The sequence below is a fragment of the Peromyscus californicus genome, unplaced genomic scaffold, assembly GCF_007827085.1.
Source record: "Peromyscus californicus insignis strain IS unplaced genomic scaffold, ASM782708v3 Scaffold_7__1_contigs__length_154581171, whole genome shotgun sequence".
In the NCBI taxonomy this organism is placed as follows: Eukaryota; Metazoa; Chordata; class Mammalia; order Rodentia; family Cricetidae; genus Peromyscus; species Peromyscus californicus.
In genome coordinates this window covers 95,832,807-96,409,522 of record NW_026294595.1, presented here as the reverse complement: position 1 = coordinate 96,409,522, position 576,716 = coordinate 95,832,807, and the positions used below count along the sequence as shown (strand labels likewise).

The 576,716-nt window shown below is 43.6% G+C and overlaps 10 protein-coding genes and 2 pseudogenes across 20 annotated transcripts; 7 read left to right on the top strand and 5 right to left on the bottom strand.

The window, feature by feature from the left end:
• The first annotated feature begins 5,665 nt into the window (after nucleotides 1-5,665).
• Nucleotides 5,666-7,732, top strand: LOC128100563 (eukaryotic translation elongation factor 1 epsilon-1-like; annotated as a pseudogene).
• A 1,879-nt stretch (nucleotides 7,733-9,611) lies between these two features.
• Golm2 (golgi membrane protein 2) lies at nucleotides 9,612-77,276 on the bottom strand. Of its 2 annotated transcripts, XM_052722853.1 has the most exons (10): nucleotides 76,721-77,274; nucleotides 51,821-51,875; nucleotides 48,564-48,666; nucleotides 46,300-46,390; nucleotides 43,399-43,540; nucleotides 42,701-42,781; nucleotides 36,227-36,325; nucleotides 33,585-33,755; nucleotides 19,526-19,693; nucleotides 9,612-11,914 (listed from the first exon to the last, which is right to left on the bottom strand). In XM_052722853.1, exons 1-10 carry the CDS (start codon nucleotides 77,045-77,047, stop codon nucleotides 11,844-11,846), a joined length of 1,308 nt encoding a protein of 435 aa, XP_052578813.1. In that variant the 5' UTR covers nucleotides 77,048-77,274; the 3' UTR covers nucleotides 9,612-11,843. The 2 variants fall into 2 exon arrangements, with proteins under 2 accessions (XP_052578813.1, XP_052578815.1); XM_052722855.1 differs by lacking the exon at nucleotides 19,526-19,693 and having other exon boundaries at nucleotides 76,721-77,276.
• Nucleotides 77,277-164,196: 86,920 nt separating this feature from the next.
• Nucleotides 164,197-443,142, top strand: Frmd5 (FERM domain containing 5). 5 transcript variants are annotated; one of them, XM_052722787.1, is made up of 15 exons: nucleotides 164,197-164,540; nucleotides 392,102-392,206; nucleotides 397,683-397,725; nucleotides 398,142-398,220; nucleotides 408,058-408,155; nucleotides 410,621-410,744; nucleotides 415,332-415,419; nucleotides 425,600-425,688; nucleotides 430,797-430,860; nucleotides 431,271-431,362; nucleotides 433,014-433,088; nucleotides 434,296-434,364; nucleotides 435,178-435,284; nucleotides 439,778-440,121; nucleotides 441,000-443,142. In XM_052722787.1, exons 1-15 carry the CDS (start codon nucleotides 164,439-164,441, stop codon nucleotides 441,069-441,071), a joined length of 1,551 nt encoding a protein of 516 aa, XP_052578747.1. In that variant the 5' UTR covers nucleotides 164,197-164,438; the 3' UTR covers nucleotides 441,072-443,142. The 5 variants fall into 5 exon arrangements, with proteins under 5 accessions (XP_052578747.1, XP_052578748.1, XP_052578746.1 ...); XM_052722788.1 differs by having other exon boundaries at nucleotides 164,199-164,540; nucleotides 440,301-443,142; XM_052722789.1 differs by adding an exon at nucleotides 222,302-222,351 and having other exon boundaries at nucleotides 164,390-164,540; nucleotides 439,778-443,142.
• On the top strand, nucleotides 275,187-281,415 carry LOC128100527 (septin-2-like; annotated as a pseudogene).
• An 849-nt stretch (nucleotides 443,143-443,991) lies between the features above and the next one.
• Nucleotides 443,992-478,072, bottom strand: Wdr76 (WD repeat domain 76). 4 transcript variants are annotated; one of them, XM_052722794.1, is made up of 13 exons: nucleotides 477,969-478,072; nucleotides 473,591-473,953; nucleotides 470,467-470,559; nucleotides 467,011-467,066; nucleotides 464,230-464,356; nucleotides 462,668-462,769; nucleotides 462,528-462,571; nucleotides 459,835-459,988; nucleotides 456,469-456,624; nucleotides 452,344-452,561; nucleotides 451,250-451,402; nucleotides 449,354-449,407; nucleotides 443,992-445,637 (listed from the first exon to the last, which is right to left on the bottom strand). In XM_052722794.1, exons 2-13 carry the CDS (start codon nucleotides 473,720-473,722, stop codon nucleotides 445,373-445,375), a joined length of 1,554 nt encoding a protein of 517 aa, XP_052578754.1. In that variant the 5' UTR covers nucleotides 473,723-473,953; nucleotides 477,969-478,072; the 3' UTR covers nucleotides 443,992-445,372. The 4 variants fall into 4 exon arrangements, with proteins under 4 accessions (XP_052578754.1, XP_052578755.1, XP_052578752.1 ...); XM_052722795.1 differs by lacking the exon at nucleotides 477,969-478,072 and adding an exon at nucleotides 474,611-474,688; XM_052722792.1 differs by lacking the exons at nucleotides 459,835-459,988; nucleotides 477,969-478,072 and having other exon boundaries at nucleotides 456,469-456,580; nucleotides 473,591-473,833.
• Nucleotides 478,073-478,155: 83 nt separating this feature from the next.
• On the top strand, nucleotides 478,156-495,237 carry Mfap1 (microfibril associated protein 1). Its single transcript, XM_052722796.1, has 9 exons — nucleotides 478,156-478,356; nucleotides 481,178-481,397; nucleotides 485,581-485,713; nucleotides 486,062-486,249; nucleotides 489,212-489,320; nucleotides 489,407-489,567; nucleotides 491,470-491,629; nucleotides 494,436-494,525; nucleotides 494,613-495,237. The coding sequence occupies exons 1-9, from the start codon at nucleotides 478,278-478,280 to the stop codon at nucleotides 494,793-494,795; spliced, it is 1,323 nt and encodes a 440-aa protein (XP_052578756.1). The 5' UTR covers nucleotides 478,156-478,277; the 3' UTR covers nucleotides 494,796-495,237.
• Nucleotides 495,238-498,832: 3,595 nt separating this feature from the next.
• On the bottom strand, nucleotides 498,833-500,199 carry Hypk (huntingtin interacting protein K). Its single transcript, XM_052722800.1, has 4 exons — nucleotides 499,926-500,199; nucleotides 499,515-499,570; nucleotides 499,128-499,179; nucleotides 498,833-498,990 (listed from the first exon to the last, which is right to left on the bottom strand). Exons 1-4 carry the CDS (start codon nucleotides 500,085-500,087, stop codon nucleotides 498,895-498,897), a joined length of 366 nt encoding a protein of 121 aa, XP_052578760.1. The 5' UTR covers nucleotides 500,088-500,199; the 3' UTR covers nucleotides 498,833-498,894.
• A 174-nt stretch (nucleotides 500,200-500,373) lies between these two features.
• Nucleotides 500,374-506,329, top strand: Serinc4 (serine incorporator 4). The gene is given in 13 exon segments (XM_052722801.1): nucleotides 500,374-500,785; nucleotides 501,121-501,297; nucleotides 501,449-501,627; nucleotides 501,961-502,040; nucleotides 502,260-502,353; nucleotides 503,320-503,531; nucleotides 503,733-503,828; nucleotides 503,919-504,045; nucleotides 504,376-504,448; nucleotides 504,861-504,909; nucleotides 505,041-505,194; nucleotides 505,328-505,445; nucleotides 505,448-506,329. Coding segments are annotated over 13 exon segments (1,533 nt in total). The 5' UTR covers nucleotides 500,374-500,683; the 3' UTR covers nucleotides 505,520-506,329.
• A 130-nt stretch (nucleotides 506,330-506,459) lies between these two features.
• On the bottom strand, nucleotides 506,460-508,182 carry Serf2 (small EDRK-rich factor 2). 2 transcript variants are annotated; one of them, XM_052722797.1, is made up of 3 exons: nucleotides 508,088-508,182; nucleotides 507,439-507,547; nucleotides 506,460-506,819 (listed from the first exon to the last, which is right to left on the bottom strand). In XM_052722797.1, the coding sequence occupies exons 1-3, from the start codon at nucleotides 508,092-508,094 to the stop codon at nucleotides 506,534-506,536; spliced, it is 402 nt and encodes a 133-aa protein (XP_052578757.1). In that variant the 5' UTR covers nucleotides 508,095-508,182; the 3' UTR covers nucleotides 506,460-506,533. The 2 variants fall into 2 exon arrangements, with proteins under 2 accessions (XP_052578757.1, XP_052578758.1); XM_052722798.1 differs by having other exon boundaries at nucleotides 506,620-506,796.
• An 8,682-nt stretch (nucleotides 508,183-516,864) lies between these two features.
• On the top strand, nucleotides 516,865-521,432 carry Ell3 (elongation factor for RNA polymerase II 3). 2 transcript variants are annotated; one of them, XM_052723224.1, is made up of 11 exons: nucleotides 516,865-517,064; nucleotides 517,286-517,321; nucleotides 517,648-517,760; nucleotides 517,884-518,070; nucleotides 518,156-518,235; nucleotides 518,338-518,413; nucleotides 519,176-519,356; nucleotides 519,433-519,475; nucleotides 519,573-519,744; nucleotides 519,927-519,971; nucleotides 520,047-521,432. In XM_052723224.1, the coding sequence occupies exons 1-11, from the start codon at nucleotides 516,933-516,935 to the stop codon at nucleotides 520,155-520,157; spliced, it is 1,176 nt and encodes a 391-aa protein (XP_052579184.1). In that variant the 5' UTR covers nucleotides 516,865-516,932; the 3' UTR covers nucleotides 520,158-521,432. The 2 variants fall into 2 exon arrangements, with proteins under 2 accessions (XP_052579184.1, XP_052579183.1); XM_052723223.1 differs by having other exon boundaries at nucleotides 519,927-521,432.
• Nucleotides 521,433-521,547: 115 nt separating this feature from the next.
• Pdia3 (protein disulfide isomerase family A member 3) lies at nucleotides 521,548-543,094 on the bottom strand. Its single transcript, XM_052723220.1, has 13 exons — nucleotides 542,800-543,094; nucleotides 537,583-537,661; nucleotides 535,079-535,196; nucleotides 532,100-532,207; nucleotides 529,703-529,832; nucleotides 528,412-528,528; nucleotides 528,198-528,323; nucleotides 526,943-527,125; nucleotides 526,507-526,615; nucleotides 525,432-525,560; nucleotides 523,139-523,218; nucleotides 522,705-522,762; nucleotides 521,548-521,945 (listed from the first exon to the last, which is right to left on the bottom strand). Exons 1-13 carry the CDS (start codon nucleotides 542,964-542,966, stop codon nucleotides 521,832-521,834), a joined length of 1,518 nt encoding a protein of 505 aa, XP_052579180.1. The 5' UTR covers nucleotides 542,967-543,094; the 3' UTR covers nucleotides 521,548-521,831.
• Nucleotides 543,095-543,356: 262 nt separating this feature from the next.
• Catsper2 (cation channel sperm associated 2) lies at nucleotides 543,357-564,907 on the top strand. Its single transcript, XM_052723226.1, has 13 exons — nucleotides 543,357-543,639; nucleotides 544,425-544,565; nucleotides 545,692-545,865; nucleotides 546,040-546,108; nucleotides 550,146-550,318; nucleotides 550,803-550,958; nucleotides 551,387-551,511; nucleotides 557,152-557,330; nucleotides 557,536-557,635; nucleotides 557,885-557,914; nucleotides 559,920-560,278; nucleotides 560,622-560,789; nucleotides 562,672-564,907. Exons 2-13 carry the CDS (start codon nucleotides 544,427-544,429, stop codon nucleotides 562,701-562,703), a joined length of 1,704 nt encoding a protein of 567 aa, XP_052579186.1. The 5' UTR covers nucleotides 543,357-543,639; nucleotides 544,425-544,426; the 3' UTR covers nucleotides 562,704-564,907.
• The last annotated feature ends 11,809 nt before the right edge of the window (nucleotides 564,908-576,716 follow it).

Sequence of the window (576,716 nt, the reverse complement as noted above, 5' to 3'; positions counted from 1 at the left end):
CTTTTATAGTTTCTAGTTATCCAGGAGACACAGTCAAGTTACTCCATTATGCCAGCTGCAAAAGACTCTTCTCTCCTATTGCTAAGGGAAGAGGACTAGGGCTGGAGAGATGGCTCAATTGTTAAGAGCACTGGCTGCTCTTCCAGAGGACTTGGGTTCAATTCCCAGCAACCACATGGCAGCTCACAACTGTCTATAACTCCATTTCCAGGAGACCTGACACCTTCATATCAGTGCATATAAAATAAAATATTATTTAAGAAAAAAAGAACCACACTCTTAGGATATATATATAATTTAAAATAAAAATACAATCAAACTCTAAAGGAAGAGGTCTAGTTTCTCCTGAGTAACAAAAATAGGAAAATTTGACTTTCTAGAAACCATACTTTCATCACTAAAGGGAAGACTGGTCTGAGAATGAATGTAACATGTAAAGAAGAACTAGGAATTGTTGAAACAAAATCCTGGCTACATTCAAGTCCTTGTTTGAGTTCCTTGTCTTTTAAGTCCAGTAGACTCCTGTCCTTTATATAGTTTTCTTACTGTGCTGGCTAGTTTTATGTCAACTTGACACAAACTAGAGTTACCCGAAAGGAAGAAATCTCAACTGAGAAAATGCCGCCTCCGTAAGATCCAGCTGTAGGGCATTCTTCCTTCATTTCTTTCTCTTTCTTTTTTTCTTTCTTTTTTAAGAAACAGGTTTCTTTGTGTATCCCTGGCTGTGCTGGAACACACTCTGTAGACCAGGCTGGCCTCAAACTCAAGAGATCCACCTGCCTCTGCCTCCCAGAGTGTGCTCCACCACTGCCTGGTATGAACTTGGCTTTTTATGTGGATGCTGTAGTGCATTTTCTTAATTAGTGATTGATTGGGGAGGGCCTAACCCATGTGGATAGATGAGGACATCCCTGGGCTTGGTGGTCCTGGGTTCTGTAAGTAAGCAGGCTGAGGAAGCCTTTAGGAGCAAGCCTGTAAGCAGCACCCCTCCATGGCCTCCATGTTCCTGGCCTGTGATTCTTGCCCTGACTTCCTCCAAAGATGAAGTGGATATGTAAACCAAATGAACCCTTTCATCCCCAGTATGCTTTTGGTTGTGGTGTCTTACTACAGCAAAAATAACACTAAGACACTTACATAGATTATTAAATTTCCTCCCTTTCCTTAGTTGGCTCAATTTTCAGTTGAAACTTTGAGAGAGATGTGTAAAGGAACTGGAAAAATAACAATAGAAGATGTTGGACCGGCTAGATGTGGCCTAATTAGACAAGGATGTTGATGACTCTCAGGTGATGTAGAGACAAAAGCCGGAGTTGGATTATACCATTCCATAAGAACGTGAGCGCTCCTTTTTGCTAAGTCCCACCAACTCAGTTGACTCTGCAGAGCCAAGCAGAAGCAGGGTAGACTAAGGCAGGATAAAGCCTGGCACCACTGCTTTCTTCCTGTCTTAAACTGAGTTGGATTTCTGCGACACTCTACATGTAGAGGAGCTAATCACTAAAGGGACATGCAGCTAGAGAAGATAATCCTCCCTCTTCTGCAAGGCCCAGGACACTAGCACAAAAGTATTTTAAAGATTTTCCAACAATATAATCAACAGGTTATCAGAGCCAGCTTTCAGAACATCGTTTTCTAGACTCCTGAAATGGCACCTAGAATGGCCCATTGCCTCAAACCTGCCAGGGACAGTGAGTGATCTTTACACATGACTCTATGGTGAGGCTGGCCCCTAAACAAAAGGATCCACCTCACAGGAAGAACCAAACTGCCCCCGCAGGTGCTAAGACTCACCCTAGAGCCTCCAAATACTAGAACTGAGACAATGTTCAGCCAGGCAACAATTTGACCAAGACTGCCTAATTATGCATGCCTCCTGCCTGCGGCCTTCAGTCTTCAAAGCTCTGGTCAGCAGCACTTACAGCACCAAGAATGTTTGATCCCTTTTGACTTCCATACTGAATAAAATATATATATATATATATATATATATATATATATATATTTTTTTTTTTTTTTTGGTTTTTCACCAGGCTGCCTTCCCAGGGTTTTAATATTTTTTTAATTAAGGTTTTTAAAAAAGCAGGGCAGTGGTGGTGCACATCTTTAATCCCAGTGCTCGGGAGGCAAAGGCAGGCGGATCTCTGTGAGTTCAAGACCAGCCTGGTCTAACAGAATGAGTTCCAGGACAGTCAGCATTACACAGAGAAACCCTGTCTCCAAAAATAAATGAATAAATAATTCTTTTTTCGTTTGTTTTGTTTTTCGAGACAGGGTTTCTCTGTGTAGCTTTGTGCCTTTCCTGGAACGCATTCTGTAGCCCAGGCTGGCCTTGAACTCACAGAGATCCGCCTGGCTCTGCCTCCCGAGTGCGCCACCACCACCCGGTGAATAAATAATTCTTAAAGATTATCTTTACTTTTAAAATTTTAAAATATAATTACATCATTCCTCCCCACCCCCATGCAACCCCCCACTCTATCCCAAATTCACAGGGCCTCCTCTTCTTTAACCACTGCTGTTCAGTGTTGCCTGCTCATGTTTCTAAGGCTCACCACTTGGTGCTGGGTAACCAATCAGGGGGAATTATCCCTGGGAACACTAATTCTCCCATTCACTGCAGCTGTAATTGCTTAGAGTTCTTTAGGGGTTGTATCCCAGGAGCTGGCTCCCATCACACTGGGCTATCAGCTGTTGTTCAGGTCTTGTTTAGTCATCCGTGTGGTTGAGATTTCATGGGTGTAGCTTCCCCGTCACAGTCACAGTCTCACAGCAGACTTCCTGGTCTTCTGGCTCTCATAATCTTTCTGTTCCCTCTTCAGAGATATTTCCTGAGCCTCAAATGCAAGATTCTCAACTATGGTTGGGCACCTCATGATCAGCTGTTCTCTGCATTTTGACTAGCTGTGGCTTTCTGTAATGGCCTCCTGCTGCAAAAAGCTGGGTTTTGTTTTGAGGGGTGAGATTTATACTCATCTGTGGATGTAAAGGTAAGTGTTTGGAGTGTAATTAGGAATTACACTAGTCAGGAAAGTCTTGGCAGTAGGTTATTCTCGTAGGTCTACGACCTCTCCAGCCACAGGTAGCTGCCTAGGTTTATAGTCCAGGTATGATTTCCCTCCTGTTCAGCAGGCCTGTAAGTTCAGTTAAATATATGGAGTCATGAGTCAGGAGCTAGATGCAGAGGAAGCAAGATGAGAATGTCATACTGAGAAAAGGTACAAAGCCACGTGGCTAAACATAGATAAGAACTATCAGTTAATTTAAGTGTAAGAGCTAGTTAGTAATAAGCTTGACCTAACAACCGTGCATTTATAATTAATATTAAGCCTCTGACTGGTTATTCAGGAACTGGTGGATGGGAGAGAAACGTCTGATTACATACGGCACTCCAACATGCTTGCCATATAAGGCCTGAGAAAGCTTAAAAAAAAAGGGTCCTCGAACACACAGAGCCAAAACCAGTTTCCTAGCTGTGTCTCATGTGGTCCACAGTACAGAGATGCCACAGCATGCGGGCTTGAGCTGTAGCATGGTGGATTCTCACGGAGGTACAAAGAGGCGTCTCTAAGTAGCACAGCGCTGCGAAGTGGATTTCGCTTTTGCTCATACAGACAAAAAGGGTTAAGAAACACAGTAAACTCAGCCGAGGCAGGTCCAATCCCCTCCTCCCTACACCAAGGCTGAGCAAAGTGTCCCAGCATAGGCCCTAGGTGCCAAAAAGGCAGCTCATGCACCAAGGACAGGTCCCAGCTCCACTGCCTGGGGGCCTCCCAAACAGTCCAAGCTAATCAACTGTCTCACTTATCTAGAGGGCCTTGGTCCAGTTCCATGGGGGCTCCTCAGCCATTGGTTCACAGTTCATGTGTTTCCATTAGTTTGGCTATTTGTCCCTGTGCTTTTTCCAATCTTGGTCTCAATATCTCTTGCTCATACAATCCTTCCTCTCTCTCACCGATTGGACTCCCGGAGCTCCACCTGGGGCTCGGACGGGGGAATCTGTGGCTGATATGTGAAATTAATTATAAAAATATTAAAAAAAAAGGGGGGGCTGGAGAGATGGCTCAGAGGTTAAGAGCACTGACTGCTCTTCCAGAGGTCCTGAGTTCAATTCCCAGCAACCACATGGTGGCTCATAACCACCTGTAATGAGATCTGGTGCCCTCTTCTGGCCTGCAGTCATATATACTGTATACATAATAAATAATTAAATCTTTAAAAAAAATATTAAAAAAAAAGAAACAATAAAAAACAGACTCAGACAGAAAAGCCTCTAAACAGGTCACAGAGTATTTAAAAGATAGGCTTAGGCTTGAGAGAGAAAAGAGAAAATATACAGCCTTAAATTATAGATTTAAAATAATAAAGTCCTTAAAAAGGGGAGTAAAGAATATAAAGATAATGAGCCACATGAGGATGGAAAGTAGAGAGTTCGGATTATGTATGTTGTTGTGTTTCCTTTCGATTTTTTGACCGTTAACGAGCTCGGGGACTGCTAGGTTAAACCAACCTATATATTTAAAAAATATCTTGACTTCAAAATTTGAGTCTGGGGATGTGTTGCTTTGGGAAGGAGGTTCTGCTTTTGTTTCCACAGAAGGTGAGCGTCTATGGATTAATTCCAGGTTCGGAAAGATCAGGTTTGATTAAGGAAGACCCATGAAAATCCTGACTACAGACATGGAAAAATAAACCTAAAGTAAATACAAGACACGTGATGTATATTTTAGCTGCTCAAACATAAAACAAAAAATTACCTTTGGCTGGCTTGTGTACAATACAGTTTATATTTATATTAATACAGATATATATGTTACCTTTAAAAGTTTATATATTGCTGGGCGGTGGTGGTGCATGCCTTTAATCCCAGCACTCGGGAGGCAGAGCCAGGTGGATCTCCGTGAGTTCAAGCCCAGCCTGGTCTATAGAGCGAGTTCCAGGACAGCTAGGGCTGTTACACAGAGAAATCATCTTGAAAAACAAAACAAACAAACAAACAAAAAGTTTATTTATTTTCAGAACAAGGGGACCAGACACCAATAAAAATGAATGGCCCAGATGATCCAGCGTTTCAGAGCACCTCTATTGCAGTTTTCTCTGAGTTCTGCATCAGAACAGCTTCAAGGCTGCTAGCTGAGATGAGCCAGCCTCACAGACTACTCCAGTTAGGGCTTGACCATAATCCTAAATTTTCTCAGGGCCCCCCAAAGATTATTAGCACCCCCAATCAATAGGAAGTAGCCTAGAGAACTATACCCACATTCCCAAAATATTGGTTATAAATGTTTGTTTTGACTTAAGGGAGGTTGGTTACAAATTGTTATTGGTCCTAGTCAATCTCTTTTTAAAACAAAAGGGGATATGATATAGAAACAATGGAGAAAAAAGGGGTAGATTATTGAATCTACTTTAACCCAAAAAAACAACTATTAATCTTATATATTTTACACTAGTATGGATTTTTGCTTTCTTGATAAAAATTTAAAGTTAATTTTGTTATACTTATATATTTCTACTCTTGTTTAGGGTATTATGTTTATGCAGCTCATTTAAAAATGTAATATATAATTAAGAAATCCAGATTAAAAGTCATCTATAATAGCAAATTTATAGTCATGTTAGGTATGTTTTCAAGATCATATAGAGATGTATTTCAGATAAGCAATCTTCAAACACTTCAAAGACCTACAAAATATGGCATTTAAAATATTTTTTTTTTGGTTTTTTGAGACAGGGTTTCTCTGTGTAGCTTTGTGCCTTTCCTGGAACTCACTTTGTAGCCCAGGCTGGCCTCGAACTCATAGAGATCCACCTACCTCTGCCTCCCAAGTGTTAGGATTAAAGGCATACACCCAGCTCTTAAAATATTTTAAAAACAGACTTTTTAAAAACAGTGAGACCCTCTGCTCCTGGCAGCACCAATTACTTCAAAGAGAATAATGGGCATTGAAGAAACTCCATGTAGAGTTTGCTTTATGGCAAAAGCTAGTCATGTGGGCAAAGAAACTGCCCTTGCTGCAACTGCTGACAATAAGCATGCTGCCCAATCTGGACAACCAGGACACAGAGACTGCTTAACTTTGCCAAGACAGTGTAGGACAGCCCCTCAAAATTTCCTGTTTCTGAAAAAAGTCTGTCAGATATTCTAGGCCTATAAGCCAAAGTTGGATGCCCGAAAGTTAGAGAAACTTTGGGTAACTGCCAAGGCAGTCAGATGTTTCTGTCATTTCTAGAGTTTTGGGATGCACTTCCTATTTACTCAGATATTATAGCCTTCTCAGGTCTTCGATGGAATTGAAGACTAAATAGTTATCATTATAGTTTTCTTTAGTTATAATAGAAAGTAAATTAGACACAAAACTTTAGACTCACAAAAATAGGAAAGAATTTTAATGTTACCAAATACAAATAGCCTAGATATTATAACTGTAATTCTTGCTTGATAACTGTTTTATGTAATTTTACTATGTTAAAGTTAAAAACCTTCCTTTTTGATTAGACAGAAACAGGGAAATGTGGAACAATCCTTTTCTACATTATGAATGTGTATTACTCTCACTTGCTAATAAAAAGCTGACAGGCCAGTAGCTGGGCAAGAAGTTAGGCAGGAAAGCCAGACTAGGAGAACTCTGGGAAGAGGAAGGGTGGGGTCAGGAGTTGTGAGCCAGACACAGAGGAAGTAAGATGAAAATGTACTGAGAAAAGGTACCAAGTCACGTGGCTATAGATAAGAATGGGTTACTCCACCGGGAGCTGGGCCAGAAGATGGCGGCGGCCGTGGAGCTGAAGCTGCTGGAGAAGCCTTTGGGGCTGAGGCCGGGGAATAAGTACAGCGCTCAGGGCGAGCGACAGGTTCCAGTTCTACAAACAATGGCCCAAGTCTAATGGGATTGGCTACCATCGCAACCCATCTAGTCAAGCAAGCCAATAAAGAGAACTTGCTAGGGAGCACCACAGAAGAAAAGGCAGTCGTTCAGCAGTGGTTAGAGTACAGGATCACTCGAGTAGATGGACACTCCAGTAAAGAAGATACCCACAGCCTGCTGAAGGATCTTAATTCCTATCTTGAAGATAAAGTCTACCTCGCAGGATATAACTTTACCTTGGCAGATATCCTTCTGCTTCATAGTTGACCTGACAGTTCAAGAATGGAGAGATATCTTAATGTGTCTCGCTGGTTTTGTCACATTCAGCATTACCCAGACATCAGGCAACATCTGTCTAGTGTTGTCTTCATCAAGAACAAACTCTATGCTAACTCCCACTAGAAGCCTCTGCATGCAGCAGCAGCAGCAATAGAAAAGTAATGGAAGATGTATTTTGGACCATGGTACTAATGTCAATTACTATGATGTCATTGTTTCTTTGTTAAGGTTGGTAGAATTTTTAAAGTGTAAGCTCAAGTCTGAACGTTTTATTTGTCCCCTAGTTGAAGCTTTGCAGTTTTTTAATGTAAAAATTCAACTGTTATCCAAACAAATCACGATTGGATTACAAATTATCTATTTATAGGTGAAATTCATTTTAATAAAAATTGCAAATCAGTGGGTCAATCTTTAAAAAGTCAGCCTGTCAGTGTTTCACATCTGCTTCTTCACGTTTTTAAAATTCATTTTCCTCTTACATATTTATAGTAGCTTATTAAAAGCTATGATAAATTATGCTGAGGATTCAGAAGGGAAGACATATTTGTTCTCAAATTATTTATGTGAGCTAGTAAATGTGATTTTAAAAATCAACTTTTGTTTCCTTCCTGTAGTCAGTATTTACTGAGGTGAAACTAACTACTGAGCCCCCACCGAGAGGGAGTTAGTTAAATGCATTCCTCTTAAGCTAATGAAAGACAGTGACTTAGGAAACTGGGCTTCACCATCTCATCGCTTGACAGAAAGCCAGCCAGCACTCTCGGAGTCTGCCATTGCAGCCCTGCTGCGACCCTGTTAACCACAGCTGGGACCCCGTTAACCACAGCTGGGACCCTGTTAACCACAGCTCTGGACATCCTGGAACTCTCACTAGTGTAATAGTAATAGGTTGTTGAGAGTTCAGGAGCTTGTCTGTCCAAATAAGTGAGCTAGAGTCAGGCATATCATGGCCTTGCATGTTCATAAACCAGCCACAGGATGGCTGAGTCATTAAGGATCGGGGATTCAAGGCCAGCCTAGACTACACAGGGAAACTTTGTCTTAAAGAAAACAATGAAGGGCTTGGGTGTAACTCGGTAGAAGAGTGCTTGCCTAGAATGCACAAGGTGTGTGTTCAGTCCCTAGAGCCAGGAGAGACAGAGAAGGGAGGGAATCCTAGGTAGTATGATTCAGAATTGCAGTGAAAGAGTAAGACATTTGGAACTATTCAGCACTTTGGTTGAGTCTTGTTATTCCTAAGCATATGATTATAAGCAAAGCAGAAGCCCCACTTCTAAATATTACTGCAATGGAAACCAGTCTTTCAACACTTGTTCTTTTGGGGAAATCTTAGCTCTGAACCATCAGTGTTCAATAAAATAAATGTATTTAAAATTTCAAAGAAAAAAAAAAGAATGGGTTACTTATGGGTTAAGTGTAAGAGCTAGTTAGTAATAAGCCTGAGTTACTGGCTGAGCATTTATAATTAATATTAAGCCTCTGACTGGTTATTTGGGAACTGGCAGGCAGGAGAGAAACATCCAGGTATGTGCCGTTATTTTACCATTGTAGACATGTTGCTGGTCCAGTAATTGTGGTTCACAGGCTTTACAGCAGGGCAGGACTGCCCAGTGCTGCTTTCTCGGCAGCCTGCACAGCACTGATACTATGAGAGCCACTCCTCAGGGAGGTTTCCAGATCAGTTCCATTACTCCAAGTTCTATCTGAGGTGTATCAAGTCTTCAGCAATGAGAGACAACCAGGGCAACAGCAAGAGCCTATATTGTTTTGTCTCTTGGAATTCCCTTACCCAACAAGTTGAGAAGGGTTTCTCATGCATAGTATTGGGATTTTTGTTAGATAGTCCAAGGCTCTTTTAGGAAGCATCATTGCTCCAAGAGGCACAACTTCTTTAAACAATCCCTCCCACCTCCACCCCGTGTGTGTGTGTGTGTGTGTGTGTGTGTGTGTGTGTGTACATCTATATGGTGGTTTGAAGGAGGATGGCCCCCACAGACTCATAGATTTGAATGCTTGGTCACCAGGGAATGGAACTATTAGAAGGTGTGGACATTTGTTGGAGGAGGTATGTCACTGGAGGTGGGCTTTGAGGTTTCAAAAGCCAAACCCAGGCCCAGTGTGTCTATCTGAAATATACTTAGTGTTACTTAACCTTCCTCCCTAGGTAAAGCCCCCCCCCCTTTTCCCATCTCTCCATTTTATCATATTTTGTCTGATTCATTTGGGTGCTGACTGCTTCCATTTGAATGTAAGCTCTAGAACAGACCTTGTCCATCTTATTTACTTATTCACACAGATGACTTTCTACCTTTGCCAAATAAGCTGGCCCTACAGTAAACAACCCTACTCGTGTAGTTCAGTTTAACTTAAAATAAATGCTAACATTTATTCAAATTTCAGTGTCAAGATGCAAATGTTTACATTCATGTAATTTTATATATATCTAGCAAAATCAAAACTGTGAAACAAGTTTAACTTTTAATTTATTAGAACCCAGTAAGATTTTTAAAAGCAGCGTTCCTGTCAAATTAACACTTAATTCAGGGCAAAAATACATTAAAACAAAACAAAACAACCAACCCTAATTCTTAAGGCAGAAGTAAAACACTGTAAACAAAACAAAACACCATTTCTAATACAGACTGTAGAATGTCACAATTTAAAGAGATCCACATAGTACTTTACAGCACTACAATGTTAATATAGTCAGAAATATCAGTTGGTCCAAGGTTCCCCAGTTTATAAAATGTCTAGGCTGCTAAATGAAGTTTTTGCTGTGTATGGATAGTTACCATACAACCAACTGACCGTTTTTAGGACAATGGAATCAGCAGGAGACCTTATGCTTTCGTCTATCCAGTTCTACAATATCAAGTATGAAGTATCTCTAGGCATTTGTAGATTTGGCTCCCCTTGCTAACTGTTGTGCATGTGCATCACTCCCCTTTGACTACATTTTAATGTAATCATCATACTTTTTTACTGGAGGCCTGACTTTACTGACAACAAAAGTATAAACTGTTTGGTTTCTTGGTGTGTGTATGAGAGTGTTTGTGTGCACAAGCAGTTACGTGTGTGCAGGTGTAGGAAGGCCAGAGGTCAACCTGTGGGGGGAGGGTGTTCCTCACAAGCTGTCCCTTACTGGGTCCCGGAACTTACTAATTAGGCCAGGATGGCTGGCCATCGAGCTCCATGGACCCATCTGTCTCTGCCTCCTCAACACTGGATAATCTGATATAGTGGAAAAGTCAATTTTAATAAATGACTCCATCTTTTTCTGGCCATTAAATAACTTTGGACTGAATTATAAGAACTTAGGTCTGTCAGTAGGTGAACAATTGCTTCTTCTATAGATTAGTATTTTGAACAGAGCCTTAGTGGGGGGCTTTTCATGTGTGTTTACTTTGTTGTTATTTTCAGTGCTGGGAATCAACCTAGGCCTCACACCCTGCGCCATGTCACTCCAAGTAGTTCATCTTTATGTGCAATTAAAGCAGCCCTTCTAAAAAACGGGGTTTACAGCCTTACATTTCCCCCTTATCATCAATACCTTTCATTTTTAGGGAACACTAAAAAAAATTAAAAGTGCTTGAAACCAGAAAAGAAGGATTAGCTAGCTTATATATCCTAATGAAATAATGGCAAAAGACACAATACACTGAAAATAATTCAGTAAGTCTAGCAAATGAGCTTGGTGGGTTCTTAACTAACATTAATTACAAATATTCATTTTTATTACAAAGTTTTCGGCTATTTCAATAAAACAGCTGTAGACGTCACGGTACTTCTATTCATCCATTCATTAATAAAAACCTGTTAAAATCCCTTACTTAGTAGTTCTGGAAAAGTCTAATCAAATACAATCATTAAAACTACCAGAAAAGTTTTGCTGTACTGATCGCAGACTCATTTCAAGGTGGATTTAGTCACTTTCAGGATCTGTCACGTAAACGGTGAATACACTCACCAGATTCAACTCTGAAAATATAACGAATTTTAGCCAGTGCTGACTACAGTTAAACAGTACTGGTATTACTTGAAAAAATAAAAATTCATTGTCAATCATGCATTCCGCAACTTCAAGAACTAAGTAAGGAATAACATAAATATTGTTATGGTGACTTGGACTTTCCTCGAGTAAAATAAAAGGAACAGGGAGGTCATTCTGTACACACATTGCCCATTGCTTGGCATCCAGGTCCCCACTTTTGTGTGTAACTATTCTAGCGTAACTCTTTAAAGAGTGTGAAATGAGGGGCAGTAGAGGACACCTATGGGGGTGGGGGCAGGTAACAAAAACGTATTAGTGTCTAGAGTTTTCAGCTGAATAACTAACTTCTCACTGCCATTACACTATGTGCAGCATATAACCTGTACAAACATTTGTTCCTTTGTCTTTTTGTGAAAAAAAATTAGGTTCAATAAAATGTGAAATTTACATTAGTTTGCTTTAAATGCAAAGATTAACTGTTTTTGGCTCAGCTGTGTTGTAACCAAAAAAGTATCTGCTTTGATAATACAATATGAAAAAGTTCATATATGTACATTGGTACATTCCTTCATTAAAATTTCCTTAAATCTATCTCAATGTATCTTTACAACTGATACAACGACGACTGATCTTTACAACAGAAGTCAAAATTGACAAATAGAGATGATTCACTGCGAAGCACTTTGGGTTTTGAGCATCCCTTAGACTTAAAGGACATCATTGAAGCGCTGTTTGCCATAGTCTGCAGGATCCATCTGAAGCTCTCGTTCTTCATCATCTGCAAACAAAATAATATATATCAAGAACAGGGTCCAAAGTTGCCACAGCCAGACAGTTTCACACTGTCTCCAGTTTTTCAGCTTTACAGCAATCTTTTCTCATTTCTTATCTGTTATCTTAACTGTACTGTTTCTTAGCTGCATGGCTGAAGAGTGAAAAGTCTATCACTACTTTGTAAGACTTAATTTTAACAAACATTCTGAGTTGGGCATGGTGGCTCACACCTGTAATCCCAGCACTAGGGCAGAATTGGAGGCAGAAGGATCAGGAGTTCAAGACTTGGACTACATAGAGAGCTTGAGGTTAACCTGGGCTACATGAGACCCTATCTCAAAGAAACAAAACACAGCAACCATCCTCAACCTAAAAGGAAAATAAGAACCATCTGACAGGTATGTACAGACAAATGTACAATAGATAGAGCTAACAAAGCGTTAGGAATCCCCAGGACTGAAGAGCTAGTGTTGTGCATGAGGTCAGAGTTTCAGGCCATTCCTAGCTCCAGGGCCAGTTCCAGGACTGCCTAAGGCTATAGGAGACACTCTCAAAAACTCACCACCATCATCTCTAATTATAAAGATAATCTATAGTGGTCATGAAAAAAAAAATCAGAAAATAAGAGAATATAAGTTCTCCTCAGTCCCAACATAGAACACTTCAGTGAAGTTCTCTGCAAATAGCTTTCTCTTGACTTTTTAAATGCAGCACACTTACCAAAACTTAACTCTTCCTTAGAAAAAACAAAACAAAACAAAACCCACAATTGTTGCCCCTCAAAGCCTCTCTGAACAGCTGCATTAAATGACAACCAGTGCCTTGCAGTAACGACTTCTCTGGCTATAGTCTCCTTATATGGCAGCTGCCGTCTCTGTATGTCAGTTTATCTCAACAACAAGCCCTTTAAAAAAATAAAAAAATTTTAAATATAACTGCTCAAAATAAAATGATGTTACAATAAGAATGAGAGGAAGAGCCAGGTGGTGGTGGTGGCACACGCCTTTAGTCCCAGCACTTGGGAGGCAGAGGCAGGCAGATCTCTGTGAGTTCAAGGCCTGCCTGGGCTACAGACTGAGTCCGGGACAGCCAGGGCTACAAAGAGAAACTCTGTCTCAAAAAACAAAAAACCAAAAAAGAACGAAAAGAAGTTTAAGTAGAGCCCGAGGAGGTGGCTCTCTTTGTTCAATGCTTCATTTTATTATTTATTTTTTTGTATCTCCCATGATTTACTGAATACCATACTGAAAATGAAGAGCAGAGTGCCTGCATGCTTTTGTTTGTACTATTGTGGAGTGGTATTTGCTCAGCCCATGACCTTGGGCTATATGGCCAGAAGGAGGTGGTGCTGCTTGCCACTGTACAGGACCTCTTAAAAGGAACGGGAGAGGGGGTCACAAGGTTCCTTCTCTCTGTTTCCTGCTTCCTGGTGTGATCAAACTGCCAGGTGGATTTGCTCCCGGTCAGATCAGAGGATGACTTCAGCTGTCTACTCAGTTCTGTGTTCTTGGGCATATTTCCTCAATTTATACTCATAAATTCCCTAATAGTCCTTAAGCAGACTCCTTTAGAATTGTCGCTTTACTTTTGGAAAGCCGAAAAATCATACACTGGACCATTATAAATTAGGGATCATCCTTGAATTTTAATTATATTGAATTAAAGTTTTTTATTAATTCTTTTCCAGAATTTCATACATTTTGATCATATTGACTCCCACTCTCCACACCTCAACTCTTCCCAGATCCAACAGTTTGTTTTTGAGACAATTTCACTATGTAGCTCAGGCTGGCCTTGAACTCATAATCCTCCTGTTTCAACCTTCCATGTGCTATCTTGATCTTTGAAAAATGACAAACAAGCCAACTTTCTTTTGTACCATATTCTTAAAACTGATCACTTTTTTGTTTTTTAGGAGGGAGTGCTAATGGACTGAACTTGTCAAGTGCTCTACCACTGAACTACATCCTCAGCCTGTTTATATATGTTGGCTCATTTGTTTTTCATCTGTTTTGTGGTGCTTCAGATGGACCCAGGGCTCTGACCACGCTGCTCACTGTGCCATATCCCTAGACTGCTTTTACTTTTCGAGATAGCATCTCACTAAAAGTTGCATAGGCTGGTCTTGAACTTGCAATCCCCTGTCCTCAGTCTACAGAAGAGCTGGGATTAGAGGCCTGTGCCACCAGGCCTTGCTTGATGATCACATATCTCTAAAGTAAAATGCACCAGGATCTATTATAACATTTGTAAAGGCTTAAGTTATATTTTATTCACATTTGTGTGTTATAATCATGAAAATTACTTTCTTATAAAAAACAAAATCGAAAACCACACTTAGAAAAAAATATACCAAAACTATCTTTGGTTTTAAAAGGGGAAAGAATCACGGACACTTTTCCAGAATGCCCTCTGGAGAACCTGAGTTATGAGGCCTCAATCTATGCCTTTGAACACATCTTCCAAGACATTAATAATTAAATGAAGACAATCACTATGGAGCAATGGAACATTTTGAAAAAGTCAACACAAAAGTTATTGCAGAAAAAATGTTGTTACTTTTCTGAATTTTTATATGAATAAATACAAAGAGAAAATGAGATAAAAGCAAAGGTTCTAGGAACAGAAAACACTGAAATTTGTTACTGGATCAAAACATAGTCTAGTTCCTATTCTTTGGACCTGCATTGTACCTTCTCAGTACAACAAGAAATGTCCTATTTCAGAATAAAATGACGTAACTGCAGTTTCTGTTTGCAAAGTCCTCTATAAATATGAAGTTAGGTAAACTAAATCTATGTTCTTTACTTGTACATGTGTGTGTGTTGTAGCTAAAGACTAATCTCAGGAGCTGGACAAGCACTCTACCACTGAGCTAGATAGCTCCAGTCCCACTTTAGCACAATTTTGATATGATGCTTATACACTGATTTCAAGAATTTCATAGGACTTTTGGAATACTTTAGTGAGCATCATTTACACTGACTACAGTCTGTTTTCAGTGTAGTTATTCTACCCAGAATTCAAGTTTCTATCAACAACTTCTTTATATTCAGCTATAAACCTATACATTACCTGACAGAATATAACTGACACATTAGTGATAATCACAGAGAATGAGAGTTTAGTTTTTAGAGAAAGCAGCAGAACATACAAGTAGCTAACCATGAGGAAACAACCAAGGAAATATAACCAGAGAGATACCCATCATTTGTGATGTCAGTGATGTAAGAAAGGACTAGCAACTAAAGAGCTCCTCAGACACTGAGGCCCCACAAAGTCACAAGCTCACCCACAGGGCGGAGGACAACTATCCTTCAAAAGGAAGCAATCCAGAGAGAAAACGCTAGATTTTCTTTTATTTAAAAAATTATTGAGCAAACACTTAGACAGTGCTTTATAGAATGAAGTACTCTGGTTTAAGTGCTGATTGATATCATATAGTCTATACAACTTCTGCTAGATAAGTACATGTATTTCTGCTTTACAGCTGTGGGAATTATGAGAGAGAATTAGAATCCAGGCTTTTTATCACTGGGATGACATACTTGGCTAAGCTTCTGTATGTAAACAGTGCTTACTGTTTATTGTTTACAAATAAACTAGGAATTTCTTTGAGATTAAAGAGTAAAGGAAATTTACAAATTTTAACTTCTTTTTAAAAAGATTTTTATTTTTGACCTGGAAAGATGGTTCAGCAGGTAAGAGCACTTGCTGCTCTTCCAGAGGACCTGAGTTCAGTTCTCAGCACCCACAACAGGTGGCTTACAATTATCTGTAACTCTAGTTCCAGGGGATCTGATGACACAGACACACACAAACCACACACACTTAAAAATAACAAATCTTTAAAAATTTTATGTATGTGAGTGTTTTGTCTGTGCCCAACCTATATGGGCTGGAGGCCAGAAGAGGATGTTGGATTTCCTGGAACTGGAGTTACAAATGGCTGTGAACTGTGGATGTTGGGCATTGAACCCAGGTCCTCTGAAGAACAGCTGAGCCATCTCTCCAGCTCCAAGTTTCTACCTTCTTATAAGAATAAAGAATGAAAAAAAAAAAAAAGAATAAAGAATGAAATCCCTGTGGGCGACGGTGGCGCACGCCTTTAATCCCAGCACCTGGGAGGCAGAGGCAGGAGGATCTCTGTGAGTTTGAGGCCAGCCTGGTCTATAGAGCGAGTTCCAGGATAGCTGCGGCTACACAGAAAAACCCTGTCTTGAAAAGCAAAGCAAAGCAAAACAAACAAACAAAAAGAATAAACTAAAAGATTTGTTATCTATCAGAGGCAGTGTTTCCAGAGTACTCTTTTCAAATTTTTATACTAATGCAAATAAATTATTTCCTTTAGGATACTCTAAGAATTTGAAATAAAAACAAGTCATTATTATCAACACAGGAAAATGAGGCCTTATTTAATTCTATAAGCAAACACTGGAGGTAATAGTAATAGTGCTGACTCCAGTATCAGGATGCACGAACAGAGTAAGGCTGGAATGCTTTAGCTTCCTATTGGCCAAAGCTACCATTTCCCAATCCTGACTTGTTTGAGACCAAGTCAGAGTGTATTTAACAGAATCTTAGGCTTCAGCTGGAGTCTCTAACCCTTTATACCTCATGCCTCAAGAAACTGCTTCCACAATCAGCAGAGCAGACCATGCCTAAAGAACCTTACCGATGCTTCTGAAGGCTCTCCTTCCTCCCCCTTTCTTTCTCTCAAGGTCTTGGTGCTGGAGAGACTGCTCAGCAGTAAGAGCACTAGCTGTTCTTCTAGGGGACCCAGGTTCAATTCCCTGTACCTACATGGTGGCTCAGAACCATCTGTAACTCCAGTTCCAGGGGATACAACACCCACTTCTGTTCTCTTCTGGCACCAGACACACATGCAGCCAAAACACACACACACACACACACACAAAATAGCAAAAATTTTCAAGTAAAAGAAAAGGTGTGGCTCTGTAGCTCAGAACAGCCTAGCGCTCTCTCTGTTATCCTGTCTCAGCTTCCCGAGTGCTGGGATTATGTGGGGGCCACCACGCTCAGCCATACTTCAGGGTTTGTTTGTTTTTATTTCTGGTCATAAGATTCCAACAATGGCAAAAATATTTCTCTTTCCTGAGTTTGGGAGTAGAGTGCCTCAGGCATTTTGAAATCGGAATTGTATGAGGGCCACATTTTTAGTTCTAGATGACAAAACTGCACAGAATATCTATGTGATTTAACTCTAAGTCCAACATGTGGTTCTGTCCTCCAGCCCCCACTACTCACTCAATTTTAAGACCTGCTTGGGCTGTAAAAGCATTATAATTATATTGACAGTGACAAAATGATTTCAACTTTGCAAATTCTGACCTTGCAATAACACCTGGAATCTAACCTGTTAAGTTGTGGATAAGTCTCTCTGCCTCCCCCGCCCTTTGGACAGTTAATAATGAACCTAATCTTACAAATATTTCTGAAATTATTTTAGGTCTTTAAAATACTTCTGTTAAAGTCAGTTTATCCAATTTAACTCCCTTTACTGGGGCTGCTGTTCCTGCTTATTTCTGATCTGTGATGAGTCTCCACTATTACTAGTGGATACCAAAATAAGATAAACTTTAAGTAGCAACTCTCAACTCAAGTAAGATTTACTTGAAAATACTGAAGTAAAAAATTTAGAACTGGGGATGTGGCTTAGTTGGTAGAGTGCTCACCCACTACCTGTGAGGCTCTGGGTTTCTCCCCCAGCACCACAAAAACTGGATGTGTTAGCATATGCTTGCAATTCAGCACTTGGGAGATGGAGGCAGGAGGATCAAGAGTTTAAGGTTGCCCTCAACTATATACGAAGGGTGAGCCTGGGTTACAAGAGATCCTAAGGGGGGAAAAAACCACCTCCCTACTTCACTGAAAATATCGTAGGCCTCATACATTCCTTAGAACCGATGAATTTATTATGATTTGTGTGTGTGTGTGAAAGGAAAAGCACAGCATAGTAAGAAATGGATGTGGGAGGATACAAGAAGGGAGAGAGAAGTCACTGAAGATAAATCACTCATGTGCATAAAACCGATACAAATATTAAATGAAATTCTGTGATTAAAATCATCAGGCTTAAGACAGGCAAAAATGTAAGAATTATTAATAATACTTGAAATTAACCATCTAATAAAAACCTCAAAATTGTCTAGTTAAACGATAGAGATCCTTAAGGGGGGAAAAACTCCTCAAAGTGCGAACAAGCAAGCTATGACCAGAGTTGAAGAGCATTTGTCCAGTCGGTTATGAGAACAGAGTCAATGAGAAAGCACAGCATTAGCAGTTAGTGGCACGGTGTGGCCCTGAGTAAAAACGTTATGGGGAGCAGGCACAACAAAGAACACAAAGTGAAAGTAAAATAAATGAGAATTCCTCTTCCTTAAGAGCTTACAATCTGATTGGTGACATGATATGTGCATGAAAAAAGGCATCAAGGGTTACAGATAAAGGCAAACAAATATAATCCAATAAAATCACAAAAGCAGTGAGAAAAGGAAAAATTTATGAGAAAATGATGAGATGATGTCCTTATAGAACTTCCAGTACCTATTAATCTCCTTTTTTTACAAATAACTATATTTATCCCCAAACTAGAGTTGACCACAAAATAATGCCTAGGAAGTCAGATCACTAGTTTTTCCTTTTATACTAACTATAAAGTATTCTAGGGCAATTATATTATTTTCTAAGTTTAAAAAAATAATTCTTGTCTTGAACCTAAGTAAAATTTATAACTATAAAAAGAAGTAAGAAATCAAAACTGGTTACCCCAGAAAACTCATGCATTGCATTACAAAAATCTTATATTTTATACCCTAAGATCATAGGTAACTTTAATAGAAAATACTTTAAAACTCCATAAATACTACTGAACACAAGCAGGTAGAAAAGAATCCCAAAGCCTCATTACAGCACAGCAATGTGGTCTGAGGCATGCACACAGGTAAGATTCTGAACTTTCACCACATTAAAAGCTCAGAAGCAAGAGTTAACAAGAAAAAATGTATTGAATCTGTGTATTAAACATGAAGCTAAATCTTACAAGCCCTGCATTAAATATGAAGGTTAAAGTTCTCAGAACACTTTGCCTTGTCATGTCCGATCAGCGGCAGAGTAAATTTCTGTTCCTTAAGGAGACCATTTCCGTTGTGGCTTTGCTTTAACAAAAACGCTGTCTGGGCAATACTTGTATATACTTACAATCATAAGTATTCTCCAATGAGATTTAAAAAAAGATACGTTGTGGAAGTATTTGCCTTAGCCTAGAGTCATTTCAAACAATTCAGTAGTAAAAATTTTGAGGACTCAGCATTTCAAATTGTCACTACATCAATAACATAGATATATATATATATATATATATATATATATATAAAAGACAATCTAAAAATGAAAATAAAGACCCTTCCAATTACTCATAGCTAAACTTTTACTATCATGAAATAGTTCTCAAAACTGAAAAATTACACAGAACCTCTTGAGTTAAGATTAAGCTACTGCTATGATTGTAAGTGGGGGAAATTCTACACAAATTCAACCAAAAACCTAAAAGGTGAGTTTCACGGTCACAGCATGGAAGCCAGGCCACGCTCACCTTGGACGTCTTCCTCTCCACCATCACCATCTTCTTCCTCATTGTAAGCCAGCTCAGCCTGCTTGTCTGCCTCATACTCACCTACGTTACCATCATCCCCATTATAATCCGCCAGTTTAGAGCCATGCTGCGGATCAACAGGGGATTCATTTTCATCAAAGAATCGGCCTGTGAAGTAGGTAGAGGATTAATTCAAGAGTAAAGAGAAGAAAAGAAGGGACCTATACTGAAGACAGATGAGAAAGTAGGTAAGGGAAACCCAGCAACTTTCAGGTACTGGTCACAAAAGAACACATTTTATGAAGATTATACAAAGGTAATTAAGAATGAAGACTGAAAATACCTTAAAAAATAAGTTTATTTATCATACTTCAAGAGAATAGTGGGCTGAGCAGCAACTCTATCCCTGCTTGTACCCCCAAATAAAATTTTTTCAACGATTTCGCTTCTGTGTTTAGTGTTTCCTGTTAAGATCTAATGTTTTCTGCAGGTGGTGGTGGCGCATATCTTTAATCCCAGCACTTGGAAGGCAGAGGCAGGAGGATCTCTGAGTTCAAGGTCAGCCTGGTCTACAGAGCAAATTCCAGGATAGCCAGGACTACAAAACGATTAATGTTTTTTTGTTTTTGTTTTTGTTGAAAGTCTGTGTAGCTCAGGTTGGTGATTTGAAAGTTTTCTTAATGAAAAGGATGCCATGTTTAGAATATCCTTTCTAATGACCTACAACCTCTCTCTCTTCCTCCCTCCCCCTTCCTTTCTTCTTTCTTTCTTTCGTTTTTTGTGTTTTTTTTTTTTTTGAGACAGGGTTTCTCTGTGTAGCCCTGGTTGTCCCTGTCCTATAGACCAGGCTGGCCTCAAAAACTCAAGAGTTCTGCCTGCCTCTGCCTCCTGAGTACTGGGATTAAAGGCATATGATTTCATTACTGTAGGTACTGGTCAAAAGTGACATTTTAGGGAGAGAATAAAAATAATACACGCCGGGCGGTGGTGGCGCACGCCTTTAATCCCAGCACTCGGGAGGCAGAGCCAGGCGGATCTCTGTGAGTTCGAGGCCAGCCTGGGCTACCAAGTGAGTCCCAGGAAAGGCGCAAAGCTACACAGAGAAACCCTGTCTCGAAAAACCAAAAAAAAAAAAAAAAAAAAAAAAAAATAATACACACTTGAAATTCGTAGTTATTTACTGCTAGATATCATTCATGACTAATTTGAGGACTCTTTTAAAGCTAAGTTCTCTTTGCATTGTAAGACAAACACCATCTGAAGGCTACTTCAAATTCCTCTAGTAACACTGACTTGCCACAGCCACGAACATCTAAGGAAGCAGGGCAGACAGTACACATCAGATCCTTACTAGTTTGCCTTGAAAAAAACCCTAGGTTATCCCTTCCTGTCTCCTAGGTCAGGTTTTTTAAATGCCAACGGAGCTTAAAGAAGTTGGTCTATGTCAAATCATTATATACTTTCATTAACAGTGAGAATTCAAGAAGGGTAATAAACCCAATACCTCACATAAAAAGCTGTTTAATTACTGGACATTAAAAGCACAAATGGGGGCCGGGCAGTGGTGGCGCACGCCTTTAATCCCAGCACTCGGGAGGCAGAGCCAGACGGATCTCTGTGAGTTCGAGGCCAGCCTGGGCTACCAAGTGAGTTCCAGGAAAGTACACAGAGAAACCCTGTCTCGAAAAACCAAAAAAAAAAGCACAAATGGGGCCAGTGAGATGGCTCAGCAGGTAACAGGCCTTCTTCTGCCCTGCCTGACTCTCTCTCCCTGATACACAAATACACGCATTCCAAAATGTAAAAGTAGACACTCCAGGTACAGTAAGATCTAATCCACAAACAGACGAGGGCTGAAAGTAAAGTTTAGCGTTAGACCACTTGTCTAGAATACAAAAGGCTGTGATTAATTCCTAGACCTACAACAAACAAAGTAATCAAAACTACTTTAGCATTAAATTTACCAAAACGAAAATTAGTATGAAAGGGCAGGAGATGACTCATTCTGGTAAGGTGTTTCCTACAAAAGTCTGATGACCTGAGTTCAATCCCGGAACCCAAAGCAAATATGAAAGGAGAAGGACTCCCACAAGTTATCCTCTGACCTCTGTACTCTCACCATGGTGCACACATGTACACACATGTACATACACACACAAAAAAAAAAAAAGAAAGAAAATTTTATAATCCCCAAATAGGAATGAGATTAATTTACTAAGGGCGTAAAGGAACCTGCAGCCAAGCCTGAGGACCCGAATTTCATCCTTAAAAGGCACACAGTAAGCTGGGCGGTGGTGGCACATGCCTTTAATCCCAGCACTCAGGAGGCAGAGGCAGGCAGATCTCTGTGAGTTCAAGGCCAGCCTGGTCTACAGAGGGAGTTCCAGGACAGCTAGGGCTACACAGTGAAATCCTGTCTCAAAGAAAAAACAAAACAACACCAACAACACCAACCAAAAAGGCACGCTGTGAAAGGAAAGAGAGCCAAGTTGTCCTGTGGCTGACATGTACACACTGTAGTAGGTGTTATGAACACACATACAAAGTAAGTGTAATAAATATTGGCAATCATTTCCAATTAAAAAAAATCATGAAGATCCACAATTCCATGTTAGCTGGACATAGTCACAAGTCATAAAGTTTTCTATCTCTGCAAAAAACTTTTTAACAAAACATTGTGAACATATAGCTATAGCCCAATAAAAGATAAAATCACCAAATTTAATAGAAGTCTGACCATTCCTATAAACTGTAATCTCCTAATAAACAAAAAGGTTTAACCCTCACCTTCAATTGCAAATATTCTTTCACCTATTTGGAATGTAGTTCAAGAAAGAAAAATTAATAATTAAAATCAAGTCTGGGTATGGCAGTGCACACCTTAAATCCCAGCACTTGGGAGGCAGAGGCAGTTGGATCTTTATGAGTTCAAGGCCAGCCTGGTCTACAGATAGAGTTCCAGGACAGCCAGGGTCACACAGTATACCCTGTCTCCAAAAAAACAACAACAAAACAACTAAAATCATAGAGAAAAATGTTCTAATGCTTCTATATGAAGAACAAAATCAGAATAAAGTAGCGAAATATTCTCTCATTTTCATTTATTTTTAAAAGTGTGTGTGTGTGTGTGTGTGTGTGTGTGTGTGTGTGTGTGTGTGTGTGAGTGTGCACATGCAGTGCCTGTGGAGGTCAGAAGATGTTGGATTCTTTGGAGCTGGTGCTGGGGATCAAACTCAGGTCCTCTGCAAAAGTACTAGGTTCTCTGAACTTCAGAGCCTTACTTCCAGCAACCAACTCCCCCCTAACTTTTTTCTCTAAAACTAAGAGTCTCTCATTGAACCTGGAATTCTTCATTTCAGTTAGGCTGGCCCACCAGTGAGCCCCTCTACCCTACTGACTAAAAAATGAAAACTGAAACAAAAAAATAACACACACACACACACACACACACACACACACACACATGCGCGCGCGTTTTATTCATTTACTTATTTTGAGATTTTTGAAACAGGGTCTTACTTTGTAGCTCTGTCTGGCCTAGATCTCATTATGTCAATCAGACTGGCTTGGAACTCACAGCGATCCACCTGTCTGTGCCTCTGGAGTTCCAGGATTAAAGGTGTGTATTGCCTTATAATTTTAAAATGAGAGAATACAAAATGTTTAGGGCTAGCCAGGTGACAGTAACACACGCCTTTAATCCCAGCACTCAGGAGGCAGAGGCAGGCAGATCTCTGTGAGTTCGGGGCCAGCCTGGTCTATAGAGCTAGTTCCAGGACAGCTAGGGCTGTTATACAGAGAAACCCTGTTTAGGGCTAATAATCTTACACCAAAAAATATAAAATGAAAATATTAGTTGTACATTAAGTATGATTATGTATTAAATAAATAATTTCTTTGCTTATCTAAAGAAATACAAAATTCAAATACTGATAGGACAATTTTATTAGCATTTAACAAATGCTTGCTAGGCTGGGAGAACAAAAAGTAATATACTCTCACCCTACTGATGCTATCATTTCAGCAGAGAAGGGAGAAAAGTAAACAGCCATTACAGAACAATGTGACATGCTGCTGTATATACTAATGAAAGTATGCTCTTGAAGTAGTATGAGAAGAGAAACTGACTTGGACAAGATAGTACAGACATAAACTAGAACTGTACCAAATATGTGACAGTACAACAGAGTTTCAAAACACAAGCAGGAGCTTGGTAAAAGCAGAACAAAGGCATATTAAAGAATATCTCTACTTCCAAGTAACAGTCTTGGGTTTAAAGCTGCAGGTAGGTAGCAGAGCACTTGCCTAGCAGGTGTGTGACCTGGACTCTGTCCCCTGCAGCTGAGCAGATAACATGTTCCCAAAGCAGCATTCTCAAGCTTTAAGGTACATGTAAAAAGAGGTCTAAGTCAGGACCTGCAATCTTCATAGCAATCTGACCAATGGTTGCTCTTTGTCATTCACCGACTCTCTGAGAAGTGGTGCTGTCTTAGACCATGTCTGGCAGTTCTTTGTACACAGAAAGTATAGTTCTAATAATCCTATTATTGAAAATTGTTGACAATGATATAAAAACTTAACAAGACTATCTGGTTATGAGGGTACATGCCTTTAATCCCAGTACCCAGGAGGCTAAGGCAGGCAGATCTCTGTGTTGGAGGCTAGCCTGGTCTACATAGCAAGAACCAGGCAGACAGTTACATGGAGAGACCCTGTCTCAAAAAACAAAAAGCAAAACAAACAAACAATACAAAAAAAGAGAGAGAAAAATTAACAAAGACAAAAACAAGTGAGAAAATTATAAGGCTGTCGGTTAATCTTCATTGTCACTTGACTGGATTCAGAGTATGTTCTACACTGATGGAAATAGACCTCTGGATGTGTCTAGGACATTTTTAGAAAAGGTTTACCTGAAGAGGAAGACCCACCCTGAATGTGGATAGAACCATCCCGTGGGCTAGGGTCTCTGGATGAAAAAGAGAAAGCTGCTAGCACCAGCATTCGTCCTCTGCCACCTTTTCTGACTGTGATCAGGCCCCTGCCACATGCCTTCCCCACCATAATGGACTCTGTCTCCTCGAACTATGAGCCAAAATAAACATTTCCCTCCTCAAGTTGTCCTTACAAGATGTTGTGGTCATATCAATGAAAGTAACTAATATAAAATCCAAAAGGAAGAAAATTACAAGGTAAAACTACACTTTAAAATAAACTTAGTTTAAGCGGGGGAGGGGGAAAAAAACAAAAAAAAACTTAGTTTAAACTCAATGTTCACCCTCTGGAAAACAAAGCTGAATGAAAATAAGAATACTGTTGACGTTATCTGAGTATATAAATGGAAATGGCAGAAAAACTCATAGATCTACAGATCTCAAGACAGCATTTTAAAAAATTAGACTCTTTAAATAAAGGGGAACTTAATCACAAAGGCGAGTTTTACGCTTAAAGAAAAGCACTAGATTTATCATTTTAAACACTATCAGAAATGTTGGTGCAAGAAATTCGAGTTAAAAATGATGAAAATAATTCTAGAAAATCATTTCCACAACTGGCAATAAGTATCTTCACAAATCCTTATAAAAAAGAATTGATTGAATGCATGAGCAAATAGTAGCATAAAGCTACAAACTGAGACGTACCAAGCACTAACAATGTGGAGGCAGGTGGGTCTCTGTAAAAGCTAAATTATCTACATACAGTAATAGTTGAAAACACAGCAAAGGCTTGGGGAGATGTCTCAGTGAATAACGTGTTTGCTATGTAAGAGTGAGAACTGGGGTTCAGGGTCCCGGCACCTACCTGATAATTACAGGTGACTGCCTGGAATCTCAGCACACAGGTAGCAGAGACAAGATCCCTGAGGCAAGCTGGCCAGCTAAACTACATGTGATTGATTCAGCCTCAGCAACAGAGAGTGACACAGGAAGACACCTCATGTTAATTTCAGGTCTCCATATGCATGTACATACATGTGCCAGTACCCTCATGTGCACACACGCAAAAACAAAACAATGAAAAAAAAAAACCTTCTAGTTTGAAATAACAAGGAAAAAAGTAAATATACAGTATCACCTGAACTTAAAGAACAACAATTTCAGAGAGAATCATAAGACTACCAAAAGCCAAGGAAGTATGGAGTCTTGGATATAAAGATTAAAGATTATGATTAATATTGATATAGTAGAGAAAACAGGTTTTGTTGAGTAAAATAGTAGTAACCAGTCTTAATTCAACATAAATTCAGTTTTCTGAAAACTGTTCATTAGAACTTAATAAACTGGGGCTCAGGATATAGAGGCCTAGCCTCTATAAGGTCTTGGATTCAAGTCACAACACCTCAAAGAAAAAGAATATAATAACTGTAAGTAAAAAATTTTTGAAGGGGAAAAAAATCCCAACATTTTTAAACTTTAAGGATCAAATCCATTACAAAACAGTAGTTCACAAACTCACAGACTCAAGATAAACATACTAATTAGAACTGACAGACAGGTGAAATGGCTCAGAGAGTAAAGGAGTTTGTTTGTTACATAAGAGGGCAACCTGAATTCAGTCCCCAGAACACAGGAAGAGGTGGAAAGAGAGAAGCAACTCCATAAAGTTCTCCTCTGGACTCCAGCACATCATGCTCTACAATATATGTCTTCATACATATAAAATAATACTTTAAAGGAACTGACAAATGTAAAATTCTGGAGATGTGAAAGCTTCATCTCACTGGCAAGCTTTCACGGTGCTGGAAGGTGCTATGCAGGCTACTGGAGGAGGAAAGTAATCATCAATCTCATCCAGCCGTGAACACTGTGAGCTACCATAATGAATGGTCTGGCAGGACAGGCCCACTGGAGCAACAGTGTCATCAACATCATGGGAGTAACCACTTTCTGATTGAATGCAAGGCCTGCTCCACAAGAAGAAAACCATACCTGGCATTATTAGTGGAGCCAAGAACCTGTGGCTACACAGGTCATAGGCCCTACAGGAAAACCTACAACTACTATTCTCCTAGACTTGGTGAGGAACCAACTCTCAGTGGTTTATCATGATATCCACAGATGAATGCGTCTCTCAGCCCTCATCAGTGAAGTTCCGATTTGTAGTAGATTGCGATGAACAAAGATACTCAAATTGAAAAAAAAAAAAAAAAAAAAAGATACTCAAATTGGTCAAGGTCCAGAGAATCACACTGCATAATGCCCAGTCCTAAACGAGACATCTGTATCAGAACACTTCCTCCCAAAGCTCAGGGGTCATTGTAGACGATGGGGAAGAAAGTATGTGAGCCAGAGGTGACCCACGACAACAAGGAAAGAGCAACTTCTGGACAAAACAGGGCAGTTGTTGACAGCATGAACAAGTCCCAACAGGGAGAGGGCATGCAGGCATCAAGTCCCACCTCTAGCTGAGGAACTCCTGGCAACTGATTATTGCTGGAAAAGGGAGAAATCAATTTTCTTTAAGAGTGCAGTTCCATGGAAAGTCAACCCCACTTCAGCAGAAGGCCATATATACAAGAATATTCAGGTGATGTGAAAGACAAAATTGGGTGGGAAGGGAACGAGATGGATCCAAAGAGTATGGGGGTGGTGGTGAATATGATCAAAACACATTGTATGAAATTCTCAAAAACACTGAAATTCATTATTATTATCTTAAATGAAATAGGGTCTCACTGTGTTGTCCTGGTTGGCCCAGAACTCACTTTGAAAACTAGAATGGCCTCAAAAGTCACAGAGATCTGCCTGTCCCTGCCCCTCAAGTGCTGGGATTAAAGGTATGTGCCAACACCCCTGCCGACCCCCACCCAAGGTTTAAGTAAGATCATTTAAAACATGAATAAAAGACCACAAGGACTATTCCCCCATCTTGGTTGTTCTTTCAACTCGATACAGCTACAGTTATCTAGGAAAAGGGAACTTCAACTGAGAACATGCCTCTACTGGATTGCCTGAAAGCACTTTTTTAAAATTAATGACTGACAATTCAGTCCTTGGAACCCACATGGCACAAGAAGAGAACTGACTATGCCAAGTTGTCCCTGTACCCTCATATGCACACTGTGGCACACACATGCACACACTAAATAAGTAAATGTAAAAAGTTTCTAAATGTTACGTATGGTGGCTCATGCCTGTAATTTTAACATCCAGGAGGCTTGGGGACTGATCTGTGTTTCAGGCCTATCAGAGCTACAAAACAAGACTGTCTCAAAGCATCAACAAGGAGCTGAGATGGCTGAATAGTTAAGAGCACTTGATATTTTTGCAGAGGACAGGGCTACACAGAGAAACCCTGTCTCAAAAAACAAAAAACAGAGAAAGAAACTACAGACAGTATAGCTAAGTTACAGCATTCAATACACACAGAAATCTAATAGCTATAGTATCCCCAGTATATAAGAAACTCTTAATGAAATTTACGAATAAAAAGAAAAAATTCCTACAACTTAACAACAACCAAATTCAATTTTAAAACTGGGCAAAGGACTTGAATGGACATTTCTCCAAAGAGGATAAACAAATAGAACACCACAAGGAGCTCAGTCTTGAGGGACACAAATCAAAACCAAAAGAACTGAAGCCTAGGATGCCAGTGCAAGGCCTGGGTGGCACCCCCAGCCCGCAAACAAATGAGAGAAGGAGACAACCCATCACATCCAGTGGGTGGGACCTCCAGCCTGAAAACAAACAAGAGACCGAGACAACCCATCACATCCAGTGGGGTAGGACCCCCAGCCCACAAATGAGAGAAGGAGACAACCCATCACATCCAGTGGGTGGCAGCACAGACCAAGAGAGGCAGGGAAGGAGATGGGATTGGGGAAACTGCAACCTTTTTTCTGTTTTCTAACAGGGTCTCAATGTGGTTTCGGCTGGCTTTCAACTCACTATGGAAGCTGAGATTACAAGTATGCCTGGTTTTATGTGCTGCCGACAAAGAATCAAGAACAGGACAGGGCTTCCTGCATGGTAGGCAAGCATTCTATTCTACCAACTGAGCCATACCCCTGCCCTGGAACTCTTCCATATTACAGGGAGGAATCCATTAATAAAACGGTGCAGCTGTTATGGAAAACAGCTAAACATAGAGTTATTACGTGACTCAGCAATTTCACATCTAGGTGCACACCCCCAAAGCTGAAAACGGGTGTCTAGCAAGAAACCTGTGCTTCAATCTTCATGGCAGCACTCATAATAATCAAAAAGTAGAAATAAATCAAGTGCCCATCAAGAGACGAATAAACAAAATGCATCCATAAACCGATTGTTATCTAGCTTATAGAGGAATAAACAGTGATACATGCTATATACCACACTGAGACTCTAAGCATGCTAAGAAGCCAGGCACTAAAGGGCACCTTCTCATTTGGTAGGAATTTGAACATCAGATCCTTCTGCCTCTCCGTCTCAGATGCTGGGCTCACAGGAGTGTACTACCACACTTGGTTTAAGGCCACATATTTTATGATTCTATTTATTGAAATATCTACAATAGGCAGTTGATTTCCTGTTGCCTGCAAGATGTAGCACTCTCAGCTCCAGCACCACCTCTGCCTCATACCACCATGCTCCCCACCATGATGGACTGCACCTCTGAACTGTAAACAAGCCACCACAATTAAATGTTTCCTTTATAAGAAAAAAAAAAAAGAAACAAAGAAAGAAATATTTACAATAGCAGATTAGTGGTGGCCAGGGACTCTTAGGAGAGACTAGGGAATGACAATTTAATAGGCTCAGGATTCTTCTAGAGGATGAGGGTTCAGTTCTCAGCACCTACATGGTGGCTTACTCCAGTTCCAGAGCACCCAAAATCCTCTTCTGGCCTCTGTGGGCACTGCACATACATCTGCACATACTTTACTCCCAAAATACACATAAATAAACAAAAAAAAATCAGTCAATCAATCAATTAAAGAAAATACATAAATAAAGCCTTCTTTCAGGAAAGGCACCAGAGTAGGATAAACACTAAAAAGTCATTTATTAAAGGGTAATATCTGAATTATTCTAAAAGATAAATATAAGTATATAGAAACAATCTATAAAACTTTCAGGGTAAGTGGTTTAAAAAAAATCAGCATACAGAGTATAATAGCAGGAAATCATGACAATAAAACTCCTCACATAAAACAACGTAGGCAGTCAGGCTGCTCAGCAGACTAAGGGGATCATGTGAGTCCAGTGAAGAACTACTGTTCAGGTCAGCCTAGGCAATATGGTGAGATCCTGTCTCAAAAATAATAAAATAATCTTAAAGAAACAGGCCATCAGAATGTAGGGCTGGAGACTGAAGCAAGGATCTTGAACATGCTAGAGAAGTGTGCTACTACTGAGCTGCACCTCCAACCCACCAAATACCCTGAAGGAATCGTTAGTCTACCCTCTAAGAGATACAATCAGTGTAGACAGGTCACAGGTAACATTACCTAGCTGCTGCATGACTGTCAAACTGCTCTAAGGAAGAATGTGATGACCTAACAGCTACAAAGCTGAGCAAGTACTTGACTCAGTAATCTCATTCTTTGAAGAAATACTCAAAAGTAGGAGGAATAAATAACCTGGGAAAAAACAAAGTCATAATCATGACAACAAAAATAAGAAAATATGAAATAATTATTTAATAAGAGTAAAAGGCACAATGGAATATAGATATTAGAAATGTGTATGTGGGCAAGGCAGATGACTCAGTGGGTAAATGTATGCTCAAGACTCCAGGATCCCTGTAAAAGGCAGACACATAACCAAGCAATGGTAGTCCTATGGGAAGATGGGAGACAGGCAGAGACAGGCAAGTTCCCAGAAGTTCAAGAGCTAGCTAGCCTGACGTATAATGTGGAAAAACAACAAACCAGCACACTATCCCAAACAAGGTGTAGGTAAGAGCCAGAGTGGGAAGTGAGCAGCAAACCTGAAGCTGTCCTCTGGCCACTTAAGCACTGTGGCACATGAGCCCACATTCACACACAAAGATGCACACATACAAAGAATATGTATGTATCTGTGTGTGTGTGTATGTGTGTGCAGTTTAATGACAAATACAAATTGTTGGTTAAGGGGTTGGAGAGATACCTCAGCAGTTAAAATGGCTTCTCTTCTAAAGGCCTTGGGTTGAATTCCCAGCACCCAGGTAGTGGCTCACAATGCCTGTAACACTTGTTTCTGTGGGTCTGATACCCTCTTCTGCCTCCACAGGCACCAGGTACATAAGGGTACACAGACATACATGCAGGCAAAACACCCATACACATAAAAAATAAGTAAATAAAATGATCAAAAGGTATGTAAGAGAGCTGGTGTAGTGGTACACACCTGTACCACTCAGGATGTTGAGACGGGAGAAAACTACAAGTTCTAGGTCATCCTGAGCTATACAGCAAGACCCTGCTCCCATTATCCCACAAAGGATAATAAATAATGTCCAGTGAATTAAAAACTGTTTTCGGGGCTGGAGAGACATTGAGTGGTTTAGAGTACTTGCTACTCTTGCAAAGGACCCAGGTTCCGCTCCCAGCACCAAAACAGTGGCTTATAATTGCCTGTAACTCCAGTTCTAAAAGGCGAACACTATCTTCGGGGCACTGTGTGTACATGGTGCATACACATGCATGTAGGCAAAACATATAGATTTTTTCTTAAAAAATTGAGTACATTGATTTCAGTTCTTCATATACATTAATGATATATAGAAAATAACCTATGGGTCAGTAGGGGTTCTTCTAAGATAAGTTATAGAGAGTAATTTCCCAGCATTATTTACAGACATTCCCTAACCACAGATTGATCTACGTATACATAAATACAAATCAATACTAGCAAAAAATTCTATAGAATCAATGTTATATGAATCTAGGTGACAAATTAAGATACTTAATTTTGTTGTTATTATTATTATTTGGTTTTTGAGATAGAGTTTCTTTGTATAACAGCCCTGGCTGTCCTGGAACTAGCTATAGACCAGGTTGGCCTTGAACTCACAGAAATCTGCCTGCCTCTGCCTCCCAAGCGCTGGGATTAAAGGCGTGCACCACCATGCCTGGCCCTATTTTGTTATTATTATAAACTTCTTTTTGTTAACATTTATTGTGTCTGTGCATGTGTGCACATATGTGTATGAGTACATGTGTGATGTGGTACATGTATGTCGAGGTCAGAGGGCAGTGTGCAAGTGTTATTTCTTTTATACACTGTGTGGTCCTGGGGATCAAACTCGGATCATCATGCTTATGAGCAAGCATTCTTACTCTCTGAGCCATCTTACCAGTCCTGGTTTTGTTTTTTTTCTTTTTCCTTCTTTTTTTTTTTTTCCCTTGAGAGAATTGCATGTATCCCAAACTCAACATGTACCAAGGATAACCTTGAACTCATACCCCTTCTACCTCCTAAAGGCTGAGATTACAGGTGTGTACCATCACCCCTGGTTTGTACGGTGCTGGGATTCAAATCCAGGGCTTCATGCACTATAGGCAAGCACTCTATCAACCTAGATGTACCCTCAGATCCCTGCTGTCCTTTTTTAGACAAGGTTTCACTATGCAGTCCAAGCTGGCCTTGAACTCACTAACCTTGGTTAGCTTTAAATTTGTGATCCTCCTGTCTCAGCCTTCAAAGTGCCTAGGAGTATAGGTTTGGCCACCAGGACCATTTCTTTAAGCCTCATGTTTAATGTTGTCCTCTGTCCTTGTCATGGTCAACATTGTCAACTTGCTGGGATCTATACTCACTGAAGAGACTAGCCTCTGGCATGCTTATGCAGTATTATCCATGTCAGATTAATTTAAGTTGCAAGATCCACTGTGAATGTGGGTGGTGTCACCCATGGGTTGGGATCCCAGACTGAATAAAAAGGAGACAGTGAGCTGAGCAAGAGCACTCAGCACTCTCTGCTTCTCGCCTGAGGATGTGCGGAGCTCAGCTGCCTCAAGCTGCTGCTGACATGCCTTCCCAGATGTGATGGGCTGTACTTCAACTGTGAGCCAAATAAACCCTTCCTCAAAGGGCTTTTTCTTCAGGGATTTTATCACAGCAATGAAACAAGGAACTAATGCAAATTCCACAGTGGGACTTTAAGAAAATGTTTTTTCCCAACGTATTTAAGATGTGAGCTAAATTCTTACAAATAAAACATTATTTATGTATCATTTTAATCAAGATGCACAAATATGCTTTAAAATATCATGGAAAGCCAAGTAATATCTAAACTATATATTCATGTATACATACATATAAGTAACTATTGGAAAACAACAGGAGTATTTGAATAAATTACATATACTGTCCACTTCTCAACCCATACACAACCTTGTGCAGACAATACTATGGCTCTGGGACAGTTGCTACCATAACTGGAGCTTTTAAACCTTCCGTCTACTCAGAACTGGAGGAGAGAAGGAGCCATCAGAAGAAAATGGAATGGAAAGCACAGTTTAAGGAGATGACCTAAGGGACAGCTCCTACAGTACATTCTCTCTGCTACCATGGGTCCTCCTAACAGGTCCCAAGAATCTACTCACTAGAGTTACACAGATTCACAGAAACGTTAACTTGCCAAAATCAATGTCTCTGAAGTAACTAAGCAGCATACTTCACTGCACAGTACTATGACTGTTCACACCTACATGGGGCAGAAACGACTGGAGGGGATGGAGGAGGAGATGCTGTTGAGCCTCCCACCACAGCAGCCTCACCAGGTGCCTCTTCTCCCCAGAATATGCCACTTTTCAAAACTACCTTCCTGCCCTCCTAATCAAAGTTTCCAATCATTAGACTCACAAAGCGTATTTTTTATTTCTCAAAAAAGTCTAAATGCACAAGAACTAAGCATTTTTAAGAAATCAACTCACCTGAAATTTATTAACAGTGGTGACCATGATATTATAATTTCTTTAGACTAGTTTCTATCCATTTATAACCTATTTTTCTTTGAAATTTTAACAGAACCAGACTTTCTCATTTTACATATTTGTTACAGCATAACAATGAGATAATTCAGTATTGCAAACAAATACATTGTATTTAAAGAACTCCTGTTAGCATAGTACTCATCAATTGATTCTTACTTTGCTTCAACTTGTGGAAATCACTGACTCTGTCCCTGGTGGCCTGCTTTAGTGAGTCTGTTTGAATTCTGGGTTCTCGTTCTAGGTTTGAGCCTGGAATTAAGCGCTGAAGAGGATTCAAAGGGTTCTGTTTTGAAGTACCAGGATTTTCATTCTGGTTCAGTTGTGAACCTGTGGAATAAAAACATCAAATTAAAAGAATGTAATTCGCTGGGTGGTGATGGCATATGCCTTTAATCCCAGCACTCGGGAGGCAGAGGCAGGCGGATCTCTGTGAGTTCGAGGCCAGCCTGATCTACAAAGTGAGTTCCAGGACAGGCTCCAAAGCTACACAGAGAAACCCTGTCTCGAAAAAACAAACAAACAAACAAAAAAAGTAACTCTTTAACAGAACAATTTCATGTGACCTGCTTTAGAAAAGCAAAAACCCATGACCATCTGACCTTGGGAGGTCACAGAGCTGTCTCCAGCTCCTGGTCTTGCATGGGACTGCAAGTGGCAGTTGTCATGCCCAGTTTTTACCTGGGTTCGGAGGGCCACCCTTAACCTGCAAGCCTGTGCAGCGAGCACGTCAATGACTCTCTCTCTCCCTAGTCCTAGTTCCTGTGTTGTCCTTTCCATTCCCTCCTCACAGCAGCTTCTTCAATCACAACTGCTTTTAGTTAGGAGAATAGTATTGTAAAATCAAATTCCTACTGAGTAGAAAACAAACACATTCCTAAATAAAGGGTTTAATAGATATACTAGTTTTAGGAAGCTTCTATGAGAACTATACATTTTGAATAAGGCAAATCTATTTTAGCCTGACAGAGTTAAAGGGAACACAGTTTAAAGTGGGACAACAAATAATTTGTGTGATCTTAAATAAAAGACTAAAAATGTATTAAATAAATAGTCTATTTGGATTTCTTCATTTTGTTAATTTGAAACAGGGTTTCACGTTAGCCCAGGTTGGCCTCAAACTAGCTTTCTAGTGGATGACTGTGGTGGCTGGATAAAAATGGCTCCCACAGACTCATATACTTGAATGCTTAGTCATTAGGGAGTAGAACTGTTTGAATGCTTAGGAGGTGTGGCCTTGTTGGAGGACGTGTGTCACTGGGAGTAGGTTCTGAGCTTTCAAAAGTTCACACCAGTCCCAGGCTCTCTACCTGCTGCCTGTGTATCAGAATGTGAGCTCTCAGTCCCATGCCTACTGGCATGCTGCCATGCTTCCTACCATGATGTTTATAGACGAAGCCTCTAAGACTGTAAGAAAGGCCCCAATTTTTTTTTTTTTAAGTTGCCTTGGTCATGGTGTCTCTTCACAGCGACAGAACACTGACTAACACAATCATATTACTCAACATTTTTTGTTTGATTGTTGAGATTAGGGTCTCACTACAAGAAGCTCAGGCCAGTCTTGAATTTGAGATGATCCTCTGCCTCAGCCTCTTGAGTGCTAGAATAAGCCATTTACACATTAAGCCATCACACTCATTTTAAAATCCAATTTTAAACATATTTATTTGTTTGTTTATTTACGTGTGTGTGTGTGTGTGTGTGTGTGTGTGTGTGTGTGCGCGCGCGCGCGCGCGCATGTTAGCATGCATGTGTACAGATCAGAGAACAACTTACACTTTTAGTTGATTCTTTCCTTCTACCATATGGGTCCAAAGACCAAACTCAGGTTGCCAGGCTTGGTACCAAGTGCCTTCACCTGCTGAGCCATCTAGCTAGGTTTTGCTTAATTTTTTTGAGATGGTCTCATGTGGCCCAGGCTGGTCTTAAGCTACTAGAAGATAATTTTTTCTTTTCTTTTCTTTTTTTTTTTTAAATCCTTCAAGACAAGGTTTCTTTGTGTAGCCTTGGCTGCCCTGGACCTAGCTCTGTATGCCAGGCTGGCCTCGAATTCACAGAGATCCACCTGCCTCTGCCTCCCGAGTGCTGGGATTAAATGTGTGCACCACCACTGCCCAGCCAGAGGATGATTTTTAACTTCTGATCATCCTCTGGTATACTGGTGTGATAGTTTGAATGTAACTGGCCCCCATAAACTCACAGGGAGTGGCACTACTAGGAAGTATGGCTTTGTTAGAGCAGGTGTGCCCTTGTTGGAGGAAGTATGTCACTGTGGGGGCAGGTTTTAAGGTTTCCTATGCTCAAGATACTGCTCAGTGTCACAGTCCTTCCTGTTGCCTTCTGATCAAGATGTAGCCAGTCCCATGTCTGCCTGCACACTGCCATGCTCCCCATCATGATGATAATGGACTGAACCTCTGAAACTGTCAGCCACCTCAATTAAATGTTTTCCTCATAAGAGTTGCCGTGGTCACGGTGCCTCTTCACAGCAATAGAAACCCTAAGACGACTGGTATTACAAGCATACACCACCACGGCCAGTTTTATGTGATGCTGAAGACAGAATCCAGAGCTTTGTACATTCAAAGCAAGCACTCTACCAACTGGGCAACATTCTCAGACCTAAAAGTACAGTTTTAGATTATTATTTCTCCCTGAACTTTTGCTAATCATTTAAAAATATTAATTTCAAGAACAAATGCTACTTTACCATGCTGCTAAATGGCATGTTCTACTTACTCTATAGTAACACTTGAACAGTAAGTAGGTTCTCAAATGAAATGCTAAGTGAGACTTTATACCTGGAGCCATGTTAGGTGAGAGAGGCTGTCCAGTTGGAAGATGGGAGATTGTTTGATGACTTTCATGTGGAGAAGCTAACACAGGGGGCTTCTTTAAAGCTACAAGAAAAAACAGATCCACATTATTCCCATTAATACTGTGATTTCTAAAAGTCAAACATCATGAATCAAATTACACTGCAGTAATCCTATGGTGCTTATCTTAATTTTTAAAAATAATTTATTATTTTATTTTATGTGCATTGGTATGAGGGTGTCAGATCCTCTGGAACTGGAGTTACAGACAGTTGTGAATGGCCATGTGGGTTCTGGGAACTGAATCCAGGTTCTCTGGAAGAGCAGCCAACGTTCTTAACAACTAAGCTATTTCTCCAGTCCCTGCTTATCCTAATTTTGTAATCTTTATCCTTGGCATATTAAATAACTCTTGTATGATTATTTTTTATATAATATTTTTATTGATTATTTGGGAATTTTACAACATGCACCCCATCCACATTCCAGTCTTTTCAGGTCTGCCCCTACTTCTTGTGCTATCTCCCCCCAAAAAAGAAGAGAGAGAAAAAACAACAACAACAAATCCAATTCATGTTGCCCATATACTCGCCGGAGCATTGTCAAACTCCCAGGGGCCAGCCCCTTAAAGACAACTGAGTCCTTCCCCACCCCCCCCCACCCCACCCCCAGAAGTCATCAACTGTGGAGAGCTATACTTCAGCATCCTTATCACAATTTTCACAAGTTCGTTTTGACAGCTTTCTGTCTGGGCTATTACTTTTTTGAGGATTGGGGGAGGGGGAGGGGGAGGGGCTGTCATAGAACCTTCTATGTCCCTCTTTCTCAATTGTGCACCTGCAGTTATCAATACCATTGCAAAAGTTGCTTCCTTGCTCTTTACAGTCAGTGGGAGCATGGATCCTGGACTTCCTCATGGTTTTTAGTGACTGTACGGATCACAGACCATAGACATTCACATAGTCTCTGGCATCAGCACATGCCAAAGACCTCAGCATGGTCTCCCATGGCAGTACAGACATTAACATGGCCCTCTGCAGCAGCTTGGGCCACGGACACCATCAGAACCCTTGATAGTAGCACAGACCAAGGACATCAACATGGCTTCTGGGGCAACACGGGCCATGGACACCAATATGATCTCCATACATCAACATGGCCTCAGGTGGCAGCACAGACCACAGACACCTACCTGGTCTTTGGTGGCAACATGGCTCCATGGGCATCAACATGGCCCCAGGCAGCAGAACAGACCATGGACACCTGCCTGATCCTAGGTGGTAACACAGGTCACTGACATCAACACGATCCCTGGCAGGACTACAGATCCCACCATGGCCTTCTGCAACAGCACACACAGACCATGGGCAGCCTTCGGTGGCAACACAGCCCCATGGACATCAACATGGCTTCAGATGGCAGCACCGAGCACGGGCATCTGCATGGTCTTCAGTGGTAACATGGGCCTTGGACATCAACACCTCACCTGGCTGCAGTAGGACCACGGACCCAGACATGGCCCTCAGTGACAGCACAGACCACTGACATCAACATGGCCTCAGGTGGCTGCACAGGCCACTCACATCAACATGACTCTTGGTTTCAGCACGGCCCACTAACATCAACAATGGCTTCAGGTGGCAGCATAGAACATGAACATCCACATGGATTCTGGTGGTAACAGGGGAGAGGGACATTAGCACAGCCCCCCTCCCCTGCTGCTACAGGACCACAGACAACCACATGAACCTCAGGGGATACCAACATGGCCTCCAGGGGCAGCATGGATTATAGAGGTTTGTCAAGGAGGTCCAATCCAGTGAATGAACCATGCTTCATCTTGGACATCCTGCCACTGCTCAGAATCAGGGTGATCATGCAGCTGGGGGGCATGTCCAGGGTCTGAGTCTGCTCAAGCTCCAGGATACTGCACATCACCTTGTCAGCCCTACTCAGCAAGGACATGCACCCCACCCACCCACCCACCGCAGCCTTTGCAGCCTTCTCTCACACATTACCTCCACTGCATCTCTAGTTCCATCTCTCTCCAACATGCAATCACATCTCCATTCCTCCATATTTCCCACCTCTCCATCACATACAGCCCTATGTTCTCCATCTCCCAGCAGGATAAACAGCGCAGGTAGCAGCCTCAGTGGCTCCATGTTAGAGGCTGGCCAGCCCAGCCCTATTCAGGAATGACCTGTTTCTGTGGAGCTCCAGGCCACTGCACATTTCCCTGTCATGGGTGCTGGCAGCCCGGTGGCTCATGGGACATGACCTTTGTGTTTGTGGTCTGCAGGCTGAGATGTGGCGGTAAAGCACCACGAACAGCTCTGTTCCATCATCTTTCTTTCTTTCCTTCCATAAGACTTGCCTTTTTTTTTTTTTCTTTTGTTGTTCAAAAGCTACTTCAGGCTCTGCAGACTCCTTTTCTGCTGCTGTGGAAACTCCATGGGTCTCTCAGACTCCTCAGAGCTCCACAGTGGGTGCTGGCAGCCCCTGCCATTTCTGTTTTCCTTCTTGTATGACTATTAATTGGCACATTGTACTATCTATTCTGTCTTGCTCACTACCATATTCTAACGTTCCTGGCACATAATAGGCATTCAGCAAAGACTTTATGAATAAACAAACAAGTTAATCTCTTCACATATAATCTCTTTACAACCATGAGATCTTTTTATATAAATAAGTACAAGCAAAAATTTGCACTTTGTAGATTAGGTAAGACATTAAGAATATGGTACCCTCTTGCTCAAAAATTTTATTACATTTGTGTTTACTTATTTTGTGTAGATGAGTGTGTTGGGGAAAGGTAGAAGCAGGACACCACAAGGTGGGTTATAGGGATTGAACTCAGATAATCAGGTGTGGTAGGAGGTGCCTTTACCTACTGGGCAATCATGCTGAACCCTCAATGTAAACAAAACAAAACATGAGTTTTTATTTATTTATATATGACAAGGTCTTACACTGTAGCTCAGGTGGGCTTAGAATTCATTCTTTAGCCCAGGCTGGACTCAAATATGTGGCTATAACTCCCGACTTTATGCTGAGATTACAGGCATGAGCCACCATGTTTAGCCCTGGAATTTTTGTTTTGTGTTTCTTAAACATTCATTTTATGTGTATGTGTGTGTGTGTGCCTGAGTGTATGTATGTCCACCGTGTGCATGCTGGAGAAGCCTGCAGAGGTCAGAAGAGGGGTCAGTCCCTGGAACTGCAGCTGCAGGTGACTGTGAGCTGCCATGCGGGTTGCTGGGATCTGAAGCCAGGTCCTTTACAAGAGTAGTAAGTACTCTTAATCACTGAACCATCTCTCCAGTCCCTGGAATTTTATTCTTAAGATGGAAAATGTTATTTGTGCACAAAGCTTTACCAACAAGAAGAAACTTAAGAGTTAGGAATTTCTTCTCTTTTAAGAAATGAAGGCTGCCAGGCTGTGGTGGCACACACCTTTAATGCCAGCACTCGGGAGGCAGAGTCAGGTGGATCTCTGTGAGTTTGAGGCCAGCCTGGTCTACAGAGTGAGATCTAGGACAGGTACCAAAACTACACAGAGAAACCCTGTCTCAAAAAACAAAACAAAACACACACACACACACACACACACACACACACACACAAATTTAAGGCCCTTAATACCAGCACTCTGGAGGCAGAGGAGGTGGATCACTAAGTTCAAAGCCAGTCTGGTCTACAGAGCAAGTGCCAAGACAGGCAGGGCAGTTATATGGGAAACCCTGTCTCAAAAAAACCAAAAAGAAATGAAAGCCAACAAGGAAAGATGATGATGATGATGATGATGATGATTATTATTGGTTTCTTGAGACAGGTTCTGTGTACCTCTGGCTGTCCTGGAACTCACTCTGTAGACCAGGCTGGCCTTGAACACAGAGATCCACCTGCCTCTGCCTGAGTGCTGAGATTAAAGGTGTGTGTCACCACAGCCCGGCTAAGATTATTTTTTTTACACATCACTGCTCACTGCACTATATCCCTTGGCAGAAGAACATGACAGAGAAGTAGACAGCTGACAAGAAAACAAAGGAGAAAGGAAACAAGAAGGGAAGAAAAGCAGGAACTCCTACCTATAAAGACTGGCATAGTTTATTTCTCACAGACTGTGTGGCAAATTTGATGGTATATCATCCTATTTTATGTTTTTACTAGATACAGAACTAGCTTTCTCTTGTGGTTAGGGGACAAGGGCCCTTAATTTTGACATTGAAGATACAGATGAAACTGAATACTTCACTCTTTTTGTGTTTTTTTTTTTTTTTTTTTTTTTTTTTTTTTGGTTTTTCGAGACAGGGTTTCTCTGTGTAGCTTTGCGCCTTTCCTGGATCTCGCGCTGTAGCCCAGGCTGGCCTCAAACTCACAGAGATCCGCCTGCCTCTGCCTCCCGAGTGCTGGGATTAAAGGCGTGCGCCACCACCGCCCGGCCTCTTTTTGTTTTTTGAGACAGGGTTTCTCTATGTAACAGTTCTGGCTGTCCTGGAACTTACTCTGTAGACCAGGCTGGCCTTGAACTCATGGTGATCTGGCTGTCTCTGCCTCCCAAGTACTGGGATTAAAGGCATGTGCCACCATGCCCAGCTTAAATACATCATTTCTTATTTGGGCCATCAAATACAGGCAAATCACCTACAATCTTTCCTTTCTACAACACAGAGGGCTAACATTAACATTGTGGTATCATGACAGAAGCCACTGTTCACATGAGTATTCAAAAAGAGCCACCCAAGCCTACATCAAGCTTTAAGATGGATAATAAAGCCTTTATTATTTTAAGCTGCTGCAATTTGAGGGTGTCTATTAAAAGATCATATCCAGCTGGGCAGTGGTGGTATATGCCTTTAATCCTAGTACTCAGGAGACAGAGGCAAGTGGATTTCTGTGAGTTCTAGGCCAGCCTGGTCTACAGAGGGAGTTCCAGGACAGCCAGGGCTACACAGAGAAACCCTGTCTTGAAAAACCGAGAGAGAGAGAGAGAGAGAGAGAGAGAGAGAGAGAGAGAGAGCGCGCTATCATATCCCAGTCTATCCTAACTAGCACATATTACTTGGGCCATTTTTACAGTTTGTTGAAATGATTTTATGTCAGTCACTTATTATTATACAGTTTCTAAACTTAAGTCTACAAGAAGTCTGGCATTTACTGAGTCCCCCACTCAAATACACAGCGCTGGTTCTCTCATCACTCAGTCACCTTGTTCCCACTGCCATCTGCGATGTACAACACATGCTTTTGCACGCAAAGCTGCTGGTGACCAGCAACTTACGCCTTTAGAGAAGAGCACTTTGCTAGGATCAACAGTGTAACTGTGACTGGCTAATGGACCCAGGGGCGGCTTGGTCTTGTCTATAAATCTGCTGGTCACTACTGTCTTAGCACAAGTCCTAAGACAGATGGAGGGGCTTTCTTGGCCTTTTGGCTAAGATCAAGTACAGAAGAAAGAGAGGCATCTCTATTACTAAATAATAATCAGTCATGCTAAGATGTATAGTATAACGCCTCCTGCTCAAGAACAAGGTGACTTTAAAAATAAACTATGATTTAGATCAGTGCTTCTCAACCTGTGGGTTGAGAACCCTTTGGAGGTTGAATAACCTCTTCACAGGGGCTGCCTAAGACTATGAGAAAACACAGATATCTACAATTCCTAACAGTAGCAAAATTACAGTTATGAAGTAGTAACAAAAATAATTCTATGGTTGGGGGGGTCACTCCAACATGAGGGACTGTATTAAGGAGTCACAGCATTAGGAAGGTTGAGAACCACTGGTATAGATAAGACAGGTAAAACAAGGCCGGATTAAACAGACAAACCTTTATGAGACTCCCACAGATCCTGAGAAGTGATAAAACAACAGAGCAGCAAGGTACCTTCACCTCTTTCTGTCTGTCTGTCTGTCTGTCTCTCTCTCTCTCCTTAGCAAAAATTTCATAAAAATTACATTAAAAAAAAAAATCCTGGAATTCGCCAGAGAGATGGTTCAGTGGGTAAGGCAACTGCCACCAAGCCTAACAACCTGAGTTTGAGTCACCTCCCACAAGTTGTCCTCTGACCTTCACACATGTGTCATGGGACACACTTAACCCCTAACCACACACACAAATAAATGCAATAAGAAGTTTGTTTTAAATTCTGGTAATTAATGAGCAGAATCAACCACACATCTATCTACAGGTTTTCTAGGTTCTACAAAACAAACAAACAAACAAACAAAAACCAAGAATAGAGCATGGTGGTACATGCCTGTAACTCCATCATTTAGGAAGCTGAGGCAGGAAAAATCTGAGTTCAAGACTAGCCTGTTACTACAAAGAAATTTCAAGGCCAGTCTGGGCTACATAGTTGCAGTCTGTCTCAAAACAACAACATAAAAGAGAATGGGGCACAGAAAAACAATATAATCACTTCAGTTCAATTGTCAGGTAATGTTCACTTACCAGCAGGAAGTTCATCTGCTTTTGCTAGATCATTCACTTCTACTCCAGGCATCCCTGCATCACCAATTCGTTTGACTTGTTCTGTCCAAGTAACAAAATATGAGACAATTAATTATGCTTATACTAATATAAATAAAGTAAGTTTTGATGGAAAGTAAAAATCAGTTTCTAAAGGCACAGGTTACAAATGAACACCTTTTTTAGAACTTAGTTTCATTTTTGTCCTTTTAATTTTTTCAAGAACATACTTTCATCAGAGTGTGTATGCGCATGCGCACCTCTGCCAGTCAGGGAGTCAGCTCTTTTCCTTCCACTGCTTGGTAGGGTCTCTTCTGTGTGCTGCTGTGCTGCATATACCAGGCTGGTTGGCCTGAGTGCTTCCAGAGAAATCTGTTTCCACCGCTACCTCCTCACAGATCTGAGATTGCAGAGGTATGCCCCTACAGGCGACTCTTTAATGTAGATTTAGGAACTGAACACTGGCTGTCCTACTTGCACAGCTAGTGTCTTTGCATCTGAGCTGACTCCCTGGCCCTGACAGGTTAACTAAAATACCTTACTATCAAAGGATCAAAATTTAAACAATACAGACACTCAATCATCTCAAAACTACAATCAAACATTTTTAATGACTGAACATATTTCAAAACAGAAAGAAATGGTCAATATCCTATCAACACAAAACAATAAAATATTACCTTTCCCATGTGGAATATGATTGCTTGAGGGTTCCTCATTCTTATTTGCATCATTTTCAGCCACATTTGGATTATTTTTAGGTGCTACATGATCATTTATACCCAATTCTTTTCCATCATTTGATTGACTCTTGTGGGCCTCCTGCCAAAGATAAAGATTTGATAACAGGATTTTTTAGTTTTGAATTATTAAGTCACTGATAAAACTATTAATTTGTGTTGAGTGTACGTGCACGTGGGGCCATGCAGGCATGTGAAGGTCAGAGGACAACTTTAAGAGTCATTTCTTTCCTTCCACCATGTGGGGAGTGGGGATCAAACTCACGTCATCAGGCTATTGACAAGTGCCCTTACCCACTAAACCATCTAAGGGCTACAAAAATACTTACAAAACCAAAACCAAAACCAAGTTAACAAAGGGATTTTCCTTCTAATGTCATCACCTTTGTGTGAACGAACAACTTTTAAATAGTCTGTTTCTACCTCCCCACTTTCTTCTGAGACACAAGGTTATAGTCTATGCTGCCTAAAATTTCCTAGGTAAGATAGACCAGGCTAGCCCCAAAAGTTTGGTGATTTTCCTGCCTCTGTCTACCAAGTGCTGACATTATAGGTCTAAGACACCATGTAGAGTCTTAAATATTATAAGACAACTTTCTTAAAACAATGTTTTGTGATTTAGTGAGGGGATTCCTCATTGTTTTTTAGGAAACTTTTTATTATGGAATTTATTTATTTACTTATTTTGGTTTTTCGAGACAGGGTTTCTCTGTGTAGCTGTCCTGGAACTTGCTCTGTAGACCAGGTTAGCCTCAAACTCAAGAGATTTGCCTGCTTCTGCCTCCCACGTACTAAGGGAAAAGACATGTGCTACCACCACCACCCAGCATGAAGTAATTTTAGGTTTATAGAAAATTAACTGCTGCCCACCTAGTTTCTCCTAATGTTAAAATAGATATTACCATGATATACCTGTAAAACAAAGACAACAGTACTACTGGGCTGGAGGTGTGAGGTGTGGCTCCATTGGTAGATTGCTTTCCTGCCATTCATAAAACGCTGGGTTGGATACCCAGAATTGCATAAGGTAGACAGGGAGCATACGTCTATAATACAGCACAGAGGCGATAAAGGCAGGAAAATTCTAAGTTCAAGGCCACTGTTAGCTATATAGGGAATTTAAGACCAGTCTGAGCTATATAAGACCTTGCCGCAAAAGAAAAAGATAAACTTGCTATTATTATCATTATTAACTAAACTTTCAAATTTCATGTAGATTTTTTTTTAACTAATTTTTCCACATGTCTTTGTTCTATTCTAAGACCTAACTCAGTATATATATTATAAGGTGTTTCAGTCTTCAAGTCTCCTTATTTTATTTATGAACACAGTGAATTTTTAATAATATCTTCAAGTCATGAAATAGTATGCTTTTGAGTTTTCAATGCTATTTTTGTCAAAACAACGTGAAAAATAACTAATAAAAGCTCGCAATGAATGACATGACACCACAGCAAACCTTTCTCCTTTCTTTCACATTACATTATACTCCTCTAAACTTCCAGGATCTCAATACCATCTTCTAACTACACACAGTGCCTACACAGTGGCTGATCACTCAAGCCTGTCTTCTTCCACCAGCCCATTCTCACACTCTTCAAAGCAGAAACAGATAAACAACAACTGTTTCAATCTGTGAGAGAGATACAACACCCTCAATATCCCCACTGAAACACTGAGGAGAAACGAACAAAACCTGATACCCTTGACTTCTAGTCCTTATATGCATGCTAACAAAGAACAAAAGAAGTATTTTTCATTACTGAGTCACTCTTTACTTTTAATAACAAGATTTTAAACAAACCACATTTAATCAACTGAGATTGAAGAGTATAAAAAATAACTCACATCCACTAATGGTTAGTGATCTTTAGAAAAATGTCTTCTATTTCTTTTCTTTCTTTCTTTCCTCTCCCCTGCCCCCGCCCCCCATGACAGGGTTTCCCTGTGTAATGGTAACAGTCCTGCCTGTTCTGGAACTCACTTTGTAGGCCAAGCTGGCCTTGAACTCACAGAGATCTCTGCCTGTCTTCATCTCCCTGAGTGCTGGGGTTAAAGTCGTAGGCCACCATGCCCAGCTGATTCTCTCTATTTCTACAGTGACCTTTATGATATCTCAACTCAAAATGAATAAATAAAGAATCTGCTGACTCAAAATGTATCAGTCAGGATTGGGCATGTAGCTCAACAGAACACACACCTAGTGTATAGGAAGCCACAGATCTCTTCCACAGCACTTTGAGAAAATACAAGTCAAAATTAGTTATATAGTATCTAGTTGTGTTCTTTCTGCTTTAAGATAGGGCGCCAGACTACTAGAGACTAATTTAAAAAAAAAAAAAGAAAGCTTGACAATTCTGTTCTGTTTTCTCAAATTCATAAAACAAAAAAACTGAAGCTAGGTGTGGGTGTCATCCCTCTGTAACACCAGCTCTTGAAATGCTGAGGCAGAGGGATTGGGAGTTCAAGGCCAATTTGGGCTACACAGTAAGATAATGTCTCAATTAGAAGAAAGAGTATGAAGAAAAGGAGGGAGAGAAAGGAAGACTTTTCAGTAAAAAACCATCCACCTTAAAATCTGATATTACCAACAATAACAACAACCATAATAATAATATTTGCCTAGCATATGCAAGGCCCTAAGTTCAATTCCTAGCCATAAGAAAAAACAAGTAAGCTGATATATGTTTACAGACACCCACTCTACTCAGCTAATACACATCCTTTTTAAAAATTAGGCTGGCTAGAATACTTATGTGTTATGATAAAAGCACATCTATTTCTAAATTACATGTATTATAACTAAAGCACATATTGTTTAGATACTTATTTTTAATTTACCTTTTGTTCCTGCAAAAACTGATCTGCTAATTTTTTAATATTTTCTTCATGTTGTGCTCTTAATTCCTTGATCTGCTGTCCACACTGAAAACTAAATTAGAAAGTCATTCTTTTAGACTCCATTGGACTGAGTTCTCCAAGTTTGTCCAGAAGCTGGCACATCCATTTAGAAAGACAAAACATCAGTCAGTGGAGAACAGCAGAAGAGAGATACAGTGAAATGCAGTCAGAATTATAGAACAGTTGAATCTTTAACCGGGGAAAAGAAATATTGCTAAAGTTAACCGAAGAAAACAAACAAACAAAACAACCAGAAATCAGACAGAGCAATCTTTCCTCAAGTGTTTTACAAATTACACCTATAAAGAAACAAGTGTCAAGGCCAACTTCATGAAAAGAGAAAAATACTGTGTAAAAGAAAACTGTTGGTTCTCATCAAACAGATGAAAAATGCTAGAATTAGGAGCCAATAAGGAATGGCGGCTATTGACTTGTTCAACAGTACTCTGTAACGAGTCTTTTTCTGTCCCACCAGCCAGCTCCCAAAGAATGACACAGAGACTTTGTACTAATTATGAAAGCTCAGCCTATAGTTTAGGCTTGTTCCTAGCTCTTATAACTTAAATTAACCCACTTATATTAATCTACATTCTACCATGTGGCATTATCTCTCTTCTATCTTAGACCTCCTGTTTCCTTTCCGTGTCTCTTAGCATCTCCCAAGTGCCTTGATTATCTCCTCCTACTTCTCTCTGCCCAGAACTCCCCTTATACCTCCTGCTTAGCTATTGGCCATTCAATCTTTTATTACACCAATCATAGCAATATATCTTCACACAGTATAAAGATATCCCACAACAGAACTCTGAATACCACAATACAAGTTTATACTATGGAATAAAGAGAAAGGAAGAAACACCACAGTATCAGAAAAAAAGTGAAAACAGATAAAAATGGTAACTTTCTGCTGGACAAGTAGTCAAAGGATACAAATAGATATTGTCGCAAATAGAAATAAGCACTTAATGAATACAGAGACACACGTTAATGTTCATATTATTATCGCAAATTAAACTTCCTATCTTGATATACTTGTACTATCTTATTCTTACATCTCCCAAATTAAATTCAAATTATAAACAATGTTGGTATGACTATGAGAAAATATCTACATTATAAATTAGTACATTTACTTAGAAAGCAATCTTTCATTTATGGTATACAGCAGCTAATTGATAAAACATTTTTAGTAAATGTATGTTTGTGAATATATACTAGTGAAATACTAAGGGGAAAATCTCTTACATAAAAATAATAATAATAAAAATGCAACAATCTGAAATTATTTATTTTACTTTACCATTATTATTACTGTGACATGTCTGTGTGTACAATGTGCGTGTCTATGTAACTACTTGTAGACATGTGAGTGCCACAGTGCTCCATGGCATACATGTAGATGTTAGAGGACAACTTTCAGGAGTTAGTCCTCTTCTTTCCCTGGTAAGATCCAGTGATCACACTCAGGAAGTCAGACTTGCACAGCAAATGCCTTTTACCCAACTGAGCCATCTTGCTGGCCCAAGAAATACTGAGAAAAAGAAAATTTCTACAATGGTCCCACAGATTGTAGAAACTAAATTTTGATAAGTTGATATGCTAGAAAATATATCATATCTCACTGTTTTAGTCTTCAATCCTGTAGACGTATGAAAACTGGTAGTTAAAACACACACATACATTCTACTCAGATAATTATAGTAGTAAGAAGTCAGAAAGAGTAAACTGTTGAACCTAACTTCTGGTGGACAGACAGACCTACAGAAAAACAGCCCTTTACCCTCAAGCTGACTAACAGAGTACAGTCTAAGAACTTCCTCTTCTCTTCATTATGGAGAGGCAGGAGTGAGGTGCACAAGCTCCCTTAGCTATTTTGAAGGCATGTCTCAGTGTTGTCTTCATCTTCTACAAGTTCCTCAAAAAGAAACACTCTTCTTTCAGTACTTACCACATCCAATTCAACAAAAGCTACCCTTAGTAAGATTTCTGTTTTACAATCTAGAAAAACCCAACATACTATAAGAGAGATGTTTTCATAGTGTTTAACATATTTAGATAAAAGATTATGAATTTCCCAGAGCCTTTGAAAGACAAGATAAAGAAAATGACAACAGGAGCAGGAGACAGGAAGGAGGAAGTGAATTACGTACACAAACTGGACAGACACTCGAGACGCACAGAGGCTGCGGCATGCAGCATCTTACCTCTCATATTCTAACCTCTTCACAAGGTATGTGTTATTTTTCCTGTAGTCTTGAAGCTGATCTTCTTGTCGAAGAAACTCCTGACGAAGCTCAGCCAGTTGTTCTAGCCATACAAGGGGAAGAGCCAAGGAGTAATCAAATTTACTTACTGTAATACTTCTTATTGAGAATCTATGGAATGGTCTTTTAATTATGTACATTTTCAATTTCTCATATCCTTAGAAGTTAGACAGCATGTGTGATGGTGAGAGGTCAACCTTGGTGTAGCTGCTCAGGAGCCCTCCACCTTGGTTGTTTTTGTTATTATTTTATGTGCCTGAGTGTCTGTCTGTGCACCACATGTGTGTAGGAGCCCTTGGAGGTCAGAAGAGGTGTGCGATCTCCTTCACCTGGAGTTTACAGATGGCTATGAGCTGCACGTGTGTGCCATGAATCAAATTCTACAAGAGCATTAAGTACTCTTAACTGCCAAGCCATCTCTCCAGCCCTTCCCCTTGGGTTTTTTGAGACAAGGTCTTTCACCTCATTGGGGCTCACTGAGTAGACCAGGCTGGCTGGTCAACAAGCTCCAGGGCTTACTGAGGCCTTCTTCATTGTTCAGATTGTGGCTCATGTACGATTCGCTGACATGACTCCAGTACTCAAAATGAAACTTGTTCTGCCAAATTTAAAATCCAGTATTCATCCAAATTGTAGAAACATATTTTGACCACTCATATAACAAATACCTCCCATTCTGCTATACAATAGCTTTAGTTGCTGACTCAACTTTCTCAAATTCTAAAAATATCCATACTCCATCATTGGGGTACCAGAAATTTCAAATATCACACATTTTCCAACTTTGCCATATTTTTTACATTTTTCTTTGGCTTCAACTTTGAAGTCTCCTGTACCAACCATGTTCCTTAGCAGGCCCATGTTAACAGAACACACAAGTGTTTCAGTAGGATTTGAACACAAGTTCTAAGATGCATCCTGCATTGCATTACATGCAATGGTCTTGCAGTCCCACTTTTTCTTGAGACAGGGTCTCTCTATGTTGTAACTCTGTTGTCCTGGAACTCATAGCAATTCACCTGTTTTTGCTCTGAGTGCTGGGCTTTAAGGGTTGCACCAGTATGCCTAAGTTAACTGTTCTTTTTTCTGGTGTTTTGAGACAGGGTTTCTCTGTGTAGCCCTGGCTGTCCTGGAACTCACTCAGTAGACTAAGCTGGCCTTGAACTCAAGAGACCCGTTTGTCTCTGCCTCCCGAGTGCTGGGATTAAAGCTGTGTGTCACCACCACCTGACTACACTGTATTTCCTTAATATGAGCTCAAAGATAAGGTTCAGTGAAGCTGCTACTGGACACTATTATAAGATTCTTGGGGTGCCAGATATAGTGTCGCAGGAATACATGCCAGCACCCACTGTAAGTTTGAAGCTAGTCTTGGTTACATAGGAAGAACTTAACTTTAAAAAATTATTCTAAAAAACCTATGGAATGGTGCCACTCACATTTAGGGTAGGTCTTTGCCCCTCCATTACATTCCCCTTAAAATACCCTCACAGACACACCCAGAGTTGTTTCTCCCAGGTGATTATAAATCCAGTCAAGCTGACAAGGAAGATTAAACCATCACATGCTCTAATTCCCAAAGGCAAATTGACAGGTGAAGTGATGGAGAGCTTGCTTTCCTTACCTATTCTTTCTATCTGTAACTATCTCCTCTCACTTCATCTAAAACAAAATGGCACATGGTCCTGAATGCTGTAAGAGAGCAGGCTCAGTCAAGCCATAGAAAGCAAGCCAGTAAGCAGTCACCTTCCATGGCCTCTGCATCAATTTCTGCTTCCAGGTTCCTGCCTTGACTTCCCTGGACAGTGGACTACAATCTATCAGAGGAAATAAGCCATCTCTTCCCCAAGTTGCTTTGGTCATGGTGTTTTAGCACAGCAATAGAAAAGTAACTAATATAATGTATTTTTAAAATTAGAGTTTTTTAATTTATTTATTACTCATTTCCCTACATTCCAGGTTTCTTTTTGTCTCTGGAGTATCCAATACATTAAGCTTAGAGAACCTCACAAAAGTATCCTCACATCTGAATGGGTAATGTTCACAAGTTACACACAATGCAGAAGAAGCACCCCATCTTTTTTTTCTAGAAATTTGATGGTCACACAAGCTACAGTTCAATTTTCTTTGAGAATTATATGTGTTTATGTGCACGTACAAAAGCATACATGTACATGTGGAGTCCAGAGAGCAAACACTGAGTGTCTTCCTCTATTCTTCTCCACTTAATTTTTTGAAATAGAATCTCTCATTGAACCTGAACTCAAAGACTTTGTGAGACTAGCTGGCCAGCCAGCTCCAAGGATCACCTGTCTCTATCTCCTTAGCATTAGGATTACAGGTGTGTACCACCACATCCAGCGTTTTATGTGGGACCCCGAGTCCTCATGACCACCACAGGCATTTTGCTAACTAACCAACCCTTTCAGTCCTGCTCTGAGGACTTTGTGTGTATGTGCACACGTCTGTCCACGCCATATGTGTGGAGGTCAAAGGACAAGCTTAAGTATAGGTCCTTGACTTCCACCTTGTTTAAGACAGGGTCTCTTTGTTCACAGCTGCAGACATCAAGCGGCCCATTAGGCTTTAGGTTTCCTCCTGCCTCTGTCTCCTAGCGCGCCTTAGGAGTGCTGGAGTTACAGATGCTAACATGTTATTTTGCCTAGATTTATGTAGGATTCAAATATTGGTTCCTACTCCTATAGGACTAGCAGTTTGCCAACTGAGCCATATCTCCAGCCCTTTTTGAGGATTCTCTGAAGACAATTTTATTGTACAAACTCTGTCTATGCACAAGATTAAAATACTGGCCTCAAACTCTTACACTTACTGCACACAGAGCAACAGTAAGTGTTTTTTTAAAAATATTTTAAAATAAAGAGATATTTTGCCATCAAAGTAACTATGTCCAGAAAATTTTATTTCTTTCATCCATCTATTTCTTTTTTTTTCTTTTTAAAGATTTATTTATTATGAATACAGTGTTCTGCCTGCATGCCAGAAGAGGGCACCAGATCTCATTAGAGATGGTTGTAAGCCGCCATGTGGTTGCTGGGAATTGAACTCAGGACCTCTGGAAGAGCCTTCTGTGTTCTTAACCTCTGAGCCGTCTCTCCAGCCCTCCATCTATTTCTTAATGCCTGAAGATTTCAGACATGAAGTAGTCCTTACCTTTACTCTATAATTAAGTTTCTTACCCTTTAAATGATGTATGTCTGCCATCTGATACGATATGTTGTTCTGTAGCTTAACCTAAAAAAGAAATTGTTTTCATTTTAATAAAATATGTAGTTTCTTTCTTTTTTAACACAACATCCTATGTAGCTCAAACTATTCTTGAACTCACTATGTTATTTTTGTTGTTGCTGTTTGCTTGATTTAGGCTTTTCTTTTTTTTTTTTTTTTTTTTTTTTTGGTTTTTCAAGACAGGGTTTCTCTGTGTAGCTTTGCGCCTTTCCTGGAACTCACTTGGTAGCCCAGGCTAGCCTCGAACTCACAGAGATCCACCTGGCTCTGCCTCCCGAGTGCTGGGATTAAAGGCATGCGCCACCACCGCCCGGCTAGGCTTTTCTTTTTGAGACAGGGTCTATCTATGCAGCCCTGGCTAGTCTGGAACTGCTATGTAGACCAGGCTGGCCTTGAACTCATACAAATCTACCTGTCTCTGGCTCCAGTGCTGAGATTAAAGGTGTGTGCCACCACACCTGCCTCAACTCTCTATAAAGTCAAGGGTGACCTGACTACTTGAGTTTCATGCCACCACGTCCCTAGTGCTCACATGCATGCACCGCTTCACCCACTAAGAATATGTAGTTTCATTCATATTCACTCATAGTCACTTTGAACTCGATCATAAATGCAAATAAAACTCTATTTATACTCCACCTCTATTTCAAAAGAATTAAGATATAAATTCTAATTCTGTAATGCTTTTTTAAAAATTGCATGGGAATGTTGACCTGATACACAGTATAACAATTTTCAAAAGTTTTTTGTTTAATTTATTTAACTTTATGTGCATTGGTATAAAGGTGTCAGATACCCTGGAATTGGAGTTACAGACAGTTGTGAGATGCCATGTGGGTGCTGGGAATTGAACCCAGGTCCTCTGGAAGAGCAGTCGGTGCTCTTAACTGCTGAGCAATCTCCCCAGCCCTGGATTTTCAAGTGTTTTTTTTTTGTTTTTGTTTTTGTTTTTGTTTTTGTTTTTCGAGACAGGATTTCTCGGTGTAGTTTTGGTGCTTGTCCTGGATCTCGTTCTGTAGACCAGGCTGGCCTCGAACTCACAGAGATCCACCTGGCTCTGCCTTCCGAGTGATGGGATTAAAGGCATGCGCCACCACTGCCCGGCTAAGTTTTAAAGTTTGAGTTGGAACATCATTAAATGTGTGACTCTCCACCCCAAATCTTATAGAAGACCTCTCACTAACTCAATATTAAGCTAACATTAACTGTTTGAAACATTCACTATCAAACCAAAAGTAATTCACACTTATCAAGCTTCTCCAGGGCAACACAGTGTTGGAGGTATGTGCTCAGGATTTCAAGTGGTGGTCACTGTCCTTTAGGAATCAGTATACATGAATGCCAATAACACAGGCGTGTGTGAGTGAGTGTGTGTGTGTGTGTGTGTGTGTGTGTGTGTGTGTGTGCGTGTACACAGAGATCAGAGGACAATTGCAGGAATTGGTTCTTTTCTTCCATCATGTGGATCCAGGAGATCAAACTCAGGCCATCAGGTTTACAGGCATCCCACCAGCTCTCACACTATCTTTTATGGCCACACACATTCCTTTCCCCTACCATCTAGTGTCAACATACTGGCAAGAATACAAAACAACAGAGAAAGCATAAGAGCATTTTCAAGGAATCAGTAGGCAAGGTGGTACCTAAAGAGTATAATTCCTATGGTAATTCAGAGATTTTATGGAAAAGATTCTGCCTGAAATAGGAATTAAAGGCTGGGTAAAACCTGAAGCAAGTAGAAAGCACTTCAGAAAAGAGAAAATAACCAAGAAATGTATAGAGTCTAGAAGGCCTGATGTATATAAGAACACTCCAAAGTACTATCTGGTGATACAGTAGAAAGAATAGTAGGACAAGGAGCTAGGGGGTGGTTTAGGCAAGGAAGGACCTTTAGAATCAAGCAGGGTCTTCAGCCTAAGTTCCAATGACTTAATACTTAAGGTGAAAGTTTATCCATAAACAAAGACCAGATGAAACCAGAACTGTCCCAAGAGCAGGAGTCTAGCAGTCTCACTGAAGTCTTGGGGGCTTTGAAGAAGGAAGTTAAATAATAAAGTTAATACACAGTTATAAAAAAAGGAATGAAGCACTAGTATATGGCACAACACAGGTACACTTTGAAAACACTACACAGGCAAGTGAAAGAAGAAACCACAAAACGGCAAAAAATTTCTAATCCCATCCATATGAAACACACCGAAAAGGCCAGTCTACAAGGACAGAAAGACAATGGCTGCCATTTGGGGAAGGAAGGTAACAGGAGTCTCTAAGGATAAACGAGGGCCTTTCACAAACATATGTGCTACACCTGAGCAGTATCTCCAGCATGCAAAGTGACTTCTCATGTGCACAGGATTTCATTTTGGGAGATGAACACATTTTAGAATTAGACAGTGGTGACCAGCTGTGTAACACCGTAAGTTTGCTTCTAAAAAACCCCACTCAACTATATACTTTAAAAGGGTCAATTTTATGTTGTATCAATTGCATCTACATTTTTTTTACATACATTTTATAATGCAAAAAAGAAAGAACTGTAAGAATACTGAGTGTGCTCTGAACAGCACACAGGAAAATGCAGCCAGAACAAACACGTGCGCTCAAGGACCTCATTATTCAGGAGAGACACTAAAGAAAACAGGCAATTACAGCACGGTAAGATAAATGATATCATGAGGTTCTACAGACATGTAGGAGAACACAGTAGAAGCAGCATGTAAATCCACTCAGGAGAAAACAGAAGGCTTCTGGAGATGACAAGAACGCCTGACATGACTCCTGCAGAAAGAGTGATGCTCACCCCAGGTGGAAGTAGGGGAGGTAAAGAGGAAAGACATTTAAAGATGCATCAAAACTTAGAAGGGAAAATCACTGAACATTCTAGGAGCTGCAATCACACCCAAGGAGCTGGAATAATGAATTAAGGTGAAATAGTAAGATGTTTCTCTTAAAAATTAATCAAGGTCTATAGCACAAGGGTCTTACAAAGAAGGTAAGCACTTCCCATGGTATCTTAAAAGGACTTTTAGGCAAGAGCATGATTCCAATTTGTAATTTTGAAGTAAATTTGGCTGCAGTATAATGAGTAGATCAGAGGGGACAAGACCAAAAGAGGAAACCAGGTCATTTTATAGGTGAGTCTCTAAACTAGGCCTGTTTGTATAGGGATGACAAGCTAAGGATCATTGGTTACAATTTACTGGTTGGAGGAAAATTCCCCCAAAATATTTTATGATATTGAGTTACATAAAATTCAATTTCCAATGTCTATAAATAATTTTGTGGGAAATGAGCCACACTGCTTGTGTCTATGCCTGCCTGATAGCTGTGGTGATAGTGACAGAGATAGTATATGGTCACCAAAGCCTCAAGTACTTACTGTCCAGCTTTTTATAGGAAAGGTTCAATTACTCCTAAACTAACAGAATAAGAATAGAAAGGCAGCACCTTGAAATGGCTAAGTGGTTAAAGGTGCTTGCCACCAAGTCTGATGACCTGGGTTTGACCCCTAAAACTCACATGGTAGAAGGAGAGAACTGACTCCTGAAGTTGTCTTCTAACGTAAGTACAGTGGCATGGGCATGTTCCCCACCCTCAATAAATACATGTAAATGAGATACACATGGGGGCGGGGTGGGGCGAGGACACAGACAAGTCAGCCAAAGAACAGTTTGCAGTACAATAAGATATGAGATGCTAACTGAAAATCACTGGAGCTGGAGTCACAGACAGTTGTCAGCAGCTCAACATGGGTGCTGGGAACTGAACTCAGGTCCTATGGAAGAGAACAAGGTGCTCTTAATCATTGAGCCATCTGCCTAGCCCCTAATTTGGGTTTTTATCACTACTGATTAATTTTAAATTAATTAGTAATTAATTTGGGTTTACCACATAGCCACACACACTGCTAAATTGCCAATGTTCTAGAAAGCTCTAGAAATACTTTAGCTTTTCTTCTAAATATCTTCTAGATAAGAAACAGCACAAAAACTCAATGCATTTTTTTACTCCTTATCTCACAAAGGGATTCCCACAATCTGGGTTCTATGTGGCCTCCTTCTTTCCTTACTAGCTTTCACGGTGATCTCTTTGTTTGTTTCTGGAACTGGGAATTAAATCCAGGGCCACAAACCAGGGAAGTGTTCTACGACTAAGATACACCCCAGCCTACTTTCAGGCTTTTTACTTAAACTATGTAAGACATTCTTACTTCAGTACACAAGAATAAGTTTCTTTGCAGGTAAATGGTGTAGATGGGTGGATAGACAGACAACAGTCACAAACATAGCTCATCTCTTGCCCAAATTACATCTAAAATCACACACTGTGGTGGTTTGAGTAAGAACGGTCCATATAGGCTCATATATTTGAATGCTTAGTCACTAGGGAGTGGCACTATTAGAAAGGATTAAGATGATTAGGAGATGTGTCCTTGTTAGAAGAAATGTGTCACTGGGAATGGGCTTTGAGGTTTCAAAAGTCCATGCCAAGCCTCAAGTTTCTCTCTACCTGCTGCCATGCTCCCTGCCACGATGATAATGAACTAAATCCCTGAAACTATAAGCAAGTCCCAATTAAATATTTTCTTTTATAAGAGCTACTTTGGTCATGATGTCTCTTCACAGCAATAAAACAGTGACTAAGGCAGACACCAAACCAGACTTCAAAAATCTAAAATGGTGGCTAGGAATACTGGCCTTCAGTTATATAGTCTTAGTAACTGGACAGGCTGAGGCAGAAAGACTGCTTGAGCCCAGGAATTCAAGGCCAATGTGGAAAATATAGCAATATACCAAGTATAAAGAAAGAAAGAAAAAACTTTCTGTAATGTTGAAAACACCTTGCCTGGTTTCAGAGTCTACTAAGTAATCTCCTCAGAAGCAATCCATTAAAAACAACTGTTGATATTCTCATCCGCCCCTTGAAATCTCCCCCGTGGGCGCCGCCCTGAGTCTTGAGTAAAACCTCACTCTAAGGGAAAACTCCTCCCCTTCCTCTCTCTCTTCCGCTTTCCCCCTCAGGAGGTGTGTGCCCTCGACCTCTCTCTCTCTCTCTCTCTCTTCCTGTCTTTCTCTTCATCTCTCTATTATAATAAACTCTCCATGTGGATACAGAGTCTGGATTGTGAATTACTGGCCACCACCACTGCTGATGCCATGCCCGCATGGTGAGCATCTGCCCAGCATGCCAGCATGCTTCCCTGCATGCGCAGGATACCCTCAGGGGTCCCCCCATGCAATAATTCCTAACATTGATGCCCAATGCTTTCTCCTGCCCGCCTGCAGTCTGAGGAGCTCTGGAATCCTGTACCACCCATCACTTTTCAGGCTGGAGCACCACCAGGTACTCTTCACCCTACTGAATTGGTAAAGATTCCTCCCTTCCCTCGGGCCATTTTCCCACAAGTGAGAATTCATCTTGTTTTGCTCACTGGTACCATGTGTCTTTCAAGCTCTAAGCCCCTTGGCCCACCCCTGCCCCTATGTGACGGCATATGGAGACAGCTTGTGCCCACTCAATGTCATGGCGCACAGCCTTTGTTACAATGGTCCATTGGCTATCTTTTTTTTTTTAATTTTTTATTCATTTTACATAACAACCACAGATCCCCCTCTCATCCCTCCTCCCACTCACCCCACCTCTCCTGCTTTCACTTTTTTTTTTAAACCAGTTCTCCAATATGTTTTTTTCTATTATCAGCTTGATACATGATAAATTCTTATCCTAATAGAGAAATGTTTCACCGAAGCTTGCCCAGGAATTGAGTAAAACCAAAATTTATCATAAGCCACAGTTATCCTAGGGTCCCCCCTGCTACATAGCCTCCCTGGATCTGTGGGTTGCAGTCTGATTATTCTTTGCTTTATATCTAGAATCCACTTATGAGTGAGTACATACCATGTTTGTCCTTCTGGGTTTGGGTTACCTTACTCAGGATGGTATTTTCTAGTTCCATCCATTTGCCTGCAAATTTCATGCTGTCATTGTTTTTCTCTGCTGAGTAGTACTCCACTGTGTATATGTACCACATTTTCTTAATCCATTCTTCAGTTGACAGGCATTTAGGTTTTTCCAGGTTCTGGCTATTACAAATAGTGCTGCTATGAACATAGTTGAGCATCTTTGTGTATCTTTGTGGTATGATTGAGCATTCCTTGGATATATGCCCAAGAGTGGTATGGCTGGATCTTGAGATAGATCCATTCCCAGTTTTCTGAGAAACTGCCATACTGATTTCCACAGTGGTTGTACAAGTTTGCACTCCCACCAACAGTGGAGGAGTGTTCCCTTTGCTCCGCATCCTCTCCAACATTGACTGTCATTAGTGTTTTTGATTATAGACATTTTGACAGGTGTAAGGTGGTATCTCAGTGTTGTTTGGATTTGCATTTCTCTGATGATTAAGGATATTGAACATTTCTTTAAATGTCTTTCAGCCATTTGTGATTCTTCTGAGAATTCTCTGTTTAGTTCTTTAGCCCATTTTTTAACTGGATTGTTCAGTATTTTGATGTCTAGTTTCTTGAGTTCTTTCTTTTCTTTTCTTTTTTTTTCCCGAGACAGGGTTTCTCTGTGTAGCTTTGTGCCTTTCACTTTGTAGACCAGGCTGGCCTCAAACTCACAGAGATCCGCCTGCCTCTGCCTCCTGAATGCTGGGATTAAAGGCGTGTGCCACCACTGTCCGGCTTGAGTTCTTTATATACTTTGGAGATCAGTCCTCTGTTAGATGTGGGGTTGGTGAAGGTCTTTTCCCATTCTGTAGGCTGTCTTTTTGTCTTATTGACCATGTCTTTTGCCCTACAAAAGCTTCGCAGTTTCAAGGGGTCCCATTTATTATTTGTTGTGCTCAGTGTCTGTGCTGATGGTGTTATATTTCGGAAGTGATCTCCTGTGCCTCCATTGGCTATCATGCACCAGTCATTAGTCCTCGCTGACTCTCTGTGATGCTAGAGGTCAGATTCATCTCATTTCGCTTGCTGGTACCATGTCTTTCAGGTTCATAGCCCTTTGTCCCCCATCCCTATGTGACGGCATATGGAGACAACCTGTGCCCTCTCAATTCCATGGCATATAGCCTTTGTGATAATGGTCCATTGGCTATCTTGAACCATTATCATTGGCCCTCACTAACCCTCTGGGACACCAGAGGTCAGTCAACCGGGCCTTATACCTCACTGTAGAAAAATGCGCCTATGGCCCCCAGCCCCCACCACTGCCGCCAACTCATGGCTCATTCCCCTGCAGCTGCTTGCACTATGCTGCAGCCCTGGGGAGTCCCTCTCTCTCTCCTTGCCCAGCTGCACTGCTACTCCTCTGTCTTTCTTTCACAAAGTCTATTTCCTATGTATGAATGGAAATGTATGATTGATATAGCCATCTATATTTCTTTCTGACTTTTTTTTTTTTCCCCGAGACAGGGTTTCTCTGTGTAGTTTTGGTGTTTGTCCTGGATCTCGCTCTGTAGACCAGGCTGGCCTCGAACTCACAAAGATCTTCCTGGCTCTGCCTCCCCAGTGGTGGGATTAAAGGCATGCACCACTGCAGCCCGGCCTGACTGACTCTTAAATACTTCAATTTATCTGTTCCTTATCCGCTGAGTTTATTTTGGGGGAAAAAAAAAAACCCACATGAACACATGGTCAGGCCCCATATTTGATAGGGGTAATTATGTGATAAAAAGCACTATCTTAAATAAGGGCAATCACATGGTCTAGCCGCCATCTTGGCTAAGGTCAAAACAGGCAGGTCATATGACCTTACCACCATCTTTACTAAGGGCAGCATGGGTGGGGCACCTGGTGCTGAGGCCATCATTATATTAAGATTTTAAATTTCAGATTTTAACATTAATACAATTCTGATACACTTTGGGTCAAGCTCAGGATTTTATGGGTATGAGTCTACTGCTTTTCAGATGTCCCATCCCTGCTCCAGTTCAGGAGTCTTTCTCACCTGTCTATTCCTAAGGATGGCGTTTTCTCTCTCCTGGTCTCCAATTACCAAAACTACAGGCCTGAAGATTTCAAATAAATTCAATAAATTATTTTTAATACATTTTAACTCTTTCTCTAATCTGTATCTATTTCAGTGGGCTTCCATCTGGCTGAGTGACTTCAACCTGTGACACATAGACTTGCTGAAAGCTGATATGGTCCAGCCAAACCATATCAGAGTCCTGACCACCTGCACCCTGTTTCAGCTTGAAGCAGCTACAGAGAATACGTCGTCCTGTGCTCCCTGTTCCCAGGACAGAAGGGCTAGGTTAGGGATGGAAATCCTGGCATAGAGTCCACTAAGAGGGTCCTTTTCCTTTTCTCAGAGTTGGGCTGCACCTTGACTCACAAGTCCCTTTTCCCCTGTTCTCATTCGGCCTTGGGATCTTTCTCCTGTCACTCTTCTTTGCCTTCTCAGGGGACAGCTTAAGAAATAATTATTTCTCTATAAGTCATTCAGGATTATAATCTGGCTGTACTCAAAGATCAGAACTACAGCTATAGGGCCTTAAAAATGGTAATAGATTTAGATATCACTGCCAACAGCTTAAAGAATGTCTCTCCTTACTCAAGGTTTAATCAGGCTTAAGAATGTGAACCTCCCTGTCCTTGCTAACTTCATTAAGCTGTAACTGAGAAACCTGTATATTCAGATTTAAGTCATATATATGCTCTCAAAGTTATAAATACATCTAACATACTTTGTTCCCCCAGTCCTTAAACACCTGTAGTGATATGAGAAAAGCTTTTTACGATAGAGAGACATGTCAGTTCCTGGCAGCATCCTGTATCTCCTCCAAGAAGATAGATGACCACAGAAGAACTTCCACCCAGAAGCTTATGGCAAGGCTGGCCATGCAGCGAAAAGCTGATCCTGTCCAGGCTGTGAATAAGAGGAACAACAGGGATCGGATGTCCTCTCTGCCAAGACAGGTAGGTAGGATGACCGCCCCTCCCCCCCAATTTCTATTACACACACACACACACACACACACACACACACACACACACACACACACACACCTGTCAGATCTTCTGGGTTTATCAGCTGGACAAATGCTGCCTTTGGGGCCTCTGTCCCTCATCGACCATGGAGAGACTTGGGATTGCTGCCTAGGTAGCTGGAAAGCTGTCTCACTTCTTAAATTTATCCTTCTCAGATCTGACGATGTTTGATGACTAGGGTGTATCAGTTTAACAGACCCAATTCCAAGATTTATATATATATGCTCTCCAATTACAGACAAGTATGCCTCATTCACAGACTTCATGGTACAGGACAGACTGATTTCAGATATAACTCCAGAGGTTCAAAGTTTTAATACTGATAAATGCAGCTTTGATAAACTGATAGAACATTGACTACAAAGAGTTCTTAAGAGTCCTTAAATGGATTTTTAACCCTTCTGCCATGATGTAAATTCATTCCAGCTCTCTTACAGATACCTACAGGCTCCTGGGAAAAGTTTTGCTACTGCATCAAGAAATCTGGTCTGGTGAAAACTAATCTCCAGAGCCCATTTCTGACCCCACTTATTTTTCGAGCATATTTTGCAGATTCATTGTTCCCACCTGACCTCCAGAGAAACAGCAGATGCCATGGCTTCTATACTCCTGATCTGGCATGCCATTTCCCCCCAAGCTCCTGAACACCACTGCTGCAACCTGCCTGCTCAGCTCCCTCAAGGAACGTTCCTGAGATCTTCTGCTGTGCGTGACTCCTGGTTTCCCCCTCCCCACTTCACCCCTTGTCAGTTTGAAACAGCCTCAAGAATACAGTGCCCTTGTTCCCCCACTTGCTCCCATAACTCACCTCTTTTTATAATAATCAAAACAGAGGATGTTAATGTTCTGATCCACCCTTTGAAATCCCAACCCTTGGCACCACCCTGCATCCTGACATAAAAGCCTCATTCTAAGGAAACCCCCCCCCTTCTGCTTTTCCTTTCACCAGGTGCACACCCTCGACCTCTGTCTGTCTTTCGCTCTCTTTCCTCTTTCCCTTCATCTCTATTATAATAAACTTTCCACGTGGATGCAGTATCTGGGTCGTGGGTTGCTGGCCGCTGCCATGCCCGCATGGCATGCATCTGCCCAGCATGCCAGCATGTTTCCCTGCCCATGTAGGATACCCTCAGGGGTCCCCAGTGCAATCATTCATAACAACTGTTTTCAAAAATTACATATGGTCTTACTTCCAGTGAAAATGCCACTTAAGGTTTTTTTCAACCTTCAATGTTTATCAGAAGTGAGAATTCTGAGAATAAGAATTATGTCTCAGCTGAGTGGTAGAGGTGCACACCTTTAATCCCAGCACTCAGGAGGCAAAGGCAGGTTGATCTCTGAGTTTGAGGCCAGCCTGGATGTATGCTTGCTGAGTGACTCCCTAGACTTGTATGCTCCATGCTTTGTACTTTATACTCTTCCCTATAAAGTATGTTCATTCATGCTTCATTCAAAATTAATTTTAATTAGTTATCAAGATTGGGGGGCAGGGGAGGCAGGGTCTGGTATCCTAGGCTGGCTTCAAACTAGGTATGTAGGTGAGAATGACCTTGAAACTTTTTTCTTTTTCAAGACAGGGTTTTTCTGTCTAGCTCTGGCTGTCCTGGAACTTTCTGTGTAGACCAGGCTGGCCTTAAACTCACAGAGATCAGCCTGCCTCTGCCTCCCTAATGCTGGGATTAAAGGCATGCACCATCGTCACTGGGCTAACCTTGAAACTTCTAATGATCCTGCCTCCACCTCCCAAGTGCTGGGATTACAGGTTGCGCATCCATACCCAGTTTACGTAGTGCTGGGACTGAACCCTGAGTCTAGTACATGCGAGGTAAGCATTATGCCAACTAAGCTACATTCCTAATCCCTCACAGATTTCTGAACTTCCTCACTTAATTCCATCAACACTTTCATTGTCTTAAGAGTTTATTTCGGGCTGGAGAGATGGCTCAGAGGTTAAGAGCACTGACTGCTCTTCCAGAGGTCCTGAGTTCAATTCCCAGCAACCACATGGTGGCTCACAACCATCTGTAATGAGAGCTGGTACCTTCTTCTGTATACATACTAAATAAATAAATAAAAAAAAAGAGTTTATTTCTCCGCTACTTTTCTGTAATACTGATCTCTAGGATTGGAGTCAATTCACTATACTCTCTCCAGCCTCTGCCATGTCAATGTCTTTTTCGCTGGCTACATTTCTCACTGCTGTGACAAAATAATCAACAGAGACAACCTAAGGGAATCTATAGTTATACAGTCCTGAGTCCACAATTTCTCATCTGATCTTGGAAGCTCCACAATTTCTCATCTGATCTTGGAAGCTAAACAAAGTGGGGCTTAGTTAGTACTTACATTAGAGAAACAAACTAAAGGGACCAAGGTTTACTGCTGGTTTACAGTTTCAAGTGAGTGTAGTCTTGTCACCTGCCTTCATATATTTGGGCAGACTATCACGGTGCTAAGACTGTGGAGGGAGGGAGGAAGTAGTTCTGAGGTATTTTGTTCCTGACCCTTTCCTGTCTTCCTCTATGGCCCCACCCCCAGGCACCTATTTCCTTCAGTCAAGCTCTATCTCCTCAAGTTTCCAGCCTCCAAATTAACACCACCCCCTGGGGACTAGGCCCCAAACACATAACTGTTTTTGAGGACACCTCATGTCCAAATAGTAGCACTGTCCTTCCTACGACCTCTTTTCTGAGGCACGGGTTCTTGTCTCTTCTCAGGAAGAATTGCCTTCTTACAGTTCCTAGCATACTTCTTATTCATTCCCAGCTATTTCATACACGTCCTCTAACCTTTCATCCTCTACTACCTACAACTTTTTCTTTATTCACCTACCAGCCCTTCCCGAAACTCTTCTAATGCTCTCCCCAGGCCTTGTGGTTTGTCTAGATCAACGTTGGCAGCTGTTACCAGCTCAGATGCCGTTTTCCTTTTCATCTGGGACCCTGAAAATGGCTCAGCTGGGTCTGCTTCACTTTCCTTATGGCTTGTTCCCTGGCAATTAGCACAGCTATGACCAATGACGACAATGGTTACATATACTCAGCTTTTAATAAGCTACCATCATTTCTCTCTCCTTTGTCTCCAACACCCAAAAGTGTCTGCCTCCCACCCCCATTTTAAAACTCTATCTGAGGTCACACTCAAATGATTCTACAAACAATTCTATCTTCTTTAATACATTTGGTAGTTATATAAGCACACACACACGTATGTATGTATGTATTATGTTTTTGGTTGGTTGTTTTTGTTTTTTAAACTGGGCTGGTGAAATGGTTCAGTGGATTAAAGAACTTGCCACCGCCAGACGGTGGTGGCGCACGCCTTTAATCCCAGCACTTGGGAGGCAGAGCCAGGCGGATCTCTGTGAGTTTGAGGCCAGCCTGGGTTACCAAGCGAGTCCCAGGAAAGGCGCAAAGCTACACAGAGAAACCCTGTCTCGAAAAAACAAAAAAACAAAAAAACAAAAAAAAAAGAACTTGCCACCAAGCCAGACAACCCAAGTTTGATTCCCCAGAATCCTCATGCTGGATAGGAGAGAACTGACTTTCACAAGTTATCCTCTGACCCCTAATATGTGCTATGACCACATATATACACAAAATAAATAAATAAATGTAATAAAAATTAAGACATTTTCTAAACTGAGAAGCAAAGGCAGGAGAATCACAAATTCAAGCCAGTTTACACTATTGTAGTTTTTGTTTTTTACTCTTTTGGGGGGCCCACCACCCAGCTGCCAAATAAATATACACATGGAGGCTTATACTTAATTATCAACGCCTGGCCTTAGCTTGGCTTGTTTGTAGCCAGCTTTCCTTAACTTCTCCATCTATCTTTTGCCTTTGGTCTTTTATCTTTCTCTATTTCTGTGTACCTTTCATTATTTCTTTCCAATTGGAGTATGCGTGCTGCCGAAGCGAGCACACTTTTCATTATCTCCTACTCTGCGGCTTGCTGCACAGCTGGGTGGCCGGCCCTGGAGTCCTCCTGCTTCTATGGCTGCTTCTCTTTTCCTCCCAGATTCTCCTTCTCTATACTCTCTCTGCCTGCCAGCCCTGCCTGTCCTTTCTCTTGGCCATTCAGTTCTTTATTAGACCATCTTTTCCTCCCAGATTCTCCTTCTCTATACTCTCTCTGCCTGCCAGCCCTGCCTGTCCTTTCTCTTGGCCATTCAGTTCTTTATTAGACCATCTTTTCCTCCCAGATTCTCCTTCTCTATACTCTCTCTGCCTGCCAGCCCTGCCTGTCCTTTCTCTTGGCCATTCAGTTCTTTATTAGACCATCTTTTCCTCCCAGATTCTCCTTCTCTATACTCTCTCTGCCTGCCAGCCCTGCCTGTCCTTTCTCTTGGCCATTCAGTTCTTTATTAGACCATCAAGTGTTTTAGACAGTCACAGTAACACAGCTTACAGAGTTAAACAAATGCAGGACAAACAAAAGTAACACACCTTAGAATAATATTCCCCAACACAATACAAATAAAGCAAGTTATAGACTTCAAAATTCACAGAGAAACAAACAACAAAAAACCCACAGTCTTTCCCCTCCCCCACCTAGCAAGATTCAGAAGCTTAGGGATGATGATGGTACGGGAACTCAAGAAGATTTGATAAATAGCCAGGTATAGCGATTACTCATCTATACTGTTTTTGGCTAGAAAATATGCCAGCTGTCTGAAAATGGAGCACCATTAACAACTATACTACCATTGATAATCAACTTATAAGGAAAAAATATTTATTTAGGTTTTTCTTTCAAAGATTTCAGTTCACAGCCACTTGGTCCCTTTGTCCCTTGGGCCTGTAGCAAGATAGCACAACATGGCAGGGAATACATGGAAAAGGCCTGCTCATCTCTGCTGGGAAGCAAAGAGAGGAAGCAGATGGGCTGGGATATCAATTTCTCCCTCGAGGGCCTGGCCTCAAAGACTCCACTTGTTTCCACTAGGCCTTACCACTAGTCCTACCAGCTCCCAATAGTACTGTGCACCGGGAACAAAGCCTTCAACACATGAACTTTTCAGCAATGTTCAAGCTCTAAATTAGGGGCGAAGAGGTGGCTCAGCAGTTAAGAGCACTTGCTGCTTTTCCAGAGGCCTTGGTTTCAGTTCCTAGCATCCATATGGCAGTTCACAACTGTCTGTAACTCCAAGTTTCAGAGAATCTATGCCCTCCTCTGGCCTTCGAGGAAAGAGGCACTCACATGGTGCACATACATACATTTAGGCAAAACTCATACACATGAAATAAAGAGCCAAGCTATAGCATAGTGAAAGTACATTAAATGTTTATTTTATTTTATACCAGCTCCTGGTATAAAACCAGAAAGATAAAATTCTTTCTATATATAACCTCATTTAATGCTTACAACCACCCTACAAAGTAGGCATAGTAATATTCTCCATCTCACAGATGTGGACCCTGTGTCTTAAGTCATAGGCACAGATCCTGGATACTCTTCCAAGCAGTACCAATCCAAAGACTGTGCCTGTGACCACTGTGCATGTATTAGATGTGATAGGAGAGTAATCTTTTCCATTTCACATGTAAGATGCGAACAACATTTCAAACACACTTGTTTCTTTTACTTGATCCATTAAGATCTGCCTCTCTTGAAATAGTAGAGGAAACTACACTTTGCTGCACGGGGAGTAGGATATGTAAGTCAAAGTCTTGTTATATAGTCCTGGGTGCTCTTGAACTTGTAGCAATCTTCCTGCTTCTTTTTGAGTGCTGGTTTAAAAGCACTTGTCTGTGGTGATATATTGTGTCCCCCAATATATTGTGCATCCTAATAAACTTACCTGGGGTCAGAGGGCAGAACAGCAGCTAGATAGACATAGAGGCCAGAAAATGGTGGCACACACACCTTTAATTCTAGCATTCTGGAGGCAGAGATCCATTTGGATCTCTGTGAGTTCAAAGCCACACTGGAAACAGCCAGGCATGGTGACTCACGCCTTTAATCCCAGGAAGTAATGGCAGGAAGCAGAATGGTATATAAGGTGTGAAAACCAGGAACTAGAGCTGGTTAAGCTTTTAGGCTTCGAGCAGCAGTTCAGCTGAGATTCATTCCAGATGAGGACTCAGAGGCTTCCAGTCTGAGGAAACAGAATCGGCCGAGAAGTTGGCGAGATGAGGTTAGCTGTGGCCTGTTCTCTCTCTCTGATCTTTCAGCAAACCCCAATACCTGGCTCTGGGTTTTTTTGTTTGTTTGTTTGTTTTTGGTTTTTCGAGACAGGGTTTCTCTGTGTAGCTTTGCGCCTTTCCTGGAACTCACTTGGTAGCCCAGGCTGGCCTCGAACTCACAGAGATCCGCCTGGCTCTGCCTCCCGAGTGCTGGGATTAAAGGCGTGCGCCGCCGCCACCGCCGCCACCACCCAGCCAGGCATCACCTTCTAATGAGTTTCTGTTGTATTTTTTGAGGGTCATTCACAGTTTCACCATCTCTCACTAAACCTGGACTTTACCTTTTCAGTTACAGGGGCTGACCAAGAGCCACTGGGATCTACCAGTTTTCCCCTATTTCCCTCCTAGCCCCTAGCACTCAGGTCCCAGGCAGGCTGCCATGTCTTTCATATGGGTAATGGGAATCTCAACTCAGATCCTCATGCTTAAGCACCAAGGACTCTAGCCACTGAGTCATCTCCCCAGCCTGGTTTCTGTCTTTAAGCATATGTATGTGCTATATTATATTTAATGATTTGAACCATCCCTGAATGAAACTCTGGAATGAAACCAACTTGATTATAGCGTGTGGTCTTTGCAAATGTGTTACTGAATTTGGTTTGCAAATACTTTACTGATAATTTTTGTTTCTATGTTCATGATGGAAATTGGTCTAAAGTTTTCTTTCTGTGTCCTTACCTGATTTTGGTATCAGGGTAATACTAGACTCACAGAATCAATGTTTGTATTCCTCTGCTTTTTTATTTTATATGACAGGAGCATTGGTGTGAGCTCTTCTTTAAAAGTCTAATAGAATTCAGCAGTGAATCTGTCCATCCTGGGCTTTTCTTTGTTGGAACTCTTCATTGCTGCTTCAATCTCACTGCCTGTGATAAGTCTATTTACATGGCTTACATCTTCTGGATTTAAGTAGGTCACATGTGACTAAGAATTTATATCCTTATCTTCATTTTCCAGTTTTCTTTAAATATAAATTTTCAAGGTGTTCTTTAATAATCTTCTGTCTCAGGGTTTTTATTGCTGTAAAGAGACACCATGACCATGGAAACATTTAACTGTGGAGGCTTGCTTACAGTTTCAGAAGTCCATTATTATCATGACAGGAGCATGGTGGCGTGCAGGCAGTTGTGGTGCTGGAGTAGTAACTGAGAGTCCTACATCTTGCATGCAACAGGAAGTCAACTGAGACATTGGGCTGTGTCCTAAGCATAGGCAAGCTCAAAGCGCGCCCCACAGTGACACACTTCCTCTAACAAGGCCATACCCACTCCAACAAAGCCACACCTCCTAATAGTGCCACTCCTTATGAGCTTATGGAGGCAGATTACATTCAAACTAGCACATCTTGTAAAGTTTACAATGTTGTATGTAATGCTCTTCCTTTTAGTTCTTCACTTTCTTTTGACTACTTTTGCTAAGACTTTCTTATCTTGTTTGGCTTTTCCAAAGAACTTTTTGTCTTGTTAGTTTTTTGTATTAGTCTTTTAATCTCCATTTCCATTCCCATTCCATTTCCATTTCCATTCCATTTTTTTTTTTTTTTTTCGTTTTTCGAGACAGGGTTTCTCTGTGTAGCTTTGCGCCTTTCCTGGGACTCGCTTGGTAGCCCAGGCTGGCCTCGAACTCACAGAGATCCACCTGGCTCTGCCTCCTGAGTGCTGGGATTAAAGGCGTGCGCCACCACCGCCCGGCCTCCATTCCAATTTTTTGTATTCTTCAATTTCCTTCATTAGTGTTTTGTAATTTTCAGTGTAGGAGCTTCTCATCCCTTTTTAAAATCCCAAGTGTTTTATTTGTTTTGTTATCAACGTGAACAGCTCACTGACTGTAAATAGAAGCAGAACTGATTTTTTCTGTCTGGGTTCTGTAATTTGAATTTGTTGGCTCTACCCATTGTTTTTTGTTTTGTTTTGGCGGGGGTATTCCCACTTTTTTATTTGTTTTAAGACAGGGTCTTACTGTGTAGGTCTGGCTGGCCTGGAACTCATTAAACACACTAGGCTAGTTTCAAGCTCATAAACATCCTCCCAAGTGGTGGGATTAAAAGCATGTGCTGCCACATTCAACCAATTTTTAATTCATTTTTAGTAGCTCTAAGCTAATTATATTACAAGGAAGTACAATTTGGATTATCTTCTCCTAATTACTTCAATCCTCCACTCTGAATATATAGTTAATGATTTTCCTTTGGCTATCTCCTTCAAGAGCATCAACTATGAGCCGGAAATGTTAGTGCTTGCCTTTAATCCCAGAACTCAAGAGGCAAAGGTAGGTAGATCTCTGAATTTGAGACCAGCCTGGTCTACAAAGTAAATTCCAGGACAGCCAGAGTTGTACAAAGAGACTTGGTCTCAAAACAAAACAAAGAATATTAACTATGGGTCAGTGTGAGAAAGGGCACTTGCCCTCCAGCCTGACAATCTGAGCTTGATCCCAGAAAACCACAAAGTGGAGGGAGAGAATAATCTCCACAAGTAGTCCTCTGACTTCTATGTATACACAACATAAACAATGTTAGTCAAATTCCCTCCCAGGAGGAGATATAAGCAATGTCTACCCCTTCTCCAAAGATCCCAGCAACAGGCAGAGGCATGATTCCACCAAATTTCACTCAGAGAGCCAATGTGTTTATTGGGCTTCCTTGCAGAGTACTGACAAGGGTTTACTTAAGGGAGGGAGTGTTGGTGCCCCTCCCTCAACAGATCACACCCAATAGAGATGAGGGCTTCCCATAGCTGTACAGATGGAATCCTTCTCCCTGAGTCTTTAGTAGCCTATATACTCTAGTCCCCCATTTTTATGTGGCTCTGGGATCAAACTTAGGTCCTCATGATTATAAGGCAAGTACTTTACTGAAAACTATCTCCTCAACACGAACATTATTATTATTTTATCATCATCATCATTATTATTATTTTGGTTTTTGAGACAGGGTTTCTCTTTTTAGCCTTGGCTGCCCTCAAACTCACAGAGATCTGTCTGGCTCTGCCTCCCAAGTGCTGGGATTAAAGGCGTGCACCCCCACCCCCACCCCCAGCTGAACATTATTTCTAAAAGCTTCCATTTCCTGGGTTTACAGTTATGTGCTGCAATGCCCAGCTCTTATCTTTTCAAAATAAATTTTATTATATTATTTCTCTTACCCTTGAGGATTAACTAAAACCCCTTAGTATGGCATTTAAAACTGTCAAGTGTCTGGCCCTAAGAGGCCTCAAACAAGTCAACACGTATACAATCAACTGATTTTCTACATAGATGCCAAGACAGTTAATGGAAAAAGAAGAGACCTGTGTCAGTTTTTCCACAATGACAGGGTACCTGCTGTAAACTTAAGGAGGAGGATTTATTTGGGTCAGTTTCAGAAGTTCAGGACAGCTGGCTTCAATACTCCTGGGCCTAGCTTTGAGCAGAATAGCCTAACAAAAGAACGGGTGATACAGGAGCTTGTTCACCTTATGGCAGGAAGCAGAGAACAGTACAAAAATGGACCAGGGTCAAGATTTATCTTCTAAAGGAACCCCTCCAGTGACCCACTTTCTCCCCCGCAACAGTCTATTCAAATACTGAATCTATTAGAAGATGAAACCACTGTTTAAGTCAGAGCCCTCATAAACTCTCTGGAAACATCCTCACAGACACTTGAGACATGCTTTACTAACCCTCTAGATGTCTGTCAATCCAATCAAATTGGCAAGATTAACCATGACAAGTTTCTTCAACAGGCTAGGACAACTGAATAAACCATATGCAAAACAAGGTGGTATCATGTCATGTAGGAAAATTAACTCAAATGGAACAAAGGCCTCAACAGAAGTAGAACTGTGTAACTTTTAGAACAGGAAAAACTGTTCATGACCATGGATTTTATAATTATTTCTTAAATTTAATAACAAAAAGCAGAAAAAAACCTAAAGAAAAAAGTAAATAAAACTGAACCTCATCAACATTCAAAACTTCAAACAACACTAGTGACAAACTAAAAACACAGCCTACAAAACTGAGGGAAAAAAATTACAGATCATGTCTGATTGAGTTTGACACCTAGAATACATAAGAATGACAGCTCAGTAACAACAACATCAGATATAAAAATGAACAAAGTGGGGTGGTGGAGAGATGGCTCAGTGGTTAAGAGCACTGGCTGCTCTTCCAGAGGTCCTGAGTTCAAATCCCAGAAACCACATGGTGGCTCACAACATCTATAGTGGGGATCTGATGCCCTCTTCTGCCATAAAAATCGATAGAGCACTCATATATATAAGTCTTAAAAAAAATGAACAAAGGGAGCCTCAATAGCCACCATGCCCTGACTGCCATGATAGCCTGATATCCCCTGAACCATGAGCTGAAGTAAAGTCCTTCTGAAGGAGGAGGAGGCCAAGGACAATGATGACATGGAGGTGGGTGCCTAAGAGATGGCCCAGTGGTTAAGAGCATTGGCTATTCTTCCAAAGAACCTGGGCTCAATTACCAGTATCTACATGGTGACTTATAACCTTCTATAACTCCAGTTCCATGAAACCCAACAGCCTCTCCTGATCTCTGCAGGCACTTGCACATGTGGTACACATACATACCAGAAAACAAAACAGTCATAAATACTCCCCCACCCCACCCCCAAACAGGGCTTCTCTGTGTAGTTAACAGAGCCCCAGACTTAGTAGGCTCTGAGACTTTAGCACAACTGAAGTTGTGGTAGAAGTACCATTCTGGCTGTAAAACTCAACATGTAGACAGCACTTGCCACAAGTGAAACACAGGCCTAATCCATCAAAGTCCACAGTTATGAGGAAAGTCTCTAAATGTACTAATCTTTCTTTTTGGCTTCTGTACTTCTGCTTGAACTCAGGATTATAAGACCAGAGTGGGCAACATAGCAAGACTCCATCTCAAAATTACTAACCGGGAGGGTGTGTGGGAGAAAAAATACGAAGGAAAGAAAAACGATATTCTCCTCATGCTAAAAAGGCAATGAGCTGATGATAGATGGTTTTACATCAGAATATTCTGATCATATCTTCCAAAGGTAGTGCATTCAGAGAAGTGGGTAATCTGTGTTGGGCAGCCCAGCACATATTTACACATGCTTTGGTTCCAAAACCAGGGCAAACTGCCAAATCAGTCATCAAATATTTACTGAGTCCACACATAATTTGTAGTGCCAAATCTGTGCTTACAACACTCAATTTTTAGTTTTCTATTTTATTTTGATATATAATACTCATACATAGGGCACATGTGATGTTTTGATACACCTATTCAATGTATATTGATCAAAGCAGAGTAATTAATGTATCCATCACCTCAAATGCCTTTCATTTCTTGCTGGTGAAACACTTAAAACCCTTACCGTTATCTTGAAACACACACAGTGCATTACTGTTACCTGTAGTCAGCTGATTGTGCAAGAGAACATCCCGTCAATCAACACTGCACCTGTTGCCCAACCTCTCCCAACTGCCTACTCCCTACCAGACTGCAGTTTGTTTTGTTTTGCTGTACTAGGGATCAAACTGAGGGCTTCAAATAGAGATATAGCTTAGCAGTAGTGTGCTTATCTACATGTGCAAGAACCTGGGTTAGATTCTTTGCAACTCAAGCACACATACACACACCCTACTGCATGCTAGGCAAGCACTCTGCTACTAAGCTACACATCCTCCCTGTGCAGACTAGATTTTCAAACTCCAGACAGAATATATTTGGGGGAAAAAAAAGAGAAAAGTAGGTCCAAACCAGGAACGGAGCACACCTGCAATATAAATTAAAAAACAAAACAACAAAAAACAGAACCAACTGATACAACACAGAATTCAATGGGACCTCAAAAGAAGATTATCAACACTCCTCAAATTATTCCACAAAAAAGAAAAGAAAGTTACACTTCTAAACTCCTTTAACAAAGCCAGTATTACTGATACCAAAACCAGAAAAAGATCCAACAGAAAAAGAAAATTATAGATCAATCTCTCTGATGAACATATATGCAAAAATTCTCAACAACCTATGTTTTTTTTAAAGATTTATTTATTGTGTATACAGTGTTCTGCCTGCATGTACACCTGCACGCCAGAATAGCGCATCAGATCTCATTATAGATGGTTATAAGCTGCCATGTGGTTGCTGGGAATTGAACTTAGGACCTCTGAAGTGCAGACAGTGCTCTTAACCTTTGAGTTTTCTCTCCAGCCCTCAACAATGTATTTTCAAGAGCACTGACTGTTTTTCCAAAGGACCCAGGTTCAAGTCCCAGCACCCACATGGCAGCTCACAACCATCTATAACTCCAATTCCAGAGGATGCAACACCTTCTTGTGGTCTCACTGGGTACCAGACACACACGTGGTACACAGACATATTTGCAGCAAAACACTCAAACATATAAAATAAAAATAAGAATAAATTAATAAATATAAAGCTGTTTTTCTGGTTTTTTTAAGTATTTTTTAAGCCAAAGTAAAAAATACATCAATAAGATCATTTAGTTCATTTTATTTTTATATTTTTCTATGCAGGCACAGGTAAACTCCTGTAGACGAAGTTTGTTTTACTTCAGTAATAGTCATGTACAGCCAGAATCTAAGATGAGGCACTTGGGATGCATACACATAGGGAATGCCATGGCAGGATAAGGGAGCAAGCAGGCCATCATCTGCAGCCAAGGTGAGCGGTCTTAGAGAAAATCAGCCCTTGCCAATTCCTTGACCTGGGACTCCCTGCCTCCAGGGCTGTATAGAAATTAAAGTTCTATATCTAGTCTGTGGTACCGTTGTGGCAGCCCTGGCAAACTAATAACTCCTCCAAGTTAAAATCCTTTACAGAACAGAATAAAATACAGTAAATTGGAGAGAATCTAGAGAAATGGGTCTCATTTCCCACTTTCCTGGACAGTGATTAGAACACTTTCAAGCCATCTTATTCTCCTGACAGAAATGGCACAATAAACTGAAGGAAGCAAGTAATATCACCTTCCTGGTTCCAGAGCTGGGATTCCTGTATCTATGAGGTGGCTTGAAAAAGAATAGTTCTGATGGGCTCACATGTTTGAATACTTGATCCCCAATTGGTAGAACTGTTTGGGAAGGATTAGGAGGTATGGCCTTGTTGAAGGAGGTGAGTCACTGGGGGCAAGTGTTGTAGAATATTAGTTTAAAGATATGTTACATTCATTTATGCTGTGGAATATTTGTTTAATGATGCAAAGATGTGCTGCATTCTTTTATGTTGCATTTGTTTAACTCTGTAAAGCTGTGTTACTTTGCCTGTCGAAAACATCTGATTGGTCTAATAAAGAGCTGAATAGCCAACAGTTGGCAGGAGAGAGAAACAGGCGGGGCTGCCAGGCAAAGAGAATAAATAGGAGAAATCTAGGCTCAAGGGAGAAGAATAGGAAGAGTTAGAAAAGGGGGAGAGGATGACGCCAGGGGCCAGGCATCCAGCCAGCCATGGAGAAAGAAGGAAAGAAAGATAAACAGAATAAAGAAAGGTAAAAGACCAGAGGCAAACTGTAAAGAGAAACAGGATAATTTAAGTCAGAAAAGCTGGCTAGAAACAAGCCAAATTAAGGCCAGGCAGTCATAAATAGAAATAAGTCTCCATGTATTTATTTTGGAGATGGGTGGCAGGCCCCCTAAAGAGTAAAAAAATTCAACTACAGGGAGGCGTTAAGGTTTCAAAGGACTCATGTCATTCCCAGTGTTCCTCTGTGCCTTCTGCAGGGGACCTGGCTTCAATTCCCAGCACTCATAAGGTGGCTCAAAACCACCTGTAACTCCAGTTCCAGGAGACCCAAAGCCTTCTTCTAGCCTCCTTGGGAACCAGACACTCATGTGGTGCATAGATAAACTCACAGACAAAACATCCGTACACATAAAACAATAAAAATTTAAGCCACAAATAAAATGCATTCTTCTATAAGTTGCCTTGGTCAGGGTGTGCTATCATGGCAAAAGGAAACTAAAACACTTAGGGTTTTACAGAGTAACGTCCGTCAGACGACAGAGCAAAGAACCAACTGGGAGCTCACATTTGGATCCACAACCAGAAGGTAGAGAGGTAACTCAAAAGGGTGTCCTTGTCCATGTTGAAGACCTTAGTTTAACACTCCAAACTCTCACAGGTTTCTACCTACTGTATTTAAGAGTTGATTTTCATGCCTCAGAGTTCAGTGTGTAGAAGGTGCTAAGGATGCTGAACCCTAGCCCTCTCCGAGGAGGGAGGTCCATACCGTGTAAGGAAGAAAGGGTTACCACAAACATTGAGAGCCTTAGTTTTCATGAAATAAGCAGCAAGGTAGAAGTCAGAGGGGAAGAAGTTGGGAGCTCATGAAATCTCATGGAACTTGAGTTCCATCCCCAGGACCAGCATAGTAGAAGGAGAAAAATGACTCGTACAAGTTTTCCTCTGAAATCCACATGGGCGCTCTGGTGAATACACACACACACACACACACACAAAAATAATACTTAATTTAAGGGCCAGCAACATAGCTCAGCAGGTAAAAACACTTGCTGCCAAGACAGGTGACCTGAGTTCAGTCCCTGGAACCCCCACAGGATGGAAGGAGAGAACTGACTCCAGAAAGCTGTCCTCTGATCTCCACACATGTACTCTGGTATGTGTGTGCAGGCATGCACCCGTACGCGCGCGTACACGCGCGCGCACACACACACACACACACACACACACACACACACACACACACACAAAATAAATGTCAATTTAAATTGTTTTTTAAAAGCCCAGAGAAGTCATCTACTATAGTGCCCATCTAGAAATTTTCAAAATTCTGCTATACCAACTGAAGTTGCCCAAGTTATAAACTATCAATAAAATGGTGAAAACAAATATAAATAAATAGGATATAATCACAGTCCTCTTAAGCTTTTTAAATTTAAAATTTTGTATTTTCTATCTGCATTTAACACCAGCCCTAATAGCTACTTAAGTATACACAATTTTTTTTCAAGAATAATGACCAGACTTAAGATTCTGTTCCTGAGAACTAATTTTTACCATTTTGATTTTACCATTTTGGCTAATTTCATTAACAATTAAAATGGAGAAGATGATGGATTAACGGTGCCCAAGTCACAAGTGTGGCTCATATATGATTCCTGACTCATCTATCACACCACTTTCAACACAAAAATAATGTTTTTTACTTAACAAAATACATCGACTTATAGAAATTTTAAAAAGTCATACTGTTTAAAAATATATGTTGAGCACCAAGAGGGAAGGGAAGCCACATTCTGGAATAAAGAAATTAATATTGATCAGTCTGCACAGAATGAGGATGAGACAATGCCCATACCATACCTGGCAGTCTGCAGATTTGTGTGCCCGTGAACGTAAGGCAGCCGCACAGGCCAGATGGTTACCACTGCCAGCTCAGCAGCTGAGCTCTTGGAGAAAAGGCGGCATCTACACCATAGGCCACTAGAGAACCAGAACTTACAGCCAGCCTCTCTGGAAGCGAATGGAGAATGTGGCGCTGACACCGGGAAAGTCCGACAACAAACGGGGTTGCTGGGGGCTGGGGAGCTTCCAGGGCTACCTTGCTGAAGGCATACAGCAACCGCCCGTGGGCTAATATTAATACCTCACCCCAGAGGTGAAAAGAAAAAACTCCAGGAGGGCCGAGAAAAGGGCTCGACCTTACCTTGTCATCCTCGCATCTCTTCCCCAGGCCCTCCCTGGCCTGCAGCCGGCTGCTGAGGCGGCCGTAGTCGGCCTCCTTCTGGTCGATCTGCTTCTTATGCGTGTCCACCAAGAGCAAGAGGTCCGAATTGCGCTTCTCCAGGCGCCCGCGGGCCACCTCGGTGCGCTGGACTTGGCCCTGCAGCTCGGCCACCTCCTCCTGAAGCAGAACGTGGCGGGAGGAGATGCTCCAGTAGTTGAAGGCAAGGACGACGATGACCACCAGCAGCACCACCAGCACGAAGGAGGGCAGGCGGCCGGCCCGCCGGTTGGCCCCGAAACCCACCATGGGGCCGGTGGCTCCGCCGCCGCCGACACCTGCGGGCAGCGCCGGCCTGCGCTCCGAGCCGCCTCGGGACCAGGTTCCCCCGGAGGCGGGCCTATGGGCCGGAGCGCGGAAGGGGGCGGGGCGTCGCGGGTCCTCCCCGCCCCCTCTGCGCCCCTCGCCGCAAGCCCTCCAAGAGTCGAAGCCGGGCAAAGCGCCCGCCGCAGGGGACCCGGAGAAGAAGGCGCCGGTACCCGCGGCCCGACGCCTCAGGGCTGGGGGCGGGGACGCGGGCCGGAAGGGGGCGGGTTTCCTCCGGCCCCGCCCACCGGCTGGGGCCGGGGCGCCCAGGGGGCCATTTGCTCGTTTCCGCCGACGCCCCCTCTTCTCGCGAGATAGTGGGCTTACTCTCGTCTCCCCCTGCGGTCCTGTCTCGCGAGGGTTCTCTGGAGGCTGGGGTGCGGTGTCGGGGTCGCGCTGCGTACCTGGGTGGGTGTGCCTGCTGCTGTTACCTGGTTGGTTCCTTTGAAGCCAGGTCTAGGGAGAGCCTGCTTTCAGCTGCCCTTTGGCAGAGTTTTGTCTGTCAGGAATTGTGGGATTGTTGCCACCAAGTAGGGAAGGCTCTAGGTGAGGTGCGACCAGAGAGGGGTGTCTAGAAAGGTTTCCTGCTTGTTCTTGTTTGTGCCAACGACGCGGAGAAAACAAAGCAGTTAACATCAGCCCACAAAAACAGCGGTGCCCAGACAACACGGAAAGAAAGCCAGAGCAGCTAAGCTCTAGGAAGCTCTGGGATTGAGATGTGTTAGCAGCCCGGTTTCCAAGGTTACTGCTGTCACAGACAGAAAGAATTCCAGAATGCGGTGCTCCTATTTTAAAACGCTCTGCTGCTTTTTCCTCGACTGTGCCGAAGACAAAGTCCAGAAGCTGCCCTCAGTGAATGGCAGCTAATGCGCCGTTACTGACGGCTGACACATTCCGAATTAGCCATAGCAGCGCTTACAAGTTGTTCTGCACGCCTAGTTTTGTATCCCTCCTCCCCCGATAACAGTTTTACAGATGAGGAAGCCAGGACACAACGATATTCGGAAACTTCAAAGTCCTGAATCTTTGCTTTGTTGCAGGTGTTGATCTTTCGTTAATTTCAGTGCTCCAGAGAATGCCCTGCTTGTTCCCACTGCATGCTTTTTTTTAAATACGTGTTTAAACAATTAAAAATTCCTGGTTTTCACCTGCGTAAGCAGAAGATGGATTTGCTGTTATTTTTCAGACTCCAGGTCAAGAACTTCCAAGAGTATAAGCCCTCAAGAACACACACTTTAGTGTGTTTATTCAAACCGGCTGATAGTTTTGAGACAGGAAAACTTCTTTAATTGTTTTCATGCTTCCTGTGTATTCCAAAAATAAAGTTTATCTGCTTCCAGAAAAATATATTGTACCTTCACACAGAGGGATTTCTCTTTGATTTATTTATTTTAATGTGCATTGGTGTTTTTGCCATGTGTGTCGGGTCCCCTGAGACTGGCATTACAGGCAGTTGTGAGCCATGTGGGTGCTGGGAATTGAACCGGGGTCCTCTGGAAGAGCAGTTCGTGCTCTTAACCTCATGCTTCTCTTTTATATTGTACAGAAAAACAGCACACAATTGTTACTATTTAGTTCACATCAAAGTTGAACTCTTAGCCTGGAAGGTTAACTTTGCCTGTAATTAGAGCATGTGGGAGGTTGACACAGAAGTTGGAAGCCAGTTTGGGGTGCATACAAAGCAAATGTCTCAAAAGTTCAGCCCTGACTTCAGAAGACCTGAGAAGTCTTCTCTACTCTCAGATATCAATCAAACAGACTTTCGCAAAAAGAAGCCAGGTCAAACATGGAATTTAAAAGAATGATTACATTTACTTATGGGAGGGGTGCATGTATGCCACAGCACATGTGTAGAGGTCAGAAGACAACTTGCAAGAGTGATTTCCCTCCTCCCAAGTGGGTCCTGGGGATCAAACTCAGGCTGTCCAGCTTGGCATCAAGTGCCTTTTTCTACGGAGTCCTCTCGTTGCCCCCAGATTGGAAATCTTAACCATTTATTCTACTAATAATAGCTACATATTATCTCAGCCAGTAGTTGAAAATCCATTAAATGATTTCTTAAAGTGTTACTCTTCCCAAGGATGTTGTCTTTTTAAAATGGGATTTTGACAAATCTACATTATACAAAACACATGCACAAACTTTTTCCCAACAGGTGCTTCAAAGCACTAATTGACTAGTACTCTATTTTACAAACTCACACATAACTTTTCTAGAGTTATAAGCTAGGAATTGCTGAGCTGATGCTTGAAGGACTCTTTTCCTTTCCTCTTTGGGATTACCACCCCCCTCCCCCAGTGACCTCCTCAATTGTAGGCACACTTTACTGTGTCTGGGCAACTGCTCCCAAAAAACCACACAGAGACAATATCAATTATAAATGTTCAGCTGATAGCTTAGGCTTGTCTCCAGTCAGCTCTTACAACTTAAATTAGCCCATTTCTATCAATCTATGTGCTTCCCCAAGGCTCATTTACCTCATCTATGACCTTCCCATGTTGCTTCTTCCTAGTCTGGCTTGAGACCCAAGACTCTGCCCTTCTTCTTCCCAGCATTTTCTCTGCCCCCCAAATCCTGCTTAGCTATCAGCCAATCAACTTTTCTTTTCTTTTTCTTTTTTTTAAAGATTTACTTATTTATTATGTATACAGCATGTATGACCAGAAGAGGGCACCAGACCTTATTACAGATGGTTGTGAGCCACCATGTGGTTGCTGGGAATTGAACTCAGGACCTCTGGAAGAGCAGTCAGTGCTCTTAACCTCTGAGCCATTTCTCCAGCCCCAACTTTTCATTAACAATGAGAGCAACACATTTTTAGAATGTACAAAAGGATTATTCCACAGCACTCAACTTATCCCCTTAACAGTAACTCTAATTTAGAAATCACAGAGGGAGTGTATAAGTGAGTTCATATAGCCAGTTTATAAGTTAGGCATTGACCAAATAAAGGCAAACGTCAGTTCTTTAAGCCATATGATCAAGATTTACACCGATGGTGAAATATGTTGACTGTGTGTATCCTCAATGTGATGTAGTGGTGGGAATGCTCTGCAGTTCTCTCAAAAACTCAAACTAGTCTGATGGTGAGAAAAATGTCAGACAAATCCAAGTGGAGAGACGTTCTATAAAGTCCCGAAACAATATTTCCCAAAGCTGTCAGGTGGGCTGGAGTGTAGTTTAGTGGTAAAGTGCTTCCCCGTGTTTGATCTCCAACACCACAAAAAAGAAAACAACAAAAATCAAGGTCATCAAATCTAAAGAGAACCTAAGAAAGGGCCACAACTGTAAGACACTAAAAGGGACGTGATGAACAAATGCAGCACGGGACCACGGAACAGGACAAGGCCACTAGGTAAAAACTAAGGAAGCCTCAACTAAACACATACTTTAGGTAATATTGTGGTGGTTTGAATGAGAAATGTTCCCCATAGTTGAGGGCATTTGAACACTGGCTTCCCCAAGTGGTGGTGCTTCTTTGAGTAGGTTTAGGAGGTGTGGCCTTGCTGGGCTGAGTGTGTCACTGCAGGGGCCATGGGAGAGCTTTTAGACTATTTCTAGTTTGCTCCCTGTTTCCAACCTGAGGTTCAAGATACGAGCTCTCAGCTTGAAGCTGCAGTGGTTATGCTTGTTTCTGTGCCCGATGCTTCCCTGTAATGGTTGTGGACTGCCATCCCTCTGGAACTGTAAGCCCAGATAAACCCTTCTTTCTCTAAGCTGCCTTGATCATGGTATTTTGTCATAGCAATAGGAAAGTAACTAATGCAAATAGTGTGACGTTTTATTGTTCTTTTGTTTTTGTTGTTGACTGGCCTCAAACTTGTTCTGTGGCAAAGATGACCTATGACTTCTGATCTCTTTGCCTCCACCTCCAGAATGCAAGGATTACAGGCATTCAACGTGTTTAAATAGTGTTGGTGGCCAAACCCAGGGCTTGCATATGTCAGGCAAGCGTCTACCACCTGAGCTATAATACTGTATTCTTAATAGTTCATTGTCACAAATGCACATATAATACAGGCTGTTAACAACAGGGGAAAGTGGAGATGAAGAACTCTACACTGTCACAATTGTTCTGTAGATCTAAAACCCTTCTAAAATACTTTTAATTAATTTAAACTAAATTTTTTGGTAATTTCATACATGAAAACATTGGTTTTACATCATTTCCATCCTCCCCTCTCCCCCTCCAACTCCTTCCCACCCCCACCCCCAAATTCATAACTTTTATAATTGTCCAATAGTGTTGCCTGTGTGTACACAGGCTTAGGTCCGACCACTTAGGCTTGGACAATCTGTCAGGGGTGATAAACTTATTCTCCCTCACTTCGTAACCATCTACCTGTTACTTCATCTAGGAGGGAGGCCTTGGGAACTCTTCTCCAGCCATGTTGTCATGTTGGTGGGTGCAGTCTTATGCAGGCAATTAAAAATTATTTTTAAGAAGTCAATTCTGCCGGGCGGTGGTGGCGCACACCTTTAACCCCAGCACTCGGGAGGCAGAGCCAGGCGGATCTCTGTGAGTTCGAGGCCAGCCTGGGCTACCAAGTGAGTTCCAGGAAAGGCGCAAAGCTACACAGAGAAACCCTGTCTCGAAAAACCAAAAAAAAAAGTCAATTCTGACAGACTTGGTGGTTTATGCCTCTAATCCTAACACTCAAGAGGCAGAGGCAGGAGGATCTCTATGAGTTTGAGGCCAGCCTGTTCTATATAGCAAGTTCTAGAACAGTCAAGGCTACATAGTGAGGCCCTGTCTCTAAAAAAAAAAAAAATCAATTCCTGGGACAGAAGAGATGGTCCAGTGCTTAGGAGCTCTTGCTACTCTTGAAAAGAAGCTGAATTCAGATCCCAGCACTCACTTTGAGGCTCATAACCATCCTTAACTCTAGTTTCAGGAGATCTGATGCCCTATTTTGACCTCTGCAGGCACCAGGCATACATATAGTATACATACATACATGCAGGCAAAACAAATACATGAAACAGAAATAAATCTTTTTATTTTATTTTATTTTATTTTACAATACAATTCAGTTCTACATATCAGCCACGGATTCCTTTGTTCTCCCCCCTCCCGCCCCCCTCCCCTTCCCCCCAGCCTACCCCCTATTCCCACCTCCTCCAGGGCAAAGCCCCCCCCCCCCCCCAGGACTGAGATCAACCTGGTAGACTCAGTCCAGGCAGGTCCAGTCCCCTCCTCCCAGGCCGAGCCAAGCGACCCTGCATAGGCCCCAGGTTTCAAACAGCCAACTCATGCAATGAGCACAGGACCCGGTCCCACTGCCTGGATGCCTCCCAAACAGATCAAGCCCAGAAATAAATCTTAAAAAAAATTTTTTTTTGAAGAAGTCAATTCCTCGAGTACTTGGGAGGCAGAGGCATTCAGATCTCTGATTTTTTTTTTTAATTTATTTTAATTTATTTTGCAATACAATTCAGTTCTACATATCGGTCACGGATTCCCTTGTTCTCCCCCCTCCCGTCCCCCTCACCTTCCCCCCAACGCCCCCCCCCCATTCCCATCTCCTCCAGGGCAAAGCCTTCCCCACAGACTGAGGTCAACCTGGTAGACTCAGTCCAGGTAGGTCTAGTCCCCTCCTCCCAGGCCAAGCCAAACAATCCTGCATAGGCCCCAGGTTTCAAACAGCCAACTCATGCAATGAGCACAAGATCTGGTCCCACTGCCTGGATGCCTCCCAAACAGATCAAGCCAATCAACTGTCTCACCCATTCGGAGGGCCTGATCCAGTGTGGACCCCTCAGCCATTGGTTCATAGTTCATGTGTTTCCATTCATTTGGCTATTTGTCCCTGTGCTTTATCCAACCTTGGTCTCAACAATTCGCCCTCATATAAACCCTCCTCATTCTCGCTAATTGGACTCCCAGAGATCCACCCAGGGCCTAGTCATGGATCTCTGCATCCAGATCCCTCAGTAGTTGGATGAGGTTTCTAGCACAACAATTAGGGTGTTTGGCCATCCCATCACCAGAGTAGGTCAGTTCGGGCTGTCTCTCGACCATTGCCGGCAGTCTGTTGTGTGGGTATCTTTGTGGATTTCTGTGGGCCTCTCTAGCACTTTGCTTCTTCCTGTTCTCATGTGGTCTTCATTTACCATGGTCTCCTATTCCTTGTTCTCCCTCTCTGTTGTTGATCCAGCTGGGATCTCCCGCTCCCCCAAGCTCTCTTTCCCTCGACCCTCGCCTTTCATTACCCCCACTCATGTCCAGGCTGTTCATGTAGATCTCATTCCATTTCTCTGTCATTGGGCGATCCCTGTGTCTTTCTTGGGGTCCTGTTTTCCGGGTAGCCTCCCTGGTGATGTGAGTAGCAGACAATTCATCCTTGTTTCATGTCTAGTATCCTGCTATGAGTGAGTACATACCATGTTTGTCTTTCTGAGTCTGGGTTACCTCACTCAGGATGATTTTTTCTAGATCCATCCATTTGTCTGCAAACCTCATGATGCCATTGTTTTTTTCTGCTGAGTAGTATTCCATTGTGTATATGTACCACATTTTGTTTATCCATTCTTCAGTTGAAGGGCATCTGGGTTGTTTCCATGTTCTGGCTATTACAAACAATGCTGATATGAACATAGCTGAACAAGTGCTCTTATGGTGTGGTTGAGCATTTCTTGGGTATATGCCCAAGAGTGGTATAGCTGGATCTTGGGGGAGATTGATTCCCAATTTTCTAAGAAAGCGCCATATTGATTTCCAAAGTGGTTGTACAAGCTTGCATTCCCACCAGCAGTGGAGGAGAGTTCCTCTAGCTCCACATCCTCTCCAGCATAAGGTGTCTTCAGTGTTTTTGATCTTAGCCATTCTGACAGGCGTAAGGTGGTATCTCAGAGTTGTTTTGATTTGCATTTCCCTGATGATTAGGGATGATGAGCAATTCCTTAAATGTCTTTCGGCCATTTGAGTTTCCTCTGTTGAGAATTCTCTGTTTAGTTCTATAGCCCATTTCTTAATTGGACTGTTGGGCATTTTGATGTCTAATTTCTTGAGTTCCTTATATATTCTGGATATCAGTCCTCTGTCAGATGTGGGGTTGGTGAAGATCTTTTCCCATTCTGTAGGCTGTCGCTTTGCCTTGTTGACCGTATCCTTTGCTTTACAAAAGCTTCTCAGTTTCAAAAGGTCCCATTGATTGATTGTTTCTCTCAGAGTCTGTGCTACTGGTGTTCTATTTAGGAAGTAGTCTCCAATGCCAATGCGTTCAAGACTACTTCCTACTTTCTCTTCTAGCAGGTTCAGAGTAGCTGGATTTATGTTGAGGTCCTTGATCCACTTGGACTTAAGTTTTGTGCACGGTGATAGATATGGATCTATTTGCAGCCTTCTACATGTTGATATCCAGTTTTGCCAGCACCATTTGTTGAAGATGCTTTCTTTTTTCCATTGTGCACTTTTGGCTTCTTTGTCAAAAATTATATGTTCATAGGTGTGCGGATTAATGTCAGGGTCTTCAATTCGATTCCATTGGTCCACATGTCGGTTTCTATGCCAGTACCAAGCTGTTTTTATTACTGTAGCTCTATAGTAGAGCTTGAAGTCAGGGATCGTGATGCCTCCAGAAGTTGTGTTATTGTACAGGATTCCTTTGGCTATCCTGGGTTTTTTGTTTTTCCATATGAATTTGAGTATTATTCTTTCCAGGTCTGTGAAGAATTGTGTTGGTATTTTGATGGGGATTGCATTGAATCTGTAGATTGCTTTTGGTAAGATTGCCATTTTTACTATGTTAGTCCTGCCTATCCATGAGCATGGGAGATCTTTCCATTTTCTGACATCTTCTTCAATTTCTTTTTTCAGGGACTTAAAGTTCTTGTCATATAGGTCCTTCACTTGCTTGGTTAGTGTTACCCCAAGGTATTTTATGTCATTTGTGGCTATAGTAAAGGGTGATGTATCTCTGATTTCCTTCTCCACTTCTTTGTCCATTGTATATAGGAGGGCTACTGATTTTTTTGAGTTGATCTTGTATCCTGCTATGTTGCTGAAGGTGTTTATAAGCTGTATCAGTTCCTTGGTGGAATCTTTGGGGTCGCTCAAGTATACTATCATGTCATCTGCAAATAGGGAAAGCTTGACTTCTTCCTTTCCAATTTGTATCCCCTTAATCTCCTTATGTTGTCTTATTGCTCTGGCTAGAACTTCAAGTACTATATTGAATAAGTATGGGGAGAGTGGACAGCCTTGCCTCGTTCCTGATTTTAGTGGAATTGCTTTGAGTTTCTCTCCATTTAATTTGATGTTGGCTGTTGGCTTGCTGTAAATTGCCTTTATTATGTTTAGGTATGTTCCCTGTATTCCTGATCGCTCTAATACCTTTATCATGAAGGGGTGTTGGATTTTGTCAAATGCCTTTTCTGCATCCAGTGAGATGATCATATGGTTTTTTTCTTTGAGTTTGTTTATATGGTGTATTATATTGACGGACTTTCGTATGTTGAACCACCCTTGCATCCCTGGAATGAATCCTACTTGATCATGGTGGATAATTGTTTTGATGTGTTCTTGGAGTCTGTTTGCCAGTATTTTATTGAGTATTTTTGCATCAATGTTCATGAGGGAGATCGGTCTGTAGTTCTCTTTCTTTGTTGTATCCTTGTTTGGTTTAGGAATTAGGGTAATTGTAGCCTCGTAGAAGGAGTTTGGTAATGTTCCTTCTGTTTCTATTGTGTGGAACAATTTAGAGAGTATTGGTATTAACTCTTCTTTGAAGATCTGGTAGAATTCTGCGCTGAAACCATCTGGTCCTGGGCTTTTTTTGGTTGGGAGACTTTTAATGACTGTTTCTATTTCGTTAGGGGTTATTGGATTATTTAAATAGTTTATCTGGTCTTGATTTAACTTAGGTATGTGGTACCTATCCAGAAAGTTATCCATTTCTTTTAGGTTTTCCAGTTTTGTCGAATAGAGGTTTTTGAAGTATGACCTGATGATTCTCTGGATTTCCTCAATGTCTGTTGTTATGTCCCCCTTTTCATTTCTGATTTTGTTGATTTGGATGCTCTCTCTCTGTCTTTTGGTTAGTTTGGATAAGGGCTTGTCTATCTTGTTGATTTTCTCAAAGAACCAACTCTTTGTTTCATTAATTTTTTGTATTGTTCTCTTTGTTTCTATTTTATTGATTTCAGCTCTCACTTTGATAATTTCCTGGCGTCTATTTTTCCTGGGAGACTGTGCTTCTTCTTGTTCTAGAGCTTTCAGGTATGCTGTTAAGTCTCTAGTGTGAGATTTCTCCAACTTATTTATGTGGGCATTTAGTGCTATGAATTTCCCTCTTAGTACTGCTTTCATAGTGTCCCATAAATTTGGATATGTGGTGTCTTCATTTTCATTGATCTCTAGGAAGTCTTTAATTTCTTTCTTTATTTCTTCCTTAACCCATTGGTGATTCAGTTGGGTATTATTCAGTTTCCATGAGATTGCAGGTTTTCTGTAGTTTTTGTTGTTGTTGAAATCCAACTTTAGACCATGGTGGTCTGATAGAACACAGGAGGTTATTCCAATTGTTTTGTATCTGTTTAGATTTGTTTTGTGGCCAAGTATGTGGTCAATTTTAGAGAAGGTTCCATGGGGTGCTGAGAAGAAGGTATATTCTTTTTTGTTAGGATGGAATGTTCTGTAGATATCGATTAAGTCCATTTGAGTCATGACATCAGTTAAGTCCTTTATTTCTCTGTTAAGTTTCAATTTGGGAGATCTGTCCAGTGGTGAAAGTGGGGTGTTGAGGTCTCCCACTATTAATGTGTGGGGTTTTATATGTGATTTAAGCTTTAGTAATGTTTCTTTTACATATGTGGGTGCCCTTGTGTTTGGGGCATAAATATTCAGAATTGAGACTTCATCTTGGTGGATCTTTCCTGTGATGAGTATGTAATGCCCTTCTTGATCTCTTTTGATTGATTTTAGTTTGAAGTCTATTTTGCTGGATATCAGGATGGCTACACCTGCTTGTTTCTTAAGACCGTTTGATTGGAAAGTCTTTTCCCAGCCTTTTATTTTTAGGTAGTGTCTATCTTCGAATTTGAGATGTGTTTCTTGTATGCAGCAGAAAGATGGGTCCTGCTTTCGTATCCATTCTGTAAGCCTATGTCTTTTTATAGGTGAATTAAGTCCATTGATATTGAGGGAAATTAATGACCAGTGATTGTTCATTCCTGTTATTTTTTGGTGGTGATGTGTGGGTACTTCTATACGTTGGGGTTTACTGCTGTGGCTTTATCTGTTGCCTGTGTTTTCGAGGGTGTATCTGACTTCCTTAGGCTGGAATTTTCCTTCTAGTGCTTTCTGTAGGGCTGGGTTTGTGGATAAGTATTGTTTAAATCTGGCTTTGTCATGGAATGTCTTGTTCACTCCATCTATGGTGATTGAAAGTTTTGCTGGGTATATTAGTCTAGGCTGACATCCATGGTCTCTTAGTGTCTGCATTACATCTGTCCAGGTTCTTCTGGCTTTCAAAGTCTCCATTGAGAAATCGGGTGTTATTCTGATGGGTTTGCCTTTATATGTCACTTGGCCTTTTTCCTTTGCTGCTCTTAATATTCTTTCTTTATTCTGTACATTTAGTTGTTTAACTATTATGTGGCGAGGGGACTTTTTTTGGGGGTCTAGTCTGTTTGGTGTTCTATAAGCTTCTTGTATCTTCATAGGCATTTCCTTCTTTAAGTTGGGAAAGTTTTCTTCTATGATCTTGTTGAATATATTTTCTGTGCCCTTGAGTTGGTATTCTTCTCCTTCTTCGACCCCTATTATTCTTAGGTTTGGTCTTTTCATGGTGTCCCAAATTTCTTGGACATTTTGGTTCATGACTTTGTTGGCATTAGTGTTTTCTTTGACTGATGAATGTATTTCTTCTACTGTATCTTCAACGCTAGAGATCCTCTCTTCCATCTCTTGCATTCTGTTGATTATACTTGCATCTGAAGTTCCCAATCGTTTTCTCAGATTTTCTATTTCCAGCATTCCCTCTGTTTGTGTCTTCTTCATTTTTTCTATTTCCCTTTTCAGGTCTTGGACTGTTTCCTTCATTTGTTTCATTGATTTTTCTTGATTTTCTCTCAGTATTTTATTGTTTTCTTCCAGGACTTTATTGATTTCTTCTAATTTGTTTGCCCTTTCCTCTAGTTGTTTACAGCGTTCTTCACATTTTTTTGTCTTTTCCTCTACACAAGCCTCTAGCTTCTTCATGATGTCATTCATAAGGCTGTTTTCTTCTGCTTCTTCCAATTTCTGATGTTCAGGTCTAGGTGTTGGAGGAGGGCTAGGGCCTGGTGATGCTGTATTGCTATTCATTTTGTTGTATATGTTTCTGCCTTGACGTCTGCCCATCTCCTTGTGCTTCGTTACTGGCCTTATCCGCACACTTGGTTCAGCCAGACCAGTGTTCCAAAAGGGAAGTCCAGAGCAAGATGGGAGCTGGGGGCCGGCCTCTAAGTCTCAGGAAGAGGCTTGGGGCTCAGGCGGATGGGCGTGGGGGCAGGGTGTGAAGACTGCAGGGTCTGCCAGGGGTCTTGGAGAAGGGGATCCTTCCCGGTGGGGCTAGCAGGGGACCTGCCCGGTGGCCAGAACCTGGGGCCAAGTTGGGCAGGTCTTCCCTGGAGTGGCTGGTGCCCAGGGATGGGGTCCGGGGCAAGGAAGGGCACTCACCAGTTTTCCAAAAGGGAAGTCCGGAGCAAGATGGGAGATGGGGGCCGGCCTCTAAGTCTCAGGAAGAGGCTTGGGGCTCAGGCGGATGGGCGTGGGGGCAGGGCGTGGAGACTGCAGGGTCTGCCAGGGGTCTTGGAGAAGGGGATCCTTCCCGGTGGGGCTAGCAGGGAACCTGCCCGGTGGCCAGAACCTGGGGCCAAGTTGGGCAGGTCTTCCCTGGAGTGGCTGGTGCCCAGGGATGGGGTCTGGGGCAAGGAAGGGTACTCACCAGTTTTCCAAAAGGGAAGTCCGGAGCAAGATGGGAGCTGGGGGCCGGCCTCTAAGTCTCAGGAAGAGGCTTGGGGCTCAGGCGGATGGGCGTGGGGGCAGGGCGTGGAGACTGCAGGGTCTGCCAGGGGTCTTGGAGAAGGGGATCCTTCCCGGTGGGGCTAGCAGGGAACCTGCCCGGTGGCCAGAACCTGGGGCCAAGTTGGGCAGGTCTTCCCTGGAGTGGCTGGTGCCCAGGGATGGGGTCCGGGGCAAGGAAAGGCACTCACCAGTTTTCCAAAAGGGAAGTCCGGAGCAAGATGGGAGCTGGGGGCCGGCCTCCCAGATCTCTGATTTTTGAGGCAGGGCTACACAGAGAAACCCTGTCTCAAAAAAACAAATTAAATAAATAAATAAAGTTGATTACTAAATTTTGGGGATATCCTTTAATCTTTCAAGTATAGATGCTTATGTTGGTTTTAATAATAAGTGGTGCTGTTACTGTGTAAGAAAGGTCACGAGGCACGACAAAACCCAGTATCGGAGCTTTATGAGGAGGAGGGGGCGACAGAAGAGAGTAACCAGGCCTGGTAAAGACACTGGGGGGGGGGGGGGGGAGCCGAAGAGAAGAGAGGGGAGGAGTCTACGACCGGCTTTTTAAGGATTTCCCTCCACATGCACATGTGGGCTTACGGAGCTACGCCATGCATGCACAGATTGCATGACTGCGCTGCACGCATTACACAACCACGTGGCGCATGGATGATGTAAGACGTAAGGCCCCTTGCTGGGCTACTGAACTGCGGATGTGTGGTCATGCAGCTGGGGGAGTGGCCAGGAACTCTAACATTCCAAACTTTTTGCTTATTATAAAAAAGGCAGGTGAACAGGGACAGGGGCGTCGTTTCTCCTGAAAAACTGCTTCTAGCTGACCTGGTGGGCATTGGTTGACTCTTGAGGGGAGTAGGGAAGGGGGCTTCTGAGGTAGACAGGCATCCTGGGATGGTGGGCTGTTGTCTGCTGCCTTGGACCTGTCAATTATCCCTCTTGGCCTGGCACTCTCTGGCTGCTTGTATCTGAGAGGGTGCTGGTGAGACAGAGAAAAGCTTAGAAAAAAGAATTATTATTATTATTATTATTATTATTATTATTATTATTATTATTATTTTCCTTTGGAGGGATCCCCAGGGTGAGAGAGGGGTTCCTAAGACCAGGAAAGTTTGGGTTGCACCTATCTGAAGCAGATCCTACCTGTCCAGATGGATTCAAGCTGGTTCTGGAGCTTGCTGACCTGTCCAGGTGAATTCTCTGGAGCTTGGAAAAAATTTTAAACATATTAATAGCAGCCATGGGAAATTTAAAATCTTGAGCTGGTGATCATATTAGTGTAATATTTTAGTACTCTGCTGTATTGGTTAGTGTGGTGTGTGTGTGTGTGTGTGTGTGTGTGTGTGTGTGTGAGAGAGAGAGAGAGAGAGAGAGAGAGAGAGAGAGAGAGAGAGAGAGAGAGAGAGAGAGAGAGAGAGATTTGGAATATGCTTTTAATTTTTACCTGACATAAGTCTTATCAGAGACAGATTATTTTAAGGCACCTGTTTCCTTTATTAGTTTAGCATCCAGGAGACACAGATGATCAATTGCTGAGAGCATTTAATAGCAATAGATTGTTATATTAAAGTCTGTATTTGCAGAGCCCAGACACTTTTGGGTTTGGGGGTGTAAATACCTTTGGACTGTTACTGCTCCTTACCACCTGGGTATATACTTGATGATCCTTGTACTCCAGCTCTATGGTGATCCTGTAACAATTAGCTGAATAGTTAATTAGAAGAGGGAACCAGGCCAGGCGGTGGTGGCGCACGCCTTTAATCCCAGCACTCGGGAGGCAGAGCCAGGCAGATCTCTGTGAGTTCGAGGCCAGCCTGGGCTACCAAGTGAGTTCCAGAAAAAGGCGCAAAGCTACACAGAGAAACCCTGTCTCGAAAAACCAAAAAAAAAAAAAAAAAAAAAGAAGAGGGAACCAGGAAGAGAAAAGCTTGTGGGGTGAAACCTCATTCTTCTGGAATTGGTGACAAGGCAGTGGATCCTGATGTCCTCTGGAACGTGAGAGAGAGCAAGGCCCTGTCTGTGTCACTGTGCATGAGGAGGAGAAGCCCTGCTGACCTGTCTGGAGTGAGGCACATGGAGGGAGCAATGAAATGAAAGCTCCTACCTTAGCTGGAAAATCTCTTCCCATTGGGTATCCCTCAAAGTACAGTTAAGTGGTGGGGTCTGGTTAGGTGGGTAAGGCTGTCCCCCTACCCCAACAATAGGGAAAAGAGGAGAGTTGGGACCCCAAAACTCCCTCAGGACTGAGTAAGTGGTTTGGTGTCCAACAGGAAGAAAATGGATCGTCCCGTGCTGCATCCTGGGTTCCCTGTGAGCCCGTGGCCAAGTCTAGGATGTCTGCTGGAGGTCTTTGATGTCCCCATGCCATGAGGTGCACGAGGGCATTCAGCTGACCAGTATTCCTCTCTAGGTGCCTTTTTGAACAAGGCTCCATTGATGGCCTGAGGGGCATGCACTAGCCCATGTGGCCTTTTGTAGCACACATTTAAAATAGGGATGTGGAAAAACTTTATGCAGCTGCTCAGAGAGTGTGTGCCAGCATTTGGCAATTCTGTTCATGGGCTTTCTCATCTCTCCCATGGTAACTTAAATGTCACAGCTGAAACTTCCACCTGTGGAGTTAGGGGCTCTGCTTAAGCTTACTTAGCCCTGATGTCAGGAAGCTCTGGGAGACATGAGACAGATTTTTTTCCATGTCTTGATTTTTTTTTTTTTTTTTAATAGCTTCCTAGTTTGAGGACAGCTTTAGAAAGACCCTCCAGGAGGCAGGCTGTAAACTGACCTCTGGCTAGAGAGCCATCCAGATTATTATGATCTCAATGTGGGTCCTGATCGTAAACTCATTTGCATGCATCCTAGCCTGCTTCCAGATCTGTCTGTGCTTCTCAGGGCAGCTGAGAATGAGTGACAGTAAGAGTGAAAGTGGGAGCCAGAGTCAGGAAGAAGCGCACCCGGTACCGGAGAACAGAGCAGAGGTCAGATAGGCAGAGGTTCTTTGGAGTCAGAGATTCCTCAGGTTCAGGAATGCAAGTGGGCAGCAGAGAAAGACTCAGAAAGGGAGGGTTCAGAGCTTAGGTAAAAGCGTGGGAATAAGGTAGCCCTTTTCATTTGCTCGTTCGCTGGCAGATGTTAGACAATTCCTGTGAAATATGGGGTTCAAGCAGCTATTACATGGCCATATTTACGTAAAATAGGAATACTTAAGGCATTTTTCAGAGGCGGAGTGGGACCAAGAGGAGGGAGCCTCTATGTCCCACTGCAGCCAAGAGAAAAAAAATAAAAAATTAAAATAACAAATGGGATCCCAGACTCCCATCTCGGGTGTCCCCGAGAGTAGGTAATCTGTGGACCAGCATAAATTATCAGCACAAATTACCTCACCCTTCGTCAAGGGAGGGGCCAGGGCTGGGAGCGAACATACCGGAGGACCCCTTGGGAGTCCAGACAGATTCAATATTTCGTCAAGAGAGAATGAGTCGTAGTAAGCAGCCCAGGACCCCCCCCCCCCCCACGTTTCCGGGGGGGTGGTGTATGATGTGAGAAATATATCTCAGACTGCAGTCGTGGGAAATGGCGAGGGGTCAGAAAGGGAAAACTCACCAATCTGGGCAGCTGGTGTGTTGTGCATAGTAGTCCCAGCGGCTGGGCAAATAAAAAAAGCAGGCAGTTGTCAATCCAAGAAACCTCAGTACAGGGTCCCGGATGCAGAGAGCTAGGAGAGCCTGCTTCGTCACAGCATCAATTCTAACACTTATATTACTATATACCTGGAAAACAAGCTTATCCTAGATGCTATTTTAAGAGTTAATTGGGGTATGAGGGCATACTATAAGAGCTGGAGAGATGTCTCAGTGAGTAAAACGCTTGCCTCGCAAGCATGAAGACCCGAGTGCAGATCCGTATCAGCCAATGTAAAAGCTGAGCACAGCAGATGTGTCTGTGAATCCAGGACAGGGCAGGGTGGGGTGAGGTGCTAGAGACAGATAGAGCCCTAGAGCTTGCTGACTAGCCAATCTAGCCAAACTGGCCAATTTCAGGTTCAGTGAGAGACCCTGTCTTAAAAAGACAAAATGGCCGGGCGGTGGTGGCGCACGCCTTTAATCCCAGCACTCGGGAGGCAGAGCCAGGCGGATCTCTGTGAGTTCGAGGCCAGCCTGATCTACAGAACAATATCCAGGGCAGGCACCAAAACTTCACAGAGAAACCCTATCTCGAAAGACAAACAAACAAACAAAAAGACAGACACAATGGAGAGCAACTGAGGAAGCTACTCAACATTGTCCTATGACATTCATGCAAACATGCCCACTTGTACACCAGGCATGCACAGACATTCATGCAGGCAAAACAGCCATACTCATAAAATAATTTTTTTAAAAACATTGCTCATAAAGACAGCTGGGAAAACTACAAGTGTGAATAATTGCTCAAGGAGAAAGTCACAGGGAAGAACCAGACTCTACAATAACAATTCCTTCAACAGGATGTACTACCCACCATTAGCTTCTATTTGGTAGCTAGACTTTTACTCCTCCTAAATCAGGGGAACCATCACTTTTTCCAAGTAGAAACTTCCATCAGCAGTGGTGATGCAAAAGTGGAACTTGTGGTGGTTTGAAAGAAAATGGCCCCAAAAGGGAGTGGCACTATTAGTGGCTTTGTTGGAGTAGGTATGGCCTTGTTGGGAGGAAGTGTGTCACTATGGAGGTGGAATTTGAGGTCCATATATGCTCAAGCCGTGCCAAGTGTTTCAGACTATTTGTTGCCTGTGAATCAAGAAATAAGAACTTTCAGCTTCTTCCCTAGTACCATGTCTACCTGCATGCTGCCTTGCTTCCCACCATGACAATAATGGAATAAAACTCTGAACTGTAAGTGAGCCACCACAATTAAATGTTTTCCTTTACAAGAGTTGCTATGGTCATGGTGTCTCATCACACCAATAGAAACCCTAACTAAGACAGAAGTTGGTACCAGGGACTGAGGTATTGCTGTGAAAGGCTTGACCATGCTTTTGTTTAGAGAATCTGGACTTTGGAAATTTTCAGTTAGAAAAGCAGTGGGATGCTTTAAGTGCTGCTTAATGGGCTATACCAGTAGGAGCATGGAAGACAGTGGTGCTGAGAATAATTTGAACTGTAGGGGGCTGGCTCAAGAGGTATCAGAGGAGAAGAATTTTAGTATGTTACCTAGAGACCATTCTTGTGATATTTTGAAGAATGTGGCTGCTTTTTGCCCTTGTCTGAAAAGTTTGCCTGAGGCTAAAGTGAAGAGTTTTGGGGTAATTCCATTGGCAGAGGAAATCTTAAAATAGCCTAGTACAGACTCTGTTGTGTGGTTACTAGTGTTAACTCTAATGAAGATATATAATGAAAAGGAGCAGATTGAGCAAGCAAAAATATTTGAGGAGAAAAGGAGCACCAGAAAGTGGACTGGAGCTAAGACCTGTATTCAAGGAGATAAACAGATTAAGAAATGGAATAAAGGGAGTGGTTACTTCAGGGCAAGATCCCACCCAGCTAAGTTTCCAAATTGTGAAAAGGAATTAAAGAAAAGCTTAGGGCTGAGTGTAGTGGTGCATGCCTTTAATCCCAGCACTGGGAAGGCAGAGGCTGATGGATCTCTGAGTCTGAGGCCAGCTTGGTCAGCCTGGAACTCACAGAGCAAGTTCCAGAACAGCCAAGCTTAGGCAGTAAGGAAAGCATCAAAAACAGAAAGCTAGTGAAGATGTAATTGAATGAGGAGGTCATGTTCCAGTCCTAGTAAGCAGCAGAATTTGGCAGCTTTGGAGTTTATCCAACTGGTTTTCAGTCTTTCTTTGGCCCAGTATCCGTTTTGGAATGGTAATGTGTATCCTATGCCATTTTGTGTTGGAAGTTTATGATCTGCTTTTTGGTTTTCATTTTATAGGGGATTACAGTTAAGAGATTGCACGAATTTCAGAAGAGACTTTGAACTCTAGACTTTTAAATAAGTTTGAGACTGTTATAGACTGAAGACTTTTGAAGTTGGACTGAATGCATTTTGAATTATGATATGGCTACAAGCCTTTGGGGGCCAGGGAGTGGAATTTGATGGTTTAAAAGAAATTGGCCCCCAAAGTGGGTAACAGTATTAGGAAGTGTGGCTTTGTTGAAGTAGGTAAGGCCTTGTTGGGAGGAAGTGTGTCACTGTAGGGTGGGCTTTGAGGTCTCATATATGCTCAAGCCACGCCCAGTGAGACAGCATGTAAGAACTCTCAACTACCTCTCTAGCACTCTGTCTACCTGCATGCTGCCTTGCTTCCCACCATGACAATAATGGACTAAACCTCTAAACTGCAAGTGAGCCACTACAATTAAATGTTTTCCTTTATAAGAGTTGCTGTGGTCATGGTGTCTATTCACAGCAATAGAAACCCTAACTAGGACAGAAATGCTTCCCAGTTAGGTCATCTGTTACTGAGGCATTAAAAACAATCTACCCAGAGGTTAAAGGATAAATTGGGCCGGGCGGTGGTGGCGCACGCCTTTAATCCCAGCACTGGGGAGGCAGAGGCAGGCGGATCTTTGTGAGTTCGAGGCTAGCCTGGCCTAGAGAGCGAGGTCCAGGAAAGGCACAAAGCTACACAGAGAAACCCTCTCTCGGAAAACCTAAAAAAAAAAAAAAAAAAAAAAAAGGATAAATCGGTCTTTGCACTAAAACAACCAGTTTTTCAATGTATAGCATATCTGAGAATTGGAAGAAAATTTTCTGACATGTTAATGGACCTGTCTGTGTTTTAGTTAATGTTTCTATTGTGATAAAACATGATGATCAAAAGCAACTTGTAGAGGAAAGCGTTTATTTCAGCTTAAAGCTTACATTACAGTCCATCACTAAGGAAATTTAAGGCAGGAACCTAGACACAGGAGCTGAAGCAGAATCCACCGAGAAGTGCTGCTTACTTGCTTGTTTCCAGGCTTGGTCAGCCTGCTTTCTTATAGCACCTAGAACCACCTGTCTGGGATGGCACCGCCCACAATGGGTGAAGCCTTCCTACATTAATCGTTAATGAATCAAGGAAATGTCCTATAGACTTGTGTAGGCAGAGTTTCTCTGTGTCCTGGAAGCCACTCTCAAATAACCAGTGAGACTTATTAATTATAAATGCTCAGCAGATAGCTTAGACTTGTTACTAACTAGCTCTTATGACTTAAATTAATCCATATTTCTTATCTACCTTCTGCCTCGTGGTGGTACGTTCTTTCAGCATGGCACATTCATCTTTCTTTTCTCTGCGTTTCCTCACATGCACTTCTGAGACTTCTCCTCTTCCTCTTCATGTTCTCTTTTTGTCTCCAAGTCCCACCTAACCTCTACCTATCCAGTTATTTGCCAGTCAGTTTCTTTATTAACCCAATCACAGTGACATATATTCACACAGTATAAAGGGGTATTCCATATTTCCCCCTTTTTGTCTAATTGAAAAATAATTTTAATTTTAACATAGTAAAATTATATACAACAGCCGGGTGGTAGTGGTGCATGCCTTTAATCCAAGCACTCGGGAGGCAGAGCCAGGCAGATCTCTGTGAGTTCAAGGACAGCTTGTTCTACAGAGCAAGATCCAGGATAGGCACCAAAACTACACAGAGCAACCCTGTCTTAAAAAAAAATTATATACAACAAAAATAGTTATCAAGTAAGAATTATAGTTACAATAGCCAGTCCAATTTTATTTGGCAAAATAGAGAAAATACTCTCAGATGTCCTCTCCTGAAGAGTCCAGAGTTTTGTCCCTAATTTACTTTCTACTATTATTAGGGAGACCTGCAACTATCTAATCTTCAATCCCCTCAAAGATCTGAGAAGGATATAATATTACCTGAGTAAACAGGAAGTGCAGAACAAGCAACTTTCAAAACTATGAGAAATTACAGAAACCGTTGGTTGCCTGGATAGTCATCCCAGGGTTCCTCTGTAATGTTAAGCCATTCATCTTCAGCCTAGAATACCTGTCAGACATTTCTGTGAAGCAGGAAGTTTTGAAGGACTGTCCTACCCTGCTTTGGCAAAGATTGGCAGCCACTTTTCTTTGTGTCCAGTTTGGACAGCATACTGTCAGCAATCTAGGCAATGGCAGCTTCTTGTCCATATAGTAGTTTTGTCACAAAGAAAGAAAACTCCATATAGAGTTTCTTTGATGTCCATCATCCTTTTTCGAAGTATATCAGTGCCATCAGGAGCAGACATGTCTCACTGTCATGAAAAGCCTTATGTTATTACAACACTTTAAATGCCATATTCTGTAGGTCTTTGAAGTATTTGAAGATCACCTATCTATCTAAAATATATCTCTGTATGACCTTGAAAACATAACTAACACAACTGTAAGTTTGATAGTTATGGGTGACTATTAACCTATATTTTTTATCATCCTAAGTAACTTTCAAGGATTAAAACTTTACTTTGTATAATTAAATGAGCTACATAGGTATGAACTACATAGGTACAGTACCTTAAAAAAATAGAAACACATGTACAGTATAACAAAAATAACCTTAAATTTGTATCAATATACAAAATATCTTAAACAAGAATAGAAATATATGCAAAAAAGTATAACACATTAAATTTGTATCAGTAAACCAAAATATATACCAATGTAAAATATTTTGAGATTAATAGTTTTTTTTTATATTAAAGTAGATTCAGTAATCTACCCTTTTTTTCCTGTCATTCCTATGTCATATCCCTTTTTTCCTTTAAAAAGAAATCTCTAAATTTAACTATTTTGTTTAGCTTTTTTTTACTATGACCAATAACTGTAACGAATAATCCTAAACAATGACAAACATTCATAATCCATTGATTAACCAAAACCCACCTATACCCCATCTCTTGGGAATGTGGGCATCATTCTCTGTTGTTTGTGGGTGCTGGTATCTTTGGGGGAACCTTGAGAAAATCAGCATAATTGTTAAGTCTTGACTAGAGTATTGTATGAGACTGGATCATCTCAACCAGCAACCTTGAAGCTGTTTTAGATGCTGGGTCACCTGGGCCATCAGTTTTTATTGGTATTGGGTCCCCTTGTTCTGAAAATACATAAACTTTTAAAGGTAACATACATACCTGTATTAATACAAGTATAGACTGTGCATTGTACACAAGTCAGCCAAAGATGATTTTTTTGTTTTATGTTTGAGCAGGTAAATATACATTATGTGTCTTGTAGTTTTTCTAGGTTTATTTCTTCATGTCTGTAGCCAGGATTTTCAGGGGGTCTTCCCCAATCAAGCCTGATCCATATCAACCTGGAATCAATCTATTGCCTCTCATTTTCTGTGGAAATAAAAGCATAACCTGTTCCCAAAAGTAACATATCTTTTGACTTCTATTTTGAAGTCAAGACATTTTTTTAAATATATAGGCTGGTTTAATCCAGTAGTTTTCATAATCCAATGTGTTTTAGCAGCTGTTGTTTCTTTATTAGCAACCAGAAAAATCTAAAGACAGCACAATAATGTAGCTAGAGTTTTCCTGCCTGGCCCACAGTCAGGACAAATCTCTCTTACCTACCAGTCCCACAGCCGCTCAGACCCAACCAAGTAAACACAGAGACTTATATTGGTTACAAACTGTATGGCCGTGGCAGGCTTCTTGCTAACTGTTCTTACGGCTTAAATTAATCCAGTTCCATTAATCTATACCTTGCCACGTGGCTCGTGGCTTACCGGCATCTTCACATGCTGTTTGTAATCGTGGCGGCTGGCAGTGTCTCCCTCACCCAGCTTCCTGTTCTCTCAATTCTCCTCTCTGTTAGTCCCGCCTATACTTCCTGCCTGGCCACTGGCCAATCAGTGATTTATTTATTGACCAATCAGCAACACATTTGACATACAGACCATCCCACAGCACAATAACATGCAGAAACCAGACTCTCTGCATATTTCCCATCTTTACATGGCTTTTTAAAAATTACTTTATTACTCTTTTAAGGACTTTATTATTTTTAAACTATTTTTTTATTTGATGACTGTATATACCTTTTCTTTTTTTCTCTCCCAAGCCTATGTTTATTTTTAAACACACTGTAACTCATTTAGAGGTTTTTTTTTTCACTGTCTGGATTTATCTATCTTTACTGAGTATCTGTATCGTTCTTTGATCACATGAGACTTAAACTGCTATATTAGTTACTCCATGACTCAGCTTAACACACGCATTGGCGCATGGTATTGGCAGCTGGCTCCTCCCCACTTGGTTCCCTGAGAGCTTAGCCTCATGGTAGAGGTACCAGCAGGAGCCATGTTTGTCACCCCAGCTCTGGGAAGTTGTTGGGTCCATGCTGTCACCAAGTAGTGTACCGCCCACTGCTCATAAACCCCATTTAAGCGTTTGGTAGCAGGGCCTCTTAAAAGAGTCTCACAGGTGTTTGCTGCTGGCACTGATCCAGAAAGCTACCTCTTAAAGGAACTGCACCTCTGTTTGTCACTAGTATTGAATCTACTGGAGAATAGATGGTTATCAGGAAGCCACATTTGGCTTTGTTTTTGTGTGTTTTAGAATCTTTTTAAAAAACTTTGTTAGGTCTTATGTGGAAATTTCTGCCCCACATTGGAATGCCATTTGTAGGCGGACTTTTCTGCCAGCCAGTTCCCAAATAACCACATAGAGATTTACTATTAATTATAAATGCTCAGCCAGTAGCTTAGGCTTGTTTTTAGCTAGCTCTTATAACTTAAATTAACTCATTTCTATTAATCTATGTACTGCCCCAAGGTTCATTTACCTCATATATGTACTTTCAATATCCTGCTCGCTCTGTGTCTCATGGTGTCTCCTCTGTCTCTGCCTTTCTTCTTCCCAGCATTCTCTCTGCCCTGAGAATCCAGCCTAGCCATCCACCAATCAGCTTTTTTATTAACAATGTGAGTAACACATCTTTGCAGTGTACAGAAGGATTATTCCACAGACTTGCCTACAGGTAAATCTGATGAAGGCAATTTCTCAGTTAAGACACTTTTTTCACAGGTATTTCTAGGTTTGTGTCAAGTTGACAAAAAACAACCAACAAAACTTGATTACAGGAGATACATATGGTGTAGCTGGGAGTATAATTGAAAAATATTATGGCATATAACTCAGGTTTAGCCAAACATTTCATCAAGTTTTTCCATGATATGCTTGCAGATCTATGAAGAAATAAAAAGGAAAGTCATGCCTGCTTTTTAATTTTTTTGTAACATTAGACAGCTACCCAATATTCTAGTTTTCTCATTTCTGAAATAGCATATTAAAATTAACCTTGACTCCCTATATCAGGGAAAAAACACAAAAACTAATTAAACAACACAGAATTTACATCTCTTTCCCATAAAATAAATTCAAAAGCAAGATTAGAGTTTTGTGGTAGAACTCACACTTAGCACATATGAGGTCCCTGGTTCAATCTCTGGCACCAATAACTAAATAAATAAACTCAGTCCAAAACAGGCTGTCAAGACTAGTATGAGAGGCTCCTTCTACTCCACTCTCTTAATATCCTGCAGGGTCCTCCTTATTTTTATCTCTGACCATGACATTCTTGATCTAGGAAGCAGGAGGAAGGATAACAGTCCATCCCAACTTTTAAGATCTCTTCATACATACATGTCTTCATATACATACATGTCTCTTTACTTCCTATTAACCCAAAGTTAGTCACACAGAGGCCCAGAGACCAAGAAGGCAAGGAAATACAGTCATATGATGTTCACAGTTGAAAATAAGATTCTCCCAAACCCCCTTCGTTACACTATACAGTCTCCCTGTATAGCACAGGCTGGCCTTGAATTCACAATCCTCCTGCTTCAGCCTTCAGAGATGTTGGAATTAGAGGTGTATTATTAACGTACTCAAGGAGACCACAATTTTTGTTTCTTTCATTTTGTTTTTTGAGATAGGGTCTCACTGTGGGCCTAAAACTAGCCTGGAACTCACTACAATGCTCAAGCTGCCTCAAGCTCACAGTTCTCCTCCCTTAGCCTTCCAAGTGCTGATATTAAAAGCCTGGCCAATCGTGTCTGGCTATGACAATATTTGGGGTTAAGGATGCTTGGAATTGACACCACAGCCTCATACATAATACTCTACCACTGAGCCACATCCCCAGCTACATTTTTGTATGTCTATAATCCAGACTCTATCAAACTTCACAGCCCAATTTTTCATCATATCCATATGCCTCAAGGATTTCTTATTTTCTAAGTGGTAGTATGTCTCTAACCCTTTGTTTGGCATTTTCCTCACATTAGAATGCATCTCCAACTTCCTTTCATCTTTAACTACCATCTATTTGTTAATTTATTTATTCTCAATAACAGTGATATGAATTTCTCACAATACCCACATGATTTTGATTGTAATGTAAATATAATCATTGATTGAAAAAAATACTTAACTGAAAATTTATTATGAAGTAAATACCTTTAAATGAAAATTTGAAAAATTTTACATCATAGCATTTTTATTAGACACCTACTTTGTTTAAGTCTTTATATCATGGAGTATGCATGCATTAATACAAATTAATTAATCAAACACCTATTGACTGTCTACCATGTGCCAGACAGAATTGTTAATGGAAGGAAATGGAAGGAATTCAGCAGAAGAAGAAAGGTCCTGTTGTTTTTTATTTATATATTTATTAATTTGCTTATTTTGGTATTTTTGAGGAAGGGTTTCCTCTATCCCAGGTTGGCCTTGAACTCACTATGTAGCCTAGAATGACTCTGCCCTCTTGTTCCTGTTGCTTCTCCTACCAACTGCTTGGATTACAGGCATGTGCCATTATACCAGATTTCTGTTTTTATTGATTTTATTTGTCATTTTTTTACTTACTCACTTTTTAATGAAGGTCCTTCTGGGCTGGAGAGATGGCTCAGAGGTTACAAGCATCCATTGCTCTTGTAGAGGACTGGAGTTTGGGTCCCAGGACACATGTCAAGCAGTTCACAACTCCAGCTCCAGGGAAGCTAATGCCTCCTTCTGGCTTCCAAGGACACACATGCACAATTGCACATGGACACATGAGTGCACACACACACACACACACACACACACACACACACACACACACAAAACAAAATTTTTTTTTTTTTTTTTTTTGGTTTTTCGAGACAGGGTTTCTCTGTGTAGCTTTGCGCCTTTCCTGGAACTCACTTGGTAGCCCAGGCTGGCCTCGAACTCACAGAGATCCGTCGGCCTCTGCCTCCCGAGTGCTGGGGTTAAAGGCGTGCGCCACCACCGCCCGGCACAAAACAAATTTTTTAAAAAGAAAAGAAAGGTTCTTTAGAAGACCCAAGCTTCTATTCTAGAAACAATTCAGTTCCCTTCTAGAAAACAACTGACACCCCTCTCTCCCTGCTGCTCACCAGTAGAAGTGAGCACGCTCTTCCTGTGCTTCCACCAAACAGCACCTCATATCAAATTGATGCAGATTTTTTTTGTGACATATATGTCCTCAGAAAGTTCATAGTTGTTTTTCTTCAGGACCTCTCACTTCTTTCCAGTGTCTTTGGACTTGTGTGTGTGTGTGTGTGTGTGTGTGTGTGTGTGTGTGTGTGTGTACATAGGGATCAAACACAGAGCTTTGCACATGCTGGGCAAGCACTCTATCACAGAGCTATATTGCCAGCTCTGAAGTATGTTTGAAACACTCTTTTAAACAGGACAGGAAGGGAATTTACAGGTTATTTCATCTAAAACTTCCCACTTGATAAATGAAGATCTGGAGGCATAGTGTGACTGGTCAACATTATTCTGTTTGACTACTCAGAGATAGGTGCAAGGTCAGGATACAAGGTTCCTCACGAAATGGCATTGTTTTGGAAATACTCATAGAGAACAGTACAGCATTGTTGTTGCTTTTTTCACACTTAACACACTGATGCGTCTTGACTCTTCATTTAGCTACAAATTCCAGAAGGTACTCTCTCTCTTTTCCCCATCTCTCACTTAGTAGGTAGATCACAGAGTAACCTGTGATATTATGGCACATAGTAGGGATGAAATAAATGTTTTTGACTGGTAAGTCATTGCTTTTCAAAAACGTATTTGTGGGGCTGGGGAGATGCTCAGTGATTAGAGTGTTTGCTGCTCTTCCAAGGAACGTGAGTTCAGTTCCCAGCACCCATGTCAGGCACTTCACAACCTCCTGTAACTCCAGTTCTAGGAGTTTCCAGCATCCCCTTCTAACCTTCTTGGGCACAGCACTCATTTGCACATATCACACACAGACACAAATCCATACATATAATTTAAAATAAAAAAAATACATCTTTGAAAAATAATGGCTTGTGCTCCTTAACATTTGCTTCTATTCCTTTACAGCTTTTAAAAACCAGACTCAGGTTCTTGGCAACCAATGAAAAGACTGCCATGCCTCTGCACAGTCTGCTGCAATGTATTTTTTTCTGGACTTGGCAGAAAACCCAAGGTTTCTGCCCTATTTTTTGTTCCCTGCACTGCAGTTCATCTAGTCTTCTCGTGGTGGCTTTCTCTGTGAGACATTGTTCTGTAGAGTGACCCAATTAAACGTGTTCCCGTTTAATGCAATGAGACTTTACATGGGCTTGGTTTCAAACAATTAGCCTATAAGTTTCCTAACCCCTTCTCTTTACCCTCCCACCCCCGTTTATTCCCTGTTAGTGTGCTTGCTACAAAAGCTAACCTGGCCTCACATTAAATCCTCCCCCATGAACTTTCAGGTGGCAGAAACAGCTGTGAGCAGAGCTGTGCGTATGTCACACTGTGTCCCATAAGCGGAGCCTCATTTACCCATAGTCTGAGCTTTAAGCAGAAGCTAAAAGCTTTCATTTAACCTACATAGTTTTCCACTAAATCTGTAAGTTTCAGCATGTAGTTTTCAACCATGAGATCCCCTGATGTACAGCAAGGAGACACGATGAAAAATCGAGTCCATTTCACTGTTCTTGTTCAGGTGCTGTGTTTTGATTTGTCACATCCCATCTCAAGGCCAGAGATTAGGAAGAAGGCTCTTGTAACCGAATGATAACAGTATCTTTGCAATAGTCATCCTTATTCACGTTATGTTGGAACACACAGTGTTCTTTCTTTTGTTATCTGGACTCCACTGGGGTTATTTAGCATCTGTATTAACAATTAGTAGTGTTTTAAAGAAATCCTTTCAAAATACACAGCCAAATAAGTTGGGTCAAACTATATATGACTAGATGGCACTGTCTGCATGCTGTGTGACTCCCTGCTCTGTGGCTTGGTACACTGCTTCTTTTCTGTAGAAATATATTCCCTTTGCATTCTCTAAATCCTGTCACTCACATTTAAATGCCTCTCCTAGACTCATCTTACAGATGGGACACTCCACATTTTCTAGCTAGAACACAGCTATAGGTTACATACTTATCCTGATTATACATTATGAGCGTCTTAAAGTCAAACTTTGTTCTTATCCTTCCTTCATTTAGCACCATGGCTGGCAGTTTATTATGTTTCACAGATGATGTACCTCTTTTGGCTGCTAATTATTCATCCTTGATCTTTCTACAACATAGGAAAATCCTGACAAGATTAATTTTTCCTGTGTTTTTAAAAATAGAAACAATTCCATGGCTTCTAATGCTTCTGAAAGTAATGAATACTCAACTAAAGAATCAGTGTTGGCCCAGTCCCAACTGATTTATCTACAACACAACTCTTGCACCTAAGGCTCAGGGATCATTGCAGAAGAGAGGCCAGAAAAGATTGTTAAGAGCCAGAGGACCAGGAAGACTACTGTGAGCTTGTGTCTCTTAGGGATGTCTGAAGTTACACCAATAAAGTCTCACCAACAGGACTATCTAAACATGAGCTGAACACGGACAACACCTTTAGGCATGCTAATGTGATGGGGGAAAGATCCAGGGGACTCAACACTACACAGAGAACCGCAGGCAATCAAGGGATGCCAAGAGCAGGAGCAAGAACAGTCTTCCCCAGGGAAGAGCACACCAACTGGACGTTCAGTATCAAATGGTCGGCCATAAAAACATATACACGCAAGTAACATTGTACAGACAGAACAGGTAGTATTTAGTTATGTGTGTGTGTGTGTGTGTGTGTGTGTGTGTGTGTGTGTGTGTGTGTGTCTGTCTGTCTGTCTGTATGCATGTATGTGTGTATGTAACTACAATTAATGAAAAAGAGGCCATCGTGAATTTGAAAGCAAGAAAGGACGGGTGTATATATATATGGACTTGTAGGGAAGGAAGGAAGAGGAGAATGATGTAATCATGTATAACCAAAAAATAGCAGTTAAACTTAAAAAATCGACTTTGGTGGCTTTTCCCTCAGCTTACCAGTCCACACCTATTCTTGGGAGTTCTTTTCCTTTCTTAACAAACATCTCTATTTCTAGTTCTAAAAAAACCAATCCAGCTCAGGTGATAACTCAGTTGCAAGCAGGCAGACCTGGGTTCAATACCTAGAATTCATGTAGAAGTGCTGGGAGTAGTGGTGCGTGCCTGTAATCCTAGTATGGGAAGCAGAGACAGGAGGCTCCCTCAGGTTCACTGGTCAGCCAGGCTAGCCTAATTGGTAGGTTCCAGGCCAATAAGAGATCCTGTCTCAAAGGATGTCAATGGCCTTTCAGAGGATGACACCTAAGGTTGTCCTTTGTCCTTTACATGCATATGTGCACACATGTGTCTGCATATACATATGCATATACACACCCATCTTTTAAAGGATTTATTTATTGTTTACACAGTGTTCTGCCTGCATGTATACTGCATGCCAGAAGAGGGCACCAGATCTCACCACGGATGGTTGTGAGCCACCATGTGGGTGCTGGGAGTTGAACTCAGGACCTTCGGAAGAGCAGCCAGTGCTCTTAAAGGCTGAGCCATCTCTCCAGCTGCAACACACAAACTCATTTAAAAAACTGGATAATCTGAAAGGGGAAACAAAAACTGAAAATCACAATACATTCCCTGTACACAGTACACATAACCTCTGCCTACAATTTTGGTATAGATCTTTCCAAACTTTTTTTCCTACCTACCTCCCCCGAAATAAACATGTTCATATGCATACCATAACATTCTTTTTATGCATACAAAAATTCTATGCCTATTTTTCTGACTTTTCCACTTCATCTCTTATAGGTAACATGTATGTCAAATTTAAGTACTACATAGATCAAGTTTTTGGTTAATACATAGAAAGATAGGCTACATTTAAGCAATCTCTTACAGAGAGACACTAAGTATTCTAGATACTTTTTTTGGAGGTGGTGGTGGTACTAGGGGAACCTAGGCCCTTCTGCCTGGTAGGCAAGCACTGGACCTCTGAACTACACCCCAAGCCCATTAGATAGAGTCTTACGGTAGCATGAAACAAAGAAGCTCTCAAAATGCTTTAAAAATGCAAGAAAGCTGGTGCTTGATGGCATATGCTTTAATATTTGCATTTGAGAGGCAGAGGCAGGAAGATCTCAGTGAGTTCAAGGACAGCCCCTTCCTCCGGCTCTTACATTCTTTCCACTTCCTTCTTCTGTAAGGGCCCCTGAGCCTTGGAGAGGGTGACATGGATGTCTGACGTACTCTATTCTGACTCTAACGATGTCTGACGTACTCTATTCTGACTCTAACGATGCCTGACGTACTCTATTCTGACTCTAACGATGTCTGACGTACTCTATTCTGACTCTAACGATGTCTGACGTACTCTATTCTGACTCTAACGATGTCTGACGTACTCTATTCTGACTCTAACGATGTCTGACGTACTCTATTCTGACTCTAACGATGTCTGACGTACTCTCCTCCAACTCCAGCAAGGTACCAAATCCTCATGTGTGGTGACATATTGTGTACCCTAATAAAGCTTGCCTGAGGATCAGAGGACAGAGCCAGCCACTAGATTAGACATAGAGGCCAGACAGTGGTGGCACACACCCTTAATCCTATCACTTGGGAGGCAGAGATCTGTATGAATCTCTGTGAGTTCAAGGCCACACTGGAAACAGAGCCAGGCAGTGGTGGCACACACCTTTAATCCCAGTACTGGGAAGCACATGCACCTTTAATCCCAGGAAGTGATGGCAGGGTGGAGAAAAGCATATAAGGCATTAGGAAACAGGAACTAAAGCAGTTCAGCTGAGACCCTTTTGGGTGAGGACTCAGAGGCTTTCAGTCTGAGGATTCATGGAAACAGGATTGGCTGAGGAGTTGGCGAGGTGAGGTTGACTGTGGTTTGCTCTGATTCTCTGGTCTTTCAGCTTTCACCCCAATATCTGGCTCTAGGTGTTTTTTGTTATAAGACCATCTAAGATTTGAATAACATCCACGTCCTTTCATCATGCCTCCATTTCCAGAACACAGCTGCTGGAATATCTTTCTGTTACCTCCGCTACTACAAAACACAAGTGAAGAAATGAACAAAAAACTAGGAATTGGAAAAATATCCAAATGGGCATGGACTGTAGTACTAACCTATGACTGGAACCACAAATCCAGGAAGCATTTAATCAATCGATGGTCGCTTCTCCATTGGAGCCTGTGACTTCCATGTCCACAGGTTTTGTTCCAGCACCAGTTCCTGTGGCAGACTGTGACTTGCCCTCTGCAGAGCAGGCCTTAAGTCTAATAAGAAAATGGGTTCTGTCCATAACTACTTACACCACTACTACATGAGCTGGCATATCTTGCCTGGTACTTCTATATTGTGAAGCAAGCAAAATCCACAGCTGAACAATACTCTTGGTCTTCATTTAACTTGGCATCCTTAGTAGCAACGTCTATCATTACAGGAACTAGCTTACAGGAGCTGGCATTTTGGGCCCAGTTCTAGCTTTATTTCTCCAAGTTGGGCAACTAAAATTTGCAACTTCCTCAGCCACAGGGTCTTACCATTTGGTTCTTGCAATCAACAATGGTGGCAATAGGTTTTATTGTTTTAGAGGCCTCTGTGGCCAATAACTCCTAGGGCAGCAACTCCCTCCTAGCACCGGGATTCCCAATGAACCACCTATGGCTTCTAGGAGCAACTGTTTTTACTTTTTGTTTATCCATAAACACTTACAGGCACAGGCTATATTCCAAACTTACCCCAGCCATCTTGTAGGTATCACTTGTACCTTACCTGACCATAAAGCTCCCCAAAATTCCATGCCAATACCTGGCCTGTGTGTCCTTTGAACTAATTTCCCACGCTCGCTCCTTCAGATGCCCTCATGTGTTTCCTACACTGTGTAGAACAAAACCTTTATACAGAAGATGCGTAGAACGATGATGCAGAGTCCACCATCCCATAATGAGCACTGGGACTGGAGAAAGAACCTTGGCAAAGCACTTTGAAAATCTGTTGTATCAGATGATCACAGAAGTTCGCAACTAAGTCAAATGTAAGCAAGGTCCATCACCGCACAGGAAGATCTTGTCCATTGTTAGTATCAATTGCTTCTTCCACAGATTAATGTTGGGGATGGCAACATGAGAGAAAGCACTAATATAGAGCTTCCCTATCCTGGGTCATTCTCTCTGAGTCATTCCACTTCCCTACCCCAGAGCTCTTCCAGGGAGTTTCCCATCGTTTCCCCACCCATGATGAGCTTGGTGAAGCTAGCTCATGCCGCTTAGCCCCGCCCAGGGCCAAAGAGGAATAATCCTCCCCAACCCCCAAACATGCTCTGTCCTGCTGCTCAGGCTGGTTCCCTGGGTCAGAGAGGCTCTAGGTTGGCACTATGGCTGCAGCTGTTGTCTCTCCATCCACCACACCTGGCTGCTTGGGGCAGCCCTGGCTGGGCACACAGTCTCCATATCCTATCACAGGAGAAAAGGGTGTCCTGCTTGGTCTGGAGGGATAACTGCTCACTCCTGGGACAGGATTCATCTTCTGCACCTGTATTAGTTTTATCATCGATGCCTTATGTGAACTGCTCTTCAGGCCTTAAAACCTTCCAGAAGTTCATTAGCACAGAGTTTCGCTTTCTTTTAATTTTTTTTTTTTTTTTTTAGGAACTCGGGCTTGATGCAAACTGTGCCACATTGGCTTTTAGTAAGCCAGATGGACCTTTTTCTCTGTTCTGCTTCTCTCTTATCTCTAGTTTGCTCTCCCACTTTAAGGACACCGTTCTTTAGATGTGCTGGTCTAAGTCACTTAGAGTCTCCAAAGCCTTTCTGATTTCATAAAGATTGCCCTACTGTAGGGCCTAGCCAAGTACTCTTGGGTCCTTGCTGAATCCTGCTTTTCCTTCAGTCTCTAGTGAAGCCCCTCCGTCAGGCTCCTTCATCCCTCATACCCAGTTCCCTCAGTAGTGCCTGTCCCTCCTCTGTTGTCCAGCAGCCCCTGATAGCCATGGGAACTTCTACTGATGGTGACTAAGTATCATTCATGACTCGTGAGCCACTCGATCCACCACTGGTTCCCCTCAGAGTGCCTCAGGCTGTGTAGCTTTATCTCAAGGATGGATGTGTGATTATATTGCTCAGTTCCTCTGCTTTTGCAGCACTCAGACTGATCCCATCTGCTCCCAAATCGCACAGCCTCACAAGCCAGGCTGCAAGAGATTCTTTCATTCCTTGTTTAAAGCTTCTCCCTAATTCCAGTGATTCCAGTGTAGAATATTCTTTGGTTACCATGGACCTCACACTGGACCTTTGCTAAGACCCCTGCCTGCCTGCTAGATCATGGATTTTCCCATTCTCTGTATCAAAGATCAGACTATGGAGTATCTTTTGTTGCTTACAGGCCACTCCCTTCCTCATCTACCCCTGACTCCTACCACAGGTTCCAGGCTTTGTGGTCCCCGGAAGGAAGGAATGACTCTTTATTACTTGTCTAGTTTGGTCCCTCTTCTCCTTTTGGCTCCATAGCTACAAACCCCCTGCAGGTCAACACTTCCATTTCTTTTTTTTTCTTTTGGTTTTTTGAGACAGGATTTCTTTGTGTAACTCTGAAGCCTTTCCTAGAACTCACTCTGTAACCCAGGCTGGCCTTGAACTCACACAGATCCACCTGCCTCTGCCTTCCGAGTGCTGGGATTAAAGGGGTGCGCCACCACCGCCCAGCTTCATTTTTCCTCTTTTATCTAGCTAATCCTCTGAGACAAAGGCCAACAGAGAAGGCTCAGCCTCATATCCCTTTCTTGCTACAATTCCTCACCCACATCTAAGATCATCTCTCTCCAGGATGCCAGTGCAGCCTTGGGTGGATCTCTTATTACCGGTAGCAGTGGCCAGGCCACCTCTGCAGCTGCTTGGTGACACCTCTGCCCCTGATGTGCTACTCCCAAGGCTTGCACAGTCTGCTATAGACTTTTGGCTAGTCTCAAAGCATCTTTATACTCCCAGGGTAGACCCTACCCATCGAGCATGGGTGTCACTCAATAGCACCGAGAAGAAGACTGCCATCCTAAGATTTCTCCTACAGAGAGTGCTTGTTCAGGTGGCCTCACTTTGGTTACATGTCTCAGTACCTTCTGCACTATCCAAGCCCCAGCCACTATCCTCACAAGCCTTACAGGACAAACTACCACGTCCAAACCTCCTCTGTTAATACCCTTGCCTCATGCAGCTTCCCTTCAGGTATTTGTATTCCCATATTAGAGACAACATTGTTGCTCTTCCCAACCTCATCCTTGGCTTTGTTGTGTCCTACTGACCACAACAAGTGCTGCTAAAAAGTCCCTCTCTGGGGAAGACATCTGTTATTTTGAGACAGGGTGTTATTTTGAGACAGAGTTCCCTGGGCAGTCTGGAACTCACCATGCAGACCAGGCTGGTCTTAAACTAACGTTGATCCACCTGTCTCTGCCTCCTGAGTGCTGGGATTAAAGGTGTGCCCCACCATACCTGGTTAGCTGATCAGTTTTATAAAAACAAGTTAATGAATTTCCATAAATTTACTTGCACAATAGTAATGAAAACATCCACTGTATGGGGAATAAACTTTTGTAAGTAGGATAAGCATAGAAGAGAAACTTGATAATAATATTCTTCTTTCCTCCCTTCTTCTTCCTCTCTCTCTTTCTTTCCTTCCTTCCTTCCTTCCTTCCTTCCTTCCTTCCTTCCTTCCTTCCTTCTTTCCTCCCTCCCTCCCTCCCTCCCTCCCTCCCTTCCTTCTTTCTTTCTTCCTGGGTGGATGGTTCAACAAGTTTTCCTATGCTTTTCTCAATTATCTGAGAGCAAGGGCAGGTCTAAAATACTACCAGTTTTGCAGAGCCTGGTGTGCAGAGCCTGATGTGGTGGTGCACTTCAGAATGTTTGGGAGGCAGAAGTAAAGAGGTCACAAGTTTAAGGGCAGCATGGGTTACATGGTAAGTACCAGGCAAACCAGGAAGACCGAGCAAGACCCTGTCTCAAAAAACAAACAAGGGCTGGGGAGAAGGCCTAGTCAATAAAGTTCAGATTTCCAGTACCCACAGAAACAGCTGGTGCACAGCTGTAAGCCCAGTGCTGGAGAGGCAGAGACAGGCTGGTCTCCAGAGCCTCTGGACAGCCAGCCTAGCTGAACTGGTAAGCTCCAGGCAGTGGGAGCCACTGGCTCCAAAAGTTAGATTGAGAAGTGATCAAGGAAGATATCTGACATCAACCTCTGTCTTTCACAAGCACACACACACACACACACACACACACACACATATGCATGTGCACACATGGTTACACACAGACACAGACAGACAAGACACACACACACACACACACACACACACACACACACACACATACACACACACACACACACACACACACACACAGGCTTTGAACCTGAGATCCTCCTGCCTCAGCCTCCTGAGTGGTTGAGATTACAGGTGTGGAGTACCACATCTGTCTTAGGCACACGTATTTTGAAACTTGTAAAACTTATAGGTTATATATTTAACTCTGAGGTCATAATAAATACCCACAAATCTAACATCCGCCCTCCAAAGTGCATTTCCTTCTCTTCTCACGCTTGCTGGCTTATTATTTAAGCATTTTGGAGAATTTGACATGCTCTGTTTATATTGTTTGTTTAATATAATGTTTAGCTAAAACATTTTCAAACTCAGTACGGAGAGCTGTACTCAGCTTCAATGTGTGGTTATTTTGCGGTTCATTAGTGCTATGACGTTTGCGCACATACGTATTTTGGAAAACGGGCAAGCAGGCAATTTTGTGTCAATGCTGACTTAGCTTCTGCAGATAACTGTCTGTGTCTACCTGTAAGAGGCAGATGGTCTCTTACACACATTTAGAAATGAACTCTAGTCTCTCCCTCTGTCTCTGTCTGCACACACATACACATAAGGAAGAGGAGACAGGTAAAGAGAAGACAAAGACGGCTCCTATCTGATTCTCTCCTGTCTGTCCTGTCCTGTCTGCCATCCTGCAAGGGTGAAAAAAGCCACACTCTCTGGTAGTCATTTCTCTCCCATCCCCTATTCATGAAGTGGGTGTGTGAAAGGCAGGTTGCTATTTCCTGCTACAGCACTTCCTTTTCGTCACCCTGTGGCTGCTGTCAGCTCTTATGAGCCATCATACGGATGCTCTTTTAGGGGCACATGAGGAACTCTGATGGAATACTTGGGGGAAGGTGCAGCACGGGAGGGAAGTGAACCGTCTGTCAACCACCGCTGCTGCCTCAATCCTGTCACCAGGTGGCAGAGACAAATGTTCTCTGTCAAATGGCCCCAAAGTTCATCAGAGAAGAAAGAAATGGAAGGCTTTACAGCATCCGAGCTCATATAACATGCTCGTTTCATCCATGAAATGTGTCATTTCTGTATTTGGCACTTGGGTTTTAGGAACATATATGTCTGTATGATTATATTCTTTTGTTTCACTGTTTAGAACATATATATATATATATGTATATAAAGATGTGTGTATATATAATAGATATGTAGCATAGGGACACTCAATAAGCATTTGCTTGTATTTACTTGTCAAGCATAAAGAACACAAAGATGAACTAGACATGGATCCTGCTCTCAAGGAGCTTGTGGCCTAATAGTATTTGTCTTTCTGAAGTGACAATTTTATTTTTATTTTATTTTTTTACTTGAGACAGTGCCTCAAAAAGTAGCACATGGTGACCTTGAACTTTCTATGTAGCTGAGGCTGGCCTAGAACTCCTTTGATCTCCCTGCCTTCACCTCCCATGGGCTGGGATTACAGGCATGCGCCATCATATCTGGTTATTAAAGTGACAATTTTATCTTTTACGTTGAACTTCAGTGAAGTGTGTATATGTGTGCATATGAGTTTAGGTGCCCATAGAAGACAGAGGTGTCAGACTCTCTGAAGCTGGAGTTATAGGTGGTTGTGAGCCACATGATGTGGGTGCTGGGAACTAAACTCAGGTCCTCTGGGCAGAACCCCCTGGTCCAGCCTGAAAATGACAATTTTATGCATAGAGTCTATCTTAGGGTTTCTATTGCTGTGAAGAGACACCATGACCACGGCAACTCTCATAAAGGAAAAACATTTCATTGTGGTAGCTTGCTCACGGTTCTGAGATTTAGTCCATTATCATCACGGTAGAGAGTGTGGTGCCTGGAAATATGGTGGTGTGCAGGCAGACATGTTGCTGCAGAAGCAACTGAAAGTCCTACATCTTGCAGGTAACAAGAAGTAGTCTGAGACACTGGGTGGTATCTTGAGCATATAGAGGCCTCAAAGCTTGCCTCCAACAAGACCAAACTTCCTTCACAAAGCCACACCTCCTAATAGTGCCACTCTCTTTAGGGGCCATTTTCTTTCAAACAACCACATTCCAATCCCTAGCCCCCAAAGACTTGTAACCATATCATAGTGCAAAATTGCATTCAGTCCAACTTCAAAAGTCTCTATAGACTATAACAGTCTCAAACTTATTTAAAAGTCTAAAGTTCAAAGTCTCTTCTGAGATTCATGCAATCTCTTAACTGTAATCACCTGTAAACTCAAGATCAAAATGAGGATCATATGTTTCTAACATATAATGACACAGGATATACATTACTGTTCCAAAACATAGGGAAGGGAGTGTAGTAAGGAAATATTGGACCAAAGCAAGACTGAAAAACAGCTGGGCAAACTCCAAACTCTGCATCTCCATGTCTGATGTCAAAACTCTCTTCAGAGCTCCAACTTCTTCCAGCTTTGTTGACTGTAACACACTTCCTTCTCTTGGGCTGGTTCCACTCCCTGTTAGCAGCTCTCCTTGGCAGGTATACCACAGCTCTGGCATCTCTTACATCTCTAACATCTTACCCACTACGCCATCTCACGAACCCTTTTTTAATTTTAAAGATTTATTTTTACTTTTATTTATGTGCCTGTGATTATGAATGTTATCTGTGTTTGTGTGGCTGACTGAGGAGGCCAAATCTCTTGACACTGGAGTTGTAAGCCACCACCTGAGGTGGGTGCTGGGAACTAAATTTAGGTCCTCTGGAAGAGCAGCAAATTTTCCTCCTGCTGAGCCATCTCTCCAGCTCCTTGGGTTTTTATTTGTTTTGTTTTGTTTTGCTTTGTGTTTTGCTGTTTTGAAGTCAGGATGCTGACATACAGCCTGGAGCTGGAGTTCACTTTGTAGACCACAATGGCCCTGAAGCGTCTCTGGGCCCCCGCCTGTGTTCCTCAAGGACCACACTCAGCTAATTTTCATGGGTCTTTAGGCTCCCATTATCTCTGACAGTTCTTCAGTCATGCCTTGTCTTTCACAACCTTGACACTTTTCAATTTTATGACTAGCACTCTAGTAGGATGTACTTCAGTTTGGACTTTTCTGTTTTCTCATTATTAGATTGGTTTTACAGATTTTTTTTTCATATTTTACTTAAAAAGAAAGGTAGTCTGCCCTTCTCATTGCTGCCAATCAGAGGATTATGACATTGACATGTCTAATTTCTAATGATTGTTGAGTATGATCATTTGGTTAATATGGTATTGTTAAAAAATTATTAGGACTCTGGCAGCCCCAACAAGCTGGGCTTGTTCTATATTATTAATTATAATCCATCCGTAAGTAATAATTGCTCCTTCCCTCCCATATTTGCTTATTTAATTATTTCTTATTTCAAAATAAACTCATGAATATTTATTATATTCCTTGGGTTGATATGATACTATCCTTACACCTTTGCAGATCAGATGACTACCCGATTATGTACCCTTTCAGGCCAACCTCTGACTTAAACACTCTGGCAGAAAAAGCAATATTTTAAAGAAAGACACATGTGTCCTATCCTTTTGACTACCAGACTGTTGAAAACATTGGACCCCAAAGAATTAAAATTCCCCAGTAATCCCATGCTGGGGGAAAAGAAAGATTCCAGTCTAAGGAGGTATTTGCTTCTCAGGAAGAGACTTCACACAGTTCTGACAGCTTAAATAAACATATGTGAGGCTGCCAGATACAACAATTACCTAATTTATTCTAATATAATAAAAGCTCAGGAGTCATAACTTGAGGTAAAAACCTGATGAAAAATCCAAGGAAGGTGGAGTGATCGGCTGACCCCCTCTCCACCGGTAGCAGAAAATCCCCTGAAACTCCTCCTCCTCTCTTCCCCTCCCCTCTCACCCCCTCCTATATCCTCCAAGAACTCTATGGTTAATCCCATCAACGAATCGCTGACTCTGTCCTTTCATTCAGGGTGGCTTTATTGGCATAGTGTATTGGCAGTATGAACAATTCTCCTGCAGTATTTCGCCAATTTTATCTAAATAAAAAAGAGTGGTTTTAATGCTAACAATGCAAAACTAAATATGATAAGAACAATTATCAAATAAGAAATACATTCACAATGTCCAGTCCATTAGTATTTGGTAATTCAGAGAAAGTACTCTGTTATCTATCTTATCTTGGTGAGTCCAAAGTTTTGTACCTAATTTACTTTCTATCATAACTAAGAAAAACTATAACTATAACTATCTGTCTTCAATCCCATCAGAGACCCAAGAAGGCTACAGTATTACCTGAGTAAACAGGAGGTGCAGAGCAAGCAATTTCCAAAACTATGAGAAATGACAGAAGCAGCTGGCTTCCCAAAGTCACCCAAGTTTCCTCTGTAATGTTGGGGCATCCATCTTTGGCCTACAGGCCTAGAATATCTGACAGACTTTTCTGTGAAGCAGGAATTTTGAAGGACTGTCCTACCTTGTCTTGGAAAAGTTCAGCAGTCTTATTCCTTTGTCTCCTGCTTGTCCAGTTTATATAGTATACTGTGAGCAATCAAGGCAAGGGCAGTTTCTTGCCAAATGGCTAGCTTTTGCCACAATGAAAGCAAACTCCATAAGGAGGGTCTTTGATGCCTGTCACCCATCATCCTTTTATGAAGTAGATTGGTGCTTCCAGGAGCAGACGTGTCTCATGAAAAGCCTTATGTTATCAAAACATTTTAAATATCATATTCGGCAGTCTTGAAGATCACTTATCTATCTAAAATATATCTCTGTATGACCTTGAAAACATATCTAAACATGACTATAAGTTTGATGTTACAGATGACTAACTATTAACACGTATTTCTTTATTATCCTAAATAGCTTTCAAGGACTAGAACTTTACATTACATTTTTTTTTTTCGAGACAGGGTTTCTCTGTGTAGCTTTGCACCTTTCCTGGATCTTGCTCTGTAGACCAGGCTGGCCTCAAACTCACAGAGATATGCCTGCCTCTGCCTCCCGAGTGCTGGGATTAAAGGCATGTGCCACCACCGCCCGGCTTACATTTTTAAATGAACTGCATAGGTACAATAACTTAAACAAGAAATAGAAACATATGCTACAATATAACCTTAAATGTGTATCAATATACAAAAATATCTTAAATAAGATTAGAAACTTATACACAATATAACAAAAATAATCTAAATTTGTATCTATATACAAAAATCCATACAAATGCAAAGTATTTGAGACTAGTAGTTGCTTTTTTAGTTTGAAAGCAGATTCAGTAATCTATCTTTTTATCCTATCATTTCTATATCCTCCCTTTTCTTTTCAGAATGAGATCCCTGGATCTAATTTCCTTTGCTCAGTTTCTTCCCTGACCACAAGCAATAACAACTTATGACCAACTTCCCTAAGCCATGACAAACATCCATCAAATGACCAAAAACTACCCACTCCACCTCTTGGGAATATGAGCATCATATTCTTAAAGTTACTTCCCCCTGTCTGGGTGTGACAGCATCTTTAGGGCACCCTGAATATTTGGGATAAAGATCAAGTTATGGGAGAGCTAGCTATAGTCCAGTCTGGGTGTGATGGGAGAGTGAAAGCCTTATCTGAAGTCATGACTGGAGTAGTCTATGAGGACCATATTAGCTAACTGCTTTGAAGTTGTCCTGAGCAGTTTGTATTCCAAAGCTTATCTACAGGTGGTGTTTGTCAGCTTAGTGGTATTACCACAATCCAAATGGATTCATCATTGTGGAGCCCCAATATCCTGTTGGAGACTTCAAAGGTCGCTGTTAGGAATGGTCACGGAAACTTAAACATTTTAAAAGTCATATGTAGCAGATATTGGAGGGGTTAAAGGACCACAATTTGTTAAGTACATCTAGGGTACACAAACTTAATTCCTAGCTACCTAATTTAGACTCAAACTCGAAATCACATATAGGAAGTGAGATGAAGCCTATTTCTAGAGTCAGTAGCACTCTGTGTGACTGTTAATATCGTGACAGAAGATTTAAATATATATGTTAATCTTATACATTTTGAGATAATATTTATACCTAAAGAAAAGTTTTAAAGAGTCAAAATAAGACCAAAACATTATGAGATAAATGGCAATAGAATGGTTCCTAATTTTGGCTTTTCTTCTGTCCCACACCAGGTGGCTCTTCTGACATGAGACAGAGATCTTGGATTTTGCTTTAACAAGCGTGCTTTGGTTTAAAGAAGGAGAGAGCCATGCTCTAACTCCAAAGCCAGCTTTTGTTCTTAATTGAACTGGGACTACAAAAAACCATTTGTCTGCAGAGAACAGTAGAAATAAACATTTGGGAAGATTTATGAGAGTGTATCCTATTGGAAGTGTGCAATACCATTAGGCCAATTTACTCTTTTCTTAGGACATTTTCTCTGGATAATTTGTCCTTCTTTCTCATGTGTCTCATTTGTCCAGTGGTCTTCAGATTTCCTAGTTGGATGTTTTTCTTCTCCTAGAAAGACAAAAACAAAACCCTGCCTCAACCTTAACTTTGGGGCGTTTTTCTTTTTGTCAGGTTGAATTGCCATACTGTTTAATTTCTAAACTCCACAAAATGAAACATATCCATTTGCCAAATCTAATTTCTTTGAGTACCCTTAGGATTACTTCCTGCAGGTAGTGGAGTTTGGTTATACAAAGAACAAGTAGGATATTTCCTTATAATTTCCTTGGCTTGTTGCCAAGTGATAGAAAAATCTTTCTTTAAACTCTTGCTATTAACATGGTTTTATTATGAAATTCCGAGGCTTCTAGAACATTTCCTACCAACAGCTGACCAATTTCATCATTGCCTTGTACTAGAGGGCCTGGTAGGTCCATATGGGATGTGATATGTATTATATAAAAGGGATGATTTCTATTTCTAATTATTTCTTGTAATTGAATAAATAACAAAGTTAATTCTGCATCATCTGGAATAAGTTCAGTGCTTTCAAAATGTAAAACAACTCTCTTTCTGCATATTGAGAGTCAATAACCATATTAAGAGGTTCAGGAAAATCTAATAATAACCATGAGACTAGTATATAATTCTGACTTTTGAACAGAATCCTAAGGGCTTTGAGCCACTTTACTTAAATTTCCTGATTTATAACCTGCCTTTCCTGATTTATTTGGCATCAGTGTAGAATGTAGGGGCACCAGAAACTGGTGTTCCTCACACATTGTGAGGAAGAATCCAATTAGTTCTTTTAATAAACTGAAGTATCTTGCTTTGGGGGTATTTGTTGCTAATCTCTCACAAGAAATTACTGAAAGCTCTTTGCCAATGTTTGTTTTCTGCCCATAATGAGGCAATTTCATCATTAGTAAAAGTTTACTACAATTTCTGCTTAGTCTATTCCTGTTAATTGATGAAGTCTGAATTTTCCTTTCAGAATCAATTCAGAAACCTTTTCTACATAGGTCTTTAATTTTTTACTATGTTTATGTGGAAAAATATCCATTCTAAAATATTATCTTCTCTCTGCATAAGAATTATTGTAAAAAAAGGCATAGAGGGTAGTATGACCAGGATACAATCAAGCTCTGGATCCAAGCAATCCACATGTGGATCCTGTAGTTTATTTTCTACCAAAGTCAATTCTCCCTCTGCCTCAGCTGATAATTTTCCTGGACTGTTTAAGTCCTTATCACCTTGTAAGGTTTGAAATAAATTACTTAGTTCTTGAGTTGTTAATTCAATTCTGGGCCAGAGCCAGTTAATATCTCCCAGCAATTTTTGAAAAATCATTAAGAGTTCATAATTGATCTTTCCTGATTTGTACTTTTTGTGGTTGAATTTTTTTGTAAACCTATTGTAAATCATAGGTACTTAATAGAATCTCTTCTTTGTATTTTTTTCAGTAGTAATTTGTAATCCCAACAAGGCAAAATTTTCTTTGCGTCTTCAAACATTTTTTTCCTAAGGTATTTGCATCTGAATCAGTTGGTAAGATATCATCCATATAATGGTAAATTATATATTGAGGAAACTGTTTGCAAATTATTTCCAGTAGATGTTGTATAAAATATTGACATATGGTGGGGCTGTTTAGCATCCCTTGTGAAAGAACTTTCCACTGATACCTTTTACAGGCTGGGAATTATTATAAGTAGGCACTATGAAGGCAAATTTTTCTCTATCCTGTTCTTGTAAAGGTATAGTAAAAAAAAAAAAGAGTCTTTTAAATCAACCACTATAATAGATCAGCCTTTAGGCAATAGAGAAGGCAAAAGAATTCCATGCTGTAAAGAGCCCACTGGCTGAATCACCTTATTTATGATGATTTTTATATTTTATTTAACCTACATAAGAATATAAATATATTCTTACATATTTTTCAAATTTTATTTATGTGCATTGGTGTTTTGTCTGAATGTATATCTGTATGAAGGTGTCAGGTACCCTGGAATTGGAGTTACAGACAGTTGTGAGCTGCCATGTAGATACTGGGAATTGAACCTGGGTCCTTTGGAAGAATAGCCAGTGCTCTTAACCACTGAGCCATCTCTCCATCCCCCTATATTCTTATATTTTATAATTTAAAACTGTTAACTTTCTCCATTTTCCAGATTTCTTTCTAATTATAAGTATAGGAGAATTCCAAGGACTGGTCAATTCTTCAACATGTTGAGCATTTAGCTGCTCCTGTACCAGCTGTTCTAATGCCTATAATTTTTCTGATGTCAAAGGACATTGTTCCACCCAGACAGGTTTGTTAGTTAACCATTTTAAAGGTAGGGCTGTTGGTACCTTTGAAAGATCACCAGCTGTTGTTCCCCGCTTATGTGCAACCTGAACAGTCTGTGACCAATCTTGATAATATGTTTTAATATTTCTCTCAGATCATTCCTTATTTTATGGTTTATTTCTGAGATTGGAGGAATGTTAATCTGTATTTTCCATTGCTGCAACAAATCACAATTCTGTAAATTCATTGCTATGTTAGCCACATATGGTTTTAATTTTCCTATCTGTCCTTCTGGCCCTATATGCTCAACTCATCTTACACTTTTTTTTTTTTTTACCTAACATAAAGTTCCAGTCCCTAGGAACTGAACATTTACCTGCTGAAGAGGCCAATTTTGATGCCAAGATTTTGGTGAAATTATTGATGCATCTGTACCTATGTCTACCAAACCCTCAATTTTGATGCCATTTACATGTATTTTTACCTTTGGTCTCTGATCACTTATAGAAGTTTTCCAAAATATGTGTTTTCTGGTCTCTCCTGAAAATTTTGTTTTATCCATTGAAGCTGTTCTGTCATCAAGAGCAGTATGTTTTTTAACAACAGGTGTTAGGTCTTTTAATTGCTCTGTGGAGGAGTTCTCCCATGTTGACAGGGAATGATTGAACCAAAATTGACCCTGGAGCCTTGGAGAGGCTCCCCAAGGTGTTTCCCAATGGCAAAATGTTACCTTGCCTTTCCCTTGTTGATCTGCATTCATCTGTTCAATGTTGGCCTTTGCCATACCTTTTGCATACTCCGGAAGGCTGAGGCCTTCTATTTGGATTATCTCTGGAAAAAACATTGTTTCTAGGAATGCCTTGCCTACAACCCTTTTTATATGACCTTGTTTACCACAATTAAAACATCTGACATTTTGATTTTTCTTAAAATTTCTAGAAATTACTTCTCCTATCAAAGCAGCATCATAAGCATGAGATCCAATATCAGCTGCATTTTGGATCCATTCATCTATGGGTGCTGATCTTGCCTTAAAGGCTTAATCACCCTTTTGCATTATGAATTAGCATTTTCAAAAGTGAAAGGTTCAATTAATAGTTCTCTAACTTCTTGATCTGATATCATTCTGATTATAGCTGAATTTAATCTTTGTAAAAAAACAGTGAAGGCTTCTTTTGGGCCTTGTATAATATTAGTAAATGACTCAGCTCTCTTTCCTGATTCTTCAACTCTGTCCCAAGCATTCAAAGCTGCTGTACAGCCTAGGACCAAGGTGTGATCATCAAATGTAGACTGTCTTTGCAAATCAGCATATTGTCTTGAGAAATTTCAATAGCTCTAACCCTGCTTTGTTGTTCTGTGATCCTAGCTTCCTCTCTCCACCATGTTTTCCATTGTAACCGAGGACCAGCTTCCAATATTGCTGTAACTAAGTCTTTCCAGTTTGTGGAATAATCCTGTTCCAAGTTGCTCAATTTAACATTTGTTTCACAAAAGGTGAATGCATACCATATGAAATGACTGCTTCCTTAAATCTTGCATTTCTAATAACCTTAGGCTGTTCCTCTTCAGTTTCATAATATAATGGTGTGGTAGGTTCTGCTCTAAATTCCTCTGTCTGTGTCTGAGTATCTTTCTTATTTTCTTTAGTAGGTCTTTCTAAGACTTGTACTTTATCAGTAGTAAGTTTTTCTCAGGCTTATATCTTATCAGTAGTAAATTTTTCTAAAACTTGTATCTTATCAATAGCAAGTTTTTCTAAGACTTGTATCTTGTTAATAGTAAGTCTTTCTAAGGTCTATATCTTGTTAGTGAAACTACCACATTTGGCACAGTTATCAGATCATTTTAAGGATAAAATATGAATTACCAAACTGATAATAATTATAATCAATATCATGTCAATTCCAGATAAATTGTTTATCCTCTCATTTATTTTTTTCCATTTGCAAGTAATTTATAGTAGCACTAAACAGGGTCCTAATTCCCTGCATTGTGGTATTTCCAATTCTTAACATGGGAAAGATCCTACCCCCTTTTATTATATCCTAATTCCCCATTTAAAATTTCTCAAGGGTCTTACCACCTCTGATGATACTGACGGCATAGGCAGGGATGTGCGAGGGTGGGAGGTGGGGGTTGGGTATCCAGCTGTAGTGGCAGCACTGTGGAGGGAGGAGGTGTTGTGGTGCCATGAGCTGTGCTACTTCCACACTTGGGCTGGGGGCCAGTGTGGATGCTTATGCGCCATGTATGAAGGGGCTGAACTGTCTGAAGAGCTAACGTAAGGAAACTGGTAGAAGAAATCTACATGGTGGGTACACAGAGTGTGACAGGACCACCTGCTTGCTGCTAGCAGTGGTGGAACGGCTGATCAGGAGTGTACTTCTCTTGTGGCTGCTGCACTGCAAGGCTGGGCACGGCCAGGCCACTCGGCAGCAGTTCAGTGTTTGTGTTAGTTGCTTTTCTGTTGCTATGATAAAGTACCTTGACAACTTATAGAAGGAAAGTTTATTTTAACTAATGTTTCCAAGAGTCTGTAATGGTGGGGGAGGCATAGCAGTAGGAAGGTATGGCAGCCTGAGGAGGAAGTTTACTGATCACCCTTTATACACACACAGGAAGCAGAGAGAGCAAGCAGGAAGTAGAGTGAAGCTATAACCCTCAAAGCCCACCCCCACTGATGTATTGTGAGGGCTAAAGTTATGTTTTATGTTTAAGTTACTGAACTTGAGAGATCAATAAAACAAAAATACCTCTAAACTGTAAGCCCCACTTGCCCAGGGACAGATAACTTCCTAGATTGCTGAGGGCTGTTATTCATATAAGATAGCAAGCCAGGTGTTTCTACTTTTGTAAACAAGTTTGGTTGCCCCAACTGCACCGCATATGCTTGATCTCATGTAGGAGTGATGCATAGGCAGGAATTACATCAGGATGTATGCTTGCCCCACATTGGATGGCGGTAGAAAGTATGTAGCCATGTGGGTTTTGCCTTAAGAAGCACTGGACTAACATAATTTATGGCCATTCTCTGGGAATCTCAGGTATGGACTTGGCCAGTATCGACCATCCTGGCCAGTATTTAATAAAGCTTACTTCAAATTTGGCTAAAAAATTGTGGTAGTGGTATAATACTCATCTGATGGAATTAACAGTACTTCTTCCAGCAAGGCTATACCTCCTAAAGACTCCATAACCTTTCAAAACAGCACCACCAACTGGGGACTAAGTGTTTGAATATGTAAGCTTCTGGGGGATGTTTCTCATTCAAACTACCACATTTGGACTCCTGGATCCATCGTCTCACAGCCATCTCATGAGGTAAAGTGCATTTAGTCCAATTTCAAAAGTCCCCATAGTCTTTAACAGTTTCAACACTATTCAGAAATCCAAAGTCTCATTGAAATTCAAGGCAACCTCTTAACTGTGACCCCTCTAGAAAATCAGAATATGAATTATACACTATCAATTTATAGTGACACAGAGTATACATTCCCATTCTAAACTGGAAGAATGGGGACACAGGGAGGGAAGATTGGACCAAAGTGAGATGGAAACCCAGTGGGGAAAATGCCAGTCCTGTAGTTCTATTTCTGGTATCGGGGCTCCCAGTCCAAAGGGCTTAGAGTGCTCCTCCACCCTTCTGAGCTTTGTCATCAGCAGTCTCCCCTCCCCACCTCCTGTGTGAACCTCTCTCCTGCAGATGTCTCTCAGCTCTAGGATTTCCAACATCTTGAGTCTCCACCACTGGTGGGTGAGGTCATTCTGTATGCTGTGAATATGTGTTGCTCTGATTGGTTGATAGATAAAGCTGTTTGGATAATGGTGAGGCAGAATAAAGTTAGGTGGGACATTCTAGCAAGAGAGAGAGAGGAAGGAGAGAGACAGGACAGAGGAGATGCTTCTAGCCGCCACCAGGAGAAGCAAGATGTAAGGTACTGGTAAGCTACAAGCCACGTGGCAAAGTATATATTTATAAAAATGGGTTAATTTAAGATGTAAGAGCCAGCTAGCGAGAAGCCCAAGCCTTTGGGCCATAGTTTAAAAATAATAGAAGCCTCTGTGTGTTTTTTTGGGTCTGAATGGCTGCGGGTGCCAGGCGGGACCAGGAAAACTTCAGCTACACACCACAACCCAGATGTCACCTTTAGTTCTTTATACAATGACTTTTCAGGGCCTCTTTACAGGTACTCCAGCCCTACCACATGTTACTAACTTACCTAGCTTCAGCAGCTCTCTGAAACTATAGAGGAAGAATCTCACTCTTGCATCTTTCATGCCTCTAAAGCCAGTACTATGTGGATGTTACTGCGAAGTTTGGCTGTCAGTTTAGGATGGACCCTTGCCCTCTTGAATCATATTAGCAGCAACTTTTATGTGCTATTGATTTCTAGGAACAGGAAACCCCTTAGGTGCTCTTTCACAATCTAGAGGCTTAGCCAAGTGGAGTCCTGCCCTGAGAGTACTCTTCCCTTTGTTCTGGTGCAGAAAAGGAGGTCTCTTTAATCATGCACGTCTCCTTAACAACTACAGCCTCTCTTTCAGCATTTTGATTGCAACACTAAGCTTCCCAGTGCTCTTCTCCTCCCCAAACGATACATTTTGTATTTCTTCCTTCTCCAGTTGCTCTTTTTCATTGTAGACCTATATAATCATTATTAGTAAAAACCACACCGTAGATTCAATCTTATGCTGTCTTGAAATCTCCTCTACCAAAGAAATTATGCTATTACTTTTAAATTTAGCTGCAGGAAAGTTCTTGGGACATGGGCAGAAAGCAGCTAGAGTCTAATAGGTTTTCTGTCCTCCCCCATAATAGATCATAATAATCTGACATAGTAAGCCAGATCAAGGAGGAAGCTGAAGTAGCCAACAAGAATTTGGAACTGGGCTTTTTGGCGTCTTTCCTTTCTTTGAAGTCTGAGTGGAGGGGGTGTGGGCTTGGGGGGAGAGAGAGAGAGAGAGAGAGAGAGAGAGAGAGAGAGAGAGACAGAGAGACAGAGAGAGAGACAGAGAGAGACAGAGAGAGGAATGAGGCTTCCCAGATCATGTAGGGGTGACTTGGAAGTTCCAACCAAAGTCTTTACCAAAATATCACACAAAAGGTCTCTAGCCTAGTTGATAGTATTGTTCCCTTTGGAAACTTCTTGAGCCAGGCTTCCACAGTCTGCATTGCTCTCAGGAACACTGTCTTCCAGGTTTCTACCAGAATGGTAGAAATGTAAACTCTGCTTACAGTATTCAACCACTTTTTCTAGTCCAAAGTTCCAAAGTTTTTACATTCCTCAAAAACCAAAATTGGTCAGGTTCTTCACAGCAGCCACACCACTCCCCTAGGCCTGGTACCAACTTCTGTATCGGTTACTTTTCTGTTGCTGTGATAAGACACCATGACCAGAAGCAGCTTGTAGAAGCAAGAGCTTGGGCTTAGAGCTCCAGAGGAAGAGTCCATAATGGCCAGGGAGGGATGGCAGCAGGCAGCTGGAGCAGAAGCTAAGAGATTATATTTCTGCTCTACCACTGAGCTAAATCCCCAACCGAGATTATATTTCCACCAACACATAGGAAGCAGAGAGAAGAAACTAGGCGTGGGTCACACCTATGGGCTCTCAAAGCCCCCCTCCCAGTAACACACTTCCTTCAGCACGTCTGTGCCTCCCCAGAACTGCCACAAACAGCACCACCAAGTGTTCAAATATCTAAGTCCATGGGGGCAGGGGCATTTCTTATTCAAACTCCATAGGCTGTATTGAGATTTCCTTTGACAAAGAAATTAGTCCATTACTTTAAAATGTTATCCTCAAGCAAGCCCTTGCACAGGCAGATGCAGTCAGATTCTTTGCTAAAATGTCACCTGCATGTCCTCTGGGCTACTTTTTAAGAGCCCTTGCTCCCCTTTGAAACCTCACGAGGCCTCCACAGTTTGTATTACTCTCAACACTACTATCTCTCAGGCCCTGTTTTTTTTTTTTTTTTTTTTTTTTTTTTTTTTGGTTTTTCGAGACAGGGTTTCTCTGTGTAGCTTTGCGCCTTTCCTGGAACTCGCTTTGGAGACCAGGCTGGCCTCGAACTCACAGAGATCCGCCTGGTTCTGCCTCCCGAGTGCTGGGATTAAAGGCGTGCGCCACCACCGCCCGGCTCTCAGGCCCTGTTAATACCTGGCGAGAATAAGACCACTCACTAGCACAATTTTGAGTCAAATTTGAAGCAAGCTTTAATTAAATACTGGCCCGGGTGATGGACTCTGGCCAGGACCATTCTGGGGTTCCCAGTGGCAATGACTTACATTTTGCAAAGGCTTATTTTTTTTTTTGTTTTTTGTTTTTCGAGACAGGGTTTCTCTGTGTAGCTTTGTGCCTCTCCTGGAACTCACTTGGTAGCCCAGGCTGGCCTCGAACTCACAGAGATCCGCCTGGCTCTGCCTCCCGAGTGCTGGGATTAAAGGCGTGCACCACCACTGCCCGGCTACATTTTGCAAAGGCTTATAAAGGCAAACCCATAAGGCTGTGTATTTCCCACCAGGTCCAATCAGAGGCAAGCATATATCCTGATGTACTTCCTGCCTGCATACCTCCTGCCTACATGATCAGCACATCCAGCGTATTTGAGTCAAACAAGCTTGTTTAGGGGAGTGAAAACATGTAGCTTGTTATCTCTCGTAAACAATAGCCTCCAGCATTTCAGGAAGTAGCTGCTCTTGGGCAAGGGGCTTACAGGTTAGAGTCATTTTGTTTTACGGATCTCTTAGGCACAGCAATTAAAACTTAAAACACGCCGGGCGGTGGTGGCGCACGCCTTTAATCCCAGCACTCGGGAGGCCGAGCCAGGCGGATCTCTGTGAGTTCGAGGCCAGCCTGGTCTACAGGGCGAGATCCAGGAAAGGCGCAAAGCTACAAAGAGAAACCCTGTCTCGAAAAAACCAAAAAAAAAAAAAAAACTTAAAACACAACTTTGGCTCTCATAGTTCCTACTAGAACAGCCCGTTAAGCTCTGCTTACAGCAGTCAATGGTTTTTTCAGTTCAAAAGTTCCTAAGCCATCGTCCAAAAACCCAACATGGTTACTTTCTTCACAACCTCAATCTTCCAGAATCCACTTCTGAATTCATTACTTTTCTGTTTCTGTGCTACAATACTATGACCAGCTTATAGAAGGGAGGGTTTATTTTGGTTTACTGTTCCTAAGAGGGAATTCATAAGGGTAGGGAAGGCGTGGCAACAACAGGCATTGTGGGTGGAACAAGAGGCTTACTAATCACATCTTAGGGTGCTCAGAGGAAGCAGAAAGGAAGTAGGGTGAGGCCATAAACCCTCAAAGTTCTACCCCAAGTGACATACTTCCCCCAGCAAGGCTCCACCTCCCAAAGGTTGGATAGCCTTGCAAAACAGCACCTCCAACTAGGGACCAAGTGTTTAACTGTGTGGACCTATGGGGGCACATGCCTCATTCAAATCACCACAGTGTCATACAATGAAAAAGATTCTAGTTAATAGTAAAGTTGTATGTGGATGGAATAGAACCATCTCTGTATCATCGCACGAGTCCTGTATCCTTTCCTTTTATTTGATGTAGCGATATTGTGTCTTCCAAACAGATGATGGCATCCCACAACGAAGATTCCACATGAACTATGATAAAGCCATTAAGCTGATTAACACCACCCAAAGATGGCTGGCTGAGATGATCCAGATTCACAGACAACTCCAGCAAGGACCTGAGACAAGTCCTGTGCTTTTGCATTATCCAGAGACTAGATAACAAATGATACAGCTACCTCTCCCGGGACTTGACAATTAACCCAAAAAATTTCTTTTCAGGATCCCCTAAAGATGTCTTTGCTCCCAGAAAGTAGAAAGTATTTTTAAGAAAACAATGCCCACATTCCCAAGAGATGGGGTGGGTGGTTTTTGGTTGGTCAATGGCTATGGATAACTGTCATTCTTAAGGATGGTTGGTCACAAGTTGTTATTGTTAATGGTCAGAAAAAAAAGAAAAAAAAAGGAGATTAGATTCAGGATTCTTGTTAAAAAAAGGAAAGAAAAAGAAAAAAGAGGATATAGATAAGAGATACATTTGAATCTACTCTGAAAAATAAAAGAGATATAGAAATAATAGGATAAAAGGGTTGATTATTGAATCTATTCTGGAAAAAAGGAAGATATAGAAATGATAAGATAAAAGGTAGATTATTAAATCTACTATGAAAATAAAAAAGAGAGAATGGATATTATAAGATAAAAAGGTAGATTATTGAATCTACTTTTATAAAGGAACTACTTGTTTTAAATAGTTTACCTTGGATTGGATTTTGTACATTATATACAGATTTTGTATTGGACTCACAAAATAGGATGAATAATGAAAGTTTTTGTCTGAATTTGTCAAATGTTAATGGACTGGGCCGGGCGGTGGTGGCGCACGCCTTTAATCCCAGCACTCGGGAGGCAGAGGCAGGCGGATCTCTGTGAGTTCGAGGCCAGCTTGGACTACCAAGTGAGTTCCAGGAAAGGCTCAAAGCTACACAGAGAAACCCTGTCTCGAAAAACCAAAAAAAAAAAAAAAAAAAAGTTAAAGGACTGGACATTGTTAATTTTTGTAATGGAGTTTTTTGTCTGAATTTGTCAAATGTTAATGGACTAGACATTGTTAATGTAATTCTTGACTGTATATATTGTATATACTTTTTCTTGTATTAGTTATAACTTTTTTATTTTAAACAAAAAAGGGAAATGTAGTGATATTGTGTTCCCCAATATGTTGTGCACCCTAAGAAAGTTTTCTGGGGTCAGACAACAGAACAGCCACTAGATATAGATGCCAGAAAATGGTGGCACACACACATCCTAGCCTTCTGGAGGCAGAGATCTGTCTGGATCTCTGTGAGATCAAGGCCACACTGGAAACAGCTAGGCATGGTGACACATGCCTTTAATGCCAGGAAGTGATGGCAGGAAGTAGAAAGGTGTATAAGGTGTGAGGATCAGGAACTAGAGGCTTTTTAAGTTTTTAGGCTTTTAGCAGCAGTTCAGCTAAGATCCATTTGGATGAGGATTCCAAGGCTTCCAGTCTGAGGAAACAAGATCAGCTGAGAAGTTGGCAAGGTGAGGTTGGATGTGGTTTGTTCTGTTTCTCTGATCTTTCAGTGTTCACCCCAATACCTGGCTCCAGGTTTGCTTTTATTAATAAGAACTTATAAGATTCATCTACAATTTGATAATTTATTTTAAGAAATACTTTTATGGCTGCATAGAAAGGCCTGTGCAAAGAAGAACAATGAGCAATTGAAATGTGCAAGTCGAAAATAATGAACTTACAACCAGATTAATGTATTTCCTCGGATGTATTCTCATTTCTAAACCTCTATTCATTCAGGAAACACAAGGATTGTGTTGGTAGTAAGCATGGCCTTTCTGTTTTGTTTTTCTGTCATAAAATGAAAGCTCTGTCTCTATTAAAACAAAAACTTGGCAGAATCACATTATTTGTCTCGAAAGCCATGCAACATTTCTTAAACTACCAGAAACTATCATGTAACAACCATTCAAATTGTAGAGTCTGCTGGTTAGTTAGAGGGGTTATTTGCCTTTTCATCAGTGGGATTAATAACTTTTTCATCAATGGCATTAATGGAGTAGGTGTCAAAGACAAGAGACTCACCTGCCTTGTGTAATGAGACAGATCTCATCATTTCAGAAAACTATTTCTTCCTAAAGAAGGGAATACGTTTTCAAATGACTTCCTCAGATCCACCTGAGTCTAAAGTTTAAGTGAAGCATATAATATTAAATGAAAATGTGTCTTGGATCCACAAAAGGGCAGAGTGAATGAACCCAGGAATGAATGGTCCTTTGGAGGAGCAGTCAGTGCTGTGACTGAGCCACTTCTCCAGCCCCTCACTCGTGACTTTCTTATCCACAAATGCTCACTGAGTTCTATCAATTCTGCGTTTGCCTGGATTGGAGCCTAGTATATGGCAGTCACTTAACAAATGTGAAATAATGCCTGAAACAAAATAAGAATTATGGGGTTGGAGACAGCTCGGTGGTAGAGCATGCATTAGCATATGTGAGGCCTAAGAGTTTGCTCCTCTTTAAATCCTATGAGAATGATCTCTCTACCACTTATAGCATCCAAGGCTCCTTTTCAAGATCATCCACAGTTTGGTCTCTGCTTATCCAATATTTCTTCTAAGTAATACTTCTCAGAAACTCTATGTTCCACTCAAATTTCTTAGACATCTTCTCTCACACATACTCCTGTTCTCATCATAAGTCCTGTTTTAATCTTCTCAATCATGAAATACTTGTATCTTCTTCATTTCAGAGTGTTCCCAATATAAAATATCCCAGACTGAGTGTTCCCAGACTGATGGGATAAGCTTTCAGTCATGTTCTTTTATGGCTTTACACTGCTCTCTACATGTATAAAACCTTAGCATTCCAGTTAGTGCTGGTTTCAGGTAGCTTTCTATTGCTGTGATGAAACAGTGCTGACCAAAAGCAGTGTGGGGAGGAAAGGACTTATGTCAGCTTCCAGTTAGTTGTCATCCATCATGGAGGGTGCAGGAACCCAGAGTGTGGAGCTGAAGCATCGACCAGCCATGGAGGAGTGCTGCTTACCGGCTTGCTCCTCATGGCTTGCTCTGTCTGCGTTCTATAGCACCACAACCATCTGCCCAGAGATGGCACTGACCCCAGTGGGCTGGACCCCCCCATCTATCAATTTAGCAATCATGAAATGCCCCCACCCCCACCCCACAGGCTTGCCTCCAGGCAATCTGATGGAGGCATTTCCTTGGTTGAGCTTCCTCTTGACGCTTAGCTGTGTCAAGCAGACAAAAATTAACCAGGACAGCATGTATTTACTTCAGTCATTATGTCTAATTATCTTACATGAGTTCATTCGTATAGTCTAGTTCTCTAGCCATGTACAAATTGAGGGGACAGTCCATGAGCTGCAATTCTTTGCATACCATTCAGTATCTAGGTGAGCTAACTGAGGACAACTGTTTGACCTTGTAACTTTGAATTATGCTCCAAAAGGGTTCTGATGTCCTCTTCTGGCCTCCAGGGGTACTAGGCATGTAAAAAGGTGCACAGACATATGTTCAGGCAAACCACCCATACACACACAGTTTTTAAAAATCCATTAATGAAAAATAACTATGGGGTTAGAATGACCCTACCTTACCTTTAAAAATATTCTTATTAATTTTTAGATAATTTCACACAATTTATTTTGATCATATTCACCCTTAACTCCTCCATATAACTCTTCCCAGATCTTTTCCCTACTTCCCCCCCCATTTCTCCTTCTCCTCCTCTTCTTCTAAATAACCCATTGAGTCCAGTTTGGGCTGATCATATACTCTTTTTTTTTTTTTTTTTTTTTTTTTTTTTTTTGGTTTTTCAAGACAGGGTTTCTCTGTGTAGCTTTGCGCCTTTCCTGGAACTCACTTGGTAGCCTAGTCTGGCCTCGAACTCACAGAGATCCGCCTGCCTCTGCCTCCCGAGTGCTGGGATTAAAGGCGTGCGCCACCACCGCCCGGCTGATCATATACTCTTATGTGTGGTGCCAACCCTTGGGGCACGGTTAACCTACTGGGGAACCACATAATCAAAGAAAATTGGCTCTCTCTCCTCCAGGACCCCCAAATATCAGTTAGGGGTGGGGGCTTATGAATCCGTTCCTTCCCATGCTATAAGGTTGACTGGCTTGATCTTGGGTCTGTAATTTTTTTTTTTTTTTTTTTTTTTTGGTTTTTCGAGACAGGGTTTCTCTGTGTAGCTTTGCGCCTTTCCTGGGACTCACTTGGTAGCCCAGGCTGGCCTCGAACTCACAGAGATCCGCCTGGCTCTGCCTCCCGAGTGCTGGGATTAAAGGCGTGCGCCACCACCGCCCGGCCAGGGGTCTGTAATTTTTTAAAACTAGATTTATTCTTTTTTTTCATTGTATGTGTGTTTTGCCTACACGTATGTCTGTGCACCACATGTGTGCCTGGTGCCTCCATAGCAGTCAGAGAGACTATTGTGTTCCCTGGAACTGGACTTCTGTCTGGTTGTGAGCTACCATGTGATAGGAATCGAGCTGGTCCTCCGGAAGAGAAAGAGTGTTCTTCATTGCTGAGTCATTTTTCCAACCTTTGTGCAGGCAACAACAGCTGTTGTGAGTTCATGAGCGCAGCTGTCCTGTCGTGACCAGAGGGCATCGTTTCCTCTGGAACCCTGCCTCAGTTCAGAGTTCACTGCTAAAATCTGTCGTTTGTTTCCTGTTGGGTAGTTACCTATGGAAGAGGTAAGAGTTCCTGTATCTGATAAAGAAGGTTGGGTAAAAATTAATGGAAAGATAATAGAGAAATAATTATCATTTAAATGTCATCACAGCCCACATTTTACCAACAAGGAAACAAATTTGAATTATGAAAATTATATAGCTAATTCCAGGTGGAGCCAGGACAAATGTTAACTTAATCAGATAGATATCTTACAAACCTTGAGTGTGTGTGGGGGTTCTCTTTAAAATTTCATTTAATTCCAGGCGGAGCCAGGACAAATGTTAACTTAATCAGATATCTTAAAAACCTTGAGTGTTCTCTTTAAAATTTCATTTATTTATTAATGGAATAAATTTACTTTAAAATGGGATTCACTCATACGAGTGACAGAAAGTCAAACCACACAAGTTCCAAAGTAAGTAAATTTCTGAGCCCGACTGCAATCCCCACTCTCTCAAGCTCTTTTTCTGTTACCTTTGCTAGCCATTTCCGCCTCCAAGACTGTAACTGCCGCTCTCCACAAGGTGGCAGCATCGCTTACTCCTCAGCAGCCTCGCCCCAAGGCCTGCACGGTCCTGACAGTTCAGGGGCACTGACGAAGATCGAAGTTGTCATCTTGATGTCACAGTCAGTTCCTGGGACTGAAATGCCAGGTCAAAGCCAGATGCCCAACTCATGAAGGAAACGGGAAGGCAGAGCTGTGTCTGTGGAGAGAGACGTCAGGAACCGGGTCAGGGACAGGAAAGGAAGCAGTGGGTAGTGAGCAACCCAGAGACCTAGCTACCTCCTATCCCCGTGGAGGTCCTGGAAGATCTGATGTCCAGTTTCGTGAAAATGTGTATCCATCTGTCACACAACTCATGCTCCCTTCCCAGCAGACTGGTCCCAACCGAGAGTCTGTCTGCACAGGATTCCTCATGACCTCAGGGGTTTGGGGGCTAAGAAATCAGGCTGGAGAGCACCTGTCTTTTCTTTTTTCTTTCATCTTTTGTCCTTTCTATTTTTTCTCTTTCTTTTATTTTCTTTCTCACCTGTGGTGGTTTGAGTGAAAACGGCCCCCATAGACCCATAGGGAGTGGCACTGTTAGGTGTTAGGAGATGTGCTCTCTCTCTCTCTCTCTCTCTCTCTCTCTCTCCTCTCTCCTCTCCTCTCCTCTCCTCTCTCTCCCTGCTGCCTGCAGATGTAGATGTAGATCTCTCAGCTACCCCACCAGCACCATGTCTGCCTGCATGCTATTATGCTCTCACCATGATGACAATGGGCTAAACCTCTGAACAGTAAGCCACCCCAGTTAAGTGTTTTCCTTTATATGAGGTGCTGTGGCCATGGTTTCTTCATAGCATTAAAACCCTAACTAACACACCACTCTTTCATTTTTTTCTCTTTTTCCCATTCATTCTTTCTTTCTGTGTTCCTGAGGATTGGCCCTGGGGCTACTTAAACAACAAAACAAGGCCTGGATCCTCTTGTACGCATACAGAGAGACAGAGAGAGTCAGAGAGAGACAGAGAGAGACAGAGACAGAGACAGAGGGGAAATCCAACCACGGAGTTCTAGGAAGTTGTGAGGCGGCTGATGTAGGTGTCAGAATCTGAACTCAGGCCCTCTTCAGAGCAATACAGGCTCTTAACCACTGAGCTGTCTCTCCTGTTATCATGTCTCTTTTAAAATCACAGTGGACAGACCTGAGAAGATTGCCTGCTCTAGCAGCCTGCTCATTAACGTCTAGAAAAGCAGTTCTCAACCTGTGGGTTGTGACCTCTTTGGGGGTTGAATGCCCTTTCACAGGGGTCATCTAAGAACTTCTACATATCAGGTATTTACATTATGATCCACAACAGTAGCAAAATTAGTTAGGAAGTAGCAACAAAAATAATTTTATAGTTGGGGATCACCACACTATGAGGAACTGTACTAAGGGGTCACAGTCTAGGAAGGTTGAGAACTACTGCTCTAGAAGATCACACCCATCTTATTAAGCTCTACTCTTATCATGTGACTTGCTTTGTTTTGTGAAAAGTGAATGACATCTCTGGAGGGTCCTGTGGCCAAAGCTTTGAGAGGAAGAATGTGTGTCCTCACTTCCGGGTTTGCTTTTCATTTTGTTTTTGTTTCTTCTTGAGACAATGCTGTGTTACATAGTCCAAGCCTGCACTTGCTATCCCCCTACTTTAGTGTCCTGAGTGCTGGGACTCCTGTCCCCCTTTCCCTCTGTTCTAACAGTCTGGTGATGACCCAGCAGTCTAGAGACAACTCAGAATAACTCTGCTGATCAGTGCACATGCTGTGCAGGTGAAATGTAAACCTCTGTGTTCTAAACTGCTGACATGGGGGTTGTCGCTGCAGTTTAAACACACATGCATTGTAAGTGGGCTCAATATCACTCCTGTGGGGGAAAACTGCTCCTTAGAGGGTGAAAGCCATATCTTCATGTGTCCAAAGCATGGATATCTGTACACTACACAACCAGATACATATCTGCATTCAACTATTGGGGGAGATGAAGGAGAAAAGTCTAACCAGACTCCTTTAAGAGATGATAGTGAGATAAAGATTCAGAAGCGTTGATCTATAATGAGCAGGGAAATCTGGGGTGCAAGGGTGTTAAGTCTGGTGGTTCATTCAAATCTCCTGGAGTGGTTTTTCAAACAGTGATATTCAACCCTACTTCTCAGATCCTAAGTTCATTGGTGGAATCTACATGTCTTTTTTTTTTTTTTTAAGATTTATTTATTTTAGGGCTGGAAAGATGGTTCGGTGTTTAATAGCATTTGCTGTTCTCTAAGAGGATCCAAGTTTGGTTCCCAGTACCCACATGGCAACTCCCAATCTTCTGAAACACCAGTTCTGGGGGATCCAATGCCTTCTATTGGCCTCTGTGGGTATCCATACATATATGGCGTATACTCACGTAATCACATACACAGAGATGCATAAAAGATATACATGAGGAAAGATTTTATATATATATTATACACACACACACACACACACACACACACACACACACACACACATTGTTTTTATGTGTATGTGTCTTCATGAGATTATGTGCACCATGTGTGCAGGAGCCTGCAGAGACCAGAAGAGGCTGTTGGATCCCCTAGAACTGGAGTTACAGGCAGTTGTGAGCCACCATGTGGTTGCTGGGAATCAAACCTGCATCCCTTAAACCTGGATCCTTTGTAAGAATAGTAAGTGCTCTTAACTGCTGAGCCATCTCTCCAGCCCCAACATACTTTTCATTTTTTAAAGCCCCCGTGTGGTTCTAATCTACAGGAGGGCTAAGAAGCACTGCATCCGATGTTCTAAAGGCTAGCAGCACTGTTTTGGCGAGGTTGAGGATCCACGTGAAGAGCAGAGACATAGTCCAGAGCTCCAGGAGTACCTGGCATGGAGCAGACTCATTTCTCCTTTCTGCCAATTATCCCGCCCTCACAAAAGACACTAAAGAGCTGGCTTCGTCAAGAAGAGACAGCAGTGTCCATTTTCCATCTTTCGTCGCTCCCATTTCATGACACACTATTGGAATGCACTGCATCTTTTATGACTCATTTGGAAAACTTAAGAAGGGAAAAATAAATGACTGTGGCTATTCCTGGCCTAGAACCCACAGTCAGCATTTTCTGCACAGATGCAATTTGGAAGTCATCTCTATCTTCAGCTGCTGAGTTCTGAGTTCTTATTGGATGAGTTTAAGAGCTATTTAACAGCATTCTTTATCTTCTGTGTCCAGAGATGCCTGAGATGCCAGAGGGGGGCTTTCACATGTATTATAAAGGTTAAAAACTATGGGACTGAAAAAACAAAAAAACAAAAAACAAAAACCAACTATGGGACTGGAGCACTGGCTCAGCAGTTAAAAGCACTGGATGCTTTTTCATAGGTCCAGGGTTCAGCTCCCAGCACCCACATGATGGCTTACAACCATCGGTTACTCTAGTCCCAAGGGATCCAATCCCCTCTTCTGGCCTCTGAGGGCACCAGCATGCAAATGGTGTACCTACACACATACAGGCCCATACACATAAAATAAATAGTTTTTTTCCCCCAAGACAGGGTTTCTCTGAGAGGTTACTCAGGTGTAGTTTTGGTGCCTGTCCTAGAGCTCGCTCTGTAGACCAGACTGGCCTCGAACTCACAGAGATCTGCCTGCCTCTGCCTCCCGAGTGCTGGGATTAAAGCAGTGTGCCACTGTGGCCCAGCTGAAACTTAGTTTTGAGAAATTAAAAATTAAACATTAAGAACTATTAAGAGGTCATTTTCTCCTTAGCATTGAAAGAGGTCCTGGCCTGGGCAAATCACAATAACATGAGCTTATCATGTCTGAAGCTGGTATTAGATGGATCACTTTTTTTTCCTGAAATGTCACTTGCAATGGACAATGACATGGCTGTATGTTAATGAAGTGACTCCATTTTCAGTTAGCATGTCAAAATGGTAATGTGCTCATTAACCAAGATATCACTCTTGATTTGCCTTTTATGCGTGTTCACAGTAAAGTGTCATTGAGAGTGGCTTGTTTTCTTGAAGACACTTACTTAAAGGTGAAGATCAGGTTTCCTGATGGTATTTTTGGTCACTGAGCACCTAATTTAAGGGCAAGTGTGGAGATATTTGTAGACAATGTGTGAAATTTCTTGAAGCAGTGATGAGAAAATTTCCAGGAAATTCTCTCCTTAAAGTAGAGAGTCGATGTCAGCTGTACAAGTTGACAGTTGCTCACAACTAGCCCACGTTTACTTTGCTGATGATTTTTGGCAGATAAAGTAATTAAAGAGTATTTAACCTTATTAGTAGAGACAAGGGTAGATTTGAGATACAGAGATGCACAAAATATGGGGCTTGGAGGATTTAAATTCAAGTTCATCTGTAGCTCATTATCTCTAATTTCTTTTTCTATTTAATTGACAAGTAAAAAGTATACACTAATCATGTGCAACATGTTTTGCAGTACGCATGCTTTGTGGGTTGGCTCAACTGAACTAGTTGGTATAAATTGCCTCTCATTTGGAAGAATAACAAAATGCTGAGAACCTTTATCAGATTGCTTACAAGCCCGGTTTCTTACCGGGGAAAAGTAACCCAGTGTCCACATAATTGACTGAGAGGTAGATGTACATCTGACTTAAGCTAAGTTAATTACATTTTCTTTCCTGGGAATTTAACACTGGAATGTGGAGTCCTGGGCTAGTTTCTGTTAGGCAGGGGAGTCAGAAAGTGTGAAGGGTTCAGATGGGGTTACCATTTCCCCCCAAGGAGAGATGCAGAAGCTGAGGAAGTCAATCTTCAGAGAAGTCAGAAGACGTCACAGAGCCCAGAAGGGATGGAAACAGCATTTTCAATCTTGCCTTAAATCCCATGTCAAGTCCCTTGTGAAACCTGTCTGTCCTGCCAGCTTTGTTGTCTCAGATACACCCATCTTTGAAACAAGAGCAGCATCCTTCCATGCTCATGCAAGTTTGTGTGGGAGTTTGTTCTTGCAAGCAATTGTCCCTGATTAAGAGAGCTGCCCCCGCCGGGCGGTGGTGGCGCACGCCTTTAATCCCAGCACTCGGGAGGCAGAGCCAGGTGGATCTCTGTGAGTTCGAGGCCAGCCTGGACTACCAAGTGAGTTCCAGGAAAGGCGCAAAGCTACACAGAGAAACCCTGTCTCCAAAAAACCAAAAAAAAAAAAAAAGAGAGCTGCCCCCAACAGGGCTAAACTCTGAAGGACATAGGTCATATTTCCTGCAGGTGTCTGACTTCTGAAAAATTTCCTAGAATTCTCTAGATCAGCCTTCCAGGAGATGAACTGGTTGTTTAGTACAACAGACTCCACAGACTTTGTGGGCAAACGGTTCCTAAAGAAATGCTGAATGGCATGAAAACTTTGCAGCAATGGGCACACCTGGTTAATCAGGCACAGTCTAAACAACAATGAAAAGGTCTAAACATGTAAAAACTTGTGGGATTTTCTCTGTTTAACCGAACTCTGGCCTACTCGTATAGGTAGACTTGGAGGAGGTTTGCACAACAATGAAATATCCTATCCTAAAAGGATATGAAGATGGACAGAATAATCACAGCCATCCAGCTCTAACCCCTTTGCTTCTGCTTTAGACCCTTGACTCCAATTATGTGAATGTGCTCACTCAGTACTGGGTAGCTTGTGCATTATAATTTGAATGTAGACGCCACAGGAAAACAAAAAGAAATGTACTGTCCCTTTCAGAATTTAGAATGTGAACTGATTTGCTGAGTTGTTTCTCTGGAATTACCAGGCAGCTGGAGAAACAGCTGGACCAGTTTCTGAACATCATCAACAAGGAAAAAAAGAATCCTTCCGGTTTGAATTACAATAAGGGTTTTCATCCGAATTTTATAGTATTGTTTAATAAATACAAAACATGATTTACTGGAAATTGGCAGCTTTCCTGTTACGTTATCAAGTGTCTTATGGAGCCGAGGCCAAATGAGTCAGAAGTTTCTGGATTCACTGAGAGTGATCGGTTTGGATTTTATTTTAAGGACTACAAAACCCAGTTTAAAGGAGACGAAGATTAGAGGCTGGATACATAGTGCATCCTAGATGTGGTCTGAGTAGATCTCGAATGTCCAAAAAAGCCCAGCACCATGGATAAGAAGGACTGGAAAGGTTGAGAGTAAAGGAAGGAACGAATACCAGCATGTCTCCTGGGAAGGGAAGTGCTTTTTCTGGCAGCTTCTTTGGTCTTAATATTAATCATAGAAACTACACTGGACTCCATTCTCTTCATGAACAAACAGGGGTCTGAAATGCTCCCTGCCAATCCTAGAGACATCTCTGAAGCACAGGAGGAAAGGAAAGAGCAAATGTTTAATACCCCTGCCCATCAACTCCGAGACAGTGAATATTTTCTCTCTCTAATCTGTGTCCTTAAATACTTTTCTCTCTAACAAGGATAGAAAAAACTGGTCTTATTTTTTTTTTTTTTTTAATTTTTTTTTTTTTTTAAGATTTATTTATTTATTTTGTATACAGCATGTATGACCAGAAGAGGGCACCAGATCTCATTACAGATGGTTGGGAGCCACCATGTGGTTGCTGGGAGTTGAACTCAGGACCTCTGGAAGAGCAGTCAGTGCTCTTAACCTCTGAGCCACCTCTCCAGCCCAAAAACTGGTCTTATTAAGACAAAGTTTTATAATCCAAGGTTTAGTCCCAGTTTAAAACCTTATAACACAAGGCCTTTAATCCCAAGGCTAGTGGAGCAGCTCAGAGACCTTGTGTAGCAGCATTCAGGTTCTGGGTTCTGTTAGACTTTGGATCACAGAGTAAAGAGTCAAAAGACAGGAAACCGAGCCTGACCTCAACAGATGAGACTGTTCATTTCAAATAGTGAAGAACAGACAACTTCCTGCAGGAATGGAGGTCCTGCAAAGGGAAAAAGTTGGCGACCTTTTATGGAGGTGAACTTGGGAATGGGTAAGCTGATGTAGCTTCAGGGGTCTACATGTGGGTCTTCAGCCTCTCCTTCCTGATACTGTTTTCCCAAACCGGACAGATTATCTTGAGACGCAGGCTGTCTCAGCAGACATTCCTCTCTGGTCTGACCAATAAAGGCTGAGCAAGGATAGCTGTAACTTCATAGAGATTCTGTTTTTACAGCTGAGACAGTCTATCAGGTTCAATCTTTAGCATAAACAAAAAGACTTATTTTGAAAAATCAAATGACCGTATTAGAGGGAGAGCTAGCTATGTGTTTATTATCAGAAGTGTTCTAGTTGCAGGAGACAGTTCTCTTCTGTGAGACCTGTGAGCTGTCCAGGGTATCTGAGGCTGTGCTCAGGAGGTTGACTCTCTTTATCCAGCACTGCTCACGACTACAAGTGAAAACTCCTTTTGTTTTCTTCCGTCTTAATCTGTTATCTGACTCATGTAAGTGGGTCAGCTGAGCATACGAGAGCCAGAGACTAAAAGAATTGCATTAGTTATTTTGTATTTGCTGAACTGATGAGATACTTAGGATGCATGAAAATGATATTGACAGGGCTGGATTGATAGTTCAGCCGTTAAGAGCAAGTCCTGCTCTTCCAGGGGACCTGGGTTCAATTCTCAGCATCCACATCAGGTGGCTCACAATTGCTTCTATCTCCAGCTCTAGGGGACCCAATACCTCTTTGTACAAGCACTTGTCTGCCTAAGTGCATTCTCACAGCAACCCCTCCGAAAGTCTATTATTACAGAGAAGGAAGTCAAGCTGGAAAGATGGCTCAGTGAATAAGAGTGTTGACTGTTCTTCCAGAGGACCTTGGTTCGGATCCTAGCAGCCACACTGCCACTCATGACTGTCTATAACTCTAGTTACAGGGGATCTGATGCCCTCTTCTGGCCTCTGTGAGCAATAGGTAGGCCCATTGTGCACAGACATACATGCAGGCAAAACACCCAGATATATAAAACAAAAATAAAGCAAATTGCATTCAGTGGTAGTACATGCCTTCAGTCCCAGCACTTGGGAGGCAGAGGCCGGTGGTTCTCTGAGTTCGAGGCTAGCCTGGTCTACAGAGCAAGTTTCAGGACAGCCAGGGATACACAGAAAAGAAATAGAAAAAAATTAAAGAGGAAAGTCAAGGCCTGGCAATAGGCCCGAAGTCACAGTGCTGGCACAGTCCATAGTGAGAGGACACACTCTGGGTTATTTGAACCTGGAGCCCAGGCTTTGACTCAATGTGTTCTCCTGTTTCCAGGCTTCTCTTCACTTGTGCCTAGTATCCTATAGTTTACAGAGTCCTTTCTGAATCCCTCTTCTTTGTGGGTTGTAGAAAGGTATTCTGCTTTGCTTTATTATTATATTGTTCTTTTGGTATCTTTCCTATCAAAAAGTTTTTAGATCCCATTTCTATTTATTGTGTGTATGTATACATATACAGAGGCCAGAGGATAACATGCAGACTTCACTCCTCTCTTGGGGACCGAACTCAGGTCTTCAGGCTTGGTAGCAAGCTCCTTCACCTGCTGAGCCATCTCATCAGCCCATCTTTCCATTTCTGTCGCTAGCCGCTCTCGTGCTGTTGTGTTTTATTTATGTGTTTACTTTTCTGTTTATGGTACTAAAGGTTTAACCTGGGTCTCATATATGTAGGGCAAACATTAAGGGTTCTTGCTTTTTATATTTGCTTCTGTGTGAGTGTGTGTGTGCATATGTGCGTGTGTGCCTGTTTGTGTGTGTGCCTGTGTGTGTGTGTGTGTGTGTGTGTGTGTGTGTGTGTGTGTGTGTGTGTGGTGTTGGCTCACAGGCATGCACTATGAAAGGTATATTATTTCTTTCAGCTACCCCAACTGACAGTCTAGTTCAACGGCACATGCATACATACTTCTGTCCATCTTCCCCAAACTGGTTTTATAATGTTGGCTAAAACCCCTAATATCTGTATTACCATGGCTATGCAGATGCTGACAGACTATGATGATTTCTTTTCCTGTCTTAGGTGAGTTTTGTTTTTTATAGAGTTATTGAAGTTTTGTTTTTGTTTGTGACTTGTTTTGTTTTAATAAAGTTACTGTTAACCCATGACAGAAGCTGCTGTTCCTTTTAGGTCTATTTCTTCCCAAGACAGTCAGACATGGAAGGTGGTCGACCGACCAGTTTCTTCTTCTGGGAAACTCCCAAGGGTCATCTGGCCATCTCCATGCTGGCTTTGCTTCTTATTCACACTAGCATGCAGCGATTTTTCTGTGTTAAACTTCACATTGGAGGATTTACATCACCCCACTCTGTGTTAGATCCTATTTCTAGGATCCTGTGTGATAGTCTGTTTCTAACCCCCACCCCCAGTAATGACTCTGAAATACCAGTGACTTTCAACAGAAACTGCTCCTTTCTTACTTTTAGACATCCTCTGAGTTGCTACTCAGATTCGTTTTGGCTTCTTCCCAGGATGTGGAAGTGATCCTCTGAAACGTATCGGTTTGTTGGTTAAGAAAAGAACAATACAGGGGCGCGTGTTTGTCATCTTAGCAACGGAGTCTGAGACAAGTGGTTTGTATCAGTTCAAGACCAGCTGGGTCTATAAGGTGAGTACCAGGCCAGCAGGACTACATAACGAGATTCTGTCAAAACAAACAACCTAAACCCCGAAGCTAAAAGGAAGGGGCTGGAGAGATGACTCTGTGGGTAAGAATACTTGCTTCGTATTGGGGGCACAAAGGTCTTTGCACCTACAGATCACTAGGGAAACCAAGAGTGTTAAACACGCAGGGGTGTCTCCTCATTGGAGGAGATAAAATACCTACTTTCCTGCCCAGAAAGCTGGGCATGGATGTTGTTAAGGACCTAGTGACCTTTTGCTCTCTGTAGGGCCAGACCCTTCCCAGATTCTCAATCCCTAGACCTTTATCTTTACCCAGTTAATAGGACCCATTCTGAGGGGAGATGTCACATGTGCTTTATAGCCTGCTGACTTCTATGCTCTTCTGGTCAGAGACCACAGCAGATCCTAGGCCCTTGAGCTGTAGAACCCATCTTCATGTTCACATGTACTTCACAAAGGAGTAGTCATGCCTTAAGCTTTACTGTGCACCTGGAATTGGAATGATTGTTGCCTGGAAATCTCTTTCCAAATTATATTGTGTTTAAATATGCCTACAATAAACTGCCTGGCATCAGACTCCCCAAAGTTTGATCCAGGTTGACGACGTCAATATGAACCAAGTTTTCATTCTCATCTCTTTGAAGTCTGTTTCCCTGCCTATGGTGCTACTTGCAGGGTCCCCCTCAACTTCGCAGCATGAGGACCTGAGTTCAGATTTCAGCACCTAAGTATAAAGCTGAGTGTGGCTGCCCTCACAACTGTAGTCTTGTGTGTGCTGGGGCAAGTGGAGACAGGTGGATGGCTGGGATTTGCTGCAGTTTCAGTGAGAGGCCCTGTCACAATGGGATGAGATGGAGAGTGATTGAACAGGATGCCTGATGTTCTCCTCCGGCCTGTGCATAGGAACACACATCTGCATATACAAGTGCATGTGCAACACATACACACACAATAGAAGCTGGGACATAGCTAGGCAAGCCTGAGTGAGGCCCTAGGTTCAATTCCCAGTACTATGATCCAAAAAGAAAGGAAAAGGAGAAATACCAAAGAAAAGAAAAGGATACATCTACCATTTCTGTCTTTATTCTATTGTTCAAAACAACCAGCCACACGTATTGTTATTGGAGGAAAGGAAGTAACACTCCAGCTCTGAGAGAAAGGAGCAGTAACTATCTGAAGACACAAAAGAATCTACTGCACATTCTTCTTCTTTTAGTTTGTGCTGATGGTTTTGGTAAGCTCACCATTCAGAAACTTCCCGAGGAAGGAAGGGTACATGTGAGTTAAATTACTTTTGAGACCTTACACATCAACACGGTTGTGCTTGTGGGCACAGCCTTTTGGAAGGAATGTTTTCTCCCCAGAGCCTGAGCATGCTTCTTCCCCATAATGCTGCTTCTGAGAAGTTAGAAACTTTAATCCTTGTTCCTAATACTGTTTCCATTCTGGAAAAAAATGTTGTGTCTGTTCCCAGTACTCTGAAATTTTCCAGTGTTGTCAGGGTGTAGATTTGTTTCTAGCCACTGTGCAGGACACTTGGCATATTCCATAAATTTGAAAATTCATGTTCTTCATTTGAGACCTTTTCATGAATTATGCCTTTGATAATTTCTTACATTCTATTTTCCTTCTGCTTTTACCCAGTTTTATTTGCCATTTCCCTTATTTTATTTCTGTTAGGTCCTTTTTTTTCCAGACAGGGTCTCATGTAGGCCAGACTGTCCTTGAATTCATCATCCTCCTGTCTCAGCTCCCTGAGTGCTGAGATTATAGATATGACACTATGTCCAGTTCTGAATGCTTACTAATAAATTGTTTCCCTCTTTTTTTCTGGGGATCAGACACAGTTCCTTATGCTTACCATGTGTGTTACCCAGATTTCCCTGAAAGAACATAACTGATAGAGTGAATACATACCAAAGAGGGATTTATTAGATTGGCTTATGTGATGTGATCTGGATAGTCCAACAACTGCCGTCTTCACACTACAAAGTCTGAGAGCCTGGTTGTAGCTTGAGTTTTCCTGGTCCTGCCTGGACGGTCAGGACAAATCTCTCTCACCCACCAGTCCCCCAGTCGCTCAGACCCAACCGAGTAAACACACAGAGACTTATATTGCTTACAAACTGTATGGCCGTAGCAGGCTTCTTGTTATCTAGTTCTTCTATCTTAAATTAACCCATTTCTATTAGTCTATAAGTTGCCACGTGGCTCGTAGCTTACTGGCACCTTACATCTTGCTTTTCATGGCGGCAGCGTCTCTCTGCCTCAGCCTTCCACTTCCCAGAATTCTCCTCTCTGCTAGTCCTACCTATACTTCCTGCCTGGCTACTGGCCAATCAGTGTTTTATTTATCAATCAATCATCCACAGCACCTGGGAACTCTTCAGTCCACAAGGCTGGGTACCTCAGCAGTCCCAGCGCAGTGCTGAACGTCTGGAGGATTCCTGGAGGGTCACTTTTGTCCGTGTTGAAAGGCTGAAGCAGCTGAGTTTTGATGTTAGTGAGGGATGGCGGCGGCGTCAGCAGCAAGATGACAACATGGTAGATGAGCTTGCTGTTGAAGTTTGGAAGGCAAGCAGGCAAAAAGCAACATTTCCTGTCAGGAATTTCCTTTTCCTTGGCCACTGCTGAAAGGTACTGCCCACATTTAGGGTGGATCCTCTCTCTTCAAACAACTTGATCAATACCATCCCTTACTCATACGTCCAGTTGTCTTATCTCTTAGTTAATTCCAGATCTAGTCAAATTGACAACCAAGAATAACCATTGTACTAGACACTCAGCCACCCCCCAACACCCAGATTTATTGTTTGAGTTTTTTTCTGGCTTAGTTTCTGTTTCCCTTTTGTTTTTGAGACAGTATCTTGCTACATAGTCCTGATTGTCCTAGAACTTTCTACACAGAACAGGCTGTCTTCCAACTTATGACTCCCAAGTGCCAGGATTATAAGTGTGTGGCCACCACACCCAACTTGGTCTATATTATATGTTAGATGTATTTCTTTTTTAAAAGGATATATTTTCATTTTTAATTGACATAGTAATTATATATATTTATGGGCACAATGCCACATTTAAGTACAGATCTGAGTAACTGACATAGTTGTAACCTCAGACATTTTCTATTTTGTGTAGAGAACATTAATTGTCCTTAGAGGTATTTCTTCTCTAAATTTTAAAAATCCATTTTTTAACCATTTTATACAACATGTAATATATTTTGATCATATCCACCCCCAAACTCCTCCCTCTCCCTTTTCTCAGACCTCCCTAGATTGTGTTCATCCCACCCTCATGTCTTCATGAGTTCACGCCTCCCCTTCCTCCTCCTCCTTTCCTTCCTATTATCCACTGAGTCCAATTGGCACTACTTGAATGAGTATGGGCAAATTACCAGTAGCCACATCCCTGAAGACAAATGGCTCCCCTGCTCCCAGCAGCCATCCATGGCTGAGTGTGTCACTAGGAGTGGGACCCACGGCCCCTCCCCCATCCGTGCTGGGATCATTGACTGCCTTAATCTCCTGTAGCACTAGCGCAGGCAACCACAGCTGTGAAGTCATGTGTGCCACAGCCGTGTCATGTCCTGTTGACGTTTCACAGCCCTCCTCCCCACCCTACCCGCTCCCGTTCTTGCTGCCTTCTCCTCTGTAATGCTCCCTGGGCCTTGCAGACATTTCCGTAGCTGTCCCGCTTAGGACTGAACACTCAGCAGTCATTTAGTCTTAGCGTTTTGACCAGTTATGAGTCTGCATTGACCGCTGCTGTCTGCAAAGAGCAGCTCCCTCCGAGGTGTTTCTTATTTGTTTACTTACTTATTGTCTCCTGGTGCACAGTTTGGGTCAGAAGGCAACTTTGTGGAGTTGGTCCTTCCATCCTACCTTCCTTTGCATTCCAGGGATTGGACACAGATGATCAGCTTTGTGCAGCAAGTGCCATTTACCTGCTGAGTAGTCTCACTGGCCCAAAGGTGTTTATGAAATGTATGGTGACCCCACCCATATTAAATGTATGCAGTGTCACCACTGAAGAAAGCAGTTTTATTTGCTGTGTGAAGTCCGGGGTGGGGGGTGGGAGGTGGGACTGCTGTTCAAGTGGACTTCAAACAATGCCCCTGTCTCAAATCTACTTCCATTTGTAAAAGCAGCAGACATACCAGTTTCTAAGTATTTTGAGGGTTCTACAGTATTGTCTTAGTTAGGTTTCTGTTGCTATGATGAAACACTGTGACCAAAGCAACTTGGGGAGGAAAGTGTTTATTTGGCTTACATGTCCTAAGTCACAAGTCCACTGAAGGAAGCCAAGGCAGGAGCTCAAACTGGGCAGGAAACTGGAGGCAGGAAATGATGGAGAGGTCGTGAAGGGGTGCTGTTTCCTGGCTTGTTCCTTATGACTTGCTCAGCCTACTTTCTTATGGAACCCAGAATCACCAGCCCAGAGTAGTACCATCTCCAATGGGGTGGGCTCTCCCCCATCAATCACTAATTAAGAAAATGCCCTATAGTTTCGCCTATAGCCCAATCTTATGGAGGCATTTTCTCAGTTGAAGTTCCCTCTTCTCCGATGACTGTAGTTTATGTCAAGTTGACCTAAAACTAGCCAGCACAAGTATGAACCAGGTTGCTTCTCAGCTTCCCTGGGTTTGGATTCAGCTTTCTTAGTTCTGTTTAATCCACAGTTATTTATTTATATGTATCTGGGATCTCAACAACTTTCCCTCTTACAAGGTCTTGCTGTGTACCCCATGCTGGCCTCAAACTAGCAATCCTCCGTCCTCAGCCACCTGAGTGCATGGTTGACATGCATCACCACAGTCAGTTCCAAGTGTCTTTTCTTCTCCAGTCACATTGGGCTTTAAGACCTTCAAGATTCTAAAAGTCATCTTGCTGACCTGGGCATGGTGGTGCTCATCTGTAATCTAGCACTCAAAAAGCAAAGTCGGGGGGAAGTCAGGGGAAATCTCTGTGGTTCTGAGGCCAGCCTGGTCTACATAGTGAGTTCCAGGCCAGCTAGTGTCCCATTGAGACCCTGTCTAGAAAAAAAACAACTTTACTGTTGTTTTAGTGAATTTAGTACGACATTAGAAGTAGGTGCTCAATCTGTCCCTCTCTTCTATTTTTTCGGGTACTGGGGATTAAACACAGAGTACTGCGTATGGCCAGTGCTTTATCACTGAGCATACACCCAGCCTTTGACTCTGCTCTTCCCCTTACAGCTGGGGTGGCAGGTGCACGAAGCCACACCTGACTTCCACGCTGGTGTTGGGGACCCAATCTCAGGTCCTCATGTTGTGCTCTCACCCTCTAAGCCAGCAGTTCTCAACCTGTGGGTCACAGCCCCTTTGGCAAACCTCTATCTTCAAAAATATTTACATTATGATTCACAACAGTAGCAAAATTACAGTTACAAAGTAGCAACAAAAACAATTTTATGGTTGGGGTGTCATCACAGCATGAGGAATTGTATTAAAGGGTTGCAGCATTAGGAAGGTTGAGAACTACTGCTCTAAGCCATCCTTCTGTCTCTAAATCTACAGTTTTAAGCACAAGTCTTAGGACATTCAGGACAATCCAGGAAGCCATTGTCACATCAGTTTTACAAGTGAGCAATAAAATTCAATTACTTGCAAGGTTGCCTAGCATATAATGCTGAAACCAGCGCTTATATTCCAACTTTTACTTACAAGTTCAGTATTCTTTCTATTAAGTTCTTGAAAAAGAAGGCTCTATAATTTAGTTGTTAAAAATGCCATCCCGTGCTGGCTAGTTTAATATCAACTTGTCACAATCTAGAGTCGTCTAGGAAGACAGAGCCTTCACCGAGAAGATGCCCCCACCAGACTGGTCTGTGGACAAGCCTAGGTGGCACTTTCGTAGTTAGGGATTGCTGTGGGAGTGCCCAGCTCACCGTGTGTAGTACCACCCCTGGTCAGGTGGCTCCGCAGTCTGTAAGAAAGCAGGCTGCGCAAGCCTTGGGAGCAAGCAAGTAAACAGAACTCCTCCATGGCCCCTTCATCAGTTCCTGCCCCTAGGCCTCTGCCCTGACCTCCCTGAGTGATGGGCTACAAGCTGTAAGATGAAATAAACCCTTTCCTCCCCAGGTTATTTTTGGTCATGTGTTTTATCACAGCAATAGAAACACTAAGACACTGTCTTTGGTACCAGAGTCCAGGTCTTACCTCTTGAGAGCTGTAGACTTTCGATGAGTTGCATAGTCTCATTATGTTGAAGGTTCTTCACCTGTAAAAGCGGAAAAATGGGTAATGGGCCTAGTTCAGTGGCAGGGCACTCTTCTAACATGTGTGAGGCCCTGGGTATGAGCCTGGATCACAAGGAAAGGGTGACAACAGTACAACCTTACCACAGTATTGTAAGAATTCAATTCGGTAATGTGTGTGAAGCACTCAGTCCAAGCTCTGGTATTAGTGAGAGCTCTCTTATTACCATAGTGGAAAAATTGAAATGATAAGATGTAATAACAACTTACAATTTTAGTGAACTGAACCATGTCGAGGGAAACTTTCAAATTAATTTTGAAGACATTTGCTGAATAATTAGTATGTACAGTGTGGAATGTTTATTCTTCCTTTCTCTTCTATTTAGACCTCTTTATGAACATATCTTTGGTAAACAACTATAGTATTTCAAATTCAGTGGAGCTGAGTGGAGTGACTTGTAAGTATGCATCGAAGAATTAGACCAGGTCCCAGCCACTCTATCCACGGACGCCCAGTGAAATGTACAACAGGGCTCTTGACAAAGCAAAATCCACCAGTGGCCACATCGAGGTTTTAAAGCAAAACTCACCAGGTGTGTTGGTACAAGCCTATAATCCCAGGCTGCAGAGGCAGGAGGATTGCTGCAAGTTTGAGACTGACTTGGCCTACATAGTGAGTTCCAAGCCAACATGGACATAAAAAATTATACATATTTATGGGGTACCATATGAGTCTTTTATGGTGTGTGTTCACATGTGTTTGGGCACACACGTGTGGGTGAACACGCAGGTAGGTGTGCATGTGGGTGGAGTCCTGGAGTCATGAAGTTAATGTTAGGTATCTTCCTCAACTGTTCTCTATTTTATTTATTTTTAAAAGTTTTTTGGAGTAGATTTTGTTTTATGTGTATTAATGTTAATGTTAATATTGCTTCCACATATGTGCACCACATATGTGCTTGGAGCCTGCAGAGGCCAGAAGAGGGTGTCAGATACTTGTAGCTGGTTATGGATGGCTGTGAGGCACCATGTGGGCATGGGAACTGAACCCGTGTCCTCGGTAAGAGTAACAAGTGCTCTCTAACCACGGAGCCATCTTTCCAGGACAACTACATTTTGTTTTTTGAAACAGGGTCTCTCATCACACTTGAACCTTACCAACTGCAGCTAGTCTAGCTTGACAAGTTACCCCAGAGATGCCCTGACTCTGCCTCTTGAGTACCGGGGTTACAGGCAGCTGCCACACCCACCCAGATTTTTATGTACTTTCTGGGGATCTGAACTCTGCTCCCAAGCTTGCAAAACAAGTACTTTATTCTTGGAGTCACCTCCCCAGCCCTCTCCCAACATGATGCATAGATCATGTAATGTTTAAGTTATAGCAAATGTATCTAGATCCTCAGGTAGCATTTCTTTAAGATTTATCTATTTTTATTTAATTTGTATAAGTGTTTTGTCTGCATGTATGTCTGTGCACCACATAGGTCCCTGGTGCCTATGGAGGTAGGAAGAGGGTGTCAGATCTCCTGGGCCTGGAGCTACCTGTGTTCTGGAAGAGCAACCAGTGCTCTTAATCCTGAGCCATCTCTCCAGTCCCATATTTAGCTTTTTTTTTTTTCTTTTTCGAGACAGGGTTTCTCTGTGTACCTTTGCGCCTTTCCTGAATCTTGCTCTGTAGACCAGGCTGGCCTCGAACTCACAGAGATCCACCTGCCTCTGCCTCCTGAGTGCTGGGATTAAAGGCGTGCGCCACCACCGCGCAGCTCCATATTTAGCATTTTTCCCTTTCCTGTCCTGTCCTTTCCTTTCCTTCCTCCTCCCCCCCGCCCCTGCCCCTGCCCCAACAGGATCTCTCTACATAGCCCTGGTTGTCCTAGAACTCACAATGTAGACCAAGCTGGCCTCAAATTCAGAGAGCTGCCTGCCTCTGCTTCCTGAGTGTTAGGATTAAAAGTGTGCACCACTGTTGAGGGTGTGACCAGTTCTGCCATCTGGGCCTAGATCCAGCTCTTTGAGTTGGTCCACGCCAACATTTACTCCATCTACAAACTGCTGGAGGGCTTGTGGGAGCTGGTCCTGCAGAACCAGACATCATCACTGAATGGGGTTGGTCCTGAACCAGCTGTGGGCCCCATGGAGCTGCTGATGCTGCAGCCCAAAGAGTTGCTGGCTCTGCTGGGAGATGGAGGTGGGGGTGGGCAGTGGTGCTGCCTACAGGCTACAATTGCAAGGGTAGAGCCTGGCAAGCCTCAGGGTGGAGGCCAGCATCAAGGGTGGAGAGGTATGTAGCAGCCTGGAGCTCACATGGAACCTGACCTGGATGCTCTGCCTAGCAGCAACATCACCCTGACTCTGGGCAACAGCAGGATATCCAAGATGAGTCTTGGCAATGGTCAAGTATTTACAGTGCATCAGAAACCAGAGACCTTGAACCGGACCAACTACTCGTTGCAGTGAATATTTGCATGTAAAGCCATTTGGGCGAAAAGATATATTATATGACACACTGCAGTTTCCAATGCAATGAATGAATATGCGCTGGAGAGGTGGGAAAGATGGAAGAATGGAGAGATGTATGCACAGCGGAGAGAGGCAGAACTAGAGACTCAGTGGCGATGACAGGTTTGAGAGAAGGCTCCATGTTACCACCAAGGGCCATGTGGGTTTCAGGCTGCCACCTGAAGCCATGTTGATATGAATGGTCTGTGCAACCACCTGAGGCCATGTTTATGTCCATGGTCAGTGATGCTTCTGAGGGCTATGTATGGGTTCTGGTGAGATCCTGCTGTAGCTGGTGGCTGTGTTGGTGTCCGTGGTCTGTACTGCCACAGGAGTCCATGCTGAGGTCTGAGGCACGTGCTGATGCTGGAGACCATGTGGATATCCTTGGTCTGTATTGTCACCAGAAACCATTTGGAAGCCCATGATCTACGCTCCTTTTGACTGTAAAGGGCAAGGAAGCTACTTTTGCAGTGACATTGGTGACTTCAGACTCACAGTTGAGAAAGGGGGACATTGAAGGTTTTGGTGACAACCCCTAACCGCACCCCACCCCCCAAAAAGTAACAACCTAGACAGGAAACCATCGAAGAGAACTCTTAAAAACTGTGACAAAGAGCGGTGGTGTTGCACGCCTTTAATCCCAGCACTGGGGAGGCAGAGCCAGGCGGATCTCTGTGACTTCAAGGCCAGCCTGGGCTACAGAGCAAGATCCAGGACAGGCACCAAAACTATGCAGAGAAACCCTGTCTTGAAAAACCAAAAAAAAAAAGGGCAAAAATTGTGACAAAGAGCCGGGCAATGGTGGCACATATCTTTAATCCCAGCACTTTGGGAGGCAGAGGCAGGCAGATCTCTGAGTTAGAGGTCAGTCTGGTCTCCAGAGTGAGTTCCTTCTCCCTTCTCCTTCTTCTTTCTGTCATCATTGTCTTCTTCTTCTTCCTCTTCCTCTTCTCCTCCCCCTCCTCCTTCTTATTTCTCCTCCTCCTCTTTTTCTTCTTTTGAAGAGGAAGTCACAGGGGTCGGGGATGAACCTGGGAGGACTGGGAAGTGTGATTGGGTGCATGATGTGAAATTTCCAAATAATCAATAAAAGTATTATGTTGGAAAATAACAGCATTATGTTGGAAAAAGCATGAACCATCACACCTGGCAAAGACTTATTTTTATTAAGTGCTGTGGGATGTTCTGTATGGCAAATGTGTTGCTGATTGGTCAATGAATAAAACACTGATTGGCCATTGGCTAGGCAGGAAGTATACACGGGTCAAGGAGGAGAATAAAGCTGGGAAGTGGAAGGCTGAGTGAGAGAGACACTGCCAGCCGCCATGATGACAAAAAGCATGTGAAGATGCGGGTAAGCCACGAGCCATGTGGCAAGGTATAGATTAATGGAAATGGATTAATTTAAGCTGTAAGAACAGTGAGCAAGAAGCCTGCCATGGCCATACAGTTTGTAAGCAATATAAGTCTCTGTGTTTACTTGGTCGGGTCTGAGTGGCTGTGGGACTGGCAGGTGAGAGAGATTTGTCCTGACTGTGGGCCAGGCAGGAAAACTCTAGCTACAAATGGCGTCCAACGTGGTGGCAAGAGTTTCTACCTAAAAACTGAGAAAAAAGATTCTAAAACGGAGCTAAAAACAGTTCCTAATTATCTCTCTCAAATGAGCGGCAGCTGCCGGTTTGAGCTACTTGTGGGTTCCTAGCATACACCCTGTGGCGGGAATGAGGCCTCTGCAAGTGGCACATTAAGCTGCATGGTGGATTTAGACTTTGCTAGTACAAAATAAAAAAAAAGAGGTTTCTGGGCTACATGCTGCTTGGATAAAAGCATAGACCCACAATAGCTCCCAGAGCTGGCGGTAAACCAATGCCATGTTGGGAAGCTGAGGTGGGTGGAGCCAGCAGACACAGCTGCTGCAGTTTAAAGCAATAGATTCACAATAAGATTCAGATGTAATAGTTTACAATGTGTGTAAAATATACGTAGGCTTGAAAGAGACAAGAAAGGTGATATATACAGTTATAGAAACAAATACATAGTTTAAAAAAAATAAAGTCTTTAAAGAGACAGTAAAATTAATATAAAAAATAAGCCATGTGAAGATGAATATTACACAGAGAATCTGGATTGTGTTGTCTTTGGGATTTTTAACTGCAGAAAAACATTTGATTGTAAAAGCTGTTGAGTTATGCCTAAATGTGTATTTTAAAGGTACCTTGACTTCAGAATTTGGATATAAGGATATGTTGCTTTGGAAAGGAGACTCTGCTTTTGTTCCCACAGAAAGTCAAAGGCTATGGATTTGTTCCAGATTAAGATACATCAGGTTTGACCAGCCAAGACCCCCTGAAAAGTGACACCAAGGCCCAGATGATCCAACATCCAGAACCGTTTGAAGGCAACTGGCTCAGAAGATACACCCTCATGGACTATTCCATAATCCTAAAATTTTCTTTGTGTCCCCATAAGATACAGTGCCCCCCTCCAGCAGGAAGTAGTAAGAGAAGCTACGCCCAAATTCCCAAATTATATGTAATTTTACTTTGTTAAGGTTAAAACCTTCTTTTTTGAAAAAAAAAAAAAAGGGAAGTGCTGTGGGATGTTCTGTATGGCAAATGTGTTGCTGATTGGTCAATAAATAAAACACTGATTGGCCATTGGTAAGCAGGAAGTATAGGCGGGACAAGGAGGAGAATAAAGCTGGGAAGTGGAAGGCTGAGTGAGAGAGACACTGCCAGCCGCCATGATGACAAACAGCATGTGAAGATGCCGGTAAGCCACGAGCCACGTGGCAAGGTATAGATTAATGGAAATGGATTAATTTAAGCTGTAAGAACAGTTATCAAGAAGCCTGCCACGGCCATACAGTTTGTAACCTATATAAGTCTCTGTGTTTACTTGGTCGGGTCTGAGTGGCTGTGGGACTGGCAGGTGAGAGAGATTTGTCCTGACTGTGGGCCAGGCAGGAAAACTCTAGCTACAGTATGCATATGTGTCTGTATGAATTTATGTGTGCCACGTTCATGCAGCTGCCCATGGAGGCCTGAGGGCAGCCACTGGATCCTTTGGAACTAGAGTTTCAGATGGTTTTGGGTCACTGGATGTGGGTGTTGGGAAGTGAAACCAGGGTCCTCTGCCACAGCAGTGAATGCTCTTGCCACTGAGCAATCTCTCCTGCCTATAATTTCTTGATGAAGGCACTCAAACTCTTCCCCGGCTTTTGAAACGCTCCTCCTTCTCCTCTTCCTCCTTTTCCTCTGCCTCTTCTTTCTTCTTTTCCTTCTCCTTCTCCCCATTTCTCTCCCTCCTTCCTTCTCCTCCTCTTTACCTGTAGCCATTCTACTGTGCAATTGCACACCAGAACTCCTTGCTCCCATAGAACTGTCACTTACTGTCTATGGATCAACCTTTCTCCACCCCTCCTTACCCATAGCCTCCTCATCCCCCAGAATCATCATTTTATTCTCAACATCAAGGAGATCATGCTGGGGATGCTGTGAATGTGTTGCTCTGATTGACTGATAAATAAAATGCTGATTGGCCAGTAGCTAGGCAGGAAGTATAGGCAGGACAAAGATAGAGGAGAATTCTGGGAAGTGGGAGGCTGAGTCAGGAGATGCTGCCAGCCACCACCATGAGTACCAACATGTAAGATACTGGTAAGCCACAAGCCATGTGGCAAGGTATAGATTTATAGAAATGGGTCAATTTAAGATGTAAGAACTAGATAACAAGAAGCCTGAGCCATTAGGCCAAACAGTTTAAATAATATAAGAGTCTGTGTGTTTATTTGGATCTGAGTGACTGTGGGCCCTGGGTGGGACTGGAGATAATTTCAGCTACAAGATCAGCTCTAAATGCTTCAGGTGAGTGAGATCTTGTGGTACTTGTCTTTCTGTGCCTTATTCATTTCACTTAATGTAGAGATCTCCATTCTCACCTATGCTAGTACAGGAAAGGATTTTGTTCTGTTATGGCTGAATAACCTATTGCGTCTATGCTGCACATTTCCTTTATCCATCCATCCATTGATGGCCATGTAAGTACTCTCCATTTCTTAGTTATTGTACATAGTGCTGCAGTGAGTACAGGAGTGCAGTTGTCTTTTTAACACATGATTCCACTCCCTTCATATGTACATATGTACATACTGGCCCACAGTCAGGACAAATCTCTCTCACCTGCCAGTCCCACAGCCGCTCAGACCCGACGAAGTAAACACAGAGACTTATATTGGTTACAAACTGTATGGCCATGGCAGGCTTCTTGCTAACTGTTCTTACAGCTTAAATTAATCCATTTCCATTAATCTATACTTTGCCACATGGCTCGTGGCTTACCGGCATCTTCACATGCTGTTTGTCATCATGGCGGCTGGCAGTGTCTCTCTGATTCAGCCTTCCACTTCCCAGCTTTATTCTCCTCCTTGTCCCGCCTACACTTCCTGCCTAGCCAATGGCCAATGAGTGTTTTATTTATTGACTAATCAGCAACACATTTGACATACAGACCATCCCACAGCAGTGTGAGGACTGCTGGATCATATGGTCATTCTAGTTTTGACTTTTCAGTATCTCTCCATGTATGCTGGCTGTACTAATTCACACTTCAACCAACAGTGTAGAAGAGTTCTCTCTCTCTCTCTCTCTCTCTCTCTCTCTCTCTCTCTCTCTCTCTTTGAGACAGGGCTACTCTGTGTAGCTTTTGGAGCCTGTCCTGGAGCCTATCTCGCTCTGTAGACCAGGCTGGCCTCAAACTCGCAGAGATCCACCTGCCTCTGCCTCCCGAGTGCTGGGATTAAAGGTGTGCACCACCACCACCCTGTGAGAGTTCTCTTTTTTCCACACTCCCACCAACTTTTACTTTTTGTTGATTTGATTAATAGTCATTCTTACTGGAATGAGATTCATTGTAGTTTTGATTTTTATTTTCCTGATGATTAGTAATATTGAACATTTTTCATACAGCTGTTGACCATTTGTTTATCTTTTTAGTAAAGGTCTATTTAAATCTAGAATTATCGGTCTGTCTGTCTATCCATCCATCCATCCGATGATCTATCTGCCAGCACTATGGATCAAATCCGTGGACCGACTTGCACATGCTGGGCAGATGTTCCTATTTTCAGTGGGATTATTTGTTTTTCTGTTATTAGGTTCTTATATATTTTGGATATTAACCCTTGTTAGATATATAGTTTACAGATATTTCCTCCTGCTCTGTAGCTTGATTTCCACTCTGATTTATATTGTCTTTGCCATGCAGAAACTTTTTATGTAGAAAATTTTTGGTTTAATGCAATCCTACTTGCTAACTTTTTCTTTTGTTTCCTGTAGTTTTGAAGTCTTTTTCTTTTTTTTTAAATCTTTGCTCATTACAATGACCTGAGGAATTTCTCTTATTTTTTTTCTCCTAGTAACTTTACTGTAGCTGGGGTTATCTCCTGGTCCTGCCTGGCCCATGGTCAGGACAAATCTCTCTCACCTGCCAATCCTGCAGCTGCTCGGACCCAAATAAACACACAGATGCTTATATTATTTATAAACTGTATGGCCATGTGGCTCTGGCTTCTTGCTATCTAGTTCTTTATCTTACTTCTGAGATGAAGAGTTTTTTTAATTTAATTTAATTTTATTTTACAATATAATTTAATTCTACATATCAGTCACGGATTCCCTTGTTCTCCCCCCTCCCGCCCCCTCCCCTAGTTCTTATCTCTTTAATTAACCCATTTCTATAAATCTATACCTTGCCACGTGGATCGTGGCTTACTGGCACTTTACATCCTGCTCCTCATGGTGGTGGCTGGCAGTGACTCCTGACTCAGCCTTCCACTTCCCAGAATTCTCCTCTCTCCTTGTCCTGCCTATACTTCCTGCCTGGCTACTGGCCAATCAGCACTTTATTTATCAACCAGTCATCCACAGCAGTTATGTTGCTAGAATAATAGCTGAAGACTAGGTAGAAATATAAGAAGAATGCACCACCATTCAAGAATAGACAAAGGCTACTATACAAACTGGAGAGCTAGTGCAGATGTTTCTGGGACCTCATTAAAAACATTGTATTGGTTTTACAATTCATTTTTCTGAAGTAAATATTTTTTTCATATTCTAATTTAGTTATTTACACTGCCCTAAAAATAGCTATTAACAAATACAGATCTAGTACCTTTACTCCCCTGCTAAAATAGCCTTTAAGTCTTTAATCCTGTCAAATTGATTGACTGCCTCCTGACTATTCAATCAGAGCTGAAGGTCCTTAGTGATCTAGCCTCAGTTCACTTCTAATAGCCATGGCACTCTCCACACTATCGGGACTCCTTGTGGTTTGGGAATATGGCATACACATTTGTGCTTCTTTATCTTTGCCCATACTGTTTCTCAGATGTCACACTTACCAGGTGCATTGGCAAACCGTGGAGTTCCAGCTATTCAGAACCCCGAGGGAAGATTGTCTAAGCCAAGGACTTGTAGACCAGCCTGGGCAACACAATGAGATCCACACAAGACAGACTAACAAAGATCTGCCACTCGTCCCTCATCCAGTGCTGTTTTCTACACCCATTATGACACTCCATCCTTCAGGGTCCAAGTCAAATTCTTTTTCTGCAAGGCTTTACTCTCTCTCTTAAATTTAAATCACTGTGTGATTTTTTTCCCTCCTGAAATAGTTAGGATCTTCTCTAAAAGAGGTGATGTTTCCATTCGTCATGTATTCCAGGTAATTGTACATGGAAAATAAACTGATAGCATTTTAGAACTAACTGAGTTATAGGCGATCATGTTGTGGTTAATTGTATATACATCTAACATTCTCTCCTACAGTGAGAACTTCCTGGTTTGTGTTTTCTCATATTTGAACTATATCTTATATACTCTAGAAAGTTATCATAGTGCCTGACATTAAATGTTTATCAAATATACTTCGAATAAAAAGGCACAATGATGCTTACATCTTCATGTAAAGGAAGATGTTCTCAGTATAAGAGAGGCTGGATGGAACCTGAAAACCATAATGATCTGTAAAAGGTGAAAACTCTATCTCTTAAGTGGTAGGTGGTAACCTGTCCTGACAACAGAGAATACTATTCAAGGAAAATGATATCAATTGTTTAACGACTCATATTAGAGCAATTCTCCATCTAACACACTCAGAAAATGTGAAGCAGCCATTATTCTGAGTGTCGATGCTTTAGATAGAAGAATGATGATCCATTTGAGTGGGTAAATCTCTGTGTGGAGCAGGAGCCCACATCCTGTAGACACTGATGGGGAAGACAGGCATACAAGAGCTTGCCTCTTTCTTCTTGGTGGATTTCGAGCATACAGAGATGTGAATGTCCTTGTTGGAGAGCCTGTTCTTAGGAAAGCAGAAGCTGAGATTTAAGGGGGACAAGAAATCAGAGACAGATGTGCTCCTTATTGCTTGCTGGGGAGATGATTACACCAAGGGACTGGGCTGGCTTTGATGAAGTTCTTCCTGGACCTACTCACAAAGACCAAATAACTCAGTCTTTGTAGGAACTGTTGTTAGACTGTATGTTTGTGTGGATGCATGTGTGTGCACTTGATGATGCCAGAGGACAACCTCAGGCATCATCCTCGGGAACTTTGTCCACTTCCTTTGAGACAGGGCCTCTCATTAGCCTGGAACTCATCAATTAGTCTAGACCAGCTGGCTGTTGAACCCTGGGGATCCTTCTGTCTCTACCTCGTCAGTTCTGGGATTGCAAGCATGTGTCACTTTCAACTTGCTTTCTGCCTTCGTGAGCTACTACCATCAGTTAAACTATTATTTTAGAAATTGTTGTCTTGCACTGTGAGTGCTGGCACATTCTTGTAATGCTGAGCTATCTCCCCAGTCTTTAAACTATTCTTTTTATTTTCTTTTGTATTTTATTACATTTTCATTGAGTAGGGCAAATGCCATAGCATGGGGGTGGATGTCAGAGGACAGTTTTTGGGAGTTGGGTCTCTCCTTTCACCAAGTGGATTTGAACTCAGGCTTTCAGGCTTGTCAACAGGTGTCTTTACCCACTGAGTCATCTGCTCTACCAGTTTACCCTTTGAGACAGGGTTTCACTCTGTAGCACAGGCTGCCCCTGAAATTTCTGTGTAGCCGAGGATGGCCTTGAACTTGCTGCAATCTTGCTGTTTGCATGAGCTACCACACTCAGGCTGTTATTTTGAAAGGTGTCTTGAGTTGGCAGTGCTGACACATACTTGAAATATAGCACTAAGCAGGTGGAGGCAGGAAGACAGCCAGAAGTTCAAAGTCATCCTCAACTACGTAGCAAGTTGAAGGCCAATTTGAGCTACGTGAGATCCTGTGTCAAGTAAAATATGTGCAGTCGTTTCATTGAATCAGAGGTCAAGGTCACCCCTTGGGCACAGAGGTTACATTCCACCTCAGTCACTCTAGGAAGAGATAGTATCTGGGACAGAAAATGAGACTTTAAAAACTGACTCTGACCTAAGAAGAATTGTTGGACCAGGATGTCCTAAACACGGTCAGGGGGACTTCTGTTGGGGACGTAGAGCAGTCTGAAAACTTAGGGCCCTTGGGCTTTCAGTTCACAATGGCTTCAAGGACAGCCATGTCATACCTTTCAAAGTATTGTTAGAAGTTATAGTCCATTTTTTCTTTTGTTTTCTTCTAGGGCTGGGGACAGAACACAGGGTTTCACATGTGCTAGGCAAGAACACTACTAATGAACCACATTTCCAGCCCCACAAATCAGAGCCTGGTCTTAGCTGTGCTACATAGGGAGACTTTGATGAGAAGGACTGTGTTAGTGACGTTCTGGTTAAGGAAAGGCAATATTGCTGGGTATGATAGCATACGCCTTTTATTCCAGCACTTGGGAGGCAGAGGCAGGTGGATCTCTGTGAGTTCAAGGCCAGCCTGGTCTACAGAGTGAGTTCCAGGATAGCCAGGTCTGTGTAGAGAGACTCTGTCTTAAAAAGCAAAAGGACAAACAAATGACAAAAGAAAGAAAGAGAGAAAAAGAAAGAAAGGAAGGAAGGAAGAAAGAAAGGAAAGGGAAGAAGAGAGAAAAGAAAAAGAAAAGGCAATCCTCCTTCCTGCCAAAACCTAGGGCAATGATGTACTGGTTGGAGAGACCAGCAGGGTATGGGTGACGTGGGGCATCTGAAATAAAGGCATCCCGATATTTCAGGCATATCTGGGAGGTGGTACCTCTCCTGGTGTCAACTTGACGGAATCTATAATCACCTGACAAGAATGTCTCAATGAGGAACTGGCTAGGTTCGGCTTGACTGTGGTACATTTGTACGGATTGTCTTGATTACATTAATAGAGGTAGGAAGGCCTGCACATCTGTGAGAGGTACAAGTAACTTCCTTGGGTTGGGTCTTGGACTGTATACAAGTGGAGAAGGTGAGCTGAGTACAAGCATGTCTGCACTTACTCTCTCTCAGCTCCACTGTGGCTGTGAATGGTTGCTTCCAAGTTCCTGCCGATTTGAGTCACAAGGACGGACTGTAACCTAGAATTAGAATTAAACCCTCTCCCCCTACATTGCTTTTGTCAGGAAACAGGAAACAAAACTAGGACACCTGGGGACCCCTTCACAATGGAGAAGGGAGCCAGCATACTGATAACTTGGAAGGTGGGGTTCACAACCATTGTAATTTGCAATTTTGTTTTAAATATAGCTTCCTTATACTTCAAAAACATGAAAGCAGGACATTGTGGTTCTCAAAGGCACAAGAAGCCTTGTGTTTTGTTTTTTTGAGACAGGGTTTTAGCATAGGCTGGCCTAAAATCCACTTTGTAGCAGAAAGGTGACCTTGAACTTTCTAATCCTTTTGCCTCTACCTTCTGAGTGCCGGGATCATAGCTGTACACCAACACACCCTATTCTATGTGCTTCTGGAATAGGACCCAGAGTTTTGTACAAGCCAAGCAGGCCCTCAACCAGCTGAACTATATCCTCAGTCCCACATGCAGCCTTTTGTGAACCAACCTTCTCCATACTGGGCTCAACAAATGAGAAAAAAACAAGCAAAGTATTTTTTGTTCACCTTTATTGGAACCCCATCTTTCCAGTTTCCCATAAACTTCTGCCCATGATCTTGCTTTAGAGGCATATACTAGATTCCTTTCTTTCTTTCTTTCTTTCTTTCTTTCTTTCTTTCTTTCTTTCTTTCTTTCTTCCTTCCTTCCTTCCTTCCTTCCTTCTTTCTTCTTTCTTTCTTTCTCTCTCTCTTCCTTCCTTCCTTCCTTCCTTCCTTCCTTCCTTCCTTTCTTTTCTTTCTTTCTTTCTTTCTTTCTTTCTTTCTTTCTTTCTTTCTTTCTTTCTTTCTTTCTTTCTTTCTTTCTTTCTTTCTTTTTGTTTTCCACCCTCTGTTCTGTATCAGAGAGGAAAGGACAGTTTGCATATGTATCTTACGCACAAATGTGGGTGAATCTTGAACTGGGGAGCTTCCAGGCAGACGTGACTTTCTTAGACTAAGCAGAGATGCTGCTTAAAACGCTGGCACAGCAGCCACCATCTCACCCTTCTCGATTGCATCTGTGGCCCCACTTTGAGGACAGCATTCAGTTCTTTACAGCTTTTCTGGATTCATGGTGCTTTTCTTTTTATTCTAACAGCTGCTTATTTGCATAACCTGTTAAAGACACGTCCCCATCATCACACTAATGGGTTTCCTCTAGCTTCTTGGACATTTTTCCTTCCTTGTTTAGATTTTATAACAAATAGCAACTCTTGCCTTCTACAAAAGTGCTTCCTGCTTGAAAATTTCCATTCTTTCCCAGTTATACAACAAGGCTGGACTTAATAGACTATCCTTTTAACATAGTAGTGATTATACTTATCTACAAGACCTTCCTGAAGTTCCTAGTTTCTTATGGATCTTCCTTGGAGTTGTAGATATAATGGAATGCCTGTTAATTCCATTTATCAGTTCATCATTTATAGAATGTCTACATCTGTATTCTAGGCCCCAAGTTACTTCCCAGGTTATAAAGTAGACAGCATTTGAATCTTTGGTTTTAGTTTTGTAACTATGTCAGGATTACATTGAAAAGAGGAACTTCTTCCCATGGCTATTAAATGCAGCAAGGGAGCAGTCCACGTTACTAAGGTGATGGGAGTGGGGTTACTGGAATCTAAAGACACTGGTGAAGCATGCTGTAAAGGTCAAGAGCCAGCTAGGTGCCACATGCCTCTAATCCAAACACTGGAGAACTTGAAGGGGGATCCATTTGGGGGACATTTGAGCTACATAGTGAAACCTGTCTAAAAAACGCAAAGGTTGGGGATGTAGCTCAATATTAGAGCTACCCCCAAGCCCTTAACTAGCAAATGCAAGGTTCTGGATTTGATCCCCAAGTCCAGGCAAGCAAGTAGACAAAATTAAATTAAAATCAAAATAGGTCAGATTTTTTTTCTAGTCTGCTGTAGGGGTTTTAATATTGTGTTTTGAAGATAACATAAGAGCATACAGGTAATAGGAAATTATTAATAATTCATTATTTTAAACGAATATATTTCTCACAGCACTAACGTCCTGCACTGACATTGTTTCAGCGCTGGATCTTGTCACACGCTAGGCCAGTGTTCTACCACTGAATTACACCTCTGTTCTAGCTTGATTCCTTTATGACATTTCCTTCCATTGAAATCTCTGAGGGCAGAGCTAGTGGGATGGTTCAGTGGACAAAGGTGCTAATCGTGTTGCCAGGCTAGTCTGGCTACACGAGTTTAGCCACTGCAAAACACGTAAAAGTGGAAGGAGAGAACTGATTCCACAAAGTTGTTCTCTGACCTCCACACTTGTGCGTGGCCCCTCAGTGTTCATATTCCCCGCACGCGCACATGCTCATATTACTAATCATAAAATCTTTGAGGGTGAATATGTCTCTTAGTGAAGTTCTGGAAAGGAACTTTAAGTCTGCAGATGTGGAGAACACAAAGGAAAGAAAGCATTTCCCCCTTTTCTTTGTGTGCTGTACAGCTCCTGACCTATTGTGTTTTGCTGAGGAAGTCTGAAGATGCAGTAATTCTTTCTAAAAGTGCAAGGAAAGGTCCATCACTTCCTGTTCCTAGCCCAGCTATAGAGCACACCTCAGGCTCCTTTTGTCTTCTGATAATAAAAGGAGGGTTAGAGCGCAGGGATTTCTAGGCGCTAAATCCGGGCGCTTACAAGCTTCTGTGGTCGCAGCAGTCTAAGTAGCTATTGTAAGACAGATGTTCACCAAATTAAGGGTGCGCGAGAACAGGGGCCCATGGAGCAGACTTAGGGTAGCGCACAGGTGGGGGCAGCCGCCTGGTCTGGACTCGTGGGTGCCTATTTTCTGCAGGTGCCGCCTCCTCGCCTTGGTTTCCAAGAGGGCAGGAACCGCGCGTTGCAGGGTGCAGGACTTGACTCCTGGAACAGTTCAAATGTTATTCCAGGTAGCAGACACCGATCTTGTCAAGTGTCCACACATGGCCCAGCCGAGGCAAACAGCATTCATACCAACCACCGCCCGCGAAGGGAGCGAGAGAGGGCTTGGGACGCTAGAGGGCTGGTCCGACTGGGTTCGGTACTGCTGTTTTGCGATGATTGCTTCCTCAGCCCGCTCATCATTTCTAGTCCCTATCATGATTGGCTCTTCTTCCTGCCAATCGGTTCCGCCGCGCTGACCTCCATTGGCCCCCTACCTAGGCCCCGCCCCATGAGCTGGGCACGGGCAGTGGGGCGCCCGGGAGAGAACCCAGCTTGCTTGGGGCTTGGGGGGGGAGGCGGAGGTGGCTCTGGAGAAGGAAGAAGAGTGGAGCGGGAGGAGGCAGCGGCGGCGATCCGGCCAGGGTGATGGTACAGGTGCCAGGGCCCGGCGCGGAGCTGCCGCGCTGAAGGGCGACGGGTCCAGAGTCTGCAGCGCCGCCGCGTCGCTCCCGGGGACGGGCGAGCGGGCGGGAAGATGCTGAGCAGGTTGATGAGCGGCAGCAGCAGGAGTCTGGAGCGCGAGTACAGCTGCACCGTGCGGCTGCTGGACGACAGCGAGTACACCTGCACCATCCAGGTCAGCGCCGCGCCGCCCGCCCGCCCGCTCGCGGGATCCCGCTCCCCAGACTCGGCCAAGTTGGCGGGGGGCCGCCGCCCGGGGTCGCCCCAGCTCTAGCCCCGGCGCAGCGCTTTGTCCGCCCGGCAGCCGCACCGCCCGGCGCGCGGCATCCCTGCCCGAGCCCAGCCGGGGGCTGGTACCACGCGCCGCGCGCCCCTGCGGGGTGAGTCGCGTCCCGCACCCGCAACTCCTCTGCTCTGCGCCCTCCCGGGCGGAGGACCCCGGGTCTTGGCTCCTCCAGCCGGCCGATAGGTAGCACCTTTGGGCGGGCGTCCGGAGCTAGGCGGGCAGGGCAGGAGACGCCTGCCTGGGTCGCCCCGTCGGGACGCGGGCTGAGGTTCCCCCGGCCCCGCCAGGCCCGCCAGCCAGCCTTTATCTCCCTGGTTGGAAGGATAAAGGTTTATGTCATAATTTCTCTCGAGCGTTTGTGAGTCAGACGGAACGCGCAGCCCATGCAGAGTGGCCTATTGAAGGCGCCCAGCCCTCTGTGCTTTGAGGGTTTAGCTCCCTTCCTCGTCTTTTGATCCCCAAATCTCAACGTGTTGGTTATTTCTGGGGGTGGGGGGCGTGAGGCAAAGATTTAGCAACAAGTCCCGGAGATTTGGAGGTTGGCAGTGGCTGGAAAGAACCGGAGACTATAGAAAAGCCAACAATGCAATAATGCCGCACAGCATTTCTTTCAGAACCTGGCGTTTTGAAAGGATTTTTTTTACAACCCCTGGCTTGTGTCCCTTCACTACTGCTGTGTGGCGCGTCAGGAGTCATATAGTGTTTTCCCCGGGAATGCAGTCTCTCCTTTATAAAGTCAGAGATTGAAAGCACCGACAATGCTCTCGTGTTTAATTCTTCTACCAGAGGACCGACCCTGCGCTCACTGCCAGAAACTGCTCTTTGTGGAGAAGCAAATTGAGTTAGACCCGGGAGGGTCTCACCTGATCCCTTTCCTTTCCCCCAAGAATCTGGAGGAGGCTTCTAGGCTCAGATGTGACAAAAACTGCCTGCCTAGACCCTACCCGCAGGATGCCCCCATCCATCCATCCATCCCATCCATCCATCCATCCATCCATCCATCCATCCATCCATCCATCCATCCATCTTGCCGACAATGCTCAATAGCATAAAATAGAGACGTGTGAGAAAGACGCTCCAGTGTCTGAGAGCAGCTGCTTAATGCTGACTGTGCTTAGTTCAGCCTGCCCCCTTCCAAGGACTCCCCCTCCCCAAGCCCTGAGCTTAAGTGCTGACTGCTGCCAAAGATCCAGGAGAGTAGAGATAGAGCACAGACTATCTTTTGAAGGCTACTTAATACAGATTAAATGCCCATAAAGATGCTAGCCATTAAGTGAAAGGGTTTTTGTAATTGGCTATGACGGAGAGATGGTATGTATTATTTCCCTACTCAATGGCGTGCTACTTTCTGTTTCTATGGTGTCATTGTTTCTATGTACAGTTTTCTCCCTGTTTTGTTTTAATGGAGGAGGAGAAAACATGGAATTGACACCTTCGCAGTTTGAGTACACTGTCAAGAGCTTTTAAAGTCTTTATCTTTTCGTTTAAAAATTTAACAAATGTGTGCAATAGCCTGCCGAGGGCAGTGTGAGGTTTAGACTTCATAAACCTTAAGAATACTTTTGTGGTATATAGTGACATAAGATTTCTCCAGTAGAGAAGATCATTAACTCTTGCCAACGTGTAGAGATCAAAGGAAACATCACTTCTCGAAAAATGTTTATAATCTTCTGGTTTTAGGTATCAGGAAAGGCAACTTTTGATTCTCCCTTGTCCTCAGAGCTGGTGAGGTTAATTAATATTGTAATTGTGGATGGTTCTTATTGTCACTGAGAAAAAATATTTTAAAGTTAAATTGGACTTATTGGAGTAATGTTTACTGTATTCTAGTGTTCGTGTTCATTTTTTGTTGCTCTTATTTTATAATTTAACGTTATAAAAATTAGTCATGGCCCCTTACACAGGCTAGATGTGTTAATCATTGTACGTGGTGATTTTGGTGCCAACTCTAAAACAGAGGAATTGTAGCATATTTGCCATTTTTTACACCACTGTTTAGATAATATTTTGCCTTTGTTTTTATCCACATGAGAAAAGGTTTGAGAAAAAGACAATTATCTATAGGACTCTAATATTTTTCTATATACAGCTTTTTAAACAAAGCATTTGGAGATTAAACTTTTCTTAGCAACTTTCCCATTTTATATTTCTACTGTGTGTGTGTGTGTGTGTGTGTGTGTGTGTGTGTGTGTCTGTCTGTCTGTCTGTCTGTGTCTGTAATGTGTGTATGTGTGTGTCCACATGTGCTTACTTGTTAAACACTCGGTGCAGTTTTAACATGGGAAGGAGGGATAGGCTCCTTATTTAGCTAAGCGTTATTTTCAATACTTTAAGAATGGCAATACTATATATTTTAAATCTTTTGTCGATGATTTGGACTCCTTTCTTCCTGAACTGTTATACTTTCATTTAGATATGGTGTCTATTTTAGAAATATTTTTATGGCTTTTAAAATAGCCAGAGACCATGTAGGGCAATACAGAATTAGAAATATACCAGTGGGTTGGTGTCATGAAAGCCATGTTTGGTAAACTCCAGTTGTACGGCAATTCTGTCAAGGTATTGGTTTAGCAGCATTTCATAATGCAGTTCTAGTGAGCTGGACTTCAGGATGTGATCATTAAGGTAACCAGAATGTCTTCTGTCTTTGCAAAGAAGGTTCTCCCAGGCACAGGCCTACTCTTTCATCCTTTCTGATATGGAAATGCATCTGTCGACCAGGAGAAATGAGAGTATACATAGGAGGATTGTAGGATAATTGCTCCCCTGTGAAGAACATTGTTAATAGCCAGTTTTGAAGGTCATTGCCTCATACATTGAGATCTGATCCACATTTTTGACTCTTCTGTTTTTTAATCTTTGCAAATCTATATTTATTTTCCACATTTACTACCTGACTTTTTATTTGGGAGGAAATAGAAAAAAATGAAAAATTAAAGTACTAACTAGTATCGTTGAAGTCAAACTGAATGGAATAATTTAAATGTCTAGACATGCTTTGTCCTAAGGAATGCACTTTTAATAGTTTATGTATTATTTAGGACATAGTGCAGACGTTTGGGAACAATAGCTATTGGACAAAAAAGTATTTTCAAAAGAGGCATTATAATATTTGGGGGGTGATAACTGAAAGATGAAACCACCTTAGAAATGAGTTAGATTTTATTTGGGACACATAAAAACCACAGATGAAGCAGCCAACTTAAGCAGATTTTTCACTTAGTGTTATAAACAAGCTGTGTGTGCAGAGGCAGTTCTGTAGAGGGGCCAATGCTTGGATTTGATTGTGGCTCAACTACCTAGTCATTTTGAGACCTAGAGTGAGTGAGGGAGGGAGGGAGGGAAGGAGCACATGAGTGGGGTTCTGGGCTTGCCAGGGATCTCTGCGTTCATTGTACCTCATTTCCCTCACAATGGCATTATGGATTGATTATATATCCATTGTACTAAATGAGGAAAATGGGATGGTGGATTGGTGGGCGGGCCCTGTACTGAATGGCTGATTACATGCTAAGCATTCTGTTAGACACTTTGTTTGTGCCTTACAGGAAAGAGATGGGTAGTATTGTTTCGGTTTTATAGATGAAAAGGCAGGTCCCAGAAGTCAAAGAAATTTACTTATTGTTAGTAGGTGATCTTAATGTATTTAAACCAATGTCTTTCTAATTCTTAATCATATTCACTCTCTATTTTGACTCCCTAAATTGCTTCCTATTTTCCTACCTTAATTTTCTCATATATACAATGGAAATATTAATGCTTATTTCATAGCAAAAAGAAAATTACTTGGAAATATTACAAATAAATGAGGAACATTAAAACACAAAATAGAACTGAGAAATTTGTTTTATTTTTGTTTTTTGGTTTTTTGAGACAGGATTTCTCTGTGTTGTTTTGGTGCCTGTCCTGGTACCTCTGTAGACCAGGCTGGCCTTGAACTCACAGAAATCTGTCTGGCTCTGCCTCCCAAGTGCTGGGATTAAAGGCGTGGGCCACTACTGCCCGGTGAATTGAGAAATTCTTACTTAAAAAAAAAAAGGAAAATAAGTCAGATTAAATCATAACTCGCCTTCAAATGATTTCTAGTTAGTCTCAATGAAGTTGTGAAATTTCATCCTGAGATAGTATAACTCATTAGACCTTTTCTTTAAAATTTAAGAACTTGGGCTGATGAGATGGCTCAGCAGGTAAAGGTGCTTGCTGCCAAGGCTGATGACCCGACTTTGATCCCAGGAGTCCCCATGGTAGAGGGAGAGAATCAACTCCTACAAGCTGTTCTTTGACACCCCCACCCGTAAATAAAAGCCCCACGAGTTCCCATTTCTCTCCCTCTGTCTTACCTATGTCTTTGGCTTTAGGAGGATGCTTGTTCTTGGACTATAGGTTGCCTTTTCCAAGAATTTCTGCTTCCTATTTTATAAGTGGAGCCCTTGGTTTCATTAATGCAGAAGTTGGTAGAAAATTAGGATAATTTTATTCACAGAGAAAAACACAAAGATGTTGTATTTTCATGAATATTGATTTTTTTTAAAAAAAATTACTTAACAGGTAATTATGCTGTCTCAGGATCTGTTACAATGGCAAGTCAGCTAGTCTCTAGCTCTTGAAATTAAGATAAGTATAAAATTAGCCTCCCAGGGATGTGGGGATGCGGGGTGGCTTGGGAAAGAGGGCTGGGGGGTGGGAGGAGGGAGGAGGGTGGAGGGGGGAATCTGTGGATAGTATGTGGAGTGAGTAGAAAATTTCTTAATAAAGAAAAATGAAAGAAAAAATTAGCATCCCAGAATCCTAAAAACACTTGTATTGCTTCTTAACTTCAGTGTTAAATATTGTATAAAACTAATTAGATATTGTATAAAATATATCTTCTTGGCACAGAAGATCAATTCTGGATCCTTGACTGTCTCCTCATTCTTTCTGTTTATGGGGTGGCAACAGTGCTCAGGGAATCCAGAAACATTCACCACAACAGATTTTACTTATGGGTATTTGTATGAATTTGCATTCTGTTAAACGCTTGGCATGAATGTGCTAGATGAGGCAATTCAGCAAACCATGTAATAAAAGAACATGAAATTTTGAGTTAACTTTGTAGCCCAGAGACTCATTTATCAGAGCTGTGCTATCAGCGGCAGCACCCGTTATAAATAAACTTTTGTTTGTTTGTTTGAGATAGAGTCTCTCTGTCACGTAGCTCTGGCTGTCCTGGAACTCACCATACCGACCAGGCTGATATCCAATTCCCAGAGATCCGCCTGCCTCTGCCTCCCAAGTGCTGGGATTATGGGTGTGCAGCCACCACACAGGCAAACAGACATTTTCGTTACGGATTTGCAGTAGTTTATGCACAGGTTTGCATATGTGATGCAGTATCAGAAGCAAGGCATTAATTTTTGGAAGAACTTTAATGATAATGTAATTAATTATTGCTGTACTAAATTGATCAAAAAGCTTTTTCTTTTTTTGGTAGAGAATTATACTTTGGAAGTTATAAAGGATGAAATAAGAGCAAGCTGTAAGGTTATGAACATAAAAATTATAGCACCTAGCTTGAGGCCTCTACAGTTCTAGATTAAAAACAAAACAAAAAACCCCCAAACCATTTGTTTTGATTTGTGCTGTATGATTGCAGTGGTGATACTCCCAAATTTCCTGTACCTGAAAACAATAAACATCTCCTAACTCTATAACTCCTTTTAATCCATCTCTCCCAGACCAGTTTTCGAAGGTCAGGTGTGTAAATGTGGTATGTATGGGGTCTTTGGCATCTCCGATAACGCTGCACTTGTCCCTTGTTGAGTGCATGGTACCCAGTCAGTAAGCACCGTCTGGTTTTTCTCGTGTCCTTCGGGTCTTCTTCCCCATTCCTGCAAGCATAGAGAGCCATAGCAGATGAGTGCTGTGTCAGTGATGTGCTTCATGGAACCTTCGTGGCCTGCCGGCATTAGGACTTTGAATGCAGCATCCCCCACAGCTGCATAAAACTCTTTGACTCCTATTGCCAAAAGCATTACTCCACAGAATAGGATGTGGACCTCCAAGTAAGCCGTGCTGCTCGGCTGTCCTAGTGAGGGTGACGTCAAGGTGAAGTCATCTTTGACAGACAGCCTAGTCTGTAACACACTGTCTGAACTGGCAGACCCTGCTTCGTGGAGCAGCTCTCTGTGGTTCACTCTTCCCTTAGGTGTGCCTTGCCAGGGCTCATACAGCACAGGTGAATTTGGAGAGGATTGACGATACCCTGCAATGCTCTCATCTGTGTGGTGATCAGAGTGGTAGTGATGATCATCTGGTGGCCTGATAGTCATTGTCCCTCTTGCCTTCTGACTTTGATCCTTCAAACTCAGGTCATCTTTGTGTGTTTTTTATTTTGATTTTTATGCAGCTGAGCAATTTGAGGTGCACTAAGCCATTTTCATTCCCATGTTGCTGGGTGAGTGTTCCCCCTAAGGTCAAAATATCCAGTCATATGTCCATTCTAGCATTGAAACAGATCTTCTATTCATTTAAGACTCTGGTATAGTGACCAATACCTTAAATACTACCTTAAATATAGGGAAAGTCAAAGATGGACTATGGAGAACAGAATCGAAGAGTACTTACTTCTCCCATGCCCTTTCCCCCCACCGTGTGTGTGTGTGTGTGTGTGTGTGTGTGTGTGTGTGTGTGTGTGTGTGTGCTTAGATTGAACTTAGGTTCCTTAAGTGTTCTCTACTTTATTTTTTGACAGAGGGTCATTCTCTTAACCCGGAGTTCACCAGTTGAGCTGGACTGATCGGACAGTGAGCTCTGGGAACCCTGTCTCTGCCTCCCCATACAGGTGCTGCCATGCTCAGCTTTTTATGGGGGTGCTCGGGATGCAAACTCAGGTCCTCGTGCATGCATAGCAAGCCCTTTGCTGACTCAGCCATCTCACCAAGTCCCTTGAACTCCAGTTTTTCTGAGACTGATCCCTAGATGTAAATCATGGCCTCTTCCAAGGCTGCTGTGTGATTGGCCCTCACTGATGCGAGTATTCTGACCGGTGTAGACGAGTGTGTTTGCCTTTTGCCAGCTGAAATGATTTTTCTTTATTTCTACAGATGGTGTTTATGATCTTTCCACCTTACTTATGTTTTAGGTTTGAAAGACAGGAACTTGGTGAAGACTCTTAGGTGAAAATCTCTAGGCTTTTGCCTGTGGATACAAGACAAAAAAACCAAACAAACAAAAAACCAAAACCCCACAAACGTGAATCAAGTTTTCTAAGGAGACCCTTCCGTGCCATGCTCATACAGGCAAAATAATTGGGCCACATGCTTGGCATCCATTGAGTTTTTGTACAATAGTGCCATTCACTCGTCTACAGAAAACAGCCCATTGACAGTGATGGTAGCTGTCACCCCCACCCCACCCCACCCCACCCCCCCCCCCCACCCCCCCCCCCCCCCCCCCCCCCCCCCCCCGCCTTCTGACTACTTGCATGACCGTGACCTCATCTACTGATTTGTATTGAGAAGTGCTCTGGACCACTCCAGAAGTGCTTTAAGACTCACTCAGAGTGCTAGTGATCATTTCAAAGCCCCAGAAAACTATTGCCTACTAAGGGAACCCATTCAAGAGCAGAACAGATTTAGCTGTCTCATGCATCATTCAGAGCATCTTCCTATTTTATAACTCATAGCTCCCACTCCTTTTGTAGAAACTGTGAGCCCTGTCAAAAGCATGGAGGATGGAGTAAAGTAAGGAATGGATAAAGCCAGTGGTTTTCAAAGTATGATTGCTGGACCACAAAATTACCATGTACTCAATGGGGTACTCACTAGAAACCTAAACTCTTGGCTCCACCTCAGCCCTAGTGAATCAGAAACTGGAGATCAAGCTCCAAAACCTTACATATGTGTGTATGTATGCATGCTCATATGTGTTAGGGGTGTGCATACATGTGTGTGCTCATGCATGTGGAGGCTAGGGGAACAACCTCTGATGTTCTTCAGGACCACCTACCATTTCTGAGGCACAGTCTCTCAGTGGCTTAGAGGTCACCGAGTAGGCCAAGCCAGGGATCTCCCTGTCTCTTCTTCCTCACCGCTGGGATGACGAGTGTGTGCCACATGCCAGGCTTTTCTTTTGTCAGAGGGGTTCTATGGATCAAGCTCTGGTCTTTGTGCTTGAAAGGCAGGCACTTGGCCAACTGAGCAACTGAGCCGTCTTTCTACCGCCAAAGAAGCCCTTTAGAACAAGATTTCCAGGTGGTTCTCATGCGGCCTAGGTTTGAGAGGCCCTGCCTGACTACAGAGGCTTGACTCACGGGCAAGATTAGCAAGTCTTGTTTATTGGATATAATTTCTAATTTTTATTCTTGGATGATCTCACTTTGTTTGCACATATGCAGACCTATCTTATTCAGGTTGGCGAGATTCTGGAGATTTTGTTCATCATACCATTTTGATGTTACATTTATCAGTTTCGTGTTCTTCATCTCCTCTCTTAAAAATGATTTGATCATTGCATACTTATTTACTTTATATGGGTGTTTTACCTGTATGTATGTGCACCATGTGCATTCAGTGCCCATGGAGGCCAGAAGAGGGCATCAGATTCCCTGGAACTGGAGTTATATGGACAGTTATCAGCCATCATATGGATGCTGGGAATCGAACCCAGGTCCTTGGAAGAGCAGCCAGTGCTCTTAGCCACTGAGCCCATCTCTCCAGCCATTGATCATTACATATTTATGTATTGTTTTTCAAACACATATTCTCCATAACTTAGGGAGGCACAGGGAGAAAGACATAGTAAATACCTTTGTCATTTAATTTAAGAAATTACAATTTATAAACTATAATCATCGTGGATTGGGGGCTAAGGCAACTGATATACTTTGACAGTGCAAGTGGGGGAGGGGGTCTGGGAGAGGGGGAGGGACTCCAAGTTAGTAAATAGTTCGCAGTGGAGGTGAAATTTGATCTAGATCGTGAAAGATTGACAAAGCAGAAAATGAGACTTGGGAATGGATGGAGGGCGTTCCAGGCTGAGTTAAGAAGCTACTTCAGCCGGGCGGTGGTGGCGCACGCCTTTAATCCCAGCACTCGGGAGGCAGAGGCAGGCGGATCTCTGTGAGTTCGAGGCCAGCCTGGTCTACCAAGTGAGTTCCAGGAAAGGCGCAAAGCTACACAGAGAAACCCTGTCTCGAAAAAACAAAAAACAAAAAAAAAAAAAAAAAAAAAAAAGAAGCTACTTCAGATAGAAAAGCTGAAGATGTAAAGTCTTTAGTTTTTCTTTTACTGTGTTTATCTCACGTACTCTGGTATAGTTGAGTCAAACAACAGAAATAATACTTGCTGAGAGAGAATTACTGTCAGCAAAATTTCAATCATTATTTGACAGGCTGAGAGGAATCAGTCCAAACTAAAAATAAATGCATAAAGCTTGTGGTAAATGATGTCTAATTCTAAGACTGTATAACACAAATTAAGATTCCTCACAAAATGATGGTAGTGCATTTCAATCTTAATCCTGTAGCTGTATCAACTTCTTATGAGTTTTGTTTCCAAGAATCTTCTTCTCTTGGGCATCAGTGTAATGATCAAATTCCAACTTTTAACTGATGTTTAAAAAACTCCTGATGGACTCAGCTCTGCGTTGGCTGTGCAGTAGCAGTTAAGAAATGTGACGCATGAAGCCTTAAAAAGCCACATTTGAGCATCTCTGTCCCTAAACCTGTGCCCACCAAAAATAGCTTCTGAAGATCACCAGGACATACTTCCCTAGATTCCCCAGGGAACCCCTCCCTGCCAACTCTTAAGTTGCCAGCCCAACCCAGGGTGCACTTTTAGTGCTGAGCACAGTGCCAGGCCACAGTTTTGGAGATGGGAACCTCCAAGAAAGGAGCGCCTGGCATTTGGGCAATCAGCATTGGGCAGATTGCCAATGCTAATAGGTTATTTTGCTCTGGAAAAAGAAGGGATCTTCTAAAGTCCGAGGCATGGGGGATAGCTGACAGTAAGAACACTCTTCTGTTGGAAAGATTAAGGGAGTTTGCCGAGAAGTGGTATTATGGGAGCCAAAAAATTTAGCAAAGGCCCTTAGGCCTAAGACTTGCAAAGACTGATAGTGGTCTATCAAAACAGCATGCCCCAGTGCACATGCAAATGTCTGGCTACTTCTGCTGAACTTGAACCCACACAGTCTGGCACTTCATAGTCATAGAATTGTCTGTTGTCACTAGGCTAGTGTAGAGCCCTTTCCCCCTTGTACCTGATCTGACTTACAAGTTTCTAATCTGGGCTCCTACCTCATCTTGAGGATACCTAAATGGAGGTGCTGCCTTCAGCATTCTCTGAGGGTTTCCAGTGCTCTAGGCAGATGCCATTAAAACTCATGTTTTGTTACACGTGAGCTAGGCAGATAAGAACATCGATCAGAATACTAGAGAGCAGAATTAATCAATTCACTGAAGGATGTCGTGTATTTCCAGGGATAATTTAGCAGGTGGAAGTACCCACCCAGCCTGCTTTCTTTCAGACTTTTCTCTCTAGAGATATCCAAACCCAAAAGTTAATGTGGATTGGAGTTCTGTAGGTCAGAAGGACTCAAGGGGCTGGCAAAGATGCCCAGAGTATTTCATGTAACATCGAGCCTGGCGTTTCACAGTACACAGTCTGTGCAACAGGCTAGACCACCAGCTCTTTGGGACGCTACTGAGAAGTTATTCTATGAAAAGAGTTTGGCTGCTGAGAGATAACTTCAAATTACGCTCAGCCTCAGATTCTAGTATGTGTGGACTATGTTGGGGAAAAAAAGTAGTTTGCTTAGTGTAACTGCAGAACTATGGCAGTGCCGGATTTTATAAGCAGCGGAGATGCCCTGGAAAGCTAACACTGTCTTTGCTTACCTTTTTATATGTACAAGTGTTTTATCTGGATCTATGTATGTGCACTGCCTGTGTGCCTGGTACCTGTGGAGGCCAGAAGAGAGCATTGGATCCCGTAGAACCGGAGTTACTGACAGTTGTGAGCCACCATGTGGGTGCTGGGAACGGAACCCACATCCTCTGCAAGATACCAAGTACTCTTAACTGCTGAACCATCTCTCCAGCCCCTGCTTAACTTTTTTTTTTTTGTTTTGTTTTGTTTTTTGTTTTTCGAGACAGGGTTTCTCTGTGTAGCTTTGCGCCTTTCCTGGAACTCACTTGGTAGCCCAGGCTGGCCTCGAACTCACAGAGATCCGCCTGGCTCTGCCTCCCGAGTGCTGGGCTGCTTAACTTTTTAATACATATGGGGTGATTTAGACAAGCTTGTTTAAATGAATAGCCATATAACAGAAATCACGTTTAGGAACTGTTTTCTAGTAATTTCTATGGTAAAGAAGACATTACTCATATTCTAATTTTAATATTGGCTACATTTGACAGTCTGATTATTTTTAAGAGACAGATATAATGATATACTGTCTTGCTGCAAATTAGATCTCCCAGCATGTCATTATAAAATACTATGGACTATTTTTATTAATAATATAACTTATATTAGATACCTTTACTTTGTGGTTGAAAGAGCGTGTCAAGAGAAGTAGGAAGACTATCTTTTCTTCCTCAAATTCCGTCCCCTCCCCCCTTGTGTTGAGGTCTAGCCAAGGGTTTTGTGCAAGCTGGGTCAGCAATTCCCCTCCGCGCTGTACTTGCGGATCCCACAGTCGTCTGTTCTGTAATTCTTTCGTGATGTGATGGTTTTTCTGCTCATCCCTTATCATTCTCTTTGCTTTATGCTAATTCGTACTTTCGGCCACTCGTTTGCTGTGACCTCTCTCATTTATTTGGTGCTGGAGATCCAGCCGAAGGCCTGGTTTATGCTAGCCTCATGCCCAGCAGACTATGCAACGACCTCGCTGCCATCTCTAATTTCAGACATAGGTTCGCCTTTGCTGATGTCAAGGCTTTACGTGTGTGCTTGTGCCTTCTTTTGCCGGAGGTGGGAGGAATTGAAAAGCAGTAAGCCTGGCGAGATGGCTCAGTGGGTAAAGGTGTTTGCCTCCAAAGCTGGTGGCCTCAATTTTATCCCTGGAACTAACGTGATAGGAAAGAACCAACTCCCCAAAGATGTCCTTTAACGTCCACACATGTGCCATGGTGCCCCCCAAATCCCCAATGTAGGTTAATATACAAAAAGGCAGAGCATGATATATGGTGATATGTGCCCTTAAAGTTCATTAGTAAACATAAAAGTCTTGCATATTTTAGTTAACTGGAACTTGAGACAGTAAGAATAGAAATCTGCCTCTAATAAAGTGACACACTGACGTTCCAATCTACAAACTTTTGGCTTTGGCTGGATTAGGTGTTAAGTGGAGAATTTTCTATTAACTTTTTTTTTTTCTTCTTTTCCAACATGACCCTGTGTCTCTTGTTGAATTCGAACTCAGGTCTGCGTGAGTTCACAGCTGTTCTCATGGCTTTCTGATAAAGTAAGCGGGGAGTTCAATAGTTTATGGTGAAGACTTGAGATCTGTGTTAAATGTGTGACTCTTAAGTGATTTTGAGACCCTGGGCAGGCAACCCGACCTCCAAGATGCAATGTGATTCCTCCTCTGCAGAAAAGAAGACTCAGATGGAAGGCCCCGCTGGTCTCTTTTAGTGCCAGCACGTTCTGCAGTTCGCAAGAGATTTGTTCATAGCCCAGTGGGTGTTTCTCTGTCTTTCCCTGATGAAGGATGCTGTGTAGAGCTGCCATTATTCTTAGAGTGAGATGTCAAAGGAAGAGCCTGGTGCCTCCCCTATCTGTGATCTGATCTTAGTTTTGCAGGACACAAGATAACATTTTAATCTCCTGTCTAATGCAAGTTACATTTTGGGGGTTTGACTCATGTTAGTTAAAAATCCTAAGAGCTCTTTTAAAAATTAATGCAGAATCTGAATTGGTTATATTTGGATTAATGACTACTGATTTCTGCTACCAGAGGCCATGATTTTAGCATCAAAGGTGTTGGACAAATAAATTAGAAAGTTGTTTGGATTTCAAATGGTTTTGAGGGGTAGTCTTGCAGGTTGTATAATGTTCTCAGAAGCAGTCCCTTTGCATAGCAGTGGTTTAGTAACTATGTATCCATGAGACCGAAGGTCTTTCTCTCTGAACAGCATATCAGTGAACATTGAGAAGTCTGTAGCTCTTTCCTTTCCATTTTATTATAAAAAAACTCTTATTCTAACATTAATCAGGTATGACTTAAATGTGTTTGTGCTTTTTTACAAACAGGTTAATTTTTCTGTTTCTTTTCCTTTTTTAAAAAAGGTCTAGACAGGCTGGTGAGATGACTCAGTGGATAAAAAGCCCTGCCTCAAAGGTACGAGGACCTGAGTTCGAGCCCCATAAAGGTGGAACCAGTGTAAAGGTGGAAGCAGAGAAAGTTGCCATCTGGTTTCCAAATACATGCCATGGCATATACATTACTACACACACACACACACACACACACACACACACACACACACAGAGAGAGAGAGAGAGAGAGAGAGAGAGAGAGAGAGAGAGAGAGAGAGAGAGAGAGAGAGGATAAGTAAAAGAAAAATATTACTAAGGTCTACACAGGGGACATGATCTGTTTGGTTTAACTAGGTGACTAGGTTTGGGAGTTTCTTAGGACTTATTTGTCAATACAGTTTCCCCCTTAAATTAGTGAACTTAGCTAGATTACTTACATTTTATGTTGACTTTTACTAGTTTATCTTTTACAAGGAGATTGTTTTCTTTTTTTTAACTAATTAGTTTTTTTAAAAAAATTTTGTGAGCATTGGTGTTTTGCCTGCATTTATGTCTGTCTGAGGGTGTTGGATCCTCTACAACAGGAGTTACAGACAATTGTGAGCTGCCATGTGGGTGCTGAGAATAGAACCCAGGTCCTCTGGAAGAGCAGTCAGTGCTCTTAACCGGGGAGCCATCTCTCCAGACCAGGAGATTGTTTTCTAACTTTGATTTTAAATCTCAAAGGAGAGGTTTCTGACCTGGCCCTCACAGTTATGTTAGTAACTGTGTCATAGGTAATGTTTGCCTCTTCCCTCCCTTCATTCTGTGACCCGTTCTCACTCTAGTTCAGGGTATCCTGGAATTCACCAGGTAGCCCATGTTGGCCGTGAACTCATGGTGATTCTCCTGTCTTATCCTCAGTACTGGAACTGCAGACATAGGCATCCCGTCATTGGCAACCTTACAGTCTCCCCACTGCTGTGACTTCTTGGTTTGTTGTTCAGTACTGGGGATTGAAGCTAGGGTACTCCGCAGGTCATGCAAGTGCTCTACCACTGAGCTGCAGACTTGCTCCTCATGATGACATGCAGAGGAGACGGTCCGGGTCTGCTGTAGAACCTGGTGAGAAGGAGTTCTGGACTGCTCTAAAGGTAGTTGTTCTTTTGCTTTCAAGCTTCCCAATACTGTTTGGTTGTTGTTGTTTTCACCTCGATAGTGTAAATAAAATGTCACATTTTTGCTCGGTGGCAGGAGAATACTTGAGTCCAGGCTACCCTGGACTATATATACCCAGTATAACCTTGTCTGGGAAAAAAAGTCAGTTTTTTTGGGGGGGTTGGTGGGGGAAGATATACATTTACTTAGAATAAAATTTGTACCCTTTTCAGATTTATACTTGTCAGAATTCTGACTATGAACACATGTAGCAATTGTGTGGTTTCCTGGGCTCCCGTGAGGTCTGTCTTTTCCTCCTTTTCCAGTATCTGGCAACTGTGATTCTGATTTATCTCCTTAGAGTTTTGCCTTTTCTATAGTGTCATAATTGTGGTTATGAAGTATGAGTCTGGTTTCTTGCATTTGGCATAATGCTTTTTTTTTTTTTAACAGTTTGTATCCCATAAAGTTATTGTTTAAGGCCTCCCAAGTGCTGGGATTAAAGGTGTGCACCACCACCGCCCAGCGCATAGTATTTTTGAGGTTTATTCACATAGTCATTTTTTCCTTTGAGGTAGGCTCTTGTTATATAGCCCAGGCTGGCCTCAAACTTGTAATCTTTCTACTTCAGCCCCTGGAGTGCCAGGATGATGGCCATATTTCACAGTGCTTGGCTTAGTACTTTATTATTTTTTTGTTGTTTAATAATTTTTCATTGTATGAATGTACCACATCTTATTTAGTCAGTTATCAGTTGTTAGACTTTTGGGATGTTTCTACATTTTTTGACTATTATGGATAATACTACCTAAATGTTCAGAATATTTTTTACTTTCCTTGGGGTCCATACCTAGGAGTAGTATTGTTGGATCATTTGCTAACTGTTTAGCTTTCTTTTTCTTAAAAAATTGTTTTTCATTGATCAATTGATAATTTTGTGTGTGTGTGTGTGTGTGTGTGTGTGTGTGTGCTGTGCCCACGTGTGCACATGTATGGAGGTAAGAAGACAAGTGACCGGAGTCCGTTCTCTCCTTCCATCTCTGGGTTCTGGAAATTAAACGCAGGCTATCAAGTTTGCTTGCAATAGCCTTTACCCCATGAGCTACCTCAGCAGTCCCTCTCTTTTTTCTTAAGATAATATTGCCATTTAGTCCTGACTGACTTCACGGTCAGTATGCAGTGCAGGACAGTCTTGAATTCACGGATTCTGCTTTAGTTTCCTGAGTGCTGGGATTACAGGCATGTGCTACCATGCCTGGCATGTGTTTAGTATTTTGAGGAACAGTGAAGTGGTTTTCACAGTATGTGCCTGAGGGTTCCAGTCTCTTCTGCTGAGTATTCACTCTTGTGTGTACTTTTGACTAAGGCATTCTAATGTATGACGTGCTATTTCATTGTGCTTTTCATTTGCATTTCCTTGACAACTAAATGTTCAGAATATTTTTTAATCCCTTTATATTTACTTTGGGAAGAACTACATATTAAAATCTTTTGCTACTTTATGTGTATATGTTATGTATGCATTTTTTATGGTACTGGGGATTGAGCCTAGTACCATGCTTGTGCATGCTAAGCAAGTGCTCTACCACTGAGGTATATCCTCAGCTCTTTTTACTGTTTGTTTAGAGACAAGATCTTACTAAGTTGCTCAGGCTAGCCTTGAATTCACTTTCTATCTCAGATAAGCCTTGAATTTGTGTTGTGTGATATTTTGATCACATTCTGACAATAAAGCTTGCTTGGAGTCAGAGGGCAGAGTTAGACTAGCTAACCAAAATTAACCATAGAGGTCATGGATTGAGGACAGATAGGAGACAGGTAGTAGTAAGGCAGAGCTGAGAGAGGATCTCAGGCCCTTTGGATTGAGGAATGGAAGAGAGAGTAAGTGACTGGTGGTTTCTCTGCTTCTCTGATCATTCAGGATCTTACCCCGATATCTGACTCCCAATTTTTTACTGATAAAGAATAATTAGATAAATGCATCAAATTTGGGATTCCCCTGCCTTAGTCTCCTAGTAGCTGGAATTACAGGCATGTGCCCTCTGGCCTGGCATGCACATTTTAAATTGGATTATTGTCTTCTCATTGAGTTAGAATTCACTATGTATTCTGGATATAATATCTTTATCTGATACTTTAAAGTATTGTCTTTTGTTCTGTGGACTATCTTTACATTTTTCAATGATTTTATTTTATTTATGTGTATGTATGTGTGTTTGTGTGTGGGGCTATGTGCACATGAGTGCAGTTGTGTGTGGAGGCCAGAAGATGGCATCACATATCCTTGAGCTGGTGTTAACAGGTGGTTGTGAACTAATGTAGGTGTTGGGAACTGAGATAGTGGTCTAGATATTTTTGCATGAGGATATATGGAAAACTCATACTTATGAGTTTAAAAAGCCACTCTTTCTTCCATTGAATTGTCTTGGTCCATTTTCCTGAAGATCAACTGATCATAATTATATGGACTCATTTCTGACTCTTAGTGTTTTTCCATTCATCTTTCTACCTTCATTCTAGTACCACATTCCTTGATTAACTTAGCTTTTCAGGAAGTGTGAATTCACTAACTTTGCTCTCTTTTTAAAAAAGATTGTGTGTGTGTGTGTGTGTGTGTGTGTGTGTGTGTGTGTGTGTGTGTGTCTGTCTGTCTGTCTATCTATCTGTATGTGAATATGTGCATGTGTGAGTGCATGTGTCTATGGAGTCCAGAAGGGGGCACCAGATCTTCTGGAACTGAAGTTACAGACAGTTGTGTGTTGTCTGACCTGAGTGCTGGGAACTGAACTCAGGTCCTCTGCAAGAGCGGAATGGGCCATCTCCCAGGCTTCCTAGCTTTGTTCTTTAAAAAATGTATTTTTATTTATGTGCATGTGTGTCTGTGTAAGTAAATGCCATATGGGTGCCTGTAGATCTGAGAAGATGATGTCTGCTATCTTGGAGTTGGAGTTACAGGCAGTTGTGATCTGCCTGTGTGGGTGCTGGGAACTGAATTTAGGTCCTCTGGAAGAGCAGGAAGTACTCTTAACCATTGATCCATCTCCCCAGCTCCTAACTTTGTTCATTTTTAAGATTGTTGGGGTTAGTTTTGCTATGTTGCATTTCCATATGAATTGTAGGGGCTCAGATGCCGCTAGGTGGTCAATGCTTGCCTAGCATGCCTAAGGCCCTGTTTGATTCCCTAGGGTCAGAGAGTGGGGGAGGGGTGGAGGAGGCAGAGGAGACATTGCATTGCCCCCAGCCCTGAGGCCTGGAATTGACTCAGCGCTCCTTGCTCTTGATGTGGTGTTTTGTGTCACGTGCAGCTTTATTTAGTTGGTTACTGAACAATGATATTGAAAAGCCCACTGATTAATATTTGTTATAATCAGAAATATTAAAAGTTTCCTTGATGGTAAAAGGTAGTAATAGAAACTAAGCCATCTTTCATGCTCTGAAGAGTGAGGGTTGTCTTTCCATAGGAAACCAATTTCTCGTACACAGCCTTCCAGAAGGACTGTACTGGGAATGTGGCACGGCTTGTGAGAGGTTATAAATGACAGTGCGTTAGGAAAGCAGGTGAGGGAACAAGCAAGGGTTTGCTGTGGGGAAACAGACATACATTTTGTGATCCGTTTTGACAAACACCGGCCGTGGCCTGTCAGTGCGGAAAGGGTAAAATTGAATTCATTAACTGTCATCATAATGGTTAAAGTAAGTTATTTTTTTTGTAAGAAGAAGTGGATTTGCAATCTTTACTGGGGTTTTTCAGTTCTGCACTGATGACTCTGAGGTTGGCTGGAGGGCTGAGGGGTGAGCCATGCATGCTTAGACTGAGCGGGTTTTATTAGCTGCCTGTGGTGGTTTCAGTAGTTTTATGTTATAATGGTATAGGGAGAAGACCATCCCCTTTGTATTTAGAAAACTTGAAGTCAGTCTTGGGTTTGTTTCGTATCACCTGTACCACCTGAGTGAGAATGAAGTGTCAGAACTTGGGTGCCCTTTATGTACGGGTTTCCCCCAAAGTAAGAAGAGATAATAGGTATATCTCCCTAACCTCCTTCAAAGAGTTGGATGAAGTTGAAGGCAGAGAGACACAGAGAGACAGAGAGACAGAGAGACAGGAGCAGGGGTGAGGGCGGGAGGAGATGTGATAGCGTTTTGTAAATTTTTAAAAACTTAAAATAACATTTTAAATGTTATTCGGTAAAGTATTAGTCTTTTAAATTATTTTTCTTTTAACATGTTTTTATATTTCATATATGTGTATGATGCATTTGATCGTTTTCTCCTCCCTTACTCCTGCTCTTCCCCTGCCCAGGCTTCTTCCCAACAAGTCCACCTCCTGCTGTCCTCCTAAAATGAGATTTATTTATCGTTATTTGCCTAGGTACACCACGTGCCTTCGTGAGTCCGTGTGCACAGTGTGTGTGCAGGCGCCTGAAGAGCAGAGCCTAGAGGCATTGTGTTTCCTGGAGCTGGAGTTAGGGTCCATTGTGAGCCATAGGATGCAAGTGCTGTGACCCAAATCTGGGTCATCTGCAAGATCAACAAGAACTCTCAACCACTGAGCCACACCTTTGTGTGTGTGTGTGTGTGTGTGTGTGTGTGTGTGTGTGTGTGTGTGTGTGACCCACTGAGTTTAATTAGGGTTGCTTGTGTGATCCCCCTCCCCCGACCTGCAGCAGCCGTTAACTTCCAGTTGCTCTTCAGTGAGGGGTGGGCCCTCACAAGGCCCTCCCCCAGCAGTGATCTCCTTAACCATAATCTTTGAACTGGGCTGTGTCCTGAGAAGGGAGCTCCTTATGTGCCTCACAATTCCAGGGTAGAGTCCATCGAGGCAGGCAAGTCCCAGTGACAGGAGGCAGAAGCAGCCGGTCACATCGCCTCCACAGTCAAGAGCAGAGAGCAGTCAATGCGTGTAGGCCTGTTGGCTTGGTTCCTTTCTCCTACAGTTGCGGGCCCCTGGCCTAGGGGATGGTGTCATCCACAGTGGCCTGGGCCCTCCTCCCACGTCACTTGTTACTCCACACCATCCCCAAGACGCGCGCCCGAGGTCAAGCTAATGTAGCAGTTAAGACTCTTCCCAGGCCATTCTAGGTTGTGTCAAGTTGACAGGTCAACATGAGCCACCACACTCATCTCTTGGCTGTAATTTCTTTGTAGTCTTTTGGCATCTGTCCCGCAACTCTACTTACTTGGGAAAACTTTGCTCTGATCCGGGTCCCCCTCCTCTTCTGACACTTTGTTATTTTTGTCCAACCCCGCCCCCCTCCCCCCCAAAAAAAGAAAAAAAAAGATATGTGTCCTTGAGATGTCTCCGATGGAAAAGATAGTAGGCTGGTTTAATTTTGTATAGATGTTTAGTTTAACAAGCACGGCGGAGGCACTAAACCTATAAGTAGCACATAGATTTCTTCAGCCTTGAATCTCCCTTTTCCTGTTTTCTCACAGCCTCTTCTCTTAGCTTCTTGCTCCTTTAAGATGTGTTTGAAATCTACTCCTCTTCTGCCTTGTCCAGACTCACTTGTTGGTCTGGAATAGATTTCACGATACCTTATCACTGCATGCTTCGCGGGTAGGAATGGCCGGGTCACACGCTTCAACTCCTGCAGTTCTGACAAGAAGAGATTTCACTTGCTGATCCTTCTCCTCAGTCTAGCCTGGAGGAAAGCCCTCAGTCCTCAGCAGCTGCAACACTGGAGGCAGCTTTCTCCTCGCTGGGGAAGTGGAGTAGCTTCCGTTCCGATCCCTGGGCTGATAGGGTACCACTTCGAGTGTAACTCCTTTTCTTGACTGTTGAGGGAAAACTTGTTTCTTTTTTTTTTAACCCGAGGGTTTTCAAAGTCCTTCTGAGTGGTCACTGTCCATATTACCAATTTCTTCTCTCTTCCTCCCTTGCTTTTTGCTTTTCTGTTTTTTGAGACAGGATCTTACTATGTAGTTGCTGGCCGGCCTGGAACGTGTTATGTAGATCAGATTATACTCACAGAGATCCACCTGTCTCTGAGATGAAAGGCATGCACCACTACATCCAGCCTTTTCAACTTCTTTTAAATATATTCATTAATTTGTTCTTTTATTTATTCATGTATATGTGTGTCTGTGTGAATGTATGGGCATGTGTGAATGGGTATGCTTGCTCTTTCATGCAGAGGACACAAGAGGGTGTCAGGTGTCCTCTGCTATCACTTTCCACCTACTTCTTTGAGTCTGGGACCTCCCTGAACCCAAGGCTTGTGTCTCAGCCACACTGGAATCCAGCAAGACCCAGTGATCCTCTGTCCCTGGCTTACTAGGACTAGGGTTCCAGACCTCTGCTGGGATGCTTGGCTTCTTACGTGGGGTCTGAACTCCAGTCTTCAGGCTTGCCAAGTCAATGCTCTTCACTACTGAGCTCTCTCTCCAGCCCCTCAACTTCTTTTTATTCAAATTTATTTTAAAACTAAAATTATATATTTTGAGTAGTACGGAAATGAATGTGTGTTTTGGAGAGTAATTCTATCTAGCATAAAATATCACTGCATTCTTAGGAGATTTATTTAGCTTTTTGTTGTTGTTGTATCTGCCTTCATTGTTTGGAGCAATATTTGAAAAACAGCATGTCCCATTTTTTGAAATTACAGAGTACTTTTCAAAAAGTCATTGAATTTAATTCTAAATTAAAGTAAAGGAAATAGAAATTCTGATGTGTTAGTAATTTACTTATAAACAGTTTTGAGGTATATGTCTTATTTTAGAAACAGATTGTGTAGCTAAATAAAAATGATGCACAATGATACTGCATTAAAAGCTTGAATGTAATCTGAACGTTCCTCTCCAGTAGGGACACAGCAGCCCTCCTGAGGGTGGGAAATGGAGCCTAGCATGGGGAAGGCAATGGTGTTTGTGCCAGCTGAGTTATGCATTGGCATTTGAAAATTTTCAAAAGATTTTATTTTATTTGTGATTATAGGGAGGAAGGGCACACTGTACTGCTGGTATGGAGGTCACAGGACAACTTTATGGAGTCACTCCTCGCCTTCCGCCTTCATGAGGATTCTGGGGATTGAACCTGGGTCTTTAGGCTTGCCCAGCAAGTGTTTGTGTTCACTGAGCCATTTCACTGGCCCTGGAATTCAAATTTTTGCATGCATAGATTTTAATGATTCACATCCAAGGGAAAATCATGTCTTTACTTAAAAAATATCATCTGTGTTATAAAGATACTAGAGGGAAAGCATTCTCGGTGTATGTTATTGTATGCTTCCTATTACACCGAAAATAAAAAATCCCAAGTTCTAAGTACAGCCGTGAAATAATAACCCAAAGCCCATAATGTATATGAATACTCAGTAGACCAGAGAGACTCATTACCAGTGAACTGGGTAATCTGATCAGTTGGATGGATGATTTGATTGGAAATAGAATGGCTTCCCTAGAATACCACCTGGACTTGATTATGACAGCAGTTATAATTTGTCTCTTATTCCTCAGGCTTCTTTTCTCCCTCTGAAAACTCTACCCAGGGCCTCAAACGTGCTCAGCAAGTGTTCCACACCTAAATTACCTCCCTCACCCCCACTAGTGTATTTTAATAATATGTTCATTAAGTCATATTCTAAACTTCCTGTCATCCTAATAACAGTGTATTTTCTATTTAGAATACTGTTGCATAAAAAATGTGGACCAACATAGACTTTAAGCAGTTTTCTCTGCTCAGCATTCTTGGATTTCTTTTGGGCCTTCAAAATGTTGGCTTATGTATACATGTCTTGTCACTAAGTAATAATTGTTTTAGGTTTGTGGGTTTGTGTGTGTATCTTTTGTTTTTATGTTTTTTGAGACAGGGTCTCACTATGTTCCCTGTCCTGGAGCTCGCTATGTAGATCAGGCTGACCTTGAACTCACAAATCCACCTGCCTCTGTCTCCTAAGACATGTACCACCATGCGCAGCATGTATATACATTTTTAAATGTAGCAAAAGGAATAGACTATGTGAAAGTATGGTGAGCTAGAGTAATATAGGTCTATCTTCTAGATGACTTTCTAAAAAGTTATTGTAAGTAGAAGTATTTTAAATGATACGTTTATAAAAGTATATCATTTAAAATAAAAAATAATAGAAAACTAAAGAAATACATAGCTCAATCTAGAGTTTCCAAGTTTATAGGGATTAGATGTTTGTGGACTAGTTGACAAAAGCCAATGGCTTACCTAGGAAGCCAAAGCTCCATCAATACAATATAGACTTTATGAACAATAATATAATTGTATGTTTCAAAATAACAAGAATGTAGATGTTCTTACCGTACAAAGATATGGTAAGTGCTTCAGATGATGGACTTGCCAGTTACTGATTTGATCATTATACTGTGTATTTATGTGTCATACTATCATACTGCAACACATAATCAAAAAATTTTTAAAGTGGCTATCAAACACTAGAAACTTGACTTTCTTTGTCTGCGTGAGGCTCCTGGCTTAGAAATGTGTGGGGCCTGCTAACAGGAAACTAATACTAAGTATAGGTAAGCTCACAACTGTACTCAATGGGGAAACATCTTGGGAAAAGGGGATTTCATTCTGTGTACATAGTAGTATGTGAAACATTGACTGTATTTTTAAAATTTTTATTTTATGTGTCGGGCTGTTTGGCCCGCTTGTATGTCAGTGCCTCACGTGCCTGCCTCTTACCTGGAAGCCAGAAGAGGGTGTCGATCCCCTGGATCTGGAGTCACAGGTGGTTGTGTGCCATCCTGCGGGTGCTGGGAATTGAACTCAAGTCCTCTAGAAGAGCAGTCAGTACTCTCAACCCCTGAGCCATCGATCTCTCCAGCCTCCACCGAAAGGAGATTTAAGCGACCAACCAGGTACTTAACAGCAGCAACAACAAAACAAGAGACAGACAACACCCAAACCCGTGGAAAGCGTACCAGCGAACCCTATATTTGACAGAAAAACTTGAAAAGTTGTGTTTAAGATCCAGGCATGGTGGATCACTACTGGAATCCCAGCACTCTGGGAGGCTGAGTTTTGAGGCCAGCTTGGGCTACATTGTGAGTTTGAAGCAAGCCTGGGCTATGTCTTAAACAAACAAACAAAAACAAACAAACAAAGAAAACATGTCACATTTGAGAATCAAATGGGTGGAATAGGGTGGTTCTGCCTGTAATCCCAGATTTGCAAGAGGCTGAGGCAGGAAGATTGCAAGTTCAGCACCTGTCTGGGCTGGAGTTCAAGGCCAGCTGGCGGTTCCCTGAGGCCCTGTGTAAAAATAGTAAAGGTTGGAGATGTAGCTCCGTCATAGTAGAGCCCAGGGTCCCAGTGCCCCAGACTGGGGGCGGGGGGATTCCCCTCAACAATTTATGAACTGATATCATCTCACTTCTGGAGACAAAAGGGCTTATAAAGCTCAGCACACAAGACAGTATTCAAAGACTGAATATTATATTCATTATATTGAGTAGATATTTAAAAATTGAAGGTGACAATAATTGTCTTTGTCTAGATATGTTCAAACAAGGGAAGTACTTTTTTTTTCCTCTGATATTGAAAGGAATTTTAGTAGTACAGTATTCAAACATGGAAGTCATTATGGTTTTATCACAATTTTAAAAAATTACATTCAGATAGCTTAACAGAGTTTGGGATTCTCAGAAATTATATATAAATAGGTACCATAGCTGAAGCTAAAATCTTCGTTTTTTTGTCTGTGTCATATTGGAACTCCCGTTTTCTAATGAGAGACGAAACAGGGCCCCCAGGAGTCTACACTGTTGGGTAAATATGAAGTCTGCTCAAGCAGGCTTCAGCAACCACTGGCGTTTCCAGGGAAAGAGGAGTGCTCTGCATGCTTGGCTTTTTCCAAAGGGTCCTGTGCTCTCTCCTGTGTTTCTCCCTCCTGTTTCCCAACCCCATTATGGAATTTCTCTTCTCTCCACTTTTCCACTCTCCCCTTTTCACTGGTGATTTTGCATCTCACCCCCGACCCTGGGATTTTTTTTTCTTCTTTTTTATTTTTATTTTTTTTGGTTTTTTGAGACAGAGTTTCTCTGTATAGTTTTGGAGCCTGTCCTGGAACTCCCTCTGTAGACCAGGCTGGCCTCGAACTCACAGAGATCCACCTGCCTCTGCCTCCTGCGTGCTGGGATTAAAGGCATGTGCCACTACCACCTGGCTTTTCTTCTTCTTTAAAAAGCTGTTCTCAAGGTACTTTTTGGAATACCAGTTCCAAAGGACTCATTTGGTTGAGGCTAAACCTCAGTTAAGATCAGGAAGAATCTGGGGTCTGCTCTATGTTTTCCTGGTGGAAGACAAAGGGTATGACCTGCAGGGTTACATGTTAGGTGAAAGGTGATCAGAGCCTTTCAGGAAGCCAGGAATAGATGAGGGAGGGGAAGAGAGCAAACCCAAGTGTGGTGCACAAGCCAGATACGTGCGATTTATTCCGTTATTACATTTACCAGCTTCTACAGAGTAAGGCTCACAGTGGGCCTGTGATTTCTCTTGTGAAATCCTTGAGGCCAGTGCTTACTGTGAGCACATGGGAGAGCACGGATAGCCAGATCTGAAGTAGTAATCGATGGGGAGGAGTAGTAGCCTTGGTGATCCTGAAATGATATTGATCAAGAACAACAGGGAGAGAAGAAATGTTTGAAGTAGAGGAGACCAGGAGTTGCAGGACAGCCTTTGGGTGGGATATCGGTTAGCCCACTCAGCAGACTTCCTGGAAAGTCTGACAAGCTCAATCCTCAACATTACTCCAAGAAAATTATTAAAAATAGGAGAAAATAGTTTTTATATGAGCACATTCAATAAAACATTATAATAGTTAAAAAAATTGAACATGTATGAAACAGAATGCTTAAGTAAGTATGAGGTATCAAATGATAGAATACACAAGTATAAAAAGCAGCTAATTCAAAAGATACTTTTAGGGGCTGCAGAGATGGCTCTGTGGTTAAAGAGCACTGGCTATTCTTTCAGAGGACCCAGGTTCGATCCTCATCACCCACATGACAGCTCACAACCATTTGTAACTCCAGTGCCAGGGGATCCTATGCCCTCTTCTGGCCTCTGCAGGCACCAGGCACATACATACACGCAGGGAAAATACACACATAAAATAAATCTAAGCAAAACAAACACACCCAAAACATGCTCTAAGGTTAAAAAATAAACCGTATGTTAAAAGATCATGTACAACTGTATTAGCAAATTGTCCTGTCAGAAGGTCACATGAGAAAGTCCCTAGCATGCCATGTTGACATGTGCTGGGCTAACTGGGTGTGGTAAGTTTAAGGAGGATGTTCAAGGAAACTGATCTGATCTGATGGGGGGGTAGATACTGTCTGGATGGGAGTGAAGGAAAGGCATGGGGGGATAGCCTGAGTTGCAAGGAACTGGGTCGGGGCATGAGCTTCCAGAAGCCTGGGCAGCCTGTCTCTCTGCTGCTTGCCCTGCTTTCTTGAGAGCCCGCAGAGCTGCCTGGAAGTGCAGGAACGTGGAGCTCAACCTTGCAAGACTTCTCTTGCTGGGCAGATACTGTCTGCTAACTTTTAATCTGGTTCCTAGCAGCAGAAGGCCGGACTCTTGGGCGGTAATGAGCAGTAGCAGTGCGCACTTCCGAGGTGGTGGGAGAAGCGGGGACGGGGGACGGGGGACGGGGGATAGGGGATTGGGGGGGGGAGCAGAGAGGCTCGCAGACAGCAGCTGTTTACCTTTGCTCAAGACCCCGCTGGAGCTTTTCTCCAGCCCGCCTCTCTCCCTTCTTTCATATGTGGTGAAGAATGAGTGAGGGCTTGGATATTTTGCTTCCTCTGGGCTTAGTTAGCAGTCTAACAAATGGTAGTATGTCCAGATCTTCAGCACAGCTTTGATAGTCTCCTGAGGATGGTGAATAATTGATAGAACCTAGAGCTGTTATCAACTTGATATCAGTGGGAGGGAAATTTGATAGGAAGTGATCGAAAGAAACAATATAATGAATCTGTCAGATTCATTATGTTAGGACCACAATCATTACTTATTCAGTGTCCTTTAAAAAGTATCATCTTGAGCCGGGCGGTGGTGGCGCATGCCTTTAATCCCAGCACTTGGGAGGCAGAGGCAGGCGGATCTTTGTGAGTTCGAGGCCAGCCTGGTCTACAGAGCGAGATCCAGGAACAGCGCAAAGCTACACAGAGAAACCCTGTCTCGAAAAACAAAACAAAACAACAACAACAAAAAAAGTATCATCTTGAGTGCTGACCGCTTTGCTCCAGGGTACACAGAAAAGGCCCACAGACCTGTTTCTTGCCTTTGAGGTGTTTATGGTCTGTTGGAGAGGTAGCTGAACTGAGGAGCTTGCTCACCATTTTCCTGAAATCCTGAGAGTCAAGCTTAATATAAAAAGCTTTTGAAGATGGGGAGTTGGGGCCTTCCGTTGGTATCTTAAGACAGAGAGATAATTAACTTCTTAGCCTGAAGGTAGGAAAAAAACATAAGGCTAGAGGAAATAACAAACCCAAAATCGGCACTCTAATAAAAAGAAAGCTAGCTGAGATTCGGAAATCAAGTGTTAGGCAGAGCAATGTAAATATAAAGACAAATGTTGAGAAGGGAGGAGGAGGAGGGATATGTCTATTATGTGGACACTGATTTATAGTTAGGAGTATAGCTAAGAGACTGGTGTGAGTTGCCCAGCAGGGTGACCGTAATAATGAAAATAGACTGTACTTGTAAAAAAAAAAAAGAATTTTGAATCATTTTACTGTCAAGAAATTATAAATGTTTCAGTAGATAGATTTGCTTAACCTGTTTTCTTAGGTTATATTTTATTGATTATTTGGGAATCTCACATCATGCACCCCATCAGGATCACCTCCCAGTCTTCCCATGTCTGCGTCCCCCTCCTCTATGACCTCCCTATCCAAAAAGAGGTAATGCCATTTGTGTTGTCCCTATATTCACTGGAGCATAGTCAAATTCCTAGTGGCCAGGCCTCCAAGGGAGGAGGAGTCTTTCTCTGATTGCATCCCCACCATGCGGTGGTTGGAATGGGGTGGGACTAGCTCTCCCACGCCCACTCTACCACCTGCACCTTGGTGCTGTGGCCCGGTGAGGGGCGGACCAGTTCTCCTGCGCTCATGGATATTAACATGGCTTCAGGCATGAGTCCCAAACTCATATCATCATTGGCTTTGATGATAACAGGTCATAGACATCAACATGGCCATCAGCAGTTGAAAGAACCATGAGCTTCAACATGGTCTCAGGTGGTTACACATGTTACTCACATCAGCATGGCTCTCTGAGGCAACAAGCCTGAGGACATTACATAGACTACATATGTCCACATGGATATCAGGCTTCATCATGGTCTGGGGCAGCAGCATGGACCAATGATACCAACATGGCCTCCTGTGGTATTGCAGACCAGGGTGGTACTTTGAGGGGCTTCAATCCAGAAAGTGAACCTTTCCTCATCTCCAGCCTCCAATGTTGCCCAGAACCAGGGGGATCCTGTGGCCAGGCAGCAAGTTCAGGGGCTGTGTTGTTTGTTTTTTGCTTTTTTGGAGGCCTGACACCCAGCTCCCAAATAAATCACTCACATGGAGGGTTATTCTTAATTATAAATGTCTGGCCTTAGCTTGGCTTGTTTCTTTCCAGCTTTTTTTTTTTTTAACTTAAATTATCCCGTCTATCTTTTTTCTCTGGACTTTTTCTGTTCTCTTACTTCTGTAAATCTTACTCTTACTCTGTGGCTTGCTGTGTAGCTGGGTGGCTAGCCCTTGATGTCCTCCTCCTTCTCTGGCTCCTTCTTTTCTACCTGTCCCAGATTTCTCCTTCTATTTATTCTTTCTGCCTGCCAGCCTGGCCTATCCTTTCTTCTGCCTTGCTATTGGCCGTTCAATTTATTAGACCATCAGGTGTTTTACACAGGCACAGTAACACAGCTTCACAGAGTTAAACAAATATAAACAAAAGTAGCACACCTTAAAATAATATTCTACAACAGGTCTGAGTCTGCATCTGCATAAGCTCCAGGCTGTTGTACACCATCCTACCAACCCTACTGGGCAGTAAAAGCATGTAGACCTTAGCCCTCCCTCTCCAGTTCTGACTCCCTAACTCACGCACCACTCCATTTTTCTATCTTTCCCATCTCTCCATCACATATTTGTTCTTTGTAGTGGCATGCCCCAGCTTCTGGCTGCCCAGGACCATGGGCCCAGCCAGCGCTTGCTTGGGTGGCTTCAGCTCAACTCATTTTTAAACATCGTAGAGTGCACTCATTTGTCAAAGCATCACATGTACCCCATAAGTAATTTTCATATGTCAATCAAAAATTAATTTAAGAATTTCGGGCTTACCTCACTATCATGTATGGGGCCCTGGGTTCAGTCCCTGGCACTGAAAATAATTAAATAAAAAAATATAAAGGGGGCTACAGCGATGGCTCAGTAGTTGAGAACACTTGCTGTTTTTCCAGAGGATGTGAATTTGAGTCTCAGCACCCATGTAAGGTGACATACAACTGCTTCTAACTACAGCTCCAGGAGGTCAGATGCTCTCTTCTGGCCTCCATGGGTACCTGCACGCGTCTCTTTCTTTTTTCTCTGTCTGTCTGTCTGTCTGTCTGTTTTTCTCTCTCTCTCACACACACATAATGAATCTCTAAAAAGGTATAAAAATAAATAATTAAGTATAACAATGTAAAATGCTAGGAAAAAGAAATATTAAAATACTAGGATTTTGTTGTTTTTTGTTTTTGTTTTTGTTTTTGTTTTTGTTTTGAGATAAGGTCTCATTACCTATCTCTGGCTCGCCTGAAATTCACCATGTAGACTAGGCTGGCCTCCAACTCACAGAGATCCACCTGCCTCTGTCTCCCAAGTGCTGGGATTAAAGGTGTGCACCACCACCACCCCTCGGTAATTTTTTTTATATATACCAACTATGACATCTCCCATCTCTTTATTTTATTTTATTATTTTAATTTTTTTTATTTTTGTAGGCATTAGAAGAAGAAAGGAAGAGGGAATCTGAGGTTTATAATCCTTTAAGGAAATGTCTCTCCTTAAAACCCCTTGGGAGGAATGCAGACCATCAGACTGATAAAGGTGACCGACAGTTCACATACAAGTGGAGAAAGAAGTCACTCGGCTGAACCCAATTCCTGTGAAAATAATTTTAGTGGGTTGTTCTTGGTAGGAGGGAATGGTGATGGTGGAGTAAGAGGCTGTTTTGGAACTTAGAACATTTAGATAAATGGAGACAGGGAGATGAGGCCGGTCCCATTACTGATGGAAGCAGAAGTTGGTTGCCATACACCACTCCCTGAGTTCCCGGGAATTACCACAGTAGCAGTGCATTCAAATCAGTTATTAATTATGCATCGCTCATCACATTAGTGATTACCATGGCACTGTGGGGGCACAAGAGATTAAATGCATCTGCCAAAAGTGAGCCATGTGCTCTCTGTCAACAGGAGCATAACTGGTCTCTCCTTGAGTTTGCTGTAGATGTAGACGAAGAGGCCCCGTCTACCTGTCTCTTGCTGTTCTTTCCAGCCAGATGGCCCTCACCTCTCTCCCTCAGTTTAGTTCAGCCACCTTCTTCTTGTCATTCTTGTCACTTGTTATTTCTTTCAGAAGCCTTCTGAATTTTCGTCATCCTGAGCCAAGTATTCCCAGTGTGTCTGACTTGTCCCTCTGAGTAGAACACACAGTTAATAGAGATGGTAACTTGATATTTACCCACCAAACTGAAAGCCTGTTCATGGGCACAGGTGAGGAATTCTTCACATATATCTGTTACTAATTTAAGGAAAGAGCAGTGAGCATCCATGGATATAACATAGCACAGTTGATCCTGCTGCCCAGAGAGTGTGGTTCATTCTTAGGAGATGCATCTAACCTTTTGTGCCACCACAGTGATAGTTAATCAGTTACTTGCCTCTTCTATGTGGCGTGCTTGGCTTGATAAAATTAATATATCCCCAACCAGTGAGTAATATATTTTCTTCCTATAAAATCAGGACAGGTAATTTTGCTGTAATTCATTTGGCTATGGCCGGAGTTTTACAAGGATTCAAATGAAATATATAGGTGTCACCACGAAAATGTGATTATTTTGTGATGATGGACTTAATGCTTAAAATTAGCTTGAAGCTAATGGTATATGTCTGTAATCCTAGCCCTTGGGGAGCGGAGGAAAGAAGGATCCAAGTTTGAGATCATCCCAGACTACACTGAAAGATCCTGTCTCAGAAAAAAAAATCCTGCATTATTGTTGGGGTAATTCTCAAGGACTCAGTAGGGTGTTTTATGGCAACCAATCTACTTGTCCCATTCATCTAAATGTTCCAAGTTGCCAAACAGCCTGCCTGAATTCTACCAAATACTTCTCAAACTGTTTCACAGTACAGAAAGGGAAGGAACCCTATTAAACTCATTCCATGAAGCCAGTATTACTCGGATACCAAAACCAGATAACAAAAAGAGAATATTAAAAACCTATTAAAAACTTATTTCTCTGATGACCATAGTTGTAGAAATTCTCAACAAAATAGTTGCAAACTGAATTCAAAAACACATCATATATATACCATAATCAAGTTGCTTTTCATCCCAGGGATGCAACATGAGTTCAATATATGCAAATCAGCAAATGTAGTATACCATATGAGTAGTCTTAAGGACAGAAATTGCATGATCATCTCAAAAGATGGCATTTGACAGTGTTCCAAAAGTCCTTGCTAGAGAAGTCTATCAGTCTACCAAAGCCTCTCCTTTTCTTAGTGATTGGAAGTGTTGGATTTTTTCCAAGATGGAAAATATGTCTTTCTCCTTGGATCTGTTCTTTCTTTTGGGGGCCCTGAAGTAGCACTGAGTCAGCAGACCCACTCAAGAAATCACCTGTTTGCTGCTGAGCTTTGTCCTCTATCCACAAGGTGTCAAACTTGGCAGGTCAGAGCAGAAACCACATACTTTTGATATCAGGGAGTAGCACTCTCATGAACCCTGAGAGGCATCTCGGGCTCTTCCCGTCCCTCACAGTCAAGCTCTGTTCTAACTTGGTCTCTGTTGCTGTGATAATCACCATGACCAAAGGCAAATTGATGAGGAAAGGATTTATTTTGGCTTACTGGTTACAGCTCACCACCAAGGGAGGCCAATCCAGGAACTCAAGTGTGGAAGCAGGGACTGAAGCAGAGACCATGGAGCACTGCTTCTTGGCTTTCTCCTCCCGGCTTGCTCAGCTGCCTGCCTAGGGATGACCCTGCCCACAGTGGGCTGGGCCAGCCTACATCAATTAGCAGTTAAGAAAATGCCCCACAGACATGGCCACAGGCCAGTCTAACCAAGGTGATTCTTTGGCTGAGGTTCCCTCTTCCCAGGTGACTGTAGGTTTGTTATTGAGTTGACCGCTGATACTAATGATGACAGGCTCCTTTGTTCTTGTTATCTTAGAACTCTGTTCGTTCTTCCCATTGGCACTCCCTCTCAGAATTCAGATCTTCAGCTCTCATCTGGAGCATATTAACACTCAGCTAATCACTCCTGCACCTTCCAGGCTTTCTTCCCTGTGGCTTATCTTCCACAGTCCTTGAACATGGAACGCAGATCCCTTTATTGTCTAGCTTGAGGCGTTTCAGTCCCTCTTCTTGCTATTCAGTCTTTTTCATAGATATCCTAGTGATGTTTTCACACTCATAGACATCTGTATGTGTGTGTGGTCATATATATATATATAAACAATCAAACTTACCATCTAAATGGCATAATTTAGCGCTATTAAATAAAAAGTAAGCATTGCTGCTGTATTTCCAGAACATTCTTTTTTTTTTTTTTTTTTTTTGGTTTTTCGAGACAGGGTTTCTCTGTGTAGCTTTGCGCCTTTCCTGGAACTCACTTGGTAGCCCAGGCTGGCCTCGAACTCACAGAGATCCGCCTGGCTCTGCCTCCCGAGTGCTGGGATTAAAGGCGTGCGCCGCCGCCGCCGCCGCCGCCGCCGCCGCCACCACCACCACCACCGCCCGGCCTCCAGAACATTCTTATGATCACAGGCAGGACATCCATGTCTTTGACTCCTGTGTGGAATGCTCTGCCCCTCCACTCCCATCCCTACAGATTTGATTCTGATACTTGTTTGCGAAGCCATCCCTCATCTTTGCAGATTTGAGTTAGATGTATCCCTTTGTATCCTCCCATGCCGGTCTAGACTCACTCCTGTCCAAAACAGTGTGACTGTAGGTTGTTGGGGCTCTGTCTTCCTGTGGACTTTGGGGTTGTTGAATGAAGAGTCTGATTTCATCTTTTATCTCTGCATCTTTATCTTCCAGCACTGTGAGTAAATGATTAGACCCAACTTCCTATCAGCTATGCAAATGAACACTTGCTCACATGCTAGCCTCGAATGAAAAATCAGGTAGCAGGTATAAAGAAATGTCATAAATATAGGCTCTTTCCTCCTTGCACTAGATATTCATGGAAATTTGTCTTTGCAGGCTGCTTTGAGTCTGTAATTTCTCAGGCCGTTGCACACTGTCCCCATGTGTTCATATTTTAGTGGGCAATAGGTTGAGTCAGAGTATACAGTAACTGGGGAAGAGGACAAGGATTAAGGAGGGTAAATTTTTTATGAAATATTTGAAAGCTTATATGGTCTTAAATATCTGCAACAGTCAGTTTCCAAGACTGCTTCATTTTTTTAGTTATGAGGCACAACCCAAGGAAATGGAAGTCTCGTTATTTTTGATGCTGTTGGAGAGAGCATTGGGGGAGGGACATTGGTGGGCCGAGACTCTGAATACGCATAAGGGCTTTGTCATTTATCTTTCCCTCTTCTGTTTCTTTCTTCTTTCTTTCTTCCTGAAGACAGGGAAAGAAACGGGAACACTTCTTATAAGCCAGAGCCAACACTCAGTCTGTTTTGGAGCCTCTGACTTTTCACAGTAATTCAGTGTTTCACTGCTGATATTTCTGTCGTGAGACGGTGAATTTGGCAAAGGGTGGGACAAAGGCCAGTGAGGTGGCTCAGCCAGTAAAGGTGCTCGTTGCCAAGGTTGGTGACCTGAGTTTGATCCCCGGGATTCACATGCTGGAAGGAGAAAACTCCCGAAAATTGCCCTCTGACCCCTATGTGTGCCCTGTGTCACGTGTGTGAGTCTCTATATGTGCCCTGTGTCACGTGTGTGAGCGTGGCTGCACCATTGAAGCGAATGTCTCTGCCTTTGCGCATCCGTGAACTTTCTATCGCTTCCTTTTGCCTTAAATCAAGTGAAGTAAAATCCTAAGCATACTATTTAAAATCCTGCTCAGCCCGCAGCTCAGCTAAAAAGGTCAGACTTCATGACTCCATTTACACTGAACAAACAGAGATCTGGATCCAGGGGATGTAGCCCAGTTAAGTGATTCACTTGTCTGATCAGAATCTGGCTCCAACTTAATCTAAAGGGTCCTTGAGTTTCCTTTCTTTCTTTCTTTCTTTTTTTTTTTTTTTTTTTTTTAGGTTTGAAATCAGAAATTTCCAGCTGCCAAAACATGAGTCACATGGATTTGATTGAAGTCGTTAGGTTTTCTTTTTCTGTCTCAACTTCTGAATTCCGCTTCTGAATTGTACTCCTTAATTTTCTCTCCTATTTGGAGTCTGATGAAGGAATGAGAAGAATTTATCTGAAATTAGATTGTCCATTTGCATATGGCAGAGCTAGTGGTAGTTTGGATTTACAATTTTTGATATAAATGACTTAGCAAGAGTCAGTTTTAATTTAAAATTTATTTATTCATAGTAGTGTGTGTGTGTGTGTGTGTGTGTGTGTGTGAGAGAGAGAGAGAGAGAGAGAGAGAGAGAGAGAGAGAGAGGGGAGAGAGAGAGAGAGAGAGATGTGTAAATTCAGGCCTCTGGAAGTCAGAGGACAACCTTCATGAGTTGGTTCTCTCCTGTGGGTTCTGTGCATGGAATTCTGGTCGTCCAGCTTCGAAATTTCTGGTTCAAATATGCTGAACAAATAGCAGCTTGGGATGCGACTTACCTGACCAGGACTTCCCAAGTCATCACTGTTATTTTAATTTAAAATGAAAATTGAGATAGTGATAAAACCGTTGATTGCCATATATAGACACTCGCTGGCTTTCGCTTGGTTCAGCCCCTTTGCCCTGATGTAGGGCAATGTTGCTTTGCTTCTCAAAATGTGTCACTTTAAAAAAAAAAAAAAGCTAGTCATGGTGGCTAATGCTTATAATCTCAGCACTTAAGAGACTGAGGCAGGAGAACTGCTATGAGTTAAAAGTCAGCTTGTCCTACATAGTAATACTTGGTTTTAAAAAAAGTAAGCAGTACTTAATAGAAGGTTGTTCAGCATGGAGTTGTTTTTTTTTTTCTGCCATGTTTAGCAAAAACATTTACTTTAAGGATATTCCTTTTTTTCTTTTTACATTTATTTATTTTCATTTTATGTGTGTGTTTGCCTACATGTATGTCTGTGCACCATATGCATGCCTGATGCCCAGGGAGGCCAGAAGAGGACATTGGATTCCCTGGACCTGGAGTTACAGATGGTTGTAAGCCGGCATGTGGGTTCTGAGAATCGAACCCCAGGCCTCTGGAAGAGCAGCCAGTGCTCTTAACCGCTGAGCCATCTCTCCAGCCATGTCCCAGAATGGATACACTAGGACTTTTTTTTTTTTTAAAAAAGCACTAAACTAAAAATATCTCAAAAATCTGTTAAAAGTCCTAGTGTATTCGTTCTGGGACATGGTTTTTAAGTGTACATATATGGTGCATGTGTGTGACCCAGCACACACACACACACACACACACACACACACACACACACACACACATTTTGCTTGTTTGTTTGAAATAGGGTTTTAGTACATATGCCAGCAGGCTGGTCTCAAATGCATAATCCTGCCTAGGTTTACGAGCCTGCGTTACCATTCCTGGCTTATATTCTACTTTAATAGATGTTACCAAATAGCTTTCCAAAGTAGCCATACAACTTTTGTTCTTATTAATATTGTATGAATGCTGTACTAGATCCTTACCACACATTATCATCACTTTCTCAGATTTTAGCTGTCTTGGTAGCCATACGATAGTATCTTCTTTGGATATTAAATTTCTCTGATACCTAAAAGAGTTGAAGATCTCATATATATATATATATATAAAATCTGTCATTTCCAGTGAAGTACCTGTTTTAATGCCTATTTTTGTTTTAAAAATAAGTTTCTTGAGAAATAATTCACATACCATATGGTTCACACATAGTGTAAGATTCATTGGCTTTTTATCCAGAGAGCTGTGTATCTAACTGCAATCAATTTAAAAACATTTTTATTAGACTAGGTTGAGACCTTGAACCCTGTAGCCATCATCTCCTAACTCTCTCACCACTCTTGGGTTTTTTTTGTGTGTGTGTGTTTATAGATTTTCCTATTTTGGAAACTCCGTCTAGGTAGAGTTCCACAGAGAAGTTTTTTGTGTCTGTCCAGGTATAAAGGACTTTATATAGGGATTGCAATAAGGCTCTGTCCATAAAATGTCACCTATTTTGTCATGAAAACAGTTTGCTAAAACCTAACAATTTTTCTCAGGCAGTTTTCACTTCAAATATCATACAAATGTGTGCTGATATTTAATAAATAATAAAGAATGGTTTTAAATCATTAAGTGTGATTAAAAACCAAATTAATGTCAAAGAGAAATCTTTGGTTCCCTTAGCAACCACAGGTGTAAGCAAATAAGTTAACATGGAGATTAACAGCAAATACTAGTACTTGTGTCTTTTTGATGTTGCTAGCTGCTTTCATTTCTTTAAGATAGTTTTACAATTTTCATTGTACTTTTAGAAAGTGGATATAACAGGATTTACAATCTAGTGGCTGAAGAGATGCCTCAGTGATCAGGAATGCTTAATGCTGTATCAGAGGTCCAGAGCTGGGATTCCAAAACCTGCCCTAGGCTGCTCTTAAATGCCCGCCCTTCAGGGAGCACCATGTCTCCATTGCACTCCACTCTCCCTTTTTTTTTTTCCTTTCCTTAATAATGGTGTTTTGCACGGCCCTGTTTTCAAACGTTGAACCATCCTTGCACTGCAGGGGAGAAATACCTCACTTGCTCTTGGATAGAAACCTTGTAGCATAGTTTGCTAGTATTTTGTTGAAAAATTTTGCGTCAGTGTTCATATTGTTCAGTGCAGTCTATATAGCTTAGTTTGCAGACTTTGTGTGTGTATGTGTTTATGTGTTTGTATTTTTTACCTTGGTTGGCCTTATAGAGCAAGGTAGGAGAGTTACTTCAAGTTTGTCCATTTTGCTTTGTGTATTCTGATTATCTATTAAATGGGCAAATGTTCATAATTATTGTATGTTTTTGCTATACTGAAACATTTGAAAGTATGTGTTGTCATTTGTTTTGTTTCTTGGACCCTTTTTTAGTTGAGTATATTTGCTCTTGACATTAGTATAGCCTCCTTTGCTATGCTTTTTAAAATGTGGCTTTTTTTTTTTTTTTTTTGGTTTTTCGAGACAGGGTTTCTCTGTGTAGCTTTTGCGCCTTTCCTGGAACTCACTTGGTAGCCCAGGCTGGCCTCGAACTCACAGCGATCCGCCTGGCTCTGCCTCCCGAGTGCTGGGATTAAAGGCATGCGCCACCACCGCCCGGCAAAATGTGGCTTTTTTGATATAGCTTTTGATGACAATTTTTTTTATCTTTTCTCTTTCAATCAATTGGTGTCTTAGGATTTAATCTGAGTCTCTTGTAGGCAGCATATAGTTGGATAATGTGTTTTTAATATATTCTGATAATCTCTGTCTTTTGAGTGTAGAGTTTAATATTTAAAGTAATTTGTTGGGGCCTGGTGGGATGGCTCAGTGGGTAAGACACTTGTCACCAAGCGTGACAGCCTGTGTTGGATCCCTCGGACCCACATTGCCAAAGAAAACTGATTCCCACAAGCAAGCTGTTCTCTGACTTTGATGAGTATTTTGTGTCTCGCGCGTGCACACATACACACACAAATAAGTAAATATAATATGTAAATGTAACAAAAATTTACGCTCCCCACCTTCTGTGAGGCAAGCACTCTCTCTACCATTGGGCTACATTTCCAGCCCTATGACTGTTTCTTTATGTTCCCAAGCTTTCAGGTTGTTGACTGTCATGAAATCACAGCCTTATATATTATAGTCCCTAAAATGTAAACTAACAAATGCTTTTAAATACATTAGTCTCTTTACTTATAAAATGTCTGTCCTTTAAGCCACATAGAAAGCATTGGATTACAAACTGTCGTTACAATAACATTTTTATTGTCACCAGTGTATCTGCCTCATGAAGATCTTTATTTCTTCATTCTCTCTGGGGTTCCTGTCTCTGTCTTCCTGAGTTACTGCCTAGGTGTCCTTTCCTCTCACCTGCAGGACTCCCTTAAACGTATCTTGCAGGGCAGATCTAGTGGTAATGTACATCCAAGCTTTTATTTATCTGGGGCTATCAATATCTCCTGTACCTTTGAACAACAGCATGCCCAGATAGTGGGTTTTTAAAAAAGAAACTGGTTGTAAAGATTGAGCCTGGGCTCTTGTGTGTGCTAGGTGAGTATTCTTCCATCAAGTTAACCCATCACTCCCCTCCCCCTTTTTTCTTTTGGCAATTTGAATATAAGAGCTCTTTACGTTTAGACCCGTGAAATTGTCATGAAAAAAAAATAATAATACCTGATAATCTGATTGAAGATCCCTTGTATGTGACAAGTCATTTGTTCTTGTTTTCAAGACTTCTTCTGTCTTCGGCTTCTAAAGTTTGGTGACAATGTCTTGCAATGTGTCTCTGAGTTCATCTTCCCTGGAGTTCACTGAGCTTCTTGGAGGTTTAGATTCATGTATTTCATCAAATTTGGGAATTTTTGTCATTATTTTGACAAATATTCTTTCTTCCCCCTCTCTTCTTCCATTGGGGTCTCCACAATGTGGAAGTTGATTCAGATGGTAGTGTCTCACGTGCCTTTGGTCAGTTTTCTTATTCTTTCTATTTTTTAAAAAGATTTATTTATTCTTATTTGTATACGGATGAGCATTTACCTGCATGTATGTCTCTGCATCATGTCTGTGCCTAGTGTGTGTACAGGCCAGAAAAGGGTGCCACACCCCCTGGATCTATAGGTACAGATGTCAGTGAGTAGTGGGCATGTGGGTGCTGGGATTGAACCTAGGTCCTCTGCAAGAACAGCCGACGCTCTAACCACTGCAACATCTCTTTAGTCACTTGGTGACTTTTATACTTTTTGTCCTCAGATTTAATAATTTCCATTCTTTTACAGCTTTTTGTTTTTTGTTTTTTTTTTTTCCCTCCACTGGAAATTGAACCAGGGCCTTGTTAATGTTAGGCAAGTGCTCTACCCCTGACTTACACCCCAGCGCCGACATGAGGTTCACCTGTTACTGTTCAAATCTGCATTTGAATCACTCTAGTGAATTAAAAACTTGTCAGTAATTATATATTTTGGTTTGTTTTTAGGATTTCTGTTGCTTGATTCTTGTTTCTTAGTCTATTTCATAATTTTTTTCTTGAATATAACCATGTAACATCTCCTTATCAGAAATCCTCTCCTTCTCCAGCACTTGCTGTTTGTTATTGTTTTTACTTTACTCTTTGGAGGCTGTGTATTTGCCCGGGGTCAGCCTGTCTTCCCAGGCCTTTTGAAAGACGTGCCCCTTTCCACCAGGGTGGGTGGTCACTTTCTAATTCGTTCTCTGTGAGCTGCTGCTTTTGAATGTGGTCATCTTTCGTGTCTGGCTTCTGAAAAGGGAGGAAAGGGAAGAAGAAAGAGAGGGAACTAAAAAGGGTGTTGGCTCCTTTAAGGCCTTTGAAACCTGCTTCAGCTGGAAGAGAGGCTTGCAACAATGGTGTAACGGTAATGGCCACCGGCCGGTCTGCGCCTTTGTCGTCAGAAGCGACAACCTGTGATCCCGTTTTTTGGTGGAGCTGGTTCCTTTTGCCTTTCCTGGCTTCTGAAAACGATCAGCTGCTTCCAGAGCAGGTGCACACCTGTCTGCCCTGCGGCTGACAGGTGGGAATGGGTAGCTGTTACTATGCTAGGAAGTGAAATCGACTAAAATTAGCCATGTTTTCCCATCCACGCTTTCCTATGGAAGTTGGGAGCCCTTAATAGAATCTGGTTTCACAGTTACAGCAGACAGACTTTGCCAATGTAGCTGTGCTGGAGGTGAGGAAGCAGGTACCTCAAACTTCTTCCCAGACTGCTGACTCCTATCAGCCTGTTCTGCATACCCATTTTCTAAGTCACGTGGAAAAGCTTTCAATGTACACTTACCCCAGAGTGAAAGTTATCTTCTCTGCATGCAAAGCCACAGGTGTTGGGTTTTTTTTGCATAGCAATAGAATATGCGATTTTAAGTAGCTATTTCCATATGGGAAACTTCTTTGGTATGCAGTATTTTTTTTCTTCTAATAAAGATGATTAAAATGAAAGACAAGGGGCCAATGATATTTTATCAGTGGCCAAATGTGCTCATGAAATTACATGTTTTAAATCTTGAACTTTCTCATTCAGTTTGGCAGAACTACCCCTGGTAACCATGTGTCCCTGCTGCTTATTAAGCAGAATTGGATGCTAGAGTGCAATCAGAATTGTGTCTGAGGGTTATCTGCTAACACATTGCCGATTCCGGGCAGCCATCTCTGCCGCTGGGGGTTTTTGAGTTGGAGGTCTGCTCAAAATCAGTTTTCCACTGAAATGGATTTGTCTCTCAGATATTCTATTTTGAAATAAATATTTTATATAAGCTTTCATGAATGTGTCCTTGTCAAACCTGATTTTCAGAACCCTAACTCCCCACTGACCCCACTTAGTTCTCACTCAGATACCAGCAGTTAATCACTGTGTATGTGTGTGTCTTGCTGTGTAAGTGTGTGTACGTGTGAGAACACTTCCTTTATGAAACAGTGTACAAGCAGATAGAGTAGTGAAGAGTAAGATGTCACCTGACATGGGGACTTTGAGAGACGCTGGGTTTACAGAGTTGAGTGTTGACGGAATGCTCAGTGGCTGGTGTCACAACAGATGATGGCTTCCCGCTCTTGTTTGGCCTAGTGTGGGTAGCTAGTGCAGTTGGTTTCTTTGCTATCTGCCAGCTCCCTAATGGCCTGGAGCACAAGGACCTGGGGACAAATGCTTGCAGGAGACCTTTAAAGGCAGGCCTGTCGAGCCAAATCAGCAGAGAAAGAGCAAAGCCAGAGAGATAGACCTACTGCAAGTTATTCATTCCCCACGGGATTCTACTCCAGAAAATGGTATTTTAAATCTTGGTAAACTGAAAAGGAAAACTGTTTTGTCTCTCAGAACACTTTATCAAGATCAGGCCAATAATAACTCTGTGATGCTGGGTCTCCCAGTGGGTTCCAACCATGACCCTTTCCTCTTCGACCTGAATACCAATCAGACCTCAGAAAGGGAATAAACTCATTATTAGTTGTTGATAACCAATGGACGACTTCTAGAAAGATGTCATTTGGAGGAAATGAGTGGGAACTCTTAAGCATAATAATGACATTTATGAGTTACAGGAATGTTCATTTGGAGTGTTCAGCTGATTACAGTAAGGTGCATTTGAATAACATTTTTAAACTGCTGATGAGATCTATGGGATTCATTTGGCTCAGGGGCTCCTTGCAAAGAAGTGGTTGTAGTTTAGAGTTAGTATCTTTCGGGGACCCTGAACTGGAAAGTCCTTTCTGGGTCCAAGACAGTAAACATTACATCACATGGAGTGGGTGAAGTGGATAGAGATTCTTCCCCTTAGTAATTCACTACCAGAGTTTGCTCTCCTGTGTCCTTCATCCTGCTCACCATCCAAGTCTTGATGTTACCCAGTGAATAAGAGAAAGGCAGGGGACAGTCAGTTCATGGGTTAATAGAATCAGGCACTGAGTATGTCCTAATTATTTACAAGCTTTTCCCAGAGTGATTCACAATTGCAATGATAAAGAAAAATTTATCAAAGTAGTATGTCCTTTAGTTTATAAAGCTCTCCGTTTTAAGCCAAAGCTATTATGATGCTGGGTGAAAGAAAAAAGATGGAAGTCTGGTAATGAAGTGAAAAACTCAATTCTTCTCTCCCTCCCTTTCTTCTGGTGCTGGGAATTGAACTCCAGGTCTTACATAGACAGTTCTTAATTCTGACTTTGTGCTTCACATTGGGTGTTTGTGCAGACCTCTCAGAAGTCTCTCATACGTAAGAGGCAGCATACTGGCTAGGTTTTGTCATCTAAACACAGGCTAGTGTCATTTGGGAAGAGGAGAACCTCAATTTAAAAAAAAAAAATGCCTCCACCAGATTGGACCATGGACAAGTCTGTGGTGCATTTTCTTGATTAGTGGTTTATGTGGGAGGATCCAGCCCACTGTGGGTGGTACCCACTTCTGGACTGTGGTCCTGGATAATGTAAGAAAGCAGGCTGAGTAAGCCACAAGGAGCAAGCCAGTCAGCAGCACTCTTCCACATCTTCTGCTTCAGTTCCTGCCTCTAGGTCCTTGCCTTGAGTTCCTGTCCTGACTTTCTTCAGTGATGGACTATGATGTGGAACTGTAAGCTGAAACAATCCCCCCCCACCCCCCCACCCCCAAGCTGCTTTTTGTTATGGTGTTTTATCACAGCAGTAGAAAGCCCAGGGCAGACAGTATCAAAAGACTCTTCCAATTCCACAGTCCCATGACTGTAGGAGTCCTGTGCATCTTTAACCTGGCTGCGGCTGTAAGGCTTTGTGAAATGCCTTTTCAGTGTCTGATGATGATCAGGGGTCTAAAATGATGAAGAAAAACAAAACAGAACGAAAAGAACAAGTCCCACTTGGGAGAGCGATCCCAGCAAAGAAGGGACTCGTGACCCATTCTGGTTCTGCCTTGACTAGTCTGAAGCCTAGGGTTCTCTTTGGGCCTGTCTTTCTCTCTGTACAGGATGTTTGCTTATCCTTCAGTTCTCCAACTCCACTCAGGGTTCTTAGAGGACAACACAGAAACATAACACCTGTGTGGTTTACTCATCTTTGCTCAGTTCTTCATGGAAGAGAAACAGTGTAGCGCGGCAGACAGAAACAGTTGCTGCATCACACACTGAAGTGCTTCCGGACTTTCATAGTCACGCAGAGTAGCTGCTCACTGTTTTTAGCTTTTCATTTCATATCCCAGTTTCTCACTTGCAATTGGAAATGATCGGGACAGGAGTGGAGTGGAGCCCCGTGATGACACCCACTTGCCCGGCATGTACAAGACCCTGTGTTTGATCCCAGAACCTTAAAAAGATAAGAGCTTCACATTTACTATCTACTATCCAGTAATATATTTAATAATGTGTTCTGATCCAGCTACTGTAGTTTATTGAGAAACAAAATGTTTCTTTTGTCTCTGAGTTAAATTCTGATGGTAACCGAGTCATAAAGATTATTTTGTGATCAAATACTTAAAAATTTGCTTCTTAATGGGAAAGTAGTTTATCCCATAATTTTTTTTGTGGCCAATGAAAAAGTTTGGCTATGCGCTCATCCTTGTAATACACAGTATCTTTGTAGGTAGCTGGTTCCTCCCTCCCTCTCTCCCTCCCTCCCTCCCTCCCTCCCTCTCTCCCTCCCTCCCTCCCACCCTCCCTTCCTTCACATGTATGGGTGTTCTGCCTGCATGTCTGTGTATCTGTGGTGTGTGTCCCTGGTGCCTGTGGAGGCCGGAAGAGGGCATCAGATCTCCTGGGACTGGAATTGTGAACTGCCATGTGGACACTAGAAATCGAACCAGTGTCCTCTTTAAAAGCAGCAGTCATCGGGCCATTTCTCCAGCTCTGAGAGCTGATTTCTTAGTTCCAGGGCGAACAATTCCTGTTTATAGAACACCAAGAATAGATAGCAGTACATCCTGGGCCAGTAGGACATGGCTCAGCAGGTAGAGGCACCTGCTGCTGCCACATTCCATAACTTGAGTTCAATCTCTAGGGCCCATATGAGGCACTTCATTCCTGCAGGTTGTCCCCTGACCTTCCCAAGTGTCCTGTATGTCCCAAGTGCCACCCTCCCCAAATAAATGTTATAAAATTTTGTTTTTTAAAGAAGGAGGTCTTATAATGCTGGTAAACGCAACAGGAAGATCAAACAGGCTGACTTCATGTAGATGGCAGAATATTTTCTGCCCTCCAGTATTCGGGCTTGGGTGTACTATGTGTGGAACATCCCTTGTGGCCAGGCGGATAACTCATCATCTTTGGAGCTGGGTATTAGAATTCCACCAATATTTAGAACACATTGTTTACCTCCTTTTTTTTTTTTTTGTTTCTTTTGTGCTTTTGTTTTTTTGAGACAGGGTTTCTTTGTGTAGTTTTGGTGTCTGTCCTGGATCTCGCTCTGTAGATCAGGCTGGCCTCGAACTCACAGAGATCTGCCTGGCTCTGCCTCCCAAGTGCTGGGATTAAAGGCGTGCGCCACCACTGCCTGGCTGTTTACCACCTTTTATGAGCATCATAGACTACCTTCTTTTAATTTTAACCGTCAGAGTAAAAAAACATATTTTTTTCACCCCTAGAAGTTAAACCCAGGGATGTGCTGTATCACTGAACCTCATTCCTAACCCTTACATTTTTATTTTGAGACAAAGTCTCTCTGAGTTGTTCAGGCTGATCTTGAACTTGGGGTCCTTCTGCATTAACTCCATGAATTGCTGATATTATAGGGCACTATCAACTTAACTTTCTTTTTTTTTTTTTTTTTTTTTTTTTTTCACAGGGGCAGTGGGAGCAGACCAGAGGCTCACTATATAGTCCTGGCTGGCCTGGAACTCCCCATGTAGACTAGGCTAGCCTCAAACTCATAGAGATCCACCGACCTCTGCCTCCTGAGTGCTAAGACTAAAAGTGTGTACTACCAAACCTGGCTTCATCAAAGTAATTTGTATGACTCAGTTATAGTCTTACATTTATTTCCCTCTCAACTTTTTTTTCATTCCAGAGGAGGCCATTTTTTTAGATTTACCAGTTCTTTTCAGAAATAATGGATTTTTAAGAAAATTCCATTATGAAGAGACATATTTTTCATAATTATATGTCCCCAGTAGAGGCTGTAGTAATTAAGTTCCAAAAATGTAGAGTACCTATAATTTTGTCTCTTTGTAAATTGTGTTAATTTTTCATAAATGTACTTTCAATTGTTATTAAGTGGTTTGTGAGCATTTAAGGTGAGACGTTTGAGTTCTTCAATGTTTCCGTGAATCTACTAGAACCAAGTTATGTCAGACTCATTTCAGTTCTTAGACAGGTTTAGTAGCCATCTAGCAGACCCTGGAAATGTAATAAGCAAAGGTAAGCCAAGACGAAGCAGAACACAGTTCATGGTAGTTTTGGAGGACAGAAGGAAAACTCTAGACACAGTGTTGATGTAATTAAGTGAATTGGTACTGAGTCAATGGAGGAAGCTTTCTGTTATGCCCTAGGGTTTTCTGATCATTTTTAAATCAGTTTTTCAGATAATCCTTTGAAAGGAAGCATGCTTATTGATTTTGTGAATGACTTAGTGTAATGAAATACATTTGATGACATGAAGTGGTAATAGGCAAGGTCACTACCAACTAGCACAACAGGCCTAACTTAACAGAGAAGTGAATAATTGGAAGACTGAAGACCTTCCTTACACATGGAGGAGGTAAAAAGACCAGGATGTGAACGGTTTGACATATGTATAATGGATATAAAAATGACTTAGCTCTTTTGAAAATATATTTTGTTTATTTAGAGTGTTAGGGGTGGTATGTGTGTGTCATGGCGTGCTTGTAGAGCTCAGAGAACAACTTTGGGAAGTTGGATCTTACCTTCCTCCTTGTTGAGGTGGGATCTTTGTTTCTGCTGCCCCATTCTGGGTAGCTGGCTCTAGCTTCTAGCCGACTCTCCTCCTGTCTCCACCGTCCATCACACCACAGGAGTGCTAGGATTTCAAGGTGTGCCCCGCTGCCCCAGCTTTTTATGGGGGTCTCAGGGACCCATCTTTTACCACGATGCCACCTCCCTGACACCAGTTAAGCTCCGTCACAGCCAGCAAGGGCAGTGGTCATCGGTCAATTTAATACTAGGCAGGCTGTGTTACCAGAAGTCTAATAACAAGGTAGAAAGGGATGTTCCCACTCGGTTCTGCAGCTTTCAAATTACAGGGAGAATTCCGGGCTGGGTACAGGATGCCCTGGAGGAGAACAAGGAGGATTGTTGAGAATCAAGAAACTGTACCAAGAAAAAGAAGAATGTCAAAGCGCTACAGTGTTTCATTTCCTTTGGAAAGCTTTCCTTCTTCTCTCACTTTTACTTCCCCTTTAACTTGCCCTGCCACACCACAACATCCGGCTTCGGCATGAGTTCCTTCTGTCCCATTGGCCTGCTCGTCTTCCCTTATGCTAGAGCTACACCATTTAAATTCTTGTACTGCATTCTTCAGACCTGTCTGTTTATAGTTCTTTATTCGCCTGTGTGAGCTTTAGAATGACCTTATCAAGTTCCATATCCACTGTAAGATTTTTATTGTTGAGTTTTTAGGGGTAGTTTGCAGAGAACTGGTTATTCTAGCAAGTATTTCTGTTATGAGCCATAAGCGGTTGTACTTCCGTCTGGCAGCTATGTGCACACACTCCGCCGGATGCTGTTCTCCCCCTGGTTACCCTGTAGTGTTTATAGCTGTTGTAATTAGTTTCATTTTTCTGTTAGTTGGACCCAGTGGCACATGCTTGTGATTTCAGCACGTGGGAGGCTGAGACTGGGGGATTTTGAGTTTGAGCCAGCTGGGTTTTGCTAATTTATTTGGTGGTAGTAGGGACTGAATCCAAGACCACTGAGCTACAACCTCAGCAGTCTCTACAAATTTATTTGAATGGGTGTTGCCCAGGCGGGCCTTGAACCCTCCCTTTGCTCGGACTATAGGTGTGCACCACCATGCCCATCTCTCTCTTGGATTTTAAAAGTAAGATTAGTGACAGCATACAAAGAACAAGAGCTTTGATGTTTCCTTTTAATTCTTATGCCCTGTGTTTCCAGCTGCAGACATCGTCATTACGATTTCACTGGTCTCCTTTGTTACTTAAGGTGCATATTTACAATGTTTGAGATATGCTACTTTTTTTTTTTTTTTTTTTTGGTTTTTCGAGACAGGGTTTCTCTGTGTAGCTTTGCGCCTCTCCTGGAACTCACTTGGTAGCCCAGGCTGGCCTCGAACTCACGGAGATCTGCCTGGCTCTGCCTCCCAAGTGCTGGGATTAAAGGCGTGCGCCACCACCGCCCGGCCGAGATATGCTACTTTTATTGTTGTTCAATTTTAGTATTTCATCATATTTTGTTTTATTCTCAGTTATTTTTAGTACATTACTTTCCAAATATGTGGCTGCTTTTATTTATTTTTTATTACTGATTTTTAATTATTTGCAGAATACATAAAGGATGACTGAGATTAGTTGATACTACCCCTGAGAGCTACTATATAGTAAATTTTTATACCTGTCTTATGTGTGCTTAAAATGTCTTTGTTTAGTAACAGGATTTATTTCTATCCATACATGTCTTATATATGCTTATGTACGTATAGATTTGAGCTGCCTAAGAAACTTTTTGGTTAGTGATGGTGATCTCATAAGCTTATAGTGGGGCTTAAAAGTTCTTATTCCCTGGTGATTTGCTGTCGTAATGTCGGAGTGAGAAACATTACCTGTCTTTGTGCAATGCTGCTTTAAACAGACCTGGCTGCAGCTGTAGAAAAGCATAGTGCATGCATTCATGTACAGTCTCTAGCACTGATAACAAATGGCTATCTGAATTGGCTCATATTTTGAATGCGATGTACTTTTCTACATCATTTTCAAGTGTACTCCTAGTTACGAAAAGATTTATTGTGAAGCGATGTGGCACACTGTGTAGCAATAGGCTCTTACATCTTGTGTTTTTATTGTCCCGTGGTTGGATCGTGTGTGTGTGTGTGTGTGTGTGTGTGTGTGTGTGTGTGTGTGTGTGTGTGTGTTTGGTTTAATCTTGTGTTGTTTTGCTCATCATGGCCCCAGAGTATATACAATCTCCTGTTAACATGACCAGAAGAGGCCATGTTTCCTGGGCCAGGAAATTAGAAGTGTTGAAGGACCAGGATCATGGAAATCAGTGCTAGCTGTTGCTGGTTAGCCAGCCATGTCCCATTCTACCCTACCTGTGATCTTCAGGAAGAACAGAATGCTGGGATCTGTGGCAGATCTGCTTCACCAAACACAGCAAGACCACCGAAAGCTCAAGAAGGCCCTCTATCTGATACTGAGAAATGTCTGATGACCTTAAGATTAGACACCAAAGCATCCACCTTTCAGCACTGAGAGGACCACAGCCAGAACAAAAAGGCTGTGATGTTACAAGAGAAGGCTGGACCTAGCCATATTGTTGACTATAAGGCTAGCTCTGGGTGATGTAAGGATTCGAAAGTTTGTTCCTTACATAATGTGAAAGTGAGCTGAGAGTCTGTGAGGCTCCTGTACAGGGTTTTTCGGAAACTCTACAAAGCTGATAGTGGAGGAAGATTCCGTGCCAGAGTAAATCTTCAGTGTGGATGAAAACTCTAGACATGGACACTTGAAAGGACCCAAGTCTGTAAGGAAGCCATGTGAATGTCAGGACTCAAGGCTTTTGGATAGGCTATCAGTTTTGCTTAGGCGTAGTGTTGCAAGTTATAAAGTCCTTCATGAGTTGGCTCATCAAGAATCTGGGCCTTGGCACATCAGTAAGTATGAACTGCCTGCTGCAAGAGAGATAAGAAGCTGCACGTGATCTAGATCCTTTTCCAAGAGCCTCCCCAACTCAACCCCCGACACACACACACACAATTGCTGTGCCAACAGAATTTTGACTCCTGATCTAACTCCAAATGTCAAGGAGTTAAGCAGCATTTACGAGCTGCTCTTGAGGAGACCTTTACCAAGGTGCTGCATCCGAGGATGCTGTGGGAAGACACTGAGGTGATTCGGGAAAAATTACACCATGTGCAACTTCATTAAAGACTTACTTGTTCCCTAAGTGATTTCATCAGGGAACATGTAAATGACATCTGGAAGAGGACCTTTAAGAGGCTCACCCATGACTTGAGAGCATTTGCCAGCAGTGAGGAGGCTGCAGGAGTCAAGGCTGTGTTTGGGATGGCAAACAACTTTGAGCTGGGTGTGGATGAGGATGGCAGGTGCTAAGGAGCCCGAGGCAGTTCTTGCCTGGTGTATAGTTAGGGTGGGAATGCAAAGCTGGAGTAGAGGGCAGAGAAAGGAACCTGAAGGTGAATAGGAAAAGGAGACCCTCCAAGGGAATTTGTACAAAAGGCAGAAGCCACTACAGGCCTTAAAATGTTTGAACCCATGGATGCCAGCACTACCGTTTTCCTTCAAAGAGTACTGTTCATTGTCCATTACATACCTGTAACTAGTGAATCTATATGAGAAAAGAAACAGACTAAGCAAACCACTGTGGGCGTAGTTCTCAAGAATGACACCTCTTCAGGAGCGTTGGGGAGTGGTTCCAGAGAGGGTCACTGTTACCATAAGCCACACACAGCTCCTGCCCTGATGACTCATTCCTTAAGGTCTAGCATAACATCCGCCCTCCACCCCTCCCGATTCAAGTGTTAGCACCTACATATTCAATCTGATTCTGCTTTAGATGCTAAAGTTATTTTAAAAGTCTTGCAATTAGAATCTGGCAAACATATCTGCTAATATTTTGTTTATGTATCTGCCAGCACTCTGTGAATGGTTCAGGACTGTGTGTAGAGTGTGGCCTTCCTTTTGGGAGTCTTGTGTGTGAGCAAGGGCACTTCATGAGTAATGCCGTGGCTGGCATTGTGAAACAAACAGAGAGGACCTTGGTTGACCTTTCCCAGACTGTTGTTTTCTAGAGAACACTTGTTACAGAAGTTTACTGAGTATCTTACTTTTCTCCTGTGTCACTTGCTTCTTCTAGAAGTCGGTCATTTGGAGGGTCCTGGTTAATAGACAGGAATTCTACAGACCCAAAGTTCTCAGAGTGACTCCTGCTGGAGGAAGCATGGTGGCTGTGAATGTTAGATAAGAGAAGGCCCTTGCTTCCGCTCTGGGCTCTCGTTCGGTCTATTTCATGGCATGGATTGGTATGCACACTTCACTCTGGAAGTTTCTCCTACAGCATCTCTTGCTACACTTGGAAATGGCTTTAAGCTGTCTTTCCTTGTTTGGAGTTAATGGGACACTGGAACAGAAACTGAGTTATAATGTTGTCTGAGCACTTTGGGGATCTCAAAGGATTACTTCCACATTTTGTTTATTTGAAATTAAGAAATGCCTTTGAGGTATGAATGATGAGTAAAGACACAAGCTGAGCAAGTGCTCTCACTTCTCAGTGGATTCTTCAGAAATGGAACAAAGCTGTTGCTCCAGCTCACTGGCCCCATGGAGGATAGATAGATTTATTTGCTTGTGGCCTTTTCCAGATGACCCTGTAGGATCGAATTCCAGTGAGTCAAAATGGGAAGGCTTCAGGTTTTCAGATGTTCATGAAACCCAGTATAAAAACTGGGGTTTGAGTTTAGAGCAATATTTTTTTTCCTTTACCAGATCCTCTCTCCTTCTCTTCCCCCTCCTCCTTCTTTTAGGAAGGTGGGTACTGTAGCTAGAACCCAGGGCCTCACACACACTTAGCATAAGCTATACCCCAGCCCACTGGAGCTTATTGAATTAACCTTTTAACACGGCACATAGGGAAGGACCTCTTTGTTCATTTTTCTTTCTGTCTCTCTTCCTTCCTTCCTTCCTTCCTTCCTTCCTCCTTTCTTCTTTTTCTGTCTTTCTTTAATTATGTTTATTTTAGAGTGTGTGTTAGCATGATGTGTATGTGGAGGCATGTGTGCTGTGGCATGCGTGTAGCAGTCATTTTGTGAACCGGTTCTCTCCTTTCACCTTGGCATGGGTTCTAGAGATTAAACGTGGGTTCCCAGGCTTGCCTGGCAAGCATCTTTACCCGATTAGCCAACTTGCAAGCCCTTGTTGTTCATTTATAGATTGGGCAAAGGTAAGAGCATCTCATACATATTCCCAGTATAATTAATGCTGGTGCTTGAGGGCTACTGGGATTAAAGTGAGTTTGTCTTGGTCTTTATATTGTTGTCTGTTTCGAAGTAGGGCTTACCTGGGATTCTAAAGTGTGGAAATACTGGATAGTCAGCACTGTTGACTTTGTTCAGGGCTCCATTCTCCACTCTTCTGCCCCTTCCTGCTGCTTGGTTAACACTGCCTCTCTTCTCCTAAAATAACTCTGACGCTTGGAGAGGCCCCACCACTTTACCCTGTTCGTGTTGGGTTTCTGCTTGGTCAAGCTGCTCCCTTTTCTCCACTCTCACCACCATCTTAAAAGCAAATCAGCTTTAAGTTAGTTCCGTTTGATTCCTGTCAAAGAGTGTTGGCGATGGTGGCGGAGGCCCAGGGACAGTCATGTCACCTGCCATCCAACTACTTCTGGGCTCTTGTTGGGTGACGATAACAGTTTGCTTAAGTACACATACTCAGGAGTGCCCCTCAGCTCCTCAGTGAGTGGCTTTGTTGAAACCCTATCGATAGACCCCAGGGGTGTGCCAGCATGCATGGCAGACCCCAGGTGTGTGCCAGCATGCATGGCAGACCCCAGGTGTGTGCCAGCATGCATGGCAGACCCCAGGCGTGTGCCAGCATGCTTGACAGACCCCAGGTGTGTGCCAGCATGCCCCAGGTGTGTGCCAGCATGCATGGCAGACCCCAGGCGTGTGCCAGCATGCCTCAGGTGTGTGCCAGCATGCATCATAATCCTGCTTGTTGATTCTTCTTTTCGAAGCTTAATTTTGTAGCTTCTGAATACTAGAGAATAACATAAAAACAGTTGTCCATATTATTTTGCTTTTGTTTTCTCTGAGAATTTTCTTTCCTTTTTCATAATAATCATTGAAATGTGACAGCCATGGTTCCATCCTCAGAGCAGGAGTGCCCTTTGACCATTTGACCTTTGTAGCCTGAACTTTCTCGGTCCCGCCCGGTCCTGCCCAGGCAGCAGCTGTTTTTATAAAGTAATCATTCAGAGGCTTGATATTGATTACAAAATGTTTGGTCTATGGCTCAGGCTTATTGCTAGCCAGCTATTATATCTTAAAATAACCCATTTCTTTTAATCTGTGTATTACCACGTGTCTCATGGCTTTGCCTGTGTTCTGTTACATCTTGCTCCCCTGGTGGCTCCCTGACTCCACCTTTCTTCTCCCTGTATCCCTCTTGGATTTCCCGCCTGGCTATATCCTGTGTTGCCATAGGCCAAAGCAGCCTCTTTATTAATCAGTAATAGCGACACATATTTACAGCGTACAGAAAGACCATCCTGCAGCAGATGTTTGACTCTTCCTCTGCCTTCACATAGTTGCTAGACAAGTTTAGTAATCATAATGAAAGGGTACAAAAGCTAAGTAACTTTTATTAATGAGAATAAGGGAGGGGAAAGGCAGCCCACAATAATCAAAATGAGATTTTTCAGTAGTCATGGCAAGGCTGAGCAGTGGTGACCATGTTTTTCTGATTCTGAACTGAACACTGAGTACTCCATCTTGAAATTTGGGTGTATGTCTCCTGTGATCTCATAATGAAGAAGCTTTATTACATGGGCATGTTCTGCCCTATACTGTATCTGGGATGTGTGTGTGTATGTGTGTGTGTGTTCCCTCTCAGTGTTTGCTATTTAAGATGAGCAATGACAGAATGAATGTTCATTAGGGCCAAACAGATACTTAAAGTATATGTACATGAATGTAGTAGTTCACAATGATTGATATGAAAAGATGTATTAGCTTTATTGTTAACTAGTTTTTAAATGTTTATTTATTTATTTTTATGTGTATTTGTGTGTTTGCAAGTGTGTACACCATGTGTGTGCAGGAGACCCCAGAGGCCATAAGAGGGCATCAGATCCCCTGGAAATAGACTTATAGATGGGTATGAGCTGCCACATGGATGCTGGAGACTGAACCTGCATTTTGTTCAAGAGCAGCCAGTGCTTTTAGCTGCTGAGCCATCTGTCCAGCCCCATTATTAGCTAACTCTTGCAGCTAGGTTGTCCTATCTATGTTATTACTTAGGAAGGAGTATGAAGAAGACTGATATAAAAGCGATTTAAGTGATGGCAGTTTGGAAGACTGCTCAGCTGAGAGTTTGAGAAAGGCAAAAAAAATGGGGTGTAATGATTGGCTGGTAAAGAGAGTAGGGACCAGGTCTAACCATGTCCATTGAGCACAGGGTTGACAAGAGAGGAAGCGTTTGGGGTCATTGTTTGCAGTGATGGGAATGTGAAACTCAGGTTGAAGTAGAGATGGCTCTTGGTCTGTAGGATAATGTGATACTTTTGGAAAGGTTTGTGACAAGATCACATCACTGTGGAAGGTAGAGAAGTGGGTGTTGCTAGTTAGAAGCCCAGATTTTGTTAGGAACAATATGATACTCATTTCAGCATACCTTAGTCTGTAAACTGTGGTATGTTTCAGCATATACATTTACAGGATTTACAGTTCTCCTGTATTTATGAAATTTAGTTTTTTTTTAAGTGAGGTTTGACTTAAAATAGTTACTGTGGCTGGGAGGTGGTGGCACATGCCTTTTATCCCAGCACCTAGGAGGCAGAGGCAGGTGAATCTCTGTGAGTTCAAGGCCAGCCTAGTTTACAGAGCGAGTTCTAGGACAGCCAAGGCTACACAAATAAATCCTGTCTCAAAAGAACAAAACAAAACAGATAGGGGCTTTTATTTCATCTGAAGGTCATATCAAAAGTGTCATTCACCAGATCTCTCTTCTTCCTTCTAATGCCTAAGAATTTCAACAGTTCAGAAGTTGCAGTGAAGCATTATACTCAATTCTAAAGGACCTGAAACCAAGTAAGGACTTTAAAAATCAGAGGACCCCAGTACTTAGAATGGAATGTAGCAACCAACTGATGCATACCCTTGTGTTTAGAGCACAGAGTACTAGGGCAGAAATCCGTTACTCTGTGAAGACTAGTCATGCCAGATCCATTTCCTGTTCCTTGTGTGGCAGAATGAGAAAGAGCCATGAAACACTAAGTTACTATTTCTTTTTTTCTTTTCTTTTTTTTTTTTTTTTTTTTTTTTTGGTTTTTTTCGAGACAGGGTTTCTCTGTGTAGCTTTGTGCCTTTCCTGGAATTCGCTTTGGAGACCAGGCTGGCCTCGAACTCACAGAGATCCACCTGCCTCTGCCTCCCGAGTGCTGGGATTAAAGGCGTGCGCCACCACCGCCCGGCCTTAAGTTAATATTTCTTAACCTGCTGATTTGACTCAAGTACCATTGTCACTGAGAAGTGAGGAGAACACTGTTTTCATGAATTCAAGGAACTTCGCGGAAAAGAGTATATACCAAAAGCAAACTACCCTGACTTTCGATGGGTTGTTGCTCTTGGTCACCAGGTGTGTTTCTAATGGCCGTGTTGAGTATGTTCTTGATGAATCCTGATTTTTATCTTCATTCTCTAGTATAAATAGCACATCTGAGATCATCTTTCTGTATTTGCGTAGAGATTTTTTTTTTTTTTCAAGACAGGGTTTCTCTGTTCACTCTGTAGACCAGACTGGTCTCGAACTCACAGAGTACTGGGATTAAAGGTATATGCCACCACTGCCCAGTGAGGAAAATCTTTATGTGATTTTCCTGTTTCCTTTTATCTTTCTCTCTCTCATTTCATCCTTCGTTCCCCATTTTTGGGGTACTGAGTATTTTCTCACATTGCCAGGTGGGATTGTTGTTCAAAATATAGAAGCAGTCTCCTAGTCCTGGGTGTGTGTTAGTGATGAGTCCTCAGGAAGAGTAGATCTGCTGACGGTTTGCCTAAGAAGTACAGCCACTCAACACCAGAATTTCAGAATTTATGTCCTATATAATTTATATCTTCTCTAATATATATATATATTTATTATATACCAAATATATATTTATTATATGTAATAGATAAAATATATATTACATATATTTTTTTTAAAGAAAAAGAAGCCATGAATTTGAGAGAAAGCAAGAAGGTGTATACGTGGAAGGGGTTGGAGGGAAGAAAGGGAAGGGAGAAATGATGTAATTAGATTCTGATTAAAAAAATTATATTGGGATTTTAAAAGTGTGTGTGTGTGTGTGTGTGTGTGTGTGTGTGTGTGTACATCGTTCTGAGTACAGCTTGTGGGACTCAGTACTCTCCTTCCACCATGTGAGTTCTGGGATTGAGCTCAGGTCATCAGGTGGCAAGCAAACTTACCCACAGAGCCATCTTGTGGGCCCTAGGCCGCTTTTCGCTGTACATTTTTTCAGTATTGACATTATCTGCGGTGTCTGGACCAAACAGAAAACCACACGTTTACAAAATCATCAGTTAGCATGCGCTGTGCCGGAGCACCCCCACGGACCTAAGGAAGGGCAGGTTTGCGTGGATGTAACAGGGAGAAAGGCAGGGAGGAAGAAGAGCAAGGATGAGTTAGTTACAGCCTTCAAGGAAGGTGGCTGCGGAAGAGGAGAGGGGGATGGGAAAACAGACGTTCGTGAAGTGGGAAAGGCCCTACATGAGACTGCTGTGCAGGTGCTGGGACATTGATCTGAATTCTGTCTCAAACCAGGGGTCACTGGCCCACGTGTGCCGTGAATAATAAGAGTCCTCAATGGATGGGCAGTCCAACTACCAATTCACCAAGATGTCTTTAAAAAACAAAAACCTTCTCATTCCTTCCTTTTTCCTCCCCTCCAGACCCTTTCTCGGAGAGTCCTGTAGTTCCATGGCTCTTCACACATAGCCACAGGCTTAAGGGGGACATTTGAAAAACACTGCTTGCACAACGAGAAGTGACAGGGAAACTCTCACCAGCATGGCTGCCTGAACAAGACCTGAACAAGGATGACGTGGGTAGACGTGCTAACATAGAAAGGGGAAATCTCATGGTCCCCCCACCCCACCCCCTATTCTAGACAAACAGCCACAAGCACCTAAAGAATGCTTAGTTAGGGTGAAGGGGAAAAAAGAATGCTCAGTGTGGGAGAAACAGTCTTACCCGGGAAGAGCACATCAGTTGGTTATCCAATAACTAGTGGTCAGCTCTGAAATCAATATAATACAGACTGAGCAGCTTGTACACACACACACACACACACACACACACACACACACACACACACACACACAGACCGAAAAGGTGCAAATTGAGTGGGTAATGGGAAGAGACAATTAGCCGTCTCCTCCTTTCCCTGGGTTGGTGCAATCAAACTTTAGTAAAGTTTGTCATGGTTACATAAGGTTGCTTCAAGGAGCCAAGAATTCCATTTCCTTGGCTCAGAGGAGGAAGAGTGTGCACAAAAAGAGATCAGCAGCATCACTTGAGAGCCAAGCACAAAGGTGAGTGCTAATCTTTCTCCCTGGCTTCCAAACCCGATCAGTTGCAAGCAGCTGGTTCCTTCTTTATCCGTTATCCAGGTCGTGAGAATATGTTGTTCTGGCAGCCGCATGCCCATCTGCCATCTTTGTCTGTCCTTGACAGAGTTTAAAAGGAGCCTCACAGCCGTGATAGGTACAGGTGCCGACTGAGGAAGGCCTGTAAGCTACAACATCCTTTTATCTCCTCTAGTTGTCTTCTCTTCCTACCATTTCTAGTGAGCATGCTCCCCAAGCCACGGTCACAATGAGCAGGACTGGGGGTCAAGTAGAATGGATGGGGCAGGGCTAGTCTCTGTAAGCACGAGCTTGGGGGGGCACTCATCTGCCCCTCATTCAGCTGCACTTGGGACTCAGTGAAATTTCCCATCGCAGAATGTTTTTGCCAGCAGTGTTGAGAGCCAAGGTCTTCTCTCATTTTTCTCTCAGATTTGATTTCACCTGCCTTTCTTCCTTTGAGAAGTTCTAAGGTTTTGTAATCTGCTTGGCATTTGCCTTTGTTTCCACTAAAATTTGAATATGAATTACTTCCCTTGATTCCATCTGGGACAGGAAAAGGTTGGGGTATGTGCAGTCTCTCCCAATTCCATCTTAGCTTTTATTACTTTATGTATATTGCATATCTCTCTTCGACATATGATTGAAGCAGAATGTTATTAAAGGTCTGAACACATTGGCAGCGTGAGCATATTAAGACCTGGAGTTCGTTGAGTTGATTTTATGTCAGTCCTAGATGTAAAAGAACGAAATTAATTGTGACATAAGTTCCCGAGTCCTCAAGATGACTACTCTTTCTGGATGTTGGTAACAAAATTTATTACCGGGTTATGTTACACATAACCCACCTGGATAGTTTTGATACATCTCCGTTTATGAGAAGAATATGTCGTGTTTGTATAATTGGAATTGCATTGCAGTTTTTCTGTTTTTGAAAGTAATAAGTATTTTCAAATTGCATATCTGAATTCAAACTGGTAAGTTTCACACTAAATTTAAGATACAAACAACTTTTTGTTTGGCCAGTTAACATTAGTTTTTTTCTGTTTTCACTTTTTATTAAAAAATAGATTTTTTTTTTAGTCCTGGCTTCCACCTCTGGGCTCATCTGTTTAATATTTTTTTTTAGGCATATGCAGTATTAGGGTGCACTATGACACCTTCAGACAGTACCTGTGTGCTGTTGATTATCCTCCCGCATCTCCCCGTCTCCCTAACGCCTTCATAGTCTTCTCCACATTCATGCTGTGCATTGCCCTCCACGTTCATGCTGTGCATTGCCCTTCCCCCTTCCTCAATGCCTCTCTTCCTTCCTCTTGCCCTCTCCTTGCCAGGTTCAAATCTGAATTCACACGAATTCCCACATATACGTGTATATATTGACCTTATAAGCTAGGACCCCCATATGAGAGAGAACATACACTTTCTGTCTTTTGAGTGTGCGTTACCTCACCTAATGTAATACTTTCCAACTCCACATACGGAAGTCCTGTTTTCACTTTGATCTGAGAAGCTTGCACACTGATGTTCAGAAAGCTGTAGTCGTCTTACCAGCCGTGATAAAGGACTCCTCTTTCCCCACATCCTCAGCAGCGCTTGTTGGTGTCTTTGTTCTTGATAGGAGTTCTGAGTGGGATGAGATAGAATCGCAAATGTACTTTTAATTTGCGTTTCCCTGATGGCCAAGAGTGTTAAGTATTTCTTAGATATATTTGCTATTTGGGTTTCTGCTTTCGAGAACTGTCTGCTTATTTCATTAACCCAATTGTTTTCTGACAGTTTTACTTTCTTCTTCAGTTTTTGTAATTCTTTATATTTTCTAGATATTAGCCTTATTTCTGAAGCAGAGCTGGCAAAGAATTTCTCCCATTCTGTAAGTTATCACCCTGCTAATAATTTCGTTTGCCATGGAATACTTTTCTTAATTTCTCAACAATTTTGTTATTGGTATATGTAAAAGCTATGATTTTTTTATGTGTTGTTGATTTTGTATTTTTTAACTTTACTGAAAATGTTTATTAAATCTAAGAGTTTTCTGGTAGAATATATGGGATATATTAAGTATAGAATCATGATACCTGCAAACAGGGATATTGAATTTCTTTTCATTTTTATCCCTTTGATATTTTTCTTATGTCTTACTGCTCTATTGAGCACTCAATTGAATGAAAGTGGAGAGAGTGGGCATCCTTGTCTCCTTCCTGGTTTTAGAGGACATGCCCTCAGTTTTCTCCACTTAGTAACACGTTGGCTATACGTTTGTTGTGTATAACCTTTGTTGTTTTGAGGTATGATCCATCTTTGTTAGTTACTGTTCTATTCCTATGAAGAGACACCCTGACCAAAGCAACACTTATAAAAAGAAAGCATTTAATTGGGGACTTGTTTACACTTTGGGGACAGTTAATCTCTTATCATCATACTGGGAAGCAGACAGGCATGGCATTAGAACAGTAGCTGAGGGTTTTACATCCTGATCTGAAGGGAGAGAGAGAGACACTGGGCTGGGTATGGGCTTTTGAAAACTTAAAGCCCACTCTCAGTGCCCTCCAACAAGGTCACGCCTACTCTAACAAGGCCATTCCTAATCCTTCCCAAACTGTTCCACTAACTGGGGACCAACTATTCAAACATGAGCCTATGAGGGCCATTTCATTCAAACCATCATACCATCTATTCCTAATTTCTCCAAAACTTTTATCATGAAGGCATGTTGAACTTTGTCAAATGCGTTTTCTGTATCTGTCGAGATGATCATATGTTTTCTGTCCTTAGGGTTATTTATATTATTTCATCAGTTTGTATATGTCGGCTTATCTCCCTGTGATGAAACCTGGCCAGGATGTGTGATCGTCTTAATACGCTCTTAAATCCAGTTTGCAACAGTTTTGTTGAGAATTTTTGTGTCTGCATTCAGCAGGGAAACTGGTCTGTAGTTTTCATTTTTTTTTTGTTGTGTTTTGGTTATCTGGATAATTAATATCAGCTTCATAATGTTTTCAGTAGTGTTCCTTCCTTTTATAGTTCGTGAAGCAGTTTGAGAAGAACTGGTATTAGGGTCTCCCTTCAAAGTTTGATAGAATTAAGCAGTGGATCCATCTGGTCCTGGACTTTTGTTTGTGGGGAGACTTTGAATTATAGCTTCAGTCTCATTGTTTATAGTGGGTCTGTTGAAGTTACTTTCATTCAAAAATTTAAAAATGGAATATAATTGCTAATACTTAAATGTCAAAGTATTTCATAGAGATGGCATGAATACTAGCTTCTCTTGAAAAACATCAGATGACTTTGGGTCTACCTTCCTCTGTGGCACTAAATGGCCAGAGCTCTGTAGTGGCTGCCAGTGCACCCAGGCTCCATCATCCCTGATGCCACTTGAGCTGATCTGCTTTTGGTATTGGATTCTTTCCTGATCCTATAGCTGCCTGAGTTCATGATCTACATTATGTAGCTTTTGCAACCTTTGTTTTCAATTATAACCATATTCTATCAGCTTTTTTTAAAAGGGTATATGTAATTTTGTGATTTTTTTTTCAATCTTGTAAATATGTCCTGCTATATTGATATTGTAACCCAGAAGAAGTATAGAGTGGAAACATGAGACTAATACCTGGCCCTTGATGAATATGCCAAGTGTTTTCTAAGTAGCTAATGCTGAAGTTAGACCAAAGAGTCCAGAAGAGTGACCTTTGTTTATTGGGGTCTTACAGTGTCCCCATGGGGGTCCATCAGTTTAGGTCTGCCTTTTGTTTTTTCTGATCTCATTAGTAATTGTGAAGTGTTTTGATTACCAGAGAATCAGAGGAGATGTAGCCAAAGATACTAAAAGAGATGGATGTCATCGTAACCTCAGTGAACAGACATTTTAAGCTAGCTTTCTAATGGAGAACCTCCACCTCTGAGCATCATCATGCCTGTGCATCAGTATCCATTTTCCTGGACACTGCTGAGTAACTGTTGCCAAATTCTTCTCTGTAACTTGCTCCCTCTGTCTAGACAATACACTCTTGCTGTTGGCTCCTAGGGTAGTGGGATGGGGGGTAGGGGGTGAGGTGGGGGCTCAAGTTAAAAAGAGATTTTTTTTTTTCACACAGCCATTCACGCAAGGCCCTCTTATCTGGCTAAACATGAGGATACTCACTAATGGTACTAAACTTGTCAATGGACCCTTTTCATTTTAAGGGAAAAGGCAGTGAGGGTGAGATGGATGGTAAGGAGGGGATTCCTTTCCTGCTGGGTTTTTTTTTTTTTTCTTTTTTAGTATTTCTTCAAAACATTGGAAAAGTTGAATTCAAATTTTGAGTGAGTGAACAAAATACCAGGGGTTCCTCCAGTCCCTACAGGCTTTTAGTCCCATTTGAAATGATTTATAAAGACATAAGACAGTAAAACTTTTGGATAAAATCACCTTTATTAGAAGTTATAATTCCCCTACACTTAAGCAGGGATGCAGACTTCGGAGGAATGAAAAATACAGTCTACGTCTGTATTCAGGAATTTTCTGCCACTTTTGTGTAAAGGGAAAGAAGTAGTCAACAAATCATTTTTCTGGCATATTGGTTCTGTCTTGTTGACTTCTAAAATACCAGTTGGTGAATTTTCTTTGTCTGCCAGATGCTCTTCATATGACTGAGAATGGAGACTGGACCAGAAGTAGCAATTTTCTCTTTCAGGAAGATTAGAAACCAGGTCTTATCTTCTGCTTCTTCAAAGGATTAAGAGCAACTCTAAATGTTTTGGAATTGAAATTGAAATCTAACTCTTTCATGCCCAAAGACAATGAAATTCATAGAGGTGGAAAGGAACCATGGGTGCCTTTATTCGGGGCATCTATTTGGAATCTTAAAAGGTGTTGGTGCATTTTAGCTGAATTAATAGATTCCTTCTCTCTCTCTCTCTCTCTCTCTCTCTCTCTCTCTCTCTCTCTCTCTCTCTCTCTCTCTCTCTGTGTGTGTGTGTGTGTGTGTGTGTGTGTGTGTGTGTGTGTGTAATTAGAACTTCACTCTGTTACAGAAAATTCAGCAGACTCATTTTAATGGTTTAAAGCAATTTAGGATGAGAAAAGTGTTTACCGTGAAGCCTAAAATGAACATTGCATTTGTATAGTACATGCTTTAGTTAGCACTAATATACAGTAATTACTATCCTAAAACTTGATTTTAAATTTCAAAAATATGAGAATAGCATCTGATATGTGGTTATCTAAATGCTATTGGACAAATAGACATGTCTTCATGTGGAAGAAGTGTCCTGTGGATGTTAAAAATGGTTCATGTCTTTTGTTCCAAAACTGTCTTTGACTTGTTTGCCCTGATGATTACGTTAACAAAGGGATGCATACCCTGTCAGCATCCCAAAAATGTTAATAGTTGCTGTACTAGAATATTCTCTGGGCTTGTGTTTATAGACAGGGTGAAACTTGAAGATGAAGAGAAATAAAATGATTAAGCTCTAGTAGAAGCAATTTATCACTCTGCAATAACTTTGGCAATTGCTGAAAATGCATGCTGGCAGAGAGTTTTTTAATTACCAAAACCATCAGCTCGTTTGCTTGGTTCTTTTAGAGTTAGTGAAATATATGAGTGGGTAATAGAGTTTCTCCAAGAAAAAAAAATGAGCTAAGCATTATGCCTGGCACTGTCCCTGCTGCAGATGGAAGGCCAGATGTGCTGACGCAGTCACCAACCACGGTGCTCATATATATATAGCAACACACATAGACATACATACATATGTGTTCTACATATATATGTGCACATGAAAATTAAAATAAGAAAGAAAAAGTATTTTGTAGTGCATGGGAGGACCTCAAAATTACACCCAGCTTTATTCCTGGAAAAGATATTTTGAGTGGAAATGATTTTTAAGTTTAAATTGGTTTTCCTTTGGAAGTAACATTATAATAGAGGTTATATGCTTGACTTTTAAACTGATACGTGAATCTTTCTACAACTGGCTATAAATATAATATTTAATTAGCTATTAATGATTCAAAACGACAATGATAGCCAAGCACTCTTCAAAGATAATACATTTCCACTTAATTTCTCACACTATTATTTTCACTTTGCAAATGGGGATATTGAAGTTAGAGCTATTCTGTAATCTGAGGAAGATCAGATGGCCAGAGAGCACTGTGTGCCTTTGTGAAAGATATTAGTGCTAACCTTCAAATGTCAGGGTTAGGAATATGAGGAGAAATAAAAACACAGAGTCTAGAGAAGGATAATAGAAAAGGTGTTTGTGCCCAGAGTGGTGGCACATGCCTTTAGTCCTAGCACTTAGAAGGCAGAGGCAGGTGAATCTATGAGTTCAAGGCCAGCCTTGTCTACAGAGCTAGTTCACATTTGTAAAATTCATGAAGTCTTGCATAAAGGAAGCATTAATAACTTGTCTGAGTAACAATGGTAGCAACTTCAAAATAACTTGGGACACCATAATTGGTAAATACCTGCTTATTAGGATATGTACTCCAAAATCCAAATTTGTTCTTTATGTATGATAGCACTGGGTATAAAAATCTCTAAAACAGATGGGAAGAGCACAGGAAATTATTTAATATTTATGAAATAGTAACACCTATAGTATTCAGAAATAGTCAAGTCAGGACACATTTACTCCTGGACTGAAGAAATCTGGAAGAAATGTTGCTCTCATATCACAAACCAGAAAAAGTCAGATGTTAGTGGACCTATCAGAGCAATCAACTAACTAGATAAAAGTCCAGAAAATAGAGTAACTTCCAACAAGAATAGGGAGCTAGCTCTCACTTACAAGTGGTAGAACATGGGATTTAGAAGAGACCACCATACAAACAACAAGAATTCAGCTAAAACTTAAAGAAATCTTTTCTTTCTTTTTTTATTTTATTTATTTTTTTTGTGTGTGTGTATGTATTTTGCCCACATGTGCACTATGTGTGTGCAGTGCCCACGGAGGCCAGAAGAAAGCGTTATACCCCTCTCCCCACAACTGGAGTTATGGATGTTTATGAGCCTACCTGTGAGTGCTGGAATCAGACCTGGGTCCTTCGGAAGAGCAGCAAATGTTCTTAATTGCTGAGCCATATCTCTAGCCCCCAGCTAAAACTTGCAATTTTTTTTAAGTTTGAGTTGATCTGAGAATATAGGATATGTAGGAGATTAAGATACAAAGGGAGCCTATACCTAGCTACAGTTTTATATTCAGGAACCTCTGTATGGGAAAGAGCTGGGTACAGGGTGGGAATTCAGAGAGCTCTTGGTTCTGCACCGTGGGAGAGGAAACAGGTGTTGTTTGGGAAGAAACTCTCCACCTGTACCTTGCCCTTGTGGAAAAGACCATAAACCGTTAGTGGGGTGGCATGAACCTTGATGAAATCAATTGGTGCAAAGCCGTTGTTGTTAGATGAACAGCAAATAAAATACACAATTCCTGTAAGCATGAGACTGGAAACTACCCAGGGTCTAGGTCGTTAGAAGTCTCCTATGTGATGCCTGGTATTCAATATAAGGACGCTGAGATACACAAAAAATCATCAAAGGAAAATTCCACCAGTGGACATTACAGTTCTTAACATTCATGCATCGAACATAAAGGCACCCAAACTCATAAAAGAATCATTACTATAGCTTAAATTACATATTGACCCTCACACACTGATAGTGGGAGACTTTAAGACCCTACCCTGACCAATAGAGAGGTCATCGAGACAAAAACTAAACAAAGAAATGCTGGAGTTGACACTATAAACCAAATGGACTTAGCAAATATTTACAGATATTTCACCCAAACACAAAAGACTGTATCTTCTTCTCTACACTTCATGGAATTTTCTCCAAAATTGATCACATGCTTGGACACAAAGGCAAGTCTCAACAGATACAAGAAAATTGAAATAACACCCTGCATCCTATCTAACCACCATGGATTAAAACTGGATATCAACAACAGTAGAAACAACAGAAAGCTTACAAACTCATAGAAACTGAGCAACCCACTACTGTATGAAAATGGGTCAAGACAGAAATTAAGAAAAAAATTAAAACTTTCTAGAATTGAAAGAGAATGAAAACACATCACACCCGAACTTACAGGACACGATGAAGGTGATTCTAAGAGGCAAGTTCATGGCACTAAAGGCCTACATAAAAATAACTGGAGAGATCTCATACTAGTAACTTAACAGCACACCTGAAAGCGCTAGAACAAAAAGAAGAAATCACACCCAAGAGGAGTAGATGGCAGGAAATAATCAAACTCAGGGCTGAAATCAATAAAATAGAAACAAACAAACAAACGATACAAAGAATGAACCAAAGAGTTGGTTCTTTGAAAAAATCAGTAATATTTACAACCCTTATCCAAATTAACCAAAAGGCAGAGAGAGAATATCCAAATTAACAAAACTGGAACTGAAAAAGGAGGCACAACAACAGACACTGAGGCAGTCCAGAGATCCTAAGAACATATTCTAAAAACTTGAACTCCATCATATTGGAAAATCTAAAAGAAATCTATAATTTTCTCAGTACATACCACTAACCAAAGTTAAATCAAGATCAGATGAGCAATTTAAATCCAGGATAGCTAAAACAATACTGAACAATAAAAGAACTGCTGGAGGTATCCCCCAATTTCAAGTTGTACTACACAGCTATAATAATAAAAACAGCATGGTATTGGTACACAGACAGACATGTTGATCAATGGAATTGAATTGAAGACCCATACATAAATCCACATACCTACAGACACCAGATTTTTGATAAAGAAACCAGAAATACACACTAGAAAAAAGACAGCATCTTCAGCAAATGGTGGTGGTCAAACTGGATGGCTGCATGGAGAAGAATCCAAATAGATTCATACTTCTCACCCTGCACAAAACTGAACTGCAGTTGGATCAAAGACCTCGACGTAAGCCAGATACACTGAACCTGATAGAAGAGAAAGTGTGGAATAGCCTTGAACTCGGTGACACAGGAAGACTTCCTAGCAGAACACCATTAGCACAGGCACTAATATCAACAATTAATAATTGGGACCTTGTGAAACTGAAAAGTTTCTGCATGGCAACGGACATTGTCATTCAGACAAAGTGGCAGCCTGCAGAATAGGAAAACATTTTTGCCAACTACACATCTGATAGAGGGCTAATATCCAAAATCTATGAAGAACTTAAGAAACCAGGTATCAAGAAAACAAACCAATAAAAAAAACAGGCTACAGATCTAAACAGAATTCTCAATAGAAGAAATTCAAATGGCTGAGAAACACTTAAAGAAACATTCAACATCCTTAGCCATCAAGGAAATGCAAATCAAAACTATTTTGAAATTTCATTTTATACTGGCCAAAATGTCTAAGATCAATAAAACAAGTGACAGCTCATGCTGGTGAGGATGTGGAATAAGGGGAACACTCGTCCATTGCTGGTGGGAGTATAGTCACTGTGGAAATCAGTGCCTCAGGAAGATGGGAATCAGTCTACTACAAGATCCGGGATATACCCACTCTTGAGCATGTACCCAAAAATGCTTCATCCTGTCACAGAGACACTTTTCAGCCTTGTTCACTGTTGCTCCCTTAATAATAGCCAGAAACTGGAAACAACCTAGCTGTCCCTCAACTGAAGAATGGATAAAGAAAATGTGGTACATATACACAATGGAGTACTACTCAGCCATTGAAAACAATGACATCATGAAATTTGCAGGCAAATGAATGAACTTACAAAAAAAATCTTTAATAAGTATCCCAGAGCCAGAAAGATAAATACGATATGTATTCACTTATTTGTGGATATTAGCTGTTAAGTCAATGATAATCAAGCTACAACCCATAAAACCACAAAGGTTAGGTATAGAGTAAAGGACAAGATGGGATGGCTAAATCTTGTTGGGAAAGGGAACTAGAATAGATAGTCATGGGTTGATGGGGGGCTGGAACAGAAGGATCAAGTCGGGAGAATGAAGGAAGAGGAGGACAAGGGAGAGAATACGGGAAGAGATAGCTAAAATTAAGGGCCATTTGAGGTATAGTTAGCAAAACCAATACACTAGAAGCTTCCTAAATATATATGAAAACGGTCCAACTGAGATCCCCAAATAATGGGGGAGACAGAGCCCCAATTGGACATCTTTTGTCACCAAATGAAGCTTCCAGTCCCCAAATTGGGTTACATCTAATTGAGTCATTGGCCAAAGGGGTCCCATGGGAATCCCCAAACAACCCAGGCTGTTGCCAAGACTGTAGGTTGCTCTCCACAAACTACTGGCAAGGCCCCATTGCTGAAGACATTACCTACACAACTCATTGAACATGGAGAAGTCAAGCTGGCATCTATTTAGAGACTTCACCCCTGTGTTCTAACATCCTTAGTATATGAGTACTCTGCACACTACCAAAAGAGAAACATAAACACCAAGCCAGCCACAAACCCTTGAATTGGCCATAGTGTCCTGCCTGGCACAAAGCTTGTGGGAGTAACCAACCAATATTTGATTTGACTTAAGGCTCACTACACAAGGTTGAACCCATACCCAATTCTATACTGCTTGTGTGACCAAAAACCTGAGACTAGATAGCCCAGGAACCTAGGGTAAAATCAACTACCACAGTTGTTCTTCTTCTTTTTTTTTTAAGTAGCAATAAAATGACTCCTAGTGACATTCTGCTACACTCAATCATCAGTACCTTGCTCAGCCGTCATCATCAAAGAAGCTTCCTCCTGCAGCAGGGAACAAATACAGAGATCCACAGCCAGACATTATGCTGAAGATGAGAGACCTTGGAACACTCAGCCCTAAATGGGATGTCTCTGTCAAATCCTTCCTTTCAGGGCTCAGGGAACCCTGAAGAAGAGGAGGCAGAAAGTGTAGGAGCCAGAGGGGATGGAGGACATTAAAAAAAATCCCCCTAAATCAACGTGATCGAAGCACAAATGAACTCACAGAGGCTAGGCAGCATGCACAGGGCCTGCATGGATCTGCACCAGGGCCTCTGTTTATGTATTATGGCTTCTAGTTTAGTGTTTTTATGGGATTCCTGAGTGTGCAGATGAGTGAGTCTCTCTGTTTCTTGTGCCTTTTCTTGGGCTCTTTTTCTTTTGTTTGTTTTGTCCAATTCCAATGTTTTGGTTTTATTTTACTATTTATTTTATTTTAATTATCCCTTAGGAGCCTGTTTGTTTTCTAGTGAGAGACAGAAAGAGAGTGGATCTGGGTGGAGGGGAGGTGGGAAGGGAATGGGAGGAGTAGAAGGGGCAGAAATGTACCAGGATATATTATATGAGGGGGAGAAATGTACCAGGATATATATATATATGTTTTTCGAGACAGGGTTTCTGTGTAGCTTTGCGCCTTTCCTGGAACTCGCTTTGGAGACCAGGCTGGCCTTGAACTCACAGAGATCTGCCTGGCTCTGCCTCCTGAGTGCTGGAATTAAAGGCGTGTGCCACCACCGCCTGTCCACCAAGATATATTATATGAGGGGGAGAAATGTACCAGGATATATTATATGAGGGGGAGAAATGTACCAGGATATATTATATAAGGGGAAAATCTATTTTCAATAAAAGGAAAAAAGAAATTTTGAACGAAATAATAGCTGGAAGTTTGGCCGGGTGGTGGTGGCGCACGCCTTTAATCCCAGCACTCGGGAGGCAGAGCCAGGCGGATCTCTGTGAGTTCGAGGCCAGCCTGGACTACCAAGTGAGTTCCTGGAAAGGCGCAAAGCTACACAGAGAAACCCTGTCTCGAAAAACAAAAACAAAAACAAAAACAAAAAAAAAATAGCTGGAAGTTTAAAAAGCAAATGACTCTCTGTGAGTTCGAGGCCAGCCTGGGCTACCAAGTGAGTCCCAGGAAAGGCGCAAAGCTACACAGAGAAACCCTGTCTCAAAAAACCAAAAAAAAAAAAAAAAAAAAAAAAAAAAAGCAAATGACAAGCTACAGAATATAGATATAATGGAGTATTGTTTATAAAGAAAAATGGTGTCATTGGAGGGAAGTACATGACCTGAAGATCGTCAGAGTAAGCAAAATAAAGCAATCATTATAAAACAATTATAAGTTTTCTTGCATGTGTGGAAGTGGCAGAAAAGAGGGAAGGAAGACAGACAGACAGATATGAAAATATAAAAAGAATTCTTCCAGAGGAGAAAGAGTACTTGGGGGAGAGAAGAAGCATGAATGAGTCTAGACAGGGTAAGGGGGAGATGGACATAATCAAAGAATAGTTGCATATATGGAAACATCTCAGTGAAATCCATCAGTCTGTATAGTTAGTTAATAAATGTTCATCCTAATGAAACACAAGATAACAAGTCGCAGATCTAAGAAGTTCAGAAAATCTAAAGATAAATGCCAATGTGTAGCCCCAGCCCATACCCCTACCTAGAGATGTCATATTCAGATTTCTGAGAAGCAAAGATAGTGTGAAAAACTTGAATGTAGGGTTTGGGGATTTAGCTCAGTGGTAGAGCACTTGCCTAGCAAGCACAAGGCCCTGGGTTCGGTCTTCAGCTCCAGGAAAAAAAAAGAAAAGAAAAGAAAAAGAAAAACTTGAATGTAGCCAATGAAACATTGACACTTGACACACACAGGTGCAAAGATGGAACTCACAGTAGAAGTCTCATCAGAAACCTTGCAAGCTGACGATGACGGTTGTCTTGGTTATGTTTGCATCACTGTGACAGAATGTATGACGGAAGCCACCGAAGGGAGGAGAGGATCATTTTGCATAGCAGTTTCAGTGCCTTGAGGCAGGGAAGTCAGAGGAGGGCAACTCAGTTAATGGTGATGGGAATATGTGGAGCACCATAGAAACCAGGCGCCCGGTGTGACCTCCAAGTCTTACTTCTAGTGACCTGCTTCTGACCGCCAAGATGCCGCCTCTTACCCAAAGGTCCCACAGCCTTCCAAAATAGCAGCAGCAGCTGGGGACAAGCCCTCAAGCATGAGCCTGTCATCTCAGATTCAAACCATATCAGTGAGTGACAGCTTTACAGTCATGAAAGAAAATAAAAAGCATCGTATCCAGGATTCTGTAAGAAGTGAATATGCTTTTCAAAAGTAAACAAAATGGAAGAGCCCTGCCTGTTGCTTTGGTGAAGACCACATACTCAAAGGCTCTGTCTAGACCTATTTGCTCCCAGTGAGCATAATGCCTGGGAGGCTTCAGTCCCACTCATCTTGCCAATGAATTCAGTTGGGCCAAAAGGCTCCAGCCCATCAGCTGTGCTAATAAGGACTGCATGCTCAGAAGGGCTCCAGTCTCAACCCATCTGCTAGTCCTTGGTGAGCATAGCATTTCCCACAAGGTCCAGCCCCACCCATTGTCCACCTTGAGATCTGCAAGCCAGGGAGGCTCCAGCCCTGCCTATCACTCTGGTGAGCATAATTGTGCCTAGGAGGCTGCATCCCTGCATGTTGTACCAGTGAGGTCATTGTGTCCATTAGAGTTCAGCCCCTAACCCCCACTTCACCCCAGGAATAAAATGGACTCCACTCTGAGGCTTCAGCCTTGCCCATTGTCTTAGCAAGGTCAGTACAACTATAAGGCTTCAGCCCTGACTCCCCGCCACCACTTGCCTGGGTGAGCATGGTGTTCAGTCTAGACAGGACTCAGCCCTGTTGGTCTCCTTGGTGAAGTTAGTGTATTCTTACATCTATGAGACTTCAGCCTCACCCATCATTCCTGTGAGCTGGCATGCATGGAGTGCGGTCAGCATGTCCACCAAGGCTCTAGATCCTTACCCCTACCCTTCCAGGTGATAACAACAACCCAGTACCTTATGAACAGTGTAAGCACTAACTCTGAAGGAAGAAGGAAAGTTAAGTAAGAAGTAAATTCAACCAGTGACCTAGCTCCAACGCAGAACCAAAATAACATGAAAATCAAGACAAACAAAGCTTCCAAAACTTATGAATCCTAGGTTAGATGGGTATGGTGGTCCATACCTTTAATTCTAGCACTTGGGAGGTAGAAGCAGGCCTGGTCTAAATAGCAAGTTCCAAGATAGACAGGGCTACATAGAGACCTTGTCCCCCCCCCCCCCCCCCCCCCGCAAAAAAAAGTCTCATAGTGATAGTGTGAGATATACCTACTCATGTATACCTACTCCTTATAAGCCCTAGTGATAAACCCAAGTTCACTGTGGGGAACCAGTGAATTTATTGGGTTTGGCTTACTTACAGAGCACAGGTGACCCCAAATCAGCAGCACTGGAATGGCTTCACTCATCATGGATGATGGCTTCACAACACTTGGCAGAGTCAGCAGGATCACATAAAACCAAAGGTGAGTTCTGTGGTGGTTTGAAAGAAAATGCCCCCCAAAGGAAGTGGCACTATTAGGAGGTGCGGCCTTATTGAAGTAGGTGTGGTCTTGTTGGAGGAAGTGTGTCACTGTGGAGGCAGGCTCTGAGGTCTCATATATACTCAAGCCACGCCAGTGAGACAGACCACTTCCTGTTGCCTGCAAGCCAAGATGTAGGACACTCGGCTGCTTCTCCAGCACCGTGTCTGCCTGCACGCCACCATGTCGCACCGTGATGATACTGGACTGAACCTCTGAAAATGTAAGCCGCCCCAATTGAATGTTTTTCCCTTTGTAAGAGTTGCGGTGGTCATAGTGTCTCTTCACAGCTATAGAAACCCTGACTAAGACAAGTTCAGAAAAAGCAACCGTGTTATTACAGTGAGATGGGCAGCTAAAGATAAGTTGTCTAAGCAGTGGAGCATCTACAAAGGGGAATCCTGGCATGGATGTCCTCCCCCATGTAGTGGGGGGACGTGCCTCCCTACTGTCGTAGCCGTTGGGTTGTCTGTGCTGTGAGTAATAAGATGTTCAAATGAGGCTGAGCCTCAGGAGGTGGAGTTTCCATTAAGGGATCCCAGGGCAGTAGCTGTCTTCTTTGAGAGATGAAGAGGCGTGACTGTTTGATGAGTGGGCTCCACCATGTGAGTATGGAGACATCCTGAGAATGGTTGAAAGTCTAAAGCAAATATTATGGTCTGTCAGTAGCTCTTAAAGGACAGAAATATTGACAAACTGCTGTGGAGGTTTCCTGACCACTGCTGTGTGTCATGAGAAGCCCACTGAGGCTGAAATAGTTGCCCAGGAAGAAGTTGTTCGTGTAAAGAAAGAATTACAGTGGAAAAGGGTTGTATGGCTAGCATCCTCTGTATTAACCTCCAAAGTGGGAGGAAATTTTGGTAAAAGAGAGAGCGAGATGGAGGTGTTGGCTTACTCCTTCTCATCATGGGGGACCCAGGAGAACATGAATCAGATCCGTATCAAAGAGGCCTTCCTGGAATACCCAAAAACTGAAACTCGTGAGAGGAGTTGGACAGAGAAGAGGAACAGAGATTAAAGTGACAGAAGACACCCCTCAGGACAGACCTTTAATACATAGAAATGGAAATTTTGTGAGTCAGCATGTGGGTGGGTCTTAAACGATGATCTTCTGGGGAGACTTCAGTATCTGAACTGCCTGAATTGGTAAAAACCTTTGAACAATGGAAGAACTCCCATGGACTTATTCATAAAGCTGTGGGAGATGTGGGCAGATGGAATCAGTCTGAGTGCTGCAGAAGCAGGAATATTAAGTTATAAACTTCCCATCCCTCCGTAGGACAAAAGATGATCAACCCGATGACTGGCTTATATGAGCCATCAGTGACACTTAGTTATTGCCTCCTAAGGTTTCCATGCAGAATGGCCAGGCACCGTAGAGAGAATGAGGTAAAGCAGTGTATGGCTCCCAGGTATCTGGACTGGGTGATTCTGTGTCTACCATGGAGCTGCGTTAAGGAAGATCTTGATTTAGCAGGGACCTTCAGATCTATGTGAAGCACCAGTGGCTTTTCTGAGCTCCTTGATAGGGCAGGATCTTTATGAAGTACAAAGGCTTTGGTGGACCTAAGTGACTTTGACCAGCATGCCAATCATGTCTGTAGAGAGGTAAAGGAACCTCAAGGAGATAAGAGAAAGGCAAAGCAGAGAAAGAGATATGCAAGATTTGTATGAAGCCCAGGTTCCTAAGGAAAAGGTTGACCGAATCAGATTCTGTGCTAATTTGTTTCTGGAAGTCTGTACAACCTAAAGAACCATTCACAAGAGCGTCAATGATGAAACAATACAAGTGAGAAAGATTAAGCCTGTCCCCAGGGAGAGTAGTTATCCCCCAGAGTAAGTAGTATACCTTTTCCCCTGGGGGAGGGGGAAGTATGTTGAGATGTGAACTGTTTGCCCATCCAGGGACCCCCTTGGCAGCCAGGTGTGGTGGATAGAGGCAACAGGTGTAGCTACAGCCACAGTGCAAACTCAGGGCCTCTCATACGCAGGGAACCAATTTGATTATCAGATGCAGCAGGGAAGATCAGGACTTCATTCTCCCTTGGCTATTGTATTGGCTAATTTTATGTAAACTTGACACAAGCCAGAGTCATCGGAGAGAAGGGATCCCCAATTGAGAAAATGCCTCCACAAGATTGGGCTGTAGGCAAGCCTTGGAGACCATTTCCTTAGTTAATGATTGATGGGGGAGGGTCCAGCCCGTTGTAGGTGGGGCCATCCCTGAACTGGTGGTCCTGGGTTCAAAAGAAAGCAGGCTGAGCAAGCCAGTAAGCACCTCTCCTCCAGGGTCTCTGCATCAGCTCCTGCTTCCAGGTTCCTGTCCTGTTTGAGTTCCTGCCCTGATTTCCCTCATTGATAGACTGTTATATTACCTAGAAATGAAGTTGCTTTACTCAGGTATGTTTTATCATAGCAATAGTAACCCTAACTAGGGCAGCTATGAATGGAGCCAAGCTGCTGGAGCCAGGCCCACTGAGATCCTGAAGGGTGAGCGAATGCATGGAGGCCCCATGGAAGCACCGCAGGGTACGGAAGTGGGATGGATCAGAGAGAAAGGCAGACGACTGTGGAGAGCTGTCAGCGCCTGCTGTCTATGCCCCGGGACCCAACATCTTGCCGGTTCTTAAGGTCAACTGACACTTGCTTAGAATGGAGAACAGTAGACTTTAGGAGCCCTTCCTCAAGGTTGTCTTTACAGCCCCACCGTCTGTCATGGGAAAGTAGCCTGGGACCTGGCTTTGTTATCTTGCCCATCCTCTGTAAAAAGTTTTCGTTACATCGATCACAAAATGCTACCCACTAGATTTGGAAAACCACTTAGAGCAGGAGACAAGTGGAAAGGATGGGAGATCAGCTCACGGAGTGTGAAAGGGCCAGACACAGTCGTGAAATTGCTTGAGTGTTATGGTTGGGTAGGGCACAGATGATCATCACCAAAGAGACTGAGAAAAGTCTACCATAGTCTCTGTAAATGTTCAATATGGTTAAAGAGAGAATAAAAGTACTCTGTATTCCAGAAGCTATCAAGTAATTGGCTGTAAATCCCAGTGTTAGATGTGAGCCACCTCCCTATGAGTTGTCTGACAGAGTCCCCAGAGCTCCCCAAAACTGTGGAGGGTATTGCCATTGTTCTTGCTTTCATGCCAGAATTAGATGGTAAGACCTGTTTGTTGAAAATATTGCATGATATGGTTGCAGGACTTGGAGGAAGCAAAGTAGGAAAGAGCTGGAAGCTTTTTCTCCCGCTGGCTAGCTTCTATAGTGCTGGAAGCTGCTGGGAAGAATTATGGCCAAAGGCTGTATTCAGCTGTGGGACCTGAATTCTGTGCTGTGGAAGTGCCAGGCAGGATGTGCTGACTGCTGCAATGATGCCGCCGACTGTTAAGGCTACAACCAACCTTTTTATTGGACTTAAGGCCCACTCCATAGAGAGAATTCACATCCGACGCTGTGAACTCAGACAGAAATCTGTGATTTTGTAAGTCAGGCCGGAGGGGGAAATGACTGTGATTGTTTTGTTATATGAATGTGATAAGCTGGCTATGGTGCCTTCCTGACATTTGTGTTTACACCCATTGTTATTACTGAAGTCAGCTTCCGTTCAGATATTTTCCCATTCTTGTTTCCTTTTGTCCTGTTCCTACTTGTGTTCTGTAGTAGAGTGACCATCTCTGAGAGTCACTACCAGCCCTGCTCCAGAGGCAGAAGGATGGTAGAGAGAGCCCAAGGGCTTAGTACTGTCGTGGTCACTGTCAACTGCTGTGAAGAGACACCATGACCACGGCAACTCTCATAGAGGAAAACACTCAATTAGGGCTGGCTTTCGCTTTCAGAGGTTTGTTCCGTTGTTATCTGGTGGGGGGCATAGCAGCATGCAGGCAGACATGGTGCTGGAGAAGTAGCGGAGAGGTCTCCATCCAGATCTACAGGCAGCAGGAAGAGAAAGAGGCACTGGGCCTAGTTTGGGTTTCTGAAAACCCCAAAGCCCCACCTCCAGTGGCATCCTTCCTCCAACAAGGCCACACCTACTCCAACAAGGTCACATCTCCTAATACCTCTCAAGTAGTGCCACTTCCTGATGACTAATTATTCAAATACGTGAGCCTATGGGGGCTGTTCTTATTCAGCCACCACACCACAAGTACCTCACCAGAATTGAAGGAGAAGAATCAGACATGTTTGTTACTTCCTCCACATCTCAGGGGTCTGGCAAGAGGGAATCAGAAGATATTAGGATTAGCTTGGGCATGGTGGCCGGAGTCACACAGGCCAGGGATCAGGAAGCAGAGAACTCTGTTTGGAACCAGAAGTGGGGACCACTTTTGGGACCCTCTTCTTTTAGCACTGTTCCACAACCTCCCTAAACTGCGCCTCCAGCTAAAGACTGTGCAGAGCACATGAGCCCGTGGCAGTTTCACATCCCAACCACACGTCCTGACAGCACATTAATAGTTTTGCAGTACTGTTGGGTCGGCATTATTAGTAGTTATTGAATTCGCTGAGACATATTATTGACTAGGGACTCAGCTACGTGCTCTATCTCTGGCATCAGTAAACTTTAAAGAAAATAAATGATAGGAGAGGGTTTTGTTGTTTTGTTTTGTTTTACAGCCTAAGTACAATTTCTTTTCTTTTCTCCTTATATTTCCATGACTTTTGTTCCTGTAAAAAAAAAAAAAGATGTAAAATTAGTGAAATAATTTAAACCCTTTCTATTTCTACCATCCCAGCACAGTAGTCAAATCCATATTGCTGTCCAGTCCTGCTCATGAAGCAGATTTTAAAGGCATTAATTTTAAATGTACTTCCAGCATATAAAAATAACTTCAGTGTTCCTATTTTAAAATCTCATTAACATTTTTATACTCTAATCGAGTGTTGAAAATGTACCATTTGAATTCAGTCACAGCTTCATCAGAACTACCCCCTCCCTCCCTCTCTCTCTCTCTCTAATCACATCGTATTGTGTGGCATTTTCTGCCAATGACTGCAGAGCCAGAGGGAATGGAGATCCAGGTGAGGAGGGAGAGGGCCCAGGAACAAACGCTCAGAGGGTTGGAATGGGAAAAGATGTGTGGGGACTGGCAAGGACTCGTTGCTGTGGCACGTTTCGTACCAAAGATCAGTTTCTGTTTGAGGTTTCTCTTAAACTTTTGGCCTTTGTATCATTCTTGGCTTCCTTTTTTGGGTGTCTGTTTCTTTAAGAAATTGTATGACCTTCCTGTGTGTGGGTGTACCTGCACATGACTGCAGTGGCACGTGGAGGTCAGAGGACCACTTCAGGAGTGGGTTCTCTCAGGTCATCGGGCCTGGCAACAAGCGCCTTACCCACTTTCCATCTCACCTGCCCTCGTTCTTGGCTTTGGTTTTGTTTGAGCAAAACTGCTTTCGGCTTCTTTGTTATTTTCTCAGGATGGTGATTTTTTCCTTTCTTTTCCTTGCCTCCTTGTACCTAGCAGTCTTCCTTAGCTATGACTAAACTCACCTTTCCTCCCTTCTTAGGTCTTTTCATTTGTCCAGCGACTTCATCAGATGTATTAACTTTGCATATGAATGCAAAATACCTTTGGTAATTTAAAGAAAAGCGGACAAGTTCCCACTTATATTGTCATGTTATGGAATGGGGTCTTTGTAGATCCAGAGATGTGTTGCGTTCCTGGAATTGTGGTTGCTAATTTTCTTAAGGCTTTCTGTACAACTTTCGAAATTTAACATTCTAATGGTAAATACTAAACACACACACACAAATAAACAACCCATGTGATTCACATAAACAGAACATTTTAGCTTATTATAGTGTGTGTGTGTGTGTGTGTGTGTGTGTGTGTGTGTGTGTGTGTGTGTGTGTGAATGAGGCACACACATGCTATGGAGGTAAGAGAAGAACTTTCAGGAGTCCGTTCTTTTTTCTACCTTGGCTCTCCCACCAGGTTAGCTGGCCCTCAGACTCCTGTGTGATGCTAATGTCTCTGCCTCCCATCTCACATAGGAGATTCTGGGATTACAGACGGGAGCCACACTGCGCACAGCTGTTTAAAAAGTCCAGGTTCTGGGATTCAAACTCAGGTTGTTGGGCCTGTGTGGCAGGTGTCTTTACCTGCTGAGCCATCTTACTGGTCCATAAATAGAAATTGCTGACGTCCTTGTTGTTAGGGGTTCTGAGACCAGAATGTCTGAGGATGGCTGATGTGTCCATCAGTAAACAAACAACATTCATGGAGGGTCTTCGTATTCTCGGACACCGTACTGGTGGCAACCCCCCACCACACACACACACAGTTTAGAGGGGAAGGCATACTCCTTTAAGTACTTGAAGTCCTTGTAGAGATGCCATGGAATCTAGAAGGAAAAATACCCAACTGGTCTTGATCACAGTGCTGGTGATAAAAGGGATGAGTGAGGGGCTGGAGCCATATTCATTAAGCCTCACAAAGAGATGGCCAGAGAGCCGATGATTGTAGAGGTCAGGGTGAGTTGGCAAGGTGACTGACTGTGGGGAGAGGTGTTCTGGAAGGGAGAAGCAAGGCATGGAAGCAAAGGATGCTGCCTGTCTCAGAAGCAGATGCTTCTGCAGGCGGGGAGTTGTTTGGGCTCTGTGTTTAAACGGAGAGGATGTATGCTGTTTACTGCTTCTATATGTGGAAATTTAGATTTATTAAAAAACATTGAGTGTCTAATACTTCTAGACTTTTTACGTGTGCCAACACTTTGCATACATCTTTTTTTTTAAATTAAGAAATATTTTATTCATTCTACATACCAACCTCCTCTCTTCCCTCCTCCTGCCTCTCCAGTCTTCCCCTCCTCAACTCACTCCCCATTCCCTCCTCTGGAAAGGTAAGGCCTCCCATGGGGAGTCAGCAGAACCTGGTATATTCAGTTGAGGCAGGTCCAAGCCCCTTCCCCTGCATCAAGGCTGTGCAAGGTGTTGCACCATAGGTAGTGGGCTCCAAAAAGCCAGCTCATGCAGCAGGGATGGATCCTGATCCTACTGCCAGGGGGCCCCTTAAGCAGATCCAGCTACCCAACTGTCTCGCTTACTTTGCATACATCTTTACTTTGGTTATGAGACAGTGTAAGCTCAAAGAGGTTAAGGTGAGATGGTACTGGAGTCGAAAGCGTTGCTTCAGGATCAGTACCAGTGTGCTGTGGTGCCCGTCCTGACAGAAGGGAAGGAAACACAGGAGAAAGACAGATGGAGTGAGTTATTGAAAACTTCACAAAAGTGAAAGCATCTCTATGTATGGACATAAAGCTATTGAGCTGTATATTTTAAAACATTATTTATTTATTTTATGTGTGTGAGTGTTTTGCTTTTTGCATACGTCCGTGGACCAGTTGTATGCCTGGTGCTAAGGAAACCAGAAGAAGGTGTTGCATCCCTTGGAACTGGACTCACAGACAGTTGTAAGCCACTGTGTGGGTACTGGAAATCAAAACCTGGTTCTCTAGAAAAGGGGTTACTGGCCGGGCGGTGGTGGCGCACGCCTTTAATCCCAGCACTTGGGAGGCAGAAGCAGGCGGACCTTTGAGGGTTCGAGGCCAGCCTGGTCTACAGAGCGAGATTCAGGAAAGGTGCAAAGCTACACAGAGAAACCCTGTCTGGAAAAACCAAAAAAAAAAAAGAAAGAAAGAAAAAGAAAAGAAAAGGGGTTACTGCTTTTAACTTCGGAACCGTCTCTCCAGCCCCCCCCCCCCCCAGTTGTGTGCATTTTAAAGAGTCAGAATTTCTACTGTTAGCTGTCTCAGCAAAGCTGTGCATTTTCGGGAAATCACATCACTGTAAGATCCTTGGACGCCATGCTGTATGTAAGACCGATATGAGTGGCTCTCTGCTCTGCCTGCCAGTAGACCTATTGTGTTAGCATTTGTTGATGGACAGTTAGCAAATGAGCTCTAAATAGACTTCTGCGAGAACCCTCCTGAGAGCTTCCAGCTCAGGTCATGAGGCACATGTGTAAATTAGGTCAAAGCCCTTTCCTTTGATATAGGTAGAAATGCAAAGATTTCTGCAGTGAATATGTGGAAAATAAGTGTGTTTCATTTTGTAACAGGACTTTCCCTTTCTGTCTACTTTTTTACCAGTGACCTCACTACATTCTCCACGTTTTTAAAGTCAATATGTGGAGTTGTATTTTTGCTTTACAGTCAAAAGATTAATTTCTTTCAATGTGTGCATATAAATTTCACCTTCTCTTAGGCTCCTAACGTGCTCTGTGATATTATGAACTATATAGAGGAAAGAAACAAACATTTTACATAGTTTGTTACTTTGGATTGAGAAACATTTTTGCAAATTTGCAATCTCCTTAGGAAGACAGTTAACTTTATTTTTTTTTATGAAACTGAATGTAACAGTTTTTTTTTTTCCAAACCATAATACTAAACTTAAGAGCAAGGGCGTGGTAAATACTCACCATCCATTTAGTTCTAATAGGCGGTGATGATTATGGGTTCTCTTGTTAGAGCTAATGATGTAAAAAAATGTTTTCATAGTTTGAAAGGCTAAGTTGAAAATGACTAGAACTAAAAACATATAGAGAAGAAAGGAAGAATGGCAGGAGATGATGAGGAGAAAGACAAATCCTGAGCTTCACTTCTCTTTTTAGTCGTGAGTGACACAGGATGTTACCAAATCCGCACGCTTTGGCAGCCACTGAAATCAGACTGACAGCTCCTTACGATGGGCTCAGTAGCTTCCAGAAATTTTGCTTTCTAGACTTTTGGAATGATTTTGATAGGATCTTCACTACTATGTGTGAATGTTTATCAGCATTATTGATAATATTATAAACAATCACTCCAAAGTGGAAATAAGTAAATAAAATGGCCATAAGCCCATAAAGTAGAGTATTATTCATTAATGAGAAGAAATAGATGTGGTAACACAGATGATCTTTAAGCATTGTGTTAAATAAAAGGAATCAGTACAAACAACAAGACATGTCATTCTGTTTATATGAAATGTCTAGATAAGCAAATCCATGGTGACAGTACGTTAATGGTTGTCTAGAGCTGAAGGCAGTTGGGAGGCAGGGAAGGACATCTAATGAGTGGGGGAATTCATCCAGGGATAGTGAAAAGTTCTGAAATTAATTTTGGCAGAGTTTAATATACATTATGCACATATGTACACATATATGCATACATATATACATTAAAAACTACAGCACTCTTTAAATGGGTAAATGGTATGGCTTGTGACTTATGCATCACTAGAGCCATTTGACCTGTTTGTATCACCAGAGGCAGTAATAACCTGAATATCAGAAGCTTGAAAATGAATGTTGTGAGGGAAGGTAAAAAGCCAAGAATGTATTCTATGATGTATATCTAAATGAAAGCATTCCGTGAAAAACTGTGTTGTGATTTGAGTGCAATGAATGTCTTCGTCAGGAGACAAGAATGTCCTGCGTCTTCTGCCATTTTTGTTCTATATGACTCCTCTCACTCCCTTTCTGGAGAATTTGGACTTGGGCAGAGCTCCTTCTGTACGGATCTCACAAGGTCTTGGAGTTCAGCCCTGTGATGGCTGATGAGTCCAGAGAGACCCTGGCTGGCCAGCCCCCAAGGCTGTTCTCACAGAAACACATGGCCTGAGGGCAGCACATGCAGTGCGTCAGGTACACAGGGGTCATTCTTCCTCACTGGCATGCGTGTCTCAGCTGTCTGTCTTCCTCCAGGAAGGAAATCTCCAACTTCCACAGCGGAAGTCCTCCTTTCCCTGCGTTAACGGCTGGGGTGACTATGTTTCTCTAGTGTAGGCGAGACTGTTTCCTTGTACAGAGGCCTGCTTTTAATCTACTTCCTTATTCGCTCTTGTCAGGCCTTCAAGACTCAGAGCAAAAAGTAAGGCCTGACTTTTCTGATGACTCAGGCACCGTCGGGGACACTGGGGAGTACAGCCTGTTCCTTTGTTCTGCTGCTTGTTTAAGGGACCCTGCCCCTGCTCCACAACCACCAAGGGAGTCAGTCGAACTTCAGGTGAAATGTTGGCCATCGTTGGTTAGTGGGGTAGATGGTAGACAGACTGGGAAACCTTCTAAGTTATGTCCCTGTTCTACAGGCCAGAATGGACATCTTCTTGGGAGCTTTTGAAAGGACTCGTAGCTACAGGGAAACAAGCACACTACACTCCAAGTTAAGTTAATTGTTTTTCTTATTTTCTTGTTAAAAATAGTTTGTTGCCGGGCGGTGGTGGCGCACGCCTTTAATCCCAGCACTTGGGAGGCAGAGCCAGGCGGATCTCTGTGAGTTCGAGGCCAGCCTGGGCTACCAAGTGAGTTCCAGGAAAGGCGCAAAGCTACTCAGAGAAACCCTGTCTCGAAAAACCAAAAAAAAAAAAAAAAAAAAAAAAAAAGTCTGTTTATGAGAAAAGAATGTCTTCATTTCTCTTACCTTATTTCTGCCGGGTTCTTTTATTTCCTCAAATTTCATTTCCATAACTTGACAGGTGTGTGATCGGAAGTATATTCTTAAAAATTGAAGACCTCCTTCACGCGAGAACCTGCAGTCATTCTGGTCTGTTTGTTTCTGCCTCCCCCCCCCCCCCACTTTCTGTGATAACATTCATGACAACTCCTTCCTTCTCAGCACGCTCATTCCCTTGGATTTGAACTCTGCTGATACAGGATTTGACTCTAGTTGCTCACACTACTGCATCCAGGCCCACGTCTTCCCTTAGCATCTTTGTTCTCATAGCGAAGTATGCTGTCTTCCCACCCTCTAACTGGAGTGTTCTCAAAATGCTCCACAGGCCAGTCATGACCAGTTGCATCTTGTTTGTGGTCAGACCTTGTGGTCCGGGGAGGTGAAGGTGTCCAGGGGATTCAATCACTGCAAAGAATCCCTAGTGGTGTCTTTGAATGTGATGAGGTGATCATCACAAAAATCAGTTATGACTCTTTGTTCTTTCTGTGTTTCGAGACAGGGTTTCTCTGTGTAGCCCTGGCTGGCCTGAAGCTCACTCTGTAGTCCAGGCTGGACTAGAACTCATAGAGAACCACCTGCCTCTGCCTCCTGAGTGCTGGGACTAAAGGAGTGTGCCACCACGCCAGGCAGATATGACTCACTGTCAGCGCTCCAAAGGTTTTCAGTCACATTTCCTTAAGCAGACGCTTCTAGACTTTAGAGAGCTCAGAATCACTAAGGGTGGTTGATGGTTTGAAGTAGGTTTCTGAACCCCTCCTCTAAATCCATAATTTAGATTCTCTTGATGTAGGACTCAAGAGCTCCATTTTTAAAAAATCACCCAAGTGTTTCCAATGCATCTGGTTGTGGCTTCATTCTTAAAGGAAGCAAAGCTGTAGCGGCCCTTCCTTTAGTTACACCTTACATCTCTAGAAAATTAAGGAACCGATTGTCATTTGCAAATAGTATAGGTTGCCTGCGATGGGATGCCTCTCCTCCCGGGGTCACAGCAGCATCTTGCCACCCTATGTTTGTTCATCAACACCCTGGGGACAAAGTTTTCTTTGCACCCTTTACAGTGACAGTTGAAAGGAGGCGGGCTCACAGTTCTCACCATCAATCTAATTCCATCTTCAGAAAGGTTTCAAGTCATCTGAGAGACCTGGAATCCGAAGACACTCCAGGGAATTAGTGAGAAGAAATACACAGTAAGTAGGTTAGCTAATGAGGTTAGAATATTAATTTTCTTACATTGTTTAAGGTACTCCAGTTTGTCCTTTGGGGGAAAACAGTGCCTTGGAATACTTTTAGCAGGTTTGGGTTGGATTTCCTACACCCTCCACAGCTTTCTTCTTGCTCCCCTAGAGGGGAGCACCCTACAGAATCACATGAGTAGCTGCTGGCATGCTTGTTGGCCTCTTCCCCTTGGCACTGCAAATCTGGACTTGGGGCTGTTTCTAGCCATAGGAGCGAGTTCTCTTGGCCAGGCCGTTTACTCCAGTGTTTAAAAAAGAGTGCAGAGAAAGTGGAGTCTTTCCATACAGCAACTTCTTCTGGGGGTGGAGAAGAAGACTCTCAGGCTCAGAAGTCAGGCTGTTGGTGGGTCCTGTTTAGCTCTGGAGAGGAGGTACCACTGTCTCATGGATGGTTGTGGCTTTCTGTTGTCACATGATGACTTTATGGGACTGGAAGTGAAGCTCAGTAGTAGAGCCATGTTTTTTTGCGTGTTCGAAGCCTGAGGTTCAATCCCTAGTACCGAGGGAGAAGAGAGAAAGATAAAATTTAAAGAGTTTGGGTCCAGTATGATGTCACTGATTCTAATAATGTGGAACTGATTTTAGTTCTGACCAACTTGTGAGCCGCACAGTTGTAAAGATGTTGTTCTAGGAGGAAGTATATTGTAGTCATCAAACATGGTGCTTCTTACTGGTGACTGCAGTGCATCTGTGGGTGGCTTGATGTGCCCTAATTACTTCTACCATACGGATTCCATTTGCTGCTAGGTGACAGTGTAGGTGATTTGGATGCAATATTATGATCCAGGCATTACCGGATATGATCTGGATGAGTAGGCTTCAGCTCTAGTGAATACAGTTTAAATAGTCCCCTGCTGTTCTCCACCTTTCAATATGAAACCCTTTTGAATACCCTGTGACACCGCTCCTGCTGTGGGTCGGCTTGCAAGTTCAGCATGTTCTTCAGGATGTTACTTCAATGCTCTAAATCAGGGAGAAAAGGCAGAAAGAAAATAATAGTTTAGTTAAACTCAGACAAGATTATTTTTTTAAGATGTTGTGGAACCCTTGAATCCAGTATTATTTAGATATGTTTTTAATCCCAGAGACAACCTTGCAGCCACCTCTGCAGGGATCCTGAAACTCTCCTTAGGCTGGCTTCTGGAAGGTAGTCGTATCAAACGATAAAAGATAATGCTTTTGTACCTTGGATACTGCTGGATCTTGGCAACAAAAAGACTCTGTCTCCCTCGAGGGAGTCAGGATGCCAAGCCAGTTTTGAGGAAAGGAGAATAGAATGATGGTGCAAGTTAAAATTGGGACCAAGATTCCCGAATTTGCATTTTCCTCCCATTCTCCAGAAGGGAAGATGGCAATCTCCTTGTATTTCAGTATGCTTCCTTTAACAATGTCTGCTTTCCTCTTACGATGGGATGAGAATTTTATGTGACAGAATGAGTACTTTACTTTGGACTCCCAGGAGAGGTCATGGTAGTGGTCTCTCTATGAAAATGGAGTCCACAAACATCAGCATCATCTGGGAGCTTGTTAGGGTCTCGCAGTCTCAGGCCCTAACCAAAAACTACTGAATTCAAGTTTGTGTTTTAATGAGACCCAAGGTGTTTGCATGCGTGTTAAATGTTGAGCATGCCTGGCTTAGGAGTTGTGGCTGTGCATTTTACTGGTCGTAAGTACATTGATTTCCCTTCGTTTCTCTTTGTTTGTTTGTGTTTTCAGTGCAGACCCGGAGCCTTGCACGTTCAATGCAACCTCTGGGTTGCATTGCCAACCCTCTCAACATCATTAAAATGGCTGTGCATTTGTCAGAATCATGACATGCTGGTGTGAAGAGGTGTTGACGTGTAGGGGTGACTGACTGGCTTTCATGCAGCAACCATCAGTCTCTGGATAAATGGTTTCTGATGGTGCTTTCCTTACCCTGGGAGCTGGAGGACAGTGTGGCCGTAGTCTTGCAATGCTGCTGTCCTGGTGAATACTTCAGTGCTCTGCATTTGCAAGGCAAGCATCTTACTGTAAGTAGTAAATACTTGACTCCAGAAAAACTCTGTAGGGGCTAGAAAAAGGCGGCTCCAATTATGCCCAATATGCATATATATTTTAGGTAGAGTTTTGTTATGCTTCTCAGGCTGGTCACTCCTGGGCTCAAGTGATCCTCAGTTTCCCAAGTAGCTGAGACAACGGCATGCCCCACCCTGCCCAGTGAAGTATCTAACTATTCTAACACATGAGGCTTGAAAGAAGTAAATGGATGTAGAAACCGATGGTGGAGTGTAGCGTCTTCTGGTATTAGCTGGGACATGGTCTCTGGGAGGCATCTAAAGTGTCCGATGACTACTGTGAAGACGCTGTACCTTGTGGTCAGTGTTCATAGCTGTCCAATGCTATGGGTAAAAAGGATAATCAAGCCTCCCTCCTATTTAATGCAGTATTAAGTGGGCCTTGGAGGCACTGTTTTTTTGTTTTGTTTTGTCACTGTGAACTTTGGGGAGTATGGCATTTCTTTTCTGGCTACTTTAAGACTCTGGCTCCTGCTGATGCACACACCACAGGGTCAGGCCAGGTCTGCGGCTGCCCTGGTCCTCTCTCCTGCACTTTCAGAAGATGACATTTTACATTAGGATACAGGTCACGTGTCACCCGAAGGTCTTCCTGTAGCTCTTGGCGCACAAGAATGTGCTGAATTTGCCAGGACTGCACACCAATTTCTGAAAAGTCAGATTCATGTGAAAAACAGTTTGTCAGGCTGGTGTGTTGGTGGAAAACAAGGACAAGTGAAATCATTTGTTTGGGAGGAATATTTTGGCATGGCTTCTCTGAAGTTGGGTAAACATAATTTTTCCATGGACCCATCTGGACACACAGTAGCAGTCCTTCTGCCCACAGAAGGAGTTTGCACACATTAGTCGAGTTACTAGGCTGAATTTCTAGGGCACAGATAGATGGTTCCCGTGTGTGTGTGTTGTGTGTATACATTATTATGTGTTATCTCTGTGTATAGTGTTGAAGGCACAGCCTCCCTCTAGGATGCTGCTTTCTTTCAAGCCTCCCTGTATCTCTTTTGGTGGTGTCTTCTGCCTACTCCTAGGCTAGTACAGGCATCAGACTGATAGGTATTATGCTTATTACCTGTCGTGACCCGGACACTCCAGATTCTGGGTAAGTCTTACGGACCCAACTGTTCTCTCAAAGTCTCCCAAGAGCAGTTATACAGCAACAGTGAAACCCTGCCGAAGGCCTTTGGATGTCTTTGTTTGTTGCTAATTACAGTTCCTCCCAGTTGGAGGCAGTTGTTCTTCTCACCCTTAGTTCTCTATTCTCACCCTTCACCTCTGGTGGGTTGTAACTATCAGATGCATTGGCTTGTTTATTTCAGAGAACAAAGTGGTTTCTACCAGACTCCTTTGGCCCTGAGAGAAACACACGTTCTATATGTCCTATGAGTTAAAATACTAGTGTTTTAATTTTGTATCCTTACATCACCGGTACATCGAGGGCCAGTGGCCATCTTCCTTCCTTCTCCTGCCCCTGTGCTTACTAATGGTGTTTCCCAGGGAGTGTGAGAGCTGGAATACACAGGGGAGCCTGTCTGTGCGTTAACCTTAGCGACACATCTGTGGTTTATGGAATTGGCTGGCCAACGACTGCCCCCTTGTAAATTCCTTTCTCCAGGATATGTTTCAAAGATGCACACTACTAGATCTAGCCCTCAGCAGTGTTGTGGGGAGTTTGTGTCAGATTGTGAAATAGATAGCATTATACCACTTCAATTGCTTTAAAGTGTTTAAACAGTAAAAGTACTTCATTTGTTATCAACTCAGTTGGCCTGAGTTAGAATCATGGGCCGGGCATGGTGGCCCACACCTTCAACCCCAGCACTCAGGAGCCAGAGGCTGGAGGATTTCTGTGAGTTCAAGGCTAGCCTGGTCTGCATAACCTGTTTCAGGACAGCCAGGGCTGCATAGAGAGATGCTTTCTCAGTAAATAACACAAACAAACATGTGCATAATTTACTCTGGTACTTCTTGAAGCTGTTTGGGCCAGCCTTTCTAAAAAGACTGTTCTGTACTGAGATGGGCCATCAAGGTCAGGCAATTCCATCAGGGATGCCTTTGAGTACATTCAGCAGTTAGAAGGGCTAGGGCAAGAATCGGGAGAAATAGAAATGTATGTGTTTTATCATTGAGCCTCTACTTGGAGGCTATAGGAAGGGACAAGAGAGCTAAACCAGAAAAGCTAGGGAACCTGGCTTCATGTGTATGTCTGAAGAGGAACCAGGTAGTTTAGTGGAAGTCATAAAACACAAACCAGAGGGAAGAGGTGCAGTGAACAAAAGCCCATCAACAGCATGTGCTCTCTGGGTGTAAAACTCAAGGTCATTCATAAGACTTGTTAAATAGGAACTGAATCTCCTGGGGATGCTTGTCACACATACCAAGTCCCCAAGGCTTGTTTCTTAGATTCTGATTCATTAGGTGAGCTCTTGACTTGAGTATATTTCCAAGTGCTGCAGGTGAGTCTTGTGCTGGGTAATTTGGGGGAATGCTCTACAGTTAGTATAATTATTTTGTTAGGTAGCTCCTTGGAGGTCTCATGAGTAATACAAGTAAAGTACTGCATCATGGTAGTATATCTTATGGATATATCCACTGATGCTCTCCAAGGAGGCCATTTGAATGGACCCCCTAGTGCATTTTCCTGGGACTGTTTATCAGTACACTTGGAATTAGTTGGATGACCTGAGTCTGAGATGAACAAGTTCTCTGAACTCACTGCCTCTATCTTCCCATGTGCCTTTGAGAACGCTGATGTACATCATTAGAAATTCACAGAGTAAATATAAGTATGGGCTACAAAATGAACAGGAAGCACAGGCCTCAGATTTACATTATAGGCATACAGCTTTTAAATATATGAGGTCTAAACTGGGCAGTGGTGGCATCCACTTTAATCCCAGCACTCGGGAGGAAGAGGCAGAGACAGGGGATCTCTAAGTTTGAGGTCAGCCTGGTCTATAGAGCAAGTTCCAAACTATGTAGAGAAACCCTGTCTTGGGAGTGCAGGGGGGCATACAAAAATATGTAAAGTCTAAAATAATTTGTTCTGTAATCAAAAGAAGTTACGTGGAAAATAAAACTCTTAGACAAGACAGACAGTAATTTGTGCCTAGCAGGGACTCGGTAAACTCTTGAGGGTTTCCAACACACTTCTAATTGGGAATTTTTGTCACCTGTAGCTAGAACTAACTAGTTTGAGGTGTTTGAGAGGAATTTGGCCTAGCCTGAGCAGAATGGAGGTCTACTCGTGACTTGTCTGATTGCTGAAACAATATACCTAACAAAAGCAACATGAGGCAGTGGGACCCCCAGTTCCAGGGAGTACTATGGAGGCAGAGTTTGCAGCAGGAGCAGGAGGTGGCTGGACACGTCGTGTGTTCACAATCAAGAAGCTGAGAGCAATGGATGCTTATGATCAGCTCCTTCTTTTCCTTTAGTCCAGTCCGTGGAACGGTGCTGCCCACATTTAGAGTGGGTCATCCCACTTCAATTAATCTAATCCAGATCCACGGACAGGCCCAAAGATGTTTCCATGGTGCTCCCAAATCGAATCTAGTTGACACTCAAGATTAGCCACAGCAGGAGGGCTCGTTATAATGATGGAAATGTTGCCAGACCCAAGAACAAGAGAGCAGCTGGGCCTCAGACAGGAACTAGGCAACATGAGCGCCTCCCTCTGCTTTTGTTTGTGCGTCTGCTTCTTTCCTAGGAGGTACAGATAGACCAGGCTCCTCTGTCCCACTGTTATAGAGCAACAACCGGCACTACCTGGGTAGCTCATGAATTCGCTCCCTTGGCAGATGCCACAGTTTCAATTCCAGACTCTTAGCGGAGGCAAGGCGACGGGTCTGGCTGAGTCGGTGTGCACACTGGGCTTATGGAAAGCACAAGAATACCTAGAAGGTTCCCTGTGCATCTGGAGAAAATGAGATGTGATGTGGGGGTGAGTTGTTGAGAAGGACCCTTGTAAGACGATCACTTACCCCCAAAATGCGACAACTATAATAAACATTGCTAATATTTTTGTGATTTTCATTTGCCTAGGTGGTATTTCTCCATAAAGATATTATATTAACATAGTTTCAGTGCCTTATAAAATACTGCATCTCTTCTGTGTGTTTCTATAAGCTAGAGATTCAGTTGTCCTAACTTGTCACCTGGTCATGTTGAAGTTTTACGTCGGCCTCTGCAGACAGGGAACTCATCAGTCATGTTTCTTGTTTGTCCATGTCCTTCCTTTCTATATCTAATGAGATCAAGGAAATTTTTTTTTTTTTGGCCCAAAGGAGGGAGAGTTTAGAAAGTGTGTATATAGCTGGAAATGAGCTATAATCATGTACTCCTTACCTAATTTATGTAAGTTTCAGTGCCAGTTCTTAAAAAAAAAGAGAGAGAGAGAGATCACGATGGAGAATAGAACAAAAACATAATTACTATAACACAAAGTAAAATGGACGTTCAGTATGAGCAGAGATAATATTAGGGTGTGAGTTAACTAAGAGTTTTTGGAAAACATTTCTCCTGCGTAAGCCTTAAAATAGAAATCAGGGGGCCAGGGATCTGACTCGGCTGGTAGAGTGCTTGCCTTGCAAGCACGAGGATCTGAGTCCGACCTGCAAAAACCATGTTAAAAAGGAAAAGTAAGAAAACTGCCCAAATGCTGTAATACCCGCGCTGGGGAGAGGGAGACAGGGCGAAGCTGTGGCCAGGCCAGCCTATGAGGTGAGACCAACAAGAGACACCCCAAAGTCAAGGTGAACAGTGCCTGAGGAACACTATCTAACATGGTTCCATGGCCCCTGCACACATTCAAAGACACACACATGCATGCACATGAACATACACATGCAGGTGCCTCAGCTTTACCCTAAATTTCTTTATTAAATTATTTCTACATTTAGCACTGGTCTACAGTATCATTTAAAAAAAAAAAAGATTTTGGGGCCAGAGAGATCGCTTGGAGGTGAGGAGCACACTGGCTACTCTTAGAGAGAACCCAGGTTTGGTTCCCAGCATCCATATGGCGGCTCACAGCTGCCTGTAACTCCAGTTCCAGGGGGTCCAACAGTGACAGACGGTGCACATGAACTCAAGTAGGCACATACACATACATACAAATAAAAGAAATACATCTTTTTAAAACACAGACGGTGTGCATGAACTCAAGTAGACACATATGTATACATACAAATAAAACAAGTAAATCTTTTTTTAAAACTTTGTGAAAAGTGAACATTTAATGAAATAGCCACCATATTTGTGACAGTATTACTTGGGTACCTCTTCCAGAACTTGGCAATGTTGAACTCTTTTGTCACTGATTTCCTTTTTTTTTTTTCATCACAAAATCTTGTTCACATTAATGGTCTGCAATTTATCTTCCTCCAGAGTCTCCCCTGCTTAGGAGACAAGAGCTAAATCAGGAAAGATTTCATTAAAGATAATATCATAAGCACTCTGCACTGGGCACTGGTGATAAGGAGTCTTACAGATTATTGATATTTTTTGCTTTTGAGGAATTTATAATCATGGCTGAAAAAACTGGCCATATAAATTCATGTATGTATATACTCGTATACATATATCTGTGTATATGTTTGAAATAAATATTATGAACATATGCCAAGTGCCAAATAAGCCTTATTTTATACTGTTTATTTCATGAATGATTAAATACACCAGCCAAGTGCAATGGTTTAATTAGATTTATCATTTTCTTCTCCTGAGGAAAAACACTTAAGGATTTCCTAAATATCTCACTGAGAGAGAAAAATCATGTTTACAAATTAAATATAACAATTATTAATAGTTGCTCTAAATGGATCTCCATTGTCAGGCATTGAGTTCTTTGATTTGTGGTGTGTCTCCGTTTTCAAATGTTTCCATAGCTACATTACTCTTGGCGTTTGTCCCCAAGCTGGATGTATGCAGTAGTCTCAAGTTGCCCATTTTAGTGTAAATACTGGGCTTTTAATTTCAGTTGTATATTTAGACACACACAAAAATTAGAAGTTTCTGTCCCAGAACGCTAGCATTTTATTTCTAAATATCGTTTAGTCTTTGTTCCCGGTCTGTGACAGTATTGATGATAGCTTTGTGCGGGCTATTCTCTGTCAACTCGAGACAAGTTAGAGTCATCCAAGAGGAGGAAACCTCAGCTGAGGAAACGCCTCCACAAAACCAGGCTGTGGGCAAGCCTGTGGGACACTGTCTTAATTAGCAGTTGATGGGGGAAAGCCCAGCCCATTGTGGGTGGTACCCCCCCTGAGCTGGTGCTCCTAGGTTCCATAAGGAAGCAGGCTGAGCAAACCATGAGGAACAAGCCAGTAAGCAGCACTCCTCCATGGCCTCTGCATCAGCTCCTGCCTCCAGGTTCCTGCCCTGACTTCCCTCAGTGATGGACTGTTACCTGAAAGTCTAAGTGAAAGAAACTCCTTCTCAAAGTTGCTTTTTGGTCATGGTGTTTCATCACAGCAATAATAACCCTAACTAGGACAAGCTTATCCTGAGTGTGCTTGCTTTACATCCCAGACGCTTATCTAAACATTTTATATGTCAAGGATGGAATCTCATGGTGTATTCCAGGCTAGCCTCAAGTCTCAGCCTCCTGAGTACCAGGATCACTGGCACATGTCACCGTGACTCATTTGAATGTTTGTTAATGCAATCTTCTCAACAACTCTGGGATAAGTTGTATAATTCTTAATTTTAAGATGAAGTTACGGAGGGTCCTGCAGGTAGAAGGTGGTAGAACTGAGAGCAACATGACTCCTAACACACATTAACTTCTGCACAGGTTGTCTTGTGGTAGCACTGAGTATCACATGACTCCTGACACACACTAACTACTGCACAGGTTGTCTTGGTGGTAGAACGGAGTGTAAGATGACTCCTAACACACACTAACTACTGCACAGGTTGTCTTGATGGTAGAACTGAGTACAACATGACTTCTAACACACACTAACTACTTACTGCACAGGCTGCCTTGGTGGTAGAATGGAGTGTAACATGACTCCTAACACACACTAACTATTGCACAGATTGCTTTACTTTTGTTTCATGTATTTCAAGGGCTCTGCCCTGACTGCTCTTTTCTGAATTCACAGCGTACATTGATTGCATGTATCCTAAATTTTTATCTTATACTATTACGTTGTTGGGCTTCCTTTGTGTCCTGTTTACTCCCCTTGACTTTTAGTCCCTGTAAAGGTGGACTAGCTGTGACTCTTTCCTCTTGCTCTTGTCTCACATTGCCCTTTGTATTTTCAAGAACATGAATGCTTTTTTGTAGTAGATAGATAATCATCATAGTAGTGAGTTATTAAGTCTAATACCTGCTTTATTATAGAAAGATTTTATAAAAGATAGAATTGGTGCTTTTTAATGATAGAGGAGGTTCGACCCTCTAAGTATCATTATAAAACTCTTCTCTCAATAGGCCAATATCCCATCTTAAAGACTTGTGGAAAAGGCTGGAGAGATGACTCAGCAGTTAAGAACACTGGCTGCTCTTCCAGAGGACCTGGGTTCAATTCCTAGTACACACATGGCAGCTCACAACTGTCTGTAACTCCAGTTTCAGGGAGTTGACACTGTCACATAGATACACATGCAGACAAAACACCAATACACATATAGAAATAAAAATAAATCAATAAAGTTTTTTGTAGCACGAATCTTAAAAGGTCTTATTAATAGAAGCAAACCCAGAGCCAGATATTGGGGTGAACACTGAAAGATCAGAGAAACAGAACAAGCCACAGCCAACCTCACCTTGCCAACTTCTCAGCTGATCCTGTTTCCTCAAACTGGAAGCCTCTAACTCACAGAGATCCAGATGGATCTCTGCCTCCAGAATGCTAGGATTAAAGGCATGTGCTACCACTGCCTAACCTCTATGTTTAATATAGTGGCTGTTCTGTTCTCTGACCCCCAGATAAATTTATTGGGTTGCACAATATATCAACCACAGTTTTTAGAAAAACATTGTTAAAAACTTGTGGAAAAACACATGTAACATAAAATGCCAGTGTAGCCACTTTAAATCAGACAATTCAGGGACAAACACATTCATAACCATAGCTGTGACCACTAATCTAAATCCAAGATATTTTCATTACCTCAACAGGAAGCCCACTAGGGGAGCTAGCAAGATAGCTCGGTGATTAATAAAAGCATTGCCACAGAAGCCTAGTTATCTGAGCTCCACCGCTGGCACCCAGTTAAGGGTTGAGGAGAGAACTAGCTTCATAGTTGTTCTCTGGCTTTCACAGGCACACTAGCATATGCCCATGCACATGTGTGCGCACACACATACACACACACACACACACACACACACACACACACACACACACGCTGAACATGCACAAAAGAAGTCCACTAAACCATCGTGCCTAATTCTTTTTTACCTTGCCCCTGGCAAACACTAATTTGCCTCTGTCTTTGAGTATTTGCCTGTTTGGGATGTTTCATATAAATGGAGCCGTATGATATGTGGCCTTTGGAGCCTGGCATCTTTCACTTAGCGTTATTTTTCACAATTCATCCACATTGTATACTGTATCAGTGTTTTATTCTTTTTTTTTATTTTTCAATGATATTCCTCTGTATGAATATATTGCATTTTGATTCTCCAGTTCATTTGTTGATAGATTTTTGGATGCTTTCTACATGTTGGCTGTTGTTAATGGAGCTGCTATGAAAATTCGTGTACAAATAGGTATTTGAACTGTTGTTCATTCTTTTACATTTATTCCTAGGAGTGGAACTGCAGAGCCATGCAGTAAGTCTACATTTAGATTAAGGAACTCCAATACCTTTTGTTTTTTAATCATGTTATTTAGGTTGTATGACACATGCAGACATTACTCTCCCCTTTCTGCCATTCCTGGAGCTAACTGCTCAGCTGGCCCTGTAAGACGTGACCCCTTTTCCCAGTTCTCAAGTCAACCAGCGGACTCTCGCCAACTGTTTCGCCTCTCTGAGCCTTGGTTTCCTTACTGAAAAGAACTGCAGCCATGGCTTGTGTCGAGCTGGAGGAATGGTGGAAGCGGGCCGATGCAATCCAAGCTCTCAGGGCCGCAGGCCTCAAATGTTGTTTTATTTTTGGTTTTTGGTTTTTGTTTGCTTGCTTTGGGCTTTGAGCATGGAAAACACATGCTTCTGCTGCTGGGCGGCATACCAACCTGATTCACTATTATTGATCATTTTCTAACATCTCATCTGCCTCATGTTTGGGCATCTTAAACCCACCATGCTGCTACCAGAATAACTTGTAAAATGCAAATCTAATCCTACTGTTTCCCTCCCTTATATCCCTGCTGTATGTCTCCATGACTACAGGATGAAGCCCGAATTCCTTAACTTGGTTTGAGGCCTCTTTCTTTGGCTTCTGCTGACCTATAAGGCCCCTTAACAAGACCGATGCCTGTACCTAGACACATTAAGAACATGAGCGCGCACACACGTACCACTGGGTAATCACAGTTTCAAGTCGCTTGCTGAATCTACTGATTTTCATAAACACTTAGCTGCATGTTTAAAGGAACACTCACTTGGTATATTTTAATGAGGTTTTTTTTTTTCTCCAGAGTTTTGTTGAGGGAGACTTTTTAAAGTTATCTAGTCTACCCCATTGCCAGAAATAAAAAGATTTATATTTCTTTTCTTGTCTCCGTTCTATTCCTTGTCTTATCTCGTTTTTTCTTGTTTCCTCTCAGACAAGTCTCCTGTAGGGCTAGCATTGGGTCTAATTCTTTATATTACTAGGCTGTGTCACATAGTATTTTATATAATATCCATTTAATGAATATTCTCCAAGTCATGTGTTTATTTGGATTATTTGTTCACCTTAAAAAATTCACAACAAACTAATTGCTGTAGTTATTAAATAAGAACCTATGCAGATGCCAGCTGCTGAGTAATGCTGTTGCATATGGGAACTTTTCCCAGTGGCTATGTTTATGTTGCCATGGATACAACCCCCTGTGCTCAGATCACAAGTGTCTTTGTATCCTGTCCCTACATGTGGTTTATACATGCTGCTTTCCCAGATTGTAGATTGTAGTCATACGATGTAACACGAATTTCCAAAGGTCTTAATAAGAACCCAGGGCCAGATATTGGGATAAATGCTGAAAGATCAGAGAGACAAAGGAATAAGCCACTGCTACGTCTTACCTCTAGGACTCCTCAGCCTGAAGAGGCCTTAGTTCCTGTCTCCTCACTCCTTATATACCTTTCTCTGCCCAGCTTTCTTAGTACTGATATTAAAGTGTGTGCTTCCCTTAGCATTGGGATTAAAGGTGTGTGCCACCACTGCCTGGCTCTGTTTCTCTCCTAGACTGAGTCAATCTCATGTAGTCCAGGGTGGCTTTGAACTCACAGAGATCCAGATGGACCTCTGCCTCCAGAGTGCTAGGATTAAAGTGTGTGCCACAACTGCTTGGCATCTATGTTTAATCTAGTGGCTTGTTCTGTTCTCTGATCTTCAGCCAGAGTTTATTAGGGTACACAATCTATCACCACAATAATCTTTCAGCAGGATTATGCACATAATTTCCTATGAGAATGGTGGGCTCTGGCCTTTATTTTTGATGTTATTATTTTGCTCTTTTGAGGCCATGTCTCACGTATCCCAGGCTGACCTCGAGCTCTCTCAGTAGCCGAGGATGGCCTTGAGCTTCTGATGCTTTTGCGTCTACCTCCCTAGTGCCAGAATTACAGGTATGAGCCTCAATGCCCAGTTTATTAAAAAAAAAAAAATTTGCTTTTATCCCTGCCACTTCCCCAGACGGAGGATTGAACCCAGACCCTCATACACACTAGGCAAGCACCCTGCCACTAAGCTGTAAGCAATGAGTCCATCAGCTGGCTATCAGCACTAAGTTTCTCTAGCAAATGAACACAAGCGGAGAGTCTGTTTTTGTAACTCCAGGGAGTATTTTTAGGGTTGCTGTCATTTCTTCACTATGGACATGGCAATTTAAATGTCTTACATTTCTATATAAAATTCTTTAAAAAAAAAAAAACACTTTGAGATATAGCACATACCAAAATTCAGCCATCTGTAGTACATAGATCAGTGGGGGAAAGGCTAAAGAATAATTAACATAGGAAAAAGAAAACTTGGTGGAATGTGATGGCTCCCTCCAGTGCTCTTAGACCATCCCTCCTGTGATCATGGAGAAAAAGGTCCAGATCTGTTTTACACTGCATGATAAAGAAGAGTGGGGAAGTTGTGAGGAGCTAGATAGGAGACTGACTTATAGCTGTTCTTACCAGAAGAATTTCTGACAGTTGGTGTGAACTGAAAACCGAGTGGGCTGTCTTAGGAGTTCCTGCACCTCTCCATCAACAATACTGTCCAAAAAAAAGCAAGAAGCCTGCTAGTCAGGAGTTCTGTAGTGATGCCTCAGCATCCACTGATGGTTGTTTTTATTTCTGATCTCCTCAAAGTTTATTCATAGGCGCAAACACACACACACACACACACACACACACACACACACACACACACACACACACACATCCCTTTTGGTTTTGGCCTTACAGTTGCTTAGGTTTCCTTCACAGTTTGAGACCACAGCCTACCACAGTAGAAAGAGCATGGTGGCAGGTGCCTGGGGCAGCTGATCACATTGTGTTTGCAGTCAGGAAGCAGAGAGATGGATGCTGGCACTCCCTCTGGGGTGTGTTAAATGATCTTTGAGTTCCCTTTCAACCGTGAGAAACAGGTCTAGACACAGCAAAGGTAGAGGGTGTTAACATACGCCTGTATAATATAAGGTTACCTTGTTTAAATTTGATGATCACTTTGTAAGATTTTAGAGCAGCAAGAAATATCATAGATGGCTCTGCTTGTGTCACACATTATATCAGTGGTGACATTCAGATACAAGAGGTTATCTGTGTCACCCCAGATCAAGTAGTCTGTTAGAGGCAGAATTGTGATGAGAATCCATATAGTTTTTAAACAAATGAATTAGTCATTCTAACAGCTCCTGCTGGTTCCTTCACCCAGCCTTGATGTGAGGGTTTGTGCCTGGTCTCACTGTATCTTGTGCCATGTTCTAGTGATATCCCTGGGAAGCCTGCTCTTTTGGGGGGAAGACAGCGGGAGGGTAGTGGGTCTGGGGGAGAGAGGAGGTGGGGGAACTGGGAGGAGAAGAGAGAGGGGAAGCTGTAGACAAGATGTATTGTATAAGAGATAAATAAATAAATAGATAAATAAAATGAATTACTCATTTTAACAACTAAAAAAATAAAAGCAGCTTATTGGATAAAATAATGACAGGCTCAAGACTAGGTCATGTCTAGACCCATTATGGATGATTAGTAAAAGCTGGGTAGCTCAGGATACTTAGAGCCCCAGTAGGCCTGGGAGTTCCTGAAATTCTCCATGAATAATAGCATCCAGACACCTGCCAAGTGCTTTTCATGATGGGAATTATGCTTGTTCCAAGGAGACACTATCCTTCATCTCAATTGCTTCCGTTTTATTCCAAGTCTGGGTTCATCTCAGTGTCTTGAATGATGAATACAAAAAACAAATGCATCAAAACAGCACAGCATTCAGAACTTACACCAGCAGCAGCATTAAAAAACAGTGGAAGATTCAAGAACAATGAAGTGAAGCAATGGGACAAGGATGCTGGGTTCAGCTGAAGCTTGGCTAGCTGCAGAGGAGGTGGTTAAAGCCTGGGCCACACGCCTGAGGTGCTCATATTGGGTTTCTTGTGGACAAACAGCAACTCTGCCCTGCAAGGAACTGTATGACTCACTTGAGCAGATAAAGTCTAATCTTGACCATCCCTGTGACTATGTGTGTGCATGTGGTGCTGGGGATTGAACCCAGTTCCATGTGTGTACTTGGCAGACTACCATTGAGCTACACTCCTAGCCCCTGTTTTTAACATTTTGAAATTTCATGAGGTCAAGCCAGGTGATGGTGGTGCATGCCTTTAATCCCAGCACTTGGAAGGCAGAGCCAGGTGGATCTCTGTCAGTTCAAGGCCAGCCTGGTCTACAGAGTGAGATCCAGGACAGGCACCAAAACTACATAAAGAAACCCTGTCTCAAAAAAGAATTTTTTTTCATGAGGTCAATTTTCTTGCACAAATAAAATGGATGCATTTGTTTTGATTGGAGCATCTGAATTTGCCTTCATAAGGTTGAAGGTCTCCATCTTCCCTGGAGCATCCCGAGGAAGTAAGATATTTTGTGTGACTGCCAGTTCTGTTTCCACTGTTTTATTATTATATAAAATACCCTGTTTGTTTGTGTCCACTGAGGCCCAAAGGTAAAAGAAGAGCATTTTATTCTGTCATTTGTAGCACACAGAACATTTTTGAGAATCCTGTCATGAAGTATGAATAGTTTCAGTGAGTCTTTTTACAGAATATCTTCAGCCACAAAATCCTGTGAAATTTAGTTTCATCATTGCATCACACTCCTTTGGTGCCATCATGGAGTCAGAATTCACTTGGGAAAATACTAACTTAATTGCCAAACTTTATCTCTCCTTCCCTGAGTACACCTGCAAAGTGCTTATCATAATGGGAATTACGAGTGTTCCAAGGAGAAGCTATCCTTGTGAATTACCCAATTAGCCAGTGTTCCATAGCTTATCTTTCATTTCCAAGCCTATGAATTTCTTCCTCTAACTACTGACACTTATTTGTAAGCTTGCAAATTGAAATGTATGTGTTCCTTTGCCTCACATCTTGCCGCTGCATAATATGACCTTCAGCTATGCTTTTGGGAAATGATTTATATATGTCTGGGCTGTTTTTTAAACAAAACAAAAACCTCTGTATTGTATGTGGAAACTGATTTAAACGTTTTAAAGAACTCTATCTCATAGTGGATTTTTGGCATATGAAACAATGTAGTTGTCAACAGAAATAAAAGAACAATGGAAAGATAGTTCTACAGAGCCCCACATAATTGCCTGTCATTATGGCAAAGCCACCAGCATTAAGACACTTTGTCCTTCCAGAGAGGAAGATTGACTGTCACACATCTGACCTAGTGTGGTTCAGTGTGGGGAGGGAGAGTCATGCTATTCCTTTGATTGGCCCTGCAGACTTTTCTTGGTTACTGAGGAGAGTGTAGGAGCAGGGGATCTGCTGCAGCCATGAGCCTCATTCTTTCTGTCTGTGTCTGATGTGGGTTCTGTCTGTGTGGGGTGGCAAGGGAAGAGGATCTTTCTCTGCTTTACAGAGGTAATATGATATCAGAGTTGGTATTGCCCAGGGAAACAACGAAAAGAAAGACTTCTGAATTTGGGCTCATGGTTTTAGAGGTTCAGGCCATTATGGGGATCACACTGGCCTGGGTGGAACAGCTCCTATCATTATGGGCAGGAAGTAGACAGAAAATGCCTAGACTCTTGGACTTTCTCCTTTCTCCCTTTATTCTGCTCAGCTTCCTAGCACCTGGAATAGTGCTGCCTGCAGTCAGGGCAGGAATCCCTTCTTTGGTTTCCTCTCTAAAAACACTCAACAGACACCTCAAGGTGTGCCTTATAACCTAGGTGCTTCTCAACCCAGTCAAGCTTACTATACACGTGAATGGAAGGTAATCTGTGTGGGACCGATTAGCAGTTTTTGGAAATAGATTGCAATCTCCCCAAAGAAACAAGAAAAATTTAAAAGCTCATGAGAAAAACTGGTTTCCAAACAGTTTCAAAGCCTATTGCCATTTCTTGGATCATAGAAGCCTCAGGAGATTGGTGTTGACATTTTGGGTTCACTGTCTTCCCGCACTGTCTCTGAGCTGTCTATATGTAGCAGATGGACCCGCCTGTGGCAGATGACCTGTTCAGTCTCACTGCTTCCATTATTAGAAACCTTCATTGGTGACGTGGCAATTCACATCAGTCACAAAATGGTCAAAATGAATGGATTTTAAAATTGCCTTATAAACCATTTATTTATGGTCCTAACACTTGGAACAGAATGCCAGTTTAGTGTATCATTTGGATCGGGGGATATCAGTCAGCTTGAGCAATAATTTTTAAATACAGGCTAATAATTATTTTTATTAATGCTCTGAGTTTCTAAGCACACAGAATCTTATGGGATCTCAGTAAATATGAAATGCGTGGTAAGTAGAGAAATGGATCTTAGTTCATTTTAGTGCATAAAGGAAGGTGACTAGGTCTTTGGAGTGCTTTATTATCTGCTTCCTCCTGGACTCCACACTACGTTCTCTTCGTTTTCTGGGGGTAAATAGTCTCAGATTATTTCCAAGAATCACAGCATTTTTGTTGGGGGGCGGGGGCTGGTGTATATATGGCTGGACTACAGTGAGCTCTGTTAGTAACACATAAACTTTCCCAAGTTCATAGTTGAGGGTTTTAAGCAGTCAGGAAAGACACAAAATTAAAGGAGAGAGAATCCAGAGCAGGCTGTTTAAAACTAATCAGTAGGAAATTATGTAAACTTAATTAACCAGGGCACCAAGGGAAGGGCTATGGAGTGTAATGAAATATTGTAGAAACAAGACAAAGTGGCCCCAGTGAAACAGGGCTAGCTGAAGTTTTCAAAGGAAGGGGAGCGTACCCTCCCTGCGGAAGGAGAGCTGCTTGACCCGCAATCTTTCGGCTGTTAAGCTCTGTGCCAGGGAGCTCAGAGGACAGGGATGCAAGGGGAGTCTGCAGCTGAATGAAGAGAGAGGGAAGAAAGAGATTTCGTCTGGCTTGCACTGTTGGTGGACAGTGCTCATGTAGTATAACGGGGACCAAAATACAACCAGATGCAAACCTCCGACCTTCCACCAGGAAATGAGCCAAAGCAAACAGCTGGCACTTGGAGGAAATGTGTACATTTCAAATGTAGGCGGGCCAGCTGCAGAGAGACGTGAGAGTTCTGTCTGGAACTTAGGTTCCATCGTTTGGAACACCTGCGTTTTTTGTTTGTTTGTTTGTTTGTTTTTTAAGGTTCTGTGTTGTTGGTGTTGCATGGAACAAATAGTGTGTGAAGCATCCCCTTGCCCTTCAGGAGTTTATAATCTATGGAGAGAGAGGCAAGTCCGTAAATGACAGCCATGTCAGGCAGTGATACAAATGATTCTTCTATGTCAAAGATTCCCAACGATCTGTCTCCAGTCCCCTTGTTTCTCTCGCACCCTGGATCTGAATAGTGACCTCTGGACCTCTCTTATCACTTTTGAGCAGAGACTTTCTGTCTCTGGTTATTTCAAAGGTAGAGTTAAAAACCAGTGCATAAACACACACACACACACACACACACACACACACACACACACACACATGCTCGCGCACATGCATGCACATACACACACACGTGTGCGCGCACACACAGAGTGCTTCCTCAAAACAAATGTATAATTTACATGTTTTATAAGTTTATGAGGAATGTTTGTTACATGCACATACACATATACAGCTCCATATACATACAGATCATTATGAAGAGAGCAAATTCCCTAAAATATAGTACTGTCAATTTTAGAAGAATATATATATATATATATATGAATTCTTTGTTTAAAAATTGGGGTTTGGAAAGCCAGACAGAATTTTCTAAATAAGTGTAAGAACTTTTTAAACAGCAACGTTTTTATTTAACCTTTTGAACAACAACCATTTTATTTTATTTTATTTTGTGTATGGGTGTTTTGCCTGCAGGTATGTGTACCTTATGTGTGCAGTGCCCACAGAAGCCAGAAGAGGACATCAGATCCCCCTGGGACTGGAATTGTAGGTGGTTGTGAGCCACCATGTAGGTGCTGGGAATCAAAAACCAGGTCCTCTGGAAGAGCAGCTAGTTAGTGTACTTGCTCACTGAGTCGCCTCTCCAGCCAACAATGACCTCTGTAAACAGCAATCATTTGTTATTTAAGGATGCATTCATAAGTTATGATAGCTTTTAGATAAATTCTCATTTTCATGACCTTCAGGAAATGTAGCAAATTATCTTCCCTAGCAGATATTTAATAATTAACATTTTTTGATTTTTTTTTCTTTCTTTGTGTGTGTGTGTGTGTATGTTCATGGATGTGTGTATATGTATGGAGGGGCATGCAGAAGCCAGATGTCTATGATGCATGTCTTCCTCAGTCACACTTTTCCTTGTTTTTTGAGGCAGGTTCTCTCAGTAGACCTAGCAGACTCACTTAGACTGGGTAGCCAGCAAGCCCACCTCCACCTCTCCAGTCCTGAGGTTATGGGCAGACCCTGCTGTGTCTGACATTTTATGTAGTCTGAACGCAAGTCCTCATGCTTGCTCTGCAAGCACTTTAGTGATTGAATCATTTCTGAGACCAATGACTGTTTTATCATGAAATTTATTATTTATTTATTTATTATTTGGTTTTTTCAAGACAGGGTTTCTCTGTGTAGTTTTGGTGCCTGTCCTGGATCTTGCTCTGTAGACCAGGCTGGCCTCGAACTCACAGAGATCCACCTGGCTCTGCCTCCCAAGTGCCGGGATTAAAGGCATGCATCACCACTGCCAGCTTCTCATGAAAATTTAAACCTAAGAAACTTATGCATATTATTCTTGTCCAATAAAAGGCAGTGTTCACAGGAATTTTTCTGACTTAGCTACTTAGGAGATTCATTCCCCTATTTGCTATGGAATAATCCTCTTGTACACTATAAAGATTTGTCACTCAAATTGGTTTAATAAAACACTGATTGACCAGTAGCCAGGCAGAACATATGGGCAGGGTGACCAAACTAAGGATGATAGAAAGGAGAAAGGCAGAGTCAGAGGTTGTCAGCCATACACAGAGGGAGCAGGAGATGAATGTGCCATGCTAATAAAGGTACCGCCATGTGGAAGAAATATGGGCTAATTTAAATGTAAGAGCTAGCTAGTAACAAGCCTGAGCTACCAGCCGAGCATTTATAATTCATATTCAGCCTTTGAGTTGGTTATTTGGGATCAGGCAGTTGGGACAGGAAACATCCATTTACACCTAATTACATCCATTTTCTCCCTAATCTACTCAAAGGAAAGGTGCTTACTAAATTTGTTTAATGATTATCACTCGTTAGGCAGATCTGAGATTTTCTTTTCCTTTCAAGTCACAGTGTCCTTCAACCTTGGATTAAACCTCACCAAGCACACATCTCATTAGTTAACAAATTAAGTCTTTGTAGAGTTCCGTGGGAAGTGTAGATCTGGTCAGCATGCCTTCAAAAGTTAGTCACCAGTACACTATACAGCGTCATTTGCTTTTAAAAGGGAGCCATCTTGTCCATTTGTCTCCTATCCGTATTCAATAAGTCCCAAATTCTGAGCTTGTTCACAATGCTATCTACTTGACATATGTAAGATAGGCTGTCTATGATGCTTAATTCAGTTAAAAGATCAAAAGAGCTGTGAGCTCCTTTCTTCTTTGTCTGCTTTGGTTATAATAGCAGTAGGGAAAAGCTTTAAAAAATCATGACAAATGGTTAATTTGCCTTGTTACAAAGTTATGAACTCAGCACAACAAGCATACCATTTTTTTAAATAAAAGGACATGTTTAAGTACTTAGCATTGTTTTTTTATTTTTGTTTTATTTTATTTTGTTTAACTTTGAGAAAGGGTCTTTTTAAAATAATATTTTTATTCTTTCTGAATTTCATGCATTCATGCAATGTGTTTTGGTCATATTTACCTCTAATTCTTCCTGGCTCTACCTCTTCCCCAAGTTCCATGTTTTTCTAATAACCTATTGTGTTCAGTTTGTGCTGCCCATGTTCACATGGGTAGAGAACTACCCACTGGAGCATGGTCAACTTGCCAGGGATCAAGTCCCTAAAGAAAACCATCTCTCTTCTCCGTGGCAGCCATCAGTAGCTGTCAATTACTCCTCAGTTAGGGCTGGGGGGCTCATGAACCTCTTCCCATTCCATGCTAGAATGTTGTGAGTGTTCGTGTTCAGAAGACATGGTTTCACTCTGTTCCTCCCTACCCTCTGCTCTTACAGCCTCTCCACCCCCTCTTCTGTGATGACCCCTGAGCCCTACTGGGGAGATGTTACGGTATATGTTCCATTTAGGGCTGAGTAACTCCACAGACACTTGAGACAGGATCTTACTATGTTTATCACCTAGTCTGGCCTCAGACTTGTAATCTCCAGCTTCTAGAGTACTGGGATTATAAGGGCAAGCTACCATACTTGGATTTATATAAATGTATTTATCTATTTGTTTTTGTGTTTATATGTATTTGTGAGTGTAGATATGAGCATGTCAGGTCATACATGTGCAGGTCAGAGGACAGTTTCAGAAGTGGATTTTCACCTTCCATCATAAGGCAGAGTCTCTTATTTCTGCTGCCACACTGAGTACTTTAGGCTGGCTGGCCCACGGACTTCCTTCTGGGTGATTCTCCTCCTCTATTTCGATGTAGGCATTCTGAGATTACAGCTGTGTACCCTTTCATCCAAGCTTTTACATGGATTCTGGGCATAGAACTTGGATCATCAGGCACTTTGACCTGCTAGACCATCTCCTTAGCCCACATGAATGTATTTTTAATGTAGGTTTTAAAATTTTTTGAAAGATCAGCACATAAAATTTTTGAAGACGGGCTGGAGAGATGACTCAGAGGTTAAGAGCACTGACTGCTTTTCCAGAGGTCCGGAGTTCAATTCCCAGCAAACACGTGGTGGCTCACAACCATCTGTAATGAGATCTGGTGCCCTCTTCTGGTCTGTAGTCATACATGCTGTATACATAAATAAATAAATAAATAAATAAATAAATAAATAAATAAATAAATAAATAAATAAATAAATAAATAAATCTTTTTAAAAAAGAATTGATAAAAAAAAATTTTTGAACACATGAATGCCTACTTCAAAACATGTGTTATAAAAAAAAAGTATAGCTTGGTGGAGATGGTGCATGCCTTTAATCCTAGCACTCAGGAGGCAGAGACATGCAGACCTCTGAGTTTAAAGCCAACCTGGTCTACAGAGTGAGTTCCAGGACAGCCAGGGCTACACAGAGAAACCCTGTTTCAAAAGACAAACAAGCCACACACAAAACAAAACAAAACATGTATGATAGTCCTATTAAGGTTCATGTTTTAGATGTCTGAGGATGATTTATCTGTGTAAAAATATGTTCTCTCCCCCCAGTAGAGGCCATAGGGACATATAAGCACTGAGCTGCTATCTGAGGCCAACATTCTGTTTTAGCAAAACCCAAGTAACTGAGGTTTGGGTCACTAAAGTGTGTTATTAAGTGCCAAATAGCACCTAACACTGTAGAGAGCTTTATTACATGGAGACTTGAGATCCAGGGTTACTTGATGAATTTAGATCATGAGTGTCTGCCTGGCCCTGGACTTACAGAAACAGCAGGCTTCCCAAATTGCAGCTGCAAGTGGAGCCATAAGGGATGCTCTGTTCTAGCACAGAGTGACTCCTAACGCTTTATCTGCTACTTTTCTCTTTCGAGCCGAGACTCCTGGATGTGATCGTGGTTCTTGGGAATCTTGTTTCTAGGAAGTAACTTGGAGAGCTTCGATGTGTCTTAGTGGCTGAGAGTGGCTGAGGTCACACCAAGTCTCTGGAAGTGGACCTATAATCAAGTCCCAGCTCTGCCACTCCTAGTTTAAAAGTGGTCATTTTCAGAGTCCCCAGCTTGGCAAGAATACAGTGAAAATTAAATGAGAAACAGCTTCCATGTAGTGCTCATGTGTTCAGTGTGGCACAAAGCAATTACTTATTAAACATTGCAGTTATTATTACAAATGTTATGTGCAGAGTAAGTGCTCACTATGAATTCATTGAGTGATAAAAAAGAGTCAAAACATTCTTTCATGGACATACCACAAGTTATTTAGAAAACTCTTGTGAGACCATGAGGTTTTATTTTCTATAAAAATAGATTGTTTTTCTGGACTGGGGAGATGGCTCAGTGGGTAAAGTGTTTGCTTCATAAGCAGGGAGACCTGAGTTCAGATCCCCAGCACCCATAAAAAAGGTGAGTGTGGTAGCACATGCCTGTAACCCTAGCGCTGGGAGGCAGAGACAAGTACGTCCTCCGTGTTCACTGGCCAGTCAGTCTGACTGAAGCCATGAACTTCAGGTCCAATGAAGAGACCTTGTCTCAAAAGATAAAATGGAGAATGATAAAGGGAGATATCCAAAGTCATCCTCTGGGCTCCACATGCACACATGCAGACAAACACATCTGTACACACACACACACACACACACACACACACAGGCAAGCACATCTGTATACACACACACAGATACAGATAAGGACATCTGTACTCACAGACACAGACACACACATGAGAGGAGAGAGTTTTTTCTATTTTGAATAAATTTGACAGGAATATGTATATTTTATGAACATTATTATTTCTTTAAATAAATGCCCTTACAAAGAGTTACCAGGTCAGAGGTTGTCGGCATTGCTGGGTCCTGGCATACTGTCAGGAAGCCCGATGTAAAGCATACAGTAGGATTGCCTTTTTGGACTTCACCAACTTGACAAATGGAAATGGTTTCTATGGTTTCTTTCTGTAACTTTTTAAAATCTGGATTCACAGCACTGGAGAGGTAGAGGCCAAAGGATCAAGGATTTGAGGCCTGCCTGGTTTATATAGTAAGACTGTGTCTCAAATGAAAGAATTTGGGTTTTGTTTGTTTGGTCCTTCCCCTCCACCCCCACTTGCGTGGAACTCTCTCTGTAGACCAGGCTGGCCTCAAACTCACAGAGATCTGCCTGCCTCTGTCTCCCAAATGCTGGGATTAAAGGCCAGTGCCTCCATGCCTAGCACATGACATATTTTTTGATCACTAATGCAGTTGAATATTTCTGCCATGTATTTAAGAATATGTTAAAGAAATGCGAATCTCTTTATAATGATTCTTCCCCCAAACAAATAGAACCTGAAGTTGACTACTAATATTCTTACCAAACAGTAGCCATCATAGTTCACGAGAAAAACAGATAGCTCTAGTGTCTAAGTGGGTGGTAGTTTCTTTGATTTACATGAACATTAACAGGCATGATAGGTAGTAACAGTTAATTTCTAAAATGTGTTCAGTTTCCCATTGGCATGGATCTACCATAATCTGTTTTTCTTGGCTTCAAAATCGCTCTAGGAAAAAATGTTCTAAGAGGTAAGACAGAAGAAATTATTTCTGGATGAAATTATTAGGGCCCAAACACTGTGACGTCAGACCTCTCATTTCTCCATGGCACTTGATGTCTGTGTGCAAATCTGTGCCAGCCAAGCAGGTGCGTCTGGAGCTTTTGTGGACACAAGAGATGGGTGCATCAAGACTTCCGGCAACAACGGTGGGCTGCCCTGTGATGCCCTTTCTAGACGTCTCAGCGGACAGAAGCCTTTAAGAGGGGTCAGGCTGAAATCTCTGCATCGTTCATGGAGCCTTTCAGTATCTCTTGTGTTCCCCCCTTCCTGTCAAGACTTGTGTTTTCACACGGTCCTACTTCCCCATCAGAAGCGAGAATAATTGAATATGGGAAGGGGAAGAGGAATCAGACAATTTCTTCCAATCTGAAACTTGTTCAAGAAATGGGCCAAGCCGGTTGGTGGTGGTGGTGGTGGCGGCGGCGGCGGCGGCGGCGGCGGCGGCGGCGGCGGTGGTGGCGCACGCCTTTAATCCCAGCACTCAGGAGGCAGAGGCAGGCAGATCTCTGTGAGTTCGAGGCCAGCCGGGGCTACAGAGTGAGTTCCAGGAAAGGTGCAAAGCTACACAGAGAAACCCTGTCTCAAAAAACAAAACAACAACAACAAAAAAAGAGAGAGAGAAAGAAAGAAATGGGTCAAATAGAGTAAATAACAGGAGGTCGTGGGAGGAAAGTCTGAGGCTTCTGTGGGTGCGTGCACATTTGTGGTTTTGATATGCTGGACTGTAAGGAAAGAAAAGCACTGTCTGAAATAAGGAGATAGACTTCTGTATTTGTCCTATCTTTGAGTCTCTGTATGGAGTGACTCTTACTCTGCTGTAAATGAGGTTGAGGCAGCACATCCTTAAATTAGGAGGGGAAACACGTGCTGTAGGGTAGAAATAGAGGCTTAAGAATCGAAGCCTTCTTTAACAACTATGATGAACTGTGGCCAATCAGTAGGCCAGGATCCTTTTGCTGGCAACAGTTTGTTTGTTTTCCACTAAAACTGACACCACTTTAGAGTCTGCAATTGAGGTCTAGTAGGCTGAGAGCTGGTTTCCTTCCTAGCACTGTCTGAGTCAGGGGGACAGTGGCTCTCTAGGGATGGCTTTTTCTCAGACCAGCAATGTCGAGGAAACCTCAAAGCCTGCCTGCATTGTTTCTTCTTTGTTTTTTGTTTTTTGGTAGCAATCTACTACATAGAAGGAAAAAGCAAAAATTCATTTTGTGTCCTTCAAACCAAAGAATCTCCTTGTCTCTTCAGGAGTCACATGTACTGAGCCGGCCTGTGACAAGCACAGGCTCTCCGGTGGCTGCTTAGCCTCTCTAAGCCTCCAGCCCCGGCCTCAGCCTGTAGCTGAAAGGACTCCAGTGCTCCATTTCCTTAGAGCCTGACATATTCTAGCCGCCTGAAATGTAGACCTGTGACATGCCAGTGGCAGTACCAAAGCTGATGTTCTCCCGAAGAGCAGGCTGAAGGCATCATGATGCCCCACCAGGAAATTTAAACATTTCTTATGTGAAAGAGCTCCCCCCATTAACAGAGACACAGAGATCTCCCAGATATCATCTGGAAGGCACCTATGAGATCATCCCCTTGACTTCTTAGTAGTGTCCTTGCAACCCTCAAGTCTTTCGAAGAACAGGGACGTCCACAGTATTTATTAGCTAAAAGGACAATGACTTAGTTCTGTGATTCCCTTTTGTCCCCTACCAAAGATCTTGCTGATTTTTTCTGTTTTCATGTCCTTGGTGTTTTGAAAGATTTACAGTTCTGCATTGATTAAGTAATAACTCATTTGTTTCCTAATTTTATTGATTAAAACTAGCTAGGATGACTGATCAATACAGGAAAATCGTGACTGATTAGCACGGTAATTCCAGTGCAGAAAAAAACATATATCTTTTTACTTAGATTGTATAGCAAAAGAAGGGGATGCTTTCCAGGCTTTTTGAGGTGCTCAACCACTGCTTTTTGAGGGGCTCCTTTGACTCTGAGCACTGAGACTAAAAATGAATGACCTTATATAAACTGTTCATTGTGCATAAAAACAGGCTAATGATTAAGAGTGGGATGGCTTAACTGCAAAGTTAAAATAAATTACTGCCGTTTCCCATCTACCATTAGTGGATTTGGATGTGTGGGATAGGGTTTGGAGAGGATGTTCTAGAATGAAACATTGGATTACTGGCTCCTTTTAAAGAATAGATAGTGTTTGAATTAGCACCGACTGGGTTTTATAAGTACATTCGAATCCTAACAAATACTTTATCTCACATAAAATTATTTATAAGATCACTGTATAGTGCTCATGATCTAGATTGGTTTAATGCTGTAGACTGCAAACTTCTACCAGATTTAAGATTCTCTAAATGGATACATGTCCATTTGATAAAGAAGACCTGTTTTTCTCTAGGAAGGCTGTCCCAAGAGAGGGAATGTCTTCAAAGGGTGCATGCCATCACTCTGACACCTGGCTAATGGCAGCCCTCAAAAAGTGACCCCTGTGCACTCAGCCTTTGTGAGACCTCTAAGGGGGAGAGGGGAAACAGGGATAGCTCTATAGTGTGAGAGCAAGGTAAGGATTTGAAGTGGATTCAGATTCTCACATCTGTGATGCTCTCCTGTGGTGATATTTTTTCCCCCTGTGGTGATATTTTATTTGTGCTTTAATAAATAAAGCTTGCCTGGAGATCAGAGGAAAAACCAAGCCGTTATACATAAACACAACAGTCATGCAATATTAGCACACATTTAATCCTATCACTTGGCAGGCAAAGATCTGTCTGGATCTCTGTGAGTTCAAGACCACACTGGAAACAGCCAGGTATGGTAGCACACACCTTAAATTCCAACACTAGTTAACCATGGAGGTCTGGAGGTCTGTACAGACAGACAGGAAGTGACAGAGCTGGGCAGGAAGAGGAAATGATGTAGCTGAACAGAGAGAGCAAATCAAATGGCAGAACAGCAAGGCATATAGGCGTGGGTAGACAGAAGTATCTCGCATTTGGAAGCTGAAGTATTGGTGAGGTGAGGTCAGCTTGTGGCTGTTCCTATTCCTCTGATCTCTCTCAGGCTTTAACCCCTGTATCTGGCTCCATGTTTTTTATTTAATAAGACCATTTAGAAATTTGTCTACACTCTCCATTGCTGAATATTGTATCAGCATAGTAATAGGTGATTCATGGAATATAATTGCTCCAAAAAGAATCAGTCCTGTGTGTACATTTAGCAGATAGATTTCAAATTGATGCGTGAGTCCCTTTTTGTGGCTTTGGCGTCAGCAGCATTACCCAGACACTAATACCACTGGTGGTATTAGTGAGGTGTTTGGCAGAACACTAATTATTTTTTGTTTTTATTTTTTTGAGACAAGTTCTCACTGTGTAGCCCAACCTAGCCTCAAATTTGAGATCTTCCTGGCTCTGCCTCCCAAGTTCTAGATGTACGCCATCACACCTGGCTTGTGTTTGTTTTTAGGCATATATTGTTGGGTGGAAAGTAATCCCAAACATTGAAGCAGGCAGATATGAGGAAATCCTGCACTGGGGAGGTAAATACTATGCTTTATATAAAAGATGAATCTTTTACTTAAAATTTCCATGGTATACTTTATAGGAGATTAAAGTTTTTATAGCAAAAATTGGGAAATTTTTTTTATCCGTGAGAGAGACAGTTTCTACCATCTAGAATCAAAATCTAGTTAATAGAATGAACTGCTTCTAATCAGAACACAGTCATCATGTGGACATTGATGCAATGTAAAGCAACATGACATTGCAAATTCTGCTATCAGAGCTTTAGAAATGTGTAATGTATATGTGCATATATAGATGTAACAACAAACTTCCATCATCTTCTTTAATTTTCCTTTTATCTTGTGAGGGAAAGAATAGTCTGGCTGTGTTTCAAAAATCTCCTAATTAACAAGGAAACTCATCCAGTCACCATTGTGAGAAGTAGTGGAAAGGTGTGAACATTGGCAGGCAGTGTGAAGGCTCTCCCCTAGCAGACAGCCCCAGAACACTGAGAGCTGCATCTTCTTCTTCTTCTTCTTCTTCTTCTTCTTCTTCTTCTTCTTCTTCTTCTTCTTCTTCTTCTTCTTCATCTTGACTGTGTTATGTTGCACTTAGAACTGTTAGGTCGTACGATCTTTAAAATATAACAGATGAGGAAACACATTTTTTTGTCTGTGCAATTTGAACATTTAAGGAAACTTTTAAAATGACAAACAAACCAGTAGTATAAGGAAGCATTTCTTTTCAGATAAGCAACATGTACATCAGTAGGATAGCAGGGCTTTAAAAGATTCTTATTATTAAAAATATTACCAGCGGGGCAGTGATGGCTCACACCTTTCATCCCAGCACTCGGGAGGCAGAGGCAAGTGGATCTCTGTGAGTTCGAGGCCAGCCTGGTCTACAGAGTGAGATCCAGGACAGGCACCAAAACTACGCAGAGAAACCCTGTCACAGAAAAAAAAAAAAAAAAGATTACCAATATGTTTTGACTAATACATGGCACAAAATTTGTAGATTCATAGACTGAAACAATGGAACAGAGCTAACAGATGACAATAAACAGAAATAAATATGAAGTACTGAACTTCATTTCTAAAACTCAGCTCTGGGTCATGTAAGATGAGGAAGAGGACTCAGAGTCTAGCTCAGTGTAGAGTTCTTGACCAGCAGGCACATGACCCTGGGTCCAACCCCCTCATCACAAAAACAACAATAAAAAAGTCAAATCAGGGAAAAACAAAACAAAACCCACAACAAAATCTAGGATGAACTACGATAGCATTTTATGAGAAAAGACCCAGATGGTACATGCAATCTATAAGCTTACCTTCAAGTGAGGTTTTAAAATCTTAGCCTCAAATGCTTCATTACATTGAATTTGAAACATCAAAGTTTTTAAAAAGAAATACAAATTTTAAAAGTACTTCTTACAAAAAACACCCAGCCATCAAGTTTTTTAAAAGGAGGGTTGAGAATATAGTTTAACGTAGACTACTTGACTAGTATTGGTGGATAGACAAAATAAATAAAGATAAAAGGATCAAGGTGATGTCTAAGCAACAGCCAACTCAGTTTATAAATCCAGAAACTTCTACCTATGTTGGACTCGCAGATTTTCCCAATGAAGCGTAACAAAAATCAGTGAAAAGGGATTGGAGTTGACACCTGATGGTGCTTGGTGAATTGGGTCTGGGAAAATCAACTCTCATAAACAGCCTGTTCCTGACTGACCTCTACTCAGAATCATACCTGGAGTCACAGAGAAAATGGGAAGAATTGGCCAAGCTGAAGCTTCAGCTGCTGAGATCGAGGGGGCTGGGGTGTCAAGCTGATGCGTACGTAGTGGACACCCCGGGTTGTTGGGATGCCGTCCACTGAGAGGATCGCTTTAATCGTTATCTCCTGCCTTGCTGAGCAGTTTGAATGCTACCTACACTATGAGAGGACACTGAGTGGGATGCACATCTCTGATGACGGGGTGCGTGGCTGCTGCTTCTACTCCATCTCACCGTTGAACGTGGATAGGAGTCCTTGGATGTTGCGTTTATGAAAGTGACACACAGTCAGGTGAATGATGTGCCTGTCATCGTGAAAGCCAGCATTCTTACTCTGCGGGATCATGAGCAGCTGGAGAATAGGATTTGGGATGAACCTGAATCACAAAGTGTCAAAATCTGTCACTTACCTGCTGCAGAACCAGATGAAGATTTAAAGAGCAGACTGGACTCCTCAAGGCCAGGGTCCCATTCTTTCTGGTTGACTGAAACCAAAGCAAGGTCAGAGGTCACCTCTGCCCCTGGGATGTTGTGGATGTGGGGAACCCAGAAACTGTCACTCTCTGAACTGTAAATGATGCCTATCATTCAAGTTGAGAACCTCCAGGACCTTTTCCTGGGATAACTTATGTTCTAGAAAGCTGAAGAGAGGCTGAGCTCCACCACACACAGGAGATGGTCTCCAGGATGCAGGCCCAGATGCCAGTGCAGCGCGATGACAGTGACGGGGGACCCTCTGGCATCGTGTGCAACGTGAAGTTTGCATGTTAAAAGCACTCTTGGATAAAAAGAAAACATTCCAGATGAATGTCATAGCTTGAGTTTTTTTAAATTTGGATGTGTTCCCACCCGTATTTAAGTAACTATGTCTGAGGAGATCATTAATTTAAAAAATAAAAATAAAAAATAAAAAAAACTTATTGTGTGTGTGTGTGATAAAGTATTTTTAACAGTTGTGTGTCATTGCTATATTACAGTTTCTAGTTTGTGAGGTAAACTATCATTTTCTTCTTCCTTAACCACTAATATTGGGATTTATTTCTAAGAGTGGGTCCACGTGTCTACTTAGTAAATTCCCTTGATTTAACTGTCCTAACTTACTAATCATTGAGGGGCACTCTTGGTTTATATCTAGGATAATTTGATTTGCTCCAAGTTGCTCGTGTGTGGTGGCCTTGTGCCTGTGACAGAGAAAGCTGTGCGTACTTGGCAGCGGGGTATTTGCTTATTATAACGAAGTCACAGTTTGGAGACTCCTAACTTTATAATTGTGCAGACCACCTAAAACCAATTTTGCTGCTGGAGTTAATAGCCTGTTCATCCGCACATTACTGTTAACGAGGCAGAGCAGGGGAGACCTAGCCAACGAGATGCATATTTACACTTAAGTAGCTTTTCATAGCAGGCTCGGGTTGAATTTCAAGGCCTCTGGAGTCTGGTGCTAGATCAACTTAAAATCTTTGTGTAGAGAACTCACCATAAGGACATTTCTAAGACGGCTGCTGATTACGTTATGCTGTGGAGAAAATCAAAGCAGCTTCACACTAATAAGACTCTTTATACAATAAGAGTCAATAAACTATTTTTACTCAACTAAAAAAGCAATTTAAAAACACACTAAGCTTTTTGAATTTTATACTGCATCTTGATGCACATTCTGTAACTGCAGGTGCAGAGATCTGCCATGGTCGTGAGACTTATAGTCCCCGGCTAGCATGGCTCCAAAGCCAGGCTTGTCACTGGGCATTGCTTCTGCACAAACAGCCCCTTGAAGCCCAAATGCCTGCCAGGTTTTCCTCTAACTCTTTTTTTTTTTTGAATGATTTTCTGTTGCGAGGGAAACAGCGGTGCTGATGTTTTTATGCACAGGCCGCCTGTCTGTTTGCAGTCATGGCTGTTCCCTTTGGTGTTTGGGGTATAAATGTCTCTGTGTCCTGGAAGAATGTAAGGAGTTTCAGAGCTGGACCACAGGCAAGTGATCGGAGCCACACCGGGCCTAGGTTCTGGCACTCTGGCCTCCTTGCCCCTGCCCCGCCATCTTTCTGTCCTCCTATCTCCCAAGGTCAGTTAATGACTACAGAGCAGGGCCCAGTGAGGGAGACAGAGGTGTGGAGGGAGCGGGTGCCATTTTGTGCTTTCATTGCACCGTAGCTGAATAGTTCAGCAGAAGAAGGTGCTTGATTTATGAGGAAACCAGGATCTGGTTGTTGCCTCTATTTTTTTCCAATTTAAGCCAGAAATAATAGTACTAATAAAGTGAAACTTAAAAAGTTTCTTATAAAGATGTGCAACAGAAATTAATCTCTTTTTCGTTTTGAAAACGTTTAGTTGTGGAGAAATGGTTCCGTGTGTGAGAGCCTGTCTGCTCTTGCGGAGGCTCTGTTCGTTTCCAGCACTCAGAGGTGACTGTGAAAGCTGCCGCGTGTCGATTGTGATTGCCTGGCCTCCCTTTCAACTTATGCTGTTTTTTTTTTTTTAAACCAATTACACTTAGAAATTTTTTTTTTTTTAGCTGTAGATTTGTAAGTGTTTGTAAGAATCATATAAAAAGATCCTACTATGTACCATTTACCCAGTTTCCTCTATGGGAACACTTTACAAATCCATAGTCCATTATCACAACCAAGATGCTGTCATTGACACAAGATACAGGGCATTCATTGCTGGCACTACATGTGTCTTCCTACTGTCCTTCAGAGTCCTCTTCCTCTCTCTCGCCCCTCCAGCCTCAATAGTTGGTATCTGTTTTCAACCTCTGTAATATTTTCTTTTAAAGGATGTTATATAAATGAGCCATTCCATATATAGACCACTGGAATTTTTTTCCACTCAGAAACATCCTCCCGGGGTTCATTTGGGCCATTGAGTAGTTCATTTCTCTTTATTGGCAAGCAGTACTCCATTGGTTTAAGTATTATCTATTAAAGGGTGCCTGGGTTGTTTGTATTTTTTAGCTACTGTCTCTAAGGCTGTCATGAGCATCTGTATAAAGGCATTTTGTGAATATAAGACTTCATCTCTCTCAGGGGATCTGCTAGGTTATGTAGCAGTTGCGTGTTTAGTTTTAAATAAGAAACCAACAAAAAAACCTCTCACGGTGTCTGTACCTTTGTCCATTCCCCCCAGCAGTGTGAACACCCCAGCAGTGTGAACACCCCAGCAGTGTTAACAAACACCCCAGCAGTGTGAACATTCCAGCAGTGTGAACACCCTAGCAGTGTGAACACCCCAGTTTCTTTGCATCTTTGCCAGCATTTTGTATTGTTGCTGTTTTTATTTTTGTCATCTGATAGGTGTGATGAAAGTATTTCATGCCTTTGGGGATTGAACTTAGGGCCTCATGAATGTGAGGCAGTATACTCCCACTGAGCTACAGCCCCAGCCCTAGCCCTAGCCAATGGCTTTAACTCACATTCCCTAATGCTTAACGGTGTTGACCATCTTTTGATGAAAGTATCTGCCAGCTGTATATCCTTGTTGGTGAAATAGCTGACCACGAGCTTTGCCCACAAGCTTTGCTCACGAGCTTTGCCCACAAGCTTTGCCCACGAGCTTTGCCCACAAGTTTTGCCCACGAGCTTTGCCCGTTTTCTAATTAGCTTGTTTGTGTATTTACTGTTGGGTTTTGAACAAACCTGGCCTCAGTTTTGGCAGTGTGCTGTTGTTTTGACTCTGCTGTTTCCGCTTTCTTGATGCCCTGCTTGTCTGAACTCCCACAACCTTATTTCTGTGACTTATTGTAGCTTGGGAAGTCCTGTTCTGTTCTGAGTAGTTCTAGAACAAAATGAAGGTTCCCTAAACTCACTGATACTTAAAAATTCTTTTAAAGACATTATAAAATTTACCTGTTTGAAGTGTGAAGACCAGTAATTTATCCGTATTTTAATATATTCAGAAAGTTATGTAATCATCACCAGTGTGTAAATTTAGAATATTTTCATTTTTTCCCTCCAAAAGAAATACGTGTCTATTAGCATTCACTTCTCATCCCCCAACTCTCCCAATTCGCCAGCTCCTGGAAACCACAAATGTACATGCTGTCTTTATGAACCCACCTATATTCCAGGGCATTTTGTAAAGTTTCATCATGCCATGTGTGACCCTTCACATCTGGCTTCTTCCACTTGGCGCGTTTTAAAGAATCTTCCATGTTGTATAATACATTAGTCTTCATTTATCTCATGACTCTGTAAGTACTCAATTCTGTGTGTAACCTGTATTTTGTTTCCCTATTTATCAGCTGATGGACATTGTTTATACTTTTTTTGTGACTGTGAATAATGCTGCCATGCACATTTGTGTCCAGGGTTGCTTATGGATGTTTGTTTCTGTGGTGCTGGGGATCAAACCCAGGGCTGTGGGCATGGTAGGTAAATGTTCTTTCTTCCACTTAGAGGTTCCCCGGCCCTTAGAAGTAGTTTAGTTTTGCTTTAGTTTTGCTTTTCTTGGTGCATGTGTTCTCTTTCCTCTTGGGTGTGTACTAGGAGTGAAATTAGTTGCTGGATGAGATGGTAACTCTGTGCAGAGCACTTGCAAGCTGTCTCCTAATACTACTGTACATTTTATATCCCACCAGCAATGTGCAGGAGTTCCAACCCCCACGTCCCCACAATTCTTGGTATTTCATATTGTGGCTGCTTGTTATTTTGTTTTGAGCATCCTAGAGACATGACACATCTCTTTAGTTTTGATTCCTAATGCCATTGACTGATGATGTTGAGGGTTATTATATGTGCTGACTGGACACTTGAATTTCTCTGGAGAAGTGGCTACTTAAATCCCTTATCTATTTTTAGATTGGATAGTCTTTTGTTTGTTCATACCTTGTACTTTCACTTTCTTAATGGCGTCTACTATGGTATGAACGTTGTTGTTCCTCCATGGTTCCTATGTTAGAAATTAATTATTTAATTAATGATTAATTTAACTAACAATCAATTTAATTTCTAGTGTTACCGTATCAGACTTTGAGGTGTGATTAGGTACTGAGGCTCCACCCTTATGCTAGAGACTCGGGGGCACTCAGGGAGAGTAAAGGTGCCAAGAACAAAGACCTGTCTTCCAGGAACTGCCCACTAGTGTTTTCTTCCTGGACTTCTCAGCCTTCGGAACTGCAGAGTGTATTTATTCTGTTAGAAATTGTCCAGACTTTGGTATTTTTGTAGCAGTCTAACCGGAGTAAGATAGTGTCTTTTGAAGCACAAATGTTTGCCACATTTTATTCTGACCCTGTGCATTTTTCTAAGCATTTCCTCTGGAGGAATACCTAGTCTCTCCCCCTAGTTCCCTTAGTCTGTATGGATGAATGAATGTGCCCTCTTTCCTGGGAAAGGTGAGGTTCTTTATTATAAATTCCTTAACTTGTCTCAGCTTGCTAAGTTTCTGGATATTTTTACTTGCCTTTCTGAACCATACTCTGAAATGAAAAGGAGGAGGAGGAGGAAGAAGAAGCACCAAGGAGGAGGGGGAAGCAGGAGGAGGAGGGGGAGGGGGAGAGAGGAGGAGTGGGGAGGAAGAGGAGGAGGGGGGAGGAAGAGAAGAAAGAGGAGGAGGAGGGAGGAAGAGGAGGAGGAGGGGGAGGGGGAGAGAGGAGGAGTGGGGAGGAAGAGGAGGAGGAGAAAGAGGAGGAGGAAGAGGTCGAGAAAGAAGAGGAGGAGGAGAAAGAGGAGGAGGGGGGGAGGAGGAGGAATAGGGGGAGGAAGAGGAGAAGAAGGAGGAGGAGGAGTTGGTGAAGGAGAAGCCGCCACAACAGCAGCAGCAGCAGCAGCGCCCAGCATAGTAGAACACGCCTGTGATGCTAGCAGTTGGGAGGCTGGAGCCAGGGGGCTGTGAGTTTGGGAGCAATCCAAAATACACAGCAAGATCCTTCTTAGAACATACCAAAAAGTGAACCCAACGTTTCGCTGGGGCGATCTCTTCCACCTGATTCCTCCTACCCCTTCTTGCACTTTAATGCCAGGAATGATTTATCTCCCTCCTGCAACATCCCCGTCCTTTCCAGCTGTTCTTACTTTCTGACCTCTATAACTTCAAGTCTTTGTTGCCTGTTAAAGAAAGGGCAGGGCACCAGGCAATGGTGGCGCATGCCTTTAATCCCAGCACTCCGGAGGCAGAGGCAGGTGGATACCAGGCAGTGGTGGCGCAGGTCCTTAATCCCATTACTCGGAAGGCAGAGGCAGGTGGATCTCTGTGAGTTCGATGCAACGTGGTCTACAAAGTGTGTTGTTCTAGGACAGGCTCCAGGGCTACACAGAGAGACCCTGTCTCGAAAAACCAAAAATAAATAAATAAATAAAAGGGGGGGCAGGGCAGGGCACCGTGCCCAACTTTGTTTTTGCTTATGCTATCAAATGCTTTGGTGGCTTCTCTTTGCTGTCAACCTCTGGGTTTACTCCATCTGAGTTATCTCAACCCTCTCAGTGGTCTCCAAACCCCTGGACTCTCACTTTAAGTCAGCTACATGGTTTTCATTGTGGGGAAGTCTTGTCATCTAACTTACCTGTCCACAAACTTCTGGTGACTCATTTAGGTATCCATAGGACTTTCCACCCTAATATCCAAAGTCTCTTCTGACCCCTGTTTCCTGGCTTCTTTCCAGACTAGTTTGCTCCCAGAATGCCTGTCTTCTTCTATTTTCCCATGGAACGTCTGTATAAAATTCTCCCTCCCCTTCCACCAGAGGGCGCTCTCCAATCTCTAAATTCTATTTGTGACCCCTGTTCGTCTGTGTGGTTTGTGTTACTCTATCCTACATTGTAGCTGTTTAAAATAGATTTTCATATAGAGACTAGAGGCTTATCCATCCCTTGGTCCTCTCCAGCAAGTGACCCAAGGCTTTAGATATCCGGTATATCTTGCTTTTTTTGTTTGTTTGCTTGTAAGGAGTGTTATTGATTCGATATGGAGTGAAAAGAAGAACCCACATCCTTGGAAAAAGATCTGGAAAAGATTAGACAGAAAACATAGGTAGGCTGTAGAAGGTGAGTCAGAGAAAGTACTTTCATGCTGTAGCTGTGAGGTGAGCGAGAGAGCCCGGGTTTTTTTGAATGTCAGTATCACCTTTGAAAAGTAATCAGTGAACAGCGGATCTACTGCTGAGTGTTAAAATGGTAAGGGTTAAAAATGCAGACGGGGTGGAGTAAAAAGCAAAGTCACCTTAGCTGCCAGGCTGAATCGCCTCTTCTGAAGGCTGGCCCAGAATCGCTGTGAAGGGCGTTGTGTTTGCTTTCCGGGTGCAGAGCAGGAGAGGCGAATTGCAGAGAAACCCTGTCTCGAAAAACCAAAAAAAAAAAAAAAAAAAAAAAAAAAAAAGAAATTTGTAAACTAGAAAGCAATACATGTGAGTTGACCTTTACGGTTTAAAAATATTTCCAAATGTAGGTCGGTCTACAGCTTCCATCCTATTGACACTGCCCAGGTGGACTCTTCCATGGCTTTTGTGCTGCTCTTAGTGAATAACCCACCCAGGTCATAAAAATCTGTCATGGTACTGGAGAGATGGCTCAGTAGTTAAGAGCACATGCTGCTCTTGCAGAGGACCCGGGTTCAGTTCCCAGAACCCACACAGTGGCTCACAACCATCAGTAACTCCAGCTCCAGGTGACCCAGTGCCCTCCTCAGACCTCCATGGGCACCAGGCAGTGGTGCACATACATACACAGAAGCAAGACACAATAAAATAAAATACATAAATCTAAAGAACACTTTTAAAGTAAGTATCATGACCAAAATACATGTAGGGTTAAGGATAGATGCAGTTATGAGTTTGCATTAAAAAACCTTAAGTCCACCTGTTTATAAGGCTTTATTCATTATATGATTCATATTCTTTACTCTATTGGGTGTTCAAATAAGGAAAATTGTTTAAATATTTACCTGTTTTGGCTGGGTGACTGAGGAATAATTTTGCTTTATTACTTCTTCAGTCTGAGCAGAAAAGTCATATTCTTTATCATTTTATCTTTCCTTTTGAGTCATTTGGATTGACTTCTAAATATAAGCTGTTAAAAACTGACACATCATTCTCTATGTATTTCTACAACTTTATATACATATGAATACTTAATATATCATATGGATATATCTTTATATCACACATATTTTAAACTCTAGTCCTAATAGGACTCCTTTATTTGTAATTATAACTGCTTGATAATTCTAGTACTGATAGTCTCTGTGCATTTTTTAATGTTAGTGAAGGGGTAGACGTTGCCCTGAACACTATATACTCATCATTTCCTTTAATTCCCATGGAAACGTCATGGTACATATCAAAGAAGAAAATGAGACTTTAGTGGTTTGCTCAAGGCACACATTCCTAGGTAGGTGAGCCAAGGCTGGATCCCAGGCAGTCTGCCTCCAGGTCTGGCTCTTACCCACTGTCCCACCATCTTCAATGACTACGTGTCTTCAGTGGTGCCGATTAGAACCAAGCTGTGCACATGGTGTGTGTGCAGTGACATCCTGTCTCTGTTTTTATTGTGCAATGTGCCCAGAATGCTGTAACCCACAGCTGGTGTCCATTAATTATCATGATGTGGGAATTCAAAGACCATTCCCAGAGCCTCCTGTGTGCGAGGAATTACATAATTGTCATTAATTACTTGGTGATCTTTAAATTCTGGGACTTAAAAGGGATTTGTTATTTGGATATTCAGTGTAGTTATTTCCTATTCTAAAAGTTAGATCTGAAATAGAAGCAATGGAAGACTACAGTATATTTTCTGCCATAATTTCAGGAACATTTTTTCCATATTTAATCTTATGGCCCTCTAAAAGGAGGTGAGGAAGCAGTGTCCTTTTCTTTAAGCTTTTCTTTATATGGGAACATCATCATATTTATTGGGTGAGAAAAATGAATATGATTTTAAAGACTTTCTAGGAAAACTTTATTTTTAGGTTTTTGAAATTTATCGTATTTATTTATTTATTTATTTAGTGTGTGTGTGTGTGTGTGTGTGTGCGTGCGTGCACGCACACTCATGCATTTGTGCTGTGACACTATTGTGGAAGTCAGAGGACATCTTGTTGGAGTTGGTTCTCTCCTTCCGTTATGTGAGTCCCTAGGATTAACCTTTACCTGCTGATCCATCTTGCCAGCCCCTATTTTCATTTTTCCAATATCTTAAATGCATTACTGTATAACTGTACAGTGGAATACCACGTAGCTACTAATAAGAATGAATAGATAAACATATTCTGGCTAGGAGAGATGGCTACAATCTATTATCAAATTAGAAGAGTATTGGAAATATGTTCAGTACTCGGTTGTGTAAAAGTTATGTCTCTGTAAACCCATGGGAAAACATTTGCAGTAAGCCTGTTGTCTCCCAGTTACTCAATAGTCCAGTCGTCCCTCGCCTATTTGAAATCCTTCCTCAATCAAATGCCAAGGACTTGTCACTCTGTTTATTCAGTTCCTCTAGGAGTATCTGACGACTTTTCCATAATTTATTAATAGTTAGTGTCACAATAATGAGTTTCATTACAACATTTTCATACGTATATATCATTGCTCTTCCCTCACATTTGCTGCCCCATTCCTCTCCCTGACCCTCCTTAAGATGACTTTCAAAGTCATAGGAAGATCTACAGAGTTATCCTGATCTGAGGGAGTGGGCGGTACCTAATCAATGGTATAATTTATCTTCTTTTCACTTTTAACAAGTTGAATTTTTATTTCAATGTATTTCTGGACTACTGAGGAGAGAAACCAGGGCTTCATGCATTCTAGATAGGCAAATGCTCTACTGCTGAGCTATGCCCACAGCCAACCTTTCGCTTTTAAAAGCAAAACTCTCTAGATAACATTATTTAATTTCCAGCTTTTTACTTCCTGGCCGAAAATGGCTTTTATACATTTTTTGGGCTTTATAAGACTGCTTTTAGTGTTATAATATATGAATATGTGCCAGTAAGTTTTGATAACCTAAATGAAATGTAATTACTTTGAGAGAATAAATAAGCAACTCCACTCAGCAAGAAAAAGATAAGTGAAGTGGTCAGATATCTTTTTTAAATGTTTATGTTTTTTATACTAGCCACTACAGCAGTATGAAATGATAGCTCATTGTGCATTAATTTACATTCTCTGATGATGGTTTACATTTTCCCATCTATTTGTAAACTGGTTTTATGTTTTTAAAGAAATGTCTCTTGAGGTCATGTCCCTTACCCGTTTTAGAATCAAGTTGTGTCTTGCTGTTGAGTTGTTTAAGGCATACATCTGTTATGGGATGGATGCCTTGCACATAGGTGTTCCCGTTCTGTGTACTGAAGCTTTCAGTATGATGCTCTATTTGCCCAGACTGGTAGCATGGCATTTCCTCCCGTGTGTTCTTAATAGACTTACAGATTGATATCTGAAGTTTCAGTCTTAAAATTCTTTGAGTTAATGATTCAGTATGGAGGTAAAATACTGATATCTTTGGCTCTAATCCAGGACTACAGGACTCATTCTAGCCTGTTTTTTCTTTTAACAGTAATAGGGCTCTCGTCACCCAGCAGCCATTTTCTATTTGCTTGAATCTCCTCTGTAGATGTGGCTACTGCCTTTTGAAGTAGACATTCTCCTTCTTCAGAAACATTGCATTTTCTAGTTTTAACGTGGACAGTGATACCTCCATGTTCCCCATGGTGTAGGGAAATTGTGAGCAAATATTTTGTGTAGTCTCCAAGTTTCTAATTAACTTCCCGGAAGAAGAAAATTTGGAATTTTTTTTTAGGCATGTACATGTTGAGCATGATGCCCAAGAGCTTTCTTGAAAAAAAAAATGAAAAAGAATTTGCAAACAAGAAAAAAATCTTTATCTGCACTAATAAAATCAGCAGCGAACTCACTAGAGCACTAGCACAATGACTGGAGGCTGGATGTTTTATAGTAGGGCTATATAAACTGTTTGCTGCATACATGTCTAACCCATTCTCCTGTACTTCCCATGGACCCTGCAACCTGGCACCCTGGCACCTGTATTCCTTCCTCTCCGCCCCAGACACTTGTGTTCATATACGTGTCATTTTATCAGTGAGTGCTTGGCATGCTACCTTTCAAATGAGGGTTTCAATTATTTGTATCAGAAGTGGGCTTGGGGAGTGTTTGCTAGATGCAAACCTGTCTCATCGTTAGACAAGACCTTGGCAAAGGCTGGAAAGTCTAAAGCAAAAGCCTTCAGCATCGCTCTCAGCTTATTCTAATACAACAAATGATAGTGCTTTTGGAAAAGTAAATACTCTAGTTCATGCATCAAACTTTCTGGAATTCCCCGCTGGGAGGTATAACTGTATTGGCATCATAGGCTGAGATGACTGTGTATTTATGGCCTACAAGAAGCCCTAAATAATTCAGAGTACGAGTGTAAATGATGACACTCTAGCTAAAGTGTCAGACCAATAGTGACAAACATTAGTCCTTTACTGATTTTATTTTAATGAAGCCTGGGGCCACCCTTGTGGGGGGCCATCCCTCACCCCCACATTTCTCCAGAGTACTCTTGAGTAGAAGCAGCGGGAAGTATTAGTTAGAAGAATAGAGGGGAGAGAAAAAGATAGAAATTACGGGATAGCTTCGAGAGGGCCTGGATCCTAATCTATCAGGCCCTGACTGTCTCTGCCAAAGGGTTTTTGAAGGAATGCCAAGGGGTGGCGCTAAAGACCTCCGCCCAACACAGCCAAGTGCAGACCATCTCAGACACCTGGTACTCAAGCCCATGGTCCTGAGTACCATCATCCTCTTTATGCAGACCTGCTGAGTAAAGCCTAAATGGACTCCCACACACACTACAGCATTTTGAAGAATGGGCCTCTAGGAGCACCTGTGGGCATCTGGGTGCATACAAGCCTGTACCAAAATCACAGTGGCTTCCAAGTGATTCGAAACTTGTCACACAAATATATCCCAAGACTTGACTATAAGGGAGTGGAAGTATATAGTAACTGATATCAAGAGAATATCATGGCATGCCTAGGTTGTGAATAAAGCAAATAGTAAACTCACCTATCAAAAGAAGTACAGAGTATAAAGGACACAAATCCATGTCCTTTGGTGTCTTTGTCAAGAGCTGAAAAATGTAGGAGGATACTACTGTTGGACTCTTCTGAGCTCATCAAAAGCCCTGCTAGTGCCTAGGGACAGATTTAGTTGTGAAATGCAGAAAGGACACTGCAGTTTGAAAGGTTATTCTGTAGACCAGATCTTTGTTTGAAGTACCCAGAAGCATGAAGTAGTTCCTTCCTGAGCATACATGTTTTTAAAACTTATTCTTTTCCCCTCAAGTCTTCCTCCTCCTTTTTGTTTGTGACCCACAACATTTAGCTGGGGGTTGCCTGCAGGAGCATGGGTTGGGGGTTATATACTTGAACTAGGCGGGTACACCAGTGGCTGCATCAGTGTGGAATGTGCTCCCCATAACCTTGAGCTACCTATAGCTCCTTAGGGCGGGGGTGTCTTATGAGACCCTCCACCACCAATGGCGGCGTGCCCGAGGGCCCAGCCTTGTGCAGGCGGGAATGCTGCTGTGACCTCAGAGGCAGCGGCCATATCCTAACCAGGAGACAGCCTTTCTCAGCGCTCGCCCCCATCTTCCAGCTCCTCCCTTCTTCCTAATAGCCCTTCTGTGAGGTCCCCTGAGTCTCCGAGGGCTGATGTAATTGTCTGATTTAGGGCTGAGCCCTCAACGGTCACTTTTTTTTTTTTTTCAGCATCTTGACCAGTTGTGAGTCTCTTCATTAACCATCACCCACTACAAGCAGAAGCGTCTCTGAAAAGGCTGAGAGCACTAATTTGGTGTCATATTCAGAGGGCAGTTTGACATCATGTTCATTTAGGGATACAACAGTAAAGAGTGATGACCCCCTCACCCCCGCGCCCTGAGAAAACCGAATATAAGCTCTCATGTCATTAGTTTTGCTTGCCCTGCCCCCAGAACTAGGTGCTAGCCTACTGCTGCAGACAGTACAGTTTGGTTGCAATAGAGAGATAAAGTTGCAACTGTGCTGTAAGCGCTGTCTGTTGGCCGGCTTTCGCGGTGACAGATGGTGCTGAGAAAGAACACTTCTTGGTCAGGAAAGTCATTCCCGCCTCATCCAGCTGTGAGCCCTGTGAACTGCAGTACCAGCCTGCCAGGCAGGTGTGCCCACTGCGAAGCGGGGTAGCCAACTGCTTTCTTGTATTTTAGGCCCATTCCACGGGAGAAACCCAAATCTTGTCAAAGCCCGTGGCTGTCGAGATCACAGGCCCTGCAGGTAACCTGCCTCCGTGGTGATGCTGCATTTTAAGAGTGAAATACTCCACCGGGCGGTGGTGGCGCACGCCTTTAATCCCAGCACTCGGGAGGCAGAGCCAGGTGGATCTCTGTGAGTTCGAGGCCATCCTGGTCTACAGAGCGAGTTCCAGGAGAGGCTAAAAAGTTACACAGAGAAACCCTGTCTCGAAAAACCAAAAAGAAAAGAAAGAAAAGAAAAAAAGAGTAAAATACTCCTTCTTTGTGGGGTCTGTTTCAGTTCCTGTCTCTCCTCAGATTCAGGTTTGAAGGGAAGTTTATATGCTGCAGTGATCTCATCCCCTTCCTCCTCGGCTCCTCCTCCTCTTTTTCATTCTTTCTTGCTAATAAATGACTCCTGATCTTGTTCTCCTTGGGTGGCCCTCATAGAATTGTTATTTCTACCTTCATGTCATCCTCTTGTCCCATCATGGAATGAAATTTCTAGTGATCTAGATCACCAGGAAATAAATCTTTTTGGTCAAATAAAATGTAGTTGTGATATTGTGGTTTGAATTTTTTTTAATGTAAATGTGTCTTGCAGTTATGGACTTGATAGTTTAAACCCTCAGGTATTTTGACGTAAAGTTTAAAAGACATTTAAAAACCCGAAAACATTTGTCCTAGTTTGAACTTTTCTTAATCCAAGGTGGTGTCTGGGAAAATCAGTGTTCAGTATTGTTAAGTATATATGGTGCGGACCAGGAAGCTGACCGATTTAGTTTGTCACCACAGAGTCCCACACTGTCACAGCCCCTTCTCCCCTGGGCTCTTGCATTGCTCAACTGACAAGCTTCTGAGTATCTATCAACTGTCCTTAGGCATTCCTATGTACGATAGCTCTCTCTCTCTCTCTCTCTCTCTCTCCCCCCTCCCTCTCCCTCCCTCCCTGGATTTGAAGAGCTGTGTTCACTCTTTGTTAGACTGTAGAAGGAGTTCCTTTTTTCCTGTTTTGTAACTGGCTTTCTTCTGTCCCGGTGTCCACCACTTGGAACCTGGCTTGTTTACCTTGTCACGGTTTCCAGTCTGCTTCTGTATCCAGACTCTCACTGCCTGGCAGCTCTGTTTCCATTCATGTCTTTTCCTCCTTTTTCCTCTCCTGTGTGCTTCTAGATGTTGTCATCAAGTCAGCGTGGTGTGTGCTGGCTAGTCTGTTGTCAACCTGACACAAGCTTGAGTCATTTGGGAAGAGAGAATCTCAATTGAAAAATAAAGTCTAAGACTGCCTATCAGCAAGTCTGTGGGGCATTTTCTTGATTGATGATTGATGGGGGAGGGCCCAACTCACTATAGAGAGTGCTACCCAGACAGGTTGTCCTGTGTAAGGTTGTATAAGAAAGGTTGTCCTGTATATAGGTTGCATAAGAAAGCAGGCTGAGCAAGGCATGGGAAGCAAGCCAGTAAGCAACACTCCTTCATGACTTGTGTGCATTAGCTCCTGCCTCCAGGTTCCTGCTCTGCTTGAGATCTTGTCCTGACTTCCCTCAGTGATGGATTGTGATGGGGAACTGTAAGCTCAAACAAACCTGATCTTCTCTAGCTTGCTTTTGGTCATGTTTTATCATAGCACTAGAAATCCTGTGACAAAAATTGGCACCAGGTCATGAAGTTTCACTGTGACAGACCTGACCATGTTGTTTTGGGAGAACAGTGGACAGACTTTGGAACTTTGGGCTAGAAAATCCATTGAGTATTGAGAGCTCAGTAGACTGTTCTGTAGGAGCTTAGAAGATAAGAATGTTGAGAGCAGTGTAGACGCTGGAGGCCTGGCTTGTGATGTTTCAGAGGGAAGTTTGAGAGTCCCTTGAAGATTCTACGAGGGCTGTTTAACGTTTTGAATTAAGATTCTGTGGTCAGCTGGGGCTGAAAAATCTTCTGTAATTAACAAGAAACCAGCACCACTGAAGGAAAAACCTTCATTTTACTGAGACAATTGTTGCTGGCTAGCTGGAGCTGAGAAATTAGCCATGATTTAAAAGAGACCAGTATCGTTGAGGATCATAAACCTGGGACTGTTTCCTCAAGATCAATAAACAAAAGCTGTGATCCAGAGGGGGTCAAGGCTGCCTCTCATGATGGCAGCTGAACTTGGTAATGGGGTAAGAGTCACCCAGGTGGTGCTAGTTTTGAAGGCATAAAGGGATCATAGAGAGCAGCTGAGGCTCAACAGTGTGTGGTAGAGCTCTAGTCCCTCAGGAGATGCCATTGGTGGAGGCACAGCTTTCAGTAGTAGTGGAAGGCCCAGGATTGAGGGGATCCTGGAGGGAAGTTGAGGATTGGACACCATGTGACAGGGTCAATGTTCCTGAAGAGAGCCGAGGAGAAGCTGTTGGTGAAAGTGCAGCCCAGCTGCAGCACGTGCGCGCGCACGCGCACACACACACACACACACACACACACACACACACACACACACACACACACTTTGGAGATTCCAGTACCATGGGATGACCACCAAGGCAAGCAGCAGGTGTGGAAGGAAGCTAGTCTGCACCTAGAAAACAAGCAGTGTATGCTAACAATGGCAGAACCAGAGAAATGGAGCCCTTTGGAGGAGCCCAGAAGATGGTGAGGAAATCCAGAGGGCTGACCCTGAGCCTTTTGCTTGGGTTTTGCTTTGATTTAATTGTGACTTTTCCCTGGTTATTTCCTCTTGGGATAAGAAAGCATTTAACTTATTCATGATTTTACAGGGGCCCACAGTTAAGAGGCTTTGGAATTTTAGGGAGATTTTTGATATTTTGTTTTTGTTTTTTTTTTTTTTTGTTTTTCGAGACAGGGTTTCTCTGTGTAGCTTTGCTCCTTTTCCTGGAACTCACTTGGTAGCCCAGGCTGGCCTCGAACTCACAGAGATCCACCTGGCTCTGCCTCCCGAGTGCTGGGATTAAAGGCGTGCGCCACCACGGATTTGCACATTGAAAGATACTGGGTATTTTAAGGAGACTGAACTTTTCATGGGTCTGGAACTTGTAAAGTTATTTATGCCTTATATTGTGTTGTTAATATTAACATGAGATATGGGGATTAACAAGAAAGGAAAGGTGTTTGTCACATTGACGAGGGATCAATTGTGCTAGCTAGCTTTTTGTCAGATTGACATAAGCTGAAGTCATTTGGGGACAAGAACTATCAACTGAAAAATGTCTCCATAAAATTGGTTTGTAGGCACATCTGTAGGACATTTTCTTGATTGATGATTACTGGTTGATGTGAGAGGGTCCTATAAACATCTGTAAGCACACAGAGCTCTCTGTGAGTAGGGCCATACCTGGACAGGAGGTCTTGGGTTCTATAAGAAAGCAGGCTGAGAAAGCCAGGAAGCAGCACCCCTCCATGGCCTCTGCACCAGTTCCTGACTCCAGGTTCCTGTCCTGTTTGAGTTCCTGTCCTGACTTCCCTCCGTGATGGGCTATCATGTGAAAGTGTAAGCTAAAATAAATCCTCTTTTCACCAACTTAATTTTGGTCATGGTATTTATCACATCAATAGAAACCCTAACTATGACATTGTGGCTTTTTCTTCAAACAGCCATCTGGTCAACCTGTAGTACTTCAGCATCATTGGATGTTATTGTAGGCCAGTATTCAGGGACTAGCTCTGAACCATAGTCTCAAGGAAAAGGTGCTTCTGAATTTGAGCCAGGGATATGTCTGGAGATTTAACCTCTACACAGGCTTTACCTTATCTCTCATGAAGTGTGTGACCAATACTAAGAATATCTCTTATTTTAAATAATGGGAGGCAATTTCCTATATTTACGTCCTCTTAGAGGGTTACAGTCATTTTATTGGTCTTCCAGGGGTATTCAATTGATAGTCCCAGATATTTGAGGCCCAAAGAACATTCAAGTTCTTCTATGACGACATCTTTAATCTGACAACTATTCAGAGCCGTCATCACATCTGTTCATCTAGTGTTGCGGTAGACATGTACGCTCTTTCTTTTACTAGAATAGATGTTCTCGATGGTGCAGGGGGAGTGGGAATCTATGTGTCATCTTCACATTCTCCTTTTTCTCTAGTGCCCATAAGACATGCCTTGTATGGTTGCCTCCAAAATAATTCTGTTAAATGAAATGACCTGCTTTCTCCCAGGCCCCTCAGGTCCCTTTTGTAGCTGGTGACTGATGTTACTTGAGAGCCCCGCCAGAGGTGTCTCTTTGTACCTGTTCACATTAAACTCTGGTCTGGCAAAACTTCCTAAATTCCCCTGCAGTTTCACCCCCAAAAGTCTAGCTATTGCTGCATGGGAGAATTTACTGTCAAGCAGAAACCCTGTGAAGTTATTGTATAGTTTTCTTTTCAGGATCTTTTTAAAGTATATAATTTAGAGGCAGAGGTGGGTGGATCCCTGAGTTTGAGGCCAGCCTGGTCTACAGAATGAATTCCAAGACAGCCAGAGCTACACAGAGAATCCCTGTCTCGAAAAAAAAAAAATATATATATATATATATATATATATATATACATATATAATTTACAATAGATAATCTTTACTCCACACTTAGGGAAAATATTCACTTCTTTCTCACATATTTTTTTCCTCTGAGTCAGTTCATGCCTCATAATGAAACAGCCCCAGTATTTTTAAAGTGATTTTCCTTACTTTTTAAAGTTAATGCATAAAATAATGGATTTTGTTATAGCTGTTTATGTATTGTGCATCATCGTACCTTGCACATATTTATCCCCCATTGACCTCTCTTGTCCTCTCCCAACTAGCCTCCCCCCTCCCCACAAATAATCCTCTTTTGCTTTCACATAGATGTACATAGATAGTTAAGTCTAGATTCTACCTGTGAGAAAACATCAATAGTTGTTTCTTTTAAAAACAACTTTCGCCGGGCGGTGGTGGCGCACGCCTTTAATCCCAGCACTCGGGAGGCAGAGCCAGGCGGATCTCTGTGAGTTCGAGGCCAGCCTGGGCTACCAAGTGAGTTCCAGGAAAAGGCACAAAGCTACACAGAGAAACCAAAAAAAAAAAAAAAAAAAACAACTTTCTTTTTTTTTTGAGACAGGGTCTCACTATACAGCTCTGCCTGTCCTGGAACTCACTGTGTAGACCAAGCTGGTCTGGAACTCACTGTGTGGACCAGGCTGGTCTGGAACTCATAGAGATCCTCCTGCTTCTGCCTCCTGAGTGCTGGGATTAAAGTCATGTGCCACTATAGCAGCTAAAAACAGCTTTGTACAGACATAATTCACATATCATACGGTTTATCCATTTAAAGTATGTAATTAAATGGTTTTTATTGTCTTCACAGAACTGTGCAGCAATCACCACAATCTAATTTGAGACCATTTCCTTTCTGCCCAAAGAAGCCCAGTGCCCATTGGTATTCGCTCTCCATTTCCCCGGTCCAGTCAAGGCAGCCGCCAACCTACTTTCTGTGTCTACCAATGCTGAACATTTCCTGTAAATGGAATCATTCCATGTGATTTTGAAAATGACTTCCTTCACTCAATACTACTGATTTTTAAATACTCTGATATTTATAGCATCTTCTCAGAATAGATCCAGCTTCCAGCTCTCAAGTTCCTCTGTGGCCTGGTTTTATTGTGGTATTTGGTTAAGTTGCAAAAGATATGATCACATATCAAATAACATTATCTGCCAGTAAAAATGCATATGGCTCTGTTTCAGGATTAAGAGAATTTTGCCCAAGATATGGTAATAGTTTTATAGTCCATAATGCTGATCAAAATGTGGCCAAATAAACTGGGATAGAACAGAATTTCAGAGTATTCACGCTGACTATCTTCTATTGGGTTATTTGAGGCGTTGGGCCATTTAATTCCTGAAGTGGTCATGTAGTTCATCTTCCTCTAGTTGCTGTCCTTTTACAGGCTGTAGACTGCTGGTTACTCAAGGTCAAATAGCTGGTTAATGGCTGAGCCAGTTGTAGCAAAAGGAGAATCTCTATTTCTAATCCAAGGTGTTTCACTTCTTTTTAGCCCTGGTTCTTGCAGTTGCCTGAGTTCCTTAAACAGAGATAGGGATTCAGTTATATTTATGGGAGAGAAAATTCCAGAAGTGTGAAAAATGAAAGAAAGCAGGTGAGCTGTGAGCAGCTCTAAGATGAGAGGTGGAGGAGTGAGTGGAGTATCATTCCAGCATGAGGGGCAGGTGCATGTCCTTGGCCAAGTGTAGTATCTCCAACGGGAGAGAGGAAGGCCCCCAGGAAAGGAAGCTTACTTGCTTGGCGACCTTCCCCCCCATTATCGATGAGCAGCCATCTTGGAGAGTTAGCCCATCCATAGTCCTGAGTTGCATCACCATGATTCACACTTGGAGAGACCAGAGTCTGATTTCAAGCCCTGAAAGATTTCATCCAAACTTGCAAGTAGTGGGAGAAAATCCAGAAAGTTTCAGAATATAAGTAATTTGCAATCGACAGGCAGGATCTTTCACCCCCTCTATGATGTTTCTTGCTGGTCTCAGCCATGACACAGTAGTTAAGTAAACAAAGGAGATTTTCTAATTCTCCTGTAGAGACATGGACATGGATATGCTGACTCTGTTCTTTGGAGAACAACCTTGAAAATAGCATCTAGCTGGTGGCTGTAATTGATCAAATGATAGTTTGTATTTTGTTTTATTGTTCAAGTGTCATTTTCTGGAATAAAGATGTTACTGTGTCATTTAATTAGTTGCCATGCATTTGAAGATTCTGGAAAATCTGGCAGTTTTTGGATTTTTGTGGTTTTAAAGACTTGTTCTGTATGGCTTGGGGCTAGGGTTAGAGAATCATGAGGACGGAAATGCAATGGAAGATGGGTGCCTCATTTTCTACCAACAACTGGAAGAACAAGGCAGCAGCAAGGGAGTGTGGTGTTTCATCTCATTCACAGCTGTTCTCATTACAGCTTCTGTAATGCCAGAGTGTTTGCGTTTTGTGAGAAGTATACAATTGTGTCTAGACAATGGTGTTAAACAGTTGAATATGAAAATACAATCAATCATGAACATACTTCATAGGCAGTTATAAGTGCATGGTTAGCAGTAGTAACCCATAGATTTGATGCCTACAATTTGCCCTTTGCTTTTGCATATGTGACTCTGTCCTGACCAAGATTTCAATCAATTAGCTTGGCTTGCACAGTCTTCCATGTTGTTAGCTCCCCAGCCATCAATCTCTAGATTTTTATATCTAATGATTTTATTGACTTTTCCATGTGCATATCTGAGAAATATCAAATTCAATAAAAAATGAAACCGCTCACATGGCCTTTCTGATTGAGCCTGGCTCTCATCCAGTGCTCTCTTACTAGGTGAATGGTTCTGTCCTTCAGCAGCCATCTACTGTGCCAAACCAGAAGCCTAGGTCTTGCCCTTAAACCATCCTTTCCCTTTCCCCATAAGAAATATGACAACGTCATCTCAATTTTACTTCTTATGTAGCTCTGAGTTCATCTGCTTCTGTCTTCCTCCACCACTCCTGTACAAGCTTTCTAGCATCATCAGTTCATACTGCTCCAGAATGAGCATGCACACAGCGAGCAAGTTCATAGGAAAGCCAATAGATGTTGATTAGGCGTTGTCCAATACCAATGATCAGTGGAAGCGATTACTCCGTCCTGAAGGACCCCAGGAAGGCATCCTGGGAAGAACAGGCTAAATGTCCCTTTTCTGAATGCTTACTATTAGAAGTGTTCTAATTTAAGTTTCCTACACACCTGTGCACACATGTGATCCCACACATATGTAAACACATAGCACACATACACCCATCTCCACACATGTACACATGCAAAAAAATTTCCTGGGGGTCTTTGGAATATTTGCATAGACTGGAGAGCTCTCAAACAGTTGTGAATAAGGGGATATTTTTAATTTCAGATTTTTTTATTTTAAATATAATTCTTTATTGGTTCTTTGGAAAGTTCACATCATGCACCTCAATCCTGCTCACCTCCCAGTCCCTCCGTATCCACCACTCACCCTGGCAGTATGTCCCACAAAAAAAAAAAATAATTAATTAAAAACAAAACAATAAACAAACAGAAAACCCACCTCACTCCTCCATCTTCAACACCTCTTCATTCATCCTAGTGGCCCTGGGTGCTGTGGTGTGTCACACAGCACACCCTTTGTCCAATCAGCCCCACCTGCAAAATGTTCATTGCAGTAAGTCACAGGTCTGGTTCAAGGCCTCTGGTTTCCGGCTCACCATCATCACTGGGTCCTCATCGAAATGCCTCTCAGATATCCTGTTGTTGCCCCGAGTCATGGAGATCCTGCCATTATCAGTCCACAGGACTAGTCCCTTCGCAGACTATGACCAGTAGGCCATAGATCGGGCAGCTGTTAGGGCGGACCAACCCAAGGCCCAGGATGTGGGTCTGGGTGGTAGCTGAGCTGGTCTGTCTGGGCCATGGGGACCACCCCCTCAGGTGAGGAGTTCAGATTTTTAACTAGGGTGTTCAACTTGTAATTGATTTACCTGGTTTTAAATTACTAAACTAAACCCATAGTCTGGTAATTATTGATCTCTGTACCTCTAGCACATAGTAGGTTTTTAACATGTGTTGAATGACTCAAGGAGCTGCCAGTTTAGAGATGAGAAGGAAGAAAGACAGTTTAGTCTTGTTTTTAACAATGCCACGGTGTAAACTATGTCTATTTCCCCTTTCCCTAGTTGACTCCTCAGTTGCAAAAGTTAATTTGGTCATGTCACATTCTGCTATTGCAACTCAAAAACTATGTTATTTATAAATACGAAGGCACTGACCTTGCCTTTCCAATGCTGAAGTATGCAGTGGGGGAACTGAGCCAGCCCTTTATTCACTAGGGTATCCATACTATTCTAGGAGCGTACTGACAAGCTTGGGGTTTGCTGGGGCTCCTTGCATTTTCTATGGGTTTTTGTTTTTGTTTTTTTACTTTTTGAGCTACTTCTGGAATTGTGGAAATCTCCACCAAAGAGTGATAAAGGCCAGAGAGAGGAAGTAAACTCATTTAAATGCACAAGCTGCTTCTGCGCAACCCTGGCAAAGGTGTGGTTAGGAAGATTAAAATTGTGTTTAAAAAAAGAAAAGAAAAATGTGCATTTGGGTCCCGGAAGATGGCTCAGGAGTAAAGAGCTCACATTGCTCTTGCAGAAGACCTGATTTTGGTCCCCAGCATCCATGTTGGGTGGCTCACAAGGGCCTGTAATTCTAGCTGTAAGGGATCTGATGCCATCTTCTGGGCCCTCCAGGCATCTGTACTCATGTGCACATACCCAAGCAGAGACACACACAAATACACATAGTCTGTTTACAATAAATCTAAAATAGATAAACAAAGGTGCATTTTCCCCTGTGGATTTCAGAACTTAGTAGTATGAGTTCTCACCCTCATTTCCACAGATAATTGAGAGATGGCTGACAGCATGTGTCAATTATTTTAGGTGTTTTCCTGACAGTTACAGTCTTGTAATTTGTTTTTAAAAGAACCCAAGTTTTTAATCTATAGGTGTATGAGTTATCTTTTCATCACTAGCCTACGTCTAAAGGAAAGGAAGTTCGTTTGCTTCCTAATTTTGGAAATTCAGAGTCCAAGATTGAGTGGCCTCAGTTTGACTTTCGGTGAAGGCAGTGGAGGCGGGGACACACACACATACACACACACACACACACACACACACACACACACACACACACACACACACACAAAATACACACAAATGCTGGGTATATGTGGCATCTCCAAAGACCTGAGAGCCCCCCACTACGCTTCTTAGTTTCCAGTGCCTCTCAACAGTGCCACCTAGAGACAGAACTTTTTTATTCTTCTCTCATGTACTACATCCCAACCCCAACTTCTCCTCCCTCCACTTCTCCCAGCCTCTCCCTCCCCTCCCCTCTCCCCCAGATCCATTGCCCCTCCAATCAAATCAGAAGACACACAAGATGTATTATCCACATTCTGAGATAACCTGCAAGTTAGAGACTAGCAGAATGAAAGGGTTAAAAGGTCACTTTTATAGAAGAATCGTTATGCCTAAACACAAATATTCCTTAACGTAAGAGAATGAATGTGACGAGGTGTATGAATGACTCTTGTCATTGAGGTCCTTTAAGGGAGGGAAAGCGGTTTTTTTTTTTTTTTTGCATTTCAACAACTTTATTGAAAGGTATATTCCTTAGTCAAAACATAATGGTAGTTGGCTAGTTTACTTCAGTCACTCAAAATCAACATTGTTTTCAAATGGAGGCATATCAGCCTTCAGAAAGGAAAGCGGTTTTTATCCTCAGGAAAGTCTAAGGGATTAGGCCTGGGTCATTGTAAGGGCAAAGATGGTCTTCCACAAGTTCAGCCTTGCAGTCCTTTAGCTGGCTCTAAGGTAAATCTGTCATATTTAAACCTTAGAAAAGAGAACAAACTGGTTGTCTAATTTCTGATTTTTAATAGACAAGAGATTTATGTCGATGAAAGTTCTTTTTTATTTTTTTCTGTTTATTTATTCTTCTCTCACAAATATATCCTAACGGCCGCCTCCCCTTTCTCCACTTCTCCCAGCGCCCCCCCCCCCCCACGCACACCTCCCTCTCCCCCAGATGCACTGCTCTTCTGTTTCCCTGCAGGAGAGACCAGGCCTCCCAGGGATATCAACCAAACACAGCATAAGGTGCACTAAGACTAGGCACAAACCATCACATCAAAGCTGGATTAAGGCACTCCAATAGGAGGAAAAGGTCTCAAGCGTAGGCAAAAGAGTCAGAGACAGCCCCTGCTCCCACTGTTCGGAGTCCCACAAGAACACCAAGCCACACAACCATATCACATATGTAGAGGACCTAGTACAGACCCATGCAGGCTCTGTGATTGTCACATCAGTCTCTCTGAGCCCCTATGAGCCCTGCTTGGTTGATGTCTGTGGGCCGTGTTCTCACGTCCTCGACACCTCTGGCTCCTACAATCCTTCCTCCCTCTCTCCCGCAGGGTTCCCAGAGCAAAACTTTCAAACACACGAATCCTTGGGGAACACAAACCATATTCAAACCATACCAGCAAGTAATAGTCATAACACACTGCATAGCAGTAGGTTCCTAGCGATATGACTGTATTAAAAACTAGCATAAACATGAGACAAAAATCCCAAGTAATAAAGATAATCTGAGCTTCATAAAAATAAATACTTTTATATTATAAATTATATCATCAAGAAAGCAAAAAGAGAAGCCCACATAAGTGGGAGAAAATACTCACCAATCATGTAACTGATAAGGGACCTGTATCCAGAATATATAAGAATTCTTGGGCCAGTGCCCAAAGGTAAGTTCATGGCAGCAATGTTCCTTATAACTTAAAAGTGCAAACAGCTCACATTGCTTATGCACTGAGTCATGGATTCATAGTACTGTAAATCCATATTATAGAATTGTATTTGGCAATAAAATATTGATAGATACTATAATATGGATGAAGCCTGAAAACATTATGGTAAGTGAAAAAGACAACATATCACCTTATTGTATGTTCCACTCATATGAAATGTTAAGAATAGAAAAATTTATAGACACAAAAAGTAGATTGACTGCCTAGAGCCAGTGAGGGTGGGAAGCTAAGGAGGAACTGGAATTAGCTGCCATTAGTAATGATCTTTCTTCATAGGAGGGGCAAAACATTCCAGATTAAATTGTTATGATGGTTGTTTAGCCCTGGGACTATAACAGAAGCCACCGAGGCATCTATTTAAATAGTAATTTTTATACTGTATCTCAATAAAGCTGTTTTGTGGATTTGTTTGTTTTGGGATCTTACTATGTAGCTCTGGCTGGCCTAGGGCTTGCTATGTAGGCCAGTCTGGCTTCAATCTCAAATTTCTTGCTTTTGCCCTCCCTCCATCCTTGGTAGTGGGAGTAAAGGCCTATGCCATCACACCCAGCTCAATAAAGCTATTCTGATATATATATATATATATCAATAGATGTGTGATAAAATGTATCTGTCTTTATGGTAGGAAAAGGGTCACCTTTCTAACACATAACATTCAACTAGGTATATTGTTGTAGTTTGGGTCTAGACTGTCCCCCAAACCCATGAATTAAAAGCCTAGTCCCTACTCTGTTGCTTTGGAATGGTTGTGGGAACTTTAAGAGGTGAGGCCTTTGGGTCATTGGGGACTTGTCACAAGGGATTATGGGACTTTGGTATCTTTCTTATTCTCTTTCTCCCTTTTATTTCCACGAAGTATTTTGTTTTGCCTGGTGCTTCCTCCATGGTATACTGCCACTCAGCAGGTCCAAAAGCCACAGGCCAATCGAGCATAGACCGGAGCTGCTGAAATGCTGAGCCATAATGAACCTTCTTATTGTAGGTTGATTATCACAGTTACTTATTTTAATAACAAAAAGCTGGCTAACTGGCATTAATCTAAAGGAGTTATCAGATCAGGCTACTGCTATGCATATCTGGATCTGGTAATTATGGTCTTTGTAAATGTGTGTGGTGTGCTGGGCTAGTCTCGTGGTTTAAATGGTGCAAGCAAGTTAGACATCAGTAGTAAACTAGAGATGTCTCCTAAGATACCCCAGCTGGTATTGGTGTGCAACGCTATAGGATAACCTTTTCATAGGGTATGTGGATGCTCTTGTTCTTTTTATTTTAGAATTAATGAAAATCGAACTTGGTTAACCTTAATATAACTTCCAGATGTATTAAACTTACCTGTTTTGTTCTTTCCAAGAAATTTCAAAGTCTAAAAGTGTTCAAAGGTTAGGAATTGCTAAGAAAAACTATAGTGACCATTGCTATTCTTAGAAAAATAATCACACCAACATCATATTTCAGTTCAAAGGCCAACAGAGTGAGTGTGGGAATGTACTAGCCTACACCAGGAAGGCTGCCTCTACAGAGGGAGACTGGACATTTAAATTCAGAAGGGCATCTTGCATCAGTGTGTTTGTCTGTGGACCATATGATATATGTGCCTTAATTAGCACTGGTAATTAGATGCTGAGTTAACATTAAAGAAATAGCTGAAAATGTGAACTATATGGAAATGTCCGGTTAGCGAGGAAACCCGTGATGCGCCCGTCGTTTGTCTTCACAGTCAATTTTTGCAGATTGTGGGATTTATCTACTTCTGTTTGTATTGTGCTGTGTTCGAATATCTGTAGCTACTTATTGCTTCCCCTTTTTGTTTTCCTAGGATGCCTTCCCCATTTGTTCTCTATTCTGAGCTCAATCAAAGATCCCAATTTTTTTTCTCTGTGAAACATTTAGGAATAGGAGAATGAGCCGCCTTCCCTTCTTAGTGAGAGGAGAGCTCATTCATTCATCCGTGGGTTGTAAGTGTTTCCTCTGCCAGGCATCATGCTAGGTGTTAGTGTTTCTGAAATAATTAAGGAGGTGGCTGCAAGGCTGATCTGTGAATACAGTGAGGTGTGACATTTCAGTACTCTTTAATGATGCTGGCAGAGTCTATGCTGTTGTAGATAAGAAGAAATACAGTAGCTCCACTGACCCCTCTGCGACGGAATGACAAATGACAGCAGACGTGTTCAGCCTCGATGCTGAGCTGAAGGGAGAACTGTATTTCCCATTAGTGGAATGCTGCTTTGACCCGGTACCAAAGCCAGCTCTTCTCTTCAGTCTGTAACAGTGCCGTGTGTACCTACTTGAGTGGCTGACAACCTGTACAATGTCCTTTGTAGTCTGTCCATTCCTTACAACTCCGAATGTCCTCCTGATCATTACTATCCCCCATGGGATTTCCTCTCACTCTCAGAACTGTTGGCTAAAGGAGAGGGTCTATGGGGGCTGGGTTACTGCCCAGTTGGTAGAGTACTTCAAGTATGCAGTAAGCACTGGGATTGATCATCCAGCACTTCATAAGCCAGGCGTGGATGTTCACACCTGTGATCCTAGTACTGGGGAGATGAAGACAAGAGAATCGCAAGTTTAAGGTCATCCTCAGCTACATAGCAAGTTTGCGGTCAGCCTGGGCTACATATGGTCCTGTCTTAAAAACAAGAAATATCATTATTGCTAGTTTGGTTGCCGCTGATGTTGAGCTTTACAGGGGTGTGGGCTGTACATGTACATCAGCTCTGCAAACTTTCCATTCCACATTCTCCACTTTAATGAGTGCTCTGCTGTTCATAGAGTTTGATAAGCCATTTGGTACGAATCGTTTAAGGATGATCAGGAATGTAAGATAAACCAGAGGGGGAAATGGATATCATAACTTACTAGGCATTTCTTTTGTTAGAAAAGACAGCATGGCAAAGAAATGAGTCCTTGCCATCAATGCCATATCCCAAACACTAAGGCTAAACATTTAGGATGAACAAAAATTCATGGAGTGTTCAATCAAGCCACTTGCAGTCACCTTGGGAGGGAACAGATGTCTTCCTGGACACCCTTACTTAGTAATCAGGAGCAACTGTTAAGTAGATAGGGGTTTGTAAATTAGTAAGCTCATACTTTGCACTAGACCAGACAGTTCGCTATTTTTTCTTGCTACCCAGTGGGTATGAGCTTAGGCAGAGAGTTGGCTTAGTTCTACCCAACACAAAGGAATTTTTCCCCCATGCCCGAATTTAATTTTGTGTTACAGATATATTTAGAGGGCCCTCAGAGGAAGTGTAGTCCTCAAAGGAGCCTGAGACAGAATGTTCAGAGAAGTGGGGGAGAAACATGATGAATATGGAGTGTGAGGTATTAGGAAAGTATAAGGGATGGGAACTTCGGAGAGAGAGAGTAAGAGTTTAAGTTCAGCATGCCTGCGTGTGTCAGCTCTCCATCCCTGTAAAAAAAATGCCAGATGTTGTTGACTTCGAAAGGGGGAAAGGTTCTCTTGCCTCCTGGTTTTAGGAGTCCAAGTCCACGATGCTGGTCCTGTTGCTTTGGGCCTGTGGTAAGGCAGCACATGTGGTATGGAGCATGGAGGGAAGCTAAAGTGTTCACCTTGTGGCCAGAACCAAAAGAGGAAGAGCTAGATCTCGCGGTTTGTGAGTTCACATTTTCAGTGACCTAACACTCAACCCCAAAGCCCTACTTCTTGACGTTTCTACTGCCTCCCAGTAGCCTCAACCTTGGAACCAAGTCTTTAACACATAGGCCCTTGGGGGAATAGTCCAAATCCAGACTAGAGCACTGCCCATCAACCCGTCCCCTCAGAAAAGGATTGAAATGAATTGATCAGATTTACATAGAATGTCACTGGTGGGTTTTGCCAGAGCCTTCCACTGACCTATTTGGGGAGAAGGGCTGATGAAGACAAGGGCAGTCCCCCAACACTTTCTGTCACTGCCACCCTGGAAGCCCAAGCGTAGAGCCAAATGCAATATAAGAGCTAAACGTGCCATTGCCTGCAGATTATATGGTTTACAATTTGCTGTAGAAAAATCCAAGGGGCTCTACCCAGCTGTTGGGCACTGGAATATTTAAAACTTGGAGTTTGATTATTGTTCTCAGTACTTGACACATGTGACCTAACTTCAGGCTCTTAGCTGTGATGAGATTGTCAATCCCACTTTATTGGTTAAGTAACACAGTCACACAGCTTTCTGGGTAGTGATACAATAACTTGAAGCCAGACAGTGCAGCTGTAAGGGCCCATTCTCTAACCACTGCTCTCCACTGTCTTCAAAGGCCAGAAGACCAAGGATACAAGAAGTGTGTTTTACTTTGCTCTTTCTTTCCTTCCTTCCTTCCTTCCTTCCTTCCTTCCTTCCTTCCTTCCTTCAAGCTAGGAGGATGCTGATCAGGGAAATGAATGATGAGGAAGAGAATGACTGATGAAATTTCTCTCTGAAAGAGGCAGAAGAAAAGGAAATCAGAACTTCATAGGAGTTCAACCTTAGCTGGAGGAATGACCCCTTTTCCTATGACATTAGCTTCAGGCGAGTTCATCTAAAATGAGCCACAGAGCTCAGGGAAGGCGTGTCTGCTGGCGTTCTGTTTCTGTTAGCCACTGCCACTGACTACATGTTACAGGCAGTGCTGCGTTAGGAGCTGTTCCTTTAATTTTTGTGACATGGGATGCAGTTTCTCTGGCTAGAGGACTCTTTTCGGTCAGCATGCATTTTTCACTTAGTTCATCCAAGTGGTGCCTTTATGTGGATGGGGGAGACTATTGGGGAGATCTGTCGGGTGCATGTGGGCGACATTTTTGAGTCCGTCTACTTAATTAACTTAGCTGTAGGACAGAAACAAAAAAAAAAAAACACCTCTCGGCTAATGAATAAAAAGTGCTTGGCTGACTTCATCATCATCAGTTGCCTTAGAATAGCCACAGGGCTGCTTATGCTTAATGATGTAAAAGTAGAAAAGAGAAGACATTATCTATGTTTATTAAAACTGTTCAATTGGCAGTAGGTACACAGAAAAACATAGGTACCAAACTCTAGTACGATAAGTACCCACATAATGGCCCCTCATTGACAAATCCACAGCTGCCACCAAATTTCACTACTTCTGTAGCACTTAACAACACTGGTAGGCATATCATAATCAACAGACATTTCTTGGACAAGAAAATCAAATATTCTTTGGGGTGCAAAACACATTTGATGCCTTTAAACAAATTCTAGAAGAATTTGGCAAAAGACCGTCTAGTAAACGCCAAAGCAGCAGCCAGCTAGTGTTCTGTGTGCTAGGCTCACAGCCAGCCAGGAATGTGCAAGATCTTTACGTCTATGCTCTAAATAGGAAACGTGTTCAAAACTTGAATTCGGAGCAGGAGAAGTATGTAAGCCTACAACTTCTTCCAAGAGCTGTTTGATTCTCTAATGGTTTTGGATTGTTTAAGAGTCACAACAGCCTTTTGTCAGGGTGGATTTGTGAGGGAAAAAAAAACAAAACCTCTAAAAGCATGTTGCGATGCAGAACACCTTGTGGTGATGGAAGACAGACATCCTTACAGCTTCAACCCTGGAAGAGTCAGCTCTGATGGTATGGCTGCAGGACCTCTGGGTAATCTCCTGTAATCTCAGCAGTCAGGAAGCTGAGGCAGGAGAAGCTCAGCAAATGTTTAGCTAGAATGGGCTACATGGTGAGTTCAGAACCAGCCTGGGCTGTGAAGTAAGACCTTGTCTCGAAACAAAACAAAAATCAAACAAAAATCAATTCTAGATGTAGGACAAGATCTTCACAGATACAGAAATGGCCAAGAGTGAGACTCTAACAAGAATTATAGTCATACAAATGAAAATGGAAACTCCTAGGAGCAAAGGGCATTCTGTGTTTCATGAAGTCAGCTTAGGGAGTAAAGGAAAAAAGGAGATAGATAGATAGATAGATAGATAGATAGATAGATAGATAGATAGATAGATATAGATCCATATATGTATGTATATATATCCTTTTTAATGCATATATATCCTTTTTAGTGCATATACATACACACATATATATGCATTAAAAAGGATGTATATGCATTAAAAAGGACACACACACACACACACACACACACACACACACACACACACACATATATATATATATATGCAGAGGGAAAGTGGTGATACAGTCCTCTAGCCGGGAAGGAAATGAATTCCAAATAAAAGCCAGTGCCTATTGTAGCAGGCTTTTTCTTTTGGGCCACCAACCAACTCCCAAGTCATGACATGAATGCTCAGCCTTAGCTTATGCTCATTTCTGGCTAGCTTTTGTTCTTTAATTTAAATTAACCTGTTTCACTTCATCTGCGTTTTGCCTCGGGGCTTTTTATCTTTCTGTATGTCCTACTCTGTGTCTGCTGGCTGGCATCTCCCCTTCTTTCTTCCCCCCCCCCCCCCCCCCCCCCCGTTCTCTCCTCTCTCCTCTCATTTATTCTCTCTGCCCGCCAGCCCCACCTATCCCTCTCCTGCCTAGCTATTGGCTGTTCAGCTCTTTATTAGACCAATCAGGTGCCTTAGGCAGGCAAGGTGAAACAACACCACATCTTTCCATAATTAAACAAGGGCAGCAGAAACAAATGTAACACACCTTTACGTAGTTAAAATAATATTCCACAACAGCCCATTGCTAAATTAGAGCTGACTGGGTACAGCCAGTTACAGAACTCACCAGATTTGAGAAAGACTTTTTCACTCCTTTTTCCTCAAGTTTCAGACCACCCCAAAGCCTGGAGGAAATGCTGAATCTGAAGTTAGCTAATGTGGCCTAGGATTCAGCATGGGTTAGAGCTAAGAAGTAGGCAAGCCTCCCATCTCCCTGCTTCAGGAAAACAAGGAGGGAAATGTTCTCCTAGAATGGATGGGCACATAAACCCATTAACCCCAAACAACTGCTTTCTCTCCTGAGCCTCTTACTGTAAAATTAACTGATGCAGAGAATTTCCTGGTCTTTAGAAGTCTGTCAAGTTGAGTATAGGCCCAGTGGATCTTCAGGGAAAATGCATAGTCATTATTTGGTTATGGTAACAAACCATATATGTAAGTAGTGGATAATTCTAACTAGAATGCCTGAAAAAATTATAACTTCTGAAAACAGAAGCTGAGTAAATGGTAGTCATCCCTCTGGGACCAGTCACCTTTTAAGGTCCTCTCATAATAAATTATATCATTGTACTTTGCAGGCAGACAAAATTCAATTAGATGCCTGCCAGGAGAGCATATATTTTCATTGACTTTTGATTATCAAAACTGAGATCTTTTTCACTCTCAGAGTCTATTGACAAGAAGAATGAAGAATGTCAGCTCTGGACCTGGTTAATTTTCAGAACCCTGTGTGAGCAGGCACACTTCCTGACTGTCCATATTAGATGTGCTATGGCCGTGACCTAATGTGCTTTCCTGTAGAAGCACTACATGGGAAAATTTGTACCCTAGACCAGATAGTTAAGAATGACTAAAAAGCATTGTTTATTGGATACTTGATAAGCATCAGACATTTACAAGGTTCCAGACATAAGTAATCATATTTAATTTTCATAGATCTTAATGGAAAAAGTCTTCTTAAACATCTTATAGGAGCAGCTAGGCCTAGGGAATTCAAACACGTTGTCCAAAGTCATCCAGTGAGTGCCAGAGCCCAGGATTTGAACTCCTAAGAATTTGATTATGATACTATCATTTCTTCTTATACTCTTCATTTTGAAAATTTACTCAGACCTAAAATTTTTTGAAATTTTATAATTGTTGACTGGTATAATTTTCTAAGGAGCAAGATCTTACAAAGCAAGCATAAATGATAGGGTAAATGGAAGTCTCGGTTGAATGTATACAAAGATAACTACAGGAATATATTAAGCAGAGCTCCTTCCTGCCATATCAAGAAAGAGAAGGTGACATATAGATAGATAAACAGGTATAGATACCGATATTACATTATCAGTTTGAAAAGGCTTAATGTTCTAATTCTGTCCTGCTTGCTTATCAACATAGCTTCCAAGAATGATGATCAATTGAGATTCACATCTGGTTATCCATTCTGTAGAGTTGGGTTAGAGTAATTATTTGAGAGGGGAAAAAAAAATGCCCATATCCCTACTGTTTCTAATACCTTTGAAGCATTCAGGTAGTATTATGGAAATTGCCACCTATTACTGGCACACATGAAACCAGGCAAAAGAGCATTGACGCTGCTATGGGTCGAGTGTTCTATGGATCCTAAAGTTACTCCATTGAGGCCTCACTCCCTCTGTGATGGTATTAGGGGATGGGGTCTTCGGGGAATGGTCAGGATTGAGAGTGGAGCCATCGTGCTTGGGTTAATAGCTTTCTAAGGCCTAAGGAGTCCAGATTTCTCCCTACCACCATGTGATGTCATAATGAGATGCCACCTGTGAAGCAATCAGAGCACTGGTGTCAAAGTCTGCCCTCCTTCCTGCTGTCTTCAAGGTCCCAGCCCCCAGCTATGAGACATAAGCTTCCTATTGATAATAACCCACCAGATTGTGATAGTTTATTGTCATCAGTCCCCCAAATTGAACAACCCTTACTAATTCTGTTGGTATTTTTCCATAAAAAAATAACGTAATAGCTATAATATCCATGGTTATTGGCTTTTTTTTTTAACTGCAGAAGACCATGGCAAGAACTGTGTATTCTTGATCTTTTCAAGTTCTAAGTGACCTTCTTTATGTGACCTAGTCATCGCTTTTGTCATCCAAGGTGGGTGGGTGAGTGTCAGCCCCATCCAGGCAGGCAGGCAGGCAGGCAGGCAGGCAGGCAGGCAGGCGTCGGCTCTCCTCTCTGGGGCTGTGGAGCTTGTAGGCTGTGATCACGCCGCCACAGCCTCAGCCTAGGAGACTCTCTCACTAAATCCCTCCCGCCCTGCTCAGAGCTTCTCCGTTCCTCATTTTCGTCTCGCTCTCATTAAGAAAACGTGCTTCAGTGACCTCTTCCTGCTTTAAGAGAGACTAGATTTCTTTCTCCCTAGTTAGTTCCACGTCATTATTCCTCTCCCACCGGCCTCACACTCGACACGTTGATCAGGATCTCTCAAGCAGCTCTTCACTCGGCTCCGCTGCCATCTGACCTCAAGTGCCAGTGGGGCGAAGAAACCGGAGTCTCCCTTGGACTCTCCCCCACATGGAACATGTAGATCCTTCATTCTCCTCCGCACCTTCTCTTTGTGAGTGGCACCAGATGTCACTGAGCTCTGCTCAGAGGTGGAGTTGACTTTGACGACTGCATTTAAGTGACAAGACTTAGAAAATGGCATGTGCTTGCTTTTCCTCAGCTCAGGATCTGTTTCCATACTTAAGAATAAAGCTTATGGGCTGGGCCATTGAGATGGCTCACCTGATTACCTGAGTTAGGTCCCTGGACCCATGTGGTAAGAGGAGAGAACCATCTCCCACAAGGTGTCCTGACTTTCACATGCACACTGTGGTATTCTCTCTCTCTCTCTCTCTCTCTCTCTCTCTCTCTCTCTCTCTCTCTCTTTCTCTCTCTCACATGAATCTTAATAAATATTATAGCTCATATTAGATATTTCCAGGCAAAGCTCCTCAAGCAAAAATAAATATAAAATGAACAGGGCCTGGCACATGCCTCAGTGTTAGAGCATGTGCCTAGCATGCATGAGGTCCTGGGTTCAATCTTTACCACTCACTCATTCCAGAACAGTTAGAAAGCCAAGTGGAACCAGGATTTTTAAATGTGTAGCGCTGTGTTTCTGCTCTTCTTATCTTTCTGACCGGTAATATGGGATTTTATTGTGTAAATCTTACTAGAGCACCAATTTTTTCTCTCTCTCCCACCACAGTTCAAAAAATAATGTCACTTTAATTTTTAAAAAATCAGTGCTGTGATGATCACATATGTTCATTTTTATGTAACCTACGTGAAGATATGCTAGGAATTCCTTTAAGGAAGTACAGACCTAAAGCTGTATTACCTATCAATATTTTTGTTTATTTCCCATGTTCAGATTTTTTCAGAGCATCAGCCTACTGAAACAGAATACTTCCAGTTCATTCATTATTTATTATTTATTTTTATTCATGATATTGTTATTATATATTATTATTTACTCATTATAAGAAATATTAGAGGCTTCAGTACAAAAATGAGTGAACAGTCCATGTACCTGAGTAACCTGTCATCCCGAGGAAACTTTCCCTTCATTAATTCACTCAGAAGAGAACTGATTGTGTCATCCAGAGGAAACTTTCTCTTCATTAATTCATTCAGAAGAGAACTGATTATGCTCAGGGCTTCTCAGAATGCACTGGCTCCATATTTGAATTATTTGTCAAGTTTTTCAAAAATGAGCATTGCTCAGGCCTCCCCAGACCTCCAGAATTAGACTCGGCAAGCATCTGTCTATTTTACATTGTCCCAGGTAGCCTGGCACAGTGCTGGGGTTTGGAGAAGCAGTTACCCTGTGAAAAGTGCAGTGATTCCATCAGCAAACATCCTCGATCCTGTGTACCGGATGTTTATTTCATTGTTGTGATGGCTTTAAACCTAGGACCTTAAGCCTGGGAGGCAAGCATTGTACCATTATGGACACCCTCCTTAAGTCTGTTTCACTACCCTGGTCCCTGTGGTCTTCTGATTGCTAATCCTAAGCACTTAAAACACCTACAGACTCAATACTGTCAACCCTGAAGTTGCCCTAGGGCGGATGAAGGTCAAGTTGCCACTAAATGCCACCGTTAGTTTATTGGTTCAAACATCCTCCATTCTGCTTCCATAGCTCTCACTGCTTTCCTGTCATGACTGCAATGCTGAAATCCTGAACAGCCGTTTATATTTTTCCACTTGAGGCAAAGGGATCTAGCGATGTTATCTCAAAGGGCTTTAAAACAGAACCAAATATAAGTGAGACACAGCCATGGGAGCCATTTCATAAGTTACAAGCTTGATTTAGAAGTGAGGCAGGGACAGTAATTGGCATCATGCCAGGAAGAAGCTGGCATCTTTGATCTAGCTGCTGCTTCTGTCATGGCTGGGCCAGTTGATATATTTCCTCCCGTTATGACCCCTCATTCCTTTTCCACTCAGGAAATTTCATTATACACATACCTATACCAGGAGTTGTGAACCATCGTAAATCGAATGGTTCCATGATTCTTCAGGGCTCCCTTAAAGAGATGTAGTCTCGCCGGGCGGTGGTGGCGCACGCCTTTAATCCCAGCACTCGGGAGGCAGAGCCAGGCGGATCTCTGTGAGTTCGAGGCCAGCCTGGACTACAAAGCGAGTTCCAGGAAAGGCACAAAGCCACACAGAGAAACCCTGTCTCAAAAAAAAAAAAAAAAAAAAAAAAGAGAGATGTAGTCTTTATGTTCAGTTAGCATCCTAATGGCCTTCTTCCTGCCCTTCCATCCTGCTGGTCACCTGAATACCCAATTTAAAATTTAAACTGAGAGCTGGAGAGATGCCTCAGTGGTTAAGAGCACTTGGTGCTCAGTGACAGGGACTTAGGTTCCTTTCCCAACACCATGTCAAATGCCTCTAACTCCAGCACCAAGGATCTGATGGCCTCTTCTGCCCTCTGGGGGATTATACGCACATGTGCAATACATGCACACACAAACAAATAACACACATATGCATAAAACAAATCTTCAAAAAATTTTAAATTAATCCAACAACTCAAGCAATCAACTTGTAATCAACTCAAAAGAAAATGTATACCAGAGATTTGAGGTAGTTACTCCAACAAAGGAGAAAGTCATGGTTGCTGAGCCTTGGTATCTCCTGGTCTCGGGGGCAGTATCTCTCATCCACTGGAGCACAGCATGTTCTGGCATTCTTGACCACAGTCTATGGCTGTTTTCTGCCTGCTCAGAACCCAGTATCACTCTGGCCATCCAGAACCTGGACCACTGGACCCCAGCAGGTTATACCCTGAGTCTCTGCTGTACCTTCTAGCTACCGTCTCCAAATCTTCAAGTGTCCATGCTTTATGGAAACTCTGGGAGCACATGGGACCCAAACTCAGACTCCTCTCTACCAGCCTTGCTACACCATCATGTGACTGTGTCTGTGCCCTGCGTTGTGGTTGAAGGCTCCAAAGCTTGTTTCTGTCTGGAGTTCCAGCTCAGCCTTTGACTTTATTCTTCCTGCAGCGTGAGGAAATCAGGAAACGGTATTCCCATCATCATCTGGAGTCTGGAAGAACTGGACTTTGTCCTGCCTTTCTCTGTCTTCCTCCTATCAGAGTCCTAGTCTGGCTCTCAGGGCTGAATAGGGCATCTTTTCTAGGCTCCTGTTTAGAATGCATATTTGCTTTGTGTGGGCTCATTGCCTGGAAAAGCAGAGCGAGTAACGGACTTTGGAAACCGTACCCCCGACCCTGGCAAGAGAAGGACTTCTTTGCAAACTCGCATCCTTCTGCATGTTGGCAGTCACTCGCTTCCCGTTGTGACTTGCAATGCCTCCTGTCGTAGGAACTCTCGTCTTTTCTTAAATTAACATAACTTTCTACATCATGCGCCCAATCCCACTCACTTCCGGGTCCTTCCATGTCCCCTCTCCACCCTTGTAGCCTCCTCCCAAAAGAAAATTTAAAAATTAAAAAAAAATAATAAAAAAAAATAATTTTAAAAACCAACACATTTTGATCTTCCATCTTTCCATCACATATCCACTTGTTGTGGTGGCCTTGGGTGCTGTGGTGTGTCATATAGTGTAACCTTTTGTCAAAACCGCTTTACTTGCAAATGTTCATTGCCGTGATTTGTTGGTCTGGTTCAAGGCCTCTGGCTTTTGCTTCACCATCAATACAAGGCCCTCACCAAAACTTCTCTCAGATATCCTGCTGTTGCCCTGAGTCATGGAGATCCTGCCGCTGTGGTTCCACCAGACCAATCCCTTTACATGCTTCAGCATGTCATAGATTGGGTAGATTTTGGAGTGTGCCTACTCAAAGCCCTGGATGTGGGCTTTGATGGTAGCTGAGTTGTCAGTCCCAGCCTCTACCGGGACTGCCCCACTCAGGCTAGAGTCAGGGCCAGCTCTTCCACATGCATGGTAAAGGGTGGGGCCAGCTCTCCCAGTGCAGGCCAGCTCTCCTGTTTCAGCAGCTAGCAAAGCCGGTGTGTGTGTGTGTGTGTGTGTGTGTGTGTGTGTGTGTGTGTGTGTGTGTGTTCTCCCAAGGCCATCGAGGGTTTGGCCAGCTCTCCTGCGCCCACACCACTAGGGCCAGTTCTCCCAGGAGTAGAGACGGGCCAGCTCTTCCAGAGGGCAGCTGTTGAGGGGTAGAACCAGTTCTCCAGTGCCCAGGCCACATGAGCCAGCTCTCCCATGGTGTTAAACATGGGCCACAGACAATTCAGATGGTATGACTGGCGACAACATGACCCTCGGACACACCAGTGTGGCCTCAGGTGGTAGCCCAGACCCTTGGCATCCACACTGCCTTCGGTGCCAATACAGACCACTAACATCAACACAGACCCTGGCTACTGTAGGACCACAGACTCAGACATGGCCCTTGCTGCAGAGGAGCACACATCTTTGCCCTGTTATGCTTTGGACTTAGATATGTAACTCTCTTTGGCAGGTGTCATGGGGAAAGATATAATACAGGCTGTGCGTGTGCAAAGTTTTTAAAGTCAACTGACTTCCGCTAACCCTCTTGCTCTGTTCCTTATTCCTTGAGTATTATGGCTGAAATAGGGGCTGTTTCTTCAGCATGGGACACAGAATGAGAAGATGTGGGCAGTAGCCAGGCTGCCATTGACCCTGAGAAATAAAATTTTATGACTATAGACCACTGACATTAGAGGTCGTTTGTTACTACAGCAAAGCTGACTAGTATATTCCATAGCATTTTATACTCCAAAACCAAAGATTACTTTCTTCTTTTCATTTCCTTTAAAAAAAAATTATCTCTCTCCAGAAGATGGATGCCCTTGGCCAAATGGTTTACTCATTCAGAAAAGCAAAAGAGTGAAGCATCTTGATTATTTTTCTAAATATTGTCATGTTGTATAACAAAAGGAACTTGACAAGGAAAATATTCTGACCTCTGGCTTTTGTTTTGGTGTGTGTGTGTTTAGTGTATGTATATGTGAGTGTGTGAGTGTGTGTGTGTATGAGAGAGCATGTGAGTGTGTTTGTGACTATGAGTTAGTGTATGACTGTATGAGTGTGTATGTGAGTATGAGAGAAAGGGTGTGAGTGTGTATATGTGTGTAAGTGTATGTGTGAGTGTGTGTTTAATATTTGCTCTAAAAAAGTCATTCTGTGAGTAAGTGATGGTGTCTGCTTTGCATATAGCACATCCAGGTGAAATTTAGGAAGTGGCCAGGAAGGGATAGAAAGTATTATTTTAAGATCCTGGCATTATTATAGAACCATAAAAGAAAAAACACTAACACTATTCAGCAGCAAGCAGATTCTGGGTTGTAATTCCAGGGACAGAGTCCACTGTCTGTGTGCGATCATAGGGTCCTTTCTGTCCTTAGTTATGGATGTAAGTGACTTAGTTAAGATCCCAACAAACCCCCTGAGGACTCTTTTCTGCAGTGTGTTCATCTGTTATAGTTTATGAATTTGCAAGCGTGCAAGACTTAGTGGTGAGTACACCTGCTGTTTATTTACTTGTGCCAGAGGCACACAAAGAGTTAGTAGACAATGAGGAAGGAACTGCTGGCCCCACAGCAGCCATTCTAGCTACATCTGTGCACATGTGGCAATCATCATAAACAGAATAAACTTTGGAAACAGAAAAATATAGAAGCTCCCCCTCACCCCCCCGTTCAAAATGCTTATGATTCCTATGGATTTTGAGTGGAATTTCCTGGCTGAAATGGATAATTTTGTTTTTATGCATAAAACTATTCTGTTGAGAAAAGCAACCAGGCTGAAACCTGGGATTTATTAAGAAAAAATACAGATCTAACTTCAGATCCTTGGTTATGGTGGGCAAGGTTTGCAATTGGGTCTAATAACAGATTTGTAACTCCTATCGTGAATAAATAAATTATAGGCTAATAAAAACAATAACATCAGCTCTAATAATTTTTAAAGTAATTGATCATATGCAATCGAGTGTGTGACAAGAAAAAAACTTGCTAGAGTATGAGAAATTTGCTAATATATAGTGATATTATAATAAATGCAATTTTAAAATTTCTATTTATAAAATTTTTATTATGTTTATGTATGTGTGCCCACATGAGTTTATGTACATTATATGCATGCTGGTGCCTGTGGAGACCAAAAGGCATAAGATCCCCTGGAAATGGAGTTACAGACATTTGTGAGCCACCATGTGGGTGTTAGAAACCAAACCCAGGTCCTCTGGAAGAGCAGCAAGTGCTCTTAACCACTTACCCATCTCTCTAGTCCCTCACACGCAATTTTAAATTATTGAAATGACAGGGTAGAAAGTAAATGGAAGAAATTCCATGAAACAGTTTTTGATTAAGATGTTACACACTAAATGAAATCTTTGTTTTTCAAAAATTGGAGGAAAAAAGGACAATAAGAAATTATGCTGGTCAAGGTTGCTGCTGGGAGCCATGTGAGCTAGGCCAGTGAGAAAGGTGTGCTTTTAGGGGTGAGAGTCCAGAACCAGTCTGTTTAACAGAGAAAGCCACACCTCTCAGATTCTGAGCAAGGCAGTATAGGAGCATTGGACCTCACTAGCTCTGCAGAGAAGCAGGCCCTCACCTCTCACGCAGTGGGCATCTACCTGCATCTGTATTCTCTGTGCCAGTCCCGGGCAATACCTTCTATTCTCTTAACACACTCCGAGCTCTGTATAATTCGTACATATCAGATTTTATTTCAAAGCCAACAATAGTCCATGTTTACATGTACAGTACTAATTAGGTCATGAGCTAATTAGTGTATAGAATATGCTGTTAACATAAACAAAACAATAGAGTGCATGCTTCTAATTCTAGGGGGTTTATATTTAGTTTTCTTAATGTGATTTTTTCTCTTTAATTGACATAGTAATTGTACATATTTGTGGGGTACAGAGATAATTCAGTACATGTGTACAATGTATAATTATCAAATCAGTATAATTAGCATTTATATCTCATCATTTCATTGTGTTTGGGGCCTTAAACTCTCTCTCTCTCTCCTTCCTTCATAAAATACATAATAGGCTTTTGTAAACCTTAGTCACACCAGTAGAATACAAAAAACAAGAATCTATTTCTTCTAGTTAACTGTAGTTCGGTATTCCTTATCTAACCTCTCCTGTTCTTCTCCCACCCCCTACCCAACACCCCACCCTACCCACATCCTTCCCGCCCTCCCTAGCATCTAGTGATCACTACTCCACCCTCCTCCTTCCTCTTTCTCTTCCTGTATTCTCCCTTCCTCTCTCTTTCTCCTTCTTTTGTGGGTACTGAGGGAATCATGAAGGGCCTGGAGCTGCATCAGCTCTCTCGCTATTCCCAAGCCACATCCCCAGCCTAGCTAACGTCACAAGCCTGGCTTGTCGCACAAATGAAGCTGCATAGCTTCTCAGTGCCTCGGTTTTTCGTCTGCCAGTTGAGGACAGTAGACCTGAGCTACTGCTGTGCAAGTCAAACGTTGTAGGCGGAAGCAATTGAGCAAATGTAAGGTGTGCTTGCTAAGACACATTACGGTGTAACACAACCACAAGTGTTGATGGCTGAGGGTTTTTTCCTATGTTAAAAGACTCTTTCATAAATTTTTTTTAAAATTTAGATAATTTGTTTTGCCCAAAGAAAACATAAATTCAAAGTATATTCTGTTCATAATGATAATTTAAAATATTTGGAGAACAGAAAATACTATCGAGTCAATATTTAGTGTTAGACACTGTGTCAAGGATTTTGTTCTTTTTGTTTAATAGGCTGTGGAAAATATTTTTGACTAGCCTTTCTGATTATTAAAACATGGCCCTCAGACATCAACATGGCCTCAGATGGCAGCCTAGACCTTGGGCCATCCACACTGCCTTTGGTGACAACACAGACCACAGACATGAACACAGACCCTGGCTGCTGGAGGGCCATAGACTCAGCATGGCCCTCGGCTGCAGAGGAACACACATCTTTGCACTGTTACACTTTGGGCTTAGATATGTCACTCTGTGGCTGGTGTCATGGGGATCATTCTGATCCCTTTAAAATACCTGAGATTGTTTCCCCAGGACATCTCTGATGGCATCAGATCAGCATCAGTAAGCACCCCGTAAATGCCAGTTGTGTGTACTAGCAATGCTAACATCGACTCTAGAACCTTCAAGTTTGGGTGACATATAGCCCATCCTGGGACAAACAGTGACAATGTATCTCAGACATGGTTTATATCAGCTCTCGGCCATCCCATTCTCTTAAGAACCTACTTTAATGTGCCAGTGTTCCCTGCAGAGAAACCGTGTTAGTAAGACCCAAAGATGGAAGACCAGTGGAGAGTGCTCAATTGGGATTTCAAGAGCAATGGCTTTTTTTTTAATTGAGTCTCATGTAGCCCAGGCTGGCCTCTAGCTCTCTATACCGCCAAGGATGACCTTAACCTTCTCATCTTGTCCCCACCTCCCAAGACGTGTGTCACTATGCTTGTTTTAAGCAAAAAGTTTTATTGATCTATGTGAGAAAGGAAAAAGAAAAGCCTACCCCTACCCTGTACCTTTGCGTGAGACTATTCTTCTTTTTAAACTGTTGCGCTGGGGAGATGCATGCCACAGAGCCTGTGTGGAGGTCGGAAGACAGCTTGCAAGGATTCTGTTTTCTTGCTCCATCATGTGGCCCCTGGGGCTCATACTCAGATCATGTCTAGGAAGCAAGTAAGTGCCTTTACCTACTGAACCATCTCCCAGCTGGTCAGACTGGAGTTCAGTCACTAATGTGTGCCTAAACACTTCAAATTAAACAGTACCTGACAGGCTGTTTTAAATCCATATGCTCCGAAGTGGTGTTTAGTTTTGTTTCTGTTTTTTTTTTCCAGAGCTCCGTATTCAAAAGCCCCATCAGATTCCCTTGCTTCAGGTGAAATTGTACACATACCCAAGCTTCTCCAGCTTACCTCTCATCACTTTATGTAGACAGCCATTGAGTTGTCCTATGCTTTATTAAGAGTGTTCTCCCTCTTTTAGTGCCTAGATCCCACTGAGACCTAGAAATCCATGTCTGCTGCTTAACTGTTTCTCTGACACAAATGATATTATATATAGATATATACATACATAATTTTATTGGTGTTTTGCCTGCATGCATGTCTGTGTGAAGGTGGTGGATCTCCTGGAACTGGAATTACAGACAGTTGTGAGTTGCCATGTGGGTGCTGGGTATTGAACCCAAGTCTTCTGGAAGAGCAGCCAGTGCTCTTAACTGCTGAGCCATCTCTCCAGCCCTTATGAATTTTTAAATTGTATGTATATGGGTGTTTTGCCTGCATGTATGTCTCTGTTTTCCATGTGTGTGCCTGGTGCCTCCAGAGGACAGAAGAGGGCGTTAGATCCCCTGGAACTGGAGTTACAGACAGTTGTAAACTGTTAACGTGGATGCTGGGAATTGAACCTAGGTCCTTTGGTCCTTTGGAAGAGCAGTCAGTGCTCTTAACCACTGAGCCATCTCTCTCTAGTCCCTATAGTTTATATTTACTTATCCCACTTATATTATCATTTAGCAAAGATGACTTTTGAAGTTTATTTCCATTAAGCTTCAAAGTCTAATCCTGTGACCTAAACAATATTAAATCCTTTAATGCCAGCCTGCTCTTTGAGCACATATTTCCAGTAGATAACATTAATCTAAATAACCCTGCTGCATAACATATTCTTAACATATTGATTTCAGTGCTAATACAGACATGCCATGGTTCCACATACTCCTCTTTCCTTATACACATAAACAGATAAGCATTCAGCCTTTCCTAGATAGTGGACCTTGCCCTATAGACTGTAGCTGGGTTTGGAAGCCATATTTAACTTCCCTAGGATTTTATGTGATTTGGACAGATGAGTTACCCCACAGCAGCACGGCACATGTATAATTGATCCATTAGTATACTCTGTTTTAAGACCATAATGAATGATGTACCAAACAGTAAATGATGTCATGATAATACAAGACAGAAGCTGGGGCTGGAGAGATGGCTCTGTGGTTAAGAGCACTGTCTGCTCTCCCAGAGGAGCCAGGTTCAATTTCCAACACCCACCTGACAGCTCTCAGCCACCTGTAACTCCAGATCCAGGGAATCTGACGCCTTCTTCTGGTCTATGTAGGCATCGTGTGTACATGGTGCACAGGACATACATGCAGGCAAAACACCCATGCACATGAAATAAAAATAAGTGTTTTTTAAAAATAAAAAAACAACCCAGAAGTGGAAGTTAGGTATAACATACATACAGTCCCAGTGACTCGGGAGTCTGAGACAGGAGGATCACTTGAGGTTAGGAGTTTGGGATCAGCATGGGCAACGTAGTGAGATTCTGTGACAACAATAATAATACTTTTTTAAAAATAGAATCTAGAAGGACATAATAGTTTACAAAACATTTGTAGTGCATGAACTTATTTGATCCTTTCAGAATCTCTATGCAATAAAACAGATATTAACAAGACTCCTTGTTTTGATTTGTAAAATAACAGAGCTGGATTTGAGCCCAAGGGCTTATATTGTAGAGTCTGCGATGCCATGGGTTTATGGCCTGTGTATAATGAAGAAATGCATAATTTGCATGTATAAATAGTAACTGTGCTTTAAGGACTCCTGTGGCTTCTTGGAAACACTTCAGGAGTGTAACATTCCTGCTGGATTTTTCCTTCTCTCGCCCCAGACATTCGGTACTTTTAGATGTTAGTAGTTTTCCACTCTCTGGCCCAACCTAATCCATTTGTCACCACTCTGGGTTTGCAGATGCTACCGTTTCATTAGATGGCTCTGTAGAGGATGTGAGAACGGGGAGGCTCATTAGCATAGCCAATAAGCCACTTGAGTTAGAAGCCAAAGAGAACAACTGGCTTTCGGTCCTGTGGGCTGATGGGAAACCAAAATGTTAGTCTCTTCTGTAAACAGGGACCTTCTGCATAGCACTCTCTAGATCTGAATTCTGTATTCCAGGCCTTCCTTTGGACTCCAGCAAGATAATAAGGATAATGCACATATAGATCAATCTTTCATTTTCTTAATAATCCTGCGGCAAAGGAGGAAATGACAGCTCCTTGATCTTGAATCCTGAGGCCACGGCTAACCGTCTCTCAGCTCAAGTCCTTCAATATGATGTAGCCTTTCTCATTTAACAAATGTTTTCCCTGAGTAGCTCTTTGTGCTGGCAAGCCATGAAAGGAAGCGTGTAGACTTGGCAGCTCAGCCCTGAAGTTTGTGTCTAAAAAATTATTGCAATTTATGCACCAAAGGTCCACATGACATTTGTCATTTGTCTGGGCAAAGACATTTCTGAAATTAAAAAGGGTGACCTTGTCTCACTTAGTGAAATGACATGTGCTTTTTAATGGAACTCATTCTGAATAGTTTTTAGGGCAGTGCTGTTAAAAAAAAAGTTGTATTTTACATTCTCATCAGCAAAATATATATATATATATATATTTTTAAAATATTTTCAGTAAGACTTACCTGTTTCTCATAGACCCATTTAAGAATCCCTCTTGCCAGGTGGTGATTTAGCACAAAGATTAGGAATAATTTTTCTTCTTTAAAGGTGAAAACTGGTCACAAGATGATTGAAGACAGCACTGGTTTTTAGTTATTATTTTATATTTATGAGTATTTTGCCTGAATGTGTGTCTTGCACCATCTACATGGCTGGTGTCCACAGAGGATGGAAGAGGGCATCAGATCGCCTGGAACTGGAGTTACAGCTATTGTGAGGCACCTTGTGAGTACTGGGAATTGAACTCAGGACCTCTGCAAGAGCAACCAGTGCTCTTAACCACTGAACCATCTCTCCAGCCCAGCACTCTGCCTTTTATTGATACTCAATAAACAATCACCCATCTTACTCTTTAGCCCTTACAAAAGCCTGCGGTTGTCAAAGTTAAACCCATGTTTAGTCATCATGTACATAATATGTAATGGGTAATTGATGTGCATCTAATGTGTTTGGTTAGCACTGTTCAATTATTTAATCTTGCTAACATTGTTTTGTGGGGTTGGAGGTGGTCTGGGCCAGAGTTCTACTATGTAGCCCAGGCTGACCTCAACTTTTCAGAGTTTCTCTGGCCCACCCTCCTGAGTGCTGGGCTTACAGGCATGCACCACCATGCCCGGTGTGAGGCAGACATTTTGTGATCCCCATTTGGCGGAGCTACAGAGCGGTCAAATACCTAGGCTGACATCACGTTGCTCACAAGTGAGGTTCTGGGACTTGGACTCCGTACTTTACATTTAGGTGAATGGCAACCTCACATAAAGCTCTCCAGAAAGACTCTGCAGTTTCCCTATCAGCCACTCCTACACCTTCCCTTCTCCAATCTCCACTTCCAGCCGGCTCCATCAGGCCAACTTTGAACATGCGATGACAGGATTGGCTGGACCAACCCTAATGATGGTCTCTGTTGATGGCATCCCAGATCATTGCCTCACTCCTCCCCATCATCATCCCCTCTGACTTTCTTTTTTTATAAAAGTCTCCCAGTGGAAGTAAGAAAATGTCAATGATTACTGATATTTTATTTGAAGTTTCTTTCATAGTCCCATTCAGCCAACAAAGCTAAGAGTATAAACCATAAGAGAGATTTTTCCTGGTAACCAAGCTGGAATTCAGAAGACATTTTCCATTTAAAATGGGACGAGGGAGGAAGGAAGGAAGGAAGATAAACTTTATGTATGCTGGTTACATTTTTATTACTGATTTACTTTGAGGATACATAACCTTACATTTGGCTTATTGGATGATTTATTTCATATAGCTGACTTTTAAAGGCTATAAGCAGCCACCACAGAACTCAGAAACATATGCTAAATGGATTTCTGGGTACATAAGTTATTGGGGAACTTAGAGAATATGTCTTTTGAATGGCTTCAGCGTTGATATTCTTGTTTGATTTTGTTTTCTGATGCTAAGGATTGAACCCAGGACCCCACACATACCAGGCAAGCACTTGACCATTGAGCGACAGTCTCAACCCCTGGTACTGCCATTCTTGACTTCTGATATCTGAAACAAGTTTAAAGGTTAGATAAGCAAACTAAATACATTATTGAAAATATTAATGTTTAAATATCAATGTGTATTTTTATCATGAGAATGAGCTGTTAGCAAATATAATAACTTGCCTGCAGCCAGTAGTATTTTAGGTAAACCCAAAAGATTATTATGTTAAACCTGGATTATACTTATATGCCCTGCAAATATATCCTATTAATTGAGATCAGCAAATAAGAGTTGGCACATCCTGTAATCCAGCCCAGAATTTCTCAATATCCTATCTGTTCAGAACAGATGTTTGGGATGTTGGTCACCAGTTTTTAAAGAGGCATATCAAATGTGTTTTTTCTTTCATCTGTGAATAGAATGGTTAGACTCATTTAATTTGGCAGAGGAACTTTATCACTTAATGCTATATTTTGCTAGTGACTTGAAATGGCTGAATACACTCGAGTTTTAAGAAGGCTTCTCGGTAAATGCAATTAGACTAAGTAATTCTACAAAGTGTAGAAGTGTCAAAGGAATGATGCTATCTGGGAGTGTTTAGGAAGGTTCGGACTCTGCAATCCCCAGGAAGATGTTGCAGATGTCACTCACTCACTGGTGCACATATACGTTCCTGATGTGTGGCTGACCCCTGCCTGTGCTATTTCTGCTCCGGTCCCCGTGATGCTCTGCTTTATCTAAAGGCCAAGATCCAGGCCCAGGGGCTCATTAGGATCAAGTCACCTGGGTGGGCCTTATTTCAATCCTTGTTGGCCTTCATTAAGTCTTTTGGCCTTTGGGGGATGGATGGATGGATGGATGGATGGATGGATGGATAGATAGATAGATAGATAGATAGATACATACATACATACATACATACATACATACATACATACATACGTAGATATGTAGATAGGTAGGTAGTAGATAGATAGATAGATAGATAGATAGATAGATAGATAGATAGATAAGATAGATAGATAGATAGAGTCCCCAATCAGCATCAGATCTCATTTGGCCTGTTGCACTCCACCGTGTGAAGTCAGTCTGTCCTCCTGCCCTGGTAGTTCTCATACCTCCTTAGACTCTTGTGTGACTTTCCAACCACAACCCAAGCCCCACCCAACACCTAGAGCTGCTAACACACAGAGCCCCTAAACACAAGTCTCCTCTGGGCTCCAAATGATGCGGCAGCTACTCCATGTCACATATTCTCCACTTTTAGGAAGCTGGTTTCATAAATTGCCCGAAACTTGTTCAGGCATTTCTGTTTAACAGTCTTGGCCAACTTCTGAAGTAGCAACTGTCTCCCACCAGCCCCTCCTTATCCTGTCAAAAGCATCTTTTTGTTTGTTTGTTTGTTTGAGATATTTTCTCTACATAATCCTGGTTGTCCTAGAACTCACTGTGTAGACCAAACTGGCCTGGAACTCACAGAGATCTGCTTGCCTATGTCTCCCGAGTGCTGGGACTAAAGGCGTGCACCACTGTGCCTGGCTCAACAGCATCTCTGTTTTCAGTCTCCAGTCACTGCCCTCTCTGCCTTTGTATGTCACTAAAGATGTCACCACACCACCCAGGCCTTGCTGGTCTTCTTTCACTATTTCGTCTATGTCACTCATGATGTTCCTATTTAGATTGTAAACTCTGTGAGGCCAGAAACTATTTCAGGTGCTTCCTTCGTGTTCCTTATTGTATCTATCAATAACTCAATGCTCGCTCGCTCATTCGCTTGCTCACCCCCCCCCCCCCCCCCCCCCCCCCCCCCCCCCCCCCCGCGTATTAATATGTGTGAGTGTGGGCAAACACTATGTGGAGGTCAAACACCTCCGGTGTCAGTTCTCACCGCCTAACTTGAGACTGGATCTCTTGCTGTTTGCCACTGTGTACACCACAGGATCTTCTGGGGTAGGATCTGACCTACAAACTTCTAGAGACTCTGCTGTCTCAGCCTCACATTCACCCTGCAGGAGCGCTGGGATTGCAGACGTGCACTGCCATGCTGATCTGTACATGGGTTGTGGGGATCTGAACGCAGGTCCTCACACTTGTATAGCAAGCTCTTTACCCATTGAGACATCTCCCCAGCCCAGTTATAAATTTTTTGAGCTAAGTAACCCTTGACAGTAATATCCTAGAGTGGCAATTTAAAAGGTACAATTTCTTGAGCCCTCATTGTGTTCTAGACGCTAAGTACGTTCTCCTAGTTAGTTCTCACAACAGCTCTATGACATGGTATCTGTATTGTGCCCCCTTTGTAGTCGATACGGAAACCCCATCGCTGGGAAGGGCAGAGGGCTCTGAACTGCATGTTCCATGAAGACAAGGCACACATTTCACTGTGTCAATACAGCTCTACCTGGGGAACAACATCTGGATAAGCAGTAACTGTTTTAGGACCCTGGAGTTTCTTAGGGGGCTTGTCCGTTGCTTTCGTCAATGTTTGTAAGTATCTGCTGAATCTTTAAGAGGACCAGCTTGCTCACAGCAAACTGGGGACTTTGGGAAAGAGAACAAGGGGAAGGTGATTTTTTTTAAGATGGATGGGTGCCCATAAATATTAATTGAATAGTGTGGAATTTATCCTTTCTTTGCTCTCTCAAACCTCTGGTTTCTATGCCAACCAGAATTCCGGTGAATCCTTATGGTCATCTTATGTCTTTAGGTCTTATCCTCTGTAACGGGAAGCTTTTCTGTGTCCCGCCCAGCCCCACAGCATCTTATAAAATAATCACTCAGAGGCTTCATAGTAATTACAAACTGTTTGGTCTATGGCTCAGGCTTATTGTTAGCTAGCTATTATATCTTAAATTAACCCATTTCTATTAATCGATATATCTCGTGGCTTTACCTGTGTTCTATTACATCTTGCTCCCCCTGGGGCTTGTAGCATCTCCTCTGACTCCCCATCTTTCTTCTCCCTGTATCTCCACTCAGATTTTCTGCCTAGCATAACCTGTCTTGCCATAGGCCAAAGCAGCTTCTTTATTAACCAATGGTAGCAACACATATTCACAGCATACAGAAAGACCATCTCACAGCAATCCTCTGTGCCCTGTGTGGCATCCCTCTTGTGACCTCATGCACATTGTTGTCATCATCTTATTCTCTGGTCATTTCTCTGACCAGCCTTCTTGTGTGGGGCTTTGTCTTGTACTAAATGCCAGCATCCCCAGGGGTTCCACCCTTGACATTCATCTGTCCTTCCTTCATTCTTGCCCTTGGCAATTTCATCCTTGCTCATAGTTCCAGTTCTCACCTGCGTGCCAAATGTTCTTACACTGATGACTTTGGCAATTCAGACCTCTTCCATGGCTTCCCTCCATGGTTCCCGCAGGCTCTTGGGTAGTGTGTCCAAAATGCAAGTCATAGGTTTTGTCAGACCCCCTCCTCTTTTTTTCCTATTCTCCAATGGCATCAGTCTTCTTCCAGTGACCCTTGACTCACCCCCCTGCTAATCCCAACAACGGTCAGCAGTTGCCTGGCCCTGTTGCCTTTTGACCTAAAAACCTGCTGGTTCTGTCTCTCAATTCCCCATTTTCACTGCTACCTGACTCAACTTTCCAGAGACCATTCTGACCTTTGATCCTCAACTCTAAACTTTTAAGGATGTAAATTGTTTAGAAGGAAAGTGGGGAGGAAGGGAAAGGGGAAAAAGATATCCTGTGCTAGAGATCCAAGGCTCCACCATGGTATCTTGTTCCGTGTAGTACCCCACTGCGGCCAGCCAGCTCTGTTCATAACTTCATCGTGTATCCATGGCAGTATTTCTTTAGTGTTGAATAGTGAAGTGTGAACTTCGCAACTCCTTTCAATAGCTGGGCGCTCTCTTGCTCAAAACAAAAGGGTAGAGATGAAATTTCCCTCTGCGTTCATGTCTGTGTGGCTTCCTTTCCTCATATCTCTGTGTCTCGGGTGTCTGCCATCTTCTGTCAGGAATGTGAGTTGTGGGGTGTGGTTTAAGGACGAGGCTCCTGCAGGGCCCCATCTCTGAAGTTAATCATTGCCTTGGCCTTCTGGAACTTCTGCGTGCTGGCTGTTTCTGGGCAACTCGCCGTATCCTGTGATGACTTGGTTCTTTGCTGAGTGGGGACAGAAGGCAGCTTGCTGCTCTCTTGAGTATTTCTGGTAATTCACAGCCAAGCCATCCATGGCAGAACGTTCCCTCAGCAGAACAGATGTAGCCAATTTCAGAGATGGAATCTGTCCTCAACCATAGCCTGATCAGTCTTAGTGGATAGTTCCTATATAAATAGAAATGATTCCTTATGGCTAACACAGTGTAGAGATTGAGTGATAAAATTTCCACAATCCCTGTGAGGTTCAGGGTGTGCTGCTAGGAACGGGCGCCTCTGCACTTTTTAATATACTCAGGTTCCTGAAGGATTCGAATAAATCGACACTATTCCTAGACAGGGCTCTCATTTAAATTTCTTTTCTGTTTAACTTTGAAGCCCTTGCCATCCTGAACCTTGCTGCGCAGTGCAGACTGCCTTTGACCTTGCTGCTTGCTCCTTCTCCCTTGACTCCTGAGTGCCAGGACTGCAGCGTGCGCCGCCATTTGAGTTTCTGTCTCATTCCCTGCCCTGGTGAGTTAGTGTGGAAAAGTAAGAAGGGGGCCCAGAGGCAACGTTACTTCCCCCACAAACTTAGAGTGAGAGCCTGCACTCTGGAACCCTCCGTTAATACCCAGAAACACAAAGCCTCAAAGACACGCCTCAGACACTCTAGAAAGAGAGGCTGGGGGATGGCTCCATTGGTAAAGGGCTTGCCACACAAGCGTAAAGACTTGAGTTTGGATCACCCATCTCTTTAAAAAGAGCACCTGTAATCCCAGTGCTGGGATATGGAGGCAAGAAGGACCCTGCAGTTTGCTGGTCAGCCAGTCCAGTAAGCCCATCAGTAAGCTCCAGGTTCAGTGAGAGACCATGTTTTCCAAAAGAAGGTGGAGAGCAATTGAGGAAGACACTCAGTGTTGAGCATGTGCACACACACACACACACACACACACACACACACACATGTGCACACACACGTGCACACACAAAGACACATGTACACATACTAAAATGATAGAGATTTTGTTTTAGTTTTGAGCTAGGATCTGGCTGAATTATCCAGGCTGGCCTCTGACTCGTAGGTTCAGCTGATTCTCTCACATGTGATTCCAAGAAGTTGGGACGGATGGACAGATGGTTTGCAGAAAGCCAGACACCTTTCCTGTTGCAGACCCTTCTTTCCTGCTCATACACAGGTTACACAGCTCACCTATGTCTAGTGATTATTTCATTAAACAATTCCTACTCCCCCTCCAAATTATCAGTCACATTTGCCACTGTAGCCCCTCCCTTGGAAAGCTGGAGAAGTGTGAGATAGGAATAAACCCACACATATATGGCTAAGTAATCTGACAAGACTCCGAGGATACACAGTAGGTTAAAAGACAGTTTTTTCAATAAATGATGTTGGGAGAGTTAGATAGCCACTGGGAAAAGAATGAAATTGGATTTCTCTCTTATGCCTACCTCAAAATGGATTAAAGATTTCAACTTAAGGCCTGAAAGGATGCCTCATCTCAAACGGGGGAATCTCCATGACACTGATCTTGGTATTTTTCAGATGTGAGACACCCAAAGCACCTGCTCCAAAGCGAAAATAAACAAACGGGATACCATCAGTTAAGGAGCAAAGGAAGTGATCAACAAAATGAAAAGGCATTCCATGGGTGACAGAAAATATGTCAGCTATACATATAATAAGGTGTTAAACCCTTATTATATATAATATATAGTAATATATATAATTATATATAATATTAATATATAAGAAGCCCATCAATTTAACAAAAAAAGTCAAAAGAGGGATAATGAGGGGAGGGAAGGGGAAGGGGAGAAGAGGGGAGAGGAAGGGATAGGAGGGGGGAGAGGGGAGGGAAGGGTGGTGCACAGACATGTAGGCAAAACATTCAGGCAAAATACTCATACACATAAAAATGTTGAAAATAAAGACTATTTTGATGTTGTGAAAATGTCACCAAATCATGAGAGACAAAGATAGTGTGGGCCTGTTAGGACTGAGGAGGCCTGACTCTTGAATGTAACTTGTGGTTATGAACTGTCTGGACCCTGGATCAGAAAGGTTAATAGATGTGACCCTGTAAGACAGAATCAGGGGACAGTTAGCTTAAATCTAGTGACAGCGGTGAATCAGTGTGAACTTCTTGATTTATCTATCATGCCTGGTTATGTGAGAGAGTGGTACTGTTCCTTCTGGTATATGAGTATCTAGAAAATGAAGGGTCATCATAAGACAGTGAACTACAAATGGCTGAGAAGTCACATATGTGTATGTATCTATGTACTCCTATGGGAAGAAACTGATTAGGTAAGTGTAAGAAAATGTTATCAATTAAGGAATCTAGTGGGGAGATGGCCTAGTAAGGTACTTCCCACCAAGCTGAAGACCTGAGTTGGAACTCTGGGACCCACATAGTGGGGAGAGAGAGCCAGCTCCCACAAGTTGTCCTCTGACCTCTGTACACCTACACACAGACGGAAGACGGGTGAGCAGAGCGGGAGAGAAAGAGAGAGAGAATAAATGCAATTCTAAAAAACAAGGAGTCTAGGTGGAGGGAATACAGAGGTTTTGTGCCCTTTTTTTTCCCTCCAGAGCTGAGGATGGAACCCAGGGCCTTGTGCTTGCTAGGCGAGTGCTCTACCACTGAGCTAAATCCCCAACCCTGGTTTTGTGCCCTTTTTCATTTATTTTATTTGATACTCTTAGAGGCAATGGCTGACCTTAGTTCAAGGATCTCAGTTTATTATATAATGGAGGCATGAAGATTATTCACAACATGAAATCTTTTAGAGCTTCAGTGGGAAGGGAAGCTTGTGTATGTCATTCTCCTGCAATGTCCATCCACAGGCCTTCCAAGAGTACCACCATCTTTAAACAAGAAATAACTTTGTTGTCTAGAGCTATTTGGTGCCTCCATGTTCTGGGAAAATTCTATCTCCAACTTTTGCACTAACTGACTTAATTGATGCCCTTTCCTGGAGGGCCTAATCCCACAATGACTACTACTGCTTGTAGATTTCCTCCTGGGATTTTTCTGGAAGAGGCTAATGCTGCCTTTGGGTACAGTTTTGGCTGCATTCAGCCAGACAACAGTAGACTTTCTAAGTGTTTGTCCTGCTGTGAACTGGAGCAGCTGGAAGGAGAGGCTGCAGTCTGGCCTCAGGATACTTGAAAAGTTTCCATCTTTTTGTAAATCTGAAATTAATTTCAAAACGAGAACAAATTGCAAAAAGGAGTTCAATCTTAGACATGTGGGATTAAAGGCATCTACTAAAACCTAAAGCAGTGGTTCTCAACCTTCCTAATGCTGTGACTCTTTATGTTGTGGTGACCCCCCCCCTGCAACTATAAAACTTGCTGCTTCAAAACTGTAAGTTTGCTACTGTTAGGAATTGTAATGTAAGTATCTGTGTTTTCTGATGGTCTTAAGCGACGACGTCTCTGAAAGGATCGGTCAACCTCCCCCAAGGGTTGTGACCCCCAGGTTGAGAACCACTGACCTCAATAGAAGTGCCAAACAGATGAAGGTGTGCACTTTCTGGAACTGGGGATAAAAGTTTAGGCTGAAGATAGGGAATTAGGAGCTTACATAAAATGTCATTTAATTCACAAAACTAGAAGCATTAGTTTAGTTAGAATAATGCTAGGGACTGAGCCTAGAACAGTCCCACAAGCCAGCATCAACTGCATTTAGATCTCCTTCAATAATGCTCTTCATTTCAATTTTAGTCATGTGTCCAAGGATTCGGGATGAGGAATTAGGATTTACTTGCAAGCAAATTGTGAAGAAAGAGAGAGAGAGAGAGAAGAAAGAAAGAAAAGAAAGAAGAAAGAAAGAAAGAAAGAAAGAAAGAAAGAAAGAAAGAAAGAAAGAAAGAAAGAAAGAAAGAAAGAAAGAAAGATTATTCATAGTAGAGCAGGAGAATTATGTTTCCTGTGTCCAGCATTCCATGACTCTTGCTCATTTTATTTTTCTAGTTTTTGTGTCCATTTGCCAACAATCAAAGAGATTGTATTCTAGAAAGTGAAGTCATCTTGCATGGTGGATAGCAGCTGGGTAGAAACAGGCCTGCTTATCTCAAGGCAGGATAGGACCCAAGATGCAAGGTTTTCCACTCAAATCAGAGCCCTCAGATCACAAGCTTATCTCACTGACTTCCTTATAGAAAGCTGAGGGCTGCCAGGGGTAGAAAGCTCTGACAGCCATTGTTAGATCCACAAGGATATGCTCTTTTTTCCAGCTGGTCCTCATGCCTTACTGTCTCCCAGCATGAATGGCAGTGGCGGTCACACGTACTGTGAGTGGGGTGAAGAGTCCAACAGCTGTGACAGAATGGCAAAGCTCCTCCTCACAGAATGGTAGAGTTGAGTGTGTTGCCTCTGCTTGGGCTGCTCATCTGAAGCTGATGTCAGAGTCAGTGTGTAATGTTGGCTTTTATCATTACTAAGAAACCAGAACTAGGACCCATGTTCCCCTTTACAGTTTGACATCAGAGGATGCCGTCTCTTGTTGGTAACTTCACTGTGCCGTGGAAATTGTTTCTTTACTCAGCTTCCAAGAAACTGCATACTCTCTCCCAACAAATAACAAACATATCTAGGTCTTGTAGAGTGCTTTGCAATTTATAAGCACTTGTATATGTTTTCTCATTTAATGTTGATAACAGAAAGGGAGCATGGTCTAAGATCATGTACTTCCAGTAAGGAACTGTGTGAGACTTGTTTTTGCCCTGATGAATTTGTGTGGTTAGTATTTGAATCCCACACTGAACCAGGAGAAGAAATGTAGCTTTAATAATCATACCATCTGTATTAGTCAAGATTCTCTAGAGGAATAGAACCAATCGAATGGATGGAGGTGTGTGTGTGTGTGTGTGTGTGTGTGTGTGTGTGTGTGTGTGTGTGTGTGTGTGTTAAGGGGATTTAGTAGAGTGACTTACAGGTCTGGCTAGTCCAACAATGGCTCTCTCCAGCTGGAAAGGCCAAGAATAAGTCCATGAGGCTAGATGTCTCAGCTGTTCTTCCGTCTATGTTGGAATCTCAAAGAAGTATGTTCTAGTACCAGGAATGCCTCAGTGGCAGGATAGATGAACTTGCCAGAGAGAGTGAGGGCAAGCAGGCAAAAAGCAAGAGCTTCCTTCTGCTGTGTCCTTTTATGTAGCCTGCCACCAGAAGGCATGACCCAGACTTAGGGAAAGACTTCCCACCTCAAGTGATCCAGTTTTAGGGTGGGTCTTCTCACCTCAAATGATCCAGTCAACAAAATTCCCTCACAGGTGTGCCAGCTGCTTGGGTTTTAGTTGATTCCAGATGTAGTCAAGTTGACCACCAAGATCAGCCATCCTGCCATCCAACAAAATGTCTTCAGCATCTTATGGGAGAGGCCTCACACACAAAAGACAGAGGAGGGAATTTTAAAGCCGCACAAGATGTAGATGGTAGAGCCTAAATTTCATTAGCTTTAGAGAACAGTTCCCTTATGCTGTTGTCATAGCTGTGGTGGTGTTTGTAATTGTTTGGTCCACAAGTTGTGTGGACCGAAACTGTTCCCTGCTGCGCTCATTCTGGCTTCCTGTAAAGAGTAGAGAAAGAGGGTTGTTTCCTCATCATTGCTGGTAAACATCTGTTCTGCATTATGGGAAGGAACTGTCGCTTAAGACTTCAGTAGTATAAAGCCTGAACAGTAGAACTCAAGCACAGGGAAAGAGTTTTGTCATGAGAATCGCAGCAAGAAAGCTCGGGGGAGAGCAATAATAGGCAAGGAGACAGTATCTTAGATGGAAAAAGACGAGACTCTGTCAACAATTCTGACTTCTTGGTCAGTGCTGCCAGGCTCCCTGAAGGGATGCCGGGAAACATGAGCATGCATTGGTTGTTCCCACCTTCGCAGCGTGACTGCAGACTGGGAAATCTCTCTTGGGCTTCATCTGTCCGTTAGAACAGAGATATGTTTTCTTGAGGACTCCAGGGTAGACTCTTTGGGTGTGGTCTGGGGGGAGAGTAAACAAGAAGAAGATAACAGAGGCTAGCGTGAGGCTAGCGTTACAACCGAGAGCAAAGATGCTGAAGGCCTCGCAGTTGGAGTGAGGAGACAGCCAGTAAAGCTTGAGAGACCCTTGAGGATCTGTCACTCTAGTGTCACTTTCCTTCAGATGTCAGGAGCAGTCTCCTGGCAGGGTAAGTGCTCTCTGCCCCTTCGAAAGTTAGGCCTTCCTCTTTGCAGACTTACCATGCCCAGAGTATTCCTGAGCAGTTGTTCTGTATGTCTGCAGATTCTTGTTGAGTGATGTTTATTTTGGTTCCACACTGAACTCATTGGGAAACTCTTACCTGATGCATCTAACAGTTTGTTTTGTTTTTTTGCTTTTGTTTTAAGTTTTCCATGTGCTTCTCATATATAACCAAGATTGATGATGTTCAAGAGTGGTGTTTCTCAAACTTTCATGTGTTAATAAGTCATCTGGGAAAGTTGGTAAAAGATAGATTCTGGTTTCAGTAGGTCTGGATAAAGCCCAAGGTTCTGCATTTTCAACATGTTGAACACTGTAGAAAAAAATACTAGAAAACAATGTTTCTCAAACTTTGATAGTAAAAATAAATCACTTGGGGAGGTAAAACAAACAAAAATCCAGTGGTGGTCTCATGAAAAAGTCCAGGACTACACTCTGTAGCCCTAGTCTCCAACGTAGTCCCCTATGGACCCAGAACCCAGGCTTGCCATGAGAGATTCAGCTTCAGGGTCCAACCAAGTCAGCTCCTGTGGACCTACGCTTCTAGCCATCACTCACAGATACAGACTGAACCCCACCCCTGTGGACCCAGGCATTGGCCTTGCCCATTTGATAACCCAAGCACTAGTTCAACCTACTAGCAGCCTCAGCAACAAGCCATCCATGGACCACACTAGATACTCTGTCCATAATCTCATGACAGGATGGCTGGTAAAGGACTCTCCCAGAAAAACTAGTCTACAGAAACTAAAATAAAAGGTTCCTACTTCTTCAAATGAACAGTCACCAATGCCTGGCATACAGAACAAGAACAATGAAAGGAAAATGGGAGAATCAAAAAAAATAATAATAATCAATCACTAGTAATCAGTCCTAAAGAAATGGAGATTTATGAAATTCTGACAAAGAATTCAAAGTAATTATTTTAAAGAGGCTCAGGTTAACCTCAAGAAAATACAGAGGACAATCACAGCAAAATCAGAAAAACAAAGAATGACCAAAAAGAGAAATTTATCAAAGAGATTGAAATTACTTTTTAAAATCAAACACAAAGTCAGCTGATAAATACAGTGCATGAAATGAAGCACACACGCACGGCGTCAAAATCAATCAAGCAGAAGTTAGAAGCTTTGGACTCCAAGACAGGACACTAAAAAACAAGGCGTCATTGAGTGAAGGAACCAGAAATGAATAAAGAGGTCTGCTAGGCTATGTGGAATAGCAGCCATGAGCCATATTTGAGTAACAGTGTATATAGAAGAAGAGGAGAACAAAGGGGTCCAGAGTTTCTGTGAAAAAATAATGGAAAATATTTCAAAATTTAGACAAAGATAAGCATTCAGGTATAGGAAGGCCTTATGTCTCCAATCAGATTCAACCCAATAGGATACACCAAAACATAATTAAACTATCAAAAACAAAGACAAAGAGAAAATCCTGAACACAGCAGTAAACGGGGTACAGTGACACCTGACTGTTCTCTCAGCATGTAGGAGGCTGACACAGAATTGCTGAGTTCGTATGGATGAACTCCTGTGGTCTCCTGAGGACTCCACTGTTGTAGTTAAACAATTAATGCCAGTCCTTTCCAACGTCTTCCCCCAGGCTGGAGAGATGCCTGGCAGGTGAGAGCACTTGCTGCCCTTGCAGAGGAACTGGATTTTATTCCTAGCACCCACATTGTGCAGATCACATCTGTATCTAACTCCAGTTCTAGGGGATCCATGACCTCTTCTGGCCTTTGCAGGCAGTGCATGCACATGTGCATACAGGAACACACACATACACATAAATAAAAATTTTAATTTGTTCACAAATATTGAAGAAGAGCAAAAACTTGCAGACTCATTTAAAAAGGCCAGAATTAATTGGGCATCAATGCCATACAAGAAAATTATTTTAAAAAAGAAAAAGAAAAAGAAAATTGCAAACTAATCTCCCTGATGAATATAGATTCAAATATCCTCAGTGAAATACTTGCAAACCAAATTTAACATCACATTAAAAGGATCGTTCACTACAATCAGGCTTATTCCAGCAATATAAGATACTGCTATTCTTTTTTTTAATGTTTTTATTATTTTTTGAGATTATAATATAGTTTATATCACTGTATTTTCCAATTATTATTCCTCCCTCCAAACCCTCCCAAATACTCCTCCTTACTCCCTTTCAAATATATGACCTCTTTACTGATTGTGTGTGTGTGTGTGTGTGTGTGTGTGTGTGTGTGTGTGTGTGTGTGTGTTTCTAAATATGTAAAGATGGCCTGCTCAGTCTGTGTAGGGTTACTTCTATGGCTGTGTTTTCAGGGTGGATCATTTGGTATTGGATAACTAACTGCTGTGCTCTTCCCTGGAGAAGACTATTTCTTCCGTTCTCAGCGTTCCTTGGCATAGCGGTTCTTTAGGCCCCCAGGGTAGTTCTCTTCCTTAGCTAAGTTTAGGGACCTTTGATTTATATCTGTACTCTATCTACTAACTACATATGTATATTTGAAATAAAATAAAATAAGACTGACCTGGGGAGATGGCTCAGCAGTTAAAGTGTGCATACCACTCTTGCAGGGGACCTGAGTTTGGTTCCCAGCACCCACTTGGAAGCACACAGCTGCTGTAACTTCAGTTGCAGGAGACCCATGCCTCTGGCCTCTGAGGGCATTTGCATTCGTGTGCACACACCCACACATGCACACACGCACATAATTAAAGAAGACTGAAAATTCAGTTCTTTGATTGTGTTAGCAGCTTCAAGTGAGACAAAGAAGACGAAGACTTTTCATTAGCAGAAAGAAAGTGTTGTCAGCCAACCTGGTAAGATCCAGAGAAGCTCTGTGCAAGAAAAAAGCATGCTTTTTAATACTTATCCTCGAGGAACATGCTTCAAGGAGTCCCGATGTCTTTCATGCTTCCTCTCATTGGGAACAATGGGCAATGTGTGGGACAGATTAAAAGCTACAAGACTACACTGTCCAGTGATGAGAGCATTAAGTCCATTCTGATGCTGGGCCGAGCTTCAGTTTCAGCAGAGCTCATACATAGCTAGACGTGAGAGAAGAGCAGAGAGGAGAATGAGTCAAGTGCTGTGTTTAGAAATACCACGTCGTTCCTCTTGTGGTAGGCCTGACGATTCTTCATAAAGAAGAGATTGGGGTGTGTGTGTCTGTCTGTCTGTCTGTGTGTGTAGAATTATGAGTACTGGAGAGAAGCTCGAAAGGTTCATGTTTGTCTTTCCTGTTAATACCTTTTCCTGGGGAGCTACTAATAAGTCTGGATTGGCAGCATGGATTTTTTTTTTTAAATACAAATGTATAATTGAAAAAAAAACAACAACAACAAAAAAAAAACACTAATTGATCATAGACTACTAAAAATCTTAAACCAAAAAAAAAAAAAAAAAAGGCCAGGCGGTGGTGGCGCACGCCTTTAATCCCAGCACTCGGGAGGCAGAGCCAGGCGGATCTCTGTGAGTTCGAGGCCAGCCTGGTCTACAAAGCGAGTTCCAGGAAAGGCGCAAAACTACACAGAGAAACCCTGTCTCAAAAAAACCAAAAAAAAAAAAAAAATCTTCCCTAAGGACCCTAAGTGGCTAGTCATGTTCATATAGGAGGTAAGATAAGACCACTGATGTCCATGCCTCGAGTAATGAGTTTTTAGCGTGATTATCCATGTTTCAAACCGAAGCAGTTAACTGTGGAGCAGTGGTCTAACACTACAGCCCGGGTGCCTGAGGCTCATTGGTATAGCCACACTGGCGCTGTGGGAGTCGCACGCATCAAAGCCACTGTGGTCCCCTTTGGGGCTCATTGGTATAGCCACACTGGTGCTGTGGGAGCCGCACGCATCAAAGTCACTGCTGGCCCCATCATAGCTTGCCTAGAAGCAAGATTGTTCTGCAGCTCTGCTTCTTCATCTCATCCCCAGTCCATAATCTAATGCCCTTTAAGTGAAGAGGGCTGGGGAGAAAGGGCGCTTGATGCTCAAAGCAAAGAACCATCTAAATACAGTGCTCAGAAATAATTGGCAGCTTAGAGTAAGATAAAATTTCATAAAGATAAAAGATCGCACAGCATCTTCACTCTGGCAGAGACCTTAACAGGTCACACAGTCCATCTTCCCTTGCCAGTTTTCAAAACTTAAACTATTCCTGGTAGATAAGTACTGATTCTACGTTTTTGGACAACCAGGAAAAAAAATTACACAGCTTTCTTTAAAAGCTGTTCTGATATATAATTCCTCTTCCACTGTAAGACTTTCTTTTACATTGTGTGTGTGTGTGTGTGTGTGTGTGTGTGTGTGTGTGTGTGTGTGTGTACACATGTATACATGTACACATGCGTACTCAGATGTCACAGCATGCATGTGGCAGCCATAGGACAACTTGAGGGAATTGCTTCTGTCCTCCACATGGGTTCTGAGGATTGAACTGAGGTCAGCAGCATCGGTAACAAGCGCCTCTACCTTCTGAGCCAGCTGGCCAGCCTTGAAAGCTTATTTTAAAATTAGTTCATAGGCAGCCAGGCATGATGGCCTATGCCTTTAGTCTCAGCACTAGGGTGGCAGATTTCTGTGAATCAGAGGCCAGCCTGGTCTAAATAGCAAGTTTCAGGCCATGTAGAGTTACATAGTGAGACACTATCAAAAAAAAAAAAATCAGGTTCATCTTTTTGCAGTTAAAACTGACTGTTTCTTTTTCAATCTGTAGTAAGTATATATAAAGGCTAATTGGTATACCATACATAAAATAAAAGTCACGGAAGATCAGTCAGAAATTGCCACCTCATTTTCTCACAGACTGAAATGTTTTTCCTCACACATCTTTTCTCTGGCCAGATGTCTTGCCTTTGATTTGTTTCTGCTGCTTCCGCTTCAGCATCTAGGTCTTGGTGTCAATCTTCAGGGCCGAAGCATCGGCAGTTGAGATGCTGTGGAGTACTTGGCACAGTAAGCTTGCCTTACACACCTAAATGCCAGCAGTTTCTGCTTTTCGGTGAAGCTACAAAGCCCCTGTAAACGGAGCTTATAGCATGATCTTAGAAATCAGTAGAATCATTGCGTTGTATAAATGTGTGCCGGGCCATGGAAGCCTCCATTTCTGTTGGCTATAAATGAGAAGAGATGTGAAAAGAGCATTTCAAAGCTAATGTTAGTGTGCTAGCACTTAAAACAGTGCAAATATCGAGAACTGGAGTTTTGTTTCTTTGTGAGCAAACTCATCCAGAGGGACGTGAACAGTGCTTGCCTTCTGTCAGATGGTATGATCCCGAGCAAGCATTTTCTCCTGCGCCCTGGTGACTTGTCGCTGTCACGCCTAAGTTTGGATCTGTTCCCAGCACCCTGCCCTTTACTCTAGTTCCATCATCACGTCCTGAGACTCTTCATACTTTTTGCCATGGTCACTTTCCTCGTTTTCATTGATGAGTTCACTAATTTCTTTCCTGTCTGGGACTCTTTGCTCTTTTGCTCTTCGCTTTAAAAAGACACAAGGTCTTGGCATGATGCTAGGCTTCAGCAATCCTCCAAAGTAGCTGGACCCATAGATGGGTGCCCCTGCAACCAGCTACTCCAGTCTCCTGAATGGAGCTTGTCAAAACCCTATAGCTTCTTCTAGAATCAAGCACGTTCACTTTGGGGGCTCTTGTTGCAGTTTTCATCTGTGTTGGCCAGTTATCCGTTTTGAACGTTTGTCTTCGAGACACAAGGAAGCAAGCCTATGTATATATGTACACTGAATTGTTTGGGTACGCACTGATGCATATGATCAGTCTCTGACGCTGTGAAAGCAGTGCTATAATTGGTTGCTGGTCCCGATGCGCATCTGGTATTTACATTGTGATTTTTCAACTGGAGAGCTGGCCAGTACATTTATGTAATTATGGTTAGTAATCCATCGAAACGGAAATGCCAGCCCTGTTGAGATCTTGCATTGTAGACCATGCAAAGTAGGGACAGTCTTACTTGATTTCTACATCTCCCTCTGCATCTGGGGCTGAGTCTGGTTCCTGGTCAGTTTGTTAGCTGCTCTCACATGTGGGCCTCCCCAAGCTTATAGTAGGCTGGATCTCTCCTCTTTGACCTTTGTGTGTTGGTTTATTCTGACCGCTCCTTCGACCTCTAACAATAGTAACAAATAATCAACCAAGTTTGTTATTATTTACAAATTAGGTAGACAGTTTTCCTGTTCGTTCACAAAATGTCACTTGCTGACTGCCTGCACATCCAGTTCATCTTTAGCCTTTTGCAGTCAGCCAGCTGGGCTAACATCAGTTGTTCTGGGTCATCATCGGTTTCACCATTTCCCGAGCTTCCTAGGAATCCTGGAATCCCCACATTTGAACGCTCACCATATATGATAGCTAGGTTTGCTTTGTGCTGTAAGCATGTTTTCCTAGTTGTTGGTATTCTTACCAGTATAACTCTAGAACTGAAAAAGACCTTAGAGAGTGTTTGTCAAACCCCTTCCCTTTATAAATTCAATGACTAAGGCCCAGACCAGTCCAGTGACACGTCCTTGGACTCAGAAGCAGGAAGGGCACTTAGAGCCCGTGTTTTCAAACCCCGATTCTGCCCGATTTCCATCATACGGACATAAAGTCATTGACTGGTGTCTTTAAACTCTCTACGGGTATGTGTGGGAGCACATGTGAGGTGAGATGCTCAAGTAGGGCCCTCTGTGCTGAGTAGGAAAACACTTGTGGTGTGATTTTTTTTAAATGATTTATTTTTATTTTATGCGCATTGGTGTTTTGCCTGCATGTATGTCTGTGTAAGGGTGTTGGATCCCCCGGAGCTGAAGTTACAAACAGTTATGAACTGTTAGGTGTGTGCTGGGAATTGAACCCAGGTCCTCTGGAAAAGCAGCTAGTGCTCTTAACGGCTGAACCGCCTCTCCAGCCCCCTATAGTGTTCTGTTTACTTGTTTGTTTTTTGTTTTGTTTTGTTTTTCATGTAGGGTGGAGCTTTGAGCCCTGAGCAACTGTGGGAGCCTCAGTCCCATCCAGCTCTAGGGCTTGCCCACTGATGCACAGGTTAGTGTCCAGCCCACCGATGCCCAGGTTAGTGTCCAGCCCACCGATGCCCAGGTTAATGTCCAGCCCCCCGATGCCCAGGTTAATGTCCATTATGCTTTGATATGTATTTGGCTTGGGTGCACACTGCTTGTTGCCGCAGACCAGGTGCTGTCAGTCACGAGGAGAGGGAGGTGAGGAGGGGTGTGCTGTTCTGTAAAGCCTTCTCTATTACCGTGAGGTACTCGTTTAACTAAGGACTTGAGCCTTCAGGTTTGCTGACAGAGTGAAATGAGTCTGTCTGCAGTTCTGAAGAAGCGTAAGGAGTAGAGCATCCATCCCTTTGATACGTTGTGTGAGTTCATGAAAAATGAATGGGAATATTGAATAATATGCACTAACAGTTAATGTTTACATACTGAGCCTGGCTCGAAGGGAGGAAAATGCGAAATTTTGCTCTCTTAATCTCTCCGAGCTCACCTGTCACAGGCGGTGTTTGAAATGCTAATGTGCTTGTAGCTATTTTAAGACTGAAAAGCCTTGTCATGAAGAGAAACTGGAATCAAGGGATTTTCTTATAAATTGTTTTGACCGTCTCTCAAGCACACATGGCCCCTGCCCTTGGTTCCCACTAGGCCCCCCAAAATGGAGAACAGTATTTCTGCCAGTTGTGGTGACACCTGCCTATCATTCCAGCACTCAGGAGGCTGAGGCGGGAGGGATCCCAAGTTTGAAGCCAGCTAGGGCTACCCAATGAGATCCTGTCTCCAGAGACTAAGGCCTGGGGATGTAGGAATGGTAGAATACTTGAAGCACGTGTTCGGAGACCTTGGATCAATCCCATGGAATTTTCCCCCATAGAATCAGGGCATTTTCAAACTGGAAAAGAGTGTAGTACTTTTCCAGTGTCTCCTCTGAAACCCATCGTGTTCAGCCAAACTAGTCTGGGGTGTACTTCAGCTCCAACACAAGTCTCCTGACCCCCAGGCCAGGCTTTGACTGCAGTGTATTAGACATGGCAACCTTTAAATGGGATACGAAGTCCTTGTGATTTGACTGCAGTGTATTAGACATGGCAACCTTTAAATGGGATACGAAGTCCTTGTGATTTGGGGGTTGTACGTCTTGCTAATTGAACAGACTTTCCAAGAAGATAAAACTGCATTCTTATAGCTGGAGAAGCCGGATCAATACTTCGTTACGAAAAGGGAGATGGAAATTAAGAGTGTGTCCTCCCAGGTGACAGTGAGATAGCTCCTGTGAGCTGCTTAATGATGACCTGAGCTTGCCTTTAGCCAGTGGGTAGAGAAAGTGACTGCCCAGTCTCATAAGGGTCTGCCTGCTTTCCAGGAAACAGGAAACAAAGTTAGGCAACATGTATGGGAAGTGACTGAAGATTAATCATTGAAAAACTCCATGAGTCCCAGGTTGAGCCACACCGGGGCTGGAGTCCAGGCTCATATGGCTTGTAAAATCCAGACACCTGAAGCTCACCAGGCATAGTGGCTAATGTCATCTCAGCACTTAAGAGGCTGATGCAGGAGGATTGCCATGAATTTCAAACTAGCCCAGGCTATAGAGTGAGACCCTGTCTTCAAAACAAACAAACCTAAAAAAGATTCCCAAGCCAAGGAAACTCATGAGAATACTGTTCAAGGGGCTGAATTTTAAAGAGAGAGAGAGATCCTCATTGCCACCCAATCGTTAACTTTGGCACCAGAGGAAGTCTGGCAGAAAGCAGTTCTCATCCAACATAAGCTCTCCAGGGGCAGGGCATGTGAAACCATTTCTAGACCCTCCAGGCAATGGAACAATCTAAAGAAGATACAGAGTGAGCAATTTGCTGTGTTCGCAAGGGAAAGGAGGGAAGGTCTGTGAATAGAAGCCTGAGAAAGGTTTTTCCTTATCCAGCTGCTTCTCTGCAGGGGCATCTGCCTCAGGTGTAATGTTTCAGGGACTGATGTAAGCCCCTTGACAGTTGCTTGGTGGTAGTTATTTCTCTTTTTAAATAGTCTTTCCTGTTCTTAACTTCACCAGAGCGGATGAATGAACAGGTTCATCTTCTTCCAAAAGCACAACCAATCCTCCGAGGACCATTCCCTGTACAGACTGTCATTACCTTCGCTCGATTCTAGGAAAAATCGATCCTACCACGTCATCTCCATCTCCCTGGGATGTTCTGGCCTATAACCTCATTTGACCTTTCCAACTAGTCATTAGTGTAAGTCAGTGCTCTGAAACTATTATATGAAGGCCTTGTGCTACATGTTGGCTCTTAAGTAAGCCCCAAAGGGCTTTGTGTTTTTGTTTATGTGTGTTTGAGGTTTATTCCCAGGGTGGTGCTATTGGAAGGTGATGGGACTCTGTTTGTTTGTTTGTTTGTTTGTTTGTTTGTTTGTGGTTTTTCGAGACACGGTTTTTCTGTGTAATTTTGGTGCCTGTCCTGGATCTCACTCTGTAGACCAGGCTGGGCTCGAACTCACAGAGATCCGCCTGACTCTGCCTCCTGAGTGCTGGGATTAAAGGTGTGCGCCACCACCACCCGGAGGTGATGGGAACTCTTAAGAGGTGGAACCTAGTAGAACATCTATGTCATCGGGGACTCTGACCCTGTCTCTTTGTCTGCCTTTTGGCCATGGCTGTTTTTGCTCCACCATGCATTACCATCCCAGAGTGCTGCCTCAGTGACAGACTTGAAAGCAACAGGCCCGCCCACCTCCCAAGCTGTGAGCCAAAATAAACCTCTACTCTTTATAAAGCAGCTGAGATATTTGTTATAGTAGGGGAATCTGACTAATACACGCTCCCCTGCCTACTTTTTTTTCCATGATTCAGGTTTAGCAGTTCTCTTAATTAAGAGTCCGTGACTCTGCCTGCTACAGGCGGGAAGTGGAAGGAGCCATCTCGGGTGCCTTCCCAGTCACAAACCACTTTCCAAACTTTCACAGTCCTGCTGTGGAAACCAGAAATGCTCCATTGCAGGTTTAAGCTACAGTTTACACTGGAAGCTAGGACCAAGATGGCCTAAGAAGTCTGTTTTGTGTATAGGCACAATGAGAAGGAAAAGATGGCTATTAAAAAAAAAAAAAAGATAATTTAAAAACAGGAGCCTGGGAGAATTCAGTCTTCAAATAAATGCCCAGCTTTTCCAGTGACGGTTCAGATTAACATCACTATATTTTAAGTATTAAATCCTATTCCATGGTAAACAAATTTACCTTCTATTTTTTTTTTGGAAACCATACCAGAAGCCTACTTTAAGAAAATTGTCTTCTTATTATTTTCCCATTATTGTTCCTTTATAAAACTTTAAAAATGTAATTTATAAAGACCCAAAGTGTTTTTTAGGATAGAGGCTAGAGAGATAGCTGGGTCATTAAGGCATCTGCCCCAAGCATAAGGATTCGAGTTCTGAGCCTTAACCCTGCCCGCCCCCATGGAAAGCCAGGAGCATTGGTGTCATCTGTAACCCCTGCTCTGGGTCAGAAAGAGACAGGAGGACCCCAGGGACTCACTAGCTGGCTAGTTTTGCTGAATCAAGGAGCGCCAAGGTTCATTGAGAAACTCTGTCTCAAAAACTAAGCTAGGGGGGTTGGGGATTTAGCTCAGTGGTAGAGCGCTTGCCTAGCAAGCATAAGGCCCTGGGTTCGATCCTCAGCTCAAAAAAAAAAAAAAACTAAGCTAAGGGCTGGAGAGATGGCTAGGAGGTTAAGAGCACTCACTAGCTGCTCTTCCAGAGGTCCTGAGTTCAATTCCCAGCAACCACATGGTGGCTCACAACCATCTGTAATGAGATCTGGTGCCCTCTTCTGGCTTGCAGGCGTATGTGCAAGCAGAATACTGTATATATAATAAATAAATAAATTTTTTTAAAAAACTAAGCTAGGGAGTGATTGTCTTCTTCACATGCATACACATACATATCCCCACACACGTGCAGATACCTTCATGAACACATATATACACATGCCCCACATACATATGCACACACTTTTTTCTTTGTAGCAGTGAAGGGTAGAAGTTGATCCCTCCAAGAATCCTGGCAGGTGCCTCTTGTACTAAACCAAACACCTTCCTTCCTCCCCTCTGTCTTTGCCCTCTCCTCTCCTCTCTTTCACCCTCTCTCCCCCGTTCCTTCCCTTTCCTGCTTCGTGAATCCTCTCTCAACTGCTCCCCGCTCTGCATACTGTTTGGATGCCTGCACTTTGTACCAGTGTAGTGCGTCCCTGGGTTACCGAAGTGGAGGCCATGACTGAGACCACGTGGTACTTCCAGCTGGTCACTCGTTCGAGAGTGAGGAAAGTCAGCCAGGCAGTGGTGGTGCATGCCTTTAATCCCAGCACTCGGGAGGCAGAGGCAAGCGGATCTCTGAGTTCAAGGCCAGCCTGGTCTACAGAGTGAGTTCCAAGACAGCCAGGGCTCTTGCAACAGAGAAACCCTGTCTCAAAAACCAAAACCAAAACAAACCAACCAAAACCAAAACAAACCAACCAAGTTGTCTGTCGGAGGCTTTCTTCATGACCCTTGGGGAGGACTGTACCTGGTTTTACTAGTTCTGCCTCTCTAAGACTTAAGATTTAAGAAGACTCCAGACTCTCGGCGCTGTACTTGGGAGGCTGAGGCAGGAGAAGGTAAGTTCTAGGCCAGCCTGGGCTACATGTCAGACCCCCATCTCAAAAAAGGAAAGGTCTGCCAGTGCTTCCTTAACCTTTTCTCTAAAGAAAGTAACAATCATCCAAAGAAGGGCTGAAAGCTGCGGTGCCCGGGCTTTATTCCACGTGAGAAAGCTTGTCTTTTTAAATCCATTTTAATTAATTCTTTGAGAACTTTGATCATATTCACCCCTAACTCCTCCCAGAAAGCATTCGCTTTTGTTATGAGTAAAACCATCTCTCACTACATGAAACTCTTGTGGTCTGTGCAGTCTTAACTGGGGGGATGGGGGGTGGGGGGGGTGAGAAGTAGTCTCCAGTTCTGACAGTCCCAGCATTTCCCATAATCAAGATGATTATAAGAGCTCCCGTCTCCTGTTAGCATAGAAACCTGACCCTCTTGTTATATAAGCATTGTTGGGCTGTTTTGTCCCTGAAAGGTTTGAAAATGCCAGGGAGTGCTTTACCCTCTCTGCTGTCAATAGAAGTGTTCTTACACAAAACCTGTACAAATCTCAGTTAACAGATCCGTACCCAACAGACAAGCCAGAAGCCCCATGTCTCCACGCCTTCCTCTTCACTCCCTCAGGACTTCCAGGTCCTGGTCCTTGTACTTCCTAAGGAGCTATGGAGTCCATCCAGGACCTCTGAACAAGCCTGACTGGACTCAGCCACCAAGCCTTGTTCCCTTCCAGTTACTCACTCCTCTGTGTGGGCTGGAGAGATGGCTCAGCAGTTGAAAGTCATGCTGCCCTGGCAGAGGACTTGAGTATGCTTCCCAGCGCCTACGCCAGGCAGCTCCCAGCCACCTATCAGATCAGCTCCAGGGGGGCTGTTCCGCTGCTCTTTGCGGGCACTTGCCCTTCCCTAACCCAGGGTGAGTCCTTGCGTTTTTCTTCATAGCACTCCCATGGATTTGTAGACATTTAGAAAGCAGTGACTGTCCCACTCCCTGTATTCCCTGTCTAGTCACAGGTGCTCAGTAACGACTTCTAATAAGTGAGCTAACTAACGGTCCTGACGTGGAGTGCGGAGAGAGTATGAGAAAATGAACGGAGTCCACAACCTGGGTGTGTAACAGGGAGGAGCCCAGCTTTAATGTCACAGAAATTCTGCCCATTAAAGCAACAGGCATAGTCAGCCTCAACTTACTTCTAAGTGGGGCAACTTTAAAATTAAAAAAAAAAAAACACAACAATGTGGTTTCAGATGTAAGGTTTTGTTTCTTATGTGCAGGAAAGTAGTCAAAAGACCAAGGGGTGTCAGGGTAGAAAGATGAACTAGCATTATCTAGGGGCTGGGTTTAAATTAAAGCCAAAGACGAAGAAGCATTCTTAAATGATCAATGACTTCAATGTAGAGACAGGAGGTAATCAGGAAGTCCTCGTTTGAACACTTACTGAAGAATGCTGTTACAGACACTATTCTCCTTAACACTAGCTCTAACGAGAGGAGGATTTGCTTTTATACTAGCACTGATGTTCTCTCTCATACCAGTCAGCATTGTCCACTGTCTGGACGTCTGCAGGAGTAGGAGGAAAGCCCTGTATTACAGGAGCAGAGGGTAGTTAAGGTTTCTTTATACCAAGCAGAGGTGGATGGTACTGACTCAGAGAGACGGCTCGTGTTCAATGTAGTGAGTTAGCTTTTGATTTTTGGAAGCATATTCTGTAGAGCCTGGCTGTCTTATTAAAAGCAATATGATGCTACAGTGAGAGGGTAAACAAGCATCTTGGGAGTTTATACTCATAACCAATTAAATTTATGGACTAGGATTTCGAAGTGGCACCTGGAGGAATTCAAATGGACCATGTGGGATGCTGAGCAGTGCACGGGGTATAGATCAGCTGTAATCTATTATGCACTCGTTCTTGGAAGTGCCTCGGTACCCCAGTCTCCAGCTGGAGACTGGGTCTGTTCTTTAAGGCTTGAGTTTTATAAAGGGTGCCCAGAGTCTATGTTACTTTTTCATTAGTCCTAAATAAGAAATATTCTGCCTCACCTCATTCATTGCCCATGCCAGTATACTTCACAGTTTTATCTACTGTTTGAGGGGGGGAAAATAGCAAGTTGGGATTAAGGGTACAGATTCAAGAATTCAAGAGGCTGAGGCTTAGAGGGTCTAGAGTTCAAGGCCATCCTGGGCTGTACAGGCTCAGAATAGTAGGGAAGAGCTGGAGAAATTATCCAATAGCTTTTTGTGTCACTTTCTACGTTTCTTTTATTTTTTAATTAAAAAGTACATGCATGCATATAATGTGATAAAATTTACCCCGTTCCCTCTCTTTTAATTCTTCCCTTATCTTCTCACTCTCCCCCAGTACTTGCGCACGCATGCACGCATGCATGCACGCACGCACGCACGCACGCACGCACGCACGCACGCACGCACGCGCAATGTACCATCACCTCTTGGTGTCTCTTGGCTTCTTTGTGCTACAACCCTCACCCAATCTAAGGGGGGTAAAATATTTTGTATCTCAGAGAAGATTGGCACCTGTATGCCTTGGAAAGCTGAGTTTGAGTCCTGGCTCCTTCACTCAACACCTGCCTCTGGTGGCCTTGCTCTACCTCCGAGTAATTGTGTGTGAGCGTTTACCTGCAAGAGCCTCTGGGCATCAGAGCTGATCGTGTCCTGGGAAGCAAACCAAACCCTCTGCATAAGTGAGCGGTTTCTACATTGCCAAAAATAAAGCCTATTCTCCTCAAATGGTAAAGGCCTATTCACTGCAGATTTAGGGGATGGTATTCTGTCAGCACAGCTACATTTTTAATGCAAACTTAACTTGCAAAGTTGATATTTATGTGAGGGCCAAACGGTGTTTTCTTGTTAAAAGCTGATGGTGTATGCTTCATTTAAAAACAAAACTTGCTGGGTTATTTTTTTTTTAATCTTTAAAATGCTATTATAAAGATACTCTCGGAGATAGAAAAGCACATAAACCAAACATATAGTTGAATCATCATAAGGTAAACATTACCATGAAACAGGGCGCTTCCACCCTCCCTGGGGGCCCAGGCCGTGTGCCCCAGTTCAGCTGCACCCCTTCCCTCTGCTCCTCTGGCTCTTAGTGGCATCTGAGAGTTCTGGATCCCACACAGCCTCGCCAGCACTCTTCACCGTAGCAGTCTGATAGGGGCCTCTCCTTTGTGGCTGTGGCAGGGTGTCAGCTGCCTGGCTTTTTGCTGAGTCCTTTTTTGGGGAGTAAGAGGGGCCACAGATCATAGAATTTTAAGAAGTTGTTCTTTGTTTTTTAACCAGGAGGCAAATCAGAGAAATGCTTTACATTTTAAAAAACTACTCCATGGGTTGTCTTGTTGTTTTCCTGCTAAGCATCTTTTAGACATCGAAAGGTTTAAATTTTGATGTCATTCAGTGTATCCATTCATTTTATGGGAAGATTTTCCTCCTTGCTGGAGAGAGACCCCTGGCCTTGCACATGCTAGGAGAGAGGCTCTACCAGAACCTCGTGTATAAAAGGCTTCCTTTCTCTGCTGTGCCTTTATACCTGTTTGAAAATGAACATGTGTGGATCTATTTATAGGTTCTTTAGTCTGCTCTTGATCTGGTTGTCTTTCTTTGTGTAATACTGCACTATACTGTCTAGGTTACTACAGCTTTATAATAAGTCATAAAAATAGACAGCATCCGTGCTCCAGATTTATTATTCTTTGCAAAGTCATTTTTCTCATTGTACTTCCTTTGTATTGCCAGGTGGATTTTGGAATCCATTTGTTAATTTCTACCAAAATAAGAATCCTTGGAATTTGATTTTTATTGTGTTGGATTGATAGATGAATTGGATGAGAATTGCCAACATTATTGAGTTTAGAAACCCATGGACACAGCATAGCCCCACATCTGTCTTAGCAACGTTTTATAGTGGTCATTATATTGTCAGCATTCTTAATATATGCTAGCCACGGCAGGTACAGTAGTGTTTCTTTGTGGCTTTAGCGCCAATCCCTGATCGTCAGTGAGACTCTCTCTCGTTAGCCCTTCAGGATTCTTCTCCTCATCTTTTATGATCAATCTCTGTTCAGTTTCTAAAGTGGACATTTAAATACTGAAGCAAATACCTCTTCATATCATTCCAGTCCTTGTTAATTTTAGCCTCTCTGTTTTCTCCCCGTAGGAAGTCGTGATCTTTGTAGTGTTCCCTGACATGTTCTGGCTTAGATGAATTTTGAGAACTTTGATTTGAGAGCAAAGCATGAGGTCACCTCACTTGTCAGTGTCCCCTGGGCGATGCCCAGTTTATCTCTCTGCTCATCTAATGTGCTCTTGTTCCTCATGGTTCACTGCTCTGCTCCTTCTGCAGTTCTCTCCCAGCTGAGCACATTAGGAGAGAGAGGCATCTCCACATCCCCAGGCAGAGCTTGAGGGGCCTGGGGTTCTCAGCTGTGAGCCAGTGGGCACCTGGGCAAACTGTCAGGTGATGCCTGGGCATGGTTATCAGAAGTCCAAGAGCCTTGGTGGTTGGGGTATGGTAGGAACCTGCTTGGAGAAGTAAGGATCCAGCGGTAATAAATTCTCAAGAAGAAAATAGATTTTTGACTGAAAAGTAAGCCTTTGGCTATGGCGCAGGCGCTCCGAGACTTTTAAGTCAGAGCCTCACGCATCTGTAAGACATATTCTTATACATATTCTTATAAGCATATTCTTTATACATATTAGAATTTGTGAACAGTGAAATTTTGCTTTGAAGTTTTTTAACTCTTTGTTGTACACCAACTCCATAGCAAGTGCAGTATCAGGAATATGGAGTATAAAGATGGCTGCAGTATGGCCAGGAAGAATAGAGGCAGAGGGTTGAGAACCTACAGTCCTGTGGTACATCCTTTCTCAGGAACTTTGTAGGAAACCTCCATCCTCCCTTTTAAAAAATTCTGTTCTGAGAGTTCTCAGACCCCAACCTTCGTTCTTACCATTCTCTTCCTAGAATGCTGCCATGGCCAGCCCACCATCCCTATCTATCCCTGTCTGTTTCTCTCTCTCTTCCCTCCCTCCCTTTCTCCCTCTCTTCCCTCCCTCCCTATTTTATGTGTGTGTATTTGTGCCATATGCATCTAGAGACAAGAAGTCAACATCAGCGTCTTCTGTTGCTCTCCACTTTCACTTTTTGAGACGGGGTCTCTCATTGAACTGAAGCTTACTGCTTCTGCTTAACTGCCTGGCTAAGGAGCTCTGGGGTCTGCCTTCCTCTGCCTCCTCAGTACTGGGATTACAAACGTGTGGAGCCATGCCTGGCTTCGTTTACATGGGTCTCGGGAACCAAAGTCAGGTCCTTATTCTTGAACACCATGCACCTTATCTACTAAACCATCTCTCCAAACCCTCAATGGCCCTTTCTGTGTAACCACTTCCCACAAACCCTTAAAGACTTTGGTTAGCTTTTACCTCAGCCTTCTTCTGTCCCGCTTTAGCTGGGGCATTCTCTGGTGGGCCTTCATAGCCCCCTACCACTTAGCCTAACTGTCCCACTTACTGTGTTGTGTTGAAAGGACATCTTTTCTGCCTCCTCTTCATATTCTTGGCAACTTACCTTGTTCACCTTTCTACTCACATGCGTGGTGTGTGGTAAGCTCCCAAGAAGCACCTGACGAATCAGGTTAGAGAGAAGGTTCAGCAGATAAAAGCATATGCTTCTCTTACAGAGGATCTGGGTTCAGTTCCTAGCACCCATGTCGGTTAGCTCACTACGACCTACAACTCCCATGCCAGGGGATCCCATGCCCTCTGGCCTCTGTTGGAACCTGAACTCTCATGCACATACCCCTACACAGACTCATACATGTATATCACATAATTTAAAATACATCTTTTTTAAAAACACCTGGGGAATAAATAGTGAAATATCTGATAACTTAATGAAAAAGAAATAAGCTAACTGAAATGGGATTTGTCAAAAGAAATAAAAGAACTAAGTCTGAAAATAAGGCTGAAGGCTCTGAGACTTCATGGAAAAATAAATGCCTGTCGGTGAGGGAGCAGCTGTGATTGGCAGAGCATCGTGCCTTCGCGCTGCTGAGTATTGTTGGTCTGTCTTCTCCACGGCTCAAGCTAGCAAAAGAGCTACAGAAATAATTCAGAAGTGACCGGGTTCCCGGTTGTTTTCTGGGTGCCCTGGGAATTATGGTCTGCATCCACAGACCGCAAAGGATCGGTCTACTTCTCGTAGTTGTCTGGGTGAAGGGACCTGTGAGCAAAGCAGTGTCCAGACAGACCCTTCTCCACTGAATTGCTCTGTTAAGCAACACCCCTCTGAAATAGCTGTTCCAAGTCAAACTCACCCAAGAATGATTCTCCATCTAAGGGAAATGACTTTCTCTGGGGTGACCTAATTTTTTTTAATTTGATGCATTTCAACAGGATCCTAACACACAAACAAGGGCCTAAAATCAGCAAAATAGAGTATACCAGACATAAGGAATCTTGTATTTCTCTCCAGGGGTTCCTTTGACAAGGGAAGCCTGACTTTAGTGAATGCTTGAGGTGGGGTTCTACATATTACACCTTAAATAAAGCCAGCAGTGTGAATTTTTCAAAGACCCATTGTATTTTGGTTTATGTTGCATTAGGAAAAGATGGCATTCAGATCGGGATTTGATAATTTTGCTATGGGATAAAACCGTGCTCCAAGTCTCCAAGTTAAAAAATATTAGCAAATAAAAGAATAACACGGGGCATTGACCAGACTTAGAAATAAGATGCATTAAGATCTAGTTGTGAGCAGTAGCCTTCAGCCTGAGGAAGGAAAGACTTGAGAGATAAGAACTGCGTAGTATCACATATTTGATGGGCAGGCATGTAGAAGCCTGAGTAGAGGTCACCTGCCGTGAGTTACCTGGAAGACATTTCTTCTCCTTATTCTAAACAGTGTGCAGAGATGAAATGGGCTCTTGTAGCGAGCTCTCTGTCACCCAGGAGACTGGAAAGCCATGGCCACAAGGTATAACTGTACAGTTACATCATTTGATTGTTGTGTCCGGTTACCTGGCCCAGGGACAACTCGGGCTGAAATCTAGCCAGTGCCACAGTAGTATATCATAGATTCTAGCCTTGATTGTCGGGACAGGAGTGATTTCTTAGGCGTTTAAGAAGCCTGGGGACTAGTAGGTTAGAAGGATCAGGTAAGGAATGAGCTGAATGAGTGCTAACTTCCAGTGGTACTTCCTGCATGTTAGCCTGGGGTCACAGCTGCCGTTAATTAAAGCAAGAGACTCAATTGAAGAAAATCCAAGGGGAGAGATTGCACTTGGCAAGGAGAAAAGTTTGCATGCACATTCCCACGTACTGATGCCTTTGAAGGCCTCTCTAGCTCTGGCCCCAGCAGTGTTCTGTGATGTAGCCACAGGAAGCAATGCCACAGGAATCTTTTTTTTTAAGATAGGGTCTCATTGCATGGCCCTGACTGCATGCCTGGAACTCACTCTGGAGACCAGACTGTCCTCGAACTCACAGAGATCTGCCTGCCTCTGCCTCCTGAGTGCTGGGATTAAAAGCTTCCATGCTTGATCTTGATGACATCCCTAATAACAAAGCAGGAGCCCTGCTAGCCCCGAGGCACAGTCAGTACCTGTCATATCTTCCTTCCAGACAAAACATCAAAACAACATGGAGAGAAATATTGAGACTTACGCATTTTTATAAATAGAAAATATTTTTAAGCAATCGTCTTTTCACCTTGAAATACACACATTTTGAAAGATTAATTTTATGTTGTATGTCTACATGTAATACAGGAAGAAAAAAATGTTTGTTTTTTTTTTACTTTGCAAGAACTAAACTTGGCTCGAATGCTGAGTGATGGTAGTTTGGGAAGTTGTCCCTAGTGTGTCCAGGCTGATAGTTGAAGTGTCGTAGTATCCTCGAGAGGAGCTGGCATTTCTAAAGGACCATATTTTGCCCTCTGGCCTGGTCATCAGCTCATTTGCTGATGGAATGTTCTCGTTTTCCGTTCTCACTTACCAGACTCCTGCTATGCTGCCAACTGGAGGCAACTAAATTCTTTCTAGGGGAAAGGGCACCTCATTTACTGGAGATGTGTTCCTGGAAGTAAACTTTAGGAATAGAGGGGGTGAGGTGCTGCACCCAAGAGGCATGGGCTTCCCTAGGCATCACTCCTGTGGACACAGGAGACAGCCAGGCCACAGGCAAACATCTGAGGCACAGCTCTCAACTCGGAAGAGCTCTGGAGGGGAACATTCCAAAACTGGACTGTAGATGAGAGGAGAGAGAGAGTCCGTTTTCACAGGTGCTGGCAGGAGCTAGGTCACCAGGGTCAGTGAGCAGCCTGACCTTTAATCCCAGCACTCGGGAAGCAGAGGCAGGTGGTTCTCTGTGAGTTCAAGGCCAGAGTGGTCTACGTGGAGAGTTCCAGAACAGCCAGGGCTGTTACACAGAGAGACCTTGTCTCAAAAACAAACAAACAAAAACAAAATCTACCTGGTTCCAGTTTTAATTTTAGAACTCTCTTTATCTAGTTTGTCAGTCACATCACAATATAGTAATTTTTTTAATTAAGCACAGAACCTAATCCCGCCCCTTCCTCTGCCCTCCTTTTGTGATTTCTGGTTTGTCATTCAGTCTGTGGCTCAGCCAGGATACCTTCGTGACTCTCTCTGTGTGGCAGTCTGCTTTCACGTCACTTTTCCATACTGTATGATCCAGGTACCTCACCAGCTGAAAGGAATGTTGCAGCTGCTAAGACATTTCCAGTACCAAATTTTGCCACAAATTCTCACAGGTTCCCCCTGGAAAAGGACCCCTCTCTAGGGAGAGGGCATAAAAAAATGGCAATAATGGCAACCTGAAGGAAGAAGATTCTGTTTTAAAATTTTAATTACTGTGTGTGTGTGTGTGTGTGTGTGTGTGTGTGTGTGAGAGAGAGAGAGAGAGATTATGTGTGTGAATGTGTACATGTGTAAGTGTGTGTGTGATTATAAGTGTGTGTGTGTGTGAATGTGTGTGTGAGGATGTGTTTGTGAATGTGTACATGTGTGAGTGTTGTATGAGTGTGTGAGGGTGTGCATGAGTGTGTGTGTGTGCACATATGTGTGTGCGTGCATGCACAGGTGCACATGGTGCTCATGTAGAGGTCAGAGGATGCCTTTCAGGAGTCAGTTCTTTTCTACCATACAGATCCTAGGGATCAAACTCAGTTCATCAGGCTTGGCAGTAAGCACCCTCCCGGCAGAGCCATATCTCCAGCCCCAGGAAGAGGATCGTTACACAAGAAAGCAGAAGAAATGCAATTATACAGCTCCAACACACAGTTAGACATAGTGGTGCATGTCTATCATCTCAGCTAGAGAAAGCTGAGGGGAGAGGATCATGTAAGTTAGAGACCAATGTGGGCAACATAGCGAGACTTCGTCTCTAAAACAAGTATATCTGTAAACATAGTTACTGCCTCCTGAAAAATCTTGGTCTCATTCCTCTTTTCCTCCTTCCATCCTACCTCTTTCTCTCTTTGTCACATGGGGCTTACGGTGTAGCCCTGTAGCCTGCAACCAGGCTGTGTAGACTAGACTGCCCTCGAACTCACAGCCTTCCTCTGCACCCCAAGTGTTAAAAATAGGTGTCTACCATCACACCCAGGAAATCTCCCTGAATGGTATATGTTCTGTCTGGGAAGTCAAAGGATTTGATTATAGGCAATATTCAGTCCTCTGATGGCTGTTATTTATTGGCTGAAATGTTTGAAATGAGTCTTATTTTACCTTCCACTGTTTTTGGACGATGACAGTTTGAGGAATCAAAAGATGACAATATCTACGTGGCAAAGTTCCACTTGTAGCAGTGGGACTGTACCTTTCTTATTCAGCATTGTATCCTTGGAACAACTGGGGATAGTAGGTGTTGAGTAAATATTTGTTGAATGAGTCATCAAATGAATGAATGAATCTGTATGCCTAAAAAATTCTCAGTGTAATTAAAGAATTACACAGTCTAAGCCTCTCTTTGGGGTCAAACTATATTCCTTCTTCTAAACATGTATCAGAGCCTCTGGAAGTAATCAGTCCTCAGTCACAAAATCTTGCCTGACACTATGAAACATAATATTTCATATGCAGATACAATCTTAGAACAAAAAAATTAAAGCATTTTGATGAAAACAAAGGTTTTTCACTATCTTTCAGTATTAACTTTACAGCTATAGTTTGTATCCCTATGAACAGTAAGGATAAATGATTATGAAATAACAGTGATCTTAACAAAGAGGTGTTTTTATGGTGAAGGAAAAGCTTGCTAAATACATGAACATCTCTCTCAGTGTGCTGGCTAGTTTTATGTCAGCTTGACACAAGCTGAGGTCATCTAGGGGAGAAAAACCTCAATTGAGAAAATGCCTCCAGACGATCAGGCTGTAGGCAGACAAGCCTGTAGGGTATTTTCTTATTTAGTGATAGATGTGCATAGGGCCACCCCTGGACGGGTGGACCTGGTTCTATAAGAAATCAGGCTGAGCAAGCCGTGAGGAACAAGCCCGTAAGCAGTACCCCTTCATAGCCTCGCATCAGCTCCTGCCTCCAGGTTCCTGCCCTGTTTGAGTTCCTGTCCTGATTTTCTGCAAAGATGAACAGTGATGTGGAAGTGTAAGCCAAATAAACCCTTTCCTCCCCAAGTTGCTATTGCTGTGTTTCATCACAGAAATAGTACCACTAAGACATTCAGAATGCCTAGAGAAATGGTCCTTCGGACTAACCACTCATGTTCCCTGCACGTTCCACACACACATTCATACTTAGGAGAATAAGGCAGGCTGCTTTGAGCCATCCCATTAAAGCCACATTCAGGAAATCTGCTCCTGATTCATGTGTAATAAATAACCGTAAATCTTCCAGCTTGGAAAATAAATGTAGAACAGGAATTCAGAGAACAAAAGAAATGTGTATTTAGTTTGTCATGTACCAAAGGTACCTTAAAAAAATGTTTTTCTCAGTGAAGTCTTCTGGGAAAGGGGTCAAGTGTTTTTCTCTTCACTTCCCCACATCTTGGCAAGAAGAGGAGTGCTCTTCAGGCCAGCATCCATCCGCCTCGGTTTTCCAATGAAAGCGAAAGGTACGATGGAGCCACTTGGGACCGGCAGAGACAATTTCACATTCTGAAAAAAAGATCATCTTGGCCTTAAACTTCAAAGAGCCAGTGTATGATTGGAAGGATTTACTTCAATAATTGAACTGGGGAGGCTGAAACAGATTGATTGTAGGGTTATTGTTTTTGAAACTGAGTGATATTTGTATGAGAATTTCTTAAACTGATTTCTCCATTTTTGTGTGTATGTTTGAAATTTTCCCCACACAAAATGACAAGAAGCTGAAAATGATGCCCTCCTCTTTTCTGAGATTGGTGTAGACAGCAGATGCATGGAACATGGAATCAGAAACCCATTTCCTATGTGCAGGGCTCAGTCCTAACAATATAGTAATAGTATGACCTCCTGTTAGTTACCACAGGTCTTTAAACCTGTCTTAACATTCGAAAAGTGGAAGCGACGCCCAGTTTACTCATTTTGCAGGTGTGTTGTCTAGTTTTATGTCGACTTGACACAAATCTGGGAAGAGGGAACCTCAAAGAGAAAATACTTCCATCCGGGGCCTGTGGGCAAACCTATGGCACATTTCCTTGATTAGACATTGATGTGGGAAGGCCTCGTTCACTGTGGGTGGTGTCACCACTGAGCAGGTGGTCCTGGGCTGTATAAGCAAGCAGGCTGAGCAAGCCATGCAGAGCAAGCCAGTAAGCAGCATCCTCGATGGCCTCTGCATCAGTTCCTGCCTCCAGCACTGACTTCCCTTCATGAAAGACTATAACCCATAAGGTGAAGTAAACTCTTTTCTCCCCAGGTTGGCCTTTTGGTCGTGGTGTTTATCACAGTAGACCGAGACAGTGAGTGTTATGAGGATAAATGAACGAATGTTTATATAAGTACTATATAACCTATAAAATTGCACAAACCCATAAAACGAGGTAATTTTAATTGACTTGTAAACCAGAATTCTTTATGCTCTATTTTCCCCAAATTTACACTTAAATAAAGCTGTTCCAAACATAAGCAAATTCATATTGTGTGGCTAGTTTCATGTCAACTTGATACAAGCTCAAGTTATTTTGGAAGAAGGAGTTCAGTTGAGAAAATGCCCCCACCAGATTGGCCTGTGGGTAAGCCTCTGGTGCGTTTCCTTGATTGATGTAGGAGGGCCCAGCTCACTGTGGGCGGTGCCACCCATGGGCAGGTGGTCCTGGATGGTATAAGTAAGCAGGTTGAGCAAGCTGTGAGGAGCAAGCCAGTAAACAGCACCTCTCTGTTTGACCTAAAACAATGGTATAGAAGGAGTTCAGTTGTTAAGAACATAAAACCACACAGAATGCAAAAGTGAGGAGATGATCATGGTCTGGAGTTGGCATTTAGGTAGTATCTTCTCTCTTTAGATCTGATGGAAGGGGCAAGCACTAAATAAATGCAAATACTGCAAATTGTGTATAATGGTAATATTTATATGGAGCTTTTGTGACTAAGCTTAAACTTGATCTATTACTAATGACAAGTTTTTGTTTGTTAGTTTACTGAGACAGAGTCTCACTGTATAGTCCTGGCTGGCCTGGAATTCACTATGTAAACCAAGCTGGGCTTGAGCTTGCATATTGCATAGATCCTTCTGCCTCTGCCTCCTCAGTCCTGGAATAATTAGACATCTGTCTTATTAATCTATGACTATAATAAAAGTTAAATCCACAAATGCCTTTAATTTTTGAAAGTGAACATGGGGGGAGGGAGAGCATTGGCAAGCACTTACCACAGCACAAGTGTGGGGGTCAGAAGGCAGATTGGGAAGTCAGTTCTCACCTTCCTGCTCCTTAAGGCAGGGTCTCTAGTGTTTCCATCACTCCCACAAACTCCAGCTGACCTGTGCATTTTGAGTGATTCCCATCCCTGCCTCCCATCTTGAAATTCAGAGATCACAAATTGTACAATTTAAGCTTTGAATTCAGGTTCTGTGGTGAGATTTTATTTGTGCTCTGATAAATAAAGCTTACTTGGCTTTACTTCGCGATCGGAGGAAAAAGTCAGTCACTATATTAAACATAGAAGTCAGGCAGTGGTGGCACATGCCTTTAATCCCAGTGCTAGTTAACCATAGAGGTCTGGAGGTCTGTACAGACATACAGGAAGTGATAGAGCTGGACAGAGAGAGGAAGTGAGATGGCAGGGCACAGAAAGGATATAGACGTGAGTATACAGGAAGTAGCTCTCTTAGGCTGAGGATTTCCTAGCGGTAAGAACATGCCTGGCTTCTTTCTGCTTCTCTGATCTCTCAGTTTTCACCCCAATATCTCCAGCCCCATAAATGCTTCAAAAAGCACATTTCTCTACAGGTTAGGGTTTGGTCTTGTTTGTGCAAATGACATGAGAATTTATCTCATTTTGCTCCTCACCCTAAAGTCACAAAAGGGACCCCGTTTAAATTACATTTGTTTTTCCATTTTTCATTATTGCCAAGCTATTTCTTATTTGTCTTTTAGTGATTATAAAATGGACTTAAGGAGGGCTGTTGGTTTCCATTATACAGTCAGATTTTAAAACTAATCATCTCATAGGGGAAGTTTTGTGAACGTCGATGCAGATCCCGATCTCCGTAGTCCTCGCAATTGACCCATTACAAGGGAAGAGAGCATGGACCCGGTTCACTCACGGTGTTTGCTTGTCTTTTAACAAACAAGATGCCCAGGAAAAACTCTCGGAGATGCCATGAATCTCCACACCGAAAACAGTCTTTTCAGTGATATCCACATGGAATCAGAAAGGCTCCATGTGTGAGGTCCAAACCATGCCCTCGGGAAAGGATTTGGGCAATCCCCCGGCCGAACAGTTGACCCCTGCTCCAGCCGGCAGCTCCTGTGTCTCATCTCCCACGTGTTCACTACTCTATTTACAGTCTTCCCCATCAACTCTTCAGACCAATTGCGATGATTTCCGAGCACACGATGTCAGCTTTGCCGACTGCCTCAGTTCCATTTGATGTTTTTGGAACTACTGGGACCGTGTTTGGTTTCTTTTTAAAGGCAAGCAGTTTTCTAAAGCTTAAAATATTTCAATTTTGAAAGCAAAAAGGCTCTTTCTTTAGTCCGTGATGAATATTTGAGTAGTGTTAAATTTATCATTCTGGCAGTACTCACATTGTACTTGTCATTAATTGTGACTCATCAAAGAATGTTTTGCTGGTGAGTCCGTGGATAGCAGATGGTTCTGCTTAGGGGAATGGAGGCAGTAGACTGAGGCCCAAGGAGAGAGACTTCTTACATCATCACTAGAGGCTCATGTGTGAGAAAGCACTTTAATGGGGTGGGGGCTGGGCAAGACTGGGCTTCTATGGAGGTCAACAAGGCTTTTCGGTTTGGATTATGGGTAGGTGAGTTGACATCAGTGTTGCTGGCATGCCAGGTGTGATGCGAGATGAAGCAATGGCCAGAAGAGGTACACAGTGGAAAACCAGAATGTGTCTGTTTCTATGGAACCCATCATCCTGGTAACTATAGTGACAGAGACCACTACACAGGAAAGAGGGACGGCTCCAGCAACGGTGGTATCAATAGGAACTCCGAGGTCTGAAGTACACCCTCCTTAAAGAAGCCTCGCCTCAAAGGTGAGAGAAATGGCCGCCCCCTTCTCTTCTTTTTTTTCCTTCCTCTTTTTCTTTTCTCTCTCTCTCCCTCCCTCCCTCCTTCCCCCTCCCTGCTTTCCTGGTGGTAATGCTTCCACCCCTCCTGAATTCTGTTTTCCTGCCCTTTAAACACCGGCCCTTGCATGGCACGTGAAGTACAGTACTCAGGCATGAGTGAGCCTGCAAGACTAGTCTACACCATTCTGACATTTGCGTTTTACCCATCAATCCAGCCACGTGAATGGTTTTTCTGAGAGTCTGCATCCTAGTATGGACACAAATGCATCATTCTTTGGCAAGACATTTAGTGGTTTTTTTTTTTTAATTAAGAAAAGAGAGCCATACTTGTGTCATTGACAGAGATAGGAGAAACCTGAAAGACAAAATTAAAATTCTCTTAGGTATACGTCACAAAAAATCACAAATGGTTTTGTAGATGTCATGTGCTTGGCCTTTCCAAACCTCGGTGTCTTCATCTGTAGAACAGACTCCCAACCATGCGTAGTTTCTGGAGCTAGAGAATAAGATGAGCTGAGACAAGCCCGGAGTGTCTCTGTTAGAAAGGAGTAAAGGGGGCCGGGCGGTGGTGGCGCACGCCTTTAATCCCAGCACTCGGGAGGCAGAGCCAGGTGGATCTCTGTGAGTTCGAGGCCAGCCTGGGCTACCAAGTGAGTCCCAGGAAAGGCGCAAAGCTACACAGAGAAACCCTGTCTCGAAAAACGAAAAAAAAAAAAAAAGGGAGTAAAGGAGCAGGATGTGATGACATGCTTGCCAAAACAAAGAAACTCGGGGGGGGGGGGGGGGGGGGGGGGGGTGGGGGGGAGCGCCTAGGAATTAAAGACACATGAGCACTGGATTAGTAACTAAGTGTTGTGTTTTGTTGTTGCCTTTGTTTATGGTGTGAGAGACCCACTCAAGGCCTTGAGAATGTGCTTCATGACAGAGGCATAAACCCCGCCAAGAAGAGACTGTGGAAAAAGCCATTTTTAGGAGCACAGTGTTCATGCCAGGCGGTGGTACTGCATGCCTTTAATCTCGGGAGGCAGAGGCAGGTGGATCTCTGTGAGTTCGAGGCCAGCCTGGTCTACACAGTGAGTTCCAGGACAGCCTAAGTTACCTAGTGAGATCCTGTCTGGCGGGGGTGGGGAGTGTATTTATTTCATTTTGCGGTGTCTTAGTTAGGGTTTGTGATGAAACCATTACCAAAGCAACTTGGGGAAGAAAGATTTATTTGGCTTATACTTCCACATCACAGTCCATCATCAAAGGAAGTCAGGACAGGAACTCAAGCAGGGCAGGAACCTGGAGGCAGGACCTAAAGCAGAGGCCATGGAGGAGTGCTGCTTACTGGCTTGCTGCTCATGGTTTCCTTGGCCTTCCTTTCTTAGAGAACCCAGGACCACCAGCCCACAATGGGCTGGACCCTTCCCCATCAATCACTAATTAAGAAAAAGCCCTGCAGGCTTGCCCATAGCCTGATCTTGAGGAGGCATTTTCTCAAGCGAGGCTTCCTCCTCTGATGACTCTAGTCTGTGTCAGGTTGACATAAAACTAGTCAGCTCAGGAAGTTATATATGACTGTGAAGCATGGAAAGACAACCCAAGCTCATACAATGGAGTAACCTTGACCGCAGTGGAGAGAAGTGAGGGCTTCAGTGCAGAAGGTAAGGTTGAACATGAGCTTCTCATTCTCTGACCACCTCGCTAGAATGACCAGATACTGCATTTTCACATTGCTAGCTGTCTGAGGTTTTTGTGGAATATGCACTTTACAAAGTACAAACTAGCACATGAGTCATCTTCTGAAGAGAGCTATTTACTACCCTTAGAAGACTAAGTGTCTCTCGTTATTAGAGATAAAAGGATAAATAAAGGAAGTGGCAATAATTCTTCACTTCTACAGAATTAGAGATAGAAGATAGAGAAGGAATTGGAAAAATAGGAGGTACGGTGCATCCGTGTTGCGGAGACTAGGGCCTAAGCGTTAAGTTGTATAAACAATGGTAAGCTCTAGGACCAGCAGATGACTCAGGTAATAATGCATGATGACCTGAATTTGAATCATTAGCACCTACATCAAAAGCTAGATATTAGAGAGAGAGAGGCAAGAGGCTCCCTGGCCACCTGAGACCCTTTCTCAAAACCTAAGGAGGAAAGCGATCAAGTCATTCAATGTCAGCCCCTGGCCTCCACCTGCTTGTGTGTACACATACACCCTTACACACATGTTCATACACACAAACACGTACACATATATGCCACACAGGCACAAACTAAAATAGATTCATCAAAATACATTTTTAAAACACTAGTTGGCTCTTAGTGAACATTAGTCACCCCCTCCTTGCTTGTTCCTTTTCTGAAACTCGTATACCCATAATTTCTAGCCTTTTGGACAGACACACACAAGGAAAGGGCCATGTGGCATCTTCTATAGACAAAAATTATCTAAGCTGGGCCTGGTGGCTTGTGTCTCTACTTCCAACACTCGGGAGGCAGAAAGGTTTCTGCAAATTCAAAGCCAGCCTGCTCTATATAGGAATTTCCAGGCTAGAGAGTGATTGACCCCGTCTTTAAAAAAAATTTTTTTTTATTCATTTTGTTGATGATACTGGGTGTTTGTTCCAAAGCAGAGGTGGAGGAGCATAGATATAGGCGGTTACATTTGGGAGATGGTTTTGGCACATGACCCGGGAGCTGCACCAGAATCTTTTAAGATTTCTCTCTTCTGTCTATTTTGTCTTGTTGAGCAGATGTTTATAAGTAAGATGTTGAAAACTTTGGAACCCAATTAAAAGATGTTATATCATGTGTATTTTATTTAAATTTTAATCAATTAGATTTTAATTTTAATACTTTTTAACATCTTCTTACAAAAGATGATTTGAGGGAAGTCTGAAGGAAAATTCTTGCTTCCCTTGTGGTGAGCTTTCATATGGGAACTGATTTATGCCTTTGATGCTTGAAGGGACTTAAGGGGGGAAAATGTGTCTGGATTAAAACATTAAAAATAGAACCATAAATTCCAAGATTAAGTCCCTTGAGTTCTTTGACATTTGAAGTAATTTCCCCAAAGTAACTTCCTTTGTAAAAGCTCATAAATTTCTGAGAAAGTTCCCTGGAAGTGTAGTGGTTAGAATAAATTTATGAGAAATAAAACCTTATCTACTCTAGAGATTATTGTGTCAATAAAAAAATAGGATTAGATAAAAGCAAGCATTAGTTGGAAAATGGATCTATTCTAAGTGTGATGAAGTCATATTCAAATTAGTCTGTGAAGTAGTGAAGACATGCCCTTCACATCCAGGGCTGACTGAGTGCAGCCACGGATAATTTTCTAAATGATCCCCTGTTTGCGTGTATTTAGCATTCCATCTTTGACTTATCCATAGCTGAACCCCAAAAGGATTCCCAATCCCCCCATTTGAAATACTGAAAACTGGTTCCCTTGGACCACCATGCCTAGAAGGAACTAGTCTCTGAAACTGTTGACTTATTCTTGATTTTAATCAGAGTAGGGACATGTAGATGAGTCATTGTTCCTTTATTGGAAAATTTATCTCCTTCAGAGACAGATCGTTCATGAAAATGTGTTAGGAGGTTGTGTATTAGCCAAACATGGTGGTGTAGGCCAGGAGACCGAGGCAGGAGGGTTGAAACAAGTCTGAGGTAGCAAAAGCCTGCCTCAAAAAGAAGGAAGTGTGTTTGACTAAGTTCGTTCAGGTATGAAAACTGATGATACACATGCCACACACACACACACACCCAGAAAGGTCCTTTTTCATACAGCAGTTCATCTCTCTTCTCTCTAACACTATTCATGTGTACAAACCAGACTTTCAGATACTCCCTGTTGAAACCTATAAGATCAACAAGAAGTCCCTCATAGTAACTGGATCTCCATTGGCTGTCTTTGCTTGGTCAAATGCTGAGTGTTTTTGATTTGTGGTGATAACTTCATTTCAAGCCTGAGAGAGCAGTTGACCTGCCCTTGGTCTAATCATACCTAACAGCTGCCAAAACTATTTCACATCCAGGGAGAAGAGTGTCCCTGGAGAGGGGACATAGAGCCATGCATGTTTCTTTCAAGATGTCTCTTTGGCTACCACAGCAAGAAGTATTCTTCCAATCGTGGTGGGAGGAGGGGTGTATTTGACATTTTTATTACATCTCTATGCACAAAAGAGGGCCAGTGTTAAAGAGCTGAGACTTTGAGGGGAAAAAAATCTTATTTAATTTGCATCTGCAGGGTACCTAAAGCTGAGGAAAATTTTGATTTAGTTTTGCTTTTGCAAAATACGCTAAGAGCAAGCATATATTCACGTATGTAGTAGAACGCCATTGCTTTTGCTACGATCTGGAATCCAAAGAGGCCTGGTTTGCAGCAGAGGGATGTAGGAACGGGAGATGGCATTTAGATAATAATTATACTAGCTTCCACTTTCTGGCTACTTACTGTGTGAAATGCTTGCCTTATTATCTATGCACAGAAGCCCTCAGTAAGCAGCAGTTATAGGAAGAGAGCTGTATGCTATAAAAAACATCTCGTATGATTTACTTCATTTAACCTCACATGAAGGTGCTTGTCTGATGTCATACAGCTAAGCGTGACACCAGTGGTACAAAGTAACTATACTAACACCCCCACCCCCATTCCAAAGCCTGCATGTTAAGTTCACATGTGCTCACAACTGTGACTACAGTTACTATAACTACAGTTACAGTTACAGTACACAGACATACATGCAGGCAAAATACTCACACAGATTTTTGAAAAATTCATTTAATAAAACCATGGAGGAACTTTGGGCTCGGCTCACTGTCTCTTTGGGTTAGCAATGGCTTCAGACCGTCTCATTACACTAACTGTGTTCTTCATGTCAGAGTTAATCAACAGTGTATTCACTTGATCTGGACACTCCCTCAGCCTCACCCTGTTGTCATAAAGGTGTACCAATTCATCTAGGATATCTTAGGTCATCTTAAGTTGTGTCATCCTCAGAAAGCCTGCCTGAATATTTTCTCTGAAACTATACACACCCAACTGCCTTTTCATTTATTCACTAATTCAATATTTATTACCCTCCTTCCACGATCTCTCACCTTATTTTCATTTCACCATAAACTTTAGAATAGGTGATACCGGGCTGGAGGGATAGCTCCGCCGTTAAAGGCTAGGCTCACAACCAAAAATAGAATAGGTGATACCTAAACAACTTGGTCTCCCAGCCAGTTTGTCCAGCTTTCTTTGTACTACACTTTTGAGAGATGAAGACTTTGTCTTTCCATTGAGATGGGTACTCACTATAATTAACAGCTTAAGAGAATGCCAGGGATGCCCTGCAAGAGACCTAACCTTGAGACCTAACCTAGCCCACAGAGGGAAAGTATCTGAGATCTGTCTAGCCAGGGTTTATGAATGGCCAGGTTCATTGACAGGGCTTGAGTTGGTAAACAATGGGGGAACATACCCTAAAAGGCTGAGGGAATGAGCCAACTGCACAAATAACTGTTCCCAAGAAAGTTCTGCATGTGGGAATGCCTGTTGTCTAGAAGACAGAAGTGGAAAGATCACAGAAGTCCAGGCTAGTCTGATCTGCATAGCAAGTTCCAGGCCAACTTAGGCTATATAGTGTGAAACCATCTAAAAAGGGCAGACCGTGGATGGGGGGAGGCTGGGGAGGTGGCTCAGTCAGTACAGTGCTTGCTGCACGAACATGTCCTGTGTGTAAAAGTGGGGCACAGTGCATCTGGGATTCTATTTCTGGGGAGGCAGAGACAAGCAGATCCCTGGATATAGGTATAGCGTATACCTTTATTTGGTATATAAAGGTAGCTCATTGGCCAGCCAGCCTAGCTAAATTTGTAAGCTTCAGATTTGGTGAGAGACCTTGTCTCAAAAAATAAGATAGAGAGCAATTGAAAAAACACCCAGTGAGTGGCCTCTGGCCTCCAGGCATGGACACATATGTTCATGCACACCCACATGCACACATGTGTGTACACATATACACACAAGCATGAACTTAGAGATGAATGTTTTGAGGACTTATAGGAAAGAAATTCAACTACTTGGAAAAAATCGAAAAAGTGGATCACCCTGGATAACATAGCAAGAGCCTGTCTCAAAAAATAAAAAAAGAGTTATGTGGGAAAAAAGTCACCTTTCTCTTAGTCTTAGGCCCCATAGGACGGTGGCAATAGTCTCAATAAGGGCAAGGAATGTCCTCTCTCATCCCTCATTACACAAGGCTATTTCCAGAAAAGGTAGATGTGGCAAGTGCCAAGGTATATAGAAGGAATCGCTAGAAAAATGCTAAGTGAAATGTCATAGCAGTTGTTCGGATGTGGCAAACCAGGATGAGTCAGCCCCTTCCCCTACACACATTCTCACCTACACATTTAGGGATGGTGTCAGTGCGCAGAAAGAGCAGCCCCATCTACCTCTGTTGAATCATTCTTATGCCTCCTCCTGACGTCACTCATCCAACACCCCCACTTCTCATTGGCCCTCTCAGTCCGTATGTTAGCGGGAGGGAAGCACATCGAGGCCACTGGATAGTTTGGGGTCTGTAAATATATAACCAGAGTCTCTATCTCATGGCACCTCATGGCCAGGGACAGGAGCAAGTACATCGAAGAGCTTGGGATCTGCTTCCACCGACAGTCCCGTAGAGACTTCCAGCTTCGGGTAACTTACAGGCAGAGGCGTCTGGCCCGAAACACACTGGATCGCAGCCTTGTGGATCCATGCCAGTCCCCAGGGACGGCCAGCAAGTAGAAAGGAATGCAAAGGTCACAAACTGAGTCGCCCTTTTCTTGATGATATTTCACTGATTCTAGTCACTGACAGGGAACACCAGAGTAGCTGTCTTCATGTCATCCCACCCCCAGCCCCACCCCACTCCTCTCTGCCACATTTCCTCTTAATGACCATTCTACCCAGGTAGCCCAGAATTTTTTCCTAGAATAGAAACTTTAGCAAGTCATCTAGCATCTGTGAGTTATATAAGGAAAAGGGAGAGTAGAGAGATGGTCCCTGTAGTAAAGTTCTGTGATGAACAAGCACGAGGACCTGAGTTCTGATCCCCTGCACTCATATCAAAAGCTGGAGAGGCAGAGAAAAAAGAAACCCTAGGATTCACTGGTCCGCCAGTCTATCCCAGTCAGTCACTCCAGATTCAGTGAGAAACCCTATCTCAAAAGATGAAGAGGAGGACAATTGAGGAAGTCACCTAGTGTCACCTCTGGGCTCCACCCTCACGTGCATTCATGCACATGCACGCTGAGGCACACATGCACACACCCATGTGAACAATCCACACATATACCACATACTAACAATGATAATAAACAATAATAATTATCATAAAATAGGAAGAGCATGTGTTCCTCTAGTCTCTGGAATTTTTTTTTTTTTGGCCTATGACTGTAAAAATCATAGAAGAGTTCAGAATACCCTTTGAAGGGTTAAAATGTGATGAATACCTTTATTACTAGGATTTTACTATTCACACACCTAGGTGCAAATAGCACCCATGGAGCTAACAAATGAAAAGTATAATGTAGAACACCTGCTAAGTGCTCTATTTACACAAAGAGTGTAAATTATAGCTGTGGTGTAAGGTTGCCATTTGTGAGGAAAGAGGGTGTGAGGGGCAGATGCAGTAGGGCAAAGGGTCTGCGGGCTTAATAAATAATGCAGCCTGTGGAAGTCCACCACTGAGACCCACCTTGACAGCAGGAGCGTAAGACTGGGAATTCCCCACTTGGGTTTTCCTGGTGACATGTCACCAAAATCCCCTCTCTTCATTAAATGTTTCGTTATAGTACAGGAGTGACACTTTTCTCTTTAAATCTGCCCCACCCCCACCCCCACAACCTTACTCTACCACCAAGGGTTGGGCTACGCTTGGAGGATGGCTTCTTGGTTTTTAAAAAGCTTAATACAGCTCATTATTCTGAAGTTCAAGTGTGAAGACCTCATGTTGCTGCTGTATGTTTGGTGGGAAAGCCTACAGAGGATGGGTATGCATCATAGAAGGTGCACTCTATGAGAAACTGAAGGTAGGTGTCTTAGTCACTGTCCTATTGCTGTGAAGAGGTTCCAGGACCACAGCAACTCTTAGAAAGGAAAGCATTTAATTGGGGCTTGCTTATAGGTTTGGAGGTTTAGTCCATTGTCATCATGGAGGAAAGCATGGCAGCACACAGACAGACATGGTACTGGAGGAGCTGAGAGTTCTACATCCAGATCTGCAGGCAGGAAGAGAGAGAGAGAGAGAGAGAGAAAGACACTGGGCCTGACTTGAGCATTTGAAACCTTAAAGCCCACCCCCAGTGACACACTTCCTCCAACAAGGCCATGCCTTCTAATAGTTCCACACCCTGGTTACCAAAGCATTCAAATCTGTGAACCTGTGGGGGCCATTCTTATTCAAACAACCACATTCCACACCCCTGGCCCTCATAGCCTTGTAGCCATATTGTAATGCAAAACTGCATTCAGTCCAACTTCAAAAGTCCCCATAGTCTATAACAGTCTCATCACTTTTTAAAAGTCTAAAATGCAAAGTCTCTTCTGAGATTCATGGCAATCTCTTAACTGTAACCCCCTGTAAAATCAAAATCAAAAAGCATATCACAGTTTCAACATACAATGGCACAGGATATACATGACCATTCCAAAAGGGAGGAAAGGGAACATGGTGAGGAAACACTGGACCAAAGCAAACTCCAAACTCTGCATCTCTATGTCTGATGTCAAAGCACTCTTCAGATCTCCCACTCCTTTCAGCTTTGTTGACTACAACACACTTCTTTTTCTTGGGCTGGTTACACTCCCTGTTAGCAGGTATCTCCTTGGCGGGTATCCCACGACTTTGGCATCTCCAACATCTTGTGGTCTCGAAGGCAATCCAGGCTTCTTCACCTTCACAGCTTCATGCAATGGCCTCTCTGGGCCTCCATCCAGGAACACCCCTGACACATGCCTGACCTGAGTAGCTTTCCTTAGCCATGGAAGATTTCATAAACCCTTTCTTGTATCCTTGACTCTAAAGCCAGAACCACATGGTCAAATCTGCCAAGTTCTTCTGCTTGCTGGGGCTAGGACATGGCTCCCTTGTTCAAATACGTTTTCACCAACTTTCCGTTTTTAATGGTTTCTTTTACTGCTTAAGCTTGGCTGTCCTGGAGCTCAATCTGTAGACCAGGCTAGCCTCAAACTCAGAGATCTACCTGCCTTCAGAGTGCTGGAATTAAAGCACCATGCCTAGCCATTTCTTTAATTCCTTTTCCCAAGTTAGATGGGTAAGGTCTTGCCCTGCGGTCACCACTCCCTGTATCCCATTTAGCATCAGGCTTTTCTTTAAACTTTTTTAAAGATTTTATTCAATTTTATTTTATGTGCATTGGTGTTTTTACTGCATTCATTTCTATGTGAGGGTGTTGGATCCCCTGGAACTGTAGTTACAGGCAGTTGTAAGCTGTCATGTGGGTGTTGGGAATTGAACCCAGGTCCTCTGGAAGAGCAGCCAGTTCTCTTAACTGCTGAGCCATCTCTCCAGCCCCTTCTTTAAACATTTTATCTCTTTGAACATAGGACTTAACACTATTACATTTCCTGGTGCCCCTTTCCTCCTCAAACTGTACATTTTGTATTTTTCCTTGCTCAGCTGGCTCCTTTTCATTCTAGATCTGCCTAAGACTGACTGCTAAAGACAATGTGACACAGTCAATACTAGATTGTTTTGAAATCTTCTCTGTCAACACTGTTAATCCAAAACTCTTCAATTTAGCATCAGGCAGATATTTTGGCCAAAAGCAGAAGTCAGCCACATTCTTCACCAAAATATCCAACAAGGCCACACATCCTAATAGTGCCACTCCCTGCTGACCAAGCATACAAATCTGAGCCTATTCTTATTCAAACCACCACATTAGGCTTACCCACTGTATTCACACAGTAGCAGATGGGTGTGCTTCCACAGAGAACTCAAAAGCAGCAGCCAAGAAGGTTTTTGTGATGTGTGGTCCTTCCTCAAGCTCTGTCTGGCAGGTTCTGTGCAGTTAGGCTTCCTTAGGAAAGCCTGGGCCTCCTTATCAGTACAGCAAGACCATGTCATTGTGTCTGCCTAGCTCCTTCCTCACTCAGGCCTGTCAGGGAGGGCCCTGGGCTGTGGTTTCAAATTTCAGAGCCCTTGGGGACAGGTAAGAGCATCTTCCCCTCAAAGTCTAAAACAAAGTTTCTGGTAGAGAAGAAAATCATTCTTAGAAAACTGCCGGACGAAGGCCCCACAGCAGGAGGGCAGAGACCCCTTCTAATTGTACAGCGTCTCAAGCCCAGCTTTCTCCTTTCTCTGCTGTGACTTTGTTTCCTTTATTCTAATTTCTGTTGACTTACAGTTGTCCTTAAGGTACAAAACTATTCTGCCTCCATCCCCATTCTCTGCCTCACTTTCCTTCCTAGATGAACTATCCTAAGGCTGCAGCCAAGCCACCCTTCAGGAACCCCTGACAGGCTACAGCAAGCTGGCTGCACGTACAACTACACATGTCTCACCAGCCGTCCCAGCTAAGGAGGACCCAACTCAGAAGCTGCAGGCTCCCTTTCTTTTCACGTGGCATGTTCTAGATCTTGGGAAACAATAATGCTCATCCCTGAAAGCCAGTGTGCATTGCCAAAGCTCTGCTGCAAAACCTCTGCATGATGGCTGTGCTCCCAAACTCTCCAAAACACAGCAGTGCGCCAAGGGAGGTGGACGACTGAGGTGCTAGCTGGTTTGCACTACCTGAATAAGGAGATTGCCTTCCCCCCTTGCTGACGGAGTTATGCAGGGTAATTACATCGGTACCCCTGTGTGACACTGGGCGGAATCTCATTAAAATGGTATAAGAGAAAATTGGGTTGTGGTAGAGAATAATCATTTCATTAGAGTTGAACTGTAATCCATACAACAGAACGCTGGCCTGAGTATAAATGCCATGGTTGCTCTGTCTTCCTGATAACAGTGCATGTGGGATGTATATTTAGTGTGGCATTTGCTTATGTGGGGCACGATGAAAAGTCAGCATGAGACTGCTCCAGATTTTCCCTCCTGGTGAGGAGGTTGATGGCTGTGCAGAGCAGGTTGCAGTTTGGTTTGGACCCATCCTGGGAAAGCAGCATAGCTACCTTTGATAAGGGCCTCTGGCAGTTTCACCACATAGCAATTTGGAAGCACACAGGTATATGTATAGACCAGAGCCCAAGAGGATGTGCTCTGTGAAATCCGTTTAGTGTGGTCTCCATCCAAGATGGGAGACAGGCCTGGGCAAAGTAGATGTCATGGGCTGTCATTCCTTTATTTTCAAAGGGGTGGCAGGCATATCCCTTCAGCCACTCACCACAATAGAGAAGAGTCATTCTGAACACTTTGCTCATGCAGCCCAATCCTCAGAAGCACAGAGAGGTGATAGCATCTCCTGGCATTTCACTGTCAGAGGTGCATTAACCATTATCTCATCTGGTAGATGGGGATTCAGAAACCTATTTTTAATTATCTAGAGCATGAACTGTTTACTATTGGAGTTTAAGAGCACTGTAAATGATTTTATGTATAAAATATTTTTTACTCTTAAAAAAAATCTCACACTGGCCAATAAGATGTTTTAGTAGGTAAAGGCACTTGCGATGTAAATAAGTCTAGGACCTGAGTTCAACCCCAGAACCCACCTGAGGGTGGAAGGAGAGAATCAATTCACAGAGTTGTCCTTTAAATTCCATCTGTGGGCTGTGGCATGCAGGCACGCATGCGTGCGTGTACAATACGAACAAACAAAAATATCATGCCATCATGCATAGAGCATTTAGAAACTAAGAAGGGGAAAAAACTTCTGACCTAACTTCAGCACCTTAGTATGCTGATGTTTGTTTTTTCTTCTTCTAGTGTTTTCTTCATGCAGTCTTACATGTTACCGGAATGCTCACTGCTTTTAAAGTGCAATCAACTTCTGTTTATATGAAGGACATTCTATCAAGATATATGTATATATGCATGCATGCATGCATGCATGTCCCAGTTTTAAAAGTCAGTCTCATTTTGCCTGTAATCAAAGTGCTGAAATGATGGAGAGAGAAGCCTTTGGCTGTTACACACTCAGACTTCTCTCTCAGCCTTCCGAGCATCTGGAGGTTGCTCTAAGGTGTCCACCTGTGCCCAGTAGTTGGTGTTCTCTTCACCATCTCAATTTGCCACATCCTAGGCTGTGCTCACCCTGGGCTTGGATTTATCCAGTGAACACTTGACCTTGGTCTGTGTCATTTAGATAAAACTATCATTTAGAGGCTTAACTGATAATGCTCTTAATTTGGCTCTGCCCAAAGGAGTGACTACATCATCTGTATTCAAGTATGCCTGCCTCAGCTGAGAGGTGTGGAATCAGCATCTCCAAGGAGCCGGCACCAACTTTTTTTTATTACATTTCTTTATTCTCTCTCTCTCTCTCTCTCTCTCTCTCTCTCTCTCTCTCTCTCTCTCTCTCTCTGTGTGTGTGTGTGTGTGTGTGTGTGTGTGTGTGTGTGTGTGTGTGTGTGTGTGTGCTGCAGCACACACGTGGAGGTAAAGAGACAGCTGTGGGAGCTGGTTCTCTCCTTCCACCACGTGGATTCCAGCTATCAAATTCAGGTCGTCAGGCTTGGTAGCAGGTACTTTTACCCACTGAGCCACTCTCCTGGCCCTGGTCACGTTGTGTTCCCTCCCTCACCTCTCTCACCCACCCCCAAGTCTAGAAGCACGTCTGTCTTTCACACGTGGCTGCCCTAGCCCCAGAAGAGGAGAGACCCCCTAGGCATGGAGCCTGCATTTGTAGCCAGAGCCTGCCGGGAACAGTATAGAAGTCCCTAGCCTTCCTGTTTACTATGAAGGAAAAGGGACACAGCTGAACACAGCTGAGAACACTAAGGGACGCTTGTGTTGGGCAGCACATCCATCATGATGACCAGTAAAGTCTAAAGCTCCTGGCTGCCTAGCAAGTGTTTCTCCTAAGCCCTGGAGCCTATGGAGCATACAAATACCTTCTTTTTTTCTCTTCCAGCCTCTCTTTTTTTTAAGTAAGCATAGCTCCCTGGAGTGCACTTACTCTCCAAATATGTACACAGGCAGGATGTGAGAGATCACTTCTGTCTGTAATGGATGCCTTGTGTCCAAGATATTTTCCTGAGCATTGTGCTATTCATCCTAGGACTTCTAATGCATGATTAATGTGTGTTTAAATAGTCATTGCCTAATCGGACTGCTTCACCTTAGGGATGCTAGTGAGTACACAAAGCAGACTTACACAAAAACACCATCACATGTGCAGAGCCATCTGACAACTCCAGTGGTGTGCAAAGAAGCCGAGGTTCAGATGCGCCCGTGCAGCCCTACATGTTCCACTGAGCTGCAGACAGCGTTCCGAGACCCCATTCTGGAAGCACTTTAAGTCTTTTATGTGAGCATCTACCTGCAAGGCTCCATGAGGACTGGCTGTTCATCTGACCTGAAGGGAGCCTTCAATCTAGTGGGAATAATGAGAGTTAAAGGTGCCTGGAGACTGGTTTAGAAAAGAGAGGGGAAATCCAGGCCGTTGAGGAAGGGGGCTCGTGTGACCCCTGAGTGTAAGTGGCAGGGAGGAAAAGGGGGAGGTAAGGAGCTTGCAGTTACCCTGGGGATGTCATGAAGCTTTGCGGGGGGGGGGGGGGGGGGGGGGGGGGGGGGGGGGGGGGGGGGGGTGGGGGGGGGGGGGGGGGGGGGGGGGGGGGGGGGGGGGACAGCATCCACACAGGCCACCAAGTGGCACGCTTAGATGCCTGTGACAATCCTTGTGTGAGCCCTGCTGAGCTCTCTGCCTGTGGGTAGGGGAAGCTCTGACTCCCATGTGCTACTGCTTCTGGCCTGGCTGGCTGCAAAGCAAAGTGTCCCATGAAAAGGTCCCAAAATTCTAGATTTTTTTACCCACCCACCCCAGTGTAATTTGAGCCAAGAGACTAAGGTAGCAGACTGCGGACATTCTTAGCATTTCCCCCTCATCCGCTCTTTGCAGCCTACCGGCTCCCTTAGAAGATCTGCCTGTGACTCATGGAACCTGAACCTTTAAAGTGGGTCATGCCTAAAAACCGGATGAGAACTTTTGCTCTACAGGATGTTAGTTGGGAGACAGTGTAGGCCTGTCCTTTTCCGAGAAGTCTTAGAGCTGGTTGCATATAAATCTACCCTAAAAATGGGAGCCTAGCTTGGAGACACCTATATGGAGACTATTGCTGTATATGTGTATTTATACATACTTTGGAAAAAAATCCCCCTTCCTTCTGGAAACTGCTTTAGAAGTTACACTTGTAATTGCTACATGATTCAGCCACCAAGTTGCTGAAATGTTCCCCTCAAGGAGTGTTTGACATTCAGTGGAAATTTTAATATAATGGAGTGAACATGTCAGAAATCCAAACCGATTTTTAACTCTTTGGCTTGTTCATATTTGAAAGGATGGCTTCTGGTAGGATTTTTTTTTCTTTCCTCTCCATGGCTTAAAAATAAGGGTGAGTGGCAGAGACTAACACTGATGCCCCTCAGGGCCTCTTCTGATGTATCCTAACACATTTCTCAGGCAGCAGCCCGCTACACATAGAGTTTCAGCCCCTTAACCCTGTTGACTGTGGGAAATGACTTATAACACAGTGATGAGGTGTTCAGGTCTGTAGTTAGCCAGCTCAGTCACTCACTGTGAAGGCCACCCATCGTTCCTGTTCCTTCTCACCCATCAAGTAGTCCTGACGATAGCACCTGCCACCTAAGGATGGTGTAACAGTTAAGTAACACAGGCACCGCGCTGGATGCGTAGTTAGTACTCCTCCAGTAAGGGATTCGCTCTTCTCCCCTCCCACCCCTCTTGAGCATGTCCACCCGGGGAAGGAGACGCCCAAGGAGAGAGAGCTATTTCATAAATGTTAGCACAGCCATTTGTTAGCTGTTGCCTTCTAGGGCAGAAAGTTGTCTATACTGGGAGAGTTTTAGATAGGGAAGGGCTTGAGTTATGTGTTAATTTTAGTGTATTTCAGCTGCCTCTGCCTCAGTCATAAGTGAAATTGACTTTAGAAAAAGCAAAGCCTTTCCCAGGACTCTATGCTCTCTCTTAACGTGCAACTGTGTTCCCTTTCCAAGTGGCCATTCTCCCTCCTCTGATTGTCAGCCTCGGCCAGTGATGTAAATTACTCATTCCCTCCTCCATCTTTTTCCCTCATTCTTCTGTCTGGTGGTGGTGGTGTTTCCTGGAGACAGGGTTTCTCTGTGTAGCCCTGGCTGTCACGGAACTCTCTCTGTAGACCAAGCTGGCCTCGAACTCAGAAATCCACGTGCCTGCCTCTGCCTCCCATGTGCTGGGATTAAAAACGTGGGCCACCACATCCAGCTTTCTTTCTGTTTTTAATACCTCTCCATTCTTTGAAATTTTCTTTAAGCCAGTGTCTTAGTTAAGATTTCTATTGCTGTGAAGAGACACCATGACCACAGCAACCCTTATAAAGGAAAACATTTCATTGGGGCTGGCTTACAGTTCCGAGGTTTAGTCCATTATCATCATGGCAAGAGCATGGTGCTGTGCAGGCAGACATGGTGCTGGAGAGGTAGCTGGAAGTTCTACACCTTGATCTGTAGGCAGCAGGAAGTGAACTGGTTTGAGCTTCTAAGACCTCAAAGCCTACCCAGTGACTCACCTCCTCCAACAAGGCCACACCTCCTCTGACAAGGCCACACCTCCTCCAACAAGGCCACACCTACTCCAACAAAGCCACACCTACTCCAACAAGGCCACACCTTCTCCAACAAGGCCACACCTTCTCCAACAAGGCCACACCTACTCCAACAAAGCCACACCTCCTCCAACAAGGCCACACCAGCTCCAATAAGACCATACTATCTACTAAAAGTGCCACTCCCTATGGGCCTATGGGGACCATTTTTTTTTTTCAGCGACCACTGCCAGGGATCATAAACACCATGCTTTTAAAATCAAATTTAGAGCTAGGTGTGATGGCACACATCTTTAATCCCAGCACTCTGGAGGCAGAGGCAGGTGGATCTCTGTGAATTTGTGGCCAGCTTGGTTTCATAGTGAGACCATGTCTTTAAAAATAAAAATTCAGGGCTGGAGAGATGGCTTAGAGGTTAAGAGCACTGACTTTTCTTCCAGAGGTCCTGAGTTCAATTCCCAGCAACCACATGGTGGCTCACAACCATCTGTAATGAGATCTGGTGCCCTCTTCTGGCCTGCAGTCATACATGCTGTATACATAATAAATAAATAAATTTTAAAAAAAAGAAAAATTCATTAAAATAAATTTAGAATTCCAAATGGATTTTTCTTTTGTAAATTGTTTTTCTATAAACAATTTACCATGCATAAACCATATAGGAAGACAGTTTCAAATGTCAGGTTTTTGTCTAACTTCAGTTGACCAAAGTGAAATTGAGATTACAGTTTCTGAATATGTGGAGTTGGAAGCGAAGTATACATGGAAAAATTTCGAATCCATGCACGGGTTTTTGTAATCTTCCAAAAGTATGCTTCTTAACTAGTATTCTTTAGATACATTCTCAGATCCAGTGTAAATATCCACCAGCCAGACCTAGGTAATGTTACTAAAAGTAAACCATTTAAGATTTCATACTTTTAAGGCTGTCATAAAATGAAACCAGTTACTTAAATATAAGTATTTGTTAAGTCATATCCTACTTGGTTTTAACTGTCAACTTGACACAGCCTGGAATCACCTGAGAAGAGACACAATTGGAAGGTTGCCCAGATCAGACTGGCCTATGGGCACATCCAGGGGGGGATTTCTTGATGATTGATTGATGTAGGAGGGCCCAGCCTACTGTGGGCAGCACCATTCCCCAGGCAAGTGGTCTTGGACTGTATTAAAAAGCTAGCTGAGCATGAATGATCTAGCAAGCCAGCAAGCAGCATTCCTCTGTGGTTTCTGCTTCAAATGTCTGCTTGAGTTCCTGCCCTGACTTTCTTTAGTGATGGACCATGACCTGGTGTAATAAACCTTCCCCGCCCCTTTTGGTTCCTTTTGGTCATGGTGTTTGTCATAACAATATAAGATAAGTTAGAATATGTAATAACTTTAAATGGAGTCACTTCTACAGGTGTAAGAAGGGTTTCTTTTCCCATTGGACCAAATTCAGGGAATGTCAAAGCTTATCCATTTCTCACTTATAAGTAAACAGAGAGGTTTAGTGTTTGAAACTGTGTTACTCAAGGTTTAAAGACTGAATTGCCTGCAGGACTTCCAACATAGCTGCCTTAATTAACTTTAGTAAATGAATTAACCAAGCCAGCATTCGGAGAGTCTATCTTTAAAATGAGCTTGGGGTATTTGAGGAACGGACAGGATGCTGTAAGACTGCATTGTAGGAAGAGGGGGTTGAGAGAGCAAGATGAAGTCTGAGATCACGTCTGTCTGTAGATCTCCTCAAGCCACCGGCCACACTTAGCAGGACTCTCCCTTTAAACCCCATCCTTCAACCACTGCACCCCAAAGCCTCCTCTCCTGAACACATAGCACGATCCAGCTTCCTCTTCTAGTATGCCCAGACCTCTTTGTCATGATTCTAAAGCAGTTTACATTACTATATTAGAAGTGCCACAGAGGCTGTGTGTTGGGGTGAAAACAGTGAACAGTGACTCTGAACCTGAATGTCCCCATCTGAAAAATGGAGACACATAGAGATGATGTGTATAATAAACTGCCTGGCACACACAGCTCAGATTCTGCCAGCTTTAAGCATGCTTTCCTTCCTGTATGATTTCCACATGTGTGTGAATTCACCAGTGTGACAGGAGAAACAGTTAGACCTAGGCCCTTACACTCATGCTGCACATGAGGACACACGCACTCGATACTGAGGAGGCAGACACCCCGGAGACACTGCTCTATGAGGCTGCCCTGGTCATAAGGGGCAGAATAGATACACAGTCATATCTCCAGCAGTCACAAGCTTTGCCTTTAAGAAAGATAACAGTGTGGGCAAGAACACGTAGGTTAAGACACTTGCAGCCACACCTGATGGCCTGAGTTCAATCCCTAGGACCATGCGGTGGAAAGAGGACAGAGTTGTTTACATTAATATATTATTAATGACCTCCACGTGGGTGCCGTGGCACACATGCATGCACACACATATAAATAAATGTAATAAAGAAAACTTAAAAAAAAAAAACAGCCTGGTGTGGTAGTATACACCTGTAATTACTGGGGTGTGGAAACAGGAGGGTCAGGAGTTCAAGGTCATCCTCAACTCCATCCCAGGCCAGCCTGGGCTACATGAAGCCCTCTCTGAAAAAGCCACTAGTAATAATAATAATGACGATGAAGAGAACTAGAGAGCGTTGAGGGAGTAGAGGAGGAGAGTCAGCCAGAGGAAGGGTGACCTTGGGAAAGATACTGAAGAGGCGGAAGCTTTGCTCTGTCTGCAGTGACCCACCCAACTGTCAATGTCATGAGAGGTCATCAGTGTGCAGTTCAGCACATTCAAAGTGCAAGCCTTTGCTGTGGATCCACCACGTTCTGTGGTTTTCCTGTTACTTTATGCACAGTGAGTCGAGAGTGTGAACATGGCAGCCATTAAAAGGCGCAGGTATCCCGTATCCAACCCATTTGTAACCATGTTCCCATGCAATAGGCAAAAGCGATGTCCTTATTCTTTTAACTAATCAGTAGTAGAAACCACCCCCTCCATTTACAGCTGACTGTGGCTTTGACATTTGTTTACTACTCTTTCTAGTTCTTTGTATTCAGCGGGAAAAAGCATTTCCCCAATGACATCCAGCATTTTAGCCAAGACAGCTTCTATTTTCTGTAATGACCAAGTCTTTCGTGTTGAAACTGATGACAATAAATACTAATAAAATATTAAAAGGCCCTCACACAGATCCATCTCGCACCTCTGGAGTTTAATAGAAAACAGGCAGAAACTGAAGTTGGGTCTGTCTTTGAAGAAAGAGGTGGCAGGGGTCAGTTTCCCTTTTGTGGCTCCTGGCTTAATGACAGACCCTATCTGGTATCATATAGGAAGGGAAAGGAAATCCAGTTTCTGTCAAACCCATAGAGGCCAAACGTAGGGCCAAGTGCAACAGCTGAGAAGTGGAGGAAAATCCTGCTGGGGAAGAGGCAGGCAGAGGACCCTCGGGGTCTGTGTGTGAATTCTGCCCGGATCCCTAGGCTGACCCCTGATACATACTTGAGACGAGCTCCCACCTCAGCTGTATGAAGAATTTAAATATCAATGGAGCGAATGCACACATACATGAAACCATTAAATAACACAAGGCCACATTCAGTGCCAAAAGGACCTTTAGACATAGTACATGCCAGGAATTAAGTCAAGATATATATTTAGTGACTACTAAAATAGCAAGAGAAAATAGCCCTGGCCCTTAAGGCATTTATAGAGTTTAAGAGCTCAAATAGTGACCTAGAACACAACGGGGTATTGCAAATGATAGAATAATATACAAATAAAGGAAAAATAATTCTGGCAAGAGTCAGTATTACTTTGCCTAAGTGTTTGTGTCTGGCTGTAATTTGAACAAATAGAATCAGAAGAGAATATTCCAGGCATGTCCAAAGGTGCAGAGGTGGGAAATTAGGGAGATCATTGATAATATCAAGAATCAGCTTTCATTAAAGCAATGAGTGTCTGGCTGCTTGGGAATGGGAAGGGAAGTGACCAATGGGACATGGCATTGAAAAATAAGGACATGTTGCCAGGCAGTGATGGGACACCTTTAATCCCAGCACTTCGGAAGCAAAGGCACGTGCATCTCTGAGTTCAAGTCCAGGCTGGTCTACAGGGTGAGTTCCAGGACAGTCAGGGCTACACAGAGAAACCCTGTCTTGAAAAACCAAATGAGGAGGAGGAGGAGGAAAGAAAGGAGAGGAAGGGGGCAGGGAGGGAGGGGAAAATGTCAATCATGGAGAAGGAAGAGGAAGAGGAAGGAGAAAGAAAAGAAAAGAAAGAAGGAAGGAAAGAAAGAAAGAAAAAGGAAGGAAAGGCATGTCAGTCATGGAGAACCTCCTGTGCAGTGGAAAGTCTGAGCCTGGCATGGTGGCACATGCCTGTAATCCTAGCAGTCCCAGGAGGAAGAGGCAACTATGGAGAGATCCTGACTCAAAAGAAGAGGAGCGAGAGGTAGCAGTCTGTACTTTGCTGTGGGAGAGAAAGAAACTCACAATGACCAGGTCTGGGGAGAAATTTTTTCAAACAAAGCAGGACGTTTTTTAATGTGTATGGGTGTTTTACCTGCTTGTATGTCTGCGTAGTACATGTGTGCCTAGGCTTGGATCCCCTAGAACTGGAATTACCGGTGGTTGTGAGCTGCCTTGTGGGTGCTGGGAATCAAACCCCAGGTCCTCTGGAAGAGCAGCTATTGCTCTGGCCAGCAAAGGACGTTTGTTTGACCTGAAGGAAAGAGTGCACTTGTTTCTAGGCCTGCAGTGGCAGGTAGAGCAAACTGAGTGGCATCAGCTTGTTTTCTCACAGTTCTTGAGTCTAGACACTCAAAATCAAGATGCCGCCATGACCAGGGTCCCTCCGGAGGAAGTGATGGCATTTCATGGCTTGTCTTTGCCTGTCTTCATATGCTCTGCCCTGTGACTCCACGTGGCTCTCTTCAAAAGATACAAATTGGACCCCAATATGACCTCATTTGACCCAATATTTGTAAAGACTTCATTTCCAAATAAGTGCATATTCTGAGTGTCTACCTGGACATGAACCTGGGAGGATGCTAATTCACTCAATACAGAGGTAAATTGACAATGTGACAACTGGCTGCTGTAACCTTGGGAAGCTGAGGCAGGAGAACCACTGCTAGTTCAAAGCCAGCCTAGACTACATAGTGAGTTCCAGGCCAAACTGGGCTACAGTGTGAGACCCTGTCTCAAATGTTTTCTAAAGCAAAGCCACTTGATTAAGCAAACCTAAATTTAGACTATCAAAGCCCGTGAACTCTGGAAAGCAAAAAAAAAAAAAAAAAAAAAAAAAAAAAAAAAAAAAAGTCTAATATTATTTTGGTCTTAAAATTCTGGGTCTACTTAGTACATGCACACACACAAACTTCTTTGTGGTACTGAGAATCAAACCTAGGACCTCACATATGCTAGGCATACACTCTAGCATTCAGTTATATCCCCAGCCCAATTCTTAATATTTTGGTACTCTCTTTTATGGAGCACTGTTATTCATAAATATATGCTGTATGTCTTCATTAATGCCTAATTACTCATGGCTAATTTATACTTAAATACACACACACACACACACACACACACACACACACACACACATACATATATACAGTCACTGAAAGTAGAAAATACTTCATTTCATTATAAATAGTTAAGCTGTAGTAACTAATCCTGGTCCCCTCTGCCCCATTGTTCCAGATGAGTCAAGTATTTGACGGGGGAACACATTTCAGATTTCCAACAAAAATGTTTTCTAAAGCAAAGCCACTCCATTAAGCAAGCCTAAATTTAGATTGTCAAAGCCCCATGGACTCTGAAAAGCAAGTTGTTGGGTCTCATAAGGAGTCTTAAGTCACTGCAGTTGGAAACGCCCTTGTCTCCGCGGGAGCCTTTGTACTGGATTGCTGTATGGGAGGGAGGGGTGTTTGTCTAGAGACTCCGATCTTAAGGCTGTCGGTGCAGATTTTAGTTGAAATTCCATATTCTTGACCTTTACACACTCTAAAATCATGAATTCCGAGCAGCTATTATTTGTAAAACTCAATCAGTGAATAAATATATGTGAACACATTTCCCAGTGTCCCTTAGCTAATAAAAACGTAAATGAATTGGGAGGAATTCAGCTTAAAAGGGAAAACAATTTACAGCGCTGTGACAATTTGACAGTGCCTGAGCACTGGCAATTCTCTTTAATGTACTTCTTTTTGCTGTTGTTCTGTGTGGAGACAGATTCTCACTGCCTGTGGAGCCCTGTCAGGCCTTGACCTTCACGTTCCGGCCTCCATCCTGAGTGCTGGGATTCAGCTGTGCACCACCACCCCTGGCTTTTTAATCCAGCCCCTGACTACCAGTCCTAAGGGTGGAAGCCCTTTTTACATAGCTCCTGGTGGGCTGGCTCCCCCTGGTGGACTGGCCCCTCGGAGGCATGGCTTCCTGCACAGAGCTCTCTTTAGTGTGGAACTTACCACTAACCCATAGAAGGTTATCACTGAGACTCCAACTCAGTTCCAATCCTGTTTGTCATTCCGGGAAAAGGGGACTTAGAATTGTATTTGTTAGATCTAATTCATTACATTTGTGTGTGTGTGTGTGTGTGTGTGTGTGTGTGTGTGTGTTACTCAGAATCAGACCCAGGGTGTTGCATGAATCCTAAATGGTCTTATAATAAAAACCGGAAGCCAGATATTGGGGTAAATGCTGAAAGATCAAAGGAAACAAGCCTCAGCCACTTCTCACCTCGCCAACTCCTCAGCCGATCCTGTCTCCACGAATCCTCAGACTGAATGCCTGAGTCCTAGCCGAAAGGCTCTCTAGTTCCTGTCTCCTCACGCCTTATCTGCCTTTCTCTGCCCAGCCATTTCACTTCCTATCTCAGCCTTCCCAGTGCTGGGATTAATGGTGTGTATGCTTCCAAAATACTGAGGTTAAAGGTGTGTGCCACCACTGCCTGGCTCTGTTTCTCTCCTAGACTGGATCAATCTCATGTAGCCCAGTGTGGCCTTGAACTCACAGAAATCCAGACAGATCTCTGCCTCCTAAGTGCTAGGATTCAAGGTGTGTGCCACCACTGCCTGACCTCTTTGTTTAATCTAGTGGCTTGTTCTGTTCTCTGATCTTCAGGCATTCAGTCTGAGGATTCCCAGAGACAGGATCAGCTGAGGAGCTGGAGAGGTGAGAAGTGGCTATGGCTTGTTTCCTCTGATCTTTCAGCATTTACCCCAATATCTGGCTTCTGGTTTTTATTATAAGACCATTTAGGATTTGTGCAATACCAGGGCCTTGTAAATGCTGGGTAAGCACTCTTCCACTGAGCTACAAGCCCAATCTTTAATTTGCTACATTTAAAAAAATATAAGCTGGTCATGGTGGCGCACATCTTTAATCCCAGCACTTGGGAAACAGAGGCAGGAGGATCTCTGTGAGTTTGAGGCCAGCCTGATCTACATAGTAAGTTCCAGACCAACCAGAGCTATATAGTAAGACCTTACTCTGCTCTACAGAGATGTCTAGGTCTTTATTTATATAAACATGGTTTCTATGCTTCAATAATTAGCTACAATATTAGTAACTTCAAGAAGGAAATGTATTCTAGCAAACACTTTTCAAAGATAGGACTTGGCAAAACAGTGTGCTCTAAAAATAAGTCAATGATCTAAGAAATCTTAATTGTTTCCTTAATTAAGTCAGTATTCAATGACCCATTCATCAAAGTCTTTGTGCTAATGCTCAATTTAAAGGCAGTTTCTCAACCTGTTCTCCCAGCCTCCTTACAGAGATGAAATCATTCTCCATTCCTGATTTTTCTGTAACTCCTCTTCTCATAAATACTTTATATCCTGCTGCCTGGGTATTTCTTTATCCATACTACTCATAGCCTCGTTGAAAGTATCCTACTGTCTGTAATTCACATAAATCCATACAAGTAACTTCCTTAAAATCCTTCCACCCATTGCCGTCACTTGCAATACAATGATCATAGCCCACATCGCCCTCCACCACCTCACCTTTGTCTACCCCTCCAAAACGATCTGCCATAGACCTTGTTGCCCCATAACATTTGGCTTAAACTCTTAGAATGTGTCTTGCTCTTGATGTGCTGTTCCCTGGGCTGTTCATCCACTCTTAAGCCAAGAGATCCCTGTGCCTCCTCAGTGCTCAGCCTATGAATCACTCCCTTTGAGAGTTCTTTTAGGAAGCATCACCCCTCCTCCATAATTTTGTTATGGCAACTTCCATCCCCTGGCCTTTTTCCTCTGATCTCCAGGCAAGCTTTATTTATTAAAGCCCAGATAAAATATCACCACATTTCAGCACAAATAAAATATCACCACATTGATCCTCTACTCAATGGGAAATTAAGGGAATGGTCCCATCAGCCCTCATCTCTGGAGTCCATCTGACAGAAAGAATTCTTTCCTGGAGTCTGATGGTGTCTATGGTGCACTCCGGAAGCTGTGCCAGAATCAGTCTGTTCACGTGACGTCTTACCGGTTTGAGGTCACTGCTTTTCTAAGCATCTTTGACAACTTAAAAACAACATGCCTGAGAACATGGAAGATACTCCTGGAGAGGAACTTGCCCCTGGAGCAACTCTGCGCTGTGTCTCTCTGCTAAGGCTTGTCTTGAGCTGATACCTGCCTTTGGCCCACACAGGCAGTGCTGAAGACGAGCGAGATGTGCAGGTGTGCAAGAAGAAAGTTAAGAACAACTCTTGGGTTGTGTGAGAGGATTGTGTATAGCTCCATGTTAATCTGCCTCCTTGGCTCCCCAGATTGGGGGATTTGGGACTGGTAATAGCTAATATCTATTCTCCATAACTTAAAATTTTTTGTTTGAAAAACATCTCCCCACCAGAAAAGCTGGAAAGATGGCCCCGCAGATAAAGGTCCTTTCTCAGACGACCTCAGTTTGGTTACAGCATTCACATGGGAAAACTCACAGCCACCAATAACTCCAGCTGCAGGGGATCCAGCACCCTCTTCTGGCCTCCAGAAGCAACTGCCCTCACATGCACATAGTCCACACAGTCTGTCTCTCTCTCTCTCTCTCTCTCTCTCTCTCTCTCTCTCTCTCTCTCTCTCTCTCTCTCTCTCTCACACACACACACACACACACACACACACACACACACACACACACCACACACTTTTAAAAAGTAAGCAATTTGACTTCAAATGCTACATATTTCTTAGTTTAAAATCTTCAAACACTTTTTGCCTGAATAACTGGGGTTTTTTTTATTAGCTTTTGTTTGTTTGTTTTTCGAGACAGGGTTTCTCTGTGTAGCTTTGGAGCCCTCCTGGAGCTCACTCTGTAGACCAGGCTGACCTCGAACTCGGAGAGATTCACCTACCTCTGCCTCCCAAGTGCTGGAATTAAAGGAGTGCACCACCACACCTGGCTTTTTAGTTAGCTTTTGAAGGCTTCTCCACTTGTGTGATTGTGATGGTTAATATTGACTGTCAACTTGACAGGGTCTAGAATTCTAGAATCGCCAAAGAGAATGTCCATGAGGGAAATTTTAAATTACATCATTGAAGTGGGAAGGTATGCCCTAAATATGGGCAGTACCATTCCATGGCATGGGATTCTACCCAAATAAGAGGAAGAATCAAGCTGAGTGCCAGCATTCGTCTCATCCGGGGATACAGTGTGCCCAGTTGCCTCATGCCCCCGCCACCATGCTTGCCTTTCCATGCCTCCGTTGTTAGCAGGTATGTTTGCCACAAAAAAGAGAAAAGAAACTAATACAGTACATTCACAGAGAAGCCCACTGTCTTCCTGCCTCCAGCAAAAATGGTTCTCCAGTTGACATGGGTCAGTAGTACTCAGGTCCAAAAGAGTCAACGAATTCAGAAAAGAATTCAGCAAATGGCTGTATACATATGGCTATATGATCAGAGACACAGAGAACGGTAAAGCCAATTCAAGCTGCATGGACAGATGGAGCTATAGGTTGCTTCTGTGAGCCATTTGAAGAACTTACAGGATTCACTATTTGAGATGAATGTGTGCCTTGGAACTCAGATTTGAGTCCCACATACTGGTTGGATACTCTTAAGTATTTCACTTTGCTATGCCTCAGTTTCCCCCTTTATAAAGTGGAATTAATAGAAACCTGCCTTGTGAAATTGTTAGCATTGGAAATAATGCTTACAGAATAATAATGCTTACAGAGTGCTTTTCACACATTTGGCTCCTAAGATAAGGTGGTGACAATTTAGGTTTTCTGGGATAAGTGACATGATGGACTTCGTTTCACCCACATGCCCCCGGTGACTGCTCAAGGAGAATATGTAAAAGGCCTGCTTTCTTGACTTAAAGCAAAACAACCAAAGGGCCCCCCCAGGTCCAGGGCTCTCCAAGGTTCAGCCAGGTCAGTGGAAGGGATACACAGCAGCTAGCATTTCCCTCTGGTCCCTTGGTGTCCTTTCTGTCCCTTCCATGGACACTGATCCCAAGAATACTTCTCTCCTGCTAAACTCTGCCTCAGTCTCTTTCCAAAGCAACCTGACCTGTGACAGCTAACGGTGCTGGGTTGTCACTGATCTCCTGTTGATCTGAGATGGTATGGCACTCAGACCCTGTGTACCTTGGCCAGATGTCAGGAATATGCTTGAGAAAGTTGGATAAAACATCAGATAAAGGAGAAGTCCCAAGATACATGTGCAACTTGCCCATTAAGAGGCATTGGACAGATGGCGTGCGCCTTTGATCCAGCACTCGGGAGGCAGAGGCAGACAGATCTCTGTGAGTTCAAGGCCAGCCTGGTCTACAGAGTGAGTTCTAGGACAGCCAGGGTGGTTACATGGAGAAGCCCTGTTTCAAAAAACCAAAAAGAAAAAAAATGACATTTGACTATTTCCAGGAGTTACAAGCAATCCTAACACCAGCCCACACGAGCCTGGGAGCACAGAAGTGGTTTTGCTGTTCCTCTGAAATAGCTTGGCTATAAAGTTTACATCAATATCATTAAGCAAATGTAGTCATTAGTCTTTTCCAATATTGAGCTTGTAATAGCCTCTCAATGGCAAGGGCCCAGCTAGAGGCCCTTCTGGAAGCAGAACTGTTCTCCTTGCCTGTGTCTGGGCATTGGTGGTGTTAGGCAGTTATTGTGGAGCTCAGCTTGCATTCCAGGCATCTTTTGAGGAACTTGGTGGCATTTAGGCTGGACCCCCTGTCGGACGCAGCCCCACACACACACACCAATATTCCGTAGAGTTAAACCAAATTAAACAAAGGTTTATAGCCATGAGATCAATCCTGTGTATGGTTTGAATGAGAATGGCCCCCATAGGCTCATATATTTTAATGTTTTATCCCTGGTTACTGGAGCTGGTTGGGAAGGATTAGGAGGTGTGGCCTTGTTCAAGTGGGAATGGCCTTGCTGGAGGAGGTGTGTCACTGGGGGTGGGCTTTGAGGTTTCAAAAACCCCATACCAGTCTCTCTCTCTCTCTCTCTCTCTCTCTCTCTCTCTCTCTCTCTCTCTCTCTTTCAGGATGTAAAGCCCTCAGTGCCCTGTCTGCCCTGCCTGCTTCCTGGCATAATAATGGATTAACCCTCTAAAACTATAAGCAAGCTCCAGTTAAATGCTTTCTTTTATAAGAGTTGCCTTGGCCATGGTGTCTTGGCACAACAGTAGAACAGTGACAAAGACACTGTGTTCATGTCTAGGGTTAAGTCAGACTTGGATTTGTACAGGGACAGCATCTCCCAAAACAGCCTTACCCCGGCTTGCCCTTTCTCTGTCCTTTCCTGCACTGAGTTTACCAGGTAATAGAGTTGAAGACCCAGGAGGAGTAGCTCATCCAGAAAGATCAGCTATTGCCAATTAGCCTGGCCCAGTTCACTTATTAACTAATCAAAAAATACTTCCGGAAGATCATGGACAAGGGCCTAGACTGTGACCTGTGCTGGCGGCACTCACTGGATGCCAGACTTCATGTCTCTCGGAGAAAGGTGAACACGAACACAATGAGGCCAGCAGCAGGACAGTGGTATACCGAGTGCCATGAGACCAAAGAGAAATTCCCTTCCCCAAAACCACTTCTGCATGTATCAAAACCCTGGATCCGTGTAACCTTGTGGTCACTTCAGAGCTTTGCTCGGGGAAGCCCTCAGAACCCAACAGTTGGGTGTTTTTCCTAATGGCTTCCAACCACTTTGTGGCCTTGAAGTAATGTAATGTTCAACTGGCAACACGTGGTGGCCGAGACCTTCAGCGGTGACATCTCAACCAGGGTTGCTAGGCAGGCCTGAGCAGACCTGGACCACAGAGTTTGTAAACTTGCTGGGCAGATGCACAGGTGTGACATGAATGTGCCAGGGACCTTGCTGGGCAGGGGACCGTGCACTCACCCCACTGCCCAGACCTAGCAAGAGGAACAGCCACACGTGTGCAGAACCAGGCTCCTCTACCTACTCTCTACATCCCACTGTGAAGGCTGGGCCATGGGCATACCTGGAGCCCCGAAGAAAGAGGCATCCTGCCCCCTCCTTTAGTGCATATTAGGAAATACATTGCCAGGCCCAAGAATTGTTCCTAGACCGAGAGACACCTCTTGTGCCTTGCACTGAATCCATCCGTCACACTGAAATGAGCATCCCTTGCAGGATAGGAGCTGCACATAATAGTGCTTCCTGCCTTAGGCCTACTAGAGAGGCAGTTTCTAGAATGGAATAAATTTTAATTGTTCTTTCTGTTTTCTTTGAGCAATGGCCCTGAGGTTTTGTTTTTTGTTTCCAGTTACATAACCTAGTAATAAATATCTTAAACATCTACATTGTTAAAGCCACTATATCACCCTTTTAAAAAAAATTAAGCCAGGCAGCGGCGGTGTATGCCTTTAATCCCAGCACTCAAGAGGCAGAGCCAGAAGAATCTCTGAGTTCGAGGCCATCCTGGTCTACAGAGTGAGATCCTAGACAGGCACCAAAAACTACATGGAGAAACCCTGTTTCGAAAAACCAAAAAAAAAAAAAAAAAAAAAAAGAAAAAAAAAAAAAAAAGTCAAGCGTGGTATCTCATGCCTGGAACTGGAGGTAGGAGGATCAGGAGTTTGAGTACAGCCTCTGCTACAAAGGGAATTTGAGACCAGTCTGGACTACGTAAGACCCTATCTCCAAAACAATTAATGAATTAAAATTAATTGTAAAACAAATTTTTTGAAGTCCTGTCTTAGTAGATGAACATAGAATATGATAACTGGCATCGCCTGATAGAATCAGTGGCTGTGGCCATGTTCGTGGATCCTCTCCCAGGAACCAGGTGGGGAAAGGAAAGGCTGGATGTAATGCTAAGACATCAGTGTAACTGTGAACCCTTGAGGAGTCTGATGTAGGCAGGAGGCAGAGGGTTGGGCCCATCTCCATCCTCACCTAGAAACCAGAGTCCAAAGACCATGACAACAGGTGTTCTGGAACAGACACCCTGCTACAGCAGAACTGGGTGAGAGGCAAGCCCGTCCTGCGCCTTGGGTTTGATGATACCTGCAGCCTGTGCTCTGACGGCCAGGGTCATAGCAAAATGTAATGAGTTAAATGGGGTTTTCACACTCTGCATGGACATCCTCCGCACTCACATGCATGTCAGTGACCTAAGCCAGTTCTCTGACCTGAGCAAGGATTGACAACAGGGCTTCTGCGGCATGACCCTGGCATATGAACCTACCTAGATGAGTGTGCCATAGTGAAAATCAACCCCAGCCCTTGACATTTTCATACAGAATGGTGATTGTGGAGGCAAAGGGGCTTCTGTGTTTATTAAGGATAGGTGAGAACAATGTCTAAAGGAACACCAGTCTTCTCTCCCTCTGAAGTCCTGATTTCCCTCCACACCAGACTTTCCACTCTGCCAGGAGCTACATGGACCCCATGGCAGCCTATGTAAGACAGTAGGTCCAGCAGATGGTCCTCACTGGTTCTTCCCTGGCTTCCTGGTGAACCAGCTGCTTATCTAGCTGCAGCCTCCGAAGTTCCTGGACAGATTTTGTTGGTTAATAGCAAAGCAGAAAAAGTGAGCTCCTGGGTCCAGAGCTCAGCAAGAGTTCCCTGCTTCAAAGAAAATGGACAAGAGTATATGCCAAGGTTAGGATGTCCGTGGTCCTGCTATCAGCATGTACGGCCCTCAAACTCCCTTTGCCTCAGAGAGCTGGGCTGATCGCAGTGTGGGACTACAGGGCAGAAAGCAGAAAATGACCCAGGAATTGCCACACTTTCTGCTCCACTAATTTGAGTCTGACCCTGAGAAGATGAGCTGATGTGTTGGATCCTCTGTGCAATACCAAGCTTTCACACAGTGTCCGTGCTTGAACCCCAGACACACAGGCCCTGACACTGACCAGGAAACTGGGGAATCCTCAGTCTGCAGAAAATTTCAATGTAAGCTGGAATAGTGCCAGAAGCCGTCCCACCCCTGGTGCTGTCCTTCCCCAGCCAGGCCTTGTCCAGCTCTTGCCTTTTCCAGGAAGCCCTTAGTCTGCGTGTGGCATTTCCCCATGTCTGGACTCTGGTACTTCGAAATCACAGGGCCCTCTTTCTATAAACTCTCCATCTTACCCCACCTCCTCCCTCCATCTACCCCACCTCCTCCCTCCATCTACCCCACCTCCTCCCTCCATCTACCCCACCTCCTCCCTCCATCTACCCCCACCTCCTCCCTCCATCTACCCCACCTCCTCCCTCCATCTACCCCACCTCCTCCCTCCATCTACCCCACCTCCTCCCTCCATCTTACCCCACCTCCTCCCTCCATCTACCTCGCCTCCTCCCTCCATCTACCCCACCTCCTCCCTCCATCTACCCCACCTCCTCCCTCCATCTACCCCGCCTCCTCCCTCCATCTTACCCCTGCCTCCTCCCTCCATCTTACCCCACCTCCTCCCTCCATCTTACCCCTGCCTCCGTCCTGTATCTCACCCCTCTGTAAGGTCCCATAAAGGTTCTCATTTAACCCCATGTGGCCCAGAATGAGAAAGTCATGGTTATTCATCCTCATGAAGCCTCCTTTAGTTTGGACTTCAAATCTCCGTGCCTCTGAGCTTGGCAGGATTGAGAAAGGTTAATGACGGGGCTTTCTGCATGCTGCTCCCCCACCAGGGTGCACCATGCCTGATTCCATCCAGGATGGGTTAAAATGAAGTGCTCTCTTGCCCAAGGCTGTTTATTATGAGGCAGAAAATGCAATTAACCTTAAGTGGTTTGGGTCACTGGCCCAAGCTTGCTTTCTCCTCGCGACCTCTGTCCCCTTGCCAAAGAATAGTCAAAACAGAGACCCAGAATCGGGCATGGCACGGAGCAAAAACATAAATGTTCCCATCATTCTGTGCACCACGCAGAGAGAATGAATGCCTTCACTTACATGCACTGTTATTTTCAATATGTGTGTGCTGCTGGATTCATAAAATACAGAGTTACTTTTAAATGAGGGCTTAGTAAGTTACTATGACCCAGTAACGTCTTTGGGAAGAGAACAGCCTCTGAGTTTAGCGGGGGACAGGGACTTGGGTGCTCTGCCTCCGCTTCCTTGTCCTGAAGATAAACAGGCGCAGGCTGGGAGCTGTGACTAAATGGTAATCACCTATAGCACAACTGCCTGTTTCTCCAGGGTAACCAGTGACACAGCGTTTCTCTCACACTTTCCCCAGGTTTCTGTGTGGTTGGAAATTAGCTCCAGCCTTTAAAACTCACGCTAGCTGTTCACAGGGCAGTGACTACCGTGGTGTGAATAACGTGTGTAGAGGAAAACCCACCCCACCCCGCCAGTGTCTTCTCCTCTTCTGTTCCACTGCTCTGAGGGAAGCGCTCGCTCGCATAGGGCATGCTGCACCGACTGACTTGAACACATTTTCTCCCCTCCCAGAGGACTCTAATTAGGAGTGTAAGCTCATATTCTGCAGCAGCAACAAGGAAGGAGTGGACAGACCCTGCCCCAAGAGACAGTTGCTGCTGGGAGAGTCCTTCTAAAGACTTGGCTTGGGACTCACCAGCTGGCAGTCTCAGGGTGACTCCTAGTCTCGGTCCTGTTTCTGTGGGAGAGCAAAGAGTGCAGGATTGGGGCTGCTGCTTCAAGTATATATATACATTAAAATTCATGCCTATAGATGTACCTGTATATAGAGAGACTATTACATAGCAGTTTGTTTGCAGGTTGCCCCTAGGAAGACCATGGGGCCTAGAAGGGAATGGAAACTAACTTTGTAGCATAATCTTTTGTACATTTGAATAGCATATCCTGTGCTTATCTTACTTATTCAGCAAACAAGACGTGATGTCTAAGAGGATGTCTAAGTTGTGATCTCTCTGGTTACTGGTAGAGAAGGACGGAGAGGGCAAGGATGGGAAGAGAGTGTGCTAGAAGGCGCAGGAAGTGGTCCAGCTGAGAGACAGGTGTGGTTTGACCTATGGAATTGGCAATGGGGATGAAGAGCAGTGGAATTCTCGAGTTCTGGTATCTCTGTGGTGGGAAGCTATTGAGTTTCTCCCAGGTGCTCAAAGCCTCCAAACGCCAGAGACTCTGTGAAGTGTCGCACTGTGGAGGACGGTTACGGGTGTACACTACCTTCATATCCAAATGCAATTCCTAAATCATTCTTACAATTATTAAACCAAAATCAAAAGCGAGGCATGGCAGTGCTGGAGAATCTTGCTGTCCAGCCAGTCTGGCCAAGTCAGTGAGCTTCAGATTCAGGGAGAGGAGCCCTAGCCTCCATGTGTGCGCGCACACACACACACACACACACACACACACACACACACACACATGCACGCGCGTACCTGATACACAGATGCACTCATACACACATGCACACACACACACATGCACACGATACACAGATGCACTCATACACACACACACACAATTCACCCTAAAGAGTTGCACACAAATAGACATGTGCACACCCACGTGCACATACCTCTTATCACACACACACACACACACACACACACACACACACACACACACACACACACACACACACACACACACCAGCCCGAAGAGTATGCATTTCTCAATGGAGCTTGCTTTCTTTGCAGAGAGATGCCAAAGGCCAGTACCTGTTTGACCTCCTTTGCCACCACCTGAACCTACTTGAGAAAGACTACTTTGGGATTCGTTTTGTGGACCCAGATAAGCAGCGGGTAAGTCAAAATTCAAAGCAGAGATGGAGCACAGGGTTAATTACTAGGCCTGAATCTTTGGTTGTATATGACTCATATTCAAAGTTTAGCCTCAGGAGTCAGGAACCAGCCAGACCCTGTAGTTGGTATCATCACATCAAATCATAGCACTGAGCCTGAAAGTCACTTGAACCAGAGTTCAGCTGAGGAAACCTGGCATCTCACAGAGGTCAAAAAGGCAGCCTCAAGAGCTTAAGCAAATTGCCCATGGATGCCCACTAGAGGTGCAGCTGGTAGGCTAGTGTTGAGGTTATGGAGCCCGGTGCACAAAGGAGGCATCTCTTGCTTCCTCCGTAGTAAATGGGCTGACCTGTATTTCAGGCAATCTTGCCCTGGTTGGGTAGAGCCTTCCTGGGCAATGCCGGACTGGTCTAGGCAGGACAGAGTGAGCCAAACGGACATAAGCCCTCGAGCACCTTGCGAAGCCTGAAGTCCCTTCTCTGCTCTGTGCAGTGAAGGAAGTTTCAGACTGCGGGCCTTGACAGAGACTGCTGTCTCAGACAGGAGGAAGTCCACTTCCCTTGGGCCCCTGGGTCATCTCCAGCATCACTTTCCCAACCCGCCTTTTCCCTTCTGTGGTCTAGCCAGATATTGTGAACTCTGACATGCCTGTCTCCCTTTCAGACCTCAGTCCTTCAGTTCCCCTGCCTGGAGCATGCTTCTCCTTTTCCTCTTTCCACACTCCATAGTTTTCTCCTGACTATCCCCTTTTCTTCCTGTCTGTCTGTCTGTCTTTCTTTCTTTCTTCTTTCTTTTTTGTTTTGTTTTTTTTTCATTTTATTTTGTTTTTGTTTTTCTTTCTTTTTAAAAAAAAAAAAGATTTATTTATTTATTATGTACACAGAGGAGGGCACCAGATCTCATTACAGATGGTTGTGAGCCACCATGTGGGTGCTGGGAATTGAACTCAGGAACTCTGGAAGAGCAGTCAGTGCTCTTAACCTCTGAGCCATCTCTCCAGCCCCTTTATTTTTCAAGACAGGGTTTCTCTGTGTAACAGCTCTGGCTATCCTGAAACTCGCTTTGTAGACCAGGCTGGCCCTGAACTCACAGAGAGCCACCTGCCTCTGCTAGGATTACAGGCGTGTGCTACCACTGCCCACCCCACCCCCTTTCTTTTTTAAAGATGTATTTTTATTTTGTTCATATGTATGTGTGTTCGTCTGTGTGTGTGCGTGCCATGTGTGCATCCATGCCCTCAGGAGCCAGAAGAGCATGGTGGATTCCCTGGAGTTGGCGTTACAGGCAGTTGTGAGCTTCCTGATAGGGGTACTAGGAACTGAACCTGGGTCCTCTGCAAGAGCAACAAGCACTTAACCCCTGAGTCATGTCTCCAGCCCCAAAGCTGCCTTCTTGTCATGCTTAAGGTCTTCCCTGACCCTGCTGTATATTCCCCTCTGCTCCTCTGTTCTCTAATATCTGCCCATCATAGCACTTCCTGCACTGTGTTACGAAAGCCTTTGTTCCAAGAGGGACCATGCAGACCGCATCTCATCCATCATTGTCTCCCATGGAGCCCATGCAGGGCCTAGAATTCAGCTGGCGTTCAATACGCATTTGCTGAAAGAATGAGTTAATGATTTGTGGTGCTTTGATGCTCACCTTCGTCCTCCCAGCCTGTAGACACCTGCATTTCTGCAGCTTTGATTCCTCAGCCCTTTGCTGACTGTGAGGCTGTGTTATCTGGCATCCCTCGGAAGTGGGAAAATATGCAGGCACATGCAGGCTGTGTGCTCACCCACCACCCATGCTCATCTGCCACTCTCCAAAGACATCATCACAAATCCTACAGAGCTTCGTAAATCCTGTAGGGCCCTCCTTCTCAGGTTCAGGATTTCCTTCACAGCTCCATATAGGACTGTCTCTGCTATTATCAGGGGCCTTGGAAGACTTATAGGGTACAGCATCCCAGCACCACCCAGAATGACGGGTGCTGGGTGGGGCTATGCCCTTCACCGTGCCACCTCAAATGCTGCTCGTCCTTTGGTCATCTGAGCCACTGTGTCCTCCAGGTCATGTTTAGGGTTGTGTACTAAAGATAGGAGTTTTAGCAAAGACTCTTAAGACACCTGCCATGCAGGTTTCCTCTGCCTAGCCCTGCCCCATCCTTAATGTACTTATCCCTCCCTGCCTGGCAGAGCTGAGAGCAGCATCAGTGTTTGGAGATTTACCCTCCAAGTTTGTCCCTTTCTCTGCTCTGTTGACACGCTGCGCTTAGTTCGGGACCGTAGTGTGAGGCCACAAAGTGCCTGGATAGCAAGAAACTGTCCTTACTGCTATATGTGCCCATTCTCTAGAAAGGCTCATTAGCCTTCCCTCCCACCTCCAGTGTTTGTTTGGGCTAAGCTTTCTCTCTTAAAAAAAAATAATAATAATAACGAGGGCCATATACACCAAGATCTCTTCATCTGCCCCAGAGATAGCGGTATATAAAGTAAAAGGGCAAAATGTGTCCCGTTGATCATTTTTCAGTTAGGTCAGAATGTGCTTGAGGAGAAAAAGGATGTATGTGGAGTTGATGGAGATTAAAGGAGTATGTCCGGGCGGCGGTGGCACATGCCTTTAATCCCAGCACTCGGGAGGCAGAGGCAGGCAGATCTCTGTGAGTTCGAGGCCAGCCTGGTCTACAGAGTGAGTTCCAGGACAGGCACCAAAACTACACAGAGAAACCCTGTCTCGAAAAAACAAAAACAAAAACAAAAAAAATTAAAGGAGTATGAACAAGAGAAGATTGGGAACGAAGAGCATAGCCTTTATGAAGAGTCTGCTGTAGGCTAAGCTCGGCAGCAGGCTCATGGAGACGGAGCACCAAGTGTGCCTGGTGCTGAGCCAAGAGCTCCACGCACATCCCATCATGCAGTCCTTAAGGCACGTGATGAGACTCCAGTAGATTAAGCCAGGTTGTCCAACCAAGGTAAGTGGCGAGGCCAGTCCGGAGCCAGGGCAGTCTGGTTCTGTAGCCTGTGTGGTTTCTGAGGCTGCATGCTGAAGTCACATGGTAGCCCAAGAGTGAGGTGACTCTCCCCAGAAAAGGAGCATGGAGTACAGAGGCCCGTGAGAGTCCTGGAGAAGTCTTAAATGCCTTCTCCAATGTGATGATGCTATTCTAAATCCACTAATTCATGGGAGAGGTACAGGAAGTGAATTCCCACTCCCAGGGGTGCAAGGCAGACAGCAACCTCCTCCCCTGGGCTCCACCGTGGTCTCAACAGCTCCTCACTGCTTGCTCACTGAGTGTCCTGGGGCTCCTACCTCGCCGCCCTTCTCTTCTGGAGCAGCTGCCTCCGGCGTGCCCCGCCGTCCCGCTCAGCCTGAGCCTCTGCCCTTCTTCCACCTTCGTTTGCGCCCTTTCAAGCCTCAGAGTGTGAAGATGGTTCCCCTCTGACTTGATCCCCTCTGAATCTTGTCTCTGTCCCTGATCTCACCTCATGTTATCCGTGTGCCGTTCATTAGTTCTGGGACTCAGTCTACAAGAAGCTGTCACCACATTGCTGGGACAATCTCAAGCTTTCTCCCCTAAAATCCCAGCTCTTCCTAAGGTTCTCCAACTCCAGTCCTCTCCTGAGCCCCTCACCGCAGTCCGAACGAAAGCGGTCTCTTGCCACGGCCAAGGAAAGGAGCCTTTTCTGTAACTCAGCTCATCTTCCCTTTGCAGACCGCATGTCTCGGTCAGTCCCTATCCTTTCTGTCTTCTTTTACCTACCTGTCAGTCTAGGCTTCCGTTTGCTGCCTCCCTGACATCCGCTGTGTTCTCACTCTACAGGCCTGTTACGCTCTGAACCGGACAGGCCTCCTGCACCTTCCCAGGCAAGGCTGCAGCTCCCAGTGGCGGCTCCCCTGCTATTATTGCACCTCTTGCCTCTGCTTCCCTGCGAAGCAGAGCTGCGGCGGGCCGTGTAATGTGAGAAGGGCCTCTTAACCACGCTGAGTGGCTTTAATAAGTTGCCAGCCTCGTGGGAGCCCAGATCAGAGGAAGCAAGAGAGCAGAATGTCAGCCCAGATTATCCATGTGGAGCTGACAGAGCTGGCTCTTAGTGAGTCCATTAACTACATGACCCACAGCCCGGCCCAGAGGGCGAGAGCTGGGAACCGAGGGAAGCCAGGAGGCTGTCTGCATGGCCTGGCTACTTTCCTGCAGAAGAAGTTCTCTTCCAAGACTAAGCGGAAGTAGACAGAAAAGAGAGCACTGAGGAACCCATCCCTTTGCCCATTCCATAACTACAAGTTGCCCATGTGCTAGGCCCTGGCAATTATTTGGTAAACAAGTCAGTTCCTGTCCTCAGGGAAGTTACAGCTGGCATCTTTAAGCGGCCTCCAAAGCAGTCAACCCCCAAATAATAGCAGTTTTAGCTGTCTACCGGTCGGCAAGTTACTTGCTTAATGCAAAAGCAACAAGCGTCAGTAATGAGTTTTATAAAGTACCCACAGAGATTTGAGAAACTTATCAATGATGAGCTAAGCTGGGAAGAGATGCTCAGCCGTTAGGAGCACTTCCTGCTCCTCCAGACAACCCAAGTTCTGTTCTCAGCACCCACGTTGGGCAGCTGACAACCACCGTTAACTCTAGCTTCAGCTTTCTGACACTGTCTTCTGGCCTCCGTGGACACATGCACTCACATGGCACGCACGCACACACGCACACGCACGCACACACGCACGCACCAAATAAATAAATATCTTTAAAAGAGAGAGGGAGAGAGATTAGAATAGCCTCATTGTTGCCTTCCCCCAAGCTTAAGAGGCATGAGGGAGAATGAGAAATGTAGTGTTACTGTATTCTAGCTACAAAACACCATGGGAAACAGGATACTATTCTACACATTGGTTGCAGGTAACGATCACAAGAAACTAAGACTTTAAATATCCTCGTGTGCCAGGAAAGCCTGAGTAATACAAGGATTGCCTACCTGTGTTACTCAGAAAAAAAAAAAAAAAATGGACGTACACACCAGCCATCCCTAGCTCCTCTTCACTATGAAATCTCTTCTTGTCAGTACTTTTTAGAGTCGCCACCAACCCCCTCCACCCAACTCCTTTGCCAAAAGAAGTGGTATTTAGTACAGTGCACACCAAACATTAAGCCGGCAGCTCCCCACTCAAGCCAAGCCCACTATACAGACATGCATGGTTATCTGTGCCTGTGGGCCTGCCAGGAACAGGGCTCAAAGCTGGGGCACCCTGCTTTGGGGGGTGTCACAGGGAACCCTGAGAATGGCACCTGAAGCAGGCACGACTTTCCCCTTCACAGCTGGCCCATCATTGGTGCTTATTTCAGAACACGACTTTCCTCTCCAAACTTCTATTCATACATAAGCTTTGGGGCTGCTTTTACCCCAGGCAGACTGCATTCTGTCTTGCCATTTCTGTTGGCTAAAACAGTTTTCCCGTGACGTCACTTCTCACGAGGGTTGTCTTGTCTTGTGCTCTCTGTTTTCAGCATTGGTTGGAGTTTACAAAGTCAGTGGTGAAGCAACTGAGATGTAAGTATTCATAAAGAATCTAAGCTTTGCCACTGGGAGGACGGGAGGAGACCCCCAGGGTAGTAAGATTTGGTCTACGTGTGTAATTTTCCACTGTTCTAGTGTATGATGGCCCTATCTACAAAAGGGTTGTTTTTTTTTAGTTTACCTTGCATGTATGTATGTATGTGCGCCATATGTGTGCCTGGTACCCTGGAGGCCAGAAGAGGACATCTGGAGTTACAGATGGTTGCAAGCTACCATGTGGGTGCTGGGAATTGAACTTGGGTCCTCAGCTAGCACTCCCAATGCTGAGCCCTCTGTCCAGCCCCACAAAGGGATTTTTTTCCTTACGGTTCAGGGGCCTGTGCATGCCAGGAGGGGAACCCAATCGTCTCCTTGAGAGGGCCTCTCTTAACAGGCACCTTTTCCTGCAGCCCAGCCTCCGTTCACCATGTGCTTCCGTGTGAAGTTCTACCCTGCAGACCCTGCTGCCCTGAAAGAAGAAATAACCAGGTGAGGCTGGCACGCGACTCCCAGCCACTGTGGCCTGTGGGGAGGGTGGGAACTTTGGAAGTGCCCGGCTCTCTTTGGAGGAATGCTTCCTAGATAGAACCTGTTCTGTGTTTTCTGGCTCCCACTTTCTTTGTTCCCAGTCTCTGGAGGTGGAGCAGCCGGGACTTTCCTCTTTTGAGTCTCCAATTGCTTACTCTACAAGGGATCTGGAGTCACTAACTGCTGAACCGCCGCAGGTTTTTCCCTTGCCTTTAAGGTGGCTCTGTTGATGGCTCTGGAGACACAGCTGCTTGATTTCAGGCTTGGAAATAGACTCCAGTGGCCCAAAGGGTATACTTGGGAAATACCAAGGTGTGACATGGGAAGGCAGGGTGGAAAACACGGAGATTCTAGATCAAACGAGTAGATCCCAGCATGCTGTTTGAGCAGGTGCGTGAAGCGCTCTTCATTGTGGGAAGCATGTTCTGGGGCAGGCATGCCATGAGCCCTGTCTCTTCCACTGGAGAAAGAGAAAGAGCCTCTAGCCTAAGGCCACCCTGCCAGAGGGTTGGTGAACAGGAATCGGCTTTGTGCATCTAAACCAGACTCGTCCTAAGCCTTGCCTCTGAGATTCAGAAGTTCTGGGTTGCTGCGGTCCCTTATTTTGTCTTCAGCAAAACCCTGATGTTCACCCGTGGCAGGTGGGACCATTGGGGAAGAAATGGCACTGTTAATTCTAATCCCCTCCCCATTGCCTTGGAGAAAGCAAAGTCAGAAAAGAGGTAACTGCCGTCATATAGAGGCAACTTGTCCCATACAGCCTTGGGATCTGTTCTGGATCCTGAACTACTTTGTAAAAATCCCAAAGGGACAAAAGAAGAGGGAATGCAGAATCCTTTCCAAAACTGTGGAAGAGCATGCCGCTGGCTTTATATCGGGTGAAAGGGATGGAGGGGTGTCTCAGAAATCAGGGAAGGGAGAGGGGATGAGGATCTGGAAGAAGTGCAGAAAAAACAGGAAGTATGGAGAGGAAACAAGGAAGGCGGAGGGGTCAGGGAGGAGGGCAAGTGGCTTCACGAGGAGCCCAGTGTGGGTTGAGGAGAAGCTTCTGGAGTCAAGACCAGGAAGGCTGCCTCCTGCACATGGACAGAGCCGTACGCACCTGCCAACTATAAAGCAGAGGCCAGCGATGCAAGTGTAAGAACTGTGAGTTCTGCTCACCTTCATGGGACTGAAAGTGACTGCCACCATCTTAATGAGCGGCCCAGTGGCTTCAGACAAGTCCATGGGGACAGGACCGCTATGTTTACCAACTTGAACAGAGAGGTGTTTGGTCAAAGCACTACTGCCCCTCATGACCTGAGCCCCCTTCTCCCTGCTGAGAGTGCTAGAGCAGACCCTGTCCACTCTTGTCCAGGTCAGGCCAAACTTAACACTTTTTGGTTGGTTGGTTGGTTGGTTGGTTGGTTGGTTGGTTGGTTGGTGGTTTGGCTTGTTTTTCAAGACAGGGTTTCTCTGTGTAGCCCTGGCTGTCCTGGAACTCACTCTGTAGACCAGGCTGGCCTCAAACTCAGAGATCTGCCTGCCTCTTTCCTGAGTGCTGGATTAAAGGCGTGTGCCACCACCGCCCAACCAAACTTTAACCTTGTTAAAGCCAGCTCCTTGCCTCTACCGCCACCAGCACTGCCTGTTCTCCGTGTCCTTGGCCCCCCAGGAGGGCTGAGAGGAATTGGTCTAGCGATTTGGTAACTGCTTTTAGACACAGGGCTTCTGAATGGTTTTTCTTGGCTATTAGGAGCTCATCATCCAATTTTTTTATTAACATGCTGGCCCTCCTACCAAGAAGAAACATAGACCTGGTAGCACAAGTTCAGTTCATGTTACTTCCTGACTGCAGGACTTGGCCATACACTATTCAACCTCATTGACCTTTGGACAACTCACAGAATAAGGATAGTAATAGCTAATTCTGCAAATTATTGGGATAATTAACCAGTTTACTAGCTTCTTTTTTGTTTGTTTTAATTAGTGTGTGTGTGTGTGTGTGTGTGTGTGTGTGTGTGTGTGTGTGTGTGTGTGTACACATGAGTATATATACAAGTGTGTGGGTACATGCTTGCTCACATGCAGGGCCAGAAGAGGTCACCAGATCTTTCAGTGCTAAAGTTACAAGCACGCTGGCTTGTAATGAGTGCTGGGATCTAAATGCCAGTTTTCATGATTGTATAACTTGTACTCTTAACCATTAAGTCATCTCTTCAACCCTTATCATCTTCTTCTTCTTCTTCTTCTTCTTCTTCTTCTTCTTCTTCTTCTTCTTCTTCTTCTTCTTCTTCTTCTTTGTCTTCGTCGTCATCTTCTTCTTCTTCCTCTTCCTCTCCTTCTCCTTGTCCTTCCTCCTCCACCTTTTTGTCATCATCATAGTCATCCTCCTCCTCCTCCTTATTCTTTGTTTAAAAAAAAAAAACAAACATTTCAGGCCCGGTGTGGTAGCTCATGCCTATAACCCCAGCAGTTGGGAGATGGAGGATCAGGACTCATCCTGACTCACAGAAAAATCGAGGCCAGAGCTAAAGAGATTGTGCAGAGGTTAAGAGAATACATTGCTATTGCAGAGACCTAAATCTGGTTCCCAGCATCCACATTAGGTGGCTCCCAACCGTCTGTAACTTCAGGTCCTGGGGATCTGACACCTCTGTCCTTCAAAGACACCTGGACACACATGTGTGTGCATACACACACATACGTAGAAAGAGGAAAGGAAGGAGGGAAGGAGGAAAAGAGAGAAAATATAAAAATAAATATTTTTTTAAAAAAGAAAATTTGAGAGCTCGAGAGCTGGCTCAGTGTTAAGAGCAGCACTGGCTACTCTTCCAGAGGGCCCAGGTTCAATTCCTAGCCCTGATGTAGTGGCTTACAACCGTCTATAACTCTAGCTCCAGGAGATCTGATGCCCTGTCTGGCCTCCTTGGGTATCAGGCACACATCTGGTACATACAGGCAAAACACCTGTACACATAAAAATGTTTTAAATTAAAAAAGAAAAGAAAAAAGTTTGAGGCCAGTCAGGCATATCTAAGACTGTGTCTTGCATGGGGGCATAGGGGAGGTTGGAAGGACGAACTCATGGGTGAATATGATCGATATATATTGTATAAATGTATGGAACACTTAAACTTCTTATTTTCAAAAAGACCCCTGGCTCACAAAACCAAATAATTAAACTTATAAATAAAATAAGCATTTATTATCACAGATTCTGAGGATCATAAATCCAGACAAGGCTCAGTGTGGACTTGGGTTTTTTTGAGAGTGTCACTAATGTAGCCTAAGCTGGCCTTGAAGTCACGATGCTCCTGCCTCCACCTCCCTAGTGCTGAGGTCACATCCTGGGTGTCACCATGCCCCGTGGAGGGTCTTAAACTTCCTGGTACACTTCCAGCCCCCAGGGAGCCTTGCACTGAGCAAAGACTCGGTGTGTTTCCTGCCAAATTGATGACATGGTCCATGGCAATGTAGCATTGGGATCACGGCCGGGCCTCTCACCAAGTCAGTGGCAGACTTCAAGGACAAGTGCACCAGCACCTCCGCCATCGGCATGCGTCCTCACTAACCACCTCAGACAATTTCCCCTCCGTCTTTACCTCGCCAGCCTTCTTTCCCCAGAGTGCAATTTTCTCATATTGTCAGTAGTATGAACTGTGGGGTGCCTGGCCTGATCTGGAGTTTTCATCCCTCTCTCGAACATTCTATGAAGCCTTGGAATTCGCTCCATGTTTCTCATACATATCCCTTCTGATCTTGAGAGAGTGGGGACCTGCCCAGCCTCACTCGGTACCCATAATTCACTCCTGCCTTTGAGCCCTTCATCTCATCATCCCGCCTTGCTGCCAAACTCATTTAGCTGTTGGTGTGTCTTTTTTTTCCCCCCCTGGCAATCTGGATCCTAAATTTCACTACCACCTCAGCCATTCCTATGGAGCGAGGCTGAGGAAGGGATGAGCTGGAGAGTAAAGAACTCTGCTTCGGGGCTGGAGAATGGCTGGGTGGTTAAGAGCACTGACCGCTCTTCCAAAGAACCTGGGTTCAATTCCCAGCACCCACAGGGTGGCTCACAGCCATCTGTAACTCCAGTCCTAGAGGATCCAACACCCTCCTCTGTGGGCACTGCACACACATGGCACACAGTGATATAGGCAGGCAAAACATCCATACACATAAAAGTAAATAAATACTAAAAAAAAGAGAGAATGAAACTGAGTATCAGTTTAAAAAAAAAAATTCTGCTTCACTTTATACATTGGGTCCTTCCCACAAGACAAATTTAGTTTCCAAATCCTGATTAGTTTCCTTTGTCATTTTTGTTTTTAAATAATAAATAGATTTTATTTTTTTGTCTAGACTGGTGATGGGGCCATGAAAATGGAGAGTTAGCCACCAGATTTAGCTTTCACCAGGGACTGCAGGTGGATGAACTCTTTGAGAGATCAAGTACCAGAAGGAAACCGATGCAGCCACACCTTACCAGGAGGCAGAGGCCTGACACACGCCAGGGGTTGGAGGAATTCAATAGAGTGCATGAATGTGTGCATCCACACATGGAGTCCCCAGTCACTTATTCTTTCAGCGAATATTATTTGAGCCTCCGATAGGCTAACTCGGACTGCCAAACCTCTCTGGAGAGGGAGAGAAAGTCAGTGTTTTGGGCTTCTGGAACCATATGGTCTCTGTCACCACTACTCGGTTCTGTTGGTGCCATTCGGAAGCAGCCGTAGATGATACATGAATGAGTGAGCAAGGCCATGTTCCAGCAAAATTTGATTCCATTAGAAAGTATGGCAGTGGGCCGTGCATGCCACCCCTGGAGAAGGAATCAGAAGGATTCAAATCTCACAGTATTTTTGAGCTATGGGACAGGGCTAGTAGTACCTCTCAGAACTCGGTTTCCTTGTCTGTGAAAATGGGACAGAAGCGGCAGTTACTCGTGGAGTCATTGGAGGCCTGAATGAGGAGGGGGGTGGGGGCAGTGGAGCATGGGGCAGCGGAGGAGCGTGGGACAGCGGAGGAGCGTGGGGCAGCGGAGGAGCGTGCGGCAGTGGAGGAGCGTGGGGCAGCGGAGGAGCGTGAGGCAGTGAAGTGTGGGGCAGCGGAGGAGCGTGGGGCAGCGGAGTGGAGGAGCGTGGGGCAGCGGAGTGGAGGAGCGTGGGGTCATGGAGCGTGGGGCAGCGGAGGAGCGTGGGGCAGCGGAGGAGCGTGGGGCAGCGGAGGAGCGTGGGGCAGCGGAGGAGCGTGGGGCAGCGGAGGAGCGTGGGGCAGCGGAGGAGCGTGGGGCAGTGGAGGAGCGTGGGGCATGGTGTGCACTCAGACACGGAGAGAGCTGCTAGCATTCGTGTTTTGTTTCATGTTGTCATGGGTCGCCCGCCCCTCCTGTATGTGTGACTGTGAGAGGAGTGACTGCCTCCTGTGCCCTCGTGTATTTTCCCTAGTACCTGAGGTTCCTAGCCTTGTGAAGGACAGAAAGAGATACGTAAAGCTTTAAAAATAAAACAAACAAACAAAAAGCCACAGACCAGTGAGTTGGCTCAGTGGGGTAAACGCGCTTGCTGAGCCCCTGGGGACCTGAATTCCTGACATCTGAAACTCCAGACTCAGCACTCCTAACGTGAGGTGAGGGTGGGTGGGGGGCTGGCTGGAAGCTTACCCACACAGCACAGCAACAGAAGAGAGAGAGACCCGCCTCAAAAACAAGGTGGAACCAGCCATGAGGTTCAGCGGGGAAAGGCACTTGCTCACAAACCCGTGGGTCTTAGCTCAGTCCCTGGCACCACCGAGCAGGAGAGAGCTAGTTCTCACAAGCTGTCCTCTGACCTCAACACAAACACATCAATAAAAAATAAAATCTCTTTTAAAAATTAGTGTGTGTAGCCAGGTTGTGGTGGCGAACACCTTTAATCGTGATAATCAGGAGGCAGAGGCAGGTGGTAGCCAGCCTGGTCTACAGAACAGTTCCAGGACAGCCAGTGCTACCCAGAGAAACCTTATCTCAAAAAAAACGACAACAACAAAAATAGCATGTGTGTGCCCACAGAGACACAATGCCCAGAAGCGAGCATTGAATCCTCTGGAGCTGGAGTTCCAGTCAGTAATGAGCAGTCTTATAGGAACTGAACTCAGATTCTCTGGAAGAGCAGCAAGTGTTCTTAATCACTGAGCCATCTCTCCAGCCCATATACATATGTGTGTGTGTGTGTGTGTGTGTGTGTGTGTGTGTGTGTGTGTGTACATGTACACATATATGTATATATACATACACATATACTCACACATATATACATAAATTTATATACATGGGCTGGAGAGATGGCTCAGTGGTTGATATATATACACATATATACATACAGAGAGAGAGACGTTTAGGGGCCCTTCTCTCTCCTCTGAGAGCTAAATGAATTACCACAGGGTAGAAAAGCACCGGACCCAGAATCAGAGGCCTGAATTGTGACTGATGGGTAACACCAGACAGACAGGTCATGCCACAGCTCTGGATATCCGTCTCCTCAGCTAGGAGTCGAGGGAGTTCTGTTCCTTAACTCTGGTTCTGAGGAGCACTAGCACCTGGCTGTGCTGAGCAGGCCTGGAAGGCCGATCCCTCATCTGCCAACACACAGTTGCCTTGATGCCTGCTTCACACAAGATAACCCCCAGAGGCCTTGCATGGTGAGAGTGCACCGGAGTCTCATAGGAGTGGGTCTAACGATGCTGTGATGGTGTGGGCTACAGTGTCAGCACCAAGTCAACCTAAAACTTTCTGGACACCACTGTGGCCGAAATCAAGGGGTGCCTCGTCAAGATGTTGGAGGGTCCTTTAGTGAGCTCATTTCTTCCTGCTCTATAATGGCTCGTTTTCTTTAGGGTATAACTTGCCCATCCTTCCCCCCCCCCCCCCCCCGCCCCATTTGCCATGGTATTGCTTGACAGTTTTTATAGCCTTCCCCTTGAGCTCCCGACAGCTGTCATATAATCAGAAGTCAAAGGACTCCCAGCCTCAGAGAGCTGAGCACATTCCACCTCACCCTGGACATCTGCCATGGGCCCGTCCGTAGCAATGCCTTGTAAAGCAACAGTCCTCTGTGTGAGGAAGGCTGGCAGCTTGCAAACAGTGGGGATCAGACACTCCAGAGAAGCTACAAGAGCACCCTCTGACATGCTTCCCTAGGGGGATGCTCCTCAGTCTGTGAGAGAGGATCACCATTCCGATTTGTGGGTGCCGTTTGATACCTCTCCTTTCATCCAGGATAGCCTGTCCCGGGTTTTCAGTCATAAATGAGCAGAGCCCCAAAGAAGGAATGAGAGGTGGATTTGAGCCCAGGAAGTGAGCAGTGAGTTGGGGGCAAAGGTTGTATCTGCATCCTGCCAAAACCTGTGGAAGGTGGGAGTTGGAACAGCAAGAGGCAGGGAAGTGCTCGCTCGCCTCTCCCACACACCGTGTGGCATTTCACTGTGGGAAGCAGAGTGCAGACGAGCTGGATTTGATAGATCCATCTTAATTATTCTCTCGGCATGACGCCAGTTTTTCTCGGCGAATGTTAGGGCCAAGTGGGTTTGGTGGAGGAGAGGAGGGGCTCTTACAAGCTCCCAGGAGGAAATCCTCACCTTCCCTTTGGTTTGAGGAAGATACCACATATTGATGTGGTCACAGGGATACTTTTGTATTTCTTAGGACTCCAGCCTCTTATATGCAAGTCATACGAGGAGCTTGGTAAAAGGTGCAGGCTCCATATAATGCCGATATTGCTGGTGTGGGGGCTGTACCTGCAGTAGCAAGACCCAAGGAGAGCTTAGACGGCTCCTTGACTGATTCTCCATTCTCTAAGCCCAGGACTCACTCCCTACTTCCTCCGAAAGTTGTACTGTCCATGGCTCTCTTTCTCTTCGGGCATTTTTACATGATTACCTGGACATGTCATTCAGACTGACTATAAAACAGAGGAAACCAGTTGTCCAAGGAGGCCCTAAATTCTGCTGGTCGGAATTAGTGGACTGAAGGGACTTAGGCTATAGTTCCATTACTCCTTGCTTCCCCAGGGATGCTGGAGTGACTGCCCAACAAAGTACCATCAGCCCTGACTTAAAGTAACAAGCCATCTCAGAACTTCTGTGGGTTGAGAGTCCAGGGGTGATTTAGCTGGGAGCTTCTAGCTTAGGATTAGTCATGGATTGGCTGGGACCTTATTCACCTGAGGGTATTCTGTGACTGTTGGCAGAAAGTGTCCCTCCTCCTCCCCTTGGGCCTCTCTGTAGGTCAGTGTCAGCATCCTCAGGCAGAGTAAATGGTCCAAGAGAAAGAACAGAGCGGCTGTGGTGACGCTGACGAGACATTCATTTCTGTTTGGTTTGTTACTAACAGCAAATCTCTAAGACCAGCCCTACAAGAGGTGAGAATTCAGTAGTTTCTCATGAAATGAAGAAACTGTGGCTGTATTTTTAAACCACCACAGGTGCCTCCTGGCCACAAAGCCAGTGTGGGAGAGGACCCACTCAAGGGACTGATGCACCTCGTAGCCATAGGTCTGCTCTTGTTGGTCAACTTGTGAGAGCATGGTCATCTCTCAGCACTCTTGGTAAAGGCACTTCCAAAGGGAAAGCTATCAGCTCCACCCCACGGTGACAGGGGCCGTCCAGCTGCTTCAGAAACTACAGAGCAGCTGCAGACTCAGAGGGTCATACAGTATTAAAGAGCCAGGGTCAGGAGTCCCCAAGTCGTGAATTTTGATCTGCCCTTTACCATTTGGTTGTGTGTCTGTGAGAAAACCACTGAAGCCTCAGATTTATCTGGAAGGTGGAAGTAATAATAGTGCCTGTTTCGAAGTGTTGTGTGAGAACTAAATGAGGTATTAGACGGGAATCATGCAGCGTCTGCTCTAGCAGACAGGCACTCAGTGCAGGGCTCCTGTTCTCGATACCTTGCCTCCACCCCACATTCACATTCTGTGTTTCAAAAGATGTTAGCCAGCAGCTCCTACTTTTCTGCTCCTACATGAGTGCCACTTCTCACATTTTTTAAATACTTGGGAGCATGCGCACGCGCATGCACACACACATGCACGCACTCGCACACGCACTCCCCCACACACATGTACACACTCACACACACAAGAGTGCATGTGAGTGCAGGTATCTGCAGTATCCAGAAGAGGGTGTCAAGATGTCAGGTACCCTGGAACTGGAGTTCCCAATGGGTTGTGTGAGCCATCTAACATCCCAACATCCAGCTGGGAACCAAACTCAGGTCCTCTGCATGAGCAAGCAGCATAGGCTCTTAACCACCAAGCTATCTCTCCAACCCCTGTCTTCTCCCTTTTTATTTGGATTTGAAGAGATCTGATTGACTTCTGCCAATCATCTACAGGGGGACATATGCTAATGCCAAGCCTAGGCTGAACTCTTCCCCTGACCTATTCCTTCACACACTAAGGCCAAGGCAGGCCCTATTTCCCCATCCCTGATGGCACAGTTTTTCCTGATTGTATCAGACTGGTTCCCTTCAGATCCCAGCACTTTGGTGTTGGGCGGGGGTATGGGAGGGAGGTGTTTTTGCCAGGGAGTAATATGTCTATGTTGAGCTATATTGGAATCTGACAGGTTGTTTTGATCTGAACTTTAAACAATTAATGGTTCAGAGCAGAGTACCTGAGAGCCTGTGAAGAAATGGAAAATTTCTTGTTCTGTGGTATGAAAAAAAAATGTTTTAATGTAGGGGAAAATGCCCTGACAAAGATTTTGATAGGCTTATATTACATATTTATGTCTTTAAAGCAATGAAAGCGATCTTTTCTAGTTCATTCTGTCTCTCTGCAGGTACTTAGTGTTCCTGCAGATCAAAAGGGATCTCTACCATGGCCGTCTCCTCTGTAAAACGTCGGATGCCGCCTTGTTAGCAGCCTATATCCTTCAAGGTAATAACTTTGGACAGGATAAATTTGCTTTTTACGCTAAGTCCTGATTACATTATTCCATTTACCACAGATGACGACTTCTTAGATCGAAACAGCTTCTAACTTGAAGCAAGTTAAAGGATTTTGCCCGGGTTGTCTAGAGCCAAAAAGCTCAGAGCCCTCCTGCACCCAGGGTCTCACTGCGAGCCCCCTTGAGTCATTTCGACCTTCAGAGACGTGTCCTGTACCTTGCATGCTAATGTTTCCGTGCTGCTGAAGAGTAATTAGAATCACTTGATCCCACCCTTTCAGGCAAATAGCCATGGTATGAGGCATGATGGGATTCTGGTATCTATTTTGTAGACCTCTCAGCTGAGAGTGCTCAGTGTTGCAAGTATTCTCCAGTGAGAAGCCATTTCCTGGTGCTGATGAGGAAGAGTTGAGCCTCTGCTGATTCCCAGGCTGGCTGTGGGGATTGGTCATGAAATGTGAGGACCTGTCATGCCCTTCTCTCATGAAATGCTGAGGACACTCAAGTGTCACTCCTCGGAATTGTCTTAGTCCTCCATCCTAAAACTGTCATTAACGACAGGATCATTTGGACCTAAAACCACGAAGTTTCCATTAAAAACATGAACCCTTGATTGTGAATCAGGGAACTCTCAGGGGAGTTCTAAGGAGAGTCTGCAAAGAGCTCGCTGGCAGGAGAAATATCAGACCTGTGGTTAGAGGGGGAAACTGAGCCCACTGGGGCTCTGGCTCTGAGAATACCATTTCAGTCCCAGCCAGTGGGAAGTGTAGCAGATGCTTGTGCATCCTGAGGTACTCAGAGAGTATCCCTTTCTCTCTTTTTTTTTTTTTTTTTTTTTTTTTTTTTTTGGTTTTTCGAGACAGGGTTTCTCTGTGTAGTTTTGGTGCCTTTCCTGGAACTCACTCTGTAGCCCAGGCTGACCTCGAACTCACAGAGATCCGCCTGCCTCTGCCTCCCAAGTGCTGGGATTAAAGGCGTGCGCCACCACCGCACGGGTGCTTTTGTTTTAAGACAGAGTGTGACTATGTAATCCTGCCTGGCCTGGAACTCACTATGTAGTCCAAGCTGGCTTTGAATTCAGAGGTCCTAAATCTGTAGACCAGGCTGGCCTTGAACTCACAGAGATCCACCTGGCTCTGCCTCCCGAGTGCTGGGATTAAAGGCGTGCGCCACCACTGCCCGGCTTCCCCTTTCTTTTTTAAAGAGGAAGTCTGGCCTACACTGGTTGCACTGTGAAACTCTAGCCTTTTCCTCAGGTCCACCCTGATCATTATGTCAAATTATTTTTTTCAAAAAGTATTTGGTACCCAACATCAATATTTCCCCCTTGGAGCTTTTCAAATAAAATCAAAGTAAATGACCTCAAGGTTCAAAGTCACTCATACTTCAAGGAATGAGATCTCTTGTTAAATAATAGAAATTTCCACCGAATTTGGAGTTTGGTTAGGTTTTTGTTTGCTTTACTTTTGTTTTGTTTTGCCTTAGACATATGATTTCACTATGTTGTCCAGGCTGGTCTTGGATTCTTGGGCTCAAGTGAGCCTTCTACCTCAGACTCCCCAGTTTCTGAGGCTACCAACATCTACCACTACCACACTCAGCCCCGAATAATGTGGAAGGACCTATAATTGGCAGTGGAACGCACAAGCCCAGAGCACCATGTCCAGCTGTGACAGGGGTCTTGTTTCCTCCCAGTACTTAGTCTGCCTCGGCTGAAGAGCATGTGGCTCTCCAAGGGAAGGAAGGGGACAGCCAGCAAGCTGCTGGAAGCTCCTCTTTGCTTTTCTGAGCTACCCTTTGGGTGGGGCTCTGCATGAGGAGAAAGCTGGCTTCTGGCTGGGAGAGCACTGAGGAAAGACAGTGCTCATAAGAACTCCCAGAGACCTCACAGCCTTAGAGATGAACTTTGTAGGCATGGCACGAGCCACAGCATTGGGAAGTCAGCCTTAGAATCTGGTGTCCCTGCACTTGGTCACTGGGTTATAGCCATGTAGCGGCAGGCCTACCTGGTGAGCCCACCATGAGCACTGAATGTATTCATCTGATTCCATGTGTGAGGGCAAAGTCCTGAGCGGTCCCTACTAAAATCTTTGGGATGGGATTTAGGGTGGAACACAAGAGGTCTCGTCTTCCTGATCAAACTCACTGTTTGTTGCTACCATGTAGGGCATGGCTCCATGCCTTCCCGTGTGGCTGAATGACTGAGGACCAAAGAACAGGCTTCTGCTCTTTTATTGCAATTTGACTTGTGACCTCAGAGCACAGGGCCAGCCCTACTATCTCTGTTTGACTTGAAAGTTAACCGATTGTGTGCAGCAGAGAAAAAAAGCACACATCCGCTCCCTGTGAGCCTGCCCTCTTCCAGCCAAGGGCCAAGCTCAGGGTCTGCCTCGTGCCTTGGCCTCCAAGCCATGTGTTAATCTTGTTTTTTTTCTTTTTTCCTACCTTTGAAAAGCGGAGATTGGGGATTACGACCCAGGAAAGCACCCTGAAGGCTACAGCTCCAAGTTCCAATTTTTCCCGAAACATTCAGAGAAACTGGAAAAGAAAATTGCCGAGATTCACAAGACTGAACTCAGGTACGTGACACTCACCTGGGGCCCTGGCTCTCAGAAACTACTTGCTCACACAGAGTGATGCTCCCAGCCCTGGTGACCGTGGGATATCCTGTTTACAGGGATCCACTGACAGCACATCCCCCTCCCAGTGAGGCTAAACTCCTCACCAAGAGCAGTCTACAGCCATAGCATTCTGAACAAGCTCTATCTTGTCTGATGTCAGAAGCTAAACAGCTAAGCTGGATGGGAGATGAGCACAGGGCTCAGCTGACTTACATCTAGTGCTATGGTTTAGAGACTGTAGCTTCAGCATTCGGTGAGACACCTGCACCAGGGATGCCACCGGGGATGCCGTAGCTGGTAACCACAGAGTCCTTCATTCCTCAACTTGGTTTAGCCTACCCAGATTATGCAGAACCATAAACAGCATTGATGCAGCCTTTCACCCACGTTAACTAGAGCAATGGTGGAGCGGGCCCTACGTCATGTCTCATACTAGAACATAGGTTCCCCAGACGGATAAACTACCTCAAACAAAGGTATGTGTGCTAGAATGTTATAAACTAACAAGAAACTGGGTCACCGTTTTAATATGTGACAATTTCATTTAACTTTTAGGACTTTGGATATATTAAGACAGTTAAGCAATAATCCAAAAAAAATGTATTAACCAACATAGAAAAGATAGATTAAATTTAAACTACATTTAAAATAAAGAATTTTATTTTTATTTTCATTTACTTTGAGTGTATTAGTTAGACAAAACCATGGGTTTCCTTGTGGGTTTTCTTCATTTTTAGGACACTTTAAAAAGAGGCAAAGAGCCGGGCGGTGGTGGCGCACGCCTTTAATCCCAGCACTCGGGAGGCAGAGTCAGGCGGATCTCTGTGAGTTCGAGGCCAGCCTGGGCTACCAAGTGAGTTCCAGGAAAGGCGCAAAGCTACACAGAGAAACCCTGTCTCGAAAAACCAAAAAAAAAAAAAAAAAAAAGAGGCAAAGAGAGGAAAGGCACAAATTGTGGTCACAACATGAACCATTCACGGAAGAGTAGTATGGGAGGGGAAAAACCAAACAAATTCTATGTGTCTATAAGAGAATCGGAAATTGAGCAGTGGATAAGAATGAGAATATATTCGTTACAAATATGTAATCTTGTGATAAGGTCCGTGCATTTCCTGCCCTCAGGAAGGACTGTGCTGGAGTGGGAGCCGGGTGCTTCTAATAATGCTGAACAGAAACCACACCTACCCCACCGTGACCTTGCCCCCCAAACCTTCATCTTCACTCAACGCTTATGAATGAACATAACCCAAAGCCTCTTCAGCATTTGCAAACAGACTGCCAGAGTCTAGTGTGCCCAGACAGGCTCCTATCAGAGCTGCAATCTTGGGTTTTTCCAATCTTCTCAATGCAGAGCCCAGTGGTTGGCCCTGTCACTGTTAGGGAAATGGTGACCCCTTGTGGTTACAAGTCGGGATGACAGACCCGCTTGTGAGCTCCCATTCAGAGATCAAGGATTTATGCTGGCTGCTTGAGGGTAAGATGTCCAAGTAGTGGGGACATTTCTGCAGAAAGTTAGTTCAAGGCGAGGGATTCCTCAAGAAATGATGGCTTCTGAGAAGACCCTGGAGATCTGAGCAAACTCCTGAGGTTAATGGATTTCAAGGGGCGGATTCCTTCAGACATGGAATGAAGATGCTCCTGGAAGGCATTTTCCAAGTATCTCCTTGCATCTGGGGTTTGTTGGTAGTTGTGGGTCCTCCTTCACCCTGATACCCATAGACACGGGTTCTGCCTTGCTTTCATAGTGTAAAAATGCCTGAGTTTTCTTCCTCTCTGCAACTTTGACAGCTCCTTTGGGCTCGGGCTGTGGACTTGTTTCTTGATCTACTTTCCAGAAGTAGCACAGAGGCTGGCACAGTACAGCGCGAAGGACAGCGGCCTCTTCGGGGGGACACCCGAGGGACTCTGGCCTGCTTCTCGCTTGGGTGGGCTTACTTCCTGCTCTGCCATATGACTTTGGGCAAATGATAAATTTAGTAATGAGCAACCTTTGTTCCTGCCTGCCAGCCATCAGAGCTGATGACTTCACAAGCTGCCCTCCTCACCTCACACTCCATCTGCTTTTCCAGGACTCTGCATGCAGAAGAGCCCGGAGCCAGTGCCACCACTGACTCCAAGGTGGTTTCATCTCCACGTTCCAGGAGGCAGGCAGGAAGGGAGCTGTGCCAAGGCCTCTTCAGACGGCTAGAGCTGGCTTGTTCCCATTCATAGTATCATCCTGTGCATGGAGAGCTGTACGGTGTGGAGGCCCGGCAGCATCTCCTACTGCTGTCATTCTCAACCTTGGAGTCACGACCCCTACGGGGGTCGAGCAACCCTTTCACATAGGTCACATAATAGATATTTACGTTGCAATTCATAACAGTAGCAAAATTACATTTATGAAGTAGCAATGAAAATAATTTTATGGTTGAGGGTCACCACAACACGAGGAGCTGTATTAAAGGGTTGCAGGGTTAGGAAGGCTGAGAACCACTGCCCTACTGCTTCTCCCAGCCCTCTGTTCCTGTGCTCTCTTTTGGCCAACAGAAAGGGCTGAGTGGTACCAGCAGCGTATAGGGAACCCTTTGTAAGTCAGTCCATGTCCGCTCACGGACAAGAAAGCTGGGGCCAGTAACCAGCCTACAGATACATTTTCCCTGTCTCCACAGGACTGCATGCTGTGAAAAACCACAAAATCATTGTCTCTGACTTGTTTAAACCCACAACCTCAGCTGGGCGTGGTGGTGCATGCCTTTAATTCCAGCACTTGGGAGGCAGAGCTCTGTGAGTTTGAGGCCAGCCAGGGACATTGTAAGACCCTGTCTCAAAAAAAAAATCTTTTTCATAACATCTGGCCAATGAGATGGTCCAGCACTTGTCAAGCCCTGCCCTCCTGAGTTCCACCCCCAAAGCCCACATGGGGAGGGAGAGAACCAGTTCTGGCAAGTCGTCCTCTGAGCTCACACACCCCATGGGACCAGAAACTGAACTCACAGCACCTAGCACGGCTTGGCCTGCGTTTTCTTTGGGGGTTTTGGCGATGATGGTTGCTTGCATATTTGTTTGATTTGGTTTTGGCTTTTGGTTTTTTGAGGCAGGATCTCCTGTAGTCCAAACTAGCCTTAAAATTTTCTGTGCACTTAAGGCTGGTCTTAAACTCCTGACCACTCCGCCTTCCTCTACCCCCCAAGTGCTGAGGTGCCAGATACCCCACACTACCATGTCTGGCTTTGTATGTATCCCAGGAAGGCTGTCATCTCAGAGCCGTCCCCACCGCCCCCCCACCCCACCCCCTTCGCTTGGAGCCCACTCAACTCATTATGTAGCCTGTTTTACTTTGAGTTTTGTTCTGTTTTCATTTTTTATTTATTTTATTTCTGCATATGGATGTCTTCCTGCATGTATGTCTATGGTGATATTTTATTTGTATTAAAATGTTATTTGTATGTTAATAAATAAAGTTGCCCAGGGTCAGAGTTATTAGCAAGCCATAGGAAAGCAGGGCAGTGGTGGCGTATGCTTGTAATCTCAGCACTTGGTAGGCAGAGCTAGGTAAGTCTCTGTGTGTTCAGGGATACAGCCAGTATTGGATACACATGCCTTTAATCTCAATACCAATCATAGAAGACCTGGAGTCCTTTACAGACAGGCCATGACGAGGCGGTCATGTGTTTGGGTTTACAACCAATGAGAAGGCAGAACAGAAACTCTATATAAAGACTTTAACACAGAAAGTAGCTCTGGTTCGGAGAGGTAGGACCACCGCAGGAGGAAGGGTAAGGTTTTAGCTCTTAGCTCTGACCTCTTGGCTTTCTTCTTTGCATTGGTTCTGTGTTTCTTATTTAAAAAGACGGTTGGTTACATCTACATATGTCTGTGCACCATGTGTGTGCAGGGCACTCCTGAGGCCACAAGAAGGCATTAGATCCCCTGGGACTGGAGATACCAAAGGTTGTGAGCCGCCATGTGGGTGCTGGGGGATCAAACCCAGGTCCTCTGGAATAGCAACCAGTGCTCTTACCTGCTGAGTGGTCTCTCCAGCCCTCACTCTGAGTTTTAACCTCAGACTTGAATCTCTAAAGCTGGTTCTACAACCAAACAGAACACTATGGAAAAAAATGGAAGTGTGTGGCCTACTCTGATCACATTTTTTGTTTGTTTGTTTAATGCCTCATCCCCATGAGAGTAGCAAAGCCTCCCTCCACCCAGGCTGCGGCTCAAAGTGATGGCAAAGCCTCCTCAGGGTCCAAGTGACAATGTTGACGGTCTGCACAGAAAATGTTTGCCGTAGCTTTCTTCCCCCCGGACATTAACAGCCTGAGGATGACTCTCCCACAGAGATTGCTCCTAGCAAGATAGGCTAAACCTGAGGCCTCGATTCAGCTGGCTGTAATAACCCCACGTGACCATTCAACTGTATATAATAAACACGCTGGCTTCCAGGGTGCTGTAACTGCTCCACCAGAAGGCTGGGTCTGCCCAGCTCACCACTTCTTAACAGGGGGTTCACACCTGGGGAACCTGTGGGACAGGAGCCCTGAGACCATCTCCTTTTCATTCCAGTGGCCAGACACCAGCAACATCAGAGCTGAATTTCTTAAGAAAGGCACAGACACTAGAGACCTACGGAGTGGACCCTCACCCATGTAAGGTAAGACACCCCCATGAGGGACCTCACTGGTTGTGCCTCCTCTAGCGAGGCATGGGGTACTTGTACCCACAAGCTCTTCAGCATACAGGGGTGCCACTACCATGCCATGTTGGAACCTCTGGATTCGACACGCCACATCACTGTCAGAGGATCCCAGGCAAAGGCAATCTAAATAACAAATCCAAACCCCGTGCTCTGCCTTGGCAGCTGTGGGTAATTTGGTGGAAATGAATTGAGGGGACATGTGGAGAGCTCCCCACAGGGAACAGTCAGGAATCACTCAGTAACTGTCCACCCTTTCCTGACCCATAATCTAGTTCCTTTCCAAGAGTGGGTTTTATTGACTATCATGGCCCCGAGTCACCACATGGGACAAAGGAATCACATTTGGTTCCATTATGCACCTGCCAGGGTGAAGCAGGAAGGCACCGGGGACACCGTGCCTGGGAATCCTCTGTGATTACTCACATGCTCCTGGCATTTCAGAGATGAGTTTGGGGAGCCCACCCCTGTGAGCGGTGAGACCCACAGCCTTTCCTGACTCTGGCCACTTCCTCCCACTACAGTTCATGTCCTTGTGCTGGTCACTGGCTCTGTCGGACCTCGTTTATGTGCCCTTTCCATGACTGGAGAGGCTGCAGGAGCAACAGTTCTAAAACTGAGAGCAGAACAAGATCAGCCTCTTCCTCCTCCTGGGCGAAGGGACACTGTAGCCAAAGAGTTGATGTGTTCCTTTCCTGGGGCTGCTGTAACAATGTTCCAAGCGGGGTGGCTTAAACCATGCAGACCTGTTGCCTCTGTGCTGGAGGCTGGAAGTATGACTCCATGGTGCTGATGGGGTTGGTTCCTTCTGAGGGCCCTAAGACAAGGTTCTGTTCCAGCCCATCTCAACTTGCTGATGGCTATCCTCCTGCATCTTGGGTCTTCCCATCATCTCCCCTCTGCTGTGTCCCTGTCTAAATCCAACTCCCCCTACTAGTTAAACTGGAGTTGGGCTCAACCCCACAGCCTTGGCTTAATTTTAATTTCTATAAGGACCCTATCTCCAAAGAAGGTCACGTTCCCAGTACTTGGAGCTAGGACTTCAACATCTGAATTTGTAGGGAGAGGACACAATCCAGTGTATAACAAACCATGGAAACTAAGGGCACAGGGGCGAAGCCCTGGTGAGGCGATTTCATTTTCCCTGTGAAGTAATAAAAACCTGGAGGACGTCCTGGAATGCAAACCTTCTCCCCCACCTAATTCCCTAAGCACTGTGTAGCTTACTGGTAGACAGGCCTATGTTCTCAGGGCCAGCAGTCATGGGCACAGCCACACATTTCTACAGACTTTATAAGTGATAGAAGAATCAGTAAGGCTTCCTAAATGTGTCCTGTGGGAAGCAAAAATGGTTTTGGTTGGTCATGATGGCGAACACTCATAGGCTATGCTGAAGATTCAGAGGCAGGAGGATCAGTAGTCTGAGACCAGCCTGGGCTACACATTTAGCCAAGACTATGGCTCATGACTTTAATACTAGCACTCAGGAGGAAGAAGCATGTGGATTTCTGAGTTTGAAGCCAGTCTAGTTTCCATAGTGAGTTCTAGGCCAGTCAGAGCTATACAGTAAGGCCCTGTCTGGAAGAAAATAAATGATTTAGCCATTCTGTCAATTGATTAGACACTCTAGTAGGCAGCAGGGGACCTCATAGGAGAGAAGTGTTTGGGGGCCTCAGGCTTTATGCTCCAGTCCTCAACAACTATTGAGGCCTTGCTGGATTCTGATCCCCACTCTTCACATCTCTGAGTAAGAAAGCAATAGGTAGCCGGGCAGTGGTGGTGGCGCACACTTTAATCCCAGCACTCGGGAGGCAGATCTCTGTGAGTTCAAGGCCAGCCTGGTCTACAGAGTGAGATCCAGGACAGGCACCAAAACAACACAGAGAAACCCTGTCTCAAAAAAAAAAAAAAGAAAAGAAAAGAAAAGGTGTGTAGGAGATTGTCCCTGAGCTGATAAGTCATCCTAAGACACGGGGAGGGGGTGTGTGTGTGGCAGAGGTGTAGCCTTGCCTATTGCGCGCGCGCGCGCGCGCGCGCGCGCGCGCGCACACACACACACACACACACACAAGCCCTGAAGTTCAAACACACATACACATGCCGACATATACACAAACACACACGGAGAGAAAGAGATGCCTAAAGACAGGTGTGGTCATTAGAAGTTGCCAGATCACCTCAGTGTTAGCGTCCAGTCCCCTTGAGGCCTCACTTGAGAGGGGTTAAGGTACGATTCACAGCACACGGAGGTCGGCAGGCAGTGCTCCTGAGCATGACAGCTGAGCTAAGGTGGGTAGGGTTTTTGCTACTGCCCACAGAAGCCATGGCCTGGCAGCCATGGACAACGACAGCCAGACTGGTGTCCAGCCTAACTCCATGTGCATTCCAGGACCATGGACTCCTGATGCAGCCTTGACTTTGACAAGTTTGTCCATCATGGACACCCGGAGGTTGAAGAGACTGCAAGAAGGAACCAGTCTCTGGTCTCTGTGTGGCCCAATCCCACATGTCATAGCTTCTCAACCCCTAGAACTGAGGGAGGAGAGGCTGAGCATAGCCCGCTTCCTGTTCAGAGCTAGTGGGTCCTTTCACGTTGCTTCTCATTGACTCTTCGGCCGGTCTTGGGGTGTTTCCCAAGTTTTCTTTCTTATCTATAAAACAGTCTCCCTGTTTTTTTTTTTTTTTTTTTTTTTTTTTTTGGTTTTTCGAGACAGGGTTTCTCTGTGTAGCTTTGCGCCTTTCCTGGAACTCGCTTTGGAGACCAGGCTGGCCTCGAACTCACAGAGATCCGCCTGGCTCTGCCTCCTGAGTGCTGGGATTAAAGGCGTGCGCCACCACCGCCCGGCAAGTCTCCCTGTTTTATAGATAAGAAAGTTGATTCGGACCAGGCAGTGGTGGCACACGCCTTTAATCCCAGCACTCAGGAGGCAGAGGCAGGCGGATCTTTGTGAGTTCGAGGCCAGCCTGGTCTACAGAGCAAGATCCAGGAAAGGTGCAAAGCTACACATAGAAACCTGTCTCAAAAAACCAAAAGAAAAAAAAAAAAAAGTAAGTTGATTTGGGGGCTGGGGGCTGGAGAGATGGCTCAGCAGTAAAGAGCACTGACTGCTCTTCCAGAGGACCGGGGTTCAATTCCCAGCACCCACATGGCAGCTAACAACTGTCTGTAACTTCAAGATCTAACACCCTCTCACAGACATACATACAGGCAAAACGCCAATGCAAATAAAGTATAAAAAAAGAAAAGAAAGTTGATGAAGCCAGGCAGTGGTGTCATGCACCTTTAATCCCAGCACTCGGGAGGCAGAGGCAGGTGGATCTCTGTGAGTTCAAGGCTACCCTGGTCTACAGAGCAAGTTCCAGGACAGCCAGATCTACACAGAGAAACCCTGTCTCGAAAAACCGAAACAGAAAGAAAACTGATGTACTATTAAGCCAAAGTTCACAAGGCCCTGAGAGGCAGAGCCAAAATTTGAACTCAGATCATTTCCATTGTTGTTTATACATATAGGAAGGAGCGATGCCTGAGAGACTTACTCTGGGGAAAGGGGAAGGGCAGCTACCTCATTGGCCTTTTATCCCACATTCTCAGACCTGGGCCTCCTGCTCATCTGGGTCATGTCAGGGCCCTACTGCAGACGCCACACGTGACCCTCAGATCCTTTTATTAGGCCCTGGCCATGTGTCCTCAGTCCTCCAAGGCAAAGATCAATTCAGGAGTCTTCACTCTTATCATTAAGTAGCCTCACTTGAGTGATGTGCTACCAAGCACTCCTCTTAATGTTGCTACAAGGAGAGCTGGAATAAGCTGGCACACTTGGTGTAATAAATACTGATGATTTCTATTAACAGGGAGGCAATTACTGGGCCCAGGGAATCTGGGGCATGCAGCCCCAGGGAGGACAGAAGAGGAATCGTTTGGATAATTAAATGAGAGCAGAATGCTCCGGCTGGGCTCTGTTCTCCTGGACTGATTAGGAAGCTCACATTGGTCCTGTGCATGCTGATGGTTTCTTTCTGCCAGAGTGTCCTTGGCTGGTCCTAGGACCAGAAGGAGGAACTCCTACAGACCCTGGCTGGGAAGCCAGAGCACCCAAGCCTCAAACTTGCACGGGGCAGTCCTCAACTGTGCCCCCCCCCCAGGTCCTGGGAGGAGTCCCAGAAGCCCAATGCTACAGCTGCTGAAAGAGAGCAGGGCCTGTTGTGGTGTCTGTTCCCTGATTCCTCTCCAAACTCAGGAGTTGCTATCTTGTTCCGTTCAGACTAGCCGAGAGACTGGTGGTTTACCCTGGGTCTTTGGGTTCTGATGGGGCTGCCCGGTAAGGCTTTGGTGGGGAGGGGCAGCTCCATCACGGATGTCCAGCCTTTTTATCCTGAGGCCTGGTGGTACCACTTCCTGAGAGCCTGCATGTGTCAGGTACTCAGCTCGATTATCTGCTAATCTTCATTATGTTGTTGCTGAGAGCCAACCTCACCCTCACATTAAAGCGAAAGCACCAAGCCTTTGAGTGCAGATTTTAAAACGGGTAAGAGGGATCAGGAAGTTCTTACTAATGTGTCGGAAGTTCCGGTGAGGACACCACTGGGACTAGAAGCCAGTGTTGTCTGGTCTCAAGGCCATGCTTCTACAGTCCCTGCCTGCAGTCTTCCTTCTACGGAGATAAACTTAATTTAAAAGCTAAGCACGGCCGGGCGGTGGTATCGCACCCCTTTAATCCCAGCACTCGGGAGGCAGAGGCAGGGGGATCTCTGTGAGGTCGAGCCCAGCCTGGGCTACAGACTGAGTTCCAGGACAGGCTCCAAAGCTACACAGAGAAACCCTGTCTCGAAAAACCAAAAAAAAGCTAAGCACAACTTACCACCAGTTCCCATACAGAGAAGACACAAGCCTAAATGATTTCTGAAATAATCATATAAAAATTAATGTAAACCCAGGCATGGGTGATGATGCCTATAATCCCCAGCTACTCTGGGGCCTGAAGCAGGATGATGGCAAGTTTGGGGGCGATTTGTTCAACAGAACAAGACAGCTTCTCAAAAAAATAAATACAAAGGCAAGCCTGTAATCCCAGCACTCAGCAGCAGAGGTGGAGGAGCAGAAGATCAAGGCCACCCTCAGCTACATATGGATTCAAGACCAGCCTGGACCACATGAGACTCGGTCTGAGGAGGAAATGAACAGAAGCTTGTCTCCTCTCCAAGAGCACTGTTGACCATGCCATAGCACTAAGTCGGACGGTCTAGGAAACAAGTTGGTAGTGTTCCAGGTCTGTGTCACTATCCCAGTCTCACAAGTGACGCAGCTGGGGTCTGGAGAAGTCCATCACAGAGACAACGAGAAGCGGAGCTAGGGATCTAAAGCAAGACTGGAGATTTTTTTTTTCCACAAGGATGAAAATGTGTAAACTTTCTTACCTCGCAGCAGCAGAAGAGAACCACGGGGTTTTCTGTCAGGAGATAGAGTGGCCATACGAACTGTAAAGCCATCAGTATCCATTTCCTTCCCCTCCTAGATCCAGGAAAGGCTCGGTCCTGTGGACCCTGATTCCTGGGGATGGCCGGGGACAGGCAGATTCCTGCTTACTAAGCTGGAAGTTACTAAGTGGAGGAAATAACCAGACACTCTTGTCTTCCTTCCTTTCTCTGCCATGCATAGTGTCACTTGGCATTCAAACCCTGAGGACAGGCCGTCTCAGTCCCTGTTCTGCTGCCGTGAAGAAGCACCAGGACCGAGGCGACTCTTACAAAAGAAAGCGTTTCTTTGGGGCTTGCCTACAGTTTCAGAGGTTTAGTCCACTGTCATCATGAGGAGGAGCATAGTGGCGTATAGGCGGACATGATGCTGGAGAAGCAGCCAAGAGGTCTTCAGATCAGCAGGCAGCAGGAGACAGACAGGCTTGGAATGGGCTTTTTGAAACCCCAAAGCCCACCCCCCAGTGACACACTTCCAACAAGGCCACACTTCCTATTCCTGTCAAATAGTGCCGCTACTTGATGACCAAGCACTCAAATCTCTGAGCCTATGAGGGTCATTCCTATTCAAACCACCACACAGGCCAATACCAGAAGGACATGTTAGACTGAAGACACTGGAATGTTCCAGAGAAGGGCTTTCTGCTTAGACGTCCATACCAGTATGGATGGGATTTCTCACTGTAGTTCCACGTGCCACCCTGTGCTGGTTACTGAAGCTCATGTGACAGAGACAAGTAGCCAACACTGTGGTTGCTCTCAGTACTGTGAGTGCTGAGTGCTAGGGTCTTGCTGTGGCTCTCCTCTCCCTCTGTGGGTCTGGAAGCCTTGGAGAATTGCCCTCTATTCTGGGAGGGAATTGTTCAAGGTTCCATTATTGCTTCTCTCTCTCTCTCTCTCTCCCTCCCTCCCTCCCTCCCTCCCCCCCTCCCCCCCTCTCCCCCTCCCCCTCTCCCTCTCCCTCCCTCTCTCCCTCTCCCTCTCCCCCCCTTCCTTCCTCCCTCCCTCCTTCTCTTTCTCTTCCTCTCTCTCCCTCTACCCCTCTCCTTCTCTTTTTTTTTTTCTTCTAGACAGGGTTTCTCTATGTAGTCCTATCTGTCCTGGAACTCACTTTGTAGACCAGGCTAGCCTTGAACTCACAGAGATCTGCCTGCTTCTGCCTCCCAAGTGCTGGGATCAAAGGTGTGCACCACCATATCTGGTAATTAATTGCTTCTCACCAGGATTTATTCCAAGTTCACTGCCTGTGCTGCTTGGTTTTTGACGACTTGAACAAACCTAAACATACCTGGAAAAAGGAATCTTAATAGAGAAAGACTGGCCTGTAGACAAGTGGGTGTTATCTTGATTAGTGATTGATGTGGGAGGGGGTAATACTACTGGAGCTGGGGGGTAGTACCAGGTTGCATAAGAAAGCAAGCTGAGCAAGCCATGGGGAACAAATCAGTAAGCAGCACTCCTCTGTGGTTTCTGCCTCAGTTCCTGCCTTGAGTTCCTGTAATGAATTCCCTCAGTGATGGAGTATGACCTGAGAGTCGTAAGCTGAAACAAACCATTTCCTCTTCAAGTTGCTTTTGGTCATGGTGATTTATCACAGTGATATAAATCCTAAATAAAACACTCACTGTTCCAAATCAACCAGTCCTGTCAAGAGAGGCCATTCCCCACAGCTCCACCCCTGGCCTCACTGGGAGGCCACCTGAGGGTGTCTAGATCATACAGCCTGGCAGGCAGCAGCCACCTCTAACCTTTGCTGTGGCCAGAGCAATGTCATTCACTGGCTCTCACTTCCGGCCCCTTCCCTTCTGCTCACTTCAAGCCCATGACCATCCAGCTCTTCCCGCTCCAAGACTTCCTTTTTTGGTCTAGCTTCCCACACCCACTTCCTAACTAGGAAATCTTAACTGTCGGCATCGAATAAGAGAAAGTCAAATGTTAGGGTTTTGCCAGGATTTCAACAGCCTCAGCATCTGTGTTCATATTGACATAGCCACTAGTGTACATGGCCACCTGCCACACAGAACTTCTGAGGTAACAGCCCTAGCCAAGATATGGAGAAATTAAAGGATATGTCATGCAGTGCGGCCAGACCTGACCTACCAGGCCTGTGGTGGGGGTCTTTCTGCCCAATTACTGATGTACTAGCAAGGGTGGAGGAAGCGGAGCCCCCCCCACAGCCATCCCCACCCCCTCACTGCTTCTCTGTTACATACTCTCCCTCCCCAGGCCTGACCCTCCCAACCCTCTGGCTGCTCTTCCTTCTAGGTCTTTTCTGTGTCTCAGAAGGCTTGATGAGATACCCTTTCTTCCTCTGTCTCTTCATGCCTTCACTCATCCCTGTAAACATGTACTTGCCCCCCATAGCCTGCTGTCCCCTGACCCACATCACTGTCCTACACCGTATCTGCTAAACCTGCCTGTAGCCTGTTCTACACAGTGCAAACACCACAAGGTCTCTACCCTTGCATCTCTTGTCCTTGGGTCCACCCTGCACAGAGACAGAAAGCTTCCCAATGCCCACCCTCTATCTGAGATTAGCTACCTCCCTCAGGCATTCTCCCCACAGATGCCACTTGCCTTGAACCCATTTATGCCAAGTTAGCCAAATTAGACCTGCTGCCTCCTGGCAGGAACCATGCTTGTGTGCCATGCCTGGTACTCATGAATCCCCTCCAAGCACTGGTGACAGGCAGGAGGAAGCCGAGCCATGTGACTGCAGAAGGAACAAGGCCCGTGTCTCTTTAAAAGCCATTCACTATGCCCGTGGGTTAAATGACACTGTGTGCTTACAGCTAAGTGTCTGGATCTCCCCTGTCCTGAGGAAAGGATGGTGATAACATTAGTCCAAAAGGTTTGGAAACCAGTTTATACCCGGGCCCAGATGCCCACACTTGCAAACCTGACTTCACGAGGCAGCTTTAGGGCAAATGCATTTTCCCCTGAGGCCGGGCTCACTGGCCCTGCAGAGGACCCATTACCTCAGAGGCTAGTCAGACTAAGTATCTCTGCCAGGGTGGCAAGCTCTCGAGGTGAGAAGAACCAGAACTCCCCCACCACTTGATGGTCAAGTTTGCTAGCCATCTCCATCCTCACTCGTCTATCCTGAAAGCAGTTCCTCACCCAATGTCTTGGTCCAGAGGAAGCTGGGGTGTCCATTAGTCAGCCGCTTCCCCCCAGAACTCCTTCACTCGAGGGCTCCAGGCCCCAGGCTTTCTGATACCTCTTCATGTCACTCGCTAACGAAATCCCAAGCCTGGTGCTGACAGACTTAGACTGGTGGCCTGAGGTTCCACTCAGCCAATTGCTGCTTCTCAATGTCTCATCTAAACTTCCCTGAGGTATGAACCCCATGGTATTACAGGTACCGAGACAATGATAACCTGCCTCTGTGGGCAGAGTTTTGTTTTGTTTTGTTTTGTTTTGTTTTGTTTTGGCGGTACTCGGGATTGGACCTAGGGCTTGGCGCACGCTAGGCAAGTAGTCTACCACTGAATCACACCCCAACCCTCTTTTCTAATTAAGTTACCCAGACTGGCCTCGAATTTAACTCTGTAGCCTAGGCAGATGTTTAATTTAGGATCTTCCTTGCCTCAACCTTGGGAGTAGCTAGGATTACAGGCCCGATTAGTAATAGTTCACACACACACACTTCACCTATTATAAAATTCATTCTTTTAAGTGTGCAGTCCAGTGGTTTTTAGTATATTCAGTCACCACCTCCGTCTGATTTTGGAATATTTTTGTGACCTCCTTCCCTTACCCAAAGGAAACTTCATATCCACTGTCAGTCACTGGCTCACTTCCTCTCCCTCCAGCCCTTGGCAACCAACACACTTTCTGTGTCTGTGGGTTTACCTGTTGAAAACATTATGTATAAATAGAACCATTCAACATGGTTTTTGGTAACTGGCTTCTTTCACTTGACATGGTATTTGAAGGTTCAGTTGTGTTGTATACATGAGTACCTCCTTCCTCTCTACTGCTAAATAATAATCCAGTGTACCACCATCTGCCACTTGCTTTTTTGCCTATCAATTGATGAACATTTTACTCTTCAAGCCAGACTGGATTGCTCACATTGTTTGGCTACTATAAATAGTTATACTATTAACATTCATATACCTGTAGACATGCTCCAATTATCTTGGGCATATAACCTAGAAGGGGGATGATTGGGTTATGTGGTAACTCTCTATTTAACTGTTTGGAAAAACTTCCCAACTATTTCCCAAAGTGACCATACCATTTTAAAATCCCACCAGCAATGCACGAGCCCTTAACATTGTCTTTGGCCTGCTGAGGCTGGTATCATCACCACATCCACTGTCCAGACACAGAGAGCTCTGGGGACCATCTGGCAAGCAGCAAGGCTGGAACTAAAGCCATGGCCTTGTGCTGTTAAATGTCCTGTGTGACCCTTTGGGATCTACTAAAGGTTGCCCTGCTTCTCCTATGAATAGCCTGGGTGTCTGTCTGTGGCTTTTGAGACAAGGTTCTCATGCAGCCTAGACTGATCTTGAACTCACTATGTAGCTGAAGATAACCTTGAGCCTCTGATCCTCCTGCCTCCACCTCCAGAGTGCTGGGATCTAAGGTTTTCCCCACCACCCTTTCTCCTCTCTACATGCACCTCTATGGTCCAGTGAGAAGTCTTTCTCTGTTACAGGATGTGTCAGGAAATGCTGCGTTTCTGGCCTTCACTCCTTTTGGGTTTGTTGTTCTTCAAGGAAACAAGAGGGTCCACTTCATTAAGTGGTGAGTATCTGTCTTCACCTCCAGAACAGGTCCTTCTGCATCACTAACTGGGGAGGGGCTGTGGTACCCATGTCCTTTGTCTGTGACGGGCAGTTATGGTTCGCAGCCTTCTCCAAAGCCTTGAGTTGAGAATGGTAACTGACCAAGGTAGTGGTCTCTTCCTAGGGATCCTGTTCTTTCCAAAGAGTGTCCCTGAGAGCCAACAGCCTCTCCAGACAGAAAGGATATTGGAGGTTGACTTCTAGGGTAGCCTGCAACTGCAGCCAACATAAGGGATGAGAAGTTCCCGAGTGAACTAAGTCTTTGGGTTCGTCACTTGCTCAGACCACTGCCAGCATAGTTAAGGCCATCCAGAAACATTTCAGTAGATGGCCCAAAGCCCTTGCTTACTCTTCTAACAAAGGAGGGGTTCGTAGACAATTACCCTGGAACAAATGCCACATACAATATGCAAAACATCCTCCTCAACAGCCTGTCTGTGGGCACTCGGGCTGCAAGAGTTCAGAGGCTGCCATCTCACGCATCTCCATCTTTAGAGCTAAGTGTCCTCAGCCTCTGAGAATCACCTTTTTCCTTCCCTCTCCCCTGCCACACCCAGCATGCAGTAGCCACTGCCTTGGCTGCGGCTACCCACATTGCTTCCTCTCCTTGCTTTGTTCGGGGTCTGTATGACTAGGCACAGGCTTCTGTGCATTGACTGACATTTGCATATCTTGGGACCTGTTTGCTGCCTCATCCATACAAACATCTGTCAGTCTTACCAAGATACTCTGTGTAATTGAGAGCCTGAAATTTTTTCCTTAAAAATATTTTTATTCTTTGACACTTTTACAATTTTGTACATGTATACAATGTATCTTGATAATATCAACCCCAACTCCTTCTGCCACTCACCTAAGACCTCCCGTAACACGTCCCTCCCCCTTCATGTCCTTTTTTGTTGTTGTTTTTGTTTGGTTTTTTTGTTTTGGTTTTTTTTTGTTTTGTTTTTGTTTGTTTTTGAGACAGCATCTCTCTCTGCGTGGCCTTGGCTGTTCTAGAATTTACTGTGTAGACCAAGGTGGCTTCAAACTCAAGAGATCTGCCTGCTTCTGCCTCCCAAGTGCTAGGATTAAAGGTATGCACCACCATGCCTGACCCTTTTTGTGTCTTTTTTTTTTTTTTGAGACAGAGTTTCTCTCTGTGGCCCTGACTATTCTAGAACTCACTCTGTAGACCAGGCTGGCCTCCAACTCAGAGATCTGCCTGCCTCTGCCTCGCAAGTACAGGAAATAAAGGCATGTACCACTACTGCCTGGCTAATGAATTTTTTATTTCATTTGTTTATTTTGTATAGTGGGGACATATGCCAGAGCACACATGTGATGTCTAAGGACAGTTTTTCAGAGTGTGTTCTCGCCTTCTACCATGTGGGCCCTGGAACTGAACTCAGGTCATCAGGGTTGGCATCATCTATTGAGCCAGCTCACCAGCAGCCTCCCTCCCCCATTTTAAATATCACCCAGAGTCCAGTTAGTGCTACCTGCACGTGCAACCTACCCAGTCGCCACACACAGCAGCCATCAGTTGCCGTGGGTCCTCGGCTAGTGTTGGATTCTCCTGTTCCCCTCCCTGGTTTGAGCTGGAGTTACTGGCCAGTTTGATCTTGTACGGGTCTTGTGCTGTGCACTCATGAGTACAATCATCTCACAGCATCTACTGGCCAGTTTGATCTTGTATGGGTCTTGTGCTGTGCACTCATGAGTACAGTCATCTCACAGCATCCTCCCATCCTCGGTTCGTACATACCCATTTCTTTCTTCCATTATGTCCCCTGAGCCTTGCAGGGGTGGATACCGATGAGCACTTAATGCTGAGCACTCCCAGCCACTGATCCTCTGCACTCTGACCAGTTATGAACCTCTGCAGTAACTACTGCTTACTGCAAAAAAGCAGCTTCACTGACCAAGACTGACACTGCCCTAAAGATATAAACATAAACAGTCAGGAAACAGCATGTTTGTCCAGCAAAACAACAGTAGCAGAGCCTGTGACCTCATCAGCCATGGGCTTCTGACTGTGTTTACAGTACCAGGCAGCCTGTGACCTCATCAGCCATGGGCTTTTGACTGTTTACAGCACCAGGCAGCCTGTGACCTCAACAGCCATGGGCTTTTGACTGTTTACAGCACCAGGCAGCCTGTGACCTCATCAGCCATGGGCTTCTGACTGTGTTCACAGCACCAGGCATGCATTCCTATGGAACAGCCCTCAAATCTAATCAGAAAGCAGTTGGTTATGCCCTAACAGGCATGCCACTATTGGGTACCAGTGGGCACATCCTGCCTGGCAGGTTAGTATTGGAGCTGGAGGGCCTATCATCACTGCCTAAGTCCATTGGGAGCTCTTCCACCTTTTGGCACTATGAATGCTACCCAGAAGGAAGTTTCTAGGTCAACTGCAGCTTGAATTCTCTTTGTTCCGCACCTAAAGTGTGCTGTAGCTTCAGTAATAGGGCCTTACCTATTATTATTATTGTGGTTATTGTGGGCAACCGAGAGCAATGACAATAACAGCCTGGGATGTTCTGAGGCTTCTGGGGGCTTCCCTAACTAACAGCTAGTAGGAAGATACCCCACACTGGCACTAAGATTTTCATTTAATAACTCACGTCTTTAGGGAAAGGATTGTTCACCCATACAAGGTACTTCTGTTCAGACTCCTTTAACAAAAAAAAAAGTATATTTTAAAATTTGTTCACCAAGTAGTGGTATTCCATGAGGTTTTTTCATACATGTTTAGTTTTAGTTACCCTATCCCATCCCCTCCTCCCTCTCCCTCTCCCACCCCAATCCCCACTCTAACTTCCAGAACCCCACATACACTTTCATATCATACATAGTCTACTACCCACCCCAAGGCCTCTTCCACTCCCCTCTATCATGGGCCCTTTCTGGATTCCTGACTTGTACAGGTACTCCATATTAAACACACAGATCTAAAAATCCAAAGCTAGGGTGACAAATGTATGACTAGTGAGCACATTCGTTGTTTGAGCCCACTGTGATCTCAGTTCTATATTTGGGCCTCAGCCTGCTACGTCTAAGCTGGCTAGCTCTTCTGACAAACAGGTTGGCTACATGGCTTCCCTTGGTCCAAGAAACCTTGGTTAGGGAAGCCTAGTCCTTCTCTTGCTTCCTTTACCTTCTCTGGAAGAGTGAAGTATGGTCTGAGTAGAGTTGCTTCTCATGCATTTTCTTCTCAGGATGCTGTAGGCATCTCTTCCCCTGCTGCCCTACTCAACTGATACAGACACCAGACACCTTCCTAATCCAGATTGCTCTTGTGGAGGATGGCAATATGATTAACTAATCCTCAAACTACTCCTCAGACATGTGGCACTGGGTCCCATTCGCAAGGCAGTTGGTATCAGGGCATCTTGGGCTCCCTCCAGTTGGCTCCTTTCACTGTTTTCTGTGTGATGATGTGACGGTTTGATGTCTCAGCCAACAAAATGGTTCTCAGAAAAGGCTGAGGACAGGATTGGGCCACAGTTCCCCTTGTGTGGGTCCTTTGCTGCCTGAATGTCTGCGTTATTTGGTGTTCCTTAGACACTCAAAGTCCCTGAGTGATCCCCACCTCCCGACTTTTCGTTCTCCCATGTACCTCTCTCCCCGAAAATCTGTCTCAACTTCAGAATCATAGATGTAAACCCAACCTCATGTTCAAAACAAACTCCTAGGCCAGGTGTGATGGCACATACCTATAATCTCAGCTCTCAGGAATCGGAGGCCATGTCAAGGCCAGGCTGGTCTACATAGAGTTCTAGGACAACCAGGACTACACTTTGAGACCCTGTCTCAAAGGAAAAAAACAAAAGCCAAAAGCACACTCTTTATCACACTTGCCGGAGGCTGTATGCTTATTGTATTCTGCCTGAGTGTAAGATTGATGGTTGGTCAGTCAACAGAGAGATGATACAAAGAGGCTTGTACCAGTTCAAGTCTGAGTGGGAAGTTGTAAACTGTCACCCTGACCCAGCTGTGACTTCTCAGTGAGAACAAGTCATATCCCCCCACCCTGCTGTTGTGTGGCCATAAATCAGGTACCTGCTTACGTCTGCGTCTTTGCTACTTCCTAGGACGCTGAGGAAATCGCCCGAGAGGTGACAGGAAGTAGCCTACTGATGGCAGATGTGTATGATCAGACTCCTTAGTGGCTCAGGCAGCAAAATAAAAACTCCAGTGGGGTGTCGGGCCCTGAGTTGGGCACACCGGAGTGGCCGAAGGGGAGACCCAGTCTTGTGGCTCTCAGGGACATCCAAATAAGTCCCCCGGGGTAGTTTTCCCACTTTGTGACCAAGGCTGAAAGCAGTGAGTGTCGGTGAGGTGTAGGCTGCGCCATGTACAGTAACCATGTCACTTCTTCTGATTTGTGTCTGTCCCACGGGTGACGTACCCCAGCATCCTGTTTGCCTCTCTTACTGCAGCCATTCACTGGGCTGGTGGCTTCAAGGATTTTTCTACAATAACCCCTAAGCCCCTTTCCTGGTCAGTACGCTGCATGACTGTTCCATGTAATCTGTTCCCTCTTCTTGGTATGTTGCCCCACCCTCCCTTGAGACTGTTTGACATTTGTCTGCATTAAACTGCATTTTCCACCCAGTGGCACAGTCGCCTGAAAGACTCGGCTCCCTCAGAACCTGGATGCATTGTATTTCATTATTTGCTGTTACCTTCAACTTGGGCCTCATCAGCTCCCTGTGGCACCTTATATTCGACAGTCCCTTCCGACAATGCACCCGTGTTACGAATCAAATCCGGAAATGGTCCCACTCACCCTGCACTCACTTTCCATGCAAATGTCCCCCCTTTTCTAGCCACTGTTGATGAGCCCGAAATCCTCTCTCCCCAATATTACAGTGTGATTGACTGGAAACTGTGGGTTGAACTGTCCCGATGACTGTTCCAAGGCCACTGCGCTACTACTGTCTTGTTCTCAGTTCTGATTTTGGCTAAGATTGTGTCTGTGCCTGGAGCCTCTTCCAGTCGGGTGGGCTGTGCATCTACAACTTAGCTGTGAGCAAGCAGCCCACAGCCCGGTGACACGTCCTCTCTTTGTGCTTCTAGGAATGAGGTGACCAAGCTGAAATTTGAAGGGAAGACTTTCTATTTATATGTAAGTCAGAAAGAGGTGAGTGCTGGTTTCCTGCTCTCCAGGGAGGGCTGGGACACTGCAACAGCCCCCTCATTTCTGGAGCCAAGAGTAAGGAGTCTGGACAGGGGAGTCCGTCTGCCTCCTCGGCTAAGGCAAGGTGAGGGTGTGTAAGGGTGGGAAGGCCTGAAAGATGCCGGTGGCACCCAGAGGATCCACTCAAGAGAGGCCTACCTCGAGAAAACAGTCGAATGGGGTTCCCACAGAGAATGCCTGTGGACATTCTGCGTCTTACCAAGGGCTCTGTTAGGTTTGCCAGGTGTGAGGTGGTCATTGATGTGAACCCCTCTTCTAGCTAGCCAGCTGCTTGAGGGCCCCCAGCAGCATAGGACACAGGGTCCTGGACTTTTCCACCCACCTCAGCTGTTTCTCTATGGAATTTTTTACAGGAAAAAAAAATTATTCTCACATATTTTGCTCCAACCCCAGAAGCCTGCAAGCACCTCTGGAAATGTGGGATTGAGAATCAAGCCTTCTACAAGTGAGTTGGACATGTGATAGGGACTGTTGATATCAAAGATGGGGTCCCCAGAGCTGGAGGAGAGCTGGAGGTGGTGGCCACTGGGCTTGCTACTGGGAAGCTAGGATCCAGCCAGAGGTAACTTTGCTTGCTGGAGTTTGGAGGAGTCTGAGAGGCCTCTGCATCCAGTTCTCTCTGAGTAAGGAAGGGGCTGCAAAAGCATCAGTGCACAAAGAAATGGACCAGAGAGAGGCTGAGGTGTTACCAAGAAAACAGTTCACCAAACCCCTTGGTTTTGTTTAAAAACATTTTTTTTTAATATTTATTTATTTATTATGTATACAGAGTTCTGCCTGCATGTATGCCTGCATGCCAGAAGGCACCAGATCTCATTATAGATGGTTGTGAGCTCACCCTGTGGGTGATGGGAATTGAACTCGGGACCTCTGGAAGAGCAGCCAGTGCTCTTAACCTCTGAGCCATCTCTCCAGCCCCCTAAAAACAAAATTTATGATGTGTGCTTTAATAGATGTTCTGGGCTGGGGATGCAGTTCATTTGTGGGGGGGCTTGCCTTGCAAGCATGGGGTGCTGGGTTCCACACTCTGCATTGCATTAACAGAGCATGGTAACTAATGCCTGTTATCCCAGCTCTCAGGAGCTGGAGGCATAAGGATCAGTTCAAGGTGATCCTCAGTTACAAAGTGCATTGCAGGATAGCCTGGGCTACATGGGACCCTTTGTAAAAGAAAAAAAAAGTGTATTGCAACATTGCGACCGTGATAGACTCCAGTTAAGGTGACCCTTGCTATCACCAAATGCCCTGACAAGCCAGATGCTCCCTCTACTGTCCAGAAGGAGTTTGAGAGAATCAGAAGTGCTCTCCTCAGTGACAGACAGTGCTCCTCCTCAGTGAGCTGACTCCAGCCAGCAGAACTGATCTCCTGCCTGTTGCCAGGGCCACAGCCCCAGAGCTGTGTCTTGGGAAGGCATTCCCAGTCCTAATACTCACTGTGCACTTGATACTAGCACCAGGGTGAAGTGAACAGGCATTGTGCAGTCTACCCTGAGCGGGCTTCCTTCCAAAGGGACACTAGGGAAACACTTTAGCAAGCTTGAGACAGGGTTTTTTGTTTGGTTGGTTTTTGGGTTTTGGGGTGTTTTTTTTTTTTTTTTTTTGGCTACCATCTTCCTTTCACCTGTGAGGAAAAGGCCTAGGTTTAGTCAATTATATGAACCTAGAGAGAAGCAAATTTGAGAGACAAACGTCCTGCTGGTGGGGCTTAGCAGCAGCCCAGAAGGAATGGGATTCCCTGACCCCCCCCCCCCATATACAGGGGCTGGCTCCCACTAAGCTCCCATTGCTCTGGGGATTCAGAAGCAACCCCATCCTCTCTGTCAAACCTCATACAGAAGGAAGCAACTGCTGCCTCATACTTTTGTTTTCGATCTGTCTCCTGGGAACAAGCACTTGTTTCTAAATCCATGTGTGGCCACTCTGCAGTTGCTAAGCGTTCCTCCTAGTGGGCAGCACTCCAGGGCAGACTACCGAGGGCTGTTTCCTGAACCTGAAAGGAAGTTTCGAGTAGCCTTTGCAGGGAGCTACCTGCCCATCTTCGTCGGCCCATGAGGTGGCTTGAGCCATGTGTCACCCTGAACTCTGCTTTGCCGTAGGCTGGAGAAGTCAAGCCAAGTTCGCACCGTGTCCAGCAGCAATTTATTCTTTAAAGGGAGCCGGTTCCGATACAGGTAAATAGTGACAGTAAGTAGCCATTCTAGATCTCTTTCCAGACCTTTCTTTAGAGGACAGTCTCCGTGTGCCTTAGCCTTGAGAACAGAGAACCTGGAGCTCTCAGCAGGGCCTTGGGTTTCCTCCTAATTCCTCTGAGTCTTTCACCCTCTTCTCCAGCTGTCTGTGGGTCTCTTCTTCCCTCATGGTGTTAATCCCACTGGGCGAGAATAAGACCACTACCACAACTTTTGAGCCAAATTTGAAGCAAGCTTTATTAAATACTGGGCAGGATGACAGACACTGACCAGGTCCATGCCCATGATTACCAGAGTATGACACTAAAACCCACTAGGCTATGTATTTCCTGCCTTCGTCCAATCAGAACGAAGTCAGCACACATCCTGACATACTTCCTGCCTATGACATACCCCTTGCCCATGTGTGATCAAGCACATCCTGTGTAGTTGGGGCAACCAAGCTTGTTTACAGAGGTGAAAATACATGGGTGGTTGTTATCTCACATGAACAGCCCACAGCATTCCAGGAAGCTATCTGTCCTTGGGCAAGTGGGGCTTACAGGTTAGAGGCATTTTTGTTTTCTAGATCTCTTAAGCACAGTAATTTAAACTTAAAACATAACTTAGGATGTCTAATGGCTCAGAGCCTCCTGGGAGGGTAAAGTGTGAGCTGAGCTCAGGCTCATGACGGGGGACCTCTCTTCCACACACTTGCCCTTTCCAATTGCAACATAATTCAGGAGTTAGCCATCACAATAGCAGCAGCACAATAAGAACCATGACAATTTTTTTTGTGTGTGTGTCTCCTTTCTGGGGGGTTTTGGGCTTTTTCCTGGTGATTCATAAGACAAGAGAAATACTTCCTAATTAAGAATGGAGCTGGTGGCCCATGCCTTTAATTCCAGCAGGGACAGAGGAGGAGGAGGAGGATCTCTGAGTTCAAGGCCAGCCTGGTCAAGATGGTGAGCTCCAGGACAGCCAGGACTACATAGACCATGTTTCAAAAAAGTGGGGGAGGGGAACCCCAGAGACTCTAATGATGAAGAGATAAGCTAAGCTGTCATGGCATGCTAGAACTCTGCCCCACCACGAAATCCTTTTGCAGTGACTGAAGCTTTGGGGGATGGGTAGGGCAGATGCCATTTCTTGACTAAGTCAGAGCACCTGATCAGTCTCCTTTCTTGCTGTTTATTTTACCATTTAACAGCGGCCGGGTTGCAAAGGAAGTAATGGAGTCAAGTGCCAAGATCAAACGGGAGCCACCAGAAATACACAGGTAGGCTGTTGTGCACTTCTCCTGAACCAGTTCCGGCTCAGACCCCCAAATCTCAAAGAACCTAGCAAGCCGAGCTCTGTGAAACTTCTGGCCCAAACAGATCCCCAAAGAGGAGGCAGAGGGCAGAAGAGGGAAGGAAGCTGTGTCCACTGGACACAGGAACAGGCATGCAACCCTTCACAACACGAGGGAAGACAAGCCACTGCAGACACACAGCATATCAGAGTGGGGGTGGGAGGGGGGTGCGCATCTCACTTGGCAGCTCTGCTCTGCCCTCCCCCGCCTGAACATAGATCCCAGACATGAAAGATGCGACAGTGACACTGAGCTGTGCTGTGATTACTCCATTACAGAAAACCTCCAATAACCTCCCAGTCCCTGCATGTGTATCCGTAAGCTGTGCATTTCTAGAAGCCTGCCCCCATCAAGCGCAATAGACTCACAAAGACTGGCCAAGAGGGCTAGGATTAGCCCACCAGCCTGTACTTCTGGGAACAGGAAATTATTACCTATCCTCGACACAGCCTCTTCTATGCAGCCTATTGGAAACCAAGAAAACTGCCAGAACCGGCTTCAGACACATGTCAGGAGCATGTCTCATCCCAGGACTCTATTCCCTGACAGTCCTGCCCCCCAAGACCATGACACTTGTTGCCACACCCTAGAAACGCTGAGTAGCCAGTGAAAGGAAAGGAGTTTGAAGCAGAATGTCTGAGACTCAGGGGCCAAAGGTCAAAAGCATTCGTTAGATATCTGGACACCCCTATCTGTCTGTGCACTGGTGAAGCCGTTCTCTTTCTGTTCAATCCTCAGGGCAGGGATGGTTCCTAGCCGCAGCTGTCCCTCCATAACCCATGGCCCACGGCTGAGCAGCGTCCCTAGAACACGAAGAAGAGCTGTTCACATCTCCATCATGGAAGGTGAGTCTGAGCTCCTGGAGATGCGCCAAGTTCCTCTTTGGGGACGGGATTAGTTACTTTCTGTTGCTGTGATAGAATACCGTGACCTGAACAACATACATAAGGAGTTTATTTTGCCTTCTGGTTCCAGAAGGATAGTGTGTCATGGCAGGGAGGCACAGCAAGAGGCAGGCATGGCCGCAACAACAGGACACTGGGAGTTCCCGCCTTCAAACACACACAGAGCAGAGAGAATGGGTAGTGCTTATAATCTTGAAACCCAACCCCCAGTGGCATACTTCTCCAGCAAGGCCACACCTCCTAAACCTTAACATCACCAACTGGGGACCAAATGTTCAAATACCCCAGACTGGGGGAGGGGAAAGATTCCCCTTCAATCCACCTTGAGAAGAGACTCATTTGCTTACTCTTGGGGGAAAGAGCCCAATGGCAGGGAGAAGGTTCTACACAAAGGGTGGGAATACAAGCTGGGTGTTCAGTCCCCAGCATGAAACTTGATGTGATCAGGTAGAGGTCAGAGGATCATGAAAGCACATGCCTATAATCCCAGCATTCAGAAAGCTGAGGCAGGAGGATCACCCTGAGTTCAAAGCCAGCATGAAGTACATAGCAAGACCTCACCTCAAAAACAAAACTGCTCAGGTAAGAATGAGCATCATTCTGTGAGAGGGTCTCTGGTTTGTATTTAGGTTTTAGGATGTGACTCATGAATCTCACCTATTCACTTGAGACTTATACAGAGCTCCAAGGAGAAGCAAGGAGAGGCGGCCACCACCAAGGCACCTCCCTGCCTGCTCTGTGGATGGCAAGGAATCTAATGTACATGAAATGCTTCTTTTTGTTTTGTGACAGAATTTCACTTTGTAGACCAGGCTAGCCTCAGACTTTCAGGAGTCCTCCTGCCTCAGCCTCCCAAATGCTTGGATTATGAGTGTGAGCTAGGTAGAGCACTTTAGAGAGAAGCCCCTCCCCACTGGCATTTTGTAAGCATGGAGCAGGGATCTGCTAATGCAGCTGACTAGGCAGGGAAGAGCCATAAGGGATGTGACCAGGGCCTTTAAAGAGCAGAACTCCAAGGAATGGCTGGCTGTGTGACGTTAGTTCATACGCCCAAGAAGGCCTTCCCTAGAGGGCACATCACAGAAGCCCGATGGCTTTTCTAGAAAAACTTCATTTGCTATCTCTTAAAACAGGAGGGAAATTCCAAAACCACATTAACATGACATTACAGGCTGAATGAAGCACAAAATCCCCACGAACAGGGATATTTTAAAAACAAAGACTGTGAAGCTGGGTGGTGGTGCATACCTGTAATCCCAGCACTCAGGAGGCAGAAGCAGGCGGATCTCTGTGAGTTCAAGGCCAGCCTGGTTTACAGAGCAAGTTCCAGGACAGCCAAGGCTACACACAGAGAAACCCTGTCTTGAAAAACCATTTAAAAAAAAAAGACTGTGGCTTGTTTCGCCTTCATATCTACTATGGAGGATGCCCAGATCAACAGAGGCCTGGGCCTCAGAGAACACTCAGGAATGGCAGTTTCCTTCACCCACTCTGTCTATGGAGGGACGGAATGTGGAGCTTAGCTGTGTGTGCTGTGGGGGGGGTGGGGGACAGACAGATACAGCCCAGCCCCAGCCCCAGCGCCACCTCTACCTCAGTTCCTGTGATTTCCCAGTCCATGTGGCCTAGATAAAGCCTACGTGTGACTTCATAGCCTGTTTTCGGGGACAATTTTAGTTAGTCCGTTTCCCTTTCCCTGAGAGCCTGGGCCGACAGGGGCCTCAGAGAACTCGCTGCGGGCTGGGAAGCATTGCTTTTTATGGATGTAAGCACTTCTGCCTGAATCCAGTCCCCTGATAAGGCTGGCCTCTCCTCTCCGAGCTTCTCCCTGCTCGCAGCTCAGCCTACCATGAGGCTCCCAGAGCCAGCACTCTTATGCAGGTGGAAGGCACAGCTAGAGGGAGCTGCCATGGCATGAACTGGTGAAGAGTCCTTGTCCTTAGCTGGCTGGCTGTTTCATCTCCATACCTCCCCTGCCTGCGTAGTTTCCCTTGAAGAAGGAACTGCCTTCCCGGGCCACCATGGGGAAGAGTCTCATTAAGATTCGTACCAGAGTCCACGTCCAGCTCCGGCTGACTAACCACTGCCTTCGACCCCTAAGCATTCGCATCCTGAAGATGGGACCCCGGCTTCAGGGTAGGGTCCTAACAACTGTCCCCCCAGGCCCACTGGGAGCCACCTCTGGACAGAGGCATCAGCTAGAGCACCTCCAAGGTAATTTACACCTGTCTTGCCGTACCACTGAGCCCATCCTTCCCCAGCACCAACCCCGGCCTCCCCGCCCCCAACCCAGATTAAGGGCTCTGATGAAGGGCAGGGTGAACGGTGGCTGCTGTAGTAACAGAAGATGCATTTTCTGAAATTATGAAACTTGCAGAAAATGGAGACACCTGGAAATTATTGAGGGAGGTAACCCAGTTAGAGTACTGTACGTTTTCTCCCAGGGAGAGTCTTGACTTTTAATCTTTACATATGTGGGTATAAGTGTAGGTCATGTAAACAGGAAGGGGACCGTGGAGGGGGGAGGTTATGAGGGGTTAGGGAAGAACTCAACTGGATGCCTGGGCAACACGCAAGGCTCTGGGTTCAGTCCCCAGCACTGTATACACCAAGCACGGTGGCACACACCTGCCATCCCAGCATTTGGATGGCGGCGGCAGGAGGACCCGAAGTTCAAGGTCAACTTTAACTTTACAGGGAGTTTGAAGCCAAAATGGGATACAGGCGAGGGTGGCTCTGAAAAAAGGGGTAAACCGTTTTGAGGAAATAGAACAAATACACCACGGAAGTGCAAAAGGCGATATGGTGGGGGGCGGGGTACTGCGAGCAGGGGCTAGGGTGAAGGAAGAAGAGCAACAAAAACAGATGATGTCTGAAAATGCCAGAGTGGGACCTAATATTCTATATGCTACTTACAAGGGAAACAAAAGTATGTATTTCATTTTAAAATCCAGGACAAATTGTCTAAAGTGGGAAGTTATTCCATAATCAGTGCTAAAGTTGATGGTGATGTTTCTGGATAATTTAAATATATACAATAACATTTTGAATAAGATACAACATTCCATATGCAGCAAAAAGGTAAAAATCTGGGCTGGAGAGATGGCTCAGAGGTTAAGAGCACTGACTGCTCTTCCAGAGGTCCTGAGTTCAATTCCCAGCACCTACATGGTGGCTCACAACCATCTGGATTGAGATCTGGCACCCTCTTCTGTATACATAATAAATAAATCTTAAAAAAAGAAAAGGTAAAAATCAACCCATAAGAACAAGTTTTTTGTTTTTTTTTTTTTTTTTTTGGTTTTTCGAGACAGGGTTTCTCTGTGTAGCTTTGCGCCTTTCCTGGAACTCACTTGGTAGTCCAGGCTGGCCTCGAACTCACAGAGATCCGCCTGGCTCTGCCTCCCGAGTGCAAGAACAAGTTTTAAAAGGAGAAATGGAGGGGGGAAGAAGGGAGAGGTGGGGAGATGGGGTGCTGGCTGAATTGTCTTGTTCAGATGAGCCTGAGGAGGAATGACCTCACAGGTGAGGTCTTCTGAACAAAACATTGTGTTTGGCAAGCAACTCTAGTGGCCAGACGCTCTACTAGAATGGATACCTCCCACTGTCCTGTTTACTGAAGCCACCGACAATGTAGCACACCACAGCTTCTAGCTGGCTGTCCTCTGACGTCAGTGTCTTGCCTCTCCTCCCCCCGCCAGTTTAGGGATTAATCATAAGCCAGGACACATTTGCACTGAAGTGGCTGCTGGCAACCACGCTGGTCATGCTTTGGGAGATCTGGTTGTCAGTGATGTCCTTGTGAAGGGACAGGCATTTAGAGGCTGTCATGTGCCTGTGCTGAGGGCACAGAACAGAAGTGGGGCAGAGGCCAGGATCATGCTACCGTCAGGGCTTTTCAAGGGTTCTGTTTCATCGGTGATGCAGAAAGCATTCCTATCTCGTGTGCCAGTGGTGACATCAGGGAGAACTCAGGAAATACAGAGACATCAAGAGTGCTGGTTCAAGGGACAGGGGCTCTTAAATTTCAAGTCATCTCGCTAGGTCCTTGGGTGGTTAAGACCCAATGCAGGTGCAGGCCACAGACCCCATGTACCTGCATTCCATCAGCAACACTGTGATCACAGGCTTCGGTTCCATCCACAGCTTGGCCATGAACAGCCAGCCAGGTGACTTCAGAACGGGCCCTGTGACTGCTCACCCCACCACTTTATGGAGTTGGGGAAAGACACACAAATGAAATTTTTAAACACTTTAAAATGCCCATCGGGTACTTCTGCCTTGTTCTTGATGTCTTAAGTATGGCGTCTACAGCTCCTGCTACTGTAACGTGGAGCGATCGGAGAGGCACCTGACAAACTGAATGGATGCCGTCAGGCATTCAAGTATGTTGAGACCCACAGAGCTTATTCCTGTGCTTTGTACCTCTCCAGGCCTGGAGTCCCTACGAGACAGTGCCCACTCCACCCCAGTGCGGTCCTCTTCCCATGGGGACACCTTCTTGCCTCACGTGAGGAGCAGCCGGGCAGACAGCAACGAACGCGTGGCTGTGATCGCGGACGAGGCCTACAGCCCCGCAGACAGTGTGCTACCCACCCCTGTGGCCGAGCACAGCCTGGAGTTGATGCTGCTTTCCCGGCAGATCAATGGAGCCACGTGCAGCATTGAGGAGGAGAAGGAGTCTGAGGCCAGCACCCCGACTGCGGCAGAGGTGGAGGCCCTCGGGGGAGAGCTGAGGGCCTTGTGCCAGGGGCACGGCGGGCCAGAGCAAGAACAGGTGAATAAGTTTGTTTTAAGTGTCCTCCGTTTGCTCCTTGTGACCGTGGGGCTCCTCTTTGCTTTGCTCCTCCTCCTCATCCTCCTCACTGAGTCTGACCTTGACATTGCCTTTTTCCGAGATATCCGCCAGACCCCCGAGTTTGAACAATTCCACTATCAATACTTTTGTCCCCTCAGACGATGGTTTGCCTGCAAAATCCGCTCAGTGGTGAGCCTGCTCACTGACACCTGAGAAGGCATGACTCCTCCCAATAACTAGCCAGGTGGACCATGGAACCCGGCTACCCATGCCCAGCAATGGGACCCATCGCGGAACCATCGGCACACCCACACCAAGTCCTCCCTCATGACTCAAAGTCCACTGCAGCCTAGGAGGGTTGTTTCCCAGAAGAAGAAAGGGATGTAGGCTAAGGCCCCGTACAGAAACTGGGAAATCTCAATTTCTTCAGAGGCTCTTCCAAGAAAGGCTCAGCAGCTCTTATGTTTCTCATCCTTCAATATGCAGGATCATTTTGGGGTTCGAATTTTAATTTTTCATAGATGTGTATTATTTCGAAGGTATCCAAATAAAAATAATTTATTTTCCTACACTGATTATTGCAGCAGTGTCACCTGGCAGATGGGACACTCGCTGAAGATGTGACAGAGAGCTGTTGTCCTCTGTACCCTGCAGCTCTCACACTGGTACCACCACTGGGTCCCGGGAGACCCAGCCAGGCAGGCCAGGGCTGGGGACAACCAGGATGGTTGAGGTCTACTTGCCAGACAGCTTTATAGCAAATCGAACCCTGTGCAGAACAATTAAATAGAAAATTGCTTCTTACAATGGTCTGAGTTGGATTTTTCTTTTCCTTTTGTTTTTTCAAATCTGAGCAGAGTGGGCATGTGAAGGGACCACCACCACAGCAGCAGCAGCATCAGAAGGGGTGGGGTAAGTCTGTCCCTTAGAGTAGAGCCTAGTGGACATCACTGAGTTTTATTTAATGGTTTGGTTTTTTTTCTGAAGACTCTTCTAGCACTTCTGGGGTATTAAATGAAGTCAGTGGCAGCCAAGTGCACTGTGGGAAATGTCCTGTGGCGTAGTTACCAGAGACCTGTGCTAAGTGGCCTGAGAGCCTGCAGGGTGTAGAGAGCAGGGCTTGCTTTGTACAGTGTGCCCTTCCAAAAAAGGACTATTTCAAGCTCTATTTTAACAGCAAAATGTTATTTTCTTATCTATTCATATTTTGTTTTTATTTTATGGATTAAGAAAATAGAACCTGATGAACTTATAGATGCAAGAAACAGATCTGAGGAAAACATCAAGAATGAGCAGCAGCCTTAGAAGGGACCAGGAGACACTCTAAATAAACAGAATCTCTAAGTGATGCCTACAAGAGACAGAATTTGACCATGGCAGAGACCAGCACTCACTGTAGAAATGCCACCCATCGGGTCAGCCTCTGCTCCTGGAAATAAGGCCAAGCAGAACACTTGGAGGGCGTCACTCACAGCAGCACAGGAACACACTAAGGTGAGCAGGAGTCCCCAGGCCTCTGCACTTAAAAACAATCACACACAGATCTTGTTTTCATCTCAGGGAGGGATTGCTAAGTCATCTGAGGCCCAAGGACTTATTCAAGGACAGTCAAGGGGTATACTCCTGGGACCCAGACAAGAGCGGAGCTAAACAGCCCCAAATGCAGGAGATTGGATTGTCGTACACGTGAGCTCCTCTTAATTTTTTTGCCATGTTCATGTTCTGAATATAGCAGCCACAGAAAACCAGTGGTTTGGAGGATGCCAGGGCATTTACGTAAATCTAAAGATGCCATTCATGTCTAGACTAAAGGTCAGCAAACCTCTTTTAATACAGTTTTGGTTTGTGGACCATACTCTGCACACCTCTGATAATGTATGCATAAGGGAACGTGGCTTACTCCAAGAAAACGCTATTTTAGAAAAAAGTGTAGGGCTGAGGATGTAGCTCGGTGGGTGGAGTACTTGCCTAGCATTCATAAGGCCCTGATTTCATCGCTAACACTACATAAAACCAGGTGTGGTAGCATATAGCTGTGGTCCCAGCATTCAGCTGGAGACAGGAGGATCAGAAGCTCAAGGTTACAAAGCAGTTCAAGGGCAGCCTGGGATTCATGAGACCCTGTCTCAGACCACCTCCCACTTCCAAAAAACAAAAGCCTGAAACTGTAATACGCTGAAATTGGCCTACAGCCGTAAGATGCAGACCCTGACCTACACTATACAACTACCACACGTTAGCAAGAGGGCCAGCTCCGATTCCTGTCTCACATGAGACCCAGAACCATGTCTTCATGGGGGCTTTGCTGTGTGCTCCACCAACCAGCAGTGATATCGCAGCTGATACCAAGATCAAGTACTGCCACTCTGAACAGCAGTGACTCTGAGAACAGGCACAGGCCTATCTGATCATGTCCATACCAGCAAGAGTTTGGGTAAAACCTAAAACATACCACATGAGAAGACAAACTGAGGGGATCCTAGTAGACTAGAGAGCACGTCAAAGCAATGAGCCACTGCCACTTGTCAACTGCACAGCAAAGGTTCACTTAGCACAGGACTCTCGGGAATGTCCCCCAGAGATGCAAAGGCTATTGGGAAAGAGGGCTGGTGTGAGCCGGGATCTCTATTCTTATGCAACATAGCAGACTGCCTTCTAGTGTAGTGCTCCTACCTCAGTTTGTAGAACACAGCGTCTATGCAGTGAGTGGTAGCCTCACCTCTGACCCTTCACAGCCACGAGAGGGAGGCAGCCTGCCATTGCCTGGTGTTTTCTTGTGTCTCGAGTCCTAACAGTGCAGCGGTCCTTGACATTTCCAGCATCTGACCCGGAACCTTCAGGTTGTTTTTTTCCCCAAGGCTTATCCCAGACAATAAGGACAGAAAAGGCTTCCTTCGATTTGGTTCCCAAATAGTTTTCAGTAGTTCAACAACAAAGCCCTGTTACTGGTGACTAGTGTTTTTCAGTATTTTCTCATCATTAAAAAAGTTCTGGTTTTCAGTCTGGTTTTGCTGTGTTCTATGTTATGTCTCTTCTTTCCTCTCAGAATTAGTTGATCTCACTGTAGAAAAACAGACTTGCATAGCGCCGTCGATCAGAGGTAATACCTCCTGAACAGCGTGCTGTACCTTTAAGCAGTAGAGGGTGAACTTCCTACAAATGTGAATTTCTTAGTTTCATTTAAAAAGATATAGTTGTTAACCTTTCGTGTGCCAAAATCTCTTAAGTTACATTTTCCTTCAAAGCAATGTACTTTTTTCTACATATGCAGTATGTAGTTAGCATAAAATCATTGGTGCCATGAAGATTATTTTTAAACTTAAATAAATATTTAAATACCGTAAAAGAATGCGTCTTTTTTTTTCTTTAAACTTGTAACTTGTCTCACCTTATCAAAAGTTACCAGTACATAGAGAGATTGATGGCTCAGCAATTGCAGAGGACCCAGGTTCAGATCCCACACCCACGTAGTGGCTCACACCTGGCTAGAACTTCAGTTCCAAGGGATCTGACGCCTTTCTCTGACCTCAGGCAAGCAACACACACATGCAGGGCACATACATATAATGAAAGTAAATACAATAAAGAACTTTCTGAGCTATGAAACAGAACTACCATTTCCTCATGAATATCCATGATAATTAATACACATGATAATTAATACCCACAGGTGCCACATGAAAGCACTAAGTGTCCCACAGCTGGAGCTACCCAGGGTTGTGACCACCATGTGGGTGCTGGGCATCAAACCTGGGTCATTTGGAAGAGCAACCAGTGCTCTTAATTGCTGAGCCATCTCTAGCCTCTACGTTTTTAATTATAAAGAAGATTACTCAAAGAAATGACTCATCAAGGAAAATCATACTTTATTCCTGTGACATATAGTTGTAAGAGCATTCCCTCTTACAATTCAAACATACTGCCTAAGCTATTTAAGTCTTTCAGAAGTAACTTTGGCAAGTAACAATGGAAAAGGTTGAATATGTATTACTCTGTGACACCAGGCCACACTGATTTAGCAGAATATACATAAACATATGAAACTAAGTTTTATTTTAAAATACTCTAATTAAAAAATAAAAATATCCTCATTTTGCTTTCTGTACTTTATTAATTTGGAGACAAGGGAAGGCGAGCCAGGTTGGCCTTGAACTCCTGATTCTCCTGCTTCTACCTCAAGTGCTGGAGTTAGGAATTTCATGTGAAAAGCTACCAGTTAGCTGTACACAGTTAAAGTGTGTACACAGTTATACACTAGACTATAGGAGAATGCTGCAAGTTGAAACACTGTGCAGTCGCAGCTCATTTCTGGAGCTGCCCAGAAGGCAGACAAAGCTGGAGGTGTGCAGATGCAGGCCCTAGTCACAGAAACCAATGGTTCCCAATGACTACTGTGGGATTTCATGTGACACTGAACTGAGATACAACGACCCCAAAACAGGGTCTTAGCTTACAAAACTAAGTTCTGGCTGGGCATGTTAGTAAACACCAATAGTCCTAGCCCTTGGAAAAGTGAGGCAGGATGATTGAAGCTCAAGGCTAGCCTGGGCTACAGAGCAAACCCTAGTCTCAAAAACATCAACAAAGCAGAACTAAGTTCCAAAGGTGGGGGTGAGTCAACAGTGGAATACTTGCCTAGCATGTGACAGTCCCTGGGGTCTAATAATGTTTCATAATTAGATGATCTTTTAGGACCTATTCCAGTATCCACCCCAAACTATAAAATAAATCACAGATCTATAGATCGCTATTGCATCAAAATGGTCTCATTATATTACAGAAAAGTTAATACTGACCACTCAAAGCTTTATCATTTGATAGAATTTCTCAAAATACAGCCTAATTAAAAGTGCTGAAAGATGCTGAGTGCAGCGGCGCAAGCCTGTAATCTTAGCACTTCAGAGGTAGAGGCAAGAGGCTCCAGGGTTCCAGGTCATCCTTGGCTACAGAGTCTGAGGCCAGCCTGGGCCACACAAGAGCCTGTCTCAGAACCAAGTGCTGAAAGCATTCCAGCTTCTGCTCCAGGCCCCTCCCTCCTCCTCTAGAGATGGCCTTCAGGGTCCTCCCTTGCTAATGCTACATTCTCTACAGTCTCACCGAGAAAGCAATGTTACAGCTGCTTAATATAACCCATTACCAAACAGATACACGAAGCTGAGAGAAGCGCTCGCTTCCTCTGCCACACAATTGGAGCAAACTGTTGAGCAAACTGTTGAACCTACCCAATAGCTCAGAAGCTTTCTTGATGCATAAAAACATGTAACCTCCCACTGGAATTACCTCCAGCCAGAACATACCGGGTAGGATGCATAACACTGAGGGAACACACAGACACAAGACAGTCTCCAAAAAAAGAATACACGTTCTTTCCCGTCTCGTGGAAGACTTCCACCCGCCGTGGGTGGGCCATACTGCCAACTATGAAGCAGTCTTCTTGTTTAGGGTCCCACACAGCTTGGAACCTCGTTAGCCATCTCCCAGTGATAGTGTTATGCCTAGTAGGGAAAAAAACAAAATAGTATGTACTTTGAAATTTATATAATTCAAGGTAGCATAGAGCAGAAAGTCAAAACCCAAGCCCAGTGTAGAAAAAACGCTCCTGCTGTCTGCTTCACCTTCCAGCCTCCGGCTTGTGCTCAGAGGGTGGTGACCCAGGCCTATGGAAACAGGACCTTTTCTGGGGCTGGCGAGATGGCTCAGTGGTCAAGAGCACTTATTGGTTTGGTTCCCAGCACCCATATGATGGCTCAGAACCATCCATAACGCCAGCTCAAAGGGACAAATGCCCCTCTTCTGACCTTAGCAAGCACCAGGCACACGTGGTACACATACATACACATAGGCAAAAAACTCATACACGCCGGGCGGTGGTGGCGCACGCCTTTAATCCCAGTACTCAGGAGGCAGAGCCAGGCGGATCTCTGAGTTTGAGGCCAGCCTGGTCTACAGAGCGAGATCCAGGAAAGGTGCAAAGCTACACAGAGAAACCCTGTCTCAAAAAACCAAAAAAAAAAAAAAAAAAAAAAAAAACATACACATAAACAAGTCTTATTTTTTTTAAATAAAAGATAACTTGTCACTTTTTTTCTCTTTTTTAAAAGCAGGTCTTATGTAACCCAGGTTGACCTTGAACTCCCTATGTAGCAGAGAATGACCTTAAACTTCTGATCCCCCTGCCTCTACCTCCCAGGTAATGAGATTACAGGCCTACACCACACAAGCTTTACCTCCTTTATGCAGTACTGGGAATCAAACCCAGGGTTTCATGCTTGTTAGGCAAGTGCTCTACAGACAGAGCTACATTCCAGCCCTAAAACAGTACCGTTCCTGCTCACTGTTCTATACACACATAAGAAAAAGAATTCTAAGAACATCCTATGGGGGCTGGAGAGATGGCTCAGCGGTTAAGAGCACTGGCTGCTCTTCCAGAGGACTGGGGTTCAATTCCTAGCACCCACATGGCAGCTCACAACTGTCTGTAACTCCAAGATCTGACACCCTCACACAGACATACATGCAGGCAGAACACCAATGTACATAAAAGAATAATAAAAAAAAAAAAATACTATGAACAATCATATACCAACAAACTGAACAACAAAGAAACAAATTCCTAGGAACACAATTTGTCAAGACTAACTCTAAAGAATTAAAAGAATATAAATTCATTCATAACTATTTAAGGGGATTCACACACAGAGGGAGGATGTGAGGGGAGAGATTTGAGAATAAGTTTCCATAGCATTAGTTTTCCTTTTTGTTTCTGTTTGTTTGAGACAATATTCTGTAGTCCAGAAATTACTATGTAGCTCAGTCTCACCTCCAACCTGTGGCAATCCTCCTGCCTTACCCTCCAATACAGACATCACCTGTGTGCACCTCCATACCCAGCTTTCTTTTTTTTTTTTTTTTTTTTTTTTGGGTTTTTCGAGACAGGGTTTCTCTGTGTAGCTTTGCGCCTTTCCTGGAACTCACTTGGTAGTCCAGGATGGCCTCGAACTCACAGAGATCCACCTGGCTCTGCCTCCCGAGTGCTGGGATTAAAGGCGTGCGCCACCACCGCCCGGCCATACCCAGCTTTCTTAATGAACACTGACACAAAAATCCTCAACCTGGAGGTGTGGCTCACTTGGTAGAGTGTTTATCTATCATACGCAAAGCCCTGAGTCCAATCCCCTGTACCTCATAAACTAGGTATGGTTTGAACACACTTATAATCAAGAACTGGGAAGGTGGAGGCAGAAGATTGAGAGTTCAAGGTCATCCTCAGGTACAAGAAGTTCCAGGCCAAACTAGAATAAAGAGACTCTGCCTTAAAAAAAAAAAAAAAAATCCTCAAAAGAATACTAACAACCGCCAGGCAGTGGTGGCCCATGCCTTTAATCCCAGCAATCGGGAAGCAGAGGCAGGTGGATCTCTGTGAGTTCGAGACCAGCCTGGTCTATGGAGTGAGTTCCAGGACAGGCTCTAAAGCTACACAGAGAAACCTTGTCAACAAACCAAATTCAACAGCACAGTAAAGAATTACACACCATGGTCCAGTGGGAGACAAGGATGGATGGTCCACCATAATAAAACCCAAACAGTGTAACTAACATACCATGTTAACAAAGTGAAGGACAGGCACATGATCATCACAGTTGATGCTGAAAATGAATTCATGACACACTCACTCAACAAACTGGGAACAGGGGGAGACAATCACCACACAATGAAGGAAGGCCACACGTGAGAAGCCACAGTGCATCAGACCCGATGCAGACTGACGGCTTTTCCTCTGGGATCAAGAATAAGGTAAGGATGTCCTCTCAGCACTAACATTCAAAGAACAGTTAAGAGAAGCTGGTAGTGGGGGCTGGGGAGGTACGGGTCAAAGAATGCAAACTTTCAGAGTGGGAAAGATTCAGAAGACCTATTCTAGAAATATAGTTAGGGTTTGGGTATTTTCTTTTCTTTTTTAAGATTTATCTAATTTTTTTTTTTTTTTTTTTGGTTTTTCGAGACAGGGTTTCTCTGTGTAGCTTTGCGCCTTTCCTGGAACTCACTTGGTAGTCCAGGCTGGCCTCGAACTCACAGAGATCCGCCTGGCTCTGCCTCCCGAGTGCTGGGATTAAAGGCGTGCGCCACCACCGCCCGGCGATTTATCTAATTTTTATTTGTGTACATTGGCAGTGTAAGGATATTCCATGTGTGTACAGTGCCCTCAAAGGCCAGCTGGAGTTACAGGCAGTTGTGAGCTGCCGACACCCACCATAGGTTTCAGAAATGGAACTCCATAGTCCTCTCGATTGCTCAGCCAGCACATTTACCTCCAAACCATCATCAGAGGGGAAAAAAAACAGAAAAAAGAAATGTGGGATGATACACGTTAAATAGCTCAATTTAGCCATTCTATAATGCATACATATTTCAAAATCTATTTTTTATTTGCTAATAAATTAAATAAGAATTGGGAACGGTGGCACACACCTTTAATCCTAGCACTTGAGACAGAGGCTGTCTGTGAGTTCAAGGCCAGCCTAGTCTCCACAGGAGTTCTAGAACAGCTAGGGATGCATAGTGAGACCCTGTCTCAAACAAACAAACAAACAAAACAAAAAAGAAGCTCATAAATTAAAACATAACATCTGAAAGATAAAATGAAATGGGCAAAAAAAAAAAAAAAGGGAAACAAACAAACAAAAAGGAAACAAAATATGCTTAAAAGGAGCCTCCGAAAACTGCCACTGACAAAGCCCAGACACACCCAACTTCAAACACGATAAAAACCACCTCCAGAGGGAAGGCATGGCATACGGAATAGAGTTACACATTAAGCTGGCACACATCCAAAGTGGGTTCCAGAGGCGGGCCATCAGAAACATGAGGCAGGCACATGCTGAAGCAACCTAAGCCCAGAACAAACAGGCAGCCCCATCAAGGAGTGGCAGTCTTCTTGAATAAGGTACTGAGTGTAACTCCAGTCACAATAAAGACCTCAGTTTTGACCAAAAAGAACCTGCAGAGAGCACATGCCAACTAGAGCTGGGCTGCTGAGACCCAGAAGCAAGAGCTCCTCTGGGCAGGACTGGAAAGTGAGGATGTTCACACAACACAACACACACAGCCAGGACTACAGCCTCTCGTTGACAGTCACATGCCTAACACGCCCCTTCTACACACTGCTGCGCACAGCAATCCAGGACCGAGGGTATGTGGTGCAGAGGCCTACCTGACAGTAGTGAGGAGAGGAATCTGGCACGATAGAGCGCTGCTGTCAAAGACTCTGCAATAAAGGTTGAGGACAATTACACAGTCATTATTCTCTATTACTCTAAAAAACAAAAAAATTTCTTCTTTACGACAGTATGCCTAGAACCATGGATCTTCCTATTTGACCTCCTGTGTGTGCTGGAATTATAGGTAGGCACCACCACACCAGCTTGGCATGTACATTCTAAAGTGACAATCTGGCATCTGAAACTATATTCACATTCAAACACACATAAAGGCTGTGGTATGAAAACTCACAAATACTCTAAGAGTGCATGCATGTATAAAAAGTAATCTTCTGGGGCTAGAGAGATGGCTCAGTGGTTAAGAGCACTAACTGCTCTTCCAGAGGACCCAGGTTGAATTCCCAGCACTCACATGGCAGCTCACAACTGTAACTTCAGTTCTAGGGGATCCAACACCCTCACACAGATATAGATGCAGGCAAAATACCAATGCATATAAAATAAAAATAAATACATTGTTTAAAAAAGAAAAGGGAATCTTCCTCTGACTCTTTAGTTGATAGCCTGATGTGTCATTTCCAAACTGCCGAAGAGGCTGATTGGCCAGCACAAAAGTGGAGAGACCCAGAATCCTCTACTGGGTACCCTGGTAGAAGGAAGCCAGCCTCAGGATCACACCTCCTCTTCTGTGCCCAGCTGACCCAGGGCAATGTCTTGGCACTAGAACTTCTTGACGAGTTTGATTACTAGCAAGCTTAATTACTAGAGGTAATATAGTAAGCATGAACTCTATGAATGAATAAAATGAATAATTTTGATAATGAATAAAAATGGATAAAAAGATGCCAATACAAAGGAAACTATGTGGATAGGAAGGGGACCTGAAATGCCATGATAAACCTCACATCATCTCCTGGTGATGCTCACAAACACTACTAGACACTAACTGGGCACTGCAGATCATGTGTTTGCCATTCTTTTTTTTTTTTTTTTTTTTTTTTTGGTTTTTTGAGACAGGGTTTCTCTGTGTAGCTTTGCGCCTCTCCTGGAACTCACTTGGTAGCCCAGGCTGGCCTCGAACTCACAGAGATCCGCCTGGCTCTGCCTCCCGAGTGCTGGGATTAAAGGCGTGCGCCACCACCGCCCGGCGTGTTTGCCATTCTTGACCATGGGATACATTCAATAGATGAATTCTAACTCCTAAAGAGCTTGCAAATTTGAAACAAAATTAAGTATTCTCAAAGAGAACAGAAACATTTACCCCTAAAGTTTCATTAACTGTCTCTACATCTTTTCTCTAGAGATGGAGGTCTCACTATATTGCCCATCTATGCTCAAAGGATCTGCCTGCCTCAACCTGTCAAAAAAACTAGGACTACAAAAGGCTCTTCGTGTTTCTTTAACTTGACATTTTTTCAGCTTGGGGGAAGTAGCTGTAAAGCTAGAACCCTAAAACCACACCTATTAGCTTGTGCAGAAGCATCATTTTTTCTGTTTTCTACATGCCTGAAGTCTGGGGCTCTGCAATTTCCATCTAACACACTTGTAAAGTAGAGCAAGCATCTCTTAACTGACATGGTGAACACACCAGTCATCCCAGTACTCAGGTCAAACCAGGATGGCAAGTTCAAGGTCAGCCTGGAATACACGGGGGGGGGGGGGGGGGGGGGGGGGGGGGGGGTAAGTGGGAGTAAATGGTGGGACAGAGAGGGAAAGGGGTGGGAGAGAAAAAGGGAGGTATACAGGAAAGGGGGAGAGAGAGGGAGGGCCTATAACACAGTAACACTAGTGAATCCACAGCAGCAGTAAACAAAACTTCTAGTTTACGGACACCACAGCCGCAGTCTAAACAGATCCCCTAAAAACGTGGTTCTGTCTTCTGAGCTTACCTCAGCTTACAGTCGGCACAAGTGGTCACCACTCTGTTACCGGTAACGGGTGAAAAATACGCCGAGGCAATGCTCTTCGAGTGCTCAGTCAAAGAGATCAAAGGCTGGCTTCTCTTGGAATTCAGGCACCTCGCATCATAAACATGAACGTCCCTGGGGCAGGAAGAGGAATTATCAGTACAGCCCATGCAGTGAGCCCAGAGTAGGCTCACTCTAAGCCTACGATACACACTCAGACACCGACTACATTAAGAACTTAAGACAAAACCCTCTAATCTATAACTTTACAGACAGCGACTGGCATAGGAAAATAAATATTGGAAAAATTCCAAGATACAGAAGATCTCTGTTACCTCAGACACAGAGACTAGTTTCTAGTAGGTTTTCAATATTTCCAAGTGCTGGGCGGTGGTGGCGCACACCTTTATCCTCACACTCAGGAGGCAGAGGCAAGTGGATCTCTCTGAGTTCAAAGCCAGCCTGGTCTACAGAGTGAGTTCTAGGACAGCCATAGCTACCATTTTAAGACCCTGTCTCCAAAAAAAAAAAAATCTCCAAGAAACAAAATAACATGAGCCGCCAAGTTCTAGGTCACATACAAGTTTTCTTCTCATAAAAGTAGAAGCAAATACATGCAGTGCTAAAGAGACACGTGTGCTTTTTTGAACAGTTTCTCAATTTATTAAGCCAAAAGAATTCCTAATTAAAAAGTAATTACACTTGTAACATTTCTATGGGTGTGAAGAGGAATTACTTGGCTTCTGTAGAGCACACAAGTCAAACATGTGTCAACGATAGTGGCACATGCTTTCAGTCCCAGCATTTAGAAGGCAAAGGCAGGTGGAACTCTGGACTACAGAGTGAGACCCTGTCTTGAAATTAAAAAAAAGAAAAGAAAAGAAATAAAGAAGGTCAAATGTCTGAGAAACTAAACTAAATCACGTGCTCATGACATTAAAAGGATTAAATCCTAACAGTGTTTGAAGAGCATAACTCAAGCCTGGCACGGTAACAAACATCTAGAGTCCCAGCCTCGGATAGCAAGTGGGCCCCCCCATCTCAAAAAAAAACAAAACAGAAGAAAAGAAATATACCTCAATCCTGCGGCGATAAAATACTGCCTGGACACTGGGTGGACATGAACAGTTCTTATTTTTCCCAAAGACGAATTAAAAAATTTCTCATAGGAAGTCCCAGGTGTCCGTCTATCTAGCAGTGACAGATGTCCATCCCAGTGTCCCACGAGCAGAGTGGAAGCATCTTCTGCCAGGAAGTCGAAGGACGAGGGGCTGCTTCCCTCGTTTCTGTATACCTGGGGAGAAGCAACAATCCGGTTACAACCCCAGGCTGGGGAGGAGGCTCAGTGGGTCAAAGTGTTAACCACACAAGCCGACAACCCGAGTTCAATCCCTGGAACCCCGAGAAAAAGGTGGGTGAGGTGCTACACATCTGTACTTCCAGCACCCTGACCACGGCAGGAGGTCGAGAAGAAGAGCTCCGGCAGGCGGATGCAGAGCCAGCAGAGCAGCACAAGACCAGACGCTACCCCAAAAGTGGGGCGGCAACAACCACTCCCCAAAGCGTCCTCATGGCTCTACATGTAGCCAAGGCTGGCCTGGAACTAATGATCCTCCTGCATTCTCTTCCCACGTGCTGGGATTACATAAAACATTCTTTTAGAGAAAGCCAACACTTAAATCCCTAGTAAAGGAGTTACGGAACACTTTACCAAATAATGTCATTTACCCGTCTATCATCCACACAGGAAAATCAAAGCAAAATGAAAACACGGAGGCTTGCCTAAATCAAATGGCCTGTTAATCCACATCAGAGCTACAACCCAAACCTGAAAACCCCCAGTTCCAAATCTAGTCCGTGATACTTACCGGAAAAAGAACAGGCTCTGAATTCTAGCTAATGAAAATTATCTAAAAATTATTATTTTTTTTTTTTTGAGACAGGGTTTCTCTGTGTAGCTCTAGCTGTCCTGGAACTCACTCTGTACATCAGGCTGGCCTTGAACTCACAGAGACCCTCCTGCCTCTGGATTCAAAAGCATGCACCACCACCTAGCCTAAATTATATTTTAACAGAAGTAGTTTTGCATCCAAGTGAAGTCCAAGATATATGACTGGATGTTGAATTATAACTATTGTTGATAGAAGAATAAACACAGATTAAATTTCTTTTCTTTTGTTTTTTGAAACATGGTCCCTCAGTAACCCAGGCTGGACTCAAACTCAACATATATAGCTAAAGAGGACTTTGAACTTCTCACCCTCCCAGGTGTTAAAATTACAAGCATGTGCCACTACACCAGTTTGTGTGGTGCTGAGGGCTGAAACCAAGGCCTTGTGACTACTAGGCAGGCACTCTAACAACTGAGCTACATCCCTAGCACAGATCAAAAATGTTTAATTTTCAAATCTGACATGGTAGCTCACACCTCACTTGGGAGGATCTCTGTGAGTTTGGCCAGCTTGGTCTACATAGAGAGTTCCAGGACAGCCAGAGCTACAAACACCAAAAAAGGAGAAAAAAATTAACTTTTGTTTTAATTCTGATTTCACTAAAAGGTAAGGAGTTTGCTACAATCATATTTGCCAAGGCAAACTGGGCCTAGAAGTACCAGCCTTTCATCCCAGCACTTGAAGGCTGTGACAGGAACATCACAAGTCCGGGTAAACCTACGTTATGTGACAAGGCTCTATCTCAAAAACACAAATTCAAACTCAACTATCTTCATTCTCTAATTAAAAGAAAAAACCAACAAAGAGAAAAACTTCCCCAGCTTGTAAAAAGACAATTGAGGAATTCAGAGAAAATGACCAGAAGCAGCCGTCGTTCCACATCACAGTAGTTATTAGGATAAATGGTTTTTAATCCTACTTACTTATTTACTTATTTATCTGACAGGGTTTCTCTGTGTAGCTTTGGATCCTTTCCTGGAACTCACTTGGTAGCCCAGGCTGGGCTCAAACTCACAGAGATCCGCCTGCCTCTGCCTCCCGAGCATTGGGATTAAAGGTGTGCACCGCCACCACCGCCCGGCTTTCAAATCCTGCTGTTTCTGTATACTCTGCGCATATGCATTTGGAGGCAGAAGTCAGTCCTCACACAGTCTCTCGTTTGCCTGGAGCTCATCAAGAAGGCTGGGCTGACTGGACACCGAGGCCCAGGGATCTATGTGCATGGCTCTGCCTCTCTGGCACTGAGACTGTAAGTGTATGTCATCATGAACAGAGGGGTTTTATTTTGGTTTTTAAAGATTATCTATTTTATCTCAAAATAAATAAATAAGAAAAAAAGATTTATTTTTGTTTCGTGTGTGGGTATTTTGCTTGCATGCATGGATGGATATACCACATGCATGCCTGGTGTTCAAGGTCATCAGAAAAGGACATCAAATCTCCTGGAACTGGAGGTACAGATGGTTTAAGCTTCCATGTAGGTACTGGGAACTAAACCTAGGTCTCTGGAAAAGCAGCAAGTACTCTTAAGCACCAAGCCATCTCTCCAGCCCCTGCACAGCAGTTCATATGGGTTCTGGGACTGAACTCGGGTCCTCCTGGTTGTACAGCGAGCACTTTACCAAGAACTATCTCTCCCAGCCCCAAATTGAACATGCTTTTAAAAATAGGTACTACAAAGTTTTAATCCCAGCATTCAGGGAGGCTGAGACTGTGGATCTCTGTGAGTTCGAGGCCAGGCTGGTCTACAGAGTGAGTTCCTGCAGGAGAGCCAGGACTATATAGAAAGATCCTATCTCAAAACAAAACAGACAACAAAAGTCTAAGCACCCAGATTCCTTCAACCATTCTTTATTTTTTTCCTTTTCTGCCATGTTGGAAATCAAACACGGTTATATGCATGTTAGGTAAGTACTCTATCACTGAGCTAAACCTCCAGACTTCGCTGGTCTCAAACAGGCATACATTCCACCAGAAAGACCTTATCCTCAAGAGATGGTTAAAAATAAAACCCTTTTGGTGTCTGTTTCTTGCCAGAGAACACAATATCACTAATACCTGTTGTCCATTCTGACTTTGCTGGGTCAAAACAACTGAGCTAATCTCTTTACCAACTATGTTAGAAGTGTGCTGGGAGAAAGGTGGAATGGAGCTCAGTCAGCAGAGCATTTACCAGGATGCATAAATCCCTGGGTTTGATCCTAAGGACTGCATAAACCGGGCATCATGGTGCATACCTACATAATCACAGCATTTGGGAGACGGAAGCAAGAGGATCAACAGCTCAAGGTTAGTCTTGGCTACATAAGGAATGTCAGGTCAACTGTGTATGAGACTTTTTTAAAAATGGGGTTTGGCTCAGTAGTAGAACTCTTTTTTTTTTTGTTTTGTTTTGTTTTGTTTTGTTTTTCGAGACAGGGTTTCTCTGTGTAGCTTTGCGCCTGTCCTGGATCTCGCTCTGCAGACCAGGCTGGCCTCGAACTCACAGAGATCCACCTGCCTCTGCCTCCCAAGTGCTGGGATCAAAGGCGTGCGCCACCACTGCCCGGTGGTAGTAGAACTCTTATCTAGCTTGTTCCTTAGCTCTGAATCCAATCTCTAGCATGCACACACACACACAAAGTTAGTTAAATCTTAGCTGGAAGACTATAGAAAATTCTATTTTATTTTTATGTAGTTTATGTGTTGTGGTATAGACCAAAGGTTTGGAGTATATATAATGTAATGAATGTCCATAAACAAAAATATATTCTAATATTTTTCCCAAAATGAATATGCACAAGGCTCAAGCCTAGAAACAGTTCAGTACTTTTACTCAAAACATTTCTCTTCCACAAATAAAACAATTATATAACAAGAATGTGTGGCATGCGCCCACAATGTAGTCCCAGATATTCTGGAGGCAGAGGATGGAGGATCACCAATCAGTTCAAAGCTAGCCTGGGATTCTTAGTGATACCCTACCTCAAAAAATAAAACATAATTAATTTACTCACACTAATTCAATTTAATTTTCATGACAACTCTGTAAGACTATCCCATTTCATAGCTAAGGAAATGGAGGCACAGACGCTGAGTAACTTTTAAAGGTCAAACACAACTGATAACAGACCGTCTAAGGCTTGAACTTAGTCCCTAAACTGTACAACGAACTTCTCTCAATCTGACTGACACAGGAATCAAGCGTACCATTTCAGAAATATTCCAGAATATCAACTGATGTCAGGTTGTAAACACATTAACATTTACCTCTTCAAAAATGCCACTGGAAAAGTCCCCACATCGCAGCGTGCCATCGTAGCTCAGGGACAGTAGGTGGGCTGGATTGGTGGGTGAGAAGTAAAGACAGCTAACGGGCTGACTGTGGGGATAAAAAACATATACCTGATCTTCACATTGCTGGGTCTGGAAGAAAGTTGGAGGTGAGGGAAAAGACAAAACTAGTGAAAAATAGTAACGGTTGCTATGTCTTCATATCATTAAAGTATTAACATAGGAATTCTATTGAGTCTTTAGTCTAACTACACTCACTCTCCCAGACAGACAATCAGAACCTTTTAAGAGCATGTGTATGCGTGTACAACACAACCATATAGAGGCCATGACGCACATGTGTAAGTCAGAGGACACATTGCAGTAGTCAGCTCTCTCCTTTCACATGAATTCTGAGGTCGAATTCAGGTCACAAGCATCTTTACCCTCTGAGCATGTCACAGGCCCAGAATCAACAACTTTATATTGGAATTTTTGTTTCCTCATATTCAGTTTAACAATACCCAGCCACATTAATTTCACAAGTCCAGCTTTGGGCAACTAACAAACTAGCTTCTTCTTATCAGAGGCAACAAAACCCTGCATCTGCCAGTTGAGACGGCATGCACCAATGATCACAGCTACTCAGGAGGATCACCTGAGCGGGGAAATGTTGTAGGAGGTGGTGTTTATAGCTAGTCCAGGAAACACTGCAAGACCTCCCCTCAGGAAATAAAACAAAACCCTCTGGAGAGTTGGTTCAGCAGTTAAAATCATTTGCTACTCTTGCAGAGAACCTGAGTTGGACCCCCAGCACCTACATGACAACATATAACCATCTGTAACTCTAATGCCAGGGAATCGGTTCCCCTCTTTCAGGAATGCACCTGGTGCACACACATACAGGCAGACAAAACACCCATCAATGTAAAACAAAAATAAAATGTAAAAAAAAATTAATATAAAAAAGTATGGGTTATTCGCTGGGCAGTGCTGGCACACGCCTCTAATCCCAGCACTTGGGAGGCAGAGCCAGGCAGATCTCTGTGAGTTCGAGGCCAGCCTGGTCTACAGAGCGAGATCCCAAACAGGCACCAAAACTACACAGAGAAACCCTGTCTCAAAAACCACTACCACTCCCCCAGAAAAAAAAAAGTATGGGTTATTCAATACCAAGTGGTCATCTCTGAAATCATATACATAAAAGTGACATAAGAACTGAGTGAATTATATTAAGAAGATATATGCATATATATGTAATAACAACTAAAGAAATAGAGGCCATGAATTTGAGAGAGCAGAGGAGAAATTGGAAAAGTTGGAGAGGGGAAAAAGAAAGGGTAAAATTACTTTAAAAAAATTAAAAAAATGTAGAAATACAAAGTATGGGACAGTGAGATGACTCAGCAGGTAAAGGTACTTGTCATTAAAACATATATGCAGGCAAAACACTCATACACATAAAATTATAACGCCACTAAAGACACACGCAGGCAATACATCCATCTACATAAAATTATAAAAAAGATACTTCAGTTCTGAACAGCAATTCTTTTGTTGTTGTTTTGTTTTTGTTTTTCTGAGACTGGGTCTCTCTATGCAGCCCTGAATGGGTTGGAACTCAGTAAGTAAACCAGGCTGGACTTGAACTCACAGATCCACCTATCCCCACCTCCCAAGTGCTGGAATTAAAGGTGTGAGCCACCATACCTGGAGCTGATCTTTCTTTCTTTTTTTTTCTTTTAAGATTTATTTTAGAGCCAGGCATGATGGGTATACCTTTAATCCCAAGACTGGGGAGGCAGAGGCAGGTGGATCTCTGTGAGGTCAAGGCCAGCCTGATCAACATAGCCAAGTTCCAGGACATTCAAGGACTACATAGAGACCCTGTCTAAAAAAACAAAACAAAACTTATAATTTTATTTTATGTATACATGAATGTCTGGTACATGAAGAGACCAGAAGAAGGCATTGGCTCCCCTGGAACTGGAGTTACAGATGGTTGTGAGCTGCTCTGTGGGTGCTGGGAATAGAACCTGGGAACTCTGAAAGAACAGCAAGGGCTCGAAACAGCTGAGCCACTATCCAGCCCCATGATCATCAACTCTTTGGTCAAGCTTTTCCATTCTGAAATATTTTTTCCCTAAAGAGCTAGGGAACAAACCCAAAGCTTCCTGCATGCTGGACAAACACTCTACCAACTGAGCTGTACAATAACAACAAAATTATAAATACACAAACAAAAAGGTGCTGAGGATGTAGCTCCGTTGGCAGAGTGCCTGCTCAGCATATACAAAGCTCTGGGTTCAATCCCCAGAACAGTATAAACAAACCAGTCACAGCAGGTGGTCCTGACCGCCATACATGCACACTGTGGCACCAACACCCTAACACACACACACACACACACACACACACACACACACACACACACACACTTTAAAAAGTTAAACAGGCTAGAGAGATAGATGACTCAGTGATTAAGAGCTCTTCCAGAGGATTCAGGTCAATTCCCAGCACCCACATGTCAGCTCACAACAGTCTGTAACTCCAGTCCCAGGAGATCCAACACCCTTTTCTGACTTCTCTGAGCATAAAGCATGTAACGTAGTGCACAGGCATACATTAAAAAAAAAGAAGAAAGAAAACCAAACTCATAAACATAAACTTTTAAATTAAAAATAAAATAATATAAATGTTAAAAAAAAAAAAAAAAAACCTGGGCCGGGCGGTGGTGGCGCACGCCTTTAATCCCAGCACTCGGGAGGCAGAGCCAGGCGGATCTCTGTGAGTTCGAGGCCAGCCTGGTCTCCAAAGCGAGTTCCAGGAAAGGCGCAAAGCTACACAGAGAAACCCTGTCTCGAAAAACCAAAAAAAAAAAAAAAAAAACCTTTTAGGTGTCACAGCTTTAATCCTGGAACTTGGGAAGCAGAGGCAGGCTGAGCTGAGATTTCAAGGCCTGCCTAGTCTACATAATTGTCTCAAAAATAAATAAATAAACCAACAACAAAACATTAAGAAAATATTACAACATGAATATGGAGAAGCCATAACATTCAAATCATAGCAGACCCTATTTTGAACATAATTTAAAAACTTACTTTTCATATGCAAATTTTTTCACATATACATTAATGTCTCCTGCCAGATAATTTATGTCCAGATGGCTAAAGATACTCAAGCTAAAAATGTTAGTTCTATAAAACAAATTTAAATTCTGCCAGATTTCTAAAATTTGGAATCATGAAGCACACAACTACAAATCTCAGCAACATTTATAAATAAATGTTCTAGGCTATCCTCTTTAAGACAGTTCCTTCAGGCAGACTTTACATCATCTCCCAAAAGGCAGTGTCAACTTACCAAATCCCAAAGTCCGATTTGCCCAGACTTGGCCCCGGCTGCTACCAAGGTCCTCACTTCTGATGGATGGAGGGCCACAGAGGAGATGGCACCTCTGGTCACTTTACGAACTGTACCTTCACTGATGACCATACCACTTAAACTGGCTTTGTAGCTACAAAAGTTGGTAAGTTAAAGATAAAAACAATCTCAATAGTCCAAACAAGTAAAAAATAACTCCAAAAAGAAAAAGCACAGCTGGTAAATTCTGGCAATACCCAACTTCCTAATGACAAAAGACGCCAAATAAATCAAGGTTATCATTTTCCAACTATACAATTACTTCTGATAGTTTTAATGATATCAAAACTTAGGAGGCCAGAGTTAAAGCATGACATGACGGGGCTGGGGATGTGGCTTAGTAGGGGCAGCCACAGAGGAGGATGCTCTCTGTGCACACATACTTCATATGGGTTCATAGATTTTAACAAGAAAAGATTTTAAAGAAACAATTCAATAGTGCATAATAAAAACCATAAGGATGTCCCCACTGTTCGACTCATTAGTCCCATGTCAGGAAACCTAAGAAAACAGTCTACTTTTATGTATGCACTTACATACACATATGCACACACATACACACACACATGCCTAAACAGAAACTCCAAACACCAAATGGGTAAAAGTGTGCTATAATAAATGTGCAAATACCCACAAAAAAAGGCACAATGTGAAACTATATATATATAAAATGTGAATTCATGGGGGCTGGAGAGATGGCTCAGCGGTTAAGAGCACTGGCTGTTCTTCCAGAGATCCTGAGTTCAATTCCCAGATATCACATGGTGACTCACAACCATCCGTAATGAGATCTGGTGCCCTCTTCTGGCCTGCAAGCATGCATGTAGGCAGAATACTGTATACATAATAAATAAATCTTTAAAAAAAAATTGTGAATTCATTTGTTCAACATTGAATATATACTATCTACCAAACAATGTTAAGGGTGAGATAAAGTCACCTTCATAAAGTTTCTGCCCTGTGTCAGGCCAGGCCTACTACTGAAGGCCTGTAACCTTAGCAACTTAAAAATGAGCCTGACTGCATGCAGGCTTTAATTTTAATTTTCAACCTGACACTTGTGAAGAAAGACTGTCTAAAACCCAGTTGGTCTGGGGGCATGTCTATGAAGAATTATATTGATTATTTGATTGATGTAAGATCCACCCAATGTGGTTGGCACTATTCCCTAGGCAGAGAAGCCAAAATTGTGTAAGAGTAGAGAATAGGCAGGGTATGGTGATGCACCCTTTTAATCCCAACACTCTCAAGGCAGAGGCAGGCAGATCTCTGTGAGTCCAAGACCAGCCTGGTCTATATAGTGAGACCTTGTCTTAAAAAAAAAAAAAAATTAATTAAAAAACAATGGAGAGCCAACATACTTTTTTGAAATACCTAAAAGAAAGCAGGGCGGTGGTGGCACATGCCTTTAATCCTAGTACTAGGGAGGCAGAGGCAGGCAGATCTCTGAGTTCCAAACCAACCTGGTCTACAGAACAAGTTCTAGGACAGCGAGGGAAATACAGAGAAACCCTGTCTCGAAAAAACCAAACAAAGAATGGAGAAACCAAGCTGCACACAGCATGCACTCATTAACTCTTTCTGCTCTCGACTGTGACTACGTGACCAGCTGTTTCCAGCTCCTGCCATCTGGAAACTGCCACAGTGAAAGACTGTGACCTGGAACTGTGAGCCAAATACACCTTGTCTTCCTTGAATTACCTTTGTCAGAGTATTTCCTCGAAACAATGGAAAATTAAACTAAAACACTAGGCTACAGAATGAGTTTAAAGTGGCCTGAACAACTTGAGGATACTTCACCTCAAAACAGGGGGCTGGAGAGATGACTCAATGGTTAAGAACACTTGCTACTATTCCAGAGGACCCAGGTTCAGTTCCTAGCACCCCCACGGCGGCTTACAATCAGTTCCAAGGGATTGGGTGCCCTCTTCTGGTCTCTGTAGGCATCCAGGCACATGCACTACCCTCATGAACATGTAGGCAAAACATTCATACACATAAAAATAAGTATATTAAAATATAGAGCCAGATATGGTGGTGCACGCCTTTAATCCCAGTACTCGGGAGGCAGAGGCAAGGGTTTCTCTGTGAGTTTGAGGCCAGCCAGAATATGCAGTGAGACTCTGTTTTGAGAAAAGTAAATAAATAAAATAATATGTATGTCTACAACATAGGGCTAGAGACATAGCTCAGTGGTAGAGCACTTGCCTAGCACACTTCAAGTTTAATTTATTTAACCCTTAACACTATCAAACAAGTGAGCAAGCAAACAACTGCTAGCATAGAAACAGTAGGAATGGATGATGTTTTTCCACTACTTTCAAGGTTTCCTCTAATAGTATAAAATATGTATTGTAGCTTTTTTTAAAAAGTCCTATACAACATTTACTCATGTATTTTATGTATATGAGTACTCTGTCTTTAAGCACACCAGAAGAGGGCACCAGATCCCATTACAGATGGTTGTGAGCCACCATGTGGTTGCTGGGAATTGAACTCAGGACCTCTGGAAGAGCAGTCAAGTGCTCTTAACTGCTGAGTCATCTCTCCAGCCCCTATACTATAGCTTTTATACTGCTAAAAGTATAAAACAAAGGTCAAAAATAAAACAAAGGCAAGGAATTTTAACTTACCTTTTAATGCTAGATAGTCCCTCCTTGGTCCTCTCCTTACTTGTCTGCAACATTGGAAAAGACCAAGGACTAAGTTCATATATATACACAGAAATTTCCTTCGGTGATTCTAAAAGCTGTGAAAGCCTCTCAAGTGATACCTTGCTCATCTCGGCCCATGTCTTCAAAGATGCTTTGAACAGTTCATTGCTGTCATCCTGGTTTTCAGGAATCATTTCTAAGGGTCCAGGAGGTAACAAAGGCTATCAAAAAGAAAAGGCAAAAGATTGTTTGTCCTAGAACATAAACAGAAGAGCCAGGGTTCTGGTTCTCATTTTCACTACTTTCAACATCAACAACAGTGGCACATAGTAGGCGTTTAAAAATGGTTGGCTGCCTGGTCTCCAAAGCGAGTTCCAGGAAAGGCGCAAAGCTACACAGAGAAACCCTGTCTCGAAAAAAACAAAAAACAAACAAAAAAAAAAAAAAAAAAAAAATGGTTGGCTGCTAAAAACGTTGCATGGTGGTACCCACCTGTAATCCCAGCACTCAGGAGGACGAGGCAGGGGGATCATGAGTTTCAGGCCAGCTTCAGTTACATAATGATATTCCTAGACAAAAAAAGTCTCAAAATTCATGCCAAAGCCTGAGATGTATCTCACTTGGCAGAATGCTTGTCTAGGAAGCATGACACAAAGCAGTTACAGTGGATTATACTTCTAATCTCAGCACTGGGAAGGTGGAAGCAGGATCAGAAGTTCAAGGTCACCCTGAACTACATAGTAAGTTCAATGCCAGCCTAGGCTACATGAGTACCTGTTTTCAAAAAAGCTCTATCAAGGGATCCTCTTCATTTTCATTTTGTCATTTTGTGTATGTGTGATGTATGTGCATAACATATGTGTTCATGTGAATGTGGATGAACACACATATCACACATGCACAAGTCAGAACAGCCTCTGGTGTTGGTGGTCCTCATCTTGTTTTAAAACAGGGTCTCTACTGTTTGCCGCTACATACACCCAGCCAGCTGCCCACCAGTTTCTAGAGTTCTCTAGTCTCAGCTGCCCATCTCACTATGGAATTAAGTGCATAGTGCCATACCCAGCTTTACATGGGTTCTGGGGATTCAAACTCAGGTACTATTTGTACAGCAAGCATTTCCCCCACTGAGCCAGCTCCCCAGTCCAATCCTCATCAGTTTGATCATATATTACACAGTATTAAATGCTACCACTTATTACTTACTAAACCCTTAACATAATATAAAGACGCTTATGGATTCTACTTAATTTCATCCTAACAATATTCTATTGATATTTCCTTTGCTTTTTACTCTAGACACACTCTTACTATCTAGTTCAGGTAGCCTCGAACTATGTAACCCAGCTCTCCTCAAACTTGTGACAATCCTCCTACCTTAGCCTCCCAAACACTGAGATTACACATGTGATCCATATACCATTTTTTTTTTTAATGTAGAAAACTTTTTAATGAAGTTCACAAAGAACAAGTAATTTACTCCACAATTTCCTGTAGAAACATCGAGTATTACCCAGTGTTAACAACTCAACTCTGAAGTCTTATTAAGTCATACAATATCCAAGTATTAAATTAATAAAAGTGAAACATAACAAAAAAAACCCATCAGTCTGGTTTCAAATACTTTAAGTGTTTCAGTATTTGGTTAAGCTAAATGCACTGTATTTGCACTTTTTCTTACATTTTCTTCTTCTTCCAATGTAGGCTCTGCTGGAGCTGCTGGCAAGGGAACTCCCAAAGGGTCTACTTTCAACAATCGCATGGACCTTCGACAGCCAATCTCATTTTCTTTCTTCTTAGGCCTCTTTCTAATGGAGGAGAGGGGAAATACTCATGCTTTCTCACTGAATGGTAAAATGTATTTAGTAACTTGTTAAAGACATTTTTATTTTTATGTCTATGTATGTATGTGTGCCTGTGTGAGACGGTGTGCACCATGTGTGTGCCTGGTGCCCAAGGAGGCCAGAGGGCATCCAGTCACCTGGAATTAGTTATGGGTATCAATGAGTCACTGCTGTGGGTGCTGGGAGCCAAGCCCAGGCCTCCAAGAGGAGCAATATATGTTCTTGACCATTCAGCCTTCTCTCAGGTCCTGTACTTAGAAATTTTAATTTAAAGAACAAACATTTAGGAATGTGTACTTTAGGCATATTCACACACTGTACAGGAAAAGAAACATAGCTGCACTGGCTTTTTGGGGTGTGTGTGTGTGTGTGTGTGTGTGTGTGTGTGTGTGTGTGTGTGTCGTGTGCTTGTTTGTGAACCACATGCATACAGTGCCCACAGGTCAGAAAAGGGTATTAAATATCCTGGACCTAGAGATTCAGGTAGTGGTGAGCCTCTCAGTGTAATTGCAGGGAATCAAACCTGAGTACTCTGCAAGGGCTTCAAGTGCTCTGAACCACCCATCTACCATCTCTTCGCCACACTGATTTGAATAAAGTCTCAAAATAATCTAAACCGAAAAGCTTAATGTGAAGAAGTAAGAGCCACTAAACAAAGCATGTCACACACATCTGTCAGAACATGGTCAAAAGAATGACATGTGATGAACCATGTCCTGGCAAACTGTGAGAGCAGCTCCAGGAAAAAAGGCAGAGGTACATTTGTTCCCTGGATTGTTCTTAGATGTGATTTCGTGCCTCCTGTGACAAACATTTACATTCAATTTATAAGACATGTCTATTCTTGTTGAATGTCAGAACATAGCTATGGAAGCCAATCTGGTCAGTCAGTGTGCCCTGAATCTGGTATGGCCTTACGCCTTGCTTTCCTGCTTTCCCAGATATAATCTACAGTACGTGCTGGGCAATTCTGTTTCAATTACTCTGTCCTGAGAAAATTTTGGGGAAGAGCTGCTCTGTTAATAATTAGTATATGCTTACTGATGTTTATTTACATGTTTTTTTCTGACATGTAACTCAAACAACCTTCCCTGGATCATTGCTTTGTTATATTTGTGTATAAAAGTACACCGAAGGGTTGGGGATTTAGCTCAGTGGTAGAGCGCTTGCCTCGGCCCTGGGTTCGGTCTTCAGCTCTAAAAAAAAACTGAAGTAAGGTTGTCTACAACATTAGACTGTAGTCCGCCCCATTCTTTCAGGTCCTCAGATCCCAGGTCCAGCAGACAAGATCTGCATAGTTCAGTTAAAGTAGATACATATCTAATAGAATAATGCCAGGTATAGTGGCTCACACTTGAAACCCCAACAAATGAGAGACAAAGACAGGAGGATTTCCATGAGTTTGAAAACAGCCTGGGCTACATAGTGAGTTCTAATACACCCTGAGATACACTGTGAGTCCCTCTCTCAAGAGAAAAACAAAACAAAACTGGGGCTAGAAAAATGGCTTAGTGGTCAAGAGCACTTGTTATTGCAGAGGACCTGGGTTCAATTCTCAGCACCCACTTGGTGGCTTACAATCATCAACTCCATCTTGGGGACCCAAACCTTCTCCTAATCTACTCAGGCATCAAGCATGCATGTGATACACAGACATATATGCAGGTAAAACATTCATACACATAAAATAACTACATCAAAAAAAAAAATTGGCCGGGCAGTGGTGGCGCACGCCTTTAACCCCAGCACTCGGGAGGCAGAGCCAGGCAGATCTCTGTGAGTTCGAGGCCAGCCTGGGCTACCAAGTGAGTTCCAGGAGAGGCGCAAAGCTACACAGAGAAACCTGTCTCGAAAAACCAAAAAAAAAAAAAAAAAAAAAAAAAAAAATTAAAAAAAGAACACAGAATCTAATAAAATAATATGCAACCATAAAAGACTGAAATATGGCTTAGGATGTTATCTCAATGAGAAAATGCCTTTGGCCCCTAGTCTTCATGCACACTTGCAAATACATAAACACACACATATACATACACACATAGTGAATTCACTAAAAAATGTGGCAAAACAAAAAAAGAAAAAAGAAAAGGGGGTGGGAGGGGAAAGCTGAGAAAAGAGATACTTCTTAAATTACTTCCAAAAACTAATAAATAGCATTGATAGTGTAGCTCAGTGGTAGAGCACTTGCCTAGAATACATAAAGTTCGATTTGATCCACAGCAATATTAAAAAAAACCACTAAGCGTATGTAATAATTTACACAATCATATGACCTGCATGGGAATCTACTTCTGAGATCCCCACTCACCTAGGATTTCCCAGGCTAAGAACAATCAATGGCTGGAGCGCAGCTCAGAAGTAAAAAACACTCACCTATTACATGGGAGCGCCCCCCCACTTCCAACCCCAGCATGTGCCATAATCCTAGCACTTGAGAGGTGGAGGCAGGAAGATAAGAAGCTTGAGGCGGGCTGGAGAGATGGCTCAGCCGTTAAAGGCTAGGCTCACAACCAAAAATATAAGAAGCTTGAGGCCAGCTTGGGCTACAAGTCAATGTCTCAAACTTAAAATCCTCAGCAAAATATCGTGGTCTAGTCAACATTAAGCCCGTCTTTTACCTCTTTGATTCAGTCGGCTGGCTCTTCTTTATCATTCCACGAAGCCTTGCAGCTGACTGAAAAGCACATAAGATATTCGTTCACATAAAAATGCTACCATATAACTACACTGTCTACTCATTAAAGCAGTAAGTATTTGCTCCTATATCCAGGCTTATTTAGGAAATATAGATATTTTAAGATTCGATACTTATTCTTGGTAATAGACATGAGATAAATACCATAAATAATGAAAGCAAGCATATAACACCACCTAATATACTGGCATTCTGGTACCTTGAGCCAAGCTGCTTGTGAATTCACATGACTAAACACAGTATTTAATCAAACATACTATTACAGGGCCGGCAGGATGGTTCAGGAGCACAGCACTTGCCTAGAATGCACAGACTTGGTTTTAATCACAGCATTGCAAAAACAAATTTAAAAAACTAATAAGCAAAGTGAGATGGCTCACACCTATCCCAACATTCAGGAGGCTGAAGTAGGACACATAAATGTAGTAAGTTCAAGGCCAGCCTGGCTACATAGTAAGACTGTCAAAAAAAAAAAAAAAAAAACAGTAAGAGCCAGTGAGACGGCTCGATCCATAAAAACACTTGCTGCCAAGACTGATGACCTGAGTTCATAGGACCCACAAGGGGGCAAGAGAGAAGTGACTCCCGAAAGTTGCCCTCTGACCTCCACGCATGTGCCATGGCACTCGGGCACACGCAGGCACACCCATGCAGTCTGCCTTTCTCTACCTCTCTTTCTCAAAATTAAATGTTGTTAAGAAAATTAAAAAATAATAAGACATGGGCTGAGCATGGTGGCACATTCCTCTAATCACAGTATTTGTGAGGAAGAAGTAGGTGGATCGCTGAGTTTGAGGCCAGCCTGATCTACATAGTGAGTTCCAGGTCAGCAGAGTTACGTGGTGAGACCTTCTCAAAAACAAAAGATGAAACAGGTTCACATATAAACACATATAAAAGGTATACACTCCGGGCTGGAGAGATGGCTCAGAGGTTAAGAGCACTGACTGTTCTTCCAAAGGTCCTGAGTTCAATTCCCAGCAACCACATGGTGGCTCACAACCATCTGTAATGAGATCTGGTGCCCTCTTCTGGCCTGCAGTCATAAATGCTGTATACGTAATACATAAATCTTTAAAAAAAAAAAAGGTATACACTCCTACACATACATATACAAACCAATTCAATCTATAGTGCTGGAAACCTATTTGGACATTTTCCAGAAAAGTTATAGGTTATATTTTTCATAACTAAATTTACAACTTTTTTAAAAAAAGATTTTGTTGTTGTTATTTTTCTAGATAGAGTTTCTCTGTATAGCCCTGGCTATCCTAGAATTTGCTTTGTAGACCAGGTTGGCCTCAAACCAGAGGCTCATCTGCCTCTGCCTCCCAAGTGCTGGGATTAAAGCTATGTGCCACCACCGCTCGGCTTTAAGATTTATTTTTATTTTACATTTATGAGTATTTTGCCTGCAAAGGCCAGAAGAAGACATCCCCTAAAAGCAGAATTACAAGCATTTGTGAGCCACCACATGGGTGCTGGCAATTGAACCTCCACACTGTGGAAGAGTTCAACAGAGTCATCTCTCCAGACTCTCAAATTGTAGTTTTGATTAATTAAAATCACAAGCAGGCCGGGCGGTGGTGGCGCACGCCTTTAATCCCAGCACTCGGGAGGCAGAGCCAGGCGGATCTCTGTGAGTTCGAGGCCAGCCTGGGCTACCAAGTGAGTTCCAGGAAAGGCGCAAAGCTACACAGGGAAACCCTGTCTCGAAAAACAAAAACAAAAAAAACAAAAAAAAAAAAAAAAATCACAAGCAGACTATGTAAATTGTTTTCTTTCTTTTTTCCTGTGGTACAGGCTAGCTCTGAACCTGCTATTTAGTCAAGGTTAACCCTGATCTACAGAGTGAGACTTTGCCTCAAAAAAAAAAAAAAACCAAGGCCAGGTATGGGAGCACTGGAGAGAGGCAGAGGCAGGCCAATCCCTGGGACTCACTGACGGCCAGTGGAGTCTAACTGGCAGGCACCAGGTTCAAGTCAAAGATCCCGTCTCAAAAACAAGGCGGACGGCTCCTAAGGGACAATACCTGGATTGACCTTTGACTGCCAAACATCTACATACCAAAAGAGTGAAAAAAGATGCCTACAGTCAATTAAACATGGTAGTATCTATTAAGAAACATGAACCAGGCTGCATGGGGATATTACTCACAGGTAGAGCTTGCCTAGCATGTACAGATCCCTGGATCTGATCCAGCACAGCCAAAGAAAAAGAAAAAAAAAATACATAAATCAGAACATGATTCTTCAGATTTATCCTACATCTTCTTCTTTCAAAGAATTAAATATTAAGGGAGAGATGGCTCAGCGGTTAAGAGCACTGGCTGATCTTCCAGAGGCCCTGAATTCAATTCCCAGCAACCACATGGTAGCTCACAACCGTCTGTAGCAGGGATCTGATGCCTTCTTCTGGCATAAAGTTGTACATGCAGATAGAACACTCATACATAAAATAAATATATCTTAAAAAAAAAAATATTAACTCCATCTGGGAACCTCTTGGTTAATATATTTTTTTAAAGAGCTTTACAAGCTTCTTTTATTGTTCTTGTTTTTATGAGATAGTTTCATGTATCCCAGTTTGGCCTCAAACTTACTATGTATGACCTTGAAATATTATTGTGCAGGGGCTGGAGAGATGGTTCAGCAGTTAAGAGCACTGACTGCTCTTCCAAAGGACCTGAGTTCAATTCCCAACATACACATGGCAGCTCACAACTGTCTATAATGCCAGTTCCAGGAGATCCAACACACTCACACAGTCATACATGCAAGTAAAACACCAATAAAATAAAAAAGTATAAAAAAAAAAAAAAAAAAGGAAGAAAGAAAGTCTATTGTCCAGCCTCTACCTCTCAAGTTCGGGGAACACAGCATGCACCACCCACCAGCAGGCTTACAAAAGTGTCTCAACAGGAAACACAAAGAAAAACAAGCAGCCTTGTGGTGGTGGTGCATGTCCTTAGGCAGAGGCAGGAGTTCAAGGCCAGTCTGCAGTTTGAGCCACACTGGTCTACAGAGTGAGCTGCAGTACAGCCAGAGCTACAGAGACACCCTGTCTTGGATGGAGGAAGGAAGGGAGGGAGGGAAGAAGGAGAAGAAAAAAAGCAAAGCAAAGCAAGCTGGATGTAGTGGTGTGACCCTTTAATCTCAGCCCTCAGAAGGCAGAGGCAGACATGTCAATGTAAATTCAAGGCCAGCCTGATCTACACAGTGAGTTCCAGGGAGACTGTCCCAAAATAGGAGGAGGACAAAGACCACAAACCAACTGACCTTATACCAAGCATTGCCTGAATTTTGCCTTCCCTCATTTGAGGTGGAAAATTATCATCTAATTATCTCATCTTGGTTTTCATTTCAAACTCCATACATACCTCAGATAACTGAAGGGAAGCAAAAAAGTTTGCATTTTCTCTGATGTTCTTCAACCTCTTCCTCTCATAAGGTGACAATCCTGAAAAATCATCCTAGAAAATAGACAACAAAAAAATCTGTCACTTCACACATTAATAGCAAAAGCAACACACAAAACCAGATTCCTCGTTCTCTACCCAGACATTTCCCTTCAAACTGCACAGAACCTCTAATTATTTCATGTTATCTTAACAAACAGCTCATCATCTCTGCTGGACTGGATAGTAAGAGAATTGTGGTGGTACACATCTTTGACCCCAGCACTTGGGAGGCATGAGCAGACAGACTTCTATGAGTTTGAGGCCAGCTTGGTCTACATAATGAATTCCAGGACAGCCGAGGGCTATGTAGAAAGACCCCGTCTCAAAAAAAAAAAAAAAAAAGTAATCAAATATAAGCAGCCAAATGCCATGCCCTTACAGCAAACTATTTCCTAGCAGTCAAACGTTATCTTTAGGGCTGGAGAGATGGCTCAGCGGTTAAGAGCACTGGCTGCTATTCAAGTGGACCAGGGTTCAATGCTTGCCTCTTATAACCAGTTCTGATGTACCGACTACACATTACACTTCATCAAAATTAACCAAAGGGGATGGGGGGAGACACCACTGCTGTGGATGATTGTTTGATAAATAAAACACTGATTGGCCAGCAGCCAGGCAGGAAGTATAGGCGGGACTAACAGAGAGGAGAAAGGAAAGGACAGGAAGGCAGAGCGGGGAGACACCAGCTGCCGTCCAGGGAGCATCATGTAGAGGCAACAGGTAAAGCCACGGAACACGTGGCGACATATAGATTAACAGAAATGAGCTGAGTATAAGAGTAAGAGCTAGACAATGGTAGGCCTGAGCTAATGGCCGAGCAGTTTAAATAATATAAGAGTCGGTGTGTTTATTTTATAAGTGGGCTCTAGGACTGGCGGGGCTTGGCAGGCGCTGGAGAGAAACTCTCCAGCTACACACCACACAAGTTCCAACACAGATAAAAGACAAAATTCAAAGCCGTGGCACATAATCTCAGTACTACGGCGGAAGGTGAGGCAGGAAGCTACTACAAGTTCAAGGCCAGCACGGTCTTACATAGTGAGACCTTGTGGAAAAGAAAAAGTGTTCAGAAGCAATACCGTAAAACGGTTCTCTGAATAAAACAGGACATAAGACAGTATCCTGGGGGAAAGGCCATTTGAAATCTTTGGTTTACAGTGAAAGAAATTTTACAATTTTGCTCAAGCGTGGGCTGAACTTCTTACTTGAAGGGAAACGGTGTGTACATAAGTGTAGTGTTACTGAATCAAATCTTAATGTTCCAAAGTCAGTCAACAGGCAATGGAAGTAGGGGAAGGCTTAAAGGTTGTCTCTCTTTGAGAAAGGGTCTCCCTGTGTAGCCCAGGCTGGCTTCAAACTCTCCCCACCTGCCTCAGTCTCTGGCATTCTGGGAGTGCTGGCATTATAGGCATGGTGACCCATGGTGGTAGGGAGTGGCTGTATCCTCGGCCCCTCCATGAGGGGCTACAACTAGCTGAACAGCCAACAAAGCCAGCTGGAATGATCTTTTTTTAAACAGGCACAGCTGAATGCTCCACAATGGGAGTTGTTTGGCTTTGAGGATAGTCTTATACAACTAAAATAAAAGGTATCTGAGGACTAGAGAGATGCTCAGTGGGCAAAGTGGATGCTATGGAAGCATGAGGACCAGAATTCAGATGCCCAGCACCACATAAAGTCAGGCACAAGTCTATAACCCCACTGCTTCAAGAGTAGAAATGGCAGACACCAAGGAGGCTCACTGGCCATCCAGTCTAACCACAACAGCTGGGCTTTAGATTCAGTAAGAGATCGTGTCTACAAAAGAAAAAAGAACAAGTTGGGCTGGAGAGATGGCTCAGAGGTTAAGAGCACTGACTGCTCTTCCAGAGGTCCTGAGTTCAACTCCCAGCAACCACATGGTGGCTCACAACCATCTGTAATGAGATCTGGTGCCCTCTTCTGGTCATACATGCTGTATACAAAATAAATAAATAAATCTTTGAAAAAAAAAAAAAAAAAAAAGAACAAGTTATGGAGAAAAGGCATCCTCTAGCCTCCAAACCCACCCACATAGTGAGTGTGCACACACACATGCATACAGCACAGGGGCGCACACAGCTGAGTCTGTAAGTCACACAATTAGAAAGGGGATCATGAGAGGATAAAGAAACATCTTTCAAGAGACGAAGAATAGTGAGAATAACAAAACTGATTTAATAAGAAAGCAAAGGTGGTGGTGGCGCACACCTTTAATCCCAGCGCTTGGGAGGAAGGGGCAGGAGGATCTCTGTGAGTTCAAGGCCACCCAGGTCTACAGAGTAAGTTCCAGGAACAGCCAGGAAATTTTCTGAAATCTCTGTCTTAGAAAATAAAAAAGGAACTAGCTGGGCGGTGGTGGCCCAGCCTTTAATCCCAGCACTCGGGAGGCAGAGCCAGGCGGATCTCTGTGAGTTCGAGGCCAGCCTGGTCTACAGAGTGAGATCCAGGACATGCACCAAAACTACACAGAGAAACCCTGCACCAAACTACACAGAAAAGCCCTGCCTTGAAAAACAAAACAAACAAATAAATAAATGAAACTATAGAAACAACCAGGCAAAGTGATACATAACTTTAATTCCAGCACTTAGAAAAGGCAGGTGGATCTCTGTCAATTCGAGGCCAGCCTGGTCTACAGAGCTAGTTCTAGGACAGGCTTCAAAACTACAGAGAAACCCTGTCTCAAAAAACAAAATAATAATGATAATTAAAAAAAGTTTTTAATTAAAACTAAACTCAATAAAATTTACATTAAATTAAAGGGCTTGCAAGATGGTTCATCAGGTAAAGGTGCCTGCCATCATCATCTTTTGATTCCTATGACCTCCACACTCATGTCAGGGCACATACATGCATGCACACTCGTGTGCAGACACACACACAAGCACATGCACACACAAAACATTTTTTTTTATTTACATTAGATAATAAAACAGATTTTGCTGGAAATCCTTCACCACCTTAGCCTTCAGAACTTCTCATTTCAAAGTGAAAAGATAATGAGAACTAAGCACACTCTCACCAGGCCCGGGACGCCATCTTCATCGCTGCTTCCCATGTCCACACTGAGAGGCACGGATTCTTCGGTGCTCTGGAGTTCCAGCTTGGATGGCTTCAGCAGAACGGGTTCTGCCTTGGAAGACACGGCCTTCATCTCTGAAGTTAAAACCTTTCTACACGTCTTCTTCCGGTCAGTCTTCTTATGAGCCACTGCATTGTGAGAATTACTTTCAAACGGGGATCTGGACAACTTAAATAGTGCTAGCTTGGAATTGCTGAGCGAAAATGGGGAAAGATAAACCTTAGCTGTTTTCCCCAAAGTTATAGTCTGTATTGGTCTCAAAGAAGTATAAGCACTACTTCCAATTTCTTTATATTCATTCACCTATTGGGGCAATAAAAGAAAAGAGTATTAGTAATCCCAGATCCTACGCTCCTTACAAGACACTAAACAAATCTGTGTAAATAAGTCTAATTCCTACTTCATAGTGACAACATGATTCAAACTGATGGCCTGTTAGGAAATTTTTCCCTCCTCCAAAACCTGGATACTTAACTCTCTAACCTAAACGGAATTACTGAAGGCACATTTCTTTACCGTAAGTCTGTAACTGAAGTAATTAGGCCAAAGGTCAGATTCAAGTTAGCTATAATTGCTTAAAGCTGACAGTGACTGCTGCAAAGCAAAGGCAGGGAGTCGGGGAACCGACCCCAAGACCCATCCCACGGTTTTGGAGTTGTTTGTTGTTGTTGGCGAAGGAGAAGGGGTCTCACTACCAAGCTCTGGCTGGCCTAGAACTCACTATGTAGAACAGGATGGCCTCAAACTCAAGAGGTCCACCTGTCTCTGCCTCCCGAGTGATGGGATTAAAGGCAAACCTACCGTTATTTCTGGAGTTGGTAGGAAACTTTCCTCAACACTTAACGATCTTAGTTTCTTTTAAGAAAAAAAAGAAAAGAAAAAAAGGCAGGGATCACAGCTTTTCCTTGGCGCCAGGTGCCAGTGTCTAGCAGATCCCTCCCAGGCCGAATCAGGTCTCACCTGCACCTGGGCACAATGTCTGGAGGCCGCCTTTTCCTCACTCTCAGCGTTGGACCCAGACATCTTTCTGCCCCTGAGCAGATGGGCTCTTCCCGCTAAAATCTAGGCGGGATTGGGCGGGGCCCCTCGTGACGTGGGCGCCCCGAGGGCGGGGCCTCCGCGACCCGGGAGGAAGAGCTGTCTGTGCTCACCGGGGCCATAAGACCTTTCGGCGCATTTTTTTGTTTTGTATCCTCGATCATCACCGCTCTGCCCATTCAGACAGGCTCTACCACTAAACCTGCAGCTCACCTCTCGAGCTGGACTGGCTGACAGAAAGCTCTAAGGATCCGCCCTGTCTTTACCCCCTAACCTAGAGAGCCATCTCCCGGGTTCTGGTTAATACAGCCTCTCTCTATGTAGCCCTAGCTAGCCTCCTAATCCTACTGCCTCAGCTTCCTAAATGCGGGTTCCAGGATCCCAATCAACACTTAACTGGATTCAGTAACATTGAGGCTAGTAGTTCCCGAGATCTTGCTTTGAAAAATACTGGTTCTTTAGCTTAGAAAAACACCATACCGCTGCTTTGCAGCATGACCCTGAAAAAGATCCATACCCTCATAAATGCCATAAGGATAGGAAAACAAATGAGCATAAAAACCAATCAACAGCCTAGAAAGAAAATCACACAGTCGGTAGGTAAAATGCCTGCATTAGGACCTGAGTTTGATTCCCAGAATCCAAACTAAAAGGCTGGGGTTATAATCCCAGCATAGGCAAGGCAAGGCAAGTTGAGTTTTGAGGCTCCATAGCTAACCAGACTAACCTAAACACAGAGCCCCAGGTCCAAGAAACACCATCTCAAAAACAACAGGGGCCAGAGAAATGACTCAACAGGTAAGGACACTTGCCACACAGGCCAGTGGTTTTATTTTGATTCCCAGAGCCCACACAAATGCAATTTCTCACTGCTGTCCTCTGATCTTCATATGAACACCAAGGCACACCCCCATACACATCAATAATAATAGAAATAAGACTTCTTTAAAGGTGGACAGCTCCTGAGGAAAGACAGCCAAGATTGGCCTCCGGCCTCCAAGTGCATGCACGCACACAAATGCCACAACCCTTTCCCCCAACCACCGAGATGTGCACACACCACACACACAATGTCAACATTCAGCCTTTACTTCTGCCCACTTCCTTGCAATACTACTACTGGAAAATTACACCTGACTGCTACTGTTTTCTTAAATCGTAATTAGGGGAGCAGCTAAGCATGATGGCGTATGCCTGTCATCCCGAACTTGGGATGGGAGGCGCGTGGATCAGGAATTCAAAGTTGTCATTAGCTATAAAGGCAGTTCAAGGGAGGTGACCCTGTCTCAAAATAAGGGAGAAGTAAAGGGGGAAAAAGTAAGCATTTGTGTTGCTTGTTTCTAATAGTTGATAATGCTGGTTTAAACTGCACATGACAGACTGGCGGTGGTGGCGCACACCTTTAATCCCAGCACTTGGGAGGCAGAGGCAGGCGGATCTCAGTGAGTTTGAGGCCAGCCTGGTCTACAGAGTGAGTTAGTGAGTTCTAGGACAGCCAGGACTGTTACACAGAGAAACCCTGTCTCAAAAACAAAAAAAAAACAAAAAAATTGCACATGACTATCTGTTCACCTGGTTTGGTTTTTTTGTTTGTTTGTTTTTGTTTTGTTTTGTTTGGGTTTTGGTTTTTCGAGTCAGGGTTCTTCTCTGTAGCTTTGCGCCTTTACTCACAGAGATCCGCCTGGCTCTGCCTCCCAAGTGCTGGGATTAAAGGCGTGCGCCACCACCGCCCAGCCTGTTCACCTGTTTTTAACTAAAAAAAAAAAAAACATGTCGACAGTGGTGACAAAGGCCTTGTAATCAATACTCAGCACTGGTGTCACGGATAAGCTAGCAAGTAGGAATCCAGCCAGTCTTGGGCCAGCAGGACTTTGTCTGGGGGCAGTGTTCTAAGAGGACTTTCAAAGCCAAAACACAGGCTGGGAATGTAACTCAGCAGAACTGCTAGGACTCGGGAGAACCTAGAACGCAGCACAGAGCCCTTGAATTCTATCCCCAGCACCACATAAAACCAGGCATGGTGACCCACACCTGTAATCTCAGCTCTAGGCAGGTGAACGAAGGAGGATCAGAATTCAAGGTCATCCTCCATTACCTTGAGAGTTAGAGGCCAGGTGGGGATACATAAGACTATCACAAGTTAAAAAAAAAAAGAGAGAGAGAGAGAGCGCCGGGCAGTGGTGGCGCACGCCTTTAATCCCAGCACTCCGGAGGCAGAGCCAGGCCGATCTCTGTGAGTTTGAGGCCAGCCTGGTCTACCAAGCAAGATCCAGGACAGGCACCAAAACTACACAAAGAAACCCTGTCTCCAAAAAAATATGGGCATTACCTAATAAGATTTCCAAACACTGTCTTTCATAAAGTCAGGACCTTATTAAGCCTTTTCTTCATAAGTCTCTTGAGTTGCCATGAACCACAACAATTATCTTTCCCATCCACATTTACTCCCTACGGAACTCCCTACTCCAAGCTAAGCCTCACTGAGAACAGGCAAGTGTTCTACTACTGAACTGCACCTCCAGCTCAGAAACATACATTTCCGAGCTAATGAGTTCATAATATAAAAATTCTGCGCCCAGCGAAGTGACACGTCTGTGTTCGGAAACCCAGCTACTCAGGAATAAAGAGTGAAAAACATACAAAAACCAACTTGGAGGCAAAAGAAAAAAAAAAAAAAACCAACCTGCCTGGGCAATGGAGCAAAACAGTCCCAAAATTAAAGGAAGAACAAAGATTTCTGTTTTCGGTCGTCCTTTAAGACCTTTCTAGTGCTAAGGTTTCGTCCTTGTTTCGTTAATTGTAAATCCTCACTACTTAAAGTTTGCCAATTTCCTGTCTTCACCCAGCAAGGGCCCAATTGTAGAAAACAAGTGAAATAATTTGATAATTATATTAGTAGCACCTTCAAGGTCCTCTATAATAAAGTACTTCCAGAATTTTCACTTTGTAGACCAGACTAGCCTCAATCTCTCAGAGATCCGCCTGCCTCGGCCTCCCTCCAGAGTGCTAGAATTAAAGGCGTGTGCTCCAGCCAACAGATGGCCCCTAAGGGATTTTTTTCAGGCAGGGTCTCATTCTGATGCCCAGGCTGCCTCCAAAACCCAGTAATCCTGTTTCAGCCTCCCACATATTAGGATTACAAGCATGATCCTCATATCTGGCTCACACTCTTTACACTTCGGAGCTTTTAACAACATGCACAAACAGCCCCTCACTATCTGCTCGGTTTCTTCAAAACATAACAAATAGAACCTTTCATCCGAACCTTCCTGAGCCTTACCAAAACCCCAAGGAAGCAACTGCCCGCCAGAAGGAGCTTCCAAATCTTGAGAGGTTGAAGGCGGGAAAGTTGCCTACGGAGACGCGCAAATTTCAGTCTAGCCCTTTAAGCAGTCCCGCGCTCAGCGTTCCTCCCAAATCCCACAATCCTCTGCTTGTGTATTTCCGGTTCTTCTAGCTCTGCCGGAAGTCGTTTCTGTCAGTCGCGCAGCAGTGTCTGGCGGAGCTAGTTGGAAAACGGTGTTGTGTTCCTTGGACTTCGTTGCCGGGATTTCATCAAATTTTGGGGATCTTCACCGCAGCCATCACCATGTCGGTCCCGAACGCACTCATGAAGCAGCCGCCCATTCAGTCTACGGCTGGGGCCGTCCCAGTTCGCAATGAGAAAGGTACTGGCCCCCCTCCCCTCCAGGCTGATCTTACTCTTTCAGCCTCAGTATCCCTCAAACCTGCCTCAGGTCGGCCATATCAGCCCTGATGACCCTGAAGACTTAACCTCAGTTTCTTCCTCTGTCCCACCTAAATTCTCACCCCGGCATGTAGCCTAGAGATTGGAGGATGTGGGTCGACTTAGTGAGGTCCTCTCTCAAAGTAAAAAGTAAAGGAGGCTGGAGAGGTGGCTGGCTCAGCGGTTAAGAGCACATTCTGCTTTTCCAGACGACCCGAGTTCAGTTGCCAGCACCCACATCAGGCGACTCAACAACCACCCGTAACCCCAAATCCAGGGAGATCTGACACCTCTGGCCTCTGCCGGCGCCCGCACATATCCACACACAGCATCGTTAAAAATAGGGCTACAGAGATGGTTCAGCCGTTAAAGGCTAAACTCAACAACCAAAACAATGACAAAAATATAAGGAAAACGCGAGCAGAGGTCTTTGTGTGTATATCCAAAGCTACCTTTGATTTGCCCAGTTTGATGATAAGGGTTTCCTCATGTTATGAAATAATTTGATTTGTTTTCATTCTCTTTCTAGTCTCTGGAATTGTTTTGTTTATTTTTATGTGTATGAATGTTTTGCTTGCGTGTATGTATGCCACCATGTGGATTCAGTACTCAGAGAGGCCAGAAGAGAGCATAGGATCCCCTGGAACTGGAGTATCCAACTGTTACAGACTGCATGTAGATGCTGGGAAATGAATCCAGGTCCCCTGCATGAGCAGCAGGTACTCTTAGCTGCTGAGCCATCTATCCCTTCAGCTCCAACTTGTTTGTGTTTTAGAAGAGATATCTGGCTCAGCATAAGAGCTAGAGGAAAAGAAGGTAGAAATTGATAAAATTAGAATATTGTTATGAGCCAGGCGGTGGTGGCACACGCCTTTAATCCCAGCACTCCAGAGGCAGAGCCAGGCTGATCTCTGTGAGTTCGAGGCCAGCCTGGGCTACCAAGTGAGTTCCAGGAAAGGCGCAAAGCTACACATAGAAACCCTTGTCACGGAAAAAAAAAAAAAAAAAGGGGGGGGGTTCGGGGATTTAGTTCAGTGGTAGAGCGCTTGTTAGCGCAAGGCCCTGGGTTTAATCCTCAGTTCCGAGAAAAAAAGAAAAGGAAAAAAAAAGAATATTGCTATGTTGTAAAGGCTATCATAACATCTCAGCGGGAGGAGCTAGGGAGATAGCTTTGCTTACTGTGCCAGAGTTCAGACCCCTAGCATCCATGTAAAAGCAACACAAGCTTATAACCCTTTGTAGTGAGAAGAGAAGAGAGGGAGGGTCTTTTAGGCTTGATGGCCAGCTAATGTAGCTGAAACAGCAAACATCAAGTTCAGTGAGAGACTGTTTCAGAAAAAAAAAAAAGGCTGAGTGTGATATCACACACTTTTAAGCACAACATTCAGTAGGCAGAGGCAGACAGATCTCTGTAAGTTTGAGGCAAGCCTGGTCTACTTACCCAGTTCCACATTAGCCAAGTCTGCATAGAGAAACCCTGTCTCTGAAAAAAAGATGTTTGGGCTGGAGATTGGCTCAGTGTTTAAGAGTACTTGTTGCTCTTACAGAGGACTGTGTGGCTCAGTCATCCATAGCTCTTATTCCATGGAATCTGAAGCCCTCTTCTGACTTCGTAACATGCATTTATACATGCTTCCAAAACAGTCATACACATAATAAATCTTTTTAAATTTTGATTTACAAATAAGGTGGAAAATGATAAAGGCTCCTGAGTCAACTTCTATCCCCTCTGCATCTGCATACATGTGCATACACCACTCACACACACGAAAAAATCTCAGAGAGGTCTTTTAAAAAAAAAAATGTGTGAGTGAGCTGGGCAGTAGTGGCGCATGCCTTTGATCCAGCACTCGGAATGCAGAGGCAGGCGGATCTCTGTGAGTTTGAGGCCAGCCTGGTCTACAGAGTGGGTTCCAGGACAGCCAGGGCTACACAGAGAAACCCTTTCTCCCAAAACAACAACAACAAAACACACACACACACAATGTGTGTGAGTGATATTTTAGTTTTATGTTGCCACTTAAATTACTCTTGCTAATGTGCTGGGCACTGTTACTAAGAATTTGTTTAATAAGAGTGCATTTGTTACTTTTCTGTTGTTGTGATAAATCACATGACCAAGGCAATTTATAAAAGAGTTTATTTGGGCTTATGATTTTAGAGGATTAGAGTTCATGGAGGCAGAGCAAGGCATGGCAGCAGAAACAGAAAGCTGAGGCCTCATACCTTGAACTGCAAGCACAAAGCAGACAGAGAGAGAGAGAGAGAGAGCGTGCGAATACACAGGCACTGCTGTAGGACTGGTGCATGACTTTGGAACCTCAAAGCTCACCCCTCGTGACATACTTCCTCTAACAAGGCTACTCCTCCTAAACCTGCTCAAATAGCACCACCAACTGGGAACCAGGGGTCCAAACATCTGAGCTTGTGGGGGACATTCTCATTCAGGTCACCATTGAGAGCTGAGATGACAAAGCTTGAATTTGTAGGGGGATTTTTATGCCGTTTCACTGCTCACAGTCCCCTGCTTCATTGTCCCCAGGGTACCTCTTGATGTCTTGATGTTGGTATTCATGAAATGCCTTCTCAAGACATAGTCTTTATAGGAAAGCACTGAAAGATGAATATGTAGTTGGATAATAGCTGTCGTATCCTCTTTAGACTCTGGTCCATTGGGAACTCAGGGTTCTATCTCCAAAGGCCAAGAGTTGAAGGGAATTGGGAAAGAGGTTACTGAAACATAAATTACCTTTCTTGTTCAGGTGAGATTTCAATGGAAAAAGTGAAGGTAAAACGTTATGTGTCTGGAAAGAGACCAGATTATGCCCCTATGGAGTCCTCAGATGAAGAGGATGAAGAATTTCAATTCATTAAGAAAGCTAAGGAACAAGAAGCAGAACCTGAGGAGCAGGAAGAGGATTCATCCAGTGACCCCCGACTTCGGCGTTTACAGAACCGCATTAGTGAAGATGTGGAAGAGAGGTAATGACTAAGTTATGTTTTCCTGAACTGAGACCTCTCATGGAGATGATAGCCAATGCTTGTGCTTACTGTGTGCCATCTATACTGTTCCAAATAAGTTACATTTGCTAATTCTTACAATCTGCAGAACATCTTATAAGATTGGTACTACTGGGCTGGAGAGATGGCTCAGAGGTTGAGAGCACTGCTTGCTCTTCCAAAGGTCCTGAGTTCAATTCCCAGCAACCACATGGTGGCTCACAACCATCTGTAATGAGATCTGGTGCCCTCTTCTGGCCTGCAGGGATATGTGCAGATGGAAAACTATATACATAATAAATAAATAAATCTTTAAAAAAAAAAAAAAGATTGGTACTGCTATACCTGTATTACAGGTGAGGAACTAAGACAGCAAAGGGTTAGGGAAGTGGCATGACCAAAGTTATATAGCCAGGAAATGGCAGCGTCAGGAAACAGCTCTGTACTTGTAGGCCTAATGACTAATTAGCTTCTAAAGATAATAGAAAACAAACAAATAAACAAAAAAAAAGATAATAGAAAACAGCATTTGTTGGTCTGTGGCAGGAAGTCTTTTTACTATAAAATTATGTCATAAAATTTGAGAAACTGATTTTATTCATATAGTTTTTTGTTTGGTTTGGTGTATTTTTTTGGTTTTTCAAAACAAGGTTTTTCTGTGTAGCCCTGACCATCCTGGAACTCACTCTATAGATGAGACTGGCCCTGAACTCAGAGATTTGCCTGCTTCTGCCTCCCAAGTCCTGGGATTAAAGGCGAGTGATACCACCACCCTGACATACAGTTGTTTCTTGTTGTGTTGTAGCCCAGAATGACCTAGGTTGGCAGTGATCCTCTTGTCTGTCTCCTCAGTACTGACATGACAGGTGTGAGCCACCACACCTTGCTCTTCTACTTGTTCTAATGACCAGTAAGTAAAAATGACAAGTAGGAGGAAAGACATGGTGTGGTATGTGGGCTCGTGTTGGAAAGAGAAACTCCCAGTTAGAAATCAGAGCAGGCAAGATATCCTGAACTTCACAGTTTATAATGTTTCAATTTGGGGGCATGGCAGAGTGTCTCAGTGTGTACAGTTGTTTGTCATGTAGGCCTGACAACCTGAGTTCCATCATCCTGAAACAGACTCCCAAAATTTGTCCTCTGATTTCCACAAACATGCTGTGGTGCATATATAAATGCATTCATTCTTAAACTATCTGTCTCTATCTGTGTCTCTTATCTCTGATACATCATGAACACTCACAATAATAAAAATGAAATTTAAAATTTTTAAATAAAAATTTTTCACAGACAACATGAGTCAAAACAGTTCCAGTTATTTATTTGCTCATTTGTTTGTGTATTTGCCTTTGGGTTTTTAAGAATCTTATGTGGCCCAGGCTGGCCTTGAATTCAATATGTCATCAGCTTCTGAGCCTCCTGCCTTCACCTCCAAAGTGCTGAGCATATACTACCATGCCTAGCCATTTATTTTATTAAATAGATAGATCCAAGTAACTTAAGTATTTATGTCCTAACAACTAAACCACTTGAAAATTGTATGCCTACAAGAGAAAAAAATGTTTTATTTCATTCTTAACAAAACCAGTTACTTACTAGTAACTCACTAGAAACTATTGGATACTGCCAACTTCTCAGACCTTGGAGTCAGCCTGTTCCTATCAACTTTCATGTTTAATTGCCTTTTATCACAGCAGCCACCAATCCCAGTTTCACAAAAATACTATGCTGCTGAGAAGAATGTAATATGACCTAATAAAACTGTGAGCTACTTGTCATTTAAAAGGTCCTTAGTGTGCCCCAAGATACTGCCTAAACCAATGTTTTAGGCCCAGCTTTACTATGCTCTGATATTCTGTTGTAGTTTGTTGGGTTATATGTATAATTCTTAAATTTTTTTGAAATTAAAATATAATTACATCATTGCCCCCAACCTCTCTCCAGCACTCCCTTCACTGTCTCAAATTCATGGCCTCTTTTTCTTTCTTTCTTGTTGTTGTTTTTCTCTGTGTGTATCCCTGGCTGTCCTGGAACTCCCTGTGTAGACTAGGCTGACCTCGAACTTCTGCCTCTACCTCCCAAGTACTGGGATTAAAGGCATGCGCCACCACCTGCCAGCTGCCCTCTTTTTCTTAAGCTGTTGATTCACATACACACACCTACCTAAATATAAATTCAACCTGCTCAGTCTCTATAATGTTACTTGTGTGTATATTCAGGGCCATTGGTATAGTATAGTATATAACCAACTGGAGGCAGGGACTTTTCCCTGGGGAAACCTGTTTCTTCTACTCTCAGCATTCCTTAGTTGCCTGAAGGTCTTTGAATGGGGCTGGGGCCCTATGAGGCTTCCACCTTCTAAGTTAGTGTGTCTATTGGTTTAGTCCTTGTTCAGGTCTTTTTTAGGCAGCCATATAGCTAAGAATTCATGGGTCTATAGCTTCCCTGAATTTTCTAGGACATACACTTTCAACACTGGTTGTCTGGCTCTTAAAATCTTTCTGCCCTCTCTTCTGTGATGTTCCCCAAGCCTCAGGTGCAGGAGTTATGTTTTAGAAATTATTAATTGGGACTGGGTACCACATGATCACTTGTTCTTTGAATTTTGATTGGTTGTGGTTTTCTGTAATGGTTTTCTTCCGTTGCAAAAAAGATCTAAGTATAAATATTTAGAATGCAGTAGGAATTAAGCTGGTTTCGTAAAGTGGCAGTTATAGGTCCTCCTCCAAAATCCCTGTGTAGCTAGAGTTTTCCTGCCTGGCCGACAGGACAAATCTCCCTCACCTGCCAGTCCCACAGCCTCTCAGATGCGACCAAGTAAACATAGAGACTTATATTGGTTACAAACTGTATGGCCGTGCCAGGCTTCTTGCTAACTGTTCTTACAGCTTAAATTAATCCATTTCTATTAATCTATACCTTGCCACATGGCTCGTGGCTTACCGGCATCTTCACATGCTGTTTGTCATCGTGGCAGCTGGCAGTGTCTCTCTCACCCAGCTTCCTGTTCTCTCAATTCTCCTCTCTGTTAGTCTCGCCTATACTTCCTGCCTGGCCACTGACCAATCAGTGATTTATTTATTGACTAATTAGCAACACATTTGCCATACAGAACATCCCACAGCATCCCTGGTCTCAGTAGCTGTGGGTAGTTGGCCAGGTTTCCAATACCAGGCATGTTTCCCTCTTGCTAAACAAGTCTTAAGTCCAATTAGAGAGCTCTTGGTTACCACCAAGATCGGTGCGTCATTACTGCACCCATAAGGGTGCCATGCCATGCTGGTAGTTATTGTAGCTCAGAGGTGCCACAGCTGGGGAGGGCTTTTGGTTGCCTCCCTCCCTTTGGAAACTTGCATGGTGCCTTCTGGTACCCTGAAAACTAGTCCTCAGGAAGGGGGCGTCCAGATCAGATACAGCTTGGATTCTCGATACCCTGTGTCCAAAGTGCATGGCGTCTTAGGCAATAGTCACTTGCCTTCAAGCTCTGGCAGGCTACCAAGAGCAACAGTGATGGCCTATAATGTTGGGAGTCCTTTAGACCCCCTGACCAACAATTTGAAAGGCGGCTTCTCATGCCTGGTATTAGGGCTTTTTTATTGGATAGTCTGTGGCTCTTGAGGAGGGAAATGTTGTCAACCGAGGTAGTCAACCGAGGTAGGAAATTTTTATTTAAATTATGTATGTATGTATATACACATAGACTTATATGTGTTATATCTAACTTTAGATAAACAGCAGTATGATTCCTTATGACTTTTTCAGACATTCTTACTGTTAACTGTTTCAGTTTCTTGAATCAGAACTTTAGTTTTTCTATCTTAAGACTTCAATATTAGGCAGGCAGATCTAAGTTCAAGGCCAGCCTGGTCTACAGATCAAGTTTGAGGTCAGCCAGGACTACACAGGGAGAAAAAAAATTCAATATTGCTCTGTGTGGTGACTCATGCCTGTTATTCCAGCACTAGAGAGGCCAAAGCGGAAGGATAGCCATATTTTAACTACATAGCAGGTTGCAGGTCAGCCTGGGCTAAAGAGTAAAACTCTTGGAGAGAGGGAAAGGGAGAAAAGCAAATGCAATTTCAGGGCACCGCAGCCGAGCAGATGTAGTTGGTGGTCCCTTATCTTTTGGATACTGATAGTATACACTTGGAATTCTACTTTTCAGACTGGCTCGACACCGGAAAATAGTGGAGCCTGACGTGGTGGGAGAAAGCGACTCAGAAGTAGAAGGGGATGCTTGGCGCCTGGAACGGGAAGATAGCAGCGAAGAGGAGGAGGAGGAGGAAATTGATGAGGAGGTAAGAAGAAAGACATGGGATTCTTCCTCCCAGGGTACAAGAAAAAGTTGGGACCAGTGCTCATTTGTTGAGGCTATAAAGGCACAAGATTTGCTACTTTTAGCTGAACTCTGATTGTGATTCCTGTTTATTGGGGATAAGACTGAAAATGAAATCATGCTGAATTATGCTTACTCATGTCAGAGTTTCTTGAACCTGTTGAAGACAAAAACCAAAGCTATACAAGGGGTTCAGTAGTAGGACTTGGATATCGTGTACACAAAGCCCTGAGTTCAGTCCTCAGCACCAACAACACAGGCTTGGAGCACAGGCCATTTGAATAACTGGCTAAAATATATGCCTTGATAGGAAATAGAGCGGCGCCGTGGCATGATGCGTCAGCGAGCACAGGAGAGGAAAAATGAAGAGCTGGAAGTGATGGAAGTGGAAGATGAAGGACGCTCTGGGGAGGAGTCGGAGTCAGAGTCTGAGTATGAGGAGTACACAGACAGTGAAGAGGAGATGGAGCCTCGACTTAAGCCTGTCTTCATTAGAAAGTAAGTGTCTGCCAGGCCTGGATTCCCAGCTCCTCAGTAGGCTGAGGTAGGAGGATTGCTAGTTCAAGGCCAGCCTAAGCTACAAAATTTGTTAGTTCAAGACAAACATGGACAATTTAAGAAAACCCTCTAATTCTCAAAAGAGACTAGGGATATCAGTCAATGATAAATGCTTGCTTAGTATACACAAGGGCCTAGGTTCTATCCCCAGCAGAGGAAGGGGGAAAAACAGTCAAACCAGGACAGAATCCACATGGTTAAGTTCTAGGTCTGACAATAAAAGGCTCTGTATCCCACATTTTCCTGCAGTGGAAGTCTTCTTCCCAGTGCCCTAGCCCTGTAGCAAAGATGCTGAGAAGTAGCGGGATGTTAGCAGATCTGACTAAAGGATTTGTTTTTAACTGAGTCTCTGTCGTTCTGTTTTATCAGTGAAGACTCGGGAGACAGATGCTTAGGTGAAAACCTGCTAACGCAGAGAGGCAGAGAAAGCACCCAGCTGCTTCTTCCTCTGCTTTCTCCTATCCCATCGGAAACAAACAGTCCTCCAAGTGGATGTCCCTCCCTTCTGCTTCCTGTGCGCCTCTCTGTCTCTCTCTCTCTCTGTCTCTGTCTCTCTCTCTCTCTCTCTCTCTCTCTCTCTCTCTCTCTCTCTCTCTCTCTCTCTCTCTGGTCACTTCCAGTCAGCTGGTTGCTTCTTCCAACTCTTGACCTGTGGTTGATTTAAATAACATAATCTTGGGGTTTACAGTTCAAAAAAACCACAGCATAATGGTAATCTGAGTGTGTGTGTTGGTGCTTTGAGATGCTCTTGCTGTGCAGCCTAAGGTGGCCTGAAATTCACTATGAGGTCTAGACTGGTCTCAGACTTGTGGTCCTCTTGCCTCAGCATCCTAAGTGCAGGGCTTACAAACATGTGCCTTGCTAATCAATTTTTGTTGAGGTTTTTTGTTTTGTTTTGTTTTGTTTTAGTGATACTAGAGATGAAACCCATGCATATGCTAGGAAAGTGCTTTAACACATTGCCAGGAAAAATCATGTTTTAAACACAAAATTAAGCTTATAAAGCAAATTTCTCTTTCTTTCCTAGTGTTTAGGAATCCTACTATTTATAGTCAACCCAGCAGGATCCTTGTTAAATAGTCAGTTATCAATGATTAAGGGAATTTTGGTGCTGTAAAGTCCTGAGATGAAGCTAGACACTGTTGCACACACCAGTAATCCACATATTTGAGAAGTGGTAGATAGAAATACTATTAACCAGCCGGGCGGTGGTGGCACACACCTTTAATCCCAGCTCTCGGGAGGCAGAGGCAGGCAGATCTCGGTGAGTTCGAGGCCAGCCTGGGCTACTAAGTGAGTTCCAGGAAAGGCGCAAAGCTACACCGAGAAACCCTGTCTCGAAAAACCAAAAAAAAAAAGAAAGAAAAGAAATACTATTAACCATCCAGTGTTCAGGGCCAGCCTGAGTACATAACAAAGTTCAAGGCCTGCCTTGGTGGATGAGAAGATGGCTCAGTAAAATGCCTGTGTGAGGCCTGTGTGGGCTATATGAGATCGTGTCTCAAAACAACAAAAAGACCTAGAGTGAACTGGTGACACAACCCTCTAGTCCCAACTGTTCAAGAGGCTGAGAGAAGAGGATCAAGTTCAAGGCCAGGTTGGACAATATAGTGCCATCTTGTGTCAAATAAAAGCAGTGGTTCAGTGGGTAAAGGTACTTGATACCAAGGCTGATGCCTAAGTTTCATCTCCATATGGTGAGAAGAGAACCGATTCCCAGAAGTTGCCCTCTGGTCTTCGCCATCAAGTACACATATCATACACTCATACACAATGCACTCAGCGTAGAGATATGGAGAGATGGCTCAGAGACTGACAGTTCTTGCCGCTCTTCCAAAAGACCTGGCTTCAACACCCAAGAGCCGACTCCAGCTTCGTGGAATTCAATGCCCTCTTCTGGCCTCCGTGGGTACCAGGCATGCACTCCGTATACAGACATACATGTAGGCAAGATATCCAAACACATGAAATTTTTAAAAGATTTTGTTGGGGGGTGGGGGAGGTTGAGACAGGGTTTCTCTATGTAGTCCTGGCTGTCCTGGAACTCAACTACATAGACCAGGCTGGCCTTGAAGGTTTATTTACTTTTTGTGATAATAATAATAAAAGAAAAAGAAAAGAGCAGAGGCTATGGCTAAGTAGTAGAGCCTTTGCCTCGTGTACCAAATCCAGGATTCAAATCCCATTACCAGGAGAGGGGAAAGAAATCAGGCTATATTTAGGGCTAGAGATAACAGCTCAGTTGGTAGACAACTTACCTAGCTAGGCATTGTGGTAATCGTTTTTTAATCCTAACATTCTGGGAGGCTGAGGCTGGAGGATTGCCATGAGTTTGAGGCTAACTAGCAATCCATAAAAGTCTTGTCAAACAAACAAGGTGCTTAGAAAGATGGCTTAGCAGTTAAGATCTCTAGTTAGTTGTCTTCCGGAGCACCCAGGTTCAATTCCCAACACCCACATGGTAACTAATAACTATCTGTAACTCCAGTTCCAGAGCATCCAGTACCCCTCTTCTAGCCTTTATAGGTATTAAAAAAAGAACTGGGCATGATAGTGCTGCATCTTTAATGCCTGTGCTCAGGAGGCAGAGGCAGGTGGATCTCTTGAGTTCCAGGCCTCCCTGGTCTACACAGGGAGTTCCAGGATGGTCAGGGCTGTGTAGCAAGACTTTGTCTCAAAAAAGTGAAATAAAAATGAAAAAAATTTTAAATTTAAGGAAAGTTCTAAAAGACCAGGAATATAACATGTCTTGCACACACTAAAGTCTTGCTCAGTCTTGGTATTGGGGGAAGAAATAGAGCTGAGATACTTCCTAGTTTGGGCTTTGTCTGATTTGGACTAGACAGAGGGACACAGGTCCACTCTACGGACTTTGGGCGGTTAATAGTCCTCTGTGATACAGGAAGGACCGGGTGACAGTTCAAGAGCGAGAAGCTGAGGCACTGAAACAGAAGGAGCTGGAGCAGGAAGCAAAGCGCATGGCTGAGGAGCGGCGCAAGTACACACTAAAGGTGAGGGGCGGACTGAGTGCAGGGTCCCGGCAGTCAGGTTACAGGGAGGTGGGGTTCGGTAGCTGCATTGTTTTCGCCTTATCCAGATTGTAGAAGAAGAGACCAAGAAAGAGCTGGAGGAGAACAAGCGGTCTCTCGCCGCACTGGACGCACTCAATACTGATGACGAAAATGATGAGGAGGAGTACGAGGCATGGAAAGTCCGAGAGCTCAAAAGAATCAAGAGGGACAGAGAAGACCGAGAAGCGTGAGTAATGGGAAGGCCATTGAAGCCTCAAATGGCACTGGTTTGTCTGTGAACAAATATCACTCTGTTCTCCTGTTGTGACTCAGAATGGAGTCGCTTGAAACAACAGTACTGTGTTTTTCTCAGCTGTGGGGTTGACCAAGCACTTCCTCTCACAGTCTCAGTGGCCTCACCTGTACGATGATGTCTCCGCCTGGAGGACTGACGGGGCCAGAAGGTCCAGAAGCCCTTCTTTGGCGTCTGACAACCGGTGCTGGCGTTCAGGCTAGATGCCTCATTTCTTAGTCCTGCACCTCCAGGCAGGGTGGAAACTGGCAAGGTCTCCTGAGGTGTAGGTTCCAGAGCTCATATGTCACTTCTGTACTATTTTTATGATTCAGATGCAGCCACAGGGCAGCCCAGGAGAAAGGGGCAGAGAAGCAGATTCTACCTCTAAGAGTGCAGAGCGGCAAGTTGAAAAGCAAGTTCATTTCTGAACTGCAAAGCCACCACTGCATAACTGTCTTTATTTTGTAGTTTCTGATGTTCTTATACAGGGCTTTTTGGTTTTTGTTTTTTACTTCGAGGCAGGGTCCTCGGCTGACCTAGAACTGCTGACCTAGAACTCACTATGTAGTCCAAACTGCCTCAAACTCAAAGAGATCCACTTGTCTCTGCCTCCTAGTGCTAGGCTTAAAGGTGTGCACCATCATGCCAGACTTGAGGGGTTTTTTTTGTTTGTTTGTTTTTGTTTTTTAAGATTTATTTACGTATTTTATGTGCATGAATGCTCTGTCTTCGTGTACACCAGAAGAAGGCATCAGATGCTATTACAGATAGTTGTGAACTACTATGTGAAATAATGGGTATTGAACTCAGGACCCAGGTTAAATACTGGGTATTGAACTCAGGTCAAATGCTCTTAACCGCTGAGCTATCTCTCCAGCATGAGATTTTTTAATTATGTGTATATGTGTGTGGATGTGTGTAGATATGTATCTGTGTAAGTGTTGGTGCCTGTGGAACCCAGAGCAGGGGGTAGGCATCACGTCCCTGTAGCTACAGTTGAGTTATTCTTTGACGTTATTTTTCTGTTTTTTAAGACAGTGTTGTATGTAGTTAATGGTGACCTTGAGCTTCTGCTCCTTTGACTGCCTCCTGAGTGCTGGTTATAAGCATGTGGCCTAATGCCCAGTTTCTATGGCACTAGAGATAGGAATCAGGCTTCACGTACCCTATGTAAGCATTGTACCACCAAGTCACACCTCCAACCTTCCTTTTAGATTTTAATGTTAAAATTATATATACACGTGTATTTTTCTGAGAAAGAAGATATGACCTCCCTTTCTCCCCAGAATAAGATTTAAAACCCACTATACTTAATATTGTTAATCCATAATTTGTGACATGTGATTATGGATTACAGTATGCTTATGAAGGATTATGAGCAAAGTCTTGCTAGTTATTTTTAATTTATTCTAATTTTGTTTTAAAGGCTAAGGTATTTGAGGGAAAGACAGAATTGGGGTTGTAAAATCAAGCATTAACAATATGTCTGAACCTCAGAAAGGCTAGAATCTACTTTGGGACGTTTACAGTCCTGTTCTGGCAAACACAATAATGAAGACAAACTCATGTTTTTGTTTATTGGACTCCTGATACTTCTAACAAGCAGTAATCAGAACTAGAGATGTAGCTGGGTGTAGCAGCATGGGTCTGTCTATAGTACTAGCATTTGGGAGATGAGGCATGATTTTGAAAGTTCCAGGCCAACTATATAGCAGACCTGCTGTGAATGAATGAGTGAGTGAATGAATGAAGTGTGAAAAGGTGAATAATGGCTGAAAGAAGATGGAACCATTATCTTCAGGTATTTGGGCTTTCTGAATTTGGAAAATACTAATACTTTTGCTCTCTCGATAGGCTTGAAAAGGAGAAAGCAGAAATTGAACGCATGCGAAACCTAACTGAGGAAGAAAGGCGGGCTGAACTTCGGGCAAATGGCAAAGTCATTACCAACAAAGCTGTTAAGGGCAAATACAAGTTTTTACAAAAGTATTATCACCGGGGTGCCTTCTTCATGGTAAGTGTAAGGGGAATCACAAAACTGGGCAATAGGGATAACTACCAGGCATGTCCAACATTTTCACATTGTGACATGACATTGTCACCTGCACATTAAACCAGGCCATTAAGTTACTCAAAAAGAAGTATCATTAAGTACATAAGATGGGCTGGGCAGTGGTGGTGCATGCCTTTAATCCCAGCACTCAGGAGGCAGAGGCAGGAGGATCTCTGAGTTTGAGGCCAGCCTGGTCTCCAGGACAGCCAGGACTACACAGAGGAACTCTGTCTCGAAAAACCAAAAATCAAAAAAAGGGGGGGGGGGGGGCAGCTCAGAAAGAGATGATGAGAAATGAGGCTATGATCTATATACTCCACTAATTAGGTTCTCGAACCCCCTAGAAATTATTTCATAGCCAGTTGTGGTGGCGTACACTGGTAGGATTTGCTGAAGGAGGTGGAGGCAGGAGGATCACAAGTTTGAGGCCATCCTGGGCTACACATTTCAAAAAAAAAAAGAAAAGAAATCATTTCATAGCCAAATGAATTTATTTTATATGAAAACCACACTCTCCGAGATTGGGGATTTAGCTCAGTGGTAGAACGCTTGCCTAGTAAGTGCAAGGCCCTGCTGTGAAAAAAAAAAGAAGAAGAAGAAAACCACAGTCTCCTCATTGGGATAAAGAGTAAAATTAAATAACTTGTGAGATTAAATGATTTTTGGAAAGAGAAAAGTAATAATTCAAAAACTGTTAAGCTAGGCCAGGCATGGTGGTGAATGCTTTTAATCCCAGCACTTGGGAGGCAGAAGCAGGTGGATCTCTGAGTTTGAGGCCAGCCTGGTCTACACAGTGAGTTGTAGGACAACCAGAGCTACATAGTGAGACCCTGTCTCAAACAAACAAAACCCTATTAAATTGTGCTACATTTACATTGAAGGAAAACAATGTTCAAGCTATGTTACAGTTCCAGGTCTTGGAGGATCAAGAGTTAGAGGCTACCTAAATCCAGTGGTGCCTGTTTATAACCTCAGCTACTCAGTGAACCAAGGCAGAAAGATAGCAGCTTCCAGGCCTGCTTAGGATACAACTAGAGAATCATGTGCAGCTAACAGCAGTGTGAAGGTACTGTAAAGACTTTGAAAAGGCAGATGGTACGTGTCCTAGGAGATTGAAAGGGAGTGTGGAACTAGATTACAGTTGATTGGCAGAGCACTTGTATAGACTGCACAAATATTTGATCCCTAGCACCACGAAGAAAAGATTTTTCCAGACAAGGTGGAGCATACCTGTAATCCCAGCACTTAGAAGGCAGAAAACAGAATCGGGAGTCCAAGGTCATATATCAGGTTCCACCAAACCCGAGGCTACATGAGGTCCTCCCTTTCTTCCTTCCTTCCTTTCTTTTTCTCTTCTCTTCCCTCCCTCCCTCTCTCCCTCCCTGCCTCCCTCCCTCCCTCCTTTCTTTTCTTTTCTTTTCTTTTGAGATAGGATCTCACTGTATAACTGGCTAACTTTGAACTTGCTATATGGACCAGGCCACTCTTGAACAACTAGAGATCCACCTGCCTCTACCTTTGCCTCTATTGGGATTTAAGGCATGCACAACCACATCAGGCAAAAGATCCTGCCTTTAAGCAAAAATAAATAAATGAATGAATGAATGAATGAATGAATGAATGAATGAATGAATGAATAAATAAATAAATAAAAATTTTAAGAAAGAAAAAGAAAAAAGAGCACAGAAGACTAGCATTGGTGGCACACACCTGTAATCAGCACTCCAGGTGCCTGTAGAAAGAACACACATTCCAAGTGAGAATGGACCATAGAACAACAATGCCCTATCTTGGAAAAATCCAGGAAAAAGAAGAGAATCAATGACACATGTTTTAGAAACATTAATGTGGTGGCTTCTACAATGCAGGGGCTAGAGAGATGGGCTCAGTGGTTCAACACTGGCTGCTCTTCCAGAGGAGCCACGTTTGATTCCTAGCATCCACAATCCACATGGCCCTTCTCAACTCAAGTGTAATTCTAGTTCCAGGGGGTCCCACACCCTCTTCTGAGCTCAACAGATACCAGGCACACACATGGTACACAGACATATATACATGCACTCATACACATAAAATAATTTTTTTTAAGTTTTTTAAGAAAAGAGGGACTGGAGAGATGGCTCAGCTTTTAAGAGCACTGACTGCTCTTCCAGAGGACCTGGGTTCAATTCCCAGCATCCACATGGCAGCTCACAACTGTATAACTCCAGTTCCAGGGAACCAGACATGCAGGCAAAACACCAGTGCACATGAAATAAAAATAAATAATAATAATAATAATAATAATAATAATAATAATAATAATAATTAAAAAGGATTCTACAGCCCAAGTGAATAGTTCATAGGATGTAATAAATGAATAAACAGGAGATACTCAAATTTTAAAGATAATTGAGAGAATGATGTTCCTACTTATAAAAAAAAAATTAAAATCAGGAAAGGAATCTGACCTGGGAACAGTAGGAATGATTTTTACTCATTATATTTCCGGTTCTAATACAATGTCCAAGTAAAGGTGCACATACAAAAGGATTGGAGATTTAGGAGGCTTACAGAGCTAAAGCTGCATGAAATGCATAGCGAATGCAGGGAACAGAACAGACTTTTAGTAAGCATAACAGTTTGTGGAAACACTGTCTCCCCACACAGATGCCATCTCTTAAAGAAAGGCTCACTACTACTTTGCTTCCTCTGTTATGTTTAATAAACTTGTGGTTTGCATATGTGGAAAGTAAAAACCACAGACTGATAAGATTCTTTTCCACAGGATGAGGATGAAGAGGTCTACAAGAGAGATTTTAGTGCACCTACTCTTGAGGACCATTTCAACAAAACCATTCTTCCAAAAGTCATGCAGGTATGGGAGTTCTCGGGAACAGAAAACAGACTGGGAGCTGAGCGTGGGATGTCTGTTTGGTGTTGTAATCATCCGTCCTTCTTTCAGGTCAAGAATTTTGGACGGTCTGGTCGTACCAAGTACACCCACCTTGTGGATCAAGATACCACTTCCTTTGACTCTGCATGGGGCCAAGAGAGTGCCCAGAACACAAAGTTCTTTAAACAAAAGGCAGCTGGGGTACGGGATGTATTTGAGCGACCATCTGCTAAGAAGAGGAAAACCACCTAGGCTTCAACTGCTTATTCCAACTGTGGGACACAAGGGGAGCTGGTCCTCAATTTTCATTAACTATTATTTACATAGTTCTTGTATAGAGCCTTCTGGACTTACTGCCATAACTTGTGTTTGAAGGTGCTTTGTAAGAGGTTTGGACTCATACTGAGAAACCTACAGAAAAGCACTAACCAGGTAGATTAGAGGCTTCCCACTTAAAACTATTTCTGAGAAATCTTAGGTTTCTCTACCATGGCTTCCCATATTGACTTGGGACTGTTTTGAGCTTATTTTTCCAGCACCTTAGCCTGGATCAGATGTATGGGCATGTGAGTGGATGGTGCATTACTTCTACCTTAGGGTTAGAAGTAGGATATCAGGAAATCTAAGCTCAATCCAACCTGTTTTTTGCATTTGGGGTGTTGAATCTACTTTTCTAAGTAAACATTCTTTTTGATCTGTGTGTGTGTGTGTGTGTGTGTGTGTGTGTGTGTGTGTGTGTGTGTGTATGTGTGTATGTGAGAGAGAGAGAGAGAGAGAGAGAGAGAGAGAGAGAGAGAGAGAGAGAACCACACACCAGTAATATTTTTACCATAATATTGGAAACAAAATGTATGATCTGACAACTCCTTTTTTTCTTCTTTATTTTACATACCAACCAGTTTCCCCTCCATCCTCTCCTCCCATCCCCTCCCCCTAATCTGACAACTCTTAAGCCACTTAAAAGAGGCTAAGTATGGTGGCCCATGCCTTTAATCCCAGCACTCAAAGGTAGAGACCCATACAGATCTCTTCTACAAGGCCAGCCAGAGCTACATAATGTTCTCAAAAAGAAAAGAAAAAAAAATCTAATAACTAAAATAGAACTAGGCATGGTGACATACACACACACAGTGAAATCAAGAGTTCAGTCATCCAAGCAGGGCATGGTGGTGCATGCCTTTAATCTCAGTACTCCAAAGGCAAGGATAGATCTCTGAGTTTGAAACCAGCCTGGTCTACAGACTGAGTTCCAGAACAGACAGGGCTACACAGAGAAACCCTATCTTGAAGGAAAAAAAAAAATAGTTCAGTCATCCTAAACTATAATTCAGGGCTTACCTGAACTATATCAGACTCTGTCTCAAAAATAAAAAAAATTAAAAAAAAAAAAGTAAATGGGGGCTGGAGAGATGGCTTAGGGGTTAAAAAGTAAATGAACAAAATATAGCAGGGAAATGGGCAAAGGTCTTTTTTCTCCTCCATAGTAGAGTTTGAATCAAGGGCCTAGTGTATGCTAGCCAAGTGTTCTGTCATTTTGCTGTATCCCTCATCCGTGTGTGTGTGTGTGTGTGTGTGTGTGTGTGTGTGTGTGTGTGTGTGTGTGTGTGTGTGTGTGTGTTTTAAAAGAGTCTCACATTCCGGTCGGTGGTGGTGCACAACTTTAATCCTAGCACTCGGGAGGCAGAGCCAGGCGGATCTCTGTGAGTTCGAGGCTAGCCTGGTCTCCAAAGCGAGTTCCAGGAAAGGCACAAAGCTACACAGAGAAACCAAAAAAAAAAAAAAGGGTCTCACTAAACTACTCGGACAGGCCTTGAACTTGAGATCCTGGGCCTGTAAGATGTTTCACTGGTAGAAAACCCAGTGTGGCAACCAGCAAATGTCGTCTGTCTTCCATGCATGCACCATGGAAGGTATGTATTTGTGTGCACACAAGATGTAATGAAAAAAAAGTTAGGCATAGTACATGCCTATATTCTTAGTACTCAGGGAACAAGGCAGGTAGGCTAGCAGATCTCTTGAGCTGAAAGTCAGTTCCAGAGTTACCCTGTCTCAAAAAAAAAAGAGAGAGAGAGAATGTAATGAATTTAAGATTCTTTTGCCTCAGCCTCTCAAGTGGCTGGATTACAGGCATGAATCACCAAGCTTAAAACATTTATACCCTGCCACCACCACACTAGGAACTAAGTCTAGGACCTTGCATATGCCCAGCTCTTGCCAATTCATATTTTGATCATCCTTTGATCTCAGAAACAAACTCAGATACTGGACAATAAGTAGCACTCAAATCTATTCTACAAGTAAATTCAGATGTATTTAGTTGTCCTTGTTCTCTATGTTGTAGCATTGTTTAGAACAATGACATAATATAGAACATGACTCACTGAGTCCAGTTCCTACTAATCTTCCCTATCCAGCTTATGTGTAAGATGGAGAGAACTAATGTTCTGAGTAGCAGCCCACAGCTGTTAATACTAGAGTTAAGTCCACTTGCCCATGTAATATTTACTGTGTAACCACCAGGCACAGAATGCAGTTTCATCAGCTGAATGACTTTCCTTGATTACATAAAAAATGAGAAGAGGGTAAAGAGGTGACTCAGTGGTTAAGGGCACTTCTTATTCTTCTAGAAGACCTGAGTTCTGTTTCCAACACCCAATGAGGCAACTCACAACTGCCTGTAACTCTAGCTCCAGGGAAGATCTGAAGCCTCTGGCCTTTGACAGCACCTGCACTCATTTGCAGATAAACACATAATTAAAAAGTCTAAAGACTGGGCCAGGTGGTACTCATCTATAGTCCCAACTACTTGAGAGGACAAGCCTGGACAATAACAATGAAACTCCATCTCAAAAAAATAACCCCCAAGTTAGAAGTATGGTTCATTAGTAGAGTACTTGCCCTAGAATGGTTAAGGGCCTCAGGTCTTATTCTCAGCAACCACCAAAAAAAAAAGTTTCTTTTCATGTCATTAAAATAACCCCTACAGGACCCATTCATAGGCTATTGACAAATTGCTATTTTTACAAATTATATCCTACATAAAACTAAAAGTAATTACTGAGAAATAATAAAGATGAGCACTGAGCCAGATAGTGGCACACACAATACACAGAAGCAGAAATGTCACAAGTTCCAGTCCAGCTTCAACTACATCTCACAATCCCATGGCAACAAAGTAGGTATAAATGTAATGTCAGTCACTCTCTACCTTTGTGTTTTGGGACATGGTCTTAAAGAGCCACAAGATCCTGATTAGGCCGAGTGGCCAATGAGTTGTGGGGATTCGCCTGTCTCAGCACAACCCCCAATGCTGGGGTTACAGGATCATATCACCACTTTTGGGCTTTTTATTGTTCTTGGTGGTGGTGTTTTATTTTTAGAGACAAGGTCTCTCTGGGTAGCCTTGGCTGTCCTCGAACTTCCCCAGTAAACCAGGCTGGCCTAGACTTGTGGAGATCCACTTGCCTCTGCCTCTCAATTGTTGGGATTAAAGGTGTGTGCCACCACCACTCAGTCACCCCTGGGCTTCTTGGGGGGTGTACAGTACTAGAGTTCCAAACTCAGATTCCTTGTGCTTTTGGGGCAGGTATTTACTAAGCCATCTCTCCAGCTCTGACCCATCATTTCTATGATCTATAATTCCATCTCTAGAACCTAAATTTTTACTCCAGTAGCCTATGAATGGGGTTGGTAACTTAAAAGACCCCAGTAGGAGCTAGTCTTTTGGTATTCATGAGCTAGCCTACAGAGTTGGGAAGGGTGACTGAAATTGCAGCTCTCAAGTGGTGTTAGTGCAGGGATCTGAGTTTGAAAACAAACTGGGCTACACAGGAAGAACATATCTGAAAAATAAAATTTACAAGCTATCTTAGAAGCACATGTAGTTGGATCTTTTGCAGAGGATCCAAATGTACTCTATATTGCCAAGAGCTAGCTAGTCAGATGAATAAGACTAGCATACCACCTAGAATCTGTTATTTAGGATGGGTGAAAGGCTTTGTGGAAAAGGGCACTTGAATTCAATTCCTACATGATGGAAGTAGAATTGTCATCTGATGTCAAGCACAAGCACTGTGGCAGGAGAGTGCCCAGCCACACACACACACACACACACACACACACACACACACACACACACACACAAAGTGTAATAAAAATAGAGCCTGTATTTGAACATTAGGTACTTCTTTATATTGATTGCTCATACACTTTCATGAAGTCCAAACATAGAAACTGACAACAAAATAAAATATATAATGCATTTGATCTGAGGTTTAAAAAAAAAAAAAAACAGCATAACAAAACACTTTATTTCAGTAAATCAGCCCAGAATGTCTGAAAACGCACATTATCAGTTGGTTAGGGCAATAAGAGCCTCCACAACATTGCCCATGTGTTCACGCAAGCTTCTTTCTGCTGCTGCTCGAGAAATCTCCATCTCTGTCATCTGCAAGAAAAGGGTAAGTCATGTCACCGAAGCCTCCCCTCGGGTATGTATGTGTCAACTAATTTCTGGCTCCACTTGTTAGGAGCCCAAATTAGGTAGGGCTTCTCTTGAGCATCCATAAAAGCATTACTACTTACTATCAACTCCAGATCTTCCTTCTTGATCGTGACCTTCGCCAGTTCCTTCTCCCTGTGAATATACACGTGTGTTATACACACACACACACACACACACACACACACACACACACACACACACACACACATCTGTCTTCATTCTCTACTTCTGCCAGAAGGAACACTACCAACTACACATTGCAAATGGGTGGAACAGGGTTGACTGGAAATAGCAAGTAAACGTGCCCAATCCTCCCCGTGGAGGCTTTACAGTAAGGTATCCAGGCTTTCCTTCCCCTAAAAACTCGCTAACAACAAAGTTGTAAACCCTAGATCTGCGGGAATTGGTTAAAAACTTTTTCCTGGAGAATGAGGACCCGCAGCGCTGGCGGTGTGCTTTAAACTTACCGCTCCTGTTTTGCCTTTTGCTCCCTGGACCGTCTGTCACCAATGACCGACATAGCCTGTAGGAAACACGAATCTAGTTACTTACCACCGTGCGGTCAAAAATTTCGTATCTAAAACATTACCAAAAATAAAAACCACGTGGTTCCTCAAGTATTCATAATGACGAGTGTTCTCGGGACCAAAGGACTACGCTTAATTCTGTGCACTTGAGATGCATTTGGGCCCAATCTCCATCAAATTCTTAAGCAAACCGCAGTCTGGGTGAGTGTTGTCGCTTATCCCCACCCTACTGCCTACTCCCACTATCGCGATCTGCCCTCCCGGAGCTTCTGATAGGCAGCAAACGGGTCAGCCTCAACTCACCCCTACCCCATACTCAAGCCCCTCATACAAGTTTCCAGTCAACCTCACCGTCTCCAGATTCGAACTCTGAATCTCCTTCTCCTCCGCATAGTCAGTGACCCGCTCCAGGTCAGCAGCACCACTGTCATGCTTCCGTGGCTTCTCGGGAGGCCGCTCGGGGCCGCTGGTCTCGGTCTCTAACTCCAGCTCCACATCTCCCTCGGTCGCCATTTCGATCTCACCGCGCCGCCGCACAGACTGCCGCTTCACAACTTCCGGCAAACCTCAGCTTCCGCCCAGATACGGGGCGGGGCAGGCTCTGGACCACACCTTTGTGCCTGTCTTGAGAAGCGTCAGCCAGGAAGGCGGTTCGCTTTTGACCTCCTCTCGGGCTTGTGTTTTCTGCAAAATCTCCTTCGACTAATCTGTTCACTACTCACACCACCCAAATGCACAACTTACTTCTTCACCTAAGAACAATCTATACACACACACACACACACACACGGAATTCTGACCAACCAATGCAGCCGACAGCTAATCCTAAACCAATTAAAAAAACCTAATCCGCAGACCAGATAGGCCAACTGCTCCTAATCTAAGAAAACAGTCCGAATGATCCCGAATACGAAGGCCGGTGAAGGCATCTTCACAAGGGTATTTGCATTTACCAATTCCTAATGATCTGCATTCACTTTCTGATGCTGCCTTAAGACTGAGTGATATAGTCCAGCACAGCAACTGCCCAATGGGCGAAAATCTTGAGAAGCTGCTGTTCCTCATCAGCTTTTCCAGTAACGGATCTACGCCTAACCTCTGGGTCAAAAATGATAGGTGCAAAAGCCATCACAGGCCGGAGTACCATCCTGGGCCTTGCACAGCAGCACGGGGGAGTCGGCGATGTCATAGTGAAAACCCCCTTTAATCAGGTGAGAGGGCATTTGAGGAGACAGACTTGAAGATGCCTTTAGATAGCTGGAAAACGGAGCTGGGGAGACAGACCTGGTTCTTTGCCTCGATAATCCGTAAACCTCTCATCCCACATTCCCAGCCAGAGCCTTAGAGAAAAGTGGGTGGTTCAAGCCTATACTAAAGTTCTTGCAATGAAATCTTACTAGTGTTTAGTAAAGGCAATTCTAAGTAGCTCACCACCAGACGGTAGGATGGAGGGCTTTGAGATTTGACCTTTGATTAGCCCCATACAGTTTTACCTCACCCCCTTCCAAAGCTCCACCTTTGCTTCCTACATCTGTTCTATCCCCAGGTGTCCTGCTGTGGGCCTCTTTTTTGGACCAGCTGTTGCCACTCTAGGTGGCCCTCCCTCACCGAGTCTTCTTGTAGTCGCCTGCTCTACATCCTTCTCCATTTGGGGGCTTCTGCAATTTGCTGCCTCCTGCTGTCTAGGACAGTGGTAGAAAGGGTCTGGGGCAAAGCACATGGGGTAAGTGGGCAGGAGTTGCAAAGTGAGGAAAAGAAACCTGTAACATCTGGATTGGGAACAGGGAGCAAGTGTCAACCTACCAGTGAGAAGTTGGGACCTTCCCATGCATTGTGGTTTATCCTACCTTTTCTCACAACCAAATTCCCTGCAGATCCAGATGCCCTCGGTGCTGTGTACCCACCTATTTGGCAGCTTGGACTGTCCAGTGCTCAGTGGCTCTGGGGCTGTGTATCGAGTATGTGCGGGAACTGCCACTTTCCACCTGCTGCAGGCTGTGCTGCTAGTTGGCCTCCACTCCCCCACCAGCCCTCGCGCACAGCTACATAACAGGTCTGTGTGTCGTTTTTGGATGGGGATGGGACAGAGGGAAGTAGACACAGGCTAGCTAAAGGAAACTCCAGGATGAAGAAAGAGCACTGGAAAAAGACAGAAAACAAGTTCATAAATCCCTGGGCTCTAAACTGAAAGTAACAATGGCTATATGCAAACCTTCCAGAAAGTGTAGTGTTGCTCATGTGACTTTTGTCATCTGAGTTAGAACTTGGACTACAATGGGACTTGAGGCTGGTTCCACCTCTCCTCTACTCATTTCCTGCTTACCTGCCATACCCCCACCCTCTTTGCCTTTTTTCCTCAATCTGGTTTTCTGTCTACCCCTACTAGCTTCTGGAGCTTCAAGCTGCTGCTCCTGTTAGGTCTCTGTACTGTTGCCTTCTGCATCCCTGATGAGCATCTCTTCCCAGGTAATCTTCATCTTATACCCTCATCGGGGGAGCAGGCTAGACTTCCTACTTAATGACAGGAAGCTGGATGTAATGCCATACATCTGTAATCCCAGAACTCAGGGGCCTGGGGCAGGTTTGAGAGTTTAAGACCTGCCTATGCTACACAGGTTCCTAATCAAAAAGGGGGTGGAGGTATGGAGCTAGAGCTACAAGTTCCCAATGGTGTCTATCTTGCAGCCTGGCATTATATTGGCATCTGTGGAGGCTTCACATTCATCCTACTACAGCTGGTGCTGATCACAGCCTTTGCCCACTCTTGGAACAAGAACTGGTAAGGAGCACCTAACCCTAAAGGCTCCTCCCAAGGAGGCTGACAGGCTTTAGGGGATAAATACAGAAAGACTAGGCAAAGGCCCTATTAGGTGTTGCTCCTATGGCCTCCCAATGAACAGTAACAAAATGCTCAAGAAACCAGAAGTGATGACATTCACTTGTGATCCCAGCACTGGGAGGTGGAAACAGGAGGGTCAAAAGTTCAAGGCCAGAACAGGACACATGATCTCACAAAAAACACAAGCAGGGTAGGGAGTTCCAAGGCAGCCTCTTGTAAAAAGAAACAAAAACAGGTAATCAAGAATGGTGATGACTGGGCAGTGGTGGTGGCAGCCAAGTGGTGATGGCGCACACCTTTAATCCCAGTACTTGGGAGGCAGAGGCAGGCGGATCTCTAAATTTGAGGCCAGCCTGGTCTACAAAGCGAGTTCCAGGACAGCCAGGGCTACACACAGAAACATGTCTCAAAAAAAAAAAAAAAAAAGGGCTGGAGAGATGGCTCAGAGGTTAAGAGCACTGGCTCCTCTTCCAGAGGACCAGAGTTCAATTCCCAGCAAACACATGGTGGATCACAACCATTTGTAATGAGATCTGGTGCCCTCTTCTGGTCTGCAGGCATACATTCAGACAGAACACTGTATACATAATAAACAAACAAACAAATAAATCTTTTAAAATGTTTTAAAAAAAAAAGCTTTATTAAAAAAAAAAGAATAGTGACAAATACCCATAATCTCAACACTCAGGATGCTGGGGCAGGACTGCCAAGACCTCCTGCCTTCAGGACCAATATGAAATAGTGAGTTCAAGGACTGTCTGGAGTATACAGAGGTCCTATCTCAAAACAAAACAAAAGCTCAAGAATGTATTGTGTGGACCAATGGGCTGACTAATCAGTCTGCAGGGAGATGAGGACTAGTCTATAATGGGTTGAAGTTACAAACCCTTATCCACTTCTCTTCAGGCAGACTGGAGCAGCACAAAACTGTAACTGGTCCCTAGCTGTGGTACTGGCTACCCTAGGATTCTACATCATGGCAGGTGTGGGAGCTGTGCTGCTGTTCCGCTACTTCACACACCCTGACGGTTGCCTGCTCAACAAGATGTTACTCAGCCTGCACCTTTGCTTCTGCGGCCTCCTCTCGTTCCTCTCCATCGCACCTTGCATCCACCTCAGTGGGTATCTGTGATTTAACTCTGCAGATTTTGGGGTGGGCTGTGTCCCTCTGAGTATTATAGAAAACTTTATTAGCATTCTCAATATCTAAAGAACCGCTGCCGCTTCTCCCACACACTCCCCCAACACCGATACAAGTGCAGGTAGAAACAGAAAGTAGAGGAAATTCACTGTCAACTGACGGCACCTGTTCTCTCTAGAGCACCCAAGCTCTGGCCTTCTACAAGCCTCCATCATCAGCTGCTATATCATGTATCTGACCTTCTCTGCACTGTCCAGCCGTCCCCCAGAGACAAGTGAGAACCCAAGTGCTGAAGACCTTTTCGGTTCCTGCTAAATAGCCAGCTTTGCTCTTAACTCCTTTCTCGTCTGTTGCCCCTCGGCAGTAACCTTGCAAGGACAGAATCACACCTTGTGCCTGCCTGGCCAGAATAAACTGGAACCACAAATACCAGACACCTCAGTAGCAGTGTTGAGTGCTGGCATCATGTATGCTTGTGTGCTTTTTGCTTGGTACGTAAAGCTGTCAATGGGAAGTGTGAAAGGATGCCGAGAACTCAGTGAAGGAGAATGTCCAGGGCTGTGGTTTATTTAAACTGTAGAGCAAGACTAGAACCAGAAAAGCTCCCCACAAACAGGGACAATGTCTAAGAATAGCACGATATCAGATGATCTGTATGAGATGATGGGGGGTGGGGGAGAAATGTCTTGACTTTAAAATTCGCAGACTTTATGGGCCTCTGAGAGAACACCACCCCCTGGAAGGATACCACCATGGACTAGTTGGCAGTAAGTGCCCCTAATCCTTCTTATTTGGCCCAAAATTAAAACTTTCTTTCACAGCAACGAGGCTTCCTACCTGGCTGAGTTATTTGGACCCTTGTGGATCATCAAGGTTTACAATTACGAGTTCCAGGTGAGCATTAAGAGCTCAATAACCCCCAACATCCCTCCCCCAAACACAGACACACACATCCTCCCAACCCTGCCCATAGTGCTCAGCTTCTAGATGCTACTCCCTTTATTGAGGACCCACAATGTGCTAGGCACTGTGCTACATACTTTACACACATCATCTCATTTAATTTAGTCCTCACAACAACCCTGTGAGGTAGGTATTGGCTCCATTTCACAAATGGAGGAATTGAGGCACAAAAGATTAAACATCTTACCAAAGTTTGCATAGCCACTTATATGCTGGAGCAAGAATTTGAACCCAGGTGTGCCTCCACTTCTTACACCAGCCAATCTTTTCAAAGAGAAAATTTTCTACATCAGTACCCTCACATTGTCTTGAAGCCATTTCAAAACACTGCTTTGCTTTACAGAAGCCCTCACTCTGTTTCTGCTGCCCCCAAACAGTGGAACCAGAGGATGGTGAGTCAAGGGAGCAATCAGGAAGTGGTTGAACCCTGTAAAGTGCCAAGAGCCCTCAAGAGCCTTCATAAGAGAAGCTGGGGGAGGGAGGTTTCAGCAGCAATGCTTCCCACCAGCACCTCTTTCTCTAGGACAAAGCAGCAGAGCCAGGCCAGCTGACCAAGAGACCCCTGCAGCTGCTCAGGTGCAGAGCCACCAGCATCTTTCCTACAGCTATTCTGCCTTCCACTTCGCCTTCTTCCTCGCTTCACTCTATGTCATGGTTACCCTTACCAACTGGTTCAGGTAGGATGAAAGCAGACCTAAGATGCTCTCCCGAAAACCTAGCTGTGTTAAGGGAACAATCTGGCTATAGGAGAAGCAGGGCACTCCAAAAGCTAAGTGCTGCAGAATCTCTAATCAGCCTTTGCTTTCACAGCTATGAGGAGGCAGAACTGGAGAAGACCTTCACTAAAGGTAGCTGGGCTACCTTCTGGGTCAAAGTTGCCTCCTGCTGGGCCTGTGTACTCCTCTATCTGGGGCTGTTCCTGGCACCGCTCTGTTGGCTCCCCACGAAGAATTACCACCACCCTGGTGTCTCCAGGCAACACTGCCATCCAGTCAGGAATGACAGGTAAAAACTTGCTCCCCATCTATATTAACAAACTGGGGTACCCTTTAGATCATGCTCCTAATGTTAGCTCCAAGAGTCATCTAGCTGAGCTCAGTTCCTCAAGGACAAATGGGTAGTTCCCACCACATAGGCTCAATACTCTACCTAATTATCTAAATTGGAAGAAGTGGCCCAACACCTAGTTTCCTGATTCATTCAAGCTCAAGAGTCTAACTCAGGAGCTTTAGCTGATCCTAGCAGTGTGGCCCCAGCCCCTTCCTGGCTCCTGAGCTGGGGGTAAGGGGCAGGGAAAGACCAACAGAGACTGAAGATTTCGGTCTGCTCTTGGCAATCAAAAGAAAACAAGTGGTACAGCCCTGGGCACAGGGCTGTAAGAAGCCCAGAACCACCAGAACCACCCAGGGCACACAAAGAAGGGAGCAGAGGCTACCACAGGTTTTCATCCTGATGCTTGAGGTCAAAGAAAATGGAAGACAAAAACCACCTTCATTCCATGAGGAATGACAGAACAGAAGAGAATGTGGACACTTGAGAGCAGCTGACCACTGGAAGTCGGTGAACAGGACTTTTTTTTTTTTTTTTTTTTGGCCAACCTTCAAGCAAACAAAGAATGAGGAAGAGAGACATAAACTTAGGTCTTAGATCCTTCCCCTCTTATGGTCCTCAATACCCATCGTGGGGATGGTGTTCAAGGTCTGAGTGGGGCATAAAAATCACAGAAAAGAAGTCTCTATAGTTCTTAGAGGATTCCTCCACCACAGAACTGGAGGGCTTTTCTGGTTGCCATAGTAAAATAAACGCTGCTTCTGTGATGTTTTCCTTATGAAGTCTACAGATCTCTCTTAGGTGCCTAAAAGAAGTCTCCTCTTTTAGTGGGAAAGGGCAATCACTCCTCCATCCCCATCCCCCCAATCCCCAGTCAAACCAGGCGCTCAAGGAATTACAAAGCTACTTTTAATACTTTGGGGTGTGCCCCACAGGAATAAAAAACACTGGGAAGAGGTAACCCCCTTACCCCCAGGAGCGACCCAGGGGGAGAGAGGCTACCTGAGGGGAAGGAAGCACAAAAGGAACCCGCTGCAGACTCAGGGCAAAGGGAATGCCATCGGTGCTGGGGCCTGTGAGCACTACAGGAGGAAACTCGAGCATGGCAGGACTGGCTCCAGGCACACAGGCGCAGGGCAAGAGGGTTGGACACGAAGCCACAAAGCTACTTGGGTTCCTCCTTCTTCTCGTTTGCCTTTTTCTGCTTCTGCTGCATGATCTCCGAGTCCCTGGGGGTAGAGATGATGGGGCACTGGGAGGTACCAGAGGGCAAAAAGGACAAGATGCAGGGGGATGAAGGGTACAGAGGATAAGATGGAAGTGGGTGGGACAAAGTTCAGCATATGGCTGCTATATTCCCACCCTAGGAGAACAAGAGGAGTAGAGCTAAGGCTCAAAAGGCAGTCTCCATCTGGATGTTGCCCAAGGGGTCAGAAGTCTGGCCACTCAGGCCCAAGGCTCTCTCTATTCTGTACTGAGTACCACACCCAACAACACTAGTAAGAAAGTCGGGAGAAGGGAGGAGATACAAGCAGCAAGGAGGGCCAAAAGTACTGGGCTGTCAAAACAACTGTACTTGATAATGTGAAGCTCCCTGCCCTTGCCCTTAAGGTCACAACCCGGGCACTCAGAAATCAGCCTACGGACCGGGACCCGCCCCAGTCCCTTCCTGTATAGCTGTGACTTAACATTTGGAGTGGGGAGGAAATAAAACCCTAGAGGAAGCAATGCACTCTGCCCCTCACACCTAGTCCAGACTCGAGCCCTGAAACACTTCTCTTTCCTGCTACACCCCTCCGTCTAACCCAGGTCTCTCCGTCCCGTCCCGTCCCATCCCGACCCGTCCCGTCGTATCCCCTCCCTGGGGCTACCTCTGCTTGCGGGCGGCAGCAGAAAGCCCATCATCTCGGCGCTTTCCCTTAACCGAGTCGCTCTGCTTCTTCATGTTCTTCTGACGGGCGAGCTCTCGCTGGTTACCGCCTAAGGAGAGAAGGGAGAAAGTGAGGTGCCGGGGCCGCCCCGCGCACACACCAGCGCCCCTCCTCCCGCGACGGGGACCCGACTATCCCCCCCGTCCGCGGCGCCGACCCCATCGCCGGGCTTCGGCGGCCGGGGTGTGGCAGCCGCCACGGGGCAGGTTAACTTGGGGTGCGGGAGGGAGGACGGTGCGCCGAAGCTGCTGGTGCGAGTCAAGTGTGGGGTGCCGCGGGGGCCCAAGACAGCTGGTACAGCGTGCGGGGAGCCCCGGGGCCTCGGGAGCACGCGCTGGGGCCCAGCACCCAGGGCACCCGGCTTCCCCAGCGCGGAGAGCCGCCGGCGGCCCGCGCCCAACACTGGGGTCTCGGCAAGTGGCGGCGTGCAGAGGGGCTGCGCTTCCGGCTGGGGCGGGAGGCAGCTGGAGAGCGCTCCCCGAAGCAGCTTCCGCCGGGGACGCTGAAGGGACGAACACGCCGGCGCTCGGCCGTGCGGGTGGCGAGGGCGGAAAGAAAAGGGCGAGAGGAAAAGGGTCCCGGCACTCACGGGTCATGGCGACGGCAGCGGCTCCGACCTGCCTCCGTTGCGTCCCCTCGTTCGGGCCGACGTTGCAGGCCCCGCCCCCTTCGCGCGACGACACCAAGCCGTCCCCCCCCCCCCTTCGTCCCGCCCCTTCACGCCCGGACGCCGACTCTCATTGGGCAGGGGAAAACACGTGGAGCGCGGTGCCACGCGCCAGTCCCGGAGGGCGAAGAGCCAAGCTTGGCGGGCGGAGCGCCCGGCGCGGGGCGGGGCTTCCCGGGAGCGCTGGGTCCCGCACGGAGAAACTAGGCCGGGTCACGTGGGCGGCGGGGTGGAGGGGTGCGGCCGGCGATGTGGCGCTCCGGCGGTGCCGAGCACGTGACCGGGCAAAGTGACCTCATGTGGGACAGTTTAGGGTACTGGCAAAGTCGCCCCGGAGGAACGCGGTGGCGGGGTGGGGAGGGGGTGAGGGCGGGATTTCCTAGGTGGTTCATCCGGTTGTGAGCTATCAGTTTTCTGGAGCTAAACTTTGTGCTGTGAACTTAGGACACCCATCCCCCTGCCTCTTGGCCGAACACTTGCCACAGTCGGGCTGAAAACATACACAGATAATTAGAAAACCCCTTTCCGCTTTCATCGTCCCTAATTGCAGCCCCTTCCAGTGTGTCCTAAAGTGATCCTGCAATCATTTCCCAAGAGCTGGAGCCCAGGGCTCCTGCATGCACATCTCCACTACCGAGCTGCACTTCCAGACTGTCCACAGAAACTTGGCGTGTGCCTTGGGAGTGGTGAAGCACTCCCAAATCCGTGGAGCCACTTTGGGAACTGAGATTAGAGAATGCTCACACTATGTCTGCATCCACTCTCTAGACTGTCTCTACATTGTGTCATCTCCCCCAACAGTTACATCTGGTTTGTAAGAGAAATCAGACTGGTAGCTAAAAATCGTTCTCGTTTTCAGTTATCTCACAGATGCAGCCTCTGTAGATGAGATTAGTTAAACCTTCTCTCCCATGGGTCTAAGACAACCTGAGTTCTGCTACGCTATTATGAAACAACCCAACATAGGTCAGAGCAGTAGGATTAATTTCCTGCCGCCCAAACCCAAGGCAATCGTAGTTAAGGCTAAACAACTGAATTCAGAGAGCGCTCGTTAAAGCAGCGGTTCTCAACCTTTGGGTCGTGACCCTTTTCATAGGAGTCACCTAAAACCATCGGAAAACACAGATATTTACATTACGATTAATAACAGTAGCAAAATTACAATTACGAAGTAGCAACGAAGCAATTTTATGGTTGGGGGGTCACCACAACAAAGGAACTATGTTAAAAGGTCAAAGCACTAGGAAGGTTGTGAACCGCAGCTCTAAGTCTATAAAAGTCAAGCATTTCCTTTGTTCTGTGAGTTGCTGTTGGATCCATCCCAGCTTCTCCAATACGGCAGGTGGCCAGCATTTCTAAAGGATATCTTTCCCGAAATCCTCAGACCATTCTAAAAAGAATCTTCTGGTCATGGTCCTCAGGCGAGCGTGTGGAGAAAGGAGGGTTCCGGGGCTGGTTCTCACATTGTTAAGGCGGGGACTTTCTGGTTTTTGCTGCTGTGCTTCATACCCCAATCTAACTGACCAATGAGCACCAGGCAATTCTCCTGTCTCCACCTCCTATCTCGATGGAGGAGTGCTCCGATTAAGGTGTGCACCATGACATGCCGCTTTTTATGTGGGTTTCGGGGATTGGATGCAGGTAGGCCTTTTTACCTTTATCTGCTGAGCTACCTTCCCAGTCCAGAATTCACTTATTTATATATTGATTTTGTTTGTTTGGTTGGTTGGTTGCTTGGTTTGGTTTGGTTAGTTTTTTCGAGGCAGGGTCTCTCTGTGTAGCTTTGGAGCCTGTCCTGGAACTCAGGCTGGCCTCAAACTCACAGATAACTGCCTGCCTCTGCCTCCCAAGTGCCAGGATTAAAGGTATGTGCCTGGCCCAGAATTTTTATTTTTTAAAACAAGTTCCATGTATCTTTTGTTCACAAAGCTCCCCTCCAGGCCAGAAGAGAGTCACTGAATAAAGGAGACATGGCAGGAAACAACACATGCTGGGTTAAAGAACTAGCTCTGCAAGCCTGATGACCGGAACCGGATCCAGGGATCCCTCATAAAAAAGGCAGGTGTGGTGGTATGCAGCTGTAATCCTACCACTCCGACAGTGAGATGGGAGACGGAGACAGAATTTCCTGAAAGTTCATGGGCCAGTTAGCCTGGAATACAAAATAAGGCAACAGAAACAACGAGAGAGACCCTGCCTCAGTAAGATAAAAGGCTAAAAGTTGTCCCCCACACACAGTGGTCGGGGAAATTAATTAAAAATAAATGGTGGGGGTTGGGGATTTAGCTTAGTGGTAGAGTGCTTGCCTAGCAAGCGAAAGGCCCTGGGTTCGGTCCTCAGCTCTGTAAAATAAATAAATAAATAAATGGTGATAAATTTTGATGTGACTCTCAACTAATGCCTATTCCAGAATCAAGTTGAGGCTAAGACGTCAAACTGGCTTTGTGTAGAGCACATGGGATGCAAGAAAACTCATCATTACCATCTTCAAGTTTTTCTATATCCAGCCCCACTTGAACTACTGTTAATAGACTTTTTTTCAAAAATATAAATTATGTATATGTCTGAATGTGGGTTTGTGCACAATAGTTCAGTCTCCATGGAGTCTAAAAGAATGTGTCAAGATACCCTGGAGCCAGAGCTACAGGTGGTTGTGAAACATCCAATGTGAGTGCTGGGAACTAAACTTGGGTCCTCTGAAATAACCACACTGAGTCACCTCTAAAGCCCCTACTATTAATATATAATTTTTTTTTTTTTTTTTTTTTGGTTTTTTCAGACAGGGTTTCTCTGTGTAGTTTTGGTGCCTGTCCTGGAGCTCACTCTGTAGCCCAGGCTGGCTTCGAACTCACAGAGATCCGCCTGGCTCTGCCTCCCGAGTGCTGGGATTAAAGGTGTGTGCCACCACCAGCTTTGTTTTTTTTGTTTGTTGTTATTGTTTTGCAGTGGGAACTGAACCTATGGCCTCATACATGCTAGACAAGCACTCTACCACAGAGCTACATGTCAAGCCTTCTTTCCACTCTTTCATTTTAAGACAGGTCTCACAAAGTTGTCTTGGCTAGCTTAACCTCACTCTTTACTGTATGTAGACTTTGAGCTTGCAGTATCCCTGACTCTGCCTCCTAGGTATCTGCAAATACATGCTTGACTGGTTTCTATGGTGGTGGTTGTTTTGTCTTGTTTTGTTTTTAGTTTTTGATTTGTATGTTTTTACTTACCACTTAAAAATAAATGTTAGGGGTAGGGATGTAGCTCTGTTAGTAGAGTGATGTCGTAATATGCATGAAACACCCAGCACAGAATAAACTGATCATAGAAATGGAAAGATCAGAAGTTCAACATCATTCTTCACTATATAGCTAGTTCCAGGTCACTCTGGACTATATCTGACCTAGTCTCAAATGTAAAGAAATAAAATAAAGCCGGGCGGCAGTGGTGCACACCTTTAATCCCAGCACTCAGGAGGCAGAGTCAGGCAGATCTTTGTGGGTTCGAGGTCAGCCTGGTCTACAGAGTGAGTTCCAGGAAAGGTGCAAAGCTACACAGAGGAACCATGTCTCGGAAAAAAATAAATAAATAAATAAAAATAAAATAAAATTACTTAAGATGTGTGAAGACTGCATGATTAAACCCATTGATCTAGCCAGGTATGGTGGTGCACACATTTAATCCTAGCACTCTGAAGTCAGAGGCAGATGGATCTCTGAATTCAAGGCCAGCTTGATCTAAAAATAGAGTTCCAAGACAGCCAGGGCTTAGGGGGAAGGAGGGGACGACGTGAACACAATCCATTAATTTATACACGAGCTTAAATCAGTGTAAAGTTTTAAAATAAAATAAAATAAAACTCGTTTAGATTTAACTGTGAATGTGCTGGTGTGAGCCTATGGATGCCTACAGAGGCTAGAAGAGGGAGCAGGAGCTACAGGCTGTTGGGAGCTGCCTGTCTGATGTGAGTTCTGGAACTGAACTCCGTTCCTCTGAAAGAGCGGCAAACGCTCTTACCACCTAAGTCATCTCCCTAGCCCCAGTAAAACTCATGAAACCACTGCTCAGCCTTTGGACTAAGATCAAGTGCAGAATTAATACTAATTTAAAATTTTCATGAGAAATTGTGTTAATATCAACCTGTAACCCCAGCACTCCAGAAGCAGAGGCAGAAGGATCAGAAGTTCAAAGTTAGGCTCAACCACATGGAGGATTGAGGCCAGTCTGGGCCACATGAGACTGTCTCAGGAAGCCTAGAAGAAAGACAAGGAATAGACAAAATAAAAGGAAAAGCCTGACTCTTTTAGATTTTATTTAGGATACTTGCTTTCTCCATAGTTCAGTTGTTTACTTTTTTATATTTATTTTATTTCTTGTGTGTATGCATGTTTTGCCTGCACATCTGTGTGTGGACCATGTGTGTTCCTGGTGCTCTTGGAGGTCAGAAAAGGACACTGGGTCCCCTGGAACTGAAGTTACAGTTGGCTGTGAGTCACCATGTGGATTCTGGGAACCAAATCTGGGTCCTCTGCAAGAGCAACAAGTGCTCTAAACAGCTGACCCATTTCTCCAGCCTCCATAGTTTATACATATATAAAATATGACCTAGTCCTTAGTGTTGTAAGATGAGTAAAAAAGGCTTGTTAGGAAAGTCAAGCCTTGTGACCTAAGTCCTAACTCTGGAACCCACATGGAAGGAGAGAATTGACTCCTGAAAGTTGTCCTTTGACCTCTACACTTGTGCTGTGGTACATATACTCCCACTGCAAATAAATAAATAAATGTAAAGCAGTTTTCATAGAAAAGGGGGGCTGGCAAGATGACTCAGCACTTGTCACATAAGCCTATCTGATTTCTGTCTCCAGAACCTATGTAAAGGTAGATGAAGCAGATCACTCCATAAATGCTGTTCTGTGACATCTACACACATGCTATGGCACACCTGCACCGACTCCCCCATGTATATCACAATACACTAATAATAATAACTGTTTACAAAACAGCAAAAGGGCTGCTGCTATGGCTCAGAGGTGGAGTGCTTGCCCTGCATGCTCAAGACCCTCGGCTCCATCCCAAGTACCAAAACAAAAGCAGATAAACAGACCCAGTACAGAATTGAAAATTAGAGAATCAATCGAGATAATTTAGGGCTGAAGGCTCTGAAGCAAAGAGACGAAGAGGGAGGTTTAGCGGCCCCAAATATGAACTGAGAAGAGGAAAACAGAGTAGAAGGAAAGACCTACAGATCACAAGTCATAAAAATTGGGCTTATCCAGTTTCCCAAACCCAGATTCCATGGTGAAAGCTACTTTGGGTACTCTTGTTAGAGAGTCATCAGGATCAGTACAGAACTGAGAGATGAGTAACAGCATGGGATAAGGGAACAAATTCTTTTTCGGTGCATGCTTGCTTATTACTTCCAGCAGTTGAGCTAAGTAAAGGAACAGAACCAAGGAGCAAACAGTCCCCTCCTACCAACCACACCACCTATGCACTTTGCCCAAGACTGTTATCATTCCTGGCAAAACCCAGCCTCATCGTCATATCACAGCCCGGCTTCAGCAGGAAGTGCCATAATAGATGTACTCATTTTGTTCAATAAATAGTCACTGTCCACTAGCTACGTGTTAGCTACTTTATTAGGTGTTGCATATACAGAGATGAACAAAATATATCTCTGGTTAAGGAACTTGCTGCCGAACATGATGGCCTGAGTTCAATTCCCAGAACCCATGTGATAAGAAGGAAAGAACCAACGCCTGAAAATTGACCTCTGACCTTCACACAAATGCCATGGTACATGCTCATTCGTACAATAAGTAAATGTAATTTTAAATATGCTATAGAAAAGAAAAGGCGAGTTCCCTCTCCTTCACTCTGTGTGTGTGTGTGTATAGATATATGCAAATCGATATTGACCATTGCTTTAAAGAAAAACCAGATTCTATGCAAGGGTGATATTCAAAACCTGTCTCTGGGTGCACATTGTAAGCACTGACCCATCAAAACAGATGTCAGTATAATTTGAATGAAGACGGAACAATGTTATTTGTCTCAGTAGGAAGCAGAATAGAATAGAACTGATGCTTTTATGCAGGGAATAAACTTGTAGGCTCCAGAGGCAATTGATCTGGGCCACTGAGGTCTCTGGTGTTATACTTGAGGCAAGAAGATGAAGAATTGGCACAGCCAAGGAGGGAGCGAGAGAACACTTGAGGCGAGGGAACAGCATGTGAGGGCCAGAAGGCCCTTCTCCCTCAGGCTGTCCCATCTTAGAGTCATGGGCAGTGAGTAGGTAATAAGTTGCCTATGAACTAGGTCAAGGAGGTAGTAAGGGCAGGGACAGAATGACAGCAAGGCATACCAGGACAAGATGTAAGCAGAGTCACAGGAATGCCTGGGCTTTGTTTGTAAAAGCAAAGGAGTTTGTTCCCATAAAAAGATGCCATAAAAATCAAAATGCCGTTACAGCAGGGAAGAGAAGAGAGCAACCTAACAGGAATGGTCGGAGCACAGCGGAAGGAAAAAGAGCCGCTTCATCGTGTACTCGGGGAGCCAGGTGTGGGAGTTCACACTTGTAACCTCAGCATTCTGGAGGCTGAGGCCGGGGAAAATCAGGAGTTCAAGGGCAGCCTGGGCTACCCAGTGAGATCCTGTCTCAAAAACAACAACAACAAAAGAAAGCTGGGTGGCAGAAGCTTACACCTTTAATCCCAGCCCTCAGGAGGCAGAGCCAGGTGGATCTCTGTGAGTTCGAGGCCAGCCTGGTCTACAGAGCAAGACCCAGGACAGGCATCAAAACTATACAGAGAAACCCTGTCTCAAAAAAGCAAAAGAAAGAAAGGAAGGAAGGAAGGAAGGAAGGAAGGAAGGAAGGAAGGAAGGAAGGGAGGGAGGAAGGGAGGAAGAAAGAAAGAGAGAGAGAAAGAAGGAAAGAAAAAAAGAAAAAAGGAAGGAAAAGAGAAAGGAAGAAGAGGGAAGGAAAGAAAGGAAAAAGAGTAAAACAAAAGAAAAAATAGTGGTGGGGAGAAGACAATAGAAGTACTTTTTTTTTTAACGGACATTAATGCAAACATTCAGCTTTAACAAAAATAACACTAAAAAGTGATAGAGAGTTGGAGGCCAGCCTGGGCTGCAGAGTGAATTCCAGGACAGCCAGGGCTACACAGAGAAACCCTGTCTCTAAAAAGAAGGAAGAGGAGGGGAGATAGAGAGAGAGAGAGAGAGAGAGAGAGAGAGAGAGAGAGAGAGAGAGAGAGAGAGAGAGAAGAGGAGTTACAACTGCTTGTCGAGTTAGTAAATTGTCCTCCACAGAAACAGAATGTCCCCATGGACAGGTAAATGTATCTGTGACTGCTGTTGGCAACTTGTTGCAAACATTTTAAAAATCAACATAACTGAGATTTTTGTCCTCACATATAGTACATGTTTTTTTTTTTTTTTTTGTTTTGTTTTTGTTTTTGTTTTTCGAGACAGGGTTTCTCTGTGTAGCTTTGCGCCTTTCCTGGAACTCACTTGGTAGCTCAGGCTGGCCTCGAACTCACAGAGATCCGCCTGGCTCTGCCTCCCGAGTGCTGGGATTAAAGGCGTGCGCCACCACCGCCCGGCTACATGTTTTGAGTGTAGAGTTCAATGAGTTTTGACAAATTATTTGCTTTGATGGACAGCATTAAGATCACTTGGAATTATACAGATCAAAGCATTTAACAAAAGATGCCGGTTATGAAAATGGAAATAAGGGATTCTGAGAAATAGCCAAATACGGACAGGTGGAGACAGCTGGGATTTGTGCTGGGGTCTGAAAGCAATAGGATCTGTAGCTCTGAGATGCCTGGCAACTTCAAGGCACCTTCTAGTCAGGAGTAGTGACTAACACCCATAATCCCAGCACTTGGAAGACAGAGGCAGGAGACTCGCTAGTGAGTTCAGCAAAAGTAATCTACATAGCGAAAAACAAAAACAGAAACAAAAGGGAGGGGAAAGCACCTTTTGAAGGAGCCAGCTGCCGGTTTAGCCACTTTCACTTACGTTTATTAGGTCACGAAGTGACAATTGGGATTGAGTTGTGGCTTTCTGCACTGCAATTCTTTTTGCTACCAACTACGCCCCACATCCCCACCCACCGATAGGCGAGGCTCCAACCCCAGCCAGCTAGGCTTCCAGGACAGAGGCACCCATCCACCTGGCTTTACAACCTCTCTAAGTCCCAATTAGAAACTGCATTGGGATCCGCCTCAGCAGACGCACCACCGCGGCGGAAAAAGAAAAAGCACTGCACTTGGTCCCTCTTGGGGTCTGCCATCCTCTGGTCCCCTGAGTCCCTCGGGCTCAGGGCCTTGGAGGCATAAATGACTCAATCCGCCTACCGACCAGTCTCGATCTCCCTCCCCGTGGGACTTAAACCCTCAAGTGGTTTCAGGTTCATTTTTTACTTAGAGACCGCGATTCTGAATTCAGAGTGGGGAAACTGAGACAGAACAAGGGATTCTGCCTGACGGGTCAGACCCTGGAGGCAGACTCTGGATACCCTTTGAAAAGCCCAAGACTGCCCAAGCCAAACCAAGAAGAAACCACTTGGATCCGGGCAGGCAGCCGGGAAGAGCAAGGCACCGCCCACGCGGCTGGGGAAACTTTGGGGTGGTGCCGGGGGCGGGGTCCTGGTGGAGGGCGGGGCAGACCCGGAGGGCGGGAGTGCCAGCCTAGGCTTGCACAGCAGAGGTGGCAGAAGTGGCCCTCGCCTGTGGTCTCGGTTCTGCTTGTGCGCGACTTTGGCACCATGGAGGGGACCCAAGAAGCTCTGAGTGGGAAAATGCGGCTCCTTTTCACCCCTGCTGCTCGGACCAGCCTCCTGATGCTCAGGCTCAACGAGGCGGCGCTACGGGCACTGCAAGAGTGTCAGCAGCAACAGGTGCGGCTGGCCCCCAACCCCTTCTTCCCATCCCGATCAACCAGACCTCGGCCTCAGCTCGCTATACTGGAGAAGGGGACGGGGAGGAGCAGCTTACTCAGGTTCCAACCACCCCCATCTCTCCAAGTGAAGCCCGCCAGGCAGGTGTCCGCAGCCCCCACCCCCAATCCTGGGAACTTGGCTTCCTTTGTGCTCAGCTGGTGCTTGGGCTCTTCCCGCAGGTACGGCCAGTGATCGCTTTTCAAGGCCACCGAGGGGTAAGTGCAGACCGGATGTGTGAGGGAGGCTGGGGGTGAGGGAGCATAAGCGTGGGCTCCGGGAAGGTGCGCTCTGGGCCGGAGCTTGCCAGTGGTCACGGTCTGAGGAAGTTATGAGAACTGAACCCTAAGAGGGTGAGGGGCTGATGGGGCTGTGGTCCCAGGAGGCTGAGCATTCTTAGCCTCTTGGGGAACTCTGACCCAGCTGCACCTGGTGTGCTAACAAGCCCCTTGGGATGTCTTAGACTTGTTTGGGGAGGCGTGGCATGGGCAGGAGGAGGAGGAGGGGCCGACTTAGCTGGGCTTACCATCTCCTTCTACCCCAGTATCTGAGGCTCCCAGGCCCTGGATGGTCCTGCCTCTTCTCCTTCATAGTCTCCCAGTGTGGCCAAGAGGGCAGTAGTGGTGGCTTGGACCTTGTGTACCAACGCTTAGGCAGGTAAGAGAAAACAGATAACAGGTAAGAGAAATTCGCAGACAGTGGGAAGGAGGGGAATGTGAAGACGTGTTCAAAAGATCTTCAACCCATTTTTCTGTTGTTTTCCCCACCACTTCTTTCCAGATCTGGGCCTAACTGTCTCCACTGCCTGGGCTCCCTGAGAGAGAGACTCACTATTTGGGCAGCCATGGATACTATCCCAGCTCCACTGTTAGCTCAGGAACACCTGACTGAAGATCCCAGAGAGTCTGAGAGCTGGCAGGACACAGGAGATGAATCTGAAGGCCATCCCCAGAGAGCACTAGAAGAGGTGAGGCCAGAAACAGCAGGGGGTCAGCATAAGGTGGGGCGCCCAGATCCAGGGAGCCAAGTGTTCCTATAACTTCCCCTGACAGGTGTCTGACCCACTGGCAAGCAACCATGGACAGTCACTCCCAGGATCCTCCAGTGAGCCCTTGGCACAATGGGAAGTGAGGTACTGGGTCAGGCTGGGTCTGCTCTCCACCCTTACATGCTATAAGTAAAATATAGGCCCATGTCTCACCCTGGTCTCTCCCATTCCTTCCCCAAATCCTAGGAACCACACCTATCTTCCAAACAGAGAGCAGGACCAGCCACTGCCTTCCCCTGCCAGCCAGAAATGCCTGGACAAGGTAAACAAGACTTCATTCCCTTTTTGAAGACTGGATCTCACTGTATAGCTCTGGCAGGCCTGGAACTCCTTATGTAGAACAGGCTGGCCTCGGATTCAGAGATTCACCTGTCCCTGCTTCCTGAGTGCTGGGATTAAAGGCATGCACCAACATGTCCAGAAAGGCAAGAGCTTTTCAAATAGTCGTCTAAAAGGCTGGGGATGTAGCTTGGTGGATGCAGGACTGATACAGCATAAAATCTGGCACATGCCTATAAGAGAGGTCTCCAGAAAAGGAGGGTCAGCACAAGGCCAGGCATGCTCTGCTACACAGCATAGTGAGTCTGAGGCCAGCCTGGACGACCAGCCTAAGGTCTGGTCTCAAAAAAACCCCAAACAAAAACAAACAAAACCGGCTGGGGAGATGGCTTCTCAAGTGCATCTACTGTGCGAGCATAAGGACTGTACCTATGTAAAGGCCGGGCAATGTTTCCTGTCCTGTAACTCCAGCACGGAAGGGGGTGGGGGGTAGAGACAGGTAGATCCTGGGAGCTTGCTGGCCAGCCAGCCTAGGAAAAATAGAGCTTTAGGCTTAGTGCAAGAATCAGGCAGAGAGTGATGTAGGACATCCCATGTCCTCCATGGGGTGCATACCAGCACATACACAAGAATACTTTTTAATTGGGTAAAACTTAGGAACGTAGGAGCTGATGAATTCGCAGTTTTTAACAGGAGTAAGAACTTTCTAGCTTGCTGTGTATGTCACAGATTTTTCCCCCCACAGAAACGTTCAGCACCTATAACCACTGAAGAACCAGAGGAAAAGAGGCCCAGAGCTTTGCCTCTAGTCGCAAGTCCACTACAAGGCCTATCAAATCAGGAATCACAAGAGGGAGGAGACTGGGTGCAAGATGAAGATGGAGATAGAGATTCTAGGCTGGAGCAGAGTCTCTCGGTTCAAGCAGGTGAGTTCAGGAGAGGAGGGGAAATACCAATGGGAAACAAGACCCATACTTACTTGTTCTCTTCCTTCCTTCCTAGCCTCTGAATCCCCAAGCCCCGAGGAGGTACCAGATTATCTCCTGTGAGTTGCCCCCACTTTCAGTTTCATAGTTTGTACATGTAAACATCCAAGGGTTTTTTAGGGGCAATGAAACTGAGGGTGTCACCTTCCCTGGCAGGCAATACAGAGCCATCCACAGCGCAGAGCAGCAGCAGGCCTATGAGCAGGACTTTGAGACAGACTATGCTGAATACCGAATCCTACATGCCCGCGTCGGGGCTGCCAGCCAAAGGTTCACAGAGCTGGGGGCGGAGATCAAGAGACTTCAGCGAGGAACTCCGGAACACAAGGTAAAGGCAGGACTCTAGCCTGCTGCTAATTACCCCCAAACATGTTTGTTTAGTGACTAAGCAAAGGGACAAGCAAACCTGTTGTAATATTTGGTAGAATGAAATCAGAAGTTACTCCCATTTCTTACTTTTTCCTCCTTTCCCTTCCCTCCAGTTTTGAATCAGCGTTATTTTTGTTTCAGGTGCTAGAAGATAAAATAGTCCAAGAGTATAAAAAGTTCAGAAAGGTAAGCCAGGCTGCGAGCAGAGGCAGTAAGGTAGAAGTCACTTTACTTTTTGACAAGAGTGCTTTTTCTCTGCAGCGGTATCCAAGTTACAGGGAAGAGAAGCATCGCTGTGAGTACCTGCATCAGAAATTGTCCCACATTAAAGGTCTCATCCTGGAATTCGAGGAAAAGAACAGAGGCAGCTGAAACTACCCAGGACTCTTAGCCTGTCCCCAGTGATGAAAGGAACAGCTCCAAGGTGGAGCACATCTGCTTTTCTGATTTTGACCCTTCCGTCCATGGTGGCAAGTAGAGTCATGCTAGGTTACTGCAGTTGGACTTCATTGTTGCCGTACATTTCTAGGGTGTGGGCAGTCAAGTCTCCTTGGCTGTGCCCAGCAGACTAGGAAAGTAGCAGACACTTGGCTTCTTCAACTTTACTTCAGCTGTTTTCAGATCCTGAAAAATGACATTTCCAGGTCGACACACACTTTGGGGACGTTGGACAAGTGAGTTTAGCTGAGTGGCCTCGCAGGAACAAAATGAGAACCTCTGGTGTTATAGCATACCTAGATGTAAGGGAAAGGGCTCAGTGTTGCTCGTGTACTGTAACATGGCTGAAAAATGAAAACCAATTGCTTGTGTCTTGTGTGATCATTAACCTTCATCATCCAAGGCAGTGCTGTGTATCTGACTTCCTTTGAGACTCTCTGAGTCCCCATGTTCCAGCCCAAGTGTTATGAACTGGAGTCTCCAAGATTATGGTCATCTTTACTGTGCTCATATCGGCTAGACATATGCTCTACCTACCACTAAGCAACACTACCTTTCCCCACCCCCAACATGTTTTTAAAACATTATGTATGATCCAGATGTACATTTTGTTATCAGGCTTTACCAAAAACATACTGAAAAAACAGGGATTATACTAATATGTTTCATTTTGTGTGTTTAGAGTCACATAGAATTAAAGCTTATATATCTAGAATTATCCAGGGCTGAAAGTTACAATTATGGACAGGAGTCTGATTTAGCTATAGATGGCCCTATTTTAATCCATTAAAAAAAATAGATCTTGTAGGCTCTTGTTCTTGTCAGTGATGATGTGTTTTCTTGTTTCACTGGGAGGGAATTAATGGCTGCACGCAGCAGTATCAACAATTCCTCCAACAAAATGGATGGAACCCCAAACCGATGTCACACTCGAACAGGGCATTTCTGGGCAGGACAATCCTCAGGAGCTTGGCTTCGTGGCAAAGATAAGCAGTATCTTATGAACATGAACAAGGCCAGAACAACTGTAATTTCAGTATCTTGGGGCTGAGCAGGGAGGACTGTCACAAGTTCAAGGTCAGTCTGGGCTGCAGACGGAGACTGAGAAATTAAGATTTAGAGATGGGAACTGGACCTAGTCAGTCTGAGGCTACAGGGATCAGCGTAGCAAGTAGTACTTAAATTTTTTCGAGATCTCATATAGCTCAAGATGCTAGCCTCAAACTTGCTACAAAGCCGAGGATGACCTTCAACTTTGAAAGTTCTATAGTAACAGTTTAGAGACCCCGATTCTCTCTTCCATGAAGGGAAAAAAACGACAGTATAAAGGGGGCACATTTATTGTCACTGTTCCAAATGTACAAAAAAAATTAGAAAATAACCCCCAACTCAATTCCCCCCACCCCCAGAACATTCTTCCCAACACAAATAATTTTCTCCCCAAACCACAAACATAAACTGGTCCTGGTGTTTTCATCAACAGTGCAGCTAAGAAACAGTTTAGAGAAAGCTGAACAGGATTCAGAGGATGTCCACTCTGTCCTCTCCGATGGCTCCGCCATCTCTGGTGTAAGAGTCCTTTTACAAAGTGGTGTGTTTGGCTGTTGCTTAGAGGTCCTCTTGTGCCTTCTTCTTCTTCTTGGGTTTTTCTTCTTGAATTATAGGGGGGTTTGTAGCTTCTCGTTGTAGATAGCTAATAAAATCATTTAGTTCACGGCCACCCTGAAAAAAGGAAGGTGATTTTAACTTTTTAAAGAACTCTAGTAAAAGGCCAGTCAGATGGCTTATTGGGAATTTGATCCCAAATGGTCAGAGGCGAGAACTCCCCAAAACTGCCCTCTAACTTTCACACACACATATCTACTACCACAAATAAAATGTAAATAAATAGGCCAATCAAAGAACTAGGTATTGCCGGGCGGCAGTGGTGCCCTTCTTTAATCCCAGCTCTTGGGAAGGAGAGCCAGGAGGATTTCTGTGAATCCAAGGCCATCCTGGTCTACAGAGCGAGCTCCAGGACAGGCACCAAGAACTACACAGAAAAACCCTATCTCAAAAACAAAAACAAAACAAAACACCTAGGTTATTGGCCGGATGGTGGTGGCACACGCCTTTATTCCCAGCACTCGGGAGGCAGAAGCAGGCACATCTCTGTGAGTTCGAGGCCAGCCTGGTCTACAGAGTGAGTTCCAGGACAGCCAGGAATACACAAAGAAACTGTGTCTAAAAAAAAAAAGAAAAAAAAAAGAACTAGGTATCATGGCTGGAGAGATCTTAATGATTAAGAGCACTGGCTGCTCTTCCAGAGGACGTAGGTTCAATCCCCACCACCTACACCTACATGGCACCTCACAACTGTCTGTAACTCCAGTTCCAGGGTATCAGACACCCTCAGAAGTAAAACACCAACGCACATAAAAAGAAATAAATCATTAAAAAAAAAAGTGTGTGTGTTTTGGGGCAATGGGACAATGCACTTACTTCATACTTCTTTGGAGTTAGCTTCTTGTTGGCTGGTGAGAAGTAGATGGTAGGAAAACTAGGAAAAAGAAAAAATTTCACCAATTTCAGGTCTCAGAGCAATCCTAACATCTACCTGCCCAGCAGTGTTCTGAGAATCCCCTTTCTTTGAGGTTTCTAATCTGATCGGGTGTTAACTCTCCATGAGTGCCTAAATTATACTTTTTATTTCTCTAAATTAAATTACAAGAGATCACAAGATTTCTGGGAGTCATGCTGGAGTTTTTAGAGATCTAAGAAATTCATGTCCCCCAAACTATAGTCAGCATGGAAATGGTTTATGGTAACTACTCAGGTGGCTGAGGCTAGGTTAGTCTGAATTCAGGAGTTTGAGGCCAGCCTAGGCAACAAAGTAAATTCCATCTCTAAACAAAAACTCCTTTTCACCAACTTACCCTTTGACTTCATATGGAGAAGGCACATCGTTGGCTGTGGCATCCATCTTGGCTATAACAATATTTGGGTCTTTGCTGAGCTGTTAATAAAAAAGGTTACACATTTAAGCCGGGCGGTGGTGGCGCACGCCTTTAATCCCAGCACTCGGGAGGCAGAGCCAGGCGGATCTCTGTGAGTTCGAGGCCAGCCTGGACTATCAAGTGAGTTCCAGGAAAGGCGCAAAGCTACACAGAGAAACCCTGTCTCGAAAAACCAAAAAAAAAAAAAAGGTTACACATTTAAAAAAAAAAAAGTCAACAATCAAGACCTTAATCTGTAATCCCAATTCTGAAAAAACTGAGGCAGGAGTATTGCCCCCAAACTCCAGGCTGTCCTAAGCTAAGGCATGAAACCCTACCTCAAACATACATGCACATTCTTACACACTCCCTTCTATACTTGGAGACAGAAACAGGACCGTCGCAAGTTCCAGGCTAGCCGAAGGCACACAATCAGAACTTCATTCAAAATACTTGCTACCAGCCCGGGCCTACTGGCCCATGCCTTTAATCCTAGCACTTTCGAGGCAAAAGCAGACAGATCTCAGAGTTTGAAGAAAGCCTGGTAAAGCTTTCAGAAACAGGTACTTACTGATTTATGACTTAGACAATGGTAGCCTTTTACCTTTATACGTTTTATTTAAAGATTTTGCTTAATCGAGAAGAACACAGACTTAGCTCCTAATCTCCTGTTTCTCTTAAGAATTGGTTCTTATAGAAGACTATATATAAGGCCAAGCCTAGTCCTTCCATGTGGGAGGCTGAGCACACACATGCTCAGGCTGCTCTTAGACTATACAACAAGACCCTATCTCAAAACAAAACACTAAGACTACATATAGCCTCATTTAAATTTACCTGGCTTGGACTACATTACAAGAGAAAAACACCATGCTTTTTAAAATGAAGGACTGCTGCAAGCCACAGGAAAATATAATGGAAATCAGCTACTATCACAAAAGCTACTACTTGGAAAAGTCAAGGACTTCTCCAAAGGTCAAGCCATGGTTTAAGAAGTCTTAGTGATATTTTAGCTTTTGTATATATAGATATTAGCTAGTTCCTAAAATGATTTTCTTGTGTGTTTCCAAGAACTACTAACAGTGTATTTATCTAAAATACCTATCAAGCATCCAAGCCCAAATGAAACAACACCTGTCCCCTAGGTCAGGCAGATAGCTTTATTGTGCAATTTAGGGTGAGACCCCCCTTCCTTACAGCCTTATTACTAATAGACTCCTAATTTCTTACCTAACCACTTCTAGGAATGTAGATTGAGCATATAAATTCCCTTCTTGATATACTAACTGATCATTAGCTCTCTATTGACCTCCTCCTTTATCACCCTTCTTTCGGGTTGTAAAAGAAAGCCTGGTGGTCACTGCCTGAAGAAAATTCTTACCCGCTTTTATGACTCCATAAGAATTCAAGCCCGGTGACCTTGCTCTTCAAGAGGATTGCTATTGCTTGGGTTTACAACTGGATTCGTGAGAGACTTAGAGAAGACTGAGAGAATGAGACGGAGAGGAGAGAGAGGAAAAGAGAATGGAAGAACTAGATGGGTAAGAGCTGGAGAGGAACGGACTAGATGGGAAGAACTAGATTGAAGGGCTAAAAGAGAGTACCAGAGGAACAAGATGGAGGACGAGGAAGAGCCAGATGGGGAAGAACAAGATGAGAGGGAAGGAGATGGGAGAGGAGCTGATATGGGAAAGAACTAGATGGATGAGAACCTAGATGGGGCAGAGCTAAGATGAAGGAATTAAGATAGAACTTAGAGGAGACAGCAGATAAATGCAGACAGAAATTAGGCAAGAAAGGAGCTAGGCACGAGGGCAGAATAGAAGCTGTAGAGCGAGAACTAGCTCAAAAGAATAAAGTGTGTATATAGATTCATTTCCTATCATCAAAGATTAATTATCAGCTGGTTGTACATTCTTCCTGGACCCTGGGAGGGGACTATGGAGGGGCCGGACCCTCCCCTAGTCCCCAATAAAGGACTATACGAATTCAGAAGTCATCACCAAAATTCAGATGACCCCAGACATTTGTAACCATGATGTAGAATGAGCCTGATTTGTGTTAAGTTGGCTATCTGTGAAATTTTCTAAAGGCTAAGAGGCAGTCAAGAGCAAACATGTAAACAATAGTTTGGGGAAAAAAAATACCAGTATTTAGGAACTAATTAAGTCTATGCTTAAAATATATATAAACTTCCAGCTCAATTTTATATTCATAGACGGTTCAGACTTACTTTCTCTCCCAATTCTTTATATTTGGGTTCCAGATTCTTACAGTGACCACACCAAGGGGCATAAAATTCAATCAGCACATCCTTATCTTCATTATTCACTATGTCATCAAAATTTTCTGCTACCACAACCTGGAAAACAGAAGATTCTCTAGTCATAAGAAAGCTGAGAAACAAAGCCTCAAGCTCACTCACCCCAACTTGTATCACACCATTTACACACTCATAATCATGTTGTTATTCCCCATTAGCCAGATTTTCCTCACATCTATCCCTGTAAAACTATGTTTAGGAAGTCACAGGAAATAAAAAAACAAATGCTACTGAGCGGTTTTCTTTCTTTTAAAAAATTTGCCAGGCGGTGGTGGTGCACGCATTTTTTAATCCCAGCACTTGGGAGGCAGAGCCATGCGGACCTCTGTGAGTTCGAGGCCAGCCTGGTCTACAGAGTAAGATCCAGGACAGGCACCAAAACTACACAGAGAAACCCTGGGGGGGGGATGCAAAAAAACCCAAAACAAACAAACAAACAACAACAACAACAAAAAAACAACAACTTTACTCATGGGGTTAGAGAGATGGCTCAGTGGTTGAGAGCATTGCCTGCTCTTCCAAAGGACCTGGGTTCAATTCCCAGCACCAACTTGGCAGCTCACAACTGTCTATAACTCCAGTTCCAGGGAATCAGACACCCTTTACAGATATACATGCAGACAAAACACCAATGCACATAAAACAAAAATAAAAACCCCACAAAACCCTTTACTCATTGTGTGTATATATGCATAAATATGGACTTTATAGAGTTTATTCTCCTCTCTCTTTCCACTGTTACGTGGGAACAAGTCTTCAGGCTTTTGCAGCAAAGTGCTTTCCCCATGGAGCCACCTCTTGGACCCATAATGGTTTTCTTAGCTGGGGATATAGCTCAGTGGTAGAATACTTGTTTAATATGGGTTTGGGCCCCAGCATTAAAAACAAAGAAATGTCAATAAGGTATGTGTCCAGGTCTATCAACGTTAAGATTTAGGAAGAAACAGACCCCTGCAGATAGGTGGTGAGACCTCAAGCAACATACCTTGACAGGCCCATCGTTGGTCTCTGGGATAGGTTCAGACTTCAGGTATCTCTTCAGGTTGCCATCAAAGTAATCCTGCAGGAACCGCTCAAGAGCCTTGCCATCCCGCCTGCAAAAGCAAGGACAGACTCTCACTGGAACTCATGATCCTTCTCTCCTGCTTCCACCTCCCAAATGCATGCTGGAATTCAAGAGCACACCACCATGCCCAGCTCCACCCACTGCTTCTAATGAAGTGGAAGTATGTAAGAATTCCAAGCCGATACTCTTTTGTTAGTCCGCAGAAATCAGGCTTGAAAGGACCTAAGCTGAGAAAAATGATAATCACAGGCCTTGCCTGGAGACTTTTCTCTACCTCAATGTCACTCTTTCTAAATCCCCAGTGTTTAATGATTCTTGGAGTCAAATCCTGAACCTATGCCAAGTAATAACTTACGAGAACTCCTCTTGCATGACAAACTTCTCTCCTTTAGCAGTTCTGATAGCCACAACAGGAACCTCTCCAGTAGTGCTTTCCAAGCCAAAATCAGACAGTTCATGGCTAAAGGTTTTTCGGCTAGCTACGGCAAAGTTGAGTTTGTGTCCAGCATCAAGGAATTTCTTTGCCACCATCATCACCCTGTGAGGAATAAGAGAAATATTTGTACCGTGACTGTAACAGCGCGGTGAAGCATTTTTTTTTTTTTAGGTTAAGAGACAGGGTCTCTTTACGTAGTCCTGGCTGTCCTAGAGCATGTAGAGCAGGCTAGCCTCAAACTCACACAGTGCTAGGATTAAAGGCATACATCACCACGCCAGGCTAAGTCTTTGAAACTAAGAAGCTAAAAAGCAAGGAGTTCTATGATCCATTCAGCCTTCTGGAATGAGCTTGAGTCTGTAACATCAGGCACTGACTATATTACAATTTTGTGGCTTAGTGATCGCTCTTAAGTGGTCGTGGTACCTAACCCATCTGATAGGAATTTTCCTATACTATTAGATGTAAAATCTATTGCATGCATAAAAAAACTGACTTGAAAAGAACATTTATAAGGTTAAAGTGCACCCAGAAGTGGGCAAAATGTTTGAAGTGTGCTGTACATCAGGCTTACATCTTTTACTACACAGCCTGAAGTCAATGTAGTAAGGCAAAGAACAAAGACTTCATGTCCAAAAGAATCTGTACATAGTGTTTGTTCACTGTCCTTATGGCTTTAAATGCAGTGTTTGGAACTATGTGTTCCTTTCCACTTTCCCCCCTTTTTCTTTTAAGGACAGAGTCGTAGGCTGTCCAGAGTAGCCACAAATTCAGTATGTAGCATGGCTGACTGTCCTGTCTCTGCCTCCTAAATGCTTGGACTACAGCCCTGTGCCATCACACCCAGTCCTTTGCTCTTGTTTTCTTTTTGAAGTGTGGTGCCAGGGCTGATGAGATGGCTCAGCCTGATACCTGAGTCTGAGTCCCAGGACTCACATGGTAGGAACTTAACAGTAGGCAAGTTGTCTTTTGGTCTATACACATGTAAGCGGGCACATGTACACATGCGTGCACATGGTGCTGACAACCAAACCTAGGGCAACCACTGTACCAACTAAGCCACATCACCTTCCCATTCTCATCTAATCTTACATCCCAGGGTAACAAGATAATTAGAACTGTTCAAATAACAGGTAAACATGTCTCCACAAAGGAAAACCATGGTTTCTATTACCTGTTTCTCCAATAGTTGGAACCTTTAGCGTTCTTTTCATAGTCCACATCATAGTAGGCTGTAAGTAAGTCCTTGCCCTGTATCAAATCTTTATTGTCTTCTGTCATATGAGGACAGATGCCAAAACTGAAATGAAATAATCCATTAGCTTTGTCATTTTCTAGCCATAACATGGAATTATCAAAGCGCTAACAACAAGGAAAGAGATACTCACATGCTTTCCTGGATGAACTTTTTAATCTTGCCACTGGTCATTTTTTGTTCAGTATACGCCACAGTTTTGTCTTCAAACTTGTTAGTAAGATGTAAAGGACGAAATAAAGTGATCCCCCTTTAAAAAAAAAAGTGTCTTAGCATCAAATAGCAGAACTGTCTCTCATATTTCATTTAAAGCTCAGACACCCTTAATTCCAGCAATCAGAAAACAGAGACATGTGGATCTCTGTGAGTTTGTGGCCAGCCTGGTCTACAGAGAGAACTCCAGGACAGTCAGGACTACACAGAGAAACCCTGTCTCAAAAAACCAAATTAAAAACAAAACAGGTGTACACCAACATGCTCAGGCTTTTATGTGGGTGCATGGCAAGCATTGTACAGATGAGCTCAACCCAATTGCCATACTCTACCAGGGAAATCTCATCTACTAAGAATCACCTCTTCACTGGAAATGGTCTAGACAAGACTGCTGCAAGTTCAAATCCAGCTTCATCTACACAGCAAGACTCTTTCTCAAGAAAAGGTGAGCGGGCAGTGGTGGTGCACACCTTTAATCCCAGAACTTGGGAGGCAGAGGCAGGGGGATCTGTGAGTTCGAGGCCAGCCTGGTCTACAAAGAGAAACCCTGCTGGGGGTGGGGGTGGGGGAAGGTGAACCACCTCCTTCTATGAAGGCTTTTCTTGTGACATGTCCATGTGGGTTCCCACAGAAGTCAGAACAACATCTGTCAGAACAACATCTGTCAGAACGCTGAAATAGTTACAGGTAGTTATAAACTGCCTGAGATGTTATAAACTGCTTAGAGTTATAAACTGCTTAGAACTAAACTCTGGTTCTCTGCAAGAAGAGTACCAGCTTTTAACCATGAACCATCTCTCAAACATATACAGCCTTTTCTTTCCTTTGGCTTTTCAAAACAGGGTTTCTGTATGTAGCCCTGGCTGTCCTCGAACTCAGAGATCTGCCTGTCTCTTTCTCCTGAGTGCTGAGATTAAAGGCATGCACCACCACAGCCTGGCCCTATAGCTTTTTCTAATATCCCCCAGCCCACAAGAAGGGGAAAAAACTCCTCCCTTTTATATATTTCTATAGCAAATGTGCAATACAGCACTTACATTTCTCTACGTACTTGCTTATATACTGTCTCCTTCTATCGATGCCCTTCACAGTCTTATAGACTGAGCTTATAATGCCTAGCAGGGCTCATTAACATTTCTGGAAACAAAATACAAACTAAGTAATAACCAAGCTCACAGTAAGAGATAAGGGCATTCAATTCAGTCACTTACTCTCCATTATCATCGTACTCCTTCACCAGAGACTCAATGTTGGTGTGTGCAAATCGGTAATTATCTCTCAAGTTGCTGGCTGCTTTTAGGAACTCAGAGTGCCCATCACTGAATAAATCCCTGAAAAAACCTGCACAGGAAATGTCAAACACAAGGAATTACATTATTCCTCTAGGTTTCAAAGCCTTCAGTCTATTACAGTTAAACAAAGGTACTTCAGGTTAAGACCAGGCTACTTCAGACATCTGACACAACACTTACACTAAGACTTCTTCCTCTACCCTCTAGAAAAAGGAAGGGGGAGGATTTGGTAGAACTGAAGTCTTCCTTCGACTTCTCCAGAATAGATCTGGGCAAACTTCCTCACTTCTTAAGAGTTTTAAGAACTACTTCAGGTATTAGATTAAAACAACAATGGGGGCCAGAATGTCAGCTCAGTGGTTAAAAGCACCAGCCGTTCTTCCAAAGGACCTGGGTTCAGTTCCCAGCACCTAAATGATGGCTCAACAACCATCTGTAACTCTAGTCCAGAGAATGTAACACCTTCTGATCTCTCTGAGATGTAGGCACACATGTGGTGCATGCGCAAACATGGAAGCAAAAACACTGAAACACATGAAACAGACCAGTAAAAAGGCTCCTTATGATTAATTATTGAGGGAAAAAAGGGAAGTTATTTCTATTGGTGTGAGTGAGTGACCCGTCTGGTGCAGGTACTCCAGGAGGCCAGATGGACATCAGTACCCTGAAGCTGGTTATAGGCATCTGTTAGCCACCCAGTGTGTGTGCTGGGAACAGAACTCTGAACAAGCAGCAAGTCCTCTTAACCACCAAGCCATTTTCTAGCACACATTCTTTGTAACATAGAATTAACTAAATCCAGGTAGGTCAAATTTAAATGGTAAAATATCTGCTATTACAGAGACTAAGTTTTATTTTATTGTTTAGGAGACTAACAAATGTAAACATCAGTTACACGTTTAAATTTAAGTGGTTGGTGTGTGTGTGTGTGTGTGTGTGTTTTCTGGTTTTTTTTGGGGGGGGCAAGGTCTGTTTTCACTGTTTACCTCTGGTCGGCCTAGAACAAGAGATGCCTGTCTCCACCTCCTGGAAGCTGGGATTGAAGCCGTATGCTACCATACCCCACTAAATTTAGTTTTTAATCAAATGTGTTATCTACCACATCTAAAAATAAAATAAAGAGCTAAAGTGTATAATTCAGTGGTAGAACAACTGCCTAGCACATTTGAGACCAAGTTTTTTCTCAAGCCAGTTTCTCTGTGTAACAGCCCTGGCTGTCCTGGAACTCACTCTGTAGGCCAAGTTGGCTTCAAACTCGGAGATTCCCCAGCCTCTGACTCCTGAGTGCTACCATGTCCGCCTGGGCCCCAGGTTTTAACTTCAGTGTGGTACACATGTACACCATACACACCCACAGCATTTCTTTCAGTTGGGTGGGTGTGTTGGTAAGGCCGACACCTCCTTTCTCTTTCTGCCCACAGTAAAATCTCTCCTTGCTGCATGCATTTCTTCCATGACCTGCACCAGAACTCAAAAATGTTTGTGCACTGTCTTTTTTGAACATCCTCAACTATAAAACAAATCTCTTTCCTTTGCATGACCCAGCCTCAGGTATTTATAGCTGCTGTGGATGATTGATAAATAAAACACTGATTGGCCAGTAGCCAGGCAGGAAGTATAGGCGGGACTAGAAGAGAGGAGAATTGAGAGAACAGGACACGGAACACGTGGCAACATACAGATGAACAGAAATGGGCTGAGTATAAGAGTAAGAGCTAGACAACGGTAGGCCTGAGCTAATGGCCGAGCAGTTTAAATAATATAAGCGTCTGTATGTTTATAAGTGGGCTGTGGGGGCTTGGTGGGACCTGGAGAGAAGCTCTCCAGCTACATATAGCAACAGAAACTTGATCAATAATCACGAAGATACCTATAAAAATTGAAAATAGAGATAGAAATTGACTATTGTATCCCCTTGCCTTAAACCTTATTTTCAGTTTAACTACCCTGCTAAAGACTTAGCTCTCTGAGTTACAGAAGGGACAGAACTAGGAATATACCGCTCATGGCAGAGCACTTGCTAGGCAGGGATGAGGAGGCAAGATAACTTCGCAGCACTGTGGGGTGGGGGTGGGAGGTAAGCCAGCCACACTCCTATTCTGGTCTCCTAACTGAATTTAAACCTTCACACCTCTAAGAAAACGAACCCACACAGGACCCTGTTCTCCTTCCCTGTTAGTTCCTGACTCAGCTTTGTCAGTTACCTTTTAACTGCTTCAGGCTTGCCCTAGGCTGCTTTAACTGTCGTTTTCCCAAACACGGAGGCTTTTAAAAATCCAATCAATTTTGTAGCATAACCAAACACCTGCTACTTACCCACCACCGAAGCATCTTTATCACTAATGAACTTCTTAAATTCTTCCTCAGACCGGAGAGGAACGGAAGCTGGTCCTGCTTGCTTCTTCAAGTGGCTGACAATTCCATCTTAGAAGACAAAAATTGCATGGACACATGATTTTTGAGAAGGATTAGAATGATTCAAACTTCAAAAGGACAAAACAATGTATGTTTTCAATGAAGTTTTCTTCCTACTCCTGTCCCTAAACCTAAATTTCTTTTCCATATACAAAAGTTCAGCTTTAGTTTGTGTATCCTTCTACTTGATTTTAGCCCAAAAGGCCAAAAAGCAATTGGTATATCTCTCTAAAACACAAACACAAAGGAAATTACATTCTTTTATCTCCAAGATGGCAATATACTGTTTTGTCTTTTGGGGGAGCACAGTGGGGTGGGGAGGTATCCTAAACTCACAGATGTCTGCCTGCCTTTCTCTACGGTAAAACCACACCCACTCTTTGCTTTTAGACAGGCCCCTCAGCCTTGGTTGTGGAGCAGCAGAGGCTGCTTTGACCTCCTGCTTCCTCCTCCTCCTCCCAACCCTTCCAAGTGCTAGGATTACAAGGATGTATCACTATGCCAGACTCAAGCAGTTCTGGTTAGTTAACACAGTACATAGAAATAATTCATGCCAAACTCATACTGAGCTGTGCTACTTCTACCGTCCCTTTTAAAAAAGGAATCTAGCCGGGCGGTGGTGGCGCACGCCTTTAATCCCAGCACTTGGGAGGCAGAGGCAGGTGGATCTCTGTGAGTTCGAGGCCAGTCTGGTCTCCAAAGCGAGTTCCAGGAAAGGTGCAAAAGCTACACAGAGAAACCCTGTCTCGAAAAACAAAACAAAGAATCTTCACATTTATTGTGCGTGAGATACGACGGTACCTGTGTGACGTCAGAGGGAACCCTGTAGAAGCTGGCTCTTTCCTTCCACCATGTGGGTTCTGGGGACTGTTATGGTTGGTGGTAGGTGCACACTGAGCCATCCTGACAGACCTTCAACTGTCTGCTATAGCTGCAGAGTATTTTTTTAATTTACATACTGTGATTTATTTAACCCATGACAATTGACATTTATTTCTAATCTTTTGCTTTCTCAAAAGATTCCATGATAAACAACCTTATCTGCAGGTGAATTTGCACAATATATCTGTACTAATTTCTGGAAATTAGTCAAAGAATATAGGAATTTATACTTGTTAAGAGATTTACCATTTTTCTTTCTTCTTCCTTTTTTTTGGCTGCGGGTGTGTGTGTGTGTGTGTGTGTGTGTGTGTGTGTGTGTGTGTGTGTGTGTGTGTGTTTCAAGACAGGTTTTCTCTGCGTATCCCTGGCTGTCCTGGAACTTCTGTAGACCAGGCTGGCCTCGAACTCACAGAGATCCACCTGCTTCTGCCTCCCAAGTCCTGAGATTAAAGGTGTGAGCCACCACCGCCTGGCTTATCTATTTTTTTTTTAGCCTCTTTCTTGACTACCAATTAAACTCCAAATAGACAGGAACTTTATAATACCTATCTCATAAAAAGTTCAGGAACATCTATTCTGTAAATAAATGAACTTCCCATTCATATAGTGGCTCAGTGGTGCAGTTCTTGTGAGGCCAAACAAAACCCTAAGTTGTATGGTTACTAGTAGCTTTTTTTTTTTTTTTTTTTTTTTTGGAGACAGGGTCCTATGTAGCTAAGGTTGGCCCTAAACTCACTATGTAGCTGAGGATGACCCTGAACTTTTATTATTTTGTTTTTGTTTTGTTTTTTTCCTGAGACAGAGTCTCACAATGTTGACCAGGCTGGCTTAAAACTCAAGAAATCTGCCTGCTTCTGCCTCCTGTGCACTGGGATTAAAGGTGTGTATCACTACACTCAGCGGTAAACTCTGCTTTGAATTTCTGGAGGAATCATCACATCATCTACCACAGTAGCTCTATTACTTTTCATTTCCATCAACAGTATACAATGGTTCCCATGTCTCTAAATCCTCGTCAATATATGTATGTATGCTGCTGATCCAACCCAAGGTTATCCCAATCATGATAACGAAGTGATTCTCCACTGAGCTACCTTCCCCAGCCGCGCCCCCCGCTTTTAAAATAGTAGTAGCCATTGTAATTAACGAGCACAAGATAGTTTTCTTGGCTATGCTGGGGACTGAACCTGACACCTGCACACTATCAGTCAAATACTCTACCACTATCTATAACCGACATGAATGTGACGACTGCCTTTCACCTTCCATCAACTAGAACACAAACATCAGAAAGGACCAACATCTACTATGTCTCGAGAGAATCTGACAGAGCAGATAAAATTGATAGCAATTATTAAATGAAAAGCTTAGTTGAGCTTGTATTTGAAGTTCAAATATTTCTTATATTTATCTTCATAATCAAGTCATTTAGACAGAGAAGCTTTCCATTACCTAACAAAAATTGCTCTAAATTGAGCTATTTTTATGACTGGTAAGTATGCTGAAATCTTTTTTCTTTTTTTGGTTTTTCTTTTCTTTTTTCTTTTGGTTTTTTGAAGACAGGGTTTCTCTGTGTAGCTTTTGGAGCCTGTCCTGGAACTCACTCTGTAGACCAGGCTGGCCTTGAATTCACCTGCCTCTGCCTCCCGAGTGCTGGGATTAAAGGCGTGTGCCACCATCACCTACAACTCAATGAAATCTTAACAAAACATTAATTCAACTTCCAGAATATAATCCAAGGCAGGAAGATGGCACATGCCTATAATGCCATTACTTGTAAAACTGAGGCACGAGGATTAGAAATTTAAACTTAAGCCACGTGTAAGTGGTACACGACTTTAATCCTAGCACTTGGGAGGCAGAGACAGGCTGATCTCTGCAAATTCAAGGCTATTCTGGCCTACACAGTGAATTCCAGGACAGCCAGAGCTCTATCGTCTTGAAAACACAAACAAGAACCTGAAACCTAGCCTGGGTCCCGTGCAATCCGATCCTTACCAGCAGTCCTGGGCCCATCATAAGCACCCGCTTCTTCCCCATCTCTAAATATTTTAAGGGTTGGGTAGCCGCTGACTCCATACTTATTACAGGTGTTTGTGTTGGCAGTGCAATCCACCTAAGAGTAGACAGAACAAGAGTCATTTTGTTATCTACGTATCTGCTGCAAGATCTTAGTCCCAAAACATTACGACTAGCTATACCCATAGAGGATCAACACTTCTTGGCATACTTACCCTAGGTCATTAGACCTTAAAGGTATATTAGTACTATCTAACTAGATCAGAACTGCATAAGAGATGCTTCAGAATTTAGATTCCTTGGCCTCACATAAAAATTCTAAAGTTAATATCCATTTAAAGTATTTCATTAATGCCCCCTTTCCTTTTCACACAGATCAAACCCAATGCTCTACTACTGAGCTACATTCTCAGTCCCAACAGTGATTTACTTTGATAACAATCATTACCGAAGGCATGTGCTTAGTATGCCCACCTTTATCTGGGATAGGGTATAATCCCCCCCCCCCCCCCCCCCCACACACACACACAGGGTTTCTGTGTAGCTTTAGTGCCTTTCCTGGAACTCACTCTGTAGCCCAGGCTGGCCTTGAACTCACAAAGATCTGCCTGCCTCTGCCTCCCAAGTGCAAATAATTTGTCTATTGGTAAATGCATCAATACTTGTTACATAACAGAAACAATTAGTTTAAAACCACAGAAAACAGATTATAGTTTTAAAAACTTCTAATATATAGCCAGGTGGTGGTGGTGCACGCCCTTAATCCCAGGAGGCAGAAGCAGAAGGATCTCTGTGAGTTCAAGGCCAACTTGGTCTACAGGACAGCCAGGGCAACACAGAGAAACCCATTCTCAAAAAAACAAAAAGTACAACAAACCTTCCAATATACAAACTACTGATCTGGTTAGTAGAGACATGACCTTTAAACTGGAACACAGTGAGCTTATTCCTTCAGAGTACTACAGAATGGCCAAATTGATTAATCATTACTACTTTTGCCTGTTTATTGGAGACAAGGTCTCAGGTAGCTCAGGCTAGTCTTGAACTTCTAATCCTGTCTCTACCTCCCAAATGCTGACATCACAGGTCAGCACTACAGCTAGCTCTTAAAACTATGAAAACAGCCGGGCGGTGGTGGCGCACGCCTTTAATCCCAGCACTCGGGAGGCAGAGCCAGGCGGATCTCTGTGAGTTCGAGGCCAGCCTGGGCTACCAAGTGAGTTCCAGGAAAGGCACAAAGCTACACAGAGAAACCCTGTCTCAAAAAAAAAAAAAAAAAAACACAAAAAAAAAAACTATGAAAACAAATACCAACCTTAAATTTACCACTTGGCTACATACTCAGCAATATCCCATGTCTTTTTTTCTGATCCCATTACTGACTAACATCAGGGTAGATTAGAAAATTCACTATTTCTTCTCATGCTTACAGCTATACCTTTATTGTCTTTGTCTGCCCTTAGTTCTTATTTAGCATGCTCTTATTTTAAAAATTCTTTTAACTTTTATTGACTCTTTGTGGATTTCAAACGTGTATTCTGATCCCACTCATCTCCCTGTCCTCTTGCATTTGCCCTCTGCCCTTGCAACCTCCCCCCAAAATAAAACAAAATTTAAAAGAAAAACCAAAACCAAAACCAAACAAACCAACAGAAAAAGAATCTGTGGTGTGAATGTGGGTAAGCTGATCTGAGGACCTGAGAACATGAGAACTGGCCTGGCTCCTTGCTGCAGGCTGCATTGGGTGAGCCGGCCGAGGCAGTGCTGGAGAGCTCGCCCAGATAGTGACCATGAAAGAAAGCTGGTGGGCTGACCAATCCAGCTACCACCCAGGCCCAGAACCAGGGCTAGAGTTGGCCCACCCCAACATCCACCTTATCTACGAACCATTGGAGCATGTGAAGGGACAAACCTACAGATCCAAACAGCAGGACCTCTACAGCACAGGACAACTACAGGATATCCAAAAGGAGCCCCAGTGAGAGTTCATTATCAGTGGTGTAGCAGAAGCCAGAGGGAGGCCTGGAATCAGACCAATGACTCGTGGCAATGAACACTTTCAAGTGAAAATAAATGGACTAAAGGGTAAACTGTGACACTCAATGGGCCACACTACAGTTTCCATGACGAGAGTCTTACCACCCCCCCCAACTTTAGTGTTGTATTTTGTGTATGAGTGCTCTGTCCACATGTATATGTACCAGGTTCAGAAGAGGGCATCATATCCCCTGGGACTGGAGGTACACATGGTTGTAAGCCATGGCCTGAGAACTGGGAAATAAACCCATGTCCCCTGTAAGAGAGGCCAAATGCTCTTAACCATTCAGCCACCCAAAATACACGTGGGCAAGTGAAAAGGCTCAGCATGTAAAAGAGCTTACTGCCAAGCCCAAGGACTCAAACAGGTATATGCACACATGCCCACACATACATGCAATAAAGAATATTTCATATTCCTTTCTGGTGACTCCACTGATGCTCACCTTTGCTAATGGGACTATTCCTTTTAATCTAGTTGCTGCAGCTTCATACTCAGGGGCAAGCCTCTTGCAATGTCCACACCTATTTAAAAAAAAAAAAAGTCAGATTCTTAGTTTAACACAAACTTACTGATGTTTCTATCTAGGAAAAATCTCAAATCATACTACTATACTACTGTTTTGGTTGTTTTTTTAAAGACAGGGTATTGTTACACAATCCCTAGGCTGTGACCTTCCTTATGCTGATTGTAGGCATGCTATATCAATTATTCAACATCAAGCTGGAACCCAGACCTCTGATTTTTTTGTTTTTTCGAGACAGGGTTTCTCTGTGTAGTTTTGGTGCCTGTCCTGGATCTCGCTCTGTAGACCAGGCTGGCCTCGAACTCAGAAGATCTGTCTGGCTCTGCCTTTCAAGTACTGGGATTAAAGGCATTCACCATTTCCCAAATTCTGGGGATAATAGACAGGTGCCACCGTGCCTGGCTTCTTTCCTCCTGTTTTCTATTTTCGCTGTCTGTAGGGAGGTTACAGAACTCTTCAACCTCAAAGGGATCCCGCTGCAACCCATTGGGCTTCGGCAGAGATAATGTACAGCTGGTGCTGGCCGTGACAAGAATGCACCACACACCTAAATGCATGGTAAGCACACCTGTGGGACTGTTAGGCCTTCCTGGATAGAAGAGCAGGTGTTGCAGGTAACCCTCTGGGGAAAGTATACCAGCTTATGTTTTGATCAGTTCTCATGGTCAAGTGAGAACTGTGAACTCAGGCCTGCTACCTCCTTAAAAGTGCTTTCTAGCGTGCTGAAGCTCAGGTGGGATGCTTGCTGCTGTTGTTTTTTAAAGTTCTTCAAGACAAGGCTTCTCCATGTAGCCTTGGCTGTCTTAGAACTCACTCTATAGACCAGGCTGGCCTCGAACTCCGAGACCCACCTGCCTCTGCTTCCCCAGGGCTGGAATTAAAGGCGTGTATCACCTTCTGGCCTTGGTTTTTTTTTGTTGTTGTTTCTTTTTTAAAGACAGGGTCTCACTTTGTAGCTCCAGGCTATCCTGAAACCATACAGCCCAATATAGCCTTAAATAGGCCATGATACTCCTTCAGCTTAGCGTGCCTATGAGTGAATCAACGTCTTCTGTACTTCATTCTATGTAGCCCTCCAGCCGGTTCTGTTCAATTATATTGGAAGAAGAAAGAAAAGGCACTTGATGCTGATTCATGGTGTCTGTCTATCTGAAGACATGATCTCACTAGGTAGCCCTGGCTGGCCTGGAACTTGCTATGCAGACCAGGCGGTCCTAGGACGTACAGCAATCTCCCTCCCTTTCTCTCTCTCACAAGTGCTGGGATTACATGCATATAGCACTACACCCCATTTCCAAGGGTTTAAAGGATACGATCTGGTTTGGGCCTTTAAGGCTTCAGAGAGGAAAGAGTAGGTACTCAAGTAAGGTGAACAGCAGAGTTACTGTACAAGAAGTCTGCAGATTATGACTACAGCCAGTAATACATACAGCACTGGGAAGGAAACAGAGGCAGCAGTTGTCTATAGTCACACAGCAGCAGAGGAGAGGTTTCATCTCATCTTCTCTTTGGGGACAGGGTCTTTTTCTGTAGCCCAGGCAGTTTCAAACTTACAATGCTCATACCTCAGCTTCGGAAAAACTGAGCTAACAGGCATCTAGCATCTTGCCTATCTCTTTGCTGTTGACTTTCTATTGCAGTAACTGTCACCATTAGAGCAAAAGTTACCATCTTTACCTCAACTATCCTAAAAAAGAAAAAAAAAACGTCCATTTTACAAATATATATAAAAATACCCAGAGAAGGCCAGGTGCGATGGCAGGTGGATCTGAGTTTGAAGCCAGACTGGTCCACATAGTGAGATCCTGTCTCCAAAAAGAAAGAGATGAACACATTAAAATAAAAAAGTATGCAGGGCCAATGTTGAGAATCCCCAAGAAGCCCAGCACAAAGGCACATGCCTGTAATTCCAGCACCTTTGAAGCTGAGGCAGGAAAGCTACTGAGCTCAAGGCCATGAGCCATACAGCAAGTTCAAGACCAAACTAAGCTTATAAACTCTATCCCCCTACCTGGAGGAGGAAAGGGGAGAGAGAGGGAGAGAAGATGGGGGAGAGGGAGAGAAGGGTGGGGGAAAAGGATGAATTCAAGCTGGGGAGGTAGCTTAGCTGCAGAATGTTTCCTTACATGGGGAAGGTCTGGGTCTCAATGTCCAGGACCGGGGTGGGGCAGCACTGCAGCATGACACAGGTCAGCAGGTAACAGCATCCACTAACTGCCACCCATGCCCGACAACTAGGGAGCCCCAGAGTCCATGTAAAGTAGGAGGAGAGAACAAACACCACCAATCTCTTTGATCCCACAACAGTAAATTATTATTATTAGGCTTATTTGAGACAGGGTATCTCCGAGTAGTTTTGGTGCCTGTCCTGGAACTCGTTCTGTAGACTAGGCTGGCCTCGAACTCACAGAGAACCGCCTGCCTCTGCCTTCCGAGTGCTGGGTCTAAAGGCGTGTGCCACCTCCGCCCAACTTTAGTAAAATGTTTTTAAGAAACAGAGCTGGAGAGATGGCTCAGCTCTTGCAGAGGAACTGAGTTCTGTTCCCAGCACCCACAAGGTGACTCACAACCATGTGTAACCCAGTTCCAGTGTACTTGATATCCTCCATTATTACACATAAAAACCCCACAGGCAAATCCCTGAACTCTTGGTCCCTCTCTGCTTTGGCACACCGTTTTTGGGAAGGACTGGGAGGTGTGTCACCGAAGGGGAGAGGGGTCCAGCGTTAAGGCTTCAAACCCCCACACCATTCCCATTTAGCCCGCACCGCCTCAAGGCTGTCTCCGTCTGTGAGCAGAGCTCTCAGCAATAGCCCCTGCTGATGGTCAACGACTCCAATCCTCCATCGCAAACCCCCCTCCGAATAAAACCTTCCTTTAACGAACGGCCTTGATCGTGGCGTTTTGTCACAGCAATAGAAAAGTAACCGAGACACAGTGAATCTGGGAAGAAATCAGTGTACTACAGGCCGAGACAAAGCAACTGCTCAACAGTAGCACAAGGTGGGTTCTTATTCGGATGAAAAAGACGGCAACCAGCCGGGCATAGAAATCCGGTGCACTTTAAGGGGAATCAAGGTCTGTCACAGAACCCACTGCCTCTTTTGCCTGCCCCCGCCAATATTAAAACGGAGAATTCACCTCCTCTCAGAGAGGGTGCTTAGCAGCAGACAACTCCAACACACATTTACTCAGTAATCACTTCATGCTACACTGTGTCAGGTGCAACTATTTTAGCCTCTGATAAAAAGCTGGCTGTTCTTTCCCTATAGGAATCCCAGTCTGGAGGAGGTTGGGGTGGGAGGCTGTAATGAAACCTCAATGTTGAAAAGATGACCCTGCTAGCAATGTGGGAGATGACTTTATCTTCTGAGCCTACTGAAAGCAGACACCACAGCAGAAAGCCACCCAACTCTTGATGGCTCGTGCATGATGGGATATGTAGTCTTGAGGCAAGCGGGCGCAACACTTTTTAGGAGAAAGGCGAGCCTGAAGCCAGGTGTGGTGGCGTATTTAGGAGAGGGGCAAGAGGATCTGAAGCCCAGCTAGGCTACAGGAAACCCTGTCTCAAAAGAAAAAAAAGGAGGCTAGAGCAAGAAGATCTTGAGTTCGAGGTCAGCCTGGACGACACAGAGGAACTGGTTTAAGAAAGAGAAAAGCACCAGCCTGGGCTACAGAGTGAGAGCCAGAACTACAGAGAAACCCTGTCTCGGAGGGGGAGGAAAAGCTTCAATATTAAATATTTATGTAAGTATTTTCCATAATGGCAATTGAACACGGCAAGCACTGAGCCATATCCCAAAGCCTTAACTAAAAACTGCTTTAAACTCATTGTGTAACCGTCCACAATTCTCCAAATGGATGACCCCTCCAGTCAAAGAAGCCGGACCCAACTGACACCCCCTCAAAGTTAACAGCATGATTATGTAACTATGATAAATTGTTTCTAAGGGAGAACATGAATTCTAGGGATGTATAAATGTCATCTATGTGTTATCAGTACTGACTGTTAGCCACAGAATGCCCCGAACACAAAATACCCCACGCTGAAATACAATTTGCTTCCTGTCTCTAGTATATCCTGATTCAGGCAGTCTTCACTACAGGACTTTTGAGTGTGACCCATCTAAGTCAGGCAGATAAGCTTGGAATGTCTCGTTCCCACTGGGTCAGAAGCAAAGATAAGTTACAGTGTAACTGTAAACACTGCTTTACTGGTACTTTTGAATAGTTCTGAATTAAGGGCCATTGTGCCAGAAGGAAAAAAAAAAAACAAAAAAAAAAACACACACCTATTGAACTATTTCTGTGTTATATTAGTTTGCTGTGGTAATAATTTGTAAATTACCCAACCCACCACTCTAAGTGACAGAACCAGAAATGCTATTTGCTCTCCCTTCCCATGCAAGTTCTTATTTGGTCGCACTCACTCTAAAGAATCTACGCTTTTGTTAGGCTAAGCGGCCCCTCAAGTGGTGTATATAACCGTGGTTACTTTCTCATTTGAGTCTTATTTTCTGTAATTATCTAAAGCTGACAAGGATGATAGATCCTAGTGAAATTATTCTCGTTCATTTACTCTCTTTTTAATGGAGGCCTCTGAAGCTTAATGTAAACTACTGTATGCCATGCCATGGACAAAATAATGGCCTGTCTCAAGTAAGCACTTAGGATCGTTCCGCAGCCACTGAGTGACCTTGGTTAGAAACCGATGGTTCTGAGGTGGGGACGAGGAGAAATACCCTGGGACCCAGGACCCGTGCTCCGCCTCCTCCCTAAGGCTCGAGGATGCCTGCCTGATCCGCAGACAAGGGGCCGTCTACACTGACTCACCTAGATACTGAAAGATACAGATCGGAGGGGGAGGGGACGGGTAAGTCCTCCACATAGGAAGTGCAGCAAGAACACGGAGGTAAGGACGTGGCCCTAAGCGGGAACCTAGGCTTTCTCCTTCCCGGATCTGCCCCTGCCCCCACCCCGACTCCGGGCCGAGCGCCTCCCGGCTGCCACCGACCGGCAAGGAGGCAGCGGCAGCCAGGCCCGCCGGAGAGTGGAGGGCGCCCGCGCTGCGTAGGCCCAACCGCCCCCGCGCCCCGCCGGTCCTCCGGGCCCGATCCCGCAGGAGAGTGGCCTCACCAGGGGGCGAAGAACTCGACTAGCATGAGGCCCGCTGAGCCCGTGTCCGAGACGCGACTCTCGAAGTTTTCGTCCGTGAGTTCCAGCACGTCGGAGGCGGCGGCGAGGCGGGCCGAGGCGAGCAGCAGCGCCACGCCCGGGAGCAGCGTTAGGCGGCTGAAGCGCATGGCGGCGAGACGCGGCGGGGGGGGCGGTCGGAGGGTCGGGACCGGGGAACCGAGAAGGGAGAACCCGCAACCTGCAGCCGCTGCCTGCGCTCGCGCGTCTGGCCCGGGCGGACCTGCTGCCGAGGTCCCCACCCCCTAGGCCGGCTCGGGGGCCGCAGTGTGGCAGCCGCCGATTGGCTGCATCCCCGCCGCGTCGGGCGGGATGAACCAGCTGGTAACTGCCGATTGGCGGGCGCGCGGGGCCGGGCGGAGCGGACGCTGTGGCGGAGGCCGTGGCGGGGGTCGGCGGGAAGTGAGGCTCGGCGCTGCCGGAGCGGCCCTGAGCTCGGCCTGCGGAGGGGGGAGTGGAGCTCAGGGCGCCGGCGCGGGAGGCGGAGGGGTGAAGTCAGGGCTGAGTGGGCGGAAGTGCGCTGGGGCTGAAGGGAGGCCCGGAAGCGGTCCCGAGGGGAGCTTGAGCTGCTTCCCTCCCTCGCTGCCTCCCTCCCTCCCTCGCTGCCTCCCTCCCTCCCTCCTTCCCTCCCTCCCTCCGGGGCGTTGGGGCGCTCGCACACTTGGGCACCAGACGACACGTTTTCCAAATGTCAGGCTGTTGACTTGTCCAACTATAGGGCGTAGTAGCCCTACATCCTGCCGCTGCCCTACCTCGTATCCTGCTTGGTCAGGTTCACGTGAGGTCTGTATTCTTTGTCCAGACTTAGGCCTTCTGCCCCCTTGCCTGCGACGTTTTCACTGATGGCTGTGTTTTGTTCCTTTGGAGAGGGTGGGTATTTGAGGATTGAACCAGGAACCTTGTACAAGGCTGGGCAAGTGATCCATCGCCGAATTATATCGCTGGTCCCAGTCCTTTTTTGACTTTTTAAAAGAGACATGATCGCACTAAGTCTCCCAGCTTGGCCTCGAGTTCATTCTAGAATACTGTTCTCTAAGCCTGGTAGACCTAGAACTTCCCCGTCCTCTGGCCTCAGCCCCCCCAAGTATCAGGGACTGGTCTGCACCACCAGGCTCAGGCTCAGCTTTTACTTTTTTTTTTTGACAAGGTCTCACTGTGTGGCGCTGGCTGGCCTGGAACTAGCTATGTAGACCAGACTGGCCTCGAACTCAACAGAGATCTACCAGCCATTTGAGATTAGAAGTATGCGTCCCCACTGCCAGCCTTTTAAAGCTGAATTTTTAAAAAGAAATATTTAATTACAAATGCTGTCAGAAAGTGAAAATACCTGGATATTTAGTTGACTGGAAATATCTTCTATGATTCCTCTATCTTTTGCATAAACAAACAAAAAAAACAAAACCAAAGAACAAAAAAATTTTGAGTCTTTCAGTGCGTTTGTACTTTACTGCTCGTGGTTTCTTCGTATGGGCTCCTTTGATCTCTGAAAGGCAAAGAAGGGGGGGGGGACTCTAATCTTAATGAAACTCTTGAGAATGAGATGACCCTTGGTTCTATTTTCCTAACAGACATGGCACAGGACCGAGGACACGTACAGCTACCCAGAGCTGATGCCATTCGTTCACGGCTGATCGACACTTTCTCTCTCATAGAGCATTTGCAAGGCTTGAGCCAAGCCGTGCCGAGGCACACGGTCCGGGAGATACTTGGTTAGCAGCCTGTTCGGTCACACTAAATGTAATATTCCTGCCCACATCCTCAAAAGATAGAAAGTAGAGACGTATTGAAGGGTGGAGCCAGGAATGGTAGTATATGACTGAGTTAGGGAGATCACAAGTTTGAGACTAGCCTAGGCTACATAGCAAGATCCTGGTTCAAAACAACCACAACCACAATAACAAAATAGGGCTGGCAAGATGGCTTAGCGAGTGAAGGTGCGTGCTGCCAATACTGATAACCTGAGTTTGACTCTCGGGACCTACCTGGAAGAGGCACCAGGAGTTCAAGGTCATTCTTGGTTATATAGTTATAAAGGACAATATGGGTTGTATGAGACTCTATATCAAATAATGGGACCAGTGAGATGGCTCAGGGAGTAAAACATACTTGCTGCCATGTCTGAAAACCTGAGTTCCATACCCAGGCCCCACATGATATAAGAAAACAATCTACTCCTGCGGTTGTACACACACACACACACACACACACACACACACACAGAGTTTTTTTTTTTTAAAGTACAAATAAAAGGACAATTTAGGGACGAGAAGCCACACTAAACTTGATAAGTTCAGGGCTTTAGACCTCTGTCTCTTCCTCTGAGTCCTAGCTAGGTAACCCTGACTTTGCAAAGTTTCCGCCAAAGGTATTTAAAACTTGGAGGTTTCTGCGCTGGTTATGGTGGCACATGCTTTAAATCCCAGCGCTTAGAAGGCAAACAGGCCAGTGGATCTCTGAGTTGGAGAGAGCCCGGTCTACACAGCCTGTTCTAAGCCAGCTGGGACTTGAGGTTTGTACCTGCTGCTTTCATGAGCACAGTCAATGCGAGGCATGAACTATACATTTTAACTTCACACTAACAGAATTCTTAGTCACTCTGAAGAAACAGCTTACAAGGCAGAGCTGCTACTGCATGTAGACAGTCCATTGTTTCACCAGTATCCCTATCCCCTACTCTACCTGCTGTCCACCGTCCCCCAGTCTGTCTGTCTGTCTACTCTCTGTTTGGGAGGGGGGGAGGCTGGGGAGAGAAGGCAGTCTTACGTGTTGCCCAGTCCTGGTGGACTCAAGCTGAATGACAGGCACACCCAGGTACCTTTTCCATTTTTCTTCCAGATCCTTCTCGGCAGAAGAAACTCATGTCAGGAGACCAACACCAGCTCGTGCGCTTCTCCATAAAGCCCCAGCACATGGGGCACATCACACACTCCCAGCGAATGCTGAGCAGGCTCCGTGTGAGGTGCAGCCAGAGGCCACCTCTGTCCCTGTGGGCTGGATGGGTTCTTGAGAGTATCCTTTTGTGTTACTTGCTCTTGCTGTGGCTCTCCCTCATCCGTTACTGACTGATTTTCCCTCTCTCAAACTATTTTCTTCAAATTCTCATATCTGACACTGTTGACCTTACTATTTCAGCTGCATAAATGAGAAAGTACTCCATCTGTGTGTTTCCTTAAAAGAAAACAGGTCCCATCTTCTCGAAATTCATCATCTCCCTCATCTTTCTGAATACAATTGTACTGATGGTCGAAATAGGTGAGAACCGGTGCTGAATGAAAAAGGTAGTGTGTGGGAGATACTTTTCTTCCACCCTGATCATTTTATATTTTCAGATATCATCTTATTGTGATGGGGACAGATTTATTTATTCATTCATTTTCTGAGACTGAGTCTCACATAATCTACACTAGCCTCAAATTTCATATGTGGTAAGGATGACCTTGACCCTCACCTCCTACTTGTACTTTCCATCTGAGATTACAGATGTGCACCATTATGCTTAGCTAAGAGAAAATGGACTCTGAAAAACCTTTTTTTTTTGGTTTTTTGAGACAGGGTTTCTCCGTGTAGCTTTGCGCCTTTCCTGGATCTCGCACTGTAGACCAGGCTGGCCTCGAACTCACAAAGATCCGCCTGCCTCTGCCTCCCGAGTGCTGGGATTAAAGGTGTGCGCCACCACCGCCCCGCTAAATTTTTTTTTATATATTTATTATGTATGCAGTGTTCTGCCTACAGGCTAGAAGAGGGCACCAGATCTCATTACAGATGATTGTGAGCCACCATGTGGTTGCTTGGACTTGAACTCAGGACCTCTGGAAGAGCAGTCAATGCTTTTAACCTCTGAGCCATTTCTCCAGCCCGCTGAAAAACCATTTTTATATTATATGAAATGTATTAAAAATGGAAGGACATCTCCTTTCATTATTAACTCAGGCGGACTGCTCAGGTCAGGAGTGGTGATGGATGCCTTTAGTCCAGCACTTTGGAAGTTGAGGCAGGGTTATGAGTTAAGGCCAGCCTCACCTGTGTAGTAAAACTATCTAAAAAAAATTCATAAAAACTGCTTAGAATGAAAAGACAATAGAAATGTTTGATGGTGGTGGCGCACGCCTTTAATCCCAGCACTTGGGAAGCAGAGGCAGGCGGGTCTCTGTGAATTTGAGGCCAGTCTGGTCTACAAAGTGAGTTCCAGGACAGCCAAGGCAACAGAGAGAAACCCTGTCTCAAAAAAAAAAAAAAAGAAAACAACAACAACAAAAGTCCCCATAAGTATTTATTATTTTGATTTTATATGGTATTTCTTAATTTTTGAGGATTTTGCCAGTCTTATTTTCATATTATGTAACTTGGTCAAATAAATTGTTTTGTGACAATCTGTTTTTATATATTTATTTTATTTTGTATGTATACTTGTGCCTTCAGTGCCCATGGATGCCAGAAGAGGGCGCTGGGTTCCCCTAGACCTGAAGTTACAGATGGTTGTCCTCGGAATGGTTGCTGGGGATAGAATCCGGGGCACTCTGCCAGTGTTCTTACTGCTGGGCATCTCTCCAGGCCTTGTAATCTTACTTGTTTAAAACCAAATGCTTAGGGCTTGTAGTTTAGCCCAAGGGTGGAGTGCTTGCCTAGCATGTGAAAACCCCTGAGACTGGCCCCCAGTACTTCAAACACAAGAAAATAAAAGCAAAACATGCTTATTTCAATGGTAAGCACTATTTGAACTCGTGAATCACAAGTTGTGATTTTTTTTCCCCCAACACCAGCAATTGACCTTGGTGAAACATATATACAAATGACAGTGTGCTATTCTGCTCCATCATGCTGGATCTTCCTTCCCACCAGGGTGAACTTACCTGGTGTTCTATGAAGTGACTGATGTTGCTGTTGTGCCGTACTAGGGAGTAGCAACAGATGACTGCCTGTATCAAAACTGCCTTGTCTAATGCAGTTGTATACTTTGCCTGGCCTATCTGATTCAATACCTGCCTTCTACTCTGGAGGAAGAACGTCCACCGTGAATTAACTACGGCGGCGGCTAAGTCTCCTGGATTGACTGTATTGGGGTTCTTAGCTCTGTTTCCACTAAGGTTCTTTTGCCTTGCTAAGGCAGGCTGAATTCTTAGTTGGTTAGCTTGTTGGTGCTGGCATCTAAACCCAGGTACTCCGCAAGAGCAGTAAGTGCTCTTAACTGCTGAAACTTGTTAGTGTGTAGAGATGGGGCTCACTATCTAGCCCAGGCTAGCCCAGAACTTCCTATGTAGCCGCAGTTGTCCTCAGTTTGAGTTCTTCTGCTTCAGCCTCCCAAGTGCTACCTGGATTAAGGTGTTCAACACTAAACTTGAGTTTGTTTTTTTTGTTTGTTTGTTTTTTTTGTTTTTGGTTTTTCGAGACAGGTTTTCTCTGTGTAGCTTTGCGCCTTTCCTGGATCTCACTCTGTAGACCAGGCTGGCCTCGAACTCACAGAGATCCGCCTGGCTCTGCCTCCCGAGTGCTGGGATTAAAGGCGTGCGCCACCACTGCCCGGCGAGTTTGTTTGTTTTTAATGTAAACTAGGCCGCGCCCCCCAGAGGACTGCCTTTAAAGGAGTACATTATAACACCAGGCTTATTTTGTTCCAGGGTCTCACTAAAGAGTCTTGGCTGGCCTTAGTTCACTGTATAATCTGAGCTGCCTGTGAACTTTTGATCCTCCTCCCTCAGTCTCCCAAGTAGTAGAATGAAAGAATGGTTATATTTCATCTCCAGACAGTACACCTTTTCATTAGCTGATGCAGCATTGGCAGTGGTCTCCCCTGAATGTTCTGTCTCACGTAAGCAATTTCTCTGTTTGCTCTTCAGATTTTTCTTCAGCCTGCCTCTGCCTCCTGAGTGCTGGGATTAAAGGCGTGCACCACCACCACCCAGCCATTTTACTGTTTTTTTTTAAAGCCAGGCAGTGGTGGCACATGCCCAGCACTTGGGAGCAGAGGCAGGTGGATCTCTGTGACTTTGAGGCCACCCTGGTCTACAGAGAGAGTTCCAGGACAGCTATGGCTGTCTTGAAAAACCAAAAAAAAGTTTTTAAAAAAAGATTTCTCTCTCTCTCTCTCTGCTCTGTGTGTGTGTGTGTGTGTGTGTGTGTGTGTGTGTGTGTGTGTGTGTGTAAGTGCCAACAGAGGCCAGAAGAAGGTGTAGGATTCCCTAGAGCTGGAGCTCTAGACAGTTGTGTATTCTTAAGGTGTAAACTGTCTCTCCACCTCCAGATTATGTCATTGTCTTTATGGAATTCTGTCTGTGAAGGCAGAACTGAATAAACATTATTGCATTCTATTTTCCAGACTTCAGTGTGGTCCTCAGCACCTTCTACTACTATAATCCCCTGCTTCTGGGGGCCAGACTTTATTGTGTGTTTGTTTGTTTAATTACTTGTGTGTGTGTGTGTGTGTGTGTGTGTGTGTGTGTGTGTGTGTGTGTGTGTGTAGGTACAGGTGTCATGGCTCACATGTGGAGGTCAGAGAACAATTTGCAGAAGTCAGCTCTCTCTTTCCTGGGGATCAGACTCGGGTTGTTAGGCTTCCCAGTCAGCACTTCACTCCCCGAGCCGCCTGCTTGCTGGCCCAGAGCTATTGTTTTGAATTTAAGCTCCCATCATTGGTGAATTACACTACTTATTTACCACTAAGAAATAAAAGTCATCCTAGGACACATCAATTGTAAAAGGCATCTTTGAAATTATTCAGAAGTTTAATTTTTTAAAAAGATTTAATCTCCCATTTCTGTTTTCACTCTGTTTACAAGACTGATTGCTTTCCTATAACTTTTAGGACAAGCTTAGCTGTATAGCATATTGTGGGGGTGTAGTACAGAGAGGAATTCTGTAGGGTTGTATGACTGTGGAGTGGGTTGTAAGTGACTTGCAACTGTTACTTATACTAGTAACAAGAGGTAAAGTATAGCTATTGTTTTATGGGTAATCCTACCCTGTATTACATAGGTTGAAGCAAGATTTGATTCTACAGGTTTGATTCTAACATCAGTACAGTGGCTTACAACAGTCTGTAACTCCAGTTCCAGGGGATCTGGCACCCTCTTCTGACTTCAAGCAGCAGGCACACATGTGGTACACACACACACACACACACACACACACACACACACACACACACGCAGGCAAAATATTCATATACATTAAAAAAATCTAAGACATTCAAGAGAAATGGACTAGTAGTGGTTACAGCTCTGGTTTATAAGTGATAATCCTTCATTACTCAGCTTCTCACTTAACTTTTATTTCTCCCTTGCTCTACCTTACAGAATTGATGGAATCCACAAATACTAAACTGTGGCCATTGAAGCTGGCTTTGGAGGTTGCAGATTGGTTTATTTTACTTAGCTTCATTGTAGAGATCCTTCTAATGTGGATGTCCAGTTTTACTCTCTTCTGGAATAATGCCTGGAATGTCTTTGACTTTGCTGTTACCATGTTGGTAAGGAGAAATAGCCTTAGGATTAGTTAATGGGACCAGCAATATGCCTTGGTAAATTAAATTAATTAAAACCTCCAGGAAGGAATATATAGAAATTTATCAAATTGCTGCTTTGATTTTTTTGTCTTAAAACTAAAAAGTAATTGCAGAAATTGTCATTAGGAGTATCAGCCCCTAAGATGACATCTGCTAGTTACTGAGCACTAAGTTCCAGCTACGGTTTTAATTATTTTGTGTGGATTATCTTCTTTATGTTCTGTAACAAATCAAGGGATAAGCACTAATTTAATCCCATTTTTTAAATATCTAAATAAGTTGAAGTACAGAGCTTAAATATATTAATATAAAAAGACTAAATAGCAAACAGTCCCCAGAGAATGCTGTTCAAAGATAACACCCAGAAAACTATAAAGAAGATGGCATGAAGAGGGGCGACTGCCTGGGTTCTTTGGGTAGCCTTCCTTATTGCCTCTGTCTCCCGCAGTCTCTGCTTCCTGAGTTTGTGGTGTTGATAGGAGTCTCAAGGACGTCTGTGTGGCTTCAGCTGCTGAGGATCTCCCGGGTGCTGAGGTCTCTCAAACTGTTTGCACGATTCCCTCAAATTAAAGTTATTATATTGGCTCTGGCCAGGGCCCTGAAGGTGACTTACACTGGTTAACCTAAAGTGGGATGGGGGACAAGGTAGAAAGACACGGGTTTAGTATTTAATATGGTCCAAAAAAGTCATGAAAGGTTGTGTGAAATGTTCTTGTATGAGAACATTTGTATGTCATTAGGAGCATCAACCCCTAAAATAACCAGTACCAGTTACTGAGCACTAAGTACCAGCCACTGTTTTAAACAGTTTATGTGGATTATCTTTATGTTCTGGAACAACTCAAGAGGTAAGCACTAACTTTATCCCATTTTTAAAAATATTTAAACAAGTTGGTGTATAGAACTTAAAAAAAGTGAACTGCTGTGGTTTAGATTTATGGATTTGGTGGGAGGCGGCTGTGTGGGCTTGCCTGGGCAGCTGGTGGGATCAACCTTGCCTCACCCACCCCTGACTTGAATCCCGGCCTCTAGAGCATGACGTTCCTCTTGATGCTGCTGCTTATCTTCTTCTACATCTTTGCTGTAACTGGTGTCTACTTCTTCCAAGACTATTCCCGTTCAACTATCGAGGACCTTGAGTACAACATGTTCTTCTCGTAAGCATGGCTGAGGGCAACCTTCACGAGGGGAGAGGTTTGCGTGATACTGAGATTCTCACCCAAAGCACAGCAACACGAAAAACTAGTCTACTGTAAGAGAGTGGGATAGAATACAAAGAGAAGAAAGGAAAAACAGGGGTAGGAAGTAGAGCCAGCTCTGATGTGGGGCCTAGGACAACCAGGTTGGTTTGTTTTTTTAAGTTTTTTGAAAAGTTTAATGAAAATGTAATTGTGTCATTTCCCCTTTCCCTTCCTCTCACTAACCTCTCCCATGTTCCCTCTTCCCAACCCTCTCTTGCCCCTCCACTCACTCTTAACTCGACAGCCTCTTTTATTACTATTATTATGGGTATATATGTGGCACAAATATGTAAATACAACTTGCTGCATCTGTTTAGTGTTCCCTGTGTGTATATGATTTCAGGGCTGATCACTTTGTACTGGATAAACTGATTGGGTGATCATCCACGTGAGGGTAATCCCCCCTCTCTCCGCAGTCATCAATCAGTTGCCCTTAGTTACTTGTCTACAAGTGGGACCTCCGAGATTTCCACCTTCCACATTAGCATATCTATTGGTTCAGGTCTTGCCCTGACAGCCATATCCTGAGATATTCTGGCTGTAGCTTCCCTGTCATTTCTAGTAGATGCACTCTCAAAGCAGACTCTGTGGTTCTCTGTCTCTTAAAATTCCCTGCCCCTCTTCTGCAATGTTCTTTAAGTGCAGGAGCTGTGTGGTAGATATATCCACTGGGGCTGGGCTCCCCATGATCAATTGATCTATGCTTTATTGGTTTTCTATAATGGTCTCTGTCTGCTGCAAAGAGAAGCTTCTTTGATGCAGGGTAAGAGATACACTTACCTGTGAGTACAAGGATACGTTTTATTTTATTTATTATTTTTTTATAACTATTTTATGTGCATCGGTATGAAGGTGTCAGATCCCCTGGAACTGGAGTTACAGACAGTTGTGAGCTGCCATGTGGGTGCTGGGAAGTGAACCCAGGTACTCTGGAAGAGCAGCCAGTGTTCTTAACCATTGAGCCATCTCTCCAGCCCAAGGATAATTTTTAAAATGCAGTTAGGAATTAGGAATTAGGCTGGTCTAGTAAAGTGGTTATAGGTTTTCCTCTTAAGATCCATGATCTCACCAGCCTAGTGTAGTTGACTAGGATTCTAATACCAGACATGATTTGCCTCCTGTTGAGCAGGCCTTAAGGCCAGTTAGACAGCTATTGGTTACTTCCAGATCTGAGTGCCACTACCATACCTTTGGGGACATCTCACCATGCTGGTCATTGTTGTGGTTCATGGGCATCACAGCTGGATAAGACTACGAATTGCTTTTCTTCCTTGGAAGACTGCATAGCACCTTCTGGTATTATGAAAGCTAGACTGCAGGATGAAGGCTTTCAAATTAGATCCAGCTCAAATCTTCTGAGTCTTGTGTCCAAAGTGTATCATGTCTTCATCAATAAAACCCTCTACCTCTGAGAGGCAACCAAGGACAGCAGCAATAGCCTATACTGTTTTGTTTTGTTTGTTTGTTTGTTTCTGGTTTTTTGAGACAGGGTTTCTCCGTGTAGCTTTGGAACTTGTCCAGGATGGCCTCAAACTCACAGAGATCCACCTGCCTCTGCCTCCCAAGTGCTGGGATTAAAGGCCTGAGACACCACCACCTGGCAAATTAACCCGTTTCTATTAATCTATGCATCACATGTGGCCAGTGGCTTACTGGTACTTTCACATCTAGCTTCTTGGGCGACTCGCTGGTATCTCCCCAACTCAGCCCTCTTCTCCCTGTATCTCTGTTTGGATTTCCCGCCTGATTATATCCTGCCTTGCTATAGGCCAAAGCAGCATCTTTATTAACCAATGGTAATAAAACATATTCCCAGAGTAAACAAAGAATCCCACAGCAGAGATTTCTGTAGGTGTGTACTAATACATCCAGCTGGAATCTAATTTAGCAACATCTCAAAGGCGGTTTTGTTCTGTTTTATTTTGAGACAACATTCTCCTTTATAACCCAGGTTGGCCTTGGCAGATCTCCTGCCTCAGCCTCCCAAATATTGGGATTGCTATAATTAGATCCTTTCTTAGATTGTTTTATTTGTTTTGTTTTTCAGGCAAGTGGAATTGGAATTTTCTTTGGGCTGCCAACCAGCTCCCAAATAAAGACATGGAGACTTATTATTAATTATGAATGCTTGGCCTTAGCTTAGGCTTGTCCCACTAGCTCTTTTAACTTAATTTAAACTGTTTCTGTTCATCTACATTTTGCCTCAGGACTTTTTACCTTTCTTTCATTCTGTATGTCCTACTTTCCTGCTTCCTCTGTGTCTGCCTGTCTGGCCCCTGCATCACCCTGGTGTCTCTTTTTCTTTCTTCCTTTTTTCTTCCCCAAGCCTAAATTCCTCCTCCGACTTACTCTTCCTGCCTGGAAGTTCTGCCCATACCTCCTTCCTCACTATTGTCTGTAGCTAGAGTTTTCCTGCCTGGCCCATAGTCAGGACAAATATCTGTCACCTGCCAGTCCCACAGCCGCTCAGACCTAACCAAGTAAACACAGAGACTTATATTGCTTACAAACTGTATGGCCGTGGCAGGCTTTTTGCTAACTGTTCTTATATCTTAAATTAACCCATTTCTATAAATCTATACCTTGCCACATGGCTCGTGGCTTACTGGCATCTTTACATGCTGCTTGTCATGGCGGCGGCTGGCAGTGTCTCTCCCACTCAGCCTTCCACTTCCCAGCATTCTCCTCTCTCCTTGTCCCGCCTATACTTCCTGCCTGGCCACTGGCCAATCAGTGTTTTATTTATGCAGAACGATATCCACAGCACTATTGTCATTTGGTTTTTTATTAGATCAATCAGGTGCCTTAGGCAGACAAGGTAAAACAGCAACACATCTTTACATAGTTAAACAAATGCAACACATCTTTGCATAGTTAAACAAATGGAACACATCTTATATTTTTGGTTGTGAGCCTAGCCTTTAACGGCTGAGCCATCTCTCCAGCCCGCAACACATCTTTACATAGTTAAATATTCCAAACAGGCAAGGCCTTGACCTAAATATATAATAAAAGATGGTCTTGAACTCCTGATCATCCTCCTGCTTCCACTTTCCAAGTTCTGGGATGATAGCTATATACCATGATCACACCTCTAAACTCTTTATTTATTTATTTATTTATTTATTTATTTTTTGACAGGGTCTCCATGGATGTTGTGGGGCAGGTCTTTAATCCCAGGGTGGGGGTGGAGGTGGAACAGGTTTCACTATACCTCTGACTGGCCTGGAACTCACGAAGATCCACCTGCCTGCCTATTTGCTGAGTGCTGGGAATAAAGGCATGCACCAGCACACTTGGCTTCAGCTCTTCTTTTTTCTTTTTCTTTTTTTTTTTCTTGAAATAGGGTCTCACTATGTAGCTCAGGCTGTCCTGAAACTTACTATGTTGATCAGGCTGGCCACCATGCCTGGCTGTCAGCTCTAGACTCAACACACACTTCTGTTAAAAAAAAAAAATTGTAGCAGAGTGAGGTGGCTCATTCCTGTACTCTTAGCCCTTGACAGCTGAGGCAGGAGGATGGTTACCAGTTCCAGGCCAGCTTGGTTGATGCAGTGAGTTCTAGACCATCCAGGGCTACACAATGAGACTTTGTCACAGAAAAAATAAGCTAAAAATCAACACAAGAAATAAATAGGGAAGAAGAAAATTTTAGATACTTTGTTTTTATGGACAAAAGATTTCAGGAAAGAGCAAACCCAGGGCCTTATACATGCTATGCAAATGCTCTATGATGTAGCTTTAGTCCTTAATCTCCAAATAATTCATTTATAATTGTATGCATTTACATTTTAAATGTTATTTGTATGTATTATCATTCATTATATGGGGTTGCCATCCATTTATTTGTCTAGCAGTTGATATTGTTCTGAAACAATTACAGATATAACGTTAGATAGGAATGTTTGTTAAATTTCTTCTATTATATAAAAAAATGACATATAAAATTTATATGGAGTAGGGGTCAGAGAGATGATTCAGTGGTTAAGAGCACTGGTTGCTCTTCCACGGGACTCAATTTTAATTCCCAGTGCCCACACAGCAATTCACAATTATTTCTAACTCCAGTTCCAGGGGATTGGCCTCTCCCTTTTGGCATGCATGTGGTTCATAGACACACAAGCAGGGAAAACATCTATACACAGAATAAAAAATAAAAAAAGAGGACCTAGAGAGATGGTTCAGCAGTTAAGAGCATTGACTGCTCTTGCAGAAGACCTGGGTTTGATTCCCAGCATCCACATCCACATAGTGGCTCATAACCATCTGTAATAGTTTAGGGGATCTGTCCCCTCTTCTAATCTCAGGCACCAAGCATACATGTGGTACACACACATACATACAGGTAAAAATACTCAAGTACAAATAAAGAAATTCGTAGACTTGTAGATCATGAGCTTAGAAAAATGTTTTTAGTTGGTGATTTGTCTTTTAAGAGTTCAGTCAGGGCTCGCAAGACGGCTCATTGGGTAAGGATGCTTGCTACCAAGCTGGATAACCTGATCAATCCTGGAACCTACATGGTAGAAGGAGAGAACCAACTCTTAAAAGACATCCTTTGGCCGGGCGGTGGTGGCGCACGCCTTTAATCCCAGCACTCGGGAGGCAGAGCCAGGCGGATCTCTGTGAGTTCGAGGCCAGCCTGGGCTACCACGTGAGTCCCAGGAAAGGCGCAAAGCTACACAGAGAAACCCTGTCTCGAAAAACCAAAAAAAAAAAAAAAAAAAAAAAAAAAGACATCCTTTGAGCTCCAGATCTGGGCAGTGGCATGCACACACACACAACATAAGATAATGTAAAAAATTTAAAATAAAAGAATTTAGTCTGGAGCCAGGATGGCTTTAATCCCAGCATTTGGGTGGTGGAGGCAGGTGGAGCTCTGTAAGTTTGAGGTCAGCCTGGTCTATGTATTGAGTTCTAGGACAGCACACAGAGAAACCCTGTCTTGAAAAAAAATCAAAACAGAACAAGAGGCTGGAGAGATGGATTAGTGATTAAGAACATTGGCTGCTCTACCAGAAGACCCAGGTTCAATTCTCAGCACCCACATGGCAACTAACAGCTCCCTATGACTCCAGTTCCAGTGGAGCCAACCCTCACACAGACACACATGCAGGCAAAACACCAATGCACATCAAAGAAATAAATAGATAATTTAAAAAACACATACAAAAGAATTTAGTTAGTATGTATTTATTGAGAAAGCAGCAGCCCCAGGACTAATAAAATATTGAGAGGTATTTATAGGATATTCACGATAAAGGGGAACATAATAAAAGTGATTTCAGACTGAAGAATGGTTAGCTAGAAAATATGGAATATGATAGAAAAGGAGCCAAAATCAGAGCATATTATAAAGAAATGCCCTTAAAGTTGCTTTCAGAATAAGAATGAAGCCAGGCACAGAGGCAGGAGTTCAACTCTGTGAGTTCAAAGCCAGCCTTGTCTGCATAGTGTTCCAGTCTAGCCTGGGCTGCATAGTGAGACTCAAAACAAAAGCCAGTTTCTGAAAGGTTTGGATCTATGCTTCTGTATATTCTCACTCTGCTTTTTTAGGGACCTACCAAATTCCCTGGTGACAGTGTTCATCCTCTTCACCTTGGACCATTGGTATGCAGTACTTCAGGACGTCTGGAAGGTGCCGGAAGCCAGCCGTCTATTTAGCAGCATCTATGTGGTCCTTTGGTTGTTGGTTGGCTCCATTATCTTTCGAAATATCATAGTAGCCATGATGGGTAAGCCCGGGGAAGGTGCAACTAGGCAAGGGGGATGGTGGGAAGAAACTGGCCGTTTGGGGTTGGTGGACTATTGGGAGAGAACCTAGTGTAGCAAGGAAGTTTGGATATTGGAATCGTTATTTCACTTTGTGTCTCCCCACTTAAGCACTCTTCTTGGTCTAGTCACTATCATTTTCCAACTCCTAATGGCCCTTTGGGGCAGTTACTAACTTTCAGAATATTAGAAACGAGCTGAGTGAGGAGATGACCCACCTGGAGGTTCAGTATAAAGCTGACATATTCAAGCGACAGATTATCCAGAGGTTAGCTTCTGTGTGTTTAAACCCAGTGTTATTTCTCAACTCATTTCCTGTTTCTTTTCCTTGGCCCTATGACCTCATTTTTGCCTAAAGGTAAGAAGTCCCCATTCTACTTTTTCTTTATAAGCAATGGGGTTTCTCTAATCCCCTTCATTACTTAGTTTTCTGTCCTTATAGATCTGAATTGTTTATTAGACATCTTCTGAGTTGTAGCTTTTTTTCTAATTTTAATTTTTTTGTTTTGTTTTATAGGAGACAAAACCTGTCCCCTGAATTAGTAAGGTAAAGTAATAGCAACATGGATGACAGGTTAGGAGTAAGTATGTGAATTGGGATGGAAATATAAGAAGGAGTAGATGGTAGAAATCATCAGTACCCCAAAAATTATTTATCCATGTCCTAACTCTTTAAAACCTGTGAATGTGACTTTATTTGAAAAGGGGTCTTTGTAGATGTGGTTAATCTAAAGATCTTGAAATGGGCTGTCCTGGGTTATTTGAGGAGGTTCTGAATTAGCAACAAAGATCCTCTAGGAAACCAAGAGAAGCCATGGCAGCAGAGAATAGGTGAACGTGTGGGGTTTTGTTTGTTTTGTTGAGACAGGGTCTCTTTGTGTAGTCCTGGCTGTCCTGGAACTTGATGGCTGGTCTCAAGCTCTTGGAAATCCTCCTGCCTCTGCCTCCGAGTGTTGGGATTAAACATATGTGCCACCACACCTGGCTGATTATTTTGTTTTTTGTGGAGATTTTTTTTCTTAAATTTTTTTAAAATTTTGACTTGGACATAGTAGTACATGCCTTTACCAATCATGTCTGGCGATGGTTGTAATTTTAAACAGGATAACTAGGACATCCTCACTGAAAGAAATAATGTGAGCAAAGACTTGAAGCGATGAAATTTCCATGAGTATATCTATAGTGAGAGTGCTAGTAGCAGAGAGAAGAGCTGCTGCAAAGATCTTAAACTGGAAGCATACCTACTGTGTTTGAGAAACAGTAATGCCCATTGTAAAAGGAGCAGAAAAAGAGTGACAGGAGGTGAGGGCAGAGAAATAATGGATTGGGTATTAGCTACTTTTCTGCAGCTGTGATAAAACGCCATGACCAAGGTAACTTACTGAAAGGAAAAGTTTATTTTGGCTCATGTTTCCAGAGGGAGTGGAATAATGACAGAGGGGGCATGGCAGCGGGTAGCCAGAGCAGGAAGCTGAGAAATCACAGCTTTAACTGCAAACATGAAGCAGAGAGAGTGATCTGGAAGTGGGACAAGGCTGTGAACTCTCAAAATCTGTCCCTAGTGGCATAATTTCTCCAGCAAAGCTCCACTTTCTGAAGTTTCCACAACCTTCCCAAATAGCACCACCAACCAGGTACCAAGTGTTAAAATACATGAACCTGTGGGAGACTGTAGGCAGAGTTCTTTGACGGGTTCCCCAAATGACCACACAGAGACATTATTAATTATAAATGCTCAGCTGATAGCTTAGGCTTGTTACTAACTAGCCCTTTCAACTTAAATTGACCCATATTTCTTATCTGTGCTCTACCACATGGTGGTACCTTCTTTCAGTGCAGCATATTCACCTCCTGCTTCCTCTGTGTCTGACTGGCCACTCTGACTTCCTTCTTCCCAGAGTTCCCTCAGTTTGGCTCTCTCGCCTAACCTCTTTCTGCCTGGCCATTGACCAATCAGTTTTTTTTTTTTAGATTTATTTATTATGTATACGGAAGAGGGCGCCAGATCTCATTACAGATGGTTGTCAGCCACCATGTAGGTGCTGGGAATTGAACTCAGGACCTCTGGAAGAGCAGTCGGTGCTCTTAACCTCTGAGCCATCTCTCCAGCCTGACCAATCAGTTTTTTATTATCAATGAAAGCAACACATCTTCACAGTGTACAAAAGGATTATTCCACAGCAGGAGGCATTGCTCATTCAAACCACCCCAGCATGGGAACATGATTCTGTAGGGTGATAGGAGGTTATTGTAGGCTCTTAAATCTTATTTATAGCAAATGGAAGCAGAGCTGAGGAATGGCATGAAGTGATTTACATTTAAAAACAGGATCTTCTGTTGGACTAGTATGGGAAGGAAGAGATCAGTTATGAAAGATACATTGGGGATGGCTGAGCTAGAAAGTACCTAAGCCTAGAGTCTGAGAACAGTTTGGCTCTTAAAGCTGTAAATCAAAGCTTTAGGGATGGCTAGGCTCAGAACTAGCATAATAAGTGGACTATTATATCTTGCAAGTATATTTGAAGCAATAAAATTTATTTCTTTATATATAGAGAAACGAGTCAAGGAAAGCACTCTGAAGACTTACTAGAGCCATCTAAAGGGTCTGGAGCCAGTGATGCTGAAAACACTGATGATGAGAAAAGTGATGCCGAGAGAAGTGATGCGGATAAAAGTGATGCCGAGAGAAGTGATGCTGAGAGAAGTGATGCCGAGAGAAGTGATGCCGAGAGAAGTGATGCTGAGAGAAATGATGCGGATAAAAGTGATGCTGAGAAAAGTGATGCTGAGGAAAGTGATGCTGAAGCTAAGAAAGGACAAAAAGAATCGTCAAAATCGAAAGTCGACCCAGCCCCCGCTTCCAACTCTTTATCCTCCTACGGTTCCTCTGTAGTTGATTTTGATTTTGTTGGTAAGCAGAATGGGTCCTTCCATTTGAATTCAGGTTCATCTTGCTTAATTCAACCACAGTCATTGTTTTGCAGCCCAGGATGACTTCAAACCCTCAATTGTCCTGCCTTACTCTCCAGATAACGGGAGGGCGGCATGCATAAGATATCCATGTTGTCACCACTTCCTCCCCTTTCTCCTTTTCCCCCCTTCCCTTTTACACTTACACTGTAGCTCAAGCTAGCTTAGAACTCACTATGTAACACTAGCAAGCCCAGTGTCTCAACCTTCCAAGCTCTGGGATTGCAGGTGTGTACCACCACATCTGGCCTAGACATGTTTTTAAGAAGCATTCTTCCTTACAGATAATTTGGACTGGGAGACTCTTGTTCATGAGAACCTGCCTGGGTTAATGGATATGGATCAGGACGACCGTGTTGTTTGGCCCAGAGATTCACTTTTCCGGTATTTTGAGTTACTGGAAAAGCTTCAGTATAACTTGGAGGAGCGCAAGAAGTTGCAAGAATTTGCAGGTGAGAACTTAAGGCAGTCCTGGGGTCCAGAAGTTTTAAGTATATGAAAGTAGCACCTTAGCCTCAATTACTCCTGCTACTCTGAAACAGTAATTTAGAAAAGAGCTAGAAATCATCTCCACCAGGGGGCGCTCATGTCTTACAAGAGCTGAAAGCTTGAGTCTCAGGAGGCTATTACTAAGTTGGTATTGTTGAGATCAGGCCAAGGTTTTGTATGTGAATATACATGTGTGCATTGTGACGCAGAAAGGCCATGGGAACGTATAGCATTTAGGGGTCAGCAAGATGGCTCAGTGAGTACAGGTACTTGTTACCAAGCCTGATAACTGGAAGGAAAGAGCCAACTTCTGAAAGTTGTCCTTAGATCTCCATGCTGTGCCATGGAGTTCAGGGCAGGATATCAAAGACTGTTTCTGTCTGTATCAAAATGTTACCTGAGGTTAGTTCTTTTCTTCCCAGTCATTCTTAGCCATATTCTGGTAGAGAGAGACAAGATGGAGGAAGGAAGAAGCAGAAAGGAACTTTTTAAATTTTTGTTTTGTGAGTCAGGGTCTCACTTGTAGGTTTTTGTTTGTTTTTTCGAGACAAGGTTTCTCTGTGTAGTTTTGGTGCCTGTCCTGGATCTCGCTCTGTAGACCAGGCTGGCCTCAAACTCACAGAGATCCACCTGGCTCTGCTTCCCGAGTGCTGGGACTAAAGGCGTGCGCCACCACTGCCCGGCAGTAGTTCTTCACTATGTTGCTATATATAACCCAGGCTGGCCTCAAATCCCAGCAATCCATTGCCTCACCTGTCCAAAACAGAGCCCAAAGTTATCTATTTATCCACCTCTTCTTTCCTTCCTTCCTTCCTTCTTTCCTTCCTTCCTTCCTTCCTTCCTTCCTTCCTTTCCTCCTCCTCCTCCTCCTCCTCCTCCTCCTCCTCCTCCTCCTCCTCCTTCATCATTTCACTATGTAGCTGTGACTGGTCTGAAACTCACTATGTAGACCAGACTGACCAGGAATTACAGAAATCTTCCTGCCTCCTCTTTCCAAGTACTGGGATTAAAGATTTGCTTTACCACACTCAGCTCAGAGTCCAGATCTTTAAAAAATTATGTTTGAAGCTTTCGTACAAGTGTACAGTAGATGTTCAACATATCCCACATTCCTTTTTTGCTTCCTTGCTTCCTTCCTTTCCTTTTGGTTTTTTGAGACAGAGTTTTTCTGTGTAACAGCTCTGGCTATCCTGGAACTCACTCTGTAGAGGTTGGCCTTGAACTCACAGAGAATCCGCCTGCCTCTGCCTCCTGAGTGCTGGGATTAAAGGCGTGCACCACTACTGCCCGGCTTTCCCCATGCATTTCTAACCTTTCCTTTCTTCCCCTTCCTGCTACCCCATCCCCCCTTTAGCATTTATTTACTTATTGTGGAGGAGTGTGTGCATGCAGTGAGTGGTCAGAGGACAGCTTCTGAGAGGCACTTCTATCCTTCCATTATATGGGTTCTGAGAACTGAACTTGGACAGTCAGGCTGGGCAGCAAGTGTCTTTATCTGCTGAGCTACCCTGCTGTCTCTGCCAGTTCTCTTTGTTCCCTAAGCAGTTACATCTGAGCTTTCTTTCATGTCATATATACATGTATGATCTTATGTATCTATATAAAATCTAGGAACCACAAATGGAGGAAATAAATGGTATTTTATTTTCAAAGTTATTCCAAGGCTGCAGAGCTCAGACCTTGATGAACTTGTTTATGGTAAAGAAAAGGTAGGTTTAAGCATCCTAGAGCAAATATCAGTTGAGATTTATGTGGGAATCTGGAACCCAGGAAGCAAGGTCTTTGGCAAACATACATGTGTTCACACATCCTTAGCTGCTGGCCTCACAGTCTGTCTCTTTACAGTCCAGGCCCTGATGAGTTTTGAAGACAAGTAGAGGTCCAATGGATGGCAGGCGTGTCTTTGGACCCAGCAAAAGCTAATGAAGGGAATAGTTGGAAATAGAGAATTCAAAATATAAATATCTAATAAATACTGCTAATGAATATTTCCGGTAAGTTAATTAAATATTTTTGTGAGATGTAGATGATACAAAAAGGCAAAAAGTTACTTCAGAGGCTATTGGAGCCTGTGCTTCTTCCTGGCCTACCAGCCTGTCTCCGGTCCCTGCTGGGACTCTTCAGGACTGTACCATTCTAGCTCCTGTTCTTCTTCTAACTTCTACTTCCTAGTAAGAACTCAAATCCCACTTTATTTTGGCTAGTCTGTGAAGGCTTCTATGTGGAATAACTAAATCCTCAGGGACATTAGTGTAGCTACTCGAGAAGTGATGTTTCCATTGTCCGCTCTGCTGATACTGTTCCTCTGGTGCACCATTAGCTTTCTTTCTCAGTGCTAGGACAGGACCCAGGGCTTCACACATGGTCGGCCTGGGCTTTGCCAGTCACTTACATCTCTAGCTTCCTTTTTATTGACTTTATTTCAGTCCCAGAATCAGCCAACAATCCAGACCAAATGGTCCAGAATGCTCCCATGCACCATTAGCTTCAGTCACACGTTATTCATACCATTTCTGGAAAAAGATAATGCATTTCTTCATCACCCTTGTCATAGACCAGGGAAGTTTTCATGTCAGTTTATGTTCCACGGTTTGTAGGACCTCAGAAGTGATCTATTTCCCATCAAGGCAGAGACATCTTTTTTGTTTGTTTGTTTATATGTGATGCCAGAGATCAACCCCATATTCTCATGATCCTACCACTGTTCTATAACCCAGCAGGAAGCCTTTTATAATATCCCTGAAAGAGTGACTATCTAGTGGTGGTTGGTGATGGACTATCTGAAGGTATCCCATTCCGTTATGGAAGGACTCAAGTCTTTTGGGTAGGTTTTTTGAGATGGAGTCTCTGGTTTCACCCCAGGCTGGCCCCAAACTTACTATGTAATACAGACTGGCCTTGAACTCCTGCCTCTTGGGTCATAGGGTTACATGCCCAGCATATGACTTATTTCTTTGGAAATGCTTATTATTAAAAATTCTATCAACCTTGGCTGAGGAGATGGTTCAGTGGTAAAGAGCATTTACTACTCTTGCAGAGGACCCAGGTTCAGTTCCCAGCACCCTCATGGTGGCTCACAACTTCCTGTAACTCCAGGTCCAGGGATCTGACACCCTCTTCTGCTCTTCTCAGGCACTACATGCACATGGTGCACAAACAGATGCACATAGAAATGCAAAACACACATGCACATAAAATCAATAAACATTTTTAAAAATTCTGTTACCTGTTGAGTGCTTGATCTATGTATAAACAATTTAATATATATATGTGCTACACAATATACTCTATATTTGGAGTATGTATGTATATAAAATAACCAGATGTGTAAGACAAACTCCCATTTTAAATTATTTTTTTTTGTGGGGGGAGTGGATTTTCAAGACAGGGTTTCTCTGTGCAGTCCTGGATGTCCTGAATTCCCTTTGTAGACCAGGCTGGCCTCGAACTCACAGAGATCCACCTGCCTCTGCCTCCTGAGTTCTGGGATTAAAGGTGTGTGCCACCACTGCCTGGCCCATTTTAATTTTTTTAATTGAAAACTTCTTTTTCTTTGAGACAGAGTTTCACTTCATACATAGTCCATGCTGGACTAGAACTTTTTATGTAGTCCAGACTGGCTTGAGCTCTGTGGATAGTTAGACCTTGTCTCAAAAACAAGCATAGTGCTGAGATGGCTTGGTTGATAAGGTGCTTGTCGGGGAATTCTAAGGATGTAAGGTCCTTATGAGTTCAGGTCCTAACACCCACACAGGAGCCAGGCATGACAACATGTCTACTACCCTAGTTCTGGGATGCAGAGACAGGAGATCCCAGGACTCACTTGCCAGCCACTCTAGCCAAAACGGAGTTCCAGGTTCAATTAGTGTCCCTGTCTAAAATAAATAAATTAGGTGGAGAGTGATAGAGGAACATATCTGATGTTGACTTCTGGCCTCCACACATCTCTGTGTGAGTCTATACCTGTACACATATAAACACACATGCATACAGCATTTCTACCAACCCACCCCCACAAATAAAACAAATACCAAAAATAAGATAAAGCCCTGAATGGTATACTGTAAAATGTTTTATGTTATATGAATTATCTGTCCAAACAATGTATACAAAGGTTTTCTTTTTTATTAGATTTATTTATTTGTTCATTTACTTTGTATATGTCTTTATATGTGAATACCAGAAAGCGTGAGTGGAGGTGGGACTTGAACTCGGTTATTAGATTTCATAGCTGAGCCATCTTACCAGGAGGATTTCTTGAAATCAAGAACAACACAGTTGGACAAGTGCATCCTTGTAATCTCAGTACTTCGAGGTAGGGGCGGGGATCAAGAGTTAAAGGTTGAGCCAAGGACTGGCTCAGCCAGTTTTTACCTGTATTTCTGGTGCTTTATTGCTTTTTAGAGATCGTCGTCTGAGAACTAAGCAGAGATGGCTGAATTTGTAATTCTCCTGCTTGGGTGACTGGGTGACTTGTATGGACTAAGGGCATTTTCTTTGCTTGTCTTTTGTTATAATCATTCTGCTTCCAAGAACTGGAATTACAGGCATGTGACAAAATACTCAGCTTGAATAAGCATTTGTTTGTTTGTTTGTTTTTTGTTCTTGTTTTGTTTTGGTTTTTGGTTTTTTGAGACAGGGTTTCTCTGTGTAGCTTTGCGCCTTTCCTGGAACTCACTCTGTAGTCAGGCTGGCCTCGAACTCACAGACATCTGCCTAGCTCTGCCTCCCGAGTGCTGGGATTAAAGGTGTGCACCACCATCGCCCAGCCCTGTTTTTTGTTTTTCAAGACAGGGTTTCTCTTTGTAGCTCTACCTGTCCTGGAACTCGCTTTGTAGACCAGGCTGGCCTCAAACTCACAGAGATCCTCCTGCCTCTTCCTCCCAAGTGCCAGGATTAAAGGCCTGCACCACTTTAAGACTTCTTCCAGGCCAAAAAAAATAATAATAATAGAATTTTTAAATTTTTATGTATTTGTTTGTGAGTGTTTTTTCATGTACATGCCTTGTGTCCATTGGGGTCAGAAGAGGGCATCAGATTCTCTGAACTAGAGTTATAGACAGCTTTGAGCTTCCATTGAAGTGCTGGGAATTGAACCCAGGTCTTCTGGAAGAACAGCCAATTGCTAAGCTATGGCTCCAGTCTCATGTTAGAATTCTTTTTTTGTTTGTTTGTTTGTTTGTTTTATTTTTTTGAGACAGGTTTCTCTATGTACTCTTGGCTGTCCAGGATATTGCTATGTAGACCAGGTTGGCACCACACTCACAGAGATCCTGCTGTCTCTACCTCCTGGGTTTGGGATTAAAGGCATGTGCCACCACATGAGACTTCCATGATAGAAATCTTAAACCCCTGTAATGTGAGCTAGAAATAAGTGGAGTAGGAGCTGGGCTGTGGTGGCTCATTGTTTTTCTTCCTCTCTTACAAGAGGACCAACTGAAGCCTCTTCTCCCATCTTCTGTCCCTCACTACTTTGGGTTTGTTTACTTGTTTGGTTGGTTGCTTGAGACAGTGTCTCACTATGTAGCCCTGATTAGCCTTGAACTCCGGATACTCCTGCTTCGGTCTGCCAAGTGCTGAGAATAGAGGCTCGCACCACCAGAAGTCCCCACAGCTTCACTCCAGCCTTCCCCCACCAGAAGTCCCCACAGCTTCACTCCGGCCTTCCCCGTCTCATACAAATGTCTCTGCTGCTCAAAAAGAACAAAAGAAGGAAAGTAACCCTCAGAATGGATCCCAGATAGTCTAAGTAACAAACTTCAAAGCTGTCAAAAAACAGGGTTAAAGGCGTGTACCACCATGGCTTGGCTCTTGAAACTATCTTTAATTAGTTCGGTCTAACTTTAAAAGGTTATTTATAAGCCAGGCATGGTGGTGCATGCTTTTAATCCAGCACTCAGGAGGCAATCTCTCCCTGTGAGTTTGAAGCCAGTCTGCTCTACATAGTGAGTTCTAGGACACCCAGGCTGTATAGGGAGGCCTGTCTTAAGAAAGAAAAAGAAAGAAATATTATTTTTTTAGAGTATTTTTTAAAGATTTAAAAATTTGTAATTAGGCCGGGCGGTGGTGGCGCACGCCTTTAATCCCAGCACTCGGGAGGCAGAGGCAGGCGGATCTCTGTGAGTTCGAGGCCAGCCTGGTCTCCAAAGCGAGTCCCAGGAAAGGCGCAAAGCTACACAGAGAAACCCTGTCTCGGAAAAAAAAAAAAAAAAAATTTGTAATTAGCTGGGCGGTGGTGGCACACATCTTTAATCCCAGCATTTGAGTGGAAGAGTGAGTTGGAGGCCAGCTTGGTCTACAAAGTGAGTTCCAGGACAGGCTCCAAAAAGCTACACAGAGAAACCGTGTCTCAAAAAACCGAAATGAAAACAAAACATTTTTAAAAATTATTTGTATGTACCTTCGTATGGGTATGTGCGTATGAGTGCAGGTGCCTACAGAGGCCAGAGCTAGAGTTACAGTAAATTATGACCTGCTGGACATGGGAAAATGAGCTCTTACAGTTGGAGCCATCTTGCTAGCCCCTTTATTTACTTATTGACCATGTTATATACATATGAACTGTGTCTTGATCATACCCATCTCCAGTTCTCCCGTCACTCCTGAACACTCCTACACACTCCTTCTCCTCCCACTTTCAGGCCCTTGCTTCTCGTGATGGTTTTAAACCCATTGAGCCCAGTTAGTGCTGCCTTTTGCAGTGTTGCCTCATCTTGCTGGCTTGGCCTTGAGTAGAGCTTGTCCAGGTAACCATAGATGCAGTGGGTCCTCGGGGCAATGGCCGTGTGCAGTCCAAAAGAAAGCGCTTCTGGCACTGCTCCATATCTTCTGGCTCTTAACATCTTTCCACCCCTCCTTCCGTGTCCCCTGAGCCCTGTGTCGGGAGGTTGATATGTGTCCCATTTAGGGCTGAGCACTCAACAGGTACATAATCTCAGCCTTTTGACATTTATGAGTCTCTGCTTTGCTGCCCGCTGAAGAATGAGGCTTCTCTAGCCAGGGTTGAGAACAGCACTAACCTATGGGTATAAACACAAATATTTACAGGGCAGATTGGCATCATGTCCATTTAGCAAAACAATGGTAAGTTCTGCCCTAAGGCCTATGGCCTACCAAGTCGTGGAATTTTGACCATGTTTACAGTATTAGACATGAATTTCTTCCAGTGGACCAGCATTTATATTCCATCAGAAAGTAGTTGGTTTCCTCTATAACTTTCATGCCACTATTATTCCAGTGGGTATATCTTGCCTGGCAAATCAATATCATAGCATGCAGGTTCCAGTGCTGGGTAAGACCATTTATGTCTTTGATCCCCAGTAACCTGCATACCACCTTCTTATACCATGAAAGCTAACCATCAGGGAGGAAGTTTGCAGGTCAATTTCAACTTGATTTTTCTATGTCCTGCAACCCAAGTATATTATGTCTTCAGCAATAGTTTGTTTGTTTGAGACAGGGTCTTATTATGTAGCTTGGGTGGCCTCGAGCTCACTATGTAGACCAGGCTGGCCTTGAATGCATGGAGATCTCCCTACTTTAGCCTTGTGAGAACTGGCATTAAAGATATGCACCAGCACACCCCACACCCCGCCCCAGTTGGGTCTGGGTCTTACCATTATTTATTGTTGTCGTTTACGTGTGCAAATGTGTGTGTGTGCATGTGCATACATGCCCCAGTGCAGTGTGGAGGTCAAAGGACAATTTTCTGAAATCAGTTCTTCTACTGTGGATTCTGGGGATTGAACTCAGGTCCTCAGTTGTGCAGAGCAAGCTCTTGTACCGAATGAGCTTCCCTGCCTGGTCTTCTTACATTGTTTCAACTACCACGTGATGTATGCTGTTGACTTCCATTTTCTTGCCAGACCTCTTAATAACTCCAGGGGAAATAGTCAACTGCCTGCTAAACATCTGCACTCGGGTACATAATTTGTAGTATGTCCCATACTGAGCTTAATTACTGTTCCTTTGAACTTTCCCTTTCCTCTTCGCCTCCTGCTCTTTCTAGTGCTTCTAGGGATCAAATCCAGAGCTTTGCGTTGCTATGCTAGTGCTCTACCATTGAGACACATCCTTAGCCCCTCATTGCTTTTCTTATCCAGGGGAAAAATGCCACATGTTTCCCTGGCTTCGAGTAATCCTCAGTAACCTCCCCAGCTTAGCTCTGGAGGTCTTTCACAGAAGATCTTTTATTTGCAAAAGAAAATACTTGAGCTGGGGGTATGACTCAGAATATATTGCTCACCTAACACGTGCACAGCCTGGGTTCTCTTCCCAGGAAGAAAACTAGAACCCCATGTGGTGCTACGTGCTGGTAATCTTATAATGTTGCCACTACTAGGATCAGACTAGCTCAAGGCAAAGTCTCTTTTTTCTCTCTCCCTCTTTTTAAAAAACTACATTTTAAGCCGGGCGGTGGTGGCGCACGCCTTTAATCCCAGCACTCGGGAGGCAGAGCCAGGCGGATCTCTGTGAGTTCGAGGCCAGCCTGGGCTACCAAGTGAGTTCCAGGAGAGGCGCAAAGCTACACAGAGAAACCCTGTCTCGAAAAAACCAAAAAAAAAAAAAAAAAAAAACTACATTTTGCTGGGCGGTGGTGGCGCACGCCTTTAATCCCAGCACTCGGGAGGCAGAGCCAGGTGGATCTCTGTGAGTTCGAGGCCAGCCTGGGCTACCAAGTGAGTTCCAGGAAAAGGCGCAAAGCTACACAGAGAAACCCTGTCTCGGAAAAAAAAAAAAAAAAAGAAAGAAAAACTACATTTATTGCTGGGCATGGTAGCACATGCCTTTAATTCCAGCACTGGGGAGGCAGAGGCAGGCATTTCAAGGCCAGCATGATCTAAATAGCAAGTTCCAGGATAACTAGGACTGTCTCAAAAATAAACAAGTAAATAAAAAGATTACATTTATTTCTTTATTGCATGTGTGTATATCCTTATGTGTCAATGTCGCAGGATGATGCATGTTGAGGTCAGAGGACAACATAAAGGAACCAGCTCTCTCCCTTACCAAGTGACATCTGAGGATCCAACTCAGTCATTGGACTCTGTGGCAAGCAACTTTACCTTCTGAGCCATTCTGCTATCCCCTCTTTTTTTTTTTTTTTTTTTTTTTTTTGAGACAAGGTCTATGTTGCCTGGTCTGGAATTCCCTACATTCATAGAGTGGGCTAGCCTTAAACTCACAGAGATCCACCCATCTCTGCCTCCTGAGTTCTGTGGTTTAAAGGCACCTCTTTTCTACAAACAAATAAACAAGAACAGGGGGCCTGAAGAGATGGCTCAGTGGTTAAAAGCATCTACTGTTCTTGCACAGAACCCAAGTTAGGTTCCTAGCACCATGCCAGGCAGCTCACGACTGGATGTAATTCTAGCTCCAGGGAGTCTAACACCTTCTTCTGTCCTACGTAGACATCTGCACTCATGTGCACATTGCCACATAACATAACTTTAAAAGTTTAAAAAATAATAAAGGAAGTTCTCAAGTAGCCCAGGCTAGCCTCGAACTCACTATGTATGAGAATGATGCTAAACTCTGATCCTCCAGCCTCAACCTCCCAAGTGTAAGAATTTTAAGCAGGGCCATCATGCTTAGCTCTCTCTTTTAGCTCTCTCTCTCTCTCTCTCTCTCTTTTTTTTTTTTTTTTTTTTTTTTTTTTGGTTTTTCGAGACAGGGTTTCTCTGTGTAGCTTTGTGCCTTTCCTGGAACTCACTTGGTAGCCCAGGCTGGCCTCCCAAGTGCTGGGATTAAAGTCGTGTGCCACCACCGCCCAGCCTGCTTAGCTCTTTTTAATAAAAAATTCCCATTTATTTCTTTATTTTGTGTGGAAGTGACACTGGTGTACCACAGTGCTTGTGTGGAGCTCAGAGGACAGCTTGCAGGAGTGACTTTTTTCTTCCAACTATGTCAGCCTCGCAGACTGACTTCAGGTCACCAGGCTTGACAGCAGTCTTTGCCCACTGAGCCATTTCATCATCTCCTGATTTTTGAGACAGGGCCACATGTAGCTCAGGCTAGCTTCAAGCTAGCTGTATAGCCAAGGATGCCTTTGAACTTTTGGTCCTTCTGCCTTTACCTCCCAGGTGCTGGCATTCCATGTCTGTACCACTACACTGCTTGCCTCTGCTTTATACATACTTTATAGATGAGTGACCTCTAGATATTTATGGTCATCCAATAGAAGTGATAGAAAGGGACATAGACTTCAGAGGTATAACATCAAAATACAAGGATGACATGTAAAATATATGTGTGAAGATTTATTAAATCAGCTTACATTGAAATACAGCATTGTCTCACACCTGCGAGGCTGAGCACTTGACAGTTGCTTGACCCTTGAGGCTGGATGCCCAGCAGTTGCAGTAGTCCCACAGTGGGTGTCTCTCACAAGGCTAGGGTACTCCCAGTCTGGTGCTAAAAACCTGGAAATTTCTGGAGAGCTGCTGGTCCTCAGTCAGCGATGGAAACTTGAAGTAGCTGCTTCTGATCTGAGCAAAGGAATGGTCGGCAGCAGAAGTCAACTCAGCAGAAGAGTGAAGGCCACGTGAGCAGACGGTAAATGATCTCCCACCACCATGCCCTTTTTGGTCTGGGTGCTCTCCCATTTGGTGTGGGTCTTCTCACACCACTTAAGGCTATCAGGACAATTCCTCAGGTACAGCTCCCTACTCAGGTCATCCTAATGTGTGGCAACTTGACATTAAAACCAGATGTCACACCACAAAAGTGCTGGCAGTGTTGATTTGAAGGTTTGTATTACCTTTCTGATTGCTCTGATCCAGGAAGCAGAGAGTGATTTGTACTGAGGCTTAGCTTGCTGTTTCCTTTTTATATATCCAAGAACCTAGTCCATGGAATAGTGTCACCCACATTTACAGTGAGTCTTCCCAACTCAGGGGTCTGATCTAGATAACCTCCACAACATAACATGCCTAGAGACCTGTATCTTCGGGGATCTTGTCAAGCTAACACCAAATTAACCATCACAGGGTTCAAATAAATGTAGTAGGGTCGGTGAGATGGTTCCGTGGGTAAACATACCTGCTGCTAAATCCAATAAAACCTGAGTTTGAGCCGGTGGTGGTGGCACACGCCTTTAATCCCAGAACTCAGGAGGCAGAGGCAGGCGGATCTCTGTGAGTTCGAGGCCAGCCTGGTCTACAAAGTGAGTTCCAGGATAGCCAGGGCTACACAGAGGAACCCTGTCTCAAAAAACAAAACAAACAAACAAACAAACAAACAAAAAACAAAACAAAACAAAAAACCTGAGTTTGATCGCAGGGACCCATAGGGTAGAAGGAGTCTGATTCCCAAAGTCACCTTCTGACCTCTATAGGTGCACCATGCCTCAAGCGCCCTACTCCCACAAAACGAATGAAAATGTAATTTTTTTTTTAAAAAAATTTTATTTATTTTTATTTTATGTACATTGGTCTTTTGCCTGCATGTGTGTCTGTGTGAGGGTGTTGGATTCTGAAGTTACAGACAGTTGTGAGCTGCCATGTAGGTGCTGAGAATCGAACCTGGGTCCTCTGGAAGAGCAGTCAGTGCTCTTAACTGCTGAGCCATCTCTCCAGACCTGTAATTTTTTTTAAGTTAAAAAAAGTAGAGGACTCAGTGAATGTACCAGTACAGGACTTGCACTTAATGAGAATCAGCCATAAAGGCGATGGGGTAATTTTGAGCCTCAGGTTGCTCTGGTCTCCTGACACAGTTTCTGTTTGCCTCAGCAGGGTAGAGATTGTTAAGGCATTGGCAAACTCTTAAATTAACTGGTTAGGCACAATCCGCCGGACAGAATGAATCGCCTGAGCTCCTCTGACTGCAAAGGATCTGGAAAATGTGAGGAATGCTTGGTTATCCAGGAAACACTAAACAGTTCAGTTACAAAGGACAAAGCAACAGGGAGAGACAATTGCAGCTTACGAAGGTTGGCGTTCGGTCTTGTCAGGCAGGGGTCACCTTGTAGGAGGTTTTGTCCAGTGAGATTTCAGAGTTCTCAACTCCTTTGTCTGCCTATCCAACCTAACTGCCACATCACAGTATTCCAGTGCTCTGCCCCACATCACAGTATTCCAGTGCTCCGCCCCACATCACAGTATTCCAGTGTTCCACCCCATATCACAGTATTCCAGTGCTCCACCCCACATCACAGTATTCCAGTGCTCCACCCCACATCACAGTATTCCAGTGTTCCACCCCATATCACAGTATTCCAGTGCTCCACCCCACATCACAGTATTCCAGTGCTCCACCCCACATCACAGTATTCCAGTGCTCCATCCAGGCTCATTCATTTCAGTTTAGCAGGACACGATTCTGGTTTTGCTCTGAACCTTATAATTTTAGTTTGCTTGTTCTGTTTTTTATTTTGATTACTTGTAGGTTGAGATTTGTCTTATTATTGGTGGATCTTGCTAACCTGTAAAGGTTAATCAACACACCCAGCCTCATACACTTCTCCAACCCTTAGGTCAGCCTTCATCCTTAGCAGAAGGATTATCTACTGTTTACTACATCATGTGGACTGCCAAGCAGTGTCTCATTCTGGTCATCTGTTATTCTGATATCTGATTAGTTAGGTGATATTGTCTAGATGTTTTCTCTGGGGTTTGAAGCATTCCATCCTTCAGGAAGCTCCTTAAGCAGAAATGTAAACAACTCAACACATCTTCAGGAAGCCCCTTGAACTGACCAGATACACCAGGCCTCTCCTTCCCAGGGTAAGCACTAAAAGATGAGAGTACCTTCCAGATTCAGGAAGCTGAGCTATAAAGAAGACCCTCAGACCAGACCAGCTGCCTGGAAGATGCTTACACCAACTGAGGCACCTGGAAAGGACACTCTCCAGCCTGTTGAACTGCCTTCAGGCTGTGCAGTGTGCACCAGGTTCCCATCTTTGTGAACTGTCAACCATGCCAGGGTGGGCTTTGGTGATGCACTTCTCTTTGAGTCATTTCTGCCCCTGTAAAGTAACCCCTCACCCATATTCCTTTAAATATCCCTAATAAGGGCTGGAGAGGTGGCTCAGAGGTTAAGAGCACTGGCTGTTCTTCCAGAGGTCCTGAGTTCAATTCCCAGCAACCACATGGTGGCTCACAACCATCCGTAATGAGAACTGGTGCCCTCTTCTGGCCTGCAAGCATACATGCAGGCAGAACACTGTGTACATAATAAATAAATAAAAAAAAATATCCCTAATAAAACTGATTGGTTAACCAAGTTGGACTTTGGTGGTATCTGAAAGTGTTATAGCTCTGAGGGGAAAGGTTTTCCTGAAGCAGGGTTCACAGCTATGAAGGGAAGGTTGCTTCAATGGAAGTGTTACATACAGCTCTGAGGGGGAAGGTTTTCCTGAAGCAGGTGTCACAGCTCTGAAGGGAAAGGCATCCTGACAGCCGAGAGCTAAGGAATACCACAAAGTCACACTGCACAACAAACCTCACACAAGAGGTTTATTGGGAGAGACACAAGAGGGTGGCTGCCTCTGCTCCAGTGAGAAGCAGCAAGGAATTGAACAGGAGGCAGGCTTTGTAAGGGGTCGTGGTGGCGGTTTCCAGGAATTGACCTGAAAATTGGAGGGATTTTGTGGCCTGATCAGACAGAAGCAGGAGGGAGGCTTATATGGGATTTAGGAGTAGGGGAAGCTTTCCAGGGTAGAGATTTCCTGGTGAAGATTGGTAAGATTTCAAGTCCTAAGCTTGAAGTGAGCCCAGGGATTGGTGGGATTTTGTGTTCAGGGATTAGTGAGTTTTGGTAAGTTTTTTCACCTGGAAGTGGGCTCAGACCTTTCACCTTACAGAATCTGTGTTTTGGTCTTTTATGGGTTACCAGTCTGGGTTGAGTAGATGTGTGTATTGCCTCTCCGTAGGAAAAGTTTTGTCACATAGTAGGTGAGGCCTCATTCCCATCCATAACTGTGCAACATACTTTATACAGCCAGCCCATTGTATTCATGAATTTCATATCTTCATATTCAACCAACCAAGAGTTGAAAAAGTTTTAAAATTATTTATTTATGTATGTATTTATGTGTGTCTATACATATGTATCTGGATGCATTCAGAGGCCAGAAGATGGCTGTGTCAGATTCCCCAGAGCTGGAGTTACAGGTAATTGTAAGCTTCTTGGCATGGATGTTGGGAAGCAAACTTGGGGTCTCCGGAACGACAGTGTGTTATCTCCCAAAATCTTTTAATTGCATCTGTACTGAATATATATAGACTTTTTTTGGGTAATTATTCCACAACAGACAATATAAGAACTATTTGTATAACTTTTACTTTGTTTTGGGTATTATAGATAATCAAGACATGATTTATATACATATACAGGAGGATATGTATAAAAAGTAAATACTTAGCATAGACATATTTTGGAACCCTTGGGGATTCTGGAATACCATGAGGTGACTATTTGTTCTAAAGGTCTTTCAATTGAGACACTGCTTCAGGCTCTGCTTCCGCCTCCAAGTCTGGGATTGCAGACATGCACAGCTGTGCCTGGCAGAATGCGCATCTATGAGTAGTCGTAGACATGGGTTAGAAACTTCCCAGGACACAGAGTTAGTAAATCTGCAAACAGGAGTTAAACTTCAGCCATCTTAGTTTTTGCTATCCTGTACATGGAAAAGGGGAGAATACACGTATTTTAAATGGTTACAGAATCAAAGGCAGAAATCCAGGAGAATTGCAGGGTGGGCTGAACCCAGCAGCGACTTTGGGCAACCCAGACCATCTTCTGATTGTCTTCTGCTCTTCAGACTAGATGAGGAACCCTTGGTGGGCAGAGGGGAAAATATTGGCAAATGATGCATTAGATGATTTAACTTCCCAACTTTTAACAGGCTTTGGAAATATGCAACTCTTTGGTGGCATGAACTAGCTCATTTCATTTCCTTGGGCCTCAATTTCCCTGTCTATAAAAAGTTTTATACAAATTGTTTTATTAGCATATTAATTATATGTAATAATAGGATTCATTTTAACACTCTCATACATGTACCTAATATATTTCAGTCATACCCTCTGTTACCATCACTGACACACACACACATTCCTATTAATCTCTTTCTTCTTCCCAACTAGTCCCCCCTACTTCATGTCTTTTGTGGTGGTTGTTACATTTTGTGGTTGTTGAGTTTCATCAGTGTCATTTATCAGATCATAGGTGAAGGTGTGTTTACAGAACCTTATGCACGGTAGAAAATATCTCTTCTTCCCTCATCAACCATTAACTGTATATAAATCTTCAAGACTCCTCCCTTTTCCATGACAGAGTGTTGACAAGTCCAATCTTGTGCAGTAGTTGTAGGACTTAAAACAAAAACAAACAAACAAAACCCCTTGTTTTATTTCTCTCTCTCTCTCTCTGTGTGCGTGCGTGCGTGTGCGCGTGCACTCGCACGCGTGCACGTGAGCAGCAGTAGAGAACACTTGTGGAAGTTAGTTCTCTCTTCCCATCGTGTAGATTCTGGGGATTGAACGCAGGTCACTAGTCTCAGCAGCAGACATTTTACCCACTGAACCCTCTTGTCAGCCCGTGGGTTTGGGGAAGAGAATGGGAAAGGATTTTAGGGAAAGAACAGGGGAAAGGTTTGAGACGAGCCTCACTATAAATTGCAATTTAGAACTAGAGTCAAGTAAAGACCCGTGGGGACACAGAAAAGAAAGATGGAGCCGCTTCTTTGGTAAAACACCAAAGAGCAAATTACACTAGGCATCAGGAAGGCCTGGTGGCCCCAGGGGTTCACTTATGGATGCCTAAGTGAACAATGGTGTCTGCTGAGGTTTAATAGCCTAGAAACAGTGTCGAGCTCAGGGCTGGCTCCAATGCTCTAGAGCTCACGAAGGCAGAGCAGAAGACAGGAGTGATTCTCTAACTAAGCTGGA

What these genes read in the sequence shown, in the direction of transcription:
- Golm2 (XM_052722853.1), bottom strand. Translation starts at nt 77,047, where the DNA reads ATGGTGGGTTTCGGGGCCAACCGGCGGGCCGGCCGCCTGCCCTCCTTC. An exon ending in AGTTTTTGCAGGAACAAAAG is followed by an intron (nt 43,541 to 46,299) that starts GTAAATTAAAAA and finishes TATCTTTGGCAG; the next exon opens with GAGGCCCACAAGAGTCAATC. An exon ending in TGGAGAGGAAGACGTCCAAG is followed by an intron (nt 11,915 to 19,525) that starts GTGAGCGTGGCC and finishes TTTTGTTTGCAG; the next exon opens with ATGATGAAGAACGAGAGCTT.
- Frmd5 (XM_052722786.1), top strand. Translation starts at nt 164,439, where the DNA reads ATGCTGAGCAGGTTGATGAGCGGCAGCAGCAGGAGTCTGGAGCGCGAG. An exon ending in AGGGTCCACTTCATTAAGTG is followed by an intron (nt 425,689 to 430,796) that starts GTGAGTATCTGT and finishes TTGTGCTTCTAG; the next exon opens with GAATGAGGTGACCAAGCTGA. An exon ending in GAGCCACCAGAAATACACAG is followed by an intron (nt 434,365 to 435,177) that starts GTAGGCTGTTGT and finishes TTCAATCCTCAG; the next exon opens with GGCAGGGATGGTTCCTAGCC.
- Wdr76 (XM_052722795.1), bottom strand. Translation starts at nt 474,673, where the DNA reads ATGTCTGGGTCCAACGCTGAGAGTGAGGAAAAGGCGGCCTCCAGACAT. An exon ending in AAGATGGCGTCCCGGGCCTG is followed by an intron (nt 470,560 to 473,590) that starts GTGAGAGTGTGC and finishes TCTATTTTCTAG; the next exon opens with GATGATTTTTCAGGATTGTC. An exon ending in CCAGTGGCATTTTTGAAGAG is followed by an intron (nt 452,562 to 456,468) that starts GTAAATGTTAAT and finishes GCTTCTCCCCAG; the next exon opens with GTATACAGAAACGAGGGAAG.
- Mfap1 (XM_052722796.1), top strand. Translation starts at nt 478,278, where the DNA reads ATGTCGGTCCCGAACGCACTCATGAAGCAGCCGCCCATTCAGTCTACG. An exon ending in AGTGAAGATGTGGAAGAGAG is followed by an intron (nt 481,398 to 485,580) that starts GTAATGACTAAG and finishes TCTACTTTTCAG; the next exon opens with ACTGGCTCGACACCGGAAAA. An exon ending in AAGCCTGTCTTCATTAGAAA is followed by an intron (nt 486,250 to 489,211) that starts GTAAGTGTCTGC and finishes TCTGTGATACAG; the next exon opens with GAAGGACCGGGTGACAGTTC.
- Hypk (XM_052722800.1), bottom strand. Translation starts at nt 500,087, where the DNA reads ATGGCGACCGAGGGAGATGTGGAGCTGGAGTTAGAGACCGAGACCAGC. An exon ending in CAAAAGGCAAAACAGGAGCG is followed by an intron (nt 499,180 to 499,514) that starts GTAAGTTTAAAG and finishes GTATATTCACAG; the next exon opens with GGAGAAGGAACTGGCGAAGG. An exon ending in AGGAAGATCTGGAGTTGATA is followed by an intron (nt 498,991 to 499,127) that starts GTAAGTAGTAAT and finishes CTTTTCTTGCAG; the next exon opens with ATGACAGAGATGGAGATTTC.
- Serf2 (XM_052722797.1), bottom strand. An exon ending in GCTGCCGCCCGCAAGCAGAG is followed by an intron (nt 506,820 to 507,438) that starts GTAGCCCCAGGG and finishes GGTACCTCCCAG; the next exon opens with TGCCCCATCATCTCTACCCC.
- Ell3 (XM_052723223.1), top strand. Translation starts at nt 516,933, where the DNA reads ATGGAGGGGACCCAAGAAGCTCTGAGTGGGAAAATGCGGCTCCTTTTC. An exon ending in CTTTTCAAGGCCACCGAGGG is followed by an intron (nt 517,322 to 517,647) that starts GTAAGTGCAGAC and finishes CTTCTACCCCAG; the next exon opens with TATCTGAGGCTCCCAGGCCC. An exon ending in TTGGCACAATGGGAAGTGAG is followed by an intron (nt 518,236 to 518,337) that starts GTACTGGGTCAG and finishes CCCAAATCCTAG; the next exon opens with GAACCACACCTATCTTCCAA.
- Pdia3 (XM_052723220.1), bottom strand. Translation starts at nt 542,966, where the DNA reads ATGCGCTTCAGCCGCCTAACGCTGCTCCCGGGCGTGGCGCTGCTGCTC. An exon ending in AAGTTCATCCAGGAAAGCAT is followed by an intron (nt 528,324 to 528,411) that starts GTGAGTATCTCT and finishes ATTTCATTTCAG; the next exon opens with TTTTGGCATCTGTCCTCATA. An exon ending in CCAACGATGGGCCTGTCAAG is followed by an intron (nt 525,561 to 526,506) that starts GTATGTTGCTTG and finishes TCTGTTTTCCAG; the next exon opens with GTTGTGGTAGCAGAAAATTT.
- Catsper2 (XM_052723226.1), top strand. Translation starts at nt 544,427, where the DNA reads ATGGCACAGGACCGAGGACACGTACAGCTACCCAGAGCTGATGCCATT. An exon ending in GAGTACAACATGTTCTTCTC is followed by an intron (nt 551,512 to 557,151) that starts GTAAGCATGGCT and finishes CTGCTTTTTTAG; the next exon opens with GGACCTACCAAATTCCCTGG. An exon ending in AAGCGACAGATTATCCAGAG is followed by an intron (nt 557,636 to 557,884) that starts GTTAGCTTCTGT and finishes TTTGTTTTATAG; the next exon opens with GAGACAAAACCTGTCCCCTG.